Raw genomic sequence first — 576,716 nt, 5'->3', positions numbered from 1 at the left:
CTTCTGAGCCCGAAAGAGCAAAAACTGTTAATTATGAAACAGACCTACTGGTCCACAGCAGCTAGGCAGGGAAAAATTATTATCAGCAACTGGGCTAAACAAATATTGTCAGCAATGTCACTGTGCCTGCGGGAGGAGGGAAACGCATCCGCACTTCGAGGCCTGAGAGCCTGCAGTGCATCCGAGCCAAACATTTCTCTTACAAAGGCTCCTCTGTGCATGCCTAACTTAGCTTGGTTGCAGCTGTTAACTTCCAGGAGGCAGGTTCCGAGATATTTTTGACAGGCCCCAATTTCAACTTTGAAAGGCTAACCGTATTCCTTAACATATGCTAGAGCAATTTAAAAGGGTTCTGGCCCCCTTGTGTTTCTAGTTTGAGTGTTTTTTCCTGTGCTTCCATGATTAGGGTAGGAAATCTCTGACTATCATAACAGAAATGGGATTTTCTCAATGAGAAAGACTCAAATGGGGCTGTGCCTTATAAAGGATGCATTTTTCTCCAAATTCCTCTCCATGTTTTTGTATATCTATCTATTCTATTCTATTCTATTCTATTCTATTCTATTCTATTCTATTCTATTCTATTCTATTCTATTCTATTCTATTCTATTCCATTCTATTCCATTCCATTCCATCCCATTCCATCCCATCCCATCCCATTCCATCCCATTCCATTCCATTCCATTCCATTCCATTCCATTCCATTCCATTCCATTCCATTCCATTCCATTCTGTAGTGGTTTTGGTAGGAGAGTTAGGAATGGTAGAATCTTCTGTGAGGGCCTCAGAGCTTGAGGACTGATGACCTTATAACCTAATTTTTACTACTATTACTAGGGTTGCTATTATATTCATAAGTGTCTAGCTCTCTTTCAGCTTCACTAAAATATCGGTCTTTTAGTCAAACCACATTGTTCAGAGGACTTTCTGCTTTCCAATATACTCATGAAGGTCAAAAAATTAATCCATATTTTATTTTCAAAATTATCCTTGAGCAAGACACAGATCTTTAGATGCTGTTCAGGAAAAAAAAAAAAAAAAAGGAAAAAAAAAAAAGAAAAGCCTCAGACTCAAAATTTCTAAAGACCCAGAGCCAAACCCAAGAAACAAAGAAAGAGTCAAAAACAGTTTCACAAAAAAAGTAGCATGAATTTATTAAAATGAAGTGAGTTACAGTTGCAGGGCAGTTCCTGCTCTAGCACTTAAAAAAAGCATTTTGTCCTATTACAGAAAGCTTGTTCTCGGTTTCCTATGCAAAGGTGAAGGGCTTCTGGCATGTCCCTTCCTGGAAACACCTATTTTGCAAATCACATATAACAATGCTAAAGCCAAAATGGTGGAGTCCCTGGGATAACATCTATTCATAACGTCCTTCTGTGTGTAACTGCTGCATACTTTTGAAGAGTTAATGGGATGCACTGTTCTGCAGCGCCCATTCCAGCAACATCACGGAGAGCCTCCTCCCACACCAGGCACCCTCATCCATTTCCAGGGCATCCAGCACCAGCCCAGTCCCTGCAGACAGAGCTGGAAGAACAGAGGTAATGTTTTCTCAAATTGTAGCCATCACCTGCTCATGTTTTGGAGGCAAATTGGTCTGTACAGCTCCTCTTTTCCGAGATAACTTTTGGCATAAGCCTCACGTCTGCCACAGAGGCTAGCGCCAAAATGAAGGGACCTGCTCTTGGTGCGAGTACATCGGGAGGGGGAAGATGGACCTGACTTCACTCCCAGCCAGCTCCTGATATTTCACGGTTTCAGTTGAAACAGATTTGCTATTGTCCTTGACACATGATCAGACTCAACTTCAGCTCATATATATCTCAGCAAGAGAGATTTGGCAGTGGGAGCTGGTGTTGGGCTTTTCAATAAAATTAAGCAGTCTGGGTGCAATGGATGAGACTATTCCCTTGAATCATCTTGCTGTGATTCTGACTTCCTTTCACAGCAGGTTGGAGGGAGGCCAGTGGTTCGTCAGGGTGCCTTGGGCCAGGAAGAACATTAGGAGAGATAGCGGGGATTTATCCACTGTGTTGGAAATTAGTCCCTCAGTGATCAATGCTGATTTGCTTCTTCTCTGGACAGTCTTTCCTGGCTTCATGGATTAGCTGCTGGTAGTGTGGGGAATAACAATAAAACCGTTCGCTAGCTGCATCTGGTGCAGGGAAAGCTTTCCAGAGATTATTAGTTTAAGCATCCTAGAGAGACATAATAAAAGGGGAATCATTATTACAATGTGTGTGTTTTAGGGCATCCATTACTGCAGTGTCTTGGCATTATTACATAATTTAAAATAATAAAAACAATTATCCTTCAGGATAAAGGAGACTTTGAAGATGCTGAGCTATATGTCACTGCCTATGTATTTGTTAGGCCAGAAACACCCTGGCTTGGCCATTAGAAGCTAAGTAAAATGCAGGCTCCAGAGGTAAATCTTGGGCAGCAATAGGAAAGCTGCAAGAGTTGGGTTCAGCGTTATCCACAGCAGAAGTGACTTCCACATCTCAGAGCGCGCCACCAGTGTCACCTGTCACCGTGCTGTTACATAGCTCAGATTCAGCCTGTTCTTCCTCAGCTTTGCATTCCTGTATAGTGCAGGGAGATACAGAAGAGCAGGACTGTTTTTTGTCCACATCAGATGTCATTTTCCTGCATAGGTATCCCATCAAGGTATACATCTGAAGATGCATTGCGACACAAAGATTAAATGGAGATTCCCAAAGTTGTTACTACATCCCAAAATCTCAAGCTGGAAAACTTCTTCCACAAACTATTGAATGCTTTAGGACTCGATGCTTGTGACCCTTGTAGCAGGTCTGAGAAGGCAGCATCGAAGTCCAAAAGGAAACCATGGGAACTGTGAGGTATCCTGCTCTTGAGTTATAAGTATTGTGGCACATGGTAATTTCTTGATGGATGTGTATGTAAGTGACTTGGATCTGTGCATGAGGGCTTTTTCCCTCACATCTTTTACTTCTGTATCATTGACTTGGTGTATGACTTGTGTAATACAGTAGGTATTGGAAACTGCAGGGACTCTGTTGATCTTCTGGAGGGTAGGAAGGCTCTACAGAGGGATCTGAACAGGCTGGATTGATGGGCAAAGGCCAATGGTATGAGGTTCAAAAAGGCCAAGTGCCGGGTCCTGCACTTGGGTCACAACAACCCCATGCAGCGCTACGGGTTTGGGGAAGAGTGGCTGGAAAGTTGCCTGGTAGGAAAGGAACTGGGGGTGTTGGTTGACAGCTGGCTGAATATGAACCAGCAGTGTGCCCAGGTGGCCAAGAAGGCTAGCAGCATCCTGGCCTGTACCAGGAAGTGTGGTGAGCAGGACTAGGGAAGTGATCATCCCCTTGTACTTGGCACTGGTGAGGCCCCATCTCAAATACTGTGTTCAGTTTTGGGCCCCTCACTACAAGAAAGATATTGAGGTCGTTTAGTCTGGAGAAAAGGCGGTTGAGGGGAGACCTTATCACTCTCTACAACTACCGGAGAGCAGGGTGTAGCGAGGTGGGCGTTGGTCTCTTCTCCCAAGTAACAAGTGATAAGATAAGAGGAAACGGCCTCAAATTGCACCAGGGGAGGTTTAAGATGGATATTAGGAAAAATTTCTTCACTGAAAGTATTATCAAGCATTGGAATAGGCTGCCCAGGGAAGAGGTTGAATCACCATCCCTGGAGGTATTCTAAAGACGGGTAGATGTGGTGCTTAGGGACGTGGTTTAGTGGTGGTTTTGGCAGTGTTAGGTTAGCGGTTGGACTCAATGATCTTAAAGGACCCTTCCAAGCAAGATGATTCTATGATTCTATGACTCAGAATTTTTGAATATGGGAATGCTCTTTCTGAGCCTTCAGTACAGATTTAGTTGTCTAACTTCAACCCTCCAACTTTGTAAATGTCAGCTTTCACTTACTTGTCTCAAAAAATACTTAGGAAACCCAGTCAATTCAAATTAGTAATATGCCTACCAGACACTGCATAAAATGTGCTACTTACATGCAAATTATTAGTGATTATGTATTATTTTGTCTATATTAAAATATATCAACACTGAACATATTGTCATAGCTACTGGAGGACATGAGAGGGCTACACAGGCGAGTCGTCTTTATAAAATACCATGTGTTTGGCATAAAAGTTAACTGAGGAAAACATTCTGTTTCAGTAGATGTCATAAAACCACCAGTGTGTGGAGATGACCCTCTCCCACACTAACGCAGCCTTGAAGGACTGGCATTATGGAAAGCATCCCAGTTTCAAGACGCTGGACCACTTTCATCTCACTTGCATACTGCAAAATCCCCTTGAAGTCGGTGGGTGGTTGGTCCTAAAAGAAATGCTGCATCGAGAGCTGTGTTTTTCTTAGATAAAAGTTACATGGAGAACTTGCTCTCTCTGTCCCTGCCTCTGCTTTCCCCAAGCATCAACATCAGCAACTATTTTTATTGGCCACAGCATTATTTTAAACAGAAGGGGCTGACTTGCACGCAGCCCACACACAATCAAAATCATCATGTAGCATAAAGCTGATGTCGCCTCTTGCTGCTACTCATAGAATGGATTTTGTTCTCAGTCTGTGCACCAGTAAAAATTCTGCTAGGCAAAATCGTTCCAGAGGAAAGAAATAACTGAATCAAAACAGTCTGAAGGATTACCAAAATTGAAAATTAAATGAAAAATACAAAAATGTCACATGAGTGTTCTTCTTAAAAATCTCTATCAGCTTGTTTTTCACAATCCGATTTACTTTTCAACCTGTGGAATATCCCTCTCCAACAGTTAAATGTTCAGAAAGTCCAGGCTGCTTTTCTTTTTCCCCAAAACAATCACTTTGTCACCAAGACACATATGATAAATTTATGCCCGTCTCTGCTTGGCATCACTGCCACCTCATGGATTAATGAATTCTGTGTCCTCTAATTCCCCCACATTATGCACCTCTGTTTTGTATGAGTAGCCAAATGTATCAAGATTCATTTTAATGAATGTGAGTCATTCCCCTTATTCAGAAGGCAGGGCTGTTATGTTGTAAGCAAGCACACCATTAGCTGTGCTAAAAATAAACAGGCATTACCTGCAGGAAAACCTATATAGTAAAAGTACACACTGTAAAGTATGGGGGGAAAGAAAAAAGAAAAAAGGGAAAAAAAAAGAAAAAGAAAATACATGGCCTGGAATGGTGTCCATGCTGTAGGCAAAGGAAACAGGATAGATTGCACATATTTATTGTAAGTATCTACTGTAAGTTTCCTCCAATATGTCTGAAAGCAGGGTAGGACCTGAAGATTACTTTACCATGAGATTTAAATCCAAAACATTCAATGTCAGCATACATTTTGTCAATGCTGTACTATGTTTAAGTTAATTTAATCGTTAGTGCTGAAAGTAAAATAAGCGGATGGTTCTTCTTAACACCGGTTGTCTTCTATGTCTTGGTTGGTGTAGAGCAACTATTTCCTGTGTGGTTTGCTGGAGATTTCAAGGTTTGGAGATTCGAATATTTCAAGGTCAGCCTGACGTTGCTTAAACAGAAAGCATGCATGGCTTAGCCATGTGGTATTTCTGTTCCATTATTTTCATGACTCTTAGTGTGGTGCAATGGGAAAGGCTCTGGTTGAGTCTCAGAAACCAAGCTCATAAATCCGTAAGTCAATCAACAAGTCTGGGGAACAATATGTTCTTCTATTTTAATTTCTTTGTGGGAAATGTGTAAATAGATACTGGCAATGAAGCTGGAATATAATGGGTATTTATAAATTAAGGCATCCGATGATTTATCTTCTCTACGTGCAATGTAAAAAGAGGTTATGTTTTCTGATCCGTTAAAAGACTATTTTTAAAATAATAAAACATCTTTAGTTTTCAAGGATGAGAATTACTGTCTACTGACCAGCTTCCAAAAATGTGGGAAGTTAACAAGCTGAGAAGAAAATTTAAAGACTCTCAGCAGAACATTTCAACATGACTGTACGTTATCAGAGACCTACCGGCAGCATGTCATGCACCACGCACGAGCACGGCGGCCTCACCTGGGCAGGTATGGCACTAGTTACCGCAGGCTCAACCTGTCCCTGCGGTTCCCTCAGCGTAGAGCCTCTGTGTATCTTTGTCCAGTTGTTTCCCACTGTAAAACTTGATGACGAACACCAGGCTTACCGGTTTCTCAGCAGTCTCTGGAGACGAATTAGATAATGTTTGTACAGAACTGATAAAGGTAGTCATAAACCATAAAATGTAAAACATTTAGCAAAAGAAAGGAAAAAGGTTTAAAATCACTTTGTCCCTATTCCCTTTGCTAATGAGTTTTTACTAGTATTTGAATGACTAAAGTGCTGTCCGTACAACTGATCCCAAACAGCTAATTTAAGCCCTACTTACTGAAGGCCTTTTTAACAAAACAAACAAAATGTATTATATGTTGAAAATTCATTATGGAAAGAAACAGAAGTCATTTATAAAGTTACATCATCCATTCCAGGAAAATAATGCAGAACTTGTGATTTAGGAAGCCAAACACCAACCCTACATCAAAGAGACAACTAAATATTTACTACAAACAGCTCACAAATGGTAATTCATAAGTAAAAAATGTCCACAAAACTGCTTGCCAACCTATTTTAAATAATTTTATTCCTTTTTTGCTGTTGTTAAAAAGGACCATATTTCTGGATAACTTAAAAATGGGAGGAAAAAATTAGCATTTCAGAAACCAATTGTTTGCAAACAGTAGTCTGTCCTGCCCAAAGGACCTCACTTTTAAGGTGTATTTGGGTAGGCAGACCACAAGTGGACTTTTCAAAAGCTTCTAAATATCTAAATGAGGTACCTATGAATTTTTAAAATCTCATGTCTGCCTTTCCAAACCTTGGCATGCTTAAATGCCTTTAAAAGCTGACCCCATGTTTTTGCAACGTGAAAGGCACTATCTGAAGGCTCATCTCCACCGCAAGAGGCAGCTACTATTACCGTACCACAGTCATGTCCCTCAGATGAGGCCAACGAGGGTATGCCAAGACAACAAAGCAGCACAGCAACACACAGTGAGTTATTTCAGGCCGCTCCTACCTTTATCTCCAAAAGACCATTAGTTTGAGCGTTACCTCCCATCTTTAACCAGTTCTCTCAAACTGCAAGCTAGCTTAAGCTTAAACATGGCCTAAATTGTGCAGAAGCAATGACCTGGAGAGGAATGACAAGGCAGTATCTCAGACTGGAGTGAGGAAGCTTCAAGTGACAAGTATTAATCAGATACATCTTCAGGCATGATTTAGTGCTTGGGTTTCAATCTAAAACCTGGAGTCCATCCTTCTACTTCCATAAAGATATATGGTATTTCTAAAAATATAATTCCTGATGAAGCTAACTGTATGCCCTGTGTTCAGTCACAGATGTAAAGACTTAATATTGGATTTTTGAACTGGAGAGATGCCTTTTCCTTTTCAAAAATATGGAGGCCAGATGCGTCGATAGTTGCTTGGAATCTAGTTACAGAAGTGCATAATTCAATCCTCCTCTGAAGTGCAGCAGGTAAATTTTTACCTGAAAACAAAGTTATGAAACAACAAATATATCAGCAGCTTAGAAGCTGCTCACTTGTACCTGTAAAATAAACAACAGTAAAACTAATTTGGAGTGTGATCTAAGAATGGGGCTGGGACCACTGTCGAAAGAGATGTTCCCTAGAAAATAAAATTGTTCTCAGCTTCCCATGGGAATGCACTGATTAATTGAAACTCAAAAGGACGGGACATGAAGAAAAAAATCTAACAAAATATAAACAACAAAAAAAATACCATAAACGGCGCATTGTAGAAAAATCTGGCTGGCTCTGAACCCCGTTGATGATAATGCAAAAACCAAAACCATTAATTTAAAATAACTTCTTTCATGAGTTTCTTAATTTGTGAGTTTTCTAGGTATTTTTCTTGAAGATATGTACTATGTAAAATGCTACTGTTTGGAATAAACTTTATATACAGATATATGTATTGCATATGAAGAGTGTTATATATATAAGCCTTATAAAAATACAGAGCAGCCACCACATTGTGGGTGCTAATACCACCTAAATAGGTGTTTTGTCTGGACAAAACGATCCATCCTCTATCTTTATTGCAACGACTTACTTAAAAACTTAGAACTAAAATCCAAGCAAAAATTACTGCAGCTGAGTTTAAAAATGAACTTTCTGCCTATATTTTCAATACTCTGGTGACCAGTCCCTCCACTGACTTCATTTGCTGGAATACTCCTGTAATACGAACACAGAGTCAGATTCAAACCCAGACAATGTAGAGTATGTTAAAAACATAGCTGAATTATTAGCATCACAGCACTTGGTCAGCTACTCCATCACGTTTTTCAGAGCAACAAAGGCTGCCCTTAGACCTGCAAAAACAGGCAGCTGCACAAGGCGTCTCCTTGCACTGAAATTACTGAAATTACTTTCTGGCTGCTTTGTCAACAAAGTGGCTCCCCCTAGGCAAGTCTTGCGTGCCCTTGAAAGAGTTGCAAGACCCGTTCTGCACCATAAATATGATCAACGGCTAGTGGGACAGATTTACTGCTTCTCAATCCTGTTCTAATCTCTTCCTACAATATCATCAATACCCTCTGTTGCAAAAATTTCCTAGCACCACAGTGAGAGGCTGGAAATGCTTGCCTCTGCTCTCCAGCAACTGAGGGGATTGCTCCTTGGTATCCTCGAGGAGGTAAACTAGGGAATATGCACAGCAGGTGTGAGTGGCATGGGGGTCTCCACACGAGCTAATCAGGAAGGGCGCCCTGAGCATCTCCAGCTGCCACCGTGACTTTGTCAAGGCCTTTGGACAACACGACGACGTTGTAGATGTCTCAGCTTTATGACAGGGGGAATCACGCAGTATACAAATCAAAGCGCATTTATGCCATTGTGTGCCACTGGTGGAAGACTTGGAAGGTAGAAAAAACCCACAGAATTTCAATTGCCCTTCTTTGCCCTGTGCTTCCTGGATTAATTTAGCTACTGTCACTTCCTGTTCTGAAACTCGTATTTGCCAGTGGGGTCCTCACTTCTCATTTGCAGTAGGAGTTGTTGCGCTCTCTGGAATCAATTAGCATAGAAGCGCTATTTTTATTAATGTAGTTTCCTTGTTGCAGTTTCTGCTATGATTGAAGGCTTTCAAAGGTCAACCCAAGCATGTCAATGGAAGGGTGTATCAGGTGCTGTGGAAATGCACTGAGAAGCCCTTTAACTACTCTTTGAGCTGGGCAGACAGTTAAAGAAATTCAGTATGAAACAGATTGGAATAGAATATAAGCAGGATGCTGAAGTCCGAATTATCCAACAAAACTCCAGCTGCCTAAACAGAAATCAAACCTCAAAGATTTCCACATCATAGATGACATTTGAAGCCATTGTGTGGGATTAATTACAAACCTTTTCAGATTAACCTTTTTCTACTTTTTTTTTTTTTTTATAATTTCTTGGACTATGCCAGAGGGTCTTTGGTTTTTAAATGAAACAAATTTAAATGGCTACTTACTAACAAAACCAAAAACATTTTGGTGGCATTTTCCATAGATTTGTTTCTCCATATCTACCTACCCATCTTCCTGTTCCCTGCTGAGGAGGACAGCTGACTAGTTGGTCAGAAATCAAACCATGACCTCTGATGCTGAAAGACATCCCTGTGGATATTCTCTGTGATATATGCTCTGCTGCAAGCAAACTCAACAACGTCCAAACGTTTAAGTGCTTCTTGATATAAGAAATCCACCTCTCTCTCATGAGTAGTGTAAAAAGTCCATCCTAATGTCTGCACTGAAGTCAGACAGGAGTCCTTATTAGAAAATAAAAAAGAAAAGAAAAGTTTGGCATCTTTTCTGAACAAAGGTCATGAAATAATTATAGACTTAAAATGAAACTATTCATCTTTCAGCAGTAAATCAAAACAGATAGGTAGATATTTTCCCAGACAAATGTACAAGAAGACTAATGAAGTCTGACAGGATGAGTGGTAACCATAGCTCTGTGGTTGGCAGCCCTGTGTTTGAGTTTACCCGGTCAGTAGCTGAGACAGGAGCAGTTCTGAAAAGGGACATCCAGAAACACGGACATGTAAAACCCTGACAGACCTAAGCTAATAAGCGAAAATGGAAGCTTAAGAAATCATACAACTTCCTTCAGCAGGCTATGTCATATCTATCCTAAAGTAAAGTGCAATGTAACTTTGCTTCTTTTTTTATCTTATATATGTAATGCCATTTACTATATAGGCCAATTCTAATAGATTAATAACAGCCAGCAATGTGCCCTGGTGGCCAAGAAGGCGAATGACATCCTGGGGTGCATCAAGAAGAGTGTGGCCAGCAGGTCGAGGGAGGTTATCCTCCCCCTCTGCTCTGCCCTGGTGAGGCCGCAGCCGGAGTACTGCGTCCAGTTTTGGGCTCCCCGGTTCAAGAGGGACAGGGAACTGCTGGAGAGGGTCCAGCAAAGGGCTACAAAGATGATTAGGGGATTGGAACATCTCTCTTATGAGGAAAGGCTGAGGGACTTGGGTCTTTTTAGTCTGGAGAGAAGAAGACTGAGGGGGGATCTTATTAATGCTTATAAATACTTAAAGGCAGAGTGCCAGGGGGATGGGAACAGTCTTTTTTCAGTGGTGCCCAGTGATAGGACAAGAGGTAATGAGCACAAACTTGAACATAGGAAGTTCCATCTAAACATGAGGAGGAACTCCTTTACTTTGAGGGTGGCAGAGCCCTGGAACAGGCTGCCCAGAGAGGTTGTGGAGTCTCCCACTCTGGAGACATTGAAAACCTGCCTGGACACCATCCTGTGCAACCTGCTGTAGGTGAGCCTGCTCCGGCGGGGGGGTTGGACTAGATGACCTCCAGAGGTCCCTTCCAACCCTGACCATTCTGTGATTCTGTGATCTCCAGACGTCCCTTCCAACCCTGACCATTCTGTGATTCTGTGATTCTGTGATTCTGTGATATGGAAGAAAGTCTTCCAGAAGAAACTTTGAAGGCCAGTCTTTGACTGTCAGCTCCTGTGCCTATTTTTCAATGCTTAGACCATGTTGGAAGGGAAGCCTCTTTAAGCTGTTTCAGACTATATCCCCAAAACAATGATCACATGTCAGAAAGAGCCGCACTCCTGACTGGTGACCTTGCACTGTTTTTTCCCCAACTACAAGTCTGACTTTGACTGATACACATACAGGAAGAACAGAAGAGCTGGGTTTAGTTCAGTAAGGAAGCACAAGTTTTCCCATATGTTTGGGTGTATTTTATATAAAATCGTGTGTTTGTTTAACCATCACTTTAGGATGTTAGCACTGAACCCCAATTTTTGGTATTATTAGCAATGAATTGACTGACCTGATGATAAACGATTTCCTCTCTACATCATGTGTCTTAGTAGCAATAATAATAATAATTACAAAAATCAGTAACACAATCGTTAGATAAATGGTTAATTTGTGAATTAACCTCTTGGTAAACCTTGCTCTTCTGATTGTCCATTAGTTGACAACTAATGGCCTTGAAGTTATAACTGTACATTTGTTCATAATATTAACATCTGAGCACACTAGTCATAATGATTTTATTGACAATATCTGAATCACAGAATCAATCTGCTTCTCTTAGGTAAAGAATTCATTTAATTAAAGTCAGCATTTAATAAGGGGGAAACATTAACACATTATGTAGCAGCTATCTGTTTCATAATTACAATAAACAGCATGCCTTCATCTGTACACTTCCCTGTGGTTAAAAAAACCCCAAACAACAGTGTTGCATTAAAATGTTTGCAGCAAACATAACAGAATGACGAGGGCCCAGCAAATCATAGTTGTCTAATTGCTTCATTTACATTGACATCGATGTTCACAACAAATCATCGATTGCTGTACTGGAAGTGTCTCTGTGAGTACAGCTGAAGTTAGATGAAGGTAGGCTAAAGTATATTCTGGAAGCAGTTATTAAATGAAAATGTGCCAATAAGTTGTTTTTAAATTGATTGAAGGATCTAAGAGAAAGAGTAGCCAAAAAAAAACTAAGGAAAAGAGAGGACAGAGCCTGAATGAACTACTCTCCGCGAGACTCTCATTAAAAACAAAATACTGTTGAAGATTGTTGAAACTAGGTTCAATAAAAGAGCAGTTGCTGTTCCTCCTAAAGCAGCCAGCAATGCCTGGGATCAGCCTCTGGTTTTCCACCCTATTACAGAAAATTTCCCCTCATAGTGCTCCCTGGGCATGCTGTGCTCCCTGCTGGCCACCTCACCAGCCTCTCACCCCAGAAGTAGCTTCATCTGAAGCCTGGTATGTCATGAAGGTGAACTACTGGAAGGAAGGAACTAATTATTCCTCTGTGGAAAACCCATATGGAAAAAAAGAAGATTATTTACATTCATCTTTTTTGCTCTCAAAGCAAAAAGTAGAATCTGGTTAATAATAGAACTTGGCTGACACATATCTGACACTTACCTTTAAATCAATTGCAACGGCATGGCAATTCCATTGGCATCCACAAAATTTGGTAATCACCGGAGAGTTCAGTACAAGAAAGTGGTATTTCAGAACATAGAGTGCATTTTCAGGTTGGGATCTAGTTACCATGGCCAATATCCCCGATACATGATGAGAAATGTGACGAGACAGACTAGAAAGCTAAGCTCCCGTAATATTGACTAGACCATCACGGGTTGCTCATGATCGCATGCCAGATAGCACTGCCTAAATTCTTTTCTGGGTCTGGCTGGCTTTCTATTGTTCTATGCAGACAATTTGTGGGCCCCTTTGTTCAGCCTCGGGTGGAAGGTACAGATGCCACCAGGCCTTAAAGTCCTCAGCCTTCAAAACAGAAAGTCTATTCCTACCTTCAGGTGTGCAAAAGCAGCTTCTTCATTCCTGCAAATGCAACCCATGGGGGTTTTCAGCTGGCAGGCAGTACTCCTGCTCCCTTGTTTTTCATAAAGCTGTAAATGTTAAACACACCACGTGCCAAAGGCTGTACCAGCTCCAACACCCATCTCCAATCCTCTGCTTTATCATACCCATTTTGGCCTCCAGTTGCTGGAGGAAGCACTGTCAGCGGCAAGCTTCCCAAACCTCCTTCTCAGGGGCTGCTTGTGTTTGGCCTCTGGGTTTCCAGGCCAGGGTGGTGGTCTACAAGCAAGTGCCCTCCCTGGGCGCTGTGAGTTCAGCAGCCATAGCCTGGTTTCCATGGGCAGTGCTGCCAAGCACCCTATGCCTGCCTCTGTGGGCAACAAGAAGTCCCAGAGGTGACATAGGTGAGGCGAGACCGTGTAGGCACTGGATACGGCTACATTATTTTCATACCTCTTGTGATCTTGTGAGCCTAAGAGAGACCCCCTGGACTTCCTTATCTGCTGGTAGACCAGACTGTAGCACGAGAGCAAAACCAAACTCTGTTAAGCATGTGATGTTCTTAAATGCTGATTTTTCCGGTTGTAGGAATGCCCATCAGAAAGAAAAAAAAAAGAAAAGCAAAACAAACAAAAAACCCCAAACCAGTACTAAATAAATAAAGAAAGCATGAGGGAGAGGATTAGTATATGAATATATAAGTAATACAGAGGTCAATATTGCATAATGATAGAATAAGGTTACATAGTGGCTACCTCTGAGTAAGAACAAGACAGGTATATAAAAGAAACACCTCTTTCCATCAGGAATTCTGGCAGTATAGTTTGTTACTTGCGTGTTCTGCCATGAACAGAATACGCTTAATTATTTTTAGTAGCACTTGGCTTAATAATAGTGGTACGCAGAGGTTTGGTGCATAACATTTTACAATAAGATGCCGTCTAATTTAAAAGTAATGTGATGCCTTCTGCTTCTTGTGCAATGAGCCTTGCTTTGGGAACAGTTGGGAAAATTGTTTCAGTATACTGTATTTTACTTTATGTCTCCTACGGCTTATGAAGCCAACATGCAGTTTTGCATGCAACGTCATCTTAGTTGCAGGACCAACCATAATAAAAGGTACCTTATTTAAATGATAATCTTTTAGGCATCCCAGGCCTCAGTGGACAACAACAAGAGAGCCTTTGTAGAGAGCTTTAGGCACTGGCCCCAGAACTGCAATTAACTCGGAAAGACTGCAAAGAAAGGGAGGAAGATGAAGGCGTGCCAAGGAAGTAAGATGTGGATTTTGAATCCTACATCTGAATGGCAAAGTGAGTCTAGATTCCATCATGTCATGACAAGAGTCTATCAGGAGCATTTTTGTTCCCTCTGAAACCTTCTGTGAGATTCCCTCTAAATATTATGTGATCCTTGCCAGCTGAGAACAATTGCACACAGTTCCCTCCAACCGCAATTATCTCACATGCAAGAGATTACGGGAGACACAAGGTACTTTACTGCCTCAAAGCCTAGGAGAGTTCCATTTAAAGTAAGTGGAAAGGCTCCCGGTGCCTTCAGTCACATCCAGTCTGATCCCAGAGGAGCTCTCCCTCCTTCTGTTGCTGCTTCTAGTGACTCTTGCTTGTTATTGCTACTATGCCTCAAGCCGGGGATACTAAGTGAGCATTTCCCACCCCTTTGTCAGTAACAACATGGAAAGCAGCGGCCACAGCCTGTGAAATACACTCTTAGGAGAACACGGGGAAAATGTGACCATTGAAATTGTATTTATTGTCCTGTGTGACATAATGTCACACGTGTGCACTACAAGCAGCAAAGGAAGGGATTCCTAAATGGTTTAGTGAAGAAATCTCCTCACAACTCATTGTCAGCAAATTAGGCAGTTTTAATTCAGTCCCTATTATTTGAACTTAACACTACAAGATTGGTAAATAAAAAGAAAAGTTGACCTGCTGCAGTGAGATGTGCTACACTCCTTAAATACCATTTGCCACGTAGCAAAAACTCGTAAAAAAAAAAAAAAAACAAAAAAAAAAAAAACAAAAAAACCCATAGTCTAAACTCTCTGGTAAGTGCACCAGCCCAAATTGCCTAGATCCCAGTCCTTCCCCAGCCAAACTGCCATGACGTCTTCCCCCTTCATGTGGCTGTTTTCCCTCACTCAATAAACGAGGACTGAGGAGAGGAGAGGAGAAGTGCACATATTCAAATCTGACCTCCCAAAGGCAGGGTGGCATCGGGATATGCAACTTGATCTGTGATCTCGGAAGTACTTCCAGGTGCTGCATACTAAACATACCCAAAGAGTGCTCTGGCAGAAAGCCTAGATCTCGTGGTATGGAAAAACCGTAATAAGCTGTTGACGATGCATATATGGAGATTGCATATACAACATTTTCTAAAACTTCTTCAACTCAGCTTCTTCCAGAGCATTGGACACCCCATATGTTTTTTCTTAATTGTTCCCTCAAAACAAATCATTGTTAAATCCATACACATTTTGCATGCATCCTCATAGGGGCGGAGTAGAACAAGCCCATACACAGCATTTTCAGGTTGAAAGCATCTAACAAGCATCAACTAATTATGCTATTTAGAATAAAAAGAAGAGGGGCTCATCTGCATAGCTATAGACAAGCTAGTTACCCTTGTCTTCCTTTCAGTCAAATGGCATCTGGGCAATATAGACAAGAGAGTCTAGGGCACTATTCATCTCATCCTAAAGCAGCCACCTAAAGTAGATCAGATGTGTGTAACCTAAAAACACTCTCTGCTGACTGTAAAGTGAGTTTACTCTGGCTGCCTTAACCATAGGGCAATTTAGATATCCAAACTGGACGTGTCCTATATCAATTATATTCGTCTCAATCATATCTGTCTAAGAAAGCAATGGTTTCAAGAATTTAAATTGCCTGAAGAAGGAATAAGAAGTTTCAGATGTACAATAGAATATAGCCCAATAAGTATTCATGAGCAATATATTTCTCCTGTTAAATGGAGCAAATGGATAGAATATTCGTTGTTCTTAATGTGATTATTAGTTTCTGAAAGACCTGTTTGCTCCACTCTGCAGGGATTTTGTTTCATGTTGCAAATGATAACCCTAGTCTCTTCAGACCAAAATACTGACATTAGCTATTTTAATTGTCCGTGAAAGGCGATCTGTTTGACAGCAATCTGGTGGTCAAAACTGATTAAACCTGTATACTTTCAAATTATATCGTCATTATCGTATTTGGTGTCATTCAAATATCCTGCATATCTGTTTCTTCTGCAAGAAATCATGTTCATTCGTTAGGAAAAACAGATCCTACTTACAAAGAGGAGTCATGAAGAAGCAGCTGACACATAAGTTAGTCATACTTCCTTGTCGCTTGCCTCCTAAAGACATACATGGCCAATCTGCTCATAAAATCCACAGACGCACTGTTAAAAGTGAGAGACGCAAAGCCTACAGTTGTTAAACTTTTGGACAATCTTCTCAAAGTTTCCAGGTAACAAATACAATAGTCTAAATATTAATGGTGCAGCAATAAAGAAAAAGAAACAACCAAGAAGAGAAAGCCAGTGTCACACAACGATTTGGTAGCAGATGAGTCAATGAAGCCTGTTTGAGCTAAGGCTGTAGTCAATGCCACAACAAGCAGCAATATTAGCCATATGGGAGTCTGAGATTTGGAAGGATGGTTACAAGTACAAACCCACCCCCTCATCTCCTGGCTCCTGAGGGAAAAGGGCAGCAAAGCATCTCAGTTTCAAATCTCACCCCGTTTTAAAGAATACGTAATTATTTTTCAGTCTTTGTGTGTGAGAGTACAGCATTCACACAGTGAGCCCTCTACTCCCCAGGAGCATGGAAGAAAGAATGACTCATGACTCAGATGATGATACTGCCTTGGCAATGGTAGAGGCTCCCACAGCAAAGCTCAGAGGTGCTCCATGGTCCTTTAACACCGTTTAGGGCAACCACCAGATGTCTCAAATTACACAAAGAAGGAGGCATATGAAGTAGCAATGAGCTACTTCATTGAGCAAGAGCAACGAACTCTCTACTGACAGTACGGGTAAGTCTTCTAGTTCTAGGCTATCATGAAATCCCGCCACAAGGAGACAATTAGCTGGGCTTAGCTCACTGTTTTGTTATTGTTTGCATATAGCCATAGATAGACAGATAGATAGACAGTGTCGCAAACATTTTCTATCACACGATATATTTGTCCTTACATGACAGTTTACTTCCATGCCTTTTTCTAATAGGATTACAAATGAGAAAAAAAAAAGTCTGATCTTGAAGGAGAAACAAGTTTGACGGCAAGAAAAAAAAAAAGATGAGTAATAACTTCTGTTTCTGTTTTTCAGAAGGTTTTATTTGAAAGCTCTGTTGCCCCCAAAGTGTTGACTCGCCCATGACACTTTTCAGCATCTACATTTACCCTAAAGCACAGCAAAATTCTATATGGGAAAGCAAAAAAGGGTTGCATTGCGGGGGAGTGAGAGGTTCATATAGTTTGTACATAGGAGTATAGTTTGAGGACCTGTATAGCAAATCTGCTCATTTTACAAGAAGAAAAAATTAAAAAAGGAAAAGAGAGAGCAAATCTGCTTTCAACTCTCAACCTGGCAAACTCAAGTTAAAACACAGAAGTCAAGCTGGGTATATTCCTTCCTGCACATTATTGCTGGTACCAAGGAGCCCAGCACACAGATTATTTTCTCGGTTGTCCTTGAGCAGCCCTACTGTCTTCAGGGTACACCTTCAGGCACCTGTGAGCACCCCGATTGCCATCTGTGGGTATGCACGATAAGCTGTACTTTAGAGTGACGTACAGGGAGTTACCCCACTGATAGTGAACTGGGAGGAATGGGACGTGGCTCAGCCTCTTGGTCTGTGTTGCTCATCAGGGTTCGTAAGTTTAAGGATCAGTAAAACTATTTCAGTTGCTAAGGTCGGCAGATGTGACTCTGAATGCACACAGGCAACAAAACTGGGGAAGAACTTGTCATTTTACATAGTCATGTTTCAAAGCAGAGCTACACCTTTCGAAGTCCCTTGTTTCTTACATGCGTGAATAGCCTTCTCCCATTCCCATTCTGCATAATAAATCTGGATCTCCTCTGCGGATTATAAACAAAGTGGCAGCTTCCACTGGGACAAAGTGATCAGAAGAGTTCGGAAAATGGACAGCTATTTCTAGGATCTGCTCTGAAAATTTACTTCCAATAATTTTAGTATACTATGCATCATTTTTCTCTCACTATTATTCGTGCTTAATAACACTTTATTGTTTGCTGCAATTAATATTGTTTGCATTTAATTCACTGAAGTGAGTTAAATGTTGAGATGTTTTCAAGTGTTTCAAGTAAAATAGAAATTAATAACTGTGATTAGAAGTCATTCTCAACAAGACAAATTCAGAGTCTAATTTTGTGGCTGCAAGAGCATATGAGTAATTTGACAGAATATTTGGAAATATTTTGAAAGATCTGAATATTTTGGAAAAAAATGAAGTTTTATTGAAGCTAAAATACCACACTGTAAATGTATATAAACAAGGTAAAAATCCAAAATGTGATTTCTTATATATCTATTTTACTTGTCTTATCAAGATTAAAGTAACATATGACTTCAGCGATCATTCACACAGCACAAATAATGAATAATCAGAACAACCATATTTTGAGAAGGAAGTACTTTTTGACTACTTAGTAAAAAATTACCATATCTGCAGAAAACAAAAATAACTCTGATAACAGTTTGCTAGCCAAAAAAGGAACCGAAATTGCAAACTATGAGATAAGAAGTGAGTACCTATATGAGATATAATGTCAAGACAGCATATATGAAAAAGAAAGAATGGGAGAACAGGAGACCCAGATTCAGGCTTCTGGGATCATGTATGTAGCAGCTACAAATACATCACGTCAGCTGGATCTGACACCAGTTCAGATGATCTAGACTGAGTTAATAATCACAAACATGAATTTGTTATCCATATCTGAAAGCGAACATCTAACCTCCCAGACAGCAACATAACCACATTTTATCATTCATTCTGACAGCAGAATTATAATTAATTCACAAAATGCAGATTTAAAGGTGGTGAAATACATATACATATATAGATCTATAGATATATGAAAGGCACTCAGAAAAGAAAATATATTCATGCAGTACAACTAACCACTAGCAATAAAAGTCTCCCAGGAGCTGTGTGTAAATCTCCTCCTTACTGGAAGTCTAAAATAAGAGGAAAGAGAGGGGGAGTGAGTTACCTCTTACTTTTCACGCCGTTTCCCAGAACACCTGGCAATGCCCGTAGGGACTCGGGAGATGTGGAGCTAGCTGGGCCAGAAGGTGAGACATCCACACAAGGTTCAGCCTCAGTTCTGAACGGCATCACATGGCACCGTGCAAAATACCTGCTCCGAACCCCAGGATAGCAGTGCATAAGAAAGTCCTTAGCATCAAAGTTGTTCAAGTTATTTCTAGGGAAGTGATTGACTGCCTGGGGGGTTGATCCTTGAGAGTATATCTACACTATAGATCCTAATCTCTCTGAACCCACACAGTACAGCATTGCTAATCCGCATGACTGTGCTTTTGGGGCGTAGCTTTCACTGTACTGCAGGCTGGTTTGTATTTAGAGGTAAAACTAGTCTTAGAGGAAACGCATTCTTTCTTCCAGTTTCATTTCCCATGACTACGTTGCTCCTCCAACGTAGATGTTGGTGAACACCATGCAGGCATTGCCCTGTTCTAAGTAGACCGATACCCAGGCAAGTGAGTCTAGCCAGACAGTTGAAGACAGACTTAATAATACAATTATTTCTATTTACATCATTATCTCTCCCCAAAAATTAGATGACAAGCCTCAGTTTTGACAGGAAGAATGAATGTCACTCATGCACAAGAAATAATACTGTGTATTACAGTACCCTCTAGTGACTCCTGCCATAGCTGGATTTCAGCACATCTCAGGATAGATCCCACCACGGCAAAAGTAGAACCCCTAGTTTTCTCCAGGGTTGCCCTTGAACGTAGGGAAATCAGTCTCCAGCTTTCTTTCTTAGGTAGAGTAGCACTGAGTGTTGAGCGTCCATTCATTTCTTGTTTGCTCCAGAGTTCAACTTTCTTAATTCCAAATACCCAGCTTTTAAAATCTATGTGAGCTAGCAGCTAGACACTCACTATTCTTTGATCTCACGTTATGAGCTTCCTACACAGCAGGAAGACGATACTTTTTCATGTCAAAATCCAGTCATATCTCAGAAGGAAACAAAAATAAGCTTTTTCTTCTCTGCCCCAGTTTTCATCACAAAACCTTTGGCCCCTGTTGCTTTCATAAGATCTTTCCTCCCTGTCTGACACACGAACTGTGGGAAATCTTTCCCAAGTGCAATTAAGCCCTTCCCACCAACCCATTCCAAAAGCCGCTTTGGATTCAGTGTCCCTCAATTCAAACACTCCCTTTCCCTCCTGTGGGGTGTAACTCAGGAGCTGACAAGAAATATTAATATCACCTGAATGGCCTGGCCTTGAAAGGTCATCTTCAAAGGTATTGTAACTCCCTTCTTGACCGATGTTCTACACAGCAGACTGGAAAGAAAAGGAAACTTCAGCTAGCTTTGTTACTTTTAACCACATTTCTTTGTTGTTCCAGTTTCTTGAAAATACTCAAAGAAATTTTCTGACTTAGATCACAGGTAACACAAAGAGATTGGTATTAGCAAAGCGAAAGGGTATAAAATCTGTAGGGTTCCGTATGCGCTATATATTTTCAATAGTTGCAAACTCTACCTGTAACAAGATCTAACCGCTTTGCTCTTCAAAGTTACAGACCTACTGCTTTGAAACAGTTGCCTTTTAGCTAATGGACCATAAAGCCGGTTACAGTTTAGGCAAGGATGTTTTGAGGGGCGAGGGTGAAGAGGAGCTTTTGGGAGAGAGTTTCAGGCTTCCTTCAGAAACTTTGCAGCTCAAGGCTGAACAGTCGCTTGTACGGGCATAGTTGGAAAAATGTGCCGAGCAGGCTGTAGCAGGAGCATAAATGCTTCTCAAATGGATTTATGGATGGATACCTGAGGGGTCAGCACTACTTGATGCGCTATTGAGTTATTTTAATCCTTTACGCTGTCCATTTATGGCCTTTGGTCCCATTCCCAGAATGACTGAGTCACCTTTATGAACTTACGGCAGAGAAAGACAGCGACTGGGAAGGGAGCAGGACGCCGATGTCTGAACCCTGGGCTAGGTCTGCCGATGGTTCGTCCCCACCATTCCCAGAACGAGCCTGGAAAACTCTGTCTGATCTGTTTGATTTAACACCGCAAGTCGCCCCGCAAACCGATCGAAACACTGCGCTCCAGAACACATATCCAACGCCTCCAAACTCTGCAAGGCCCCACGTATCGGCTGCAGAAGCCGTTCTGAATTTGGGCTTAGGGACGAGCAAACAGCAGCATGACAGGCAGCTATCGTGACTCAACCTTGATACTAGGCAAATTGAGTAGTTAAATAATTCACTGTAATTCAGCCTAGCGATTCAAATACCGCACACTCCTGATTCCCTGGCAAGCTACTTCATGTAGGGTATGATATATTTTTTCAGCAGTTTCAAACTGCCAAAAATGTGGTATTATTTCTCAAACAGGAAACAAATTAATGAAGGATATGAGAGGTAAATGAAAACATGTCACAGAATGAAAACATGGTTCAAAAGCTCTTAATAAATTAAAAGTTACAAAAAGCAATTTACGGAGTGTTTTATGTATGTCACTACGATGAGGTTTTATTGGTGTGATATCATAATTTGGCTGTCTCTGATTCCTTTCTCTTGGCAGCTCGAGCTCCAAAGACATTATGCGCTGATCATGCCAGCTCAGAAAGCTGAATGCCAGAGGTCTGCTTTATTTGGGCAGTAATCAACGGGACTTGCAGGATTACCTAAGGACTTCCACATCAATTCTCCAAGCAGCAGATCTTGGGGTCTTTCTTGTTTGACTTTAGTAATTGCTTTTGTGCAGAGAAACTGAGTAAAGTGATCAGGATTCGCCGTCAAAATTGCATGGTTTTTACTTGTTTTCCAAATTTCCTGTGGTATTATCTCTGTTTACAAATGTATTCAGACTTTACTTTGAACTTTCTCCCCTCCTCCTGCCCTTAAAGATAAATGAATTCCTAAACATGTTTGTACTTGCAAATTCATAGATTTCTACACTTCATGCCACTTTAATCCCTATTAAACTAATCTGAAGTCATGTCAGGCCAACTATCCACAGTAAAATGGATTAGACAAGCCAGTTGATCAGATATAGAAATGACTCTGGGCGCTTTTTCTGTCTAGCCTCCATGCAGTTAGAGTACTATTTTCATACAAATAATTGTGTTCTCTTTAATTCCTTTGTGATTAAGCTAATTCACAAATAACATTGGTTCTTAGAGAATCATTAGTGTAAAGCAGAGCAGACAATGCTTTTAATTAGCCCTTTTCATACCTCCTCTATCCATTTGGTAATAAAATTACTTCTGTATTAATTGATTGGTTATTTTAATTTACACAGCAATAAGTGCTGATATACAGTGGCCATAAAACATCTTTGTTAAATAATTTTTAAAGTAAAACTGATATTTATTTCCTGGAGAAATGGAAGATGTTTTGTTTAAAAGCTTTGTGATGTATGTGCTGTTGCTCCTGACAATTCTTCTTACCAGAACATAACAGAATTCAGAGCGAATTTTAAGGAACCTCAGATGTGCAGACTTTTGTATTACTAAAGGAATATATAGGTTCTTTGGATGTCTGAAAATTATGCATAAGACCTTGTTGTACAAAGACAGTCTCAGCCTGCAAAAGAATGCTTATCTACTGAAAACTTAGAGGCATTCTGTGTTCTCGATTTTATTTACACTTCTGTTAGCGACAAAGTAAAATACTTCAGCTTACTAAAGAGAATAGTCATTTAAAATGGTTGTTGGGAAACCAGTTTCTCATGCATTTCTTCAAATAGAACAAATCAACATTTGGAATAATGGATAAATCATACACAATCTCTGTTCAGGTGGTCATGTCAACATGAATATATGATAAAGACACTTCTGAAGTCTTGCTTTCGGCATTTCATTTTGAGACCAATGGCTTGACTTCTCAGCTACACTGAGTTCTTCATATTGAAGGATCGAAAAGGAAAGGGGGTTTAGATTGATTAATTATAAATCACTTCACTCAAATGCCCCCCCCCGTATTTCTCAGTGGACACAACATAGTTTTGGTGCAAATATTAATCGGGATCTCCTTCCTCTGCCTTTCCTCTTCAGAAGGGAAGTTGCTACCCGCGTGGCAGGCCCCTTTTCAGCAAGGCTGCTGACTGACCCGGTGGCCTCCATGCCCACCCTCAACCACTTACCCTTGTCCCTGGAGACGCCTGCTCCCTCCAGCAGGAACAGGGCTTTCACGATCACCTCGGTCCCACTGTACTGTCATGCCATGGTTGGAAAATCAGCGGGTGATACTCTGGTCCTTCTCCTCATCAGTTGCAAGGTTTGTCACGTGGTACTGGCATGCATAAAATTACCTCGTTCTGTCTTATGTTTGTAAGGGTGGCAAATGAAAGAATTCGGGAGGAGTTCTCAAATTGCTGGTATGCAACAGCACTGCCGTGTCATCAGGCCATGCTTTGGACCAAGGAAAGAAGAGCTGATTGAAAGTGAAAGTGAAAGTGAAAATAAAATATCCCAACAAAAGGTTAAAGCAAAATGTCTGTTACGCAAAAAAAAAGACCAATTTTGAGCTTAGACTTGCAGCCCGTGTTAAGCAAGTTTTCCACACTTGATCATACCTGTTCATATCAGCACTCTTTTCTGAATGCTCCTCCAACAACACACAAGTGCAAGTAACTAAGAAAAGGGAAAGATTAGTGAAATAATCTCCAATGGTATCTCCCATCCCACGGAAAAGCATAGGAAAAGGGCCAAGTAGTTAACATTTAGAGAAAACAATGACATTTACTACTTTACAATCCCATTTTCCTTATCAATTGATGAAGTGTCAATCATTTAGAAATTTCTGAAGCCAGATATGTGTTTCCAGCTGAATTTATTTAGTTTATTTGTTTCTCAGAAAGAGGCCAGAAAAAAAAATACAGTTTTTCACCAACTAAAAACAACCTCATAGAGGCATTTATTTTTACTAGTTACAGCACTTTGACACAGAAAAATCATTAAGTGAATGTCACCCGTTCTGCTCACTGAATGAGGCCAACATCCTCTGGGAAGAAAAAGGGAAAATAACATGCAATCATGTGGTCACAGGCTGCCTATTTGGGGCATTTCGCAACTCTAGAATATTTGATTTTTGAAGACTTACCAGTCCCTTAAGATAGTTTTTGAATGCCATGTTTATAACTCCGCTTTGTCCATCTTCTTCTGTTTCCCACAGCTTTTGCCTGTCTTCGCTGTTACTTTACATTTAGCACAGGACTGAAATCTTTTAGGGCAGGAGATGTATCTGTCTGAAAGTCTGGAATACAACCAGCGTATAAACAGTATCACAACAGATAAGATAGTCTGTTATCATTTTTAAGACATAAAATGGCATTGTTTTAGGAGAGACGAGACATAGGAAGGTACACTCTTAAAAAAATGTTATTACGGTGTTCAAAGCCTTAGCATTCATGAAAAAGAAAAACATTTCCAAAAAGCTGATCTTATGGCTGAGTACTTGCCAGCTATTTCAGAGATTTTCTGTATTTGGCAAGAGAAAATTAAAAATGTAATTATTTCCATTCCACTTGCTATTGCTGGTGTAACTTCTCCTAAAGCAGTCGGCAAGGTGGCAGAAACAAATTCTCAAAAATAAGGAAGAGTCAGACTGAACTTTTCTGGAGTATATAAGTGGTTAACACCACCCAGCATCTCCAATCCATTGCATTTGGGAAGATTATATTAGGCATATGCAAAGTATAGAATATGCCACGAATATGTCTAGTTACTGTCAAGGTGAGCTTTGCATTGAGCCTTCATGAAAGTTTTAACCCAAACAATGATAATAAACAGAGATAGTGACAAATGGAAAGGAAGTGGGGAAGAATAGTGACATTTGGTGCTGAACCATATGTGCGTGGTTTGAAAGACATGACTGAATTGTTTTTGGTGCTCTATTATTCTGACATTTAGAATGAGGCAAGTTTCCATTTCCATTAATGTACTGCCAACTCAAAGGGGAACTGTCGCAAATTTGAGACTAAAGAAAGCTGTTCCTCAAACTTCTCTTGAGCTTAATCAATGCCCTCACTAAGCAACAGAGTAATGTCACAATGTAGAATCTAAATTATTATTATGCTGTCTGCTTGTTGAATGCAAGAACGTGTGTTATACCTCATGATGATATAGCATAAGCTGCTTCGACAAAAGACCATGAATTTATATATAGTGGAGAGCAACCAATGCAAAGGAACCCTGTTGATCAAGATTTTCTGATTGCTAACCTGGCACATATAACCACCAAGAAAGTGATCCAGCCTTAGATGGAGGATGTTCAGGTGAAAGAACCAGAAAGCCTGAAATCTTTTCAAATTGTAGCTAAAACCAAAAACTGTTTGGAGAAAAAGTACAATGACCATCAGTTTCCTTTATTCCTTTTTTAAGTCACTGCCTGTCTTTACCAAAAGATTAAAAACAAAGAGGGAGAGGGAGAAGAGAGAGAGAGGGAAGAGGCTGGAGGTGATTCAAGATCTGGTGAGGAGGCTGTGGACTCACAGATCCATCCCTCTTTGAAACAGCTCATGGATGCCGAAATTTCCAGTTAAAAGCAGCTGTTTAGCTGCTTTACAAACAACTTGAATTCAAACGATTCTCTTGACCTTGTACAATGATGGATGAACACAATGCTAGGGATATCACTCGGAGATCAAAACTGAAGGGATGATTTTTCTCAAAATCATCGATGCGAGTTTTCTTTACTAATTAACTTTTCCCCCTGGTGACTAATTAATCTCTGAATCTTTGGTGGTAGTGGTTCAACTTCATTCTCTCTAGGAGGCAGTGACCGTTCTTCAGTAAAGGAAAAAACCCATTATAGGCCTCACGGCCACACAAAGGCCGCGTATCAGCTCATTGATGTACTCATTGCATGTAAAGTTATTCTTATTTGTTTGGTTGAGGTTTGGGTTTTCTTCTTTAAACTGGCAGCAGCTTAAGAAAGTGTCCAGGTGACGAACCCCAGTTTTTACGTCATTCCGTTTCCCTAGCAGACACGGAGCTCAGTGTTTTCCATTTCACCCAGGACTAGCAGAAGACCTAATGCACTGAGCTCTGTGCCCTGTTATCCCACTGAAGAGTGCTGAATCACAGCCCCGGGCTGATCCTGCTTCCCAGCTCCTCTCACCGCCCATTCCTGGAACATTCCCCAGGCCCCTCAGAAATTAATTTCCTGGTGTGATTCACAAATTCCCTTACGAGCATACAGACCCTTGGTGCCATTATATGCATTTTTTTCCTTTTCGTTTGGACCAACTTCCTCATTTTTTATCAACTTGAATTTTGCAGCCTTTGTTGTGGCATTTTTCCATTCTGCTAGCATAAAAAAAGATAAGGAAATATATGAGTGAACACATTATGTATATACCTTGACCTTATATAAATGAATTTATTGCTAGAAAAGCTGCCAGGACTGGCAGTCATGGAGTCTGAAACCCATCATTCACCCACAGAGCATGCGTTATGAAGATTATATGCTCTGTAATAATGAAGTGCAAGCTCCTGCTAAACACCTCTCCATTTGGTCTCAATATTTGACCTTTGGTGAAGAAATAGATCATGCCATGAATAACAGCTAAGAAAAACCAGTAGAAATGCCAAGGGAGAGAGGCACAGTTTGAGTACAAATCACAGAATTTATCTTACAAAGCACACAAGCACAATCCCTAGAAGTGCCGAAGATTTGTGAACAGAACATTGAATTCACCTCTTTTTAAACATTGGGTAAAATACAAATAATGACTAAAACAAACTCACGTGAGATGGGGAAATAACAGAAACTTAGAAAGCAGAAAAAAAATTAAAAAGACAGACAGCCTACTGGTCCGTCTGCACTGAGAGCTAACAAAGATACTACCTCAGGTAGTGATGCCTTCTCAGGAATTAGTCTGACTCCCATGACATTTGACATAAGAAGTCAAGAAACTATCCATTGGAGCAGTTTCTCATAGTTATCATTCTGCTCTGCATTTCACTTGCTGCCATTTGGTCCGCAGAAACCACCCACTGAACATTTGCCTTTGAAGTGCACCACCTTCTCCTATGTAGCATGAGTGACTTCTTGGGTCTCTCTCAATTTGCCACAGACAGCTTCTGAAAGCTTCTGAAATCTCCAAGTTGCGAGTTAACTTCTTTTTTGGAGAATTACTGCAATATCCTGTGTTCAAACCAGCAGCCTTGGAGGTAAAGAACTGCTGGCTTGGGTTACCCAAACAACACCAGAACAAGAGTGAATACAACGGTGATGGGCAAATGCTCAGGGTATGGCTAACCAGCATTAAATCCATTTCACACTCAGATGAGATACTTTGCGTGCTGCAGACACCCACTACCCCAGATTTTCTTTAGGTAGGCTTTTTTTTTTCTTCCATATATTTGATTCACAATGTACAAAAACCTGGAGAATTATACAGGATTACAGTTTATTACATCCCGGAGCACAATCTTTGACTCTCTGGAAAGTTTTCTCAGTCACCTAAGACCGGTCATTGCTTTGTAGGAAGGTCACTGTATTTTATATTCAGTGTTTCTATTATTAGTCTCCCAGTCATTTTTTTTTCTGTATCTGGGTGCCAGTTATCATCATATTATTTGATAAATTACTCATAAATCCTTTGCATTATGGTTATGGTCCCTTTCTAGTACAAAAATATTTGTTGCTGAATCCAGAGCTATAAAGATCAGAAATTCCACAAGAAAAAAAATATATGCATATATTACTGCCATTCTTATGGACGTAGCTGCTAATTATTTCTTTAGTGAATTGTAGTGGAAGGTGTTTTGTTTTTTTTTTTTAAGAGAAAATCCTTTCTGTCCATGCCTACCGTCTGGGTTATTGTTTGAGATAGCTTGCGGACTGTGCTAACTTCAATATAGTTTGGGTGAATTCATGGCACTGAATATTCATATGGCGTATGATACAGACACTGAACCCAATTTAGTAAATGAATACTTGTAATTTCACCAAAGCCCCTCTGAGAGATTATTATGCAGATTTATGAAGGAATATTGCTGAAGCAATTCTTGGCTGTGTTTTCAGTCACTGAGGACTTAAAGTATGTAAACCTAAAATAATTTCAGACTTATTTACTGTCACTGCTTTCATCTTCTGAACTTTTCTGACATTATTTCTCTCACTGGTTTGTATCCAGCATCCCCTCCCCTGTCCTTGCCCTTGAGCAAAGAGCCAGCGTCACAACACCTACAAGTGTTGCCAAGTTACTCCCAACAATATCCCTGCTGCCATAACGCCAGCAATCTGTTCTAATCCTGCTGCTGCAAAATTGCATTACAGGCAGGGGGATGTATGGACACGGGCGTGTGGGTAGTATTGCTCACCTGGAAATACAGAGACACAACCATTTTGTGAGCAGACTCTCACACCTCTTCTGCAGGATGAAGATTACCTCACTATTTTGGGACCATCGACCTCGTAAAAGGAGAAATAATCAGGCTGAGGAACGATGGATATACTTGACCCAATAGTATATTACAGTCCTTTAAAATTCAGCAAGTGTGCTGTAAGTTGTTCTCTGCGTTACTGATTTTACAGGCAGTATCTTTTTGAAAGTGTCAGACCCACGTATTTCTGCAGCAGTCTCCCGTACCCACTGCATCACCTTCAACTTCTTCCCTCTGGGTGTCAGAAAGAAAGCTCATTGCTGCTTGCTAAATGTCTCTTAAAATAACATTCTATTCTCTGACATTGCTACCAAAAATAATAATTAAAAAAATAGATCCGTATCACTCGCTCTAGTCAATGTTACCTCTCCTGCCCCACTCATTAAGGGAATTAGTCACCACTGGACGACCTCAGTTTGCTAATGAGCACAGAGCCAGATCCTGAATCCTTGTTCATATTGCATCATTCGTTCCTCGGCAATAGGAGTCCTACCTCACATGAGATGAAGTAAACCACGGGTAAAGTCTTTGGGATGTGGCCCATAGGCTTCAGAAGGCTACAGCAACAGTTAAATTTTAGCATACTGGAAATACCACGGTTCTTCTGAGTTACATTTCTTGGTATACGGTATAGTAACATATGCTACATGGAAGTGAATCGTAAAGGCCAACTTCTGCTCTTGGATTCAGATCTCCTTGACTTCAGTGAGATTGCAGAGCAAGGAAGCCTGGTGACACCTGAAAGCAGCAAGTAACCATGGCAAAGTCTCCATGGGGGAGCTAAGGGAAAGATCAGCAGACAATTCCTGAAGGTTTCTTGTGCTTCGTGTAAATTCTCACGCTGTGGCTCATTTTAGCCATGTTTTGTGTGGCGAACATGCACACGTACATCTTGAACTCCTTTTACAAATTAGTATGCGATAGAATAAGGCAAGTGAAGCCTACGGGCCAAAAAGCTGGAAAATCTGCATGTCAGAGAGACATAGCAATAAAAGAAAAGAGCTGAAGGTAGACGATGATGGGAAAGAACAAGACAGCTGGTGCAAAACACTTGTTTTTCTTCTTTTTTTTTTTTTTTGTAAATAATAGTTTATGAATTTATTTCAAAAGGTTTTCCTGTTTCATCCTTCTCCATTTTTCCCCCCTATTTCTTACTTTTTCCTGGATTCCTTTTCTGTCTTCATTCCCTCATCCTCTGTCTTTTTCTCCTCGTTACTCGGTGCTTGATTGACTGTCAAGTTAGATATGGGAAGACGGAACTATCTTTGAAAATGTCAAAGAGTAACTGCGAAAAGACACATATTTGCACACTTTAAAGGAAACATGTTCAACTCTACACAGATAGAAGCCAAGATACCGAGGTACAGAAAAGTAATTAAAGAAAACTTCCTCCTTTCTACTCTGCAATCACTAAACTATCACTAGCACAAGTAAAGCATGAGATGATTGAAACTTAAGGATGGGTCCAACCACTCGACACTGTGTGAGTGAAAATAGCGAAAGCCAAGTTGCAATTTTCGGAGAGGGAGTCATGGCTGTAATTGACTCGACTAGACCGATAAATTGCACGTGGCTTAAGGAAGTTTTTCTCATTGTCAGGAAATTCCCCTTCCCTTGCTGCACCCCTTCAGTAGGACCAATAAGCATTGCAAGCATTGGAAGGTTTGAGAGGAGCTTTCCTCAGGCGCTGCTGGGCATTTATCGTCTTTTAAACAGAATCAGTCAAAACCCCGTGAACTGCAAATAAGCGGCACTACTTTTAACATCTCAGTGCCAGGAAGTGATGATGTTGTTCCACAAAACGTCACTCCAGTCTCCTCTTGAGAACCCTTTCCAATACCCATCTCGGATAAAAATACAAGGCTTGCAACATCTGAAGGTAGAACTGACTGTGCCTGACTCACAATCAGCTTGGCTTGGGGATCATTATTTATGGGTGCTAATAAGGAGGAGTTTGAGGTGGTTCTCTCAGCTAAGCCATTGCCCAGGCTCCACCTGCCAGCTTCAGGAGCCAGACACAATTTTGCAGCATTTGGAAAGCCGGGCATGATGGGTAGAGACTGGGAAGGCAGAGATTATTCAAAAGCATGTAAAGACTTTCAGCAGAACACTGATACCTAACTTTATAATGTGGTACTTCCGTAAAGGGTGATGAAACATTTTAATTGTAGGAGTCCCAAGTAGCAATGACAAGGTTGTATGTTATCCTTTTATTTACAGTAAAGCTCCTAAGTCCCGGGACAATCTGCTTTCCTGCTGCTCTTCTGATGGACCATGGATATTTTTTCAATTTCTTCTCCTCCTCTATAAATGTACAGAAGAGAATATTAAGCTTATGCACGGGCTGAAATTTTGGGGAGATATCAATTCTTACAGGACATTATTCTTGGCTCATATCACTAAGTTACGTTGGCGTTGTGACAGTCCACACAGTCGTCAGCCAGTGCTCGGCTCCATCCATCATCTTCCAGCAAGTCAAATAGCTTCGCTGTATGTGGTTTCTGACCTGGACCAGTGCTGAACTAGATGAGAGGCATAACGGCTGCTGTTTATAGCCAGCCAGCCACGCCAGCCACGCTTCCCAGCTAACCTGCTCTGAACCCAGGGCAGAGTCAAAGTTTTGCTGACTCCTAGGAAGGCTGGTATGCTCCAGCTCTGGAGCTGCTTCTTGCTTCAGCGAAGAATGAAGAAAAATTGTTGGTAATGTTCCGACAGTGAAAGCTACATTTTTGCTTGAATATGTGCACAATAGGAGGCAGTGAAGGAGGAAATTCCAGATACAGTACATTTACAGTAAGTACAAAATAGCTCTGCCCCCAGTAATTCATCCAACCCAATATAGTAAAACCCTTCAAGCTGTCACGCACAGGAAGCGTAGAAATTAGAGAAAAAGAAAACACAAGAGCATCCAAAGTCTACTTTCCTTCCGACATTTATTTCTATACAGTGATCATTTTATGATCTCCTTAATTTTAGAGCTCATTTATCCACCAAAGCAGAACAAATCTCTTGCTCTTCAGTCGAGGCCAATCTTTTTACTTTGTACATAAAGCTCTACTGTATTGTCTGATATTAAGCTTTTCTCTAGATGGCGTATACCCAAAGCATGTATTATTTCAGGTAGTTGTAGTAATGACAAACCGCAGAACATCGGCCGTACTTTTAATTTGAAGAGGGTGCTTCTGTAATGAAGACAGGAGTTGAATAAAACAGAGCAATTTTGTGTCTAACAAGTAGCTTCTTTAAAGAAAGAAATAAAATTCTTTGCGATCTAAAAACCAAGTCTGAGGCATCATACATAAGCAAAATCTGTTACTATGGATTTCTTGGCAGTGTTTGTAATATAAATGTGGTTTTCCTTTTGTCCCAATGACAAAAATAATTGTATGCAAGTATGCTTCTAGATACAAAAGGTGCAGTCAGAGTCTTGCCTGCATCGTATAATGCCCACTGAGATGCACTTAAACCTCTAACTGAGGGTTTTGGAAACCTTTTCCTTCTGTTTGTACAAATTGCTTCTCACACAAATAGCATGCTTTCTAGTGGAAACTCGCAAGGCTCTAGAGCATGCGAGCCTAATACTTGCTCCTCTACACAAAAACTTTAGAGTGTAGAAAAAAAATCAGTTACTCAAGAATTTATGAAAAGTGGAAAAAGTGATGTGAGTACAGCTGCAGGAAATTCATTTTATAATCTGAATAGCTTCTCAAGATTTTTTAGTAATAACCACCTAGTTTTAATGGGGACATTTTCATATTGCTCATTCTATATTCCTGAATAACCATCTGATACTTTGTTTGTTAGAAGTACTTGCAGTATCATTTAAATGAAGCAAAGCCATTCATTTTCCTTCTTTTCCACCTCAACAAGATTTGCCTTCTTTGACTCTGAAAAGCCCATACGCTTCTGCTAGTCAGTCCTCTCAAAACACTGTGTGAAGATGTTCAGTAAATCCCAAATACACCTTACTACATCACTAACGCCATCCATCATCGTTTGCTCTCCAATATCAATCTTCTCCTGTCTCTCTTTGCACTTGATACGAGAAGGAGCTTCGAGAAGGTGACCCGCATGACTCCTATCTTAAGTTATCTGCTGTGGTCCCAGAAGTGATTCATGATCGTATCAAATCTATCTCCCTGGTGCTGTTTTGTCCTTAAGGCTTCGGCAATCGCAGAGACTGACTAGAGACTCCAATCAACCATCTGGTGTCTGCCAACTGTAGTGTCTAGTCAGGTTACACTGAATGCAAAGAGAAATGTGTTTTGTATTTGGATCCCTAATACGCTCATCTCTTCCCATGGGCCAAGCAGAATATTAAGCGGTTGCAACTCCAAAAGGCTGGGATGGCAGCAGAAGAAAATCTCAGATTTAAAAAGAATATTTAAAGTCAGCTTTGGAGCTTGAATGAATGGAATTGCTAGTATAACGGATGCAGCAGCTCTGTACTGGCAAAGCATGGATTTAATAAGTGATGGGACTTTTTCATCGGTTCTTTCTACAATTTTATGAGCTGTTTTTAATTGTAATTTGCCTATTTATATGTGATTAGAATGTTGTTAAGGGAGTGCATTTTTTTCTTTAAACTCTGCTTGTCCTCTAAATCATAAAAAAGGAAATACTAGAAGTCTGAAAAACTCATTATAATCCTTTTGCCAAATATTTTTCAGAGCAGGCTGCATCAATCTGTGCCTTGCATAGACTGTTTTACTCCATGTATTTTGAGATGAGCCTTCCCCCCTAGATCTCTCCCTTTTCCTTCGTCCTCTCCCAAGGATACCACACAACTGGAAATACAAATGATTTTCCCAGACCCAGTCTTACCACATTACTGCCACGTGAAAAGTCCTATTAGTTATAAGCCCTTAATAATAAGCTTCTTACTCAGCTGGTTTCCTTCTACCATGACAACTTTTATCACGGGCTCGCACAATCACAGAAGCCGAGTGCCTGAAGTGGCCATCCGGGGAATTATTTTTCAAAGGTGGCAACACCATCTGCCTTGGTACTGTGTGCTTCTAGGCAGAGGGCACTAAGGGCATGTCCTCCATGGCATCCTTGAACACCAGAAGCAGTCACTGCATCCTCGAATCACAACTCACTCCTGAGTTATGTGCATCAGCTGTTCACAGGCTGATTTGATGGGTAATATCACCCATGGGCTTGAAACTGGCCAGAAAAGTGCTGCGGGATTTTCGTCATTTTCACTGATTGCGATACGAACCATAAACTGGCGTTACATTCACTCTCTTGTTTCTACAAAATAACAGAGCAGACACCGGGCAGCTGCCCTGCAGGAGACAGCAAGTTAGCCGTGGACCCATGTGATTTAAGCCACAGCAGCCCTGGTCAGCCTGTGAGGGATGATGACAGCGTCCCCAAGAACGCATCTTCACCCGTGCCCCCACCCATCCCTTTCCCCCGGGAACAAGGGGGCGGCAGGGGAGCTGCTGGCTCTGGAGGGATTTCCCCGTGTGCCCACCCGCTTTCCAGCCTCCCAGGGCTGGGGCCAAGTCCTGTCCTTCAACCCAGCCTGACCTCGATGACCAGAATCCGTCTGTTAAGGCGGCAGGATCTGATAAGCACACAGGGTTTAAATACCTGCTCCAACTGGTACAGAGCAAAGCTTTGAGCCTGCAGCTCCCAAGCCCCGGGGGAGCACCTCACTTACTCGCCTGCTCTCCGTTCTGCCTCCCTCTCTGCCTCCGGCTGAGATCTGAAATTTCATCCAACACCTGACAAGCCTTCCCAATCAGAGTGCTGTTGAAAGTGGGAGCCTCTGGCCTGAGATTTGGTCTGAAAAATGTGCTTTCCCGCAGAAGCTGGATTTTTATACAATTACCTAGCCAGTCCTACTCAGGTTGAAAGCAACAATTAAACCTCAGGTTCCTGCCTACATCTGCTCTTCAAAAATGATTAACTAGTTTTTCCTTCTACATGAGGTTAAGTAAGGAATACATTTCCTTAAATAAGGAAACGTAGTCCAGTGGAGGCACAAATGGAACAAGAATAAACAATTTCTCATCAAAATATGTAGGGAAAACAGAGAGAAGTTTGCTGTTCCATTTGATACCATATAAATTCTCCTTTAGGACATACAAATATGGACAGAGGCTGAAGTTTTGGATTGATTCTTATTTTGCTTACTCAGTTTGCCTGTCTCTTTTAAGGAAAAATGCCTGCAGTGAAGACTAGCTAGAAAACAAAAGCGAACTATGATTTTTAGCCAAGCACAGAAAATCATAAGAAATCAAGCTCTTAACTTCTAAGAGCAAGATCTTCAACACCAGCATGTTGAGATCAGCTGATCAGAGCTCTTCATTTGCTAGATTTTAACCAGGGCTGTCCAGGTGTCACGCACTTCCAGAGCACAGCTTTGTCCAAAAGTAAAACCCCAAAACAGCTACAACGGCAACAATAATAAATCCTAGGGAGGCCGTTCAGACTATATTTACTATATACCATCTGCACCAAGCCCTGAGAGACATTATGTTCCACATTCCCTGTCTGTACTACGGAGAGCTTTTCTGATGTGTAAACCATCATTTATCTTGTCTTTGATTCCCTTCGTGTGACCTTTTTCAGAGTATGGCAGTATAACATCCTCGCTATGGCAGGCTCTGAGACCATTTGAGGACAGGCCTCATAAAGCCTGCCTTTAACATTAATCGATCACTTTATTATAGAAGTAAATCAAAGCAGTTAAACTCAGGTCTTCTGGGAGTTGAAGGTCAAACAGGGAAAAACAAACTTTGTTCTGGGAAGAACATAGAAAAATTCTTTCAGTCCCATCCCTTTGTTCTTTGCCTTAGAGGCACGAGAAAAGCACGTACTACGCACACCATTTAGGGAAGTACGAAAGCAAATATATGTTAATTTACACAAAGTGTTTGTGTCTCATCACCTCTTCATCTCTTTATTCCAAACAGTTTTGTAAAGCCCTTCTTTCATGTCCCAGAAAGCAGAGGTTGGAGAGAGGGGGTGATCGAGGAGAGAATATGGACCCACTCTCCTTCCCGGCAGCTCGGCTGGAGAGGCAGAGGAAAGGAGGAGCGAGCGGCGCAGATGAAGGCTCTAGCAGATCTGGTTTTTATTCATCGTTGCTCCACACCGTATCTTCGCTGATATATTTTGAGAAGCGCAGAAGGACCTCCACACCTGTGTGTACGGAGTCTTCAGAAGCACAGGTACAGCTGTAGGTGTTGGTGAGCATGTAAATGTTCTCAAAGAGGAAATTCAACTTAAAGAAGTTTTAGAAATAAGAAAACCTGCAACTTCAGTCTTCATTCACTCTGCAGGGTTGGATAAACTGACAGCCAGCACTGCTTCTTTCCATCTTCCAGCTAGCCTGGAGAGATACCTCTCTCCGTCACAGCCGAGCTTTTCTGTGGAGCCCCAGACACGAGTGACCTCAGAGCTTTATTACTGTAACCCTCTGTATCTTGAATTAAAAGCGTAAGGCTGGAAAAAGCACCACAAGAGAGAGTGACGGGGTTGTGTGAGAAGGAGAGCCCAGCAGAGAGCTGCCGCTTCCCTGTGTGCCCAGCTTGAGCACGGGTGAAACTTCAAAAAGCTGTACCTTCCCACGTCGGCAATGGGACAGAAGAGCAAGAGCAGTTGCACAGGCGGGGACGCTCCTTGAGCGTGTCAGCGAGCTGTCTGCCAGCCCAGGGCACACGAGCAGAGACTTTAACATCACCGTGGACCAGTCTCTAATTTCCGTGCCTCAGTTTTCCCTTGCCGAAATGAGAAATATCAATTTTTTTTTTTCCCCGTTTTTCCTGTTTCATTTGTATTGGTTTTGCTAAAGTAAAAAGTCCCCGACACTGACTTTGCTTTTAGCCTTGCATTCTTCAAGCCCTGTGATCCGAAGTTGAAGTGTTTTGCTTTTTGACTTACCTTGGACTTTTCAGGGCTTTACAAACACACAGGCACACCCAAATGACACAGGAGGGTGTTGGTCAGTAATGAGCTTTCTAGTCAGGGGAACCTGCCAGGCTAATTTGTTCCTTTGTAAGACGCAGCTCTTTTTTAAACAGAGAAATTTGCTGACATGGTAAGTAATCTGAGTGCAAGCACTGATTTAACTATTACTTATTGTATTTAGCGTGCTGAAAAGTGTGCCAGTCACTTTAAAGAATGCACGTGAAGACATTGTCCCTGTCCAAAATTTAAACGTAGACGTGTAGTGACACAGGAGGGTGAAGCATCACTGGGAGCAGGCGGGGTTAGGAGAGGCAAAGGTTAGAAAATAAGATGATGCCACTGATCAGTTATGGAATGTTCTTATCTCAGCATCTCCATTAGAAACGTAATAAATAAGTTTATTTTAATGGGATTAGAGCAACGGTTGACTCACAGACAAGGTAACCACTCAGGAAAAATGTGCATGTGAAGGAAGTGATTCCCAGCCCGAGGAAGCAAGACACAAGTGTTTATGGGTGAAATGACAAACAGACTATTGTAAGCAAAGCTGTGAATGGACTGGGAAACACGGGTAAATTTATGATAGATCACGGAGACAGAAAAGCAGGCAAAGAAGAGTTATATGGAATATATGTATCTATTGCATCTATTAATGGAAGGCTGAGGAAGGAAAAAGAGCACTGTCAGCTTGAAATATAATACCTTTCATGGAGTTATGTTTTCCTATTTTTAAGTGATTTCATCTCTGTTTCTTTTATGCAGTGAATCATCTGAAAAGAAGAGGGAAAGCTGACTGCACTATTAATTAGAAGAAAATTGAAATATAAAGTGCTATCAAATACACAGCACTAAAAACCTAGAGTAAGTATACGTATTTCCACATCTCTGTCAATTACAGTGGTATTAAAAGTATTACCAGTAGACCAGAAAAATCAGGGAAAAAATATGTTTTCAGTATCACAGTGACCCTTTTAGGCCTGAAGTGCTGGGAAAGGGAGCTGACTCAAAGATGGCATGATGCTGCCAGTCAGTGAAAGAAAGGTCCTTTTTCTGAAGAACTCTCTGAAATTTAGCCAGGTTGATTGAACAGTACAGTGTGGGTCACCAGGTTCAAGAACAAAACTACGTGAGCGGTCACAGAGTGGTAACTATTACCGTAACCACAGACACAAAGGAACACTGAGGCTGCCTTAGAAATTATGAGTTCTTAGTTTCAGACAGGAGGCATCCATAGCATCAGAGATGGGCTCCTATCCTAAATGGAGCGTGGGAAACGCGGTGTCCATTGGAGATAAAGCAAGAGTCCAGCTCCAAAAATTTCAGCTGACACTTCTTTTGAGACAAGCGCAATAGGACACTTTGGCTCCAAATCCCCCCTCACTTCTAGCAGGAACATCAGTTTGAATCTGAATGCTGTGGCTGGGGCCGACATCTCTTGAAATGATTTCTGGTATGGTTTGGAGAGGCGTACAAATCCCAAACGATCTGAACCTCTGGGATACGCCCAATTAACTCGGAAATATTTATAGCAGGACTTCCTGAAAAATCTTGGTGCTTTCTAATTCTTAGTAGGTCAAGGAAACGAAGGACTGGATATTCTAGTTTTCCCATCCTGCTGACACCCGCAAATTCAAGCATCCAAGTAAAAGACAAAAAATATGAAAAATTTTGTCTGAACTGTCTCAAATCTCAGAAAAGGTTCTGCTGGGTTTTGATTTGAGTATTTGAATGAAAACTTGACTTATTATTTCATCCCAACAGACTTGTATACTATCTTAGCAGTCAGTCAGTGTTGGAGCGCTTCCCTCTGTATTCGCATATGCATGTAAATAATTCCAATAATTTCCCTGGACACAAATTCCAGCTAATGGTTTGTTTCTAACTATAATGGTTGTCTCTGTGCACGCTCCCTCCTCAACATGCCATTTCAGCATTATAAGATTATTTTTTTTTAATCTTCTTGCAAACTGACAATGAAGATACATTCCCAGGTTAAAAAAGAAAATGCCCAAACTTTTTTCCATCAGGATTCCCATCTGAAGCAGTCCTCTCTACCTAAAAAGTATAAATATGCAGCTATGTCTCTGAGCTAAAACCTACTCAGCATTCAGTGTGTGGTTTGTTCCTGATGCGGCTGCTCTACAAAGAAAGACACAGAGTTATTTTGTCCAACCACTTAACAGTCCTGACTTCTCAGCTTTCACTGTTCCCCGGACTGCTAGGGACCAAAGCCTGAACTTACCGGTAAACCTTTTGAAAGATAATTTCCCTTGTATTTGCGTTTAGGTGTTCAGCTGGACTGGTGGCCACTACTCCTAAGAATATTTACAATCTTTATACAGGTGATGTGTGGAAAAAACGCGCTGGTTTTGTGCTGCTCTTTTACATTTGCTAAAATGTTAGTGATTTGCTGGATGAAGCTTAATGAGCAGAATTCATTCACTTTAGGATGTAACTTCCTATAAAAGCAGACAGATTTATTACATGCTAGCAGTCTAGATAGGAAAACTAAGCTTAAATGTTGGCTTTGAGATTGGCTGTCCAAAATGACAACACTTGCAAACGGACCCGTTTGTACACCTATGTGCTGTAGCTCCACTGGAATAAAATATGGCCAGGAGGGCTATTTTCATGATATAATGCATTCATAATCAATTTTTGTATAATCTACTCCTCTACTTAAAAAATAGATCCTTCCAGAAAATGTAAAACACCATTGTTTAATGAAAAATATATAATAACTAGCTTGGCAAATGTTGTATGTGAAATTTCAAGAGAAACCATAAATTATATTAAATGCCCAATAAAAATGTTCAATCAAAAGCTCATTTTAAGATACATTGTTAATGAACTGTATGAAATGATGCTTAATCAAAACCCGACACCTTGCAGGGGAGAGAGATTCCACAGGACCTCAAGAGCACTATTGTTCTGAACAAAAGATAACAATAGAACAGGGTAATTAATAGTCTGCACTCCCGTGGCATTCTCCAGGGAATTCCAATTTCTAAACGAGCTCCATTGTTTTTCAAGAAAGGAGAAATTATGCTGCATGATACCGTTAATGCCTTGAACTTGATCAAACATTAAGACATCATTTGTCAGGCAGGTTTTGTTTGCTCTGGAGTTTTGATCATTCCCCTGTTTTAAGTTATTGCGTGAAAAAGAGAAGAAACTTTCCCTGTAAAAGCTCATTTTGCAAAAGCAGCGCTGTGTCCTTATCTTGTCTGACTGTAATTTCGCAATTCTCAAATTACATAAAACAAGTTAAAGAAAACATCTAGGAAGAGTTCTTCACTATAGCAGTATTAGTAAGAGGTTCAGTGTGGGTATATTGATATGTACAACAGATTTTCTTATTTGGTTCCCTTTCAGTTGGCACCCTATAATGAGCATGTCATATTCATCATATATAAATTTCTAAATTTTCCCAGCCAAAGATAGAAAATGCTACTCTTTCTAGCAGAGCAGAAGACTACTACAAGGACAGCGTACTGAAATACTCAAGTCATCCTAATTACCATCAGCATTTACAGTTGTAAATAATTTCAAATTCAGTTCTGTGTATATTTTTCCCCTCTTAAATCTTCCTTCCTTGGAGCAACTTGGAAACATTCATTTTCTAGCAATGCAATTTTTCAAAACAGTCATAAGCTGCTATTATTATTAATCACGATATTCATGTTAGTACAAAGATGGATTTACTGAAGAGCAGAGGAAGATGTAGCCCCCTCCCCTTCTCTTCATTATCGCCTCCCACTCTGAGCTGTGTTCCTTCTCACTTAGACTGCAACGCTTAGGACTAGAAAAAAAAACACAAACATGCCATCGCCAACAATGCCTGAGCGGGATTAATGCCTTGAAATTTATGTTTCGTAACAGGAAAGTCAAGATTTTAGACTGGACTTGCGCTCCCCTGAGACCGCTGGCAGCTGACCCAGTTCCAGGGAGAAGCTGGGGTGCCAAGTGGTGGTAGCCATGGCTGCTCCTCACACGTGCACTCGCACCCAGCGGGTGTCTCTCCCTTTCCCTTGAGGTCCCAACACATCTGCCGTCCCTGACAAGAGACGGACCGACGCGCCGCAAATTCATGCTCCTGCTTCTTTATCCCTGGCAACGTGTCTGCATCCTTAAGCGCTTTTGAAAAGTTGTCCCCCTGTCGTGTAAGTGGAGCAACTCCATTTGATGGGGCGGGAAGTGAGAAAGCCCCTGTGGAACGTAGCTTCTTCTGGGGGCTTCCAAGTCAGCCAGTGTTAGGAAAAAGCACGCAGAGAAAAAAAAAAAAAAAAAAAAAGATTTATATTAAAGACAGTTAGATGTGAAATGTTCCCATGAAAAGCCCCTTTTAATGCATTTTCTGCTGGACTGGAGACAGCTGTACCGAAATGAGCAAAGCAGGCTGAGCAGGGAGGCTGCGAAGGGTATTGTATGGCTACACAGGACGGCTTCCTGCATGCCTGACTATATATGTATGTCTCGGTGCAGAGAAATAGTTCAGATTATTCAGGTTAGAAAAGCGCATTGGGATGTAGATTTTGCCGACAGAGGCATTACTATGTCAACGGTACATAAGATGTAGCGTGTTAGTAGCAGTGGTCTCATTTTTATTGTTTCCAGCGATGGGAGCAGCACTTTGGGGCCCCTTTCCGAAGAGCCCGGCGTCGGGCTGACCCGGACAGAGGAGCCACTTCTTCCATCTGCTGCAGAGGCAGCCTGGGGCCAGGCCCGAAACTCAGTCCCTGTGGGGACAGGGCCTGGCTGGTTCCTCAGCTGCTGTAACGTGCACCTCAGCAGCTCCGCGCTGCCAGAAGGGCTGTTCCTGCTGGTGTTCGGGGTCTTTATTCCACAGTCAAGTGCAGGCAAATGGAGTAAAACTATGTGGAAATTCAGGAAATACAGATTAAGCCAAGGAATCACTGCATTCGTCAGTCTTTGTGTGTTTTCTGAAAAAAATAAAAAATTCTTTACTTTTGCTCTGTATAAATGAATGTATGTACACAGAGAATTGTGAAGAGTTTAAATATGCAGCTGACATAACATACAAAAAAAAACCCTAATGTGGTAAAGGAGAACACCACATCTCTCTCAAAGCTGTCCTTTAACCATAAGACCACCTTTTTGCTCTATCCAGTTACCAGTTCCAGCTCTTTCCCTCAACTTGTTACACAGTGAATATGCTCCCATTGCAATCTTTATTCCTTAAATACCTAATATAATTGCTCTTCATATTTTCTAGGCAATGTTCTTCCCAACTAATTATTGAAATGGATTTTTAAACTTTTTTATCTCCAGTAGTGAACGCCACTATACTTTTTCTTATTTTTAATTCCAGTTGTGATGCCCCTTCCTCCTCCATTTTTTAACCTTTACTTATGATTTCTTTTTCATACCTTACAGCATCTTATAAAATATAAAATAAAAAAAAAATGTAATGAAACATTCAGAGATTTCTTCTCCGTGTGGGTTTTCAGAGGTGCAACATTGTGCTGAAGTTCCAGCCTGCATTTTATTACTTCCAAGAAGGTACAAAGAATAACAACAAACACCTGCCTGCACTTGTAAGCTGACAAATAGAACGTGCTCAAAGGTCTTCTCGCCTCAGTTTTGAGTCACAACTGGATGCCTCCAAGACAGGGATGTGGACGTTATGATATGTTGTCATTCTTTGCATATGGAAGTTCCCCAATAATTAATTTAAATATACAGTGCTCATACAGTCTTGACTGATTATTGAAGTAGACCAAAAGCTCTTGCATTCTAACCGGAATGATTTGCTGCTGCCACCCACCACAGCCCCAACTAGCCGTGCTCACTTTTGCTTTTTTTTTTTTTTTTTTAAGGAAAAACATGTTGTGTTTTAGTGTCTGTGGTTGTCTGGGCCTCTGCGGTGATTTCACAGCATACTTTCCCACCTGTCTTGTTCCACTCCCTTTTTCCTGCCCATCAAGATCTTCATTACAACATTCTTTCTCTTAGTCACAAGCATTTCTTCTAGGTTACATGAGCTGCTTAACGCCAACCAGGAAACTAAATGAGATACCATCAGAAAACTCTGCTTTTAAGCAGTTCTCTCCCTCTTTCTCTTTTGCTTAAGATGGCTGCTTAGGATTAGCTGCCGCCTACAAGTATGCCTGTGCAGACAAAGCAAAACCTGACAGTGAGCACAGCTGTACGTGATGCGGGACGTGCCACCAGGGCACCACTCTCCGCAGAAGACATGGGTCTGCAAATGAAGGACTCTGGGAATTAATCCTGGGAATACAGCACCTCCCTGGGAAAAGGAGCGTTTGTGGATGTTTGGGAATCACAAGTGAAAAGGGGAAATGGTACTGGAGAGTCTTTGTCGAAGTATAGAAAGATATTTAGATGTGTATATTAGCTGAAGAGAAAAAATAGCTGGTGACATGGTGTTAATAGGCTTTTTAGTGATGGAGTGCTATTAATAGGCTTAATATAGACCATGGCAGGGGGGTTGAAACGAGATGATCTTCCAACCCAAACCATCCTATGATTCTCTGGTTGTATATCCTTGTCATCTCCAAGGTAATCCTGGTGTTCAAAAGCAAAAGAATCTGTAAGCTTGTAACCTTTAAACGCACCTCCAAAATACTTTGGGTGACAATTAATATTCCTAGGTAAGGTTTGTGCTTTTACTGATATATACGAAATGTTGGTCACAGGAAACATGTTCCTTGAAAGTTCATGAGTCAGTCATGAACTACATTCCGTTTGAAATAAATCAAGGTTCAAATGTAATGGATTTAAATATGCCACTGTTAAAACACATAGAATGGAACTCAATTCCGCTGAAAATCCAAGTCTGAACAGACAACAACGCTTCACTGCGTGTTTATGCAGATTTAAAAAAAAAAAAAAAACAACTATGCCAAAAGCTAGCAGACAATGAAGCTGTAAACAAAGAGAAGAAGCAGTGGGAAGTATGTGAAACCACAAAACACAGATGAATGTCTAAAAAAAAGACTGGCAAATTGGAAATGTGCAGATCTCAGAGAGTCAATGCGGTGGACTCAGGGTCACGGTCCAGAAGGAATGATGCAGTGGACGCACAATGCTGCATGAATAGAAATAATAGAAGGTTCAGCTATAATAGCACAGCGTATTCACAAAGGTTACCAGCCTAAAGAAACAACACCAGGGTAAACATTAGCTGATATTTAGTGTGCATATTATTCTAATATCCATAAAGATATTTGAACAGGTAAAACTATTCCAGCTTAGCACAGTCATTGTCTAAGAACTGGCCTCATTTTGCACATTAGTCATGAATGTGCGAGATGTGTGTATGCATTAAAGCAGATAAAATATTTACAATTCTAAATTGCAGATACAATGTCCCACTACTGCTTGCTTTCAAACCATGCCTGAATCTTAAATTGATCGTGTAGATATTAAGACCGGGAACCATCTGACTTCCAGTGCTACCAACATTAAGCCAGAAGATGTAATGGAAGGATACAGAGGTTCATTTCATAAAGCCCAGCAGTTTCCTGGGGAATACGAGATTAAAGTGGATACTCCACAATGAGCAGCATGAAATATCCCTCCTGCACTAAGACAGACTGGCTAGCAAGACTCTTTGAGACTGAAAAACATACAAAAGCTCCATGCCAAAAGCAGAAAAAAGCATGCATGAGAGAGCTGGACCTGCATCTAAGTCCAAGATCCAGAATATGACTAAATGAGTGTATCTGATTGCATATACATTCATCTATGCAGTTTAGGCTATACTAAACATTTCAGACAAACGGTGTAAATACAACTCGAGTTTGTTGTTCTGTGTACTACACGTTCTTAAGTCTTACCGCTTGTCTGCATTGAGTCTATGAATTTCCTTTGACTGCGGTGCACTTTCCAGAGGACACCATGTCTCAGAGACATTCAGCTGTGGCAAAACCACCCCTTTCTTTCCATTCCCACGCAATGGCTTTTGGTAGCACACCTTCCCTCATGGGATGAAAGCACCCTCAGCACCCTCATTTTTCCCCAACAGCATACATATACGCAGTCACCACTTTTCTTTACGATAATTTAAGCAGGACGAACTCTCTAAATCCCTTGGGTTATTTACAAGGCCAACGGAGCCATGACATATAGCACTTGTCGCTGTCACTGAATGAAACTCCTGCAGCAGGATCCCACCCTCATGTAAGTGAAACCAGACACCACAAATACAAGGTCATTCTATGATAAAAGCGTGGATAAATAGTAAACTCATTTACATAAGGGCTTGGGAGTAAATGGGTCCAAGAGGGCAGTCGGTAGTTGATACAAACAAACCTCTTAATTCTCAGGAAAATATGCTGTGCAACAAAGAGGTATGCCCAGGACATTTCAGCTGTTCTTTCATCAGCAAAGTTATGCCTGAGTTTTGACTGAAACCTCATTACATTTGGCAAGGCAACGTCCGGTCTCCAGAGAATAATATTATGACTATGGAAATAACAGCAATGAAGATACAGCAACGGAGAGAAACTCAGATTCAGAGACAGATATGCCAGCTGCTGGAACCTGAAACAGACTGTGGCCGAGAATAATAATACAGAGAAGTGAATTGAGGTAGGTGATGAATGCAATATAACTAAGGGCCTCCTCTAAGCCAGATCGTCAGTTATGTCTGGGTTTAGATATTTTCTTTGGGCGTTAATCAAAATAAATTCTGTGAACATTGTACTTCCAAACAGGAATGCTTCCTCAAATCTGTGCTAGTTCCGAAAAAAACCAGTGATGGGTAACAAATTGATCTGTATACATGAAAGACTGGTTAATGCAGTCACTAAAAGATCACTGAAAGATCATGTGGTCATTCATATTGTGTGCAAAGTACAAGGGTAGTCCCAAAATATACTCTTCTTACTTGTATACAAACGTATGAATAGCTTTGCCAGTCTGTATATGTTACCTGAAAATACCAACACTAAACTGCCTTCTGAGGATCTGCTTCAGACTGGGAATAGAAGAATACTTTGCAATCTTAAATTACAAGCTTATTTTAATCTATGTACTTCAGATTACCTTTCATGAATCTTTATCTTCAGATTACATAAAATTTGTTTCACTCTGAATTTTTCTGCTTCAGTCCATAAAGAAACAAAAAGATACAGGCAATCTCTGTTACCATTTTGTGTTGCTTGTACTCTGAAACCACCTAAAGGCTTGAATATATAAATATTTGCTCTGAAGTTGACATTCAATGTTCCTGTTAAATACATAAAATGTAGTGCACTGAACTATCAGCAGAGCACTGTCTAAAACGCACCTTAATTGTAAATTCAAGGGGGTTTCCTCTCCAAAGCAGGCCCTGAGCTCCTGAAGTGCTGGTAATTTGGACCCACCACGGAAGTGGTGAGAACAGAGGTTGTGGGCAGGTAGGGGGTGCAGTATTTTGGGGAATCACTAGATGGTGTTATGGCTGATGCCAACGTAACACTGTCAGTTCTGCTTAACCAAAAGCAGGGTGAAAATCTTCATTCCCTGCTCTGGGACCTCTCCTTTCAGAAGCAGTGTATATTATTAGTAAAACCTTCTTATCACAGCTTTAGTGACTAGAAATGATTTCTTAGCTATAGTTATTGCCCCAGGCTAGAGCTAGATCTACGTTTTAAAATCTAAGTCTAGACTTGCAGGCCTTTCTTCTGGAGCACCAGCAGATGGGGAGGGGCTGCCTGGTCCCCTTCCAGGTTTTGCATCTTCTGAGATCCTAAATTCCTCTGAGACTCTGATCTGAAAGGTCTCCTCATTCCCACCCATTTGTGAGCCCAGACAGATGCAGCTCTAGAAAACAGCTGTGGACATAAATGATGTTACAACAACATGTGGGCCATCCTTGACTGCTCATGGCCATCCCCTGGCAAAAAAGCTCTGTGTGTGGGAGCTTCATGGTCTGCTCCAGACAAGACGACACGGGTTATCAGAGGCCGGCATTTTAAACCTGGAGCAAAGACAGAGGAGGAGGTGATAGCTTTGGTCAGGGAAGAGATGGGGAGTTGCAGCAATGGGAAACTCCAGCAGAAGGTCTGGCGTCCAGCTGTTGCCCCAGAAGCATGGAGACCTGAGCAGTTCCTCACTGCGGCTCCTGCAGGAGCTGCTGGTCCTATGCATGGCTATGGCATGCATCCCTTGACTTACCTTCACCTTATGCACAGCTCCTGCTGCTGCAACACTATGTTACAGATGTCTGCCTGTGCCCCTTTGTTTTGGGGATTCATTCTTTTATTGTTTAACTGCACCAAAGACTTTGTTGTTCGAAGCTGGTTGTGTCTCTTGCTTCTGTTGGTCAGGACTGACCTTCTGGACCGGTATAGAGAATGAAAAGAGAGGAGTGCAATGTATTAATTTTTAAAACCTATTTACAATGTCTTTCAATATACTTTAATAAAAAATACTACACCTGAAGACCATGGTTTGCTTTTCATTCCTTTCACAAGACTGACAACTTGCTGCACTCTTTGCAATAAAGGCAGTGATCAGTCTTCCTGCTTCTGCTGCAATGGTTCCGAAGTAATTGATTGGTTTTATTACTCGATCAAGAGGCAGGGTATGAAATATGCTATGAGGAAACAAGGTTTCTGGCACTATATTTATAAATATGTTTAATACATCTTTAGAATGTTTTTTTTCCCAATTCTTTACCATTGTTCTAAAATGTGTCTCCTTCATTGTTACCACAGAAATGCACGTGCTTACCTTGAATATCTCATTATGATCTTTCGTACAAAGACCTTCAGGAGTGTAAAAGGAAAAAAAAAAAAATCTCTTATTCAAAATAATCTCATCTCAATAGACCATTTTCCTGTAGCCAGTCTGGGTGCAGTGCGAGTGTTTTGCAGGTGCATTCTTGCTGACCTTGGATATAGCAAATAGGTGTAAATGACATTCAGGCCCCTCTGCTGTTGTCATTATGGGTTCTTTGTTATACTGCAGGAGTCACATTAGCATTACACTGAGAGTACAGTATTGCAGGTGAAAGAGAAAACTGAACCTCATGGATATTACAGTATAACAGCTTTGGCTCAGACTCCTGAGGCATTGAGCCAAGCGATAACAAAATGTATGTTAAATTAAATACAAAAAACCCTCCTACATTAGCATTAAGGATTTCACTTACACTCCTAAAGAAAAAATGTTCTAAGTTAAGTCTGCTTCTGTCTGAGTTTGGAATTAAAGAAACACAGGCAATTTAAACTTTAAAAAAATGGACAACTGCTTTGCTTGGTTTTGTGTTGTGTGTCTTTTAAAAAAAAAAGTCTGCTTTGGATAGTTTGTAAACAACATTTACTAGATTTTGGTTTTAAACCTTTATTTGTTCGATCATAATATTTTTTTTCAGACAGGAAAAATTAAGGGTCCACCCTATGATTGTTATAATCAAATTCAGTGGACTTTGAGCAGGTCCTGACAATGCAGGAATAGAAGTGAAACAAAATTTTGCCAAATGCATGAAAAGAGGACATGCTGGAAGATGGTTTCCAAAAAAACCTTTTCACAGAGTTGTTCAAGTTGCACTAATTTCCAGCATTCCATTGTAGGTTCACATTTTTTCCAGTAAGAAATACAATTTTCCAATTGATAGAGTCTTGCTTAACCATATAATTAATTAGAAAACTTTAAAAAATGAGCTTATGCATGAAAGGCCAGAGAGTGCAAATTATTAAGCATATACAAGTTCCCCTGAAAAGAATGGAAGGACTTGCGTGAGCAAACCACACGGTATCTAGGCTTGTTGCAAAACTGAACTGTTTATTTGACCTGCCATTCCTTTTTAACCATAGTCACGTGCGTATCGCACACGTAATCTAGACAGCAAGATTTGACTCGGAATATAAAAAAGGGGCTGCTAAGAAGTCCTTCCTCTCCTTCAAACGACAGAACGAAGAAAATATGAAAAGCTACCTGGCAATCTATTCTCCCAGTGGCAGGGAAGGGGCAGGACTTTAAGTCATTCTTCACCCGCAGGAATGGAAAAAATAAAATGGGATGTGATCAAATTATAATTCTAAACCTGATTTTTTTTAAATATTCTTAGCTTCTTCTTTTATTAATTACCAAATCTTGTGAACCATTACATATGTCACAGCAACGAGTCAGGCAAGATGTTTGCTTATAATTAAACTGATAAAGAAACGTTGAAATAATGTACGATTTCAATGAAAATTAATAAAAGTGAAAATAGCATACATGTACCGACATCATATAATGTGAACATGCTTGAAAGATATAAGGCAGGAGTCAAAAAGGACATTAAAAAACCTGCAGCCTACCGATAGCCTCAATGGTCCTGCACATAGTGAAAAGTATACCTAATAACCTCTCTTATGGAAATTTATGTTTATGAAACTTATGGGAAATGATCTTAGCCTAAATTGAAATTGTTACATCCACCAGGAGACAAAAATGCTCATGGGGCTTCCTTTGTTTATTTCTTATTAATTGAATTCTAAGTAGAAATGAAAAAGGCTGGCATTTATTGAAAAAAAAAAAAGATAGGAATTAACACAACAATAGATGAATTTCAAAACAAAATCAATTTCTTATTGATATTGATTAACATAATTCATCACAACGTTGTATACATCCACAAATTAGTGAAATACAAAAAGACTTCTCTCTCAGTATTTTTACTGTTTAATTTGCTTTTGCTGTCTCAAACTCTCAAAGATTGCAGAAAAAAATCGTTCTTCCTAACCAACACTGTTTCTCCAATTGACCTTTTCTCTCTTTTTTTTTTTAATTGGGATTAACCAGGAGACAATAAAATGAAAGTCAATAAACAGGTCGGCTTCTACCCATGCCTGCAGACATTCCTGGTGTTGTCTAAAAAACCCAGACCTCCAGTCATATGGCAAATGTTCTGTCAGAAGAATAATGACAACGAGTGATGAAAAAAGACTGAAGAAGTGGAAAAAGAATTTGAAAACCACTTTTTCTCCTTGCAATAGCAAATTTCAAATTGGTCAATGTGCAATGATAAGGCAGCAGGTCATTTTCATGTACTGTGCACAATGCGAGGCAGAACCACACGTCTGAGCTTGAAGCCATCCTGGAGTTACCTTGGGCTCATTGTCTGTGGCCACATTCTCATGCAGGGCAGAGTCCATGGGCTATCCGTGGACTTTTGTCCATTTTTATAAATGCCAGCTTTTTAACCTCCAAGTGAATCAGACGATCACCCTGGTAAAAGCACCCTGGCGGCATGTGGTTCAAATACACATTGAAGGTAAAGTCTCATTGACATTTCACAGTAATCAACAAAAGCTTCCATCTCCAGGGAAGCAATGGTGTGCTTAGGTAAGCTCATTTTCCTAGAGAAGCCTGCCTCAAGGTCCTCTGACATGTCCTAGGACATATTTTAGATGCTTTTCAGGGTTTACTGTCCTTGTGCCACAGCGGCTGCTGTCCTCGTTCATGCTGATTAGTGTGTGGGGCAAGTCCATCCACTGTGTGCTGAGTCACCCCAGTAATCAGAGGTTTTCTGCCTCTTGTCTCCTCCTGGCAAGGAGGCTGGAAACACACTTGGTATCCTTGAAACTGGGATCCAAGATGTGAGCCGGATGTCATGCTACTCATACTCTCAGTACCCCGACACGTGAGTCTCTTCGTAGCTTCGGCTTCATATGAAGATCCCTTTTCACCCACTTGCGTACAGCGAGAGAGCACTAATGTCTCGCTGATGTAATTTCTCTAGAACCAGATGAAATGCACTGTTTGGCTGAAGGAAGCATCTTGGTTGCCAGCTGATCGACAGGTAGCACTGACCTACAAAGTCCCAAATAGGCCTTTCCTGTAGTCACGTCCTCTTCTCTCCCTCTGTGACTCCAAGGCAGACTGTTAAGAAAAGCTTCTGGTCTTGAGCAGATTTTTTCTACTTTTCCAGAGTTCTTTTATACGGTGATCGTTTAATCATTTATACAACGTAAGGAAGGGACAGACATTTCCAAAACTGAACCAAAGGCACCAATGAATTTAGAGTACAGTGTACACAGACTCTTGCTCTGCTCAGGTAGAGTAGGATGCAAACTTACTCTCAAAAGTGCAGTTTTGGGGTAGCTGCAGCCTCTGGGGATCTGCTGGGCAGTTGGGTTTGAGGTCCCTCTCAGCCGTTGCATGTGAGCTGCAGTGTGGAGCTCAGGGTAGAAATATTTGTCTTTGCATAGGCAGAGCATCAGTTTGAAGTCTCTCATTCCTCCTCTAGCCTGCTCAGATGCTTCCCTAACCAATACATCCTTACTTAAAGGAGAGGCTTTGAGTAGCTTCAACTGCAAGCGTTGGACTGGCCCAGGAGGCCATTCAGCTGAGTCACGTTTCTGTGCTTCTCACCATGCTCAGCTGTCACTCTAGTGGGATATAACACACCAAGGACAATCAGTTAAACTAGCCACAAGGTCTCATGAGTGACGATCAGGCTCTTTCCACATTTTCTTTCAGCAGTAAGAGCAGTGGGAACAATCCTGCCAAGAGAAGGTGGATGATCCACATGACTGTAAATTGCTACTGATGAATTATTAATTCTCCAAGAGGCTTCTGGGACTTGAAAGTTGGAGGTGAGATGTAACCTCCAAATACCTAGGGATCATTGACATAAGACTTGTTCCTGATAGGGACAGTGGGAGAGACAATATTAGGAGAAAAGTGCTCACCTGGGGGCAAGTTGAGCACATCTTGCTTTCCTGGAAGGCTCTGAATTTGCTGGAGTTGTACGCAACCATATTAAAAAAATGGGCCTTACATAGTTTGGCTAGAAATGATGCTAAACCAATCCTAAGGTAATCCTCTTAAAAGACTACTGCGTAATTGCTTATTTCCTCCTTAACTTAACGGTTGCCCAGTAGTCGCCCAGGTGAACACAGTCAGAAGCCCACTTCTGTGAAAGATGTCCACCAAGGCAGGCTGGCCCTACTGGCCCAGATTCAACAGCCCTGAGTCCTGCAGTCATTTGCAACGGGAGAGAATAACGTTTAGCCAAACAAGGCTGACTGCAGCAGCTCCGGTAATCCTGCCCAAACCGATGTTAAAATAACAGCCTGCATGAAAATGCTAGTCCTTGCAGGAGCAGGCCAGAATGTTAAGACTTAGTGCTTGGTGAACACTAGATTGAAGGAATTCAAATTAAAAAGGGCTGGAAAATCTTCATTCTCATCATAACTGAAGGAGGGTGGGTGGGGGGTCCTAGCTGATCACTTCCTACCTCAGCACCCCCAGGCTCACCTTGTCCGAAGCCCTCATTAAGACAATGGGTCTGATGAACTGCATGATGGGTCCAATGAATTAGAGAATTAGTATCTTCCAATGAAGATTTCAGGGCAACTAGGTACATTAGCAAATTAATCCGGTACATTATTTGTGCCAGGCCCTGTATATTTCCGTCAGTGCATCAGAAATTCAGTTCAAGCCCTGCAGAAGGCAGAGCTTTCTAACACGCCGTACGTTACTCTCGTATGTTGATGCATCATTTAAAGTCGATGCAGAAGAACAGAGTACAACCTGTGTAACATGGAGAGAGACAATGGAGTTAAGGCGGAAAATCCAGATTTGCCACTCATGTAAATGATCATAACTTCGCTGGAGCCCTCTAAAACAAAGGCAGCTTTAAAAATCCAGATCATAAAGCCACACCCAGCATTAGCTTTCATCCTCTAAACAATGAGCCACTGTCATCCTCTCGTCATACCCAGAGCAGAAGAAAGGAAAGGGGAGCTCTGCTTGCGGAGCAACACTTAGATTTGGTTAGACATCCCCGATCTGGGGAGAGATGGTAGGTTTGTATACATCCGCACATTCATTTCTTTACCTTTCAAGAGACCCTGAAAGTAGAAATGTCTGTGTACTTGTTTGTACGGGCACTGTCTCAACTTTAGCATCAAGATTTCAGGCTAAACAGTAAGTATAAGGCTTTGTGAATTTAAGCTAGACGATATAGCTACTAACGGAAATATTCAAAATGCATTTGAAGGGATGGTACAAACTGGTTGTACAGGCTAAGACTGGTAAAGCATAAATAGCATTTCTCTTAGAGTGTTCACAGCTAATAGCTGAATCGATATTCCAGTCATAAAAATTAATTTGACCGGGCCAAGTCAAGTGGCGCGTCTGACCTGGAGCTTGAGAACTGAGCAGCAATAAAACTAAGAGCAACAGGTACTGGGTGAGGGCATTCGTGGTCCAGGTCTGTTCTCTCACTCACCCTGCGTAATGGAAATCATTCCGACGCAGAGGGTGTTTGCTGCCTATCAGGACAAATTTTAAATCCTGCACATCTGCAGAGCCACTGAAGACTTGTTTGCAGTAGGGGTAAGCGAGTGGCCATGATTTTAACCCAGCTGCAGAATAACAGCAGATCTCCACTGCAGCGTCACGTAGGTATCACGGGCTGCCAGTGAACTTCAACGCCCCAGTTCAATCTCTTCTGCCATACCTTTGCCTGCTTGTCAGCCATGTTTGATAGAGCACGCTAGAGCACGCAGGCATAATATCCCTCCCTCGGTTGTGCCCTTACGTCTTGGTGTGCAGCTACATCGCGCTACATGGCCAGCAAAACGTCGCAGCTTGTAAACAGACAGCTTTTTTTATATACCCACTGGCTGTGCACAGTTTCTCTGAGCCTCACAGCCATGCATGGTGGGACCAGGCAGCTGAGAAGCTCCCCAGCCACCAGAAGAGTCGGAGAAATGTCAGCTCTGCAGAATGACCCCAAAGGACAAAATCACTCACTTTTGGCACAGGCAGAGTTTGGGGTGAAGGTCTGAGTGATTTGCTTTGCACAAACCCAAGCAGAGTCTAATGGCTTTATAAATCCCCTCCGTGTTCTTAGATCCGATGAAAGTTAAACTGGCAATTTGGCAAAGGTAAACTTCCTCCATGTGGGGGGAAACTGTATGAGGCTGTGTGCCTTACATGCCAGAATACGGCTTCAGTGAGACTCAGAGGTACGCTGGCCTTTTCCAAGCACTCTGCCCAGGGAGGAATTCCTCCCTAAATGAACAACAGCTCTCCAGTAAGTAAAACCTTCCAGAAATAGCTTGCATGACTGATGTATCACACGGTACATCATGTACTATATTTCCCCCCCAGGTAACCTGCCTGAACAAAGACTCACTTTTGTCCTCAACTCCTTTTGCCTCCTTGTGTGACTTGTTCCGCTCATTCTTCAGCAATGCCCTCCATGCTGGAGAGACGCCGTGAAGCCTTGCTAAATTGTGCAACGTTGTCAAAGAAATTTATGGTACAATATTTTGTTTTCGGAAGGCTGCTCCTCCCATTGCTGCTTTAGCAAAGAATTTACTCTGGCCAAGGTCGTGTGAATTTCAGCAGTGGGGATACCTGACTGACAGTCTATCTCAGCAGGCCCCAGAGATGCATTGCCTTTCAAAATACATGACAACAATGTATTAAACCCATACTCAGTCTACAGATTTTTAATTCTGGGTTTGACTAGGTTTGCACGCTATGCCGGCAAAACTTTGGTAGTTGCTCCAGAAAAAAAAAAAAAACAAAAAACAAAAAACAAAAAAAAAACCTGATAAGTCAGAATAAAAGCATGAATCCATATCAATCACTCGCACAGGTTTATACACAGATAGGTGTGTGGGAAAACTGGAAGAACTCAGTCAAAACTGATGTGGAGAAGAAATGACTGGCTATATTGACAATGAGGGATAATCGCTATAGAGATACACGCCAGGAAGACTTACAAAAGGGAGCCTCAGAACTAGTGACATAATTTGAATGAGAAATGTCTTAGGAAAACTTAAATGTCATTTCTGTTCAGGTTATCAACAGTAATTCTGTCATTTAGCTAAATGCTCCATTACTTTATTGCAAGCCCTCAATTACTGTTCTTGCATTCTAAATATGTTTTCTCTTTGAAGCTCAACGATAAAGTGGCCCATTATTTATTAAAGGTACAATGGCAGCATAATAGCATGCTAGCCCCAAAAAAGTCTTAATATTGAGATGCATTCATGGAGCTAATCCTGAACAGCCATGCACAGTACTTCATTAATATGTCAGGTCCGTTTTTTGGTTTGTGGGTTTGTGTTTGTCACATCTTCAAACAAGTATGATCATCATCCTTACTCCATACATCAAGGGCATGACAGTGTATTTCTAAAGACTGTGGAAAACTGACTGAAAAACGATGAGCTTTGGTTCCAGTAACCTGCCAGGATGGGTGCTTTATAGGGCTCCTAGCCCTCCAGAAGGTAGATTTTATGGAGGGATTGCAATCAATATGCTTTTCAAAAGGGGGCTTCGTACCTTGACAAGTACACCGTAAAGAGAGATCACATCAGGTAGCTTTCCAACCCAGGCTTCCTTGAGGACATTAATTCATGCACCCATTTTATAACTGACAGCTGAACTGTGAACTTTGGGTTTTTTGCACGGTATGTGAGACTGTGCTCCCAAACCCCCAGACGATGCAGTGGAAAAAAACTGGAAAAAGCAGTTATACCTCAGTCCCATCACATGACTTGTCTGTTCTTGACCCCAAGTTCACATTCAACTTAACTAAGAAAATGAAACAGATATATAACAAGGGAAATGGGACTGGGGGAGGGGAGTAATAATGGCCACATGCTGCAATACAAAGAAAAACTGGAGCAAAGTATTAACACATGAAAATCACAATTCAAGGCAGGAATAAATCAAATGGGCTGCAAAGACTGCAGTGTATCCAAGGCACTTTCTGTGAGCTAGAGAAAAAGAGGCCATGCAGGGATTTGCAGAAGGGACATGTGTCAGCCCTTAAAAAAAGTTCCTATTGAACAAGTAGCAAATATCACCCTCCGATCTAATTTCCTTACTTTGCAGTTTTTTTCTTGACCTGCTATAATTTTGCAATGTGCTCTCCAACTTTGTGGCTGGTCTGTTGCTTGAAACAAACTGACTCATCAAATGATGCACTTTTCCTGCTCTGTTTACACTACAGTAACAGCCTTATTTACAGTACGATAGTTCACTGCAATACCTGAATATATAAAAATAAGACAGGCAAAACTACCAACGATAGAAGCATATTCTTATCTTAGGGGACTGCAACAGAACTTGCGTAGTGCACTAAGTCCTTAATAGACTTGGTGTGTGTTTTCCATCCCAAGTACTAAGTATTCAATCCTTATCAGATTTGCATATATGAAAGGCTGCATGCAAGACTGCTGCTGGCTTCAAGAAGCCTCGGTGTGAAACACAGGATTCAGACTGAAAAGAGGAAGGATGTCCGGGAGAAAAGAACCTGAATTTGATCATAAAAATACATTTGCGTATACCATACACAGAAGAAGTGGTAAAGCGGTGAGAGGAATTGCATAGAAAGTATAGAAAGAGTTGACACAAGCTGATTTTAAGAACTTATTTACGCCCCTCCAAAATTTGATCCCCACCCCTTAACTTGCCTTTTTTCTTCACCTTCTGCAGAGCTCTTGATGAATCATAAATGCTTAAAACCTCTTCTAACTTGATGCTCTAAGAAGGAAGAGATTAACACCACCATCAGGAGCCAAGGAGTAGTTGTAGGTAGGTCTGCGCAAGCTGTAAATACACAGTTCTCCTACGGCACCTCTGCCTTACCTATAATACCCCTCCTGCTAAGTTTATGGGGTTGAAACTGTAAGCCAAGTAGAAGGAAGTTAAAGCACAAGATGCTTTCGTGATGCGAAGAGCTCTTCCTTGGTGACTCTATTTCAGTGACAACCCAAATGCTATGCAACGCTATCTGAGCATAATTTCCTGAGTGTAGCCCTGCCTTACGTATCTCAGGCTGGTTTTGTTCAGTGCTCAGTACCAGGCAGCCATTTCAAACGTGCATGAGCAGAGACAGGAACAGAATTAAGTAGTTAATGGGAAGGATTTGTTATTGCCTAATTGCATCGAATATATCTGTATTTAAGAAAGAAAATTATAAATATAACTGACAGTCAGGGAATTGTTCAAGGTTGAACACAGTCCTGGAGTCACAGATTAAATGGCCTTTGCCTGCCATGATTCATCATCATGAACCTGCGGGCATCATGGCAGCCAAGGAGTTTTTGGCCAAGGAGAGAATTCATAACATACGACAACTCAGTGGATTTCCAGTTATTTTAAATGCCTTTTTTCTTTAAATATAGACCATCTATATGAGTATCTACTCATTGTTCCATAAGGGTCAATTACTAGCCTTTTGCAATTATTCTTCCAGCCTCTGGGGCTCAATGATGCCTTTTTTTCTTCCACATTTTGAGCACAGTTCTCAAGTGTTCAAGTACAGAGAAACCCTCTGTAGTGAACAACTGCACGACTTAATTTTGCACCCAGAGCTGACATAGCTACATGAAGGAAGCAGGCTAACAAATGCAGGGTTTGCACATAATGATAATAATGACCCACATAAATGGGACACAGTATTGCTTGTAATTTGACCAGTAGGTTTTTTAAAGAAAATCAGAATGACTATTGATAGAAACAATGAACTGGAATCTATTTCTTCTTGAGAAAAATAAGGGACTCCTAAGGTCACTGGCTCCTGAAAGCAACAGTACTGTTGCTTGCTTGAAAAACTGTTGCTCCCTGAAATGTAGCTATCCTCCGTGCTGTGAGTAGCTGTGCTTCTTGTTCATTTGCATGAAGGGGTACACACAAGGTATACTGCAATAAGATGTATTAAGACAAGGATTAAAAGCCCAAACTGTCCTGAGTGTATGAAAGTATTACTGCAGTCTTTAGACTAAGCTCACCACTTTGTAGTTTAACGTTGTCGGTTGTTAAATCACTATGTGTCACTTGCATAAAAAAAGATCATAAAATAAGACCAAACTGTCAAGCCTAGAGGGCTGCTGCTATGGCTGCTGCAGATGGAGTTTCTAGTAGTCCCTCAGAACTGTGATTAGGGCACCCAAATTTAACATGACCACCACCAACAGCAGAATACAGCTGGGACCTGTTTCCATCTCCTTCCACAAGCTGAAGAGTTGATGAGCCATGTGCATTTTAAACGCCACTGAGGCTATCAGATCATACTCTTGGGGGGGAAAGAGTGAGAACAAAGATGAATCTTAGTCACTGGCCAAAGATGATACAGGAAAGGAAGAAGGGAAACTGAGCTAGTGACATTTGCCTTGCAGTATTCTGTCACCGTCTACCACAAGCTCACTCAGCTTTCACAAACTCTGCACGGGCATGAGCATCTTCTCAGATCATAGAATCATACAATCATAGAATGGTTTAGGTTGGAAAGGACCTTGAAGATCTTCAAGTTCCAACCCCCCTGCCATAGACAGCTCACTTTTGGAGGGGATGTTTCCCCTCTCCCTCTCCTATGGCAGACTGAAAATATAGGTCTATATAGAACAAATAGGCCATTATGTTGTGTATTAAACAAATCCAGCACTGTTCTGGTAGACTTGATCGTTGCATACTTTTGTGTTGTTTGGAGACGTTATGCTAGAAGTTCTTATTTTCCTGGCACCCCAGGCAACGTCTCCTCCTTTTATGCATTGAGCCACTTCAGAAGCAACTACTGTGTAAAAGCCTAACGAAAACAGTAAAACTCATTTTGATGCTTTCTTGATGTGCAGTGGGCTCTGACATAAGTTCTCACAATCATTCCAGCATAAAGAAAAAAGCAGTCCCATGTCTGCTTTTTTATTACATATTAAACCTCAACAACCAAAAACGTAATCAGAAATAGAAGCAATGATCAATTCTGCTATGTGCCTCTGACACTAATGGAAAAACAGTGGCCACAGATAGATTCATTTGGAAAGAAGAAAAAAATACAGAAGTGTTCTTCTCAGTCATTCAGGTAAAATCACCTTCTGCAATATTCTAAAAAATTGATATTTAGATGCCATTGTACAGACTGGAAAAATACGCACCGAGTCCTCGCAATTAAACCCATGTTGACATCACTGTTTAATTACTTACAGCAAATTAAAGGATCAAAGTCCTGAGGAAATGAAAATAAGTTCTCTTGCACTTTAAAATTTTGGATTTTACTAAACCATACTGAAATATTCGACTTCAATCACTTTGCAAGTCAACAAACAAGACAGGGGCAAAAGCTCTCTCTCACAGATGTTTGTTCTCTAATATGAAATTAGTTTTAATTTACCTTGATTTGTTCTGTTTGCTAAGAATTACTGGAGCTATTAAAGCTCAGACATGAATTTTAAGATCAAATGACTTTCTCATGAATTTATCAGTATTTTAATCTCACACACCAGTGGTATCTTCCTTTACCAACATCTCCGTATCCCCTGTTCTTCTCTGGAGTGGCAAACTGCATATATTGTCTGTAAACATACACATTACTCAGTAGTCTGGAGAGTTCATACAACCTTCCTGGTGGGTGGGCCACCCCAAGCCTTGGTCTCAACTTTCAGGTTGAGAAAGTAAATGGGGAAGTAAATTATTTCTATGTATTTTTTGATTGAAACACACAAGAGGAACTTTTTTTGTATCTTTGGACTCCTTGGCAGTGACAGGAGTTGCATGATTCTTTTCTTCAGGGTAATTAATTTATATCAAATCTGCTTCCCATATTTTTTAATGATAAACAATACTAGAAACATTTTTCAAAAGCAATAGAATGCAAAACATAGTCTTCTCCTGAAACAGAAATTTTCGACATCCTGAAATGAGGGGCATTTGAAAGTTATTTTAACAAAGAGTGGCTGCTAAGGACCTTAGCTGTTTTGTTTGCCCTAAATCATTTTGGATAAACCTACTGTCACAAACAAGACATTCCCTGTGCTTCCTCAAGAAGTTGACAGAGATGGTCAAGGACTACTTATAAATTGAGAAAGCTCACTTCCAACATCAGAGCAGGACGTGGAATCTGGTGGTGGGTTCCCACTTCAGCACAAGACGAGCAGGGAAACCCTAGACAGGTTTTGATTTCAAGAGACAGACTATCAGATAATACATGAGATGAAAGCCCCATAAAGACACTCAGTCAATTAATTTGTAGGATCTTCAAACAGTGTGATCTAAAACAAGTGCTGTTACCACATATGCATCAACATCAAACCACTCTCACACAGGGAGATGACAAAAATGCTAAGTGAAACTCCTGAATTTCCGAAAAGAAAAACTAGAGAGGATGATAAAAACATCAGAGACAAGTGCAAATCTGATCTCAAAATGAACATGAATAAAACCAGCATCACAAACAACTAGCATGTCAAATCAAAAGATTTTATTATTGTACTATGCCACTGGAGAAAACAGATGACTTTGCAATACCTATGGGAACAGATAAGCATTAATGATAGCATGGGAAAGATGGAAGAGATTAACTAGCTATTCTGGCAATGTGTCCTTCCTGCCTTGACCTACAGTGCAATGCAATACAAGTTATTTTTTACATGAAATACATAACGTGTCATAAAATGCTTTATAGGGAGAGTCAGCCAAGGTAGAGGAAGACTACAGGGAAAGCAATTCCACGAGAAAGTAATAAGTAATTGTGATAAAAGTCTGCACAATTTCCTTATTCTCCCTTCTCTGTCCACACCTCTTGTAAAATCTGCAGATTTTTCTTCATGTTTTCTACCCTTCTATGCCTGCTTTCGTATTTGAATGTCACAAGCCAAGGTGAGATGCTTTGTATTTATTACCATAATTTACTTATTCTACAGAACTTATTCTTCTGGTTGCTGCTTAGTTGAGTTTACAGAACAAAGAAAATCACACCCCCTGCACCTGGCAACCTCCCAATTCTTGTGTGATGACCCTGATAAATTCAGTGTTTAAAGATTCTTAAAATAAAGGGAGATTTACCCACTCTTCTGCAAGCAGAAGTCTTACAACCAATTTTCTTTGGTATCTCTTCTCAAATCAAGACACAGCAAATAGACAGACCTCATTGCTCCTGAGAAGTGTTACCTCGGTCTTTCCTGTAAACCATCCGGCACTGAAAGGCTTGTATAAGTCTACATTTCAAATGCACAAAGTTGCACCCAGAGTCTGCAATGTTAATTCCTTCTAGGTGACAGCAGCAATTTCTTGTCGGATTTTGTTTCGTTTTCCTTGTGAATTCAAAATGAATAGAAAATCATATTGGGCATATCTTCAGTTAGAAGAACAGTTTACTTTTAACAGAGGCTGTAATATATTACATAAAAAAAAAAAAAAAAAAAAAAAAAAAAAACCAAACCCAAATGAAACGCCCCAAAAACTGAACACCACAAGCCCCGGGAATACGTAGGATTTCTACTTCTGCCGATTCCTAAGACTGGGGGGAAAAGGGGAGAAATGGAGGGGGAGAGCAGGAGGAAGATTTCAGAGTCCTTTTTTGCTGAGGGGTTGCAGATAAATAACACAGCCTAGGTCAAACTGCCTCACCTTTCCAAGTCCCCGTAATGAGGCTGTGAAGGACGCGACCCAAGGCAGGAACACAGCACCACAAGGAGTAGAAATCTGAAGGTAAGCTGGTATTGTGGAGCCACGCAGAACAAACTACAGGAAGTTTTCGCTTTTATAAGAACTAAGTACAATTTTACGGTTGGGCTTAGAGGCAGCGGTTGTGTGTGAAACTAATAAAGGAGATAACAAAGTCATTGGTTTGCGTTGAGACATGCAGTGTATCCATATCGCGTCCTGTTCTTAGTGGTGACTCTGATGTCAGTTGAGCTGTGCTTGCAGACGCCGAGACTGAGTTGGGCCCACTTACGCTTATCGAACATGCCAAACTACATCAGGTAAAATGGAAAAATAAGGAGGAAGCAATGACAGGAATTGCAATGAGCTACCATAAAATAAATAGCTGATCAAGGAGCAAAAGCCACAAATCAAGCAGTGTGTTGAAATGAATAAGAGGGTAACGGGCCAGGGCAGGGTACGCATCTATTCTTTCTCATGGCCGCTGGACCAGTTCATTGACCACACATATATTTTTAAAGAGCGAAGTACTGGGATGCCTAAGATAGAAGTCCTGGCTTTTTTTTTTTTTTTTTTTTTTTTTTTTTAACAAAAGAGTTTTGAATACATTATGGCTACAGGTAATGGAAGCAATGATATCTCAAAATACAGCTTAAAAATTGTCAAGTTATTGGCAACTGCTTTGTGTGGATGGTTGATGGAAACAGGAGCTATGGAAATTCTGCTCCATGGCACGCATACTTTTTATGGACCATGCCTGGCAGCATTTGAAAAATCAACCATGGAGAACAGAAGTTGCCACAATTTGAAGTTTCTGCTCATATAATAACTTACACTGTCCTTTAGTTTGTCACAGAAGAAATTCATATTGCTTGACTTATGGAGGAGTTGGAAGTGTTGTTCATGCTGACCTCTGAAGGTAGGACGTACCGGCACTGTTGGGTGCTTGGTCTCTCAGTCCAGATTAGATCACTGGTAATGAATTATATTCCCCATAGCTCATCCCTAGCACTGCTCCCAACCACGTCTGGAATTAAAAAGCAGGATTTGCAACTACGCCAACTGAATGCTTGAAATAAACCTCTAAGTTTCTGTCCATGAGATCTTGAAGAAGGTCAGGCTGGTTGTTATTCAACACTGATTCGCTGCCCCGTAAACCCTCAGTTGGGCAGCTTTTCCCTGCACTGACTGCTTCCTTCAGCAGATAAGCAAGCTTCAAGCAGATGGTGGGATGTGTCGCCAGTCCACAGAAAGAGTGCTGGAAGAGACTCCTGTAATATGTTTATGTCCGTGTTGATTAGGACTTAAACAACTCTTGATACTATGTTATACCACAGAACTATGCCATACCAAGAACACCAAAATAAGACCATCTCTCATTCTGTATTTCATTCTACATTATTCTAAGGTAGTCCATGAACTTCTTTTTGTGATTCTACCATCTTGTCAAGCATTTTTGGAAGCAAACTTGCCTATTGCTAAGCAAAGTTTTCGATTCATTATAACAAGGAATTTGATTCCGCTTACTATTGAAGGGAGAACCATTCATTTTGGCACAAATTCTGCCTATGTACGATTAAGTCCTTATTTTTCATTTAAGGTTCAGTATATCATCTAAGACAATAGAAGTAATCTTTGATATCTACCATTTCAAAGATGTCACCATAGTTCTAGACTAAGTGAATTTCATGCATTGCAAAATTATAGTAGAATTCTTATTAAAAAAAAAAACAACTTATCACAGGAATGCCAGTGCAGTTCATAATGATTAAATTTTTGCAGTGGAGAAAAAAGGGTTATTTATGATTTACCATTGAGGATAGAATGTTGTCATCTGCAGCTGACACAAATATGACTAACAAAGAGAAAGAAGAATTGTTGTGTTGACGTTAGGAGCTGTGATAAGTACATGAGGAAGTTTTTACGTCATTAGAAATTAAATTATTTCGCTTTTCTTGATTTTCTTGTATTATGTCTTACACACTTTGTCACATTATTTCAACAAGGAAATTAAAAAGAAATATTTACAATTCAGTAAAATGTTCGTATCTGCTTGTCCATAATTTACTTCTATGCTAGTCTTGATTTTGTTTTCCAGGGGAGCATCATGTTTGTGTTTGTCTTGATATCAAAGAAACTCAGAACAGAGCATGAGCAGAAAATAATTTCCTTACCCTGTATTAGGCATATCAGATGGATTCTTAGCTCATATATGTTAAACCTGAATGCAGCTAGGACCATGTTCCCTATGATTTGAAAAGATTCCTTCTTACATTTCAAGATGATGGGAAGTACACTTCATAAACTGTTCCTATCGCTTCACCAGTTAGCATGTAGAGCATGGTCCCATGCCTTATTTCATGGAATAAAGATGCCTTAAAAAGTCCTACCTATGCTTTCTAATGCAGCTAATAATCTTTTGTGACCACTTTTTGAAATTTAAAAAAAAAAAAACCAAAACAGTATTTCTAATAACACATCCTCTGAAAACTGTGCTATTAACATGATGTGCCTAAGTGAGGACACAAAGGCTGATATACCTAAAAACAAAAATTAAGCTTAAAAATCTCCATTGCAGTTTTTTAAGGTTTTAAACTTTCGTGTCTCAGAGTTATGGTGACACTTTCAATAGATATATGTTTTGTTGTTTTTATGTAAATTGCAAATATAAATACTTAGAGAGTGACATAGCAGTCCAAATAGCCTGGTATGGAACTCAAGGGGGAACTTTACAGTAGCTATGGAAGGAAAAGGCGGAAACCTTATAAATTTAGTGAGGAGAAGTCAGAATGTCGGAATGTTAATTCTGATAGCTCCTCCTGGTCCATCCCGTAGGAGAGAAGCTGTGCAGAGGAGCACAGAGAAAGAGAAATGCTTGTGGCACACTGCCCTTCCCACAGCTCTTATGAGGTGCCTGGCATGGGTCAGGGAGAAGTGGATGGGGTGGCAGAGAAACACTTTACACAACTGCAATGAGCTTGATCACATTAACATGCTTCAATGTTAGGAAGCCTTCCCCTACAAAGAGAAAGGCTTTTTGCACCTGAAGTAGTTTACCTTGAATACAGCATCCCTGGGACCAGATCTCTCTCCAAGCAGCTGCAGATGCCAGGCTTGCAAAAACAGGGATGCTCAGCCCACACGTGGTTCTCCAGCGGCCTTCCTTCATGTCACAACCCTGACCAGCTCTGGTGTGGTTGTCCAGACCTGACATGTTCAGTTAGTGTCTCAAGGATCGTGTGCTTGCTTTCAACCTGCTAACAGACTTGCAAGTTTCCCCATTAAATCAGAAATGCCCTTTTTGGTAGGAACAGCTGAAACCATGATGGACAAACAGGGCCATGTAATTACACCTGGCAGCCTTACAGTGCCTCCAGAAGTCTGGAGAAACACGTACATGTAAAGGAGTGTTAAATTCCTCATCTGAGAAAGGGAAGGGTCACCATAAGTCCACCCATAAATTTCTCTTTAGTTCCTTTTTGTGGGGCAAAGGAGGTGCTGTGACACCAAAGACACTCCTCTACTTCAGTGCTGCATATTTTGCTAATCCTATCTGCTTACCTTCCTTGTGTTGAGCGGGGCAGGATAGCCTTCTGGGTGGGACAGGATGTGTCCAAGAATTATAAACTTTGGCTAGTTGTTCAATTAGTCAAGTCATCAGTCATCTAACAGCATTGATTAGGGGAACTGAGTCACAGCCGAACTTCCACACCGGGTTGCAGAGCACTGATTATTATACTGTAAACAAGAACTGAGAACCACGTGTGTGATGAATACCAGAGTATTAAATGCATTCCTCTGCTTACAGCTCAGAGTTCTTTCAAGGATTGTTTTCTGAAAAAAGAAAAAAAAAAAAGACTTTGCAATGTCTACTAGAGATAAGAACACTGCATAATTTTGAGATTTCATGACTTCTGAGTTGTTTTATTGGAAAATAAAACCTTCCTTCAGCCACTAATGAGAATTAAGTATTTATATTTAATAGAGTTTAAGTGATAGTGGAGAAAAACTGTGTCTTAAATTGGGACTTCAGCTCCTAATTGGCCTTTTCAAACTATATGAGACCATTTACATGCTGAAGAAAGTCGCTGCAGTACCTAGCCATCTGTATAACCCTCCATCTCTGTTTTGTTTGTGTGAATTATAATGGAGATTTACAGGAATCTGTGGTCTGCAGAATATCTTTGTTTAAAACATAATTGCCAGGTATCAGCAGGAGTTCTCCTCTGGAGAGACCTGAACAGCCGGTACAGAAATATATTTTGGATGGCACTTTTTTTTCCACCTGACAAATTATTGTCCTGCTTGGGTGAATGAAACAGGACAGACCGAGGTAGACTGGGAGGTCTTTGTGAGGCAGCAGGAATTAACTAGCCAATTTAGTTCTTTATGACATAGCTATTTTAAAACACAAGTGTTAAACCTTGTATGACTTATCTTTTTGATGATATATAAGATATATGTAAACAAAATTTTATACTGACAAAGGTTTTATAAGATTTTAATGTTTTATAAGATTGTCGGGAAAATAAAGGGAAAGGAAAGATGGAAAAAAAGGAGGTGAGATACAGGTGACTTACTGCAGCAGTCACTTCTATTTCTCACTTCGTGTAGCCTCTGAGGATTTGTTTAATCGATAACAATACCCTGTTTGATCATTGTATTCCATCCTTTTTGATACAGAAATAATAGTAGATAGCTCCCCAAAAGATGTCTGAAAAGGAAGAAGTTTGTTGAACAGGTCAGCCTTGAGTTCTGTTGCACTTTCTGAATATAGGTCTCTTTCCTAGTGCTTCTTGAATGGTAGTCATCTGATAAGGAGGTATACGTGCTGCATATACCACTGCAAGAAACAAATATGTTCTTAGACTACACATATATTTGTGTATATATATGTAAATGTGTACGTATATGTGTAAACTTATGTATAGGTAGTAAAATAACATGATTTCTCCTTTACCTTCTGAATTCTAATATATTTATTTATCTGGTGGCCTCTAGAAGTGAATGGTTCTAGTCCAGAGCTTCAGATAACCTTGTTTTTAACAAGCTTTCTTGCTTTAACAGACGTCTGTGTGAAGTATCTCATTTTCCTAAGAAATTGCTTCAGGGGTGGAAAGTCACATTGGTTTTTCTTTCTTACTTGCTAGTCACATGCTACTGTACTGTAGTCACAAGGTTAAGGCACTGGATTCAAATATAAGAGCAGAATGTTCTCTATTTTAGGAAAAATAAAGATTGCTTCGGATTTGCTATACTAACTGTCAGAGCTTGCACACCAACATATTTGCCATGACATCTGATCCTAGAGTATAAATTCATGTATTTGTCAGTGCTGCTCTGGAAAAGACACATTCAGCTTGAACGCTAAAATGCACTGGAGGCTGCTGAAGAGTAGATTGATTTAGAGTCCCAAGACAGCCTTCATGTGATGCATAACTCCCACAAACCAAGAAGGTTGTAGGTCTTTTAAGCCCGTACTAAATCACATACAAATACAAGATGATGGGCACGCTAAGGAGGTTAGATCTTCGCTTTTTAGATACCCTTGAGCACATGACAACAAAGTGTTTCGCTACTCTAAGAAAAAAATGGTGGTCAAGCTATGATTTACAAAGGGAGCAACTTAAAATTTTCACTCAGGGATTTGTAGTGCAAAATCATGAATTTGTGCCCAAAGAAGAGTTCAGGCATATTTAAACAAATTTATAACAAAATTATATGTATTGTTGCTTTGAGTTTTGTGACTATCTTTATAATTTTGCCAGGGGTTACAAATATTTTGTGATCGTAATAATTAAGGATGCTAAATATTTCCTCCAATTGATCATTGTCTCTGTTATAAAAATGTTCTTAGATAGAGCTAAACCGCAGATCTGGCGTGGAATGCAAATGCCTAAGCACATCTGTTTAATGCTATTTTAAATGCCCAGCAAGATGCTTTATTGAGTGGGTCACCTGCAGGTTTTTTGTCACATCTGCCAGCTCTACATAGACACTTCAGACACAGAGGGTGTAGAAAACGACAATAGGTGACTAAGTTAGGTTCCTGAAAAATCCTCTGGGTCACCTGAAAGTTCATTTCTATAACTACAATTTTCTTTTTTTTTTTTTTTTTAAAGTGCCTACGCACATATTTCCCAGAAAGAAACATGACAGAAGTAATGACAAGACTAAAACTAAGAACAAGTTGCAAGGTTTTGGCACTCAAAAATTTAGTGCATGGCAAGCTTGTCCCATTCCAATCCCACCACTCTTAACACAGAAAATATGATGATGATGTAATTTGGATGAAAATCACCACACCTTTTCATTTCAGATAAACAAATGGAATAGTGTTGTGGAAGCAAAGATCTGGCTAAACAAAGTGCTTGTGTAAATAAGTGATCCCACTACAGAGAAATAGGACCGCTTGTGTGCTCCAAGATAAGTGTATTCTTAAATGTTACATTAAGCTGAAGCCAAAGAAAATAGGTATAGAACAGAGACAAGAAAGACATGGAGGTGGAAATGTAGAGTAAGAGGGGCGACCAGTGCAAGAAGATGGAAGTAAGAAATTTCAGTCATCAGCGTGGGTAAGGGTAGGGGAAAGAACCTGAAACGATTTCTGGGAAAGAAAAATGGAGGTCTTTTTAGTTAATTCTCCGTACTTACTGTGGTGGGTGAATGTTCAGATGGAGAAAGTTTTAAGCAGACAGAAGTTAGCACTTGCTGAAGAAGAATTTTGCACTAAGCATTGTCAGGTTTTCTTTGAGGTATTTCATCATATGGGTTACATTCGCCCCATCAATAAGCTGCAATACCTTAGGATCTGTGGAGTACAAATAAAACAAGATATCTCAAATCAACTGAGAAACTGAGATGCCCTGCCAGGAGAAAAAAAAAAAAAAAAAAAAAAGACAAAGCATAAGTCATGAGGAAAATTATAAATTTTATAGTAAATACACTTGTGAATTGCAAGCTGTTATGTTCACTTCACAAAAAGAAAAGGTTATGGATTTGTCAAATAACATTTCACAGCAAACACTTCCTTCAACTTACAGTTACTGCTACTGATGTAGTTTGTTCTGGGTATTATGGTAGAACCTGCGTGCTCTTCTGAGCCTGACGCAAAGGTAAACCCCGCTGTCTTGGTCCTTGTTTTTACAATCAGGGAGCTGAATCATGCAAAGGCGGGGTGTACTCACATGTACTTCAGTGGTAAAGCTGTGTTCAGAAATTCTTGACTCCTTTTCTATCTGACTTCCCCTCCACCCCTGCTGTCACCCACCTACCAATTGTTCATTACAAGGAAACTTCTTCTAAGGCTGTTTTCTAAACCAGATAGACCAAATGATGCCTGCCTTTAGCATTCATAAACTAGCTGGAGGACAGGAGAACTGTATGGAGAAGAAAATTCAGACTAAAATGCACCATATAGTCATTGTATATCATTCAACCAGCTGGGCTAAATGTCAAAGTGACTGACACTTAACTCACACAAAACTCCCACATATTGGAATAAGAGCGATGCATAAATAGTGACTTCAGGATCAAGTCTGTTCCTGGGAGCTACTGAACACTCTTCACTTCTACCACAGTCCTGGAATATGCTCATCAGCATCCAAGAATCTGCCCCAAATCCTAGCTGTGTTCTGCACAGCGCCAATGACTGTAAAATTCACATTTTATGCTACTACTGAACAAAATCTTTGATTTGTTTTTCTATTAAAATATATGTTTTTTAATGGTTTTAAGGATCATTTAACCCATAGAGAGCAACAAATACGAATCCCTTGTGATTTTATGCAATGCAGAAAGAAAATATGCCAATGATATGGTCACCAAGAGGCTGAAATACTGGTGGCCAGAGATTGATTGCACTGTCTGTAGCCATTTAATGACCCTTCCTCTGACTAACAAACAGGGTAAATAACAGAGGCAGTCTATACAGTCGATCCCTGACTACTCTCATCACAATTCATTCAGAATCAGTGTCCTCTGGATTGACAAAAAGCCTCTGTCATTACAGTAAATTAACTTTAGTAACTAGACACATTAAAGACGTTAAAGATGATGAAATATTTGGATACTGCAGCTGTGCAGTCCAGATGAAGGCCATACATAGCCGTTTGTCTCAAGTAACTCTCCTTAACCTAACGCAACTCAAGAATTTGAAACCTTTCCGTGCTGTTTCTAGGAGGACCTTCACATAATGTTTTCCATTTCTGCAAAGGTAGAGGAGACTTTCGCACAATTTTTGACATTGTCAGAGTTGCTTTTCTAATTTTTGGAAATGGAAACATCAGTAAAATTAATAAACATTATTATTCTATTTAAAGCTAAAGAAGCTTCTTGTATTTCAGAGATAGACACCAATAGATTTCAACTCTTTCTGAAGTTGATTTCATCTCCTTCAATAAGAATCATCTTATTGTGCAATGGAAAAGGGACGAAATATGAAGACGGAAAAGGGAAGCTTTTGCTTTCCACCATTATTCCTGCTCAATGTGACATGTACCGCTGCCACCTTTTTTTTTTGATGGGGCCTGTATCTACCCCAGAATAAGCTGAACTACTACATACAATTTAGAACAGAAGGCAATCATTTTAGTAAAACCCTTTCTCCTCAGCTTCTAAGAGTGATAGAGAAAGGCAAGTTTCTCTTGTACAGTGAGGAGTTACACAGTTTTAGTACCTTGCCAGTGCAACAGCATATTCGTCACTGCAAGCTTCAGTGGAGCGCACAGCCTCGCAGGAGTAAAGCGTGGGGCTGTGTTTAACAGGTAGCTATAATTCTCTGGTCCGTTGGTTCAACAAATGAAGGCATGTTCATTGGTAGAAAAATAATCTAGTTTTGTCAGAAATATCTATAGTCTGTCTTCTGCAAAACCCACACCATTATCATATAACCCAGAGCTTTTATCTTTTAATAGATTCTTCTTTTTCTGTAACTTTTTTGGATAACACTTCTCTGCATATGTAGTGTCAGCCAACTGTACATTTTTTTAGAATCTCAAAGCAAATGCTTCATTTTTCATATGAACCTGGGTTCTTACTTTCTTTGTAAGGGGTGCAGCCTACAGAGGATTTTCTGCTGTTTTTCGTAATTACTCCTTATCGTAGGTGCTCTTTGTAAACACTTTGACAGCAGCTCTCACGTCACATCTGGACGTTTCAGGAGCAGCAACCTGCCAGCTCCCTCTGTCTTCAGCAGAATAAAACTTTATGGTCAGTTTTCATGACCTTGCGCAGAATTTCAGGCAGAACTGCCCAAAGGGGATTCATCAGCTTTTGGGTTTCCCCCATCTTACACTACTTCAAAAGTAATTCCACCTCTGATGCCCCTTGCAGGTTGCAGCCGTATTCACAGACTCCAACTTGCCCCAGTCTTGGTCTCCCCAGCCCCAAAAGAGCACTGGCAGGCAGGACGGCAGCCAGCGAGTGCTGATGTGGTGCCTCAAATCCTTCACCTTTCTCCTCTTTCGCATCTGCCATCTTTTCGCCAAAATTTTCAAGACTTACTAACATGCCAGCACTGTCAGCAGACATCTTGCGTGCTTCAAGATTTCTGTCTGTTGTCGCTGTTTCTCAGCGTGCTCAGCCTTGTTCTGCTAACTTTGGGGTACTGTGGTATTTGTTGCCCTTTTCTACATGACAGGCATGATTTCTAGAGAAGGCTGTGGACACTAAAAGGTTGGCGGTCTGTGCTGCCTGTCTGTCCGTCGAGCAGTTTCGGGAGGGACCACAGCTGGCTCTGCATCTGCTCCCTGCAGCAGAGCCAGCCCAGGGCATGGGCTCTGCTACGGTGGCAGCACCCTGCAATATGGGGACTTTTGTTTCTTGTGAGGATGTTTTATGACTAACTCAAAAGCAAAGAGACAGTAAATTAACATTTTAAAATGTATACTGAAACCAAGAAAAAAAAATTCTTTCTGTATTAGCATCTGTTTGCTTCAAAAATGAAGAAATGGAACTTCATGTAAAGAAGAAAATATTTTGTTTTGATTTGAATAAACATTTTCTTTTAAGTATCTTTCTTTAAGAAAATAATCATGGTTGTAATCAACATATGCAGCCCCCAATTCAATTTTCAGAGATTTGCTGAGCTTTTGTGGAGAAATACTTGATCTCCAGTCTGCGACAGAGCAGCCGCTGAGCATAGCGTGACACTTCCTCTGCTAGTCCCTACAGCAGTGACGCTATTTGCTGCATTAATTGTGAGGAAGAAAGAAATGGTCTGTGGTTGAGATACAGAAGCTGAGCACCTCAGTCTTATTCTTGGCCCCACCGCGGATTTCCTGCACAGTCTGGGGCGAGTGACATAACCTCTCTGTGCCTCCATTTACTCCTCTCTAAAGCCCTTCCAGGTCTTTGTAGACACCTTTACCACCGCAGATGGGGAGGACCTGCTCAGGGCAAGGCAAAAAAATGCTCAGCTGCTTCAAGTTTGAAGTCCTCCTTTTATATAGGCACAGACTCTCGGAGGCATAGTGTAAACTGTTCTGCAAACGTCCCAGCAAGTGGAAGGTGAAGGCTCGATCAGCAGCCTGGCTTCTTCTGTTATGCAGAGGACATGCACTTCCACCCAGCTGACGGCAGAAACCGCCGCGTCAGGAAGATGAGGACGGTGAATATTTCACCACTGATTCTTCACTCAAAGAGAGGTGAAAAGCTGAAGCCTTGAAAAGGTCAGAGGCACAAGTCTGACCAATCAAACCAATTTATAGGTTACTGTTAACATATTTTATATATTTAAAATGTATTATTGTTAAGTGAAAAAAAAATTCTCAGTATGTTCTCAAACAGCAAAAAACCACCCTGAGACTATGGTATATGCAGAAGTACAGTGCAATCTAGGCTCTGAAGTTTTAACTCATATATCACAAGTTACCAAAAGTCTAGAAATTTCCATTTCCCTTTTCCTATCCTTCTGAATTTAAATTAAAGGACAAATATAGAAGCAAATAAACTAAACTATTAAAATGTTTTAGAAGAAAAAAATCTCATTTGAAGTAAGTTTGAAGTACAGCAAATCACCAGAGTAACTTGTTCTAATCTTTTCTGTTGTTATCAGGCTGATTTTCAAATTGAAGGGATTCTGATATTACACATAATCACTAAGTAAGCATGCAGAGTTTTGGATTCGCCGCTCACAGCAGGGGCGTTGGTACTAGATGATCTTTAGGGTCCTTTCCAACCCAAACCATTCTATGATTCTATGATTCTATGCTACAGCTGAATTAATACTCCCAGTGTTGTTTGGTGATGGGTATCATTACTTCCCGGATAGTCAGTTATCCTGAAATGACCTGGAAAAGCAGCATCACAAAAATACGTTGTAGATTTTATGAGGTCAGTTTAAATTATATCCAGTCTGTTACCTCTAACACACTTTCCTCTGAGCGCTATATTATTTGAAAATGTTACTTTATGTTTGCTGTGATATTCTCCAGATTTTTAATAAAATTCCTTTGAAGATGCCTATTTATCAGTAGCAGGCGTAAGCCTGACTTTTGCCTTGGGAAACAGTGATCTTCCTGGAAGAATTACTTTAGGTTGCTCGAAAGATTAAAAACATAATTTAGTCTTATACAAACATGAAGTATGACTTTAAAAACCTGCCCTTCTAGATATATGGTTTGTTCTTTGGTCAAAATTAAAACAAAGAATGAAAATACCTGACTAAAAGGTGTACTTTTCATCTTCTACTTGCCCTTTATAGCAAAAATCCACTTATCTTGGCTTTCTATATAAGGTATTTTACATCACCTAGAATTATGGCAGAGTGTGTATAAAGGTTGTGTCAGCATTTCCATTATAAAACCATATTTTAGGGGGTTTATAACTCAGCCATAAAAACTCACTCCACAATGAAACTTGGCATATGAAATCCCAACCTGGAACACTTTTTTATCACCACCATTTTATAAAAAAACCCCAACACATTTGGATGTTTTTCAGTTTTCTGAATGACACATAAAATGAGAAGGATTTTGGTTGGGGTTGAGGGGCAGTGGCTGCCTGGTGAAGATGCTGCTCGCCGTCCCAGAAGGAACAGGGAATGTCACAACTTCAGCCCAAGCCACACTACCTCATCACGGATGAATATTCACTTCAGGCAGGGGTCAGCCCTACGTGCACAGGAGGTACAACCTGCCCTTGCCAAGCTGGTGTTCAACCTACACAAAGCAGTGAGGTGAGCACTGCTTCCCCAAACCCAAAGCTGCACACAGGAGCAGGAAGGTCAGAAGCCACCTTCAGAGATATCACCTCATTCGGCAGGAGGGACGGTCACCCCGGGTAGCAGCCAAATCATGGGCACTATTTTGCACAGAAGTGAATTATAGCAGATATCCAGTGTCCCTGCGACTCTGAGACACCCTGTGTTGCTCTTTTTTGGAGATACTTCTGAGATATCTCACGACAGGAGCAGCCTTTCCTAATTTGTGCCTTGAGTAGTGCACAGGATCATGTTGAAGGTTTAACCACCAACAAGCTACATTCCAATATGTGTACTAATGATGGCACTGTATTCAAATTCAGCACTGTCACCGGAGGTGAGAAACACCCCAAAATCCAATATTTGGACATTACATAAAACAAGGGAGGTAGATAAAAGGTCAGTGAAAGGAGGAGCAAAAAAAAGAGTAAGCTGCTTGCAATCAGGAGACGCATTTAATGACACCAGACAAGACACTCAGAAGCTATCCCTGCTGTCAAAGTCTACCGCCAGGAAGAAGGCTCAGAAGAGAGCTCAGGAAGCAGAGGAAAGGTAAAAAGATACCCTTCAGAAATGACAAATCATGTCCAAAAAAGGAGAAGCACATAAATCCTGACAAGTTAAATGTTAAACCTCAGGAAGGCATGCCAATTTATTGAGGAGCAACTTATTAAAGGAACTCACTAAAGGAATAAAAGTTAATAATAAAACCTTTTTCAAATGTTTCAGGAGCAGGAAGTCAGTCAGAAAGTCAGTGGGGTGAATCCCAGATCTGAGAGAAGAGAAGTTCTTGGTGACAATAAAACTCTCAGAAATGTTACATGAATTATTTGCCATTTGCCTCTGTGGTGGCAGTCACGCAGGCTCCCAAATGGAGGCTGAACTCTGGGAGAAATGAAGTGAAGGACTTATCTCAAACTGGGTCTGCAGAAGGTTTTCTCACAAATCTTGAAAAACTGAAAAGTGCTCTATTAAGGAAAATGGTACTCATCCAAAAAAGCTGAAGGGACGGGTTCAACCAAATTGCAAACCCTAGTGTGGAAATTATCACGTAAACCAGCCTCTGTGTGCGCCAGCACCCCTATGAGATTGGAGGTTAGATTGACCTTTGCTTTTAGCCAGCATGGAGGATATCATGGTTTACTTATAAGTAATTTTTTTCTTAAAATTATACACTTATATCTAATGCTTTGTTCCTTTTATGGAAGCTCAACTTCTGGTGACATAGATACTTCAGCTATACAAGATTAGAGACACTAATATGAAAAATAAATTTTTCTTCCTTAATTCCCCTTGCTAGAGTTTCCACCTAGCATTTGCCAGACTGATTGTTTTCATAAGGAAGTGAAAGAAGAAGCCATTTTTTCAGGCCCGGTGGCCAGGAGATCAGTCTTACAGATTCCTGCTGCCTTCTCACCGCTGAGCCCGGTGGCCTGGAGAGTGCAGCCACCACGCTGAGACTCGCGTTGCTGGGAGAAGAAAGCTTATGAATGTTACATCAAACATCCACCACCAAGCAAAGAAACTGCTTTCACAAGGAGCTTTCTGGCTCAGAGGAGTCTGGATCCAAGACCGTCCATGTTAAGAGGGATAATTCCATTAATTAACATCCTTAATGCCTTTCATAGAATCATAGAATCATAGGGTTGGAAGAGACCTCTGGAGATCATCTAGTCCAACCCCCCTGCCAGAGCAGGGACATCTTAGAGCAGGTGCACAGGAACGCGTCCAGGCGGGTTTTGAATGTCTCCAGAGATGGAGACTCCACCACCTCCCTGGGCAGCCTGTTCCAGTGCTCTGCCACCCTCAAGGTAAAGAAGTTCCTCCTCATGTTTAGGTGGAACTTCCTATACTCAAGTTCGTGCCCGTTACCTCTTGTCCTGTCACTGGGCACCACCAAAAAGAGCCTGGCCCCATCCTCCTGGCACCCACCCTTTAAGTATTTTGAAACAAATTCACCTCTGAAGCTGACTGGGAGTGTAGCCCTCAAGATTGGGTTGTACACTGAGCTCAAGCGGGACTGCAGAGTTGTCTCAGCCACCACAGATGAAGAGGACCCCCCTAGCAGCAGGGAGAAGTGCTACACCACCACCTCCCTCAGCAATGGGGCTGCAGGCAGCACCATTGACTTCCCAGGCCATGCCACCAGTTCTCAATCCCAGCAGCAAGGAGCTCTCCTGCCCAGCTACCACGTCTTTCTCCTAATAGATATTCACCTTGGGAAGGTCGTTAGTCGCAGAAGCAAACAGTTCAAAGTCCTGATGTTAGGTGACTAGGGTTTTTTTCTTAGGAAAACAAAACAAAAAACACCCAAAACAAGCTAGTGATCTTTGATCTTGTCATTTAGCTTTCTTCACTGTTAGACATTTAATTAATTTCCATTCCTATAAGCAACTGCTTGAAAGGTGGCAGCGTCCTCCTCCACAGCATTACAGCGCAGCGTCACCTACACAGACAGCATCCTGTGCATTAATCGCAGTTATTGTCACTTAGTAGGAATTGGGAGATCACGCAGCTCTGCCCTTTCTGCCACACCCTGTGGAGGAGAGCAAACCTTGCCTGTTTTCTAATACCATCCCAGATTACTTCTGTTTCAAAGCAATTTCTTATGAGTTTCGGTATTACCTTTGAATGTTGTTGTCATTTCTTAATTACACATCTACTAAAGCTTACTTCCATAGATGGAACACATGGCGATCTCATGTATGGGGGCTGTGTCCCAGTGAAAGGCTGGACCTCACACCACTAATGCGTCAGGTTAGGAACCTTTACTTTTTTCCCCTCTTCCCTTTTCCTATTTCCCTGTTTTGTGAAAGACCTCATCTAACTCAGTGGTACTGAGAACAACCCCTGTGACTTCTTCATGGAGAAAAAAAAAAAAAAAAGAGTTTATTTTTTTTCTTCCCTACGTCAAAACTGTGGACAGCGTGCAAGACAACATGATGATAGGCTCTCCTTCTCAGATGGTCTTGGTTGTGGCCGTAACGGCTGCACACTGACAATCCTTTGTATATGATGCACCCTCAGTTCCTTGCTGCGGGGATGGGGACAGAAACAGGGATCACCAGCTCTTAGACCTATATGAGCAAGTCCTGTCAGGGATATTCACTGGTAGTAATCCCAGTTCCTTGTCCAGCGTCTCCTGAGAGACAGCACAGGTTTTAATTAAGGTTTTGCATCTTCCAGTAAGAATCTTTTTGACATTTATGATGTAGCGTTCCTCCACAGAATGACTTTCCCAGATTGTTATACCGAATCTTCATGGCAGTATCTGCTGCACATTTAGGCATGAGAAAAATATATATTCCACTCTGGTAATGAGCAGAGACACTGTTAATTTGTCTACTACTGTCAATTCAGCTCTGAGGCAGAGAGCATCACTTCTTTCCAGCCTTCAGGCCAGATCAATAAGATCCAAGTGCAAAACATGCCTGTGTCAGGGAAGACAAGGAGTTAAAGAAAGAGAAGTCTGAAATGCTGCAAACCTCTGAAAGCTTTAGTGATGCATTTGATGTTCTCTCTTAGAATACTGCATATCATGCTGCTGGTTAGCTGTGCCTTCTCTCACCCTTCACAAGTATGTTATGAGGACAGCGTTAGAGAGTGTTTTAGCAAATACTGACACTGCACAGGTATCACTGGCGTCATCTCTAACCTGCCCTTATCCCATTGCTGATGCTGCTTTTTTAGTGACAAAAGTATATATGGTGAATTGGTGCTCAGGTGTATTGAGAGACACCTCTCTTACGCAGGCAAGGAAGGGTCACCTTGCCTGTGAGAAGGTACCGCTCTAAGAAAACTCTACCCCTCTTTTCCCCTATACTCCCAGAGTACTCAGTGATGGCTAACAGCATTGGGCCGGGTTTGGGGTTTTTTTTGGTGTTCCTTCCCACCACACACACAAAATCACTCCTTTTCATAGCTGTGCAGAGACGCTGTTATGATTCCTGCTCAGCTGGTAGTCATTAAAGCTTGAGAGCATTTTGTGTAGTTGTCCTGCAGCTTCTGGGCTTCCTCTTAAACTCAGACTAAGCTGCGTGATCTCGTGCCTGTCATAGCACTTGGGCTTCTCACGGGTTTTGAGGAAAGCTCCCTATCTTTTTCCCTACAGCCTGTTGGAGATACATGGCAACAATTTCACAGGCAGCATGGGGGACTTACTAGACTCAAGTCCTTCCCTGATGTGATCCTGGAAGCAGCGTGCACCTAGATGATGAATCTTAAGGAATGACAGAGGAATTTGTGGTTGCCCTGGAAACTGAGACCAGACTCCACACTGTGTGTTAGAGATGGGGCTGGGCTGGACAGGTGAAGACTAGAGAGATGTCACGAGCCAGGCGTTGTCTGTGGATGACCTGCAGCAGATAAAACAAGAGATGTAAGGATGGCAAAATAATGATAATAGTAGTAGGTCACCATAGTTGCTTAATGAAGCCTATGAAGCTTTTCACCTGACAATTAATAAAGTGAGGAGAGGATGATTGCACTCTCAAAAAGCAGTCAAGGAGAGCCTGTAAGCTGATGGGAGGGGAGAAGGTTTTCTGCCTTCACACATTGCAGAGCCCAGGGGTCCTGGCCTACAGCAAGAGATCCTGGGCAACAGGACCCTGCACCTGAGAAGGCAAATCTCTTCAAAGGCTCATATATTTAGGAAATATATTACAGATAGTCTCTATTCAAGTGAGTTTCTCTTGGTTTATACTACTTGAATTGCAGTCCTCATTGTAGCATAGGGAATGAAAACATTCCGTTTTCTCACAGCGTTCAATACTGAAATGTGGAAAGGGTTTAAAAAAGGAAAGAATTAACCAGCATTGTAAATTCTATTGATTTCTGATAATACTGGATTTGTTTTCATGGATAGAACCCTACAATACAATACCATTTTGAGCATAGTGTCAGAGGAAAGTCAGTCTGCATTTGCTTCCCCCCCCCCAGTTTATTGCTTTCTGTATTTTGGCAGGGAATGATCTGCACAGCTTCCAGACCATAAAGCAGAAGTAGCACTTCAACAACAGAAAAAAAAAGTTGAACTGCTCATAGTGCTAAGTAGTTTTAAGTCATAGATTATATTTGGAGAAAAATATGAAATAAGGATTACTTCAAATAGCTATTCACTTTAATTTTTTTCCACTGTGTCACGAAAACCACTTTTTAACTTCTCATTTGCTTTCTGTTTCCCTAAGGATAGGTCTAGAATAGGAGAATTTAGGTTCATACTACTGTATGATACAAGGTGGACACTGCTTGTATTAGAAAAACTAATTTTTGCAGGAACTGTTTCATACTGCCCACCCTGAACAACATAATCACCAGCAGTTGAAGAGCAGCAGTTCTATAACAAATCCAGCAGTGGTAGGGCTTTTGTAGATACAGGTACATCAGTCAGCCCCTCCTGGTGTAGGCTGTTGCAGCTGTGCCAGAAAATATTGGTACTGTAGACCTGGTTACGTTGTTATTTGTCAGTAATTTCTTTCTTAACAGTGTTAAGCAGGAAATCCTTAGAAAACTCAGTGAAAAATGGCCAAAGAGCTTCATTTTAATTATAGAAAGGAAGGTTTTTAATCTTGCCCTAATATGTGGTAGAGATACAGCAAATTAAAGGCCAAAAGCGACGCTGATGTGCTTGTTAAATCACAGCTCCCAATAAGTGTGAGAAGAGGATTTCCACAGGAAGAGAGCAGTCCCCCAAGTACTGTCAATCTTCTTTATTCTAGGGTACTCAGCTATGGAAGTCGGATAGAAATATCCATGTCAGATAGGAACATGGGCAGCGAGTAATTGATTAATCTGTATCACAGCTTCCACTGTACAGCAAATGATTAAACAGATTGATCTGCACGTTGAAGGAACAGCTAGTTTTCTGTTTCCTTGTGATAAACCCTTTCTCCATTGTGCTATCCAAGACATTTCCCTGTATATCCCCTTCATGCTAGAAAATCAAGAAAGTGATTTTAATTATTACTTTTGCTATCTGGAGAGTATTAGCAATGTCATTAATGATCAGAACAAGAGATGTAAAAGTCACACTGACTTGAGTGGAAGCATAACTATGAGCTTTGAGGTGCTGGAAATAAGACAAGGGAGGGAGCTGGCAGCAGCCAAAGAAAGCATAGAAGGCAGGTTCTTCCTCCATTTCCAAGATGGATATGTCCCAACAGTGGAAGTTGTCACTGGCTGCTAGGAAAAAATGAGGTTTTATTGAAGGACATAGGTTGCCTTGGTTTTAACTTTCTAATTTGCCTTTCAGTAATCAAATTTCTATGTTCTCAAGGAAGGTCTTCCTTTACCCTTAATCACTGCCATCAAAACTTCCCAGGAAAAGAGGTTTACTGATGTGATACCCCATTCGACCTGTGATGTTTCCTTCATTGAGAAACCAGGGATGGCAAGCTCCTGGAGCTGTGGACTTTGGATTTCAGATCAGAAATAGGTGTAGGAGGCCTGGACTCTTGTCTGGTGCCCTTAGAACGGATGAAAGAATTTAAAACTTATTGGTCTCTTATTCATGATGGGTAAGCTGAAAAAAGTCCTAGGACTTTCACTAAATAACTAACACACTACTTCTGCATTAATTTATAGTGCACATTAAAGTATCTGTAGCTGTTGCACACTTAATAGGAACATACATCAGTTTTCTCTTATGGGGCCTTACATCAGACTACCAAATGCAGATTATTAGGGTAACTAATTAAGATGCAGTCTTCCAGGTCAGCATTTCTATGTAAATATACCAAATAACAGGCATATTTCACAAGGGTATGATCTAACTTTGACGACCTTGGTACATTGTGTGCAGTCCTCACGGGGGACTTCTGAGAAGGTGCCACTTGCGATGCCGAGGATGCTGTGGACGTGTGCATGTCTGGTTTTAACCAAGTCCAGCCAACATCAACATATACTACAGAGGGTAATTGCCTTTAACACTATTACACTGGAAACTAAAACCCAATCACTGTAAGATATGGAAACAAGACACTCGGTGTTTCTAACTCCCATGCAATGTTCATCACTCACATGACCATTACTGCCCGTCCAACTTTAACTTTATCCCCTCAGATTTGCAAAGTACACTTAAAGGTCAAAATAAACATCCAGGAGATAAAAAATCTCATTTCCTTTTCTTTTGAACTGTCTCCAAAGTACTAAAACATGAACATATGCTACAGTATTACTCACTACATAAAAATACATATGTTAGTAGATATACTGTATAGTTAAAACACAAAATTATACAATCTACATATACTTATATAAACCTGCAACAACATCAGCTATCAACACACCCAGTCAATCAAATCCTATATATAAAAATATTTTCTTATTCTCTCCCAGACACAAGGCAAAAAGTTACAGAACTTTCAAATGCAGGCATTGCTCTTGAAAATTTCATTACATTCATAAGTGACAGGATTTTTTAAAATCAAAGTATACAGTGTTGCCACTTCCCGTGATTTCAATGAATTCTCATTATTTGACAGTTTCTAAAGTTTCAGCTCCTGAAACTCCAACTTCAGCTTTTTAAAAACAGGGGGGGTTTGTCCTCATATTATGGAGAAACAGTTGAGGAGAGTTTTAATACCTAAAAATTCAACAACCAGAAACAAATAAAAATAATTCAACTCAGTATTTTGAAAATATTGCTCCTTACCCTAACAGGAAAGGTTATCATTAATCCACCCAAATCTGCTCATTCCGTTTTCGGACACATTTCCTTCTAAATTACTATGGTTTAAACTAAAATCTAAAAAGCAGCAGGGTATTTTGGCTTCTTTTTTTTTTTTTTAAATTATTCATTAAAAAGCACAGTCAAGTTTTCTCAGCCTACCTTTTCCTAGCTGAAAGTTCCTTTAATTTTTAAAAAGCAGAGGAGACGTGAAGGCTCAAGATTGGTGCACCTTATTGATTTTACATCCTGAAAAAAAAAAAAAATATATATTTTGTCATTGTGTCAGCCACAGGTGAAATGTTTTCTTTGTGTCTACAAGTCTTGAAACCTCCTCAACGATGCCTGAGGTCAGAGCTTTCAGTGCAAGCAAAGCACTTGCAGAAGACCACCACCTTTTATGCATTGCTATGAGAAGATATAACAATTGACAGTGACAGACATTTATGCCTCTCAACTCTCATAGCAGCCTGCAGCCTAAAAAATAGTTCCTTAAAAGCCTTCTAATACACCTTATGCCTTAACTAGCTGTTGATTGTACCTGTTTATGCAGGTCACAGCAACTGAATGCTACGGATTCCTACAATCAAAGTGTCTCACCTGGCAAACCCTGGGCACTGGCAAGGCAGTAGATTGCTTCAAGCATTGTGGTGTTTAGTCAAAATATTTTCCTCCATTTCCCCAGCTAGAACCTTTCCATTGCTTCGCCTCTTCAGTGAAACATCTCCTGGTATGAAGCCCGCAAGCAGAACCTGCATATAAAAATCATGTCTTGAGCTGTCTACAAAAATGGCAGATACTGATTGTTTAAATTTGCTGTTACACAGTGAGCAAAACTAATATTCAATTCATGTTTTTAAGCTGAGTCTGTACAGAGCAATGAATTTCAGTCAAATTTACTCAAATATTTTTTGGCAACCGATTGCATGGCAGCCCTGAAGTTGACTCCCAAGACACAGAAGTTGTTTGCAAAATTTAGAAATTATGGCATGCAGAAGTTCTTTTGCGTATTTTGTGATCTTCCCGAGGTTTTCTTAGACTACTTGACTTACCAGTACCAATAATTATAATTCCCTAAAAAAAGACAACATAATCAGCAGGGATATAAAATCATTAGGGAAAGCTTTAGGGGAGCCACAAACTTTCAAACAGATACAGGCATCCAAATGATTTTTAATTTTCAGATTAAATTTACACTTAATACAGGCCTCGAGGAAAATGCCTGCTTTCTAATGGCTTTTAGCTAAATAATGTTATAATCAAAACCCCCAAGTCTGTGTATCTAACATTAAAGCCCTACATTCATGGCCAACGGGTAAGTAGTATGAGCACTTGCAAACCTCGTCTTCACAATACTGAGGGATGTTTGGCACTTGTCTGAAATAAGACGCTTATATTTTTGTTGCTCAGTTTCTATTACTGCAGAAACCTGGGAGAGGCAGTCAGTTTGTAAATGCTGCCAGTTTCTATCTTTCAGGATCCTCATTCATTTATTATTTGGTTGTCATTGACTTTCTTGGGCAATTTTTAGACACGACAGATTTTCAGAAAACTTCAAAAAGAAACTTCAGAAATTTTCTATAATTCTGATCCTACGTGTTTTTAAATAATGTATTAATAAAATAAATAAGTAAAAAAGAAGAAAAGGGAGAGGGGAATATACACAAAGACTTTTTCCTGCAGAGAAGTGTTCCAATAGCCATAGCAATTTATTTTTTTTAAACTCGCTTATGCAAGATTATTACTTAGTTAATTCTTGATTACTTTTTTTACATTGCAACTGGATTTAATAAGTCAACACTCGCCTTTTTCTGACCCTTTAAAGCCTACAGTTTACTATTCATAATGACGAGAAATAGCGTGGGTATTTGTCGCTGCACAGATCTATATCTTCTTGGACACCACAAAAAATGTAAATCTTTTCCATTTATATGCCTGATCATTTTTCCAATGTACTGAAGTGTTTGAATTTCCAAGGTCAGAAGATGATTAATCTTATTAAATGTTTGACACAATGAACTAAGCAAAACATCTTTTGATATTATAAAGAGAAGATAAAAGAATGAATTCTTATCTTTGTAATGCTTTAGCTGCATGACTTCTGGGTTCTTAGGCTATCATAATATAATGTTTATTAGAAGCCAAAACAAAGATTTGTCTCTTAAAGAAATATCAGAATGTAACACAGAAGGCAATCTGATAGACATATCCAATTCAAAAAGAAAGTACTGTGTTTACAGAATACTGGGAATATTAAGCAAAAAAAAAAAAAAAGGTTTAAAACCAGTCAAATGAGAAACTCCTTTCTGGGCAGGACACTCATGGTGTCTAACACACTAACAATAAAGATTTTCAGTGGAACGCTTAACAAATCTGAGGGACTTTTATTGAAAAGTGGCCATGGACAGCCATATTTTGGTTTTGGCTAAGCCTCAGTCATCATGTTTTGATTTAGAAGGAGAAAACCCAAACCACCTGTGGTTTTCATTTTTAATTCATGGCCCATAGGAATACAGACTTTACACTTTCCAATTTTTCCTACCCATGTGCAGCCTGTTAATAAGAAAAATAATATTTTAAAGCTATTCCTCTCCATGTGTAGAATTTTAAAGAGACTAAAGTGAAAATGCACAGAAGCCATTATCATTATTGCCTGTGAGCACACAGGAGGGATCTTGCAAAATCCAAACCTCCAACCTGGATGTCACTGGTTGCCCTTTCTAGGTAGAGCGCGTCTGCTGCAGTGCCAGCACTCTCCAACTCAAGTTTGTGTGTGATTTTCTTTTCTTAATGAATAATGATGGAGATAAATGAAATAACAGCAGGTCCAGTGTGACCAGGTGACAGAACTCTCCTAGGTAATGCTCATTTTCTACAAGCACACGGAGTGTTTTTCAAGAGGCTGCGGAAAACAAACCTCCTTACTCAGCAAGGATCCAGGTAGCAAGCTGCAGGAAGTGGGATGGTATCCTGGAAAAGTACAAAACAAAAAGTATGTACATAATCTCCAGAGGTGGCAGGGATGAGATTTCACGTGAAATGAGACCACAAACAGTCTGAAACCTGGTAGCTCAGGTGAGGGACACTCACTTCACAGTTGTGCCTTATGTGGTTATGTCTACAAAGATACACTAAAACAGCGCAGTCAAGTGCTCCTCCTATTTTATTTTAAAGGAAAAAGTGCATTTTATGTGCTAATCTACCACAGCAGACTTTCAAAGCCTCCATCCTTTGTCATGCAATGAAATGCTGATATGCATTTCTTTTGTCTTAACCCACATCTAACTGGATCTCCAGCTGGCAGATGTTACTGGCAGCTCTCTTTGAGAAAATACACCGGGTGAAACCCAGATCCCTTTGAAGACGGTGGGAGCTTTGCCATGGACTTTGGTAGGGCCATATTTCGCACACTTCCATTTGATAAGGATAGCAAACTAATAGAAACAATTTGTTTTTAAAATCTCTATCAAAATATAGGTACTTCTTTTCTTAGCTAAACTAGGCTTCGCTTTCTTTGCTATAGCACTTCCATTGCAAGCCTTTATATATTTAAATGTATGTATAGATGCACATGCACATATGAATATAAAATGTGCATAAATACAGTTTGTATTAAACATCTTTCAAATGCTAAATACGTTTAATAGAAATCTAGTTAAGTAGACCATTACCTTTTCTTTTACAGTTAAACTATCATTTTTCCCACAGAAATTAAGAATACAATAGTTAAAAATATAGCACATAAAAGTACATACAACCATTACATACATATAAGTGAAAAACCCTGACTTTCTTTCACCCTCTTTCATACACATATCAACATATATATAGAATAGTAAAATACCAAAAAAGCCCTAAATAAGACAACTTCTCTGGAAAAGTTTTAATGAAGCAGAGAGAGACCACAATTGTAATCAATGGCTTTATGAACAATTCTGTGGTCAGAGGCTTGATCACACAAACTAGTAATAACAAAATTATAGCTTAAGGCCCTGGTAAAAGCACCATAAATTCCAGAGAGACTCATCACGTTAGTAAAATGACTAATATTCATGTTTGTAGGTGCAGACCTTTTGTTATAATGAATTACAACACCCTTCTGTAAAGTCTCTGTGATCTGCCTCTCGATGGCATGTTTCTAAAACCCTCCCAGAAGCAAAAGAGACAACCAAACCCATACTTAATATTTAGACATTTTGCTACTCTCCCTGGATTACTCCTTCAGTCTTTAAGCAGACATATATCCATTTGATTTTTATAGTGACTTTGCTCTAAGTTATGCAGCAGGATGTGGTTCCTTGCACGCACTTACACTTTTTCATTTTTTCAATTGTCTTACCGATTTGTCAGCTTCAAAATAGTGACTAAAGTGATCCACTGACATAGCCGCATAACAACTGTTCCTCCCGAAGTGCCTGAGAAATAAAGAGATGAACGAGTCCAGCAATTTTGTGAGATCCAAGTCTCATAAATGAGGAAGTCAGAGCTCAAAATTCTTGACAAGTGAAGTACGTGTCAAGAGTACCCTGTAATTCCGTGACAGAACTGAAACTAGGTCCAAGATTCCCGTTTTTCAGGGAGGAAATATCTTGGAATAAAAGTCAGCCTCAGCTTTTCCCGAACCCAAAACATCGTGGATATCCCACTAGCTCCCCACAGACACAATTCAGCTGCTGATACAGTTCATATTAAAGCAGATGTTTTGGTTAAAGAGAATGCGTTTAAATGCCATGGAGGATCACCTTCCATAGTAAACCAGGTCTACCAAAAGCCGAGTTACAATCACCTGTATGCGTTCTGTTTCTTATTTGCATCTGGAGAAAAGAAAACATAGAAGTGAAAGTCAAACTGATTTTTGGCTAATGAATAGACCAGCTCCTACATTTTGGGTGCCTTTCGGGATGGATGCTGCCAAAAAGGCCTGGCGTGGGGAGGGAAAATAGTGCAGATTGTTGGGGGAGAAGAGTTTTGAAGCTGGTTTGATCCAATGCAAGAAAATAATATTTAAAAGCTATTTGTACAGACAAGAAGAAAGTAACACATATACAGAGATAAATTCATAAAACTGAAAAAATTTTACAAGCACGCCTATAAAATATAACTGAAATTCTCCATCATTTTTATCATGCTGACTTGCTTACATTCATGTGGTTTTAGTCTCACAGATGTTCTGGAGGATAGGACATGTAATATGGCTCCATAGTTTTCTAACCACAGAATATCCAAAATATATAACCAGGAAATCACTTGCAGTCTGTGTGGGGTTTGGCAGATGGTATTTCTAAAAATGCAAATATCCAATATGGAGGTAGTGGAGAAGACGGATTTCACAAGGGAACAGTGTAACTCTTTATATGGAGTGTAAACTTTACACAGTATTCCAATATAGAACTGGTGAGTACTGTTAAAAAAGTTTCCAATGAATATTCATTTCAGTTTATAAACATATTCTCTTCGACTGTTTCAATGCCCTCTTTGTGTTTGCTTACTGTGCATGTTCTAGCTATTGCATTTACTGGCAGGAACGTTTGTAGAAACAGCAAATTTTAAGCAAGTATTAGAGAATATATACAGTAAATGAAATTTTAATTTGGAAATATAGGTGCCGGCACCAGAAATTTATTCCAAACTGGTATCCTCATCCATTCAAGAGAGGAATGTATGTGATCCGCAAGATCAAAACTAGCTTCGATTGAATTCGGGTTGTTGAATGCTTGCAACCACATACACTAGCAGTGCAGGATTTTAAATTTTGGTCAGATCAGAAAGTAGTGCATTCTCCTGCTAAGGAGCTCGCGTGTAAATCAGGAAGCAGGATGGTGTGAGATACTGCCTGAGTCGTATTCTGATGTCTGATTAGATACCAGTCAAGCCAATAGAGTTATGAAGGGGTACAGAGAAGAAGGAATGTCTCAGCCGAGGGGCAGCCTCACAGCCAGCCTGCCTAGGCTAGGACCAAGTTTTTTCAGCTGCGAGATCTGCACTGAGCATCCCTCTTTTCACTCTGGAGCACAGTATCGGGATAGAGCAGGAAGAAAGCCCATTTCCAACAGCTGAGGCAACGTGATGTGCCCCTGACAGAGCAAAAGCCACCACCTGGGAGGCAACATGGGGCACGCTACCCACCATGAGCAGCAGAAAAGATCGACCTCTAGTTTTTCACGGTTGGTTGGAAAAATCCTGAGAGGCGCAGAACAACTCCCTCAGTTCCTTATAATTGAAGGAATGTCTGCCACCAATTTTCCTTGCCTGGCAAGCCATGTAGCTTCTAGTTCTGAGGGCTTTCAAAGCTAAATGGTAAATATGAAATATGAATACATGAAATATATGAAATACGAAAGCGATTTAAGCCAAGATTTGCTAACATGGGACTTGAATGACATGAACTCCCTGGTACTAATGGTTTAGGTTTTGATAACAGTAAGCACAGAAAAGACCAGGCGTATTTTATATGACAGAAAATTTCATTTTAAGTTGCACAGCTGCAGTCACCATCTTAATATACCATAAAATATATAAATCCAGTTCTTAACTGATGCAAGCAATTACTGCTCCATCAAGCCGATTTACAGTGGAACTGAAACATATCATTCGCCTGGCAATTCTACCATAAACAGACTGGATTCTCTGTTAGTATAGACTAGTAGTTTTATAACCCATAAATATATTTACTAGGAAAAAATTAGAACGCAGAGCAGACAGAAATGCATGTCCTCACGTAAAATTGTTGTAAAGTTTAACAGGAATAGAAAATTTTCTATAAGCTTTTTTTTACACACATGCCACAGCTTAACTTCATGTACATGTATACACATCTCAAGCACACTAATCTGCAAAATATTTTAATCACCTGACAGTGAGAATGTCAAACTTGGTTAAGTTCTGCAGCTTTTTAAGGTTGGGGGTTAAGTTAAATGTCTATTTCTTCTTTTTCTTTTTAGCTCTAACTTTTCTATGGTTTTCAATTCATGTTTTGTCAAAGGAAAATAATAGAACAGAGAAAAAAGTTATCTATGGCTGAACTGCTGACTTTACTAAAGGGTCAGTTTCTTTCCAAGCTGTATCAAGCTCAGACAGCTTTCTGGCCGTTTCAGTTCAGCTGCGAACAGCCAAGATCATGTGAGATGATCCAAAAGATTCCTAAAATATTAGATATGCATGTATATATATTTCAGACTAAATATTTTCATGAATGTAATCACATGAAAGAAAAAAAGCCCTAACACATACGAAAACCCAGCTTTGCATAATCTAGACTTTGCTTACAAACCAACAAGCTATAGAAATTGGATTGTCTCTTTCTTAGTGGCTTACGTGGGCTTTCTCCACAAAAGTAAGTTCCAGCTGCAGAGAGGTTACATCCCATATTGCATCACTGATGTTTCACCACTTCGAAAGGACCACACAGTCTGTTATAATGAGAATCCATCTTCTCTGGTAAGAGAGCCTGATCCATCGCCACTTAGGCTTCTTAAGTTGAGGTCATTATGCTAATTCCTTTGCAAAGTGTAATTGCCAGTTTGTACAGAAGTTGTTGCTTCTTCAGAAAGTATAACAAAATATCAGTACAAATTTCTGTGTATCTGTAATTAAATGTTTCCTTTCTAAAATCTTTTCACCAAAGCTTGTGTGAATTTTTTCTTTATTTTGCATTCTAATAATTAGTAAGTGACTGAACAAAAGACTTATCCTGTGTTTGTATATATTAGTAGTAAAATTTTGGTGCAAAACTTTATATTTAGTCTTCATTCACTTCATTCATTGTTATAAATCAGTGGATATTTTTATTTACACGAAGAATATAATTAATTCTTGAACCCAGGATGCCAAGATACTGTATTTCCAAGTGTTAATTTCCAGTGATGTGCTATTCAGTTTTGCAACAGCCACACCTGAATAAATTTCTAACGCGATGTACCCTGTGGCCCAGGTTCCTGGATTTCACACTTACACCCTATTTCCGGGTCAGCAAGACTTGTGAGGTTGCATGGCCATGGACCATTGTTGTAGCTGTATGACAGCTCCTGGCTCCTAAGAACTCTTTCTCCTCTAGAGCAGTCAGAATATAGGTTACTTGACTGAGACACGAAGCTGTAATACCAAATCACAGACCTGAAACACACTCAGATAATGTAGGAGTATTCTTGTTCTTGGTTTTGAAATGCATTATCTAGAGGAAGAACAGGTACAAAGCCAAAATAATTTGGGGGCTCTGTGAAACAGAATGAATTATCATTAGCTTTTCAGACAGAAATACGAATATCTGTGACACCAAGCATGGTTTAAAATTTTCAGCTGTGCCTCACATCACAGTATTGGAATTGGAACTAAGCCTTTATTATTTTTTTCCAAGACATTTTAAAGGAAGAAGGCCTGATCAATGTGAGAAGTTGAATAACCAGTAGAAGTCTGACTCATGTGTTGCTAATGCAGTAAATAAGGGCGGTAAACAGTTATTTATACTCCATCAAACTATTCTCATATGACTTACTGCAATTTTACTCCAAAATAACACAGCTGGACTTCTGTCCATTTTCTTTTTTATACTGAGACTGATAGTGTAATCCGAATACGGATTTAAATACTTTTGCTCTGGATCCACACAATTACAATAGAAAACCATATCTTACACTATGAGTTTTCTTTCCGGTCTCTTAAGGGCAGAATATGTTTTCTTCCACAATTTTGGAAGTGATTATGTTTGCCCATTCACAAAGTGCAAAAAGCCACAATGGCTTTGATTTTAAAATGGGTGAAGATAAGTGAAACACAAAACAGCACCGAAGTCCTGTTCCTCCTGTAGTCAATGGCAAAGCACCTTATAGGATCATGATCATACTCCAGAGAAATGTGTCTCTGATGGTTTTCCCCAAAAGCCATCAGCAGACATCTGGCTGCAAGTGAGTGTGAAATAGCAGAAGTATGTGAAGTCCTTAAAAACATAAGCACTACTTAGAACCAGAATGCACCACTTTCATAAGATATAAGAACATACCACATTCTTATTTTCTTCCCATGGGAGGTCAGTGCGGATGCGCCTGCCAGGAAGAACACTTTTGCGCTTCTTCTTCCAGTTGCTGATCTGCACGTTCATTTGCCTCTGCTTGAAGAATGGTTTGTCTGAGCTTTTGCAGCATTACTGGCATTAGACCCAAACATTTCACAGATTCACACCATTTCATCATCACTGCTCTGTAACAGGCATGGAAATTTTATCTTCCCCCTGATTTGCTTTTCCCCCAGTACCAGGATGCGACTGCCTTGAGTCCAGACCGCTGGACTGGCTGTCGGAAGCAGGGTCTGAAATTACAGAAGCCCTGACAGTGGAGGTATTGCTGAGAGCAAGCTTTCCTGACCACTGCGTTGGTCTTCTTTGCTGGTAAAGTCCCTGGGCCCCCTCGCGATCCCCAGTTTGGTTGTGTGGGCACCAAATGAGTTTGCCCTCCTGCAGCATCACGCTGGTTTGTCTAAAAATGCTCAGAAAGCCCTTAGTTACCTCTGGCAATAAGATGGAGAAGAAACAGGTCACAATGCTTCATCATTTTATTTTGCAGTTGTTAAGCTCACCACAGTCTTGTGGTTGCCTTGTGTCAGGAAAATAGCAATGTGACCTTTAAGGTCCCTTCCAACCCAAACCATCTATGATAAGATAACTAAACAGCAGAGTTCCCTTTTAGGGATATTTCCAGGCTACCTCCTAGTCGTATTCAATACACATTATTCCATGTGGTGCATTTTACTCCAATTTTAACCAGGCTGCAGAAAGAAAGGAAAGATCAAGATGGTTTCTCCCTACAAATTTGCGTGAGCTTGAAGCAAGAACAAAAAGAGCAAGACCTCGGTGTGGGACTTTGCCCCCCAGACACCCTCAGGTTTTAGTTTGTTTTAGTGGCACTAACTAGTGTTGGATGCAAAACAGCTCCCAACCAGCCTATTCAGGTCTTTCCCCTTTATGCCCTCCCCATAGAAGAAAAAAAAAAATAAAGACAGACATGTATTAACTTCTTGGCCTGGCTGTGCACTCGTTTCTGAGCAGCCCTCTTCTGGCTCTCCGGCCGCGCTGGAGACAAGCAGCTGCCTCTCCTGTTCTCCACCTGCACAGCCAGGAGCTTGATGGCACATACAGGCTTTTCCGAAGTATCCTGCAACCGATAAACTACTCTCAGAACACCTAAGACCAAAACACATGGCTCTTACCCCTACACGGGGAGAGCCGAGGCCGTGAGTGAAGACGAAAGCCTGAGCAGTGCGGTGCCGCGCTGCCGCTCTCCCAACCCTGCAGTTTGCGGGGAGCTCTTAACTGAGCGTTTCCTGGTTTTCTAATGTTTGTTTGGGGTTTTAGTCTCCCACATCCCAGGAGGTAGGAGTTGAAGGAGGTATTGTGCGAGACTGCAGCCAAAACTCCATCTTGATAACGTTTTTATGGGGGTGAAACTACAAAGAGCAACTCAACAGCTGCCAGCAGGGCCGTGTTAGCGTGAAAGAATCGCCAGAAGCAAGAGAGTAATATTCATGCTGAAAATATGATTGATCACTCCGTTTTTTCCTGCACCTCTGCCCTGGTCCGAATCCAGGCTCAGTGAGAAGTGACTTGAACTCGGGCTGAGTTCAGTCTTCAGAAGTAGCTGCAATTCCTTTCCACTATATCACCAGTTCACGTACCAAGCCCAGGGCAAAGCTGGAGGCTTGTGGATGGCATGTTGCCCCAGTCTTTGGTTTGCGTAGAAATGACAGAAGCAGACATTGGTCATTTTTTGAATTCCGTCCAAGAGGCAGCTCAATTCATTTATGCGTGTGCCAAAAAGCTGAGGTAGTTAACTGATCACTTTGTGCTTAGAAAATACGGCATGCTGCTAAAAAAGGTCACTTTACCTTTGTTTCAAGAAGAGCTGAGGGATTTTCCAGACACGTAAAGGGCTTAATCACTGTTCACCTTCAAATATACCGGCTCACTGTACATGCCTTCCAGAATAACATTTACACTAAAAGAAAGCAGGATTAGCACCGCTAAAGTTAAGGATACTAAAATGATGTGCAGCCACATATGCCCTTTGGTTGACATGCTGATTTGTCCCGATCGCAGGTACCGTGTATAACTTGCATAAGAGTACATTTATGTAATTTACTTAATTTAACATCTGATTTGCATATGCAAATATCTACCAAAGAATTTGCCTGTGAGTAGGGTTTTTAGAAAAAAAAAAATAGTATAGAATCTGGAAAATATATTAAGACCTTTCTCTTAATGCTTTAAGTTCCCTGCTGCTTACAAGAATTAAGTATGGAAACAACATCTGTGTAATATTGTGAAGGATTTCAAAAGGGCTCCTCAAAAAGGGCTGACACAATCTCACTCCTTTTAGAAGAGGATATGAAATGAATTGCTTACTTTGGCTATTACATGCACTCCCTTCCCCCCAGCAGCAGAGCCAAGAACTAGTGGCACGTCTGAGAAATTTTTTTATGGGGAGTCCTTCAAATATTTTTGACTGTTTGCAATAAGACCTAAGAGAGGTCCCCTCCCATGAACACAACAAAGGAAATCGCTACACTAAAGCCCCACTTAAGTGAATGAATAATAGATTAATAGAATCTTATGATTAATTATTTACATCATGCCTTTGCATATGACCCCGACAGCTGAAAAGGGTAAATGAGTAAAATACATATAAGGACTTTTAAAAAATCATATGCACTTGTTAAACCTTAATGAGTCATAGAGAAATAATGTTATTATCCAATCTAGTAGGTATTAGACATAAACTGGTAATTATCAGCGCATCTAAAGAAATGTCATTTGACAGTAGGCAAGACCTCCATCAATGAAGATATAAATGGATGCTGCCTTCTCCCCCTTCCTGCGTAGATAGTGAAGAGTTATTAGCCAGAACTGATCACCTGCCCAGAGTCTTGTAACACTGCCTTTGCATGGGTAGGCACCCCCGCTTTGACACATAAAACCAGGTATGTTTCCAAAGTCATTAATTAAAGTCTTAATGTTGGTATGGATCTTGATTTGAGTTTAGCTGGGCTTCAAGATCACCTTAATGATACTTTCAGAACTTGCCGGGGCCTAATTACCTTTATTTTCTATCGACTCTGAGGTCACTCATGTGTGAAGACACAAAAATAACATTTCTTTCACTTTCCAGAAATATTCCAACTGATTTTAAGTGAGTACTTTGTCTAAAAAAGGTGTTGTTTCAATTGAAAGACCACAGACTGGTTCGGGATGAAGCTACATGTTACATAAAGCTTCTTCCTTCCTTAGGGAAGCTGATTATGAAGTTCCCATCAACCTGTAATTAGAATAACGGAGCAAAGTGCTCTCTTGTAAGAAAAGGTAGTTGCAAACGCTATGTATCTGAGATAGGATCACTAAACAAGATCACAATGTGCGTTTCTCTTCCTCCCCACTTCAGGCATGCCCATCTACATGACTTGCTGCACCAATGCCTTACTGAACTGCCATCTCCTAGCTGTAAATACAGAATAAGTACAGGTATTTGAGGACAGAGAGTCTCGCAAGGGGGATGCCAGCATCCTATGGACTCAGACATAAGAGCAGCTTCTGCGGTCTGCAATATACGATATCACTTTGTCAGGTAGGTACTTATAAACACATATTCTACTTATCAGAAAATTGCCTTGATGGCAACTCCACTGCGACGCTGTTGCATTTAGAGTTGGACCACGCTGTCCAATATAGTTCTTTAAATAAAAATCTGTTTTTCTGCAAATGGGAGAAAATAACCAACGCTGTGTTGTAAAAATATAAATTCAAAATTTTTAGGCATTTTGACCAGGTGTACTTGAAATACCATAAATGTGAAACATGTAAAAGCAAAGAAAATGCAGACTTTTACACCTCAGCTGACGACAGCTCCAGTCTGCACTGTGCAGAGACTTTTTGTCCTCCCCGAGGACAGGGGAGGGAAGACCTGGAGCAGGATAAGGAAAGGCATCTCTTCCAGGAGCATGCAATCAGCTGCAGCATGGCTCCGCACTCTCTGCTCCTCTCTCATCACCCAGCCTCTACCTAACACCAGGCACTGCTTGGTTCAGTCTGGAAGAGCCATGGTGGTGAAGCTCCCCACAGCCAGTGAGACAAGGTCACTGTACCCTGGTTCTCCATGCATCGCCTTTGGTACCAAGCGCTGGAGACTGGCGCGCCCTTAACTTGCCAGTTTGGCAGGATCAGTGGAGTTCACTGAAAAGATTATTTGTAGCAGGAATATTTCCATGCACCAAGCCAGAATCCAACAATGCTCTTTCAAAATAGTGCTGTCTAGTAAAATCAACCAGCTGAAAGGCATTTTGCACAGTATCAAAAAAGTAAACAGAATGGACAGTTGGCTGGTTACTAGGCATTCATATGAATATGTAGTCACCAGGCAAATCTAAAACATACATGTAGTTTAGAAAATAAAACAGATGCATGTAAAAATGAATTGCGTTTAAATAGCTGTTCTGTACAAGTACGGTGCTATTGTTTCACTGTGTAACAGGAACTGATTAGGAAAGGGAAGGTGCCTGTATTCTCATAATGGCGTATTAAAACTCTGTGCATTTCTTATTCATAGGAAGAGTCCCCACTGAAGCTAGCAAGACTAAGTCCTCCAGGATCAGGCCCTTAATTAGTGCATTAACAGAGTGCTTTAGCCTCCAGTATATTTAATCTTCTGTATCTAAAAAATTCCCAATAGCATCACAAATACTTTATGAAAAATAAATATTTAGACAAGATAATGTATATTAATGTAGAACCTATTTAACATTGATTCTTTCTTTCCATTACAACTCATCTAATGCCACGGGCTGATTAGATCAGCCCGCATACACGTCAACAAGGCTTGCAATCATCTAATTCATCCTCGGGGTACTAAATTCTAAAAATATAACATTTGGGAATTATTAAATTCAAATAAAATGCTTTCGATTTTCCATTCAACATTCGACCCTTCATTTCAAAAGATAAAAGTAGTCTGAATCCTAAAAAAAATAAACCAAAAGAGCACCAGCAGTATGGTCAGAGGACTTTTTCTTCACTTGCACCGAGGACTTTTTCTTCACTTGCACCAAGGACTTCGGAAGCAGCGGCCAAATCGGGCAGGAAAGCAGGGAAGGACCATGGCCGTGCCCTTTATCTGCTGAGCCTTTTAAGGGGATCATGGTGCGCTGCTTTAAGCTGCATCTGTAGCGTGGATGCATGCCCAGACACATGGCTGCAATCAGGTAGTCAGAGTTACTTTTCTATGATCAGCAGCATGTGAAAGATTGGCCAAAGCAACATTTACACCCCGAATTGGTCCGCTTTGCAATGGTCTCATTATGAGAGGGCAGACCTGCGCCCAGCAGGTCAAGAGGACCACTGTGTGCCAGCCGGGCCTCACCAGCAATAGCTGCCCTGTCATTCAAGAGATGCTCAACACCTTGCTGGGAGACGTTCAACGCCTTGCTGGTAGACTGTGGTGCCTCCATGTCTCGTGGCTGCTGGCAGCTTCTGCAAATGGACAGTTTCGGGGATGGCTGTAGGTTGGAAGTGGCTGACCTGCACCCTCTTCCCACTGCAGTTCGTGTCGGGTTGGGTGAGGCTGTAAATTGGCATCACTCCCCCAAAATGATGATGCTTTTGGTTGCAAAGAAAAGGAAGTGAAGGGTCATGTAATGTTGAAAGCCCTTGGCCGGGGCCCTGAGGCAAAACGTCTAGGAGTCAGAAGCCTGGTTAAAAAAGCCAAAGAAGCCTTTGAGCCCAGAAAAGGATTAAATGGATTTACTGAGTCCAGAGAAAAGCCAACCAGAAACAAGAAAAAAAAAAAAAAAAAACACACTTCAGCTCACTGCTATTCAAGAGGGAAGAAATATGAGTTACAATGAACTGGGAAAGGATTTTTCTGAGTGTGTGAAAGGAAAAAAAAAATATTATTCATGTTTATTTTATGTTGTCCAATAAACCAGTCTGGGAAAGGAATAGCCATATAGATTTCTGTATACTCACAGGAAGCTGAGAAAGGGAAAATGGGGCAGTGGCCACACTGTTTCAGCCACCCATTGCAGGCTGGTGCTGGAGAAATAGTTCTTTCAGATTACTTTGCCAGTGGCCATTTTTCTGACATGCAACAATTGGGTAAAGGCCGTTTGTACAATGGCCATGTTATTAAGGAACCGTAGAACTGCCCAAATCCTGATTATGGCTGCAACATTGTGTGTGCTGATGGATGTAATATGAATAGCTTTTCTGTTTCTCTTATAATCTCTGTGTTTCTTGAGTAGCAATAAAATGCTCGTGATCCACAATTCTTAAAAGATTCGCCTTTGAAATGAGTGCTTGAATGCAGGCATCCTCTTTTATTTATATTTGTATTTAACTTCTATTTTTTTAATACTCTAAGTCTGCTTATCTGTAGGAGACCATTTCATAATCTAATGTGAATAATATTGATATCTAAGGATGAATGAAAATTCTGTTATTCAAAAGTAGGTGCTGTGACTGTGCATTTCTGCTAGTATAAACATTTATTTGTTGGAAGAACAGCATACTATAGGTCTCCATTTCTGTTTAAATATCAGGTGAAGATAGGAAAAGATTAATAAAGACAGACTTGCCACTAATTTATCAGGAAGTGTCATAAACAGAGCTTTGAAAAACAGCAGAAGTTAGTCCGTGGCTCTCAGTACCAGATGTCCTGTAAAATTTCCATTCACTCCTCTGGAGTCTTTTCTTTGGTTATTTTTTCCCTCCAGAAGATACATGGCCTCATCATTTCTGCTGCACTTCTACCTTAGCCCAAACATTTTGCCGGTGTCAAAAGCTGTTTGTGTGTCTTTGGATATCTTTTTCTTCCCCTCCTTGGGCTGCTCATCTTTTAAAGCATGAGCAGAGACCTGTTTTGGAAGAAACGCACATCCACACACCTTTGCATATTCAAGGCCATATTTGTTTACAGCGATTTGCCGACGTGCTGCATGGTCACGTGCTTGTTTCTTCATTTTCAACTTTATTTAATGCATTTCTATAAGAATGAATACCTGGACCATGAACTCTCCTTTATCAAAGTATATATTTGTAGGCTGTGATATCTCTGAGTACACAGATACCTGATTAGGTAACGTGTTTGCATTCAGGCTATTTGTGTAGCTGTTGAGCAGCAAGAGTCACTGACGCACTGTAACAGAGTGCCAAATTTGCTGAAGTCTGAGAACCATTTATGGCTTCAGATAGCGACGCTTTGCTTCCCGCTTGTGTGCGGAGCAGATAAATAAGTTATTACAGTGTTCTCCATCACCAGTCAAACAGAAATTATTTTGCCATTACATGGCTTTAGCAATAGGATATATGCAGCAGGACTGGCTTACTAACCTAAATGAGAACGATGAGAGTGAATAACTCTTCAGTCTGATTCTCCTCTGCTTTTCCTCTAGTCCATGTACTTATACTATGAAAAATGGATATAAAGTGGTTCATACCCACTCTGCACATAATATACAAAGTCACATGTATGTAGCAGGGGAAATATGTAACTCTGGAAGCATGTCTGTCTTCACCTGCGTGATTGACAAATAACAAATGCTGTCTTTGAAGAGCTTCAAATTTTTTTTGCTTAAAAACTTTCCTTAAATCCTAGAACAGCTTGAAATTTCAAAATAGCTTTTGATTTCTTCACTGAGGAAAATATTTCCCTTAACTTCTTTCTTTTTTTGACTGGGGATAATCAACAATGTAGGAAAAAAAAAGTTCAGCAAAGGTGTTTTCTCTCATGACACATTCCTCATGGACTTTCCCCGTTCCTACTCACTCCACCTCAAAGGAATAATTAGTTGCTAAAAAACGTGTTTCATTTTGGCTGGGAGAAGACAGAGCATGTTTTTAATTAAGGAAGTGTTATTAAAATAAACTTTTCTAGGAAAATGTGCACAGGGTAATATATAACATAATTAGAAAAATGCCTGTTTTTTTTTTTTTTTCAAAGATGGTTGACTGAAAAGCCAACTCCAATATCAGCTCTATCTTCCCTTGCAAGCGGTCTCTTTTTGTTCTCATTCTCCTCTTGGGTATACTCACTTTTTTAGCTCTTTCTTCTCCTCAAAAATCAGTTTCTTAGTTTTTGCTGTTTCACCTTCCATCTTAATTGTCTCCAAATTTGCATCCAGAAAAAGTACGGATATTTTCTTTCAATCAATATGTGTCTGCTAACATGGAGTTTTGCCTCTAACACTTTGCCGGTAACATCCTTTTCGTGCCTCATCCTTCTCTGTCTCCTCTCCAGTTCTACGCATCTGTTACCACTGTATCCACATGTACTGAAATTTGAAGGTTTTGGTGAAATGTGATTCCTGTCTCACGTGTTTACCCCCACCAGGTTCTCAGTCCAAAATCTCTATGCTAATCTGCACTGCTTCAAAACCTGTGCCACGCCGATGGCTTTCTTAATGGCTTCAGCTTCGTGTTGATATATTTTCTGAAGTCTGAACTCCACATCAATAACTAGAAGTTGAGGTTTATAGAAATGTTATAATTTGTGCAAATCTTGTATTAGCAGGGCCCTGGGGAACCTTCAAAACACCCAACAAACTGTGTGTTTCCCCCTGTAAAATGCAATTGAACTATAACTTTTCTCTTGTGCTGTCTCATTACTTCAAAATATTGCTTCAGCCTCTGTATCTCTGTTGGCCAGGTCTCTCTATAAAATGCTATCAAAAGGCATCAGTTTTTCCAATATTTTCTGACATACCGTCAGCATAACTGAGCAAGTTACATTATTCAAACCACATGGTAAAAGCTGCTCAGGTGGAAATGGCAGGCAAACCGGCAGGTCATGTCACATCAAACCAAAATGTGAATGGTAGCGCTCCCTCCCTCAAAGGAAAAATGCCACAGGTCCTTATTATTGCAGGCAGTATACCTGGCAGACTCTTGTTTCTAAAGTAGCCATACATGATTCTGTGACTAATATCAGGGTTGGTTTGTTTGCTAATAGTAGCCATCATGGAATAATAACACCACTTCAGAAAATGCAGTACAAATCCGGATATTAGCTTTAAGCTATTTGGACCTGTGATAACATGAAATTAATGAGCTGCTCACTATTAATACATTATGAAGACTGTCTATAAATGCCTTTTGCTCTTTTGCTCCCTATATAGAGCTGCATTTCAATTATCATCTTCCATTGCCTTCTGTTGTATCACACAAGTACACTGTCATTTTTATCTTTTTTTTCTTCAAATGAAAGCTGAATAAACACACCGATAAACATGTTTATAATAAGTTCTAGCACATTCACAAGTCATTTTTAAATATGCTGTGGTGCACAGGAGTAATCAATGGTTTCAGGCTAAAGTCATGGAGGAGATTCGGTGCTCTAACACGACACTGATGTTAGGTACCTTGCCATCTACCACAATCCCAAGTGCCTAAATAAGGTGCCAAAGCTGTGGCGCCTACAACTGTGATTTACAGAAGCCAGATCAGGATGGGTGCCAGATCAGGATGGGTGCCAGATCAAGATGGGTGTCGCTTCTCATTTAACCACTAGGAAATGATGAAGAGACAGGTCATATTTAAATAGCGCTGCTGTCTTGGGGCTTTTTTCAGAGTAATTCTGCAAGAAGGGGCTAAGCTCTGGGTAAGCAGGTATAAGGCAATGCTGTAGCAGAAGTTGCAGCAAGTGTTTGAAGACAGCACTGAGCCAGAGTCAAGGGGCCCACTACAACGTGGGGGACACGAGCTGCAGCCTTGAGCCTCTCCAGGGTGGTTACACAGCAGCTGACTCAAGAAAACAGAAGTTTTCTGGGAACATCAGATTGAGGAAGGCTCACTGCTCAGGATGCACCCACAGTGAAGACTTCATCTAAACCAAGGAAACCGAAGCTGGAGCAAGGACTGGTGCCATGGCTAGGTCGGAGCAACAGCAGACAACAGCTGGACCGACAATAAGAGATGCCACGTCTCACACATGCTCTGCCCCTCAACCTGGAGACCCATTTGCATGAGGAGATGTTTTATGGCTTCCCCCAAAGGCAATGGGGCTTCGCACAAGTGCTAAAGTGGAGATTTGTGCACCTAATTGGCAGGTCAGGGTCAAATGCAGGTAAATGTATGTGAGCGCATGAGACAAAGTAACGTTTATGTGAATTTTGGTGTTGGTCTAAACATAAACTGTGAAAGAAGCTTTAAAATGAATGAAATGGAGTGCTTAAAGAAGTGTTAATACAGCAACTAGGTAGGGTAAAGGAAGCTTATAGAATTGTCATATGTTCACATTTTTGGTTTTATTTTATAGCTAAGCAAAAACAAGATGTATTATTTCCACTAAAGTGTGGTTAAAAGTGACTGGAAAAATGGCATTAGGTTGCCTAATGTTTATATGTCATTTACTTCCCGGTAGAATATTCTTCCCAGTCTATAAATAAAAAGAAACTCCTTCTGAACTGTCAGGTCAGCAAGCACAAGCTGGCCTCTGAGGATTGGACATCCCCATGTCTGATCTGGCCAGTAATAAAAGTTATCTTGTATATCCCCAACCCCTGCTACGCTACAATTTGCATGCCAGTTTTGGATAAAGGTGTGCATTTAATGAATAACTTGTATATGCAAATTTTGGTTTGTGCAAACAAAGGAGACCGTCAACTATACAAATAAACATGTGTATGCAAATCCTCCTCATGCAGCAAAATGCCTTTCGATTTGTCAGCAGTTTGCAGAATACAACAAAAAAGACAATCCTCCTCTTGTTTGCGGCAAATATCTCGGGAAGGCAACGTGATGACTTCCCTCATTTATTACCAGCTCAAGGCTCAGCCTGCCCCTAGCATATAAGGCCCCATCCGGTGAAAATGTACAGGGAGGAGTTTCCAGGAACTAGTTTATTCTCTTTGTTGCCTGATATTCTGCTGGATGACGCACGTGGGGAGGGGAGGGATTCACGAAAACCTGACGAGTAAGTGAGGCTAATCTCCCCCATTCCCTCCGCAGTCACTTAAGAGGTAGGTAGCCTCCTCCCCGCCCCAAGCAGGAGTCAGCATCTTCCCACGAGGGAGCCTGGAGAAATCAGGGATGGCCCGTGTGGGGTCTGGCAGCAACCCTGCCCTTGGTCCCCACAGGGAGTGCAAGTTGCCTGGCCAGGAGCCCAGGAGCCCAGGGGCTTTCCTACCAGGCACAGCCAGAGCCTTCCACCTCCCTCCCACCTCCGTGATCCCCATCCAGAAACGAAGAGGTGGCCCCAGGTAACAGCACCTGCTCGGTTTGTGGTGGTCTACAGGACAGACGGGGGCTTAACATTTGAGCTGGGTTTGCCTTTGCAAACGTACCCATTGCACTTGAAGAAAATACATTCTCAAAGTTGCTTGAAAGAGTCAAGAGTCATTAAAATATGTAAATGGTAAAATTGTACATGGATAATAGTCTGATTACCACTTCAGCGACAGATGTTCTAACACAGAACCAGATTTTCAAAGGAGATCCGGGTTAAATTTTCAAGTATTCAGCCCCACATCTGGAGTTGAATTTTCAGATGAGCTCACCTCTCGCTGAGGCGCTAAATGGGCAATTCTCTGTAAAGCCCTCGACATGTAGTTCCCATTGTGGTTTTAGTCAGATCCTTTCTTTTTTTTTTTAGGTTGCAAAAGAAAAGTTGCAAGCAGCTGAACTTGTTTGAAAATCTGGCCCTGTCTGTCAGCAGTGAATACTTGTGGAAATCCAGGTTCTCACATGAACCTGAGCCCCCAGACAGAGGATGTCCCACTCACTTTCTCTTGAGAGGTTTGCTGGTGGACTCGGTACAGCAGAGTGGATTCCCTTGCCCCACTAAGGGCATTCAGCGACGGCCTGCTATACCCTGTGCCATGCATCAGTCTCTCTAGGATATCAGGGAAATTCAAAAAAATGGGTAAAACAGTAAAAGGCACGTTGAAACCAAAGGCAGGCTTCCAAACATTGGTACAATGCACATTAGGTGCCAGGATCTGATCTTGGTCGCGGCAGTTCAGCACTGGAACTACTGTCAAAGTCAGGGGAAGCTAAGTGTGACTGGGAACTGGCTTTCTATATGCATGTACATATTGTCCAAAATGTGACAGAACCTCCCAGGCAACCTCCATCTGTCTCCTTACAAAGTTTCAAGCTAAAAAGGAGCTGGTAATGACAGCTAACTTTGCGCCGTTTGACTTGCGCACCATGCAGCACTTGCACTTAAGGCACTTCCATTCTGCGGAAGTTACTACAGATGGAAAACAGTATTACTTAGCTGAGCTACCATTGAGCACCTTTGCAAAGAGGACCGTACCATTAAATCGCACAGCGTGAAGCTACGACAACTTAAACACATCTAAGAATAAACACCGGCATCGTGCTGCTGCACGGGGGAGATGCTGCAAGGAAGGGCATGGGGAAGTCAGGGCGACGCTCCCGGCAGCCACAGCCCCCCGGGAGGGCCCAGCGCAGCCACCTGGGCTGGCAGCTCACGTATTGGAATTGCCACCTATAGAAAAAAGAATTTATACGCATTTCTGCTATTAAAAATAGGCATCTTTTATCAATGTATGTGAATTGCTTTAAGAGGGGGAAACATGTTCAAGTATGATGACTCATTTTTGCATTCATATCTAAGAGTATACGACTAATACCAAAAGTACAGAAGCCGTTCTTGCACATTTGGTTATTATGCGTTCAGATTCTAGAGTGTACGAAACACTTTCATAATCACTTACTGTCTGATTTGGGTTTCCTTATTAGTGGGAGGCAAAACTTGCCTGCTCCACTCACTCAGTGCCTTGTCTTGCACCAGTGACCTTCACAGTTCACTCATAATAATGCTAAATTGGTATTCTGGGGGTAGGCAATTTCCCTGCCCTTCAGCTGCTGAGGCTTGCTTTTTTTTTTTTCTTTTTTTTTCTTTGTAATTTAAGCATCTCCCAGCAACTCCTTTCTTCAAACCTGTGACTTTTTTTTTTAACTAACATTTATTTCAAAGTGATATTTCAATGGGAAAAAAATGTATTTGGCAGGCACCCCCACAAAGCTCTCTGTATTTTGTCACTACCAGTCACTACTGGCTGCCTCATTTTAAAAGTGAGGCATGCGTGTGTTCTATAAGGAAATCAACAAGCTTTATTACCGCAGGATTATGACAGTCCTTGCTCCTCATCTGTGGAAGGTTTGTTAATCTCAAATTTCATGAATTTTTAGCACCCAAGGTTGTCTATCAAGAAGTTTTGTGTTGGAAGGATTTCATTTTGAAAGTCTGCACTCATAACCCTTTATTATGCTGTGATAGCAGAAGAGAATGGTTTTTTATAAATGTTGCCTAGAACCAGTGGCAAGCTACTTGGCAGTATGGGGAGATGGCTAGTACCTGATGGCTAACGTCTGCATAATGTTGATAGATACAGTAAAAAGTGACATTATTGCAGGTCTTTATGTCAAGCTGCTGGAGGAAGCAGTCTAAAATTCGGCTATCTTATCTTAAGTTTATTCTTACAGTTGGAGTCAACGACAAGGAAATAAGAGCTAATTAAGATGTGTAATGGGGAAGATTAGAAAATTATTCCAAAATCTTATAAGGGTAGATAATTAGTGACATAGCATCTAAGTGCCAGAATATCAATGAGAATCTTTTCCTCTCTTCCTAACTAAATACAAACATTTCGTGTTTTGGTAGTAATTACTAGCTGTCTTTTGTTGCTCTTATTTTTGCACGTGAACTACTATTTCTATTAAAAGCTAAATCAAAGCAAGAAGATGCATTTATCAGCTCTAAGCATGGTGAGGTTAATAATCACTGTTACCTGTTGTGAGGTGTGTTTCACGCTCTGCATCTAGCTACTGAGAAAGGTGTTCACAGACCTCCTATTTTGGTTGAAAGTTTTGCTACATTAGTGCATTTCCCGGTGTCGTGAAAGGCTGTGACGGAAGAAGGTAAATAAAAAATAAATATTTCAAGTAGTTAGAGACACTCCTAAAACAGACTGTGCATTGATTTCAGAATTTAGCCTTAGTAATCATTAATGTCTTGATGACTGTGGACTAATTTTTTATCTTAACTAGCAGCACTTTTTTCCTACAGTCCTTCCTATCCAGACTCACAGAATTTATTCAACTTTATTTAGCCAACCATTAGGAAGCCCAGACAAATGTTGCTGTTACATTTTATAATTGTTTCTGAAGATTAAACATGCAAAATACCTGTAATATATGTTGTTTCTTAAGGAGAAATCTCCATACTTCAGCTAAAACGACTCTGTTGAGAGCCTGACAAGCATTGGTCACTTGCGAATCTACTCAGTGCAGTTAACAAGTCCTTATAAAATGTGCTGTTTGTCGCTGAGGCTGCTGTCAAATTGCCCGATGCTTTTCCACTTTGTCCAAGCAGTTTGAGAAAAATTTGACCGTTCTGTGTCAGGCTCATTCAGAGAAAACTCATTTGGATTGACAGTAATCTGAGGAGGCACTGTTTGATCAGAAAGCTACTTTCTTCAAAATACACGTTTAGGAGGAGTTTACCAGATGTCACAGTGTAATCAATTGCTTCCCGTTGAGGTGGTGCGTGAGACAACCAGCGGCTCTGGCAGAGTGCAGATGACGGCTGCGCTTCTGCAGCTGGGGCATCACCATCTGGAAGCGCTCAGCACTGATGTGCAGGAGGTGATCCCATAGGAAATCACGTCTTTTCCTACCCGTGAGAAGACCACAAAGTCACCACATGTACGATCCTCAGTTATCTGCATCTGCTTGCATTTTCCTCAGAACCTGATACTAGACTTTACAGAGCTCTGGAAATGAGATTAATCTACTGGGAATGTCAGAACAAGGGAAAAACCTGGGGTCCCACTGCGGCATGTTTCAGTCAGCTTTGGCACCATCAGAAGTATGAATTTCCACACATGCCACCATCAGGACATGGGAGTACCACCGTATTAAGAAGAAGACCCAGGACGAAGACAGTGTCCTTGGTTCAGAGAGGAGGGGAGACAGCCTGGCACCCACACCGGGCATCACGCCAAAGGGTCACTGACACTGCCGGTGCCTTTTTTATCTTATTTCTTTTATCTGAGGCCTACCACCAAAAGGCAAATAGCAGAGGGCAGTGGTGTGCTGTCAGAGTGGTCCTGAGCACGGTGGTGGGTGGGACTGGGGACTCCCCTTTTCCTGGTCCCAGCTCTGCCCCCGAGGTGTTGCGCTACCCGTCTCTCTTGCTCTCCTGCTTACATTCACCAGCCATAAAATATGGATAGGGCCTATTTAGCTCTTAGTCATGTTGTGAGCATTATTTTATGAGTGTGTTACAGTGCTTTGAAAACTAAAGCGTTCCCTGAATTACTGTTTTAATGCTGTACTAGAGATCAACGACATTGATGAACCTGGTTGCCTTGTCATTAAGCCATGCACTTGGCCAAGCACACAACTTGGGGAGCTGTGAGCTCTCCCCTTGTTCATGCCATCATCGGAGCAAGAGGCTGACCCGTATTTGCTGAATCATCTGCTGGAGCTGCATAATCAATGTATTTGTTCTAAAAACTATTTCCAGTGAAAATAACTGCTCATGAGGCCACACCTCACACTTCTAGAGAGATAAGCGGTTAACCATTGTCTTAACTAGAGATTGACACGAAGCTGATAAAGCCACTAAGCTAACTGAGCGGTAACTTCATTAACTCCCTATATGCCAATCAACCAGGAGGGGTTTACAAGCTGACCAGAAATGAAGGCTGTTCCTGAGTGTTTGCTGAGTAAATCTCCCACTGTGAGTGTGCACACCGTGCCAGCTTTAACGCCTTACAGTCCCCTGTTTCAACTAGCTTTGTAAGCACCTGCAACCAAACCTTCACCATGACTGCGTGCAACTCTCCAGCCTCCCCAGACACACGGCCTTCGGAAAAAGCCCCGTCCTCTGGTCCATGTGTACGCACTTTCTTATCTCGCTTTTTGTCTCCCCTTTTCTCCTTTCCAGCAAGAAAAACACAGGTCAATCACAACATGGATGGAGTGCCACGGCTATCCCTGCCCAACGGAGTTGTGTGGGTCCTCAAGATTTCTCTCTGTGTGCCCAAAATGAAAATGTGGTGCTTTTGCTTTTTCTCCCCTCCAGGTGCTCTGCCCATCAGCCTGCTTGCTGTGACACTGGTGGGGTGGAGACACTGCTAAAGACCTTGCAAGAGCCTTATCAAAACTCATTTGCTTTCAAGACCCAAATCCTGCTCTGCTTCTAGGTCTTCTACAGTTGTCTTTCAGCCTGTCTCCAGTGTTCGCTTTCCCTCAGCGGCTCCCTGCAGAGGTGATTTTGTTACCAGCACCTCATGGTGGCAGCCTGCCCGGGGCGGCCCTCCTGCTGCCTGCACTGCTCTGCCCTGCCTGGCCATCACTGGGTGCCCCCACACCAGCTCCCCAGCCCTGCCCGGCATCGCTTGGTGCCCACACACTGGCTCCCTTGCCCAGCCCTGCCCCACCAGCCCACCAGTGGCCCTCCTCACCTGTCCCCTCACCAGCTGCCCAACAGCAGTTCAGCTAAACTGAAGGCTGAGAGGCCTGGGTCTGCTTAGCCTGGAGAAGAGAAGACTGAGAGGGGATCTCATCAATGCTTATAAATATCTAAGAGGTGGATGCTAAGAGGATGGGGTCAGACTCTTTTCAGTGGTGCCCAGCGACAGGACAAGGGACAACGGGCACAAACTGGAACACAGGAAATTCCATCTCAACATGAGGGAAAAGCTTCCTTACTTTGAGGGTTGTCACCCTCACTTCCAACCCCTACCATCCTGTGATTCTGTAAACCTCTGGGACTGGGTGGTTTGCCATCTTAGAGGTGACCCAGACGTCATTGTCAGGCTTGTTTGCTGTCTTCTGGGAAAATCATGGGACATAACAGCTTCTCTGCCACACGAGTTGTGTTTTCAGGTCAGGGCTGAGGCACGTTGCCAGGATAACATAAAAAAAAAGGGGGGGGATAAAAGGATGTGCTACAGGGGAAAGCTTTGAAATTCCTGTTGAATCCCAAGATTCAAGTCTCCCTCCTTCAAGATGTTCAGTCTTTGCTGTGTAACCTGCTGAAGTTTGGAGGATGACAAATAGCAAGTTTCAGTTTCTCAGACTGCTCATCCAGAGTTCCACACAGGGTCCCAAATCCTATGGTGTACAACTTCTGCTGCTTAAAAAATGGCACTTTTCTTTCCCCGCAGACTTAAGAGCCCAAGAAATCACCTTGTATATATTATAACAGTCTTCCGTCTGTAGTAAGTCATCCATTGCAAAAAGAAAATATCTGATAGCTCCATACTGTTGAGTAATCAACATCTTGCCCTTGGACTACATCATAACATTTGCAGCATGGCTCTGCAAAACATGCTCCGCAAAGGGATCCCTGACTCCTTGTGCTTGCTAACTGTATATTGCTTTTATCTTGCCTGCAGATGAAATCTTACTGAATCTTTCACACCCCAGGAGATAGGGCAGGATTTTTTGAAGCAAATTGCAAAGTAAGGAGTTCCTTACCAGAGCAATTATGGTTTATTGTTTCAGTTGGTAAATGTTTAAAAAAGCAGCCGTCTCTTAAGAACATATAAAATGGGAAGTGCACACAAACTGTAAATAAATAGAAATAACCGCTTATACTAGAAGACCGGGTCTGGGGTTGGTTTCAGTTCCTGGTATAGTTGCAAACTTTCTGTCCACCTATGAGCAAACCAATTAATGTTCCCTGTATCTCATTTCCCTTTCAGTGCAATGAGCAGAATACTTCCCCTGTCCAGAGGATGAGTTCCGTAGCCTGACAGAGCCCCAGCATACTTACCCCCTGCCCCAAGGAGGACTTTAGGAGGACCAAAGTAAATAGCTTGCTTTGATTTCACATATTCCCAGCTCCATGGGCTTAAAGTGTTTTTTAAAAAGAGAAAGGATTTTCAGCCAACTTGTGGTTTGACTGTTATCCATTTACACCAAAGAGCCCAGAAAGGGCTCAAGCTAAAGTGTGACTTGGTTGACAGCGTTTCTTTCCACAGGTGGGTACCTCACTGTCTTTTAACAGCACAGCTGTCCAGAGGAGCAAAGGAGAACCTCAAAAAGCCAAGATTTACCTGATGGCCGTGGACCACAGCTGCTCCCATAGCTCTTGAAACAAGAGCAAACAGATTTGTGCTTCGGTGATATTTTATTCTTGCTCTATCAGTTAATACTGGTAATCATGCAGCACTGACAGTTAGAAGCAGCGCTTGTTTGCCACCCGTTGTTATTACATCTAACCATCCTCCCATAATTAAAGTGCAGGGCCTCCTTCCCTCATTTCCCCACCCACTTCTAGAAAGCATCTGAAAATCTTTGTGTCTCTACAGGGAGACACAATAAAGCCTCGTGCTTGTGTTTTTCTGCAGACTTTTTCCTGCTGAGCTGGTGATCTTGTCATCTGTATAGAAAAACGGACTCATTTTCAAGGAGAATGAAAAATGGATCTCTGCAATTATAAGGGACTCACCTCTCTGTGCTTCACTGGTACCTTCACTATCATGACAGTGGCTACCTAGCAACCATGCCTTTCGACTCAAGCCGGCTTTATTTATATATGTTTGTATTTCTACTGGCGTGGGGGAAAGGTGGCCATAAAAATATTAATTCACTTGGAGACGGTAAGCTAAACCATTTTCTTTCAGAGAACTTGAGACAATATTTCGTCAACAGCTAGAGGAAACACCAGTTTCTTGTTTGTTGGCATGGCAGGTGTACCTGTTTAAGCTCATGCTTCTTCCCAGGTTAGAGCATGCACAAATTACTTACTGTAAAAAGTAAAAAAAAAAAAACAAACAAACAAAAAAAAACAAAAAACAAAACAAAACAAAAAAAAACCACCAAAAACCAACACCGCCCCAGACCCCTGAAAAGCAAGACCTTACGGTTTTACAGGAGCAAGTCCTAATAATGCACAGTAGCAATTAACCCCCACCAGTGGGTGGTTTCTGGGCTTACCTTAACATTACTTAAGCTTCAAATTTATGTACTTAATGCCAGTTACTTTTTGCCCAGAAGACAGGGTGGAGTTAAGTGTGCTTGAGATTTGTAGACAGAGGCAATCTAAGGCAATAAATAAGTCACTTTGCCTCCCTCCTGTCTGAAGGCAGAACTAGGTTAACCTTATAAAGCTATGTAATTGTTCTGGTTGTTTGTATTTTAGATCACTGCCCTCCCTTTCAGCCCTCCCTCCTCTCTCCCCATCATCTACAGAAAACAAAATTAAGCAGAAGCTGTAAATCACCGTATGGAGCTTACCTAACTCATCCCTTTTGCAGCTGGCAAGAAGCAAAACCAGTCAATATAGCTCCTGCCCATTTTCACATGGCAACAGCTTTGTCAATTCATGGGACGAGATACCTTTCCGAAAAAGTTTAAATACGGCTCTGTATTCCTCCTTGCCACCCTCCTGCTCTGAGCTGAAGCCTTGTCACAGCGCTCCTCTCCCTGGATTTGTTCCAGCCTTCAGACTAGTGTATTAGGTTTTTATCCACTTCAGTGTTTCTTATTTAGTATTTTCCTATTAACTTTGAGTTTTTCAGAATATTTATTGATTAACCTTCACAAAAATTCTGTGAAGTAGCAAACTGCTCCTAGTCCAATTTAACGTGCGAGGAAAAAGGCACTGTATTTAGTGTTACAGAGTATTGGGTAAATTTCCTTATTCTGGTGGAACTGGGTACTGAATAAAAGGACTTTGTACAAGCAGACACTATTTGGCCAACTGTTAGAAAGATTGAAACAGAAACAGCCAGTAGGCAAATCAAAGGAAGGAGGGGGAAATTGTTTCTGTAAAAGTAGTGATGGTGATAAACAGATGTACAAATAAACTAGAGCAATTATATAGAGCATTGGAGAGTAAAACGAACAGCCAATATTTCCGAATAGCAAGGCTACTCATCTTGGATGTTACAGGCGTGAGTTCAACTTCAGGCTCCTAAAGGTCCTGTAACAGGTTCACAGTTAACAAATAAATGCAAAAAGAAGGGACTGAGTGAAATGTAGCCCCACGTTAAGTGCTTAGGCCCTTGAGATGCTTCGAGTAGGATCCAAAACAGGTATCACTTTGAGTAGTGACAGAAAAGAAACTGAGGTGTGAGAAGAGGGCCACTCTTTCCCAAGGTCTCAGTCATCTCAGGTGAGGCTTTAAGGAGTTGCTTCTATTGACCTGAAATCCACAGACCAGTGGACATATGGACTCTGATACCTCCAGGTAACTTTTTTCTACATTTCACAATTTTAAAACCATGGATTAGATCTCAGGTCTTCACCACTAACGTCTTAGTCATGTGGTATCGATTCCTGTCTGCCTTCATGCTACCCAGCTGGATTACACTGGAAATCATTGTTTTACAAGAAGGGATGTGCCAGCGAGTCACCCAAAACCTCCTGTGGTCCCGCCTGCTTGAGACAGACTGAAACATGGACTCCTGCTGAAAGGAGCTGAACCCACAGGTCTCACTAGCTGGGTGACTGTTTAAAGAGAATAGAGAGGAGAGAGCACCAGGAGCAATTTCAAACACAGCAGCTACAGCTGGTTTCTTTGTGAGGTGCCCGTCCCTTCAGCATTTGAGACACTTCCTGAGAAACTGTCAAATTCCTGGTGAACAATGGAAAAAGAGATTTTTTTTGGACAGAAAGATTCACAATCCACTTAAATCCTGCTGTGGGGACCAAGGTCTTGGTCAAGACGTATCTCTGACAACAGATCTGATTGAGCAAACGTGTCACAGCTTCAAGCCTGCAAAAGCCCATGAAGTTGCATCACAAACTGGCTCCATTTCTTTAACAGGTTCTGCAAAGGAGAACAATGCCTTGCCTTTGCCACCCTTACTGCTTTCATTAGAGCTGACGTTAAACCTGTCGGATGGAAAAAGGCAAAGAGCCTCTGAGGCAAAGAGCAGGTTCAAGTTTAACGTGGCTTGTATTCAAGATCTGTAAAATGGGGATAACACCACTTGCCTAACTCACAGGAGCACTGAAGTTTGCAAAGCATTCTGCAGATGTCAGAAGAATTATAATGATTGTTAATTTAAAAATGATCATTCTACTTAGTCTTTGATTCTAGGCAGATTTCATCCTCTACCCTTTCTGTTACGACTGTTGAATTGCAATTTCATTTATCATCATTGTCTGCAGTTTTGAAGTAATGGGAAAAGTTCACAGTGAAGGCTTTGAGGTGTCTTGCTGTTATCAATGGTTCCTATTAAATACATTAAATTGATTTAAGCCTATTAGTTTATCAAAAGAGCATAATCCTATTCTTTAGCTTTCAAGGGAAAGCAGCAACTATCTCAGTTAATTACTGTTTCCTTGTTGGTACCCCAGAGCAAGCAAACGTTCCACTGTCCAAAGTAATTGGTAATGACTGGGAATGAACGTGTATGTATTGGTCCTACTAATTAATAAGGTTAAGTGGAAAACCTGGGAAAAGTGTGGACTGTAAAATAACTGACTTTTCTTCACAAAAGAACATGAGGCTTCCAGCTTACAGAAAACATATACATGTTTTACCTGGTGCTTATATAAAAAAGTGGTTATGAAAGATCCCTAAATGACACAGCCATGTAACGTATGAGCGGCCAGACAAATGCATGGTATGCAGACAAAACCAGTTTTGACAAGATGTCGGCCATTATCAGTACACAAGTAATGAAAAGTGTACAAGCACTCCTGTACAGGGACCGACGAGGTTCAGCTGCCCGCAGCTTTAGGGCCCTTCTGAAGGTCTTCTGTGTCATTTCATGGACAGCTCACCTTGCGTCCCACCAGGCACATGATGATATTGCAAAGTGTCAGTAACTGTACAGTGGGAGTGGAGAGGGTGAGTTTGTCCTGGCCGTGTTGCCCCAGAGGCATATTTAGCTACGGGGGAGAAAGGAGCTGGTGTTTCCTCCCAGTCATGTGGGGTCCTGATGCACCTCACCCCAGGTGGATGGAGGAAATGCATCCCAGGGTGGGAGAGATGAACAGGACCAAAGGAACGGGAATGGGTGGACAATGCAAGTGGGGTGCATGAGGGGGAATGATACATTTCACCTTACGTGGGCTTGAATCCAAGCCGGAGAGCGCGATGAAGCAGAAAGCTTTCTGAAGTATATTTCAATAAATTTGCCCAGATTCTTAAGAGATTTCTAATAAAATAGTCCTGTCAACTTCAGAGAATCTTTGATTTATACTGACTGGGGATTTATCCTTCTGCTGAGGTATTTCTAAAGTACCTATAATTTTGTTATACTAGCGAGTCAGAGTTATTCTGATATATGTATTATTGGTTATTATGGACTGTCATCAACCCTTCAGTCAGCTGGCCATGATTCATGAAAGAAAATCACTCCTAATTAAACATTCATCTAATTATTCTTGCCAGAAACAAATGAAATATGCAACCAATATGTTCCATAACAGCTTCAGAAAAGTACCGCTAGGATTTGTGAAGCCAGATGATTGAACGCGCAGGGAAGCTTTTCAGCACATGTTACATGAGAAAAGGATCAATCCCTACCTTTTAACTGTCTTCTGAACATTTCAAGCAGTATTTAATGTCAGACTAGATTTTGGAGCAAGGCACTTTAATGACTACAGTAATTGCTCTTTGGGAGAACAGATTTGAGTGACAACACTTTCTCTAACCTCCAGGGTCTTACTTTCCTATGAACAGCTTAACGTTTAAACAAACTGATTTCTCAATGTTTTACAAAAAAAAAAAAAAATGTATCCCTGCAGAGGATCACGTAACTGTTTTTCTGTATGTAATTAAAAAGAAAAGATCTAGCATAACATTTTTCTTCGGTGCGTCACTGTATTGCTCGTCTGTTTCATGCATGCATATGCATCTAAGTAGTAGGATGTTGACCCCTACAGAATGACTCCAAAATGCCTAGAGCTTATCGTTTCCCCATGTCTGAGAGTATAAATCTAATTACCGAGTGCCTGGAATAGTTTTGTGATTCCTGCAAATTTCTTTCTTGCCCTAACTTATCTCAGCTTACAAAGTCTTGAATATGTAGTAGCTAAAGATTTTCTTCCCAATGCGTGGACATACGTGATGCAAATTGCTTATATATACTTGATTGAAATCAGTTGAACTTTCCTAGTATTAAAAACGAGTCTAACTGAAGGGAGAAACAGAAATGAGGTTTAGCAATATTTACCTCATCAAAAGGGCAAGTGTACAAGGTGAGTGCGTATTTCCACTAAAAATTCACCCCAAAAGTCGGGCCTTTGGGTTTTTTTTTCTGCATAGTCCAATAACCATTAACAGATGGGTTGCCAAAAGATATATTCTGCCCTCATAAAATCTACAGTAATGCCATGAAATTCTCAATACTTGTCCATAATTGTAATAAAATAATTTCTGGTAAGAAACCTTCTCCTCCTCAATCTGAGGAAAATCTAACATGAATTATAGGAAAATAAGTAGCAATTTGTGGGGGTTATGCTGTTCAAATACGTGGCAAAAGCCTGGAGATTCAGCAGGTTGCTTCTGATATCATCACATCTGCAGGTTATTAGGTTCTGGCATGCTACTTCTCTGTAATTATTTATTAAAAGTCCTAGAATGAATGTTTCAAAAGGATTTTGCAGAGCCCTTGGAGTTTGGGTTTGTTTCTCAATCCTGTTAGCTTTTATGTGCAGGAATTTTAGAACCACACTGGTTGAGGCAGGTAGGTGCTGGTCTCTCTTTGAAATCAAGACTTACAGATGTTTCTTATGAAATCGGTGGGAAATAGACATCTAAGAAACTTCAAAAATCTAGCCTCTATGCTTTCTAGAATACCCTCAGATTGGAAGCAAGCAGTGCAATGCCCAATACAGCTTGAGAGTTCAATGTAAACTGGTAATATCTCAGAGATTTCTTGAGACCAGCTTGGCTTTTCAGAGATATCTTAGTGTTCCAAGGACTTCTTTCAGTAATCATAAAATATTCCAGAACTGACTGTTTAATCATATTTTGATTCCAAACACAATTTGTTCCATATTTGCCCGAAACAGGTAATTCATTGAGACAAGTGATCGTTGCTGAGAACAATTATTGGAGTCAAGATGTTGAATAGGTATAGATGATGCTGTTGTTTTACACATGGTGAATATCTGTTCTCTGGTGTTCCCAGCAATTGTGTTAAGATCTGGGGCTCAAACCCTCCCCTATTCAAGACCCCCATGTGCATCACCTGAGGCTGACAGTCGCAGTACAGCCAGGACATTATTAATATACTTTTACGCTATAGGAATACTTTGCGACTCTTGAATGCCACCATCAAAGTTTCCTCTTTCTCATTCTGAAAATACAGTCAATTTAGCTTTATTTTTCAGTTATCATAACCCGAGATTACCGCTAATCTTAATCCACAAATCATGTCTGCCTTACCACATTGACCAGATTCGTCATCAAACAGTCAGATCTGTAGTCATCTTTCTCTCTTGGTTTCCTTGTTAGCATTTTATTAGCTGCAAGTTCCTGCAAAACCACACAGGCTTCCTTTCCAAATCTGACTACCACTGCTCCCAGAAGATGGGGGAGTATTTTAGCAAGCTGTGACCACAGGAGAATGGCAATTAAGAAATTACCGCTATGGCTGCATCCTTCTGTGATTGCCAGCAGGCACCAACGAAGCACTACGGCACCTCACACGGCACCCAAAAGTGTGAAAAGCAGAGGAAGCATCAAGGCAGTAAACCAGCAGCAGACCAATGTACCGGAAGGCTGGAGGTGCAGGGTCCCTGGGAAGGCTGCCCTGCACGATCGCTCGCCAGCCAAAGCGCCTGATTTGCCTCTCCTGCTGCCTCCTGCAGCAACCAGTGGCGTAGAGCGCCTTTTCCCATGGGAGATTTCTGCTTTTGCTTGTGCTGCCACATGTTAGCCTTGAACCTGTGACTCACTCCTCGCGCAGTACGCGCAGTGCTCTCTCCTCCCGTTGCACCGCTGGCAGCGATGCCCGCCGCCCGCATCAGCCCTCCTCTCACCACCCTCCAGCTCAGCAGTGGGACCAGCCCTGGCTTTGGACCCCGGGGGAACATGACTATCTCCTTGGGTGCTGAGCCTCGTGAGATGGACAAATTTAAAGCCATGTCCTGTGCTTAGTGTTTCCAGCTATTTAGCTCTAGATGGGTCTCTGCTTAGCTGCAAGGGGGATTTTAACAAGCCCTTTCGACGTGTCTGTGTGCTGTTCGAAGTGCCCAAGCGCTTAACTTCAGATTTTTGCTTCTATTCTGGGGACCAGTTGGCTAAATACTCACTTTGCAGCATCTAAACATATGGGCATCTACATTCTTTATCACATGTAGCTGAGAGTCCACTGAGCAATAAGGAGACTTATTTGTGCTAACTGTTCATTTTACATTGTTTTTAATACTGCAAAATAAGGATTTAAATTTGTTTGCACACAGAAAGCAAATTATTTTTATGTTGTGCTGCCAGAGTAAAATTTTGCTGCATGCAGATTTCCTCTTCTTTTCTAAGAAGCTATCTAAAAATAAATGCTATACACCTGCCTCATCTCTGTATACCATCCAGTAACTCTAAAACTAAACATGTATATAGCACTGTGCTAAAAGCCTCAGTGAAGCCTAGAGAGGGAAGTTCACATGCACTGCCTTAGCCAACAGTCTTATTTGCGTCCCACATCAGAGACCTTAGACTGTCCTAGCCCAAGCTTCCCCCAAAAAACACCTTTGATTTAACATGCTTTCACTTGTGGTCAGCCCTGAAGTGGTCAGGCGGTTGGACTTAGATGATCATTGTAGGTCCCTTCCAACTGAATTCTATTCTATTCTATTCTATTCTATTCTATTCTATTCTATTCTATTCTATTCTATTCTATTCTATTCTATTCTATTCTATTCTATTCGAAACCAAAAATCCATTTTCTTGCTCTTTCCTTTATGGAGGTTTGCCCAATTTTTCCATTCAGTTTACTTCAGCCTGCATTCCCACAGCCGCACACCGGCAGGATGTAGCAGTCCAAGGTCGATCACGACATGAACCAAGGCCAGAAGCACATTCCATTGCTGGGAAGGTCCCGCACCTCACACTGCAGCTCCCGCTGGCAACAGGGAGTCACGAGCCAAAATGCTGCTGGCGCGCCAGCTTGTACGATAGACTCATCCTCCGAGAGTGTATGAATGGGCAAATTGCAGTTTCTGATTTACACTGGGCCTCAACAAGCCTTGCGCTGTCAGATACACCTCAATTTCAGGGATTTGCGTCATCTGGATTTCTGTTTCGCACTAGCTATTTCTGTCTTCTGAAAGAAATGCTGTTGTTTTCGTATTCTGGAAAACACTGTGACTGTTGTTATGCTGCTACAGCAATACACCATCGGCTAATAGCTATTTTGGAAATCCATGTCAGGTCTGTGCAACCATTTTTATCCTTCTCTTGTCCATTAAATTAGACTGGCATCCTATGCCACAGTCACTCTCCCACTGATTTCTGGCCTGTGCTAGTTAATGCAATGCCCCCAAAATCTCATGGTAACCTCGTCTTCTCCAAAGTTATATAGATGATATGCTCATAAATCAAGAACATATAACTGGCTACAATGACATCTGTAAATCTAACACAAATTAAATGTATCTGGGACATATAGCTAGGACCAAAGAAGATCAATGAATCTTGCACTCTTCCCCATTGCTGAAGGTTTTCAAGGAATAATGGGGACAGAGTCGTAGTTCTTGACCTGAATTTGCTTATTGCTTACTGCTTGGGGTACTGTGTTTAGAGATGGGAGGTAGGTGTTTGAATGCCTGGGGAACGAGAATGGATTAAACTATGGTTTTCCACTTGCTGGCCCTGAGCAGAGGGCCATACACATATTATATGAAAGTTATAAGGTGGCCTTTTTGTCCTCCAGCGGTCCTTACAAGCAAGGAGCAGGTCCTGTTGGATTTCACAGGGACAGATTCTCATGGTGTGCATACCCAACCTCTGGGCTTCTGCAGATGGGACACCATCTCTAAGGCACGATCCAAGGAGTACTGAGGTCAGATGGACACATCAGAGCTTAAACTAAACTGGGGACCAACCAGTCTGATCTGACCCATCTGTGTCCCACTGCTTTTGAAAGTGCAGAGATTAAAAGGCAAAAAATGGAAACCTGAGGAAGGTTTTCCTACTGCATTGGATAACCAAACAAAAGCACACTACTGACATAAAAAGCATTTTCAGGGAAAAGCTGCACTGTGGTGTGAATTAAAAAGTTTTTTCAATTATACCTGTTACATTGAAATGACAACTGTCAATCCTTGCACTTTAAGGCATAAAATAAGGTCCAAAAAAATTCCCTGAGGATGAAAGGTTTGCCAAGTTGTGTCAAAAAAAGCATTGTAGAGTAATTTTACCTTCTGCTGGAATACCTAGGAATATCAGTTGAGACAAGAGATTGGACTAGTCACTGTTGCGTGGCATTAAGATTCCTACAGAAATAATCACTGCAAAATTACTGAGCAACATGATAGGTGCACACTGTATTCACCTATGAAAAGAAAAACATTATGGGTAGGCTATAGTATGAAACACATAATTGCTATAAAATGAGCACAAAAAGGGTTGTCTTTGATGGTTATTACCATTTTTAGATTACACGTTTTGGGACAAGGAAATTCTTTTTATCATTAATTGTTCAGATGTTGATGTTTTCCTTCCTGGGTCAAGAGCTCTGGAGGCACCAATAATAAATGAACTAAGGACTTTTTTCTTTATCCAAAAATGTGCCAGCCAAACAATTTTAAGAGAACCGCCAACCTGAATGGCTGCAATAATTTGTCAAAAATAAGAATGGATGTGATAGATTCTGACGTGCAGTAAGTCACCAGAACAGTGTGGAAGAATATAGCAGAATGGCCCATAAGCACTATAGATACGGTCACCAGTCACTCGGCGCAGCTATGACTTTCCAAAGCAGTTAGAGAGTTGTGCCCACAAGGAAAATAAATCAGTAATGTAGTAGAGGTTTCAGAATGGTTTCGGACTGGAGTCTACAGTATGTCAACATCCAACAATTTAATTAGCCTTCATTCTGCACTAAATACCTCAAAGCCCTATCCTATAATTGGGCAAAATGCCCATGAAAGCCACGCGGAAAGCTTAGAGCCCTTTAGTGTAAGGAGGAAAATACAGCTTGGATTTTTAATAAATCGACAAGCTCGGAATAGCGCAGGGAAGTTGTTTCCTTCTTCCTACAAATTTGTCTTTCAGTGGAATCACACACTTCCTAGTTTGAAAGGGCCACTTATAATGGAAATACAGGGTTACATCTGAGTGATAATCTTTCGATTCTGGAATTAAAGCAGCAGAGGAAGTTTTCTTCGGACCAGATGCAGCAACTTCAAATTTTTTCCTCTCTTCCTTCAGTACGTCTTATGCTGTTGTACGGAGAGGGTGTTATTAAGTTTTTTCAAACTGCCATCATAGATGTACCACCGTAGCGCCAGTGTCTTTGAAAACGGTGTAGGTTTATAGCAGGTGAGGATGCAGCCTGCAGTTTGTGCTTGTGCGTGGGCATGTGTGCGTGCTGAGGAGAAAAACGCATGCACAAGCACAGATTTCTAGTTTTCTCCATTTGTTTATTTTTAGCAATTTCTCACTTCAGCCTCTGTTTAAAGTGTATCCTCTTTCAAAGCTGTCTTTAAAAGTCTTGCCCTTTTTGAGAGACATTACAGTTTTGAAAGTAACCTTTAAAATGTCCATGTCCCATAAAAGAAATTTCACCACTTATCAGTTAATATATAGTCAATCATCTAAAAAGATTTAATGCAACAAGGAGACCAACTAAAAAATTTTTCTGGGGGCAGCTCTTATAAACCAGGAATGTATTTAGATAAGGAGCAGTAGTCGTGGTTTAGTAGTAGTAGTATATGTGTTTTGACCCATTTCCAATTTATTAGGGCCTTTCTCATCTCAATGTAAATCCCACTCTTAGAGTTAAAAACTGAATTAGAAAATAAAATCTAACGTAACATCTTTTTGATGGCATAGGAAATGAGAGTGGTATTTCATCTTCTACTGTTCAACACTTAAAAGTATTAGTAATTTGACAAATTGAGAAAAAAATCTGTAGGACAAAGTAACTCCTATACTTAAGATGAAAGAATAACTGTAGATTTCTTGAACTGATTAATCTCCTTTCCTTTCACATGAAAAAGACTTCCATAGGAAAACAAAATTGCCTACCTCTTACAGCATGAATTGTCTTTACCTAACTAAATAGAAGACTCTTCCAAGAGAGCTAAGGAAAATGTATTTATCCTTAGGCAGAACATAAGTACACATGGTTATGAAGGTCAGCCTGCTTTCTAATCTGAGTGAAATATATGTACCATATTTAGCAGATGCATGTACAAGTATGCCCATACAAGAAGAGCGAGTGAGAAAAGCAATTATAATTGCTATTCTCCAAATATATCATGAATTCTCAGATTTTCATATTATGCTTTTACATTCCAAGAACAAACCTTCACAGGTCGTGGGAGGGGGCAGGGGAGATAAGAGAAGTTTCGGCTTCTGGCAGGACATTTTACTTGGTTAAATGTTAAAAAAAAATTAAACATCTTTAGTGAACTGCAATCCTTTTGTGATCTCTCCAAAAATTACATTAGTCCAAAAAGCAAATTTTATTCTAGGCAAAGTTGGATGGCAAAATTCTGCTCTCAGTGCAACACTTTAGATGCCCACGAATTGCGTGAATCTGTCACTGGAAGTTGAATTTGATGCCAAATATCTGTATTTTCAGCATCTATTGACAGGCCTACAAATAACATATCTAACTAGTGTGCTAAAGAGAGATAAACCACGACAAGAGAATAGTCTGATCTTTGTACCTTGGGGAGTTTTTGTATTTAAACAGCACTAAGGAAGACAATTTGGCATAAGGATCTTAGTGTTTTATATATACATACAGAAGAAACACCGTTGATTTCCTCTTTGATTGCTATTCAAATGAAATTAAAGCAAATTCATACTCCTCAGGTTTTTGAGGCTTAATATCTATTTTATAGACAAGGTCCTTACCATGTACACCATCATTACAGCAACGTGGCACATGCCTTCCTTGTTTCTTTTGCTTTGTGCTTATAGGACATATGATAAATACAACTAGAAAAGTAATTACTGTTCATCGGAATTGTTCCCCCTTTTTACACAAGTAGACTTTTACGTGAAAAAGTTAAGAAATTTTATGCAGGTACTAGAATGGCACAGCTGTCAAGGTCTGATCTCTCTTCCCTTTTTTAATTCTATTGTAGCACAGGAAGAGTACAAAAATTCAATAGAAAAGAATTAAAGTAAAATCATTACATTTCTTATAGTAAATCATGACCAATTGTGCGGTGTCACTGAAGAGCATGAAGTACAGTAAAGTCTAAAAGCTGGAAGTGCCCCATTATTCATTTTTACTGAAAAACTAAGAGGGCTTCTTGTAAACTAAAAATTTGTCATATGGCCCTTAAAGTAGGCTTTTCAAGATTTCAAACAGTTGTTTCACTAGTGACCTTCAGAACCATGAGTTATTTCTGTGTTTACGGCGTTCATAGCACTTATAGATGCCTAAAGTGCTGTGTTAAGAAGCAAAAATACAAAGTGAAAACTGGATCTCTTTGGCTATCAACACAAAACTAAAACCAGCGTTCAAAATATAAACATACGGAGACTGAGAAAATAATTGCTTTCCCTCTTCCATTTAAAGCACTTCAGTGATTTTGTGTCTTCACTTCTAGCCTGTGCAAGGATTATACTTTTAAACCAAAAGCTCTCAATCTAACAACTGAATTTCTTCAAAATCTGGAATATCCACAATGCTTTGCAGTTTGTTGTTCTCTGAAGTAAAAGATGCAAATGAAAAATAAGTTGCTGAAGTGGACTTCATAGTTAATGAATGCTGATTGCTTGGGAAGACATTGACCTGCATTAACACTTCCCATATTCCTCAACAGACCGATTGGTCTAGTTTGAATTTTAAATTTGCTCACACACACAAAAATGTTGCACAGGCAGAGAAATCGGTAAAAGGTTTCCTGTTCAAGACCCAGTTTATGGAGTAGGTACCATCTCTGAACAACTTCTCACCACCTGACACTTTTCCTTACTTTACTCCTTGTGCAAGTGCATCTGCATGCCCCATTTCAATCATTTTTCAGGATCCTTTTGTAATTCTTTAATCTTGTATAACCATCTACCACCTCACCCCACTTCACCTCAGTATTTAGGGTATTTGGATCGAACCTCTCCCAAGACCTAGGTTTCATAATAGAAAACATCGCTGACAGAAATTCCTACTGCCTCATGCTGGACGCGTGCCTCCATACCAGGAGAGACCATTTCTTTCTGATCACAGGGGATGCCTCCGCGGTAGCTCTGCCTGCCGTAGCCAGCGACTGCTTGACACGTGCCGCTAGCTGCCAGCATCAAAGCAGGCATTACCCTACACCCCGGCGCAAGTTTAGCTTCTGACCGCGGGCAGACGAAGCCATCTGGCTTGGTTCCCTATGGCTCATCATGATGATGATGGACCTCAAGCATTAGCTCCTGGCTATGGCAAACTCCAACTTCTGTTTTGTTTTTTTTTTTTTTTCTCTCCATTCTGTAATAGGTAATTAAGAGCTGAAATTGCACCAAGTACATGACAAAATGCCTACGGAGCTCTATGCTTCTTAGGAAGGAAACTTACAGCCTCAGTACCAAGCAGCAGCAGCAGCCTGCGCCCATCCTGTATTCCACAATCTGTAATTTCAGCTACATATCTATTTATTCCAATGCTGCAGTATTCCATTTCTGAATGAGTTCCCACATCATGGTGACACATGCCTAGCATTATTGCATTTTAGACAGCCATCTGTACTGATATATTCAGCCAATAATTTGCCACCAGGAAATTGGTTCCTGGGAATACATTTTTTATGCAGAGTGCATGCATGCCTGTCTTTAATTTCTAAAATCCATATATCCTTGACGTAGCTCGTAGGAAGCGGAAATCCTGTTTCATTCTGAACTGCCCGTAGAGTGTAATGCTTGGTATTAATTAACGGGCAAGAAAATTTATGCCATAGTTCATCAGCAAAACCTTAGCACTAGCGTAACAATCCCCGAAAGAATAAGTAGTAGCATGGAGATGCCAGTTAGCTAAATATGGCAAACGGCAGAGAAGAATGAAATAGGTCTAAAGGGACACAGATCCTCTAACTGATGAAAGATATGGGCTAAAAATATACGTCAGTGCAGATAAATATAGAATAATGATTGTAAGAAAAATAATCCAACCGTGGGTTGTAGCATTTAGCGGAGCGATCTTACAGTACCCTGAAAAAGACAAGAGCCAGGTAGTTATTAACGAATAATCCGTCGGTATATTATCAGACCACCTTGTAATACCCACATGTAGTGAGAAATGGCAACCCGACTTCAGATCATTAAGTCCATTTCCTGTCACACTAGAACATAGTCCAGCAGATGAGAGACACATGAAATATTTAAAAGATACTAAACATGTACTTTAACTTTGGGCAGAAAGCCAAGGGCAGTAGGAGCTCGGGCAGGCAGCTGACAAGGGGAGATGAGAAGGTAAGAGTGGTTCAAATTATATGCAATGCAATTTTTATATCTGCTACAGTAGGCTCTTTTTTCCTTTTTTTTTGTTTTTGGGTGGGTTTTTTTGTGTAGGGAGGGGTGGAAGAGGGAGCGAGAATTAAAAAGGGAAAGCTTTAAAGGGTAGTTCAACATGCAAAAAGAGAAAGAGAAATTCTATTACTTTCAGCTAAGAGAGATGGACTTATGGAAATAAGGATTTTTTTTTTTCAATTATCAGAGATTTTCCTATCCTTGCACATACACCAGGCTGCTAATCAGGGGCTTTCACAGCAGTTAATTCCACTTTGAGTAGGATTATCTTTAATATTTAAATAAATAATCTCCATGGCTTTGCAGTTTTTGGGTGACAGGAATCTGGGGAGGAGAAAACTGATAATAATAGAAAAAAATGAAGCTTTTGTCCTCCACCAGATCCGGAAGCTAAGCAGCAAAATTGGGAGAACATCTCAAACACCTTCCACAGCACTGGAGGAAATTTCAGAGGAACTGGTCAGCCAGTTGCAATAAATGTAAGTTCAGATTATTCTTGGAGGAGAGAAGATATTCATAAGTATCTCTGGTCTACTAAGTCTTTCCAAAGATAATACTTGTTCACAGAGGAGAAGCAGTCTCCAAAGTATTTATGAAACCGTACATAAATATTGTTTTGACTTGCACAAAATCGTCTTTGGTGTGGATTGATTTTTATTTTTTTTGGCAAATTTACATAGTGCTACAAAAATGCTACATTTTGTAATGGATGTCAACCAGTTTTTGTGCTGCAACAAATTATTTACTGTCAATTTAAATATTTTTATGAAAAAGTCACTTAAAGATTATTTGGGGTTTGTTGCCTTCCTGAATAGAATAACTTTTCACTTATGTATGTTTTGAACTTCTACAGATCACCATAAAAATAATATCAATACATCATAGTCAGAAGTAGAAGTATTGCTGCACTGTTACCTTTTATAATATACTGATATTTTATGTAATATCCTTTTTCAAACTCCCGAGAAGGATTTTTAAACCAGTTTGCAATTAGAAAGGATAACCCATTTCCTTGATTAATTGCAGCTTACATATAACAACGGGCTTTGAGAAGGAAATAACTTATGGTAGCAATTTAAAGAGATGGCAAGATTTTGCAATAGGAATCACAGTTTAGAAGTATTTTTTAGAACAACCCTGTTAAATTAAAATAAACCATAAGCTATTGCAAGAAGGGACCAAAAAAAAGTTAGGTCAAGAGAAGTGACCAAGCCATATACTTACTCAGGGCTCATCCATCATTAACTGTAAGATCATGGTTTTGGGAACACTCGAAGCTGGCACCAGCGCAGGCATCGGTGCAGCCTTGCGCTGCCCCCAGGGAGGGAGTCATTGCAGATTAAACAATTAACCCCCCGCCCCGCAAACCCACTCCTCACTGCCTGGCCCCACGCGTCAGTGGGCACAGGGGACAAGCACTTGTGGGACAGGGAATGGGTGAGGGCACAGGCTGTCCTGCTTCTTCCACTGGCTTCGCCAGATTTTGCCTGTTTTGCAGAGCTGCAGCCTAGTAGGCGTTCTTCGACCAAAGGGTAAGATATTCAATTTTTGTTTGTCTGCTTCAAACAAAACTGAGCAAATACGGAGTGCTCCAAGTCGCTTAGCTCTCCAGGGCTGCAGATCCTGGGAGAATCATCCTAGAAGGAAAAGTTCTCACTTTTACTGAAGTCCCCCTTGCAAGTACTCTGGGTGAAGAACCACAGAGTTGATGTCAGCTACATTTAGATTGGCTCTAAGGCCTTTTGGCATCACTAGAATGAAGGAAAAAAAAACAAAGGAAAAAAAAAAAACAGATGCCCATGAGCTGACTTCTAGGTTGAAATTTGTTACATATGTTCAAAAAATACAAGTGACATTTGCTCCCATGTATTGCAGGCAGCAGTAACAGAAATTTGACATGTCAAATAGAGTACATGCCACTTAATCTATCCAGCTTGAGATCTGGAACACAGTGTGTTACAAAGACCTGGGCAAAAAAAAGAAACATTAAGTATATGTGAAATGCTATGGAAAAAAAGTGTAAATTCTGTTTTTCAGCCCCCAGCTTCACAATTCTTCCTTTCTGATGTAAATAGCTTCCAACAGAAAGATTTGGGAGTGCAAATTTGTATGAAATGTTGGCAATTCAAAAAATAAAATGTTGAGAGGAATGACATAGTTTGTTTCCTTCAAAGTTTCTAAAGTTCTTATTTTTTTATGAAGCATCAGAAGAGATTTTGTAACAGGTCAGAATTAAACCTCCCTGAATTGTTATATATTAGCTTTCTCTTCAGTCCTTCAACAGGACAATGTGTGGCAGAAGTCTAAAAAAACCCTCTGTATTAAAAAAAAAAAACACATTTGAAACAGTAATTCAAAGAGTTAACAACCACTGCAACTACATTTACTGCACTTCATTATAAAGTTAAAGTAAATGGAGCATTTAAAAAGAAATAACAGATGCCATCATCCTGGATGGATAATTAACAGCAGATTCTTTAACACTTATATTTAAATGGGACAGAAACATTTCAAAAAGATTTTTTTTTCTGTTGCAAAACATTCAGATGTAAAAAAAAGACCATTCTCCTCCAACAGCCTCCTTAGGGAAATGAAGTTCTGAACAAAACTGAGAGAACACTTCAGCAGTCCAGGTTTCCACATTTCTTGAGAGGAGTGTGGGCAACGCGTTGAGTCCCTGAATGTAGAAAAACAGTGAAGGTGATACCTAACCCACTACCGTTCCTTTGGGGCAAAGAGTTTACCCTCCTCAGCCTTGCAAACCCCTGGACCCCAGTTTTCCCTCTCTGGTGGGCTTTCCAAGGCAGCCTTGGTTTACCTGCACCAAAATGGGTGCTGATACAGAGCCAAGCTGCACTGTCCTCTTCTGCACCATCAGCTCAGGTATAGCTTCACGGAGGTACTATCCTTTAGCAGGTGCTTGATAATAAAAGTAATAATACTTCTTTCCATACGCATTTTTCTCCCACCTTCACTTGAGCAACTCTGCTTTTTTTCCACTTCCCTGGTTTTGTGGAGATGCACAAAGCCAAGGTTTGTCAAACCTATTCATCACAAACCTACACCTCGTTTGCCGTCACTTGGCACCTTTTTTGGCTGCAACAGTAGAAAAACTGGCTTACGCTGACAGAGAGGTTGGAACCTCCTCTGTTTTCTAGAGGTGATCTCTCAAGGTAAGGATTAACACATTGTTCAGTCTGTGGGAACAAAGCTGCTTTTGCCATTCTCTGTGTCATTTCAAGGCACTGGGTGACACCTTTCCCTTTAATTTTAAGGAATACGGAAGCCTTTGAAAAGATGGTGAAACCATCGGCTGCCAGGTTGTAAAACTCCCTCCAGGTCGCCTGCTCTGAATGTTGAGGCCGGTGTTGAGGCCTGGCTCTCCAGAGGCCGGGGATCTACCTGCTAAGGGTGGACGGGCATCCAGGCAGGACTTGTTATTCTCATCCTGGGCCCCTTCAACACATGGCACAGTTCAACCACCAGCTGCCCCAAAATATCGTCTCAGGCTCAGAGTGTACGTTGCTTATAAAACACAGCCTTTCAGATAAACACAGGTTTCTCACTTTCCTTTTCTGTTTACCAGGCTGTATGTGTACAGATTATCTTCCGCATTGAGACACACAGATGCTCTCCTTATTAATGTGAGAAAATAATAGTGCCAAGGGGCATTAGAGATCTGTTCATTCAGTAGGGGAAAAAAAAAAAATTGCGCAGTATGATGAAGTCAGGCAAATACCAGGAAATTAAGAACAACACCCCCCCCCAAACTATTTACTTGTCAAACTGATTTTAAGTTTGAATATGCGGTCTGCATATGTAGTCTCCGTATTAGCAGGTGCAAATTAATAATTGAGCCTTTTGACAATCCTAGCATTAGAAACTTAACACACAGCAATAGCAAAGCATGTAGGCTGTGCCTGGCTTGGTAAAAAAAAAAAAAAAAAAAAAAAAAAAACAAAACAAGAAAAACACACTGAGACTCCAAACAATAGAACAAAACCGGCTCTATCTCATAATCAGGAACAACTGCGTTTGCCTGTGCCTGCATAGAAAGCAAACCTCCAGCTCGAAGCGTGCAGAGGGTAACTGATGAATATGAACATCCAAGAACGATTATGACAGGAAGTTTACATAATGGTAACAGTATCTGTCATAGTTTGCGATTCTCCCACATGTGATATCTGATGTCTGACAGTGACTCATGGGCCACGGCTCTCATGTGGCTGCTCAGTTAGGTATGACTAAAAGACAAACCCAGAATCATGTAAATGGCATGCACGTGTGGCCCGATGCTGACAGATAAGTGGGCGTTTATTGGTGCTGGTGTCAGACACCTGTATGCATCATCAATATTTAGAGGAAGGCACGCGGGCACTAAACAGCATCTTTTATACAACCGTGATTTTGAGATATCTGGGAAGACAAGTGATACTCAGAGTCACAGTCCCCCCCTCCTGATAAGTCGATAAGTTAGCGTTTCTGTCTCATTTTAATTTTCCCAAACTTCTACGTGTATCAAATTGCTATAGGCAACTGCCCAATGCCTTTGCATCTGCTAGAGCTGTTAAGTAGCTGATGAGGTCTTTTTCACAAGATCTGGCTTTTATTTAATTAATTTAACATTTTTTTTTAACAATTTCTGAAGATATAGAATCTGTTCCAGCAATATGGCGAGTGCAAATGCTCCTATTGGAGACTTGCTGATATCCAAGAAGATGTCTGAGCCTTGCTCATAAAATTATCTTTTGAGCATAAAGGTGTAAATAAGTACATATATGTGTATGTGTAGAGAAGGGATATTAAGATACACAAATTTCCAGTATCTGAGATTTGTCTATGGCTCCCACGAGAGACATTTATTTTAATGGAAATTGCTAAAGGACAGTCAAGCTCTTCATGATATTAGTATTGAATATCAATATCTTCAATGATACGTAGAGAAGGTAATGGGCTATATTCAGTCTTTACTGCAAGGTAAAACTACTGTTGCAATTGCAAACTCTTGACTATAGGTCAAGTATAGGACTATATACTCCAGTTAACTTGAAAAAACAAGTAAAAAAAAAAACTTTTTTTTGTTTAGTTATTTGGATTGTTTTAATACTATTCACAGCACTTTTGTGACTGAATGGCTTCCTATGAAACCTATTTCTCACACAATTTTAAGTACCCTGAAATGCAGCCTGATTTCACAGGTTCCTTCCTCGTAAACTTATTTGTGAAGGGAGGGTCTCCGAAGATCGACGGCTGTCTGCCGCAGATGAAAGTGAGGCAAAGGACTGTAAAACAAATAAAAAAGGGAGGGTTAAGATCGAAGTTCCTCATTAAGACCAGTACGTTACAGCCTTGTTCAACCTCTGCCAGCAGAGATTGTATAGGAGCCTGTCCCCAATTAGCCGATAGCCTGTTTCTGCAGCACCAGGGAGGGGGGCGGAGGAGAGGCTGGGGGCAGGAACGACACAGGCGCTGAAATTGCTCGTGGTTCCCCACATGAGCCGTATTCTGAGGCATCTTTGCAGCGGTTTGATGATGGGGCCAGCACCCTCGCTTGGTTTGTGAGCAAGTTGTGAGGCTGTTCATGATATCCTCTAGCAGCCAAGTTGCTTTTCCACCTGAGTGCTCCTGGAAACATACAGCAGACATTTAACATTTACCTTAACAGAGGCTCTTAACTGTATTTGGCTGTGTAGGCACACGTGCTTACACCTCTTCTGACAACTGCATGTCAAGGAACAGACCTCAGAGGAGAGACTTCTGTACCTACACCATTTCCCACCCGAGTCTGTGACTGAGCGAGGGTGGCCGAGCCCTCACACTTTGGATAACTTGCTAATGCCAGTCTGTTCCTCAGCAGGGATGCTAGCCACATCGAGAACTTTCCATGATGAGGACCTGGGTGTGAAGGTATGGCCTGCCTTTCCTGCTTCGCGTTGCCAGAACCAGGAGGACTTTGGACCCATCCTTCCCACCTGACAACTGTTTTTCAGCTCTGAACAGGAGCCAGAAACTCTTCTGAGCTGACAACTCTGCCGGGGCCAGTTTCACACCCACTCCTTGTGAGTGCTCCTCCAGGTTGGTACGGGCTCCTCCAGGCTGTCACGTGGTCGGTGGAGCCTTTAGGAAGGAGGAAGCATCCCTAGGATTTGAACTAGCTTTCCAGCAGTGTGGCAGGACTGGTCTAAGGAGTTCCAGGTGGCAGACACAAGTTGGGATTTGCTCCTTTGTTGAAGAGAAGTAATCGGGAGGGAAAGCAATTGGGTTTCCAATTTGCTGTGTGACCTAGCTTCTGTCCTGCTTCCTACCAGGACAGTTCAGCTGTTCTACTGCCTGATGAAACTTTCAGGCATTGCTACAAGGTATGTGATTTGGTTAAGATTAAAAGAAATTTCAGCAAAAAGTAACCCTTGCCTTGATCTGTTCTCGTGGTTTAGGCCTAATCGGCGACTGGGGACGTGGGGGACCCCAGATGGGACTGACAGATGCTCCCCTCTACCCCTCTTCTAAGAGAGAGGCAGAGGAGGGAAAGAGAGACTTATGAGTTTAGAAGGAACTAAACTACTTTAATGAAAAATTCATAATAAAATAAAAGGAAATACTGAAATATATACAAAACCATATCAGGCTCCCAAGATGAGGATCTCATCACCGGCTGGCACTGGGGCAGTCCCAGACTGGACTCAGTGACAGACAGAAACTGGATTCCAGATTTGGATTCTGGATCAGGATCAGGGGCAGACAAACAGACAGAGTCCTCCTCAGATGTTTCCACTGAAGAATGAGGGCTGACCTTTTGATCCCTCAGCTTTTATACTGAGCATGAGGCAGATGGGATGGAATACCCCGTTAGTCAGTTTTGGGTCACCTGTCCTGTCTGCTCTTCCCCGCAGGTGGGACCCCTCTACGTTTTTCCGCTTTCAACCCTCCAACAGGGAAAATAACAAAGTTATCTGGCCTTGGGTGTTACAGCAATAAGTATAAGCAGGAGCCTCTCTGCATACCATTCCTTGGCATCAGCTATAAACATCGGTCTTATCGCTCTGAGAGTGAACGTTATCTGCACAATACGCTGATAATTTCAGTAGTTAAAAGAGGCCCAGCTAAGAAACAAAGTTACTGAACAAAATTGGTCCTGTTTTACCTCAAACCAGGACACCTGCCTTCAGCAGGCACTGTGTCACAGCATCAGCGGTGGCTCTGAAGTACCTCAGGACACTTTGGCTACTGCTTTGGGTCATACAGTACCACCTGAACAGGAATACTCCTTGCAGCTTGAAAAGAGTTTTTAAAGCCAAATGACCCTGTTGCACAACTTCCACAGGACATGTTTGGTGCAATAAGTCGTCATCTCGCTGCCCAATGCTGGCCTGACCAGGTGTAGTCACCATGGTCTCCTCTCCAAGCTGGTCTGCCGAGGAGGCAGCTGTGGAGGGCTGAAAGCTAGTCACCCTAAGCTGCAATGCTCTGGGTCTTTCTCGCTATTTTGGATTTGACCAGAGGACCAGGGTAAAAGTCATGTGGTAATACTTACAAAACATCAAGAGACTTAAGACAGAGCCTGCTGCAGCATTTGGCCTTGCAGCACATCTGGTCATGTAGCTGCAGCTGAAGCGAAGTCAAACACCCAAGTGTCTGCTCCACCTAAGTGCCTGCTCAGGTGGCTACAGCCCTGGCTACAAGCCGGCTCATGGGCCTGGGTTCATCACCTCCTGCACTGCAGGTAGGCACAAGCATACCTCAAATCCTCCCTGAAACACAAAATTCACATGGTCTTGCCAAGAAGAAAAGGAGAGAATTTTACAGCTGCCACCACCACCAGCACCGCAGCTGCTGACTGCCACGTCCCAGAGGACACCTCCAGAGCCCCATCCCAGAGACGCCCAGCTGGGCTCACCCCAGACCTGTGTAAGTACAAGCGGATTGCAAATGAGGAATTTAGAGGCCTAGAAACAGGAGGCGGATTGCCTTAGGACCTGGCTGCTGATTAGGTGAATAAGCAGCCTCGGCTGTTTGACATATGTGTAAGAGAGGCACCCAGGCTTCTCTGTATGTCTGAATATTGGGGTGCTGCTCTCCTGCAGATGTAAGCTCGACACATATTTAGACATCTAGCCTAAGGTATGTGGTGACTATGGAAGCAAGAGGTCATGAAGATAAACTCCTGCTAAACACGTGGATGACTAAGCAACCTTAGACTCCTGAATTGATAAGACTCATCATATCCCTGAAGTAGACACGTTGGTTGCACGTGCCCATGGCCCCTCATCAGATGCTCAGCAGGTATGCCCTTCAGAGAGGTATCTGGGGACTGTTTTTTCATCTTACACGCTACCTAAAACATTGGCAACCAAATGACTAGTGGTGCCTTGTAGACTATATTGTTATATAAATAACTACTAATAACAATAGTTCAAATATTTATCAAGCTATAAAAGTCTCTTTGCCACACCCACGAGAGCATGATCTGATTCCATTAGAGTGAGTTCTCACTTCTTAGCAATCACACCCTTGGCAGGTTCGCTCTGCCACAGCAGCTGTTCACCTGACCTGCCTGCCCAATGAAGACCATTATATCTCTGCGACATGGACTCAAGGAAGTTCATGGTCGATCCTTTGTTGTTTTGCTTTGTTTTGTTCTTTTAATTACATACTAATTACCTCATTAGCCTTATCAGAAGCTCCATTGGTTCTTCTTCAGCTGGACAGGTCAGTTTGTAACACAACTAAAAAGAATTAGGTCTTCCGTCAAAAATGGGAAAAACAGAAAGCAGCTCAGTTGTGGTCTCTGCAGCAAAGAATTTACAACGAGGTTGAACTCCACTTTTAGAGAACAGGTCTATATTGAGAATGTTTTTGAATGCACTCTCTCTACCTCTTTCTCTTTCTTTTTTTCCTCGCCTGTCCCTTGTCAGTCCAGCTCCTCCTAGTAGGCAGGGACCACTCTGGGGGCATCTTCACATCCTGATGGAGGCTGTAGCGCAAGGTGGCACTGGAGTATTATTACACCTTTTGGGTAACTGCTGGTTTCCTTCCTAACAAACTAGGATTTTTCCCATAGGGAATACAAACAAATTAGTTTACCATATAAATAATTACCTTTATGTAAATGCATGTGATAAGATAAATGGAATCTGAAATGATTAACTAACCTTCCATTTAACAACATTTTTGACATTTGATTCAAGGAATGAAGTCCAACCAGCTTTCCCATGCCTTTTACTGTGGAATAGCAAGGATGTGTAGTGGTCACTAAAGCGACTCAGCCATACTTTTATCTTCTTCCTCACATAGGCTGAAAATATGAAAAATGAGAGGAAAAAATGAAGGAAGCAAAACAGTTGGCCAACTTTGGATGTCCAATCAGAGTCAGCTACCACTAGGGGAGGAGCACCTTCTTCCGCATGGCTTGTCTTCAGCAACTTAATTGGACCTGTGCTTCAAGTTAGAGTCAGGCTTGCTTGGAGCCTTGAGTCCCAGCATCACCCAACCGGTGCAGCATCACAGGGCAGCCAGCTGGGAAGCTGATGATCCAGCAGCATTTTCCCAGGGTTGGTCCTGATCTTATTGAAGCTGCCTGTCAGTAGCTTCATGCAAACGTGGCTGTTCTGGTTCAAGGTCTGGAGCTAGCTGGTTCAGTGTTCGCCGGGATTTCTGCACCACACCTTCCTGCCCAGTGGAGACATGTCCCAGGTCTATCATCATTTTCATCTGCCAAGCATTCAGACAAAATAATTAACTTAGCTTTGCTGGCACACATTCTTTACTCTAAATTATTTGTATCAAAGAGCATTATTTCAACAAAATCTTTATATTTAAATCATGAAAAGTAAACATGAGAAGACTCAACAGTAACAACACTGATTAAAAATGTAGAAAAACTTGACTGTGTTTTCTGGCACAGACAGATAATTAAGAGGATTTTTAAGGGTTTTCTCTGTAACAGGTAGAGATTTAGTAGCATTTTGTGTTAATCACCTCTAGGCTGCCGAGACAGCACCGCTGCATAGTGCAAAATAAATGACCAGAAGGCTTAATGTTTTTTTGTGTTTTTATTTAAAGTGATTTCACATTACAAGCTCATGCCAAAAGGTTCATTTGTTTCTGAGTTTCTGGCTCTGAGGACTGTTATCCATGCTGTGAATGTACGACTGTTTGTCCACACAGTTATTGGAGTGCCTATGAATAGTTTGCAGGTGCCATTCAAGCTTCTCTCTTTTTTGGTCCCAAAAAATGCTTTTGACAGCTACTGATCAGTCCATTTTAACTGCCTACAATTCTGTATCTGCTGGATTATTCCTGTGATTCATGAAAAAAAAACGTTTCTTATCAGGCTAGGAATATCTTTTGCATAAGAGCATACCTGTTGTAGGAATGTTATACAACACCTCTTGTGATCAGTGGAGGAGTCTTACCAGTCACTTCCCTACGCCCTGAATGAAGTCCTAAATTGCTCATGTAAGGTCTTCTATATCCTAGAGGTTTTTGAAGGAACCATTCTTGTTATGTTACCCAGCTCTTTTTTATCCAGCCAGAGTTTCAGCCACTTGTTTACTTTTGGATATTATGTTCCCATACCAAGACTTGCCTTCATGCCTTTTGCCATGCGCCTCTTTGTTGCAAAGTTCCCAAAGGGTAGCCCGAGAGACCTGTGGGTAAGACTCGGAAGGTGACATTAGCTACAGCCATCCTCAGTGAATTCAAGTGATGTCTGAGACTGTTGCAGCCACAGTCTCCTCCTCACATGCAAAGTGTTTGCCAAGTGTTTGGGGACTCAGAGAGTCTGGACATCTGGATGTGTCCCATCCAAATTGCACCCCTCAGTAGCCCCCATTTCTCTGAATGGCAGCAAGAAACTGTGGCTCATCCTTCTGCTTTAAAGGGTGGTAGGAAAGGGGACACCAAAAGTTTTGGGGAGCTGAGAAGGGAGAGGGCCTGTGAATTGCAGGTTAATTATTTCAGATGCTGTTGCTTGATGCCCTGCTTGTTATGCCAGCTTTCCATAAACAAACTTTGGGAATCCGTGTTCTAATAGTATCTTTCCATCTTCTTAATGGTTATGTTTTTTCACTCCATATGGCCACTTCATCTGCATTAAGCCTCCTCACTTATAACAAAAAAAATCCTTCTGTCGTTTCTGTGTTTAGCCAGGTCTGTTGCTCAGATGGTGCAACCACTGAATAGTTAAGCTGAGTCTGTGTAAAATGTTGTTTCTCGAGCTATAGGCAAGGGCAGAAATAAATATCTTTGGTACCATATCTATTTAAGCGAAAATCTAACTAGACCTCCAAATCTGTGCGCTTTGTCGCATATGTTAGAAACAGATCCTCTATGAATTGATTTGTAATAGCCATTCCTACCACCACCTCTTCCTCCTCCTCCTCCCCAGAAGCCTGACTGCTCTTGATTATAACCCTATTGTGTCCAAGGAAAATTATCTGAACTGAGTGAGGCTGAGAGAGAAATTGAATGTTGTTCTAACACCATAATACTTTGGCTGTGCTGGACCAAAGGTCCCTTGTCTCCAATACTAGCTGACAAGGAACGTCAGGAAAACAGATAAGAGCAGGGTGAACCTATGATGTTACTTTCCCATGCAATCTCCTCTGCTCCAGGTATCTCTGCCCGTTATAAGCCATATATAATGTTCTTGAACATGGTAGGTCTTTTCTTCCATGAATGTGTCAAATCACTTCTTGAACACATTGAAACCTTTAGCATCAGCAGCATCCTATGACAAGCATATTTCAGCTGTATTTCGCATGACCGAGTACTTCCTCTTGACTTGAACTTGCCAGATGACAATCTTATCTGGCTTACCCTAATTCTTATCATATGTAGAACGATGATCAAGTATTCCTGATTCACTTTCTCCACTGCCACTATTCATTTCACAGATCTCTACCATATTTTTCTTTAGGTCTTACTCTACTGAGTTATTTCTAACAGAACCTATGCCATGGTTTCTTTTGATCACTATTGTTATGCTTCTCTGTTTCTCTTCTAGTTCTGCTTTATCCCTTTTGAGAGAAGGATCAGAGCTGCATATGTTAGCAATATGAATTTAGAAAGTGACCAAAAGACATTCCTCTCCTCTCCTCTCCTCTCCTCTCCTCTCCTCTCCTCTCCTCTCCTCTCCTCTCCTCTCCTCTCCTCTCCTCTCCTCTCCTCTCCTCTCCTCTCCTCTCCTCTCCTCTCCTCTCCTCTCCTCTCCTCTCCTCTCCTCTCCTCTCCTCTCCTCTCCTCTCCTCTCCTCCATTCCTATTTACTCTAAAGTAACTATGCTCATTAAAGACCCTATCCAAATCACCTTTTAGTCAATAAAAAGATTCCCGTTAACTTTGGATTGACTCAGGCATTGGCTTTCCTACTGCCTGAAGATGGAACAACAGTAGTGCCAAAACACATTCTTGCGGCAATCTGGTTGCTCCTATGCAGTAGCACACTCACTATATTCTGTGTAAAGCTCATTATTAACACCACATAAAGCCCAATCCATAAATCTAACAAAGACTCAAACCTGACTTTTATGATGTTAACAAGAACCATGCCATTGATTTCAGTATGGACAGGCTCTCTCCCCGGGTGTTTACCTCTCTCTAAGAGCCAGTAGAATCATCTGGTGCTGCAAAAGCACAATGCTGTACCCAAGACAGCACCCTGGTGGCCTCAGTCCCCAGGTGACTTGACACGTTCTCCATCTCTGTAAAGAAAACCAGAATGTTTTAAGTTCACTGACAGATTATCTCTGACCAGACCAGTCATTTTGTTGTGACGCTCAAAGACTTTTGCTAGGTAGGATGAGAGGATTTTTTCTTTGAGGCAATCACGACAGATTGTCTCTACTGCATAATCTTTTAAAATATTGTCTTACATCTTTGTTCCATCCAGCCTTCTTTTGCCTAAAGTTATACTTGACTCTAGGCACCTATGTCTTGAGATGACCTATGGACCTGTATTAGAAAAGGAAGCTGATTTAATTGGGCACTGGGAAGCTCTGGCTGTAGCTCGGCTGCTTCATGCTCAGAATTCTTCTTTCAGTTTCTGGTGATGCATTATTTCTGTAGTTCTCCTTGCATGCTTTCTCTTAACAATTCCATTTCCAACATTAACTCGCACCTTTATTACCACAAGAGCCGTAAATATGTCTCCAGCAACCCCTGTGGCAAAGCGCTGCTGTAAGGAACAATGTCTTTTTTACTTTATCGCTAGGTATTTCGCGAAAGGTTGCCTCTCCTTTCTACCCTTGCCTCCCCTCCTGTCGAGAAACCAGATTTTTCAACCAGAGTATCTGGCCAGCCAGTTCAAAGGCAGGCTAATTCTTCAGCAGCACTATAAATAAGCCTGTCTCCCTCTGCTCCTCCAGTTCAGCAGCTCCGGCCTCCTGGTACCGTAAAAGTCTCTGTCATTGGAACCTTTGCTCTGTGACTGCACATTTTGGGGCAATAGGGCATGTAACACACTTTTGAGTCTTGATATGCCAAGATGCAGAAAATCAATTTTAATGTCCCTACAAAAAAGAACTAGTGAAGCGAAAGGCTATCAATATTGCCAGACACCTTCCTGCGCTGGAGGAACAAAGAGAAATAAAACCAGGTTCAGCGCTTTTTTCAGCCAGTTACTGTTGTGACACTAATTAGCTGTACAACACGGTGCAGGGGAATGGAAATGGAAAAGTGTCTTCTTCATAATTTTCTTAACAAATGTTTGTTTCAATAAAACACAAAATCGAAAGACTGTGCTTTCTTTGCCTGCCTATTAGTAGATCTTCCTCTGTTCGTGTCAGCACCGGATCAGAGATCAAATGAAAAAAATTGAAAAGCAGCATCTAGAAACCGACAATACCTGAAGAGAAAGTGTTGAGAAAAAAATCCCAAGAGAGAAGTAATTAAATAGTAAAGTAATGGTACTATAAAGATCTCCTTGTAGTTTTAATTAAAATCCCTAGCAGCGATAATTGGCTTTATCATATCTTCCTGCATCTGAGGCACAAAACCACCCATATCTTGATTTTTAAAGCCCTCAAACTAGCTTCAAAATTTATAAGGGTTGAACTCCACAGAGGAGAAAATAGAAAGTGAAAAGAGGAGAGAGAACAAATCAAAACAATGAATTCAAACCAAACTGTTTTTTAAAAGCTGAACATTAAACGTCTTCAGAACGTTTCATTTCAGGGTTTTGACAGAGGCAAATTCTAAAATCTTGGAATACATGGTAGAAAAGAAGCCAACAGCTTTTGTCAGCAAGTAACACATAAATGGGAATTATTTCAATCATACGAGAATCTTAACCTTTGCAACTGTGCCTTTCTAGGGATATTTTGAGTTGTGCCTGAACTGACACTCTTTTGTGCGCTCATACGTGGCATGTTCTTGTTCTTCCAGTTTTCTTCGCCGTGCCTGCTGCCGCTAACCTCTTCCTTTCTGACTGCATCCTGAAACAATTTCTCAGGGCACTCTACGCGTTGCACATGGCTTTCTGTTGGTTTTATTTAGCAATAGGGAAGAGTTGTGTTATGCAAGACTTCTCTGTTAAGGTACAATACTGATACTCATACGCAAAATATCAGCACAGCATTTGGCACAGTGAAAATCTTTTCAGGCTGGCTATATATCAAAAATAAATGGATGTTCAACAGGTGGATTTAGCTGGTGTTTTATTTTCCTCTAAATATCCTCTTAATAACAGCATCATTTAAGCAATTTCAGACTGAAATACTGCTGAGTGCAAAGAGCCAAATATAATAAAGCTGTGAGAAACGTGTTCGTACAGCACGTTTAAATGTGTACTAGATAACAAACTGGGTGATTCCCTAGAAACACCTACAATAAAAAAAGTTTGGAGTGAATACCTCTTTCTATGTTTTTGCAGGATTATGCAGGTATCACTGTGCAACCCATTTAAAAAAAAAGAATAACATAGCTCGAGAAAGATTACAAAAGAACAAGTTTGAGGGATTATATCTGAAAAAAAATACTCAAGCACGAAAAAAAATTGTAAATACGCCAGACAGGGACCTACAGGCACTTAAACCACGGTGTCCTACAGGGTAACACACATACAGACATGGTATCAGAAAAAGAATTCAGGCATTTTGAGTGCTGCATATGCTCAAAATATATGAAGTTGAAAATAGATTTTCAATATACAATGCAGAAATGTTTCTGAATTATTAAATCTATGCTGTTTTTCTCTGAGCGATGCTTGCTTGTAACAGCTACTTCAATGAAGCTTTCTAAAAACACCGAAATAGTCACAGCTTTACTACATTATTTTATGCTGAAAGAATCATAGCTTAGTATGTTGCTCTGGCATGGGAAATAATTTTAATATTTGTACCACTGAAAGACGTGGTCAGTGTTCTGCTACTAAAAACGGTTATATTTTGTTAGAAATTCACTGGTGATAGGATGAGTGGTGGGCTGTGAATATATGTGTAAACAATTAACTCAGAGTGCAGAGAGCTGTCAATTTCTGGAAATAAATAAATGACATTCTGAGTTACTTTACTAAATGAAAGTGTGTACCTCACTTCTGTAGATAAAGTAATATTATGTTTCTATCTGACATAGAGAAGGTTTTCAAAATATTTTTTGTATATATATTGTAACATATATGTATAGCCATGAAACATATGGAATACATACTCTGAGAAATTTGAGGTAGTTTGGCAAAGATGTTTTTCCCATCAGTAGGAAAAATACATATTCTGAAGATGATGTTTTTAAGAAGAAAATCCCAGGGGGAAAAAAATTATTCTGGGAAAATCAGATAGTTTTGGAAGTGAGATAGAGTAGCCAGCAACTCCACCTCCAGATCCAGAAACACGCAGAGCCTCGCTGGTGGCCAGGTGTTCCACCAGTGCCTGGGGCTGGCAGGGCTACCCCGGAGCAGCCCCCTCCTGAGCAGGCATTGGGGGTCTACCAGGATCCCCAATTCTGTGGGAGGCCGGGGATGCCCAAGGGGTCCCCCCAGCACCTGCCATCAGCAGCATGGCCATTCCTTGGTGGGACACAGGACCATCACAGTGTGCCTCCATCCACTGGAGCTCAGCCTACAATCCAGCAAGGGTTTAACCTCTCTGCTTCCCAGAACATCTGCGTTTCGACAAACACACATTATTTCCAGTGGAAAGCTATTTTTTTCGTAGAGGTCCCAGCTGGCTGTAATCAGGAGTTACAGCTATTTCCTTCCAGAGGTTGTTTTCTACAACAAAGCAATACAGGTTGCAGGGCTTGTGACAAATACATCTTTAACGTCGATGGCACGCCAGGCAACTGCTTTTTACCCGTGCACGCCAAGCTGTGCAGGATCAGGTGTTCCTTCTTCTTCTGCAACGTTTTAAAAGCAAGTGTGCGAGCTATAACTGCAAAACACACCCCTGTCACAAAATAGTACGGTAACAATAAAAATGGGTCTCTGCCTTTCACACGGTATACTCTGTCATTATTAGGTTTTGCTCATTGATGGAGCCAAACTAGTTTCTGATATAAATCCACAGACTTCCATGGGAGGGTTGTTTTTTTTTTTCACACTAGGAAACAATTAATTTCACAGTGTTTATGAACTATTAAAAATAACTATACCTATTTTTCTCTTTTCTACAGTCTGAATTTTCTGCAGAGGATACCACATGAAAATACAGTGATATAATTCTAGATGAACCTGCAGACACGTTTATTCAGGATGCATTTTACGAGCTTAAAGCACAAATGCAACGCGGCTCACCAGCTTTCCTTTCAATGGTCCTGAGACACACAGCAACAGCTTATTATACTGATGTACTATACAGGTTGCTTTTTGCCAGTTCTCAAAAATCAAGCGAGCTTATACAACCAAAACTTAAATGATGACTTTTTGGTTCACTTCTCTTTATCTTTCTGTTTGCAACCTGTACGTACTGCAACATACTTGCCCTCCTCGCTTGGTGTTTATCATCACGGTGCCTAGTTCTTACCCAATTTGTCTATTAATTTGGGTGAGTGGCATAAGCTGTACCTACTGTGTTTTCAAGTGTTCAGTTCAGTTAGAAATTCATCCTACAGAAATGCCTACCAGCACTAAACTCTCACGGCATATATATATGACTATGGGTGTAGGTAGAATTAAGGTTAGCTATTTTTTGACTTACTGGCATCTGGCAAAATATTTCCTACAATTCTAAATACTAGACTAGTTAACACATTACAAGAACCAGTGTAAGTGTGAGACTTTTGTTAGTCTCTAACTTAGCATCAGTCAGATGTTTCCAGAAGCCTAAGCAAAGTTGAAACAAGCTGACTACTTGCATTTAACAAAAAAAAAAAAAAAAAGAAAAAAAAACAACAACAACAACAACAAAAAAAACCAAACAAAAACAAACAAAAAAAAAAGGTGTTGTAGTGTTGTATTCTTTCTTTTCTGTTCTCTCCTTTCTGGTAGACCAAATATTATAATACAACGTCAGTGAGAAATAGTGCCCATAATGTTGGCCTAAACGAGCAAGGGAAGGACTGGAAAAAGAGAGAAGGAGGAAATTTGGAGACTGCAGAAGATACCTGAGCCCCATCACAACTAGAGCAGCCTCTGCAGGTGTATGAGGAAGGGAATGGATGAAAAATGGTTTCAATCCCAGCTCCCTTTCCTCCCCACTGGCTTTCTTTTCAGTTTAAGAACAAGAAAGAGGTCATGTGCTTTATTCAAAGCACTTCAAGTCATCGACCGGCTGTTTATCCATCAATGCTCTGACAGAGGAGATCAGTGCAAACAGACACCATCTTCCTATTTCCTTCACAACCTGCATTTGAGAGCGTTCCCGATCAGAGAGGAAAAAACCCTTTCTTTCTGAGTCACAAGCCTCCATTCAAACGGTTCCCTTCAAAGATGTAGCATCTTTTTTATACAGCAAGAGACTTTTTTCAATTGGAAGAAACCACTTCGGCTCCAGAAGGCGCTACTGAATACTCATCCCACACCGCTTTCTGAGTGGAAGCGTTTCAGCCCCACGGCCACCACTGAGCCTTCAGGACCTGGGGCGCTGTGGGACAACTGCCAAAGTTGTCCGGTAAAAATCAGTCCAGTGCAGGACAGTTACAGCACCCCTCCCTCCCTCCCATCCGGCATGGATACCTGTGTATCCTGTCCTGTAGCTTATAATATTAGAAAAATAAAACATATCTCTACATAAGCTGTTATTTAGAGAGACCCTCCCTCCTTGGGTGTCTCTCCAGGTTGCTGCCTCATCCCCTTTACAGCCACTCTTCCTCCCTGCCTGGACACATCCCTTCCCATCCCCTCCCACACACCCAAGGGCTTGAAGAGGGTGAGAGCTGCCTGGATGCCAGTTAGGAGAGCCCCTCGGCCCCCAGCACGGCACCCAGGCTGGCCATGGTGTCCCGAGAGCCTCCACAGAGGCCTTGGGGCTCCTTCCATGAGCGAATGGCTATAAGTATTCTCAAATGTGGTGGCTCCCATACACAGTTTTCTTTATCCTGAGGAAAATATTAATTACTATGCAGGTAAGCCTTCCTTAATGCTTTTATTCCTCTGTTTCCCACCTTACAAACAGCAAATGGAATTAAACTCAGACTATTGTTGATGTGGGAGAGGAAGAGCAAACACTGACTTGTACGTACACACTTCTTAAGGATTTGCCTTTTATTCTACCAAAAACAACCTTCTGGTTTCAGCCTTAGTAAGTCTTGATGATTTAAACAAAAGTTTTTGAGCAATGCACAACTCCTTCTTCCCTAGGGGGCATGTGAGGAGAGGAGAAGCCTTCCACGCAGCCCTTAGACCCACAGTTAAAGTTTTGTTCATCCTCTCCGACTCAAGCACACAGAAACAAAGTGTGAAAACTTATCACCAGAACACAGAATTTTCTAGACATTTCCCACAGGGTCCACGAGACACCTAGCTCAGCACCAGAGGACGACTGCAAAGCAGCGCACAGCGGGACCAAAAACCCTGAGGAGACACCATCCTGTGAACACGGGACAGCAAAGAGCCACTCATGAAGGACATGGCCCAGCCACTGCAAAGGCATAGGTTGTTCCCAACCATCCTCGTGCCACCTCTACAACCAGCGTGGTGTAGGGGGACTACAAGCGTTTCCCTGGCAGAGCCTTCCCCAACCGGGGCAGCTGCCCCAGCAGCGCCATGCTGGGTGTCTCTTCTTCCCACAAGGGCTGTCCATGGGTGTTGTTTTTCACTTCTGAAGTTGAAACGTTTCCTGAAATGTTGTCAAAACTTGTCATCACTAAATAGGTTAGACTGGCTGGAGCACTGTGTAGGTTCCTCCCAAAACCTGGCCATTCTCCCCCTCTACTCTGCACTGGTGAGGCCACAACTGGAATACTGTGTCCAGTTTTGGGCTCCACAGTTCAAGAGGGACAGGGAACTGCTGGAGCGAGTCCAGCGAAGGGCAACTAAGATGATTAAGGGCTTGGAGCATCTGCCTTATGAGGAAAGGCTGAGAGAGCTGGGACTCTTTAGCCTGGAGAAGAGAAGGCTGAGGGGAGACCTTATTATGGCGTACAAGTATCTAAAGGGTGGGTTGAAGGAGGATGGAGCCAGGCTCTTTTCAATAGTTCCAAGTGACAGGACGAGGGGTAATGGGCACAAGTGAGAACACAGGAAGTTCCGTTCAAATACACAGAAAAACTTCTTTACGGTGAGGGTGAGAGAGCACTGGCACAGGCTGCCCAGGGAGGTTGTGGAGTCCCCTTCTCTGGAGATTTTCAAGACCCTCCTGGATGCAGTCCTGAGTAATGTGCTCTGGGCAATCCTGCTTTAGCAGGGGAGTTGGACTAGATGATCTCTAGAGGTCCCTTCCAACTCTGAAAATTCTGTGATTCTGTGATTCTGTAATGATGTGGCTTAACCGGAGCCATTTCATTCCTGGTCTTTTTTGCCATGTCCAAACCCAAGCCATACCGACAAATAAAAGTTAACTCTGAAACTCACTCTAACTTTTGTCCTAATGCGGCTTCGAGCCGAAAGCAGAGAGTTAGTGCTTTAATCCACTTCACCATCTATCCCTCTGGGGGTTGATAACTCAGCCATGAATGTTTGTTTTGAGCTGAAACTTGCAGTGCAAGTTCTCCGCCAAAGACCCGCGGCAGGGCGGCGGGCAGCCGCTCTCCGACAGGTACCACGGCCCCCGCAGAGTGGGCGGCGGGGAAGCAGCGAGGGACACGGGGGAGAGGAAGGGTAGAGCCCCCCTGCAGGGAGAGAGGTGGGAAACGTGGCAAGGTGCAGTCTGGAAAGGGAGGAAGGAGGGGAAAAATTACAAGATGTATATACGATCACACCTTCGTATTTGGCTTGCGTGTTCTTACTCTATTATGGTTTGGCTGTTTTGACTTTTCACTCTGCAAGCTCTTTGCACAGCGACTGGGGCTTTCTTCTGCTCTTCATTAGGCAGTGTTGGTGTCAGTATAATGCTCCAAATCGTCATAATCACAACTATAACAACATCAGTGTGACTGGTTCTTATTTCTAAAACTGACCCGTTTTGTATTTTTGAGTATACATTTTTACAAATTTGCTATTATGCAGATTTTTGTAATGCAGGATAAGATCTAAGCAAACATTGCACTTTATCTGAGGTCCTACCGCTGGGCTGCCTGTATGTTTCAGGTTTTAGGGTGTGGGAGTTTTTTATAATGCCCTCGTGAAGTGTGGAAATGCTATCTCTATTTTACAGAAGAGGAACTGAGGTGCAGAGAAGCTAAATGACTTCCCTGAGGCCAGGTAGGATGTCTCAAGCAAAGCAAAGAATGGAAATGTTTCACAGGATCCAGATTGCTGGAGTCCTGTGGTGAATTTCTAAGCAAAGGGGCACTGAGATGTGAACTATGACCTTTACTGGCTAAAAAATAAAATTAGACATCCCCTTATCAGAACACGAAGTACTTTATATATGCCATGTTTACCGACAGTTTTCTTCAGTTTTGATTTCTAGAGTTACATCCTTAATCTCTTTAATGCAAAGCTTTGTGGAATTATATCAATAATGGACCTAATAAAAGATTTTCCATTTCTAAAACCCTTTTTCTGTTCTGACGTGCACCTTCAAAACACATCTTATTGAACAGCGCTCTTTTTTTGCTTACATAGCTATGCCTTTCTTTAGAAATCTTTCCATGGGTAACAGGTAATCTGAATTTTGAAACGCCAGAAGGAAAACAATCTTTATAATCTACTGTCACCTATATATGGGTATACATACCACTATGCCTGATGAAAGGTACACCACCAAAGATTGTTGCAGCTGCTAAACGTTATTGCAATATTAATATAAAACGTTATTTAACATGCTTAACATTTATTTAACAGAGGCAGAGTCACCCAAGCCACAAACTTTCTGACAAGTTTTTGATTGACCCAAGCTGCTTGATTTGCAGCAGAGACCAAGTTTCAGTATAAAAGTACGTGGGAAAAACGTATTCTTTATCAACCACTGACGAGTCAGTGTGAGGATAGGCATGATTAAGCAAGTACATGAACGTGAATAGATGAAAAGTTGCGGTGTTCTTGGAAATGCAGCTCTCGGTGCACAATGCTGCACAAAGATCTGCCCACTTAATTCTGGCTGAGAGAGCATTAAATGATCAATCAACAGCTCACCCACACAGCCATTCACCTTCAATGGGAAAGGGGACAGAGCTTGCACAGGAAGAAGAGCCGCTTATTCAGGCAGGCAGTTGTAGAAGCTGGAAAGCTGAAGGATGAACAGTTCTGACGAGAAAAATACATCCCAATTTCCCGTGGTACCTCCGTGTCGTCTGGAGCAAGCTGTATCAAACGGGAGGACTGGGCACAGCCTACATCATTCTGTGCTTCGTACAGGAAAATGGCCACAAAAAGGTGTCAAATGAACACAACAGCCATAATCGACCACCTGCATGGGCTCTTGCAACAGAATATAATCACCAGGTTTGCAGTCCTCTGTGTTGTAAGTCCACATCGTGCTCCCATCAGTGCACAAATAACAACACTTCATATGCAGCCACACCGATGAGGCACATCTCTGGGCCACCCAAATGCACCTCTGACTTCCTGACATCAGCAAGCCCACTTTAGCCAAATGTGTTGCACAAGATCTTTTGCCAGATGCCATTTAGCAGATCAAAAACACAATAAGTGGTCACTCCCACTTCTTGCATTGCTGAGTCATTTACAGGAAAAAGAGACGATGATTCACCATATATGCATGAGATGGGTGCATTGCAGTGGCTATGCTGTGCCTAGTAATCACCTGTCATGCCACAAAGGAAAATCTTTGCATACTTTCCGAACAGTATTTTAATGTATGCTAATGACAGAAAAAGCTAGAAAGCTTATTGAGATACCACCATTGATGGTTACAGACGACCCCCAAGTCTGAGACTCGTGGATCCTTATATATAGGTACTTTGCACTATAAGCACATACACCAGCATACCATCAATAAATGCAGATGTGCAAAGAAGAGATGTAGGAGAGTCATCTTAGGAAAATTAACTTGAACTTCTTGAAAGAAAAGCCTGCTTTTCAAGCACATCTGACGCCTGTGAATACAAAACTGATTTCTCTTGTACATCTTACTCTGTCCCATTCATGGCATTACAAAAAGTGGCTCGGTTTTGCTCTCGAATGTGTGCTTCTTCACAACCAGCAGTCCAAGTGAGAAACCGAGCCTGCAGGCGGGCAGAACAAGACATTACTGAGGATTCCCTTTGAGACAGAAAAATGAACAACCATTAAACCTAGTATTAATGTAGGACATCAAAAGATGCCTCGGCAGAGGTCGCGCGTCACGCGTCTTGCCTGTCTTCTCATTTCCAAAGCCAAATTAACACAAACATTCTTTGAAGTACCAGTGCTTACCCAGGAGCCGTTAAATCATCGCTGGGTACTGGTAAAGATCTAATGACTCAGCGAAAGCATTTTGCACCTCATCTCAACCGTGCAGGCAGCTGCTTTGACCAGGTGCCCTAGTGGCCGAGCATACTCTGGTCTGCTAGCGCCCAACCGCAGGAAAGGGTTTGTGGCCCAGCAAAGAGAAGCCTGTTCTGCGAAAGCCTTCAGGCCACGTGCTCATACACCAGCAGTCACCACCTGCCTGTCACCTCCCCCCTCCACCACCTGTGTTTATCCGGCGTCGGTCTGCTTTTCAATGGCATGGGAGCAGCGTGAGTTGACCTCCTTGCACCCAGTTCCTGGAGTCCTCTGTCTAGTCCTTCTCCACAGCCATGTTCTCAGGAAAGGAGCAGAAAAAAATCCCCAACCAAGCAAAAATCCTTGATAGAGAGAGAAAGACAAGGAGCTCTCTGACGCCCGGGAAGTGGCATTTGCTCTTGCTGGTGGCCCTCTCAGAACGCAGCATTGGCCGACATAGAATGGGACTTCGCGCTCTGGCTTTTTCGCTCTTTTTCTTTTTCCTTTGGGTGATTATTAAATGTGTTCGCTTCTCCGATATTTGTCTCTTCGGTCTAGAAATAGCACAGAAATAATATTTCAGCTGAATGAGAACACGCTGACTTCTGATGTTTTCCACAATAGATGGGTTGATGTGAATACGAAAGATGATGTACTTGATTTGCTTCGTTTTTACCAGCCTCTAGAGAGTTTAATCTATCCAGAAAAGAAGTGTCTGTCTGTTTTTTGTTTTTTTTTCCTGCGTGACTGTCGGTTCATCATCTTGTAAGACGAAGTTATTCTAAAAACAAAAAAGTAGAATTCATAAGGCAACTTGATGAGTTCTAATCATCCTATTTGTAGTCAACTTCCTCTATGAGATTATGTTGAGATACGTTTAATTGGCCAGCTACCATCAAAAAGGTGACACCTGGATTCAGTGCCCAAACTTTGAAAGAAAGGATTTTTCTGTCTGCTTATCAATACGTACTGAATTGAAACTGTCAAATTCAGCTTCATGAAACTGGCCTAAAGCAGCACATATTTACTTCATGTTTACTTACAAATGTAAGCTTATTTTGCATACTTCCTAATATTTATTTTCACTCATTTTATCTCCCAAAGGAAAGAAGAAAAAAATGCTTCAAACATCACACAACAACAGAAAGATTTCTCAGGCCACATTTTCTTATTTTTATAAAGTTGGGTTTTTTTTAAATCCTCACAGTAGGAAATTTATACATTGAATATTATTAACAAGGACGGTCCCGATTCACTGATCTGTGGAGATAAGTCTGACCAGCACAGAAAAAGCTATAAGCTGGTGCAGAACAAGGGGTCTCTTGCTCAATGATCACCAACAGCCAGACCCCAGAGAGCCGCGGCACCTCCTTACGCATGAGACCCCATCCTTTACCTGAGGGACCACCAGTAGCAATCATTTTACCTTGAGATTTTCCATTAGCCCAAGAAGCAAAAAAGACAAATTTAGTTCCTGGTTCCTCTAGCTCAAATTCTGGTAAATACGGCCTTTCCCTGTTTTTATCGGACACACAAAGCCCCAAGTGACACAAAAATATGTAAGGGCATAAAACAAATGGATGTTGAGCAAGAGCTTCTGCTTTTCTTCCCTAGTCATATGAGGATAAGGTGACGTTCAATTACATTAAAAATTGGCAGCTTTGACTAAAGGAGGTCCTCTTTCACATAATTAATGGATGGAAGTCCTGGCCCCAGGATGTCATTGAAAAGAAGTGCTACTCCTTGACTCCAATGAATCTGCAGGGATCTGCACATGCTGCAAACCCAGCTCTGGAAATGCAGTCATCTCCCTGGGACTGCACAGGATCAACAGCCTGCAAGACCCAGGGATGACTCTTTGAAGGGATTTTATAGAGAAAGAAAAAAAAAAAAAAAAAAAAAACAAAAAACTCCTTTGGCATGTCACTAAATGTGTCTTACATATTGCAAGTGTACAGCAATTGCGAAGATTGAATTCACCAGGAACAATTAGTAACGTGTAGTTTTTCACAACCAGTAGAGTACTGACAACTCTGCTAGCACTAGGGACTTCATGGCTAATGATTTGAGAGTTTAAGATGATTAATACCTTTAGACAACATTTATCAGCTACAAAATCTTAAGAAGCTCTTCATTTTCATTTCCATCATGGCCTGCATTTTTCCATTGACTTTGGTGTTTATTTTGATGACTGAAAATCAGATCTGACACCCACATCGAGTAGCACATTGGCAAAATTAATAATAAAATAAACAAACATCTCCTGTCAGGTGGATATTTTTTGAAGAAATACCGAGTACTTGTGACTAGAGACAACAGGTGAGTAGTCCTGGTTCCTTTGTTACCGGCGACTTTTTTGCCATGTTTTTAACAAACATATTCAGCCACATCTAATTGCGTGGTAAAAGTAACATCTTCAACAGGTTGGAAGTGACCCACAAAGCTGCCCAGTTTGGCTTCTCAAGAGCTGAAGTGGTGTAAATTGACTACGTTGTACAGGTACACAATAGTATTTCATTTTGCGACCTTCCAGTACCTAAAGGGGGCCTACAGGAGACCTGGGAAAGGACTTTGTACTAGGGCATGTAGTGATAGGACGAGGGGGAATGGCTTTAAAACTGGAAGAGGGCAGGTTCAGATTAAACATTAGGAAGAAGTTTTTCACTTTGAGGGTTGTGAGGCACTGGAACAGGTTGCCCAGAGAAGTTGTTGAGGCCCCATCCCTGGAGGTGTTCAAGGCCAGGCTGGATGTGGTTTTGGGCAACCTGGTCCAGTGGGAGGAGTCCCTGCCTATGACAGGGGGGTTGGAACTCGATGATCTTCAGGGTCCTTTCCAACCTAAACCATTCTATGATTCTATGATTTCAAGGTTTTTTTAATAAGAGGAGGAGATGCCTCAGACTGCTTGCATCTGGACAACTAACGGGAAAATGCAACAACAGGTGGAGCCAGTATCTGCCCAAATCGCAGCACAAGTGCACCAGAGCTGTTGACAGGGAGTTCTTTTCAGGGCATACGAAATACCAGACTAGAATTTAATTGTGCAGTTTACACAACATGATAGTACTGTACGGCACAGGTTGAATAGGAAGAGGAACAGATTATGTTGGATATCTGTGCTAGGTACTGCACCTATAAAAAGTTAGGTATCCAAACAGTTTTAGCAGGTGAGACCAAAGCTGTGTCTCACCCAATGTTCTGCCTCCAACAGCTGCTCTAGCAAGTGGCCAGGGGAGAGTAAGGCGAGCAACAGTTCAAGTATAAAGACGTGGAAATTTGGCTTAAAAGACCAGCTTCTGAATTTCTGTACTCCAAAATAAGTACTGGAGCAGCAAGTTTAGGGACACTTTTTTCTTTAAAAATATTCTCGATAAGTAGGTATACAAGCAGAGATATCATTTTCAATGCTGTAATTCAAGTAATCTGAAATAAGTATAGCTGTACTGTTAGTGGTTGAAGAATTAAGAAGAACGTGAAGAACTCATGAAGAACATGATTATTAAAAAAAAAAAATCAGCTTCACCAAAACATCTATCTCATTTTATTCACTTCCAGAGGATAAGATCATGACAGTGCAATCTCTCCCACAAGAGACAGGCAATTGTGCCTCTCTCCTCGCACCAGCGGCTCTCTGGGCTCTTTCGGGCAGGAGGAAACTGCACCCATCAGTGGAGAGGTGCAAGGTGCTGCTAGCTGCCATGCCAGTGGTGGGGACAGCCACGCAAGGCCATGGGGCAGCCCAAAACAAAGGCGATCTCGGGAGCGTTGGTAAATTGAACACGTTTGTCCCAAAGGTCAGTGTACTCCAAATACCAACATCTGCAAGAGCCTTCAGTCTTCATAAAAATGTTTTGCTTATAAGAAGGGATGGATGATTTAGGCAGAGCAGCTTAATATTATTTTAATTGACATTTGCCCTTCATAGCCATTCAGCCCAGTGCTTGAATTGCTAAAATACCAAAACTAAATGCATGCAGCTGGCCAAATACACCCGGTCAAGATAAGCACCTGAAAGTTAGGATTTCCAGGTGAATTAAAGCACTTTATCTTTTGAGGTTTCCGTCTCACTATTTATAGCACAGCTAGGTGGGGCCTGGTCTTGCAGCCTTGAGCATATGAATAGTCCCATTCACTACCACTACTCAGAAAGAAAAAGGACTGTAACAGCATCTTTCACTCTCTCTCTCACCATTAGCAACCGCTAGCGCTAAGGCCGCTGAGCAGATGCCATTATAACCCGCAGCCCCGATCCTGATCTCGGCTTACGGTGGCAAATCACGGGTAAATCCATGGCAGTGGCTGGCGTTGCGGCGGGAGTAGAACACCTGTGAGCTAAGTGGGATCAGGATCAGATCATCTGCTTACAGCCTCATATGTTTCCAAAACATTCTCTGATGTGGCTCAAATTTTACACGATTGATCTCTGGCCAAAGGCAAACTCTTCTTTTTTTTTTTTATTCTTTTCTTTTAAGTATAAGCAAGCCCTCCATTTTCAAGAGGAGGAAAGATGTTGGAAAGAGGGCAGAACAGCCCTGTGGGGAACAATTCTGTACCCCAGAGTCTTTTTGTTCGAGCCTTTGGATCCCCATAGTGCAAAATGGGATTTATTACCATAAGAGAGTTAATTGCTAAAAAAAGGTCAGAAAAGGTGCTATGGGACAAAAATACTGGTTTTGTCCCAGTTCTTATTCAGACACAACACTTGCATATATTTTTCCTATAATTGCATGTATTGTGCAACAGTGGAAATCAGAAAGTAACCCATATACAGCTGTTCACAGATTGGGAACCAATAAACCCGACTATCAAACAAATAAATCCGTCTCTCTGTAGTTTCAACAGTGTAAAAGCATCCCTCAGCTTTGCAGAGCCTGCGCAGGGGCCTAACCCACAGGTCCCACATCCAGGAGAAAGAGCAAGCTCAAATCTACTCCTCAGGACAGAACCGAAGAGAGGGCCAGCTCATTTGCAAGTGAACCGCTTACATAAACACACCAAAAAGCACAGACCCATTTAAAAAAAGCCATATTACTCTTAAGAATAATTAAAAAAAAAAAAAAAGCTATGAATGTGTCTTGTAGTGTTTGCTGCGGGCTTTTGGATAAACTACCTCTTTACTAACTCGGAGGCGAAGATGGAGAGACTGCTTTAGTTTCTCCAGGTTTTTGTTTCCAGCTCAGTGGTTTCTGCCTGAGCGCAGCCCAGATTCCCCGCAAGGTCAGCAGCCATTCAAAATCGCTCCCGCTCCCGAGGACCAGCCAAGCCTCATTATATTTCTGTGCAAACATCCTCCTGAAATCGCAGCTCTACTGAGAAACAGTTTTGCACAGCAGAAAACAACAGGGTAAATCACACCGAGCTACAAGTCGCCACTTTAGAGTTTCCAGCGAATCTATAAAAAGCATGTAACAGCGCAGAGACACAAAACCTTTAAACGTGACAAAAGCAGGCAGCGCCAGTCAGGCCTGCCTGTTGGTCTAAGCAGGTGTTCAGGATCCAAACAAGGGTCAATTTGATGAGATGGCCACGCATTTAATGATTTTCAAACGCACACGGTGAGGGCCCAGCCCTGGCTCAACACCAGCTTGAGCTATTCAGCAAAAACGTTGGTCTACAATGGGAATCTAACACAGAAGGGGGGAAAATCCACCTTACTCCACAATGCAACGATATTGAGCTGCTTGAAGGGGAGGTCTCATTTCATAGAGATGACGGTACGCACCGTTCCCGCCCCACGTTTCCCTGGCCTCCAGCTCTCTCTGCTGGCTCCTAAACCTTGAACAAGCTTTTCCTCAGCTCCATTGACAGCCCAATTAGAATCATAGAATCATAGAATTGCTGAGGTTGGAAGGGACCTTCAAGATCATCAAGTCCTACCATTAACCTACCCTGACAAAACCACTTCTAAACCATGTCCCTAAGTACCACATTTACCCTTTTTTTAAACACCTCCAGGGTATGGCGAATCCACCACCTCCCTGGGCAGCCTATTCCAATGTTTAATAATCCTTTCAGTGAAAAAGTGTTTCCTAATATCCAATCTAAACCTCCCCTGACATAACTTGAACCCATTTCCTCTTGTCCCATCACTCGTCATCAGGGAGAAGAGGTCAGCCCCCACCCCTCTCCAACCTCCTTTTAGGTAGTTGTAGAGGGTGATAAGGTCTCCCCTCAGCCTCCTCTTCTCCAGGCTAAACAACCCCAGCTCCCTCAGTCATTCCTCATAAGACTTGTCCTCCAGACCCTTCACCAGCTTTGTACCCTTCTCTAGACACGCTCCAGCACCTCAATGTCTTTCTTGTAGTGAGGGGTCCAAAACTGAACTCAGTACTCGAGGTGGGGCCTCACCAGTGCCAAGTACAGGGGGATGATCACTTCCCTAGTCCTGCTCACCACACTATTCCTGATACAGGCTAGGATGCTATTGGATTTCTTGGCCACCTGGGCACACTGCCGGCTCATATTCAGCCGGTACATTTCACATTGTAAAAGTCCTCTGAGAAGAGAGATCAAGTGAAATGAGGATTTCCTTCCCACCCAGGGATGCTGTAAACACCACGCTTCAGAGCCAACCTCACTGATGTTGGACATCTTTGTCTCTGCACTAAGTTGGTTCTGCAATCTCTCCCAGAGCCTGCTGCAGCCCCCCAGCCAGCTGGCCAGCCAGGGCTGGAGATCTTGGCTTCATAAAGCACAGGATGCTCTGAACCTAAGCCTTCCTCATCAAGGAAGAGGGACACCCAAAGAGATTTGTTTTCTTCCCCAGCCAGAAGGAAAGAGATGACCTCCAGGTGGGGAGCAGTAGCTGGGACTTCTGCTTGCATGGCGCTGGGTGGCAAAGCCTGCTGGGGCCTGGAGGGTGGCTGCTTGGCCAACGTGGCTGGTGGCGGAAGAGTGCTGCAAGACGAGCAAGAGTGGCTGCTGCCAGCAGTGCTCGGTGGGGACGGCCAGCGTGAGTGGGGGAAGCGGTGGCTGCTGACTCTGCGGGCGCTGGGGAGAGGGGGTGCTGCTCCTGTGGTGTGGGTTGCTGCCGGAGTCCCAAAATCATGCCCAGCCCCCGCCACAGCAGTGACGCTGGGCGGTCCTGACTCGTATGACTAATGCCAAGAGAGGGCTTTGGTTTGTGATTCTGGATTTCATCAAGAGTCCTTCCTCAAGTCCAAATTTAAGCCTCTGCCTTCTGTCGGCAAGCTGGGGAGAGCTGCCGCCTCTGCCGCAGGGACTGTGCACACAGAGCGGGTTAAGGCAGAGAGGCACAAAAATAGTGTGGCTATGGGTGACCACAGAAGCACCATAGTTAGACATGGTTTGTTTAGTGCCAGAAGAATGCAAGTCACTTTGCCAGACAAGAATCTTCCTCCCAGAGAGGCTCCCAAAGAGCCTATCATCAGTTTTTTAAAGTGTTTGCAGTTTGCTGGCTGAAGCTTTCCACTGGAGTTGGTCTTGCCTAGGGGCTGTACACTTGCAGAGTTGGAAAACACAGCGCTGATGTGTTCTTGCCAAATTCAGCTTGTTCCTTGGATTGTTTCCTTTCTCTAATCACTGTTTATCTTTACAAGGGCCAGATTGGCCCATTTCTTCCACTCTTTCACTAGTCTCTACCACAGATATATGATCTCTGAATTTTTTCCTTGGCTGACCACAGTTCATTCATCAGGGAATAAATTTAGCCCTTTTGTTGGGCAATTAGCGAGCACTCAGTGATTTTCCAAAGGCATTTCTAAGACCTCAGCCACCTTGGATTTCCAGGTGTCGCACGGGCAGTACCCTGTGTGCGCCCAGGCTTCTCCCCTTTCGGCAAAGCGTCTCCCACCAACAGCCCGCAAAAAGAGCTGTACCTCCAGCTCTTGGAGAGGAGTGAGCTTCTCCCCACTCCCCCCTCACTTCGGCAGGCAAGGAAAAAAGAAAGAGCTACCCAAAACCTGCCCTCGCCTGTGTTTCTAAGCAGGGATCTTCACTGAGCCAAGCGTGTTTGCGATTTCTACTCTCTTTCTCATGATATTTGTTTTGATTCCGTCTATCCACCCCTGTCGCTTCTATACTCCCAGGCCCATTTGCTTAATGTTCTATTATCGTTGCTTACATTTCAGTATATATTCTACTCTGAATAGGTAAGATAGATGAATAAAAGATTACCATCCCTTTTTACGGATAGACAAGTGGGAGAGGGGGAAAACGAGTTTTTTCCTTCCCAGTCTGCAGCACAGTCAGAAGCAGAGCCTCAGTCCCTCGAGTTGGGTACCCTGACTGTAATCCCATAATTTTCCTCCTGAACCCGGTCCAGATCTTACCGATTCTGAAGGGCTGGATGAATATGCTTTAGCAGCACCTCTAGCTGACTGGGACAGCAAAAGCAATACTTTCACACCGAAGAGAGGGGAAGTAACCGGCCGCTAAAACACCGGGAGGCAGATTCAGCCCTTACATAAGTGAAAGCAGCTCTGTCCTGCCAAGTCTGAATTTGCCTTTGTATCCGTAGCATTGCATTTTTTAAGTTCTTCTGGCCAGAATGAAAAGGGTTTTGGTAACCCGAAGAAACCATAAAGCCCAGCTCCGAACTGGCTATAATGCTGCCATCTATGACAGCTGGAGATCGTTGGGCTGAGACGCAGCGCCAGCACGCAGATCCATCACCCATTGCCCCCCGTGGGGATGCAAGGACTACCGCCAGACTATTCCCATCTTGCAGCCAGAACCGTGGGGCTGAAGCAGCTCCGCTGCCATCTCATGCTGTGCTTCTTCTGGCCTGCCTCCGTCGAGAGCCTGCTCTCCACCACCAGGAGCGGAAGCCGGGGCTGAGCGCGGTGGTGATGCACGGGGCCCCGTGTGCTTCGCTGTGGGAATTTTCACACATTAGCCTCTGCAGAACTCCCACTTAGACATAAAAATTGCGAGTTTGGGGCAAAAAGGATTTGCCAAGGCCCCTTAATTGGATGAGTTTGGATTCCATTTCCCAGTGGCTGTGCAGTTTATTTATATACGATTTCTAACTTCTTTCCTTTCTCAAGCACATATTTAACATTTGGGAGTGCAGATCCTTACGGAAGAAAAAGTGCTATGATTTTACGAAAGTCTTGTAAATATTTCCTGTCTAAGAGAGCACGCAGCGTGGCGATGTCCAGGCAGCTGGCAGAAACGGGTAGATTCATGTCACTGCTGGAGTCATGTCTGTCAGCAATGAGTTACACGTCATTCAAAACAGTGACATCAGGTCGCAGGCAGTAAGATAAAGTTTGCTCGGGATAGCTGACCATCCTGTCTCGAAATCCTTATGATAAGTTGTCTTACCCTGTGCTTCTCTCCATGTAAATAAAATGACTAAACTTACTTTTTTATATAATCTTCTTGCCCATTTTAAAATAAAAAAAAAAAGTAGTTGAGTCTATTTTAAAAGCCCTCGTATAGCCCCCTTTCCGTTTTCCACAATGAGGCACAAATGCAGCATATCCAAATGTGACAGCATTTATAAAATACAAAGCTCCAGCAAACACAAGACTGTGATGCAGAATAACTTTGACTCTCCAGAGCAAACGGCAGGAATGAAAAAGAAGGATGCTGGGCCCTGGAATGCTGAGGCGACAAAACCTCTCTGCTGACCATGAGCGAGAGGCAACAAAACCTCTCCGCTGATCTTGAGCGAGAAGTCCTTTCCGTCCTCTGCTCTACATCAGCGTCAGCCAAATTTGAAGATACCGCAGATGGTAACATGCCCATTGTCCACAGTTCGTAACCAAAAGACTACACCCTTTTGTGGTCATGATTTCGGTGGCCAGCATGATATCTCAATTTAGGTTCCCGAGACCTTCTGAAAATTGGGCAAGGTGACTGCTCCATGTTGGAGGAGGGTTCCTATGCCCCCTTTCCTCCCTAAGGCACCTGCACCATGGAGAACTCAGGCCACAGGTTTTTCTGGTTTTGGTTTAAGGTTTGCTTTTTTTTTTTTTTGAAGAGAGGAAAAGAAAACAGTAAACATTGTCAAGAAACGGTCTAATCACATTCAGTTCCTTCAGTGCTTGCTGGAATAATCTTGATGAACTCTGTCAGTGTTAATGGGGGTGTTATAAGTATCTGTGTAGGACTGCCTCTGTAATTCAGCATTAATTAGCTGAATCATTATTTTAGAGTGTTACTGAATTATCTTATAATTACCACCTAACTTGGTGCTTGTAAATGAGGCAACAGAAGGAAATGGCAATTCTTTTAAATGTACTTAAAATTAAGAAGGCATAATAAACACTCCTTTCTGTCCTTTTTAGAAGCGTTTTTATCTTTTGCGAGATGTAAGCCTAGTACAACTGCTTTCATCTATGCCTTGTAGATTTATTACAATCATTATAACAAATGGAAATGAATATTATTCAGGTTTATTACCCCATAGTATATCTTTATGAGCACGCAAGAAACTATGTTGCTTCTTTATCCACTGCCTGTGAAGAGAGAGAAAAAATTCTGCCCAGGAAAACGGAGTATTGTGATTAAAAAAAGATTATTTGATTCTCCTAATATAACTGTTTTGCTAATAACTTATCTGCTCTGATTCCCAACACAATTAGACGTAATTGTTGCTCACTAAGAAGCCTCATTACGGCTTGACTGGGAAGGTCGTTAGGAAATACCATGTACATTGTGTTGTCACTCATTCTGCTCTGGAAGTGCTAATTCTGTGGTACAAAGCCTATCGCACCATATCCCCCCACCTGAAATGCGCAGAAACAAAGGGGAAGAAAGGGAATGTGTTTGTCGCTGGGCAAATCAGAAAAGCTTGTAACACCTGGCTGGTTCGGGTCCAAACGCTTGGGATCAACTCTGAATGCTGTGGGCAAGACACTTTCCTCAGATAGTCATACGTTCCCAAGAGACTATTCGGTACAATCTTTTGCAGGATTTTCTGATGGCACAGGCACGTGTTTATAAAGCCTTAAAGAAGTGCGCTAAGCAAATCTCTCCTTATTCTCAGGCTTTTACTGGAAAGTACTTTTCGTAACTTCTCCACTCAGACTGAAAGAGATTGTCCAGGTCAACAGATCTGAGGTCTGCTAGACCAAAGGGGAGTCAATGTTGTGCAACCAGTTGTACTAGCAACCAGACATTTCTTGCGTGCTTTAGTTTTTCAGGGTGTATTCAGAGATTTGCAGCAGGCAGTTACAGTCTGCATTCTCTTACTTTTAGCACATACTCCCTATGCAGGAGTCACAACATACATACAGCCTCCATTTTGTCAGTATTTTGCCGGCGGAGCTGAGGGCACATTAATACCTGACTTCTTTAGCAGCTAAGTGATTCTAAATATGAAATAAAAATCAATATATATGTATATATATGAGGAATAGAGATACTTGAAAAATCGTTGCCATGAACAGATTTTCAGCCTGACTGTTCTCAAATACGTTGCTTTCTCAACACTAAATATTATATGCAGTTTGAAATGATGTAATAGTTTATTGTGGATGATTGCCGCTAGGATGTTACTGATGCAATGAAGGTATGAAACATTAAATCACGCTTTACTTTTATATCTATGAAAAAAGATGACTTTCATACCCTGGCATGTTTATTGCTTTGAAACCAAGCCTGTTATTTATTAGGGTTCACTGTGTAGTTCTTAGAACTGGCAGAATATTACCATTGTGATTGCTGCTCTGCTCTTGCTAGAATCATGATGGTATTCACTCTTCATACGGAGCAGCTTAAATCATGGGAAGAATTCACAGCACTGTTAAACAATTTGGTGGCAAACATAGCCCACAAATAACCACAACTTAGGCGTAGTACGGTTTTACAGGTGACAGAAGAATGTTTTTCTTTCCTTACGTTTCTCAAAGCTCTTAGCCAAGGTCAATCGATTAAAAATGTGTGTCATAGCTGGTCTTCAAAAGCAACTTTCTAAAGAGAGGGTAGTGGTCTATTATTAGGAAATATAATGGTCCTGAAAACTAGAATATAAAACACTTGGAAGTTTATATGATGAAAACATGAACGACAGAAAAATTTTGGTTGGAAGGGACTTTGGGAGCTGACCTAGCCCAACCTCCTTCTCAAGGCAGGACTAACTTCAGATAGTTTCATCAGGCACCTCAGGATCTCACATAAGCAAATCTTGCTTACTTCCCAAACTTTCCAAAGCTCAAAATGACAAAATGCAGCTCTTTGTTCAGCTTACATCCAGAACACCCCCAGTTTGGGTGCGTTTAGATTTGTGACTCCTACCTGCACTGCTAGTGCTTAGCGCAGGCAGTAGTTTTACATGTTAGTAAGGCTGCCAGCCACCTTGAAGAGCCCACTTCCAGTCGTGCATAACATTTCCAAACACTGCAAAATGTTTCCATACTAAGAGAATTGTTTTCTTTGCTTTCATCTTAAAAGACAAATTTCAGCTGAATTAGCTCCGGTGTTTCTAAGGAGCAGACTCAGGAACAAGCTTGCTGCTGAAAACCCTAGTGCCCTGCCATAACTTTGGAGCAAGGACAAGAAGCTGTGTCAAAGAACAGCTTCTCTGTGCGGTTTCTGTGCAGGTCCACCCACATTTGGTTAAAGGATGAGCCTTATAAAAACTGTGATTGAATCTGCTTCATGTGGACTTGAGAGCCTTTAATAGATACTGTCTGTGAGGAGGCCAGCCCCATGAAGCACGTCTGAACCTCTCTCCGCTTTTTTGGAGAGCAGACTCCAGCTGTGTGCCAGGGCAAAAGAAGGCACATGCCAACCTGTACACCAGTCCCTACTACCAAGGGCATGGACGTCTGGTCACAAGGAGTTGTTGGGAAGTTGCTGCCACATGCACTATGTTCACTGTAGGACACAGACACCAAGTGGAGGACAATGCCATGTGCCAGGGATGGAAAAGGGATGGGAAGTGGCTGTGGCACAGGAAGGATGGAGTCCGGGACAGGAGCCCAGGGACCACTGCTGAACCAGAATGAGGAAGACATGGATGGGGAGGCTGGAGAAGGGACATAGGAGGTGCTGAGCAAGGAGCCCAGGCAGGGGCTGGACCTTGGTATTAAGACTTGGACCAGCCAAGTGGAGACAGCACAAGGGGCCATGAGAGAGGGAGCATGAAGACAGGAATGAATTAGAAAAGACAAGGAAGGCAGAGTAATTTGGTCATAAGCTTCTACATGGTGCTCATCGCTACCGGTCCTCAGTGCTTTGCAAACATCAGTGGTTTCATTTTCACAGCACACTGTGAACTGAGGTGATACTATTAACACTGCTTTAAAATGTATACATATGTATACATACATATATAATTAACACCACTCTAAAACATGGGGAGGTCCAAGGTTTCTACTGTTCTTGGTGTCTGTTCTGGGTCAGGTATTCGTTTTCTCAGAGCATTTAGCATTACATAATGTTTCAGGCATTCAAAGTTCATTGAAGAGGTAGCTGCTCATATGTCTAAAAACCAGAAGCCTCGGTCAAGTGTTCGTAAAATAAGGAACGCTGAATTAAGAATAACTTGTGAAAAATTTGGTTTAATCAACTACCCAACCTCCTAATGGGTGTCTTTGACAGAGCCAGAAGAAGAACCAGCTCCCGCAGTGCAACGCTCAGCTGAGGCTCCCTGTGCCCCAGACTTTCTAGTACGCCTTCATTTTCAGTTGGACATCATAGAAAAAACTATCATGGGCTGGTTTAGAAGGAGCAATTTGCGAAGACGGAAGGATAATTTAAAACTTTACGAGCAGGATAAAATGGCAGGGAATATTCTTAAAACATTGATGAATATACTTATTTTCCCCCACTGCTACATCATGTCACCGTTTGGGCTGACTGGTGCCTCTAACTTACTCCAGGACAGGCGCGACCCAGAGAGCTCTTAGTGACGTCTTCCCTGCTCCCATAAGCACAGACATTCAGCCGTCCAGAATAAATCTCCCGGGAGGTATTTTTCTTCTCTAGCCCACAATTAAATGACTTCTTCTTTACTGCCTCTTCCTGTTTATGCATTCCTCCTCCCCGGTGATTGGGCTCAGTGGCTGAAGCGTCATGTATTTCTTCATGGGACGGCATCCTTCCTTCCCTCCCTCCTTGAAGTTACTCGCTTAACTTTTCTTCTGTGTATCTTAATTAGCACGTTGCCCAGTTTGGGGCACCAGGACACTTTCTCCTACTTAAAGCCTCCTTGAAATACAATCACGTAACTTTGCACATTGTGGAGTATGAAAACATTTAATGATGAAAGCTCTTTTTAAGGTTTATTCTGTCGAACTTGATGAGATTTTTCAATACCCCGCTGCGTTAAATCTCCACGTACATAGACAAATGCAACAAGAGGTTTAAGAATGGAATAGTTCAGGCTACACAGTCGGCATCTCAATTTGTTAGAATAGGGAAATGGCCTTGCACCTGCCCTGATTTTAGCACTGGGAGGCTGACTCCAGTTTCGAGGCATTAGCGTGAATGCAAATAAAATATGTTTACTCAGTTAGGTTTGAACATGTGTTGCCTCTGTCGCCTGATAGCCTACATGATACCATGACATTTACAATTGTGTTGATTCTTACTGTTGGCTTAAATCTATTTTTTGTGTGCAAATGAAAAAAAAAAAAAAAAAAAAAAGAAAAAAGATGCAAAAGTACAACATGTTTGAGTTCTCTTAGGTCCATCCTGAGACCAGTTAAAATGATCTTATTTACTCTTGGGTTTCTTATTAAGAATCTCGTTTCAGGAAACATTTTACATCGATTTCACACTCTTTCAGGCATGACTATTTGCCTGTAAGCTGGTGCCCTGACCGAAAAACCCTTAATTTCTGATTTCTGATTATCATTTTGCGGGGATTTACTGACGGCAGCCATCGCCCATAGCAGCACCCCACTTTTTACAGAGCACAGATGCCGTCAGCTGTTTGTAGCCCGCCAGAAGCAGGCGCACGAAACAAGCCGTGCCCACTATTCACCATACCCACGTAGCAAAACTCAAAGGATGGTTCCTCTAAAAAAGTTTGTCTGACAGATCCGCGTACGTCATTTCTTGGCATCTATCTGTCAAATTATTTGGCAGTTCTCTCCATACGAATTGTAGCAGTTTAGCTGCAACAATTTCCAGATCAAAGCTGTCAATCACTAGGCAATTCCCACAAGGACATGCAAAAGGACCTGATGGGGAAATTATCTAAAGCCGCAATAATCTACAAGACGTGATAAAGAAAAAAAGCAAGATTTCCCAAATTATATGGACTGAAGTTCAATTACTGTTTTCCTTTGTACAATTTAAGACAGTGAGCTGTCATAGCCACTAGATCTGGAGGCAAAAATCTAGAAAGTGAATCGCAATTCATCTATTTCCTTGGCATTCCCTCCTTTTCCAATTAAATATGCTTTTCTTTTCCTCTCCATTATTCTGAGGAGGCAGTAAACCTCAGTCTAAATGAGCATTTACATGAAAATCAGAGCTCTCCGAGGCATCCACTGAAACTCCTTTAATACAATATTTGCTTTAATTTGATTTTCCTTTTTGCCTGTGGGAGAATTTCAATCGTATTTGATATGATTTATAATTGTACGCCTCCTCCTCCTGCAGAGGTCATTCCCTTTCCTAAAACTGCATCATTTGACTAGAAAGAATTCCTGTAACAAGTAAACAGCTCAGCAATCAATATTGTCCACAGATGATAGTGAGCACAGTCCAATTTTTAATAGGGTCTCTCAAATGTCAAAAACCTCACTTTAATCTTCAAGAAATATAATCTGTTTGCATCACTTGCAGCCTCTTGGTTGTCTCCTTCAGAAACGCTGCTTTCTTGGGCTCACTGAATAATCTCTTCTACCTTATCTTAATGAAGAATCCAGCTTCATCATACATATTTCAAGCGATCTTTACCTTCCTGAAGACAAGTGAATCAGGGAATCATATTTGGTGATTCGCATTTATTTATCTCTCCACTTCAAAATATAAAATCACATACAAAGAGGTTAGGATGCGAGCACCTTCTTAAAGATATTTAATACTGCTTTCATGATATCGATCTCACTTTGAGTCATTAAAATAATCTGCCACATCCTATTGAAACTGTCTCTCAAAGAAACAAATACCTCTTTTAAAGAGGATACATTGAGGAAATGTATTGCTCGAAGTATTAAAAAAGTATTTAGCATTGTATTTATACAGATATACTAAGCCTTTACCAAACCCGGAATGATGTGCAACAAAATAAAAGCTGAAGTCAGTAGCAGAAAAGCAAAACTCTAATAATAGCCAAAATAAATATTTTTACTATTGCTAATCTATGCTATGTCATGCCAAGGCACTACTACCACGCCTGATGGCATACTGAAATCAAAGTAAAAAAATTTGTTTATCTAAATCACATACACTGGGTGTGATTTTCTGCCCCCACATTTATCTCCACATGTTTTGTTGCATGTCTGCATGGTATTACATAAATGCATCATTAATTCATTCATATATACAGTAAAGTAAGCATCTAGCCACATCTGCATGTGTATCTTCTGCTCAGCTATATAGGTGTGGTTGTGTGCTTACTCATCAGACATATGAGACACAGGAAAATGAGGATCCATATCTTTCTGTCAATATATAACTGCAGGATCTTGGGGTTTGAATTTTGTGAGATTCCTCATTCTTGCAATCTGAAGCCCTTAACAAGTCATTATTTATCTCCTACACCAACTGATTTCCCCTATTCACCTATCTCAGCTCCAAGACTCAGAGCTGCGGGAAAACCCAGGTGATTTCTGCATTGTTCTTTGGCTTCTTTGGGGGAACTTTGGGTTTTATTATAGAAACAGTGTGCACTACCCAGACTCAGGTCAGCTATTCCATCCGTGTTACTGGGTGGCTGAAAAACATTCCCTTCCCCACACTGCCAATGACAGCAGTCTTCCCTTTTTTTTTTTTTCTCTTCTTGCTCTTAACAGAATATCTTTACAAGACGGATAACAAACTGTGCATGTGCACATTGCATGATAAAGGGCAGAGCAGAGACGGAGACCTGTCTCCGGAAACCAGGTGAGGGACCAAAAGTATGGTACCTCTTGAGCTAATGTACCCTGTAAAACAAATTGATATGGATTTCTGTAATGTACGTACTCTAACTTGTTTTACTGGCTTTTATAGTGGCTATAGTCCAGCTGTGCACAAAGAATATATATATTTGCTCACGGCTTCCGAGGGCTGCGCCATTTCAGTTGACCGTATTGTTAAAGACAAGGCGGAAAACCACAAAGAAAGCCTGCCAAGCACTGAGACAGGGTAAAAGTGGCTTCAGAAGCTCACGTGAGGGGACATTCCCCAAGAAGACTCAAACACATCATCAGTCAAAGATTTTCCTCGCCAGAAATCCCCTGCACTGCTCAGGAAATCCTGCCAGTCTGCAACAAAACACCCAGAGCCATTGGCAGCCTGAAGGGGTGAGCGAAACCACTGCACACCGTGCCAGAGGCACTATCTTACCCTGTGGTACTTGGGGAAAGGCTAAAACTGCCACAGCCCCCCCCCCCCCGCCCTCTTCCTGGGGCTACGGATTTTGGCTGGACCGCTCTAGCTGACAGGATTTATCAGTCATGCTACTGATCAGCAAAGCACTTGTTGGCGTCCGCACGTAAATAGTGAGAGACCCTGGTGTACATCACCCCCAAATCGAAGCTGAGTATCAACATCACCACTGTCCAAATGCCACTCGGAAATGAACGCTCACAGAAGTGACTGACTTACACTGATATTGAGGGGAAAATCCAGAGACGTGGTGTCTCCTTATTCTCAGGGCCACCCATTCGTCTGGTCACTGTGTGTCCTCATAATGCACCCCAAAACCTATTCCACCAGAACAGTGGGATTTACCTTAAAACTTCCAGTCTAACTGAAACCCTATCAGCCTGCTCAGTATCACAGTCCCCAAACATTTCTTTGCTTTTTTCATCGTCCTAATAAAGTCAAGCTTCTTGTTTCCAGATGGGTCCACTGCCCTGAAAGCAGAAGGCACCCTAATTGGATCGACGCACAAACTTTGTTGCTCTGTGAGTATGCGCTGTAACTTCTGCCATGCCTTCGGTTGCCTTTATCAATGCCTTTGCCGTAGCGAGCTCTTCCTGCGATGAGCAACATTTGACCAGTGCTCATTTCGATCTGTAGACGTAAGCTGTGGGAAAAACCTGCTGTTTTTTTCTTATGGAAAACCCATTGTCCTTGAAAAGAAGATATCCATTCACCTGAACCAGGGCTATGTCAGAATATTATTAACTTTAAATTCAACAAGTAAAAATAGCAGGGATGCACAGCAATAACTGGAATCATATTTAATATTACATTCTAGCAAGCCCCGAAGCAACATAATTATGTGGCCAGTGCTGCATCAAGCAAGGAATAAGCACTGAACACACTTGAAGGCATATGCCGTCATTTACAGATGCTCTTTGGGTAAGATTTGTAATACGTCAGTCTGCAGCCTCCCTCTTCCTTTCAGCCGTTGCAGAGGTGCGGTGAGCTGGGGAAGCAGAGGCAAAGGAGGGTGAGGGAGAGACATTTCTCCCATTTTGACAGACTCTCTTATCTGTCACCTCAAACTAAGGTTTCTTTGAACTGCTTTCCCTACTAGTCCATAACGAGAGTGAAGTGTCATGTCATTCCTTACCAAGGTCACTGGGACATAGTGTTGGAGAGCTTCAAATCTTGGCTGTGAAGGCACTGTGTAAGAAACACCTTTCTCACTTTGCGTGAACCACGTAACGTTACCGTTCCACCTGAGGATCAGTGTATCTTCACCAGTCCTTTCCCACCTTTGTGGAAATAAACTTGCAGTATGAGAGTTGTGAATGATTGCCCCTCTGTTACAATTCCTAAGGTGATATTCAAAGACTCCTGCCAGTCTCTTCCCACCAAACCATACCTCTGAAGCCTTGGACCCAGACTGAGCTAACAGGAAATTATCAGAGAGATGTCTCAAATGAAGCACATTTTCTGCTGCCTCCTTTCTCCAGTTCCATTTCTATCCTATTTTCACCACTGTTGTTCCCAACTCTCCATCTCCCTAGAGCAATGGTCCTGGCTTACACCCAACAGAAATCTCACCCACCCTGTACTTAGAGCTCTAGCTCACCATTGACTCTACCTGCTGCAGGTCAAGGAGTCTCACAGGGAGAAGGACCAGCTCAAGACTGTGGAGATCCCTCTGCTCTCCCAGCCAGGATGCTGAGACTCCATATCAACACTAACACGGGCCCTCTTTTGGTTCACTGCCCTGTAAAAACAGAGTCTTTCCCCTCCTGAAGGAGTGCTCCAAACCCCCCATTTTGTCAGTCAGATTCCCAAAGACTTGTGGTACCTCCTTGCTACCCACCTTTGTAGATACCACTACTAAAACCTCCACAAAGACCCAAACTGGAAGAGAAAATGACAGAAAATTGGTGTGCTTCAAGTCTTCAATATGGCTGGGATGGATGGATGGATGGATGGATGGATGGATGGATGGATGGATGGATGGATGGATGAGTGTGTGCCCACCACCATTAATGAGGAGACACCGCTGTCCTCCGTGCCCGCATTCATTGTCTTCTCCATTTTGCCTTTGAAGCCCAGATTGTAGTCATTTTATAATGTCGTTACGGGTATGAAAACCATCCTGCCAAGTTTCATGTACTCTATAAAGGTCATGGATACCCATTAATTTATACCACATTTGCTTTTTTTTTCTTAACTGCCTAAATACTTTCTGCATTTTATATACATGTTTTCTGGGTTATGTGACACCAAATTATTCTTTACTGTCCATCAAAAGAAAGTGCCTTCTTCATACCGCCCTGATTATTTGAAGCTCTCATATCAACATGGATTACCTGCAATCCCTCCCCCTCACTCTTCAATTTACAAATTATCAGACTAGATGAGGCCATTTTGAACTCAGTATCTTTTTTGTATGTAAGGCAGGAGGTCGCATCACCTCTTTTATGAAGTATTCCGGTAATCTCTGGATTCAGAAATTTCTTGCCTGAGTCAATTTGTCTCTTTGATTAGTCTTCTTTTTTATTTTAATCAGAACTGGCATGGGGAAGTACTTTAGGCTGTTTTGACCCATTACACCTTCAGTCCTAGAAGGCATCTTTTTGGCATGTTTGATTAAAACGGATCAGTTAAAAGGGACACCTTGCCATTCCTTGACATAAGCTCCTCACTTTTGGTCCCATCCCCTATTTCAGTTCCCAAGAGTCACGGCACCATTAGAAGATTTTTTTTTTTTTTTTCCTGTAATCAAACTGTGATAATTCTTTTTATAATGGTGCAATTATCTACTCTCTTCTGGTTTCACCTTAGCAAGCTCAGTGAGTCATAGGCCTTTACATCTACTGCATCTACGCCCACTGACGATCAACAAGGAGCGACAGTCCCTGGGACTCATTTGCTCTCCGCAATGGGTTTATAAGGAAGCACCTGCTTAGAACCAGACACCCTTCAGTATAAGCTCTGAAATAAAAATGCACACATGGAGTGTACTGCCTGGTTTATGTATTCATTTGTTTATGATTCCCAGTAAATGAAGGTCTAATTCCTTCTCCCCTGACAGTATAAATCATGTTACAATCACTACCGTTACAATTATATAAAAGTCCTATAAATACTGCAAATCCAGCTCAGCACCTCTAGTTCCTTAAACAATCCTGCGCTTCCTTTCACTATGCTTATGCATTCCTTTTATGGAAAAGAGTTAATGCTCAGGAGGACTTGGAAAAGTGAAGCTCATCTGCAGGACTAGCATCGTGGTGACAGGTGTCTTTTCCTTCGAACAGAGCGAAAGGAACCAGATTCAAAAGATCAGTACCTCGTCTTACGTTTAGGCGTAGTCGTGTTCTCCACGCAGCTGTTGAACACGAAAGATTTCCGGTAGGCTCATTTTTTCAATTTTAAGTCACGCATAGGGGACACAAGTGAGGCACGTTGGGAGAAATTCATGTTTGCTAAACCCTCTGTCGTTCCTGCCCTGGACCAACTTTGACTCTTAAACAAATAAGATCTCCTTTGAGTCCTGGCTGATCTTCCTTTAGAAATCTTGAGAGGGGTACATAATTTCTACTCTGCGACTGTCTAGCCAGAGCTGAGAATGGAATGCAAAATATATAAAGAAAGAAAAATAACTTGAAATTGCTTTCATTTGGCCACGTTCCTGCCTCTTTTGTGTTTGCTTTCCTTCTATATATGAAGGAATGAATTTTGTTGTCGGAATTACTCATGAAAAGGAGAGTTCAAAGTGGTGAGCGCATGAACAGCATGCACAGAAGCCAAAATGTAAATGTGCATGTACAAGAATTCATGCCAGAAATTCTTGCACATTCATGGAATGTGACTCTTCTGACCAGTCTCGAGCAGGCGAGGTAACGTCAATCTTTAGCGGCTGCTGCTAATCCATACGGTAAAAAGCCCCGACAATATGGGTTTTCTAAACTCATTTCAATATTGAATAGATTCAAACAGACCGCGGTGCGTTTTCCTTCCCCAGACAACATCCAAATGTGTTTTAACTGTACGTCATTCGTACTCATGCAGCAATCTTGGGAAGGCGAGGGCTGAAAAGGAAATCTGGTCCCGCGAAGAAAGGCAGGGAGCTGGGATTCGGGAAGTAACGAGCTTTGTCGTAACCTTCTTAGGGGACCTGAGATAAATCCTGCAATCTCTTTGTTCCTCCACTCCCTGCCTATAGAACGGCAACAATGCTTCCCTTCTTTCCAGAGCTTGGAAAAAATATGTCTGCGTGGTACTTGGACGCTGCAGACGCCAGGATTGTACAAGCACTGATACACTGACAGCATCGTTTTTGGAAACCATGCTGAGCGACTGTCACTTACGATCACACCAAAAGAGAATAAACCATAGCCAGGCAGCTGAGTGGGTCAGGTTAGCTACTCTCACCTGCGAATCACTCTATTTGCATGTGGTTGGGGCCATTAGGGACAAACCCATTCAATGCGTCAAAATTTCTGTCACTCCTGGCTGGTGAGCCAAGTATCAGCGAGCACAGTGGGAAAATTTTGGCATGCATGACCCTTGGTTACCAGATATTTAGGGCAGACGAATTGCGGTATGACCTTCATCTCCAAAGCCGGGACACTTTCTCGGAACACCAACTTAAAGTTCCTCGTGGCAAATATATTCTGTTCTTAACCAAATCTGTGTAAATCAACACGCACCCAACAAGGACCAACTCTCTCTGCCATGCAAGACCAACTGCCCAGTTTGGGTGCAGGCGGCACACTGAATGAGCTCCACGAGCTGGACCACAGTCTATATAAGAAGCGGGTATTTAATATATGAAAAAAAAAAAATCAAATTACTACAACCATTTAGGAAAGCAGTGCAACTTCCACCAAAATCAATAGATTATTTTTTTTTTCTTACTTTTCTGTCTTGGCACGTGTTAAATTAACCCTTTTCCTGAGCAGTCTCTTAACTCAGTTTCCTCACATCGCTCTCTTCAGTCTCTTCTTCGCTGTGTGCTTTGGGGAGAGCCTATCCGAAATCTCTCTTATCCAGGAAATAAAGATTTTTGAAAATTCAGAAAACAAAGGTCTTTCAAGTCTCAAAATGAGCGTGATCGTGCAGGTTAATACCAAACCGTTTCTCGTTGCACAATACCTGAGAGCAGGTAATTTCAGGATTATAGAAGAATCTGGAAAATTACATAAGAATTCTCCTGTTGCTGTAGGAGCTTTGAAGCTGCACCTTCATTCAGCCGGGAAAGTAATTTCCTCTATACAGCAAGTTTCAGATTCTACTTATGACCTTGGTGTCCTGACAATTTTGGTACTAACTTGTTCCCCACTAAGTATTGCTACTAGAACTGTGAATAATCATCAAAATTAACCAGCCTATAGAGTGATTAAATAATTTCCTCCAATTTGCATTTGATATGTTAAGTGCTGGAGGGTGTTCTTTGCTCTCTTATTTTTACTGCTGTTAAACACTATGTCTGGGTTTTTGGCATAGGCGCAGTACTATTATGGTTACTACAAAATTTTAATCAGATTACGGTATGAGTTACCATTTGATACTGTAAAAATGCCAGCGGGTAGTAGATAAATATTAAGATACAGTTAGCTGCCACTACCTTTTATTGTTTGGAATTCATTAATATCGAGATGTCTGCATTCTGTGGCGATGACGATTTTTTTAATGTTCCCTTTTTTAACAAATTACATTTTCTTACAAGTAATAGTGCAAGTAGCAAACAGGAGACAAGTTGACAAGGTAAATAGATACGGCAATATTGAAGCTACAAAAAAATACAAAGTTCTGCCTATGTGTTATTCCTTGTGCTTTGTTTGCCCTACTGTTGTCAACGAGACCTGTTAGTCACAACAAGTTATTCTTTGTGAGACGTTTTTCATTTTGAACTGGAAGAAAGTATGGGTGCTAATCGTCAATAAAACCTGTGATTTTAAATGTATTGGAAATCTGTGTTTTCAAATGCATGTCTTGGCCCTTTACACAAGCAAGTGGTTGCTAATGCCAATACGCATTAGAAACGCGATTGTACTATACTTAGATGTGGTTCAACCACAGTTATAACATGGGCCATTAAGAAGCATTAAAAAAAGAAGAGAAAAAAAAAAAGACAGAAAGAATCCAGGTTAAAAGGGAACACGTTCTGTTGCTCAGCTGAAAGATTTATCTATAATTAGAGAACAAAATTGTTCAAAATTAGACTAAATAAAGAAAATATTGGTATCTCAGAGAACATAATAATAGCACGCAGAAAACATGCTTACTTACCTTTTCCCAGGGCTTGTGAAGAATTCTAAAGACTTTCCACCTGGCTTGGGAAATTAGCTTTAACACAATTACCTGGTGAGTCAGAGAAGACTGTGGACTCCGCTCTTGGAAGACTTGCACCTGTTGGACAGGGGAAGGAAACTCTCACCTGTCACCCCCAATGGTTTTCCAGTGTCTTCCCGAAATGCAACTCCTCCCGATCAGCTATAAATCTCGAACAATCAAAACCACAGTAGCCAAACGGCATCAAAATTAAATCTACGGTTAGTAATATCGGGTAAAGGCATGCTATATGTGACCACGTGATGGCCTGCTTTCCTGGGCTGGAGCTGGAGAGAAGTGGGAAATGCCCAGCTGCCTTAGTTGGAACCGACTCAAAACTTCATCCGCTTTGGTTCAGTTCTCAAAATAGGGCACATGACCTCTAAGTAAGACAGTACAGTAGGCTGCTTTTACACTACGTCGCCGCTCCTGCAGCCCGTAATACCCATTCGCCCGCTTTAGCGAGCATGGGAGGAGGTAAAATTTGACACTTGCCGAGTTTCGGCATTATCTTGTTCAGTAATGCATTATCCATAGCAAATTTACCACTCTCTTTAGGAACGGAGATGACATCTGCTACAGAGTGGCTTACACTTGTCTGTCTGCTGCTTTCAGCGTCATGTGTCTGACATGAGTTAACCTCTTATAAAATCTAATGCGAGGGAAGAGAATTGCTTGTCGGAGGTGTCCGCGCTGCTCCTCTTGACCTACTTGGAAAACTACGACTTGACTCGTTGCGGTTTCCCCCATCGCGACACAGCTGCAGAAGGCAGCAATGGGACCACTTTTAATGGAATATGAGATGTGCTACATATACATTTGTGTGCCTTTTGAATAGCATTATTTCCAAACCTTGCAAATCCCATTCGTTATTTTATCAAGCCCACCAAAGGTCCTTTTTTTTTTTTTTTTCCCATGGAATTGGCATAATGAGAAAAGATAGCCTTTTCTCTTCACAGATAAAGATCCAAATTGCGTTTTATAATCTGACAATTATGTAGTTTGATTTTTTAAATAAAACAGATAATCTCCCTTCCCCGTTCAAGATGAGATCTTAGTTGTTAGTGACAGCTGTTAAAATGCTGCTAAAAATAGATATAGTGTCAACCACTAAAAAGCTAAGTGCTCCTGTGAACCACAAGCAGAAAACAAATGAGGTTTCTACTGAATTTGTGGAAAATCTGTGAGCATCTTGCATGTACTGGGAAGGGTGCTTTATTCTTCCAGCAGCCATCTCTGTATGTAACACAAGGGCGGGGGGGGGGGAAGAATCAAACATCTGGTAAGAAGACAGAAGATAGATATATTGTTTTAATTTTATTTTCTCTCTCCTTTTTGTTCTTTAAAAAAAAAATAAAAATGATGATGTGACACAAAGACTGTGGCTACCTCCAAGCATTTCAGATGCCTTTTTCATTTATACCTTTGCCCTGAAAAAAAAAAAAAAAAAAAAAGAATAGCAGGAAGAGTAAGACAAAAGAAGTGCAACCAATCAGCCAAATACAGAGTTATTATAAATTAACATGAAATAGTTGTGCTCGGTACGGCAGTTACTGATAGACCAGCCAACGTGCTTGGGTGCTTTTTGCATAACTGTGATTTGCCGGGTTACTTGCAGAGTTGCGTGGAGCTTCCCTCTCGCTTGGAATTGCAGCCTCCAACCCATCCGCAGTAGCTCTGCTCGATTAATAAATTAGCTGTATTCCAAACCAGATGTATGACACAAAATGAGTAAAAAGAGAGAGAACAGAATTGTTCACATTCGATGTTATAATACATCTCAGTAGGTTCCTCCTTTTTAGCTACATTATGGCTAAAAATAGAGCACTAGTGTAGGCACAGTGAAACATGATTTGCTTCCAATAATATAGCAAACTAATTGTGAAATTAAGCTATTGAATGCACCGTTATCTCCAAGTCTGGCCTTACCGGCACTTTATGCTTCCCAATTTAACATTTATCAAGTTACCCACAAACTTTGACGGATGCAAACAACAGCTGATGAAATATCCGCCTTTTCCAAGGCCCCGATCCTGCAGAGGTGAAATCCCCTGCACAGGCGAAATCCCCTGCACAGGCGAAATTCCCTCTCTGTCCCTTCTACGCGCTTAAAGACTTCACGGAGGGTATTAAAACAGGGCCAACTTTTTCCTCCCTCCGATGCCTAATTTTTTTTTTTTTTCCCTTAAGACGTTGAAACGAAGAGACGTTTAATGCCCTGAACTTAAAAATGATGGGGTTTAAAAGACCTTAGCCACGAGTGAAATATTAATTTAAAGCCGGTACCGCTGTCAGCGCTGATTTTTTTTTTTTATTTTTATTATTATTATTTATTTAATGGCTGAAATCAGGGGCTGGCTTTGCCCCGCCGCAGCCGCAGGAGCGCCGGCGTTACCCCGGGGGCAGCGCGGGCAGAGGGGGGCCCGGCTCCCCCCCGCCTGCCAGGAGCGGGGAGGGGGGGGTCGAAGGAAGGCGCAGCCCCAGCGGGGAAAGGGGGGGGAGCAGCCCCTCCTCCCCAAATCCCGTCCGGGGCCGCCCCGCTCCGCGCCGCCCGCCCGGGAGCCGAACGGGGCGCTCGGAGGAGGGAGGCAGCGGGGGGGCTCCGCCGCCGCCGCCGCCGCCAGGGCCGGGAGAGACGCTCCGCCTGGGGAAGGGCGCGGGGAGACACTCCTCCCCCGCCGCCCGCCCTGCCTCCCTGCCGCCCGCCCTCCTTCCCTTCCTCCGGCGGCTCCGCGAACCAGGAACCGCGGCGGCGGCGGCGGCGGGCTCCGTGCGTGAGAAACCCCGCGGCGCCGCGCCGCCGGCAGCCGCCGGGGCGGGAGGGGGCGGCGGGGGCGGTGCGGGGCCGCCGGGCGCTGCGAGGGGCCGGCAGGCACCGGGAGAGAGGAGGAGGAGGAGGAGGAGGAGGAGGAGGAGGAGGAGGAGGGGGGGGGGGGGGCGGGCGAGGGGTGGAGGAAAAAGTTTACACCCTCGCCACTCTCCTCCCTCCTCTTCCTTGGTGGCGCAGATGGGAGTTTTACCTGGAATGACATAAGTTTTTTTTTTTTTTTTTTTTCCTCGGGTTTGATTTTTTTTTTTGGAGGGGGGAGGGTGTTTCTCTCTCCCTCCCTCCCCCCTCCCTTTTTTTTCCTCCCCCCCCCCAAATTCCTTCCCCCCCCCCCCATCCCCCTTGCTTCCCTCCTCCTTCCCCGGTGGTGGTGCTGGATCCACCCCCCGCTCCCCTCCGCCGGCGGGCGAGGGTGTGACCCGCGGGAACACCCACCCACCTAAGGCGTCCATGGTGGGAGCTGTCCGCCCAGCCGCGCCGAGCCGCGCCGAGCCCCGCCGCGGACACCCCGCCGCCCCCCGCCGCAGCCCCCTGCCGCCCACCCCGCCCGCAGCGCCCTGCCCGCTGCCCCCGGCCTTTCCTCCGCGTACTTTTTATTTTTCTCTCTTATTTTTTCGTTTGTTCTTTTTTGGTGGCGGTGCGGGCTCTCGGATGGTTTGCTGGCAGTAGCCGGGGGCCGTGCCGCCTCCCGCCGCGCCACCATGTCATAGGGGAGGTGAGTGCAGCGCGGACCCTTTGCGCGGGGCGCGGAAGCGGCGCGGGGGGGGGGGGGGTGGGGGGGCGGCAGCCGGGGCGGGGGGGTCCGCCACAGCAAGCGGCGTATCCAGGTCACGGCCAGTCCCGTCCCCATCAGTGAAAACTTCGCGGGAAGGACACGTCCATTGCGCGGCAGCGCCCGCGCCGCGGGGGAGCGCGGCGGCTGCTCCTCGGCGGGGTCGCGCCGCCGGCGCTGGGAGCCGCCTCGGCCCGCGCCCCGCCGGGGCGGACGAGAGTGCGGGTCGATATTTGGCAGGAGATGAAAATGAGAGGGGCACGTGACACCCCAAATCCTGGGGATGTTTGCGCTTTCCCCCGCGCCGACGGAATACAAACCCCGCTCCCCGCAGCGTTGCGCGGGGCCGTGCGTTGCGTGCGTGCGCGCCGGCGGCGATTTTGGGCGAAGGTGCGCGGTGCCCCGGCGCTGCCGCTCCCCCCACCCCTTCCGTCGGCGACGGGCTCAGCCCCCCCGCCCCGCTCCGCTCGCAGGGGCACCTCTGTCACCCCCGCCGAGCTGTCCCCGCCGGGCCGGGGGGTGCACCCGGGGGGGGTGTGTGTGTCGCGTCGGGGGAGCGGGGGTCGTTTGGGAGCGTGCGTCAGCGGCTGCCGGCGGGTCGCCGGGGGCGTTATTTACGGAGGGAGTTGGGAGCGCATCGCCTGAAAGTTTGCTCGGTCTTTTTTTTTTTTTTTTTTTTTTCTGGGAAAAGGGTATTCCTGCAGCCGGGACGCGGGCAAGCGGGGGGGACGACGACGACGGAGACAGCAGCGCCCCGGAGCCGTGATCCGTCCCGGCGGCCCCTCTCGTTGCCCCTGGGTGGGGGGGAGGCAGTGGGGGGGGGTGACGGCGGGATGCGCGGCTGCCGGGGAGCGGAGCCAGCCCGGCGGAGAGCGGAGGACGAGTCCTTGAACCCTCCCGCGCTTCGCCGCCGCTCCGCTCTTTTTTTTTTTTTTTTTTTTTTTTTTTTTAATGTTTCGATTAAATCACCGCTGCATCGGTACCGTGCGTATTCATACGCCGCTGTAAGGCGGAAATCCCGGGCCGGCGGAGAGGCGATACCCGACCCCGCCGCCGGCGCGGCGCGGGCACCGGGCGGGGGCGGCCGCGCCCCGCGCACCTCACCTGCCCGCGGGGGGCCCCGGCCTGACGCCCCGCGACCCTTCCCCGCGGCCGCCTCCCGGCGGTGCGGGGCGGGGCGGGCGGGGGGGTCCGGCTACCCCGGCGGTGCTGACGGCCGGGGGTTGCGCGGGGCTGCGCGGCCGCGGCGGCCACTGCGGCTTTAAGGAGATGCGTTTTGCAGCCTGTGTCGCAGCAACTTTGTATCAGTCATGTCGCCCGGCGGGTGACTGACGGCGCGCCCCAGCCAATGGGGCGGCGGCTTGGCCCCAGCCGCGCGGCGCCCCGCAGCCCGCCCGCCAATGAGGGCGGGCGGCAGGCGGGACGTAAACTTGAACTTTATCTGGGCATGTGACATGTTTTTAAAGGACTTGGCACCTTTTCCCGTCCCCTCCCGGGTGCCGCTCCGTGTCACCGGGCGGCGCGGCGCGGCGCAGCGCGCCTCGGGCGGGCGGGGGAAGGGGGGTGAGCGCCGCCCGCCCCGCCGCTCCGCGCCGCCCTCCGCGCCGGCGGGGGCTCGGGGACGCGGCCCGCCGCAACAGGTACCGCGGGGACGGGGACGGGGCCGAGGCGAGGGGGGGGTGGGCGGGCGCCGCCGCTCCTCTCCTCGACCCGCACCGTGGGGCTGGTGGGGCGGGGACACTGGGGGTTTCGGTATCGGGGGGGAGGGGGGGTGTCGTCCCCCGTGCCCTCCGTGGGAGGGGGGGGGGTGTCACGGTGATAACCCAGACCCTCTCCGCCTTGGGGGGTGTGGGGAGCGCTGTTTGCGCGGAAAAAAAAAAAAGCGCGTTTCTGCTCCGCTTGGGGGGTCCGGGGGGCGGGAGGGAGCAGGAGAGGCGGGTTCGGCCGAAAGCGGGTTTGGGCTGTCGGCATTCCTCCCCCCGTCCCCTCCCCGGTCCGACCCTCGGCGGACGCCTGCGAGAGAGGGAGGGAGCTCACTCCCGGGCGCTGTTGGGTTCCCCCACGCGTGACAGTCTCCCCTGTACCTGCGGGAAAGCGGCCGGGGGGAGGGAGGGGCGGTTAGGGGCGCCTTCTGCCCGGGAGCTGCGGTGATGCTCCCTATTAGCGTCGGGCAGGGAGGGAGATAAGCGTGCGCGCTGCCTGCGTGGTTGTTAACACGCGTGTGTGTGTGTGCGAGGACGGAGGGACCGACATCCCCCCCGCCCCCCCCCTACTCCCACCGCGGCGGGGCTCCGCGGGTGGCGGTGCCAGGGGCCGGCGCTGCCCGCCGACCTGCGGAGCCCCGGAGAAAAGGGAGGGGGGGGGAACACCGGAGCTCATCTTTGCCGACGGAACTCTGGTCCCCTGGGGCAGTTTTATCTCAGCGAAGCGCCTCGCAGGCGGCGAAACTTAAAGAAAATTTCGTTTACAGGCGCCGAGAAATGAGAAGTGGGTGGCCGCTCGAGCCATCGGTTTAGTTGTTTTGTTTTTTGTTTTTTGGTTTTTTTTTTATGAGACTGGATTTACTTCAGATTTTCCCGTATCTAGGTGACCTTTTGGTTGCAGGGATACCAGGTACCATTTGGTTGGTTTTTTTTTTTTTTTTATTTGACTGTTGCTGCGAAACTGGTTTCATGCCTGATTGATCGGAGACTCGTGCTGCACAGGGCTGTGTTTGTTGATATGTTTGGGGGTGAAATACATAACTCGCAGTGTCCGAGTGCTTCTTGGCTGGTGGGGGTGGGGTGGGATTGGGGGGGGGGGGGGGAGCCTGGAGAAACTGCTGTGCTCATAATATAAGCTTCCTTCTGCAATATATCAGATGGAGGTGGTCTCGGTTCCGATACGTAACACGACTCAGCTTCTGTTGCGGTCCGTGGATGTTTTAGCCCACTTTAGTGAAAGTTAGTAAAAAGGCACGTCTGTGCGGTAGGTGAAGTGTGGGTACCGTGGATAAACATGCTAGTCAAGTTGCAGTAAGTTCTGCTTAGAAGAACAAACCCAAACCCTTAAGCTATCAGCAACCTGCGAGATGATTCTTGGGTCCTGGTATCCACCGAGGCGCTCGGAGGTGACAGAAACCAGCATTCCCAAAAAATCTCTTTGCTGCTGCATTCTTACTAATTTGTATCTGTCGTTTTAAACTGAGCTTGTATCAGGCCACAAATAATCTCTCTGCCGTTTCTTGATCCTCTCGGATATATTTACCAGACAGTGCTTCTCTCTCTTGAAGTGCAGGACCAGGGCATTTTTTTTTTTTTCTCCTTCTCCATTGTGTGACCCAGATAAATTTTTTTTGCTGAAGTTTTAAAGTATGCTCGCCTACTGATTGTGTATGAAGTTCAAGATTTACTGTTGTGGGAGAGGTCGCTACAAAGCTCATGCACCGGTGTAAATGTTGGGCCTATAACTGCGGTTTCCTGGTACACAGCGGTTCTGCTGGTGGTTCCGAGGGTTAAAATTCATTTAGATCCTACTTTTAAGCCTTAACTAAGTTTCCTGGTTTTCAGAAATGCTGGTCACTCACAGCTGCAATTGATTTCTCTAGGAATTAGGCTTGCTCAGCACTGAAATCAGGGGTAGGTGATTATCTGGGAGCGACTTTATGCGAAAGTAGGCACTTCTGTCTGAAAATTTTAGACTATAGGAATGTGGTTTGATACACATGATGATGTTCTAATAAAATTTGTGCTTGAGGGGAATGTAGGCATAAGGCCATAGTTCTAAGTAAGGGCAAAGAAGTATTTGAGTCATTCATTTTAAGGGGTTTTTAGTTTTGTTTTTACAATTCTGCTTAAAATAGCCTTTTTAAAGTAGTGTTAAGTAAAGTGATTAAACACTAAATGAAATATTGGAAAATTAATACATGGTGAAAGGAAAAAGATATTTATATAATATTGACATTGAAACTATTGGCACTTGAGTTTCTACAGTTCTAATGATACTATGAGCCAATTCCTTAAAAAAAAGAAATGTTGTTACATGTTATACATGAATTTCAGAATAATGGAGGCTAGGTCATGCACTTTGCTCCTTGCCTCAAGAGAGTGGCATGCGGGATGGGAAGGATTTTTAGGGTCTATTTTAGAACAAGGTTTACTTTTCTTGCTTGCTGCCATGGAGGCTTGCAGAATGATGGATCCATATAATAGCCACGCATCCCCACCTAATCTGATCCCCTTCCTCTGTGGCAGAAACGTTTCCCATTCAACTTCTGCAGTACTTCTTTCCCCGCTCAGACCATCCTTCACGTCTCCTCAGGTGGCTGTACAAGTGGTTTGTATAGCTGTGAAGGGGCAAGTCAGCAGAACTGCTGCTTCCTTCTAAAGCATCCTCCGTTAGGCTGGATGATGAAGAGAAACCTTAGCACACCAGCCTGCCTCACTTTACTGTCCCTGTAGCATGGCAGGGGAAGGTCTTTGGAGGAGCAGAGCTGTGATGAGCAATTTTCACAGGGTTTACATCCCGCTGACCACCACCGTGTCCTCCTTGCAGGACCTCTCTGGTTCCTTCCCCTCCTTCCTTGCTGCCCCCCTTCCCTTTATTCCCCGCAGGTCCCTGGGTGAGGCACAGCCCATGGTGCCGCTGGCACCGGCCACGGGGCTGTGGCCGGCAAGGGTGGGCGGTTGTTGTGCTGTCGTTGCCGAGCTGTTCCTTTCGGGGCAGGGTGGGGAGCAATAATTTGGGTCTTTTCTAACTGCTGAGCGGTTTTCTCTCAGGACCTGGTAGGGCTGTCATATCCGTGAGACCTTTTCCCTCGGTTTGATTGAAATTGGACAAATGGTTGAGAGATGATGGATGGGGCAGGGAAACGGGACTGGCAGGCAGACAGAGAGGAGGATAGACAGGGTGAGCGGATACGCCTTGTTTCCTTAGGAAATTAGGAAATTTCCGTAGGAAGTCGCACTGTCCTGTCATTTATTAATTTTACTTTTTTTTTTATTATCTCTCTTTGCTAGTTATGGAGACAAAAGGATACCACAGCTACCCAGAAGGCTTAGATATGGAGAGACGTTGGGGTCAAGTTTCTCAGTCTGTGGAGTATTCTTCTATAGGTGCTGGAGAGCAGACTGATGACAGTAACTATATGGAGATTGTAAACGTAAGCTGCGCCGCCGGCACTTTTGCCAACAGCAGTGCTCAAGGAAACAGCAAAGAAAAGCCCGAGCTACTCTCCTGCCTGCAGCAAGACAGCGGTCAGCCTGGTCTTTTGCCCTCTGACATCAAAACCGAAACGGAGTCGAAGGAGCTGTCGGCAACGGTGGCCGAATCCATGGGTTTATATATGGATTCGATACGAGACGCCGATTACCCCTACGATCAGCAGAACCAGGGGAGCCCAGGAAAGATCTACCAGAACGTGGAGCAGCTGGTAAAGCTCTACAAGGAGAACGGCCATTGCTCTTCTCCCCTCCACAGCGCCAGCAGGCCCTTGAGGTCTTTGATGTCGGACTCTGGGAGCGCTGTGAACGGTGGTGCCATGCACGCTATTGTCAAAAGCCCTATCATGTGTCAAGAGAAAAGCCCTTCGGGCTGCAGCCCTCAGAACATGGCTTCCTCGGTGTGTAGTCCTGCTGGAGTTAACTCTGTGTCCTCAACTACTGCTAACTTTGGGAACTTTGCCGTGCACAGCCCCATCGGCCAGGGAACCCCTTTGTCGCGCTCGCCGAACGTTGAAAACCGGGGCTCGATGTTGCACAGTCCCGCGCACGTTAGCAATGTCGGGTCTCCGCTTTCTAGCCCTATAAGTAGCATGAAATCACCGATTTCTAGTCCTCCCAGTCATTGCAGCGTGAAATCTCCCGTCTCGAGTCCCAATAACATCACTATGCGATCTTCTGTCTCCAGTCCTGCGAACCTGAACTCGAGGAGCTCCATTGCCAGCCCTTCCAATGCCAATAATAGGTCCACCCGCTCTAGTCCAGCGGTTAGCACTGTGGGATCGTCCATCTGTAGCCCCGTAAACAACTCTTTAGGATTCCCGGCTTCCGGCACGCCGGCGGGACCTAGCAGAAGCCAAGATACCGTTCCCAGTCCAGAAACAAAAGACAAGGGTGCTCAAGAACTCACGTTTCCTAAGATGGAGGAAATGGAGAATGCCATCTCCAACAACAGTCAGATGAACCTTGTTCAGTTCATAAAACCCGAGCCAGACAGCTCGTTCGGCAGCGCGTGCATTGGCGACAGCAGCAAAATAAACTCTGATTCCCCTTTTTCAGTACCAGTGAAGCAAGAGTCGGCCAAGCATCCTTGTTCTGGTGCCTCTTTTAAAGGGAATCAAACCGTAAATCCTTTCCCATTTACAGATGGCTCATATTTTTCTTTTATGGATGACAAAGACTATTACTCTCTTTCTGGGATTTTAGGACCACCTGTTTCTTCGTTTGATGGAAGTTGTGAAGGTAGCGGTTTTCCAAATCCAGGCCTACCTGCGGGAATTAAGCAGGAGCCTGACGATGGCAGCTATTACCAAGAAAACAGTATACCATCCTCTGCCATTGTGGGTGTAAATTCAGGTGGACAGTCCTTTCACTACAGGATCGGTGCCCAAGGCACAATATCTTTGTCGCGGCCGGTTGCTCGAGAGCAGGCGTTTCAGCACTTGAGCTCGTTCCCTCCTGTCAGCACGCTAGTGGAGACCTGGAAGTCGCATTCGGAGTTGGCATCCAGAAGAAGTGATGGGTATCCAGTTCTAGAGTACATTCCAGAAAACGTGTCCAGGTGAGCAGGCAAATTACTTCTTTTTTTTTTTTTTTTTCTTATTCTTTTTATTTTTCTTCTTCTTCTCTTGCATTACACAAACAAGGTGTGAATTAAAATGGGGACCAAGGTGGTATTTCTCAAGCTGATGCATAATTCTTTGTTTGCGTTTCAGTTCTTGTTATTGGATCTGCTGGTTTCTTGCTGTATTTTACTCTGCCTTTAATAAAAACAAAGTGCTGGGTTTAATATTTAAAAAGAACATAATATATTCTATTGTTATTAGATTTGAAAGCGTAGCTTTAGTATGTTTATGAGCTCTTACTATTGTAAATGTTGTTTTTGCCATAATGAGAGCTTAGTAAAATTGCTCTCGTGTGTCCTGTAATGGTTATTCTTTCTTAGCTGGTGCTTGAATGTGTTGTACCTCAGATGAAATGTTGAGATGAGGGTAAGAAACTAGTAGTGTCGGAAATTCATTTTTTTAAAGGCACATGGTTAAAAGTTTGCGCCGGACTTTAACTGGTTAAGTTTAAAAACTAAACCTTACAAGCCTGTGGCAACATATTATTTCTGTATTTTAACTGTAGGAACATTTGGTTTGTATATATAGAAAAATGCCTCCAGAAGGAGGAGGGCTGTTAAAACTTGACGCATTTGAAAGGGATAAATGGATAAACTGATCTCCTCACTTTTGGTGGAAGAGAAATATGCGAGTGTCATTTGTATTTGCGTTTCTTGGCTGATCCGTGGAAGCATGTACTTCTTCAGCAAACAGGTGTTCCTGTATCTCACAAAGGACGCTTACTTTCATAAACTATCTAGTTTCATAGTCAATATTACCAGTAATTAAGTGCATCTGACAGTGTGACCAAGTTAGAATAGTTACATAGCCTCTTCCTACGTCAAACAGGCTCACCGAAGGTTTGTGCCAAAGCTCAACAAAATAGCCGATAAGAGAATTTGCATTTACCTTTCTCAAGTCTTTTTTTTCTCATCACAAGATACGCAGCTGCCCTCAGTGAATGCCTTATTCTTGGAGTGGGGTGAAGAGGATGTGTAACATTTTCCATATTTGTATGATACTACATATCTCTGGAGAAAAAAAGTGTTGCAGTGAAAAATATAATACCCAAAATAATGGTGCTTTTGAGGAAGGAAAACAGCCTATCTACCCGGGAGGAAAAAAAGAGTCTAAATATTCCATTTTATTCTCAGACCCGTCCAATACCTGTACAATCTCGTTGTTATTTTGCAAGCCATGCTTCACTTTTTCTTTGGCTATTTCAAATAAGGTCTCTGAAGAATGCGCTTTTTAATACTCCTTTCTCAGCTTGAAAGGGCTGTATCCCACCTTCATGCTGAACTTTGCAAGCAGCTGGATGTTTCTTATCACCCAGGCTTGGCTTAAACATGCTTTCTTGGATTAAGAAAGATGAAGTTAGTGTTTTCTAGTTATTTTACCTGATGAAATTTTCATAAATTGCATTATTTATGTAGTGAGAAAAGTTCAGCAGAAGACTGATGGGTTGCCTGGAAGTAACGACCCAATATATTACTGCCTTTGTGGTTGAGCACTGTCAGTTGGGCAAGGAGCTCCTGCCAGCCGTGAGAGCTCTTGCGTGAGTAAGTGCTTCTTGCGCTGAGTCAAGGTTGTCATCCATTGCAGGGACAGGCACAATAAACAGGGAAATGCTGGTAGGAGCATGGTTGTCATCAGTAGTTGAGTTCTGAATGACAGTTTCTCATAAGGCTTTTGAAGGAGTCTTCTGATCTGACATTAGTCCACGGTAGCTCTTCTCATCTGTTTACCTCTAGACCAGTAAATGGGTAATCTGTGTCATCGGGCTTAATGATGACACAGGCTTGATGCGCTTTTCTGTCTTTGTTCTCTATCTCGGTAAAATACGCAGGCGTAGCTGTCACTTTGCAGGATTGAAATCCTGAAGTTTTTAGCGCTCAGAGCTATTATTGCATGTGTGGAAGTCTCTTCAGGTGATGGGAGATCTGCAGGGTTGCGACACTTCGGGCATCCTGATCTGCCGCTCAGATTACGACATGTGTCATTATTTCAAGTCTCTTAACTCGGCCCCATCATTTAACTAAATGTTGCTCTTAATCTGCTTGATAATGGCTTTATGCGAACAGGTACAGCTGGGGACCTCTGCAAAGCCCGTACAAGTTTCAAGGTTAATTCATGTAGAGGTCATTTTAGCAGTACAGATTTGAATGCGTAGGTGCCTGGTCAGATATTCGTCTGCTGATGAGACAAGTCATAAAGACTCAACATAGGATGTCACGCATGTAATAGCTCACTCTTGCTACTGAACCTCAAATTGATCTTTACCTTTCTCTTTGTTTCTGTGCCATGTTCCAGTTAAAACGGAGGAAATCACACGCAAGTTTGTTCATGCTCCAAAGGGTCATAATAAAACACACATCGTTTAAAACCATGTCAGACTCAATATCCCAAGGCGGGTTTCAGCTGTCCCATGTCAGCATGGTATGGGGATTGTCGAGTCTCACTTCACAGGATGACAGAATCTCCTAGATTGGAAAAGACCTGTAAGATCATCTAGTCCGATCATTAACCTAACACTGACAAGCCCACCACTAAACCATGTCCCTAAGGACTACATCTACATGACCCTTAAATACCTTCAGAGATGGGGACTCGACCACTGCCCTGGGTGACGAGTTCCAAAAACTCTTCCTTCATGTCGTCAGAACAGCGGCATCGCACCTCTGCACTCTGCATCCAAACCAGATCCTTGGTAGTTCCAGTCAGGTTTTTTTCCTGATGTGTCAACCATATCAGGCATCATACATTTGGCCAACTTCTACAGCGTGTGATTAACCCTTCAAAGTCTGCAATATTTAAAAATTTCTGGTATTCTAAGTCTTCGTCTTTTTTTCAGGTATACTTATCTTGCAATATAAATTGCCATAAGCAAAGACTAAGTTGAAGGGGAAAAAAACAAGCTACATGGTTCTCTAAAGCAAATATAAATTAAATATATCTTGTTTCGGCAGTGTTATTTTCTGCACCTCGATATCATACCCTTTTTAGACTGCTTCTGACTTGCATCTTGCATGGTGAAAAGGAGTGGGTGACCAGGAGTGAAGACGACTTTTCACATTGAGAATGAGTCTTTAGAACATTACTGTAAAAAATTAATTTTTTTCCTATTAGAATATCATCTTTCTTGAGTCAGTTATACTTGCTGATGGTGTCTGATAACCACAGGTTAGGCATTTAAAATGCCTTGCTACCTTATTGACTGTGGCAAGTACCCACAGTCAATTAGAACATTTCTCTTTTTCTTCTTTAGTTACTTTTAATTAGAGATCCACAATTATGGTTCTCTTTAAGTTAGCTGGTCATAACTTTCTTTATAACATTGCAACTTGTGTCGCTTAGGGAGCGAGAGCCTCTTAAGCAAAACCAAGTTCCTTTATTCCCTTTTAAATGTTTTTCTTCTGCTAATATGCATGCAGAGCAAGTCTTTGTCTTTGAAAGATTTCTACATGTTTAATTTTTAATAGAGGATGAATCATACATGTCTGTCTGTGTGTATAGATCCCCCCCCCCAAATGACATTTCTAAGAAATAATGGTTTCTAAACTAAATAATAGCTAAGCAGGCTTGAAAAATAACGCGTGATGTCATTGATGGAAACCTACACTAAGAATTCAGAGAAGATTTCACTTTAAGGTGATTACTCATCTGAATCAGGGTACCAGCCTTAGCCTCAGCATCGTGCCAATTATGCATTTTCAAAATGGCCTAGGAAAATGTCATGGTTGCTTGAAACAACAGTAAAAATTGAGGAGGATGACCTTTCTGCTGCATTAGCTCTTACCTAAAGCTTCTTCTGCAAATGTGCCTTTTCTCTCTAATTTCCATATTAACTTGTGTATGTACACATACATACCCGCTCGTCTCAGCAGTTGCGGTGGAAGCAAAGGGCTGATACTCCTCCTGTAGTTTCTTCCTGGTGGTTCCACTGGTGTAATTCAGCGTGGGATGAATTCACGAAGCTTGATGTGTTGTTAAAAAAGTTTACTATTTTAACCTAAATTGCATACGTTTAGCAATAACTATGTTTCAGTTATCATTCAGACAAGGAGATTTCTCATCAAAACAGTGTTCCGTGATATCTTTAGACTCTAATTTATGTCTGTTAAAAGGGGTTGAAACTTAGGGTTTATGGTCAAATCTTTGATCAAACATTGACAGTATTTTAGGGACTTCTTATACCTATCTGTTCCTGAGCTATTCACATAGATCAGCATTTTTTTCATAGACCCTACTTGTAGCAGCCCCAAAAAAACCCCACCCAACCCAAAACCAAAGATCAACCTAACAGCATGATATTTGTTTACGTGTAACCTTCACTGACTTGAATGGGTGATTCTGGTTAAAATCTGGTTTCGGGCTATTGCAAGTATTTTTGTAAATAAACTTTTATGTTAAATATTATCTAGAATAGTCACTTATCGGAATTATACCTGCCAGAGAGATAAAGGTCTGGTAAATATTATTTTTAGAATTTATGAATGGCCTTGACCTCTGTTTGTTTGCTGCTGGACTTTATGGGAGAAAGACTGAGCTGTTAAAATATTCTCCATGCATGACAGGACTGTTTTCCCCTCTAGCTTCCCACAAATTTACTGGGCAAAGTTTTTTCGCCAGTGATCCTCTTGTATTGTAGACTGTACTCTTAAATCTGTACTTTTTTTTTTTTTCCCAATTTGAAAAGTTATACTTGTTTTTTGTAGGTTCTTGTATAATTTTGTGTAATTTTTAACAGCTCTGGGTGTAATCTTGATACAACAGGGACCTCTACATATGTGTGTCTTTATTTCTCACTGAAGAAGTTAGGAGTCTGTACTAATGTGTCAGGCCAGGAGGTCTAATGGTTCTCCTTAGATACCAGCATGTATCTAACAGCCTTGTACTTTCTCCAGCTTGCTTTGTTGTTATTTTGTTGAGGATACTCTTTTTTTTGTTTGTTTGTTTTCCTCTTTTTACTGAGGAGTTCAAAATCTGTATAAAGTACCTTTTGAAAATGTGACTGCTAATGATGCCTTACTTGCCCTTAAATTTACACATATCAATTGACTCCTGTGCTGTGGCAGGGAGAAGTCCACATTGATGGACTTACTGTGCTCCTTAAATGGATGGATCTTCCAAATCTGGGGGATTAAGAGCTCTGTTGTCAATCCATGTGCCAATATCTAGGGGCTGTTTGTTTCTTTGGGTCTGGGGGTAAGTAACTTTGTGTATCACTGAAGACATTTCTGTTGCCAGTTGATACCGCTGAACTTGGCGATACTTGGCTGTTGGAAGTCGCTTTGCTATAGTTTGTTATGATAATAGTTAATAATTGTTTCCTAGCTTTTATATCACTTTTGGTGATAAAGAATTTCACTATGATATCTTCTTTTGACCGTTTTCTGAAAAAGGGGAAGGTGGGATCACCTTTGTGCGCAGATTTTAGCAAGCAGAAGAAATTTTGATTCTCCATATTCCGACAGTATGGATCAGTCCATTTTAATGAGGACTGGAAGACACTGCTGTCTGAAATATGCACTGTATAAAAACATTCCCACCCTATTTTATGGCTTATGCGTTGCAGTCATGCAGGTAAGCATGCGTAGGGATTGCTGCAGTGGTACCAATACTCGTACAGTACTCGAATTGTCTGCAGAGGGAGTAAATTGTTAAGTTGTGATCCGATAACCTGTCCTTACTCAACCAACACTTAGCATTAGTGGAACTTAAACCTGCTGTGAAGGGCTCTGCCCAGCTGAATCAGGTTTCTAGGTACGTTTTGGTGCTTCGCTGAACCCAGGCTTGAGTAGCGGTAGCTGTTGGGTGTCGTTCGTAGCTGAAGGTTATATTGTTTGCAGGGCTGGGCCATGCCTTCTCTGCTCTGACTCTGGTTTTGCCCTCTGTTTGGGCGCGTTGTACGTGAGAGCCAGGTCGGGTTCCTGATCCAGTTCACTCTGAAGCTCTAAAAACCAACAGGTCAGCGCAACGTGGTGAGCAGCGTGGTGCGACATGGGCGCGAGAGCAAACTGGAGGGACGGAAAGGGAAAGGAGCCTGTGAAATATCCCAAGTGCACGTTTCTGCTGAAAGATAATGCATTGTCGAGCCATAGTCTTGGTATTTGTATTTTCAGGGTGTGTTTTTAAAAGGCAGGTTCTGTTTTGTAACTGTATGTATTGCGTCTTTGAACAGTTGTAGGAGTTAATAATGGACTGATTTCAACCAAAACTTCTTGAACAGTGGAGTGCTGTGATTTCAGATTTAAGCTCTCAGAGGTCAGAAAATACTACAGTTTAGGATGAATGTAGTACCATAACTTGTTCTCTGGCAAGTTTGTCTTACAATATGGCTGTATAAGAGTGACAAAAAGGGTCTGACGAGGAAACTTAAAAAGAGTGTGTCAAAACCAGGTATTAAATATGTCTAAGTTTAGTACTTTTATCAGTTTTCACATGCAGCTGCTTGCTACATGGTGCTTGGTGCTCAGCATATGAATTATTTTACTTCAGCTGCAGTCTCCTCTACATGAGGGGAAAAAACGAGGAGTATTTTCCATTATGTGTAATTGTCCAAGTCCTTGCAGCGCTATCGGGCACGTTTGAATGCACCCTAAATAGACCGTAGCATGATTTGACTGCTTGCTGCCCTACTAGTGCAAACTACGGTGGAGGGTCACCGTCTGTTGGGTCCTCACAAAAGCCTTCTCCTGCTGGAGCCACGTTGGGTTTGCTGCTGGAGGAGACAGGCTGACCTTGGAGGACGGCTGCTTTTCTGATTTACACTACAGGGGAAGGGATAGTAGGTCGGGAAGGCCCTGTTTATCCATGCCAGTGGTTCCCAGTGTAGCCTGCTTTGGTACCACTACTGGTGGGAGCAGTGGCAGCAGCTCTGGGCTCTGTGCTGGGCTGTGTGCATCCTTGGGAGGAGGCGTTCCCTTCTCACCCTGGGAAGCAGTGTGCGTGTGCATCCTTCTGTTCAGGAACCCTAGAGTTTTACAAAACCTTGAGAGCTGACTTACTTCCAGGACAAAGTTTTCAAATTTTTTTTTTTTTTCCCCCAAAGTTGTTTTGGTTTTGAGTTGGGTTGGGGTTGTTTGTTTGTTTGTTTGTTTGTTTTTGTTTGCAGCTGAGGTTTACTAACATGATTTACCGGAGCTCAACAGAGCGTTTTCTGAAAGGAGGTGAATCTGGGTGGTTGTCTTTCTCTGCTTTACTGAAATCAATGCTGAAGGATTTAAAAAAAAAAAAAAAAAAAAAAAAAAAAACAAACCAAACCAAAACTAAACCACCACCTCTCCCCCTGAACTTCCAGACCCTCCCCCCACCCCCAAACCAGAAAAAGAAAGACCCAACAGAAAACCAAACCAATGCTATTGATGATTCTAGATTCTTAAAAGGATCAGTAACATTGGTTGTACCTATTCCGTACGTGGACAAGTATTTTGCAAGGCACTGTTTCTTTACTGAATTGTATTATAGAAGTTCCCAGATCGTTGGTAGGTCACAAGAGAATAACTTAAAGTTGAATTTTATTTCTTTATCTTAAACTGTGAATTAAGCTCTTGCAATTACATTAGAATGTGGTGCTAGCCGGTTGCTAAATTAAATTTCTATAGATCTGCAATCTGTAAGCTGCATATTTGCTTCCTGAAAAAATTAATAGCTTAAATTTCATATTTGGAGGTTGGGTAACTTAGGGTTAATATATATTAAGGTATTTCTTTAAAAAGAAAAAAGTAAACTTTGGTTGGAACATATGAGCAGAAACAGAATCCAGTATTTGTGGATAATATGTAAAATGGCTTATAGGAATTTGTACGGTCTCCTAAGATGCACGGGTACGCTGCTGATTGTGGTTAGTGATAATTAATAATAGATCAAAGAGTTGCAGCCCTGAGGTTAAAAAGCAAATTTCAGACTAATTGCTGAATGTTTCTGACAATTTTTATATCACTTCACTCATTTCCATTCTCTCTTCTAAACAATACTTTCTCGTTACATCTGGAGGTGAAATCACTTTTTGAATGGGATTTCAGGCTAAAATTTGGACTGAACACATGAATTTTTTCTATCTTGCTTTTCTTCCCTCGTTTGCTTTTGAGAGGTGCTATCCCAGCTTTCCAAACGTGGTGGCTTTATAAACAATTCCCTAGCAATTAGGTTTCTGAAAAAGAGGTTAAAAAAAATCTGCCATCTTTAATAACGTTTTCTGATTCTTTTGGGTTTGGGAGAATATCTTACTACCATTTATGTGTGCATGTATGACCATTTCAGGTTCATATTCAGTCTTAAGTCTACAAAATAAGCATGTTTTAGAGGTTTATTTTGGGCAGTGCAATCTATCAGTGGTCTGAGAGTTTTTAATCACAGGTCGGAACTGGGAAGTAAGTAGCTGTGTTTGTCCTGACTGGGATTTTGGCTGTCCTAACTGCCGAACTATAGTTTCAGTCAGTTCAGACTTGGTAGCATTTTTGGCAGTGGCTTCCTGAACGCCGTGTTGCGTGAACGTGATAGCACAGTCCTGCAAAACTCATTGCCACAGCACTTCGTTTCTTCTGCTTGCCAGCTCTTCTTCTGTACCTGCCTGGAAGGGTGGCCACGGAAGGGGCGCACAGAAACTGTCCCGCTCTTGGTTTGGGAGTCCCCCAAGGAGACTGGAGCAGCTCTCTAGGCAAAGCGGTGCTCCGCTCAATTAATTTTTAGAGTTGTGCTTTGCTTCCGGATGGCAGATCGGGGCCGTGTAGGAAAAGGGGCGGTGGCTGAGTCAGGTCGGTATGAGAACGGAGTGAAGTGCCCGCGCCGTGCCCTGCCCTGCCGTGGCGGGCAGCTGCCTGCGCCCGTGCATCCCCCCGCCAGCTTGCGCAAGGCGGCCGCGGCCGTGTACCCGTGTGAATGCGTCACCCGGCGTGTCCTCAGCGAGACCTGTGCTCTCTGAGCCCTTTGGAAACCCGGTTTCACAACCGGCGAGCCCCGGTTTACTCTGGCAGCGTCTCACCTTGAAAAATCAATCGTGTTTTGTATCTTCAGCTCTTCGTTAGTACTGCTGCAGGTGAGAGAGTGGGGAGGGGGCTCTTCTGCAGGTGTTTCGCCGTATTCCCCGTTCAAACACGGCCTCTTGTCTGGCTGAAGCAAAGCTGGAGGTGGGACCTGGTCTCCTAGTCAAGTTTCATGTCGCTGCCCTCAGACTAGGAGTGGGAAAGGGATTGCCTCTGGAAGCGCGCCTTAAGGTCGGGGCGTCAAGACAGCAACTTTTATTTTCCCTCGGGAGACTTGAGTTCCAATATGAGCCGCTCTAAAAGGTTGGAGATCTCCCTTTTAGCATTGCTGAAGGCTTGTCTCTAGAAACCTGTCACGCACTTCAGCGTTTTTGAAGACTGGAGTGCCAGGGACCTTGCAAATGAAGGTGGGTGGGAAATTTGCACTGTTTCCAGGCAGACTATCTGAGCTGTCAGCTTCATTATTTTAAACTAAATTAAATTTGTGCTAGAGAGTGCAGTATGTTAGAGCAGTTAGGGAGCTCTTCCTCTAATGGTAGCTTCAGATCTACTTTGCTTGATCTAACTTCGTTAACTTCCAAACCTGTTTGGATAAATTAAAAAAAAAAAAAAAAAAAAAAAAACAAAACAAAAAAAAAAAAAAAAACAAAAAAACAAACCAAACAGGTGTTGTTCCTGGGATATGCGAAAACTTTCCAGAAAAATTAGAGTCTCACATGAAGACAATGTAGTATTGTGTTTGCCATGTGTAAGGATCAAGGTCTGTTCTTTCTTTTTTTTTTTTTTTTTTTTTATTGTTTAGTAGAAAATAAACGCACGTCATCAGTTCTGTGGATGTCATCAGTCAAGGGATGCACGCTTCTGGACCGTTGCAGGTGTCGCTTTCCCTAACTGGCAAGAGTCTTGTCCCAGAGTTGGGCACAGTTCCTTGTTACGTGCGTGTCCGTGTCCATACATTTGGGCTGTAAACCCGCCCTCTGAGGCTGTGTGCGGCGGGGAGCTCCTCCAGCTCTCCAGGCACCCTGAGCCCGGCAGGGAGAGGACGGGATGCCCTGGGGGGGGGATGCTGCATCGGAGGTCCTCTTCCCCCATTTCTTGGGGCTTGCCCCCCAGCTGGTAGCCTGTTTGCTTGGATTTAGGGCTCACCGTGTTTTGGTTTTGTAATTTTCGTTTTAAATTTGTTTGGTTTTGAGCGCTAAGGCTTTCTTGGAGTTACTAATTAAAAATAAATATTGGCCAATAAACATTCCTTAAGGATTAGAAAAAGTTACTGAACGTGACTGGCTTTCCAAAATTCTGCATTGAACCTGTGTCGCAGACTGTCCCGCTGTAAAATGCCTCGAGTAAAACCACATTGCTGCAGGATTAGCCCTATAAACCCTGTACGGCTTTACCATGCTCTTCCTTCAGAGACATGGTGGCAAGACAGAATAATTCCAATCGATTCGATTAGGATTTTTAAGCCCTTATTTTAATCTGAGTCCGTGTAAACTAGCTGGAAGATGAACAAAGTGTGTGTGGGGGGTTAGACGTGTCAGCTTCTACTCAGTGTATGGAAGTAAATATTGGAAGTGGGCCAGAGCTTTATGGCTGCTGCCAACTAATGACATAAGATAATGTTGCAATGAAACAATGCGCTTGATTTGCGCTTGTTTCCCAACTAACCTTTCTGATTCTTGAGGCTGCTTGGAATTTATGGTTTTGAAGATTTGACAGTAAAAAGGAGATTAGGCATTGAAAATTTTGACTGATTAAATATGCGGTAATGACAACTTCAAACTGTACATGCAGATAATGAGATAAAGGACTGTTACTCATTTCATATTAAACCCATTTGGTGGAAGAAGCAAGGAGGATGAGTGTTTTGGATGGACGTGTTATTTTAAAAAGGGGGGAAAAAAAAAGTCAGAGGAGCTAATTTATATGGAAATAGAAGTGAAGAGTGAGTTGCTGGCTTTTTTTTTTTTTTTTTTTCTGGGACCAAAACTGCAGCCATTGTGGGTCTGCAAATTATCCTGTATTTCTTTCCTAACGTAAAAAAAGAGTTAACTGTGTGTGGAAGGCTACTAACAAACTTGGTAGGCTTGTGTTAGCATTTTTATTTGCATCACAAGTGTGCTTTTGAAGTGAATCTTCCAGTTGCCAGCATCTTCTGTGCTTCAGTTCACATCACGGGGCAGCTGAGGGGTGGAAAACCAGATACTTCTTAGCCAGCAGTGAATGTAAAAAGTGCTCCAGGAGCTGCCTAAGGCACTCCAGCCCCCGGGGGAGCTGGCCTGAAGCATAACCCTTGCGACACTGATAAAGTGGATAGCGGATCCTCGGGACCAACTGCTCCTCTCGATAGATCTCCTTCTGTTGTACCACGCTGCCTGTAATGTTGATACTGCCTGTGTGCTAATTGCGTTTTCACCTGTTAAACTCAAGCATCTGTAATTGAAAAAAGATTCAGGGTTACAGGCAGAGGAAATTATTCCACAAAAAAATTGGAGGCACTGTTCTCAGCAGATGTATTTGTTTGTAAGTTGTGTGCAGAATGAGCTATTTACTCTTTCTTCACAGCATTCTAGAAATTTTAGAAACAACTGAATTAAATCCTGGAAGTAGGAAATGAAACTGAAGTGACAAATAGGCTGTATGCTGGTTTTTCATTAGTGAATTTCACTTCTTTTCAACTAGTTGAAAGATCTAGATATGATTTTCAGATATTCTCATATTTATTATAATATTAATCTGTAAAGGAAAGCAGAATTGTTTTGATTATAGGCAGCTGTGTTAAATATTTACAAGCAGCTGTAACTTAGGCAAACTAATTTAACAACTTAGAATTGTCATTTCAGGAAAAAAACCTACTTTGTGGATCAATACATTTTTGTAAAGTAAACCTATTGATTTGCAGCTAATTGTTATTGCAGATGTCTGATAAATTAATTTTCACGTAAGGCTAAGTTGAATAGGTGAGGTATTAATGGCTTGTAAATGACTTACAGCCATTAAGTCTATTTGTAAGATAGGTTTATAACTCTCTTTTTTTTCTCCTGTATCTATCTAAATTTCTAATGAATCAGCACTGTAGTACCAGGATCCAGATGAGTTTTGAGCTCGCTCACTAATTTCCTAAGAGGTTCTTCACGTTTTTCTTATTCTCATACCCTCCATACTGTGATGAACAAGATACTCCACATCCTCCACCATTGTTCCATGTCCTTCCACCTGTGTAAGCCCTTTCCATAATCTCAAGATGCTTCAAGTTCTACTTGCTTCAGCACAAACACCTGATATTGTGCTTATTAAAAGAAAGTCTTACTAAGGTTATGGCAAGGTCCACGAAGCTGACTCTAGTGCAGCACAGAAGGCAGGTCCTCCATCTGCCAGGCTCATATTCAAAGCTTGCTTTGCTTCAAGGTTTGAAGGCGATGCTTCAAGCGATGTGAAGCGTGCTTCAAGGTGTGAGGGGATGGCAGCCCCAGCTGTGCTTTTGGGTGATAGTAGTGGTGGGGGTCAGTAGGTGTTCCCGGGGGCTTCCCTACAGCAGTGCCAGGAGTGTGGACATTTATAGTTCTTTCCAAATTCTCCTCAAGATACCTGAGGCTTTGAGCTCATGCAGGGTTTAACTCCGTAGGAGGAGTTAACTGCTGATTGGGATATATATTGACGTTTTTCCATCATGCAGTGCACCCCAAAGTCAGAGGCGATATTGATGTTGGCATGACTTAAATCAGTAAGCCAATAGAAATGAATGCAATTTTCATGCTGAGCAGAAAAAATATTCAGGACCAAATAAGAATGATCTTGAGATAAGGAATGCAGAAGAATAAGAAATATGATTTAATGAAAAAGAAGAGAAAGATTATAGGAGCAACGAAAGTAGCAGGTATTGGCACAAGGGGATGTAAGTTTAATATAGTGCACCAGATCCTAGGAAAACTTGTAGTTTTATCTGACGTGACTAAAAATTGAGAATATTGAACATCTCATCAGTTAGGTTTACAAGAAATAGCTGTGACTGATTTTTATAGATGTATTTCACAGAATCAGTTGGAAAGATAGCAGTAAATATGAAACTGTTTCCCATTTACTGTTTTGGGTACAATCTAGCCTTTGTCTGATGTTTCACATGGGCAGATTAAGGTACTGTTTACCTCTGTACTAGACATGAGAGTTGATGATGGAATTTATTAAATTGTCCACTGTTCAGAGGACAGAAATGTAAAAATCATCTGCCATTTGTAGAAGACCTTGCAGTAATGTTGTGGCACTTTTTTTGTTTAATTAAGTATACACAAAACCAAGCAAAAGAGAAGAACTTTTGTCTCTGTTACTTTGTCTACACTGCCTGCAGCGTCCAAAATACTGCCCGTGCTGTTACAGGTCCTGCAGATGTAAGGTAACTACATATCCAACTCTTAATTATATTTTTATATTACGTCAGTTCTGTGGATTAGGAAAATGAGATGTCAAGAGTAAATTTAGGTTGGGGCTTCTCCGCCAAGTCCTCAATGCTCCCACCAGTAGCTTAGTATGAATTAGTCTGTTTCTTTAAAGGCTTAAAGTAAATATTGAGTAGGGTTTCCTAGCAACATTTGTGAGGTTAAGTAAAAATCAGATTTGCCAGGTATTGTTTCTACAGCACACTAGTCTTTCTATTTCAAAATTTATACTTTTGGTACATTATCTGCAGTATGAAATGCTCAACAGGATCTGATAGTATTGTAAATAAAAAATTTTAGAGAGTCATATGTCCAAGGACAAGTCAGCTGAAATATTATTCTTGACTTTGGGACACAGATTTTCTTTGGCTGTGTATTTGTACTGTGCCTAAACTAATGGGACTAACCTTACTTGACTTCTGCAAGTATTCACTATATATATGTGTGTGTGTGTGTGTATATATATAAAATACAACAAAAATAAAGCCAGTAGGTATCTTCCACAGTTTAAGCCTGCTAAAAAAAGTTCTTATTTATTGTTGGTTTTGTCACAGTACACAAATAAATGATGTGCGTGTCCGAACTGGTCTCTTGAGTTAGCAGAGGTCTGAGATACGGGTGGTAGAACCTCTTACTGAAATCTTGATTTTTCTTCGACTTTGATTTGTAGTGACAGGAGAGAAGATCAGCGTGAATACTTTCTGCAGTGACGTAAAAGTTGAGGATTCATGTTCTTTTAGCCTGTTCAGTAAATTGCACAGAAGGGTCTTCAGAGGTGCTTTGGATGTGTAAGAGGTGTGTGTACCTATGGTATACCTATTCTGCGTTAGGATAGTTCCCCCTTGAGAAAGATGGAAAACTAGAATTTAGGTTAGCCCAGGACAGATAGATAGATAGCGGAGGGGAGCAAGGAATGGAAAAATTTGGTTGGCTGCTTCCAGTCCTAAGTTTTTGAGTCTATAAATAGAGTCTATCAGAATATTTCTAGTTAGTTCTGGGGAAAGTCAGCTGCTGTGCTGGGGATTGGCTGTGCTCCCAGAATGAGGAGGGGAAGGGAAAAAAAAAAAAAAAAAGTATGATAGGAGGCCTATTGAAAACCTACCAACTGACACCAGTGAAATGAAGAAATTGGAAGATCCTGTATTTGGGCGACAGTTTATTTTCCTGCAGCCTGTGTCAGTGCTGGGTATTCCGCAGAGCGACTCTCTCTGTAGCCTAGTACGAGCTTCCAAGTTAACTGGGCGCAAGAGGTAGGTCCACCTGCAGCACCCGGCAAGGTTCATAGTTCAAAAGCCAGGACTAAAGCCTAATATCAAGAATGAGTATGGAAGTAGAAGGAAGCAGCGTATTATCCTTATTTCATGCTGCAGTGGCTAGCCTGACAGCCTGTCCTCTCTCTGGGCTAGGTGCATTATATAAAGGGAAATGGAAAAATGAAAACAAAAGTTGAATTTTGAGCTAATAAAATTATTGTGTAAGAAGCGATTTTTTTTTTTTTTTTTTCTAAATAAAAAGAGAAAGGTCTTGATGATAATTTAACGTGCAAATTGGTTGAAGTATATTATGATACCAGAAATAGACATTTGAGGGAGTCATGATGAGCTTTGCAAACAGTTAATATGCTTTCTAGGAAATTATAATTTATATACTTGAAAAATATCGTGAATTGAGATTTAAACACAATGTACAACTAGAGTATAAATAGCTAGTAAGTTTAAAAATTATATTACTTTTAGAAGGTTCTTATAGTTACAGTAAAAGACAACCTTTCAGCAAAACTCCCTGCCCCCCACATACCACAGAAGGATGATCCTTCATAGTGTAAGTGGAAAAAGTAGCTTTGGTCAAATGAATAGCATTATGCACATTAGCTGAACCAGACTACTCAGATGAGCATTTATTCGCATGTCAGAGTTCACAGGAGTTGAACTTATCTGAATAATAAACGAGCTTTTTCAGTGCTGAACTAATCCCAGAAAAATCTGTGCTCACGTTGAAAATAAAAGTGTGCATGACAACTGTTTTGCTGCTCAGGCTTTGCTGGCAACTCATTTTTTTCATTTATTATTTTTCAGATATTGGGAAAAGTGGTTATATTGAATGTTTATGGCAGGAGGAGAAGGGGTGGAGCAGTATCAGTGCTTATAAGAGGTGCATGCTGCCTTTTGATGTCCATCAGTGTCATGTACCAGTAAGATGCTTACTTGCTGCTTCTAGATTTCCATAAACATTACATAAAAAGTCACACCAGTGTTTAACCTTCTTTGGGTTTTTTTTTTCCTTTTTTTTTTTTAATAAGTTTTCAATAAATTGTGTTCATCTTTGTGTTCGTAATAAACCACGAAACTTAGAAGGCATTTTTAACTACTGCATCAGAAGGCACTTCGGTTTCTCTGTATTAGTTGGAATAAAATCTCACACTAACTGATATCATTGGCTATCCTATTAAAGTTTTTTGATTATTTAAATATTTATAACAGTAGAACCATTTTAGACATTCCATTTTAGATAATCTTGAGATTTTAAATGGGCAAGTGTAGGTAAAGTTTTCTTCAGATGCTCAGCAAAAGGCAAGGATTTTGGTTTTGGGGAAATAATGTTAATAATTACTCTGTTATTCACAGTTCTTGAAGAAAATGGGGTAAACCAGTAAAGAATTAATATTTTATCTCATTAAGATGTGGAGAGACAGCTCCTTAAAAAAAACCCCAACTTGTTACCATTTGAATTAACACAGAGGAAAATCTGTCAGGGGGTTGAAATCTGCTCTCATGAGAATTGATGACCATTTCCATTCGGCATTTCACCAGAGGATGTCTGTGGGAATTAAAATTCTAATTCATTATAACAGTGTGTGTTGCCTTGGAGAAATGCTGAGGAGCAGCTCATCAGTGGAGGGAGGAGGAAGGAGGAAAATCAACCTGTGTATGGACCAGGTAGATTTAACTTGGAATAATGCACTAAGTTTGAAAAAAAACCACAAACCCTACCAATAACAGCTGTGTCAGAAAGACTCCAGGAATATTTCAACATACAATTCCATTTTTCAAAAACTGAAAAATTGGAAACAGAAGATAAACAATAATATTTTATTTCTTTTTCAGATAATTTTCTGTCATGTATTTGGAAACCTAACTGAAATCTTGGGTCTCATTTGAGGAAGCAGCTCAAAATTCATGTTAACTATTCCTTGTGCCACTTGATAATTTAGATTATGCAAACCAATGTGATAAACTGATCTTGAATGAGATCAGAACAGAGTTCTGGGATGATGCTTGTAAATAAGTCTGATGGCAGTGGATGTTTTACTTTTTTTCCAGAGCGGTACATTTAAGATGTACATCACATATGCCCAAAAAAATCCAAACCCAAACCCCAACCCCCCCCAAACACTCAAACCAGCTCTGCATTTAACGGTGGTTTATAATCGCCATTTTCTTCATGAAATAGCATCTGCTCCAGGTTTTAGAAGTGGACAGAATTGTGGTCTTTAGATGGAGGGTTTGATCTCGCATCAGTTAGAGTCCTAACGGTTTCTCCTGATGGGTTGCTTGATGCGTGGTCTGGCCGCCAGGCTGCTGCATGGAGCTTTTTATTTGCACTGGTGGCCCCGTTAAAATCTGTGGGAGTGGCTGTACCCAGGGGCTTTGCTTAAGCTGCTGCAGGTTGAAAGTTTCCAATGTTTCTTAACTTACAATGTTTCTAACTGGTTTATATTATGCTTTTTTTTCCCTGAGTTGTTCTGGCACTTTGATTCTTGTCATGCACAGCGTGCATCTTTTCACAGTCTCAGTCCCTGACTGTGATGGCTTGAATCCTTCATTATTTTGTGATTAATTGTAGAGATACAAACGTTATCAAATCAAAATCCCCAAAAGGCCTCTTTTAAAGGATCTGCCAAGCTTTTTGATTTAGCTGCCCCACAAATTACTTGTCTGTTGGCTATGTGGTTTTTAACATCCTGCTAAATTTGGAACAAGTCCATGAAATACTTTCTGCGATATCTGGGGAATAGAAAAGCTTTGGTAAGTTATTTTGTCCATTGCTTGGGTCAAGCCTTTCAAGGGACAGCAGCGCTGAGTGTTGAAACCATTAAGTACGAATCGGTGGGCGTGCAGGATCATGGTTTGTATTGTCAGTTATTGTATTGGGGTGTTCAGTGCAAATTTTCAAGTGTCAGAAGTCCAATTTTTGTCTTTCAGATTCGTGTAAACTCATAAACTGCAATTGTAACTATATAGGAGAAAATTGTGATGCAGGTGAGAAATAGTATGGCAAGGAAAACGCTTTGCATTAGCTCTTTTATGTGTTGCTACGTGTGGTGGGTTTTTTAAAACAGATTTTATCCCTTGGGATCTAATAAAAGGCTAGAGAGTTATTCGGTTTATAAACCTGCGTGGTATATTATTTAGATATTCAGAGGGAAAAGGTCAAAGAATGTCTCCTGTGTTATCAATTCCTCAATAGGAAACTATATTAAAAACTAGAAAATATAATACTATATCATTTAGAAACACAATATATAATGTGGGTTGAGAGACAATTGCAGTGTGTTATTTCTTTGTATTTTCCATTTTACTGAATGCATTTCAGCAACAATTGGGTTTTGGCTGTAATGCTATTTGTAGCAGTTTCATGAAGCTACACAGCAAATTACTGTGGTGTACCAGATAAAATCAACTCCTCACTTCATTCGTGAAAGTCATATTACAAAAAACTCTTAATACAGGCTTGTGTAGGTAACAGCAGGTTTGGACTGTATTTATACAGTTTTGTGAAATCCCCATGATAAGTTTTAAAGCAGTTTTAAGATGATTGTATTTTACATATCTTGCCTGTCATTTTTCAGACTTTAGTCAATTTAAACCATCTAATTTAATGTGCAGATGCACAGAACGTAATTTCTTAGGAAATCCTGGGATGCAGATATTGAAGGAACTAGTCTCATGTATCTAAGTCTTTAGCAGCTAAGCCTGATAAGAAATTAAAATGTATCGGTTGTGTTTCACAACAGAAATATGTTTACTGTCAGTGGCTGTTTAGTGTCATTCACGTTCCTGTGTACCTAAGTTGGTAAGTATTTTCCTGGTTTTGATGACCAACCTTGGAGTGCTAAATGGCTCACACTGACATGGTCGAACTAAGTTTGACAGATTGGGTTAAAAAACGAAGTTTGTGTTGCTGTCAGGTGATGATTTATCCCAGAAGCGTGGGATAGCATCCTTAGCACATGTCCCAAAGAGCTAATGTACCACTTACACGTGGTTTGGGACAAAACGGATTGCAAAAGGGGGGCTAAGAGATGGTGTTAAGACTGACTGTTGGTAGAAAGGATTAAGGTGTACTTCAAACAAAGAAGTCAAATGGATCTATTTGGAGAAATTAGGCAGACGTCTTGAAGACATATCATAATGAATGGCAGCTTTCTGCCTCAATTTTCATCTGGCTACTGCTTAACACCGCTGCAGAAAAAACTAGATGTAAATTGCGTTTCCTTTCTAGAAAGTTCATGCTGGGCATTCCCAGTGACGTGCTGAAGGTACTCGTGCGGCAATCATGACCAGCTCTCCACATCCTAGGCGTCCATGAGGACATGCGCCCCGCTGACGGGCTTGGGTTAGTGGAGTAGATTTTGTCATTGGGCACTACTGATTTCTGGAAACCTGTCAGAAGGGGTCTGCTCTGTCCTTCGGAGCTGCTTAGAAACTTTTAGAAAGGCTGGAGGTGTTCTCGGTGCTCCCTTCTGGGGGAGGCAGAAGTTTTGGCGTTTAAGAGCGTGTCTGGGAGGTGGGATGCAGTTTCGGCATGCAAGATCTTGTTTACATCTGGACAAAAGCCCCGTGTTTCTTTTTGATGATGGACTCGAGCATGTTTTGACTGAAGTGGGCAAACCAGATAGAGGAGGTTGCTAATGACTGTGAGTAAGTTGGGATAAAAGGTGCTGAAATGGAGTCTGTATTTATTCTGTGATCTGTATCCCAGAAATTTACCTTTTGTTCCTGCCTGTTTGTATGGTATTCACTCTCTGTCCGTCTCCCCATTCACTGGTGGCTGAGAGTTGCCCTCAGGAAAAGTGTCTATCCTCCACCGCAGGAAGGAGGAATGTAAGGTGACTCTTGGCCACATACAGCCTTTTTGAATGGTGTCGCTTTATTGTCGTCTTCAGTTAAGACTGTATGTTTCCACATGTGTTCCTTCAGGTTTCACTACTGGATCAACAGTCCCAATGGCCTTTTAATTAGACCAACAAGGAACAGGTCTGTCCAGATTTTCTGGTCTCATCAGGAAGGCTTTAAAAGACTTTGCAGCAAAAGCAAGCACGTGTGTGCTTACTTGACTTAGCAGCAGCAAGGGCAGAGCACAGTGGTCCATCCGTACGGTCTCCTCTGGTCATTTGCTGGATTTTCAGTCTCCTCTGCGTTATCAAGGTGACCTATCTACTGTCACCCTTCAGAAAGGAGGGTGAGAAGCGATGAAGTAGTTTTGGTGTGATCTCACTATCAGTAATTTCCACGTGTGCTGGGCCTGAAACACACTGCAGAAGTGTATTCTCCACTAGTAAAGCAAAATACGTGCACAGAAGTCTCCCACTAGTCTTAGGTCTGAAGTTCCTCTGTCCTTCTAGTCAACAGGAAATTTTGGATACAAAAATGTGATTATTTACAGTGAGATTCTACATTGAGGTGTGTGTATCTATTTAAAAGATATTCCAACCTGTCTTCCTGGCAGGGGTGGGATGGGGGTGCAGCCCCTCTGTGCCCCATTCTGCACAAGAGCTCCCAGGCAGTGCACCCTCTTTCTGCCACTTTGATTTCCCGAACTTGGCAAATGAAGTTTTAAGGCAGGTAGTATACAACTTCTGTTTTCCACCTAAAACAAATTTTTTGATAATAATAAAGTAAAAATTTATTTGATCTTGGCAATTAGTTTTAATTTAGAATGGGTAAAGGCTGGTTTTGCTACCGCCTTTATTTATACAAAACTGATGTAGTAATGCTTGTAAATATTTTTTCCCATTATGTAAACAATTCACCTTCCTGGTGATACTGGCAGTGTCACGAAACCAAGCCTGGTTGGTTGAAGAAGGTTTCCATTCTTCTTGCTGCTCAAAGTATATATTCAGTCTTACCAAGGAGTGTTAGGGAGCAGTGTTGTCTTTTTCTTTTCAGAGCTGCTGGGTTTAATTAAACCAAATCAATACATTTTGAGAGCATTAGATAAAGTTTGACTATTCATTATATGGAAGTACATGCTTATTTTGATTTTTCTTCAGATTACTTTATATGTCATGAAATTCAAAGTACCTTAAAATTAATATGTACTGTTAATACACGGCCTTTTCTTTATTGTCTTACTGTTCTTTCTGCCCCATAAAGGCAGCCCTTTTTCAGTTTTTATAAACCTTGGCATCATAGATAACATGTTTTCATTTATAAGTGAAGTTCAGGAAGTGGGTATATTTTTGCAAGAAGGAGGAGAAAGGCAAAAAAATGGTTAACATCAGTTTTAATTATGTTTTCTTTTTGTTATTCTACCAAAATTATTTAATGTAAAGCACATATTAGAACAGAACAACAGATCTAGGATGGTTTATTTTATTCCCTTTTTTCTTCTTTCACCATTTCAGTAAAACATACATACATATTTCCACTAATGAAATTCTAAATATGGAACCCATCTCAAGTTGTTGACCACAAACCAGTAAACGGGCTTTTCCTCTCTTACCTCAGAAAACTATTCTAGCTAATTTCCCTTGTGTTTGTTCTGAATCCCCAGCAGGGCATAAATGTGTATGACCACACAGAAGGATAAATTAAGAACTTCAGATAATACCAATCTAAGGCTGCCCCGTTCTTACAGCTCCTTGTTTCTCCAGTAAACCTTGAGAAAGATTTTATTTACTTGCTAGGAAATTTGGGAAGTGTAATTAAATGGCAATTAAAGCATAGAAGTTATTTCACGGCGCTATCGCCTTGTTTGAACTCAGTTAGTTTCTTTAAGAAAATACTGTGCTCGATTGAGCTGCTACTGCAAATGAGACAGGAATAAAAATTACTCTGGCTGGCCAAGGAGGGGATGCAGTTGGTTGAAAACTTGTGTGGTTTTGTAGGAATACTGGAGCAGATGAATGCGGACACTCAAAATACCGTCGATGGTGTGTAGGGTCCCAGGTCGAAGCTAGTGTGAACAGAATTGAAAATAGCAAGTATGACAGACCCATTAGTTTGTGAACATAATTTATGTTTTGGAAAATAAAAACAAAAGCTAAAGTTTAAACGAGATTTGTCCTTGAATTGGTAATAGCATTCAAATGGAAATCTTAGCAATGTGAGGTTGCTCTATGGAGCATAAGAGGAGCTCCAATGAATAATTAAACAAGTGATAGCTAATAAAATATACAGCACATTGCTTTAAACTTAGAAATTGTAACTCTGCCTAAGGGATGAATGTTTTTCATTACTTTTTAATTGTTGCCAGTGTTGACCTTCAAGGTCTTTTTCTGGCAGATAATTTGTTATGGTAAGGATGAGATCATTAAGTATTTTAGCACAAGCCGCATGATGCAAATACTTTCCTAATATTATAGAATGCTGATGTGGTAAGGGTTTGTTTTCTTAGGAATTTGTTCTCCATATTTAGTGATTTTTCGGATCATATCTTAAAAGAGCAATTCTACTGTAACCCTGCAGGACAGTGGTTGTAGGTAGTACAGTAGCAAACGTCAGCAGTTTCTGCCGTGAGGTTTTTGTGACAGGTTGTGAATTGTAATAAAAAAGTATTACTGTAAAGTCTCGGCATGATTTTTTGGCTCCTAATAATATTTGTATATACCAAGAACAAATAACGACTTTTCCCCTTTGCTCTGTTCATGAAAGCATCTACATAGGAGCCTGCAGGTTTTCCCTGCGCTGAAGCGAACCTCTGTGGCGTCTGAGGCTCCAGGGCCTGTATGCAAGGAATTAAGTGTTACTAAATTTTGCTAGTTTTATACTGTAACTCTTTTTTTTTTACCATTTTAGTGTTTGCATAGGTAGACACTAAAAATATGTATCGGGTAAACACCAAATGCTGTCAGGATTTATGCTTACGAATCTTAGTTTAAACCCTCTGCAAGTGAACGTTTTAGTGTTCAACCTTTTTTGTCATGAGAGTAGAGACTCCTGCTCAGGGTGAAATGGCGGTGGGGAGGAGCAAGCCAGCGTATAATCTCTTTTCTTTAAGTTTTCTTGCCACTATTATTTTTCTAGCGTAAGATGCTTGGAACAAGCCAAATCTGTTGTTTGCTCAAATGTTTGTTGATAGAAACATTTATTGCTTGCACAGTCGCTGACGGAAGATGAACAGAGCTATTGTCTTGTGTTCATCTATGCTTATGGGCAGTCACTTGCAGGAAGTCTATAAATAATTCTTAGGGTAAAAATTTACCTTGCTACTGCTTGTAATCTGAAGAGAAAAGCCTGCTGACGCATGGGGTTGGGGCAGAGAGCTTCAGCTCGCCTGTCTGCCGGTGGCCTGCAGAAACGACGCTCCAGTCCGGCCTGCCCGTTCCTGAGGAAGGGGTGGAAGGAGGGGAAGAAGGGCCACCATACAGCCTGTGCTGTGATGGAGTGATAAGGGCCGCCAGCGCTGGCCTCCAATACTGCGGGGAGAGAGCAGGAGTGGGCTGCAGGCCTGGAAGGAGATGAAGGTCCCCGTCAAGGGGAGCGGGGTTGGCCTGAGGGGGGTAAATTGGAAAAACGGAGCCCGCTCCCCCGCAGCCCCGTCCCAGTGTCCTCCCCGTGCCAGGGGCTCCCTGGGGAGAGGGTGGTGTGGCCGGCTTGGCTCTCCTCTTGGCCAGAAATGGAAGGGAAGAGGGGTGCCAGGTCTGTGCTCGGGTGGAAGCCAGGCATCTTGCAGTTGCAGCCCCACACCATTCCAACCTCAGGCGTAACGTCCTCAGGTTTTCCTGCGGGGGATGCACCGCCGCGTTTTGAGGTGGTTAGCCTTGGCGGGCCATCTCCTGAGTCTGCGTTAGGGTTTGGGTCGTTGTACATCAGGGAGGAGCCCCGGCAGGGAGCACGCTGGGCCGGCTCAGCTCATCCCAATTTCTGTCTTTGCTGGTGTGCCCCCTCAGAGAGCTGCATGAATAGCTGTTTTGGGGAAATACTTTGGGTCTTTCAAATCTGCTGTATCCTGTAGATTAAAAAAAAAAAAAAGTCATTGCTGTGAATTACATTCATTTGTCCTTTGCTAATCTGCAGACACAATAATTTTCACATAAAAATATTTTTTCCTCTATTCTTTTATGATTGAAAATCCAACATGTCATTTTCTGTCTTCTTGCAAAGAGATACCAGAATCAGATCTGTCACTCAAGCTCATGAGTAAGCCCCGTGCTCTGTGGGGAGCTCCCTGTTCCCAAATCAATAAGGATGGAATGTTTTCCCCCAAATACTAATTCAGGAGAATATTCCAATTAATGTAAGCGGAAACAGAAGCCTTTTGATGGTAACCATCAAATATGTTTTAACATTATTATTCCAGAGATAATGAGCTAACTAAACCATCTGAGGTGGCTAAGGGAGCGATGGAGCTTTGATGGTCTCTGAGGCGACCCGGGGCAGTTGTCGGTGTGCCTGTGACATGCACAAATACGTGTAACTTGCATGGAGTGTTGTGAACATGGATAAGTGTAGCACCCAAACTAGCCAGTGATTTCCCCGTCAGTGGGGGACCGCTTCCCTCACCTGAGGTTTGAGGTAGCAGCTCCCAGTCCTGCCTTTCTTTTCCTATACTTGGAGCAAAGGCTGTGTTGGTGGATGTAGAAGATATGAAGCATATGAAATGAAGGTGGAGCTTTCCGGTGCTCAGAGATGTACAGCGGTGAAGTAAGTCGATTTGATCATGTAAATTGTGTTGTTTAGTTACTTTCATCTTACTTTCAGTGATTTCCCACCTACATATATCTCAGAAGGGTTAAATAGATATTTAACTTCTTTACGATCAGAAGGAAGACTAGAATCCGTAGGATCGTGGAAGTTAACTGACAGCATTAGAAGAGGAGGTATGCTGATCAAAATGAGCCAGTTAATTACAGAGCTCTTTGGCGAAGTGGGGATTAACACTTGCAACAATATCAATATGTTGTATCTGTTGAGAAAAGAAGGCAGTTTAGTCATGGAAATACATTGGGTAGAGAATGTATACAGCTATACAGCTGATTACATAGCCTCAGAGCCTGTACAGCTTCTAAACGAATGTGCCACTGAAAGGGAAGTTGTGGTATAAACCTTTAGGTCATTAGAATCACAGAAACCATAGTCAAAAATGGTTCTTTGCCATAAAAGTTTAAACTGGTTTTCAAAACATTGCCAAAAATCCTGGTCATTATATACATATATATATATAAAATATGTCGCAAAAAGGCTGTATTTTCTAAATGTGACTTCAGTGTTCAGTATGACATAAGGGAATGCAGGCTGCTGTGTATTGGATATCTGAGGTCAAGCTCTGTTTTCTTTTATACAAGTACAAACTGAAGTAGCTTCAATTAAATTATACTAGTTTTATACTGGTGTATGCATGTAGTTCAAATTCTTCTGCGGCTCTAATTTTTCTCTAAATACAATTGTGTATACAGCGTGTATCACAGAGGCCATACAATCTCCCATCTCCCCAGGGGCTGGAGATGGCACAATCTTGAGTGAGGGAGCTGCTCCTGGAGGCCGGACCCTCTCCCTCTCGGTTGGTTGGAGAGGAAGCCAACCCAAAGGGTTGTGTTGGAGTATGCTGGCTGGTCCCACTGGACCTTTTCTAGCACCATCAGCTCTGTAGCATCGGTGAAAAAGCAGAGATGCAAAGTGGTGATGAAATAGTGTTAATAACTGGCTTTGGCTTGGGGATGCGGGGAGTTCAGCAGACCATCTGCCCTCGTGCATTTTTGACTTACCAAGTGGTTACAGTATAGGACAAGAGTAAGAACTGGGAAGTAACAAGCTCCCTCTGAAGACTTACGTTGCTGTTTGTGTACGTTGCTCGTCATATCATCCAAGGGTGGTGGTGGTGGTGGTGGTGTTTGTCTTCAGCAGGTTTGCATTCATGATCTAAATGTGATGTGTATCGTTAAATTCAAACAAGGATGTCTGAGTCTATCAGAAAATGTTGGAACGTTCACCTCAAGTGAAGCCAAATGCTGACTTTAAAGAAACTTGTGATTTTGAACCCAAATTAATCAAGTATTTGAATAATGTATTCTGGAAACATACTTTCTCAAGTCAACTAGGAAAGGTACTGTGTGGTGCAGCATGCATAATGATGATGAACCAAAGGAGCTATCAGGAATGCAGTTGCAGAGCATGAGCAAAATTAAGCGTCGTCTAACCATGTTATACAACCTGCAAAACAGTAAATTAGAAGTAATGATAATTATTATCAAAGCTATCATTGGATTAAAAATAGTATTAACTCCTTAAGAGGAAGCACCGTTAATCAACTTGTACTAGAACAGGGAATTCAAAAACACTGGCAGATATTTTATTTTATTACTTGCAGGAAATACACTACTGCAAAAATCCAGAAGCATAAAGACAATGATTTGTTATAGATTGTTATGTGGTAGAGAATTTAGATGCCTCTATTTGTTGCTTAACTTGAAGCATGCTTCATAGCAATGAAATTCCATGTTGTTGCTGAATTTATTCAGAGGTGAAATGAAAAAGCACTTTAAAAAATCAACCCCAAAATACCATGAATGACACATGAGATCTGAGACACCTTCAAAAAATAGTCAGTAGTTATAAAAGTATCCCATTGACATGTAAAATATCCCCTTTACTTGCGAAATTGTTCAGTTATCCCATTGATGTTCCCTACTCCTTTCACATTTATTTCTCAAACACTGCGAAGAACGTTGCTAAATCAGAACTGTGATTTAGCGCACTACAATTAATTTGCATTATGATATTCATATAAAGGGAAGAAATTTGCCAATTGTGTATTTACTGGCCCTGTTAAACAGTATCTGGTTTACTAAATACAATTTTCTCTGCCTGTGGCATTTTAGGAGTTATCCCTTGTATTTGTCTTGTGACCTTGATGCCTCCCTGTCCCCCACGTTCTTTTAATGACGGACCAACTTAATTTGTAGCTGCAGTCTAATGAGAGACTAGAAATGTGTTAGAGGATGTAACAATGATCCCCTTTTACCAGTTTTTGCAAACAGTTGATTATTTGTGCTTATAAAGTGAAATTTACTACCATAGTGTTTGCTTACATACGTACATACATATCTATCCAGTGTTTCTGTGTGTATATATATACGTACTGTATAATTTAGAATTTCTTTTCAGTAGCTAGAATTACATGTATTTGTTCCCCATTTGTGTAATGCAATAGCTCTTTCTTCTAATAAATCACAGACAAAATGCTGCACAACGAGGGAGGGAACTGCTGCCTCTTTGGAGTGCGTAGTGTATGTGCTGGAATTCCTTCAGCGTTGGAAGAGCCCATCCAGCAAAGTCTTCACAATGTCCTCTGTTCCCAGCTGAAGCGATTTCTTGCATTCCCCTTATTTTGAGCCTTGGGTGTTTGCACAAGAGGAATGCTGCTTTTTTTTTTTTTTCTTTTTTTTCCCTCCCCTTCCCCTGCCTGTGTTTATATCTGTAAAGTGGATGTGGGGAGAGCAAATGCCCGAAGTATCAGGAACTGAAACGGGATGTCTTAAGGCTGGCTGAAGGCCAAGATGAAATACATCTCTCTTGGCAGCAGGGGTGCTTGAGACAGCCCTGTGATACTGGATAACTTATTTTTTTTAATCGGTTAGGCTCATCCCTACCTCAGCTGACCTCCTTTGTTGGGCAGCGGGCAGGTCCGTGCTCAGCTGCTGGGGCCTCGCATGTCCCTCGTGGTGTGAGGGCAGGAGAAGAGGAGGTGCGCGGAGTTAGCGATGCTCTTAGCATGTTTGATGTTATGTCTGTCATTGGGTTTGGAGATCACCCGCGTACCCCAGGAGGAGCCAGCCAGCACTTGGCCCCGGGGAAGCTGCATGCCAGTGAAGGACAGAGCGAAACCTGCTGCTGCTCCCCACCTTGGTTGGCATGCCGACTGGAAACGGTGCCCACTGGATTTGCGCTGCCTGCCCTGGTCGGCATCCTGGAAGAGGTGTCCCCCGCTGCCACTGTGTTGTCTCTCTCCTGTGTCCCCCATCGGGCACTGCCGAGCCCCGTGCCCTGCCGGCTCGGGTGTTTCGGTGTCAGTGACAGGCGGCAGCTGTCAGAGTGTCTCACCTCTCCTTAGGACGAGTGTCCGCTCTACTCGGTCGGGAGTGCATTTATAACGTGTTTTGCCTTCTGTGCCAGAGACAATCAGTGAGGATATGGTTTGGGTCAGTGTTTTCTTAGGGGCCTTTCCAGAGAAATGCAACATATGCCTGCTGGCCCAGGGCAGCTGTGCAGCCCGTGTGAGCCTTGTCAGGCCCAGGAAGAAGCTTCTCCGAAAATTTTGATGAGACAGAAAGGAGAAGCAAGGATTAGTGTCAGTAAGTGGCTGCAAACATTTTTCTATGATTTTCTTCTCCCCCCTCCCCGGCAGTGGAGCTGAATGTCTGGGCTGTGTGCTTGGCACCCTTCCTCTCCAAGCTGTGGAAATCTTGCTGGAAGTTGATGCTTCCACTGCTGCTTTCCTTTTTTGCTCTTTTTTTCCTTTTTTTTTTTTTTTTTTTTTTTTTTTTTTTTAAACTCTTTTCTAGTTCTGCATATGGATGCTGGCAGGGAGTGAGCTTCAGGTGAGAGCAGAAAAGTGTCGCGGATAGATTGCTCACTGAGCCATCTTTCCTAGAGAGGGAAGGGCTGCAGCGGGCTGCGGCGCCTGAGAGCGCAGTAGGGTCCTGGTCCTGCAGCAAATCCAGAGGTTCTTGCAGCTGCCTGCTTCTGTACTCATTGCTTGCTGCCAGGGGCATGATCATCCAGCCCTTAATTACTACGTGAGTTTCAGTTGTGAAGGGATGGGCAATTTAATTTATGGCTTTAATGGCAAAAAAAGATGTGGGTCAATCAGGGTATTAATCAGCTATTGCATCAAAGTGTTGATGACTTACTGATTTTTAAATGAGTCTTCAAGTAATTCAGAATAGTTGCTGCAGGTACTGTGCAACATAGTCACACACGTGATAGAATAAATTAGGTAGAGACCTTAGTGAGTATATTTAACTAAAAATGTGGACATTTTTGCTTATAGCAATTCAGTGCCTAGGGTGAAATCAATGGCATTTCATAAATTATCTAATGAACTGAAATAAGTCTTAGTGTAGTTGGAAGCTTTAATTCTTTTAAAAACTATTCTTATTGCTTTGTAATGGTGTATATGGAATAATAATACTATTACTGTATAATAGCAAAATACATATAACTGTATAATATGTATTGTATAATAGTATAATATTATAATATGTGAGATGCAGCATTATTTAAGTTTTTCCAGCTCCTATCTTTTAAAATTAACTCTAGCATTTCTACCTCTACAGAATTCTGCAAACAAAGATTACCAGATTGGAGCAACTTTTTTTTTTTTTTTCATAAAGTTTTGCAAACACAAGTGAATACAGATAAAATATTTCATGTTTCAGACACAGTATAGGTGGAAAGCTTGTAAGAAGTAAAAGCTTGCTTTCATAGGGGACACGGAGTACTTGAAATTTGACAGAACAAAAACATTCCAGTGTTTCATAGTTTAAAATAATGTTTCACTTCTATTTAATTGACAAAAGGCTCAGGTGAAAGAAAGGTTCATAACCTGGTACAGGATAATGAAAATTGCACACTGGCAAGATTAAGCATATTTTGTAGGTCATTTGTATAAACAAGAATGTGTTGTTACAGCTGATGGCATTATAAAGAATCGTAAACCTTGAAAAGACCAACAAGACTAAAAAAAATATCCTTGATTTCATGCATTTCCATGGATTAACGTACAGTTTCTTTGTCAAAGCTACACAAGTCAGTCCTCTGGCAGTGTGATGGGAGGCGCACTGAAGTTAACTGGAAGTAGGTTGTTAACTTCTAATATGTTTTGGATCACAGCTCCAGTGAATTCCTTTCTTCCTTGTAGGAGACACTTCAGCACTGTGTCAGAATAATTTAAAAAAAAAAAAAAAAGTCTTTACAAGGTTTATTTTATTTTTGATTTAACCAGTGAGGGAAATTTGCAATTGGACACGGTTATCAAAATATGTAAAAATGGTGCCTAGAAATGTGTTCTTATCTCATGTAATTGCTTTATAATTGTCGGGGAGGGGAATCAGATTAGGGAGGATAAATATTTCCAATGCTGAAGCTAATATATTTTTGCAAATAGTGACTATAAGCCTGCATTCCTTGAAGTCAGTGGGAGTTTTGGGTTTTTGCAGAGCTGGAGCTAGTATTTGCAAATTCTCAGCTTTATGTAAGGAAGTTTTTGTGGGTTTTTTAAAGGGATAATCAAAACTTTTAATCAAAGCTTTAATTTATGTTTAGAATATGTTTTAAAGTAGGAAGTGTTAATCTCGAAGGTATAAATTTTTCTCTTCACTTCTCTTTCTCTCCTACTCTCCATTATCTCATATAAAAATATAATACAGGAACAGTTCTGTGAAGCTTGAAAATTGGTGGCTGTTTTTCATGCATACATTGAAAACAGATTTTTTTGTTTGTTTGTTTTTTACTCAAGTGTGTTGTTCTGAGACTCACCAGGACTTGGTGCGTTTTGTACCTGAAGTTAAAATATTTGTTTGGACATTAGGAAATAGAGCAGCTTTAGTCAAAATGATTTTTTTTTTTTGCCAATTACTACCTTTAAATTAAACTTTTGTACATGTAGAGTTACTGTTTTGATGTCAGTAACTTCATCTGGGAGAATAAATCATTCTTTAATGCCAGTAACTTTCTTAAACTCTTCCAAAGATAAAAAGAGTGTGTTAACCCATCAAAACTTGTGTTGTAGGTTATGGCATAGATGAAGATTGGAAAGGTAAAAACTGACTTTCTGTGGATGTCGTGCTTCACAACCATTATGGAACTTCTGAAAAACATGCCCAAAATGTTTTGTTTACACGTTACTTCCAGCAAAAATTGTTTCCCCAGATTTGGTACAAGGTCAAGTATTTTTGCTCCTGTGGAAGCTGGTTTTAATTTTGGTTTTGTGCTAACCAAATTTGCACTTTGCTCGACGCTGTATCTGATGCTTGTCTGTTCCCTTGCTACTGAGTAGCTGCAGCAGTTATAATACATGCGTAGTAGGTACTGTGTCTACGAAAGCAATACCAGCCTTAGAAACAACCTAGAGAATGCCCGATTTCTTACGAACTCTGCTTTAAAAATCCGTGAGAGTTCTTAAACGAAAGGAAATCTTCCCAGTTCTGTGAATGCAGAAATGGAGATGTGGAGAAGTGGTTTTCCTCAAAGCATCTTGGGCAGACCTGCAGATTGGGGACAGAAGCTATATTATCAGCCTGTGTAGGCTCACGGCTGGCCCCGTGCTGTGCCCGTGGGCAGCGCTGCTCCCCGTGACCAGTGGGTACCTGCCAGGCCAGCCTCCCGCCTGCCCCGGGAATAACGGGAAAGGTGCCGCTGTATCCCACCCTGATCCGTGCCCATCCCAGGAGGGTGCATAGCAGTCAGGCATCCGGGGAGCAAATAGGTTTGGTCATCTGTTCAGAAATCCTGTTGAGGGGAAAGTGGTGCTCAGACTTCTTTATCCCTCTCAGGGATTGTTTGTTCTGGAGTATTTCTGTATTTTTGTTGTCTGCTTGTGCGGTCTGGGAGGGAATTGACCACATGATATGCAAAATTTCTGCTCTGTATCAAAGCAGTTTTACTGTTAGCGACTTAGATTTTTTGGTGTGAAAAGAAAAGTGTACTTAGCCCATACATTAGACTTGCCAAAATCTAACACTTGGTAAAACAAGATGGCTGTCAAACAGTGTTTTTTGTATCTTTACAACCTTTACTGATATCTTTCAAAATTGGGCTCTGATGCGAGACATTTAGTAAGATGCAAAGGTCATTTAAATAAGGCTTTTGCTGACTTGCAGTAGTTACTCTGGGCAATTTTACTTCCTTAGCAAGGCGGGGAAAGAAAAAAAAAAAAAAAAAAAAAAAAAAAGGACTGTCAAGAACTTAAAAATCAGTGTTTCCAGCCCTTCCAGGACTGGAAGCAAAACTGTCTGTTGGCTGCAAAGCTAGGAATCCCTCCATTCTCTTATATGTAAGTTGAAAACTCATTTTTAGATTAGAGAGACTGCAAGATATCAGCGTTTAAAGATTGAATACTATTAAATGAAGAGTTAAAAAAAATTAATTTTTGGAAATTGGATGTAGAAGTCAAAGAATCAGGTAAAGATGCTGCAGTGCAGGTAAAAGAAAACAACCTTTTTCTGAAAGTAGGATTTTTGGGGGGGAAAATGTCACAAAGCTGCCGAGGATATTTAGAACGTCTTCAGACATAAAATGGGCAGGATAGGAGTGAAATAGTTGGAAACTCACAGAAAGATTCAAGGCAACGTAATTAAACAAAGGCACGTCACATGGATGTTCACTTCATGTAGGTGGGATCAGTGTTCCTTTTATTTTTGTTTTAGTAGTGGAAGGAGCACTCAGGCTGTACTTATTTATAATCGTTGATCCTTAACTCTCATCCATATTCTCTGTATTTACACGTGTTCTCTCTCATAATGCAGCATAACTATTTTCTTTGTCCTTTAACGACTTGTTTCCTCTTCGGTCATGCTTTCATTCACTTCCTTTTGGCTCTTTCTATTAACTCTAGCCTATTCTAATTCCCTCTTGCCGCTGCTTTTTACCTGGTTTTTCCTTTTCTCCCTGGCCCTTAATTCCTCCCGTTTTTCTGTTCCTTCTTCCTTCCTGCCTCCTACCACTGGGTCAGATAGTTCTGAGCGACCAAGATGTGGGAATTTTGCGTGACGCATGTGGAATAGTGGAATAGAGCAGTGTACTGAGAAATTCATCCTCAGAAGTGAGTCCTAATTTCAGATTTTCGCCATTGATGGCGAACAGCTACCTTTATAGGCTATATAAGGTAGCTTTATAGCTACCTTAGGAATAAGCCTGCAGAAGACGGGGTTCCCTGTGGCACAGTCCTGTTGAAGCCCTCCTGTAGAAGTGGGTGCTGGCAACTCTACAGCTCTAGGGGGCATGAAGCAGTGGAGTATGTGCACTTGTGTCATGAGGAAATAGAAATATGAACCAAACTACTTAACCCAGCATCTTGTATTTCTGCTGGAGTAACTTGATTTAATAAGTTAAAATGTCAGTGCTGTGACTCTAACACTTCCATTTCCTTTCTCTGCTTTCTTTACGACGGTACTCTGGGTTTTTAAAAACGTCCACCAAAAGAAGGAAAGATCACGAAAAACACGCTCGTAATTGCAGGCAGTTTTTAATATTCCTGGGATCTGTTTTGAAGGGTACATTTGACAGAGAGAAACGCAGCAGCCCCACACTGAATCCTTTGTCCTTCCTGCGGGGTGAAACAGTAGATAGCTTACTGTAAGTGTGGCTGGCTGCCAACCCGTGGCGCAGATTCTTTTTTTAATACTGTAAACTGGCAAGAAATCAAGAATTGCCGTTCTTCCTTTTATTTACTTTCCCTTCTGTATTAAAGAGCTCAGTAAATAAGAGAAAGTTAAATGTTGAGTGAAGGTTTCGTGCTGATTGATCATTGAATAGCTGAGAGTTATCGGTTTGTTTGTTTTTTTGGGTTTTTTTTGCCCCCTTTTTTCTATTTCTTTTTGGTTGAAACTAGAAATATCAGTTGCTTCATCTGGAATAGATTATCGCAGGGAAAAGCCTGTGCAGAGTTTGAAATGAGGACAGAGCAGAATGAATCCATCATGCATAGTTTAAAATAATCTGCGAGACTGCCTCTGATTTGATCCTTAGATGTACTTCCTCCCGATTTTCTCCCAAACTTGTGTTAATAATGAGTACTCTGTCCCTAGAAAAGACTTTTTTGTAAAGTGTACCCCCGGCTTCTGCTTGTAAGTATTTTCTTATTTGTACAACTAAGCTTCCTGAAATAGCTGCTGAGTTTTTTGTTTTGCTGTTATATATAAAAGTGGTAGAGGGGTGTGGAGTTCCTTCTGCTGCTTCTCAAATCCAAGGCATGCCTTGCAAGCTACTTCGCTTTCGCGCTAGAAAGGGAATTGGCGTTATTGCTTTTCTGACGATTGTATCACTAAATTATTGGCAAAATTATCCCCAAGGAAAATAATTATGTTGACACTGATGTTGTGCACATTTTAAGGGTTTATATGGAGAGAAGTACATTTCTACATGCACGATACAGGAGGTCAAATGGAATTTAAAAATTGGTGTTGCTGTTAAATACAGACTTAATGTGAAAAATTAGCCCACAACAGATTGTTTTAAATCCCAAAGCGTATTGTGGTTCATTCAGAGGTCTGTCTATCTTACTTAAAACATATTAAACATTTAGTAATATCAATGTATATCTGTTGCTGACTTGATGAACCTATCCTATAGGTCATGTATGTACAGCTCTATTAAAGGCATTGTTGAAAGAAAACATGGATTCATGTTTTGTTTCTTTTATACTTCTTGGCTAATTGGAAGTTAAGGTTTCTGGAAACGATATGGAATATTTTTGTTTTTAAAGCAGTGGACTGTGACTGACGAAATCTGGAGTTGATCTGCCAGATTTCTTGAAATAACTCTGTCAAGTCATCAGTTGTTTTTTTCGGTTGTTCCCCTCCCTCCCCGGCCCCGAGTTCTTCATCTGTAGAATGGAGATAATCTGGTTCCCTTACCCGACGGCAGTATGGTATGGATACATTCATGAATGTTTGTGGGATAATGCAGTAGTACTTAATAGGTTCAGCATAAGTATTCACATTAATGATTCATGTTAAAGAACGATTGAAAAACTGCATTAAGGCGAAAGTTGGGAGTTTGTTCTCCCAGAAGCAGAGAGTATCTGAGGCTTAGTTTCCAATCTGCAATGCCCAAATGAGGGACACAAGAAATATTTATGCAGGAAATTTAGTAGTTTACAAGTTTCCTTCCTCTGGTTCCTTCCTTCCTTTAGTTAGAAAGAAATTTTTTTTTCAGACTCTGCTGGACGAGTCTGGATTTCTGAAGTAGATTATTTTCAAATGTGAAAGGAATAGGCAAGTTTTTGTGGACATTTGTGTAGGTGACTTGGAACAAAAATTAATGAGTAAATAAACTATTTCAAGACGATAAGATTTGAGAGATGATCCAAAGAATTGAGAGCAACTTTTCTAAGCAATAATTTTTTTTTAAAAAAAAAAAACCTCTCCTGCAAAAGCATGGATCAGAAAATATCCCCGTCTCAATGCTAGCCGTCAGAAATCTTCCCTTCATTTTCCCTTTTCTTTTGTCTTGAAAATGTATCTCAATCTCAGTCAAGATACGTAGGGAAGATTTCTTGAAAAATGACAGGTAGAACTATCACAAACTTGTTACAATTTCAAGGGTGTTGGATAAGACGCTTAATTATCTTGCATACAGTTTCAGTTTTGCTGCCTTTTCAGTGTAGCACGCCACAGGGAAAACTCAAATTCATTCTTCAAGGATCTCTGACATTAAAGGGAGAAATAAGTAGGTAACAACTCTGTTTTCACTGGTGTTTTGCAGTCTTTATTTTTGGTAAATGTGGTTGTTAATTTTAAGTGTAAGTGACGTTAGTTTCATCCCTATTTTATCACCCACATTAGGGGAAAATAAAGAAATATCTGCACTCAGTCTGAGTTATAATGTGCCTGTGTGACTTGAGAGGAGTCTACTAATATGTGTTTTTTTTTCTTTTGATATCATGTGCAGATTATCTCGAATAGCTAGCAGGTTTCAGTATCTGTTTTTAAAATGCAGGAATAAGTTCTTGATATAAATATTACAGTGACTTTATTTAGTGAAGAAGAGTGTATTGCAGTAGCATTTCAGAATGACCACGTTCAGGGTCTCAAAGGCTAGGTTTTTGTGCTCTTTTAGCTGTATATTTGGAAGAAACAGAAAATAGTTTTATCACTTGCTTCCTACTGACATCCTCAGTTCTTACAGTAACAATTTTCCTTGGCTGTTGCCGCGTGTGCCAGGAGATTGCAGATCCTGTGTCTGTACGTAGACCTGATACCTCAGAAACCGTCTTTATCCGATAGACCCGTAAGGCAATTACCATGAGTCAGATGAACCCTCCACCCCAGGTTCCTTGTTATGGGTCAGGCCAGAGCAAGACCTTTTCTGATCAGGGAGCCAGTCTGTGAATTAATGTCAGTGAGAATTACGGGTAAAATCCCCAGCCATGGCTAGTGTCCAAAATTGGTAGCAAGACTGGTAATTTAAATGTCTGCCTCTCCCGGACAAAAATAAGCTGCTTGCATCTCACTCTTTATCTCATCCTAACAAGGGTCATTTCTGATTTGTCCAGGTAAAACCAAGAAAATAAGTTGGAGGAGGAGGAAAAAGCGTGTCTTCTTCCTTCCCTTCAGTAAGTTCATGTTTGTCCTCACCAGTAGGTCTTCCACTTTTGTTCCCCAGCTCCTTAAACCAGAGGAGGGATATCCCACTGATTGTCTCTCTCAGTAGGTCGCGGCATAAGCTGCTCTCTGTTTTATCCCCCCGGCGAGACCATACACCACTCACTGCATTTTGCCTTCCTTTGCCAGGTCATGTCTGATTTTTCTCCTTTTGAACAGGGCTTAGACCAACCACAGTCCTGGCCAGCTCCTTATTCCCTTTCCGGCACCGGGGGCTGCCAGGCAGAGTGACGCTTGCAGCCCCGGGACCTCGGTTGCCTCCCTGGCCTCCTCCTCTCCGCCGCAGCACCCGCAGCAGTATCGTCCACAAAGGGATTTTCTTTATTGCATTAAGCTTATGAGAGAAGATTTAGTTGGTGTGTCACAGTGCCATTCGCCTCCCGTGACCCGGTGTCTCAGCAAATGTTTTTGTGGCTGTGAAGAATTTGTTTTGGTTTGGGCAAATTTGTCTGGAAGTATTAGAGCCATCTTGGGGGAAACGGTTTTCTCTGCCCACAGTGCCGTCTTCTTAATTCTGGGTGACTGGGCCTACTGGTGGTATTTGAATCATTATGCCAGTCTTGAGTAACATCTCATCTGGCAATAGGAAATTTAAGAATACAATTAATTGAGTTTCCCTAAGTCATATGGTGGTGAAGTCTTTTCTAACAAACTTTTACACAGAAACAGAAGTTTTATGTTTGTGGTAATAATGTTCATAAAAGATGTTTTGGTGTACTTAGTGCTAATTAACGTTTCAACTTTTGGAGGACAACCACAAAATCTATTTAAAATAAAAAAGTAAAAAAAAAAAAAAAAGTAGCATTTCCAGATACACAGACGAAAGTAATCTATCAAAGTTTGTCTACAGTGCAAACCAGTTAAAAAGTTCTTTCCCTACATGAACGAGCAACAACTTGTTACAACACCTTGAAATCTTTAAATAACTTAAAGGCTCTTTTCTTTGATGTGAAGTTCCCTTTGCGACACTTTGGTGACAGAGATGTTACTTAATAATTATCTTTATTACAGGTGTGCCCTTGTTTAAATATCTGCAAAAATATCTCGTCTGTGGCACATGGATGCTGCCTGAGCACGTGCATCTGTTGTACATGAGCCGCCTTCGGATCAGGTGTGCTCATAACAAAGAACAGAAAAAGTTCTACCATATTTCAGATCCTAAGTGGAGCTCTGCTGAAATGTCATTGGAGAAGATTGAAGAGTCCGAGCCTAGCTTGGAAAGAAAGTAAACAAAATAGGATTTATTTTTAGGTGGATTACAGGTAGGATTTGGCTGCACAAGTACAAAACCAAGATCTAAACCAGCAGGTTAGCCTCCTGCCAAAATCCAGATGACACAATGACTAGCTGTGACTTGGTCTGGGTCTTTTGGTGTGTAAATCCTGGTTTCCTCTGTGACTGCAGAGTCTTTTAATTTCTGGGGATTGCTCAGTCATCATGCCCAGGGGATTGGATTCCACATAAATGTAAAGAAGAGGTTTCTAGTTTCTTTGGGAGAATATTGGAAGAAGGGATATCAGTGTCTCTGTTAGATGGATAGACCTGCTGCCCAGTATTTGGGGTCTGAGGTCCAATTACTGCCTTTGCTTTAGGGTGTTCAAACAATTTTTTCATAGGTGAGCGTCCAGGGGCTAGAGTCAATCCCAGAGCAAGTGCTTGTGCCACCTGACTGAAAATAGTTCCTTTTGAACCCTGTAAATCTTCATTTATGTCAGGCAGAGATGGAGACTCGCTCTGGCCATGCGATGAGGAAGGTGACTCGTGATCCAGCTCCTATTCCAAAGACGTCTCCATAGACTTGACATACATAAGCTATAGGATAAAATGTGGACCCAAGGTGGAAGGATGTACTGCTAAGATGATCTTTTATTGTCAAATATGGGAAGGATTTAAGACCCGTTCTCAGCATTTTTTTCTGCTAGCAAATGTAAAAGGCTTTCCACTTAGCATGATAATTTTGGGGGATCTTACTCTGAAGTTCTCATTCTCCTTGTACATTGCTTAGGAAGAATAGGCACATAACTTTTGGCTATGGATGATCATTGATAGAATTTAATGTTGTTTAATTACAATAATCAAAGGGTCAAATAATTTTGTGAATTGCTAGGTATCCTTTCATCTTTAGTACAGTGAATATGGTCCTGGGGGTTGAAGAACAGCGATTGTTACGGTTCTTTTACCATCTGGCACTGTGACAAAAATACCCTATCTTGTGTTTCTCTAGCATGATGAAAAAATAGATAAATAAATAGGATTTATGAGTTTTCTTTACAAGGCTTTTCCACAGGGCAATTGATTTTATTTTAGCTTGTGCAAGACAGACCAAGATAAGAAAAAAAAAAATTGTATTTCTCTCTCTTGCTTTCCCAGATCCAGTGTAAATGAAACAAGACTGATGTGTACTTACAGATCTTTAAAATACTTTAACAGTTTTTATTTGGCTTTCTGGAGACCGTTCTGGTCCTGTATTGTTAGTTACTTCTGCAGAAGAAAATAGGCCTTTTTGCAATAATTTTGAATGCCCTTGGGCCCTCTTATGCAGAACTTCATAATACTTCATGACAAGCACCTTGCACAAGGCTTTTTGGGGTGGGAACCTTTTTAATTAGGTTGCAGATAAAGCAAAGGTTCAGCTCTGTCACGTTAATCCATTGGAAGTTTCTGCAGTGACTTTTTCTATCAATTGTATATTCTCTATCAAGGTCAAAAGTATCACTGTTCTTCAAAAATGAACACATAACCTTTTGTTTAAGGAAGTAGTGGTTTGCTTTGGAAAAAGCTTACACAAAAGATTAAATTGGCAGAATCGGGGACTCAAGGTAAATCAAAAGGCTTTTTATACATGTTGAAGAAGTTCCATTTAATACTCAGTTGAGGTTTTCCATGTTGCGTGATTAGACAAATGCAAAATTAATTAACAAAAGTCAGGATCAGATGCATTTTGAGGGGGGTTTGTTTTTAAAGTGTATTGTTCTTCGTGGGAGAATATGCTTTGGGTAAATACCAGGTCTGGCTGTAAACTGCAAAATCGGCTTGTCATCTTACTTAAAAGATGGTTTCATATTAAAGGCAATATAATATCATTAAAATAGTGTTTGCCATGAAGAGAAATGCAACGTAATGCTATATTTAACTACTTTGTAAGAGTCAAGCTGTTGTGATGAGAAAATTTCAGTAAAGTTTCTAATATAAAAATCTATTTTGCAAGTCTATAACCTTCCCCAATATCTATCACTTGGAATTATATACTAGTTGTCTTCTTGGAAGAAGGCACGGATGTCTTTAATAATTTTCAAAATATGAATAGAATTATAAATTTCTCATTATAGGAAAGGTACCAGTTGTATGTTTTTAGTCTATAGATGGTTAAAAGCTGGTTTCAGTATATTAGTCATCACAGATCAGTGTATATGTATATTTATGAGGTGAAAAGTAGCTGTTTGCTGCATTGAAGATATTAAAGTTTAAAAAACTGCTTAAAAAATATGCAGTAGAAAGTTTCCTCATGTCTGTAACTATATGCTTAAAGGTCTAATTCTGTGGTTGTACGCAGAGAGCATTAAGCAGAGTGGAATGTAACCAGGAAGATGCTTCAGGACAGATCCTGTAGCAAGACCCGGTTCAGCTTCTTTGGGGCATGGCACGTTCCGGAGGGCACCGGCTGGATTCGGGAGAGTCACTGATTCAGGAGAGCAGTCAAACTCTCAAGGGCGAGCGTTTGTTTCGTTGGGCACAGGTGTATCTGCATCAATGTTTTGGTGTGGCTCAGGAGTGTGCTTCTGAAGCAAGTCCGCTCATTGTCCCGACTTCCTGCAGACGTGCGCATGTTGCCGAATGGGCTCAGAGAGCGCAGACGGGTTTCTTTTCAAGCACCGCTAAACCAAAAGGTATTTTCAACTTGGTAGTACCCATTCAGTCAGTGGGGACCAGACTGGCTCCAGTGGAAAGTGAAACCATCCGAATAAAATGTGGACGCCGGGTCCTCGCTATCATATGTTTTGCCCTCTAGATCAACTCCTGTGGAGTTGCACTACTGGGTGTTGTCATAGCCTGTCCTGTCTCGGCCAGTGACCGATAGCAGATGCCTAGGGAAGACGGTAAAAGGCAAGCACGTAGTAGTGCTTTCCCAGTATATTTTCCCAGCTTTCGGCAATCTGCATCTCACAAACTTCCTGAAACAGAGATGGTATCTTGGGTTTAATAGCCCTTGATAGATTTTTCTTCCATTAGTTTGTCTGATTGTTTTTAAAACCATGTGCATTTTTATCATCTGTAATATCCTGTGCAATGAGTTCTAGAGTAGAACAATGTATGTGTTAAGAAGTACCTTCTTTTGTTTGTTTTGAATTTGCTACCTGATAATTTCATTTGATGCTCCTTTGTTCTTATCTTGTAAGAGACAAATGATTCCTCATCCACTGCCTTTACGGTGCTCCATTTATCACAGATCTCTTTGATACCACCTTGATCATTTGTCTTCCAGGCTGGAAAATCCATGTCTGTTTAGTTCCTTGAACAGAACCCATTTCATACCTTTGATCATCCTTGTTCTTCTCTCTGCCTTTCCTAGTTCTGTCTTTTTTGAGACTGGAGGACTGTATGCAAGCTAGATAACACGTTCAGTGTGCAGTGTCTGTCATTTAAATGCTGACTTAATGGTATGTTCTGTGGTCGTCTACATTCCTGATAATTTTTAACAGTATTTGATTTTTTTTTTTTTTTGGCTGCTGCTGAAACTGAACCGGCATTTTCTTAAATGCATTCCTAACGAGTGCAAAATCTCTCTCTGTAGTGGTGACAGCTCACCCAGAGCCCACATTGTATACATAGGGTTGGGGTTGTTTTCCTCCCCACCCATCCTCACCACCACTCCCTACAATTCTTTATACCTGTCAACACTGAGTTTTGTCTTCCATTTTACTGTCTAGTCCATTGCAATTCTTTTCAGTCACCCTTCATTTGTATTGCTATGAGTGACTTAGTATCAGTAGGGTACTCTTTCTGCACACCATTCTTCCCCCTTTTCCAACCCATTTATTCAGCTGTGTCCTACAAAACTCCTGTGGAACACTGATACTGACCTATTTTCGTAGAGGAGCTGGATGTTTGATACAGCATTTTATTTCCCATCTTTTCGCCAGTTATTTATTTGTTTGGACATCAGACTAGTTGATTGATCTGATCGTGTTTGTCCTCGCATATATTGGTTCTCTAGCAATGCTAGTAGATTTATGAGGCAATTGTGCAAATGCCGTGTTGACTCTTCCCCAGCATGCTGTATCTAGCTCTGTGTGCAAAGACTTCTCTTCTTTGTAACAGTTCCTATCAATTTGCTCAACGTGTATGTCAAATTAATTGTTTTGTAGTTTTCCGGATCCCCCTGAGAGCCCTATTAGGAGATTGGCACTGCGTTTGCTATCTCACATTTTTCTGTTACGGACATGGGTTTAAATAAGATTAACATGAGCAGTAATAGCTCAGCTATGCGTACGTGAGTTCCTGCAGAAGTTGAGGGAACACCATCTCACGCTTGTGATCTGTTACCATTCGTTTTGCCCATATTTCTCCTCTGACCTTTATCGCTGACACTTAAATTTCAGACTGATTCTCAACACACACACACATTTCCACTCAGGGGATCATCTACCTAACCTCTTCCGTAGTGAGCACAGAAACAAAAAAATCATTTAGTTTTGTTGTTGTTTGGGGTTTTTTGGTTTTGTTTAGTTCTCTTTCTGCTTCAGCCTTCTCTGCTCTGTAGAAATTCATAGGCAGATCCATGCCAGGGTTTCTTTTCAGATAGAGATAGATTAGGTGATCCAGAGATGGAATGGATAGACTTTTGCTTTTTTGGGGCAGTCCATCAGCTTTCTGTTCCCTTTAACCCCAGGCAGCCCGAAGTGCCCTGAGCAGAGCTCAAAGTGAAGTCTGTGAGTGGACCTCTTTTGAGAAGGCACTGATGAGTTGGAGGAACTTGAAAAACTTCTGAGTTGTGTGGACTTCTTTTGTTATTCGTTGTTGTCTGTTTTGAGTGGGGTTTTTTTGGGTGGTTGTGTTTAGTTGGGATTTTGGTGTGTGTTTTTTTTTTTTTGGTTGGTTGGTTTGTTGTTTTTTGTTTTGTTTTTAATTCTCTTTAATATTTCCTTTAAAGACAGCTAGGAAACTAAACATGGCAGTTATCTTAGTGCAACATTAGGATTTCATAATTAAAGTCACAATGGCAGGAAATGCAGAAGTTTAGGTTTCGGTAGCAATATTAGCTACATATGGACTGTTTTCACTTCCTGCTTTTCATAATCAATTCTTATTTACGTACTTTGTGACCTACATTAATAGCTGAGCCACTGGCAAAATACGATGATTTTTATCCTAAACAGCGTACCTCGGAAGTGTGTGTGCGTGGGGAATCACTTTTTAGGTAAAGAATGCAGACACGAAGTTTAAGTGATTTACTCTATTTTGTGTATGAAGCTTACAGACTTGGAAATGAATTAAACTTTGCTAAGATTCCTAGTAAGAGACCTCCCTGTAAGCAATGGAGAGTGAAGAGGAGAATAAAGGTGTTTGGATGATGATCAGGAGACCTAGAGCTTCGAGAAAGAGGGGATGCTGTGAACTCCCTGGCTGACAAGGGTGTGGGCATGTCCTTAGAGAGGCTGAAGCTACCTGTAGGCAGGCAGCAGGTCACTCACAGATACCTATGTGGAGCTTTGTTTATCATGGGGACCAGGTAAAATGAGTTGCCGTGTCATGCACAAAGTCATTTCAAGCTGTGCTAATAAGTTAGAGATCATATACTAAAGGAAAGCAGTACATGAAACCCTTTAACTTGCCCTGTATGTTAAAGCAACAGGCATGAACAAAAAGGGAGGGAAAATAAATGGGTTTGAAGCACATTTTTGGTTTTGTTTTCAGTTAGTTCAGGTAGAGGAGGCTTGTCAGGAACCTGCATGATGGAAATTTGAGTTGTATTGCTCTCCGCTAACACAGATGATGGGGCACAAGCACCTGAAAATGGGGAGATTTGTGACAAACCGAGGGCTGAAGAGTGTGGCAGAGGATCAGTTGGTGACTGGCTTCAAGGTTGAAATCTTGAAGTTCAGGGATTATGCAAGAACTGGGGTTAACTTCAGCAAAAGCTCTAGAATTTGTCAGGACTGGACACAAGAGGCAACAATTTGAGAAACTGAAGTTACAGGCTGCAGACCGGGGGTCTCATGGATATTTGCAAGGAGAGTGTTTGCGCAACAGGTATGAATGTACTCACCAGCCTTGACAAGAGAAGTGCTGGTGCTTCAGGAGATGCTTGCAGATCCGCACAGCTATTTGAAGTCTCGGAGACTAATTGAACATTTTAATTTTTGTTTACTTAATAGGTATTTGTAATTTCTGCACTGTGTCAATGTTGATGGTTAATTAACTCGTACATTTCATTAGGAAAGCAAAATGAGACTGCGCCTGTAAGGTCTTTGGCGTGATCTGGTTGGTGTTGGCTATCGTGCTGTGCAGAAGTCAGTACTGCTTATGAAAAAAATCAAACATTAAACGCTGCCAAAGCACGTGAGAGTCCTGGGCTTTGAATGATTCTGACCAACTCCATGCTACCTTTGCCCTCTTCTGTCTCAATATATTGTTAATGCTGTATGTGGTTCCACTGTGGCTGGGATCGCCGTGGGATTTTTTTTCCTAAGTGGTCCCTCAGCAGTGAGTAAATGGTCTGTAGAGCCATTCTTTTTCTGTCTTCTGTCATTTTCAAGTAATCTCAAGTGTGACTCCTTTATAATATGAATGGTATGTATTTCCAGTTGTGATTTAATGGTTTGGATAGTGACTAAGGTAATGAGCTGAAGGACTCAAGTTGATGATCTCATCTTTCAGCCCACCAGCCTGTCTGGAATTTTTAGTTAATCACTGCTCGTGCACAAATACTCACTTACCTAGAATATTTCTTGGTACTTCGAAATTTTTCATATCAAACATGGGGTGAATTTAGTAATGAATCAAGTGGGGCTTTCTATTATTTGAAAGAATTTGCTTGTACCTTTTTAAGATAAATGAATTCTTTAATTTTCGCTGTACTGATACCTCCCTTGTTCACTTCATAACTTTAGAGGGTTTTTGAGCACTGAAGATAAGGCATAGCATTTGATGAAAAAGAAAAAAAAGTTTGTTTATGAGCAGAGTTTACATCTGATTATGCAGAGCCTCTCAGTGCGCTAGAACTGTTGTATGGCGTGTTTCATAAAAGTAATATTTTAGTAAAGGAGGATCTTGTGTGACATTGCTTTTCATCGTTGTTGAGAAACAGTGATGTTCCTCTTTGGGCATGAGCCACAGTGCACAGATTTGTGGAATTAATGTTTATAAACTCAGAGTTTCCAGGTACTTGTGGGTTTTTTTTGTTCTTATTTGTGTTTCCAGAGTTGACTGAGTTGAATTGATTTAACTCTGCATATACCATGTAGATGTTTTGGTAGTTATATTAAAGGTCTGCATTCATCCCACGGGTGGCTTTTTGGATTAAACTGAGGCATCCAAGTTAGCAAGGCAGCTGCTGTAGTCTCTATCTGTAATCCATAGAAGCAGAGGGGTAGTGCCAGAGGGTAATTTGCAGGTGCCTTTGTTTCTGTCTTCAGTGCACAAATAATGGAGAAAGGAGCAAATCCCTTCCCTTCTTTTTTAATTTTGAAGTACTGTCATCTTTTCAGCAGTGAGGTTTGGCATCCTACCTCCGGAGGGGTTTGCTCAGTCACAGCCTAGTCTGTGTAGGATGCTGTTCTCATACGGTTGTTTTTTCTTCTTAGAGCTTTGATAGTGCGACTGTCAGGTTGGCATCTCGCTCTGTTTTGTATCTACAACCAGCAGAGCTTCATTTTTGCATCCCTGTCATGTACTAATGAACTGAGTCTTGAATTCTGCTGTTGCTCCTTGAAAACTAAGTGCCAAATTTGTTTCCACACAAAGCTCCTTCACTCAAGATGTGAAGTAGGTTCAGATGTGCTAGCATATACACTTTGTAAAGTTTGTCTTTCGCTGCTTTCTGGCTACTGATGGAAACATTTGATTGCAAGCCATTTTCTGGCTATGCAATCTTCCTCTGTACAGAGGTTTATAAAAGCAGTAGAGTGGCTCTTTATCACCAGTAAATATTCTCAGCATCACATGGCACTTGGAAACTTTACACGCTAATAAAATACAAACTTCAGAAAGATGCCAATATATAGAGGGATGTTAACTTCCAAATAATTTTGGACTTACGTTAGTTCAGAAATAGTAACTTTCAGGAGTGATGTCTCTACAAATTTTATGGCACGCATTACTTTGTTTGCATTGTGCTTTACTTACCTGGCCATATGATGTTTGTAATGTGACTGCATTTCTGCAATTTTGCTGCTCTTTCTAAAAATGAACACTGAAAACACATTGAAGGAGTCTGCAAATAGCCTTGCTGTTGTCGAGTGATAAGTCCAGTAGCAGTCTATGATGCTTTTAGAACTAGCTGTGGAGGGGATGACATGGTTTAAGGTCAGCGTTTTGGATGAATGTTGTTAGAAGAGTTGGGCTGTGGAGCATAGGAAGATTTTTGGGAGTTGTGCAATTGGAGATCCGTTTCAGGCACTACATCACCAATACTGCTTCAATACTTCATTGGAGACCTAGTGTTGATCTTTTCGGATATAGCAGATTGCCCCTTTTTTGCTCCTTAGACATATACTATCTATGTTTGTTTTAGTTAAATTAGCAGGTGAATTTAGCCTACCCTTTGTAGTCACCCACCACCTAGAAATACTTTGACTTAATTGGAAAATGCAAGTGTAGAGTAATGCTCTCCTTATGCTGCCTGTGCTATTTAGGATAGCAAAAAATCTTGGTGCCCAGGTTTCTATCTGCCTAAGTTTCTGCAATTATTTATAATTTTATGAGAATGAAACAGTAAGACAGGATAATACAGTCAGTCCATTGGACAAAGGAACCTTCCATAAGGCAAATTTTTCAGCTGTTGGATGGAGAACTGTGGTTTCTCAGAAGACTTCCTAGATCTCACTGCCAGGGGTGCGAATGGATATTGTGTAGTGGAAGTACAAAAATTTGGCTTGTAACTGATGAGGTTTGAATGTAGCCCTTTGATAGGCAGAGGAGTAGAAAACTTTATGATTTCGAAGATGGAGTTTCATCAGTTTTTATAAAAAGGATGGCAGGACGGGGTTACCTCTAGTAGGAGAGAGCTGGGCTTGATTGCCTGAAAGGTCCAGTCTTACATTTTATGTTTCTGGCTAGAGGAGAAAGATGACCTGCCTGTGTAAAGGAGGTTTGTGTTGTCAACAGAGTCATGTAACTGAGGAGAGCCCATGACAGGAGGACTTTTCTTTGGGGAGAAAAATGGAATTTTTTCCATTATTTCCTTATCAGTTCCCTATTAATTTGCGTTTGATATAAGTAAAACAATTTTCGTTATTTGATGGGGAAAAAATATTCTTCCAAATATATATATAAGGCCATTTTCCATTCAGTTATCCAAATATTCTGCCTATATTAGTTTGTAACTCACAGTCACAGTAAGTACCCAGGTGAGAAAGACTGCCAATCCAGAGAAGGAGCACTAAAGTGCTGAAAGAAATCTGAACCAGGTAATAGCCGGTAGAAATAAAGCTTAACTCTGTGCTTTACTTTGTACAATTAAGAGTTTGGGGCTTTTAAAAAATATTGTTTTCTACCTTATTTGTTTTCCAAGGATTTGTATTTGCTCCTGGACTCTCTTCTCCCATAGGTCAATGAAAGATATGATGAACTTTGAAAAGTTTGAACTTTCTAATGAACTTTGAAAGTTCATTAGAAGTATTATTGTTAGGTTTGCTATACTTTATTCAGATGTAAATATCAATGGGAAAAATGTTGCTGCTTCTATAATAGTGATATTCTGCTCAAATGGAAGTTTTGTTGCTGTCCTTAAGGAACTTTGATTTTATTTATTAGCCTATTCTTCACACATCCATTTTTCATTTCATTTACAGGGGCCAGTTAGGAGCTCGATTTTGCCTTGAAAATAAAAAAAAAAAATAGGTATTTTGAGTGCTCTAGGTGGCACTTTGTTGGTTGGAGTTTTTTGTGTATTATGTGTATCCTTATATATTCATATATATTTTATAGCAATTTGCATAATTTCTGCAATAAAATTTAAAAATGCACATGTCAAATGATACAAGACAAATGCATTTTAAGAGTTATGAATAAACAGTCTGTGTGCATCAAGTAAAGGGAGAAATATATTGTGTGATACTGCTGTGTATGTAAAAGATATCTTAAAACTTTTAAGCGGTATTTGCACTATCTTGATTTTGTTTTGATTTGACTCAGGTCAAATGAGTTTTCAAAGAAAAATCCGTAGTATTTACCAAAATGTTGATCTTAATAATGAAGTGCATTTCTGAAGTTTGTGGTATCCATTCTTTATCCCACTGAATATTATATATTTAAAAGTATAAAATACAAATGTGTAACTACAGTGCACAATCAAAATGGTAGGAAATACTGCTATTCTGGGTAAACTAAGAAAATATTTGCATTCTCCACTTGCCAACCATCACCCTTTTACCAAAAAAAGATGAAAACATAATACCTGCATAACGTAAATGCATAACAGTGAATGTAAGAACTTTTAAAGTTTTTACCAAGAAAAGGAACATCACATAATGGTTAATGAGATTATAGATAAAATGTTAGTTCATAGTGCTCTTTATATAATATGATCTCAGATATCCTTTGATATGAGAAAAAAATAACTAAGAGCCAATCTTGAACTTCAGCTGAATGAAAATACAGCTTTGCTTCTTATCACTTTAGTAAAAGCTTTTTAACAGAACCTAACTTTTTTTCTTCACATAGCAGAGGGAGCTTAGGATGTACTCGGAGACTGATTCATTTTTCATGGCAAAAGCTAAAGTTGAAATAAATATTTTGAAAAAGAAAGGAGTAACCACCATTCTTGCATTATGTATGAGTTATTTCAGGGTGCACCAGTTTATTTGCAATTTAGGTTTTGTTGTGGAACTGAGTCTTGTCTCTTTTAAATCTTGTTCGCTCTTACTTACTAGCTGTGATGAAAGCCATAAAAGTTCTGTGTACTTCCACATGAGAACTTGCTGGCAAAATAATAGTAGTCTTTGGCTGACGTCTGAGTCCCAGCTGTTAAGTCATATTTAAACTCATTGGGGGGAAAAAAACTAGAGGTCAGTTGTCAAAATATGAAGAACTCATGTTACCTAGTTAGTTCCTCGTCTTTTAGTCTTTTGAAGTAGGCACACATATTTAGAAGGATTGACTTCTTAGGCTCTGCTCTTAAAACTTATTCAACAATAGAAAGATGTAGAAAGACTCTTAGCACGTTTTGTTTTATGTCTGTATTAAATACTTAACTTGTGAAGAAAATCATGGAGATAAAATATGAGCCAGCGTAACATTTTCATGTCATTCGGTCCCCATATGTATGTTAGGCATACTGGCACTGCTGTTCTGGCTAATATTTCTAATTTACTTTTCAAAATGTAATTTAAATACTCCTGGAGTATTTTCATTTTTCATGCTGTTTCCTCTGTCTAATCCCACAGGATACCATGTAGAACCACTAGTAAAGTTTGTTTGTTTTTGTAGGCTTGGAGGGGGGTAGGTGGGGGTTAGTTGCATTTCCTTAGGCATTGTTAACTATGTGTTTAAATGTTGAAACTGGGCCAAGAAATTCCACCTCATAATTACATTTGTGGTTTAGTGGCTGAACGTAATACCACTACCTTTAATAGCAGATATTGGAGAACACACAAAGAAGATTTCTACTAAGTCTGTTTGTAAAGCACAGACCTCAGGCATAAAGACCCGGTTTTGAATATGAAAATCACATTGCTAAATTTATTTTCAATGCTTAAGGGAGATAATAGAACAAATGGTTGATTAATAAAAAGTAATTCTATGAGAGATTGTTTGAAATATCTTAATTCTGAATTACAAAGTAATATATTAGATTAATAATAACGAGAAGGGGGACTCATTACAGTAGGTCAAGTTGTTGACTTTCAGATTAGTTCTATTTAGCAAAAAAGTAGCATCATTACAAATACTGGAACATGTGTCTTCAGAGCAGTACTCTTGAAGCCCTGATACTAACACTACATATTGAAACAAGGATTATTTTCTCTTTATTTCTTTGTATTTAATTTCTGGACATTGTAATCCATTACATTCTGCGTTTTTAGTATAGCAGCTGTGGGGAGCACAAAATGGCAAGCCACCAAAAGGAGGAGTTTTCCTGCATTTAATGTGTAACTGTGAGTGAATTTAATGTGAATGCTGCGATGCTGCATTCAGTAGGAGCCCCCCGACTTTGAAATGAAGGGCTGGAGTTTGGGTCTGGCAACAGCCATGGGCAAGGTGCTGTACCGGAGGAGGAGCTCCTGAAGATGATGTGATCTGACTCACCTGAGAGTCAGAATTCTTCACTGGCATTTTCTGGGGCCAGCAGAGGTAATACATACATAATAAAGTACAGACAGCTGTACGAAAGCAAGAATTTAAATAATCCCCTATTCTATATTGGTTGCGCAAGTTGACTGGTCATGGATGGAGCATCTCCTCAGCACCAGGAGTACCACAAGTAGTAGCTACTTCATTCCTAATTCTACAAACCAAAACCAGAGGTGCCCTACCTACAAATGGGAAGGGTTTTTTTGTCCCACCACGTTCCTATGCCAACAGCCTAAGATGCAGCAGGAACCCAATGTTCATGAAGAGAGTGAAAGTTTAGTTATGTTCACGGATTTATTTTACTGGGTCTGTCTTGGGTACGACAGTTCCCTCTTCTGTATGGGGCAAAGTTGTTCTTCATATAAGTCTCTATCAGAGTTAATAAAAAGGGAAGAAGGAGCTTAATGCTATCCCAAGTTGGGTAACATTTTTAGGATTATGTTGTTCTGTATGTGCCCACCTCAGGCAGGTGAATATCTTCACCTTTGTGTTGATTCAGCAACGGTCTTCATAGGGTCTAGATTTTAAAGGTAGCCAAACACCTGCAGATGACAACAGCCTCCTGGTCACATTTTTTTGAAGTATATAAACAAAACAGATGGGCTCATTAGTGGTTAGGCATCTAGCCCACTTCGACTTCTTTATTCCCTATATATGGATTTTGAGGTATTGAAAAAAACTTGAAAATCCAGCCCTAGGGGCCCCATAGAAGCATATTAAACTTTCTAACCAATATTTGTTACGTACTTCACTTTACATAAAGAGCAGGATCAGTCTTTGTGCCTCCCAAACGATTTGGCCCTGTTTTGGGAGATGGGCTAGATTAATCTCTCTCCATATGAAACGGATGTTTTAATATCAACATGAATTTAGTTGGGAAAGCACAAGTCACTCTTGATTTTGAGGCGTAGTTTGCCCCAGTCTGGGCTTAATTCAGCATGTAATTAAACACATTTATAACTTTAAGCATATGAATAGTTCTAATTAAATTAATGGGTCTCAGTGCAGTTGCGTGATATTGCCTGCCTGAAATGGGCTATAGGATTAGGACCTTAATTTAAAGATTGTGCTTCACAGAATGACCAGAGTTCATCCCTGTTGTTATTAGAAACGTTAACCTACGGTAACATCTTAGAATCAATAAATATTCCTGCTATAGAAAAAGATAAATGCCAGTTTGTTGTAGCTTTTCTGAAGACTTTTACCTATTTATTTATACAAAGGGTTAGGAAAACAGCACTGATGAGTAATAATGAATGTATTTTTGTGGTTTCAAGTCTGCCACATCAATGTTCGCCAAGTGAATTCGGTTTGCAGTAGACACTGCATATTGTAAACTTTTTCTGAGGCAATATTTAAATGCACTTTCCTGGCAGCATAGTAATATAAATAAACATGCGGTGTTAACTTTTAATATTATTAATCTGAGTGAACTTCAAAAGTAGCTTAAAAAACTGTAGTTATTTGTGTTGGATTTCAAAGGAGATGTGCTGTACAGATAGCAATGTTTTATCAATCATGCAATGAAAATAAAAGTAGAAACAGCATTTGTGAAAAGGCTTGTAGAGTTTTGTACCGATGTGCTAATCCATTCAAATTTTATTGTTAACATTTGTACTGAGTGATTGGAAGACTTAGGGAGCCTCGAGACAACTATTATTTACATTTGTGTAAATGAATTTGAGAAATACATTTTAAAATGTGGGGAATTGGGTAGTTAAGCTATTAATAAAAGTAAAATAATATTAAATGTGAGAAGATGATATTAGTGCTAATTATTATTATAAAGATAATATTCCAGATAAACATCACCATGTTGTTTAGTTACAGCTTCCGCATTTATTAAATGATAATCATATTTGGAAAGAGCAAGGAAGAGTACATTATAAATTAATTAGCTGATTATGACCTTCCTCCATTTCAGCCAGGTGTATAAATTTGCTATTGACATCTATAAAGGCTGTATCTTTGCTGCTGATACAGTTTCCCTGGTTAGTGAGGGAGCTTGTGGCAAACTTTTAATGGAATTTCCCTACACAGGGTGGCAGTGTGCAAGATCTCACTACACAGAAACAATACTTGCTCTATTTGCTTTTTGTTTGATAAGCCACAGTATAAAGAAGCGGCCTTTTTTTTGTTGTTGCTTTGGGGTTGGTAATTTGGTGTTCACGCTAGCTGATGAATAAGGTGACTGGTGTCTGTGTGTATTTGTGGCACGCAAATATAACACTACTGTCACACTTAATAGAAGTTGTTTATATGTCATCGTGATGCTTCTTGTTAGCAGTGTTACCTGACCGAGTGAGTTAGGCTTAAAGTGATTAACTTCGTAAACATTTCAAGTGCATGTGTGTGTTTTCGACAAGTGTATGCGATCCTCAAATCTGTTTAGAAATTAGACAGTACTGAAAATCGCACACACTGGGTAGAATGCAGAATTTCAACACTATTGTTTTGCAAATGTGGCATTGGGTTCACAACATTTGCAGTGCATTAAAAAAGGGGCTTAACTGAATAAAATTGGTTGTAAAAGCTGTCAAAACTGTGCTTTCCACTGAGACCAAACATTTTCCTGTCTTTCTCCACCACTTTTGACTGTCTCAAAGACCTACCTTACTGATGTTTTAAAAAAAAAAAAAGCAAAAGTATCCAGCTAGTGGAGAAAATGGTAGGTAATTTATGCTATTTACGCTTTATATAGACTAGGGTATCTCTTTCAAAAGGTTACATTTACTGAAATCTTTAAGACCTAAAGATTTGTTTGTATTGCTGGCCAGGGTGGGGGGACTCTGGGAGGGAGGACCCCTGGAGGGTGCTGCGCAGCTGTCACCAGCCGTGTGTCTGGGAACGCGCCGCAAAGTCAAGGGGACTGCACACCCCCCCATCAGTCTCCCTGCCAGCAAAGCTGCGGCTGGCCAGAAATAATTGCCTATAACACAACAGCAAGTGATCCAAAATCTAGATGGGTTTCATAAACAGTTTGAACAGTTACAGCAGTGTTTCTGCATTTTTTTTTTCTATTACTAAAAGACTAGCAATTGATACATATTTACAAAATAATGTGTTTAAAAGAGAAAATGACCGTGGCAAGATTAAAATGCTAAGGACTTGTACTGTGATATAAGCTCAGCCTTCTGATTTCAGCTGACTGCTCCCTTTGACAGATGTGTTCTAACAAGAGCTACCTAGCCAAGAAATGTTCTGTTGTTTGCAGTAGGACTTCGGTTTATTTTATTTTAGAATAGAGAAATGAATGTATTTGTGCATATTTTTGTATGAGGATGAGCACACGTGTGCCTTTTCTCAGAAGTCTTCATTATAGCATTATGAGAGCGCTGTCTGCATCACTTTGGAATACAGAAATAAAATGTCTTAACAGTGGAATTTGGTCTCGTTGAGAATATCTACAGAGTAATTGTGTTTGCTGTCTACACTGTATTTCCTGTGGTCTTCTGTTGTTAAATTATGATCTCTGTCACGTCGTTGAGAAGTACCAATTGCTTTCATATGGTAATACGGAAAAGAATCATAGTTAAATAAAATGCTGCTTTGACACTTACTTTTGGAAATGCATGACTGTGTAATTCCTAGGGAAGTTTGAGATGTGTTCTTAGGTATTTTAGTTTTTCTCCTTTTCCGCGCTGTTGAGCATGTCGGTAACTAACTGCTCTCAGACCCTCCTTTTCAACCCGGTAAAGCTGTAGATTCTTCCTCCTTCCACACGTACTTGTGTTTCAGGCAAATGTTTTTGCTTCCTATGCTCTTAAGAGCCTTTCAGGCAGATGCTGCGACAGAAGACCCCCAACTTCTAGAGAAACACAGAGGGCCTGGCCTTTTCTCCCTTACCCCCATCAGATCTGAGAATTGGGTCCAAAGTAAGGTTGAGAAGGAGGTCAGTACTCTGAACTTTTTTTTCCTTGCTTTCTTAAAAATACTTTTTTTTTTTTTTTTTTTAACCTCTTGACTTCTCTAAGATCTGTGCTAATGGACTGTATATCTGTGATAGTTGTCTTCTTGAAGACTGAGCATCTTGAAAGTAGGGCGTACCTTGCTTCTGTACAGAACCTTTTGTCTATGTGAAGGAGCAGCATAATTAAATCCTGCTCTCTGAGTATTTCAGTATTGAGAATTACTGAAATAGCCACTATCAACTTTGAAAATTAGTTTGTGTCCTAGAATTTTTAGCTGTAGGAGTTCACCAGCCTACTGGTCTTGCCTACTGGTATGTTAAAATCATTAGCCCCAAAATCCCTCATCTTTGTTGTACTTTAGAAGATTATTCTGTAAGCATTTGATTACTCTCTTCAGCTCTTTTTTCATGGTTGAGCAGGTACAAATAATGTAACAGATACTTAGTTGCCTAAAAGCCTACAGAAGGTTTAATAAACTACCAAAAATTCAACAGCAAAATAAATAACTGGAAACATTACACTTTGGTGCACCTGTTTTATTTGAGCGTAAAGTTACTGTTTTGAAGAGTTTATGTCTATAATTTAAATGGCAATATGTAAAACTGTTTTCTATTAAAAACAGTACATTCTCCCAAATTGGGCACGTTACACCAGAACTTTTGACTAAGCCGTAATTCACAGCTGTCCTCAAAAACTGTGTCACAAGAAGTCGTAAAACGGTATCCTACAAAAGTTTCATTTGGCAAGCAGCAATAGCTCAGCTACATTAAAATTCGTTTCGAAGTTGTTACTAAAATGTATGTGTATGCCTCTGTGTTTGGAGCATATGCTGTAGTTCAACTGTATTTTTAATAGCCACGTAACTGTTTTTCTCTGTACTTTGCCAGATGAATTCTTTTCAGTTTGAAAACTGTTATGCTTGCATTCATCCCAAGAAAGGAATTATTTTGGGAAGGTTGAGAAAAACGTGTTTAAGCATTCTGTGAAAAAAATGATCAGTTTGAGTTCTTAATGGTTGTAATTGAATGTTTCAAGGGGAAAAAAGAACTAAGTCTCTGTCCCTCCTGGGTGGGAGGACACGGGATGAAGCACAGCTATGCGTGCGGCAGAGCTTCATTACAGCGAAGGGAAGCTCTCCGGACGCTGTTGTAGGGTAGTCCCTCACCACAGCAATCTTGATTTCCAGTCCTCAGAAGAGGCCAGGGTTGGGAATAGCATTTTGCTAAGCATGGACTTAAAATGAACTTATCCCACCTTCTTTTGGGCTGAGAGTTGTGAGGAGAGACACCCCCCCTCACCACAAGGATTTCTTGTCTTGTGTGCTGCCATACAAGGATGTAGGAAAAACCTTCAAGAATCCAAGAAAAATGTGGTAGTTCAGTGCTTGCGAATAATTAAATCTGTAGCTTTCTGAACCACATCTGAATTTCTTAGGTCTTTTTTTTTTCCTTTTTTTTTTTTTTTTTTGGTGGTATTTTAAGGCCCTCTTTTAAGACCCTCTGCAGTCAGAAAAAGTGACATTAATTTCTGTGGGATTCAGGCACCTTGCCCCTGAAGGTTCCTCTGAAAGCTGACATCCTTCAGAGCACCCCTGGGCACCGCTGCACCCCCTCGGTGCCATGAGTACCAGACAGCATAGGAATACGCAGCATGGTTTGGCCACGGTGTTAATTAGGCTTAAGCAGAAAAGGCCATGATAAATACAGGGATGGAAGGACTTCTTGTGACGTTTGATGGCTTCAGATCAGGTCTGCTGTCAGTCTGTTTCTATTTGATGCTTTCAGTGGACTTTGAAGGGGGTGTGGGGGAGAAAGATGTGTGGCTAACTTAAAATAGACTGCATAGGGGAGACATTATATTGCTTTCTAAATAAAGAATTTCTGTATCTCTTGAGAGAAATTAGGAAAAGGACCATAAAGTTTCTGTTGGCCAGCAGGAGCGAACCATCTGCTGGAGTTATGAACAGTTGGCTGCATTTAACAGCCAGTGGTTGATGGTCTCTCCTCTAACCAAGAGGAATTAGTTTATTCAACGCAGGTGATTGAAAGTGAAGAATAACACGCCAGAGTGAAGGAAAGGAAAAATGAAAAGTGGAAAAAAGCTGTTTAAAAACAACGTTATGGTTCCACAAGGACACTATTTTTCTATTTCAATTTTTTTATCGTAAATTTCTCAAATCGTTAAAAGGCACTTGCATGTCATGATGTTGGTGAATCATTAGCTTCGTCCGCAAAGAGAAATACAACAGTTTGGCACTTCCTTTTCTTTTTCCTTTCTTTCTTCGTGGTTTTCCATTTCTCTTCTGCAAACAGTTAGGATGAACTAAAGCATTCTCTGTTTTCCATTAGGTCTCATTTGCTACAGCTTTCTGCCTTTAAATTACTTCTGAACCACAGAATCTGGCAGGGCTCATTGGAAGGCATTTGAGGACAACTACTTGATCTGGAGTACAGCCATGTACGGTACTTGAAGGCATAGAACAAAGCAGTATAAATTGAGATTATTTTACTAAATGTTTATGGTTCTTCCAGGACGGCCAGTAGAATTACAGGAAAAAAAAAAATTAATTAGGTCATAGTATGTAAATATTCGCTTTTTATTGCATCAAGGAACGCTTTTACCTTCTCTGTCTTAAAACAAAGACGTGTTTATAATGGCTTTTCCTTAGTAGTGTCCCTAATCTAACATTTCTCATCTAATTGTTGGAGATCAAGTACACAAAGAATTGCTATCATCAGGGGTATTGAGTAAATGATTTAAGGAGGACTGGGTAGGTTAGAAGATTAATTGCACTTCCACAACTTTGCAGCCCAGTTTAAACTCCATACTGGAGAAAAGTAAGTGCAAATTTTAGTAATACATAATAGGAGCCAGTTTAAACATTTTGGACCAGTTCTATCCTTACAGGCACCCACACAGCCTAAGTAGATCCTGTGACCTCCTGTTATGCACTGCAGGTAGGTGTTTGCAAAACCAAAGTGGATACCGCCAGTCCACTTCAATGCATCTGAAAAGGAAGTAACTTAGTAAAAGTAATGACGACTTAAGTGGTCCAGCAGTACAATAATTAGCATCAGAATAGTGAATATTTTACAATGTATTATAAAGGAATGCTATTGTTGGAGAAAGCAAGGCAGTGGGAAGGGAGAAGTGATGCGCTCAACGTTGCAGGGAGGGCTGGAGTTGAGGAGGCATGACTTGTGTTCCCAGCTCCTGCCTGTTCCTCTAGATCATGTCATCCTTCCTCAGCTCTGGACCAGTCAGTCAGTCCTGGAGGCACTGTGTTTGACGTAATTCTGAATGCGTGGCTGAGAGAGGGAGAAAGAGTGCAGTAAATGGTACAGCGTAATGAAAAATAACATTCCTGCTAACTCGTTTAGCTATTATGCAATAGTGGAATTCAAGCCATGTAAACTGTTTTGCGAGGTGTTAAGTCATATTTTTTTCCTCTTGCCCATTACAGTTTGTGTTCTTCCTGCAACAAGCTCTGTGTGTATTCAAGAACTTCAAATGTATAGAAAAATGTTTTCAAAACTTGGCCAGTTACTTGAATGCAAATGAGAGCGATCAAGGCCCTTTGTACAATTTTCCACCAGCAAGAGAGAGTGCCCATGAAATTATATAGGTCAGGTTATTCCGAGGTGGGTTCTAATTTGCTTGCATGTTACAGGTTAAATCATGAATACAAGTGGAGATTGGCTTGAACTCTTGGGGAGCTTTGCTAAATAGACAGTGCTGGGTTTTCTGCGTGTAAGTGTTACTTCTTGTAATAAAGGAACAAATAGAAAGTTAAGGACATTCCAGATGGATGAAACATCTTTGGTTTTAGTATTAAGATGTATCTGCTGCTGGAAACAGTATGTTTGTATTTAAAGCACACTTTTTAAGTCTTAACTAACAGCGTGGTTATTTAGTGTTTCAAATTCATGATACTCATTCTGTAATTTCATGGCTTCCTTGCCATTGGTAATAACGTAGTAATGAAAGTGATATGCAGTGCTTGAAAAGTTAATGTTGCCAGTTTGATTAAAATACAATGATTACACAGTAGAGGTAGATGTTGGTTGTTTATTTTCTGTGCTTAGTTGTCAAGTTTACAGTCTTCCAGCTGAGGAAATGCTGGCTTGTGAAGTGTGCCATCAGTACCTGAATGTCCCACCCCTCTAGTCTCAATGTGTCTTGCAAGCTGATGGTTCTGTGTATTTGCCCCAAACTGCATCAAATGGGTTTTGAAGGATCTGAATGCTTTCTCTCAGTGTCACTTTAGTGCAAACAAAGCAATATGTAGGATGTGAAGAAGCACCCAACAGACTCGCAGGATCATGTCCCAGATTGTAAAAGTGCGTCTTTGGAAGAACATTGTCTTTGAAATCATGAAGGCACTTTCCATATATCCCTGTAGCAGTTTTTTTTCATTTGAGGAAGGCCATTAATGAATGTTTTTCTTTTGTTTTCTTTACATTATGAGTTCCTGCCAAAGGCAAATGCTGCCCTGATGGAAAATGCGAATGAAAAAAAGTATAAAGACATATTGCTGATTTTAATTCACAGCCATGCATTTCTACTTTAATATTGGCATACCATGTAATTCTGTTTCTCTTATGCATCTTGTTAATGAATAGAATATTCCATGGAGAAGCAGGCTTTAGTTATCTGGTAGCTAATTAGGCAAAAATTACTGTTGTGGCAGTATTATTTGAGATACAGCAACGGGTCACAGCGAAGGGAATCTGTTTTTACTTTACTAAAATCTAGAATGCTGTTTTTCTTACTCTCCAAGAACAGGTTGTAATGTTGCGTTTCTTACTTCATTGGGCCAAATGTGGAATTTATTTAGATCTCAGTCAGATACAGTAGTAACACATTCACATTCAGCAGTATGAAATTTCCCAGACTACTTTAAGTGATGCCAATTAAGCTCACAGCTACATGAGTCACCTAGAATAGAAAGAGAGGAAAGTGACCAAAAAAGCACATAGCCATCTTTGCGTGCCGAAGATTTAGCAGGTATGTCTAAATAGAAGAAATAAAATTTAAAAATTTTGCATTTATACTCTATAAAGTACCAATTAAATATATGCTGATGAAAAGCTGCTTGATTTTAATCGGTAAATACCAAATCCGGCTATATTCTACCAATACTAGAGAGAGGACCCTTAACATGCATCAGACTTGGTTTTATGAAACGGAAGGCAAACCAGATAAAATGCCAAGTTTTCCAGAGTTGTTCCTTCTTTTGCATGTGTTGTCCAACAAGCTATATGTAAAAGGAATGCATAGTAAGCATAAAAGTTGCCAGGGAAGGTTCACCTCTTAGCACAAGCACCCTGGAAACAGTTGTAAACATTACATTCTAAGCAAGTTTAGGATAAAGAAGAAAGGCTTAACAAAAATACCTCTTCCTTTCTGCCCAGGTTCAAAATTCTTCATCTGTGCCACTGGGACTGACTATGAGCTTTTCTTTGTTCAGCTTCGTGTCTAGCTGCCCCCTTCTGCTCAGCATGGCATCTTGGTACTTTTCAGAAAGTAATTCTGCTTGGAAAAAAAGGAGTGAAGGTGATTTCTACAAATCCTTTATATTTTCTGTAAAAGCAGAGAGCTGTTTAAGTAGCAAGGAGAAACTTGGCAACATTCAGTATGTTCCTGATTTCAGCTCAGCTGCAGAAGGATGAGAGGGAGACTGGAACAATACAGTGGCATTATTAAAGATATTACTGTCCTGTCTTGGCAGTGTGATGCAGTGTCAAGGGAATATGGTTGAGATTACTGTTTGATATAGTATGCATCCTTGCATGACGTAGACACGCATTTATGTATACTGGCAAAATGGGGACATAGGTAGAATGTAACTGTAAAGCTCCAAAGAGATGTGCGACAGCTACCTTGCACCAAAAAAAGGGAACTAAATACATTACGCATGGAAGAAAAGAAAATAGAAATGAAACAAAAAACTGCAAAATGCCCAAGTATTTTTGTTGTCTGTGATGATTCTAGTGAGGGCACTGTCATGGAGATAGAAAAGGTCCATGGGATTTAGTGGTGTAAGCGAATGCATACATACACATGTAAAGGTGAGAACCGAGAAGAGGAATCGGGCTGGAGAAGGGGAATTCCAGACGAATGAGGCAGCACATGCTGAAGGGCAACCCCAGCTGCATGGTCATGAGGATGGGACGGGGAGGAATGCATGAGTGGGCAGTAATGGGATGATGGACGCTAGATTGGAGAGGCATGGTGGAGGAGGGCCAAGAAGAGGTTTTGGAAAAAACAGGATGCTAAACATAAATAGGATTCAGACATTAATTGTGTCACAGTGACATAATTACGGCCGTTACAGTGTTTTAGTCTGGAAGGACACAACCTCAGTCCTTAAGGTTTTAGGTTACAGGGACTGAGAGACAAAGTTGAAAGAAATAAATAGTATGAATGGAGGCAGGAAAGGACAAAACCGTGAGTGGCGATGTAGATGGAGCAGGTTGCTAATGAATTAAGTAAATAAATCCAGCTCTTTTTATATAGTTAGTTTTAAATTTAGAGTAATTTAGAAAAATTCCAAAATAAATTTTCAAGCTTTTTTTAAATATAAAAGTGAAGACGTTTTTTGTTGGTAGGTGTTTTTTTAGATCTTCATATTCACTAATGTGTTTTCAACATGTCTGCTAACTTAAATGCATTATCTTAAAGTCCGTTATTCATTTAAAAAAGCTGTCGTTCAGATTCTGTGATGTGAATGTGTTTTAAATCCCTAGATGGGTTTATTAGGAAAAACTGCATTTCAAATCTTGGACAATCATTGCCTTGTATTTATTGGCTGGAGAAAAAAAAATAGTGTTGAAGGAACAGATTACTGCTGGTGGAAAAATGTACCACTCTCATTTTCAGTTGGTAAAAACATACTCATAATTGAATTTAAACCTAGTTTAGACTCTTACCAGGTTACTGACTTTTTCATTCTCACAGAAAATTGTACAAGTAATGAAATCACTTGTCTCTAATATTTTGTAATTATGGCCTGCATTCTGCTTCAAATCACCTTTGTTTCCTGGTCCAAATTCACAGGTGTCTTACACTCCTCTGCTTGCTCTCTGCAGCTGTAATGATTTTTTTAAAAAAAACTTTTCCTTTCACCAGGTGGTACTGCAGACAATTTTCTAAATCCTCAGCAGCTGCAAGGCTGCTTTGTACCAAAGTGCCCTGCGGAGGGGTGGGCTGGCTCTGCTGGATGACCCGCTCCAGTTGGGAGGCAGGAGGTTGCAAGGGGTGAGCGAGATGAGTGAGGGCAGTGGTGGGACACAGACCGCCGTTGAGGAGGAAGGGAGGTCTCCTGCAGCCTCCTCCCAACATAATGCCGTGGGATCGGGAGCAGGAGCGGTGCTGGTGGTGTTCCCGAGCTGCAGAGGTCAGGTTAGTGGTTTGCTCTCTGTGGGAAGACTTGGGAATGGTTTTTGGCAGTGTACTGGGTCTCTCCGGGCTGCGGAAAGTGTCTGCAGAGCACTTGTTTGACAAAGCGGCAAACACACCATGGTGCGGGGCTAATCTCATTCAGGCACCTGCCTGCTAAAATCAATGCCCTAGATTTTGGGGGCTTGGTAATTACCACTTTTCTTTGAACTGGCGCTGCAGGCATGCTTGCATCTCTTGTGGGTGGTCAGTCTCTGCTATCCGTGAGCTTCCAAGCCTCCGATGGTCTGTTCCCACCACCTCCCCTTCTCAGTCTGACGAGTAATGCAGAAAGTGAGGAGGATGGTGGGGTTTCCCACCAGCCGGCGGCACATTTGGTAACTGCGGTGCCATGTCTCCGTATAGGGGAGCAGCTCCTGAGCCGGGGCAGCAGCCTGGGAGGTGGCTGGTCTGCCCCGCCATTTTCCCTCCAGTGTAAGGCAGCAGGTCCCATGCAGGCAGGATCAAAATGAAACTTCAGTGCTATATTGCCAGGTTTTCTTAGCCATTAAAAATGAGTGCATTGATATATTGATCGCTTGGTGAATGCTGCCGGGAAGCTTAAAAAAAAAAAAAAAAAAAAAGATGGTAAGAAATTACACCTGGGAGTGCTGCACTGGATCATGGTATGAGGTTTGCTCTTGGTCTTGTGCAGCTGTGCCGAGCTGTGTTGTGATTCTCTGCTCTCTCTTAGATGAACATTGTATTTTGGTTGGAAGCTTAAGATAGAGAATGTGTGGGATTTTTTTTTTTTTTTTTTTTTTCATAAGCTCCTAGATAGAAAAACCAAATCGAATGTGACATAATATAGCACCGGGTTCACTGGGGGCCTCAGGCTCTACTGTATTACAAATAATACTTGAAAGTCGGTGTATTCTGGTAGCCTGACAAAAAACTTGATGATTCTGTACCAGCCTTTGCACTGACATAATTTTTAATTTGTAGTTTTGGTTTAGAGATTTTCTATCAACCTGCTGAAGACTTAAACTGATAAATAGACAAGCACACTTGATTATTTGCACCAGGCCTGCTCTTCATGTGACAAAGATATTTTCATCTGTCTGTTTAAAACTTTCCCAAATCACTTCAGGTTTTTTTTGGACTCTGATTAAATAACCAGCACAACTACGGAAGTTACGTCTTATCTTTGATGGGGGAGGTTATTATTTTCCACCTTGTTATTTATCCCGTTCTGTTTTAATCCCACCGCTACTTCACCTCCCAGCTGCGTGAGGGGAGAGCCAAAATGGCGGGAAATCAGGTGAGGAGCCATGTCCTGTGAGAGGACTATGAGAAGATCATTGTTACTGACCTTACAGAAGTGGGTTGTGTTTTGGTGTTTGGTGGGTTGTTTGAGTTGTTTTTTTTGGTTGGTTTTTTTTTTTTTTTTTTTTTTTTACACTGGGGCCTCTACTGGATGTCCATGAAAATGCTCCTTCCCCCACCCCTGGGTTTCTGCAGCTCAGTGTGGTCAGTTCTCCGTGTTGCTTCCCAGCAGTGGGGTGCCCTCGCCTGCTGCCCTGCCTCTGCCGTGCTGGGCAGCCCTGCACCCCGTTGCTGTTGTGTTGCCTTTTTGCTGTCTGCGAGTGGCTTGTTTAATACCAGGTTACTTACAGCCTTCGTAAGCTGATGTGCCGTTGTTGCTGTCTGGTCTCTCGTTTTATTTCTGCCGCCTAAAGGTATATATTTAAGCAGCGAAAGGGTGGTATGGTTTATAGCACGTGGGTGCATCCCTGTGCTAGCTCAGTTCAGCTGCCTGCGGATAATAGAAGTTGCAAATATGCAGGGACATGGGAGTATGGGGCTGGCACCTAGGATGCAGGTGTCCCGGGATGGTGGGGTACGTGTCCTGGCTGCCAGCCCTGGCCCCTGCGTCCTCCCCGCTGCTGCCGATCCTGCAGCTCTCGCTTCACTGCGTAGACATGCTGCGTGTGTTGGTCTGGCACTCCTTTAAAACCAGGCCAAACCTCTGCCACTCCTGCCTGTGTAGACATAACCACTCTCCTTGCCCATCTCTGTGGTTCTGCCTCCATTTTCTTTTCACTCCGATGCACCTGTGCACAACCACCAACAGGCTGTTGCCCTCCTTCCCCACAACTGTGATGATAATCCTTTTGCATTTTGATTAAGTACACCCATTGGTGCCAAAATAGTGTTTTCTACTCATCAACCGGGCCTCATTCTTTCTTTCCGAATATCTTCGCTTAGGCTGCTTCGTGTGCTCATGGTGCTCTGCTTGATTATTGTGCGTGCCTTGCTGCGAAGAGCCTGTGCCACGGCCAAATCTAATGCAGGGCTCTGGTGCTAGAGCAAAAAGAGCCTGGGCCTGGTTCCATATTTAGAGTAGGTCGCTGCAAACCGAGCTGCCTGGGGAGTGCAGGCAGCCTCAGGGCGATACCTCTGGTGACTTCAAATTCAAGTCACAGTTTTTACTGAAGCCATTATTGTGTTGCTGGTTTGCAAAGCAACCTTTACTTCTCTTTCCTTCTTTCAGGAAGCATCGCTTCTTTCAGTCATGCCAGTTTGGAGATGCTATTTGATTGCATCTTGTGTTTTTCGATTCATGCGCTCTTTGCACACATCCTGATGCAAAGAAGACATGAATCAAAAAACACATGGAAATGCATCTCAATAAATTGCTCCCATTGCTCAGTCTGCTTGTATCATCTATGTTTAGCATCTCTTCTACAGTATCACTTCTTCTGTCATTGAGGCAGCTGTAACTTATATCTGGTAATTATTTTTCTGTACCCTAACATGTTGAAAGATGAGGGAGATTGAACACCCAGAAGAAGCTGCTAAAGGGGGGAGATGAATAAGAATGTCTGCTCTGTATGTCCAGCACTTAAAATGGAAGCAAATAGAAATAAGCTCTTTGGGATGTTATATGCCTCTCTTTGTGTTTCTGACTCAGCGCTGAGGCACCTGATGGCATACTTTGAAAAGTGAGGATATGTAAGTGTCTGTAAATCACTGTGGCTTGACATATGAGACTATTCATGTCTTTCGGTTTGTAAATATGATTTATATTATGTTGCAAAGCATCTGAAAAGTCCTTCCTAAGCCAAAAATGAACAAACCGTTGGCATCTGCAGTTTTTTGGCTCATCACTGCACTTAATAATACTTAGAGTTTGGAATATTATGTGTTAATGGTTTCACGTGTATGAAATGCCAGTAAACTTGCTCTCCTGTTAGTGTAAAAGACCTCAACATTGGGAAGTTAATTAATGGGGTTTTTTTATTGTCTGAAGAATAGTACTATTTCTCATGGGTGTAAATTCATGATCTGTTTGTTTCCCTACAACTTGTGATCTGTCCAATAAATTGTGGCTGGCTTACAACAGACAGAAGAGTGGGTGAGTCAGCCCATCAAAGTGCTCTCTGCAAGTCTCCGTTTGTGAAGGCTGAAGTGCCGGCGTGGTTACTGCTGAGTCTTGCTGTAGACGGTCTTGAGCTGGAACCGTGAAGTAACATTTGCCTCTTGACACAGTTTATTATAATGGACTTAAATATGCGTGACACCTATCCAGAGTTTAAAATCACTGCATATACTTCTGAAGGCAAGTTGGCTAGAACCGCTGTTATTGCACGTGACGCATGCCTTAGGTCTGGGTGAGTGTTTAGTCCTGTCCTCCTGGCTGGAGGTCAGTTTTTAAAACAGCTAAAGTTTTTTCTCTTGCTGCAGTATTTTTAGAATTGATAGTGGAAAAATCATGTGTAAACACACAGGAGTACTTTGGGGACTGTTGGCATATATAACTTGCAGTGTCTTATTGCTTCAGCCTATTTCCAGAAGTCTGTCCCTTGTTCGGGCAGCTTCTCTGGGACGAGTGCACTTTTGGACCACCTGGCTTGTGTGGTGGGGTGATAGCGAGCCACATCTGCTGCAGCTTTTAGGCTTTTCACTGAGTGATGGAGCACGTGGAAATACTATAGGTCACAGGACCTTATTGTTGCTGCCCAAGAGTAGGGGGAAGAAACAAGCAGGTGTTACTAGACAGGGTTGAAAAAGTAATCAAGGTGCCCGAGTATGTAATTCTGCATATGATAGGATTTCCAGAAACACCCAGTGTTTCAGATGCACAAACAAGTTACAGTTCATCAGCTATTTATGGTAATTGTATGTGCATTATTAGCCCTCGGCAAAAGCAGGGTCACTTGAGTTAAAGAGCATGTGCAATTACCCTGTTCGTCAGTTGATTCATAGTAACTTGTTATCACACGGTATTTTATTGGGGGTTTTTTTGGTCTTTCCCAACTTTCAACAGAGGCGGTGGTATTTTAAAATTACAGGCTTTGCATCTATATTCACCTGTAAGCCTTTGAAAACTTGGCCCAAAGTAAGTGCCGCATGGCATGGCTTTCCCCCTGCGGGCATGAGCAGGGGGCTCCTGGGCCAGGAGCTGCAGCTGTGTCCACCGTGCTGGACACTGCCTCCATCCCACCAAAATTATTTCTAGCAGAAACGTCTGTAACTCTGCAAATGAAGTAAAAACTTCGGCTAAACCAGATTTGATTACTGCGTCTATTTTGGACTATTGGAAATGGCATCCCGACATCAAAATGCTCATTTGTGATGTTGGGCTGCTGCGTTCCCATGGATGGGGTCTGTGTCTGTTGGAGGGGTGGGAGAGCAGGACACAGCCCGGTTTGCACTGGGAAACTGTCTGGGATGAGGCCAGCTTTCTTGTGTGTGTGTGTTTCTGGATTAAAAGCCTCCTTTATCGTTTTCTTTTGGAAAAACAGAGGAGCCTTTCATGTTCATGTCTGAAGAAATATCTCTGAACGGTTCAGGATGTCTAATTCGGAGCTTCTGGGTTGCTTTCTGTTTTATACGTGGTGTTTTAAACACAACTTCAAAAACAGTGGGAAAAGCAGGTATGGTGAAAGTAAGTTAAAGTTTATTTGCAGTACTAAGGCTTTTTTTTTTTAATTTGGATTTGGGTCATTGCTTTAAGTGGATGTTACAGTGCCAAAGAGAGGGCCTTAGGGCTTTGTTGTTGTTCAGCGGGGATGGTGTGGGGCTGCGGGGAGATTGAGGGCTGCCACTGAACCTGGTTCACTGTGGGAGACCTGGGGTTGCTGCAAAGGGGCTGGGGGTGAGGGTCAGCAGATAACAGTGGCTGTCCCTGTGCAAAGCCATGCAGGACACCTCAGTTTGGAGATGCTGAACCCAGCATTTTCTGTCTCTCACCTGCCCCGGCGGATCTCTCCTGTAGCTGAGAGCTCTCGGGGTCCCCTGAGCAGCCATCCTCTGCTGCCTCAATGTTTTGCTACCCAGGGGGAAACTTTTGCAGGGGTCGTAGGCAAGCAGTGTGACCCTCTTTGCTTCCTTCTCCAGTTTCCCTGCATTGCACTCCCCTTGGCAGGGGGCGTCTGAAATCTCTGTAAGACCCTGTCTTCTACTGAGGATAGTTAATTCTGTCCCAGATTCCTGAGTTTCAAAAAAGTTCCATGAAAGCTTGAGTAACATGCGAAGTCCTTGTCTGAGTGCTTCTGCCATCCTTAGGGGGACTTCAGTGGAAATATAGGCAGGGAATCTAGCATGAAGGACAAAGGTATGTTACTGCAGTTGTACGCACAATAATGCATTTTTATTACACAAGGTGTGGAAACATGTTGCATAGGGATATTTATATAGTGTTTGGGTCAAGAGCCAGGCATTGCATTGTGATTTTGTCCTGTGTAGGAGGAACGCCACTAAGGACAATGAGTCTGAGCAGGGCTTCCTCACTGCAGAAGCTGTGCTTGCCTCTGCCCCACAGCTGGAAGGGCAGTCAAGTGCTGGTAAGGGTTAGCACCCAATAGCAACTGGAGTTGGAGAACTTGTACATTTTTTCGGTATCACTGAGGCAGTTAAAAGCCCATAAATTGAAATTTTTAGTTGAAAATTCAGTATTGAATTTTTTTTTTTTTTACTTGACAGGCCATCAGCAGTCTTCATCAAAGCCAAAACAAAGAGGAGGATTAAAAATAAAAGAAAATACTATGTAATTGCATTTCTTTCTCCATTGAAAGTTGTTTTGTTGTGACATCTCTGAAAGCATTGGCATTTTATACCAGCTTTGTTTGGTTGGATAGAAAGCTATAAAATAGGATTTGCTAGAGGAATAGATCGGTTTATTAGAAATACTATAATGATACTGTGCTAAAAGCAGTATTTGTTACCTATATAATGAACATGACTAACCTCATAAGTGATCTAAGTGAGCTTCTTGAAGTGTAGCAATAAATAATAATAAATAAAAAAAAAATACGGGGTGTCCATGTGGCTTCCACTTGGTTTGACGACTCGACACCAGAACAGTGAACTCTCTCTGTGGCCTCTCAGCCAGGAAGGAGTCCTGGCAAGTGGCCCCCTGTCCCTCTGCATGCTTGGGTGCGCTTGAGTAGTTGGGGCAATGCTTTTCTCAAGGGTTTGCCTTCTGTAGAGGTGAGTGCTGTCAGCAAAAGGTTACGGAGAGGGGTGGTTGCAAACTTGCTTTTTCCTTCTTTGTACTGAAGGAAAACCCGGAAGGTTTGTGCTCCTGGAGGGGCAGCTGGGTGGGTTTTTTTGGTTTGTTTTTTTTGTTTTGTTTTTTTTTTTGTTTTGTTTTTTTTTTTTTCTATGGGTGTGGGCGTTTTTGTCTGAAAGGAGAGTTCCTTATTAATCCCAAATTAAAAAGGGGAAGTAAAGGTCATCTTTACAAACAAATATTTACTCTACAGCTTATCTCAAATCTGTGCTGGGTCATTTATTAATTAATCACTGTTAATTTTTGCATATTTAGAGAATTTTTACTCTTTGGACTTGTTACTCTTGTATTTATTCTCTTTCCGTTATTGATGCCCATGTTCTTGTTACATATTTAAATTAGTTTGATTCTGTTTCTGAGGTATTGCCTTTGCATACCTCAGTCCGTTTGGCAGTTTCACTTTGCAAATTTATGGAAGGCACGCATAAAGCTATCTTAAAAGGCCCGGCAAGCCATGGAAGAGCAGAGTTTGTGGAATCCTTTAAAAGGTAGTAAGAAGTGGTCTTCATCAGGCCACCATTAATTTCTTGACTTATTCTCCTTCAAAAATAATTGCCTAGGCAAAATACGAGACAAGGAAAAGAGGTAAAAGCCCAGCACTGTCGTTTTTTCATGACAGTCATTTGGGAACCGATTCCTGACTCAAGAGAATCTGGAAAATTGTGTGGCAATACATGGTATAGGCAGTACAACTATGAAAATACCTTTAAAGCTTTGATGTTTTCATTGTATCTATACTGTTTTCATCTACATTATAGAAACAGCTCATCAGAAGGGACCAAGTCAAGAAATGCCATCTGGCAATGTGACCAGCAGGATTATGGTGATATGGGGGATGTGGAAGCACCTGTCTTTGGACACTATTGGCTTGTTGGTTTTTTTGTTTTGTTTTTTAAGAGATATTCCACATTAGAAGCTGTTACTTAGTCAGAAGGAGGGATTCTGTTGCTGCAATTGCTTGTATTTAGTAGTGTTTTCTTTTCTCCCTTTTTAGTCTAAGACATCTGTTCATCTTGTGTTAGTAAAATAACGTTTTGGTAGCAGAAAGTGTCCTTCTGACTATATCCTAATTTGTAGGGACTAGTTTGCAGCTAACCTCTGGCTAAAGGATGTTTCAGGAGGGTGATGTCATAAGTCCTGAATACAGTGAATTTGGGTCATACTTTAGTTGTAATTTTTTTTTTTTTTTTTTTTTTTAACTGATACAGTTTCTAATAGGGTTTGGAAGTCCAGAGTAGCTAGAGCTGCATATTTAAAGAATTTTGTGCTTATCCATTCTGTTTTCATGATGTTTTTGTGAAATACTCTTGCATGGTTGTTCTTGTAGATCCATCCATTGTTGCTATGCATTTAACTGGGCAAGTAGAATGGGATCTTATAGATAACTGTGGTCAACAGTATCCCTTCGTTTGGGTTTTTTTTTTTTTTCCCCTTTCTAAAACTGCAACAAAATAGAGGGGATTTTTTTGTTTTGTTTTGTTTTTTTTTTTTCTGTTGTTGAAACCTGTGCCTAAACATTACTGGAACTTTTTTCAGCTGTGGTAATTTGGATCAAGGTTATAGGCATCCAGCAGGCTGACTGCAGAACTCTTTCTCTCTGGTTGCTTTGAGACAGAAAGGATTTTTTTTTTATATGAGGTCTGTAGGTCTTGGTAATTTCTTACTTGATAGAGCAACTGATATAGTTTGAAATCAGAGTGGATCCAAAATTTTTGTCCGGTATGTGGAATTTCCCACATGTGTCCTTAATGTTTTAGTTATACTCTAAGAGTATATCAGAAAAGTGTTTTGTTGAAATAGTAGTGTCAATAGGTTTCTGTAGCACCTGTGTGTTTGGCGAAAGTGTGTGAAATCGTAATTATTTTTGGCATTGTAATTTAGTTTCACTTCCACCTTGAAATAAAACTGTGAAAAAGTTGAGTAGGCTTCACTGTATACTATTCACTGCGTAGGAAAAAAAAAATTAAGCTGATACCTTTTACCTCTGATAGTAGTTTTCGAGATGACTTAAGAGTACTTAGAACTCATTTTCCAAGATATTTTTTAGTGTTGGAAAAATGTTATAGACAGTATTGCTTTAACTGTTACTGGTATACCTAGAATGCGTGTTTTATATGTATTAAGAACAATTCTGTTATTTCCAGAGATCTTTAACTTCAAAAAATATGCATAATGAGGAAGCATAATAAAATGAAAGTCTGAGGAGGTTGTATTCTAGCGGGGGTTCTATTATACTGCTTAGACAATCTGACAATGTATAATTTGCTACTATTTATGTTGGTATTTAGTCACACTTTTGGAACTCAAAAAAAATGCAAGAGAAAGACAGACGTATACTTATCCACCAGGTAACAAGCACAGAGTTGGAAAACCAGAATGTTCAAGCAGTTGCAGAGGGTCTCATTTACTTTGTTTTAACCTGCATGCAGTAATTTGGTATACGGGTTCCTCAAGCTTCTTTTGAATTTCGCAGTGCAATTTCTGCCTTATTTCTGACTGTTCAGTTTATCTTGGTTTCTCTCCTATCAGTTTTGGTTTAGTGTTTCATTTTCTTGCTTAAAAGTCACCATTTTGCCACTTGTAAATCACAACTTAGTTGGAAGTCCCGAAGTCCATTTAGGCATTGTTTAGTCTCCAAACTGTCTCCTCCAAGCTCTTAGGTTTGGGATGCTTTTAATTGAGTAGGAGAGCAGGAAAGGTTTACAGCTAAATGTAGAAATTCTGTCTCTCCTTCCAAACAGAGTAGGGAAGGGAGAGAGATCTTGCAAATCATTGCAAAAGCGAGACTTTTAGAGTGCTACTCACTGTATCAAACGCTAAACTGTAAGCAACCTCTATCTTTCAGGAAAGTTACTTAGCATCTCAGTTAAGTAGATGTGTAAACAATGCAAAACAAGATGTGCAAAGATGGAAGCTGCTGGGATTTTTTATTCTGAGTTGATTTGGTATTTAATATTTAATTCAGTCAATATTTTCTTTAGAGGTATGTTTAGAGGTTATTGTGAAAATGAGAATGGCAATTACATGTGGTTGCAGAAGCAAAAGGGAATTATTCTCATCTTTTGTTTTATTTTCAGCTTTTTTTTTTTTTTGTAAATTGAGTTTTCTAGACAAATGCTTAGCTACTGCACATAGCCTCAAAATACTAGGATATACACAGAAAACTTACAAAAGCAAAGAGAAAGCTGCTGAAGCTGTGCTTCAGTGGGTTATGATCTATGCTGGTGCATGAGAAGAAAATTCTTGTAAGCTGGTTGAAGGAAAGCAAAGCGTGCTTTAATTTCACAGATTTTTTTTTTTTTTTTTCCACCTTTCAGTCTCTGGATCTTTACTACACTTGTAAAAGAAGATATTTCCGTAATCAAATTTTTGCTCCTTGCAAAAATGGAGCTGGTGAAGCTGCTCCAGGCTGAGTCAGACAAACGGAGCTCCATGAGTCTCCCTCCCAATGTGTCAATAACCAGCTCTGTAGGGACCAGAGGAGCTGGTCGCTATTACAGCTGCATTTTTGGGCTTGCCCATCACCTCTCAGTCTGCCTCTCAGGCTGCTTTAGTATTTGCTAATGATTTTTTTTTTATCTTCCTGGTTTCTTAATCAAGATGTTGTGCGGAACTGAGTCAAGTTCTGTGCAAAAGTAGTGTATCTCATCAATGCTTGTCTTTGCAGCTAAAAACAAGTCAAAAACTAAAGTTCTGTCAAAAAAATTAATTAGTTTGACAGGACTTACTTTCCATGAGCTTGTTTGATATTAATTGCTTTAATTACTTGATGCTTATTAATTAAATTCTTTATTAATAAAATCCTAAATCAAACTTCTCATTATTTTGGATGGGCTCAGTATCCAGATGACAGGCTATCATAAAGTTAATCTTCCCAATTACTCATTTTAAGTATTGCAGCAACCCTAGTTTTCTTCCAGGCTTTTGAAACTTCCCTGGTGCTATACCACTTTCTGAAAAGGAGCCTTAATAACTCAGATAAATCTCTTGAGTGTTTTTTGTTACTTTGGATACAAGTTATTTGGACCTAGTGATCTCAGAGTTAAATGTTAATAGCTGTTGTCTAATATTTCTTCACTCTCAGATACAGAACAAAAGTATCTGTTGTATGTCTCTGCTATTTTTGCCTTTCTTTTTTTCGCTATTTGAAGCAGTTCCACAATTTTAATATGGCTATTGGTATCTCTCTTTGCTTGTTCCAGTAAAGTTAAGCGAGCCTTTTTGTTTTATTCTAGGTAATGGTGATTTGTACTTCGCCTTTCTTATCTTTTAACACTTTAAATTAGTAAAACTTTTTGTTGGTTTCCATTTTTTGACATATATACCAGGGCGAGAAGCCTAGTAGGGAGCAGTTTTTCCTGCTACACTTAACTAAGTTGTTTTTCTTGCAATGCAATATCTAGTATTCTTACAAGTTCCAAGTTACCATTTACATCTTGAATTATTTCTTCAGTAGTTTTGCCTCAGTACTGTTCTGAGTTTTATAGAACTGCATCTGGTAAAGCACTGTGTACGGATTACAGGATTGGACTTGATTTTGCTTGCTTGTACGTGACCACTAATTATTATACTGTGAGAATCGGTATCTTAACCAGGGTGGGGCCTGCAATAAATTTTCAGCATATTGAGCCTATTGGGAGGATGGGCGTGGCAGGTGTTTGTGACCTTTATCAAATGCAAATAATGTTTGTCTTGATTGCTTAGATCGAGCTAAGCAATGAAGTCCTATAAAGGCCCCATACTCTCTGCTGCTTTTCTGTGTGCATCATCTGCTGCAGCCGTTCATCCTTGCCATTCCAGTTGTGCCGACTTTTACAATATATAAGGACATTCCAGCACCTTTCCCTGTGCTCTTTTCCATGTTAAGAACATGGGTTGAGAGCAAGGAGACAATGCTGAAGGAAAGACGAGGATTCAGACCCAGGGTGGTGAGAGCTGACTTGATCTCCTGGCCAGGAAGGACTTTTGGTTGTTTTGTTTTGCTTTTTTCTACAAGCTGTGTTTGGACGCATTTTCCATTGGTAAAAAGAAAATTATCCGGTGGTTTTGTCTTTTTCATGAGCTTACAGGTAGTTTGCTTTATTTATAATGAGCAGTAAATCCATGGAAAATTTTTTTACAGAGGTTATTGTTTGTTGTATGTGGAAAGAGACCCTTAAAACTATCCAACACCTTAAAAGTTTTGTACCACGAGCAAAGCAAAACTTTGGAAATAGGCCAAAAATGTATTGACTTATTTTAATTCTTTTTTATGAGGTTTACTGAATGGAGGAGTTAACTCCACAGAAGCATAGAATTGTTTTTACTGTATGTGTTGGATACCATTCTTAGCAGAGTGAGCCCGTGGTCCAGATTTTGACAAACCCTTGCAAGCTGCTGCAATGCTGCCACTAAAACTATAACAGAAATCTAAGAGGATGCTGCAAAGCAAAAGCTGACATTTGTACAACGTCCTGCTTCGTCATCTGTTATTTGCAAGGTCTCATTTCTGAAATCTGAAACAGATTTTTACATATAAAATACCTGCTTGGCTTAAAAGACAGTAGTTGGTATTTTACCATGGGAGTTGAAGGGCTTTTCAAGGACCGGGTGTTTTGGGGATAGTGTTGGAGCGCTGAGGAAAGCGAAGGGGATGGTGCTGAAAGACTTTGGAATTGTCTGTTGCAACTTTGGTTTATTCTAATCTTATGTATATTAAAGGGGTAGAGAATATATTAGTTAACATTGCTGATAGTATGGACTTGTTTCCTGTAACTTGCTGGTATTGGAGCTATGTAACTACCCTGCCAAGCCTCATTATGTGTGGAAAATACATAGTGGGCAGCTATTACCCCTGCAATTTCAGGGTAGTGTTTTGGGATATGCCTGGATATGCCTAAACACGCATCTCTGAAGCTTATTTGCTGGCGCAGACACTTGTGCTGCTTAAAGTTTATTATAGCTCTGAAGGGAGCATAGCTGCTCTCCTGTGCCTTCTCAGCTTCCCAAAGCTTTTGTAGAAATACGTGCGTCATGTAGCCACTGCTCACCTCTTATTTTGTTTTTCTGTGTGTGACTGACTGATATCAGTCAATAGGCAAAATATCTGTCGATTGCGTTTCTCATAAATATGTAAATGTATATCCACAGTAAATATTCAAGGCTGCTGATATTGTGCAGTGGGGAATAGTTTACGTTGAAGCAGTAGGAATTTTTGTGTAGGTCACAACAGGAGGATTAGACTAAGTTATTTACCGCTTATTCCAAAATAATAATTCTCTCTCAATTAATGATTCATCTCCCTAAATGCTCTTACATTTTTTGAGAGGCTCTTTCTCATCATTCTGATCTTTCCTACTGTAAGTCTCCTTAAGCCATTGAAGTACATGGAAGTGATCTATGTTTTCCTCCATTCCTAAATTTTATGGCTGAAGAAAGCAAATGAAAAGACGCAATCTGTTATTTTTCTTTTTTTTTTTTTTTTTTTTTAAATAAATAAAAAGCTGAATACTGGAATGTTTACTGTGTGGAGTACCACCTTCAAATGAATTCTCCAAACCATCTTGCAAAGGCTTATATATTTTATTCATTTTATTTAAAAAAAAAAAAAAAAGTAGCACACATACAGACTTATTTTTTCTGATGCTGCCATCACCTAAAGTGACCTGTCAGCACTGTGACTCGGAGCTCGATGGGGACGCAACTTGCAGATCTTTGAGGAGAGATGTAATTTAATGCGAAGAGCAAGGATTCTTGCTCTTTCAAACTGGGGCTTTTGCATTTTAAATTCATGGTCTTTCCTGCATGACAGAGAGCTGAAGGTGAGGCTGTATCCCTGCTCAACCCATGATGCCATGGTGATGTGCTTTTTGGTGGTGTTGGATGTCTGCCCCGGTGGTAGGGCTGTGGAGGTGGGACATGCCCTCCTCCACCAAGTGGAAGGAGCGTGTTGCAGGAGGCAGGCGTGCTCGAGCGCCTCATCTTTCCTAACTTCCCATGTGGAACTTAGTTTTGGCAAAATCGATGGGCAATGGAAGATTTCAGTATTAAGGAGTCTGTGGTGGGTATGAAGGAGGCAATGCAAACTCAAGCTGTAGATTGCATTCTGTGTTCTTCAAACGCTTTGCTCTTAGTTTCTAGACTACCTTTAATACTTAACATTTTTTTTCAGACTCACTCTTACTTTATTAATGCATGTAAATGCTGTGAAAATTGAATACAATTCCACTTTAAAAATGTCTGTAAACCCGACGTGATATTAGTTGTTTCTTTCGTTTGACTTCCTCTCGCTTCAGCTAGTTGGGAGATGTTTTATCTTGCTGCAATCTGATTCTGAGGTCAGAAAGTCAAGTTTCCTTCCTGCACTTGGTGCTTCTTCATCAGGAATGCAAATACTTTAGATGAGCATTGTCCCAAGTTGCATCTGGGCAGCCCTCTGGTCTCCAAATTATGCTGACCAAGACCCACTGTGCAGGCCTGTTACCTGCTCAAACACATCTATATTGAAGCTATCTGGGACCAGATTAACAGGTTTCTTGATGTGAAAAGCAGTATTTCGTTGGTCCCAGAGTGGCATTGGCCTGTAAGAATAAAAGATAAGATGTTTCTGGGGTTAACTTTTTATTTTCTAATCTACTGATGAGTGATATTATTTGTGGTGTCCACAGGAAGCCGAGTTGTTGGGTTCAAGGTGTTTGGTTTTTGTTTGTTTGTTTGTTTTTTTACTTAATGAGACTTTTGAGACTGTACTACAGTTGATGTATATGTGCTTATTTAATGCATATAGATGGGCTTTATTTTGAGGAAGTGTTGGTTTTAAATTAAAGATTAGCAGTTAAATATTCCTTCTACAGCAGCAAATACGCATTGGCTGTGAGTTTTACTTGCTGATGCTCTAACACCAACTGATCTCAGCCATGCAGTGGAGGATTTTAACACACTGTAGCTTGCAGGAGCTGCTTGCAGGCTAAGGAAGAAAAGGTTCCTGGTTATTGGTGGGACATCAGTTTTTATTAAAAGCTTGTGGACTCTTAGAGATCTGTCACTAATGGGTTAATATTTATCTATTGATCCCATTTACTGAAAGATGTTTACAAACTGGGGATCTGCCTATGGGTGTGATAGACGTGACTGCAAGCCGCGATTGCTTTGAGCGAGGCTGTACGAAATGTCGGTTGTTCGGCATCAAGAGCTGTAGCATGTACATGAAGCATTTTTCATTGAAACAGCTTCCTCTGTGTGACAGTGCCTTACTTCTCTGAAACATCACTGTGACACCTTGGGGAACCAGGAGAAAATTAGGAGGAGATAGTACAGTGTAAATTTTTAAATATTTACATATAGATATTTAGTATAGATCATATTTTAGATATTAGAGAGGGGAGACATGGTAAGACTTTGCTAAGTTGTTTGCAAGTCCAACAAGAAGGCCTTCGTTGAGAAAATCTAACTTGAAGCTTTTATAGGACCTTTCTGTTGTAAATTATGCTTGAGATAGCCAGGCGTAATTTTCTACTTAGCTGGATAGAAAAATAACAACGTCCATTTAAATGAATGATTGCAAAAACCATTTCTGCTGCTGGTGACACAAAACTATGTTGTTTTGAATGGAGGGTTCACCACAGCACTGCCAATAATGGGGATTCCACCATTCAGAAAGGGGTCTGATATACACTTCCATTTCTTTTTACCATTGTGAAATAAGCTAATTTCTAGCGAGTTTCTTAACGCTGTCTTTGAAAAACTGAGTCATAATGAAAGCTGAGCAAAAAATTTTTTCTCTGCATAAATATGTTCTGTAATTTACATGGGATCAGTTTTATGAATATTAAATTAACATTAAATATGGTCCTGTAATATGCTTTCTTCAAGCATAAGGACTGTGGAAATAGCATTCATTTGGCTTTATTCATCTTGTGGATAGATACGAGGCAAATAATAAATTAGGAGTCATCTTTTTTTTAATAGAAGAAAATTAGTTGATGCATACAGCTTAAGACAGAAAAAGATGTTGCCTCTGTGATGTTAGCAGATTAAGGTGAAATAACTGAGATGGTATTCTAACATTTAAACAAGGCTATGAGCCCAGAAATCGACCTTCTGAAGGGAGATGGTGAGCTCAAAGCCTGAGCTGCCAGCAGAAGGCATCTGAGAATCCGATGGTAGGTGTTCCCATCCTGGCCACTGAATTTCAGCCCACTGACCCCACCACTGTGCAGCACTGAACTCAACACCGCGTGCTTAACAAAAGCACAATTTCTTTAGCTGAGATATCATCCAAATGAGACCATACGTCTTTTTTAGAGTATAATAAAAAATGGAGGATCTATAGCTTCTCTTCCCAGCTTGTTTCTGTGGTTTATTACCGTGCCTGTTAAAAGCTTTTCTTCTGATTCAGTCACAGGCGCTTGTTTAAAAACTCTTTTAAAGTACTTTTAGTATGCATAGTCTCTCTTAAGAAAAATGAAGTGACCTATTTTTAAATTTTCTGTTATCGTCAGTCCTCAAATTGTTCTTTTCTGCACCTCTCCCACAAATGTATTCGCTTGTGGACATTTGTGTTATGTATTTCATGTTAGTTTGCTTTCACTCATTTCATAATTGAGTACTCCAGACAAATTCATTGAAAGATTACCATAGCCTGGTTTACTCCAATAGTTCATGGTGAGCACCTGTTGGGTTGTGCTGGCCCATTTTAGCCACCCCCCAAAAAAAAAGATAGAAGCAAAAAGGAGAGAGAGAGAGGTTGTCCCATGGGTGGCACTCCTTTCTAGGTGGGTATCAAAAGTCTAAATTTAAAGTGTTTGTTGAATGGGCTTACCAGTCTAGAGCACTGCCATATTAATGCTGCATCCTCTGCCAGTCTTTAGATTCATTGCTAATCAAATATCCAGAAAAATATTAGCGATTTAAGAGTAAGTATGGTGCCTAGGCCTAGACCTGAGTCCTGCAGAGCCAGATGCAGCAGTATGCAGTGATGCTCCTTCACCTGCAGCTGCTTGGGGAGATGGCAGCCTATTATTAGTCTGTTTTCTGGTGTGTACTTTCTCCAGTTTGTACACTGATGATCTAAGTCAAAATATCTTAAGAGAATATGTTTTGCAGAAATACTGAGTCGATATTTATACATGAACTTTTGTCATTTAAATTTAGCATGCTCAGTAATGTCTTCCAGCAGCCTGAGAGCTTTTCATTGCATTTCTTTCTTTTTATTGGCTTTTCCCAAAACTTCTTTAAAAACTATATTCTTTGGGGCAGATCTCTTATTCAGACAAACTCCTGAATATGGGCTTGTTACAGCCTGTTCAGGCTTGCTAATCTAAATATTCATATCCCGAATAGGTGTAAATTAGGAGGATGCTTAAACAACCAATGGGCTGGAAATTATTAATCGCCCTCCCGTGATGCAAGCCTCTCATTCTGAATCGAAGTAATCTGCTGCTTTCTGTTCGGCATGTCTGTTCTCTGTGCGTAATTGTTAACAAAGTTACCTAGCAATGGGTCTTTTCAGGTTTTCCTGAGCTTTCTGTTCTTGTTGTCAGTTTTGTTCATAAACCATGTCATTTGTTGGCCAATTTTCCCGGTCTTTATTTTTCTTAAGTAATTTCCTATACTTTTTTTTCTGTCATTCATCACTCGGTATTCTTTATTTTTTGGTGTGGCCTCTGATTTGTTACCAAACTGGGATGGGCTCTTACCCAAATTTGAGTGCTAGGGGAATACAATCACCAGTGGGCTTACTGGTACCTGTAAAGCCTGTTAACTGTCCCCTCACTATTTTATTTTAGACAGGCAGCAGTACAGATGGCAGTTTAGCTGAGTGTTGTCTGAGGTGGTGGTTCTCTATAGACAATTGCTGGTTACTAGCACGGTAGCTTAGTTGCTTAGTTTCTGCGTTGGAAAGCAACCCATGAATTTAGAAACTTGGACAACTTGTTACAGGTTCCTTCCTCCTCTCCTGGAGGGGTGATGCTCTCCCTCCTCTGAAGGGAGAGAGGTCAGAGAGCGTCTGTCATTCATTTCAGTGGCCAGTCAGGCCCAAACCACAACAGAGGTCTAGAGCATGTATCTTCAAACCTGAAGACTTCTGTTTCTATACTGTAATTCTTGTCATTTATTTGATGGCTGCTTAGTCAATGACATCCATTCTCTAACGCAGTTTGCCCACAGACTCCTTGTGGTGTCCCCTGTGCTGGAAAGAGTTAGCCTGTAGATCTATCCAAGTGCAAATCAAGTAAGCAACTGAGTCATCCGCCTATGTAAAACAGAAAAAGAGGTTTCACGTAAAATGTCGCATGTGTCTCGTAACCTGTTTAGGAAGGGTAGAACCCATAGCTTTAATATTTGAAGGACATGAATTATCTCACCCTTTTTCAGTAGTGCTGTTTGTATCAAAACTTCTTCTGTAAAGCAAGGATTTTCATTTAGTTTTCCCTTTTAGCCGAACTCCTGCCATTGGTGTATAAGCAATTGAGGGATGGGTGGGGAGAATGTTAACATTTTCAGCAGCATTGCTTTGTGTGTCGCGATAGTTTGTTGTACCATAGCTGTTACCTTCAGTATGGTGTCCTTCTGCCTAGTCAACTTAATCCTCAGCTGGAGAATTTAGTGATACTGGAGATGCAACCAGAAAATGCATGCCATACTTATTTTGGTGCAAAACAGTCAACTATAGATTTCAGTCAAGAAAAAACAACAGACCTTACTCCTTCCCTTAGTCTGTGAAATATGAGTGGTTGCATTTGTACTGCTCCTTTCCATGCCTCAACTTCCAGAAGTTATTTAATATCCTCTATTGCAGTTTGCTTTTTAATTTTAAAAAGGAAACATTTTAATCACTTCCATACATGTGCTAACTTGAAAGGGTAAAATTATTGCATCATCATTTTATAGCACTTGGCAGAGACACTATTCTTGCTAATTTTATCCCAAATCTTACCAACTTAAAGCACTTTTCATGCAATCTTGATTTTTCAGTACATTTTTTTTATACTTAACACACAATTTAAATGCTCTCCATAAAGACTCAGAAGTCTAAATGACCTTGTCCCTGTTTGGATGCCCTTCATTTTATCTAGTACAGATTGTCAAATGTAATGTGGTGGCTCTTATGATAGAGTAGTCCCAAAAGTGATGGTTCTGTGAGAAAAATACATCAGGGTGACAGTGGCGTACGACAGAGAAGGAGCTGATTATAATATTTCATACTAAAAAATGCCAAATGGCCCCATTACAAATCTGGTTGTACAAAAAATAGCTGGGGGAGGGGGAACATGCCTCTCCAGGAATTGTTTTGTATTCATGAATTCAGTTTTGATTTGCTTCTCTCTTCTTTTGTGCAGAAACTTTCCCAAGGAAACATAAATATTTGCTTTGAATAGTTCAGAAAGCAGCTACTGGTTTGTAGAAAGTGGGGCATAACATTTTCCTGCTTGTCTGACTGTAATAAAAACCCCAACGCTTTCAAGGTGTGTGTGTGTGTGTGTGTGATATATATATATAAACTCAGTCTCTGCTGTCTGGGTTTTTTGTTTGCCTTGAAATTTACCATGAGCCATTGTCCTTTCCCTTTCTTAGAAAGAAACTTCCTTAATGTCGCTTACTTAAAACCAGGCAGGAAGATGGAGCAGTCTGCATCCTATGCTGTTTGGACTGAGAGTTACACAGCCAGACCTGGCTGGTTTTTGTCCTTGCAATAAACAATAATCCAAGGCTGAAGTTCACTAAGTTTGCTACGCTGAGAAAGTTGCTTTCTCTCAAATTTATTCTTGCTTTCATTCCTTCTGAGTGAGGTAATGCAGCTTTTTATACACACCGCATCTACGAGATTTCTTGGTTGTGATAGACAAATTACTGACTTTGGGGAAGTTTTGTAGCACATTAATGCTTCAGTAATACCTTTCTTTCTAGTCAGATGCTGTATTCCTGTTTAATTTTTGCAATGTTTTTATCTAATTTCACATATATTTTTAACATTAACATTTTGTCATATGAAGAAGAAGAACCTGTGCCAAAAGAGGAAGTGAGAATACTTTCATTAGAAGCAGAAAGGTGTTTCCACTGATCAGGTTTCTATCCTGTATGGGAAACTAAAAATGGTCATTTTGCCATTCATATGCTGCACCTCAGGTACTTCCATTGTTAAACTTCAGTTGTCAGTTGTTAATAGTGTTTAAGAGTGCTTGTAAACAAATCTCAGGCCTGAGTTAATTTAGTCAGTCAAGTGGTAGAATCTTTTACTGCATCTTTTCCTGAGCATAACGTACATTGCTGCAGATCTCTTAAAACACATATGAGCACAGCTATTTGTATGATCTAGAAAACCATCTGTTCAGAATTCACTGTCGGAAAACTTGTTTCCTGCAATGTTTTTTCATTCTGATTTCAGACCCTGGTATATTATATATTTGCATCGGGGGGGGGGGGGAGGAGGACAGAGAACTAAAAAGTGCATCTAACTGGGGAAGTAATTCCTGTGTGATTCACACATCTTCCTTCACTAGAGAACAGAATTAATAAAATGTTGTGTTTCTTGCTCAGGTCAATAGCAGTTACAAGTAAAACTGTTGCATGTGTATACATTTAGGTTAGCTCCAATAGATGGTCTTTATTACTGAATTTCTGTGAAGAAAAAGTTCCAGGGCATTAAATTTATCTTAGAAGTAATAAAATATAGTTGTAGTAATTCCAGGGCTAATCTTCCATTTGTGTCATGACAAAGTTTTAGGGATATTTGCTGGCAGACACCTCTGTGTTGCACCAAGATCACTGGACCCGCTCCTTTTTTGCTTCAGCCCCAGACTGGAGGCAGAAGTTTCAAATTCTTCTAGAGGCTTATTTCATTAGCAAATACGGGAAACCTTTACTGTGAAATATTAAACTTTGAGAAACAGAATATGTTGATCCACATAACTGCAAGCCTACCAACCTGAGATCTGTAGTATGCAAAGCACTAGAATAACATTTGTCAGAAAAGTAGGTAGATGTAAAGTAATTGAAATAAAATGTTTGCCAAAAGTAATCGTACCAGACTAAGATTAAATTTCAGTGGAGCCTTTGGTAGAGTGGCAAACTGAAAACGTCTGGCTTTAAACTAGAGAGGAATTAAAAAAAAATAGAGACGTGTTGGGTTAAGACTGTCTCACAGGGACATACAACTCGGTTGTGCCAGAGAATGCTTATTAGTAGGTAAGAACTGGTCTTTGTCTTATGTCATTTGCTTCTGCCCAAGCTTATGGCAAGAACTAAAAGTTGAGAACAACTAAATGCATGATCTTGCATTTCTTACGTTTGAGCCTTGTCCCACTTCTATAATTAGGTATTCAGTGCCTATACACAGCTCTGATCCTTTTGTGTGGTGATGATAATCCTCAACATTGTGCTAAGGGAGCACATTTTAGTGGAGCAGTACTATTTATATGAAAATGTGAAGAAGAAAGACTTGGGACACAGTTAGACCACATAGAAGTAACATTCTGAAAATAAATAAGAAGGTCCATGCAGGAGGGGTTGTACCATCTTTAATAACAGTGTTCAGTGCTCCAGAGAGCCCATCCTACTTGCAAGCTCAGGAGAAGAGCAGCTTTCTTATAACTTGAGACTAGTAGAGCAGGTAATATCTATTTGAGGGAAAGGAAGGCTGAGAGAATGTATGGTTGGGGGGGGGTGTTTTGTTTTTAAATAAGGCTTTTAGAAGGAGTACGGACTTTTCTAAAAAGTTTTGGGGTTTTTTAACTGTTTGGTGGGTTTTTTTTATGGTGAAGAGGAATAACGCCCAGACAAGGATGAGTGCATATAGCTTGGGTTGTGTGACTTTAACCTGGAGATTAAAAGGCTTCTAGTCATGGGAGAGATAACATGCAGAAATATCTCTGAATGGGAGTAAGAAGATCAAAACATCTGATTAGTTTTAAAATAGTGCTTGTGAATGCACAAAAGAGATTACCTTGTGAAGTGGAGGACTGCACAAACCGTGGAGTCTCATAGAATCATAGAATGGTTTAGGTTGGAAAGGACCTTGAAGATCATCGAGTTCCAACCCCCCTGCCATAGACAGGGACACCTCCCACTAGACCAGCTTGCCCAAGACCACGTCCAGCCTGGCCTTGAACACCTCCAGGGATGGGCCCTCAACAACCTCTGTGGGCAACCTGTTCCAGTGCCTTACCACCCTCAAAGTGAAAAACTTCTTCCTAACGTTTAATCTAAACCTGCCCTCTTCCAGTTTAAAGCCATTCCCCCTCGTCCTACTGCTACATGCCCTAGTAAAAAGTCCTTCCCCAGCTCTCCTGTAGGTCCCCTTTAGGTACTGGAAGGCCGCTATAAGATCTCCCCAGAGCCTTCTCTTCTCCAGGCCGAACAGCCCCAACTCTTTCAGCCTCTCCTCATAGGGGAGGTGCTCCAGCCCTCAGATCATCCTCGTGACCCTCCTCTGGATGCGCTCCAGCAGGTCCATGTCCTTCTTATGTTGGGGACTCCAGAGCTGGATGCAGTACTCCAGGTGGGATCTCACGAGTGTGGAGTAGAGGGGCAGAATCATCTCCTTTTACCTGCAGGCCACACTACTTCTGATGCAGCCCAGGATACGGTTGGCCTTCTGGGCTGTGATCACACGCTGCTGGCTCATGTTGAGCTTCTCATCAATCAGCACCCCCAGGTCCTTCTCCTCAGGGCTGCTCTCCAGCCATTCCGCGCCAAGCCTGTATTTGTGCTTGGGGGTGCCGTGACCCAGATGTGAGACCTTGCACTTGGCTTTGTTGAACTGCATGAGGTTGGCTTGGGCCCACCATCCAGTTTCATAAAAAGTTCTGCTAAGCATGGAAGAAATTTAGTGCTATAACAGAAAGATGACCTGTTGGCTGGTTTCTTTCCTTCTGGTACAAATAGGGAAATGATAAAGTCCAGACTTGTCATTAATTTAAATCCAGTGAGAGAAATTACTATTTAACTTACTAAGAAAACGCCTCAGAAAAAAGCTACTCTGGCACACTTTGGACAATTAGGTTATGGTCAAAAATGTTAGGCTGTGTTTGTATTTTAATTTGTCTAAATACAACTTGCAAACCAGGTAATGAAACAGTTCAGACAGTCATACTGGACAACCCTACAGCCCTCTCAAATGCATTTAAATAGAATTCCAGAATATATTAGTGATTATTCTATTAATATTTTTTCCTGACATCCTACCTAAGATTAATATTTTTAATCCCAGACTAAACAAGGTAATTTCTGTATTGTTTCATAATTGCTTTTAATTTTATAAAGGCTGTGTGTGAGTAGGTATTCGTTTTGCATTGAAGAAGTATAGCTGAATCTAGTGCTTCAGTTTTGATTTCAGAACATTTCTTTTCCTGGATTACTGCAATGACCCAGCAGAGATTGAAGAAAAAAAAAAGGATGGATTCTTTTCATTCATTTTACTTCTGTGTTTTCTGTGGCAGTAAATTCTGTGGTTTTGGCTTGGTGCAGGAACATGCAGAATTGTATTTCTGGGTAGATTATCAACTTATTTTTTTCCAGTAGGAACTTGAATTATAAAGAGGAAACTTTTAAAGACATTTGAGGGGCAAGGTTGAATGTGTATATATGAGTCTTATTTTTCTGCAATGCAGTTAGAGGGCTGTGCAGAGAATGTGGAAAACCTTTGGCAGTATTTTCAGAGCAGAGCACTCGTGCTGAATAAAAACCAAGCAGTCAAGAAAAAAAAAAAGAGAACAAGAGAATAAAAAAAAAAATGCCTTCCAAATAGAGTCTGGAAAGCTAATGAGCATATGACATCATTTAACTAGTTATAAAAAGATTACAGCTCCTCTGATCCAAGAAGCAGACCCTCAAGGTTTCTGATGTTCCCTAGATGAAGGAGGTCTAGTGTTGCACTGCTGAAGTTTGCCCTTGCCCGTAACAGGGCACAAAGCCCCTCGGTGCTGGCAGCGAGGGTTGCCGCTGGTTCTCCTTAGGAGCAGCACCCGTTCCTGGGGTTGGCAGCAAAGGGCCGTGGCCCATCTCAGCTGGGACAGGCAACAACAGTGTGAACCAGCTGGCCAGAAATAGTCTTCTGCTCTTGGAGCATCTCCATCTGTGCTTAGTGAGTGGGAGCTGCTGGAGACGACCTTGTGTGCCACTCGCACATATCCGTGGAGACCCACAAGCCCCCATAGGGTGGTGCCAGGTGTGCAGGGCCAGGAGGCACATGTCTGCTGTGGTTGCAGCACCCCCCACAAGGAGCCTGCCCCTCACTGGGGCCGCAATGCCTGCCCCTGACCAGGGTGAGCACGTGGTCCAGAGTGGATTGGCTCCTCTAAAACACAAATGGCCATCAAGCAGATATTATTCATGTTCGCTTGTACCATCACAATGAGGGAGGCAGGTCCCCAAGACCGTAGGTGAACAGTAATTTCACTGCTGTTATCACAGCATTTCGGATGAAGGGCAGAGCACTGGTTTGCATGGTTGTCAGCTCTTGGTACTGTGCATCTCCCTCCATTCTGGTGGCATGCTGCCACCTGTGTTACCTTCCCGCTTCCTGAGAGCAGCTTTCTTGCGAAGGCCTCTATGTTCCAGCCTAAGAGCTAGTAAAAACCATGGAAACATCATTTTAATTTTTAAGTCTTAATAATTATATTTCAAGCTAAGAATGTATTTTTAGGAGGGGAAAAAAAGAAGTTACGTAACTCTTGATTTATTGCATTGGCTTAAAGAGCTAGCAAACCTGTGATTTTCCTCTCTTGTCGCTTTGCTGTAAGCATTTCCCTTTATGGCAGCAGGGAGGCCAGCGTATGACTCTGTTCTCAAGAGCAATTCAAACTTTCTATAAATCTGCTGAACGTGTTCCCCTCCATCACATCTAGATTGCATAGCAGGGAACAGCCACTGCGTCAAAGTGAACCTCGGAGTGAAGATGTACCTTGATGTTGAGAGAGCATCTAGAAAGACAGGGGAAGCATCTCAGTCCTTTCTCTGTGGGTGGAGGTAGTTTCAAGGCAGTAGGTAGATTTGTTCTGAATTAGAGAATTCTGAAATTAGTTACATAGGAACAAGGCACTTATCTGTAATGCACGTATGGAGATAATTAGGAGTAACTCTGCGGAGGAATCCTGAAAGTTGGAAAATGTGGTGGACCTGTGAGACGGAGAGAAGTGAATTATGATTCTTCAAAAACAAAATTACAGGTTAGGAAGTGTGTGTGTGTGTCTGACTTGTTGGGAATAATTTGCATAATAAAAACAACTTGAGAAAAGCAGCATAGAAGTTAACATGCATTTGTCTGCTTCCTCTGAGATTTGCTTTTATTCTTGTCCAGCAACTACAAACCAAAGAGAAAACTTTCAGTGTTCAGAGAAGGGACATGGGGGGGGAACTACAAAAGAAAAATAAGTACTGGATATAATTCAGAAAAGACACGCAATCAAAGTGAACAGATTGCTCAGGAAAAGATCTATTCTGTTGCTGAAATCCAAGAAAATGGGGGAAAAACAGGAAATAGTGAAATCTGTTATCGACCATCTGCTAAGCCTAGGAACTTGAGAACCATTCCCATGACAAAAATACTAGATTGTGAACTTAATTTTATATTTCATAATACTTAAAGTACAGACACAGAAGTCCAATGGAGAGTCTCATATTACTAAATGTTTAAAAGATACTTAAAATTCTACATATAAATCTGAGCATTAACAGGTTTGAATCTTTTTTTCCCCGAGATCTTTATTGATGGATTTAACAGACTGTGCCTTGTAAGAACAAGGCAGCCTTTTCAAACTTTCAAGAGGAGAGGGGAAGTGAGCAAGCTGAATTTTCTTTGGAAGGAGGTAGTGGTCTTTCTCCTCCAACTCCCATCGCCCTCTCGCCCTCCCCCTTTATTTCTTCCTTGCGAGCGTTGCCACATCTGTGGAAATGAAGCGAGGACCTCATAATCGTTACCATATGACAGTAGGTCATGTGGATGCACAGCAGGAACTGTTCGTGCGCTCTGATGTTCAGGAGCTGCGCGCTTCCCCCTTCCCAGCACCGCCTTCGTGGTAGATGGCATGTTTGTTCTGGCCTGCTCTCTTCTGGTCTCTCCTTTTACATACATGTAAGAGCCGGAGAATATGCGATCCAAAATTCGAACAGTTTGGGGTGCTATAAGGAAGTCGTAAATTCTTCTGGACTCCATGTATTTACAATTACTCCACATGTGTAAAGGTGTAAATACTGTTTTCTGTAAGCATTTTCAAAGTATGTAAATGGAGTTTAATTGTAGAAAACTGTAATCAATTCAAAGCCTAAATTGTTTGTTAAATTGTCAGTATTAATGAACTCGGTGCACAGTTTGCAAATTACCTTAAATGTGTGCTGTTGGCTAGCTTAGCTTTTTGGAGCCTTTTCACGGTTCAAAGATAAAAGAAATCTTTGGGAAAAGTATGTATTTGTATGAAAAGTATCTATTTTATAGCATGTGGAAAACTTACGATAAATTCAGTTTTGATAAAGTCAGACGTCGTACTTCCTTAACTTACATTGATCGTCTTCTGTCAAAACTTTCCAGCCTTGTTTCAGGTTCCTGAAATAAAGGAGGCACAGGCTCCATCCTAACGGTAAATTTTTCAGTTATAGAATATATTGAATTTGCTTCTCCAAATTTGCTGTCCAGATAATGGTTCATTCATCCTGCGCACAAAGCAGAGTTGTAGTAAATAAGATTGCATACAGTCACAAGAGCTACACAGTCACAAGTACTTCTGAGACCTCTTAAGAAAGTTGATGAAAATAAATTCCATTTCATGGAACAGTGTTGGCATCCACTAATGGTTGCACTTGATGATCTTAAAGGGCCCTTCCAACCTAGTTGATTCTATGATCCATGTGACTCACTGAATTTTAAAAATGGACCTTGCTGCTTTTGCTAACAGACTCACTGTAGAAAGAGACCACAAGTAATAAGGCGCAGGGAGATATTCAGGATGTCCTGGAGTCTTCACCTCTGCCTAATCCCAGACTATGGTCTAAATAACCCTGTATTTCCATCCATATTGCTGCAGAGTTTTTTGCCACTCTACCCAATATTCTGTCCCCTCCTTTCTTCTGCTGCTGTCTTCTGTCTCTGCTGGTATGTTCTCAGCTGGTCCTTCTTGTAATAACTGCATTTACATCCACTCATTGCATTTCAGCAGCCTCGAATAACTATCATTGCCTGTCCTGGTCCCTTTGTGTTCAGGTTGGGACCTTCCCTTCCGTTCCAGTTTGCATAACAGCAATGCTGCATTTGCTGAGATGAGGTGAGATTAAGCGTCCTTCATCTCGGTTTGGGTGCATCAGTTCACGACAGCAAGAACAAGCATCTGTACAGAGGGAGGGAGAAGAACAGACTTTGTTTGGCCCTCATCTATAGCTTGCTCAGTGTAAATAATCTACAGAGGAAATACTGCTGCCAAATACTGTGAACCCCTATTGAGTGCGTGCAAACACTGCTTTTAGGGGGTGGGTTTGAGTGTATTTTGCCCAGGCTGGAAAAAGTACCACCTCTGACTCCAAGGTCAATTCAAAGTCTTTACACTAAAACATGGAAATACTAGTTTTAAAAGGGTCAGTTTTAAGAAATTTGGAAACCGTCAAAACAGTGATTTCCCCTCGTGTTAGTTTTTCAGAAACAGCTATAGCATTTTTCCTGAAACACACCCATGCTGAAAAACATTAATGCCTAGTTTTAAACAAGCAGACAAACAAAAACTTCTCTCCCCGTGCCAATAAAAACAGAAATGTTGGGCAGTTTTAGTTGTAGCTGCTGTTCCCCTGGTATTACTTAACTTTACCACAAAATTTAAAAATGCAAAATGCATTGCAGGAGTAATTAATATATTATCCTTAACTTTTAATGGTATTTTGGAGTTGTAGCTGTAGAACTTATAGTCATCCTGCACACATACCAGATGTTAGTTTTCATGAGGTTTTGTACGTTTTGTGGGTTTTGGTTGGGTGGCTTTTTTTTTTTGTGGGTTGTTTTTTGTGGGTTTTTTGTTGTTGTTGTTGTTGTTTTTTTTCTTTCAACTGACCCTAGTGTATCAGATGTCCTCCGCAAGAGGGCAGGTGACTGCGTAGGGGTGATTATGGGGATTTGCTTATTCAATACGGGTAACTGTAATGTGATAAACTTATGGAGAGTTACGTACCAGCGTTACACAGTTTGGGTGCAGCAGTGCCCCTGCGCAGCTCCTGTGTCTTGGCGAGTTGTGATCAGAGTCTACACCCTGATGGCATTGAGCTTCTGGCTCTCAGCAATGAACAGCCTGCACCTTCAATGGAGGAATAAACTCTGCAGACAATTTATTTGGTGATGTATCTATATATGCATGTGTGTATATACGTACATACGTATACATACATAACATTCTAGAAAAGGTGTAGGTGCAGTTGATGTGCAGGCTTTGTCACGCTGCGAGTGCTTGCCTTGCTGCTGTCCTCTAATGCAAGCTGCCACGTCCTTGAGGAGTGTGGAAGAGATGGAATAAAACATCCCCTGGCCTTTATTTATTCTCTGCTACTTCAGCCCACTGCCCAGATGTACCGTTATTACAGTTCCTCTTTGCATACAGTAAATTATAATCACTGCTTAACTATTCCCTAGCTTCGAGTTACAGTGAAATACACACATTACTGAAATGTGTGTTTTAAAGAAACCTGTATCCTGAAGCAATCTCAGGTTTTGGGTTTTGGTTTGTTTGGTTTTGGTTTGGTTTTTTTTTTTTTTTCTTTCTTTTTTTTTTTTTTATTCTCCAACTCTAAAACAGAAAAGATTACAGGATGAAAGAGGGAATATAACTGAAATTTCATTAAAAAAAAAAAATACTGGTCTTTTCTACCCTCTTGATCTTGAAGGTTTGTGGAAAAAATATTTGTAGTTCGCTAGTACTTAATATGTTTAAGCTTGATTTTACTGGTCTCTCCTTAATTGCAAAAATGTGCTCTTCTGGGAGGATTAAATTTCTGTCAGGAGTATGTGTGCCTCGTGGCTTCTTGCTTCAACGGTGCTCAGGTTCTTGCTCTGGCTGTGTGGCTAAAATTGTCTGTGGGTTGGTTTAAGGGAAGGACTTTGTAATGCAGCTCAGTAGCTGGTCTGGTGTACTACATCAATCATGAAGTGAATTTCTGGCCTACGTTAAATTAGGTAGAAATGTTATCGTGGATCTCAGACTCAGATCTTACTTAAGACTGTGAGACCGAGACTTAAATAAGTGGTCACAGCTTGCTGAACTCAGTGAAATTGATTCTTCATATTCAGATTGTATTTCTTCTACTTGTATCAGAAGTTTTTTTGTGTAATTTTTTTTGCCTTTTCATCGTGCTCTCAATGTCATGGTTTGGGAATCCTGATAGATTGAGAAGTGTGCTCTCTGGATTTGGGTGGATATAGCACATTATAAACACTGTTGTGTAAGCCTCTGAAGTGCTTGCGTGTTTTGTTTTGTTTTGTTTTTCAACCTGCCCTGCTTCTTGTTCCTTTCAGTTGATGGTAGTTAAACTGGTTTCGCGTTCTGGCTGGATGCATTATAACTCTGCTGGAAAAAGTTTTCCTCTTGTGATCTTCAGGGTTTGGATATTTGAGTAATACTAGGAACTGGGGCTTCAGTCTGGGCTCAGGGATTTTCCTACCCATCCAGCGATTGGATTATGTATCCGAGATTATACAGATATGGTTATACTGCTCACCTCTGTGATGCCATGGCAGGACCTCTATAGTGGGAGCAGTGGTTGATCCCATAGGTGAGGGTGGCTGCGGAGGCAGAGCCCTGCATTTGCTTGTGCTAACAGTCCTTGTAAAAGCAAAATCTTCAGTGTTTAAATTGAATATTCAATCTGGTTATAATCAATAACTTTTTAATTCTGAGGCTCAAAAACCGTGAGTGCCCTAAGTAGATATAGGGCAAATTCACATCACCATAAACCAGAAATGGAAACGTCCCTGGAGATTTTAATAAAAAGAGCTCAAGACCTATCTGTCAACTTCTTTAGCTGCTGAATAGAAATAAGAATCCTTGCAGAAAATTTCTAATGTGGTTGTAGAATGGATGACTTGGGATTCTGTTTCTATTCTTAACTGAACTAATGGCTTATCCCATCACTAAGGGCCGATAATAGAAATCATGTCCATTTGGCATGGAGGAGTATCATCCCCTCAGAATTCACAATGCTTCACAAGGGAAAACCAGTCCCTGACCTACAGTTGATTTGGCTTTCTGTCTCTCCAGGAACATGTTGGTAGGGAGTGGTGAATGAGATGACTTTCTACAGCATCTGGACTGTATTCGTCATTGAATGCGATCTTTGTTTTATACAAGAAATACATGGAGGCATAATAATAAGTGATGAAGGAATGTTTTCAAATTTCTTTTTTCTCTTTTCATTTGGGTCAGTCCTGAGAGTTGAGGACTGATGCTGCAGTATTTTTTCCTGAACAGGAAATCTCTGCAGCATTCTCTCATGTTGATTTTTCTTGTTATGCCATCTTCCTTGAAATAGCCACCAGCATGGGACCCTTCCCTGCATATTTAAGTGTTGATTTTTTTTTTTTTTTTTATTATTATATATTTCATATCTGCTGAGGTGGCTGTCAGGTTATCTTGTAGCGATCACCTGCCTTGGGAAGATGGATTCTTCTGGGTATGGTTGTTTTCATGTCAGTTGAAGTTCCCTGTGACATTTCATTGTTATCTCTGTATTTGATGACTTAGTGGTCTATCTCAAGATGGAGGTTAAAAAAGAAAAAAAAAAAAAAAAGGAGGAAACGTATTTCATAGCCACTTAATTTGATGATCATTTATAGAGTAAAATGGCAGTGTTAAATTTATAAGTAGTGTAGAATCAAGTTGATTTAAGTGCTTCTGTCCACTATTAATCTTCAAGGAAACCAATACTAGAAAGGAAATATTGCTGTGTCCCACCTGTCTCCATAATTAATTTTTTTTATTTTATTTTCATAACTCTGAGACCTAGAAGTAAAATTGTACTGTACAGTAAAAAAAAAACCCAACTGTATGTGTTGTGGTTTGGGCAGTATGGTACCGTATCTTTTATATATGTATGTATTGATTATATTTGTTGTTACAATTTTAGTTATATAAATATGTATCTATTAAGTCTGGTCATGATCATTGAACCTGTGACACTAAGGAAAAGCAGCCTTCAATATGCGTACGATAGTTTGGTCATGTAGAACCATTTTACAAGCCCATATAGCCATTGGTGCCAAGACAATCCTGATGTTCTTCCATCTGACCTGGGCTCCTTAACTTCTGGACTGGCCTTATAACTTGCTGTAAGTTACAGAAGGCTTGAGATGACTTTAATTTGTGATCGGAGATGATGTTAAAAATTACCTTTCCTTCCTCGTATATAGAAGTCACTTGGAAAATTTTGCTAACCGTTCTTCTGTGTGTTCTAACTTCACTGTGTTATGGGGTAATTTACAAGCAGTGCAACTAACAAGCTCTATGGCTACATACATCACAGAGTTATGATGGCATCAAAACTGATTTTTCTGGCTTTCCAAATCTTCAAGTACTACTTTCTAGTAAGCGACTGTGCAGAATTTTGACCTTGACTTGTGTCAGGAAACTGAGCTGCCGGTCTTCATTCCCAAACAAAAGTGTGTCTGCCTATCCAAGCTAGATTTTTGAGATATACATATATCAGTGTAAGTAGTGTATTTGCATCTATCATTTAAAACAGTTAATTTTGAAGAACTAACACTATGTTGAATATTGCATATTGATAGAAATATTACGTAGCTGCTTTCTGTGTGGCTGCCTGAAAAGCAATGCCCACCACAGTGAGCAGATTAGCTTTAGATGTACTCTATTGGGAATTGAGGAAATGTTTAGACAGAGGAAGAAATGGTGGTGGGGTGGGAGTTGTCTGTCTTTTTTCACAAAACTGGTATCTTAACTTTTCTAAGCATATCTTCTAATAATTTGGTCTCTTATAACTTTTGAACATCTTGCCTGGAGATTGTCCTATTCATTATGCTTTTTTTTGAAAGTGAAAATCTTGGCATAATTTAGTGAAACCAGTCTCACTTTGGTCAGTATAGGATTTGCTAGAGCAGGATATTTTTGCTGGCTCCAGCTCCAAAGAGTTTTCTTTACTTAAGTATCAAGTTGTTAATACAAACCCAACAGGTGCTGCTTCTGAATTATGGATGATTACAGAGTCAGTTTAGTTTGAATACGGGTCTACGATAAAATGCTCTGGGTTATTCACAGAAGTAAGCTTCAGCAGATAACCACGAATGCCAAAGGCAGTATTTTTACTTCAGCGCAGGCATTGCATATACAATTTCTGACTGAGATGAGAAGATGGAAAACTAGCTCCAAGTTTTATATTTTGATGAAGAAATCTAGAAAAAACATGGGGAACTGGATAGAAAAATACATGAACATATAGTGCAGTATATTCAAACTTTATGATGACACACTTAGCAAAAAAAAAAAAAAAAATTAGCCAATGAATACAACACTTCTTATTTTACCATAGCCAAGATTATCAAGATGGCATTGCTGATAGAAGAGAATAAAACTCAAAGGCAAGTTTCTGCCTCAAATACACTTATCTTTGGAATAGCCTAATGTGCCAATTCTGCTCTTAAAGGGAAAATAGTTTACATACCTGACATCTGAGCCCTTTAAATCCTGCCCAGAGATGTGTTTAGTATGCAGAAGAGTGGAAGAAAACCTCTGAAACTTAAGAGAAAAGCTTGAGGAAATCGGGAAAGGAATACAAACTATAAAGCAGTCACAAGGGAAAAACTCTTGAAGTAAAAGCTTAGAAGTGAAAAGTATATGTAACTCTTCTAGTGTCCATAACATACTGAAGTTTAAAGCTTGAATTACATTATAACACCGCAGAAGCGATAGTTCAATATAAAGTAATTAAGAAATATTGACCAGACTGGAGAAGGAGAAGGTTTAAAAGATTTTGTGTATTCATCCCTAACTGTAATAGGGAGATGGAAACAGAGTGAAAAATTGTTTGCGATCTGTGAACTCTCCTCAAATAATTTGAAAATTAGCTATAAAAGGAGTAGACATCCAGTGAAGAGACTGGCTTTCTTACATGTTTCAATTCGTACATAAATTTACAGCAAAAGTTGTACAGCATCACACTTAGTGCTTGTAACTTTTGCATGGGACATTCAGTCTTTCTCAGTTGAGTAGACACATTCAACTTCTAGCACTTGCAGAAGTATTCTGCGTATCAAGATAGCATTCTTGTTGATTTATACATAAAGGTCTTCAAAGAGCAAACATAGAGCAAACAAGTGATATCTCTCTCTCCGGGGGAACCAGCAGTCCCGTTTGTGCACGTATTGACAGGCTTGTTTGGAATTTCACCAAATATATTTAATCCAAACTGAATGGGAGTTTTGCCATAGACTGTCATGAACTTTTACAGATTTAGTATTTAACATCCTTTCAGATCTGTGAATCTCACTGTTAAGGGAGGGGGGGAAAGAAAAAAGAAAAAAAGACGACCATACAAATTTCATGAAGTATACATTGTATAAAGGATAAATGATTATAAGCATATGGTATCTTTCCATGAACAGACTTGCATATGCATAAAACTTTCTTTAGAAGTAGCCTTGGAAGCATGTAGAGCTTCCAATATATCATTCAGACCACTAAATTAGACTTTCTCCTTTCCCCCCTCCCCTCCATGTTACTGTAAAATGACAAGAGATAGGAGTAAATATACTCCTTAATTCTTTTTTTCCCTATCTTTTCCCTCCCTTCTCCCAAGAGATTTCAGGGAATCATTGTTAAACATTGATACTCATTCTGGCTCCATGATGCGTAAAATGTGAAGAGATTGCCTTCAGCTGAAAGGCAAAAAGCTAGAAGATTATTGGAAAATACAGGGAGATAATAACTATATAAATAAACGACGTGGTAGTACGTTAAGGAGTTGATCGCGCATCTCAACACTAATTTTGTCTTACTGGGAAAACCAGGAGAGAGTAATTTTTCTTTTGTGGATACCTGTATGACCTATTCTGTATCTCATATGCACTCCTTGTAGTGAATTAAGGAGGTTTGTGGTGGGTGGTGGTGGAGGATTATTCTTCTTTACACATGTCAGTTGTCCTCTGGTCTAATAGCTCCCCTCTGCAGGCTGACAGCGATCTATAACAAAACTTTGGAGTAGCTCAGAATAGCATTTTTGTATGTAATTTGAGATGGTTTTGAAGTGGCGCTAACAGGATTGGATTTAGCAGCCATACAGCAGCTGAAAACATCGTACTTTGACTCTTTTGCTGGACTAAGTCTCAATATTGCCCTTTGTTATTCTTGCATATCATTTTGGTTTTAGATGGCATTGTTTATGAGGACATAGAGAAGAGGGGTGGGAGACAGGGAAAGAAAGGGTTTTGGACTAACAACCTTAATATACAGAAGTAATCTGGTAAAGAGCTGGATCACTAGAGTCATCCTCAGAGATCTGGACATGTGGGTGGGTAAATGTTAGGATCAAGTGTGAGCAATAACTTAGCATCAGAGTATTAGCAATTTATAACAAGGTTTTGCATTTATTATATTTTCAGGTAATGTCTCCTCATGTAGACTATGATTAATTGCATGCTATGTTGCATGAAACGTTGTTCTGATGAACTCGCAGCAGGGGAGGATGCTGCAAAATAATGTGAGAGATTGAGACAGGTAAACGTGCCAGACGGTATTTCAGATGGGCTTCATCATGTTATCTTCCAGGAACAAACGTGTGGGATGCAGCAGTATTTTAAGCAACAAGCTCATTTGGACTAACATAACTATATGCATTTGAAACAACTGCATAGACAGTAATTTAGAAGGTGAAGTTCAGTAACAGTTTGACACGTAGTGCTTTAGTGTCACTCATCAATCTGATGATTTAGTTATGAAATACTTTTGCAATTTGTCCAAAATATCTCTACCTGGTAGGGTAGGGCATCTGAGGAGATGGCGTCTTGAGTACTTTTAATAAGGAAATTGCAGAAAACTGGGAACAAAGGGCACAGCTTCAAGTAGTAGTGATTCTTTTACTTGAATTTCTTGAAAAGCTTGAGGGCTGCAGTAATACAAAACTGATGTGTATAATCTTTCTGTACCATCAGTAATAACCAGAGTATCTCGGAGAACTCTCAAGAGTTAGCAACTCAATAAAGTTACACCAGGACAGGTTTGCCTTCCCATCCTACCCCCCCACCCCACTTTTCTTTTTTTAATTTCATTTTTGCTCCATTTGAGACGGGAGGGATTTCGGATTCAGAGTGCAGAGTTATTCCCAAGCAGGATTTTGGATGTCAAGGGAAGCTGTGGCAGATATCCTCCCTTACAGGAGGAGTCATGTGAAAGCAGCACCTAGTCTTCCTGGCCAGTCTTCAGACTGTGCCCACCCTGGTTTGGTGCGGTGAGGGAGTGGAAGCGTATGCGTGCACCGGGTAAAAGGGCACAGAAATAAGAGATGGAAAAGATCTGCAGGGCTATCTTAACTACATCTCTGTCAATGAGACGTTGTTTCCTATAATACAGTCTTAAATCCTTTCTTCATTAAAATTTTAAACCACTCGGCTCCAGAGTAAAATGCTTCTGTTCCTTTTCTCCTTAAAAAATAATGTGCGTATGTCTACTGAAATCGCATTGTTATACTTAAAAATACCTTAACAAGCTGGTTTCTAATGAGCAATTCTTTTCTGATAGCAGTGCACTTTTTCTAGAGCAGTGGAGCAGCTCATAAATAGTTAATTGGAGAGATAGCCATACTTGTGCACTTGAGTAACAGTCTTGGTGGATAACTTCTCAATCATGCAAACAGGTACACTGCGGCCTTATCAGGAACAGCATCAACATGTCAAATTTTGAAGAGGGATGGGAGACACCAACAAACTTTCCCATCTAATTCTAATTAAGTATAAAACTGAAGTGTATTTGCTTAAGACACCAGTATCCAAAGTAATCCATTTTTTTTCCGTAAACAAGTGTGGGTTGGTTTTTTTTAGGACACAATACCTGTTAAAATAACTTTGGCCTTAAGTTAAAAGGTTGAAGCCCTTGCTTTATATAAAAGATTGTGTTTTTCCTTTACATTGTCTAGATTTTAGCTATTCAGTATGTAGTTTACCCCAGCATTGGAATTCAAATATGTATATCATGTTTTGTTAATAATATGGCAGTGAATTGAATTACTGTATTTTTAATGAAAGCTCTTCAAGTTTAATGAGTAAAGAAATAATGTAAAATATAATAACCCAAGCCTTAATATTTTCTTGATCACAAGTCAAGCCTTCTATATAATTTATTAAAGTAGCATAATGTCCTTAAATTTGAGGTCAAGATTTTGCAGGCTTAGCAGAGATTTTTATGCATAAGGGAAAGATGAAACTTTAAAAATATTATTTCAGCAGTTTCATAATTTAGGATTGTGACCTCATGCTCTAAGAATAATTATGGCACATCACAATCAGCAGTTTATCAATATTCATTCATAGACTTCTTAGACTTTCTTCATATCATAGTTTGTGGGTTTTTTTCCTTTTCATGCAACCATAGTAACTTTAAGATAGCTAGCAAATGCCTTAAGGGGCACAGCCAGTTGCATTATGCATTTTGGGGGGCTTTAATCAGTATCTGCAGTATTTATGAAAGCCACTTATTTTCTATTTTTTGCCTGTATTTTTATTTAATTGTCATACCTTCTGCTGCCAGTTGGGACCAGTGTTTTTTAGCAGCTATCACAGTGACCACAGGCAGCCCCTATGGCCTGCATTTGGGGCTGCCTGGTAAAAGCTTATCAGCTATGCTTTGACTGTGGCCACCATTGAATTTGTTGTGGCCGCACAAGCAGTTCATGCAAAAACCTGGAGAATTGCCATTGCTTTAAACTGTAACTGTAATGGCAGAAAAGGCACGAGAACTTATGAGCTTCTATGGCTGCTTAAAACTAATCTGTGGCTGTAAATTCAGTGGTGTTGCATCAGTCCATAGTCAAGATGGTCTGACACTGAGAACCAGCTACAAGGAAATCCCAAATTAGTGCCATGAACACTTCACCAGTTTATTAAAATGTCCATCTGCCATCTCTGATGAAGCATTAAATGAAGTTCTCCAGCCTACCCACCCAAGAGCAGCTGACAGCAAAACAGCACAAACTCTTTTATCTATCCTGTAAATACTGCAGAGAAGGGCAGTAGGCACTTGTGGTACTTCTGCTGGAGTAGTTGGTTAGAGGGCCCCACCTGGTCTGACAAAGGCACAACTGTTTATAGCCATCAAGGACAAGAAAGTGATTCCTCAGAAGTTCAAGGATGCTGAGATTCAACTCTACAAAAAGAATAGAGCTCATGCTTCGGAAACTGGTGTAATCATTCACTTCTTGCGGGGAAAAAGAAACTTCTACCTTTGCTGGAATAATGGTCAGCAGACCCAGAGGTTTGGTTTGGTTGAGGAACAGTTAATGCAATTTTGCAGCCAAGGAAATCTCAGAAAAGCTGAGAATAAAGGTCTGTATATCGTCTCTGTCAAGTAAACAAAAGCTTGTAATACCATTAAGCTCAAGGGTTTCTTCAGGCTTCAGCAAAATTCATCTGTTCGGGCAAGCTCTTGAATTGGCAACTCTGGCAAGTGTTTTCAATCAAGGTAGAACATCGCAGCTTTGCCCTGTCAGAAGGGCACAAAGCAGGGCTTCATCCCCACCCTGATCTGCCTTGGTGTCTTGTAGACAGAGGTGCTTCTTGACATGTTTGTAGACTGCAATAGGGAAAACTGCATGACATTTTATGGGGTTGGGCTAACTTTCAACTTTCGGCGATTTTGCATCAAATCCAAGGTCGCACAGCTGATAACCTGCAGCCTGTGCTCTGCCAGCGACTACAGTTGGTTCCCAGATGCTTGAGAGCCAGAAATGACTGACTCTCCAGATTATTATGCCAAACAGCTTGGCCTGAGCACTTTTGTGAGGAAAACTGAGGTCCTACTTCAGCCTCACTCCACTAGAAAATATGCACGTTAGCAGCACAGGCTTGACATTTGTAGGTAATTTCTGCTACTTCTGCAGCAAGTTGCCTGAGCGCTGCGCTTGACAACACAGTCACGAAAGAGGATAACAAAAGGCAGAGCAGCATTTGCAAGATTAAAGCAGTGTTTCTGGAATGAAAGAAGCGCTGAACTTCAAACAAGTGCTTGGTATGCATTTACTTTTATTAACATTCCTCTGTATGACTGTGAAATTTGGATAACAGCCTTGTTTCTTCCAAGCATTAACCAGTTCCTCTTGGACGGTCTTTTGAGTCCTTCCTGGGGTAAAAGGCCTGGAAAGGGTTTTAGGTGTCAAGTTCTTACAAGTGTTTTCAAATACTCGGCTTAGAAATGCTGTTTCTGTATATACAGGAGCACAGATGTAGATTTTCAAAGAGAAGGATGGACAGTGTGCTGCCTGAAGCCTTTTCTGTGGACTCATTAAAATCAGAATGGCTCTGAGGCAAGTCCAGGAAATATTGCTAGGATGTCTTCAAGGAAAGTCCACATTTGGAGTCCAAAACCACACAAAGGTGACAACACTACCTGCTGGGGTCAAGCTCTTGCAGATTCAATATCTAGACTTTTATAGGTATATGCAGAACTAGAACACGTTACTCAGGGAAAACAAGCAAAACAAAAATACTTGAATCAGATGAATATCTGTAGCTGTTAATATGCTGCAAAAATGGGGTTAATTTCTTACCAGCTTAAGTCAAAAAAAGCACTCTTCCTACACAGAATAGTAGGATTTAATTCATCATCCTAATGGAAACTCTTCCAGAAGCATGCAGAACTTCAGAGGTCCATAGGTATCACTGGTAGCACCATGTCTAGTGTGCAACATGACGGGCCTGATGTCTTCTGTGTGCTGTTTTTAGAGGAAGTGGATGCTTTGCTTCAGTCATTTTGATTGACAAAAAAAAAAAAAGAAGTATGAAACAAAGCAATATCTGATCTGTTTGGGCCTAAGTCTGCTCGCTTTGAAGAGAGAAGCGAGGTTTCCCCTGTGGGCAGTGTTCATGGTGAGGATGAAGAGAGGAGTCACGAGCTGTGGTACGGCAGCATAGCTACCTGTGAGTTTAATTCGGATGAGCTGGGGGCAAGGACTGCTAACAAGATCTATAAATGCTGTTGTCGCTGATGATAAATTAGTTTTGAGTTGAGCTAACTCAAATATTCACTCCTGTCACAAAGTGGGACTGCCCACTGCTTTCCCCAGAGAGACCTGGAGGGTAGGAGGGAGAAGGCAGTGATGCCGTGGCAGCGGGCTCCCCAGCCCCTCGCTCCTTGGGTGCTGCCATGCTGGCGAGGCAGGCGCCGGAGGCTGTGGACCACGAAAGGGAGAGGTGGCAACCTGGAGGAACAAGAAGGAGGGTCAGAAAGGTTTGAATGGGCTTACAGGGTGTGTTTGGACACGCTCGGTGGGACGGAGGGCAGGCTCTTCTGAGGGGATCGTGTGCTTTAATTAAGCAGATGAAGCTATTTAAATATACAAGTATTTGTGAGGGTCCAAAGCTCTAAAGTGACGATAGCTTTTTGAGCGCTTTTCCTTATCAAGTTATTGGTTATGGTGGCAAGTCCAGCAGAACCCTAGACAGAGCCTAAGGAAATTTTTATGTAACTGAGCTGTCTATGTGTTCCCACCTAATAAGTTTTGAATGTCAGCCAACTTAAACTAAATTTGACAGTGGGTAGCTATTACCTCTTTCAATTTTAGCTGTTATCTCTTACTAGTTCCATTAAAATAAGTGACAGGGTGGAAGAGAGGCATCCAATTAGTGCCCCCACCAGAGGAAAGGTGATAGTTTGCATTTTTCTCCTACTAAACCTTGCAAGCAAGAAGGAAGAAGCCTTAGGAAACAAAGTTTCATTATTCCAGCTCCTCAATAACAACTTAATATTTTTAAAAACATAGTGTAACCATTTTCATATACTTTGGAGCTCAGCTTGCTTTATTTTGTATATGTTAAGTGGGAATACAGAAAGAAGTAAGAACTTGTAGGTCTCTTAATGCTCTGTGACTGGGGTGGGCTTCTGTGCCAGGAGCTGCCTGGAGTGGTCTGAAGCCTGAAGGGCTGCAAGTGGGAGTAGCAGGGGCTTCTTGAATCTTCTGGCCATGTAATAAAAGTTAATTTACGCTGTGATTGCAGCAAGGTTCAAAACCCTGGGTCCACAAAACGTACTCTTTGTTGAGTCGTCTTCTTTCTTCCCTAAGTGCTTATTCTGCATATTGCACACCTGTTTATAGCAGAAGTAATTTTGGCAGCTACGGGGGGGGGGGGGGGGAAGAGGAGCAGATTGTTTTAGAATAGGCAGAAATTGCTTAATGGGGCAAAGAACGTGTGTCGTCAGGTTCTTTCTGTTTGGTTTTAATTGCACTCTGTGGGACCTGTTGTGTCAGTGGGTGATATTGTGGCTTAACAGTGATTGTGAATATTGCAGTCCTCACTATAGAAAATTGAAAGTCTGTGCGACAGACAGGCTGCATAAATGAGATCTGGGGGGTGATGGCTGAGCGAGTAATAATGTTTGCTCACTCTGCTATACACCTTGATTACTATGTAAATTGTGTAAATTTATGCATAAGCACATAATTATGCACACTCAACTGTCAGTTTGCCTCTACAGTAATGTGCTTTTGTGCATAAACAGTTAAACATCCTTTTCCTGAAACGGGAGGGATGGTGGTATTTTTAATTATTGTACCAGCTCTTATTCCCACTGAAGTTAAATGCAAGCTGCCTTCCAAAATCAAGGCCTGGTATATATTGCAAGAGAGTTTTGACGGTAGACAGCAGAGGATTTAGGAGAGGAGCTGGGGCTGGGTTACTTGCAGAACATAACTTCGTTCTTCTGTGTTTTGCTTAATGCTCCCATTTTCTTTTAGTCTTTGCTATATGGGTTTCAGATATTCAGCCAGAAAGAGTGGTAGGTACAGTACTGTGTATCATTAGTATGTGAGCAGTAGAGTGAATTTCAGCTGAATAAAAATGAATTCTTTGACTTGCAATTGTGAATGTTTCTAGTTTGCCTTGACAATCCTGTCAAGACAAATTTGAACTTTGTCAGCAATTGTGATTGCTTGTGGGAGAATTACCAAAAGCCTTTGCTCTAGGTATCAGTCAGTGATTGCAGCCCTCATCTGCTATTTGACCAAAATTTTCCATGGCACTCAGCAGGCTATTACTTTTCACTCTGACATATAATGGAGGGGTATTTTAATTGATTTAAAAGTTAAAATCTATAGTTATTTAATACAGTATAACTGTATTACATGTCAGCGGTTACACTTGCTGTGAAAATAGGGAAACGGGGGTTGAAAGGACTTGGGGTTTGGATTATTTTAAAAATACACATGCAATTGATTTTACCTTCTACAGGCTATCAATAGAATTTTTATTTAGTTAACGGAAGCAGGGATTTCCTGTATGTAATTATTGTTAATTTTAAAAGGGATTCTTGAATGTTAACTCTGCGTCTAGTTTCTAAAACCTGTATCTTCCAAGGTTCAATAGTACTTCTGTTTCAAAGTCTTCATTTCTGTGGTGAGCTCTTAACAACTGTTTCAGATCCGATGATGTTTTGGTTTATGACCTAAATAGTTCCTCTGCCGTGATCTTCCGGTGTCTAAAATAGGTATAATCCTACCCAAATCCAAGGGGTATGTAAAATGAAAAATTGAAAATCACTCTAAGACTGTACAGCATGAATGCAGTTGGTACATTTATTTGCACACGTGCAGGTTACGTGTATGCTGGGAGTATGAGATGAGATGCTCTAGCAATACTGTCTTCCTAATTGCTCTTGCGGCTGCAAGTATGCAGCGTCTTTCTACCTGGTGATGGTGATGATTAGTTCAAAACATCTTTTTCTGTGTCCATTTCAAAACAAGCTCTTTTGCAAGAGAGAGAATAGAGAGGGAAAGGATCTACAAAGATGAGTGGCTCATATCTTTCTTCTCTGTGTCTCCAGCCCCCCCCCGTTGTTCAGCTTACCTGGCTTTCTAAGTTAAGAAGAAGGATGGAAAGAATATCTGCACTCCTTCTACAATAGTAGGGTGAGAATTAGGGCTGTTAAATAATCATTAATGTGTCTCTCTTTTGGCCCATATTACCTGACCCTTCACATAAACTGTGAGCAAGGGAAAACAGAGGGACTTGAAGAGTACAAATGAATGTGGTAATAAACAATATCAACACCAACAGGAGTGACTGTACTTTACCTTGGTGTAAATATAAAAGTAAGGATCTCTGCAAATTGTCACTTTGTGTAGCCAAGGTGGGACAAGTGGGAAGTGATGCCCGTGTCGGAACTGGAGCTGCTAGTTGTCATGTCCTCTGCTAATCACCATTTTTATAAGCAGATAAGAAGCCTGAAAAGGCTGTTTCACTTGTGACAAAAACATGTTGGACTGGGATCAGAATGCTTCCAAAACTTTGATTTTTCTATCAGTGTACTTTCTCAGAAAGTACTACAGAGCCCTTTACCAGCAGCTAGTCATTTTAGATCAAGGAGTTACTCACATACTTGCTAGACCTGTTCAGGGTAGACATTTGCCTCCTGAACATAAGGCAGGAGGAGGCGGCTTGCACGGCTGGTTGTTTGCAATGAAGAGAAAACAAGAGTGTTTTTCTTATTTCACTTTGTTTGGTGACTACTCTGTGAAAAGATGAGAGAATCCTCTACGGAAAGCTGGCCTATAGGGAACAGTTTAACAGAGGAACTTCACAGTGTACTGGTGAAGAAACATAACATGGGTTATACTTGAAAACCAGTTTATATATGGGATTGCATGCCTAGAACTTAAAGCTAGTATGTGATGCGTTTGGGTTTCGTTTTGTGACCTGAAAACATCAGCTCTTCATTCCTAGCCTTTGACTGGCACCTTTATATTAGATATGTCATTTGAAGAAATGATGGCTGGAGAACTTGCTAAAGTATTGGAGCAAATCCAGTTGCGAGCTGTTGGTAAGCATCCTGAGAGTCAGAGAGCCTGGGAAGTGCGTTCTAGGCTAGATGATGTTTGCAGATAGCCACAGGCAAAGCCCAGTGGAGATGTAATGAGCCAAGCAAAGAAGCCACAGTCAGGAAGATCAGGGGTTGTTGCACGAGGGCCAGCTTCACCACGCATTGACCACATAAAGGTCTACCTCAATACCTGTTCCTATCCTGTTTTTTCCTTCTTTACTTTTTCTCTCTCTCCCAGAAGCTGACAGGTGTGAATCCAGCATCCATTTGCCCTGTATTGCCTACTCAATGCAGGCATATTCTGCTCGCCGTAACCCTTGCGTGTTCCTCAGACATCACAACTGTCTTTTTATTACTCTGTCAAAAGGTAGCAAAATCCTGTTAACATGACAAGAGGGGAACGGTAAAGCAAGTAGCAGTGGAAGTCACCCTGGCTTTTGCACCTTCTAGTTTTGGGAAGATGTTTTAATGGGGCCGTGGGGCCAGGAAGGTGGAAAAGACGAATTTACAAACTGCTGCAACATCTGTGTAGTTCTCCAACCTCGAGCTGCAAGAATCTTCTTATTTCTTATACCAAGTAATAATTGTATGCACTAAAACACCATGAACATCTTGAATTTCTTAAAATGGAATAATGTTAGTTAAAATGAAACCTTCATTATTTCAAATAGTGTTTTTAGAAGTCACAGAAGATATTTCAAAATAATGTGACTATTTGCCTTTTAAAATATCTGTTAATCAGAGATGGTGTAAAGTTGGAGTTCGGCTTTTACTGTATCATCTGAAACAAGTGCCAAGCTGGAAACTTCCAGTAAAACGTAAATCACTGTGCCTAACATTATTAAGGATTATTACCTTTTGATTAGTAAGATCATCTTCGGTGGATTATTTCTTTTTCCAACCTTCCTTTTACAAATGCACGCAGAACTCGCTGCATGTTGCAAGATATTTAAGTCTGTTCATGTCAGGAATTTCTCTGATACGCTTATGGGCTTGAGTCTTATTACTCAGTTCTGCATTGGTAACTCATACTAAATAATATTGTGAGCTGTCTGATGCCTTTCATTTTTCCCTATGCCTTGTTTATGAGGTTTCGATTACGGTGCACACTTTCCTACTTCTATTTTCTGTTCCTATGTGGAATTATAATATAGCATACACTTATATCATAATGCCAATGTGCTTTCAACGTCCATACTACTTTTGTTTTGTTGGATGTGGGAGGGCACGAGGGAGTTGAAAGGGCAAACTCCCCCTCCATCCCCCATTAGATTCTTTTGGCTCAAGTAATAATTATACATGTTGCCTTTCGAAGCCTGTGGGATTGCTCTTATGAGTAAAGGTCTGCCATACTGGGGCTTTTATTTGACAAGTTGGAAAATAGCCTTTGTTCCCATGGTAACCTTTTTTTGTGCTTTGGTGCATTTTTTCCCTATGGTTTCATGGTTGCTCTGGAGGTTTTTCTATTGTGGTATTTTAATCCCCAGTAGACTGGGGATGGAAGTTCTGTTTACTTTTTGCTATTATTAAATATTTTAATTCTTTTTTAATATGATTACAGAACAGAACTCTTGTAAACTTTAAATTGTGTGGTTAGGGCATTAATGGTGTGGTGGCTTTGTCTGTAAGCGTATTGTACACTCAGAAGATAAAGCAAATAGTTTGTAACAGGCAAGTACATCTGACTGGACCAAGCTGCTCCTCTTATAAACTAATATTTTTTTATATAGGTATTCTTTTAGGACTTATGGGGCCTAGCCCTTGCCAGACATACCAGGTAGATTTTTGTCTCTGCAACAGAATGACATTTCTTAAGGTTGAAAATGGTCAATACTCTGGTCATCAATGTCATTTCAGGTTGCTGTAATGAAGGTTTCGTAAAATAAAGATTTCGAGCAAAGGCAGGTATTTTTAGGAGTTGCTTGTTTAGACTCTGAGGGAAGAACTTGAAAAAAGTAGTGAGCTTTATTTAAAAAGAGGAGAGTTTTTAAAGAGACGTAGCATCTCCCTGCATTTGACTTCTATGTATATTTTTCTTCCTTGCTTGTTCAATTTTTCTTTGTCTTAGAAGTCCTCAATAGCAAAGCAGAATAGTCATGCATTCTTGTCTTGCCTACAATTCCTCATGGTAATGATTTCCCACTGGTGCCCCCATCAGCAGGTGAGCCTCACTTGAATCACTGTATTTTATGCCATTTTAAAATATTGCTGACCAAGAAGGCAGCAGAGCCTCACCAAGTAAATACTACTGTGCTCTCGTATGCGAGTGATCAAGGTTCGTAATTAGTTTACATGTTTTTCACTGGTGGAAGATGAGATGGTGCTATGAAAAATTGGATTTTCAAAGCTGTGTCTCTTTCCTTTTAGTAATGGCAGGTGAGCAGATGCAGGAAAAGAAAGAGTTAAACGAACTCTCCGCCCCTGCCTCCCCATAGACGTTCAATCATTAACTAGATCATTTTTCAGATAAACTGTTCCTGCCTTATCTTGCTATACAATACATGGCAATTTATAATCAGCAGCACAAATACCAACATTGCATGCATTTAAACTGCACTAATTCTATAAGTGGACCAAATATGAAAAGTTGGAGTAAATGCGCTGCAAGCCTTACTGCTGGTCTCTGGCTTCCTTAGTTGGAGGTTTGCTTCAGATAGGAAACTCCTGGTTTAGGTTAACCATTCCATTTCAATAGATAACTATATTTATGTACTAAAAAAATGCAGAACAAGTAAATTTTATTTCCCTGGGGCAGTTGAATCTCGGTACATTGTGACAGTAGTTAGAGGAGAAAAGTGCATTGCAGAAGAATATTAGGAGGACGTTATACTTATCTGATCTCTAAATCAGTGGGTAAAAAGTAGATTTATTTCCCTAGGAGATAAGTGCTCCTCAGTTTCAGTCCACCAGAACACACTTTTGTTTACACTTAAGTTTATATTTTTCTGTATTCGACAGATTATTTTGAGGTAGGATTTGGATAGCCAATTACAGTTGCTACCAAAAGACCAGTAGAGACGGTCAAGGAAAAGTCAAGGCTTACAGCTGGGTTGAGGAAAATGCTGGGTCCTGTCAGCATCCACTAAGGTAAATGGAAACTGAAGGAGCTTAGTACGCTTGCTTCATTTTGTAAAATCAACATATGCCTTAAGGTTAAACTAAATACAGGAACCTGTTCACTGGTGACTACAGCACAGGAGAACCCATCAGCTTCTATTTGGAGAATAAACACTGCAATTTAAATGCTTTTTTAAAATCCTGAGTGAATCTTTTTAGGTTTGGGGAGGAGCTGGGAGAAAGGGTGGAGCTTTTTCTGCTATCAGTGCACATCAGAGTTTGCTTGTTACCATAATTAAGACCCAGGTACGAAAGTGTGATATATGACCCTTGGGCTTAATAAATAAAGTAGCTTAATGTGAAAGTACACAGTTAGCGTTCCTAAAATATTTATATTTTGTTCAAGATTTCTGAGTCTTAAAGTTTTTGGTTGATTTAGTCTTAAAAAAAAAAAAGCCTTTTTAAAGCCTTTTTTTAAAGGCTGCCAGGTATAAGGGTTGGTAGTGGCTGCATGCATCCTATTGTTTTACCCAAGGAAACATAACCATTTCTGTAATGTCTGTCTTCATCTCTGTAAGAGCAGGATAATGCCCCAAGAAACTCAGCCTTCAGAATTTGCAGCTAGGTTATTTAGCAATTTGTATGCATCTCTGCCAAACATCGGAAGGCAAATGTTGCTCCATCTATGTGCAGGAGTGTTGCTGCTGAGGCTCAGGGGTGGTTTGGTTTCAGTGGTCCTTCCTTAGCTCAGCATTCTTGAGGTCCCATGGGACTGCTGCCTTCTCTGAAAATCTGATCCTTTCATCTCTGCACCTTTTTACTTCTCTCTGCTTTCTTGGTCTGCTGACAAGAAGATTGGTTTATATAGTCTGACATTTAAGAAATACCATTTTCCAGTCTGCTGATCTGCTTTATGCAAGTACTTATAGGAGAGAGCCAGGGTGCCCTCCTGCAGTGAAACTTTTTGAAAAATTTGGGCTACACAAGGCGAAACTGGTACTGGTCAAGCCTTAGTATTGACAATTAAAACTAGCATCATGGAGCAAAATCTGGGAGATGATACATGCCACTGGTGGAGGTCATGACCAACATCATTGTGTCAAATAATCTATTGGACAACCAGGATAACTTTTTCTAAATAATTAATAGGTTATCTTGGGCAGTCAAATTATTGTTTGTATGTGAACATGCACAAAAATAATGGAGTTAATGTGAAAAAGAGATGGTTGTGCTATCTATGGTGATGACTGAGTGAACGGTGATTTAAAGGAAGATACTAGGAGAGCTGCTAGAGAAGTGATGATGCAAAGGAGGCACTTGGGGATGTAGGATTAACTGTGGAAACCAGGAAGAATTCAGGGGAGTATTTGAAGGAGGAAAAGAGTATGTTTCCACGGTAGCAGAAACTTGGTAATCGGTCTCTTGATTTTTCGGGACAGGTTGCGAGTAGCTGTACTGTCATTCAGTGTGGGAGTTTCTTGTCTCCCTTGGGTGGCATTGGCTGACCTGCTGCATTGAGGTTGGTGAGGGCCAAGCGTGTGGGTGTGCTCCTGCATTGACACGACCGGCTTGGCAGCGCCAAGGGCTCTTGGGTGGCTCTTGGTCATCTCTTGGCCACCTCCTCAGCTTCTGAGCTTCCCTGAGCGTGAAAGGTGGGCCAAGCTCTGGTCTCCATGTTCAGCCAGGCCATCCACATCATGCTTGTGAAATACCATTGAAACAGACGGTTCTTGTTTTGGGCCACGGGAAGGTTAGTTTCAGTATCTGTGTGAGCAAAGTTAAATCTCATGTTTTCATGTGCCAGTCCCCAGTAGATGACTCACTGGAGGTTACACCCCTTCAGAAACAAGATGAGAGGGTATTAAGGAAGATGCTGGCAGTCTGTATCTTGAATCTGCTGATTATTCTTCCTCTTAAAGGTGTTGGTGTTTTTTTTCTTTTTCTTGAAAATATGATGCTGATCTCAACTTCTTTTTACCTTTGTTTTTGCATAACTTTATTGAAGTGTACCCAGATTCCTTCTGTTTGTTTTACTACCAGAAAATTTCTGTATGAAAAAGAAAAGTCAATGATGTGGAATTAAAAAGGACTCATCTAGACTTCATAACAATAAAAGCGCTTGGAACAAATGAGTTTGGGATTCATATTGTGGCTTATGCTTCTTTGGAGTGCTTCATTTTATCATCAGAGAGGCATCATTTGTTTAAACTGTGCTCCTGCATGACATCTGGTTTGAAAAGCATAATAACCTATATAATCAGCTTTTAAAATGCTGGATTATCTGTGGGTTTATTGACTCTTCTTTACAAAATCTGTTATTTCTAATTAATTCTCCATATAACTATTACTAAAGCCAACTTGCAGAGACACAAATGAGCTTGATGGCAATGGCTAGTCAAGGTCAGCATTTAACTGCCAGCATTTGCACTGTTGAGGATAATAAATCAGGCTTATTCCTAATCACATACCCTACAACGTGACAAATGTTAGCGGAGCCATCTAAGCAACCATTTTACAAATCATTTAGAAGATACATTTGGCATTGTTAAACTGCTCCATGCTGCCCTTGGCTGTAAAAGCGTTGCGGTAAAATATGTATGCTCTGTTAGATTTCCTATATTTGAATGCTGCAGAGTGTGTGTGTGTAAAGGGGGCTGTGTATTTGCTTTTTTTTTTTTTCCTCCTTGTATTGGAAATAATGAGAGAGGTGTGAACGTAATAACACCTTACCTGGTCTAGTGGGAGGTGTCCCTGCCGATGGCAGGGGGGTTGGAACTCGATGATCTTCAAGGTCCCTTCCAACCTAAACCATTCTATGATTCTAATCAACCTATGGAAAAAACTGGCTTCTGAAAGCAGTAAAGATCAGCCAGCTCTGTGGCCCTATTTCATATTTCTTGTGTTTTCTCTTAAAGTTTGTATTGAGAGTAGGTTGCTGCCCACAAGAAATTTTCTGGGTCAACAATAGTCCAATAGTCCATTGTGTGAAAGTTTTTTGTTTGTTTGTTTGTTTTAAAAAAAAAACCAACAACAATCACGTTAAATATCAGAACAATAGTTGTTAGGCTCTAATTTGGATTTGGGCAAATGTGTAAACACAGTGGTTTCACTTGGTCTAAAGTTTAAGACTCAGTCCTGCTGTGGCCCACATACGTCATTAGATTTAGCTTGTCATTCAAAGAGATATTTGGCAGTAGGCTCTAGGGAGTCAATTGTAAAGTTTCTGATCTTTTTTTTATGGTATCCTTTCTTATTTGGACCAACTCTTGTATTTTTCAAAAGTGGGAACCATGTATTACCTCAATAATCTGGATTATTGTAACTAGTCATCTGGAGAAAAAAATCAAACTAAGCTCAAAAAAAAAGAACTAAAATTAAATTAATGTATATATCTCTTATAATCAACTGAATTTAACACTTAGTTTTTACCTGTTAAGTGTTACCAGCCTGTAACTTTTCCCACATACCAGTTTACATTAGGATTAGTTGATAGAAATTTATGGGATGTTTCTGTGGAAAATTAATGAGAAGGGAAATATTTAACTTGGAGCATTCATGAAAAGCACTTTCAAAGTGGTTAGTTTGTGGGTTTTTTTTAGTGTAGTGTTTCTCCCTATGCGTATTATAGGATATAGAGCTATACTGATTAATTAAATAATTGGTTTAATAAAAGCAATGAATAAATAAAGTGTGCTTCTGTGTCATAAACACTGGATATCTGGCCTTGAAATGAGGGAGGAGAGGTAGTTTGCTCACCAGTCGGATGCTCATGCAGATCTTGTTCACTTGGTCAAGTCACTAAGAAAGGAATGACAGCCTGAATGCAAGAGAGATTCAGGAGGAAAGAGTGTAACCATCTATGCATGCCTTGTTGAGAAAGAAAAGCTTCTATGGAGAGTGACTTGATCTGAGGTTTAGCAATATGATTTGAGCATATTTTTTGGACTTGGCCTTTTATTATTTGCAAGTATGTACAAATACCACTTTACCTTTGTATGAGGTTGTAACAGCATTTTGAATTGGCAAATGCTTTGGGGGGTAGCATGGATGTGGAAGAGAACTTAAGAGTTTTTAAAAACAAGCTAAACATTGTTCATTAGAAGACAGAGCTAGAGCTGCCACAAATCGGAGGAGATTTAAGTACCAACACCTAATATCAATGTTTCTTAGCAATAGAGTATTTGAGAATTGTTCCATGTTGGATACTCCTATTAAGAATGAAAATACCTCTTCTGTGTTTTAACCTATTCCACTTTTAAACTGATTAAAAGGATATATGGCAGTTAATTGAATTTCTGTTCCAGAATGTTAAGTTTCTACCTGTGGTGCTGTGGCTGAGTAGTTGAATACATGCTTTGTATTCAAGCTGTACCTTCACCTTTCAGCTATATTCAAGCCCTTTGTTTAGAGAAGCACTGGATAAAATATGCTATAGATTATGTCTTAGGTAGGCATTTAATAATAGTCACAGATCAACTAGTGTCTCAGTGTGTCTTTATGGGCTTTTTTACCAAATAATTCTGCGTAAGTGAAATTTTATAGGGTAGCTTGTATCTGAAAAAGGGCTTTCCCACCTTCTGCAAATCCTACATGACAACTTATTTTCAACTAAAAATAATACATACATATATATATACACACTGTATAAATATATATATAGAGAGACTGTGTATGTATATATATATAAGTAAAAAAATACGCACACTGCTGTGATACCCTGAAACCTCCATTTCTCCACAGGAAGAGCTCTCTAACAGAACCACTTTTTTTAGATATTAAAAAAAATACACTGACCTTTTTCAGGGTAGAAAGACCAGGCAAATTTTTGCTAGTCTTATGAAGAAATGGGAACACGCAGCATCAAAATTACAAATGCCCTGAGACATTTTGGTGGTATGTCAGAATTGAAATGTTTCCCTTCTCAGACAAAATACTGTCGTTTGGAATAAAAAAGCTAAAAAAAAAAAAAAAGACTTTTCAAGGAGTTAGTTTTCCAGGTTATTGACATTTTCTCTAGGAAGCAGACACCTTTTGAAGAATTCTGTTTAATGAGAGGCTTAATGTTTTTCATGCAGTATGAAACGTGCTAGAGGGAGAAAGTCCTGTTTGTTGCCTAAACAAATCCAAACACAGAGCTCAATGCCATCACGGTCTTGGCAAATCCTGAAGAAGGCACCTTTCCTTAGGGGCAGATTAATGCGGTGTGCATCGGTATGGCTGTGACTTGAGCACACAGAACTTATTTTAATGTAGATTTGATGAGGCTTTCCTTTGTCTCTCTAACAGATGAGCTAATGCCATCACCTAGCAATTATCAACTAGTGTGATGTTATGTAATGAAAGTATAAATAGTACAAGGACTAAAACTAGTAAATCTAACAGACTAGTGAGCAGACGAGAGCAGGAATACTATTTGGAACGTTTTGATTAGCATCTGAACACTGTCATTTAAAAAGACATTTAGATTTGATGTTACAGTAACGCTGCAGGCCAGGAGAGTTGTGGTCCTTGATCTGGAGTGACATTCGTGCTGTGCCCCTGGGTAAATCACTTGGCCTCTGTATACCTCTTTAAAGGAAGACAGAAAATTGGAAAAAGGCAAAGGGTGCATGCTTGAGATTTCTTAGGCAAGCTGGTTATCTTATGTTTGAATTAAGACTACCCGTGAACTTCGTTTCCCAATGACTGACCGACAAATAGCCTGTGACCTGCAATTTGAACTATCAGATTATTTCGCCACCAGTGTAAAGTCTTTTAGGGTTGTTTTAGTAGTTGTTTGGCAGCATTCAGAGAGATAACACGTGAAGAAATGCAAGAGGTCACGTTTACCTGAAGAGAGGCTATGTGGAAGGAAACGCTCTCCCCAGCCCTCCTGAGGCGTGGGAGGGATCCAAAGCTTTCATCTCCTTCAGTATCTGACACGTTTTTTCCAAGCGTACGGATTACATTAGGGTGGCATTTCCAGTTCCTGGGGGAAGAAGGGAGGGAGGAGACTCACTGCATCATGAAACGTGACTTGTTTTTGAAGAGCTCTGTCTGTTAGGGTTGCCAGTAGAAAATACTTTCTAAAGATGCCTTCGGAGAATCATGGTTTAAAAAACCCCAACAACAGAAATGCCCCATCTTTTAAGAAGGCAGTGGATGGTTGAAGCTGGGTTTGCAAGGTGCATCGGTCTGCAAAACTTCAAGATGGTTTTTGAACCTCTAGTGCTGCTTTTCTGGCACCTACGGTCATATGGGAGGGTCTTCTGCACTTGTAGAATGTAAAAAGGCTTCAAAACTACTTCGGAAGTAAGCTGTTAAATTACAGAAATATTAGATATAAGCTCAAGGACCACTGTAGTGGTAAGCAAGAATGTGGACAGGAGAGTGCATATCACTTAACTGTGGTACTTAGTAAAATGGTCTTAGCGGTTTTATTACAGGTATTCCTTAGCTGTAAAGGCTTGAAACAAACAAACAGAAAGAAAATTTATAGCTATCAGGTTGCTGCCAGAGTGGTTGGTTGGTTGGTTTGTTTGTTGTTTATTTTCAGTTTTAATCATCTGCTACCAATAAATTCCACTGCCCTTGTGGTAACTTCTTACATTAACATTGATATATTATGGGTGTTTTAAAACAGACAATAAAAATATTGCACTTACTAATTAAAGCAATTCATGTATTCAGCCAGGCACTGCCAGAAAGAGTTGTGGTTTCCTAATTGTTAGGTGCCTTGAGCAATATACCTGTTATAAATTCTTAATTGAACTTTGCATTATGGCCAGCGTGATTTGAAATATTCATAGCTGTTTTGTTTCGTTTGTTTTTTTACTCCAGCTCTTCATTGAGAAGTGTATCAACTGGATCTTCAAGACCTTCCAAAGTATGTTTGGTGTGTGGAGATGAGGCATCTGGATGTCATTATGGGGTGGTTACATGTGGCAGCTGTAAAGTTTTCTTCAAGAGAGCAGTAGAAGGTAAGAAAACACAAAATGAAAAACAACAAAAAGGAACAGACAAAATATGTGCAGGTTTGGTTTTTTTTAAATAGAAATGTATATACATATATGTGCATGTATGTTTTTCTATGTGATTTCTGCTGTTGATAAAATTCTGTGTTAATCTGAAAAAAGAAGTTGAATGAACTCCAATTATGTGTGGTATAATTTATGTAGAATATGCCAGGACGTTTTGCAGTGTACACCTTCTAAAGGATGCGTTGTTTTACTTCATGCCAGTGCTGAATAGGTCTGCTTCTCCACTCCTCCAAGTGGATTTTTGTAATTTTTAATGGACACAGATACAATTAAAAACACACTCCTGCTGCTCCTGTACTGGAGGATGAATATGGTTGTCTCATCATGCTTTGGCAGCCTTATGACACTACAGTTCACTCAGGTCAGTTGCCTCCCTGTGGGTACCTCCGGGGCTTTCAACTCAATAGTGCATCTGCTTCATCTTTCAGCAAAAGAGAAGTGGCTTTACTGTACTGTGGTATATTGATGAGGAAGTAGGAATTGATCATGGTGCTTTTCTTAGAGATTGTTTCCTTCATTAAGGACTGGGACTTTCACGAGGACTATGTTTTGATAGCTGTATCACCGTCATAGGAGTCTTTTGCTGTCATCTCCCTATTTTATGTTAATTATGGTGTAGCTAGTCTTTCCTGGGCATCTTAATAGAAAGAAGTTAGGATCACTCAGAGTGCTACAAGACCTCTGGTAGGTGGTGCCTTTCCGTGACTTGGGTTTTTAGGATAAAAGAAAATGTTTGGCCTTTACAGACTTCATAGGCAATTTCTTCAAGTGATAAAAATGAAGTTTTTTTAATGCCTGATGAAGAATAAGAGTTCATGGCATGCAGAGGGCATAAATACTGTATAGGTTTTTTGAACTCTGCTTGATGAACAGATGTTCTTACAACCACTGATGAAGCAGTCAATATCTACTTACTCATTTATTTTCATGAAGAAAAACCTAGAAGGAAGAAAAGAGGTTCTTAATATGGTGTCCAGCTTGTGCACTGAGAAGAGTGAGGCAGTGTGTGATGTGATTAATTTCTTCTGTGATCATTAAATCTGCTGCTGATGGCAATAAGGATTTAGCTCTCTGTTAAATAGACCTGGAGGGCTTGTGCGTCATTGAAGTCAAGACCTCATGTAATATCTCTCTATCAATCTATTTATCTGTCTGTCATCAAAAGTGTCGGTCTCATTGAAATGAACTTCCCAAAGTTATAAGGACATGGAAAAGGTTTCCCTCTTCTGAAAGCATTTTCTCTTACTGTTGTGCAATAGCTGACCTTGCTGCCTTCATTCCCCAACTTCTTCCTTGAGATTTTAGTCACTTAATGTAGCACGTGAACTGGAAAACCTTACTTATTTTCACTGAGTGATTCCTCCATGTGCTTCCATGCCGCATCATGGATGAGTCTTCACACATCCATGTCTAAGCTGGCCTCTGAATCACGAGGATATTTTTTGGCTAGGTGGTGATGGTGGGGGTTTGCATACATCTGCATATGCTGTGTGAAGTGACAGCACCTTTTGTTGTCTTCCTTCCTCCTTTCCTGCCTTCCAGGAAAGCTTCTTTCCCAGTCTTGAATCACTGTAATTTCAAGCTACCACGTATCTACATTTACCATGCCCTTGTCTTTTGATGTCCTTTCTGACATAATCTGGTGGATATACCTATCCAACTTTACAGGAATTTATGAAAAAATAGCAAGGATTCCCTTTATGAGTTAAAGTAGCAAGACTACGTTTCCAAGCCTCAGAAACCAAAATTATTGGGGAAGGATTACTCTGTAATCAAGCATAGAAATAAATATGTAAAATGTAGTTAAAAGTTATCAGTAATTACTGAAAGTTTACGAGTTAAGCAAAAACCCCTCAAAAAATGAAACACAGAATAACCCTGTCATTCCTAAAAATTGAAGATAGGAGATTTAAATTAGCTTAAAATGTATTTTTTTTAGAATTATTATATTAACATACATGTTTCTACCAGTGGTATGTGAACACTGTCAAGATTTCTGCTTGGTATGCACATGTCTGTGAGTTCTTGATGCTACCAGGAGCGTTGTTGTTATGCAAACACTGAAAACTTAGCTTGCACTTTTCTGTTGTGTTTTTGTTTTTTTTTTTTAAATATATATATGTGTGTGTGTGCGTATATGCACAAAAGTACATTGTAGAGTATTAGCCACAAAAGGACATAGCAAAAACATAATACACATTTTGGCTCCAAACATTCTGAAACTATCAATGTGAATAAAAATTTGTGTAGGTGGTTTTGAAACAACAAACATTTTTGGTAGAGTCATTATAAATTTTTCAATCGGGTACGTGACCTGTCCTGAGGTTTCCTATTTTAAATGAAATACTTGTAGTAATTACTTTGTATCATATGTTCATGAGGATGTTTTTAAAACTATGGTAGTTCAGTGCGTGGTATAAATAAAAAATAAACCAAAGTGGAAGAACTACTTTAAATGTAGATCCTGGGCATATCTGTCTCAGCTCTGAGCTAAAGCTGTGTTTTTTATGTAAGTGTTTGCATTCTTGTCTTTATTACAAAGAAAACAGTAAAACTCCCTCTGTGAACATAGAAACAACTTTCTGGGGAATTTATAATTGCAGTGGCTAATTTATTTGAGTAAAAATGAATTGTTCCCTCTCTAAAAGACTGTAGTAAAAGAATAGAAGAGATTCCTCAAGTTTCATTCACCATTTCTCTGAAATCATGCGTATAGACTTTTTAAAGATTCATTAATATTTTTCCGGATATATTTTATACATTTTATATGCATGTGCACACACACGCACACACACATAGTTCTGACTTGATCCACTAAACATTCTTCAGTAGAAAGTGGCATGAGAAATTACATTGTGTCAAAAATGTCCGCCTCTTCCATTGTTATTAAATACAGCTGGTGCCATTTTCACAGAACCACAGAATGGCTGAGGTTGGAAGGAGCTTCTGGGGGTCATCTGGTCCAGCCCCCCCTGCTCATGCAGGGCCACTTATAGCCAGTGGCCCAGGACCATGTCCAGATGGCTTTTGAATATCTCAAAGGATGGAGACTTCACAACCTCTGCTAATGATCAGTCATCTTCACAGTAAAAAAGTACTTCCTGATGTTCAGACGGACCCTCCTGTGTTTCAGTTTGTGCCTTCTTTGAATGGAGGAACTCTTGAAGAGGCTTTTGGTCATTAGTTTTCTGCTGATTAAATTAAAGTTTTATTTAGGTTAATTTTAAAAGTCACATACTGATAGTCCTTCAAAAAATATTGTGGGATGAAAATTGTGGGAGAGAGCAACTGGTGTACAGGTGGAAGGACAAGAACGAGTGAGCTAGTTGAAGATGTTCCTGCTCATTGCAAGGGGGTTGGACTAGATGACCTTTAAAGGTCACTTCCAACCCAAACCATTGTGTGATTCTATGAAGCGGGGAGACAAATTGTGTCAAAAAGCATGGAAACAAAGAAAGGGGGGATTTGGAGAGAGGGACCACTGCACACCACCCAGCTCTTTGGGTCTCAGCTAGAATTGCTAACGTTGTCAGTCCGCCTTGAACAGCTTTTGAGTGTCGATTCCTTTGTGCTCCTCTGAAATATTATAAAACAGAAGGATTATAACAGAAAAGACCAACTGCACTGAAATTTAAAAACAAGAAAGTACACAACAACAAAGAAACTAAAGCTTGAATTTCCTACTATAAATCTGGTAATTGTATTCCCAGTGAATCTTATTTTGAGGACTTGCAGGCAATGTCTAATGAATTTATGTGAAGGAGAGCTGTATACAAAAAAGTATTGTAATGGGTTAGTGGTGAAATTTCATAAGTAATTTCAGGTGAAATTCGTTCCAGGGATGTAAATTATCAAAGTACAAATTTTGGTATCAAGCAGGCATAAAATATTTGATGACTGACTTGATGAGCAGGAGTCTGGTATGAAGAAACGTGATTGTGTCACTGATATAAATTTGGTCTGCCTTACAAACACTAAAATCCTTTAGCCATAAGCGTTGATAAATAGTGTCACTGCAAAAGTTAAGACATTTGTATTTATAATGCGTTTTTACCTAGGATAACTATATTGTATGATTTTCTAAATTATGATATGACCAATCATAAAGTTATTTAAACTTTAATTTATGATCATAATAGTCATATGCTGAAAATACACTGTACTGTGAGGGAACCTAAAGCACCTGGCCAGTCTTGTCTTCTCTTTTTCCAATGAACCAGCTTTCTCTAAGGAGAGTAACAGGCTTGAAGTCAGAAATCACAGCTGTTCTTGCGTATGCTTTGCATTTTTAGTCTTCATTTGTTCAAGTTCCAGACAAGTATGAGGTAATCTGTCCTAAATCAAAATTTATATTGCTTCTGAAGTTGCTAAAGTTAATCTTTCATTCTTCCTTTGGCTTAAAGGTAAGAAAAAAGGAAGGCATTTTTTCATTTCCAAGTGGTGGTAAAGACTACAGCAAAAATGACCATCATCTTCCAGTTATTTTGCATATTTGCTGGGAGACTTTTGGCCACTTAAAATGGAAGAATTAACAAATTATATCGTATTAGTGATAGGGAAGCTTGCCATTTTTTTAAATGCAAGGATGTGATGGTTCAATAAATTTCAGATTTTGCTGTTGATTCCTGCTCCAGGAGGTTTGCCTTAAAGCTATTTCTGCTATTTTAAGCCAGAAACATAGATCTCTCTTCCCCTCTGAAGTAAAAACACAGACACAGCAACAGAAGTTTCTAGAGTTGCATTTCTTTTTCACCTGAACATTTGTTATATGCCTACGTAAAGGAGGGAGAGATTTGGCTGAAGAAAATTTTTCAAAGTCTAATCTGATGCCGTCTTATTTAAATGGCCTCCTGGATATAGTAAATGTGCTGTGCACCTCAGCGAGCAGCCTAGTAACAACGAAATCCTACCTCCGCTGCGTGTTTGAACAGCAGGTTATCCAAGACTTCGCTTCAATAGTGGAAGGGATGAAATTTCTTGTGTAGCAATCTGCAGGGACTCGGCACAGCTGTGGGAACCGAGGTTGCCTCAAAGATAGGGTTACGGAAAAGAAGTGCCATTCTTCAGCTCCCTTTGTGCCAGGCTGCTCTGAAAACACAGGAACAAAACAATCTGGGCTACAAGATCAAGGGTCCAACTCGGCAGTCACCTGGGGTAACTCCCAGTCTGCCTTCCCAGGCACTAAGGCCGATCTTTTTGCCATAACCAAAGGGATCCAACAGCCTTCTAGAGACTCATCTTCGCATGAAGGATTGTAAGCTATTGTCAGCCTGAAAATTCAGTGGTAGATAAATTCAGTTCTTTGGCAAGCAAAGGCACTGTACAACTGTTTAGCAATGGGCCAGATGCATAATATCCCAGGGATACTCTTTTTTTTTTTTTTTGGATGTACTCTGCAGTCTTTGCTTCCAGAAGGCCACACAAGGGGGAAAGGGATACGTTATGCATAACATGTTTTTTCAGAAACAGGTAATCCTCCCGTGGCTTTCGCATGCACTCATGAACTTCCCAAGGTTCTATGCCCCCCAGTAGAAAATAAAGAGAAACTGAAACTAAATATTTTCATTTCAATTAAGGTGGAAAAAATATCAAGGTATGAAAATTTAAATGCTGGAATACAGAGCTCTTGAAGCATTTGCTTAATTAGCGTAACTTACATTTTTATAAAATACTGCTGGCGAACAGGAAAGTTTACCTTATTGATCATTTAAAGAAGCAATATATTTTATGCTGTAGGAGCTGAAATTGATACATTATAGAAAGGCATTTTCCACACCATTTTGCAGTGTGTGCACCCATGAATTTTGTAAGTCTGTATTACTAGAATTAATTATACATACAGTTCTTCACTCTCCACTCTTCTGTTCATTCACTGTAATGGAGTCAGTGTTTTTCCATCACAGGCTGTAATTTTCCTTTTATCCACTTTCATAAGGTCAGTGGCCTCTCTAAATTCGACATCACTCAGTATAGATGTCCATATGTTTTCATAGAAATTTCTATGTGGGATTTGAAGTTGACTCTGTTCCTGACCTGTTGCGAGAATCTGTTTTACAACCTATCAAACAGAAATATTAGGTGAAGAGCAAGCAGATGGGTGATCTGCTGAGGGCAAGTGAGCTGGTCAGATTCATGTAGCAGCTGCTACTCTTACTTGATATGCTATGGTTAATAGGTGTAAAATGAAATTTAAATAATTAAGTCATCGTAGGTTTGAAGCTGCCACCAGCCTTCCATGCTTTCATAGATATAAAAAGGACTTTTCCTGCTTTTCGCTCTGGCAGGCAGTATTGCTCAATGAAATGAAGTCTTCGTTCCTGCTCCTGGTTGGCTTTAGTTACTAGGAGCTCGGAGTTCAGGAGCCTGGTAGGGGAAGGAGCTAGAAAGATTTGCACTGGGAGCCCAAAAAGGGAAAAAAAATTAAAAACAAACAAAAAAAACCAACAAAACAAACAACAACAACAAAAAAAAACAAAACCAAACAAAAACAAAAAAAGCCAAGCAGCAAGAAGTGTGACACACAAAAAAAGGAAAGGTTATTAAAGGATGGAGCATGTATTACAATTTAATATTTTTAAAGCTGGGGAGAGGTAGAATAGGAGGAAACGTTTTCCTCATGGCTCTTGGGATATGTGGCCTGCATGAGAAACTGACCAATGCTCAAAAATAAATGCTGGATGCATGTTAAATGTGGAGTGCAGCGCTATTAGAGCAAGCATATTGTGGTAGCGTTTCAGAAAGAAGGAGGGTGGGTTTGGGGACTATCTAGGTGATACAGTATCTTGGTTTTAAAACAAGCAAAGAATGGGTGAGTTTAGCAGCTGCATTGCCACAAAGAACCACAAGTTGGTTAACAGCCAGGGAAATTATTTGAAAAAATATTTTATGTCAAGAAAGCCAAAAATCCACATTCATTCCTTTACAAAAGCATAAATATAATTTCTTCCCTTCCCAAGACTTCCCAACATTCACAATTTTTTTGATTGTAACTGTTATTTACCATGTAAGTGTGTCTTGCTCTAGAGAGGGAGAAATGAGTACAAGGGTGATAATTTAAATATAGGCTGCTGTCTAGCCCTGAAAAATAATCGCATGATGCTAGGAGGTCTGCATGCAACTGTTCTCCTGCACTCTTTTGTTTGTCTTTTGCTCTTTGTTTTATGAATACTAATTTCTAGACTGTGTCATCTATAAAGTAATATATTCAGTAGGTGATAGCCAGCCTGCACAAGCACGGTATGCAGTAAACAGAATGTATAGGCAGTGGTAAGGTTGGTTTATATTGGGTAACGTCCTTCCATTGCCACAAATTCAAACATCATCCAGGCTTTCACGTGCTTGCCTTCTGCATCCTTATAAGAGAGGGGAAATTTTGGCATTCTTATGATGTGACAGGGAACTGAGTTGCAGTTTTTTAGTTGTTTTCTTTTTTAACGCATCACAGGGTAACATTCTGGTAGATCAGAGTCTTCACAGAGGTGGGATGGCCCTGTGAACACATGCTGATTTAAGGTAGTCATAAATATTTTGGCTAACAAAAGTTCAAATGTCACAGCCATTAGTGTAGTGTTTTCTTGAATACTTAACTGCCCTTTCTTTAAAAAAGAATGGATTTTTTTTTCTATATGCCGCATAGGGAAGGTAGACAGCGTGCTTCCTGGGAAATTCACCTTTTAGCTAATAGTTCCAAGATGGCTGAGCCACTTGTGTAAGGTAGTTATCCAAAATCCGTGTGATGAGATGCACCAACTATTTCAAGCAAACAGGGGAGTATTCACACCATCGTGGTACAAATGATGCTGGGAGTACATATGTGGAGTATCGTGTGTATTTCAGGTCACCAGCATGTTAAAGACAGTTTGATTCAGAGGCAAGTAAAGACATTAGGAGAGCTTCTAAAATGATCTGAGCAATAAAATTGTCTTATGTGTCAGGTGACTAAACACTTTTAGCTCTTTTTAGCTTACCCAGAAAGAGTCTGAGTTGGGACATGATTGCTGTCTATAAATATTTCACAGTTGAGGAATAGACAACTGAGAAGGAGGAGAATTTATTTTGAACTAAGAACTGTACTGAAATAAGACCAAATGTGTAAAAATTACATTAGCTTGATATTTTGAGAAGGTTGCAAACCACCAAAAAGAGGGGCTTTTGGGGGCACTTTCCTGAAAGGAGTCAGAAGGTTTTAAGTACCTAATTTGAAATGGAGTGCAAGAGAAGTAACTGATGTATAATATGATTTGGTTATCTGTGATAGTAAAGGATAGGCCAAAGAAGTCTCTTTTGGTTAATATTGTGTTCTTGGAAGGCTGGAGGGTTCATCTGACTCCAAAAATAATGGAAGTGTATGGGTAGTAAAAGAGAGGATGAACCAACTAATACATTTTTAGGATGTGTCACTTGTAGTGATGGTGGATGCCCAGATCTTCACAGGGGTAGAGGACTGCAGTTTTTAAAAATTGATGTAAAGTGCTCGGATCTTGCATAAGGCAGAATTGCTTTGTATTTGTACTAGCAGATGAATGTCTGTCTCCTGCGATGACTTTTTTCTCATTTTGAGTTCAGACAAAAGCTGAGAAGAGTGAAGTCCTTTTGAAATAACTCTCTTTATCTGGCTAAGCCTCTGCAGATACCCCCCAGACCCCATCAGGTGACCTTATGCTTGGTTATGTTCACTAGTAATCCCCTCAAGTGAGAGCCTGGCTACTGAGAAATCCTTTGCCATTGAAGTAAAATTGGTCTGGCTTCTTGGATGCTGTGCTGCTGGGGCTTTTTTGTAATGCCTAATACAATACAACTGTAAATGGATAACTAAAGCATGAACGAACATTCAAATTGGAGTTTGCAATAGGACATAAATATATGTACAAGATCTTCTATATCAAACAGTATAAAGCATATCAAAAATCATAAAACGTCCTTAGTGAGATGCTTTAGCTCCTTACAGCTATGGTACTGCTTCTTAAGAGATACCACTTTATAAAATGCTGTTATCTACCTGCCTTGGCAGCTTATCGAAGCAATGTTATAATTTTCACTTTTAGTAGCAAATAGCACTTCTCTTCTCCAACCCTCAAGGTTCAGAAAATTTTTAGAGCCTGAAAAGGCTCTTCCAGTCTCAGGTTAAGTAGTTAAGAGCCAAAAAGGGATAATCCTGCAAGGTGCCTTCAGCGAAACAGTGTTAGAGATAAGGAATTTTGCAGTGTCGTGGCTGAAAGAAATTCTAAATAAATAAAACCTCAAAACAAATATATAAATACATAAAGCCAGAAACAAAACATCTTTTTATACCTCCTAATACCATTTTAAATAAGAGGGTGGGAAAACAGTCTCCAGACGAAAAAACGAGATAAAATGTACATACAGATCTGTCTGTTACAGACAGAGGGAACAAGGCATCTGCTAGCATCTCGGATATAAATAGAGTGGGAAAAGGTAATGGCAAATCTCCCATTGCCTTAAAAGAAGCCAGGATTTCAGCCTTTTTTTGCAGCACAGGTTTTTTTTTTGTTGTTGTTGTTGAAGGTTGGGAGTGCCTTTGTTAAGTTTGAAGTCTAGACTTAGACTGAGGCAGTTTTATCAGGTTTTTTAGAAACAATAATGGCCCGTGATCAACTTTGAAGCCCACAGGTCTTTATTGTTTAAGGAGAGGAAATTCTGTAAGACAGAATTATTACTTGGTTTTAACCTATAAAATTGTTTGGTGCCATCTCTCATGGCTGAGTTGCCAAATCCAGGGCCCTAAGGAAAGGAACGTGGGTCAGTCAGTCCATTTCAAGAGTGATGATGACCTGGGGCTTGGGATTCATGCGTGCCATGGTTCCCGTGCAGTAGAACTTGCTGATGTCCTGCTCCTGTTCATGGGCAGCATGGCAGACCCTTTCTTGTCCTGTTTCAGAATTCGGAGCAGCAGGGCCACCTGAGGTGGTTGTGGCCTCTTCCACCCCTTTCTGCTCCTCTCTGTGGGTTCTTATATTAGGTGTAATGGTGGGTTTCAGGGGTTTTGAGCTGCTTGGGTTTTTCCCAGTTTGCTATTTTAAAAAGATGTTGGGGAGGAAAAAAAAATCAAGTTTGCAAAATCACAACTAAATATGGAAATAATGAATGCTATTGGCCTGCTTGGTCTTTGTTCATCTACACCGCACGTAATGATTTCTAAATCAGCCTTAATTACACAATCACATACAACTTTTTCCATTAGACCTCTGCCTTGTTCATTGAACAAATTGGATAACATTCAATTAATGAGCAGCTATTCAATATCTTGTATTCTTCTCATTGCTCAATGTATGGTCCTGTGCCTTCACTGCTGATTACTATTCATCCCTTGCTCAGAAGACGTAATTACTCATTTCTTACAGAGCTCTTCTGTGATGCTCATCACTATAATATCGAAGTGCTTCACAAACATTGTTTAATTTATCCTTGCAATACAAGATAACATGAGTGGTTATTACCTCTGTTTTACAGTTGAGGAGTTAAGATACAGATTAAGCTCAGACTTACCCACTGATTTGGGGTTCATGATTTATGATATCTAGGACCTCAGGGGGCAGAAGTACTTGGCATTTTATAGCACTTAATACATCCAAAGTGCAATTCCTATTGATTTGACTTGCAGCTATGATTGCTTAAACCACTGCAAATCAGACTCTGGATCTCAAGTTGGATATTCAGGAAACAAGGAGGCTAATTGGTGATTTTTCTTGCTTATTATTTTAAAGTTAGTTCATGGCAAAGGAGGCGCAGTCCAGTTCTCCAGGGCAGCATTCAACTCCCTCAGGCATTTACTTTCTCTCCTCTCTATCTCTTTTTCTCTCTTTCTTTTGTAAAATCTCTGTAACCCTTTATGTACTTTGTTTTCGGTGGCAAGTGAGTGTGGACTCCAAGGCAAGTTTCCCTTTGACTTTGTGATCCTGATTCATTGTAAATCACCATCTGCATTCTTCCCAGGATAAGCTATAGCTCTGGCAAGGTGGGACCGAGGGAGTAGACATAAGACATAATGTAGTTAGAGACTTTTGTTAATCTGCTGTGGGGATCAGAATTCAAGTTTTGAGGTGTTGGGCAGTCTGAGACTTCTTACCTGTTCAGCAACAGCAACTGGCACAAGGTTCCTAGGTCGTGGTTGCGTGCAGGAAACATTGATGATGGTGGTGCTTCCTGGCAAAGCTACTTGCCACTAAGTAGCAACAAGGTGCTTCAAGGTCTTAGGAGCTGCACCTCAACCATTTGACTGGAGTGAACTGGGAAGACTGTAATCCAGCTTCATCATCAGGCCTTATCTGCTAGGAACTGACACTGTCTGAAAAATATGCCATTGATTTCAGAGAGTTATTTAGTTAGAAGAGACTTAACTGAAAAGTAAAATTACTGAAAAGAAAATTGGTTCTGTTTTACCTCAAACCAGAACACTAGTACGTACTGATACTTGCCCTAGAGGGGGAGCCTATGTTAGCGTCCCTCAAATTCATCCTTCCTTATCTTTGTATCCTTGTACACCCCAACAAGTTCAACATTTCAGTTTCAACTTTTACTCTGTATGAGTTTTCTTCACAGGATACCGAAACACATTATTATGATGTGGTTAACTTTTCTGAATATGCTGCAGATGTTTCACAATATAATTTTTCTTTTTAGAAGCTATTCTTTTCTTCCTGTTTTGTTTCAAGCTTCCTTGTGTAACACTTCATCAAATATTGGGTATAGCATATCTTTGATATGGAAGATATGCCTTAATCACTTCATGCCTTTAGGACTATCAAAGGCTGTGATAATGTGCATAGTTTTATGAAAAGAGCACCATTTTGTGTGGATTAATAGATGAGAGAGCATTACCATATAATCACAGAATCTCTGAAGTTGGAGGAGATCTCTGGAGATTGTCTAATACAACCCTCCTGCTCAGAGCAGGTTGCTCAGCATTGTGTCCAGTTGGGTTTTGAGTATCTTGGAGGAATACACAGAGGGCAGAGACTCCACAGCCCCTCAGGGCAACCTGTTTGACTATCCTCACCATGAAGAAAAAAAAAAAGTATTCATGCTCTTCTTGAAGAGAAAAGTGACACCTGCGTCCTTCTAGTCCTTGGGAGCCTCCCTTGATTGCCATGACCTTTCAAAGATAATCAAGGGTGGGTGGTCTCTCAGTGACACGAGCCAGCTCCCTCAGCACTCGTGGGTACAGCCCATGATGTCCCAGTTGTTACATGCTCCCTGGAGTGATCCTCCTCCTCCCAGGGTAAGTCTTCCTTGCTCCAAACTTTCCCTCCACTGTGTTGCTTTTCAGAGCAAAAGGATCTGCTTTGGATTTAGTTGATTCTGATCTAGAAAATGTCCCTGACATTTTTTTGCTCTTATCAAATTGATTTGCTTTACATTGATGGGCTTTGCTATCTATTAGTGGAAAAGCAAATAGCTCAGACCAAAGGAAGTGAGTGCAGGAGAAAAAACAGCGAAGAGTTACCCTCCCAGAGGCTGGTTAACTGCAAAAGGAGCTCAGGCTTCTGCCTGAACCTAATGAAGATCTCCCGCTGACTCCCACTGCTAGTTAATATGTGGTTGCAAATGGGAAAGACAGACTTAAGTTCTGTCAACTCTGAATGATATTCTGCCTCTCAAGATTGAATTCCATGCTTCCTAACAGATTATTTTTTTCTGATTTTTTTTTTTTATTAACTAATAATTTAAAAAAGGTCCATCTACAGATTTTCTTCAGTTTTGCACCAGATGACCAGTAATAAGAGCAAAAAGCTGTAATGGAATTACTGTTTTATGCAGTACGTTTTTATGTTTATTGAAACTACTCAGTGACTCTCGCCTGAAAATGAGTATCTGAAGAAATTCAAAAGGACTAAGTAGATGCATCAGAAAATAAATGTGGAAAGGTTATTATTTTAGAAATTTATTCTAGAGATTTAGAATGTAGGCTGACTTTCAAGTCAAGGGGTGAGAAAAATGCTAAAATGGAAATAGCCTCTGCAATAGAAAGACAGATGAATTATTTTAAAACAATGTGATGTGTATAAAACAGAAAAACAGTATAGCATTGGATTAGAAGAAAACTGGATTTCTTTGAAACTTTTAGTACTGTTCTTGCAAGATGCCAACAAAAGGCATTGTCATTTGTGTGTTACTGACCATTCTGATAAGTGGAATATTTTGAATTCTTGTAATTTAATATTTCACACCTTTTACAGAAAAGGTGACATTATTATCAGCATTAATGCAGTTCTATCAGATTTCTATATCTTGCTCATTTGCCTTTAATTCTTCTTGATTCTTGCTGAAAACTGTATCCAGAATAGAAGATTTTTTTTCTATTCGTTTCCTGTTCATGGCATGTTTACATTCATTTGGACTGCTACCAGGCATAAGTACTAGAGCATGGTTTTCTCATTTGTACCTGCCTATTTATTTTACTTCATCTGGAAATTGGTTTATGGTTCACTCTAATGCAGAAAAGGACTGGACTTGATGTTTCGTACTTACTGTTGCAAAGCCCACTGTCTCATTTCTTTACATGTAACAAATAACGAATGCGACTCGTATTGGAAGTAGACATATGGCAAGCAGTTCTTGCAACGTCAGAACAGCGATGCTTATTACAGAGCCAGGGTGATGGATGATATTAAAAAAGGTAACGTTACTTTCTTAGGGAGAGACTGTATGATACTGTGTGTGGGAACAGATCAGAACAACCGAGCTGTAACTTCTTCTAACAGGAGCAATTTAAACTACAGTTTGAAGGTTTACAAACCTTTTGCATGTTCTGCACAAGTACTCTAAGTCTTTTCTTCATTAGGCTGAGACAACGTTTTGAATTTATATATAATGCCTATGGGGAAGAAGTGCAGTAGTTCTGTACTTTCAAAACTTAAACATTTATGCAAGTTTTCTATGAACGTTTTAGGAACCTATGTTATTTCATTTCTGAAAGGGCATTTTTTTCTAGGGTATTTAGCTGTAGATGAGTATTATTATATGTATTTTCACAGACTTGTGCTCTAATTTTTTTTGTAAGAATAATTATATATTTGGAGCTAAGCATTCAATTATTTATTCATCCATTTTACCACGTGGATTTAGCAAATGGACTTGTGTTAGCCTATACACCATATCATGCATGCAAATTCTACTCTTAACAATACTGCTTGAAATTATGTAAGTGATAGGTGCTAATTTTCTCTGATACAACAGAATGATAATGATGGACTATTGGGAAAAAATAATAATAAGTACTTCTTAGGTTGTGTGCACTGGCATACTAAACTATTCATAAAATTTTAAAAAGGGAATGAAAAGACACTAACCTATTTTTAAATTATGTCTTTTACTTGCAGTCTTTTTAGTAATAACAGGAAGACAGTATTCCTACGGTGATAGCACCATATTCGTGAACAAAACTATCTTTCAGGTTGTACGTTCATTTGTTTGGGGGGAGGGCGGTAGTTAATGACTGCGCACAGCCTGACAGTTGAATACTAGATATTGGAGTGTTTTATAGAGCCCTGAGAACTACAAGTGATATTTCATGTTCTCATACTTCTGTGTCATCATGCAGGTACTCTGCTGAATGTAGGGCAGCAGACAGTATATTAGATATCTGTATATATCTGTATATACAGCCGCATTGCATGCAACTTTATAAAATAAATTAGTGTCTTGGAAAATAGTGCAAGTGCTTGGATACAGCAGTCACACTGAGCTGCATCTTTTTTTGTTTCACTTCTATTTTGTGAAGGAATCCACTTCCGTGTAAGAAGTTTAGAAAGAATACCTACCAATTATTCCATGTTAATTATTCATTTAAAAGTAGGAAGAGGAAGTAGGACAAGGATGAGATCTTTCATTGACTGTTTAATAATAAAAGATCATTCGTGGAAAGCTTATGAAAAAGTGAAGGACATAAAAGCACAACCAAAACACATGTATTGGTACGTGCCCAAAGAGTACTGTGATAAGACAGAACAGGGTTGAACAGCAGAGGTTTTTTTGAACAGTATTTGGGTAAATTTCCTTACTTGAGCATCCCTTTTTCCATAGAGTTAGAAAATGTTACAGAAATAGAGAACTGAAGGACAGTATCATCTTTCTGACTCTCTTTTCAGCCCTTCTTATTGCCATTCCCACACTCACTGTATTTTCTACTACCGTTAGTCTAAGAATGGGAGAAGGTCTGTGTTACCGTCACCATTCTTTCTATCCTTGAAGCCTTCAATAACAAGTTCATGGTGCAAGAACAATACGCCACCAAGAAAAAAAGTGGGAAATGCTCTGTGTGCTTCTACAAGCAAAAGTGCCCGTTTAGATTCAGCAGGCAAAGACAGATCTAAACTATTGCCCTATAATGCAGGTGGGGGTAATCCAAAATTGATGTGCATGTGCATTATGTGGATTATGCAATCCATAATCCAAAATCAGTATGCATGTGAAGTCTCCAAGAAATTAACTTGCAATGAAGATTGTCAACTGAAGAAGTGGGGGAAACCCTCAGAATTAAACTGTTTCCATCCAAATGTGGGGTAAATTAAGATTTCGGCTGAAATCAGAACTAAAAGTTTAAGAAAGAGAGGGGAGAAGGGCCCCTGGCATCCAGAAAGGGGCACAGAGCAGGCCTTGGTAAAAACGTCTCTCCGATTCCAGACATGAAGGTGGTGTCTTATAGTGGGACTTGCTAAGACTAATAAAGGAAGATTAAAGTGAGAGAAGTGTACTTGTTCAGAAAAACTCCTGGTGCTCAGGCCCATCCTGTCGTTCTCACAGAATGAGCTGGCCCGTGCTCATGTGCATGTTTAGCTTGTGTATTTCTCCTGAGCTTCTACCATTTGCTTTGTGTGCTTCCTCAGCTCTCTGGGTCTGATAGGAGAAGGGTTTACAAGCAGCAAACCAATTTGAGAACATGAGGAATACGTGTGGTAATCCAAGCGGTGCCAAAATTCGGCCTAAGGGACATAGGAAGCCCCATGGCTGAGTCTGTAAAGGAGTGAAATAGCTCTTCAGCTGTCCGAAGAGGAGGGCAGTCAAAAAGGGTTTGCAGGGATAGGGGTATAAACAGTGTCACCTGCAGCAGTGCAAAAGGAATTCTGTAGCACATTTTAGTATGCTGCTTATGAACCTGGTGAAGGCTGAAGTCAACCTGTTGCTCCCCTTCCTTCCTTTCTGGCTTCCCTTCTTCCATCCCTCTCTCCCTCTTTTCCTCAGTTAATACGTGCACTGCAGGTGTTATGTTTATTCACTGTTTGGTCAAATTTACCCTATGCGTTCAATTTCATTAATTAGCTTGTCAGGGGGGTGGGTGGTTTTTTTGGTTTGTGGGTTTTTTTTTTTTTTTTTTCCTTCCATGATATGTAAGCATACCGTACGTTTTGTTTGCTGGGAACCCTTGACCCTCAGCAGAACCGTGGCTTCTCAGTGCTTCATTAGCTGGGTTAATTTCATCTTGCACAACTATAACTAATGGCCATTTAAAACTGCCAGGAGCCCGCCATGGGTTTCTCCTCATGCCTGACCGTATTTGTGAGCAGCGCGTTAATCAGCACTCTCTGTCACGCTTTATTGCTTAATGATGAGGGTTAACTGACCACTTCCTAGTAATAATGAAAAACAGAGGTCAGCAATCACTGACTGGGCAAAGAAAGGATCTCTTCTGACTTGTACTTTTACTCCTTCGTCTTCAGGCTGCAACAAACGTGTCCGCTCCACCACTTAAACGTGGACACTTATCTTTAAAGTTCATCTTAATTATAGATCAATTCATGTCACGTGTTTACCCAACTGAAGCAATCAAAACCACTGAGCCAGTTACCTAATTAAAGTCAATGTAATTGTATGTGCGGGAAAACATTGTTTGGTTTAGCAAAGTCTGTTTTAGGAGCGTGTAATTACAACCGTAATGTAACGTGTGGATGCAGCACTGGAGCTCCTCAGCCCGGACATTTTTATGATGGTTCAGTAATCCATGTCCCTTGCAAGCGTTGTAGTTTAATTTCTGTGTGCAGATACACAAACTCCTGTAGTTCGCCTTACTTGCATGTTTTGGTGATACTGGTTCACAAATTCATGTTTTTACTCAAGTTTATAGTTTTACAACTGGTTTTGGTTTGTGCAAGCTTCACGTACATGGGACATCATGCTAGCTGCCGTGGTGGGTGGCCTCGCTGGCCGGTGGGCACCTATGCTGAGGTGGGCAGAAGTTACTCCCCTACACGAACAGGCTGGGCAAGCAATGTGCGCTGAGGCGGGGACAGCAGGATTCTCCTGCCTCCCATCGGCTATAGGGTGTGCTTGCCTCTGCCCACCAGCCAGAGGTGTGGGGGGAGGCTGGACCACGCAAGGGGGTGCGGGAGCATAGAGCCCGTTCCACCAGACTTCAGCGGTTAGGACCTTAAAGCGCCATTTCCTCTTCCTTCACAGTTTTAGAAAAGCACAGAACATAAATTAAAAGCCAATGTTGTCATCATTTTCTAAGGTAAATATTTATTTGAACTCCTGAAGCTGAACTGCAGGTTATGAGGGAGATTCTGCAGTCTCCTGTACAAGCACAGCATATCAGGTGCTGTGGAGCTGCTTAATGTCTTACGCTTTTTTTTTTCTCAGGAGCATTGCAGCCCAAAGGGTGGGAGGTGAAACGGGATGCATGTGGGACATCCATCCCTTGGTGCAGCACTCATCTGCTACAGCAGCACCCGGCAGACCACTGCCAGGCTGTGTAGCTGTCTGGTGGAAGTAATTTGGGGGGCAAACAGTGTTTCTTGGGGTCTTTCTTGCGTCCATAAGTGTCTGTAGCTGCCAGCAACTGTTTTCCCCATGCCTACAGAAAGCAGCAGATGAGGCAGCAGGCCTGTTTTGGGCTCACCCCCAAGACAGGCTCGGCAAATGAAGTCCTAGGAGCTGGGAAAGCTTGTGGGCAGAGCTGGAGTTGCATGCAGCAGAGCTGGGAGCACTTGGCACATGGCTCCAGCTGCTGAACTGGCAGCCACTGTTTCACACGGAGACTGGTACCCCAACCAGGTGGTTGTCAGCCTCCTTGGAAAACAATCTCTCTCAAAAATGCTAAACAGTCAGAAAAATCAAGGTGTGGGAGTGATAGGTCAGGTCCAATGCATTAGTAATTTTTTTGACCTTACTCTTTTGGCTTTAGTTTCCACTCTGTAATGTAGAGATGGTTGTGCCATCTTCTAGGGGAATTGAGACTTAGGTTTCCTGCATTCAACTTTAACAGTGTAGAGAGAGATATTCTCTTGTCTTTCTGCCCCTGAATAGTTTTCTCTTCAGCTGTTTGTGTTTATCCAGTTACCACCCATCTGCATCCCCTGCCCCTTCTGCTTCTGGCCAGCACTCACCTCTGGACCTTTTCTTTTCTCCTTCAGTCATCAGCTTCCGTACTGTCAGACTCTCCTGACTGTTTCCCCTCTTCCCCAGCTTCTCCAGTAGCCTACTGCCTACATCTCCTTCCTTCCTTCACTGCTTTTTTTGGAGCCTTTCTCCTTTCAAGTCTACTACATCCCCAAACTCCTGTCCTGCTCCTTATTAAGCTCCTGGTGGTTCCCTTTGCTCTCGCAACCTGTGCCTTGTTCCTCTTCCTTTGCCGTGTCCTGAGAGCGTGATGGGGAGTGGAGTCCCTGTGCCAAAGCATGGCGTGGCACACGGAAGAGGTGGCTGGAGCACAGGCTCAGCTCAGACCCCCTGCCCTGGTCCATACTCTGTGCAGAAGGAAACTTCGGAGGTTGGCAGCTAACCTCCACCAAAACCTTTGCAAATCATATCACGTACAAACTGCAACTTTTCAGTGTTTTATGCTGTGATCCGTTATAATTTTAAGTGATAATGTATGAGATGGCAAAAGGCACATCTGTGGTATCAGAGCAGTGATGCTTCAAAGGGTCTGTCTCAAAGTGTGAAGGCTCTTGAGCTTCTCAAATATGTCTGCGAAAAATGTAACACGGGGGAAAACCAACATGTTTCTCCCTACCCTTATTCACGAACTTACTTTGCACTAAGCTTAGTACTTCTAGCTGATACATTCTTACACTCGCAAAATAAAATTCAGCCTGAGGCAGACATCCAGCATGGAAAATTTCAGCCCTAACTGCTAATGTGTGGTAAAGTTATAAGCAATAGAAAATGAGGTCTTAAAATGAGAAGTGTCAGGCAACCTTAACTATATGTAGTCCTACAAGATCCACTGATGATAATCTGCTTTTTGACAGATTTCATCCAATTTGCAGATTCATTTTGACATATACTATACAAAGAAAGGGGAAAAAAAAATCCCTGAAGTAGGACTCTCAGGCTTATAGGGACCACCATGTACGTACTGAAAGCAATGATCAACCATGCAGTCATGTTACCTTCTGCCAAACCTTTAAAACTGTACTACGGAAAGTCCATAAAAAAAATCGTAATATAAAATCAAGACACGGATGCACAGAACCTGAGACCTGTTGACTTTGTGCCAGTTCTTATCTCACTCTCATAAATCTACATGTAGGTTGCAGGTAAATGTTGAATTATAAAAATATTGCAGAAATTTATTATAAAGCTTACATTACTTGAATAAACAAAAGCCTATGCTAGCATGCTATTCAGATGTGCATATCCAACACAATTTTAGTAATAAATGCTGACTTTCCAGTAAATAATGCAGACTTCTCCCTTGCTCCAGGTTTCCCCCTCCAGTGTTTGTTGTTTTTTTTCTTTTCCCTATTTATGAGCTAAAAGTCTGTCCAGGGTATTTGTCCAGAGTGGAACTATGAACTTTGTTATTTGGAGCATCAAGGAGTGTTTTGAAGCACAAGCTAGGTGCAGAGGGGTGGGGGCACGTGGTTACCTTTAAGATAACATTTCTGGGAGGCCTCGCCTATCGGTGAAGGGGCTCGGGAATCCTACGTGCCCAAACATGGCTATTGGCTTGGAATGTTGTTTGGGATTATATAGCAAGCTGCATCCCAGCAGGCTTGCTTGCAGGCTGCCTGCAGCTGGGCTGTGGGGGTTTTTGTGTTGGGTTTTTTTCTTTTTTTTTTGTTAGAATTGTTGTGGTTTTTTTTTTTTCCAGATTGCACACAAAGCCTGTGTGAATGGTAATCACCTGTTCCCTAGATCAGACTCTGACAGCATCTACATGACTTTAAAAGTATCTTTCAGTAGAGCCCTGCTGACAGCTCAACAATTATATAAGATGCTGCCTTCCTAAAAATCACTTCCCAGCAATGTCAGTGCATGAGGAGCTAGGAGAATCCAGTTACTTTCCTGCTGGGATATAATTTGTCATTTGTCAGAACCGTTCCACCTGGCTTACACCGTCCAGGGTAAAAATGTTTGCTTAGTCAAGTTTCTTTACCTGGGGAGGATAACTTGGTGCTATATGTTTGTGGCAAAGACTTGTGTGAATGGTTAACACGGTTTATTTTGAATAGTCCCTCTTGTCTCATGGAAAGTAAACTTTGGATGTGAATAACTCTTTCCGTTATCAGCAATAAAATGTGAAATTTCAGGCAATGCAATCTCCATCTTTTATGGTAACTCAGTCATCATTCATTCCCGGGAGGATTTCACTGGTATGTGAAATTATTTCCTTACTTAATCTTACACTCTTCATCAGGTCAAAATCTTTGTGTACTCTTTATTCTTAAAACTAGGCACATGCTTAAGTGCCCAAGGCAAAAGGGCTTAAGACACGTGATTGGAGACTTAAACTAGGCTGTTATCATTTCCAGTCTCTAATTATCAGAGAAGTTACAGGCGGGTAAAGGGCTACTTTAAATTTTCTCAGTAAATCACTCCCTCCGGCTTCTAATCATTTCCGTTCCACTTCTCTGGACTTCCTCCAGTTTGTTTATATCTTCCAGTAATGAAGTGCCTGAACTGCATACAATATTCCAGGTGTGGCTGCAAAAGAAATGCTTAAAGAGAGCACTGCCATGCCAGCCTGCTCCTCTGTGTAATGCTCCTGCAAAAAGAGCCAGAGGTGTTATTGGCGCTTAGTTCTCCTCTGCCGCATTGCTTTTTACATCCAGATTATCCTCTTATTCCTGGGTTTCTTTCGATGTTTGTGCTTTCCAAATTTTGCTTTGTTATTTTGCTTTGGTTTTAACTCCTTCTTTTCTATTACTCCCTTGGTACATGCGGTAGCATTTTTCCAAGCGCAATTTTATTGCTTGTTTCCTGTCTTTGCTTCTAATTTCTCTACACCCTTTTGTATCATTTTTCTGTCCACAATTACACTGAAAACTCCTCCTCCTTTCTTCTTACTTCCAATGAAAAGATCAAAATAAGCAGTAGTCCCTCTGATACTCTGCAGAATATCTTCCCAGTGTGAGAAACTGTGTGCATTTGGTGATGGTTTATCTTCGGGAATTTGCTGTAGAAATTCTTAATGGCAGAATTGATATAGGGTCTTCTCATCAAGTAAATTTTGCCAAATAATAACAATGAGCTGAATTCTAGATTTCTTGCTTACTGTGTAAACAGTTTTGTTCAGGTGAGGAATAGAAGGAGAAGTTAGTGGATGAGAAATGTAGTGGATAAAATGAACTGGGCATTGTGCATCGGTGAATAAATAAAATACATTTCCTGCATGACTGCATCTCCAACAGTATTCCCATATCTGTGTACTTCACCCCTTAAAGTAAGTATTCCTGATCTGCTGAGTGGCTCAACATCTTCAGGGACCATTATCTTGGAAATATGAGGGGTAAGGATGCTCCTAGAGGCAGGAGGAGTATGCTGTGCTCAGGAGGGAACTGCCAACACGCGCTGTTTTTTTTCTGCAAAGAAATAGCGGATTTTTTTACACTTACGGTCTGATTTCCCCTTTTACTTGGTGTAAACATCATCTAAACTTGGCTAAAATAGAGGTAAAGCATTGTCATTCCTATCCTGCAGAGTCTTCCACTTGCTTTGTACAGGTATAAATGGCTTTGTACTCTTGGACTAGTTTCACCTCTGCCTTGCCAAAAGCGCTACTGCAGGAGTAAGTGTGGACCTTCAAGCAGTCAAAGAAAGCCTGTGGGGAGGATGATGTGCCTCCTTCTGAGGCCAGAAGCTTTTGCGGAGGCCAGAAGCTTCTGAGGCCAGAAGCTTTGCGGAGGCCAGAAGCTTTGCGGAGGTCATATGCTCTCCCCATTGCGATGTATGCATGTGCTCTGCTTTCCAGCTTTTCTTTGTCCTCCCAAAACTCATGTCTTCCATGCTTCTACAATGTTTTGATTTTTATTCTCATACTACTTTTTGCTGAGTTACGTAGCTGATGGGTAAACTCAAGACCAGGGCATAGGTGCTGCCTGGAAGAAACAGTGTCTCCGGTTGCATCGGCACTGGTATAGAGACGTCTTTTGTACCAGCTTCTCCGGGCTCAGAGGGGCTAAAATGTCAGGGCAAGTCAGGCTCCAGTCATCTTTTCATAGCATCTATTCTCTTTCAGAAATTAGTTCACTTCCGCACTTCATCTTGTGCTACAACTACTTTAACTTTGGTCTTCTGGTTAACTAAAAGTCAGCCTGCCTCTCTTTGGAAAACCCTTGAAATCCAGCAATGGCCGATCTTTCCATGTAACTTCTTAATTATTTCTGCATGTGAGTTTTGGCTGTGCTCCAACTTTGAAATCATTATGCTGCTTCAGAGTGTAAATAAGTGGGACTGGATTAATAAATTTTATGAAACACGGTGCCACACTTCATTATAATCCAGTTATAAAAGCGGAAAAACCTTTTAGGTACATAAAGTGCATCTGCTTTTAATTTTCATTTTGATCTTTTCTTTGTGTTTTCAGACACGAGTGCACTTTTTTTAGGAAGGCTTTTAATGTTGGTGCCTGGCAGTTTCAAAGTCACTTCTGAAGATGGCATGATAGAGCTAGGAAATTTGGGATGTAGTAGGAAAAGCATAGGACTGGATTATCCTCTCACAATTATAAATCACACTGTAATCTGGCATAAGTAGAAGGCAGATGTCAGGTTTTTATGTTAGTGACCTTTTCATAATTTCTGTTTTCTTAATTCAAATTTTATCACTTCTACTTAGAAAACATGTTTCAGACAAGTGGAATTTTGCCTTTAGTCACTATCGTTTTTCAAAGATGAAACAATTGCTTTTGATGCCAGTAGTGAAACTCACCATTGACGGAATACGAAAATAGTCAACAACGTGAAACTGAGGTTAAATTCGTATTATAGCTTTACACTAAATGACCACCACCCTTAAGCATCCATTTGCTTTACTGACCTCTCTTGCAAGCTTTAGATCCGATAGCTGTTGCTGAAGAGATTGGGTGTTGGCTAACTTCACTTTAATGAGAAAATTGTTGTAATTTATGAAGGTTAACCCAAAGGATTTTGTGCCGTTCATACGCTTCTTGTAAGCAATGACATTTCAGTTCATGTGAGTTTGTATTAAATAGCTGCTTGCAGGAAACTAAAATTAATTCAATCTGCTTAGTACTACCGGAATTTTAATTACGAAAATTGAATTAGAACTGTAAAAAATCTGTTTTCAAGCATGCCCCTTGTGAAGTTAAATGTGAATAGAGTTTTTTTATTTTGTTTTTCTTAAACATATTGAATGCAATGGGTGAGGTTACATACCATGAAGGAGAAGCTACCCTAATCCAGGGGTGAATTCTGGATGGAAATTATATCGTAATTGGTCTTTAGTTTTCTCTAAGCAAAATACATTTTGAAACAGTGATTATGTTAATTAGGCAGAATGATCTTTGAAAGTAGAATGGAATAATTTGTGTTATGCCTCGGTGATGGTGTATTTATGCCCTGAGATGATTATTTTTTTTTTTTTTTTTCTGCTGTCCTATGTCTCTTTTTACAGTTTTGTTTTCAGTGGCCACCATTATTTGGGCTGAAATTTGACATATTTGTTTTTACCGAAATATCCATTTCCTTATAATGAAAGAAAGGATTGATCCCTTCAAGATCTCACTCTGGCATATGAATTATGTGTCTGAAAAACTTGGTATGCTTTAAAAGATGACTCTTTTTTCAACTGTGGTAACTCCATAGCTGTTGAAAATGCCAGATGCAGATCGAATCATCCGTGGCTTTAGTTCCTCAAGACCTAGGATGATTCCAGTGTGAAAGATCACCGCTTGATTTATTTCTGTGGCAAAGCAAATTGCAATTCCTAGTGAAAAGGTGCAGTAATGAAGACGTGGGTCCAGTGCCCAGCGGGATGGCTGTCACCGAGAGGCAAGCTTTGCTCTCGCTTTGAGCTCGTCCTGGTGCCGTTGCTGCAGCTGGAGGCATTGGATCCAGCACACTTGGCTGAAGGGGACCCACGGGGGTGTCACTTGCGAGATGATCCCCAATAAAATTTGGGATAATTAGACAGAGCTTTGATTCATCAGTGGTTTTGCTGCTATGTGATACTTTGCTCAGCCTCTTGAGGTCGAAGGGGTACGCAAAGGGTGAAGTAGCTGTTTTCAGGAGCCTGGGAGGGTTGCCCTGTCCTGTCAGGAGTTTCTGAACAAGGACTGTGGACAGGGCTACCTGGCAAGCCTGACCAGAATTCGGGGGGTAGGGAGGGCTGGGACCTGTGGCTCTGCAACCGGTTCGGGTGCTTGGAAAGATCCGCTTGTCCCTTTAGAGATGAAAATAGCCATCATAATTGGTGTAACGCCCTTTCTACTACTTGATTTAACTTTTTTGGTTTAGGTTGTTATAGTACTTTAACATTAAACGTACTGTGAAATTTCATCATAACTGTCAAATCTTCTGCTATCCCCTCATCCTCTTTCTTCTGACTGTTTCTTCAGATTTACCTGGAATAAGAGAACTGAGGTTTCTGATAAGAATAAATTAATGGAGAGAAAAATGAAGAAATTAAATAGGCAGACATGTACATATTTCAAAGGGTAAAACGGGCTCCTTTTTAAAAAGTCAGCAAGCAAATGCAGAAAACTTTTAAGTTCATTTTGGTAAGCGTCTCAATATTACTTTGGTCAACGTTTCTGTGTTTGGGATCTTGAGAGATTCTGTTAAAAGGCTCTGTTGTGATGGAATTGCTTGTAGCCTTTAAAAGACAGTTATTACTGACCAGGGTTTCGGAGGAAAAGATTTTTCAGCGTATGTGCTGACAATATTTTAAATTGTCGCTGTTATTCATAATAATATTCATTATTATGAATTTAGCATATTTCCAGTCTTAGCTGTGGTAAACTGTACATGCAAAATGCAAGAGAAAAATATGCTTTGAAGATAATGTGTCATTCACACAGAATAAAATTTATGATCTGCTGAGCATGCTAAATCCAAGAACATAGCAGACTTGAACTTCAAAATGTTAGCAAAAACCAAAGGGTAGTTACTTTGGGAAAAAAAAAAAAGTTAACAGAACATTTTCACTGAGATCAAGAGTTCTGAAAAGTTTTACTTTGTGAAACAAACTGCCTATTCTTCTAGTAATATCTTATATAAATACCATGAATCTCATTGAAGGAGTTGGTCTGCAATTGCAAATTATGAAAGGGCAGGGCAAAACATAGAATTAATGCTTTATGCCTTGATTTTTCTGTCTGTCCTATGAGATCAGAAGTTCTCTCGTAGTTTGTCTGTTCCATCCATGTGATTACTACAGACAGTTTGATACATGCCTGAATGTACCAGTAGGATAGTGGGGCAGACTAAGCAGTTTGAAATAGTGAGTAAGGTGCAACAGGCTTCATCTCTGTAGATGCTTACAAATACAAATATTTTATGGAGGTGAATATTTTCAGTAGAGTATTCACTGAAGGAGTATGGCTTAGGGACCCATACGGTCAGCTAGAAATCCTTATGTTGCCAATTAGTACTCCACATTCCAGAATACACACCACCACCACCACCCAACCCTCTCAAACATTCTCTTAAATGAACTTGATATTTCACATGAATCTTATTTTACACTCTGTACTTCCTGAAATCCAGTTGTAACAGTGAGCTAATTGTAGAGCGGGGTACTACATCGCATGTGTAAATGTAGCAGACTGGTTGACCACTTTTACTGACAAAAATGGAAGGGCATTTCAGTTGCAGTTTGATTTTTGCATGATGCTTATTTAAAAAGTCTTTCCAGTCCTTCTAGACCATTTCTTGCACGTTGAAATTTTCCACTAATGTGCATTGAAATTTATAGTATGTCAAGAATGCCTTATCAGATTTTTAGCATGGGAAAGCAGAAATAGGCATCATGCATGCAACATGATCTCTTATAAATCTATCATACATGCTGCTCTGCAGATAACAGCATCTAGAGACTTCAAAATTAGTCTTCAGTTAAAATTTAAACCAAAATGAAAACTTGGAAACTTGCTGTGAAAGAAAATGCTGTAAAATATTAGATGTCTGATTTTGTCAAAACAACATCCTCTAAAGCTCTAATTCTCACTCTTTGTATTACTGTATCCATTATAATCTAAAATCAAAAGCAATTGAACTGAAAACTAATTTCAAAACCGAAACAAAATGGTTTAGCTTGGCAAGAGGGTTATGTTGGTGTTCGTAGATATTTTTCCTTGGTTTTCCTCCTAAAAGATTTCCAATGCTGTATGGTTTCACAGAATCTGAAATGATTTGCAAAGATCAGATACTTGTCCTATTCCTTTTCTGTGCTATCTAGTATCGTTCAGCATTTCTTTGATGACATGAAGAGGGAATTACCGCGTAGTCAATCATATGGCCGTGTTTAAACTTCCAACATGCTGAACCAAAATCTTTCTTAGCTCCTCTGGATTTCAGGAGGCCCCAGCTGTCCTCTGTGACCAACTGGTGATGTGGCTGGTTGGTACTAACTCTGCCTCTTTTGTGGAGGTGACAAGTAGAGCTCCGGAGATGATTTCAATACCAGTTTGGGGCATATCTTGTCTTGGTGGCTCAGTCCCTCTGGATATCGGAATGGCTGGAGCACCAGGCACAGGCTTGGAGATGCTTTCAAAATTCTGCAGCGTGTTTCAAGCATGGCAGAAGAAAATGCGCACATGCACCTCAAATATGAGATATTTATATATATTTTCTTGCTCACTTGTCTCACTGTTGTTAACAGGTTTCATCCCTGCTGGATGGTTTCTCCTGCAGAAAATAGTAGCCTTTTTTGGGCTACATCCCGTACTCCCTTGCCAAATTTCCTCTCTCTCCTTGATCCCTCTCATCAGTGCCCTTTCAGTTGGCTTAAAATAGTGAGTGAGAACCATTTTTATAACTTCTCATCTCCTTTGCCAGGATCACCAGACTGTACCAATTGTTTTTGTTAACCTGGTCTCAGCCCAGTATGAAAGCAAGTTTCCTGGGAAAGGGAAGGAGCAGGAGACAGTCTCTGTGTCAACATTGGCAGAGCATTGGAGTCTTTGCTCTTAGATGTGCTCAAGGAGTGTGTAACAGTATGGCAATTTGAAAACTTTGACAAATAAAGTATCAGGGGACACAGCCCTCCCTGCTCCTCTTCCAGAAAAAAGGGGAATCAGCTTTGTATCTGTAGTTGCAGTTAGAGGAAGCACTGGTAGTTCATCTGTGCTTTCAAACTTTGGCTTTCTGGAGGAAACAAGTGCGGTAGTTAATGCACAGGGCATTAAGTCATTGTTCATGATGTAATCACCACTTAAGGACAACCTGCAGCTTTTTCTCTGGGATACTGAGTAAGAATCGGTAGTGTATTTCAGATTAGACAGAGAAAGAAGGTTGAGTGATCACAGGCCAACACACTGGATTTGAGAATGTGTTTGTCAACACTGATAATTATAACATGTTATTATTAAATAGCAGTTAAACACATAGTTTAAAGCACATAGAAAATTTACAAAAATACTGTGTTGCAGAAATTTGTAGACCATCCTCACTATTTGAGCACCAACTGTGTGCCAGTGCTTTTAAAAGAGCCCTAGCTGGGTTTTGTAGATAGACCCTGGAGAAAATGATGCCGTTGAGACTATGTTTTTATCCACGTCTCAGGTAGTTTTAATATACTTTGCTAGGGTATATGAAATGTACTGTAGCCATACCTTTGACTGGACGGTAAATGTGCCCTATGAAATCACCCATTACTGGCTGAATGGAGAAAATAACACATTTAGAAGGTAAATGAGAAGACTGAAGAAAGAGTTGTGGAACAGGATGGGGGGTAAAAGACTGAAGAGGAAAGTAGGTAAAGGAGAAGGTTAGAAAATAGATTTTATTGAAGCAAAGAAAAAGGAGGAGGGAGTAGAAAGTAAGGAGAGTTACAGAAAATTATAAGAATGGTAAATAAATTAATCTAATAATATAAAATTGTAAAGAAACTGAAAGTTGTCTTGGGAAGCAAGCAGGAAATATCCCAGATGTGGTGAATATTTTGCCAAAATCAAAACAAATTTTGATTGTCTCTAATTTATCATAAAGGAGGGAAAGCTCTAAATTCATGCTTCAGAGAAGGATTTAGGCTATACCTATGCTATAAGCACACTCTTTAATAATGTTAATAATAGATCAATATCGTTATCTTGAGCAATTAGCAGATACAGCCTTAGTGTGCAGCCAGAAAGCATATTGTCTGGGAATGATACGGTCAGATGAGTAAAGCTGTGGAGTAATAAGGGAGATAGAACCTGAAGCCAGGCTGGATTTTGGGAAACCCCGAGATACAAACCCCGGGCATTCGCTATATAAAATGAAGGGCCAGTGTTCATATCTAAGTTCTGTACCTTGTCTATGGCACGTATAAGCTTATTCTGCATTAGTCATAGATCTCAGCGTGAGGAATCGTTTATTAGTTTACCGTGGTCAGACTGGACTGGTTTAAACAGAGCTGAGGAAGTTAATTATCCAATGTCTCAGGTGGGTCTAGCAATAAGTAACTAGTTATGGAGAGAGGGACTCTCCGTGGCTGCAGCCTTTGGAGCTGCAGCGGGGGGGTGGGGGGGACGGACATGGGTCCTGCCATTGCATGCGGATGGCCGGCTGGGAGGGACTGCCCTAATCTCTTTCCCAGGTTGTTCGAACCAGTTCAAGAGCAGTAAAACAAGGTTATGTAATTGACATGTGATGTAGCCTAAAATAGTGACTGCAAACATAGGCTGCTGTTGCTGGGCAGTTGTCAACTGCTAAAAAAAAAAAAAAAAAAGCCCTCAACTGTGTAACAAATGGACCTTTTAAATGAAAATGCAGTTCTGATTTCTACTGAATAGCAGGCATTTTCCTTTTTTTCTCAATGGCAAGAAACAGGCTCTGTGAACACTGAAATTTGGAAAGAGATTCATCATTGTACTTGTGCTGATTTATTTGAGAGTAGCTACCCACTGCAGATGGTGAAATAAAAACCTCAGGTATATGCAGTTTGTTCCTTGGTAGTGTGATACAGCCCCTGTCAAACAGAAAATCCTTGTCTGTACGTGGAAAGTCATTGTGACAAGTCTTAGCAGAAATTTTATTTATATGCTGTTCGCTAAAAGGTAGACATTGTTTATTTTGCATTAATTAAAAGAATTTATATGGGTTTCAGAGATAACATCCATTTCACAAAATCTCTGAAGGTTTCGGAGCTGGATGAAAGGAACACGTCATGTAGCTCAGTGAGCACAAACGAGAGGTCAGGATGTGCAGATTATGTGATGTCCTGCTGTAGGAGGCAAACCACTTCATCGGGGCTGTAACAGAAAGCAGAAAAACCTGGTGTTAAGTTCTGCTTGCTGACCGGATATTCTTGAGGTGAGAAACCTCCTTCAGAAAACGCTGCTGATTTTCTGCAGCATGTTTTCTTTGTCTTTCCTTCAGCCGGGAAGGTCTGTAGCCCAGGTCAGAAGGGCAGCAGGGGCTGGGCTTGTGCAGTCTGGTGGGTAAAGGGAAGGGGACAGAGCTTGAGGGATAAATAACATTTATGGAACTGAGGGAAACTTAGTGTAGAATTACAGCCATTCAACCCAGATTTTTTTTTTCTCCCCTTCATTCACTTAGTGTTATCAGGAGTAACTTCAGTAAAATGGGTGGTTATGCTGGTAGATACTGATAGGAGGAGCAGGAGGATCTTTAGATCTTTCCCCGCACTAAGGATGCCCAGGTAATGGTGTTAAACACCTATACATGCCTGCTCAAGCAGGTGCCAATAGGTACTCCAAGCTGTAAGGCTTTTGCACGTGTCATTGTTATCATGGAGATAAACTTCCCGCTCAGGAAGTACGGAGAAATCTAAGCCCTTATTCCAGCCCAGAAGCTGCAGAAGGGATCCTAGTGCCGATGTGCAGATCTGCAAGGTGGGGCAGGAGGTGGCATCCAGCACCTTTCTCCTCAAACCCTGGAAGGAGGCTTGGCCGTTCTGGCAGCCTGCAGGAAGAAGACAACTTTGCCCGCAATTTTATGAGTCAAAGTATTAATTCTCATTGTGGAGGAAGAAGGAAAGTTTATGAATTTTACATGCGTTTTGATGTGCTTCAGTGAGATGGTATTTTTAAAATTGAGGTTTATTCAAGCTTTTTCTGCTTTATTTGATCCTTAGCTGCCACTCCTGTTTTCTCACTTTCCTGGCCTTTTGCGAGGCTTCCTCAATCACGCCTTTGTCTTGAGACCCAAAGCACACTCTGGTTTCAGACGTCGTATGCGGAGTGGCTTTTGGACTTTTTCCTTACCTCTCCCAGGGGAGTGGGTGTGTAGCTCTAGCAGAGGAAAAGAGAGTTGGGTGCCCAGGTAAGAGCGGAGTGGGAAAGAATGCATAGAAGGCAGCGATGCTGCAGGAGAGGAGCTGAGCGTTAGTGGCACACAGGCGACTGTGAGTCAACAACCCGATGCCATTGCCAAAAGCCAGATCTGGTCCAGGATTGCATTAGCAGGGCTGTTGTGTGCAGGGTGCAGGAAGTAACCATTTTATTGGGCTTAGTGATGGCGAAACTCAGCAATAAATGTACCCACTTTGGGGCATTCTATTTTATGAAAGAAGCTGGAGGAGAATAAGAGGAATGACGACAGATTTAGGAAACATGACCTATGAGGAAAGATTGAGAGAGCTGGATTTGTTTAGTCTAGCAAAGAGATGGGGAGCATAAATCTCTCAATAGACATGAGATTGCTGTAAGAAGACGGTGGCGGTCTGTTACTCTGTATGTCTTGGGGGGAGTGCTAACATCTCTTTCGCTTGGAAAATATTCCAGCTGGGGTTAAATGCAAAGGGAAAAGACGCAGCTTCAAGGCTAGCTTACCCAGGGCTTGTGGGGAAGTTGCAGAATACCTTTCCTCAGAAGGTTTTAAGACAAATTTAGAGAGAGAAAGAAAAAAAAACAACCAACCAACCCTGCCTGAACTGTTAAGCTAGTCTTATCATGTTTCCATGAGTAGGCTTGAATTAAACAATCTTTGGATCCTCTTCCAGCACTGCACTTTTTTTTCCCCCCCTTACAAAATTTAATATTTGATCATAGCAGTTGCTATTTTAACAAGAGAGCAGAAATGTAGAAGACTCATTAATGATTTGCAGTTCCTGACTTACACTTCAGAAAACTTGGGGGGGAATATTTTTTAGGAGGAAGATAAAACGTGGAATATTTTAGAAATTTCTGTAATTTTCTAATTTTGCCTTAGACAGAAACAGAAATATTAGTGACAAGAAATATCTGTACCCTGTTCCTATTGCAGCCTTACATATCTGGAAGTATTGCAGCCCCTTGAAGAGTGCAGCAGCGCTCTGCACACGTATGTGAGCTCATCTTAGCAAGTCAGTTTTTGGGACCAGTGGCACAATCATTGGTCTGGAGTTATAAAATGGGGACAGGCATAACTTCTGCTGCAGCCTCATTTTGGCATTAATTCATAGGCCAAATAAGAACAGCTTTTTTTCCTCCCCTTTTTTATTGCTGAATTTTGCTTGTTCAAGAAAATGTAGTAAGAAGGAAGGCTGAATTTCATAAATACTTCCTTTTTCTTTTGTAAGCCTACAAAAGCAGGGAATTGAAGAGTCTTTGCAGGTGAGAGAGTTGGAAACATTAAAGCATTTTTGTGCGTACATTTGGATGTGCCATTCTGTGGTATGTAGTGACACAATAACCTGGAAAGTGCAAACTCAAATATTCCTCCAGCTCTACTGTGACTAGGACAGATCTCTATCTCTTCTTAGTGTGTAACTTTGTAGTACCTATTACTCATTTATTTTGAACAGGAAATTTTCCTGGCATCTTTTGTAACTCTGTATTTTAGATGGAACAGGAATTAGCTCATATAAGTGCACTTAATGGTAGCATATGTAAAAATTACTTTCATCTTAATGCATTTAGCACATGGGAGATGAGAATTCGATATCTACTCTGTCACTTTCCAGCCCACTTGTGAGTGATTAAGCTGGATAAAAAGAACAACTGGATTAAGCTAAACACAAACTACACAAGCAGATCAATACGTGTCTTGAAAGAGTTAGAGATCTAGCACCACAAAAACATCGGCCTCTTTGCAGGACGGTCTCCATCACCTCACTGAGATCCTGAAGAGCCCCGGAGGTCCTGAGAACTACATCAATTTCAGATGTGTAGGTTTTTTGTTTTGATTCTGAAGTCGAGGCATGAGTGAGGCTTATGCTACACAAATAGAAGATACTGATTTGTTATGAGTATCTTTGCTATACCTACTTATTTTACAAAATATTTTTTATTTGAAATGTACCATTTTTTATTGCATGGAAATCTGAAGCTGTTTTTTTCATCATAGATGATGAACTTTTTAACTGAAAAACTGTTCATTATTATTTCATAGCTGTACTCTACATAGGGGGGTTGTCTGAATGCTGGTCTGTTCTTTTTTTTTTAAGGGTTTTCAAGTTATTTCCATTAATATAAGTTTTAAGAAGACTGTGGTTATTTAATTTTTTTTTAGGAATGAAAAGAAATTGACAAGAAGACATTTGCTTTTTGGAAGGACTTTTGCTTGGCTTTCTAGAAAAACCACTTACAGATTTTGTACTATGCGTTAGTATTCAGAGATGCATGATTCAAAAATTGATGAACCTTGACTAAGTTAGGTTTTCTGAAATTATTTGGTCTAGAGTAGATAGGCCAGAAGCTAATAATTGCAGGCTGTCTCAACCATTTGAAAGGTGACTTACAGGAGTATTCCGCTATTGTGGGAATATTTCTTATGATGGTACAGTGTGACAGTGATTGAATCAGATAAACATTTCCACAATATTTAAGAATGTGACCCAAGTAATTATTGTGGAGTACATAAATGTTAACCTTGTTTTATTAAACCCGTTAGCTTTTGAAAGCAGTAGTGAAAAATGTTGACTTAACAGGTGTACAATTTTGTAGAGCAAACTGCCTTCAGGGTAATTCTGCAATGGGGTTCATTTTGCAGTATTAGAGCTGACTTGTCATATTAACAGCCTGCACCCGCCTGTGGAAGCCTAAAAATGGTATTGCAGTACTCTGTGATGTACAAAGGACATTGTATGAGCACTGAGCAATCGTACTTGCATTCCTAGCAGAAAATAAGCATTATTCCCCCTCTTCCCACAAAAAGATAGTCTACCAGTATTTGTAAGGGCATATAAACCATCTTTATACTGTGTATCATTATTTTAAACACTTTCGTTTTCTACTCTAATTTTACTTCCATGCTGTCTACATGATACTTCTTTAGGAGATGAGCTCAAGTCAGTACGGAGCAAAAATGTAAATAGGAATTAAGTTGACGTTTCTCTTGTTATCTGTTTTTTGTATAGATCACATCATAAAATAAACACTGTGTGATAAGTAGGTTTTCGTTTTGTGATTAGCTGAGAATTTTATCTTTTTCTTGTTTAGCAGGCCTACTTAAAGACCAGCTGATAGATAGATACTGTCACTATATTGTACAGCTTGATTTTATGCCTGACGTAACTTCATGAGCTCGTATTCATGAATTATTTTCCCTAAGTTTTATTGTTTTTCACCTGTTTCACAGTACGAGGTAAGGTCCCTTAATAAAAACCCTTATTTGCCCGTCTGCTTGTTGTTTAAACATCTAAAGCATTATCTAAATGTTGGTACCTTTGTGATATTACAGTAGCACATTGCTTACTTAAATAAGATGGGTTCTCTGTGTGTGATGCTCAGTGAAGAGAAGCGAGAAACAGCCCAAACTTCACTGTCTAAATAGATAACATTGGGTAAGGGTGAAGGAAAGTCAGATGCAGAGACAGAAAATGATTTATCTGCAGTTTTAAGGCAAATTCCTGAAAGAGCCCAAAACAGAAGCTGGTTCTCCTGTGTCCCATGAATGTCCCCTGTGTCTTTGTCTTTCCTCAAGGAAGCGTGTGTGTATTGTGGAAAATACCTTGGCAAATATATTTTATGCCTCTTGTGCTACAGCAGCTCTGTCCCTTTATTGAGCCTGCATCTTCTCTCCCGCTCCCGGCACGCGTCAGCCTCCCGCACGTTTCAGTGCAGCTCCACTTCTGAGCCCTGCCAGGGCATCCCCTTCCCACCCATGGCTGGTGATCGCTTCGACGGTCATTGCCATCTACTTTAATGTTATTTGTACAGCTCTTGGGTTTCTGCGCATCTCACCCGCTTCCTTCGTGACCTGCTAAGGAGTCTCACTGCTTAGTTGCCAGGTGGTGTTACTGCATTTGCAATCCGAATTTTTTTCCCTCTACCTTGCATTTCAGACATCGTTATTATGAACTTGGGTTTAGTTTATAAAGTAATGAGTTTCTTACCTTACATCTAAAATGCCTGTCCCTGAGGCTCGGTAGTTCTTACAGCGCCCACTACACAAGCCTGTCCTATTTTACGCAGGACTATTTTCTTGAACTTCTCGTGCTGGCAAATCCTGCAGCTTACCTTACAGTCAGTCCATTGTACTGTGCGCTGTGTCCTCTCCTTTCATCCTTCCCCTGGAAACCCTCTGCATTGCTTTTTGTCGCATTTGCTGCAGACTGTGTGCCACCTCTGGATCGAGGCAGCTAAAATAATCTTCTCCTCTTGCTTTTCCTGTCATGCTGCACCAACCCCTCGTGGCTTCCTTTGTTCTTCCACATCAAGTTCAAGCACCTTACTTTGAAAAGTCCACGTGGTAGTGCCCTCATCTGATACACTGCATCCGTTTGCTCTACCTACGTTCCTCCCACAAAGCAAAATACCTTTTGCGTCTCCAAGTTGTTAAATGCCAGCCTATTTCCTCGTTGCCATGTATTTCCCTTCTGCTAAATGTTATGTGTTAAATACCTGCTGTCTCCTCAGGAGTGCTTCTGTGGGGCTTTACAGAACTGAAATAATATGGTTGTGATTTAAGCCTGTTTTTGGTAAACCCTTCAGAAACCTTCTGGTGTATAGAAACTGATTGATTAAATCAGAAATCAAGCACTCAGTGAGCTGGTTAAAGAGAGCGGGGTATATTGGGGAGGTTAACGTCTACTTTGCCTTTCTGCTTTAGGTTGTGAACTTTTTTAACATGAGAATGGCCCTTGGTTTTGTACCAAAACTGAGAGTTGTCAGGCTGCTCTGTGATACAGCACATATAAGAAAATTTGAAAAAGCTCAAACCGATCATATATTTTTTGCAAGAAGAAAAATTCCAGTCCTGCTTAGAAAAAAGTAATGAGATCTCTCTTGTGAGTGACAAACGCAAACTCTTTCCCAAATTAAACAGAAAAGATGCCCGTGACAAGTCACCAAGATTATTGGGAAGGCCAAAGAATGGGATTGAGAATCTCTGTATTAATAAAAAGCTCAAAATGACTGCAAAACAACAAAGAAAAAATTGGAATTATGTAAATACATCCTCTAATAATGTGTTTTGGTTTTGGATCATTCAGGACAGCACAATTACCTGTGTGCGGGAAGGAATGACTGCATAATTGATAAGATTCGGAGGAAGAACTGCCCAGCCTGTCGATTACAGAAATGTCTGCAAGCTGGAATGAATTTAGGAGGTAAGCAGAATATTAATAGTTTGGTCTCTTAATTTAATTAGGCAAAAATATTGGAAATGTGCAGCCTTTTTATAGTTCTGGCACCTGCATAATCTCAGAAGTTTAAGGTGGAATTATCCTGAAGAAGTGCTTAATAGCTAATAAACTATTGTCATTCTAAATCAGGTTTTTGAGATATGTATTTTATGGCTCAGAAAAAAGAAAAGTGGGTGTTTTATGATGACAGTAATTTTAGTAGAGTCTCATATAGCTAAAAATGTTAAGGTGTTAAGGTTTCAAGTATTTCATGCTTTTTTTTTTTGGGTGATGAGCATTCTCTCAAATACCAAAAAACATTTTACACCATCATGAAAGCAAATTCAAACAGTGAAACCTTTCAACTTTTTTTGTTGCTTATTCAACGTTTATATTGATTTATTTCTGCGAATGTTCGGATCTACAATAATTTTGATGATGCTACTCCATCGTTCATATACCAACAATAAAAAGGCAAAACCTTTTCTTAATAATTATCAAAAGTATTTTGAAAACAGTATGACGGGAAAACTTACAATAGGTTTTTTCCATTGTTTTAGTTTTTCAATTGCAATGTCTACACAATTCTGGTTGTGCTTCAATGGGTGTCTTGTTTCAAGTCATCACCTGAGCAAATTATATTACAAATCACTTTTTCCCACCACTCTTAGGTTCATTATGTGGTCTGCGAACGGAGGTTTGGATACTGCTTCCCTGATGTACAGAGTGACCCTTCCCTTGGAATGTTTTCATTGTTCCAGAAAATTATAACACAGTCACATTAATTCCTCCAGATCATTTCTTATCTCGCAATTTGCTTTTTATCCTCCTGGACCTATTCTCCTAGTAGCTCAGTTTAGTTCTACAGACAGATTTAGCTGCTTGTCTTTTATAGGTTATATGCAAAATCCTGGTTCCTGCCTGGTACCTTTTTCCACCTCCCAGACTACTTTTTCTGTCTTGTCTCCTGGCAGAAATACTCAAGCAAGCTGCTTCTTACTTTTTTGGGGAGAGTAGACCTGTTAAGATGTCTTTCAACCCCTTTCCCAATTTTGAAATGCTGCATTGCCGCCTTGTTTTTGCTTCCCAAAGGAAAATGAGGCCAAATCGTGGCATACTAGGGGCTGACGGCTTTCCCTTGATTTTGATCTGCGCTATTGAATCTAGCAAGGGAAGCAGAATGGCAACTTTTTTTTAATGAAAAGGGAACTCCATGGCTATAGCTCCTTCTTCCCAAGAAAAGATGCTGAAAATGTGCGTGGAGCAGGAAGCCGGGCTCCCTGGAGTGTTGGAAATTTTGCTGGAGCCCACCGGCAGCTGGTGCAGGGCATCCTGCGTTGCCATGCCCTGTGTGGTGCCAGCGGAGCTCCTGCATGCCTGCCTAACTGGACAGGCGTGTGTGCTTAGCGCTCGAGCAAAATACAGGGCTGCTATTCCCACTGGATAACCTTTTGAAACAGCAGCACGTGAGACTCCATCTGCAATGTCATGAGTTCATCGCGGCAATTTCCTGGGGTGTTTCAAAGGACATGTTCACACTGCCGTCTGCAAAAAAGCAAAGGAGGGGGCAAACTTTGCTTGAGGGGCTTGCTTTTCTTTTTTTTTTTTTTTTTTTTAATTGGCCAGAATGCTGTAAATGAGGAATGTATTGAAAAATCTTCCCTTGTGTTGGAGCTTGGTAGTCTGCTGGAAATTGTAATTAGTGATCTGCATTTAATGATCTAGAAGGCCAAGTCTGTCTCTGCAGTGTACAGCTGGCGTGTGGTTGAGCTTTGCGGTTTAGCTCTTTTGGTGATTTTCTTCACGTAGAAAGGTGAAATTCTCATTCTTGGCTTGATCCCTTTATGGCACATAAATAAGCTAAAATGGCATAAAAAGGTCCTTCCATCACTGCCATGAATGACATAGCAGGGGAACTGCTCTGGATGTCACTGCAGTACAGTGCCTTCTGCGTGGTCCTGTGGTCCAGAAGAGAAAGGCCAGGTTGGAGGCAGAGGGGAGGACTGTCAGAGAGAGGTAACGTGCCTGCAGCCCAGAGACAGTGTTACTGTTCAGAGGGCCCCAAAGGCTGCCAAGTTATGGTAACGGACCTTTCCAGCCTTTGTGCCAGCCCAGGTCTGTCAAGAAAAGTTGGTAGCTTAAGGGCATTTGCTGCTTAGGCCATCCTGCTTCCCCCATGGTCAGCTTTGCGTTGGGCATCTACGGAGGAACAACACAGCATCTCAGACTTAGTTTTGGGAACTTCAGTGTGCTGTTGATGGGGGTTTCTGGTATGGTGGAGATCATCACGAAAAAAGGAGGTGGAAATGCAAGAAGAGTTATCAATGTGTATTTGAAAACAGTAATTTTCTCTTCATACAAATTTCCAAGGTTTGGTATTAAATAACATTTTTTCATAATCAGCTTGAATAGACTGAGTATGTTCATATTATTATGAAGATACATCGTAGCTTATAGTTTCATGTGGTCAGCCTAGTTTTGCCAAGAATATACATTACTCCAATAAAAATGGACTTCTACCTGTTTTTAATTTGGACTTATAGGCAAAATGTGCAAGTATTTTGTTAGGCAGTGTGATCAGTAAGGAGCTGGAGGAAAATAAATTTATAAATGCAGTTTAGTTTAAGTCCTATTTGCAGCATAGTACTCTCTATAGCTGAGTCACACTGCACAGTGCTGTGCTCTTTGTGCAGTGGATCTAATTTAAGCTCTCACCCTCCAAATGGAAGCAAAGGTAAACACAAAAAAACTGTATCGGAGATGGCTATGTGTTTGGTTCATGAGAAATCGAGTAAGATGATATATAAAAAGGGTCATAAGCATAGCTCAGGGCTGAAATGTGTGCAAGTTGCTGAAGCTGTGGACATTTCTTTTCTACTTGTACATAATTATAATGTTTTATCGCCTCATTTTAAAAAAAGAAAAACGACCAACCTCCAGTTGATCTAGAAGAAATGTTGCCTTAGGGACAAGGTCCTTTCTCCCATGGGCTGGAAAAGAACTTGTCTCTCCTTTGCAGCTCTCCCTGTCTACAAATGGGAGTGAAAGACCCCAGGCTGCCACCCAGCTCCTCCCGGTTGCTTCAATAGGGAGGTCTATAAAGCAAATTTTGTAATTTGGAAGTTTGTGATTGTCTTCCTACTGTTACTGAAGATATTAATCTCTGTAGTGGAAAACTGGAAAGAGAGTTTCCATGTTTCCTGCAGCACGTTTTTTTGCAATATCCAATTAATGCAGCGCTACAGACTGGGGGCGGAGTGGCTCGAAAGCTGCCTGGCAGAAAAGGACCTGGGGGTGTTGGTGGACAGCCGGCTGAGCATGAGCCAGCAGTGTGCCCAGGCAGCCAAGAAGGCCAACACCATCCTGGCCTGCATCAGGAATAGTGTGGTGAGCCGGAGTAGGGAAGTAATCATCCCCCTGTACTCGGCACTGGTGAGGCCTCACCTCGAGTACTGTGTTCAGTTTTGGGCCCCTCACTACAAGAAGGACATTGAGGTGTTGGAGCGTGTCCAGAGAAGGGCTACAAAGCTGGTGAAGGGTCTGGAGGACAAACCTTATGAGGAACGACTGAGGGATCTGGGGTTGTTTAGCCTGGAGAAGAGGAGGCTGAGGGGAGACCTTATCACCCTCTACAACTACCTGAAAGGAGGTTTTAGAGAGATGGGAGCTGACCTCTTCTCCCTGGTGACAAGTGATAGGATGAGAGGAAACGGGTTCAAGTTATGTCAGATTGGATATTAGGAAGCATTTTTTCACTGAAAGGGTTATTAAACATTGGAATAGGCTGCCCAGGGAGGTGGTGGACTCACCATCCCTGGAGGCGTTTAAGAAAAGGGTAGATGAGGTGCTCAGGGACATGGTTTAGAAGTGGTGGTGTTTTTATCAGGGTAGGTTAATGGTTGGGCTTGATGATCTTAAAGGTCCCTTCCAACCTCACTAATTCTATGATTCTATAATCTACTGACCTTTTTTCTTCAGTGTTTTTTTTTTCTTTGGGTTATATTCTTTCTTTTTTTAAAGAACATTTTTTAAAATGTTCATTCTTTTGTTTACTGTGTCAAAGTGTTACAGGTTTGTTTTGATGGCATATCTTCTACTCCCAGCATGCTAACATGTTTTTTTCTAAAAAAAATAATGTTTTGATGTGTGGCAGCGTGCCATGCTTTAAGCACCTTTTAAAAAATATGTGTAATTCAGGAATACAAAATACACCTTTTCATGAATGCTCAACCAAAATAATTTGGCAGTTTTATTGTTTACCTCCTCCTTTTGTTTGTTGAAAAATCGGAGCATTTTCCAAGCTCTTATATCCTCTAATAATCTTTAGAAAATTATTCATCAAGTCAGCAAATAATTTACCTAATTATGTTTTTTTCTCAATTTTTGTTTTGACTTTATATGAAGCATCTGCAACCTGTAATTTCTGCAAAGCTGAAGTTGCCCAATATCATGTTATTTCATCTTCCTTATTTCTAGAAAGTATGTGTGTACCTTGCAGACAGACATATCCCTTAGGCAAGTAGGACTCCAAAACTTTTTGGGGAATCATAGTTTGTTTGTTGTTTTGGTGCTGATTTTTTTTTTTAAACTCCAGTGCCATATGCTAGACTTAATTATTGGAAGAGATTCAGAGTGAGCAACTGCACTATGAAGGTATGCTGGCCCATTTTTGGTTTATGCTCTTTTCAAGATTCTGTAATTAATTTTCAGTTAATTATGGACCAGAATGACTTCATGAATTGTGAAGTTTCTTCCAGCATACGCTGTGATCAGATTTGTCGAGTCTCTCACTTCCACACGAGACATTTTCATTTGACTCCCACCTCATGCTGCTGTTCCTTAGTCGTTTCTGTCCCCAGAGTGTCACCGAGAGGGGGTCACGGTGGGACCTCACTGGTGCTCAGCGTGGTTTCTTATGTCACCACCAGCGGCATCCACCAAGGCAGCTGGTGGCTTGCAGCAGCACCTGGGATGCTGCATTGCAACCGGGGTGGCGCAGAGCATCCTGGTTTCCCTCCTGCTGTGGGCTGCACTCTGTGCTGAAGCCTGGAGAAGGGAAATGTTTTATATGGTGTGACTAGAGGGGACACCCACGCACCGCACCCCGCCTTTCGTTGGCAGGTTAGTTCTTGCCCCTCTGATGTGACCTAGTGACCAGGCATCCCTCCCTCTTCTGCTGCATGGTCAGAGAAAATCCCTCTTATGCCGTGTTATGTGTCATACGTGCTTAGGGGACAAAAAGCGTTGAGCTGTCTGTACCGTGTAGGACTGCAATCCTCTCCTGCCTCAGCTCCCATATAAAACGCTGCTGAGACTTACTGGTGCTGGCCTCCCACAACAGTGAGAAGCAGCTTGCTGAAGTAGCCTTTGGATATCGACGGGAAATAAAATAGATTTCACCTTGCAAATTACATAGTTCATCGCTCTGTCTGCAGAGACTGCCTGTGAAATTTGAGTCTTGGGTTTGCATACATTTACATATGTAAGACACTCCATGCACAAGATGCTGTGTGTGATTTGTAGTCTTCGCTTGCAGATATCCTTATTTTTTATACATTAAAATATTTCAATAATCTGAAAAATAGATTAAATGAGAGAATCAGTAATAAGATATAGTACTTCACCTTTTTGCCCAGCTTTCCATTTTGTGTTTAATAACTCGTACTAGTAGGGATTTAAAACTGCGGTATTATTTTCAGTTACTGCAGCTTATGTGGTTTATATTATCATTGCTCCTATCTTTTCTCAACAAAGAAAGCAATAGGGAGAAAAGAAGAGGAAAAACACGACACGTATGAGAAAACTGAAAGCTAAGAAAAACTTAAATACAGCAAAAATGTATCCTCTTGGTTTTCTTAAAAAAATTCTACCAACTTTCTACTAACCAAGGTTTCATAAATTTTAAAGGAAAAAAAAACCTGTGTGTAAGAAACTAAAGCAATTTGGGGTATATGTATGATTAACTTTTATTTTTCATTTAAACTTTAACTGCAAATTATTTTGAAATGCCCATTAACTGAATTTTTATTTGCATTTATTGTGTAGCATTTTCTTCTGAGGTAATCTAGTAAATTTTTTTTTAACTTGAACATTCAGCTGGGTTTGTGTCAGTTCTTCCAAGAGACTTTTACCGATACACAGCAGTATATTAAAGTTATTTGTGGGTTTTGGAAGCAAAATCTCAGGTTGTCAACTTTTCTCGCATTTTAGCTGGACAGCTTAGTTGTGGTACCTACCAATGTTTAGGTTATCATTAGTATACTTTCAGAGAACATTTGTATTTTTCTAGGTGTGATGATTTCAGAAAGCATTTGTATTAGATAGAAATCAATCATGTTATGAGATTGTGTTAAAATCTGTGCTTTCTCTTAGCAGAGAAGTGAAGCACTGATTTACCTACTTTTATTTACTTGTACATTGTATTGAGCCCAAGTGAGTAATGTAACCTTAAGACAAGGCCTGCAACCATGCTACTTTGTTTTGTGATTTTGTTAGATCTCCCAAGTGGTCTTGTGGGTGTACTCATAAGAGGGATCAGCAGGGAAATTCGTGTTCCTGTGTGTGGAGTCCGTGTTGGTGACTCTTCAAAAGAGGACATCCTTCTGCCTGAGTAAGGGTCAGTTGTTCTTAAGGTGCTGCTATTGCTGCAGCACCACTCCACACTTCATGAATATATATTAAAAAAAAAAAAACACACACACAAAAAAAACCACAAAACAAACAAAAAAAACACCAAACAAAAAACAAAGTCAGTCCTGCTGGTTTAGATCTTGTAGGAACTGATTTGTTCAGCCATGAACTTTTCCTACTTTTGTGTCCGTCTTCCTCCATGTTATAAGATGCTCCTCTTGCCCTGCTCTTGATGTGACCCTAACTTTTCAACTTGAACCATCCTCAAGAATATTGTAGATAACTATCACAACAGTCACTTGCCACAACTATTAAGAAACCATTTGGAAATTATGATTAAAAATGCAGAATTTTGAAGAGGACTGGTAATGTCACTGTAATCTATTAGGCATCGATTAAAAAATGGTATTGAAAGTGTGTCCTTGTACTTTGCATTTTGCTGATGATTTTATTTCACGTGTGGTGGCAGCTCAAGAAGGCGCACTGCAGTAGCCCAAAAGCACACAGCTTGCATCCAGCAATGGTTGATCAAACTCCTAATCAGGTTCATGTTCTCAGTCCTCCTGTGTTTTTTTTTCAAGTTTTGCTTCAGCTCTGCTTTCTGATGAGTGCCCAGCTGCCAGCAAGTTTGTCTTTCTTCCAGGAACAGCCTTTCAGGCTTTTGGCATGGGTGTGCTGAACTCCAGACTTCCCTGTTTTATCTGCTGGACCTTCCATCGCACCATTCATGGCATAACACCATTGGTTGTCAGCCTCACAAAGGCGCTGCAACTTTTCTGGGCTGTTGCTGGGAGTACGTGTCCCAGCCTGCCTCGTGTCACATGGCGGCACTGTGCACGCAGGCTCTGTAGGGCTTTTTCTGATTTCAGCAGTATACAGCACTCGATGTACAGGCTTCGAGATTGCTCTTTCCTGAATGGTTCATGTTCTATACGTGATGTCTTGCTTTGGTTCGAAACACAAAATGGAGAGGGGTGATCACAGCTTTCTGAGAGGAAGGTTTAAGTCCTCCCAGAAGAGGTGCAAAAAACTCTCCCACCGTTGTGCTGTTCTTAGGTGATACAACTGAAGCACAGCAGTGGCTCTTGCTTGGATGCCTTCTGCCAGGCATTCTTTTGCTGGCTTGCGTGGATCCCCTGTGCAGTGCCATGAGCTTTTAAGCTTTTCTGTCTGTTGTCAGGGCTCCAGCTTTCACTTCCAGGATGCTCCCAGGGTAGATGACGTTTGTGGCCTCTTGACTCCCCAGGACCCAGTACCCCCATGCCCTGGTACACCATTTCTCTGTCTTGTAGGGCGTTTAAACTTAACAACATATTTTCCTGAGGATCCTGAAATGAATTGCTGTTTATCTTTGTTGCTCATACTGATACATAAAAGCAAGCAAGCCTGTAACTCCTCTGTTCATTGCTTTGTCTCATTGTGCTGGAGCAGACCAGCATGCTTCAGCATTTCTGATATTTGTTACATGTAGCTCTTGGTGATGTTTTGTTTTGTCTTGAGTCGCCAAAATATCATACTTCCTTCCACAGTGCTCGAAGTCCATGTCCTTTTTACTTTTCCCCACGGTAAAAGTGCAGTCCCTGCTATGAAAGCATGCCTGTGTACCCCGTTCCTCTTTCCAGAGCTGCTGGTTATCGCCAGAGCCCTTCTGAAACCTCCCCCTGTGGTCTGTGGTGGTGCATTTCCATTACTCACTTCCCCATCACTGCGAGAAGCTGTAGGAGCAGGAGGAACTTGTCCTTTTAGCTTCCGCCAAGTCATTGCTTCAGAGTTTCCACCCGAGTAAGAGGGCATGCAGATTCAATGTGCCATACCTGACACAACCTTGGCCAAAGTATGGTGGGCTCACTATGCTGAATAGCGGGTTGTGTTAAAACCCTCGTTAGTTGCGTGTAAGTGTGCTGTGGACCAATTTGGAAGGGCCTGGAGTAGAGCAGTGAAGAGTGATCAGCAGTCTTTAAAACTGGGCTGGTGGGGACAGATTGAATTACTTGGTATTGCTTAGTCCAAAAAAGGCTGGAGGGAAAGTTGAAGAGAGAGGCAACAAGTGTTACTTTAACAAGTGTTGGTAAAGAGAAAAAGGAGATGATCTGCTTTCCATGCCTGTGAAAAGCAGGACAAGAAGTAATGAGCAGCAAGGAAGATGCAAGTGAGGAAATAGGAGAGTATCTGTTACCATAAGGCCAGGGAAGCAGTCAAATAGATGGTCTGAGGAAGATGTCTGTCATTGGGCGTCTTAAAGATCAGATAAGACAAACATTTGTCAGAAGTGATGTGGGTGCAGTAGGCTCTGGCCTGAGCAAGAGGATGGATTGTGCGACTGTCCCAGGTCTGCTTCCAGACTGTGATTAATATTAGGTAAGTGGAGTTAAGCTAGATAATTTGTGTACAAAACAAAGAAATGTGAAAATGTTATTGCCATGTACAAAAAGACTTTTTAGATTCTGACATCACTGATCTTCATTGAATGAGCTATGCCGTATCTCTGTCCTCAGTGTGACAGTACATTTTGAAGAAGCAATGATGCTAAGACTATGCAAGTTGTGCTCTTTCTTCTGACATTGTGTTGCTTTTTTGATTGTCTGATACTTGGGCACTTCACAGGTTTTAAATTGACTCTAGAGCTGTGGTTTACTCCAATAATGTCACAGGGAAAAATTATTCAATCACAGATTGTGCCTTAGCACGTGAATCTGTTGTTCTTTCCCCTTGTACTCTCATATGTACTTTGCTTCAGAATTACCTTAGTAACTTGTATTTTGTTTTGAATCTTGTTTCCTGCTTTTTTCCCCACCAATTCCCAAGTGCCTGCCTTTCTATTTTTAGTATCTGTGTTTTGCTAAAATAAGCATGAGAAGTGGCAAGGATACCTGGCTCAAAAAGCAGATTTCAGAGTTCAATGTTAGTAGAAGCAACAATCCACAGCAGGTTATGAAGGAAACATTGAGCACATTTAAGCCTTAGAAATACACAAAAGGCAAGAAGGTGGTCTTTAACAAAGAGGAAGGCAAGGTGAAGGCACCAGTTGAAGCCACCCAGTAACATGCATCTTCCTGCATATTGGTGCTGGTGATTTGTGTGCTTTCGTGGTTCTCTGCCATCAGTTTTCCCGTTTCCCCCAACCCTGTAACATTTTAGTAATGGAAATCATCTTCCCTGCATAATAACCCTGCAGAAGGTGCAAGAGGAGGAAGACTGTAGAACCTGAACTCGCAAAGACCCGAATGGACAGTAAGGGGCTTTGTCGTTAGGGAGTAGAGAAGATATGGAAGTGGGGCAACTCTCCTGCCCTCAAAACCATGCAGTTTGTCATGCTGGAGAGAAAGAGCTGAGGAAACCTGTGTGTGGCTTCTGGGTCTGTCTGCATGTGGACCCGAGGACATTCAAGCATGTAATTTAGACATCCTCTTAGAGATGTGTGTCTCAATTTTAGCCATTACTGACATTTCATACACAGCTACTTCAATTTCAGGAAAATTTAGAAATGTGCCATGCTGTCGGTCGCAGAGAGATACTCAGTTTCATAATTTAGGTGGTACATATGGTTAATATTGCAGAGTTGCATTTTCCCTGGGAAGGTGTTTAATATCTCTTGCAGGGTGTTTCACTAATGTTCAGTGTGATTTATTAAAGCAGGAGATTAACATGGTTGTATTCTTTTTTGGTTTTAATGATTAATCATGAACTGGATGGTGAAAAATATGGCTGAGACGACTGCAGAAGATAAACAGCCAGCTTGTATTTCACAGATAGCATTGCTGTTCCGGGAAGCAGGGTAGATGATTTCTAGAAGAACAGACCAGCAGCATTGAATGTATTAGAAATAAGGTCATTTGAGAGAAATCAGAGTTGATAAAAACTGGGGATACCGAAGTCGTACAGGTGAGGAGACGAAGTACCTCAAAATTTTTGTTCCTTGGGAGAAATACAAGTGGGGATGTAGTGCGTTACAACATAGAAAGACCGCAGAGGGAAGTGCAGCATTTACCAAGCTGAGTTCTAGTAATAGTAGTGCAAGAACAAAAATGAAGTATTTCAAGCATGGCACTCTTTAGCATAGAGTGGAAGTGTGAGCACTCAAGATACAGGATGAGAGGTGCTGCAGCAGGGTTTGCTTATCGATGCTTTTGAAAAACTGAAAAGCTTGTTGGATACCTGTGTCTCCAACGTAAACACAAAACCAAAATTTCACACACAGTAAATGTCTACAGGACTGTAGACTGTCTACAGGGACAATCAAGATGGCTTAGTGTTATGATCAGGATGAAGGGTGCATAAATCATGGAACAGATTTGGCATTGGGTATCAACCCAAGTAAAAGCAAGAGAGAAGACTTGGCCGAGCGATGCCTGCAGAAGGTTGGACAGGAATGGGTGTCTTGGGAGGAAGGTTGTCTCTTGGCACAAGGCAGGAACCAGCAATCATAGCCAAGAGCATTCAGTCTGGTACAGTGGAAGATTTCAAAATCTGTTCTCCAAAGTTTCCCTGACTTTGTTTTTAACCAAATTATTACCAATGCCAGCAGTTCAAGCTGCTGATTTTTCATTGCTGCAGGTGTCTTAGAGTCATGGGTGACAAATACTGGAACTGTAGGTGACCTGCTCTTCGTGTTCGTTGTCCGTATTTTACTGCTGATCTTTAGATCTGTTTGATGAATAGTCAAAACTACTGATGCATTTAATAGACAAAGCTTAGCTCAAAAATCATTGAATTTGCCATACGTTTGAAGAATGAACAAATAATCAGTAAAATATGAGTTTTGGGAACATCTAAAAAGGACTGATTAAGATTGGCTTTCATCAACATTATAATTTTCTTTTGTAAGCTTTTTTTAAGGCTTTGTTTATTGGATGATTTAAATATTTAGTAAATACATTTCTTTTGAAATTAATGAAGAAGTACAAGAGGGAGTTTTATATACTAAAAATGTTAGCTGTGGGACTGTATTATGTCAGTTTGGGACTTTATGTGAAATATGTGGGGGAAATTTTCATACTTTAGCCATTTCTCATTAAAAAGCTTTATCAAAAACATCTTGATTTGATTTTAACAGGAAACCACTAATTGGCATTTGGTAAAAGTTGTTCCCACACGGGGAGGAGTACCCCTATGAAACTGTTATTTTTCAATTAATTATCACTTTGAGGATTGCTGAGAAACAAGCAAATGTGTTAGACATTTTCCCTGACAACCTAAATATTCCTGTAAAATGCACTTTGGAACTCAGCTTTCTTTTGTCACTTTTGTCCGCTATCTCTTTGTGAATGCGTAGCCTGAAGCTCAGCACAGCTTAAAAAGGGATTAATTCCCTCTGTCTCTTACCCAAACCTTCCTCAGTGCCTTCCCTCCTTGGTTGCTGAGGACATCACTGTCCCACTCATCAGACAAGTAGGTAACCTGAGCTTCATCATTGAGTCAGACCTCAAAATACGCCAGATTAGATTTGGGCTTTCACCTTAGTTTTTCTGAAGCAACTGTGATGGCTTCTGTTCCATCTTTGAAAGGCGTCTTCTTTCATCCGTGCTACAAAGACCATCCCTGTGAGCAGATCTCTGTGGCTATGGGTTTACAGTCCTAAATCCTGTGTGCAAAAGCCAGCGCACTGCAGAGGAACCTTGTCTGTTCCATGAGATGTGTGCAAGCACCGTTGTGAGGTGCCACCTCCCTGTAGGTGTCTTCAATTCACCGCTCAATACCTCTAGCTGTAAGTATAATCAGAAGGAAATGCAGAATTCTCATTAAAATATGATAAGATTTCTCATTAAGTGGGTGCATAATTACTTTAAGTGGCATTCTCCAAAAGTAGCTGTGAGTGGTTTGTTGTCACACTGGAAGGGCATCTGAAGTAGAGTCCTGTTGAGGGTCAATTCTGGGTCTACAATTTTACTAATTACTTGCATAACGAGGTAGAGAGTAAATATGTAAATCTACAAATTTGGAAATTCTCCTCTGTGGCCAGAATCCGAATTCAAAAGCATCTTCAGTTCTAGTGTCTGAAACCGATACAATGGCATTTTCAGTAAAGTGCAGAGGGTTATGTTAGAATCATAGAATCATAGAACGGTTTAGGTTGGAAGAGACCTTGAAGATCATTGAGTTCCAACCCCCCTGCCGTAGGCAGGGACGCCTCCCACTAGACCAGGTTGCCCAAGGCCACGTCCAGCCTGGCCTTGAACACCTCCAGGGATGGGGCCTCCACAACTTCTCAGGGCAACCTGTTCCAGTGCTTTACCACCCTCAGAGTGAAAAACTTCTTCCTAATGTTTAACCTAAACCTGCCCTATTCCAGTTTAAAGCCATTCCCCCTCGTCCTATCGCTACATGCCCGAGTAAAAAGTCCTTTCCCAGCTCTCCTGTAGGTCCCCTTTAGGTACTGGAAGGCCGCAATAATATCTCCCCAGAGCCTTCTCTTCTCCCAGCTGAACAGCCCCAACTCTTTCAGCCCCTCCTCGTGGGAGAGGTGCTCCAGCCCTCGGATCATCCTCATGGCCCTCCTCTGGACGCGCTCCAAAAGTTCCATGACCTTTTTATGTTGGGGACTCCGGAGCTGGATGCAGTACTCCATGTTAAGTGCAACTTGAGGTCTGCGAGAATGAAATACCTGAGAGCAGCTGTTTAGAGACTGCAGTGAAGAAAGAAGCACAATTGCATGATGATTGTATGTTAAATTTGGAGTCAGAGATGTAAAATTCTTGCAAAAATAGGCAAGTTTGATAGTTTGATACTAAGTTTGATACTAAGGCATTATTCTGTTCTTGTCAAAGCTAGCAAGTGTGGGCCTGATGATTGTGTCTGGTTTTCAGCACTGCTGGTCAGGGTGGTGGGGATGGGGCAACCTTATGAAATTGTCACCTATGTTCCTGTACCAGTTGGTAGGATTTAGGGGTCCCTGTGTCCTTCCTGATGGACATGTCTCTCATCTCTTCTTGAAGATCTCCAACGTGGAAATCTCTGCTGTGGCCTTTGATAACCTATTCCAGTTTTTCACAGACCTTTACATTTAGAAAGGTTTCCTTAACATCTAAACTGAGTCTTCCTTCCTGAAATTTTGTATCATGTGCCTGAAGAAAGGTGTATACAGACTAGAGACTGCCCAAGGAGGAACAAGGATAATAAGAAGCTCAGAAAAAAACATAAATCTGTAAGGAAGAGTTGAAGAAACACAATTTATTTTAGTGTAGAAGAGAGAAACGTATTAAGAAGGCCATGATACCAGTCTTTCAATACAAAAAGTGGTGTAAAAAAGGGGACAGGAATGATAAGTTGTTCTTTATGGCCACTGGGGGAATGATGAAGAGAAATCAACTTTACTGCAGAAAAAATGATGCGATGTAGGAGATGTTGGAGGAAAACTGAGTGGTTAGATGTGGGAGGAAGATGGGGGATATTGCAGAATTCCCTTTATTGGAGATTAATCACGTACTGGGTTGGGCAAAGTATAGTTGATCCTGCTGAAAGCAAGCAGATAAACTGCTTCACATGTATTGTTTCTGTGCTTTACAATGCTGTACTGGAGCAGCATTGCACTGCATTGTTTATTAGAATCTGTTCCAAACAAAACAAAATACAGACCCTTCTGAAATGGGCATATAAGTAAGCAAAGTAAGAAGCAGGAAATATTTACCTGGTTACAGTGAGTTTTATTAGTACTTTAAATTCAACTAGAATAAAGAACCAAAATAAGTTTAAATGAACCCAATGAAAACCGTGTACAATTATATAGGTTACCGTGTGCAGTAGAAACCCTTTCTTTGATCTGTGCTTTACCTCCCTTTTTGGTATACTGAATGGGAACCAAGAACAAGAATAACATTTATGGATGTGCCTGGATCTTTGCAGGGTCTGACCGAAGGCAAATAAAACGTGACATACCCATAGATCAGGCTTCATGCACGTTTATTCCTTGTCTTTAAGATGTCCAAGCCTGTCAGATTAAAGTGTTGCTTATTAATTAGTGAGCAGTTGTGAATGATGTTGGCAATGCCAAACTATGTCATTATTTCAGTTACGCCTACCATTTCATTCTACTGAATTGAATCATTGGCTTTGCACTTATTATGCAGTAAAAGCTTGCTTCTGCTGGTGGAGGATAAGAAATTAGGAAATTTTCATTGCTTTGTTAATTAACTACTGATTCCTCCAGCTCACAGCAAGTGATATGATTTTCTATCACTTTCTATCTCCTCTGGGTCACAGCTGTCAGAAACAGATTTTAAAATTTATTTTGCTGTGTGAAGGCCAGACCTTTATTTTCTTCCTCACCAGCTGCAGTCTTCCTTTCTTTGCGTGTTTTAACAAACTACGTGGTCTCTTCAGCATATGCCAAACACCACTGCAGAAATCACCCTTGAAAGGCCACTGCTTTGCAAGAGCAAAGTCCTTTTGGTAGTGTATTTTACATTATAATCTTGCGCTCTCCTTTTAAGTCCGTGTACAACTTGTCCCCAGCTTCAGTAGTTGCTTTTAATTTGCTTCCTCCCCTTGGTCTGTCCAGTCAAACCAGTGACTCATCCACTTGTCCATGTGTCTCCCAGGTTTGTACCCGCCCTTCCTCTTATGGGTGGGACAACACTTGGGGTCACGTATTGAGGTTCTTCATCTACTGCAGTTCTACCTGAAAAGCAGCGTTTTGCTTTCCAGAGCGGGTACTTGGTTTATGGAAGCCTTAAGGCCCTGTCTTGGTTGTTCCCTTCTTTGTTTCCTCAAGAATAAAGGGCACGTGCCTGAATGCATTTTGTAGAGCGAATGGGATGGTGCTGTAAGATCTTGTTTGCATTACTGCTTTTCACTTTATTGCATGCATTTGCATGCGCGCGCGTGTGTGTATATATATATATAATGTCTGTATTATTATCTAGAAATTTCTCAGCAAAATCTCATACCCATTGTGCTAGACACTTAAGTGAAAAACTGTCTGTACCAAGTTAGCTCAAAATTTTCATATATGTCAAGATACAACAGATTTGGGGGAAGGGAAACACTATTTGTGGTAGCAGTAAAATATCTAATGAGAACAGATGTCAGCTCAGTGAAGTAAGTGAGGCAAAGGCACCAGGCAAACATGATGAAAAGATTCAGAGGAGGAAAAAGTGGCATTTTTGATGGAGCATCTATCTATACAAAGTTGGAAGCAAGCGATAAAGTGCGTATGCTTGCTGAAGGCTCAGAGGATAGTCCACCCAAAGGCTGTTACGGCTGCCTCAAGGGGAGAATTGGCAGCTTGATCCTTTGGTGACTCTGGTGCAGCGAGGTGCCATAGGTGGCTTTTGGAGAGGAAGGGCAGGCGGCAGCGGAGGGGTGTGCAGGAAAGCCCTCAAGTGCTTGGCATGGGGTGGAAGGGAGAAAGCTGACAGCTGCTGAGGGTGGGAAGGAGGCAGTGGTTGTAGCTCGGATGTAGAGCTCAAGCAGTGAGGTTGGGATGTGGATGGAGGAGCTCAAGTATTTGAAATGCAGGTGTGCACTGTCACGGTGTACAGAGCTGGCACAGTTAACGGTGGTCAGAGTGTATTTTGCAACATGTTGTCTACCCTTATACTGCCTAGATCACTGGTAGTATTGTACATACTTTGAAATAGTCTGAAATTATACTTTGTTTGAAATGCATACTGCGATTTTTTTTTTTTTCCCCTTTTTCTTTTCCATGTATTTACTCAAATTGCCACTTTCTCTTCTTCTCCTTTACCTCTTTTTTAAACCTCCATCACTTTGTGTTCTGTGCTGTGTCCATTTTGGTTTCCCCTTCCGCTTCTCTGCTTTACACTAGAAGTAGCACATGTTCTTATCATGTGCTTTTGATAGCACTTACTGATTCAAATATGTTCTGCAACATGGGTAGACTAAAGATATGTTGGGTCAGGATCAGTTTTGTCCTGGCTCTGGTGGAGCTTTACATATGTGATAAATAAAGCTCTTGGTAGTCTATATCACGTCTTTAGCTGTGCAAGTAATAATTGGTTTTTGATAGGCAGCAAGGCAAGCTCTGAATATCATCTTTTTTAAAAAAATCCAATTTCAGGAGATTATCATTGCAAGTCTTGTAATTCACTCTACAAAAAACTATGGATCATTTTCTAAACTTCAGATTTTGCTTTAGAGCACTGGATGCCAGCATGAATTTGCAGAGCATTTTAGATTGTTCACTTGCTAAATTTGAACACTGATACAGTTCTGCAAACAAGATATTACTCTGTTATAAAACTGCTGAGTTAAATCATAATATTTATAGGTTCTTTTATCTGCTATTGATAGCATTTTGTTCTTTGGCATTTTGGGATCCCTTTTTTTTTTAACAATAATGCTGATGAAAATTGTTAATTTTGACCCTATGAAAAATAGTTATCAGATGTGTGGCTGTGTGGAGTCCACAACTTAATTTGTTTATGTTCCCTGGAGACAAAGGGAGTATAAATTAGCTCCCTCTAGACCCAACTAGTAGCATGTGTAAGTTTACTATGGTATTTTTAAAAAGACCGTACAGTCGTTTACCTGTCTTGTAACTACCCTAACACCTCAAACTTAACCTTTAAAAATTGGGAATGCCATAGATTTATAGTTAATGTTCACAAGAATTTGTACTCAGAAAACAATTTACAATAGGATCACAACCAGTTAATGTCCTCTTATTTCACCTAGAGTAGCATTCATTGTTGCAGATAACCAGAAGCCTATGCAGTGTTTTATAGATGGCACGAAAACTCCTGATCCTGAAATCGCGGGCCTCCCTTTTTCACCTTTGTGATAGGAGTCTTACAGATGAAGGGTCAATACTAAGGAACCAGTTGTCCAAATCCGAAGTCACCCCAGTCTCCTGCCAATAGCTGTTTTCAAATGATTAAGTCCCGTCTTTTTGCTAGATCATAAGGCTGAGGCTGCAGTAAGGGGGGAAAGATATTAATTTGCCTTAAAGTCTTAACAGTGCTCAAGACTGTCTTAAACTGTTTTTAATAATGGCATCTCAGCCTTCCTCAGTGCCTCTGCAACAATACCGTCAGCCCTTTCTAGGCAGGTGGGACTGGTGTTGAGAGTGATAAGCAAGCTGGTGTTTGCTGGCTGGTCTCATTGAGGTCTTCCAAGCACGTGGAATAACGTGTGGTTTTGCAGAATTTGCAGGCTTTTCTTTGAACACATTGGACACAGGCCTGCTCATACTAAATCCAGGGAAAACTTTGCCTGTTGCTTCCAGATGAACAGGGACTGCTGTTTGTGGTCAGACTTGTAGCTCACATATTCCTCTGTTATACTGTAATTTATTGTTAGAGCATCAGAGGATGTCTGTTGGACGTGCATTTTTAAAGTCCAACTTTATGTGACTTTTCAGATGCTTCACCTAGTTTTTCATTATTGTTATTGCAACATACAAGACCTAAAATACTTATTCAACAAAAGTGTCAGATATTTGAGGTGTTAATCTCAGGTATATCTGCAGCGTGTCTCTCACGATTGTTTATTTTTCTTCAACTATTACTCTATCTCAGATTATTTAAAAGTATAAGGATTATGATACGATGTTCTGGCTGCAATAGCACTGAATAGGAGGAGCAAGAAGTGCTGTAATGAGAGATAATATGCAGTCACTGGCTGTGCAGCCATTTGGATGAAAGTCTTGTCCTAACCCCAAATAGGCTTCAGACTTCAGCTTTGCCACGCAAAATGCCCCACGCGTACCCCACCCCCTGGTCTGCGTGGAGAGCTTGTGACTTCTGGAACACTTCCACGTGGCAGTCTTGATGAGCACGGCTTTTACCCACCGATTCAGAGGTGGCTTTGTCGGTCTTATAGTTGGTTTTGCAGCTAGAGAGGAAATGTGAAAAACAGCTTCAAAAGACCGACTCAGAATATGTACTGCACAGAGTTTGTATTTAATCTTTAGTTGTTGGTTTCTGTGGGAGTTACCAAACCAGTTGAGCTACAGCGCTGGCATGAAGCCAAATGAAAAATACAGTTTTCTTCACTGTAAACATGACTGTCAAGCAGTAATGTTTTTCTCAGCTTCATTTTAAAGGGATTATAATGGAAGAAAATGAAACTAAAACAGGTTTTTATGCCAGTATTATACATGGAAGAATGTTATTTCCTTTTTCTTTTAATGAAAAACTCTCGGAGAATAGAACATCCAAAATTATGTTTTAATATGTGATCAGTTATCTGTGTTGCTAGATACTTGATGGAGTTGGTAAACCAACACATTTCTTATTCTGGTGTAGTTATGGTGAGAATGCATTTTTTAATTTTTTTTTTTCCTCCGCAAACATGAGAGATATATAAAGTTCTTTATTTTTAGTCCTGTTTTGATAACAGAAAAAAAATAGTGCCTGTTAAAACTTAATGAATAATAACAGCAAACACTAATCTCTATCTACTCCTTCAGGCTTATTTTTAAACTGTCTTTGCAGTGGCCAATAGCTCTGTTAATTCATCATCAAGTATTCTGCTGAACTTTACCATCCTTGCTTTGCTTTTGGGATTTATTTTGTTCAAAAATGTCTAAGTTCAGCTTTGCCTTTCTAAGGTAAATGCGAACTATATTTAATGCTCACAGTGATTTCACCAGGACGTCATCATGTAGGTGCGACAGCACCAAATGGGGAACAACAGCATTTTCACTTACTTTTCAGAATTAAATTTATCAGAGTTGTCTGCTTTGCCTGTAACTCCCTCCACTTTATTTTGCAGAGTGAGGAAAAAGCTTGTTTAACAAATGTCTGATCAGCTGCTGCTTTGTAAAATGGCTTTTTGGGTACTAGGAATGGAAATTGCATCTTGAAGAATGGATGTCAGCATCCGTGTAACTCGATGCACTGGAGGATGAAAAATCCTTCAGTTGTGCTTCATTGTTTGAATGAGCTTTTTTAAGAGTTTTCTAACAGATACGTAAGAAATAGGACTGGAAGGGACTTTTATAAGGGTCTTATTGTATGTCCTGTCTCTTGAGACAGAACCAGCTGCAGTGAAACTTCTCCTGACAGATACTTGTCTCGCCTCTTCCTTACAACCTCAAATGACAGTGATTCCTGTGTTTCCCTATGTAATCTGTGCTAATGCTTCGGGTAATTAGGAAGTTTTTGTTAAGTATGTGTGGATAGTTGAACACCAGAATTTTAAACTAAATTTTATTAGGCCTGGCACATTTTTATTTGCATATCTAATCCTTTTATTAAAAAATTCAACCTGCCTCTCTTTGGTCTGAATGTTTGCAGGCATAGAGAAATTAAGAAATTGTTGAAAGCAGACATATGGGCTGTAGGTGAATTAATGAAATGGTGCCCTGTTCTCTGAAGGAAAAGTGACGAAAGTTACACAAAGTTCTCCAAAGCTCTCTGTAGGCCTCCTAAGCAACATCGGTGCTGAAATCAGCCAGGAAAGTCCTCCTTTCATTGTGTGATGGAAACGACACCAAACTGATGCTCAGGTTTTGCATTTACTGCTTGGTGCAATATGTGCTGTAGTAGTAATGAATTGTATTCGGGTTTTCAAGGTGATAGTCAAGGAGCGGCTGTCAGACTGGGCACCGTCAAGATCTTGCGTATGAGTGGTAGCATCGCTGTTTTCTATAACAATGTCCCATGCTTACCCTAACAAATAAGCTTTTCTTTTGGATCGTGGGATGAGCCAGCTCCTCAGAGTTCAAGGTACTGTCCCAGCAAGGAAGTGTTGAAAACAACAGGCTATTGTTGCACTTTGGGTGTGCATTGTCCTGGACCCTGGGTGTCTGTATCCTGCCCCGCAGGCACTACGAGTTCAGCCGCAGCTGCTGGCTCTGGGCAGAGAGCCCCAGTTTCAAGGAGACAGTAAAACTGATGGCTGAATGGCTGCTGTCGCCAGCAGTGGTCCCAGGGCAACAGCAGCTCCACTGCTGAGGAGGCTTTTCTTAAAACATGGGGTTTAAGGAGTTTGTAGAAGAGTAATGAGGTAGTTCTGTGGATCTTTGGAGGGAGAAGGGGGGTTCTGCACTATAATAAGAGGAGTAGGAAGAAGCCCATAGGGCAAGCTTTGAAAACTTCTCAGGAGGCAGCGGCATGGCATGCTGAGCTGGGGTGGAAGTGAACGTTTCGATAATGAGAAGAGAGGAGGGGTGAGATGGAGGTTGGCCAGAAAGGATCCTGAAACTGCAGAAAAGGCACTATATTTAAGGAAAGATGGGCATGGGAATTGATGACAGGGGAAAAAATTGGAGGAGATAGACTTGGGACAGGACGTGGACTAAGAAGGGTGTTCGCAGTCGTATTCTAAGTAGGAGTGAGATAGACCTGTATTTACTGATGCCTGTAAAAGGGATGTTGCAATAATCAAGAGACAGGACGATAAAAGTCCAGACAAGGGTTTTAGCTGTTTACAGATAGATAAGAAAGACTGTATTTGAAAGAAATTACTCTGAAAGAGATGCAAACATTTAGATTTAGTTCATTATTTATCGATTTTAATGATTATTTTAGTTACATTTTCCTATCACGAAAAGGGGGGTGATGGGCTTTTGGTTCATTTTTTTGAGTGTGTTTTTTAAACTTAATTGTCTTGCTTTTTGTTTCCCATTCTTTTCTCATGCTACAAGATTGTTTTGCTGGGGCGGGAGCAGGGCTTTCTGCCTGCTTACATATCTGTGGTTCACGTGGCAAAATTGGGAAGGCAACCCACAGAGACTGGCTGGCATCTCTGCAAGGAGTGGAAGCACACTAGAGTTGCTGTCTTCTAAGAATACTTAGTAAAGAAAAGTAGGGAGGGTGGCATTAAAGAAAAAAGAAAGGGAGAAAAAAAAAAAAAGGGAAGGCAAATCATTAGAGAAATGTTGATAGTAGTGAGAAAGGTGTTAAACGAGGCTTAGTGTTTTTCTTTAACTAGGTAAATATTTTTAGTGTTATTTCAAAATTACTCGAGAGAAGTCTTACGGAAGCATCAAAGCAGCAAAAGCAAAGGGATTTGACTATCTTAAGGTGTTCAAAATGGATTGACTGTGTCTCAAGTTGAGGTGCAGCCAGGGTGGGCCCTAGGACTCAAAAGCTTAGGGCTCCAGGTCTGCTAATTTTAGGCATTGCCAGGGAGATTTCCTTTGATGATCAAATGCAATGGGGAACACAAATTGCAGACTTGTAGGTGATAACTGATTCACTTAAGCTGCAAAACAAATAATCTTCTGAAATGTTTAATGGGTGCCAACCACAGTAACTAGGATGTTTTATGCATGTCTGTATGGAGACAGATACTGGACATTCTGTGACATAAAAACATTCAGTAAAGCAATGAAAATGAGCTTATATGTGTCTTTTGGTCCTTTTTCCAGTGTAACGATGCTGCAGGCAGTGAGGTATTTTTTAAGGTTCTGCACCTGTTTAACTTGAGAACTTTGAGATGATACTTCTGCTTCCATTTTCTCTAAAGCCGGGGTTACGCCGGCTTTCTGTACTGACTTGGTTCTTGCGCTGCTCTCGTATTCACAGCCCGGAAGTCCAAAAAGTTGGGGAAATTGAAAGGGATGCACGAGGAGCAGCCACAGCAGCGGCAGCAGCCACCACCCCAGAGCCCTGAGGAAGGGACGACGTATATCGCGCCCGTGACTGAGCCCTCTGTAAACACGGCACTTGTCCCCCACATGTCTGCTATCTCACCAGCACTTACTCCCTCTCCTGTTAAGATCCTTGAAAGCATTGAACCAGAGATCGTGTATGCAGGATACGACAGTTCGAAGCCAGACACAGCGGAGTACCTGCTTTCCACCTTAAACCGCCTGGCCGGCAAGCAGATGATTCAGGTGGTGAAGTGGGCAAAGATACTTCCAGGTAGGACCGCAAGGCATTTGGTGAAATTTCTCTTCACTGTTTCTTTTAGCTTAATGAACTATTTGCTTGACAAATTGTGTCTTTAATCTGTGGGCTGTGTTGAAAACTCTCACAGGGGCGTGCGCGATGAACATCTGAGAGAAGATTGTTAGGGTTTTTGGTTTATGTAATGTTTGTTGCACGTGTCTGTGATCGATATTTAAAAAGCTTTCATTTTGAATAATAGCCTCTTAAGAAGAAAACATGTTTTGTCACTGGGATGAAAAATTATGGTTTTGTTTTTTCAGAAGCATACTTTGTGGGAGTGTTGCTCTTGTTCGTTAATACTAGAAAAATAATGAGCAATGGTTTGGGCAACCGTTGTTGAGTGCAATGTAGTTCATGGGTGTTTTCTGGTTTGATCTCTAGGATTTAGAAACTTGCCTCTTGAGGACCAAATTACTTTAATTCAGTATTCATGGATGTGTCTGTCATCGTTTGCCTTGAGTTGGAGATCGTACAAACATACAAACAGCCAATTCCTATATTTTGCTCCAGACCTGATCTTCGATGAGTAAGTATTCCTTAAAGGTCCTTTTCAGTGCAGGCTGGAAGGATTACTCTGTCTTTATTTGGTTTCCAGGCATACCTGCAGTCTTAAGAAAATTTCAACTAATTCCAGCTTAATAAGTAGCTTAAAGGGTGGGTTTTTTCAGTGACTCAGTTTTCAATTGGCGAAGCTCTGATACTGCCATCCGCTTCTTGTGTATGTGGATGTGTTCTCAAAGTAGGACCATCCTGCTGGTTTGAAATACAACTGATACACGACCAAGATTTATAGAAACAAAATTTTTTGGGGTATCTACTGGAGCTTGGAAAATTATCTAACTTCTAGGAAATGTGAATGTTTAAATTGCCGGTTTTGTTCAGAGCAGTCATATAATGGTGCTTTTCTTAACAATATACAGCTGTTCAATGTGTTTTCTTGACAGTCTTAATTACCCTTCTTTGCAACCATGAAAGAAGCCAAAATGTTTTTTCAGTAATGAAAGATAACTTCTTTTATGATGCATTCAGACAAAAAGAAAGATCAACCAAGGAACCATTCCTTCTGAGTATGTGTGTTCCTTCATATTTTAAGTTTGTGTTTTAGTGCTTTGCTTTTGATGAGTATAATTTAATTTCTGTTCCATTCCCCTAGTGTTTATTCCAAGACAGTAAAGTCAAAATTCAAGTGAATACACAGGCAGTCAAACTGGGGTCACATCATATGCTTATACCAGAAGGTTCTTTTTTTTTTTTTTTTTCCTAGAGGTAAAAATGAGATATAATCAATAGGCTATGGGTGCTCTTGAAGAAAAAAAAAAAAAAAAACAAAAAAAAAAAACACAACAGGAAAAGAATGAACAAAAAATAACTTACTGCTCAATCTACTGAAGATTTCTGAAATGTTTTTCTTGGAGAAGAAGATGCTTTGTCGCTGTCCGTCTTAATAGTCTTTCTTTGATTTAGGAATTCCTAAATAATTAATGCATATGAGATTGGTCCCAAAGTAGTGAGCAATATCAAAGAAGAATTGTTTGGTTTGGGTTGTTATTTTTAAAGAGGAGGAATTGGTGATTCACTGCATGTGGTTGAAAATGTAATGTCAGCCATTTTCCTTGTTAAAAGCACCTCCACTGTGACTTGGACATTAGGGAATCGTCACAGAAAACGTATCTGTAGCTAAAGTTAAGTGAAAATGGGAACTTTGAAGAGTTTAGTTCTCCTGGGGAAATGTAGACTAAAAGTTCAAACACAGAAGCCGCTTTCCCTCATCTGAAGAAAGTCAGTCAGGGGGTCAAAATTTATTGGACAGGGAAATCAATCCCGCTTGCAAATAAAAGTGTATGTGCATTGCTAGCATTCTTGATACTGCAGCTAGAAGTAGCTTCCAGAAGTCGAGATCAATTGTGAATTTTATGCTGCAAGCCTTGAAAGTAGGCGCCAGCAGGATTATATTGAGGTTGAGGTTGGGACCCAGTGAGGAATAGGAGTGCAATGTTATGGAGTGCAAAATAAAAACCTCCATTCAAAACCAGGTACATATGTAAGATAGTGGGCTGGTCTTCTGCATATTTTAACAATGTACTCATTGCAGAGCTACCAAAGGTAGCAAAAGGCAGAAAGATTATAAATAAAAATAAATGACCAGGAGCTGTGTTGAGCTGTGAGGTGTGGGACAGGGGCTTTGGAAGTAGCTAATCAGGGCAAGAAATTTTCTTGGAGGTAAAAGGGTAAGGACTTCAGTGCTTACTCCAGAACAGTAATGGGCACATCTGTGGAATGAGAGGGTTTTTCTCACTTTGCTCATGTTTCATACTTGATGGGAAAACATTGCTGTTTAGGGTGGTAGTTGTGAGACTGCATTTGGAGTCTTGAGTTTTGGGTTCCCCCGAACATGAAAGTTGTTGAGAAACTGCGGAGGGCCCCATGGAGGTTGGCCAAGGGGTTGGGGGCCGGCTGGAACAGCAAGGAAGCTGGGCTCATGCATCCAGGAGAAGACTGTGCTGGGTGCAGTGGGGGATTTAGTTGCAGCCTTTAGCTTCCTGATGAGTTGTTATAGAAAAGATGGAGTCAGACTCCTTGTGGAGGTGCCCACAGTGGAAGGATGAGAGGCTGCAATAGAAAGTCTAGGGCAACAAAGTGCCTCCTGGGCAGCAGGAGAAGAAATTTCATAATGAGATGGTGAAATAGTCGAGTGCCCAGAGAGGCACTGGAGTCTTTGCAGATGTCCAAGCCTTGACTGGGCAAAGCGCCAAGCAGCCTGCTCCAACTTCGACATTAGCCCTGCTGCAAGCAGGTAGTTGGACTTGTGAGGCCTTCAAAGGTCCCTCCCAAGCTAAATTATTTTGTGATTCCAAGTTCAAGAGATGCAGTGCTTTTCCCAATTTTGACATAAGGTCAGAGGTGGGTTACTGGAATTGTACAAGTCAGCCAATACAGTTCTGTGTAGAAACCATTCAGATGAGCACAAAACATAATGTATGTTCCTGTTTGTGAAAACACACTGCTTTGAATCTTTGCTCTGGAATTGCTGAAGGTTGGTCTTACCTTTACTTTTTGAGTACCATGAACTTGGAAATGTGATGTGTACTTATAAACAAAGGCCTTCATTTCTGTGCCATGAGGTTTATCAGACGTCCCTAAGGTTCAGTTGCTGCAACTCTTTTGAGAGTTTTACTGCCCTTGGCATTTTAGGACATGTTGGTGCAGAATAAAAGGGGTGCAGAATGAAAGGGAGATGCCTTAAGATGACTTTTCCTTCTGCTGGCTTGAGAGAGTTATGTTCCTGTTATCACCTGGCCAAGATTTTCTTGGTATTTCTTCATATTGTGTCTGGAGAGGTCATTTCCCGTCTCTACAAAAGAAGCAATTAGGAAGGTCCCTGGCCAGTAGCATACACTTGGTGCCCTAGAGGGCTCAGCATTTTCTTCAATGAACGGTTAAAAAAGAGTGAAAGTAGAAGTTGGCATTAGCAGAATTATGTTGCTTTGTTTTACATTGAATGAATTTTCCGTTTACTCTTAACTACTGTGAATAAAAGGAAGTCGTAATGTTTCTGGAAAGCCATGATATATGATCTTGTTTTCTTTCTTATTCTGAAGGCCTGTAAACAAGGCGAATAACAAATGAGGATCTCTGTTGTTAATAGCTGTTAAATGTACCTTTGATTGTATAAATACAGTGCAAAATACCTCCCTACTAATACGTGGTTTGATTTCCTGTTAGGTGTATGGAAGGCTGGAAATACTTGTCCACCTTCATTTAGTCATGTTACATACCTAATTAAATGCACTGTTTGTCTTTATGCATCATACCTATATTCCATTGCTTTAATTGGGCTTAAGTAAATGTGAAGATGTGAACTGAGGGATAAGAAAATGGCTGCTCAGCCTGTTACAGAAATGCCTAAAAACAGCCTGAAAAGAAGCATAAAATAGACCAGTGTCTTTTACCGCGGGGGGGGGGGGGGGGGGGAAGCGGTGCAAGTTACAATACATGGGGTTTTTTAATCCATTTCTTTTGTAGCATAGTAGTTGTAATCAAAGCTAATATTATATATATATAGTTTTAGTTCTAATACACAGTAAATCTTTAAAATACTGTCATGTGTGTGATACCACATAATTCCTATTACAGGTAGACACTCTTAAAGGAAGACTGTCGCATATGAAATAAGACTCAAAAGATGTTGCAATAATGTTCTTAAGGCTGCAAGCTCAAATTCTAGAAGTTGAAAAATTCCAAAATTAAGGCGGTCTGTGAAATCGTAGTTTGAGCCCTTTGGGTATGCGCTTTGAAGACTGTATCCATAACCAAGCCTTAAATTTATGTTATCCCATAACATTTTTCCTGCGTGACTCCTTCCTTTTTGTATCGATCAGGTTGGGCGAGTTGTAGGGATGATAGAGGATCATGTAGTGAGAGGCGGTTGGCTTTTTGCTTCATTTGTTGCTGGCGAGGAAGCCTTACCTTGAATGAATCTAGGGATTTGGGAGAACAGAGAGCTAGTAATGGGGAAGATTTTCTTAAGACGTGGCAAAAGACTATCCCTGATTCAAGACCTAAGCTCTAAGACATTTCAGGTTCCTACTACAAAGTAGCAGAAATACCACAGAAAAAAATGGCTGTTGTTTATTTAACTCGAGGGAGGGAGGAAATGTCTCCTAAGACTTAGCCAAAGACTTTAGCTGAAATTTTCTAATCTAATTAAACCTGAGGCAGGCATATGCGTGGACAATTCAAGTCCGGAGCATTAAATTGGTAAAATTATACACAATTGAAAGCAGGAAACTGAGTGGTGCTGCTTGGAATGGGTGCAAGAACAAAGCAAGGGATGTAGCAAAATGCAATGTTTTTAACTAACGCTAGCTTATTTTCGGGGATTCTTTCTCAAGCTGTGTAAAATGAACTGTTTGCTACAGGGAACAGCCTAAAACATGATTTTTGAGATGTGGTCCTGGAAGATAGGGAAGTTAGTTTCAAATTCCCTTGGTCTCTCCTTTACTGGATGAATTAATCATTGAACTAATAACTAAAACTGCTCTTTCTCTGGCTGTGTCCTTTTGAAGGAGAAGTCCCCAACGTTTTTGAAAAGAGGCGGCGTGACATTTTAGGTGCTAGAAGAAATCTGATGATCTGAATCTTTCCATAGTAGGAGTTTGTGTGATTGCAGTGCAGAAGTCAGATGTCTAAATCCTAGGGGAAGGCAAAGGATGTTCCTTCTTGCCCACGTTTCTGTCACAGGCTCGGGTAGTTGCTGTGCTGTCCCACCGGTGGTGGCAACTTCCCAGGTATCCACCCATGCATTAAGTCAGGGCGCCGGCTGGCAACCTTTCAGAGGCTCGGGAAGGGATAAAAAGCATTTACAAGTGCAACATTGCCAACAGAAACCCAGCAAGAAGCCAAGACATGGCACAGCGGAGATCCTTGCTCCCCCAATGTGGGAAACCAGCAGGAGCAGTGGGACATGGGCTGCCTTCTGCTTGTGCTCCCAGCACATATCTCCCTCCCAGCTGGAGGCCAGAAACTGTGTCCCTTATGGCAAGCTGCCCTGCTCATCCACCCCTTCCCTTAAGGAAGGGGGATGGTGGCTTTTCATCTCTCCACAGGGCAAAAACCCAGCTGTGAAGACATTGCTGATGAATATTAAAAAGCAAGACATGCATCCTCTTTGGCACACGTTGGTTTCTGCTGACATAAAGAAACCAGTGGGCCAGCCCAGTGCCAGAGTTCCCCCACAGGTCTTGATTATTCTTTTGATTTTAGGTTTTACATGGTCTCTCTGTAGACTTCTAAATCCCTGGGGACTTCTGAAGATGAGATTCACATTCCAAAATCAGTTACTATTTTTAGGAAATTTACCCCAATTCCCTTATTTACCATTCCAGCCTTATTTAGCTGTAAAATAGCAACGATGTGGGATACTGAAAGAGTTCAGTAATGCTGAGACACTGTGTTGAGACCACTTTAGTACATTAAAGTTACAGCATCAATATTTCAACAGTATTTTGCAAATGCACCGAATGACTAATGCACTGTGTGTTTTCTTGCTCCTTTGATTTTTCTTGGTTTGTCATCTGCAGCATAAAGAATAAATCATAGGTGCATAAGTGTGCAGGTTCAGAATTTCATGGCCGTTGTACTTTGTTCTGTCTGTCATTGTTTTTTTACGGAGATTTTTACCCTAGTCAAGCAAGGACTTGAGGGTTTGTGTGATACAAACAGCACTAGGCATTACATGAGCTACCCAAACTTATTAAAGTGAACTTTGAAAGACCGAGTCTGAAAACTGTAGCCAATTTTCACAAGCATTTGGATCAGCGATGTCTTTGTTCCATCTCTGAAATTATTGTATTACATCATATGCAGCTCAATCCTTACAGTAAAAAAGGTTTCAGTAAAGGCTGCAGTTTATTAAATATTATGTGCAAAACATTAAGAGCAGAATATACCGTTTGACGTATTGGTTGGTGCTTTTGACTGATAAGGTCAAACTTCAGGCTATGGCTTTTGAACTAAGAAGTGGCTCTCCTTTCGTTATTGCAGTTTGGGCAATTGTGACAGTACTGGCCAGTTTTCTAGTTTGTACTGCAGTATGGATGGCTTTTGCATTATAAAATTCAATCATCTGCTCCAGATATTTTAGAATAACCCAATAAAACGATGTACATAATGTAGTTTAACAAACTAACGAAGGTTACTACAAATTAATATACATCTCTCCTTTACAGTGCAAGATTTAACTTTCAGTAAAATAAAGATGTGGTATTACAAGGATCTTTCATACTATGCCTTTGGTAATTGCCCCAAGTGTGAAGTTTTAAAATTTAAAAGCAGACAGAGTTGATATTAGCAATAGAGGAAAAAATAGAGAATAAATTTTTCAAATGAGAACGTTGGTGTAGAGCAAATGAGGTAGAGAGAGCTGGAAAACCTGCTTCAGTACGTGGGGATTTATGTGAATTTTCTCTGCTGATGTTGTCATGGGATGTGAATGGGCAGAGGATTTTGTAACACTGAAGAAAGTCATGAAATTAAATTAAGAATTAAGATGTAGCTCAGCTGAATAGATGAGATTTTATTTAAAATCTGCATTTATTAATTATGTGTATTTTATTAGTAAATAGCATGTTCATTGTCTTTTCATTATGTTCCTAATACTCTCTCATAATATATTTGTGGAAGCTGGGACCATTAGGATTTGGTGTTGCATAAGGCAGCGCAAGGATGCAGCTGCCTCTCTGTGTCCTTTCGGTGCTGAAGCCTGTAAGTCTTTCTGGCATTCTGATTTCTATAGTAACAGCAAAAAGATAAAGGTAATAAAATAAGCTGAATATTTAAGAACAGCAGATTTATTTCTTTTTAACCTTATATACGCCAGGGCAGGGGGGAAATGATTACTTAGATCATCTGTGAGTGGTTATAAAGCCAATAACTGACTTCTTTTATTATTTGAAAGATTACTTTTTCCCCGTTTACAGTTTCCAGGATGATGGGTGTTAACCCTTTTGGTTTCTTTTACAATCTGTTAATCCTGTTGTGTCTAAATTTAGGTACATTTTTGTAAACTTCTATCATCTGGCAGTCTTCAAATACCTCATTTTTAATTAGTATTGCTGCAGTGATTGTTGATAAGTTGTCAATGTTCATTCTTTTCTAATAAGTTGTGTGTGTGATTGCTGATCTTGTTAAAAGGTCAGCAAGCGCTCCTTGATATTCCTCCCTGCATGATTTTTGCTTGCATATATTATTTTGAAGGAGGAGTACTGTATTCATACAATCTAAACTGTCAGTGCAGTGAGAAGTGGATATCTTCATTAGTAAATTTTTTTATATACATTGGTACTATTATTTACTTTTTCATGAAGTGCAGCTCAGTTTCCATCCGAGGAAGTATGTGAAAGGATTTTGTTACATACCCACCCCAAAACAGTGCAGAGACAGGAGGAAACTTTGAAGAACTACTGTCATACCTGTAGATAAGAGATGTAATATGCTTCAGCTAGATTTTCCAAGTCTCATTTTGCTTTTTCTTTGTAAACAGGTCAATGGTTGGGCAAAGCAGTAGATTCAACTTCTTTGCATAAATTTCTAAAGGCTCTGCCTTTAAATGGCTTTATCTCTAAACACTTCTTAAATTTCTAGGGTGCTTTAGTTGAAACTGTGAAACTGCAAAGGAAAAAGGGAGATAAAGTAGTTTTAGGGAGATTCATAAGAATGTGAAGACTGACAGAAGAATGTTTCTTAGCCTTTAAACGGGCCAGTTGCAAAGAAAGCATAAGATCAGGACAAGTGTAAGATTCTTCTTCGTTTGCCCATTCCAGCAGTCAATGATTTAGATACTTTCTGAATGGGAGATTGCATCCAGACAGTTGTGCTTAATAACCCTTATGTATCTTTCTCCTGTAAATTTGCCTAATACCTTTTTGAATACATTTATAATCTTGACATCTACAATGTTCTGTGGCGGTCACTTCTTCAGTTTTATTATGCATATTTGTTTGTTGGAGATGTTTCTAAAGCAGGTAGCTGATAATTTAATGGAGTGCCACTTCGTTCTTGTGTTTGTGGTAGCAGCAGATATATTCCTTTTCACCCTGTGTATGCCATTTATCACTTATAGATCTCTGTCAAGTCCCATCGTTTCTTCTGTGAGCTGAAGAATCAGCTAGTCAATTTAATCTACCCTTGTATATCAGTTGTTTGCTTCCCCTGGCCATCCTCATCTCCTCCTTCAGTGCTTTTGCTATCCCGTTGTATTAATTTTGGGAGGAGGCTAGACTGACACGCTGGGGGATTTATGCAGTAGCAAAATTACGGTTTCTGTCTTGCTCTCGGCTCTTCTCTCACACTTTGCTTTTTTTGACCGCTCGTAAACACTGAGCAAGCATTTTCAAAAGACAGAAGTCCCCAAAACCTATTCTAAATTACACTTATGTCTCTGTTGTGGGATGTCTGTTAATTTAGAGCCAGTTATTTTGTGTGTGTGGTGGAAGATGATTATACTGTCTATGTTGTCTTGCAATTAGTGATTTTCACCTTCCATTTTGTCACACAGTTTTGCAAGATTTTCCAGCAGTTTTTCACAGGCAGCTCTTGATTTCATTGTCTGGAGTCATCAGCAAGTTTTGTCACTTCCGTAGGTCTGATTTTTTTTCAGATGATGTATGAATACAGTTTTCAGCCCAGACCCCACTGCAGAGCTCTGTGAGACTTCCCTGGTGACCTCCATTACTTGTGAGAGATGTCCATTTATTATTACCCTTGGTCTCCTATTTTTAAGCTGCTAATAATCCATGAAGAGCCCTCCTCCTTATCCCTAAGCTCTCTTTAAGAGCTTTCAGAAGATCTTTTTAATAGCTTTAAAATCCAACTTTGCCGTGATTGCATCCCCGCATACCTCCTGATGCAAAGCGCAGTGTGCAGGAGGTCCTAGACCAGCAATTACCCGTGCTGGCACGCCGACAGACAGTATTGCAGCCCGTACCCAGGCTGCATGCCCCAGTTTCCTTTGTGTGGAAACCAGGGCAGAGGAGAGGAGGGAGGAGAAGGTTGGTGTTTGCTTAGGTCTCACCCCATATGGCCGTGGGATGCAGCTAGACCTGGCATGTGCAAAGCATTTCAGCCGTACAGACTTTGCCTGTATCGACCAGAACATCCTTGTGCTATCATCGGAGCGCTCTTACAGATTCGTGACACGTGACCTCTCTTTGCCAAAGCTGCTCTGACTTTCTTCCCTTCTAGCGTGTTTATTTATCTGTGAGTGCTTCTCTTTCAGGCATTTTGCTAGATATAGAAATAAGACTTACTAGCCTCTGCTCTCTTGAGTGCTCCCTCCCCACTCCCAGACCCATTTTAAGAAATCAGTCACGTTTGTCACCTTCCACGCCTTTTATAAGGGCAATTTAAGCAATAAGCTGCACAGCACAGTTAGTAATTCAGTAATTCTGTATTTAAGTTACTTTACAGCTCATGGATGGATGCCATCTGGTCTTGGTGATTTATTACTATTCATTTTACTGTAATTTTTTTTTTTTTTCCTTTCTAAACCCTCTTCTACTCGCACTTCAATCTGAAAACAGTTCTCATGCTCACTTGCTGAGGAGGGAGACTCTGGTGCAGAGCCTTCCTGGACTCCTTTACGGAGAGCACTGATGCAAAGATTTTATTTAACTTTTCTGCTATGGCCTGATTTTTCTGAAACACTTCTTTTTCATCTTGATTATCTGTTGGCCCAGTGGATGTTCTGGCAGGTTTCCAGGGTGTGTGTGTTTGAAAGGGTTTGACTGTTAGTTTTTATGACTTTAGCATGATTTTACATTTAACTTGGCATAATTATGCTCTCTTAGTATTGTCTCAGCATGACTTTGGGATGTCCACAAGCCTTTTGGGAGGGTGTCTTTGCACTTCTCTTGAGGACCTTGGCAGGAAGGGGCTGCGATAGAGAAGAGGTTTGTTCCTTTCAAGTGTCTGTCTGAACGTGGTGCTGCTTTAATCTTTCTGCACATCAGTGAGCTATGCCTTTCACATGCACAGTGCTTCCTTTCGCTACTTCCCCTATATAGTTTAATATTTATCTTCCAGATTAAAAGGAAAATTGGGAAGTTGTTTCTCTAAACTGGTATGGGAGGAAGGCAGGCCTCGGTTGACTTCCAGAAAATGCCAGGCTTTGCATGGCAGCACGAGCAACGTCTTGATTTCTGAGGCATTGTTGACACAAGAGGAGAATTTTGCCACTGCATGTGGAACATAGCAGTAATTTTGCTGATGAACCACTGCAAGTGACAATGAGCCCTGGCATAATGGATGTATAAAATGATACCTAATGGGCACCTTTTCTGGCTGGTGATACCTTTCTCTGATGAAGTTTAAAAGGGTGTTTATTGTCATGTGTACATTATCATCACTTATTATTGAATGTGCTATTGAAAAAGCATTTCGGTAAAGGCATAATTATGTATTTTCTCATTTAAACTGTGATTTGTCTCTTTTGGAATGCAAATGCAAACCAAAAGAGAGTATTTGGTATCAGCATTCTGCTAACTGCATAATTAACTGTTAATTCCAGAAGATACTTGGGGGTTTTATTTGCTATTGATGTGCTTGAGATTTTAGGGTTACATAACTGGGTGATTATTAAATTGGATTTTAGCACAAGTTCTCTGTTACTGATTGGGAGCCGAAACTTTCCTTTGGCAATCATTATCCACGAGCTGTTGCCAGTTCCTTTGTTGATAGGCATATAACAGGAGGACACTTAGCTGAAACTTCAAAGCAGCTCTAAATTTCTTAGTATCAGTTACTTGGGCTTATGTTCTCTAGGATCACCAGGAGGACTTTCTTGGGAGACAAAATTTTTAGAACTGACCCCTTTAAGTTCAGTGTAAAAATTGCCACGTTTGTATGCCTGGGTGGCTAATGCCCACGAAATACCAGCTATGTCTGTAGGTCTGTTTTAATGTGAAATTACCTTCCTTGCCTGATTATCAGTGTCCAGCGTTGGTGGTCCTCAGTCTAGTCCCTATTTTGTCCTGGGTTCATCAGCTGCTTCTGCCAAGGTCATTGCTATAGTGCCAGTGCTCCCAGCTACACGCCCGTCAGTCGGCAGTATCCCAGTCACCTGGAGAGAAGCTTGTGGGCTTAAATGTTTTACTTTGGTGATGGTGGGTTTACACGTTCTTCTGACAGGGTTGGTGGGGGGAGATCATTACTAAAGCAACTTTTAGAGCAGGAAATCTGTCTTTTTTGCGTACTGTGCTTCCTTGCAGGGAAAAGCTTTCTCTTGTTGCCTGTCAGATTCCTGCAGGAACACAGCAGCAGGAGGCATCTCCAGGACCCTTGAGCCCAATTCCCTGCTGCTGCAGGAGGATCTCACCATAAAATCTCCTTATTTTTGAAGTAGTGCTAAGGCTTTGCTGCTGTGTCAGATTAATAGGGTACAGGGTTTTTTCCTCCCTGCCTTGTAGGTGGAGAGAAGAAATGCTGACTGTCAGTAGTGGCTAAAGTCAGGTAGGACAGGGCAGAGGGATTGGGGAGGCAGCAGGAAGAGCTGAGGTGACATTTGGTGGCAGGTCTTGCATCTTTGCTTTAAGACACGACTGCTGGCGCCTGCCTGCCTCTCTATGAAGGAGCGTGTACATGGGCAATCACTGCATCAGGCAGTTCAGCGGTATCAGCCAAAATGGTCTGGGAGCGTTCCTACACTATGCTGAAAACCCTGACTGTCATTGGGGCTGAGGCAATGGCACTTTGGGTTTGGTTTGGTTCTTTCCCTGGGCCTGGTACAAGGACAGTGTTTTCCAGCAGCACGATAGAGCGGGCAGCTGAGGGCTGTGATGTTGTAACCTGGCTGAGATCCACTATTGCTTGTGTTAGACAGCAGGGTGGTCATCCGAGGGTGTCACCTTTGTGCTACCTCTAGGCTAACAGTTTCCTGGATAAACCACCTAATTCCTATGTTTATCCATGGCAGTTTAACCAATGGCAGGGTAATAGTTGGATTCTCTATCCCTTACTGCTTAGGGAGAGCATTTGCTGCCTTATCAGGAGGAGGAGGAGGTCGCTGGTGGTGCTGAAGATGGGGTATTTCTTTCTGCTGACTTACCGACAAGTTAAAGGAAAAGTGGGCATGACCCAAATTTCTTTCCAGTAGAAACTGATGACAAAACTGCCATTAATTTCAACAGGGTTGAGTGCCCTCATTTGCCATTGATGGAAGATAACAGGTATTTTTTCCTTGCTGAAGGAGTGGGTCTAAAGCTTTAAGAGTTGTAGGCAGTGCGTTGAAGGGAGCATGTTTTTGTCTCTTTCTGCTGTGGCTTGCAGAGCGAGCAGAGATTAGAAAGTGCTGAATAAGAAACAAGTGCTGAATGAAAAGTCATAATTGAATTTTGCCTGAATTCTGCATGTATTTTGGCTTGGATTTTGATCAGTGCAATAACTTAATGATGCTGCTCCAGTACTGCTGACATTGGTTGCGTTTATAATGGCTTCAAGATGGGAAACAGGTGTCTGGGTACAGTCCATTGAGCAGAATGATGCGCAGTGTTTCCCAATGCCGTCTTACACAACGCGGTGCAGCGATTGCCCCTTTGCACGGAAGAATAGGTTCAGTTTTGTGCTAGGAAGTGTCGTTCTGTTCCCACTGTTCTTCGTGATGGAGCTGTTGAAGTAGGATACTCCCTCAAGAACAAGTAAATTGTTGTTACAATAGTATGTTTGGTTTTTTTTTTCTTTCCCTAAGAACCTCAAAACTTTTTCCAGACAAGTGAAACCCTTTGTAAGGCAAGTAAGACAATGCGGGCCAAGGGCTTTTCTGATTAAATGGTCTGAGCAGCTGAACAAGGGACTCTGTGATCCCATGTCCCTGGTCTTTTTCCGCCTTAATCCACAGCTTGCCTGCCTTGCCCTAAAGTTGTCTGGTGATGGTTCACTCCTCTTTCTGCCAGGTTCAAACTGACCCCTTCTGGCATGGTGGAAAGCATACCTTGCTTTCTGAGGTTTCCAAACCGGTTTTGACCTTAAGGCCTTTGGCAGGTTTTCTTGTTGGGTTGCGTTTGTATGTTTTGATTGTGTTACAGTGTAATGTGCTTTCTGAATTTCCCCGAGATACTTAAAATGATGGACAGGCTTCAAATGGGTACAGGTTTTAGTCTAGCAAACAAAAGGTTTGTGATTATAAAACTGGAAACAGCTCTTGTAGGGGGAAAAAAATGTAAAATCAGGAAACACAAAGAGTATCTCTGACATCAGACCTTTGCTATAAGTCTTTGCTTGGTCTTTTCCTAGGTCTTTTCTGAGCTGCCGAGGCCAAGGGACTAATTCAGCTGCACATTTGTTCCTCTGAGGTGCTGTGAAAGGCCTTTGCCCAGTTTTTCTTGGGATTATCAGCAAGCCACTTGAGTTCTGATGAAACTTCAAAACACCCACCACAGCTTTCCCTTTCTATGCTTTCCTCTCTAATTGAGGAAGATGCTTTGTGCTGCAGCTTTGGATAGTATCCATGAGAAAGTAAATAAAGCATGGTATCACGTTTGGTTTGGGGCTGAGTTTCGCCTGTGAGCGAAAAATCCTTGATGCGTGGGTTCCCCTTTTTTTGGTTACGGTCAGTTGAGTTGCAGTTTCCCTCATCAACAAGGAGATTTACGATGCTGGACTTTACGATGACTTCATAAATTATAAGTTACTTATTCATAACAAGTTGTTTCTGTGCAGCATGCCTGTAGTTTCACAATTTTTGATGTGCCTGTTTGGTTTCTGTGGAGGTCACACAAGGGTATTAATGAGTATTTTGGTATTTAGGATGCCTTGTCTTAAACAGTTTCCTTAAACCATGCCTCCAGCCCCAGTGTGACTGCTCAAATCCTACATCTCTGTTGTAGTTGGGTGGCTCGTCCCTTGTTGATTTGGGGCACCCTTGGGTTTCAGCTGGGTGCTCAAGCCATTTGCCTCCTTGCTTGCCCCTGTGTAAAAGGACGGCTACTTCCATGGAGCAGGGGAACAGGGGGAGTGGGGTTGGTTTACCACTTTCTCATCCATGTATTTGGCTCTCCATGGGTAGATGTTGAGGATGAATCAGGCTGAGGCGTTGGGCTGCTATCGCAGGGCTGGTCTCCGTGCAGCCTGCCCATGGAAGGAAGATCTGGAGTCAATTTAGGAATAAGGGTGGCAGAGATGAGAGAGGCGAGGACACAGAGATTGCAAGGGGTTTAGGGGGAGATCCCAGATCGAGTGGAGAGAAAGTGAAGATGAACTCAGGGAAAGTACCTGAGAAACCCCTCTTCCCACCAAGGCGGTTGAGGTGCCTTGGAGGGCTTCGCCAGCGGAGGTACCCACCTCATCTTCTGCACAGGGGAAGGGAGGGAAAAGCAGGATCAGTTCAGTTCCAGCGGGGATGTGGTGAGCAATTTGGTGACCAGTTAGCACAAGGTACCTTTGGCCAAAGAGGATCTGCAGAGCCGATAGAAATTGGGCAGAGCAGTAGGTGGGGGGAGTGGGCTGGTTGTGGCCCCTCTGCCTGCCCGCAGTGCTGGGGCTGCGGGAAAGGTCAGGCAGAATGCGAGCCGGGCATTAAATTAAACCTGTAAGGAGACACTCGGGGAACTTAAGATGGATTAACTTAAGGTGTAAAGTTTAAAGCATATTATTATGAAGGAGGATTAAGCTAAACTGAACTAATGACACCACTTTTGAATGCATATCCACACAGCAGATTCAGAGCTTTGGCTCCACGCCTTTTGTTACTTAAATGTACTTACCTTCTTAAATGTCCCCATAAAGATACATGCCCATATATTCCAGATCTTCACATTCTCCATTTTCTGTGTCAAGAAGTTTATACGCTGTGTCAGACGTAGAACTGGTTTTGGTTGGTTGGTTTTATGCTTTTTTTTTTTTTCCTTAATAAAAAAAAATAGGCAGGGGGGAAGGCAACATAGAAGTTTGTTTTAATTTTTCCCCATGGTGGTAATGGTATTTGTGATAACTTGATAGTATTTATTCTTAGATGATGCATTTTTTAAGGAGGAAATAACTTTGTCCGTGTTATGTTGACATGCCCTAATTTCTATATGCCCCATCTCTTCTTATATATGAGCCGTTTCTTTTGCTTTATTTTGTTGTTACTCTCATGGTACTGGGATATCTGTGATGTCAGCATCTGTATTTTCCAAACACTCTGTAGTCTTCTTATTTTACACTGTGTGGGTTAAAAATCAAATGCAAATTTGAATACTGTAAACTCCCCACAAAATGCTTATCTTACCTTAAACAGAGTAGTGAATTAACTAACATAATTTGTAGTTAGTAATAATTTGTAAATAAGTAATAAATCAACTGAATTGATTTTTCAGGAGGGAAACTGATTTGAAATTACAGGTTTGCTGTATGTTAAGGAAACTATTTAGTAACTAGTTCTGTATATAATTTTATCTCACTACAAACAATACCATCAGGTTTTCCTTGAGGGTAAACTAGAGAATAATACTTGTAAGTGGATAAAAGACTAAATATTTAAAAGACAGACACCAAAAAAAAAAAAACCAAGACCACCAATCAAAAAAACCCAGACTTTTACTAAAATTCTTCTATTTAGGCAATCATATAAGAGCAAAACAAATACAAAGAAAAACATAAGAGAAAAAAAGTAAAATGTCACAAAAAGTGCAATGCAATGTAATAAAAAAAAGGTTTTGAGTCAGGATACTTTTAGGTTAGCTGTCACAGGCAGTGTTTTGCCACACTGTTTAGTGAACGTGTAAGAAACCTGAGACAAAACCCCAAAATGTTTCGTTTTATTTGCTGTGTGGCTTGTGGTGTCAGATGAAAGCTCTGGTGCTTCTTGTGTGTGTGGAGGTCAAATGCAATCAGGGATGATGGCAGCTGCTTTGTGTCTTGAGGCTGGAGAAACTAACTTTGGTGTCCTGGAATCTCCTTACAATGGATATAATAGACTGTTCTTTTTGAATCCTGCTAGTCTTCAGCAGACTGAGATGTACCTTAAAATGTTTTTTTAAAATACAAATGTTCCTTGTTAATCATTTGCCTTTTGACTTCAGTACATCTCCCTCTGAGCCTCCTGGGAGAGGTCAATTAGGAACCACCTTTGTCTGTGTCTTAGAGCTGGATTTGGTAATTTTGGGAAGGGGGAGGGGAGCAGCAGGAGGGAGATCACTCTCCGGGATTTTTCAGGGTCTTTTTCTCCAGCTGCCTCTGGGTCAGCTGAGAGGTGCCTGCAGCCATTTGGTCTCTGGGCAATAACAACCCATCAGGCAGGAGGACCTCGGTCTAGTTGAGGGTGATGTCCCCAAAGGGTGGTAGACTGAGTCATGCAGTGACCAAATGCGGAGGCCCCATCCCTGGCATACTCGGTCACCTGTGCTAAGGGCACATCCAGACACTGGGAGAGACCCAGGTGCTGCCCTGCTGGGTCGGCTGCAAGCCTTGGACAGTGGCCACCAGCCTTGGGCAGAGCAGGACCCCAGGCACAGCAGCTTCAGAAATGCCCATTTGTGTGCATCTGGTGTCTTAATTCTGCACATCCTTTTCTGTTTCAGCCGATCCCAGTTACTCAGGGTCACTCTGTGTGTGTTCGTCGCACGCAACCGGCATTGAGTGTGCAAGTGGTGTCTGTAACTCCTCTGCAGCTCCTGGCCAGGCTTGTGTGCATCCAACAGCGGGGGCTGCTCTTCTCAAACAGAGGGCCAAGTGGTATTTCAGTCACAGTCCAAAGCGTTCAATGACTATTTTTTTCTATTCGTTTTCTTCCCTGCAGTCCATGATGCAAAATAAAAATAAACATGGCGTTACTACTACTATTAAATTAAAAAAAAAAAAAAAAAAAAAGCTGGAAGTTCTTAGTCTCAAGAAGAGGGTGGAGCAGGGGAAAAGTGCAGAGCCCATATAACAATGGGGAGTCCGCTTTATTAGTATTAAGGAGGAAAATAAAATCTGCTCTGGCAGTAGTGAAATAAAACACCAGGAAGATTACATCAGTCTTTGTTTGCACACAGTATGATTCTTCTCTTTCACCAGCCAATTTGTATATTTGAAAAGGCAGTTGCTTGGTTAAAATAATTAGCTGTACTTCATCCAATTCCCCAATTATGTGAAAAAAAATGTTTGAAGGAATATAGACAATTGTTGTTGAGCAATTAAAAAAAAAAAAGTGGTCACTGAACAATTATAGCACCTTGTCTAAATACCTGTATATATGTCATAGTTTCAGAACGAGACAGGCAATTCTCAGTGACTCTTTGCTGTAGCTGTTGTGGTTTGGGATAGCGGCTTCAGAAGTATAGCAAAATCCTAACATTCTGCCTGAAACTTGTGCAGGATAGGTTAGCCTGGGATTGCCTTAGAGAAGACAGATAGGGTCTGAAGCTAAATGTACCAAAGTATATTTAAAGAAAAAAAAAAAAAAAAAAAGAGTAAACTGGATCCAAGTCATGTCCTTATTATTTTATGATTTAACAGGCAAAAATCTGTATTAATGAATGAGATTGTCTTACTATATACTCTTTTATTCCAGACTATCTTAGATTATTATTTGGGGAAAAAATCGTGCAGAGTTTTTGACTTTTTCAGTGTTTAAATAAGAGACCATTGCAACAATTTGGCGAGGAATTCCCCATAGGAGGTCTGATGTAGTATACTAACAAGAACTTCAGTGACTGGGAAATCGTTTCTCCTTGTTGTTCCTCCACTTTCATCCTTGGAGCTAGACCTGTTGCATTTTCAGGAAAAGCAGTAATCGGAGATTTTGAAATGGATGTTACTTGGGAAGGATGCATAAGTGCTGCTGGTTGAGGCAGTTGTCATCCCAACCATTTCTTAACTTCAGGCTCCTCGATAGACATAAAGGCAGTAACACGAAGTCGCGCACTTTATTTTATTTTTGTTAAACCACTTCCCCCTTTTCCAGACCTGCCAGCCGCATTTTTACAGGACTGTGTTATTCAGGATGAGGAGAGTCAAGATGTCTGCTGGCACGGTGGAAATCCCTGATTCACAGGCAGGGCTCTGCTGGCTTGCGGACCTGACCATGGGTGGTGGGCAGCAGAGCTCTTTGCCATGGGCCTTCCTGTTGTCTGTGGCTGCAGGCAGCCTTGGAGTCTACTGGGCTGGGGCCAGGGCTGACCATCCTGAGTGGTGCAGGCTGCAGGTGGGAGACTGTCAGTCCTCCTTGGCCATCCTTTCCCCCAGCTCATCTCTGCACCAGACACTCCTGAAACCCGTTTCCACCTGTACATCAACTGATGGGTGATGTATCATTTAAAACATGTGTGCAATGGGTGTAGGTTCCCCTGTTGTTCTGACCCCTTCAGCGGGCTCATTTCCATCAGCCAGGGCATAGCTGAACAAACGCTGAGAATTCCAACACATTTTAAAACATTTTTGCCAGTTCATTGACATTGTCAGTGTATAAAACTCTTGTTTCTTTTTCTTCTACACTTGTTTCTATTCCTTTTAGGGGGGTGGATGTTTAATGCTGCCTGTGGTCTGCTGGGTAGAGAAGTGAACTCAGCCATCCATCCCAGATAGCATGGGAGTTGAGCAAGGCGATGCCTGGGTCCCCCAAAGTTCATGGGCAGTGGGTTTTTCTGGCAGCCCGGGAGCGTGGGGACCAGGCATCCCTTGGGGGTGGTGGCAGGTCTCCAGCTTCCTCTCTGTAGTCCCCAGCTCCCTCACCTAACCTGAACTTTGCAGCTGCAGTGTGTCTTACTGACTTCTGTGCCATCAGTGCCTGGTCTCCAGGTCACACCTCACTTTCTTCATGTGTGGGTTGCCCCGTGCACGTTGTGCTCTCCCATATTTATCCTCTGGATTTTGTTTCTCTCTTTTTGCAGGGAACGGATGCGCCAGTCTGCTATGTTCGAACTGTGCCAGGGGATGCACCAGATCAGTCTGCAGTTTGTTCGCTTGCAGCTTAGCTTTGAGGAGTACACTATAATGAAAGTTTTGCTGCTGTTAAGCACAGGTAAGTTGGATTCATGGGTACGTGGCAATACTTGAAAATATTCCAATTCACAAAGAGGTGCGGTGATTTTAACTAATGTGACAAAAGAGCCAAACTGTTTCCAGCAGGGCCACAGGAATGAACCTGGTTTTACGTCTTAGGGTTTATCTGCAGATCTCACTCTCCGTTAGCACGGGAAGTGTCTGTGCAGTTTGAGTGTGACATGTGCATTGGAAGGCCAGGAGTGGCCGGGCAAGGGGCTTTGGCCCCTCTCTCTGTACAGGAACTGCTCAAGTTGGCCGGGTGTGCCAAAAAAGTGTAAGAGCTGTGGGGACAGGGCAGAAATCCTCACTCAACACTCAAAGCCACCAGTTTGGGTGACTTAACACGACCTTCAATATCAAAAGATGTATATTACCTGTACTGCAAAATGGGTTAATTTTCTAATTCCAAGAGAACTGAGAATTTTACAGGGCTCTGAAAGTTTAATAAATGACAGTGCATGCTTTGTTTTTTCTCTCGAGTGCCATGCTTTGAGTTTTCTTAAGATACAAAATTGCATCTCGGTGTTTGTTGCAGCACTGTGTAGTAATTAGCAGATCTGTTGATCTTATCTTACTGAAAATATTGAAAAAGTCCCGTCCCAGTACAACTGTATAAATACACAGGCAATTTTTACATTACTTTTCCATCAGTCTTGGTGAAAAAGACAACTACCTCTAAACAAGCTTTCTTCTGTTTAATTATGCTCCTTTTTGTGGGATCCACTCAGTGACATCATGATGAGATAACGCATCAGCTCGATCAGTGGGCATTCATGATGTCACTTCAGTGAACTCGCCGGGCAAGAATTCCCCCAGCAGAAGGAGGCTGGATGTGGGGGCTTTGTGCAGGGAGAGGAGGAGCAGCGGGAGATCAAAGGGGCCGCTGCGCTTATTCTGGCATTCACTTGCAAGCTGTCGGCAGCAGGACGCACGCCTGTGGCTGCCGGGGCCGGGGACTGCCTGGGCTCACGCTGCACGGAGCGTCTCCCCATTCTGTGGTGAGCGGAGCCGAGCGTGCCCTTTGAGATCCGGCTGTCTTCTCCCATCACCCTGTCTTCTGCCCCAGCGAGCTGAGAGAAGAAACGAATGGCAAGCGACAGGCGTTGGTTGTGCAGCGCTGGAAGGCACTTATCGCCAAAACCACTAAAGGATGCCAGAGCGGGCTGATGCAGCAGCAGATTTAGACATGCAGGAGCCTCCTGAGTCCCCAGCCGTGGTGTGGGCACGTTGGCTGCAGGCAGAGTTAGGTGCCTATGAAGGAATTTGCATCCAGCAAAGGCGAGTGGCAACCCCTTCAGGCGAGGTGGTGGGACGGTGTCAGCGGTGCGTTTCGTTCAGACCTCGCCAGTCCCACCCAGCCCGTAGCTCTGTGTGTAGAGTACTTGCCTTTGAAGGAGGACATGAAGCTGCAGTTCCTGTCCTGGCTGGAGGGGATTTGGATCTGCTAACAGAAACCTCCTGGGGCTGTAAGTTTTTTGGGCTGGGCTGTCTCCCTCCCTCCCTCCTGTTGAAGCCATTCCAGCTCCCCAGGACGAGGAGAGATGATGCCAGCTGGGGATCACTTCATGTCCTGCCCTGCAGGGTCTGACCCACAGGTCCTGCTCTGCCCAGGGTTCAAGGAGATGGTCTCCTGGTGAAACTGGGACTGTGGGGAGCTGATGTGCTCCAGGGTACCCCTGGGGGACTTTTTTTGAAGTTTGTCACTCGCTGTCTTTCCAGAAGCAGCTAGCAGTGTGTAACGTGGATGTGCTTGGGGGGGGGTCTAGCTCCCAAAATGTTCACGAGAGAGTGTCTGGATTGGATATCTGGCTCTGCTGCTTTTTAATGAGCCCTAAAGGGGGAGAATCTTTAGAAAAAGAGCCTAAATGCATTCTAAAGAGATAGCAAAATTTCTTTAAGCTAGGTATTTATTATTCTGCCCACTTGAGAATGTTAACTAATGCCTTGAGTTATTACGAGAATCTGTGAGGTGAGATCAGCCTGGCCAATTAACTTCAGCGAGCTGTGTCCCTTTGAAACACACACCACGCTCACTAGAAAACCTACTAAAAATAGTTTGTTTTGGGAGGATCAGGATATTTACGTTATAGAGAGGAGAGTGAAATAGAAATGAAAACCGTGATAAAACCCAGGAAGTGTCACGTGACAGCAGCAAACCTGGTTTTGAATGATTACACCTTGATACAAGCCTTAGGAAAGAAAACACCAGGTTTGTTTTCATTTAAAATTTTTTATTGAATAGTGTGATGAGCAGAGTACAAGTTATTCTGAAACTTTCATGATGACCACATCAAGGAAGTTTCACTCCATTTACATGTGGAAGAAACCACACATTACAACTCAATTGTTTTCTTGCTTTCCACAGACCATAGATTTTGGGAGCTTGCCAGAAGCATTGCTGCATTTAATAAGTAAAATCAGAAACACTGGGCAAACCTCCAGAATTTCATGTTTTGCTTGAGTTCTCTTTATTTGTGGTCTTTCTTTCTTTCTTAATAATCTGGCTGGGGTGATGGTATAATAATTTTCAGACAGAACAGTAAAATACATAGTAGTAGACAAAGAAATAGTGGTTCTAACAGTCTTTAAGCAGCATGTAGGAAGATAGGCCTGCAAATATTAATGGAACTGTAAAGCCCGTGCATTTTGTGTAAGGGTCACAGTGTGCTCTGACGGCTTTACTCATCTTGATTGCTGTCCCTATATTCAATTAGCTTGAACTGAATTTCTATATCTGTTCCAGACAGTTTCTTCTATCTGTCAGCTGACTGACTGAGAGATTTGGCAGCTAGAATTTAAAAAATAAATATTATGTATATAATATTTACCAAGTGGTAGGCAGGCTGGTGCGTTACCTCCTAGGCTTTTTCTGAAGATTCCTCCTTGTGCCCCCACTTCTGGCATTTGATGGTCTAAAGTCCTTGCTGCTCATGTGGCGGTAGAGCTCCTCCTTGTTTTCCATTGCTAAATTGCTCCGGTAGATACTGGTGATAGAAGATACTGCTGCTTTTTCTTAAAGTTTCTACTCTGGAGCCATTTGGGCGGTTGTTACATGCTTATGATGTGATTGAAGTGGGATAGAAGGCAGTTCACAGGATTTCAAAGAGAAGGGAATGGGTGAACAAGACAATTTCTGTCAAGATGTTAAGTCAGGGTAAGCTAAATTGGAAGATAACCTTTTTTTTTTTTCTTTCCTTTTTTAATAAGTAACTTCCCATTTAGCTTACTCTGACATAGCTTTCTGGCTTGCTTAGAAAACAAACTCACTCCTGTACAGTGGAGTATTTTATTTTCCTTCTGTGGATTAGCATTAAGAGATGCAGTGTAGAAAAATATTTAATGGTTAAGCAGCATTCAACCAATCCGGGTATTAAAACACCAGAACGTTTTGTGTAATGTTTTTAATAACCTTTTTTGAGGTTTTCTTAGAGATCCAGTCCTGTAAGCCATTCCTGTTTGGGGCAGAACCTGCTGGAGTGCAAGGGTATTTGCAGTGTCAAGAAAACATTGTACCTGCTTTTGTAATTAGCCTTTCTGGTATCAGTCACGGTAAAAAGTATCAGAAAACTCTACTTTTAGACTATTTGTGAAATGATCCCTCTGGCAGATGGGAACTTTGATAGGATGCTAGAAATGCTTGCAACTGTACGTTGTGGTCAAACACTGGGTCAGGATGCCTGTTTGGAAAATAGTCTTCTGTTTCATGCAAAATAATGGCTCTGTTTGTTCTAGGTGTTAGGCAGATGCTTACTAACAAAGAAATTTTAGATGTTACTTGAAGGCATAAAAACGTGTCACTTGGTCTAGCATTTCTGCACATAACAGCTGTAACTCTGTACCTTCCCCTCCTCTGCCAAGTGTGGGGAATCATTCAAGAATGGTAAATCACTTCTTCAACTTCTAAAAAAATATCCTTGATCCATCTGCCTTTTTTTTTTTTTTTTTTTTGTGGTTGGGTTGTATTAAAAACAGTTTCAGCATGAGGTTAGCATGTGTCGTATTTCTGAGATGTTATCTTGTCCTCTGTCACAACTTCTGCAATCACAGATCTGGAAAGGATGCTTGAATCACTTGAAAGTCTGTATGATGTTGTTGATTCCTTACCAATGTCTGTAAAATTATGGACTTTGCTTAAAGGTTTACTTCTTTCATCCATTAACTAGTGTAACTTTTTAAGTATGCGCATCAAAAGAATAAGCAATACAGTTAATATTAATGTAAGACTGTCTTTTCAATGACAGTTCCCAAGGATGGTCTCAAAAGCCAAGCTGCATTTGAAGAAATGAGGGCAAATTACATTAAAGAACTAAAGAAGATGGTAACTAAATGTCCAAGTAACTCTGGGCAAAGCTGGCAGAGATTCTACCAACTGACTAAACTTCTTGACTCCATGCATGATGTAAGTATAACTCCTCAGGGAGTCCAGACAAGTTAAGCAAAAATCTCTCCATTAAGGTAAACCAATAGTCTTTAATTGTGTTGACTAACAGGGAGAAAGAAAAAAAAAAATAGAATTATTTTTAAAGGAACATCTGAGAGAAGTTGTTAGCAGATGAATTTAAGGATAACTGCCAAGTAAAATAAGAAAATATAAGTCATTAAGGGCTGGGTCCTGCTGCCTGCTCCTGTGTTAAATGGTAGTGTGTTCCTCCAATGATTCGCTTAAGGTCAGTAGAGTTATTAGTGGGGTCAGAGGCTCTTCAGCGGGAGAAGTGATGTTAGCTGCGACCCTAAGTTAGACACAGCGCGAGTGTGCCACGCAGAGTATCCCGCGAGCTGCTTCTCAAGGAAAGGTGCCGGAGTAGTGTGTCATGCATCTGTCGTGCCTGATGTGCTAATATATGTTGAATTAATTTGGTGATCTTTTACAGCTGGGATTGTAATAATAATGACTTTAAAAGGTGTATTAAGACCTTGGAGCCATCTTGGGTATTTGAAGCTTTTCAAGTATAAGATTCACTGTATTGTTAGGTTATTTCTACTGCCCTGTCTCATTCCAGTGCAAGGTGTTTGTTTTACATGCGTCAGGTGTGAGATGTGATGATTGATATGGGAAACTAAAAGTTTAGTTCCAAAACACCCAGGCTGTTGGTGCCTCAGCCCAGAATGACTCTGAAGGGTTGTGGCAGGTTGTGCGTGGGACCAGCTCGCGATTTCGGAAGGGGTATCCGTAGCATTGAGCTCTTGGGTTGGGAGCGACCGGTAAGTGCAGAGATTTACCTCTCCAGATACTTTGAGCAGCAGCAGGGTTGTATCCCCACGCTCTCCGTAATGGAGCCTGGAGTCCCCACGGTGGAAGCCAGTGACCCAGCTGTACTGGTCTCCTCAAGCCGAGGGGGTTTCCCCAGTGCTCCCTGAGAGCGCCCTGGGCACCAGCCCCTCGCCTCGGGCCGTCAGGGCTGGCGGCCGTCCTCTCTGAAGCTGCGCCGCAGTGCAGCAAGTGACGGGAGACTCAGGGGGACAGCGAGATCCACCTGTAGCCGTGTTTGGGTACAAGAGAGCAGGGGAGCTGTGAGCAGAGACTGAAGCCCAGCAGCACGCGCTTGGTCACTTCCCAGTGAAATAATGATAAACTGGGTCACCTCCCACTGAAAACTGGTAAGCTGCAGCAAAGGAGAAAACTGTCCTCCTCCATCCTGGGTGGGCAGGGTAGTAACTTTGCTGCATGAAGAACCTACAGCACTTGCTTTCAGAGCCTGCGTGTAAATGTACTTCTTAGTGCTCGACTTAAATTTGGGTTTTTGTAGAAACAGTACAGTACAGTGCACTTCAGGTCAAAGCTGTATAAGAGCCCGAGGTCTGTTTACAGAATGTACATATGGAATTATTTTTCAAATATTGTTCTGTTGTTCATTAAAACATTGCAAATCTTAGTGGGAGGCAGGGAGAGTACTATCAGTACTGCAGTAACAGCTCGTTCTTCGGAGATCGGGTTTCACTTGCTCCCTGCCAGCCAAGGAAGCTGTAGCGTTCTAGTGGAAAGAAAGGGGATGGGTGATAAAATCATTTGCAAGATATTCACATCTGAACCTCAGGGCAGCATAACAAACCCCTGCATTTATGGAGTTTTCTAATCCTCTTCAGAATAGGTAGTGTCTATGATTTGTTATTTAAATGGGTGTGTTTGTGTGGTTAAGGTGACTGGATGACAGACTTGTACTTGCTGCGAATGCTACCGTGTCCTACAGACATTTTCCAAAACACGGTGTTAACCATTGGGAGCTGAGCTAACTAGAGGAAGCAGGCTGCTCTCTTGCATTTTATTTAATTTTTAATTAAGCTATTTTTACATTACTTTTGTTTTAATAGAGCACTTTGTTACAAAGGACTTTTTAAAGAAAGTCCCATTGTCAGCATTCTCCGTTAAAAAGGCCGGTTGTCTGCACAACAGTGCTTCCTTTCAGAGATGATATTGAAGACTTGTTCAACAAAGACACTTGTTTATTTTTTCCTCTTTAAAACTGATTTTTTTGGTTTTTGAAAGCCATCAGAATAAATTTAGAGCGGTGAGAATTACTCTTCCCCCCCCACTGCCTGTTAGTGCAGAATTTCTCCATTCCATCAATGTAAATGCAAATTTTCTGCTCGACTCCATAGTATAGAAGGAACACTTTTTCAGCTGTCACCTATGTATTTTTAACTTACTCCATTATAATTTTAGAGGATCAGAATATATTTGGTGCTGAGGCCCCGTGTTTACATGCTGCTGTAGCCACAGCACTGACGTTTGCAGCACAAGCCCGAAGGGACCGGTGCAGAATTCATGCTTATTCAGCCCTCCTGCTGCCTCCAGCTTTTCCATCGGATCAAAGCAGCACCTCGTCATTCGCGGACTTCGCCTTACCTGAGTGTAGCCATAAACAATATAAAAATACTGCTCCTTTGCACCTTCACACTTGCTTTCATCGACCTCATTTTTAAGTAGTCTTTCGGAGGACTATGTGAAATAAAGCACATGGGAATATCAGATTACAGTCTGCTTGGCTTATATAATATGAGGAAGAAAAAAAAAAACCCAAACGAGGTGGTTTTACATTGCTCAGTATACTAAATCATTCATCCACGCAGTGAACATATGTGCAGGTAGAAAAGTGCCGAGGTGAGGGGGGAAAAAAAAAAATTTTCAAGAAGGCCAGATAGGCACTTAAGTATTTGAAAAAATCAGCAACTTTATTTAATGATCCATAAAGCCTCAAAGCACCAAAAGTGCGACCGAAAAATAAAGAGATCGAAACCCATCCCGGGCAGACAAGGTAAACATGGTTTCACGCACGTGCATGCACGCACCTGCGCTCGGCCGTAGGAGCGTGCCTGCAGGCTGCCCTGGCGTTTGCGTCACCGCTGCCGTGCACCGAAATGCTCTTTATTTGCATGATGCTGTGTGGAAGCGGTGGTTGCTGATGCAGCAGGCGCTGGCTGACGGCGTCAGTCTGGTTACGCAGCGTGCCCTTCCTCTCCCTCGGCACGAGACGACGTAGAGGAGTAGGTTGCTGCCATTTACTTGCTGTTGTGCTGTGGATCAGCCTTGCTCCTGTGGATGGACCCCGGCGTGGGTGTCTTCTGGGAGCACCGAGGGCAGAAATGTAATCAACATATTTCCTTCTTGCAGGGGTTGTATTTCTACTGTTGTGGCTGGCCTGCGTGCATCGTTTCATGAAGCAGCATTACGTGTTGAGAACCGTAGCGTAGCAAGCGCAAACCGACCTCTCTACGTAAAGGTTTCGGTCTTGTGCCCATGAATGGCCATGGGCATTTCGGGGAGAGATGCACATGCAGCGCTTGGACGTAGGTGAACCACGCTATGTGATCAGGCAAATGGCATGCAGGAACATTAGAAACAGATGTACTACACATGGTATCAAAAACTTCATTTGGAGCCTCCTCAACATCTCCTGTTGGCTTTGGCAGGCGGGGTTGTATCTTGCATGGCAAGCCTCATTTCATATAGGGAGTGTAGTGTATGGTTAGGCGGTTTGCAGAACAAAAGCTGAATTTGGTTTCAATCTGGCTGATACTAAACAGACTTTGAGTTAAGAGGGCTTTTGTTCAGGTGCCATGACATTAAACCCTAATGTGAACCTTCCCCTAGTCTTGGCAAGGCAGAGCACTGCACTGTCATTTGCTTGTTGATATTTTCTGCCAAACACAAATAAATTCTTTAAGGCTCATGCTGCTGAATAATTAATTTTTTATGGTTCCTGAAGGGAATACTTTATAGCTGAGGTGGATCTTTCCATAGGCTGAGAGCGCTAGGATTGCACTGGCTGAAAAAGCTGACGGTGGGAAGAAGGGCACGGATCCTCGAGGGGCAGGTTTGCGAGGCACGCTGCGGTGGCTGCAAATGTGCCTCTGCAGGTGCTTAATCCCACAAAGACGAAGCCACAGATGAGCCCCTCAGCTGTTGCCAACACCTTTGGGTGCACTTACTCCTGCCACTGATCTGCCAAAGTTGTGTCCCACAGCTGAGGAGCTGTTTGGAGCCTTGTTGTAGTCCCAGTGCCTGAATTCTCCAAGCAGGCGTTTTCTCTGTTGACTCAGAGGCTACATCCAGTCCCTGCTCCCGGTGTGGCCCCTACAAAAGCAGCAGCGATGTCAGAGTGTGCATGGGTGTGTGGTGCAGCAGCTAACATGCGTCTGTCAAGTGCGAAGTTGATTCCCAGGTTCTTAATGGGGGGCTACTCTGAGGGTTGCCTTGCTCGGTTTGTGGTGGTTGGACCTCTTCTTCACGTCACTAGGTGTTTGGTGGAGGAGGGCAGAACCCGGCCACTGTCGCCAGAAGAGCAAGGGAGACTTGGCTCAAAATTCACCCTGGATGAGGGCAGAGGATGTTTCATTGGGGTGTGATACTGTGGGTTTGCATGCACCCTCCAAGCATGCAAAATGAGTTCAACTCAGGTTCCTCTGTGTCACGTCCAGGTGTCAAGCGCTGCGGTTTCAGTGTGCACATGTTTATGAAGAAAACCTAAAGAAATGAGTGCAGTTCCTAAATCAGATAAGTGCACCTGTCGAGGCAGAACTGCTTCTGCGTTTGCTCTGGTCAGATACTGGTAGTGCCTAATCCATGCGTGTTTCATCCACTCCTTGCTAGCATGAGGTAAATACACTGCATAGGTGTAATCGAAGGCTTCGTCCCTTGGTCTTACTCTTTGGTTTTACTCTTACTCTGGTTTTACTCTTTGGGTTAGAGTTCAAGATTCCATAAGCAGCTAGGAATTAGCTGCTGTGGCACCAAAGGACATCCGTACCTCTGAGAATCAGCCTGCGAGCCCATCCCAGGGGGAAATAATTTACTTTCTGAGCCCTCAGAGTAAATAATTAATTTACATTATGGGCTTTTCATAGGAGTGGGAACAAAAAGGAATATAGTAGTAATGGAGTAATCAAGACCTGGCAGCTGGTGGCTTTCCTTAACCTTACCCGTTGTGAAGCAGGATCGGTATGCACCGCATGAAGGGGGAAAAGCAGGAGGTCGCAATAAGGCTGGCTGGTCTCGGCTGCTGCTCCTCCCCTTAACAGGACAGCAGGCTCCCGACTCCTGCGCAGTTTGAAACACGCAGCTTTTGAAAGCACGAGGCAAAACACCGCTGCTCAGCTGATGGGCAGCAGCTTGTCCTTTCAGGGAGCCTGGCCGGGCGCAGGCAGTCACCAAGGCTGCGCAGTTGCATGGTGTAGAGCTGCAAGGTTGCCTCCTCCCAACACACCCCCGCTCCGTAGCAAACGGGCTGAGACCCACTCCTGAAGCGGACAGAGAAAGTTTTTTGGAGTGTCATTTTCATGCGAGAACACTGAGGTTTCTGACAGTAATAGCTGTAGCTAATAATAGGAAGAAATTACTCAGCATTGTGTTGTTACCCTACTGCTCTCTTAATTGCTGTATCAGTAGGCTTAATCGCAAAGATGCTCCTGATAGAGAAGTGACTGTGGGCTTTCATACCACACTCGGAGATGGTGAGAGATTTTGGAAGTCAGAAAACTAACTGAGCACAGAAACATGCACCCTGGCAAATCAGACAGTTCTTCCAGTTTCTGGAAACACAAGGACATGGTGAGACTGCCAAACTAAAATCAATTCTTTTTGCTGTAAAAATTCTGCAAGTGCTCGAAGGTCACTGTAACTGTATTAACTTCAGGGACTTCATAAAAGGATTCATTTTTTTTAATTATGAAGAACAGTATGGGTGAAAAAGTCCATTTTATGGAAACCCCACCCTAATAACAGAAAACGATGTTTGATTAATACTCCTATTTCTCAGAGGTGCTTAATACAGCATACAAATGCGAAGACTGATTAAGTAAAAATGTCAGAATCACTAAGACTTCTGTAGCCTTGAGAATGTGGAAACGCAGCACAGTCTGTAGGGTAGGGAGGAGAGAAAGCTTCATCATTAATGACTGAAGTGGTGAAGGGTTATAGCTTAACAGCTGATCCACTGGCCGGCAGAAGAGCTGTCATGTCTTACGGCGGTCTGGGTGACACGAACGTGGTAATTCTGACCTGTGTAGTACCTCCCCTCTACTCTGCCCTGGTGAGACCGCATCTGGAATATTGTGTCCAGTTCTGGGCCCCTCAGTTCAAGAAGGACAGAGAGCTGCTGGAGATAGTCCAGCGTAGGGCAACTAAGATGATTAAGGGAGTGGAGCATCTCCCTTATGAGGAAAGACTGAGGGAGCTGGGTCTCTTTAGTTTGGAGAAGAGGAGACTGAGGGGTGATCTTATTAGTGTTTATAAATATATAAAGGGGGAATGTCATGAGGATGGAGCCAGGCTCTTCTCAGTAGCAACCAATGATAGGACAAGGGGTAATGGATTCAAGCTGGAACACAAGAGGTTCCACTTAAATTTGAGAAGAAACTTCTTCTCAGTGAGGGTGACAGAGCACTGGAACAGGCTGCCCAGGGAGGTTGTGGAGTCTCCTTCTCTGGAGACATTCAAAACTCGCCTGGACACCTTCCCGTGCAACCTCATCTAGGTGTTCCTGCTCCGACAGGGGGATTGGACTAGATGATCTTTTGAGGTCCCTTCCAATCCCTAGCATACTGTGATACTGTGTGTCTGCATCCCCTCAACCCAGCTCGTTTTAATTTATTTAGTGGTGTTTGCCCGCCCGGAGAGGCTGCAGCCTCCGTTCTGGGGGATACCCAGGACCCAGCTGGCCAAAGCCCAGCACTGCCTGCCGGCAGCTGGCGGCACCCCGTTCCCCCGCGTGCGGAGGGAGGCTTGCAGTGCCGTCAGAGGTACCGAGCCATGTTTTATTGCCAGCTCCAAAGAGAGCCGAACAACTCCCTACTAAATCGGTAAGGACAACGTCCTGGTTGCATCCCGCGGAAATAAGCGTTATTTTAGCTGTGGCTTTAACTGCACCGTCTGCGGTCTGCTAAGCTGGAGCTCTTCAGATGGGTGCTTCAGTAGCTGAAATAATTGGAGACTGTAAAAGGAAATACGTTTCTAGTCACTGTAGCACTGCTTGTGAAAACAGTGGTGCTTTCATTCATACTGCTTAATTAGAGTTGCCCTTCCACGGTGCTCTACTGGAGGAGGTGTCAGCATTTCCGATGTAAACTACCAGAAGTAGAGGGTAAAAGTGGTCAGGTAAAATGTAGTCAGGAGTTCTTAGAGCACAGGGATTTTACAAGCCTTTGAAGAACAATCAGAAGTATATTTGATCTAGAAAATTCATAAGCCAGATTTGGAGGTGCTGGATAGCTTGCGTTACCTCACCTGTTACCTATGGCATATCAGTCACTGTCCCGGCAACGACAGACCTTATGTGTTACAAATGAAAGCCGATTATTTCATTTCCTTACTGAAGAGGGAACTTCTCTTTTAAAGTAAAAGACTAGCTAAATTATTTACCTGTTGTAAATCAGAGCTGTATCAGGTGGATGTTGCTTGGGATGCAGAGGCAGGTACTGACATTTCAAAATTAACATTGCCTGTGGAACCTGAGTTTTGGATCCCTTCAGCGCCTCTTCATGCCCAGGCTGCCGGGCCGGCGGGGGGATGGTACCTCTGAAAATGTCTGAGAAGATGCCTGCAGAAAAGAGCACTGCTCGTGGCCCAGTTCTTGGCCTGGCAGCCTTCTCTAGCTGACCTTCTCATACTGTTTACATTTTAGTACCTCTGAGTTGGCCTTCCATTCTCCCACGTTCATTCCTCTTTGTTCTAAATTAGCGCTGGAAATACTTCCCCAGCCCCAAAAGCCACGCAGCTTTTCAGGCTGCAGTTAAACAGATGCTGCCCGCGGTCCCGTGTTCCTCATGACACATGCGGTGTGCTTCCCAATGCTCCTGTTTTCTTAAAGTGGTTGATTGTTGTCAAGTATGTTAAAGTTGATAACTTTGCTTAAGAAAGAGAGGAACAAAAGTTTTAGCAGACTAAATAGGTATAGGATACATAGTTTATCCTTAAGGCTCCAAACCAAAGTATTACATGGTAGGAGGTTCTAGGTATTTTCTTCTAAATTGCTGTGTAAACTTAACCTTTCCCCTCTGTGGTGAGAGTCATAATGTGCTACGTTATGATAGTATCCATGATCACATCCTGGTTTTTCCCCCCACTGGACTGCTAACTAACTCATTTACTGTATAGAACAGACTATGCGCTTTTCAGGAACGTTAATATTTTTCATTTCCCCTTTTGTCCACACCTTCACCAGACGTACATACGTACTTGACACAACTAAAAGCTTGCTAAGAAGGCAGAATTAATAGTTTCCGCGTAGGCTTTTCTGTGATACCTCTCTCGGTGCATTCAGAGGTTTCACGGGAGCGAGGGGAGGCAGGCTGGGGGAGGGAGAGCCGTCAGCGCAGCGCGGATGGTTGGCAGCGTGGCAGAGATGACCCCAAGCCCCTCACTCGCAGTCAGTGATGGGAAACTCCTCGTGTTCGCGTTCAGGAAGAGCGGCACATTCACCGGGTCGTTGTGAAGGTCGTGTCGGGGTGCGAGGCTTAGCTTAGGTGCTGGTATTTGATGAGGCGGGCAGGGAGGAGGCAGTGGTGATTATACCAAGAGACAGTTTCCTTCACTTTCTTTGGTTTTGTGTTACGTTTGGAATATTTTTTGGCACACAGTATATGCGGAAACGACCTCCTCCTAATGGGTAAAGTAAACCTTTGAACATTGGCTTTTTTTTCCCTTGAAAACCAAATTCTGTCTGTGCTACTCTATTTAGCCTGCCTCTGTTTAATTAATTAGCGTTGCCTCATGACATGCCAGATCATCGGGAATGAACTAAGCAACAGCGGACAGACTCGTGTAGTGCTCAAGAGCAGAAAGTCACATGTTTGGGTGATCTCAGCACTTTGTGTTGTTCATAAATAGCTTATATGTTCACAAGAACAGCTGTGCAAGCCCTGAAAATAAGCGATAAGGTACGGTGCCACAGGACGGTAGTCTGTTGCTGCCTGTGTTTTTTCTTCATATCCTTTTCTGCCTTCGGGAAGTCCACTTTTATTTAGTCTAGCTTTAACAGGGGCTTTACTGCAGAGTGCAACTCTATGTGTTAAGAACTGAAACAGCAACCTTGTGTTTGATAAACTGCACAAGCAGAAGCGGCTTGAGTCCTTTGCAAGGACACAAGGCACCAAAATTCAGCTGTGCGTAAATTTTGAATTTTTAAACAGCAGAGGCTCTAGGTTTTTCTCAGTTGTACAACACAGTAATTTGGTGAACTGCAATGGAAATGAATGCGCTAAGTGAAACCTAGATGCACTTCTTTCACGGATGTCTCGGCAGCTGACTTGCCTCTGCCTCTTGACTGACTTGTGCTGTTTTTCTTAAAGATCAGGTCCAACATCCCGTAAGGCTTTAGGATGTTCATTTAGATCACGGCAACCAAAAAACCTAGTTCAGCAACAACATTCTCTTTGCTACTAAAGGTCATGAACAAGTACTCCTCCATTGTATCAGAGTACTATGTAAAACTAGCCCAGCCAAAGCCTGCATGCATGTAGGTTGAGCCATGAGATCACTTTGCCATATTTTTATCATTAAAACAGAAGTAATTCCTCGAGCAGTGACCACCTGTATGCTGGTCATCTCTTCTCAGTTCTTTCGCTCAAATGGCATCTTGGGTTTGTAGCAAAGATAAGCTGCAGTTTGCAATTTTGTGTGGAGAAAATTGCACAAAACAAGAGACAAAACAAATTAAAATGCTCAGAAGCCAAAATTAATGTTCATTCTTGTAGTGTGAATAAGTTTCCCATAATGTGTAGCCCAAAATGAAGCTCTGCAATTGACAAATGAGAACACCACCACCTGAGACAAGGTAGAAGAAGTCAGACTAAATTTATTAGTGCTTTGAAGACACACTGGGTTTTTTTGTTTGTTTGTTTGTTTTTTTCACACACCAAAAAAGCTCATGGCACCTGTATGCCATTTAGTCCTTCAGCTCACATTCCTCTTACAGCTGGAGACCACCTTTATTAGGATTACAAACAGGCTGTTGGCTGCTGTTTGGGAGAACTGTGATACGGTTTCACCTGTGACAACCTTTGGTGTGTCCAGTGGAAGTCAAAGGAGTGCCATGGCACAGTGTGAGGTGCGGCGTTTGTTCTGCTCGGGGAGGCGGTTCCGTGCCCACAGATAACTCCATACTTGCGGTGTTACAGAGCGAAGCGTCCTTCTCCGTCGTCAAAGAGCTAATTAGAAATTTTTACCTTTAAAATTCTCAGCATTACGCTTAATCCACTGAGAGAAAGGAAAAGTGTGGTGCTAACCACCGCTACAAAATAGAGAACTTAGAGGTTTGGGTTTTGGTTTTGGGGTTTTGTTTTGTTTTTTTTTTCCAAAAAGAAATACTTCCCTAAATATTGTCTCTATATTTTAATGAGTAGTAAGCAGAAAAAAAAGCTTGAGGTGTGTGTAATAGAAATATATTTTTATATATATAGAAATACTTTACCAGATGAACAATCTCATATGGCCTGTGATGCAATAACACTTGACGTGGCAGAGTGTGACACTGCGTTCGTGGTGTTGAGCTAAAATCATCAGCTGCTCTGGCAGTTGTAGGTTGCGGCCTCTGGAGAGTGCACTGAAGTTAACCAAATAATCTGATTTAACGAACATGTATCCAGGTAGCAATACAATAGTTTATGGCTGATCTTCTCCCTCTGGGCAGAAGGCTTTATTTTCACAGACACTGAGTACCTACAGTTTTCATGGTGGCCAGTTGCCTGTTAGTGAAATGAAAAGTGCAGTTACACTGAAAAAGCAAATCTGTGGTATTTTGTTTTCTCCTGGTTAGCAGATTTTTAACAAGTTAAGTAGCACTTTGGGATTTTAGTTCTTTTGTTTGCTTTTTAACCCCTGCAAATGGACTGCTAAGTCAGAGTAAGATGCTGTTTCTTGGTAATAACCCGTTATCAATAAGCTGTTGTTTGCATGTGAAATTCTCTGTGGCTTTCCTAAAAAGTGTTTCTTTCTGTATTTCAGCTTGTTAGTGACTTATTGGAATTCTGTTTCTACACCTTCCGAGAGTCTCAGGCACTGAAAGTAGAGTTTCCAGCCATGCTGGTGGAAATCATCAGTGACCAGCTACCAAAGGTGGAATCTGGGAATGCCAAGCCCCTGTACTTTCACAGGAAGTGATAGAAAATGTCTTAAACGGAAGAACTTTGCCTTAAGTTTCCCTGTGTTATTCCACACCCATGAAGGACCCAAGAAACCATACTTTAAACATGCTATTTACACTTGTTCAGCAGTCTCTGAATAGTCTAAAATCATACGAAGGGTTTGGGGAATGGAAAGCAGTTGACTCGGATTTGGCAAGACCTAGATGTTTGGAAATTACCCCATAACCCTTAAAACACTTAGAAAATGTTCCTGTTCCTCTGGATGAAAAGCCATATCTAGTCAATAACTCTTTGATTTTGATATTTTAACAGATGGAGTTTTAAATATGCCATGTAGTTTCTGGTATTGTTTGCTTGTTTTAAAAGGGTTCAAGAACTAATGAGAACTTTTTAAAGCTTACCCTTGGTTTGCACATAAAACGTAAAGTCAATATGGGGCATTAATATTCTTTTGTTGTAAAAAAACAAACAAAACCTATATATATACACATATACACACACACACACACACACACACAAACCCTAACGTGTAAAGTAATAACAGAACATTTGGTGTGGAATACTCTGTTATCCCCACCTGTGGCATTTGTTATCCCATGTTATCCCACCATAGATGACATACACTGTGTTAAGTGTCCATTTACTATTAATTAAAAAGGATAAGATGTGAAAACAAATGCCCTGGTATCAATTTATAGTATCTATTGTGCTGGCTTTACAATAATTTTTGCAGTCTTTTGCTGTACTGTACATTGCTGTATGTATAAATTGTGAAGGACTGAAATAAGGTGTAAGGAACTTTTGTAAATGAGACAAAAAAATCTTTAATGGTTAATAGGATGAATGGGAAAGTATTTTTGAAAGAACTCTATTTTGCTGGAGACTATTTAAGTACTATCTTTGTCCTAAAACAAACAAGGTAATTTTTTTGTAAAGTGAAATGTTCTGCATGCATAATGAACCGTTTACAGTGTATTTAAGAAAGGGAAAGCTGTGCCTTTTTTAGCATCATATCTAATTTACCATCCTACAGTATCTGTTGTAAATAACCACACTTAACCTTTTCAAGTTGTATTTAAGCCTTTCTGTTTTCCTTCTCTCTTTTCCTCCCTTTGTCTCGCTTGCAAGCGTATGTGACTTAGGCACATCTTAGAAATCCGGCTTCATGTTCCTGTAGGAAACTACACTCTGTTGTGTTTGCCACTTTATGAAGGTTTCATTTAAACAAGACAAATTACGGTCTCTCCAAAGCTTTCGCCAGCTTAACGATACAGTGAGTTCCTGCCCCTCTGCTCCCTCTCTCTCTCAGGGGGACAGGGGGTGAATAAGATGTTGAATGATTTTTCTTTTTTTATTAAGGTTTCCCAGATTGTTTGTTTTTCCTTTGAATACTGGACACATAAAACATCTTAAAAGGTCAGATTATTATTTCAGATGGGGAGAGCGATTTCTGATTATGATGAAGGGAACATGCAGATCATTACAGTAAGTATATCGAACAGATTTGTACTGGTGAGAGGGACGGTAAGGTACGGATAAGGGCAGATTAGCGGAGTAGAATTTTTAGTGATAAACTAAAAGCGTATGTAATTTTGTAAGCATTTTTGTAATAATCAGAATTCATCTGAGAAGACAAAACATTCACACTACAAGTTCAACTCAGTTGGTCTGATTTTGTCTCAAAAATGTTTTCTCTAGAATAAGACTGCAAATAAAAAATTTTTTGAGGTGATTTTCACTATTTCACAATTTATAAGCAAATACAAAATTTTGGAGTAGAACAGAGGACAGGTGGACTTTTCTGAGGCTCAACTGTTGCTACCGTACGCTCATGTTCAAATAGAATAGTTTTTCAGAGTCCTAATCTATAGCGTTCTCTCTGGGTGCCACTGGTATTTTTGAGCTCTAGTTTGTCCCTTGGCCGGTCAGAATGTAGCATTTCTTTTAAACGGTGGTCGAGTTCAGAATTCTACACCCTTTTCGAGTCCAAATTTTGAGGAGCGCTTTGGTGCACTGAAGACAGTCAGTGCTACTTGTCTTTTTAAATGACACCTGCCTTATGCAATGGGTAATCTGTAAAGACTGTATTCAGAGAGGTTTTTTATATATAAATATATACATACATATATTATTTGCATTTTGGAAGTCTAATTCATAGGCAGATCTTTAAATACTGACCTGCACAGCAATATGAAAGCCAAACTTCCAACGTGAGATACACAGCATGCAGACTGGTTGTTTACAGTAAAGACACAGTCATACATCCATCTTTTCATTTACATTTTTTTTTAAAGTCTAAAATAGCAAATTTCAAAGCCAGGTTCTGGGTGAATACAGTCTGCAGCAGCTTTTTATATTAACAAAGTTACTGCCTCCTTTTCTGTCTCAGAGTAACTTTGCTTGATTAAAATAGCAAAGCCATATTCTACACTTCACTGTTAAATGCCTGTCCCAGTCCAAATTGTTGTCTGTTTGCTCCTATTTTTGTACCTTATTACTTTTAATCTTGGTTTGGTACAATTCATAATTCACAGAAACTTCATATAATTAAACACACTAAAATTAGTTTTAAAAAGCAATTTATATCTTTATGCAAAAACGTATGTCTGTCTTTGCAAACAACTGTAAGCAGATTATAATAAATCCTTTACTTTAATCACCTGTTGTTTATGAAACCATTCATTGATTATTATTTTTTGCTAGAGATCATCGAAGTAATAGATACAATTGGATATAGATGTTGTAAGAGGCAGTATTCTCTTATCAAGGACACTTAAGCAGAATAGCCATCACTTTTTTTATCTAAACCTGTGTACAGAAAAAAAAAAAAAAAACAAAAACCCAACCCTCGTTTTTAGCTACCGGGAAGTTACATTCTTTTGAATTTGTTTAGAATGAAATAGGTATTTGTCTCCTGCAAAATACAAGATGAACTAAAAACACCTTTCAGAAGTGGGCTTCTGTTCATCGAGCTAAATTATTTTGTTGTAAGAAGGAACGGGGATATACAGCAAAGAGCATTGTATACACAGTTAAAAATGTAAAATAGTGTTAATGTACTGCAGTGGGTATTTCAGGAATACTACACATTGTGCGACTGAACAGTTGCGCAAAATAAAATAGAAAAGACTAAAGTTTGCAATATCAAAATCTTATTAAAAAGATACTTTACAATCAATAATGCAAAAAGCTAATTCACAGGGTGGTGTTTTTCACTGACTTGTTTAAACATTTATGAAATTAAACAATTCTACAGTTAATGCACTTTTAATTGTTTATTAAAGATTTGACTTTTTCTTTTTTTAGAGCAATGTTTTCAGCTGGAGGTCAATGACTTGATAAGATAGACAGCAGTTCTGAGGCCAGGAAACTCAGAGGAATGTTTAAGAATTCTTGGAGTTTAAATAGATTCCTGGATGAAAAATAAAAGCAGCCAGCAGTATGGTGTAAACAGTAAAATCTATGCATAATGATGCATTTATAATTAGGGGTTTGCTTCTGTATGTTTAAAGCTTTTTAAATAAATAGAAAATATTGTTTGGTCTTTATGTTAATGTCTGCAAGTACCTATTTTTCTTTTTTTTTTCTTTTTTTATACAAATTGTACAAATATACATGAATTAAACTGGTTTGATTGCAAGTATTTCTTGCATTTTAATCTCAGATAGGTGCTGGTGCAGCGATATCCTTAGAGACAAGCTTCTGCTCATCTAGAAACAATATTAAGTAATTATCAATGTAATATTACATCTTTCTTCATACATCTAGAAATTTGGTTTCTTCAAGCTCTGCTAATTTAGATGACGCAGCACATATGATGGCTTCAGCTAGAGAGCAGCTTCTGGCGCTGTAGAGTAAGGAATGCCCAACCACGAGGAATTTGGTTCACTTAACCCGGATAACTGCCTGCCAAATGAGGTGCTGCCACTGCTACACGCATGAGCTACATCCCCTCAAAGAAACAAACCCAGCAACCTTCGAAGAGCTGGGCAAGACAGCTTCCCGTTTCAGTTGGCCTAGAGCTGCTCTACCTGTTGACCAAAGTTAGAATGTCTCTCCTGGAACTAGGGATCCGCTATTTTATGTGCGCAAGGTTTGCCCAGTGGCTAAGTCAAACTGCCTTCTCGGGGTCAGGACTCGGGTCTTTTCCAATTATAATTATGGTAAGATAGTTAGAAGGGGAAATAAAACTCTCGCTATCCTGGTTCGTTCTGTGCACTATCTCAAAAAGTCACGGCCACATTCTGCACAAAGCTGGGTCTGTGGTGCAAGACAACCATTTCATTGCATTTTGGTTTTTTAATAACAAGTTACACAAACTTTTTATTGCCCAAAATCCTTGCACCTGCCTTCTGTTTGCTGAATTGTCAGAAGGAAAGAATAGTAGAGCATCAGCAGTGTTAAGAAAAATTTCCCATATGTTTACAAGCAGATATATCTGTCATATGCTGTTCTAGAAATAAGGAAGCGTTATCACTACTTTAAAACATAATGAAACTTGTAATCTGACCTCAAGCTGGGACACTGCTTGCTTTCAGGTATCTACAGAGACTGTGAGTTTATGATGAGTACAATATTACTAAGATAGAAAGGAGTGAAAAAATGCCCTATCATTTCAAAGATTTTGCTAGGTAAAACATGCCATGCCGTAAGGTTTTCAAAAGAACACGTTAACTGTTGCTATCGAGAGGATGAAGTTTATTTGATGCTTACCTGGGGTTACTGCAAGCACAGACGAGGACGCTCTGTTGAACTCTGATGTAGAAAACGATGTCCAAGGCACATTCAGCTTAAAAGGTGGTTTAACTGGAAGTCTTCACTGGAGTTCCGTGTTTAGCACTCGTGCATTTGCAGCCTACATAAAGCCCTCTGTCGGCACCTGTTCTCTTTAAATTGCAGACCAGGTAAGAACTGTGAAATGGGTTAAGAGAAAGAAAACAGAGCACTGCGAAAGGCAAGTTTCTCCCCGAGTCTTTTCTGTGGTACAATTCCAGAGGCTCAGCTAGCAAAAGCTGTAAACAGTGTAGCAGGAACACTTATTTTCATTACAGGGCAGATAAATCAGCCAATGAGATTTTTCTTTCACCCCTCGTGAAAGACTGGGCATCAGAAGGAAACGTGCCACAAAGATCAGCTGGGACAACGATTAACAACATTCAGCAGCCTGAAAACCCCGGGAATTTTCACCCAGCAGAGTGAAAATGTTGCCTGGCCAAGGCACAGAGCTGCGCGCTGCCCAGTGACTAACGCAGACTGTAGCTTCCTACTGATCCCGGCTCGTCAGGAGGCTCAGCTTTTCCATTAATTATTCAGCAAACACACATTCAACCTTAATCCCCAGGCTGAGGGATTCAATCTCTGGCCCCATAGCGATGGCAAGGCAAACGTCATTTTGCATAAAAAGCACAGAATGTTGGTGGTTTTTTTCTTAATTCACCCTCTAATTTTCAGCCTCTGTCACACATTCACCGCGATGAGTCTCAGCTTTTGAAAACCGACACGTACATGTCCCTCCGCACAGTAACCAGCACACAGCAAGGGAGGGGAAACCCAACCTGAGGATGGAGCTGAGCCTGTACCCACAGCTGGGACAGGAGAGCAGCTGCCCATGAGAAGATGGAGTCAGGCCAGACCCATGGAGAACAACCACTCCTGCTGCCAGGCCAAAAGAGAAGAGCCCTTCGACCAGCTTTCTCCACAGCTGATGCCCTGTCCTCCTTCCTGCCTCAAGTTAACAGTGCGTTTACTCTGCTCTTCCCAAATCTACCAAGCCATGGAAAAGACAGACAAGAGGCACGCCCTAAGGCCCAGCTTCAGGAAAGAAAACCATCTCCTCAAAGGATGGGAAAGGGCCTCAGTTTCTTTATACAATTTTTAATTTTTAGCATCCTTGAAATTTCTACTTCCGGTCAGTATGAGGCCATCTTTACAGCGCTGTTCGGCCATGAGGAGGAAGACTGAGATGTGCCATAGCTAACTCGGCTGCACAAGTCTGTACTCGGAATGAGTACAACGGGGCTGATGCGGAAACCCGTATGGTGGGTAACTGTTACCAAAACTAAACTCTTAAAAGGCAGCGTGGTTCGCCTGAAAGCCAGATCTGATCTGGCTCACCTCATGCCACTGCCTTTAGACAACGTCTAGGATGTGAGAAAGTTTGGATTAGCATTACCTCTGCTCAGCGTATCATTTCTCAGTAGAAAAGTTTTCTTCTTGTTTGTGTTCTGCGTGGCTCCAGAAGTAACAGGAGTCTCAAAACGCCTCACCTAAAGGCAAACTGGGTCACAGGACTGGATGGAAGAGACAGTAAGTCTTTTATTCCTCCTCTATGTATCTGCTTTTTTAAACCACCTCAGTTAAAAAGGAAAAAAACCAAACCAAACCACAGAGCTAGAGCTGAGAAATACATTGAGAATTCTGGAAGCCAGCAGCCAGAACAAGAACAAGCACGAGCTGCACGTTTATAACAACAACAAAACAAATGGAAGCAACTTAAAAAGTTTGTAAGCGTCAAGTTATCACAGCTTCACTATCCAAGAAGCCAGCATACCTAGCTGCCACACCTGCTAGGCTAATACGAAAGATTGACATTGTCCCTCTTCCTTCAACATTTTCCAGCGACTGGTAGCCGTGAAAACCGAGTCTGGCCAGACGCACACTGTCCCACTTCCAGAATGACTCTTCAAGGCCACAAATGAGTTGACAATGCTGTGGGCCCAGGCAAGACGATACCCAACCGTAACAGCGCTTTGCCATGTGAACAAATCCGAGTAAGGAAACGAGCCATCTGTTGCTGTACATACTGGTGCAACTCTTTCCTTAATACTGAGTCAAAAAGCAAATTCAAGAACTTTATCATCTCCTTCACAGAAGTCCAAAACTCATCTTATAGTGGCTAAAAGTGACCTGAGCACTAGACTAGGACGAGAATTGCCTAAAGGCTGTATGGCAGAAAGTCACTGCGCAAATACCATGAGAATACACCAAATGAAACTCCTCCAAACTGTGAGGTTTAGTGCTGGAGAGCTGTACGGACTTGGCCCACCATTGCTCCATCTGGAAATGATTTGTGCATACTCCAATGGTCTATGCAGTCTGGGCAAAGGAACAAAATAATGCTATGGAGTTAAATCTTAAGGGGGAAAAAACCCATCCCAACCTTAAAGCTGCATTAACCATTAACTGGTTTACTAATCACATTAGTTAGAAAAACTTGCAAGCTAAATATATCTGCAGTAAATGACTCAAAATCCACGGAGTCCAATTTAACAAATACGTGAGCCTGTATTAGCGTGTCATCCCGTCATATTTTCCTGCATCCTCCTCTCCACTGCCTCCCAGAGGGTCTTGCTTGAAGGAGAGAGAAAAACAAAGAGTAATGATAAGCTGCACGTAACTACTTTTTTTTTTTTAATCACAAGGCAGAGCTTTGTAGACTAAAACATTTCTGGAAGCTTCTTCTATGACCACAGATAACTCTCTCTTACTACTCAAATAGTTCCACAAATTATGAGGCAGCTACTATGAAGTATCATTAAGAACTTAACAATTGATAATTACAGGGGAGGAAGAAAGGGAAGCTGAAGGAGGAGTTAGACATACAGACAGCAGATAAAATCCAAGATGCCTCCAGGATGCACACGGATCATAGCCAGAGATTGTCTTTTCCTTTTGGCTTGAGCTTGCAGAGTTGCCTATTTTAAGGAAGGAGCCTGCTTGAGGCTGACTGCATACAGCTGCCAATAATTATTTCACATCATAACTTACAGAACCAGAGCAAAATATTCTCCAACATAGGGATCACTTAGGTCAAATAGCAAATAACATTTTATTTCATTTACAGTGATATTTTTGAGTAGCAAAGGAACCGTGACATACAGGGGCCTGTAATAAAAGTTCACGTGTCTTATCTTTATAAAATAAATGAAATCATACACACAACATAAACGAATGTGTTCTTTGAAGACATTTGAAAAATGTCATGTCTTGATACCTATTATTTTACTTACCAGCGTCTGTTCCATACTGTCTATTCCACTTTGAAATATAATTTAATTGTCAGCATGATAGGTTTTTTTAATCCAAAAGTATTTTCCAAACCCAAATAATATTCTGTTAAAAATGCTGCTTATCGATGTAGAATCTCCGGGATGCTAAGTTGATAAAAGTCTTCTTCAACTGATAGTTGAGTCACAGATCAACCAAATATTTGACTTAAAATGCTAGTTGTCTTGCAAACAAACATACCACTACAGCTCTTTACAATTGAAAAAAGCACCCTATTAAAAATATCAACCTATCCCTCCATCCCCCTTTCTTATCCCCCCACCCTTTCCAACCCTTAAAGAATCTTGTTTTGTAATTCGTATTTGGCAACACTTAATGTCTTTATACAGATTAGGATCTTCAACCCATCGTCAGGCTCTTCGTTGATTAAAAGCAGTCACAAAAGTGGACAGAAGTGACTATAACAAAAATCCATGGATACCATGTACACCTTCTTGGCGTTCAATGCACAAAGCTATAAAAACTGAACATAATTTTGTGGAATAAGTCCTCTCTTGCCATTTAGCGTGCCTTCAAGCCATCCTGGTTCTCTGGAAAATTGCACTGAAAAAGAAAAGGAAAAAAATTACTGCATCTTTTTATGCTTGAGTTAGTACTTTTAGCTTTAGCTCCATGACACCAGGCAAAGCATCCATTAAAAACATCCAGTCTTCTGCAATGACCAGTTTAAGAATCTGGCGAAGAAAGATGAAGAGGATGATTAACTTAACTTAAATACTTGCATAATATAAGTGCTCAAACGATCTTCTGCAAAGTATACGTGGTGAAATAGCTGTTAGGTGCAGAAGACTTCATTAAGGAAACAATTAATGGAACTTAGGATGGGTTTATAAAATAGAAAATCTAGATGCCTTTGGGGAGAAGTTAGAATTCCTATCAAACAGGGGGAAACCATTTCAGTAGCTGGGGGCAAAGCAAGACCAAAACCACCTTGGGTAGGGGTGAGGAATCTGGAAGCTCAGAGACACAGAAGAATAGCCTAAGACCTTACCCTGCGTAACAAGTAAGCATGTAAAGTATGATAGGGGAAAAAGAAAAGAGCCAGATCTCACTCCAGGTATCATCGCTTCACAGAGTAGAGCTGCTACTGGAAGAGACCAATGGACAAAATCTGAATCATTCTTGTGGTTAAATCCTCTCTGAAATTCAAATACGTAGTGCTGTTGACAAAACAGGAAGGAAAGGCTTGAACGATATGCCATGTTCCTTATTGCCATCCTAAGTGTTTAGCACTGCTGAGCCCAAAGCTCGTGCAAGAATATCTGTGAATCTACAATAAAAATTTTCAGCTCAGAGTCGAAATGCCCCACAAGTTATTCTGTGAGCAACACAACTAATGAAATCTGGCTTCCTATATATATTTTGACCACATTTGACAGGAAGTTAAAAAACAAGCATAAGCCTCATTTCTTTGGAAAACATACTAAAAAGTCCACAAATTCCCCTATCAAATGTCTTACAAGAATATGATACAGGTACCTACTTACCTGTGTAACTGCAAAATCCCACAATTGTAGCACCCTACGATATTCTCTACCATATTAATTTATCCTGACAGTGCTTCTGAGACAGACATTATTTAGGGAAGAGATCAGACAAATGCTGAAACATGCTGCCAGCCATGTCAGTGCTTTATTTAAAACACATTAACACATTGGGGAATGTGATATTTGTAGCCTTCTACAAATCAGGGAAATAGCAGTTAAGAGAGCACAACATGTTAAGTCTCACTTTCAAAAGCATTGTAAGGCTCTAAATTTGAGCACTTAAAACATACTTTCCCCTAGTTTTTTCCTTCTGTCCTATTATTGTCAGACAGCAAAGCTAGAAGCTGTGCTCAGAAACTGCTGTTTAAACAACAGCTCTACCTCCAAGGAATCCAGAAAACAAAACTGCTTTTAAATGATACTGATGGTTTAGATTCTGATCAAAAGCCTGGGCTTATATTTATAATGAACTTGTTTGACAGAAGACTCCAAAAGGAAAGGAAAAAAAAATACATAGAAAATTACCTTTTAGGATCTCTGCGCACACAGTAACTTACATTACTATTAGTAATTAGCAGGCCCTCCTCTCCCTTTGTCATTTTTATTCCACAATTACAGAGTACACATGCATTTGAAACTGCATCGCTGACACCACCACAAACCTCCCTCCAGAAGCTCCGCCACGGCGGCTGTAATTCCACCCTTCCCAGCAAATACGCCAGCAGCTCTAGCGAGCAGCCAAAGCTCTCCCTGAAGTCTCCCGTGCCTACAGAGCACATCTCTATCACAGGAAACAAACTCCAGAAAATGACAGTTTAGGAAGAAAAACAACTAGAAAATCTGGAAGTAGGAAATTTCTACTTGTCCTCTGGAGCTCAACCTCAATTTATGTTAGAGAGAAGATAGATACTGCTGGCATGGGAGTGTCTATAAATCAAAGGCCTGGTCAAAATGAGGGTAGCCCTCGGATCACACCCAAATTTACCCAGGGGAGGAAATGCTCAAACTGTGCTGATTCGCTTGGCTCAACGCAACAGCAAATTTCAAAAAAGAGTATTTTCTAACCAAATTTGACACCGTGATACTGCACTCTGCGCACTGCAGCACGTGCAGAAATAACGCACTATGGCCAAGTGATTGGGCTGGAGTGACAAATACCATTTTCACCCCAGACGACTAGACATGGATGGTACAACTGAGCTCTGTGCTTGGGAAATTAAATACCATACATATACATTATACAAGGCTCAGGGCCTTGTTATTTGTTAGCAGAAGTTTCACATAACCTCTATGAAGGCTGAAGAAAGAATGAGCGCTCAGATTGCGCGTAAGGTCACCACTTCTAGAGATCAGTCTTTTTTTAAAAAAACGGATCAAGAAGTAATTCTTAATATTCAGCAGCGGTGGCGACTGTCACGATGGGCGAGACTTCTGCCCCCATTCAAATCTCCTTACGCAAAGGGTTAAGATACTCACGTACATGACTGACTACTTCTGGGGGCAAATGATATTAACGGGGAAGCTGTCCAAATGTAAAGCTGCCTTAAGCTCCAATGATCCTGTTTTCTTTGCTAATCCATTTCCAAAGTTTAGTGTACAACAGCATTCACTTAAAATAAAAAACATCTTACCACACAAAAGATATTTTGCTATCGTGCACAGCTCCTCTTAAACCTAGGACACAGGCTATTTCTGAAAAAAATACCCTGCTTAAGAGAAGATGTGCCGTAGTGACCCCTTTCTGTCATTTCTTCTCCGTCAACAACGATTACAGTTCTTAGCAGTTTCTCAGGCCTGCCTCATTTAAAAATACCTTGCTGCAGAAACCACAGATTTGGCCTTAAAACTACGACTCGTTATTGGACCAAGCATCCCATAGGACTAAGTCTTATGTTGGCTAGGGGCAGGAGGGGAAATATACTTGTAGCGTAAAAGATATGGAGCAGAGAACAAAAAATTAAATATTTTCAGCAAGGTTTAACAAGTGTATAGCATGTCTACACAACAAGACCAACCAAAGAACCACCACCAAAAGCCATCACCTCTTAGGCCAGTGGAAACAGCAGCGAAGTTGAGAGCTGCGAGGCCACTTCAGCAGTCTCACTCTAGTGGAGGCACAGTGTAGAGGAGGAGAACGCCTGACCATCAGTAATGACGGCAAGCGCTACACAACAATCACGCCAACTCAAACGGACAAAACAAATCAACAGACTTTCAACTTGCAATGAGATCTAAGTAAAAGCTTTCCTGATTTCATCTAATCAAGAAACACATTAAGGTCAATTCAGTGTTTGCAGCATTTCTTACTTTTCTGTATTCCCTATAGGAAACAGTTTCAATATAGCCAATGTTATGATTATCTAACCGCAAATACACAGAACTTGCAAGCAGCTCTTCCCAGAGACCCAATGCTATAAGCAGACCACCTTCTGCTTTGGCAGCTCAGGAGTTTCACGGGTCTCGACTACAAATGAGAACAAGATTAATTTCCACTGTGGTATTAGTTCATTGCCTAGGTGCCACTAACTTTAGCAGGACTGAATCAGACACTGATTCACACCAATTTCCACACCTTTGTGGGAACTAGCTGCTTCAGGAGGAAACAGAAACAGGGGAGGTATTCTAACATGCATGGTGCCAGGACAAGAGGGCCTCCCTCTCTGATGGACTACTTTATCAAACAAACTAATGACCCCAATGAGCTACATAAATGAGGATTGCATTTTGTGGGCAACAGAAATCTCACTGCTAAAACCACTACACCACCAGAATACACTTCCACAGAACTCAATCACGCTGGCCAATTTCTCACCAAGAAATTAAATTAAGGCAACATAATGTGCTTGCAAGCCCTCCACGTCTAGAAATCCCTATGGGTTTTTGAAACAATCCCTGTGGGTAAAGCTGACCGCAGAAATACACAAACATTTAGCATGCTTAGGGTTAGCGTGGAATTTGAAAAACTTGCTGTTTCCCTTAAGTATGTTGCGAGAAGCAGAATTATTTTGTGGACAGGACACAGGGCTAGGAGTCAACGGGTCTTCTTCCTGACTCTGCTAAAGATTTACTGTGTGACCACAAATAAAACAGTCTGTCTATAAGGGCTCAGGTTTGTGAACAAAAGCAAACACACTGATACACCATGACAAATCAGTGACGGTGGAATTCGGCTTGAGACTTCCTTATTTAGAAGTGTCTAAACTCCTATTACAGCTGGCGGAGATCTTGTGAATACAATGAGCAGAGAGAGCACCCAAAGAATAATTTGGCTTACTCTAAAACAGAGGCAAGTGGTTGGTCATTTGAGCTGCTGCTGAGTTCCCTGTGCTATGACTCGGTGACCTGCATGTACACAGAGACTTGGTGTCTTTCTCCCGAGTCGATTCCCATCCCACCTGACAGCTGAACATCTCTGACAGTTCCATACACACACCAACCACAAGGTAAAACACACCCGTTTAAACATCTTCATAGAACTCATAGAACTGTCTAGGTTGGAAGGGACCTTGAAGATCATCAAGTCCAACTATCAACCTAACACTGCCAAAACCACCACTAAACCATGTCCCTAAGCACCGCGTCTACCCATTTTTTAAATACCTCCAGGGATGGTGACTCCACCACTTCCCTGGGCAGCCTGTGATGAACTCATTCCACTTTAACATTTCTCTTCCGGAGACCACTGCTTCCAGAACACTGTTGGCAAGAGCAAAGTCAGACTGGTTAAGGTCAAACTACCTTCAGTGACTTTTTAAAACTTCTAGCCAAGTCCGTAGGAATTTGGTAGTGCTCATCTGGTACTTTTTATTGGTGAAGTGATTGTAACTTTCAGCAGCAGTTTGAGGTAACTACCTCCAAATGGCACGGAGGTGTCTGAAAAGAACATCTGTCCACAGCCTGTACACTCAGTTTCTCCAGGTGTAAAATGGAGATAATTAATGCACATGACTGTTCCCAAGTGCTTTGAAATCCACAGATGAAAGGTGAACAAAGAAGTAGCTTTATCCTCATTTTTATCTCAACAAAAGTGTTATTTGTACGTACAGTGCAATATAGTATTTTGGGAGTACTACTCCTCCTTGATGCAAATCCTTCATTTGTCAGTACCATAAAGAAAGACAGTCCAGAAGCCACAGCATGAGTAAGAGGGAAGAGAGTGCCTTGGAGTCAAAACCAGGGACATTAAGTAAGGCTGGCACTTTGTTACACTAGGAAAGACAGAGAGGGATGACAACAGCTGTGTGAGGACGGCTTTTTGTGTTCCTACTGTGTTTGGTAGGCACAACTGGTGCCACACCTTTCCTGAGGAAAATTACTATAAAAAAAACACTTTCTGTTTTCCCCATATTTTCTCTCCCCTAAAACCCGATTTTAAAAATTGTAAAAAGCTTTGATGAGAGCTATCTTGACAAGTTTTCAGAAAGCCTTCCTGCTCACAATACTGCCAAGGAATTTTGTTGTGTAAACACCATTTACGCTATCTAAAATACTTCTCCCTAGTGAAATTCCCATTTACTGACTTCTAAGCAGTCTCTTTCAAGAACCAGAAATTTAATAACACTTGGCTCCGAGGCTGGCAAAGTTTCAATGCCAGGCAGTCTGATTATTCTTTCCATGATTATTGGGAATATCTGCTTCAACAACAACAAAAACATACAGCCAGCATATGTCTCTCACAATCCCAGATCATACTCTGCTTCTTCCCATATGTGCCCTTATCCAGCTGCAAACTCTTCAAGCTTTGCCTGTAACCACTTGAATTATATTGTTATGTGCTGTCAATAATATAGCCTGTAGCAACTGGGAAATAAAAATATTGGCATAGCCTAAGGTAAATTCAATTGAAGATTTATTAAAAAAAAATAAAAAATCCAGTGGATATTGGTCAGATTAAATTATGCATTTTCTTACAGAATTCAATTAAATAGGAGACTTTTCCTTTTCTTTTTAACTTGCCAGATGGTGCCTTTACATTAAAGTGTCATTGAATATAAATGCTAAGTTGTGGGATTCGAGGTAGCACAACGTATATGCAATACTGAAAATACCTGAATACGCAAATGTTCAGATTCCATACAGATTCTTATCAGGTGATGTAAAGCTTAATTTAAAATATTGGTAAACCTAATCTTGTCAGCCTGAAAAGCAAACATTTTTTTTCCCCATTTAGAAACAGGAAATGGAGACAGGAGTAAAGGTTAAACTCTTACCTTCTTGCACCAATATTACATTTAGCAGCTATGACAGGTGCAAGACTGTACTTCACTAAATGCCATTATCTTGTCTCAGGCTAGAGCAGGCAGAAAGATTCACCCAGGGTAATAATAAGAGAGAGCTGCTGCAATCAACATCTATGGACCACGAGAGACGAAAAAGAAGAACAACAGGGAAGAGAAATGAAAGAGAGAAGGAAATAAAGCAGAAAAGAGAGGGAAGAGAAAGAAAAGAACTCAACAAGCAAACAGTGAGAGGCGAAAGAGGCAGGATTAGAAAAGTGAGACAGGCAGGGTGGAGAAAGGAGAGACATAAAATCTTCACTAATGGAAGCAGCACTTTTTAGTAGACATTAATTTAACAGTTACTTTAATGGTTGATACTAGCTGTATGTCAACTTGATTGATGCGTTGTCACTTTGATAGTTAAGGTTATTGGTAGAGCGGCAGAATTGATGTATTATTACTTTAATTCTTCATTTGGGGGCTTTATTAGGGCATATGGGAATTTAAATTGAGTAACTAAAGAACCTGAATTGATTCTCTGGAATCTGATCCCAGCATAGACACAAGGGGTGCCTAGCGCAAAAAGAAAAGGCCTATGTGAAGGCATTTCAGAGATTTCAAATATGAAGACTGGTCTGCACTTTTAATGAGAATGCCTTTCTTTACTGACAGAGCCATCCATAACATAACCTATTGGGAACCATTATGGAATGCCCATTAAGTTATTACATACGTTCAGTTACTGCCTTACTACGTGCACGGTCTCCTCTTTTTTTTTTTTCTGCCAATCGACAACCTACCTTAGGCTGAAAGCCCGGCAGGGCAAACACAATGCCTATAAAATAACCCGGATACAGTGGAATAAGTCAAAACAATGGAATAAGTCAAAACAAATGTGTTTAAGGAAACGTGATCTTTCCCACTGGAAGTCTGCAATTAGGTTTTCGAAATGCAATACATGCAACATTTTCCCAAGCTTCCAACCTTATTTGTATGATATGGAAAAAGACTTACAGTTGAAACATTTCTCCACAGCTGCCAAAAATTCAAATTCCATACTCGTTCTAGGATGATCCAACTCCCTAGCTGAAAACCTTGACGGAGGCTGTAATGCACCAAAACCATGGTAGCTGTGCCATAACTTCTAGCGATCTCTTTGCACAAGAAAAGAATCTTAACATTGCTCTCACAAAAACGCGCAACACAGAAGCAACTGCTTCTTGAAAGACTTTCTCATCCCATGCCAACCCAACAGGTGTGCAACCCTTGCTGTTCTGCGTTAGAAATGCCTTTCTTCCATGCATCAGATCTTTTCCCCCGTGCACTATTTTTTTTTCCTGTTGAAGATCCCTATTAGTTATGTTTTAAAAAACTTAAATTAAAATAACTGGTGTTAGAGACTTTAAAAAGAGCGATCATTTAGCTAATTCATTTTTAAAAGGTTTCCCACCTAACTCGATTCAGACGTGATTTGCCTGCGAGGCAGCTCTCATAGGAAACATCAAGTATGGTTTTGTAAAGTGGGTGCCAGTAGGGAAGAACCTAGTGGGGACCCCAGACCACCTTATGCTGCAAAAAAATCAGCACTGAACTCTGAACCAGGCTTACTATTTACTTGTTTGGGAGGAGGCAGAGGACAAGAATGTCCTACGCTGTCTGCTTTAAAATAAGCATCACAAATAAGGGGATGTGTGATTTTGTAGTTGTTACACGTTAAAAAAAAAGAGAAAGAAAAAAGATTCTGCTGAGCTCCCTATTCGTTTCAGCCCATTAAACAAATCAGGAACATTCTACTAGAGCTGGGGAGGACAGGACAAAAAAATTTTAATTTATGCAAAAAAATTGCCCACACACACTTTTGATCCAGTGCTAACAGGGTGTGTTTGGGGAAATATAAGACATATTTAGTTAGCTTTTTAATGCCTTCAGGTTGATGTTTTCCAGCTGTTTTAGACTGTGTACTTTTCTCTTTTTCCTGATGAACGTAAACTGGGAATTTGGAATACTCCTCCTTTATTGGACATCCAACCAAAGATTCTCACGTGTGGTATTTGAATGACTAGGCAGTACATCTCCTAAGTGTGTTTGGTCATGCAGAATTAAATACCACTTTCACTACAGAAAGCACATATCAGATTTCTGATCTGGTAGCAAGCTAAAAGCTGAAAATGGATGAGAAGAAAACAGGCACCACTGTAGAATTTCCAGATTCTTTAGAGGCCTCTTACTACCCACCCCACCTCTAGACAGACTGAAAGACTGAAATACTGGTCTCAGTACTCACAAGGTTCTTTGGGTAATTCTCAGATCAGTCTGAATCCCCCAGTCTGCACAAAACTTGGATGAAGATATGGCCAAACTTAAGAGTCTTCCGGTTTTCAGTATGAATGTAATTTTTTTATCAAGGTCTTGTAACAAACAGCAATCTTCCCGTGCTGCTGCCATGAATTAATTTCTGCTTGGAATTATTATTAAATTGCATTCAAGTAACAAGAATTGCTGAACTTGTCTAGGCCCCTGTTAAACCATTCCACACCATCTCTCTGTTACAATAGAAATTACCTTGCAATAGGAAGAAACTAGGCTCTAAGGTCGTCTTCTGCATCTTCAGAGTCTGTAGTACAGTAGTCATTGGCACGAGGTTTAAAAACTAAACCCGTTCCTACAAGTTTGAAGTCCGTATGCAGTTGCTGAATAGCAGAGCCATGGAAGCTCACTGAGGATCAACACAGTCTTGAGCACAGGAATCACCTTCTGGATGTTCATATGTGATACTATATTTGGGTCCACAGAGATCTTTAAATGCAGGGCTCTGCTCTGCACCTCAGTGAATATTCCTTTTTCTACAAGTACATACACACACTACGGCACCCCTTAATCCAAAAAGTAAACACTCTCCCATGATCGTGTGATTTACCTGGAGCTCTGCTTGCCTGAAAATCCTTAAACAGATGTTTTTTCTTTAAACGAAAGCCCATGTGTTATTTTACAACAATAGTTCATGTCTTAAAAAAATACAGTTTCATAGGCCAAGATGTTTTTCTCTATTGCTGAATAACCTTTTTTGGTACCATAACACATTTAAATCCTGCTGAAAAATTAGATCAATTGAAAGTGTCTACTCACCAGAAATCAAAGGCATTGCCTTACAGTACTAAGTATGTGCTAAGTAGCTTCTGCGTACCAGAAATCATCTACGTCACCAACTGTGTGCCATCAACAATGTTGGCAGAATAGCAGTTAGGCTTGTATTATTATCCAAAGCCATTTCAGCAGTATTGTCAATTTGTTTTTCATTGCTTTATATTTACTCAAGCAGTACTTACCATCTTCAAAGATTGCTCCTATCTGAAATGATAATTCAGAGCTATGTTCTGCTTCACATGGATAAACTGCTTTGGCTTTTCGGTGGGCAACGCTGAAAAAGGAAATTAATCAATTACAGTAATTTTTTACTATTATGAAGACACTCTCCTTTCTCAACCATTCTTTCTCCATTCTCATTTGGGGATGACTAAAACTTTAAACACAATCTCACACGCATCATTACAGGCTTATAATTCATACACACATATGCCAAAGGTGAAGCTTCACAGCTTTCTGTTGGCATTTCTGAATATCATACTCCCAACTTTCTGCACGCTCATTTTTATGATAGTTAAACTCGACTTTCAACTACAGTTAAAGTTTTGCCAAGCACTAATCAGCAATGAAACCAATAGTAGGCAAAGCATACTGTACTTAATTTATAGACTAATCATCATTATATCTTCCAAAATGTTTCTTGATGAATCTTGCAATTCAGCTTTTTACTATCACTGTACAGCATTTGCTTTTTATATTTCTTTACAGTGTAACATTACTAGAATACTGAAGATGCTGTTTTGTCCTAAATGCAGTAAGATTTCTAACTTTCCAGTCATTTAGAGGTGTTCTCAGGTTGCTCAGTAATAAGCCATCAATATGAATTTGTCCAAAGTACTCACTTCTCCAAGTACCACAAGATGTTGGAACATATAAGTATTTTTGGCACGTCTTATTTAATCACGCCTTTGCAAACTGACAGTTTGCTGCTGCCCAATGATGCTTTGTTTAGACACAGCACCCACACCATTAAATCATCTTTTGTTGAGCCCAAGCAACAACAACTACACATAAAACATTGGAAAGAGTCTCCCCGCCCCAAGGAACTTGCAGTCAAACAGACAATGCAGTTTTGGTGCAAAATGCGACCAGAAATGAGGAATGGAATTTTCTCACCAAGTGTTGGAAAGAATTTACAAATATACTCAATTACTTTAATTAGAAAAGCAAACATTACAAAACTTGAAGGAAAACACTAAGACAGTGAAGACTTTCAAAGGAAAAAGTGAAAATACTTCAAAAGATGGACAACAACATGGAAGGAAGCAGAAACAGGATGGAAGGAAAGCAGGCCAAAAGAGTGAAATAAATTGATGAAACCAGAGAGACAGGTAAAGACATTAGAAGGTCTTTCAGAGGCAAGAAGGCTAGGTTGAAAAACTTTAATTTGACATGGTTGGCTGTGGAAAAGAAAGAATCAGTATTTTAAAACACACTGTAAGAGAATCACAGTAGTAGAGACACTATGAATTGACCAACCAAATCAAAGTCTGCTTGTATTAACCAACAGGCCACTGGCTCAATCTGGGTGCCCTCTACAAGGAAGGTGTTCAAAGGCAAAATAAGATAAAGTAGAGAGTTATTTTATTCCATCAAAATCGCTAAGGTTTCGTTTCTTGATTTGAAATAATCATTCACACACACCGCAGAAGACATGAATCAGCTATTTTTAAAAACATATAGGAAAAAAGGAGGCAAATAAATAACCAGCCAAAGTTGAAGCGTACATCGTACCTTTCCACTGCTCTGTCACTCCCAGCAGCAGGGTTAGAGAAGAAGAAAGTGGATGGTGTAGTATTTGTGGCAGCAGAGTTAGCAGACGGCGTATTCATCCACGACACCATCGATGAGCGGCTTTGACCAGGACTAAAAGGAAATATAGTCAAGGCAGAGTTAACAAGGTGAATAAAATTTCTTTTCATACCAAAATGTTTGAATCTTTATAACTAGATCACTAGTTAGATCTTCAAATTCAAACCCAATAATAACGTCGAGCTGATTTTGCAGACATGGACATCATATGATTCTGCATTTCCTCCTTGAAAGTATTTCTCCTACATGCTCTACATCCTAAGCTAAGACGAATTACTTGAGATGTATGACATAACCAATAAAATGACAAAACTCCACATTCCTTATCTAATAAAGACAGATACAATGAAACTGCATATAGCAGGCTATTATTTGAGCTGCCACTTTGCCTTTACAAGTTTTGATGAATCTATTTAAAAATCTTCTCGGTGCTGTACTAAGGCATGTACAACTGGGAAGATTTCAAAAAAGGCTGCAGCTATTACAACATTGGGATCACGATGCTGGCTCTGGATTGAGATCTCATTCGCATAACTGCGTAGATACTGCCTCAGTGGCTGCCCTCACGAACACGCTGTTCAAATATGTATTAAATTAATGGCTGAGCACGTAGTTGCCTCAAGAGGAGAAGAAATAGCAGCCAAAGTTAAAACTTTTATTAGTCATCGAAAATCATGCAAAGTCCTCCCCAACATAAAGGATGTTCGTAACTTTACACCTTAAAGAATTAAAGTGTTTCAGCACTAGAAGGCTTTCTTTCACTGCATGGGCAAAACAACAAATAGTCCAAACATTTAGTGTCAGCATATCTTTGGAACAAAGAGCTGGACTTCAAGAAGTTTCTCAGCAGAAACAGAACTAAAATCATTCGCACACAGTTTTCACACAGGAATCATCACTCAGAAGTACAGACTTAACAATACAGCATTTATCAGATCAACTTATTCCAACATTAATCTCTTAATAAGCATAAATCTGCAAAGTTCCATCAAAATTTAGGAATCCAGTCAAGAAGCTTTTTGGGGGGAGTAAATGCACACCTAATCAAGGTGGATTGACCAAAAGCAAAAAAGGAATCGACAATCACCCCAATTATAATTGTAAATGAATAAAAGAAAGCAGGAAACCTAACTTATATAGCTAATTTTAATCTTCTTGTGCATTGGGATGTTTAATTTTGAGAAGAAAGGATCACTGTTGTTGGTTTGCATAACACCGTTTACAACCAAATTCAACTTTACAACCCAATTTTCCTAACCAATATATCTCAGTCATTCTAGCAGTTACATAGTTAAGCAGACATTTATTTTTATTATTAATTTTTAAATTTAGTACATTATAAAATGGTGAATGGCACATTCCTTATTTAACAAGACAATAGTTCTTCCTCTGGATCTGTGTCAGGCAGCATTTGGATGAAAACTGGAATCCACAGTGTATGAAAACAGCATTCTACAGTTAATTCGACTAATAAAAATGAAACTTAAATGTGCTGGAATCATAACCAGAAAGGTTTATCAAAACATGCTCTGCTTTTAAAACTATCAGATTTACCAAATAAAGGAAGGAATAGTATGTAGTAAACTGAATGCTGAATGAAAAGCTGGATTATGCTGACTAGAAACATATTTCATTATTAACTTTGGGAAGAGGACATCTAGTCTCCTTCACCGCTTCTGAATCTTCCACCACAAGACTATTTATATCTTCCAATAATTACATACCTTTGAAGACCAGCACCTACATAATTTTGGGCTTTACTTTTACTTGAACTTCCCCCTTTCCTCCCATTTTTATATAAACATTGTAAAATTTAACTCAGATAATACAAAAACCCTCAGCTAAAAGTGACTTCATTCAGAGAAGACAAACAAAAAGTGAACATCAGCGTTTGTATTATTTTCTATAAACACTGAGCATAAAAAAAAAGTCCTCAATGCTACTATAAAGTTTATAAAGTTTGCTAGGTAGTAGATTATTTCTCCCTCATTCTGCACATAATGTATATGTGCATATATGTATATGTGCACATAATGTATATGTACATATACATAATGTATATGTGCAGAATTGATTCAACTCAGTAACACAGGTGAACCTAAGACAAAAGTTTTTCAAACGTGAATTAAAAACAAGTATCCTACTTTCATAGACTAAACTACTATAGTTAAAACAATCCTGATATTTAAAGAAAAAACTTTTTTGTCGTGCTCTTATTTATTCAATTCAAAGCAATTCCAACATTAAGATTGATGTCAGGCTCATTTCTGAAACCTGTAAAACTACAGGAAAAAAAAATATGTTCAAAGTATATTGCCAGAAGAGTATTAAAATGTTTCTGATGCAAACTAATCAAGATTCAAAAAATATTCTAAGTGGTCTTCTCTAGTGCGTACCTCTGATGTGTGTTGTTTATTTTTCAACAAGGGAATAACAAAATCTTCCATTTATTAAATATTTCCTTAAACCGCATCATCTTAACCTATGCAACTTACTTGATTAGCTCTAGAACAACCAACACCACCTGTGCATAAGGCATAGGATTAATGATTTCAAAACAATACTCAGAACAGAAGATACAAAAGCGACCCTCCAACCGAGGAAAGCAGCCGTCATTCATAAGAATACTTGGAATAAATACCAGATGGTTTCTTGCTGAGACTTGGAGAGAAAAGAAAAAGAAAAAAAGAGGAAAGGTGTGCAAATAAAGGACTTGAAGATGAAATAAAATGTTCAGATCCATGTCATGACGTGTTTATTTCTCAAGCTACAGAGACTCAACAAGAAGGGTAATCTATCAACGAGTAAGACTACACTGTCCTTTACCAGGCAGCATTATATAAAAGCATGTAAAAACTGGCAGGTTTTCTACAAATTCTGAGCCGCTCCAACAGTTCTAGTGGAAAACCACTCCAGAAGTACAGGTACGTGGAGCACTGGGCTGTTCCCTCCCCCACTTTTTGATGATTTCCCTTAATACATTTCAGCTGTAGCTAAAGCACTGCAGCATGGCTCCTGAACTTGCCTGTCACTTTGAGCTCCTGGTTACCGAGCAAGAGATCATGCTCTAGGATCCAGCAGCGGGGAAAAAACACACTTTTCAATAGCAATAGTTTCATCATGTTAAAAAGCAGGAAAAAAAAAAAAAAGCAGCTTTAAATATTAAGCACATTCTAGAATTTCAGGTTTTTTTTATTTTATTTTATTTACTGTACTTGGCTATCTCAGGAACTACTTAATTTTATTATTAAAACAGAAGGTTCTACTCAATAGGAAAGATGAGTTCCAATGTTGTGGTGCGTAAAACTGCTGGAATTTATATTTTTTTTCTTGAAAAGATTCTTGTGATAGCAAAGTTACCTTGGTATAAAGCTTTGCACGCCTTATCAAGATGATGATATATTAGAAAGTATTGCATAGCTTATCATATAGCATCTCAACTTTAAGAAAGGATTTCTTCAACATACCTTCTCCTAAGGGCTAAAATGAAGGCAATGCATTTCTTGTGGGAGGTAAAAAAAAAAAAAAAAAAAAAAGCCTGATATAACCATATCTCTGTGAGAAAAAACGCTATTGTCTGACATAGTGAACATTGGGAGAAGGGAGGAGGGGGAAATAGCCTTACTGAAAATAAGCTAGAGATTCTGTACTGATATTCAGAAACAAACTCCTGAAAACAAGATTTTATTGGATGTTTATCTGGCTGGTTCCTAAGGTAACACAGCTAAAGAGCAGCCTCTTATCTTGAGAGCGAGGAAGAGACTCTGTGAAAAGAATCTACACTGCAAAAAGGGCTGTTTCATAGACGAGTTTGGCAGCCCCATGGCTGTCGTATCACAGTGTCTGGCTGACAAACTCAATGGAAGTGTTCTTAAAAGGTTTCATTATGCGACAACACAGTATACCAAAAGGTGTCGGCTATTTCTGATTCCATATGCAATCCAATACTCTCCACCACAGACAACGATCTTCTGCATGTTAAAACCCCAATGTCTTGGTGAGGCTGGGGAGCAGAAAAATACGCGGACAAAAGTCTAGAAATTAGCAGAGTTGCAGCAGAGCTGGAGACAAAACAGGACAGAATTTCTTCATCTGTGTTCCCTCTGAAAAGAGACTCCACCCCCAAAATTTAAAGTATGTAACATGCACGCAACATTCCTGAGCCCTCACTTATACAGAACTCATCAGCCAGCACTGAAATAGAGGTTTTGTTAAACTTGGATTGTGAAGTCTCAGTGAGGCAGCTAACACATTAGTGCAATGATCTTTCACGGCAGTCTGGCAAATCTAAAGCTAACGTCTACAGCAGCTGTCCTAAGTTAAAGCGTTTTTAAATGATAATTCAGACAAAGCAAAAATGAAGTATGTACATATATAAGCTTATAGCATACTGCTGTTCCTTTTAGGAAAAAGGAAAATGAGGGGGCTGTGTTCCCTGGAACCATGAAAAGAAAAAAGAGGGGAGAGAGGGAGAGAGGGAGAGAGGGAGAGAGGGAGAGAGGGAGAGAGGGAGAGAGGGAGAGAGGGAGAGAGGGAGAGAGGGAGAGAGGGAGAGAGGAGAGAGGGAGAGAGGGAGAGAGGGAGAGAGGGAGAGAGGGAGAGAGGGAGAGAGGGAGAGAGGGAGAGAGGGAGAGAGGGAGAGAGGGAGAGAGGGAGAGAGGGAGAGAGGGAGAGAGGGAGAGAGGGAGAGAGGGAGAGAGGGAGAGAGGGAGAGAGGGAGAGAGGGAGAGAGGGACTTTAGCTCATCACAGTGGTTGCATCCACATCTCTCCCTGCTCTGAGCACACATACCACTCTCCCTGTGCTCACACAGCGGTGCTGTCAAGCCCAGCTGCCTTAGCGCACTGGAAGACAAGGAGATGGCAAAGTCTGTTTTGTAGGAACCACATGACTAAGTTATATCATGCCTGTTTCAAAGGAGCTGCAAAATGAGGGCTATTGCTCTGCTTGCATAACAAAAGGGTACAAAAAGAAGTGCCTGCTCTGCTAAACGCGCTCTCAAACTGCACAGTCACTGAAGAAGCAGCAGCTGTAACAAAAACAAACTGCAAAATAAGCACAATGAGGGAAGAGCACTGCTATATACCTGGACTGTGCTTACTGCAGCTGTTAAAGCATCTTCTTTTAATAAAATAAGATGATGACATTAGGTATTATAAAAAGTTTTCAAGACACTGAAACTGAAGTCACTCATCATTTATGTAAAATTACAAATTCACACCACTGCCAGAAAGTACAAAAAGAAACTATTCCAATTTTAAGGAGACTATAGATGCAGTCTGCTGATGTAGATATAACAAGGCTGACGGGAATTCATTCAGCAGTCAAACAAAATGAGTAACTACCTCCATGGCTTCTGTTATGTGTAGAACGCCACTATTTCTGCCTTCCCTTGCCATCTTATGGCTCTTTTAACATTAGTTTGCTCACTGGGAATTTGAATAGCCTGAGATTTCACAAAGAACGAGTAGCTTCTTCCTTCCCAGCCTGGTCACAAAGACCCTGAAAGCACTCAGGATGCTGCACAGCACAGCTCTCATCATCATTTTGAAAGCTTCTGTGAATATTAAGAACCCCAAAATGATGCCCATAGTGTAGTGCATATACACCATTGAGCTGGGTAACAGAATATTTTAGTGTCAGGAGAACCAACAAAGAAGAACTGCAAAAGAAATGAAAGAAAGACTGGATTATTTCCTCTGCCACTGATCCCTTGCATATTCCTGAAAAGCCATTTATATTGGTGCTTCTATTTCTCCTCTGGGCTTTGAGTACCTTCAGTATTTGGACTGTATCTTACACGCTCCTACAGCATCTCAAGGTGGGATTCAGTTTGGAAACTATGAATCTTACTATTCTGAGCCCAGAAATGTAACTGCTTTAACAAGCCGTGCACCCCTACACATATGCACACTCAGCGAAGAGGTTTGAGGAAGAAGATGCTTTCTATCCTCTCCAGTTGCAAAATGCCAAAGGCTTAGAGAGGGAAAGAGGAGAGGGCAAGGTAAACAGATACTCAGACCATATCATTATCTTGAGGAAGGCTACCCCACATCCTGCACCATGACTCCATCCAGAAGAACCATCAGAAGTCACCATGTTCCAGCTCCTTAGGAAACCCAGAGACCCTGCAGTCTCAGATCCCCAAAATAAAGTCTCCAGCTGAGGAACAAGACATTAGTTTTTATGATCTGAATGAAGAAGAGATCATGCAGATAATGTAGGGGACTTCCAACCCAAAAGGAAGACTCTGACCCAATTCTGAAAACCAGCACTGTGAGGGGTAAGTCTGTGAGCTCTGTAGATAAGCCCTGGCACAGGGCATTGTACCGCAAGCACAAACAGATCTCATGACAACAATGGGCCAGTTACAGTAACAAATCTTTCCTTATCAGAAAAAGATCCTCCGAAAGATTAATTACAACACATACCGAGTCCAGGGAATACCAAGTGTTCAGCTTTTTTGGGTCATTTTGAGGTCAAATGAAAACAGACATAAGGCAGTCCACAGTGTTTTAGTACATGACTTGTGATCTACCTTTCAACTATCAGTCATCGCGATAAGGGAAACCTACACTAATCCATCAGAGGCGAGATGCCATTAAAGCCAGCGCTCCAGGAAAGGCTAAATAAGACAGACCTCATATCAATACATGGTTCCAGCCCACTGGGAAGTCAGTGAAGAGCTTGATGAACACCACCATCCTGATTACTAAAGGTCAAGATGAGTGAAACTAGTCCTTACTCTGAAATTCTGGAATAACTGCAGGTAGCCTGAGTTTGTGAATTAAGACAATTCAATATTCTCAGAACCGGTACCAGGCATGATCGCCTTTCCCTCTAAGATAATAGAAAGTAGCTGCCTTTTGACCCCTTCTGCTAGGATTAGAGGAAATAGGCTCTACAGGTGCAGGGAAGGACCTCTTGTCAAAGCAGCACCTCAGAAAAAAGAATGGATAGTGATGCGAGCCCGCAGACACATATGAGACCAGACACAGGAGCAAGAGAGTCCATACCTAACCTAGATATAACAAGGTAACACTTCAGTCAGAACAGTCATAGGAGGTGCAGAAATTGGAAGGAGCAGATGGAAGTAGGGCATGCCCAAGCCTTACACAGATTCAGAGAATCAAAACACAGTGGAAAATAAGTGTGTGCAGGCCATACAACCGAAAGAGAGTAATTAATATTTTTCTGAAGAAAGTCTGTTGCAGGACCTGGAACTTCAGATGAATTCAAATAAAAGGTCCTATGGTTTAACACATTTTATGCTTCTGTTTCTCAAAGACGAGACATCAGTTACCATAATTACCTTTTTTGGCATAGAGTAGGTTAGTTACAAATGTTAAAAAGCCCCAAACTATGCTCAAAAGTAATAAATTCTAATGCATAATAAAACAGAATTGGGAAAAAAGTTTTTTAATAGTACCTAAACAATATAAAACAGGTTGAAGATTGATTACAAGTTTGATATAGCCATGTCATAAATTCTACAATCAAACCACAACAGCTGCAAAAAATTTCCCCGCACCCTTTTTTAGTTGAATTATATCACTTCATGTCTGATATTGCACCTTTTGCACTATCACCTACTTCACTACGAGAGGGCCTTAATGAAAGAAATTGTTGTCTTTTACATACTCTAACTTACCCTGTACCTTTACTTGTTTAAGATATATTAACCACAGATGTATATACCTAGTTTAGCTATCACTGTATCTATGTATTGTCTGCATGTGTAAAGCCATAATATAATAGGGCAAAAGTCAAACCATGTATCCCTGGCTTTCAACTGCATGTAAATGTGAAGACTGACTGTCGTTCTATAGTTCAATTGCACTGTAAGAGCTATCCGTAACCCTTTCTAATACACATCTCCAAAACCAAGGCCATCACTATTATCACAACAGCTTGGGGACTAGCTTAGAAAAGCTAGTCAGCTTCTTCATATCAGAAATCCTGAACTCCTCTTTGGAAACTACATATTTTCTATTATTAAAAGTTTGAGTTTCGTACACCACAGATAAAAATCTGAGTGATTAAGGTGTAAATTTTTCAGTACTAATAAGGAAGGCAGAAGTTGCTGCATCCTCCAGCAAAGAGCTATCAAGCCTATTGCAAAAAAGATGTGGCAGATTTATTTACTTTTGGGGCAAATACAATAGGAAAACCAGAAGTTGCATAGGACAGAAATTAAGCCAGAGAATGAATTTCACTATGTTATGTGCCTCACACTAATATTCTGTGTGGACTCTTCTGTGCCATCATGTGAAACTGTAAGGTATTTCACAGAAACATTGGCGTAACTCTCCATGTGGCTCACCCATGAGCTGGGTAAAAGGAACTAACTAAGCTGGTTTACAGTATTCACCAAAAAAGGGTGAGAAACAATTACCACCACCCCATAAACCAGATCCACATGCACTAACTGAGGAAGTGAGAATGAGGGTCAAGTAGCAACATTGAAAGGAATCCTTAGGACGGAGCACAAAGCTCACCCAAAGAATAACAAGGCAGCCTCTTCAAGAAAGAGAAAAGAAACCACCAAGGACTCTCAGGACCACACTAAGGATAAAAGTACACGTGCGGCTGGGAGGGGTTAATGAAATAATTTTCATACGTATAATTGTCATGAATATGTAAAGCCTACATTGTAATAAATAGGGTCTAGCTAGAAGCTGTGGTATGCACGTTGGGTGGAGTGATCCCCCGTGCATCCAGCGCTGCAATAAAGAGAATGCCTGCTTCTTAATTCTACATTGGTGTTAAGGAGTTTATTCCCGATTTTGGTGACATCAATACCTTAAGCAAAAATTGCCAAACAATTTGCAACACCGCTATATAGCTCACACTGCATTAAGTGCATCCTTACACAAAAGTTCAGGCTTCCTCCACTTTTAAAGCAGACACAGAGACTAAATATTCACACAAGGAGCATACAGTGTTTTATATGCTATAAACTCACACTATAGCTTAATGAGCACCCACTTTTCTTTATAGGCAAATCCTAAGTAGGTAATTCCCAACCTTTTATTCTTGTTATGCCCTGTCCTCTCCTATTGCTTTTTTTTTTTTTTCCTCCTCTGTGAAATTTGGGAATAAATTCAAATATCCCTCTTATTACTAGTACAGGCTATTAGCCAAAACATGTTTGTATTTTTTGTCCTCCTCTTCCCCTGGATCTTGGTTTGATGGCTCAGTTTTGTATGTCAACTCATTCTATTTCCTGAATTTCCAGCATGGTATTTTTCTTGACTCATCCTTACCCCTTCTACTCTATGTCTTCCCCTCATCTATTGTCAGCAGATTCCTGGTGCTACTGGCAACTCCTTTATATGAATACTTTTCCTTACCAACACTGCCAACTGACTGCCTGTTGCCACAGAATCTGCAGGGAGCAGCAACCTGCAGCATCTTCTAGAACAGAAGAAATAGCAAAAATATTACTATGAAAGAGAGAGGAAGAAAACACAAATTCATTCGCCATGCAAGATGAGCAATAACCCTTCTACAGATCAACCAGGGTTTGAAGCAACTCTGAAGGAAGGAGCAAAGGGCACATTGCAGGGTTTAAACTCCCCAGGTAACCTGCAGTTTTAGTGTAGACAGCAGTTTGGAGGAAACTGATGGTTACGGATAAAAGACGGTTGGACGTGTGCTTGGTTAGGGTTGGGGTTTTTTATTTAAATCCAGGTTAGAATAACATTAGGGGCAACTAACAAAATAGATCTATTCTGTATGGAGGGAGTAACATGTTACAATACATGACCTACTTGTTAAACCCAAGGCACAACATGGCAAATATCACTGCATTTGTACATTCTCCTTTACAAACTTTTATATTGGCAAACTCCTGAAACAGGGAATCCAGTGCCTCAAATAGCAGAAAATGCAGATCAAAGAAAACTGCTAAAGAATTCCTGTATGGATAACCACATTTCATCTAGAAGACACTGCTCACCTTCAGAATGCCAGCTATGGTGGCAGTCTGAATTAGAAGGAATGTGCAAGGAACTGGGTTCATCTAACACAGAAACTCTTTTTTTTTTTTTTTTTTTTCTCCCCAGAACCATCTGTGGCTTTGGGGGAAATAAAGAGCATTTTGAGAATGTACTGCTGGTGAAACTATACCAATATCAGTCCCAAACAGTCTGAAACAGGCTCTCCTTACAGAAACAGTAACCACCTGGAGCTCTGGCAGAGCAAAGCAGACTTTGACAGTGGTTCCAGTGGAATCTGAGGAAGTTAGATGGCTGTACAATGTTAATTCTGTAGCTTGGGGGCAAGTGTGCACGGAGGCTTAAAGCAGAGAGGAAAAAGAAAGAATGCAAATGCTTTGGTTAACATTAAACTGAGATTGCCATTGCTGCTCTACCACAAAGGGAAAAAAATGCCCATAGCAGTGGAAAGCACTACGAGGGAGCAATGCTCTATCCAGCATCCCTGCCATAATTATCAGTTTATGTGTAATGTTAGCTTGTGCTAGGCATCCTTGGATAGATGAGATTTTCAAACATTAAGTAGAAAAGGTAATTTGCCCATCCTGGGCTATTTGCAGTTTGAATCCTGTGTCTACATAAACTACTCTGTAACTTTGCGACTGACAGGGGAAAAAAGCTCTCTATTTTCTACCATAGACTGTATGTAAAAATAAAATGTATTTATTTTTAGTATTTGGCTCTAGACAGAAGTGTGAAGTTAAAAATATCTTCAGAAAAAAAAAAAGGTTGAAAAAAGTTTAGGGTGCAAGATAATCTTAGAACAGCAAACTTGGGTCTCCACTGAGAACCACCCCTGCCGTGGGCAGTAAGAGCCAACCACCACCCAGCTCTCTACTCACCCCTACAGCGCTACACGACAACACAGGGCATATGTCTGATCCGCACAGAGCTTTCAAAGAAAATCTAGCATCAGGCAGACACACGCTTATCGACATGAAAACCAACAGCTTAGCAGGGCTTCAAAATGGCACATATGTGAAAACATCACCTTCCAGTTACACCGTATGCATAGTACATCTTTAAATACTGACATGACAATTGAGCAGTCAGGGCTTTGTGAGACATTTCAAATCAGTGGTATAGCCCTTGCTCTCTCAGCTTCTTTCACCACTCTGGCCATGTAGTCCCCCTCCTAGTGCCAGCCAGGAGGTGAGGGTGTATTTGCCTTCCAGCATGGTGAGAGGAGCACCAAATGAAGCTGTAGCTCCTTTTGTTTTTAAAGGCGGGACAAGGAAAGGGCATGCATCACAAAAAACTCTGCCAGGAAACATCATGGTGACAACAGCTATCATTCAGGAAAAAACAAGCTTTTCCTTTCTTGAAAACAAATACCACAAAAAGTATTCTTGCTATCCATCACGTGTTCTTGCTTAAAGCAAACTACTGGTATCAACCAACCTTGGAATATCTGACATATTTTGACCCACAACGCAACATCCCTCCCCCGGGAAACAATGCAAGCCATCTTGTTGACTACATAACTCTACAGCGATCGATCTCTTACAAGTAACGCCCATGTGTTATAAACATCAGCAGAAACTTGAGAAACCGGATCCTCTTGTATTTCCATCTCCCCTAGACTCAGTATGGTATTTACTGTAGCTCAGTGAAGACCTGCAATACCATTTTAGACAGCATACTGGGACTTTAAGAATTATTTTTGTTCCAATTTGGCACAAAATGTAAAACATTCTGAAATCCTGCACAAACAGAAAAGACTGTTCTGCACCTAATTCTGGGATAGTCCAATTTATGAGAATAGTCTATGACCAAAGCAGAGTTCAACAGCCAATACTACATTTCCTGGAGCTGTGAGAGCTACCACAGCTACACAATCACAATTCAACCACCGCCTTTCCCTGCCCACAGGACCCCATGATGCACAATGACTGTTGAAGTCCACCAAGTACGCTCTCCATTGCTGACATCTACCTCCACCAGTAATACACTGGGGCTGTTTTGTGCTTTGGTTTGGGTTTGGTTGTTTGTGGTTTGGGTTTTTTTTTTCATTAAGACCAGGCCCTCTGAGTCATCAGAACTAGAAGGGGAAGAGAAGCTAATCTGGGGTGAGAAAGCAGAGGAAAAAGAAAGTACCATTCCCAGACTACTCTCTGTCACTATCCAGGCTTGTTACAGAGGTAGCTCTTAAGCAAACTTCACAGACAGGTGAGTGGCAGAAATAAACTGCTTTTGACAAATAACCTAGACACACATACCATGCACTTTTTTTTTTTTCCTTCCAAACAGAACTTTAAGTACTCTTTCCAACTCAGCACAAAACTTCAAGCCATCAAATAAAGTTTCCAAAACAGAAGTACAGTATAATTTTTGATGAAAATTAACAAATGCAAAAAATGCAATGTTCCTTCAAACACTTCAAGTTCCCGAGCCGTCTGGATAAAACCAACACTTCCTTCTTTTATTCTCTGAAGTGACATTATCAATGATCTGCTAACCCTATGTTCCTTAATTAGCTATGCTTGCTTTCATAGCTATGCTTGCTTTCATTCCAGTTTTATACTGTCTACAGCATGTTTTCCACACATGCACCTCTTTTCATCAAATACAACTTATTTTAAATCCTACACGCTACTAGTGGACTGTACAAGCGGATAAGGAAAGAGTAACTTCACTCCTCTACTGAAGAAACAACATTTATGTAAAATACCTATAAAAATGGAATTCTTTCAATACACATGAGAAAATATTGTTCTAGCTAATAAGTGTTCTAATCAGCAGTTAATTATTTGTGTGTGCATATAGCAATACAAACCCGTCGTATGGCTATCTATACATTCTCATGTGTTACATACACCTACACATATATTTTACACACTTGCTTCATCAACAAAACAGGCTACTGAGAGTGCCATTATGGAAAATATTTGTAACAAATCTTTTTTCCAGACCTGCTCCTTCCATCTTCTTGGCACTGAAGTCTGGAAAACTTCGTCTTGATATGTTAAAGTTTGTATGAATAGCAAACCAGAGAATTCAATTCAAGTTTAACTTCTGATTTAAAAAACAAGTTATGTTCAGCTTTTTGTGTATCAAACCTGAATATGTATTACAGAGATAGGACTAAAACTGTAATGTCAATTTTTGCTAAACTGAAGTCACGGTCAAAAAAAGAATCTCTACAGTGACTACTGAAAGTGACAGACTGCACTTTCATTGGAAAACAGGCATTTAATTTGTTAAGAAGAGGTTAACAATGATAATGTTCTTAGACAACAGCATCTGAGCACACACTGTGCATTTATCCAAACCCAAAATTTGGCCCTAAATCTTAATCACCGTGCATCTAAGTGTATCTTAACACTGTCTTGTAATAAAACTAGGCTAATATATCATACAGAGAATAATTTACATATTCATTGCCTAAATAAAAAACATTTAAAATTTTATAACAGGTTACAGTAAAATGCACTAGGTTTCTGTAGAAAAAGAACATTTCTTTCCTACAAACACTCAAGTAGTCTCTAAGCTCCATTGCAATATATAAACATCTACATTTTTGTATCAGAAGAAAACAAACACAATTATAAGTAATTTCTAAAAATCACTCGCCACCAAGCTGAAAAGGGAAATGTGTGCACAACCATACTAGTGGAAAAATTGCTATTTAATATTCAGGTTACTTACAGATTTGTTGTCCAGACTGCAAGATCTCCGCTGTCCATAATAAGGTGATTTCCATCCAAGAGCCCAGGGGGGCTACTAGAGAAGGCAGGTGTCGGAGACTGGGAAGAAAGAGAATCCATGCTCCCAGTTGGGGTGTCTTCTCGAGGAGAGCTGTGACTGTCAGCTAGAAAAGAGAGCACAAGTCAGAAGGATACTAAAAGAATCCTCTCGTGAACCAAAGAAGCCACTTTGGTAACAATGTCCTGAAATATGTATGAGAAGAAACTTTACTGTCCGATCTTCACAGGATATTTTGGAGGACAAGCAATCCCCTAGCATTTCCCAAAAGGTACCATTGCGCAATTTCCCCCATCATTACCACCAGGCTATCTTCACAGCACAATGTATTCCTGGTCCCTTTTTCAACATGTGTTTTATGTGGATGAAATGGTAGATTTTGGGGGTTATTTTTAGACAAATACAGCACTTCAGATAACAAAACAGTTTAGGCCATACAAATTTGCGCATCTCTCCAAAACACAGTCTCTAAAAAGAACTTAATACACATTTGAGGAAATGATTGCTCTCAAGTACCATAAGCACAATCCTATCAAATATGAAACAATGAAATTCAGAAAGGTTAGAATAAGCAGGAGACCTCTAACAAACATGCAATACCCAAGAACGTTACTTTTATTACTTCTTTTTAACGGTGTTACTTTTAAGATAACTCATTGTATTCTGATCTACTATTTGTTTTCATAGGCTACTCTTAGAATATTACTCTGGAGGCAACACATTCAGATATGAATGCTTAAGAAAACATTAAAGGAACATCATTCCTATCCCATGGACAATAAAAAAAGTTACCAATGTGGCACAGCAGTCACTGCAAATCATGCTGACACATCTAGCCAAACAGCACACTCTTCACTGAAAAGCTAACCTTCACCCACATAGCTTTTCCCTTTTACTTTTTTATTTAAACATCAGCTGTACATTTTATAAATTCTAAAGGTGTATTAAATGAGGACAACTGCAAACATTAAAGTGTCCAGCACAGCTAAGCCCGCAGTCTCAAATAGGGCCTGTGGCTGTCTTCAGAATATTAATATTTAACAGTAATAAAAGGCATTTCCAGCCACCCTTTACAAGGCTCCCTGCATCCCTTCCTTTCCTCCTCTGTCCATCCTACTCCCACTAGCACTCGTGAACATAGCCCACAGCCCTGCTAAATAACAACATCACAAAAGTCCCTATAGTGTTGACTAGAGACCGCTGACCCCGCAGTCTTGGTAAAGAGTTCTGCTCCTTTAGGGCAAAAATGAACAACCAAGTCCTAACGCAGCATCACAACAGTATCATCAAAAGATGTTAAAATATTGTGCTTGGTTGACAAGCCCTTCCGCTTATATACAGTACTATACAAGACAAAGTCCTATACAATATTACTTTCTATTTCTAAATTAATTGCTATCTGCACAGTGAACAACTAAGCTTAATTCTACTACATCAAGCTAGGCAGTACTGTTGCAACGGTATCTTTCATTTATTATTTTTTTCTTAATTAAAAATGCCACAACAATGAAACATGGGCAACGAAAAGCCACCTTCACTGGATAAAACCCTTCTCACAACTTTATTACTGCCTCAAACAGTTCAATTCCTTCTGCTTCGAAAGCAGAAATCTAACAAAGTACCCGTCCGCTTCCCCAGCCATCTCATCCTCACCCCCCTCCCAGCAACAGTCAGAGAACAACTTCCCTAGAGTAAAACAACACACAACTAAAATCATCAACATGATAAAAGTGATCACCTGGAAATTTCTCCCTAAAGAATCTAAATTAGCCCATAGTAACAGAGTACGATAAGCTCTGAGGAGGACAACGTTAACCTGGGAAAGCAAGTCACTCGCATTCCAGCCCAATCCTGCTCACCTCGCACCGCCTCCCCGCAGCCAGGCCACAATGCTGCCGCTCACGTTTAGGTGACATGAGAATAGAAGGGAGTGTCAGGTAAAAACTCATTTATTACATCTCATTTGCAGGTGTATGCGTCACAATGATAAACATCTGAGAGATGAGACAGTAATACTGCAATTTTACTTTATAAAGACATTGAATTCCTTAAAAGTAAATAGACTTAAGTCCTTTTAATTCATCACAATTTCTTTTCAAGGTAGTAGAATTAATGAAACCCAGGTTATCACACTATACACACTATATTAGAAGACCACATTTACCTCAACCATTCACTTGACATTTCTAAAACATCAGTAGAAAGGAATATTAATCTGTTTAATATTATGAACATGACCAACACACCACACCTCCCTACAAAAAGCAGAGGTTTTTCTGTTAAATCGTTCCTCAGAGCACAGAGAAAAATTAAAAAAATACTAAACACTTCAGACACGCACAGTAGAGTCTACATTGGAGACGGCAGTATACAGGCAATTGCATTTGACAGTATCATAAATGAAAACACGTTAAATCTTTCCTCAAATTTTACTTCTTCCTTCCCTTCTTTCCTGAGCCAGTGTTTTCTCACAGTCAATACAGTGTTGCAGTCTTAAGAATAAGATCGGGTTTTGAACACTAAAAACAAATCAGGTATTTGAACAGGAACATGTCTGCTAAATTCTATGGGATTAAGTAAACACCCTCTAAAAACATGTTCAAAGACATTTTACATTTCTGATGTTTTCAATTATCTGTTTTTGTAAAGTAAAACAATACTTTTATTCAGGAAAAGACAATTCTGTATAACTGCAAAAACAGATGACCAATGATCATCTAGCACACTTTCATGATTAAAAACAATATATGCTTGAAACATAAGTCTCCGAAATACAGTGTCACTGCTCTAATTTCAACAGCACAAGAATTTCACCCTGTATGTCGGTGACAAAAAGTTCTGCTAACTTCAGAAATTACAGTAACTCCTGTACATGGCAGAGGCCATAGAATTGTATCTAGTTATCTCTCTGTTAAGCTTAATAACCTGCTTTTAATTAATGCCTATCTCACGTTGGGCCAAACAGTATCTTCCAAAGAGTCTTTGTCTGAAGACATCAGCAGATGATAAAGGTAATGGAGAATAAATTGGCTGCTAATTAACATATTCACTGATTAATGCACGTACCTTCACTTTGTTAGGCTTTATTTTCAGGCATGACCCATGTAATATGCATTGCTAATAATTATAGTATCTCTCATATCCGGTTTTTGTGCTGTGTGAAGGTATTTAAACAATCTCATTTATAAGTTTAACACTAAATCTCTTACTGTAAGGGATTTTGCAATTTTGGAATCTTGGAATTTTGGCACCTGTTTTATAAACCTGTTACAATTTCCCATAGTTCTTTCTGAAGAGCATACATCACATCTGAATCCATGATTTTTTGTTGTGGTCCCATGAGTGCCACATTGAGCGTTAATTCCATCACTTACTCCTACTCATCAGTCCCCTGTCTGTCCACCCAAGGCCAGCACTTTTTTGCCACAGCTTTAAATTAATAGTTTCTGATGAGCTATTGTCTCCTCCTCTCCCCCTCCCCCTCTGTATGTTGCTTTGTGGAGCCAGTATAGATCCTAAACTATTAAAAAGCCTTTAAACCTTTGACATGGTTTGTTTGTTAAAGAGCGTGTTAAGGACATTGCTGGAATTGAATGAACTTTATGGTTTTCATTTTACTTCAGAATTCAGGGGCTCCCTAATACTGATAGTCTAATATTTGTACCGATTCTTTCCTCCCACTCCTCTTTACCTCCAATGTTGTTCTCCGGTGAGCAGCACTGTCAGGTTTCCCACTTCTATGAAAAGGCTGCCTGCCACATTGGACTGACAGGTCCTGTCGAAGAGGAGCTCCAGAAACTTTCTATTCCTCTTTTCTACTACTTGAATTCTAATGAGCTCTTCCACTAAAAAATAGGGAAGACGTGATTTCTTTTAAAGCTCATTTATCTCATTCTTCAAGCATACAGTTTGGTGTTCTTGGTGCCTTTATCTTCTCTCCCATTACACTCTCATCTTTGTGTGCCAAATAGTGCCAGAACAGATGAAGGACATGAGGGTTCTCAGTATAAAAGCAGTAAGTCTGTATGACATCTCATAAATTTCTGTCAACACTCCAGCCATCAACTCTTCACCTTTTCTTCCTTATATTTGTGGTGAGCCTCTGAGGGCTTTCAGCTTGGCCATCTTTCTAGAGTTGCCACCAAGCTGCTTCTACAATTCATCTCCCCATCCTACCTAAACAGGTGTAAGATCCAATTTTACTCTCAACAGAGTTAAAACTTGTTTCGCTTTCTCACCACCTTTTGCATACTATTTAAATTTTTTGACTGCTCAAATCCTTTTAAACGGTCATCTAAATTATCTTCTTGTTTCAATGTTCTAGTCACAACACTCATCCAAGCCTTAGAGCTTTCACTGTGACACTCCAACAGATACCCATGCTTTGCCTTTATGGCTTTTCATACTTCAGACCAGCCCTATCTAGAAAATAAGATAACTTAGGTTGATCCTAACTGTTTACCGGTTGTGTCTAGCTGGTACTACTTACCATTCAGTTTCTAACCCAAATAACCTTCCTTCTTTCCCCCTCCCCACCTCACGTCACCTTTTCTCATAATGAAAAATACCCACAAGGTAAGAAAGTACCTATATAGACTAAGCCTTACCTCATCTAGCTTTTCTCTAGCAAATATGCAACCCTCAATTCCTTTCCCCTTTTGTCTGGATAAGCCTTAGATAGTAAAGGCTCTCAGACCCTCCAGATCAGAAATCTGAACTCAGCTTCTACCTAACTGAGCATGACATGCCTCCCGGTTGCCTTTTTTTCTCCTTTTTCCATCTGGCTAGTCTAAGAATATTTTTTGTTGGCATCCAAAGTTGAATAAAACTGAAATACTTTGGCAGTGTCAATAATCAGATCCTTACTTTACTCCAAGAATTCCAAATAAGAAAAAACATTTGTAACAAAAAATACGGAAAGCAGAGTGCTAACACTATCAGTTACTTGCTCGAGTGACAGAGTTTTCTTCCAAATTCAGCTTAAGTAAACTAAAGAATTACATACTTCGATAATAAAAGAAAGAGTAATCTTTAACATCAACATTACAACCAACACCTATAGTTTAAGGGTGGCCAGAGGATAAAAACAGCTTATGAAAGTGAATGTTTCTGGAGTAAATGAGGAACATATGACAGGTTCTATTGCAATACACAGAATGGGCAGAAGAGAACTGTCATGTATGTTTTAAGTTCTGATCAGATACACAAATCATGGCAAAATAAGAGGACAAAAAACATGTCTTATTCCACTTTGACATAGTCACACAGGTCTAGTTGTGGACAAGGGGTGATGAGGAGAATTACCAAGGAGAGTAAGTTAAAGACGCTGCAAAATCCCTATTAGCACCTTTCAAGTCTGACATTTTCTGCATCAGGAGATGGGGAAGCAGCAGCTGCACTGCTGTGCAGCCACCCATCCTCCCCCATCAGCATCACAGCTGCATCCAGCTCTGACATAACAAACATTCATTCACCATAAATAGCTAACTTCCCACAGTAATACAGAAGTTTAACCAAGTAGAAAGTAGTTTTGCTCTTACGTTAATTTGTGCGTATGTACTATGTTTTCATTTTAATAGGAATCTCATAGATCAGGGATAGAAAAGAAATATGAGTATCATAAATATCCTCTGCCAAGCAAGAACTTAGTACCATGTGCTAGAACTTCAGCATATGTAGAAAACAGGCACGAAAACCGTAACTGCAGATAAGTTGTCTCACACAATTAATACAACTTGAAGTGATCCCATAATACAAAGTACCAATCGCTCTGGAAAGGATTCAGCCATTCCTGGAAAGCTAGAAATAATTCTAGTGGAGAAAGTTTTATGTGATATTCAGAGGGATCAGAGGACTCTGCAGTCAAGAACGGCCTTTTCTAGATGCAGGGCTGCATCCTTTGGTCACTATTTACAGTACAAACCATCCTGCGGTAATCACACCAAGCACCAGGTGAACTCAGACATTCTTCTTCAAATTTATAAAGTTTTCTGAACTAACAAAGTCATCTGTTTCTGAATAAATTAAGAAGCCGTGCACTTTCATTTATCACACCACTGAAACTGGTCAACAGAAATTTTTATTACTCACCTCCAGACTACAGAAAGTGCTATTTAAACACATAAGTTCCCCAACTAAGGTGAAATCATATAAAAGCAAGCTAATAACGATCTATTATTTGGTTAAAAATAATCATAGAGAATGCTAAAACTAAGCAAGGGAGTTATTTCACTGTTCCCACATAATTAGCACTTTGGAGGTCAGATTCCCATAAACAGCCAGAAAAATAGCTTTATACTACTGCATTCCATTATCAAAAAGTATCCATTATCCTCATTGTGTAGCAAATCCTATACACTGCAGTACTGCCTTAGTATGCAGTTAGTTCTTACATAAATTTAGACATCATAGACTCATACACCTTAAAACCAATAGAGCTTTCATGGAGCAAACGGACAGCAGACAGCCCAGACATCCACCAGTTTCATGCTATCTTTCAAAACACATGCAGTAAGAATTATATCTCTAAGCCAGCTATTTTTTTCTCTCAGACAAAATAATTAACACAACTATTAGAGTTGACTGCAGTTTTTTCCAAGATAAAGACCGACTTTGATATATTTTTCAAATGCATGCATGTACAAACATGTGTATCTTCGGCACAAAGTAGCTTTCCCACAGAAAGATTGTTTTTCCCAACTCCATAATGATTCAGATACGTCAGAAAAAGGAGGAAGCTGCACTAGACAGAATTTGCCTCAAGACTGGCTGATGCAACTCAAAAATTGTAGCCAGAAAGGTGGGTGTCTGAGTTGGGTCTAGGAAAGGGAAAGAAATATGCTCATCTGCAACTTACTTAAGGGCAAGTGGGGTTTTGGGACCGTGCCCCTGCCCTCCTCCTTTTTGATACTTCTTTGTTTATTTCTAAAATGCAAAGTTCAGTTTTAAACATACACTTAACCTGTAATAGCAAGCAATTATTTCAATAAATATCTCCCTCACTGCAGGTCCTCTTTCAAAATTCAGGAGAAATATTGCTTGGATTACTTCTTTATGTCAATAAAATCTGAAAGACACATAGAATTGTAGGTAAGCCTTTTGCTGAGCAAGCTAAAACGAAAATAGGTAAAGAATTCCAATTTATTCCTCAAGCTGTGGTAAAACAGTTCAAGACAGAGCCATGGATACAAGATTGGGGTGTTAATTTATATCACATAATTAAATTTTGAAACACAACAGAAATCAGATACAAGTATGCAGAGGGGTTCCTCTCTCTAGATTTGTGTATACTATGATAACAAGAGCAGTATCTAAACTCAGAGATTACTCATTTTTTACCAGAGCTTGCTTGGCAGGAACCCACACACAACCTCCAGCCTTACCAGGCTGGCCAGATGCCACATATTCATTTCATGGCTAAAAAATGCAGTGATGAACTGAAACTACTTCCTGAAAACTCTGACAAGTAGTAAGATAAATGGATCGTCCCGCAGCTTTCACAGTTGTTTTTTGGTAGCACTGAGCGTTCTGGGTTTCCATAGGTCCAGGCAACACATTTACCTATGGTCCAGACCTGTACTGAAACCTACCAACAGAACAGCTCTAATCAATGAGAACGATAACCGTGGAAAAACTAAAGCAGATCAAAAATTGGTACAGTGCTATAATTGGGGCTAAAAGTTCCCTAATTCAGCAGTGCTTCTTAAACGGCATCAAAAACTCCGAAGTCCACGGAAATATTCTGCCATGTTTCCCTTTCTGTTATGTTGGCAATTCAGCCACTGATCAGCTGGAAAATGTCTCTGTAAGGGTCCTTCCACCTCCAAAAGGTAAGATGTTCAAAAACTTTTTTCGTGAGCTGTGAAATAGAGTTAATATCATGCTGTTGTCTCCTCTTCTCTTGCTATTTAGCTAACTTCACTTGCAATTACTTCCCACGACTTATTAAAAGAAGTTTCTTACCGATAATTCCATACCCCATTGTGGTGCTTGGATAATGACAAAAACTTTCTGCTCTCACATTGTATATGTGATGAGTCTCTCATAAGAAAGCTAGTCTGAAACATTTTCAGTATGCTGCTGACACCCAGCTGTGCCTCCTTCCTCGTTTTATTCACCTCTCTCCTTTTGCCATAACAGTGGCTTCATTAGAGGGATGGATGAAGCAGGATGCCTATGGCTTATTAAAAAGACGACTGAAAACAAGCTAAGCAGTCCTTAAGCAAGTTTTATCAGCTGTTTTAACTGAACATCCAGGTGACAAATTTGTTGAGGAACCTACTGATCTCCCAGCTGATGATTTAAATGGCAGCAATTAGGAAGAGAGATTTCACTACCTCAATGTAGTTAGGTCAACATTTTCTTCCGTGCTTGGATTGTTCTACCACAATCCACGCCTCTGACACTCCAGCGTTAGATGTCTTGCAAGTGCAATTTTTTATTTTTTAATACTTCTGGCAAGGGCTCAGGGTTGGACTCAGCTGCACTGCGGAAGGGAGGCTGTGGAGATGGCTCAAGGAGGCAGCACACAGGCAGCACCAAGCAGAGTTAATGGCCGGGGAGACAGAAGAAGTGAACGCACTCATCATCAGTGAATTTGTAGCCGTTGCAGAGCAACAGAAACCCACTTGCTCAGTGGGATAACCAAACCTGACAGGCATCATGCATCTTCTTGCTCACAGATACCCACTGACACTGTCTCTGAGGCTAATTCGCTTGGCCCCAGTCAACTAGTCTTCAATAAGACTGCAATCCTAGCCACACTAGTCCCACCACTATTACTCCTCCATGAAACCCCCTAAGTACTTCTTCAATCTCCCTGTTGGTTCAGCAAGTTGCAAGTACAGCTGAGAAGGAAAGAAGTGATAGTAATGTAATTCACCCTGCACTAAGTGCAACTTTCAAAAGAAGAAAACAGAAAATAAAAGGGAAAAAGGAAACCAAATAGGATAAAGACTCCCAGAAGCTAATGGAAGAACAAGAATACTTTTTTTTCTGATGGAATTAAAAACACTGACAGAGCGGGAGCAGAACAGGAAGAGGAATCATATCTTCTAACTTGCATACCAGCCTTTCAGAAAGTTCACCACCTCCTCCCTCCAAGACCACCTCTGCCATCCATGTCACCGGTGAAGGGAAGCAAGAGCACGCCATGTGAGGAAACACCTCATTCAGTGAAATGCACACTCTCATCTATAGCAAACTGACTGAAGAGCTGAACAGCTTCAAGTCTTTGTTCTACTTAAACTCTCGTGTGCTGGATGAGAACATTTACTTTCAACCAACAGAGGTTGGCCAGGGCACAGCTGGCATGTAGAAAAGATACGTCAGTGATTTCCAATGCCCAGGATTAATGGCTTTTAGCATGCCAAATTGGCCTTCTTACAGTATTATGTGCCCTTGCATGTCTGTGTGCAGAAGGTAGAGAATTAAAGAGATGATGGATTATTACAGGATAGAGATTTTTAATAATGCCTGGCCTCAAGGAAAGACTGACCCTTTCTCCCGAACTCCCCATTCCTTCTTTAAATTCAGATTTTAGTTTTAAGTCTATTCTTATGCCCTTTCTCTATACCTCTGACTCCTGTTGTGTGCATGTGTGTGCACATGTGGATGTGTTTATTTCGAACATTTCTACAGCCTCTAGATTTCATGTACTGAAAGCGGACCAGTACTAGCAATGATACTAAGGCAATTCACACACCAACCATGAAGATTTGACACACATCGTTTGAAAAGAAGTTAGGAGATGTTTACGACATTATGACAGTTAAATTTGCTTTCAGATAACTGTGCAGCAAGTAGGCTGTAGCAAGTAGATTTCTCACAGGTATAACAGTGGCCATACAATGTATATTGTGTATACAAAGCAGGGGCCAAAACTATTCCATACCTCCAAGAAAACAAGTACCTTCTGTGGACCCAAAGCTTTCCAAGCACTAGTTGGTTATCTGATAGGAAACTAGGACCATATAGGTACCCACTATTACCCAAGAAAAAGCTTCACCTTTACTGGCAGTAGCTCAAAAAGACTTTTACTTTGTATAGCACTCATTCTACTCAGAGCCATCAGGTAGAAAAAGCTGTGATAGATCAGGCAGAATTGCAGGAACTATTCTTGCAGCAAGGTGAAATACAGAGTATCTTAAATTCCACATGGCAAACCGCAATCATCCCGATCTTCCCCTCACAACTAATATCGGTGCACCTATTTTGTAACAGCATAACTGTGTGTTCTGCTCAGCAGTTAACAATAGCTTTGTAAGCAAGTGTTGCAAGCCCGTATGGCTTTTTGATATGCCTATGTAGCTGCTTTTCTTTCCATTTCCCCTACTATGTGCCAGGTTACAGAAACACTTCCAAGCAGCAGATTCAGAAATAGCAAGAGTTCAAGGCCAGGTTTCACACCTGCAACCTTGCAGCTCTGGGCTGTTTCAGCCCTGAAGACCAGTCTCCTCATTATAAATCCAAGGCTTCCTCTAACATCCAGGCTTTAGGTTCAGTAATTCCAAGTGAAGTTTATGGTTTTTTACTTATTTGTTTGGGGCAGGAAGGGATGGGAGGAGGAGGGAGAGGGAATACTGCATGGAAGCTATAAAACCATTACATGTATCACATTTACTTTGATGAAGAATGCCACAGTAGTTCACGCAAATTAATTTATCACTCAATTTAAGACACTCACTCCAATTCCCACAAAAAAATATAATCAAAAAGATGTACTCCTATTCAACACTAACATACCATTCATATTTTGGCTACCTTAAATACTTCAGAGCATAATACAAGTTAGTACAAAGTTTTAAGGGGTTAAATAGAAGTTTAATTTTTATTTCTATTGGAATTCTACACAAGAATCTGCTTTCTAAAGCACTGTGAATATAATATTTAGTTTACAGCAGCAGCAGAAAGCTATCACAAACACCCCATATGCCTCCTGAGTTCCAGAGTGGGGGGATAGGAGACAAACACCTTAAAACCAAAACAAAGAAGCCCCCCATATGATACTAGTGTGCTATGTCCATGAAAGTGCCAATGAGAAATTTTGACACCCAGAGCGTATTCAAATAGAATAAAGCATCAGCAAGCACTGTGGCTTAAGAAGTATATTTTGGGTTGTTCAGAAAACAAGTTGTTCTGTATTCGGACAAATTGCCATGCAAGAGCCACTTCTTGACTCCAGGTGTGATTTATGCAATTCAAGCTGACTCTGTTCATCTTAGATGGACTGCGTTATACTGCCTACCTTACACAGGACTTTTCTTGCCATGTTGCTCTAGTAGCCCTGCAAAATAGTTTAATAATCTCTAAGTCTCTGGCACAGAAAAAAAATAAACAAAACAAACGGTTTATTTTGCTACAAGATGAGAAAAGTATATAAAAATTAAAATAAAATTGGGAGGGAACAAAACTAACTCTGCATTGCCCTCTAGAAGAAATATAAACAGAGCTCTCTTCTGATATATACTGACTGTCCAAATGGAAAATAAAGACCCAATGACATTTTTAGGAGAACAGGATAAACAAGTCCCTGTTCTAGCTAACAGTCCTTCTCTCTCTGCGGGGGAGAGAGAGAGAGAGAGAGAGAGAGAGAGAGAGAGAGAGAGAGAGAGAGAGAGAGAGAGAGAGAGAGAGAAAGAGAGAGAACACAAAGTTTTTTGCACATAGCTGAAATTGTAAGACACAGGAGTTTCTGCATTGCTACTTTATTCACTCTAAAATTCATTCAGATAGCAGAAGGGGGGGGGGGGGGGGGGGCAGAGATAGAGAAGAAAAAAGCTATTTCCAGAAAATGACAAAGAAAAACCCACACCACCAAATCCCATGTCTTCATTTTGGAAGGCAAGAAAACTCTGGAAATTATCCTAATGTAAATCTCAGACAAATCTACATTTTGCTGAAACAAGAACTTCAGGTTTAGGCCACGTATGAAAGTAGCTCAGAGTTCCCCATTAAGTCTAGTTCTACTTGAGACACTGAGGTGTCAAAAAACTTCAGAGTGAAAATTTAGTAACTGGCTTACCACAGAGGAAAGAAGTTGAAAGAAAAACAGACAGTATCATCTGTGACTTAAGTTTGTCTTTCAGGAAATGAACATCCTTACGGTAGTAAATATAATACTCGAATTGTTTGCAAATAGGTTTAATCATCTAATCGCCGTGTACATGGAAAATCTATGTGCTATCAGCACTCAGTACAGCTAATTACTAGAAGGCAAAATAAAGATTTTTATCAAACATAGTGTGTGTTCTTCAGCAGTTATGTCTATCAATATTTATGTCACTTACAGCCCTTTCTGGGTGGTTGCTGCATACATTTTGTGTGCAGTCAAGAAGCTTCCCGACTGCAAACGTGCTTTTAAAAAGAAAAGCTGGCCCGAACCCTGCATTTCCAATTCAAGCAGTGGATTCTGAAGCCTGTTAACTCCCTGGAGCAGCTGATAGTTAAAGACTTGTTTCCGCTTTTCTAACAATTTCCTGGTTTGCATAACAATCCTAAAAGAAACACACTTATGAAGTTTTCCAGCGCAGAGAGATTTTGTCTCCAACGTACTTCTAGTTTCAAGGCATAGAAAATATTTATATAATTACAATAACTTTAAAGATATTTGTCTGCAAATATATTTACATATAAATATGTATCAGCTACTTGGTTTAAAACAAGATTATGATAATTTGGCCATATCCAGGAAATACAAAACACTGGCTTATGCCTGGTGCTTAACTCATGCCATTGTGAATAAAGAGGGGGGAGGGAAGGGGTTTAATGTTTAATTTCCTGTTAAAAACACACACAGGATAAAATCTTCCAAAGAGCAGTTATAAAACGCGCATTTGTTTGCCAAGAAACTAGGTAAATATGGAACGAAGCCCAGGCTCACTTTTATTCCTTCCCCCCCTCTCCAAAGAACAAAGTAACTGAAGGCCACGGCGCATATTTGGAGTCGCTGAGCTCTACTCAGTCACTAGATAATTAGTCAGCCTGGCTGATTTATGCACCTTGTATCCATTAGGGTAGTTCCTCGGATAATGCAAGGACACAGTTGGGCTCAAGGTACTGTATTGCCATGTATACTGCGCACGTGCCAACCACCCATTGTATCAACTACTGACCATGTCACTGACACAACTATCTGGCTAGACACAAATAAAATAACATTAGCATGTAGTCGGGACCTACCAACAACCAGTTTTGAGCAACAACAGATTGAGAACACTGCTACCTTCAGAGGCAACCGGAGACACTACAGAGGATACTTTTTTAGCATTCACAAAGGGAAACATTATTTTCAGATCCCACTGAAAGTCAGTGCCATACAACCTGGAACCGTGATTTCACCTTCACTGTGATTCTGCCTTCACCACAGTTCTACCATGCATAATAACTTATTAGGTTATTCTTTATTTACCACACTAGAACTCCCAGACAAGTACCAAATTTCTGTATGATATATAACAATTACAGCCTTTAACAACCCCAGTTCTTCTATTTGTTGAGATGCCAGAATTAGACAAAAACACGGACTGTATTTAGGAGAAATTGAACATTTATAACAGTTTTCAACAGTAACACTGTATTTTTGGATCTTACAACAAAAATAATCCATCAAATGCTTTGTCTACTGTGTTAGGGTCACAGTCAGGTTCTCAGTGCACACCCTGCAGCATGGAATTGGAGAAGTGGTACTTCTTGTGAACTGCTGGGATTCACATTCAAAATTACATGTAAACAACTCTGTGAGTGGCTTCAATTTTGTTTTGTTTTTTTTTAAATGAGGATAGATTTATTATTGCAGATATAGCTCAAGAGCTTATTTAGCTTTTGGTGGCATATTATTCAAATTAACGTAGCTTAAGCTTTTTAAGCAGATGCACCTTAAACACCTTCTAGCCCAGGCATTTAGTTTCATATTTGATGCAAGAAAAGAAAGGCACAGAGATTACATGTCTCTGGTGAATTAAACCTGATGGCAGGCGAGTTGAATTTCTTGCAGGCTCTCTGTAAAACTGGCTTTGAGACAATAAACAGTCTTGAGTTTATTTCTAAAGCCTGCACTTAACAGCTGTTGTAGGTATTTGTGCTCTTTCCTTAAGAAATCAACCACTGTTGACCACTGATTTAATGACAGTTCATCAGTGAATCTCATACTACTGCAGGAGTTCAAAATCTTCTTGTTTATTTTTACTTCTAAGAACATGGACTTTGTGCCCTGATGCCATGATTCTTCATGTGAAACGACAATTGACTAACAACATTAGGAAGGAGAAAGGGAATAGGGTGGAGAAAATCCGTAACACAAAATGAGCCCTGACTTGCCTTCTCAGTACTGTACGTACCCCCAAGCAATGAAATTTCAGGAAAATGATTATGTTTCTGGCCAACAGTCAGAATATATAAGATGTTATACACCCTTTGCCCCACTGTATGTTGCTACTGCAGACTCCATGCAAAAGCAAGATTTTTTTTTTTCTTTGCTTCTCAACAGTAAGGCAAGTTTACAAGTATTTAATGATAGTTACATGAAGGTATTAAAGATTCAAGTGAAGTACTAGTATTCTCTAGTGCAGTGGTGACCTGAGCCTTTAATCCAGATGAATTTAACTGTAGAGTGCATTAGCTCTTCTCATAAAAGATTTGCTTTAATTTTAGTTCTCTCTCCATTTATCTTATGGCTGTGCAATCTTCAGTAGAGGTCAAAGAGACTTCTCCAAAGAAATAGGAACTGCTTCTTTTTTAGAGGGGAAAAGCATATTTAAGACAGTTTGTCCTACTTTTAAACATATGCCACAGGACAGTACTCTCTATGCTCTCCTTTCCCTGTACTCCCTTTGCCTCTTTACATGTTCTAAAGCAATTAAACAAGCATGCATGTACATGCACACACATATACAAATGAAACATGAAATGAAAACACCTACTGAAGATAGGATACACAGCCCATCTGCTGCAAAGACTGAAATTGGTACTAACATCTTACCATCATCCAGCTCAAGACAGAGATTGTACACAGCCAGAGGCCTCTTAATACGCTGTCCTTGTCTTCTTGATTGCCTTGGTGGGGCATTTGGAGGAGATACTGACATAGACATTGGCTCAGGAAAAGTAGCATCAGGCAGGGTTTTGAAAATCTGCAATCAAGAACACAAAGGGTGTTAATTATTTATTACGAAGAGCAACCTGTGTAATGCAACTGTAAACCATTATCAAACAACATTTGTTTTGGATTTCATTCAAAGCAGGCAGGAGCCAAAAATCCATTCCTTCAAGTTTGGGAGTATGCCGTGGGTCTTAATGAGTGCTTTTAAAATAAATAAATAAATATACTAGGAAAATAAGCAAGAGCACTGTCTACACATCAACCAAGCTGGAAATCGGTTAACCCAAAGACAAAATACTTGCAGTCACACTTGCCAGCAAGAACTGGGGAGGAAGGGGAAAAAAGGGGATGCTAACTTTATCAACCAGTAACCAAAAAGCTTTATAGCTTTAGCTAGGATCTATAATTTTTCCAGAATACCCATTTTAATTTTCAAAACGTGTGACATCATTACAGTATCACCCATTTTAATTAAAAAAAAAGTACTCTTGAATACAGCAAGAGGCAAATTTTGAGGGCAGGGTTTTTTAGTGAGAGACAGTATAGTAACATTCCATGCGAGAATTTTTTCAGTTAACCATTTCATATTAAGTCACATTTATATTAAACGATGATATTCACAAAGACGCATATAAAAAGGATTTCCTTCTTGTCATCATTTTATCTGTCGAGTCATGACCATTAGCCTATCCTCACTCCATACAAAATACCATGGCATTTCTCTCTGGATTAACCAGCGACGCAGATTTGCTCAATCTAATAGCATTTCTACTTTAACTGTCACATACAAGGTACAGTCAAATGATGCTGATTTACTTCTAGAAGATTATCAGTATGCTGGTGTACAATTTAACAGCAGCCTTTTACAAGTGATCACAGCAGACTCACATGAACAGATTAGCTTAATATATATTTTATAGAACCATAGAATGGTTTGGGTTGAAAGGGACCTTAAAGATCATCTAGTTCCAACTCCCCTGTGATGAGCAGAGACACCTCCCACTATACCAGTTTGCTCCGAGCCCTGTCCAAGCTGGCCTTGAACACCTCCAGGGATGGGGCAGCCACAGCTTCCCTGGGCAACCTGTGCTTTCATCAAAGACAAACCAGCAGATAGAGGAAAAACACAAACAGTAGCTACACAAGAAAAGTCCTGTGTCTGTACAGCATCTTACAGCAACGCAATACGGTAATACAAAATATAATGAAACAGTATACAGTGTTCTTTTACCCTGCAAATTTACATTGCCACGTATCTGTATAGCAAATATTATAGACTCAATGATTCTTCAAAGCAGAAGCTTTATATGAAGTAGAAACTCATGCAGAAGGTATAAAGAGATGCCACAGACAACACATTTTTGGATTATTACAGGATACGTCAGGTGCAGCATGGAGCTAAAAGCCAGCCAGGCTACTCTACAGGTGAGAAAAATGCCATAACATCCTGTGGTAAGGCACTCAAAACATCATGTTAAAAGTGTAACAAACTCTACATGCCATCATATCCTGGCCTGTGAACTCTGAACACGTGTAGGAATAAGATGACCCGAGAACCCACGTATACCCTGGCTTATAGCCACTTAACCATCAGTTTCATACTGGCAAGTAGAAGACTGTGCTGGTACAAAATAACCAGAAACACCATTCTCCATAAAAAACTGTGGAAGAATGATCATATTGCCAAAACTGGGCTGCAGTGGGCCAGAAGCCTACATATGGTGTGCAAAGGAAAGCTCCAGTGGAAATATTATCTTCCTTCCCAGTAAGTGAATGTTTCTTGAGGGGAGGTAAAATGATGTAATTTGAACTTTCCCATATTAGTGTTAAGAAAACTGGCTCCCACTCCTTCACATGCCTACAAACAAGGGTTTGCAAGAGAGCATCAAAATAGTACAAGGAACTCTCTAAAACCAAAATGTTTATAAAGAAGAAAGGAAACAGCCCAACCTGGTTCTCCCCAGTATAGACACAGCAGTACTCTCAGACAGCGACAAAGCTCTAATTGTGCTCAGAGTGCTAAAGCCATTTCTTAAAACATGATGCAACATAGAATAATGAAATCTAATGTGCACCTACATGGCACTTGGCTAACAGTACCACACTGCCCCCTTATGTGTAAATACAAGGGTAGATTGAGCAGTTTTAGGGATAAATATTTGCTTCTGAAAAAATTCAAAAGTACCAAAACTTTAAATGCCATCTTTTCCATGGACTAAGCGTTGCATTTGGGCTCTCTGGTAAATAACTCTCTGCCAAGAGGTTTCAAGCATGTTGTTTACTATGTCACATTCCACAGCTGTGTTTATTTGTACAGCCTTATCCACACATCTCCACTGAAATTAATGATGGTGAGAAGAACAAGTATTCCCCAGGAGTACTTTGTAAGAGATTAGCTTCCTTGTATGCATTTAGCTGACTTGCACAGGTAGCAGTAAAATTCTGAAGCGTTTTTTCCTTGTCTCTCACAAATATTTCAATATACTCTTCTAAAATTATCAGCATGAGAAACAGTCACAAAAGCAAAACATCTTCACGAAAGCCATACGGGCGATCCCTACTCAATGATACTCAGTGCCAGACAGGAAACAGAATAATGAATTGGAGGCAGGTATGAAACCAATTAGATTTCTAATCGCAAGTAGCTATGTGATGTGGAAAAAAAAAAAAAAAAAAAAGGTTGGTGGTTTATTCTGTTTTAGGGGAGAAAAAACCCTATACAATAAACAGGAGAAGTAACAACAAAGCAGTGAAGTCACACTTCAAACAGCAGCAGTCCAGCACATACTAGCTAACTTCATAGTGATACCAGTTGCAGGTAATCATGAGCTCCCCGGAACAGTTCTCTCTCCTCTAATAAAACAAATTTGGGGTACTAAGTACTCTCTTTCACTGTCAGGAAAGCACATCACCTCTACTTTTAATTTTTTTAGTGGCAAAGCTGCACACCAATGTTTTGCAACAGTGCTGCTCAGTGCAACCCAGTGCTACCCAGTGACAGTGCTGGGCTGATGGCAGGCAGTCCAAGTCCCCTTCTGCAGACAAGGCACTCAGGCGGGCATCAGGCCCATCCCCTCTTTTACCTCACTCTGCTCTCGACTTCTTGTTACAACAGATTGGTAGAGAAGTTTCATTTCTGGGATAAGGTCAGTGAGTAGTATTTTGCTTTCTAGGAAGCAGAGATCACCTCCCGAGAGCTCCTGGGTAGCACGAGGTCACCTCTTCTCCACACTCACTGGGAGCAGGGCAAGGGTCCACACAAACTCCATCCTCACTTACATTTCTCTGATGCAACGTTACAAGCTGCAGCACTTTTTTCTTTGTGCTTACATTCAGCACCTGTTTCCACAGAAAACAAAGGGATTCCTGAAAGAAGTATTTAGATATGAACTAGAGAATGCAACTTCTTGACTATCTGCAGAGCGAATGTACCCATGCAGAGCAAATCGAGACTGTCATACTCAGCAATGAAATCACCAAGTATCATGAGTTGCCCTGCAGGATTCTGAGACGCACAAAACCAAACAAACCAACCCCCAACTCCCCAAAAACACACACACGCAACCACCACACACACAACCACCACTAAAAAGATCACCAGTTGGGTTGGTTTTTTTTTTTATATAAAAGACACAGGAAACATCCTGTACTCATGTATTGCACGAAAAAGTGTATTTGGGGTCATTTTTCCTCTTTCAAACCGCTCGTGTTCGCATTCATCCCTACTTCGGTATTTTCTGTGTCTTTCAGTAGGAAAATAAAATCCAGCACAGCCCGCCCATAACTAGACCTGCTTTTTCAGCAGTAGGAATTTCTTTCTGTTGCAGACCAAAGCTACAGCTCATACCACAGTTTTGCAAAGGTGAGCATCTGAAAAGCAAACAGAAGGTCAACCTCTGCCCTAAGAAGTGCACATACAGCAGTCAGACTTCTCTTTCTTGCTTTCTTTTCACTTAAATAGACAAGTAATTTTGCACCATGGCTTAACGGATATTTGTCTGCTGCACTGACACAAGCCCTGTAACGTCTGCCTGAGAATGGGGGGATGGGGACATGCCCTATTTCAGTTGTGGGGAGAGGAGTTTTTTGGTTTTGATTTTATTCAAATTTGCTCCTAGCCTTATTAATTATTTAAGTGCCACTGAAGTATAAATGTTTCAGCAGCTAGTAAAAGATGCCTGCTGTGAGTGACCTGTTGTCAGAAGCACGCTGCATATGCACAGAAGATGGAATTTGAAATCATACACACGCGATGTACTACGTGAACCCCTGAAATGGCACGAACATTCCCGTGTTTTGACTGACATGCACCACAGTATTGGACCACACCTGACTAAGTTTCAGACTGTCTTCTTGCACTGCAAGCTGTTGCTATCAGACGCATGGCGAGGCAACCACACATATCCAATCAGATGTAAACCCTCCAACGGGAGAACAGGCTTGGAACATGTTATTTGATAGGTGGTTTCTTTGCTGCTGCAAAAAAAGCCCCCCTTCAAGTAAAGTCAGGTCTAGCACCATCACTCATCTGGACTGAGAAGTTACCACAACTTAGACTAATGCCTGTACAAAGACGCAAATGAAGTCCACTCGTTGAATTACCTCATTCAAGAAGTAATAAAAGTGTACAAAACCAAGCTCAAAGGTTAAGGACTAAACAGTCCCATTCAGTGTTACAGAGTTTTTGAGACTGTGGCCTAACTGCACTAGATTTATAGAATACGAATTCTCTACAATTTAGTTCTCAAAAGCACTGGCATCCTGCTATTGACCTACTTGGGGGCAAACTCGGAAGCTAAGTGAAACAATTTACATATAGGAGAAGACTAAGACATGTAGCACTCAAAGTTTTATCAAGCAACAAATCCAACTGTTAGTCAGTCCTATCCCAGTTAGTCCCGTATTTTAAATGGTTGTTTAGGTCCAATCTTACATGAAAGCAGAATTTAAAGTTGCGCTTAAGTGGTGATTCAGTCTTCAAGCCGGCAGTGTAAAAATTACAGCAAAAAAGATGAGACTCTTGTCAAGCTATTTAAAATATTGGTATGTTTGACCTATTTCTCTCTATGCAATAGTACAAAATGGGTATTTTACAGGGCTGAACAAACCACAAACCATCTTGGATATACACCGCTAATAACAGCTCTGTCTAGAGCAGTGAGCCCAAGACCATCCTCACATATAACCATTCCAATTCCTAAACCTGTGTCCCACAAAGTCTATGGAAGCATTTCTTGAGAGTAATGAGCCAAACTCAACATATTATCATACTGCATTCTACCAGCAGATCCACATGGCAGCAGCCCAAGGAATTTTGCCAGACTCCCCTTAATCTGCAACAACAGTGTTGGACTCTAGATCCTGAGCTCTTATACTAGAGCCAATTTTAGAAATTCAAAAAACCCGTGGCTGGGAGGATTTAACTTGGCCTATTCTGCAAGTTTATGATGAGATGTATAGTTGTACATGGAAATGTAGATTAGATTCTGCTGCTACAAGAGAATACTGATCTGTTCTTTCTGGTCTCAAGCAGAACTAATTAATGAATTTCAGTATGTTTGCCAGGAATCACTTTAGGAAAAGACCCAGACATCAGGTCATCTCTGTCTGCTTTGTATCACTGGGGTAATTAAAATTTCCTCTAAAAATCAGTGGGAGGCAAACAGCAAGGACAGAGTGGGATGAAAAAGAGGGGAGAAAAAAACTGGAGGCTTAGTAATAGAGCTAATGAGGATAAACTTATAAAAAATCATTAACAGCTTAAAGCTGTGCCATAATTTTGTTGCAAGACAAAAACCTCCTATTCACTCTCCAACACCTACCACACAGAACATGCATCTATTTCCTTTGAATATTTGAACAAGAATCAGAGTACCAGAAGTCACGGTCTAATGCAGAGGAAACTAGAACCTGCAAGGTCATTCCAAACTCTGAAATTTGGCTAGTGGTACAGCCTCCACTGCTACAATCAACCAACCATATTTTTTTTAGAGGACGGTATTTCTCAAGACAAGAACAACATCAGTACAAGTTTTTATTTGGGTAATTTCTGTTCAATACATACTTGATTTGCAGTTGATAAATAAAAGAAACACACCCAGACACTTCAACTAAGGTTTATTGAACAATATAAAACACCATACACCTAAGCCACATATACTGCTCTGCCCTTATACATTTTATAGCTATTGTACTCCTTGCATTTTCACGACAATCGGCTATAATATGTGCTGATCAAAGAATATTTTATAAATCAGCAGCTAATGAGATAGTGCAAGAGAAACTTATCATCACCATGGTCTTTTCTTGACTTAGCTTCTTTTCAGTGTAATGCAAACCCAACTCAGGTTAGATCCAGCAACCTGTCCAAAACAAAAAGCCATGTATTTATATTACAGACAAAAATGCCTAAAAAAAGAGGCCAACTGTCTTAGTGGTTCACAGTATGCTCTTACCCCGATAGACTTCGTGAGCATTTTTTCCTCTTAAGATAACGAAGACAGTGGTTGCACCATTCCTTTTTTCCATTTTCTGCAAACATAAAGCAACAATGTCTTTTATGTCAAGTTGTAATTTTACTGTAGATATAAGCATTTCAGGAAGTGCAACGTGAAAATAAGCATCTTAAAATATATTGCAGTAGCTCAGCCACCAATTGTAACCACTAGCCACTAATTGTATACTAAATGTAATCCACTTTTAACAGTAAAAAACACATTCAATAAAATGAACAGTTCTAGATTATTTTTTTTCCCATTTCAAGGGATTGCAAAAGCTAATTTGAGCTATTAAAAGTTTAATCATAATAGAAATCACAAAAGATCCACTTCTGTAGAGCTAGGACAAAAGTTTTATTTCAAAACTGATCTCTGCTCCAATTTGATCAGTTTCATACAATTTCTAGTGTACTGAAATCTTTAAAAAATGATCCTGTAGTTTCTTACTTTTTTGCATTTTATTTTACTGTGGACAATGTCAGATTAACCTGTTTCATTTCTGGTTTTAGTCAACATGATCCATTTCTTCTTCCAATTCTTAAACACATGATTCCATAAATATAAAATACATGCACTAGAAATACTTGACATCTAAATAGAATCTGTGTTTAGTGTACAAAATGTGATAAAGCTGATCATTTCTAAAAATCATGTTAAAAATTTTTGCAAAAGGTTTACAAAACTTTCAACAAAAATTATCAACAACTTAATTAGAATCCTTAAGTAACTTACCTCCCCAAGGTTACCACTGTATCCACTCCACTACAGGTGTGCCTGCCTCGAAGTAGTTATCCTGACTTTTGCGCTTCAGCATCTATAAACTGTCAAATACGATTTGCTGTGCACTGGCTTCTATGAGATTGCACAGGATGCAGATTTTCTGAGGCTTTGGATTTTGAGGCTTGAATTCCACTACAAACCACAAAACACCTTTATACAATATTCACAATCATTATATTTGGGGAGGGGGGAGAATCAGATCAAGAGTTGAAAGACACCTGAAGCTAAGCCTCTAGAGGGCCACCAACCAGAAAGCATCAATAATACTCTTGATGTTGCCTGGCACACTCTATTTAGCTACAGAGCAACAGAGGATGCAGCCTGAAAAGTAACTGGGTAGAAGTCAAAACTAGAAACAGGAAACATCCTTGGCTGTGAGCCAAACCACAAAGCTCTATAAATAAATAAATAAATCCATCCAAGACAGCCTTTTCTTCATTGCAAAGATATCATTTGCTGAGACCATCTGCCTAGCAGCCTGACTATCCATAACCAAATGAAACACTGTTTTTAGGGATCTGTGGACACTGTGAGTCTCAATCTCACTTAAAATTGGAATATCTGCTATCTACGCCTCTTAATACAAAAGGAACTAGAGCTGTGGACAAACTGCAAACTATGAGAGCAACAAAAGAACCAAAGGAATTTTTAGACAAACCTGATGTATATGCAGACCCTAATAGCCACTCATTTGGCCTGACTACATTGAATCAAGTAGTTAGCTTTTGAGCTTTAATGAAGCAACTAAACATAGCCTGTAAAACATGACATTACAGTCTGGAGGACAGCTGCGAAAGGATGAAAGAAACAAAAACATACCAAGGTTAAAAACGTGCGTCCTTTGCTCGCTTGCGAATTACGAGTTTGTTGACTCAGCCTTTCTAAAAGTAGCGCTCCTGATACAAAGACTGCAGCTTCCACTGTATCACATCTCGCTCCACCTTTTAACAATTCATGAGAAGGTCGCTCCCGATAGCAGCCCATTCACTCCTATCAACCAATCCTTTTCATTCATTGAAGGAAATGAGAGAGTTAACCATACACCAGGCTTGAAATACCTACACATTTGTCCACTGCACCAGCAGAAACAGCAGAATCACCTTCTCTTCTATGTTCACCTGCTGTAAACTCACACCAAGGAGAGTATTTTAAAAAGGTTGTCCTTCCCTATTACAGCTATACATAACAGCTTTGTGTACCTTGTTTAGCCACAGGAAATACTTAAAATAACAACAAAAAAAAAAGTGCCTTCAAATTAAAAGATTAAATACTCAAACTAATTACCTAGCTTTCTAAAATATAACATACTCCTAGTTACTAAATGGAAAATAATGCAGAAGGAGAACATTTGCATGTATTTTCTCTTGCAAAGAGCATGAGAAGTACCGAGAAGATAAAAGGCAGAACTTACAAACCTGAGTCAGGAGCCAGCAAAAGCAACAACCATGGCCAAACACACCACAGGTAAACATGACCTCCCCTTCATTTGTAATAAATATACATATATAAACATTTATGCACACACAAATACAAATAAATATATACGTCACACATAGTTTTCTCCAAAACTTATGAACAGAAATACAAATAATAGTGTATTGAGAATAAAAACTTACATTTGACTCCCTACCACATTGTCATTGTACAAAGCATCAGAATGAAATGTCAAGGTTTTTGCAAATGACACTGTTCCAACTGTAGCTAACCACACAGCCTCACCAGTATTTTCTTCTCCACAAATTTCCCTGCTGCCATTACAAGGATTTATTATCATCATTCTTTGTACCATATTTTCTTTTCTTTGTTTTTGTTAAAATACATTTTTTATCTTACATTATGACTGTAGGGTCTTTGGAGGCAAAGAACATATTTTTCATTTGTATGTCCAGCACTCTCTGCAGTGAAGTACTGATGCTTCATTAGTGTAAATGGCTTGCACACAAAAATATTGGAAATAAAGAATTAACAGCTGACTGCCACATCTTGTTTATTCAAAAATCTGTTCAATGGTTTGAAATACACTAACCTCTCTGGTAAGGCAAAAGCTTAGTAGAATTTTGAAGAATATGTACAAAAACACAAGCACATATTGCACTATTATCCATTAGCAATGATCAGACAGGATGGCATTCAGGTCAGTTTAGCCAATATAAAGAAAAAAAAGGTTTGTAAATTCAATACTTCACTTACCATTCAAAGCAGTGAAAAAGTATAATTCTTACATCACACAGCTTCTGCATAAGAATTTACTTTTTAAACTCTTCAGGAGTGCAACAACTTTTCCCCTTCTCCATGCCCCCTGCAGCATTTCACAGAATATTTTCTGACTAACAAAATTTTATTTAAGAACATCCATTTCAGCATTCTCCATAAGGACTTGTCCTTTGCCTCCTCCTCCACATATACAAGCACAGCACCTTGACCATCAAGACTGAAGCAAATATCAGGCAACTGAATTCTACTTCCTTATCATGATTTCCGTTTACTTACTTAGGAACGTTGCCTGTGGGCAGTGGAAGATGAGATCTGTATCACTTGGAAATTTCATATAAAGTTGAAAGAAGTTTCCCAAAATTAAATGGAAATAACACGGGCAAATCAAGAAGGAAGAAGTCTGTGTCCATATTATTTGTACATGCCATGTATTTGTAAGGCAGCATCTCAGCAGACCGCTTCTATCCCTCAGAATATGACTTTTGTTTTGATTTTCTTTTTTAATCTAATATGGTTACTCACAGGACATTTTTTTTTTCTTTTGGAGCAGTCTAACAGCATACCAATCCAGGTATTGACCCAGACTCAGTTCCTCTTAATTTCATCAACTGTAGTCACAAACATGAGTGAAGATTTCATATACAGTCTTCTTACTATGCATAAACTACATTAAGGTTTAGAAAACAGTAGTCTTTTAAACAAACAAACAAAAAAGATTTGCAATTTACCACACCATGTGTGCGTATCTCACATGGAATGGCTTTCTGCTATCCACCAGGCAGAAAAAGGGTTTAAAAAAGTTTGCGCACACTATAGTGGAACGAAAGAGCTGCTGTGACTTCCACCAGAAACCATGATGAATTTCGTTGTTGTGCCTGCTGCCCTTTCTGCATTAGACTCAGCCAATCCTTAAGGCATGTAATTCGAACGAAGTACAGGAATAGTTTCAATGACACTTCTGATTAGTTATGTGCTTAAAGTTAAGCACATGCTGAACACCTTCCTGAACTGAAGCTGATGTGTTTCTTTGTAAATGCTGCCCTAATAGAGATGCCTTAATGTAATTTTTTCCCCCTTCAAGTCAAACGTCTGTTGACTTAAGAAACATTCAGCTTGGGGAGGTTTCAAATTGCTACACCACAGCAAACCACCACAATTACAATACGTTGCTTCTTGGTCTTCTGTTGAGGCCAAAGGCAAAACAACACGAAAGCTGAAACAAACCTTCTTTAGTATTTCTCGTATGTCCCTTTACCAGGACTTCAAAAGATCCGCTGTGTTGTCAAAAAGAAGTCTTAGTTTAGATGATGGCGGTGCCACTGTACCCTAAAGCACTTACCTGCAACAGAACTGCTTTAAACATGCAGTGATTGCTATGCAGAGACACAAGCCACACCTGACCGTGACACTTCATGCTCTCAAACAACTGACTTCACCTGCTTCCATTTCTTCTCTCTCAGAAATATTGCATGTATTGTGTGCCCTGTAACATGTTTTAAGACTAAAGATTCTCCAAATATTATTACATGAAGTTGATGTTGGCTTAAGAGCTCAGTAGTATTAAATTCTTTTCCCTTTAGTTTAAAAAAAAAAATGAAAGTGCCTTAAGTAAGAAAAATTAAAATACTTATATTTTATAAAAAAAAAAATCTCCATAAAACTGTTTTGAGCAAAACAAAGCTAAAACAAAGACATATTCTGTCTGAGGTACGTAAAATCTTTGCCCTTGATAAAAAGATTAACACAGAAAACAAGTGAAAACAGTATCAGACATATATAGGAACTATTGAGTTTCAGAACGTCTTTGAGATAATTTTGCCCATAGGTTGTCTGAATTCTAGAAAAAGTTATCTTTTACCATGCCTATTCCCTTTCAGCAGACTCTGCCTTCCCAGTCTCCAGAAGGGACTTCTGTCTAGCCCCTCTCTTTTTCTATTCTAATTTTTTTCACTGTATTTTTCATGTTCTTTTTGTTTTTGCAATCTTGCTATTTGTACTCACTATTCTTTCCTCCCCCATAAGCTCACTTGTTTAAATATTCCAGTCCCACTGTGATTTTTATTCCAACCTCCTCCCTCATCTTTCATTTCTTAGACTTCTTTTTTTATCCTGTTTTTTTTTTTTTTTTTTTCCCCTCTTAAAATAATGTTCAGGGAATTGAGAAACCAAAATGGCTCACATTACCACTGAGGCATCTCTAAATGGCAAATAAATAAGCCCTTTGAATAGTGACATTCATTCCAACAAGATGCCAAAACGTTATAACAAACAGCAAGATGAACACATGCACGCTCTTCATGCTGTCATAGAGTGCACTGCCCTATTCCTCACCGCAAGTCAGAAAGACAGACCAGAAGAGCTGAGATGACCAAGATTTCCAGCCTGTGAAACACTTGGGAAGAAAAATTAATGTATACCCTTTGAAACTCATTTGGCGGAGAAGGAGAAATCAAAACCTTTTTTTTTTTTTGGATCCACTTTTCATCGGAGGATTACCTAAAGGCCAAGCAAAGATTGTTCCAGGCATTGTACGAGCACAGCTGCAGTCAGGCCCTGAGTTCCTTACCTCGAGAAAAGGAACACCAAGGAAAAGTAGAGCTTCAACGCAAAATGAACACAATGACGAGGCACAGAGACATGAATTTCTTGATGCTTTTTTAGTGAAGGGAAGGATATGGGACATGGAAATCAAGGGAGGCCTGACGGACAGGGCAAGGGAGAAGGGGACAAGACAGCCAAGTATGAAATGACACCAACCTTAAAGACCTGCAAAGCGAAGGAAAACAAGAGTGCTGGTGCACACAGCCCAGTCAGCACAAAAAATGGCAATTCCAGGCAAAAGTATACGGAGATCACTTAATTTCAAACCTGAACATGCTCCTAACTTTGCCCTGCATATCTGGCTGGCGTTCCCCTATGGCCGTATGACAGAAGCAAGCAAGACAATTCACAGGTTTCATTTTCCTCCAGACTGGCCTCCCTTCCACAGCAGGTGGTTCTGAGAGTCCTGGCTAAAATATTGCCTCAGTGTACGTATAGCTTTTGCTTTTTCTTTCAAAGTAGAAATCTGCTTCTACAGCTCATCTTCTGCCTGGACACTGAGAAATACTCTGCCTGGAAGAGACTATATCCATAACTGACAAGAACAAAAGTTAAACAATTATTTCATAGAATTTTATTTCCCTAATGCTCCTTTAACCCCCTTCTAGTCTTAATCACTGTGCAATTCTAAAGCCAGTTATAGGACACATCAGGCTGCACAGTCTAGTTCCAGCATTCACGTCTCAGCATTGAGGAGGAGATGTTTGGCAAAATTGGGCCAACCTACTACAATTGGTCCACAGCAATGGTTTGAAAGTACGTGTGCAGCAAGGTGATACAGGTGAAACAAGGTGAAAGTGGTACTGACTGGTTTCTAGCTAGCAGGAAATAAATGCACATATCAGCAAAGCTTTAAAAAAAAACCAAACCAAAACACTCCACCACTGTTTATGCACAAACCATGATATTCTTATCTCAAGGCAAGTCCAGGTTTCCACATATAAACGGCATAGAAATTCTCCAATAAGGACTCAGCAGGGTGATGACAGTGGAATGACTGCACCAGGATTTCAAAGCTAGTATCACAATTAATGTCTCCTCCTAAAAATTAATTGTAGATCTCCTTCAATGAAGCTATCCACACAAGAGAGAATGAACATTGATGGAATTTAAAAATATTTGAGGAATCATAACATTTTTTTACCATTTTGCCTACCGAGTTACCGTATTTAAACCGGAAATGTTGATGGCTATTGCTCTACAGTTTGGAAGCTTATTAGTCATTTCATTTTCTACAGGGGAAAATGAATGCCTCTCTGCAGTCTGCCAGAGTGATAAATTACATATGCATGAAATGTTAAGCGTTGCTTCAAGTTTGTTTGTGCCAATGTATCTCCATCTTGACTCCACCACTCTTCTACAATTCCAAACTTCGCTTCTATCAGCAGAAGCTGCTAAAAATTAGCAGAGGCAGAATAGTAGCCGAATTAAATATTTTGAAGTATTTTAACCCGCAGCTGGTGGCTTTTCCTAGGACTTCACCAGGGCTATAAATAAAAATACCTAACACAAGACTCTTAGAAAGCCTGAAATGCATGGAAATTCAAAACAACAATATAAATTGCAAATTAAACTGACAATAACCCTGCTTGCCATTAAAAGTAGGTCCTTGGTCTGCCCTAAGTGAAGAAGACTCACTTATATAGGCAATATATTCAATTTAACTATAAATTTTTTGTAATGTCTTAACACACAAACTCCATTGCCTTTGCTATAAATACACAGAGGTCACACTTGGGGCTTCCTTCCATCTTGGAAGGAGCTCTAGCGTGGGAGAAGTTGCTGCAGGCAGACCACTGATGGCAAGCTCACCGTTAGAAATGACAGTGAAATGACAGAAATCCCTTTAAAAAAAAATTATAGCCTTCTAGTTCTAAAGAAGGCATAAAACCAAGGAATTATGGAAAATGATGCAGTATCATTTTGATGTACTTTCCATTCCCTGCTTCTCTACATTTTCAGAGGAGTCAGAAAGGCCACTGCAACTAATGTTTCAAACGTGAAATCGATGCCCAGATTTTAAAGACATGTGACTAAGCTGGCATAAGAATAAAATGGTGCTAATCTGTGGTGATCTAGTGATTCAAATAAGCATAACTCAACTTCCATATGTTATTAAAACACCCTGGCTCTGCTCATTCTCTCCTCACTTTCTTAAATTTGTGTGGTCACTGCAATAGCTTCAAGATTGTGAGCTTACTGCAATGTTTACCTTCACTTATAAGGTCCAAAATGAATAGCGTGGCTTACAACTCTTGGAATACTTATCACTTAGAACTTGAGCCACATCTGCAGCACAGTATTTTTCTAACAGAACAATACCATATCTGCTCAATGTGTGTAGCATTACAACCTAAGTCAACTAAGCCAACAAAACCCACCATGTGGATACAGCTATGCCAACAGAAGCTTTGCCCAGCCTGTATCATTCAGGGAGGTAGCGTAATTACATTGTCAGAAAAACTTGAGACAGATATTATTTAGAGTAGATAAGACGCAACTTAGATAGCCAATTTCAACACTGTTAACCTTTAAAAGAAATAACTATTTCAATGCTCAGAGCGCTTAAGAAAGACGAGAGGAAAAATCACATCCTGGAATTTTTCTAAAGCGTTTTTTTTTGATAATAAGAGCGAGGGAGATGTTGCCCTTCCTCCCAGTACAAGTAAAAAATCTCAAACATCCAGTTCCAGAAGTCAGTTTAGACATGAAGGATTCCCAAAGAAGCACCCAAACAAAGAGACCAGACTTTTTTTTTTTTTTTTTTTTTTAAGATTTCAGATCCCAGATTCCATCCAGGGATATTATGGACAGTACCTTGTATGTGTAAGACACCTTACTAACCGGCAGCTGCCGCAGCAGCAGCAACAACTTCTATTTTCAGTATTATCTCAAATGCAAAGGCTTAAAATAACACACATTCAGCTGAAAACAAAGGAAATGAGGAAATGTTAATACCTGGTGCTCTCATAATGCTTTTTACCCATAAAATTCAGAGTAAAGTTTTCCTTTTACTCTGTGAACTCTGAGAAAATTAAGACATAGAACAATTAATTCAGACCCTGGTTAAAGCACTTAACGGAAAAGCTAAAAACTGAGCCTGGGCTTTCTCTTTTCCAGTTTTGTATCACTTTTGCGCAGAAAAAAAATATGCAAATATCATAATGAAAATCTATGTGACTACTATACACACAGAAGCACAACTATTGCCAGGAAATACGCATTCTGAAATGTCAGTTTACCTATGAACAGGAATATTTATAGAGAAGAAACCGCCAAAAGCGTACAGTCTATAGAGGATATTCTTTAGAATTAAGCTATTTGTAATGTCATACTTAACTCCACAGTACCCATTAAGCCTAGCAGATCGTTTTAGACAATACTCAGAAAGGCAGAGATAGATCAAAGCTTACCTTCTCGTGATTTTCTATCAGGATTTCAACAACAATATTCTGAAACTTCAGGTCCATGATGGCTGCTACAGTTTCTTCCTGTGGCCTCATTAAGGTTGGTCCAAATACTACCCCTAGGTTTGCCACAGTCATTAGATTCCTCTTGGCATGCTTTGAAACACTTTTTGAAAAGAATTGAAGGAAAAAACAGGAAATAGGTTATGAAAAATTTCCATTACTTTTTGAAACTGCAGTCTACAGATGAAAACATTACATTTCCTTAATCTATGTTTTAGAAGTTTGTTTTGTGCAAAGTTTCTTCAAATAAAGTCTACTGAATTCTGGAAAACAGAAAAGCCATTCTTCCACTGGCAATTTAAAAACAAAAGCACTCTCTTACTGAACTTAAATATATAAAATGCACTTAGCCTTGGACTAGGGCAAGTGTGAAACCAAGTTAAATTTGCTAACAGATCTCCACTATTCACTTTGCCAGAAATTGTGAAAAGAAAGTATAATGTTCCTTTTCTCACTTCAATCAAACCCTCAACTGCTGGCAGGACTGCTAAAGTAAATACTTATATGGCTTCATTAATGGATTAGATTTCTGCCTTTCCCGCCAAAACATACACAGCATGAGTCAAACGTCTTTTCTGCTTTTGCACGTTTGGTTCTTGGTATTGTGTATGACAGCATTGAGATGGGCTTCAGCTCCAGCCACACTTAACTAAGACACTTTGTAGTTAAACAAAGAAAAGGACAAGAGTTCTGACAAGGTAGGAAAGCAGGTCATAACACTTACTTCGCTAAATGTTTCACCAAGATTTCCAGCATCTCTCTGTTCTTTTCTGGGAGTTTATGGACCAAGAAGTGTACAGCATTAACTCGAGATTCAGGACTCCCACTTTCTATGGGACATAGAAATAAATATCTCAAAAAACAAAAATGAAATAAAACCCACAGAAACTACAGCTTCTCCCACCCCTGCACTTAAACATACTGCACACACTTTGCTCCACCACTTATGTATCTCCAAACATAGCAATACTGAACATATGTGCTTTGTTTTCACAAGTAATCTTGCTCTAGAATTATCAACTTATTTGCTTATTTTGTGAACTCATCTTTCAATCCACCTGCAAAAGGATGCCTTTGTTCATCTATTTTTAAAACCCGACAGATGTAGTTATTGTTTTGCTGCATTGGAGTCATCTGCTTACAAATATACTGCAAGGTGAGAAGTGACATTACTGGGTGCCACAGAGTGGAACTGTACTACTTTACATTTTTGCATCATTAACTGATTGTCCTCATCATTAGAATTCAGCGTTGTTGGTACCATGCAGCTTATGATACTGCCTTTATGCTACCTCACATTAGAAAGTGCATAAAACAATGCATGCAGAAGATTCATATGCTCAGAAAACCTAACGACCTCTGACAACACAGAATAATCATGAAAAAACCTACTGAAATTACTACGATAAAGAGCCCTGAATAACAACGGCATCCCTCTCTAGTACAGTACAGGAAGGCACTTTTTATTTTTGTGTGTTGAATTCAAGCATTTTGGCCCCGACAGGCTTCACTAGTACACAGATGAAAACAAGAATCTATAAAAGATTAAAGTAATCCCTTTTCCTATTTCTCGAAGTTGTATTAAATCACAAAATTACATCTCAGTAGTAGTTACAATAAGAGGAGTGGAAGTATTTCGCTTGTATATAGTAATATTTAGTCCAATGTACATAAAGAGAAAAATTTAGAACCTACTCTGAATGCAAGTAGTTTTGACACCAGGACCACTCATCAGGTCCCATTTTACTCTAAGGCAATTTTGATTAAGAGTATTTTGTATAAATTACCACCATATTTCTTCAGTGTATATTGCTACAGATTTTAGGGTTGTTTTTTTATTCTTCTGCAGCGCACACCCCTGCACAGATTGCAAGAAAAAAGGCCACCAAAATGCAAAACATTTAGCTTCTAGTCAGCTAATCAAAATTCAGAAAACCAGAAAAACATAAGCCTTCTTTAAAGCAAGACTTTTTTATATATATGTGAAATCACAAACTCTAAAGAATGGCTAAGCAACTTAATGACAACATACAATCAAGGCTTCTACAGTTTCAGCCTACACTGATATATATAAAGAAAATGAAATTGAAAGGAGAACCTTTTAATTTTGACTTTTCACCCCCCCAACAGTTTCAGAGAAAAGGATATTCTTTACTATTCCCGGTGTTTTCAGTTTTTTATAGCCAACATAGGAAACAACACTAACTACCTATTTTTAAGCGTACCATAACTCAGATCTGCAATGTTGATTAGATTTCCCTCCCCACTACCTAGAATCAACCCCTCTACAAAATTGTTTACTGCTTATGAACACTGTACTATTTAAAAGACTTAACTTCAACTGAATTCTTTTATTGAAAGAGACTATAAAACAGAGAAAGGAAAATAAAGTGAGAAACTGCTGGCAAAACTTCATAGGTCAAGAAATTATTTTAACACTTTCCAATACAAACGGGCAGACTCACCATCTAGGTAAGTATGCTCAATTTTTTTTAAGCACTTGGCCTCTAAGATGTGCTTTGGCAATGAATTTCATGGGCTAATTCTCATTTTGAATTAAGGACCACAAGCGAACACAATCTGCAGTCCTGGAAAGTCATAACAGCAATCCAAAGAAGATAAAGCAATTGTCTCAAAGTTTATTTTAATTTTGCTTTCCACAGTTTGCCAGAAGTGCTACAGGCTGGAAAGAAAATCAGCTAAATATCTGTTTGATACTTTGCCAAAAATTTTCTTACACAGTTTCCCTCCATCCTCTTCCAAAAAAATTCTGTGTACATTAGATACCATACAGCCGAACTACAAATGCTGTTGTGTCTTCTCCAAGTCTGTATTTGAACTGCCACAATGTAATCTGGTCTGCTCTCTCCTTTTTTCTACTAATATATGAGGCACATTCAAGCCAGCCTGGGTACAGAGCTAACAAGGCACTGAAAACAAGGGTCAGGCAGCTGTGCTTTAAGGATTCAGATGAGCCCAAATTAGTGTATTTTCTTTTACTAAGCTTCATACACTTTATAAATGGAAGAAAAAAAAAAAAATCACAATCTAAGTAGACGTTTATCATTATATAATAAAGATAATAAGAATGAACATTGACAATGTCTATCCAAAAGTTTTTCCAAAAAAGCAAAAATTCTGCTATGTTAAGTCTGTCACAAGCTTATCTGTCAATAGATAAGTCATATGTGACACATACATCACATATGTGACTCAATAGATAAGTCATATGTGACACATACATCACATATGTGACTCAATAGATAAGTCATATGTGACACATACATCACATATGTGACAGAACACTGGTAAAAACCTACTTATTTTTAAAACATTTATTATTTCTTATTCCTATATTTTTAGTGGGTTGAAGAATTCTTCTGAAATTGCATTTGCAGCACGCTCCTAAGGCCACAACAGTAGAATAAGACAAGATTTCTATTTGAACTACAGTCATATATTTACTGGCAGGAACGATGAATTCTCCATGCAACTCGTATGTCATCAGTGGTTCTGGAAGGCTTCTGTAAAACAAGGATGACATAATAAATTTAGCTATATTCTTTTGTATTTACTCTAAGCAGGAAATCCTTTCAACATTCAGTAGTATAGTCCTCACACTGGATGCAACCATTGGTATCGTGGCCCTTGAATTCAGTGATTCCCAGCGTGAACAGACAACTTGGTAGTATCATGAAAATAAAGACTAAATACATCCATTCACCTTCCATTAGCTGAAGTGATGCCTCAAGTCTATCACAAAGCATCTTTCCAAATTACAAGACTGAGACTGTTTCTCAGATGAAGATTGTACACATATACTATGTAATTAATTCTTCATTAGTGTTTTTAAAATACAAAGAGTCACAACTGGGAAAAAATAACGGTCCTAAAACAGTAAGTTTGCTGAACAGTAGCCATTCACAAATCAAAATTCTAAAGTATTTCAAATGGAAAAATTGAAATTGAAAACCTTAGCCATCAATGAAAAGTGCACTGAATAATGGAGTTAAAACATCAGAGTTAAAGCCTTCATTTATTAAGTTGACTTTACAGATGCTTATGAAATATGGCGTAAACACTCAGATGGGAAATACTGTAGGTGGGAAATACTTCAACATGTGCACTTTTTTTTCTGACTTACTTTAGTTTTTTTGCTTTCCTACACACTGTAAGAGAGACTTTTATCTTGATAATAGTTCTTCAGTATTCTTTGATAGTGGTTGCAGTAATACTTCATTCAATAAAACCAGCAGATTAGCATATTAAAAATGCTGTAATTGTGTTACACTATGAGAGATACACAAAAGTTCTATGTTCTTAAGCAATTTAGTAATATACCTTGATCAGAAATTGGCCAAGCCATTTGAATACAGGACACATCTGAAATTCTTACTTTTAACACTCAAAATATTATTACTATTGCACCTAGAACATCAGAGCAAGGGCCAGAAGGAAAAGAGGACAATATTAAAAATTCTATAACCTTTTCCCTTTTCATTCTACCACATTAAAACACAAAAAGGCAAAAAACACTTTTAACAATATCGGCTGACTTTCTGTAATGACTCTCAGGAAGTTTTACCAATAGTTCAGGTTTCTGAACCATCAGAGAAATGCTTATGTATCTAACACAGAAATGTTTTGGGGCTTCTCTCATATGAACTTGAGTATTAGTGTTGCTAAATTATTTTCCTTCCCCTAAGACAAGTAACAAACATGGTATTTGCACAAAATAGAACCTCTACTCCAAAACACAGGAAAAGTAAGATAGCTTAACACACTGCACAGGAGAATTAGAACACAGAATTCATAGTCAAATAAATAAATAAATGAGACAGGCAGGCTTACCGCAGATATTGCTTCATTGCACTAGTAATTGTCTTCACTTCCCAATCTACAGAGTTTTCCAGGTCAACTTCATTGCATGTTTTTGCATCTAGAAAATAATCAGAAAGAGAAAAGGAACATGAAAAAAGGGAATTCTAAATCAGTATGTCCTATGTGAACAGCAACACATTGAATTTGATTATGTATTTGTTTACATGAACGTAGAAGCAATATGTCCTTCTTACTATTAGTTAAAACTAAGACGACTTAATATCCAAACCTCTTTATAAATTCTACTTCCGTATTGTGTTTTAAAAAGTATTTACTGCTGATTTTTTTCTTTAATGAAGGATTAAAATTACTTTCATTTAAAAAGATCTCTATAGCAATTGATATTTTCACACCCTTTAATTAAACAGAAAGATGTACACAAACACTGAAAGACATACAACCGTTTAGAAAAAAGATCCACTAAGCATAACTTATCTTTTCCTCTTTTCTTTCATTATTTAAAATGCAAGTACACCTTTTTGAATTCTTTCCATAGATTTACTTGTAAACTGTTATTTTAGACTGCTGATGAAAATAGCCCAAGTGCAGTATGACCCTTCTTTCTGTGTGAAAACCTGTAAGAGTTGCTTCAAAAGTATAAAAAGGACTCTCCTCTATAAGTAACTTTCCTCTACAAGATGGCCTGAACGTTTCCCTCACTTGATCAGTTTTAGTCAAAGGGAAAAAATACTTGCTTGCTTGAACATTTGACAGGTTCACAGAACTCCTCCCATCTTTTACCAGGTTAGCTGGTACAGTCTTATAAGAAGACAGATCAAATCGAACACTCATATGTCTGAATGACCCATCAGGTGGAAGATTTTTTTGACAGAACATAGAAAACAACACAGCACACTGGAATGTTTTGCAATCAAAAAAAAACCCTTTTGGCCTCAAAACAGGAAGCAATAGCTAGTTGACACAAGAATATCACATGTATATGCCAAACTTAGCCCAACGTATTTGGTAACTTCAAGTGCTTGAGCTTCTGTTATTATTACTGCTATGTGTTTCCATCAGCCACCACAGTAAACTACAGCAGTCGCTGACACAGATTATGTGTTGACCAGTTCATACAACTCAGAATTCATTTGTTACTTTGTTTGTCAGACAAATGACAGACACATTTAAAAAATCAAATTAGGATCCCTGATTAAAGGTGCAGTCCTTTTTCTGGGACTAAATAATTCTGTTCTAAAGGCTGTGCCAAGCAATTATTTCTGTAACTGAATATTCTCCCTCATTATATCAATTATTTAAATCTCATTTTAAAATACAAGTCAGATAACATTTTCTACCAAATTGTTACTAACCAACCACCACCCAATTTACTCAAGATTGTCTCAGGAAAGAGGTGGGTTTTTTTTTTCCTCTTTTTAGCATGCTAGCTGTTTCTGTGTTCAAATTCTCCTTTTTGAGAAGAAAACCTTTCCACTGAATTAATTAAATAAAAACTGCCATCACATCAGAAACTAGTGAACTCTATGGGGATTTTGTTACTAAACCACATATAATATCCAGTTTTTAAATAACTGCTTAATAATTATCAACATTTTTTACAGTCAAAGGATGCACTCAGTTATGTGAAATTTGTTGATGAATTTGGGGAGGAAAATAACAAGCATCTGAATAACAAAGCAAGCCTCTTAAAAGCAAAAAAATAGAAGATATTGCTGATATTGTCTTGGGACAAAAAATAAAAATTAAAAAAAAAATCTGGGCCTGTTACCAATGCCAAACAATCGCTAGTTTCACTGTAGAAGCCATCAAGACATTTTTTTCACTTTTGGTTTGACCATTGTCCTACGTAGCTCTGTGCCCCACCACCCCATATATTTGACTGCTCCCGCTCTATTTTTCCCTCTACTTCAAACATCCCAGGCCATTATATGAACTGGAACTTCAAAAATTACTCTACTAGTTTTCATGCTACTTGTTCACATAGCAGCCACTGTGCACTGAATGGCAACTTTAAGCATATAAAAATAACCATGCACATTTATGGAACAGCTTTTGACAGTTCGGCGCTAGATTTTATGCAAATCTTTCTGACAATAAGGGAGCTAGAGTTTATAAAAACAGTCCAGTTCACTAAACTAGGTTAGGAGGAAACTCTCTCTGCTTTCATATGCAATATGCCCACTGTAGGAGTGTATGCATACTGTCATTTACCATATATAAAATAATACGGAATTCAGTGTAATTGTTTTGAAAGCTGTTGGTTTTGAAAAGGCAGAGGTACCTGAAAGTTTTCTTCTACAATATGTAATGTCTGGCATTTTACACGCCAGGCAGTATCAGAAATCAAAACTCAACTCATCAGTAGAAGCTCCAAGTCCTTAACAGTCACTTCACCACCAGCAAGGGTCTGTACGAAAGCTGACCTATATAGTTTCTTGCATGAAATCTATGCAGACAGCTCGTATGAAATGAGCCACATCAGATCTATTACGTAGATCATAGATGTAACAGGAATTGGTCCCTGATGCATTTCAAGAACTCCTGACAGCTGACAACACACTCTCAATTGCTTATAACAAATTCCCATAACATTGGGAGTCCTGACTTTGTATCCCTTTTTACAATGATACCAGATTAATTTAACATTTTCTCTTGAAATGTAATGAGTGTTTTCCTTACCAAATGCCTCACTTAAATTTAGACAAGATTATTGCTGCAAACTAGATCAACATAGCACAATGCTAGTTACAAGTTAACTTCAAGGACTAAGTTAATTGCAAAATTAACTTTTTTTTAAAAAAATGTATATTTAATTGCTCAGCCTCATTTTACAGAAGACTTAGTTTCACTAGATTTTTACATTAAAGATGAAAAGCTGTGCATTCATAGTATTAGAAAAGCATGTATTGGTCTTCTCATAATCTCTTGACTCTCAATGTACTTTCCCAAATTTTATAGAAAATATTCTGAAAAAGATAGAAAACTAGATGCTATTATGTCCCTGGTTACCATTTGGAAGACTTTTTTTTTTTTGCACTTTGGGCCTTTCAGACTGTGAACCTCATGGTCAATGACAGGTAGCTTAAAATACTTTGAAATCTTATCAAACATTTTAAAATACAGAAAGTTAATATGAGGTTTCTATGATTCTGAAAAGGTCTTTCATATAAAAGGGTATCTAAGAGTATACCCAGAGACAAAAGATTAAAGATTAATCAGTCATTTTAAATTCTCTGTACCACTGTATATCAAAAAGAAACCCTCTTTATTCTTCTCTGAGGACAGATAGATAAAGAGCACAGATAGGATCGCTTTCAACAAATCATCAGAAAAAGAGCACCTGCTTGCACCCTAACTTTTTTCTGTTCGGTATTTTGCTTTGTCTTGATACCACTGTATTCTTCCTATTTCAAATAAATATATCGGTCTTGGGAATGACAAAAAATGTTTCTAATTTTAAAAAATAACTTAAAGCAGATGCTGGAATCCCCAGTAAACTCTTCCAGCTGCTACTGAACCACTGGCAACTTCAGTCTATTTAATTTGGATACCACTAATGGCAAAGATGAAAATTTCCCTGCCAGACCTGCACGCCCAAGCTAAGCCAGTAAGTAGAAAACTGAAAAACATCTTAAATTATCAAATGCATTTAATCGAGACTCTGAGTGATAACACATCATTCTTCCTATGATCAATGGCTAAAGACGGTTATTGTTTATTGAGGCTAACTCCAACACAGATAAACAACCATGAGAATCTGTTATAGATCAGTCATTTTTATTAATCCCAGTTCATATTTCCAAAAAGAGCCTCTTGCTACAATACTTTAAAGATACAGGCAGGTTTATGTGCACTAATGGAGAACTTCAGGGTGCTGTTAATATTGATTAAAGTAAGATATCATAAATTAATATTTAGCAAGGTCATTATGACAGATTGATATGACATGCAGGTCCTCAAGCCTGATGTCTTATCATTTCTGAAGAGACAGCCTGCTTGAAAAAAGAAAGGAAGGAAAAGAAAAAGTCTTACAGGTGGCACTGAACTGACAGCAGCATATAATATAAAAGCGCTTTGTCATTCACATAATGTCTGGGGTAATGAAATGAATTCACTTTCTGGCTTCCTCCAGTTTGCAGTGCCAAAGAACACTGTGTTATCAGCACAGATGGAGCATGCATGGTTCTGGAGAAGAGCCTGGTGCAAACTGCAAACAAGCTTCTTTGCATACCAATGAATCCCTGAGAATCAGACCTTTGCTGTCAAGTGACAGGTTTGGAAGCTCTATAAAAAATGAACTAATCCCAGTGGTCTTGTCTGACTGCATGTACTGTCAGTGCTCAGGACAAGAAACTGGGAAACACGACACATCTTGCAGTCATGGCTACTACTCTGGTGAGAGATATCAAGCAGACAAGAGATTTCATCCAGGTGCCAATACTACTTTTTTTTTTTTTCCCCTAGGGACAGCAGGGTGGCAAGAAAACTACAGTCACTGGAATTAAAGATGCATCAAAATTTCCAGAAAGAAAGTCACTGGAATTAAAGATGCATCAAAATTTCCAGAAAGAAAGTCACTGGAATTAAAGATGCATCAAAATTTCCAGAAAGACAAGGGGGGGACAGAGTTTCTGGGAATAATTTTATGAATCAAAAAATCTTAAAAGCTACACATGGCTAACTAGGTATAAAAGAGTCTAAGATGTTACCCACTTATCAGAGCTATACTACTAAGTTTATAAAAACAAATCCTTTATCCATCTGTCTCCCACCTTGGCACATAGTTATTATTAATACGTATATCATATTCCTCCTCTTAAACCAAAGAGCTCTTTGCCAGTGGGCTTAAACTAAATGTCTTATTTTGCACAGTGATTAACTAAAGACGTGCATGGGCGTGTACACCTGTACATCTTAGACAAGGGAGAAGAAAGGTGGAAACTTCAAACAATGAAGCATTAAGCTTCAAACTTCCTTGAATTTGGTATTCTGAATTTTCTGATCAGACCCTTCAACTTAGGCTGCTTTAATCCCACTTACATCAACCTTGCACAAAGCCCACTATTTGCTCCTACATGTCCTACAGCAGTTTTCTTGGTTTATTCCTACCAACTAATCTTGGTCTTGCTAAACCAGGTGAATTGACAATGATATGGGGATTATTTGCATGGACTAAAGCAAAGTACATTTGGCCCATATAAAGAACAACTACAGGCAGATGCTTTCAAAACTACATATTGACAGTAAACCAACATGAAATAAAATATTGAAAAAATGATTGTAAAATAGAGGCATACCCATCAACAAAGTCAGAAGTCTCTGGACCTTTGAACTCACCCCCACAACTCTGTACAATCCTTGGTCATTTATACCTGTTACACAAAAGGAGGAAAAAAAAAAAAAAAAAGGCAGATCAACCACAGTCAAATTTAGCATTAAAACTTTTCCTGAAGCAACAAATTTTCCTCAAAGACAGAGAGACTACATAGTATTAACACAGTCATGCGAACAACATTATAAATAAAGTACTGCAAGAATCCTTTTGTTCTTCTGTGTTTTTAAGATAAGTTCATGTTATGTTTTGATAACGTTTCATGTATCTCAATTCCACTTCAGAAACCAGGAGTAGAAGCAAACAGGGAGAAACTTTTGCTTGGGGGAAAAAAAAAAAAAAAAACAACAAAACAAAACCAACCCCAAACACTGGCTTTTTTCAGATTTTTTGAATCAGCATCCACATTCTAATAATGCAAGAAATGAACCAAGAGCTAAAATGCTAAATTAAGATTTCTTTATGAAATGTAATTTTGCTTTTTTCCAAATATGTGGCTGAAAAAAAAAAAGAACTTGGATAAAATAAAGAAAAACTTGAGCCTATTCCCAGTCCTCAAAACTAGTGTTTTCTCAAGTTTGTAAATGCTTTTCATTTAAGACACAAGGCCTCTTTCCAACCCACTGTGGTCCACATACTAGTTATGTCCAGAGGCACCATCACAGGTAACTGAAATCGGTACTTCTGGTTTTACTTAGGATGAACACAGTAGCCATAATCAGCATAATATTTTCAGTCTCCTACTCTCATTTCACGTGGACACTGGACCACTTTCCTCTGCGTCCTTCCATCCTCTCACATTCACTTCTCTACCTTTTTCTTCCTCTGCCTTTGCCTTCCTTCACCATACCCAGTATTATCCCCAGGGAAGTAAAACTATGAATATAAATTGAAGGAAAATGGGAGAGAGAGAGAGAAGGAGCAGGGAAGGAAAAGAGCACAATAAGGTACGTCTTTGTTTGCTGCATTGTTTTAGAGCCTATATAGTGGGAGGTAAAATATTACAGTTCTGAAGCTGACACAGATGTTTGAGGCCACATAATAAGCAGCGATCTACAACCACTACCATACTCTACCCCTATATTCACATTGGCCAGAAAGAGTAGAAATGCCACAAAATACCTGTGTTTCTACTCCAAGAAAACCTTTTCAAATAACAGATTATGTGGTATTCTTATTTAAAATATCCTTCAACAAGGGAAGACTTGTGGAGATTTCCCAGTTTCAATACCAAATCATTCCAGCCCAGAGAAAGAAAATTAAAACCAGTCATAGAAGAAAAAGTTTCTTCCCAAATAAATATTAGATGAAGTATGTAAAAGTCATTAGCCTTTTAATGAATTACTGTCAGACACAACTATAATATACAGCAATGACTCTCAATACGGTGGAGAGAACTCCGCATTTTCTATCTCCTCCTTCAAATTTCTCAGAGGTGTCCAGGTACAAAAGTAACACCAAGCTTTTTAATGCTTTGCCAAAACGCATCATGTTTTTTCATACAATGTCCTCCACTACTTTTAGTACCACTGAACAAGCCTTCTGCATCATATGCAAGAAGCCAAAAAACTGAAGAAATACTGTCACTGTCAAATACCACTCAGCTTTTGCTTATCTTGGAAGTTGTTTCATGACTTCCTGTGCTTCTAACAGTAAAACTAGGGGGAACTAAACTGTGCTGACCCCAAACATACATTTACGGGTTTAAAAATAACTAAGGTCAAACCACAGAAACTACTGCTCAATATTAAAACAGGTATAATATGCCAAAGTCTCTGGAGTTATGAGAGTATTGCAAGTAAGACAATCCTCCAGCAATAATAATGTGTCTCTAATAGCAATTATCAGATAATTGATCAGTTTGAAATTCATCAACCTAAAAAAAGCACAGCTAATTGCTAGTAGACATCAAGAGGTGCAAAGAGGAATTAATATTTCAACAGAGTTTTCAATGATGCCTTTAAATAAAACATCATTTAAAGGGTATGTTTAAAGTATACAAACTTGTTTTGAAACGGTACTATTTCTAATTTAATCTGCGCATTTCAGATCTTCAGCAGATCCAAGACTGATAATGCTTGGCATTTACAGAACACAATTGACAAGATGACTCATTGGAAGGAATAGCTTACCACTACAATGTTGAAGGGTTCAGACGCTCTGTCTGCCGGCTCAACCAGTCACTACTGGCAACTTTGAGCAGTAAAGCCCCGCAGCATAATTTCCTGCATATTTACATTATCTCATGATGTTTGGCTGTCTGATACCAGAATTTGGCACAGGTAAACAATTTGTGAAACACGCTTAGAAAAATAAGGTATTGTAAGTAAAACAATAATTTATACTACTGTAAGCAACATACGCAGGCAAGTTTACTTTGTGGCTGGCATTGTACACGTGGCTGACAGACTAGTAATATAGCTGAAAATGCAACTTTTTGTATCCAACTCCATAGTACAGAAACAGTCATACAAACGACACTCTAAATTCAAGGTAATGCCAGATTATTTTTTTTTTTTTGTTACGTGAAAAGGTTTTCTACTTCTTCCTCATCATCTACTTTCTCTCTCATGAGCAAACAGACTGGACAGACAGCTCAATGCTGCCATCTCTCTCTGCAACTCAGATTAGCAGCTCCGGTAGTTCTAAAATAAAGACGAATGCTGCTCTGGAAAACACTTACCTACCACATCCTCACAGAAGGTACGACCAACTACTTGCACACAAAAACATGCACAGAGACTTTACTACCGCAGCAAACAGCTCTTCGATGTTTCTATAAACTTTTAACCCGTTGTATTATTCCCAGTACAGAATTATAAATAAAATACTCCAAACAGAATCCCAAAATGTTCCCTCAGAGACAAAAAACGGGAGCACATCCAACCGGCATTGTGCTCAGTATGTGAGAGACAGGCTGCATATCTTGATGCCTCAGTGTCGCCTACCAGGTGAAGCATAGCCAATGTCTTAAAACGTGATGCTGAATCAGAAGCCTACATGCATTTTAACCAAGACACTGCCTTTGGTTCTTCTGTTCATTCAGAGCAAATAATTTCCTTCTTGGCTTTATAAAGGGGAACGTAACAGAGTAAAAATTATCCAGCCATTGACAAGTTTATGTTCAATATCTCTGTTATGCTCTTCTCTCTCTGAATACCAGACTTTTTCTGCTATGACATGACAAGACTATTCTCAGTTTCCACCCACACTAGACTGTCCTCTCTTTCCACCCACGTCAACCTCACACCCATTATGATTAAAAGAGATAAAAACATGGCACACAAGCACAGTCTCTGAAGAGGCATCTGTCCTGTTTTCTTCTGCTGAGCACAACTTGCCTTTGATGTGTTATCATTGAAGTAAAATAATCAAGTAAAAATTGTTTTAAGAACAAGTATAGGTATAAAAACTGCAGCCTGAAAGATGGATTTTCTTCATCGTACAACTATTCAGCCAAACCCTTCTGAAGGAAATAACTGAATGTTCTCCCGGCCCTCCATTTGTTTAAATCAGCAGACATCAGCAGAAGGTCCTGCAGGTTCTGCAGGAAACAGAAACTAATCCTTTAATTCAGGATGCTTCAGTTAGTCTCATAGATGAAGTCAGGATTTTGTTTGTTAGGCTTTTTTTTTTTTAATGCAGTTATTGTTAAGTTCAGAATTGATAAACAGACAATCATCAACAACTGCTTGAAATGCAATGGATGAATCAAGTTCATTGAAACAGAGCTAGGTGGATTTCTGAGTTCCTGGCAGGTAGCACCTCACTTAAACCCATTCTTGAAACCCTGGCAAAAGAAATATTTATTGAATACTGATTTTGGTTTTTTCTTAAGTACTCCACAAAACAAAATTAATAGATAAAAGTAATTTTCACTGGTAGTAATTACCACAAAGCTCTCTATTGACTGCAGGTCTTACAAAGGCTGTGTACAAGGGACAGTGAAGCTACAAGATCTCCAAGGACAGGAAATACTGCAACTAACTTTAGTAACTTTCATTTTCTTCCAAGTATGTTTCAGGGCAGATCCTGAAACCAACCCACACACAGCTTATCTTCTGTCTTGAATAACAATATTAGGTGAGGTTACACATGTATTTTGCACCTTCTTGCATGCCCCTAAATCAAGGCATAAAGCACAGAGTGGACTTGAACCACCACTCAGTTTAACCTATCCACCCATAGCCATGAGAAGAAACCCCCAATCTAACCCATTTTTTCCAAACAGCCACTTCATGAAGAAAGTTTTCACGCTTTTTCCACAGTTATGTTCTTGTTTCACTTCCCTTGCAGGGTATCAAAGAAAGAAAAAAAAACACCAATAGACTACTTGAAGAAAACTATTTTAACACACCTGTAGATAGTAAAACAAAATATAATGTACTCCACACTGCTTACAGTAAGAATGATGATAAGGTATTGTAAGGTAACTGTTCACTATGCCGTAGACCAAAACCAGACTTTCATTACATGACGAAACACTACCCTTTTCATAAAATCTGCCTCATCCAGTGCAAAGAGAAAACCCAGTCTATATTGAAGCAGGTTTTTGCAGTGAAGGCAAATTCTCTGTAGGATGCCAGCTTTATCTGCAGTGTTTCCCAGCTGAAATATTCAGAATGTAAATGCCAGTAACTGAAATTTTAAAGTGATGAGACAGGCAAACCTTATTTGAAAAATACTCGAAAGAACAGAATGACCAAAAATAACACCACATAGAATATGGTCTAATCTGGAATAACATCTTCAATGCATCAAACAGGACTGATACAAAAAAAGTCCAAGAGAAAAAGGATTTCTCATACTTCTTGCTGTTTAAATGCTAAATTCTTAGTGTCACAAAGGCTGCTCAGTCTTACTAATGATACTGTACAGTAAGTGCATAAATGGAAGACACTGCTTTTAAGTAAGACCCTGCATTGACAGGAAGTGTGACCAACCCATTCTTCTGTTCAGCTATCTTATTTAAGCTGGACTGCGATACAAAAAAAGATATAAATATTCTGCTCTGCGCAATGCTAAATCTCTAGAAAAAAAGATACAGTTCCTGAAAAATCATAAATCTCCCTTTGGGAATTGGAAGGAAGGTCAACAATTTAGGAAAGAAACATGCCCAAGTTATACAGGGTCTGTGACACAGAGCCTCTCCGCATTCACAATCCCAACTACCTCTTGAAAACTGTCTGCACGCTGACCTTTCTCTTCTGTCTCCAATTTTGGAGGTACAAGAGTATATGCATTAATAAGCCTGACAGCATCCTTGCCTCTGGTTTGAGGCTAACTCCACCAGAAGTTCTTCAATAGTCTTTGTTATTCACTTGCCTGCTCAGCTCCTGTTCTTCTGTCTTAAGTGACAAAACAGAACACCACCATTCAAAGTCGACAAACAGAATACTAAAATTAATTAGTCTGTTCCAACAGCAAAGCAAAGGTACAGGAATTGCTTACAAGACACAGGCTTTTTTCTCAGCTGTTAGGCACAAACATTGTCTTCCTTTGTCAAGAGACATCCTATTACCCCCTTCTGAGCACTTCTTGAAAACACATTTATTGAGGGAAAGCCAGTCTGGGACTGGACAGAAGGAAGATCCTGCCCTGGTCAGTGTTATCAGTGCAATATCTACCAGGTTAAGTCTTTCCCGGAGATCTAATGGAGACTAGATCATGCGGGCTTTCTTTGAAAAGCAGACCAGCTGCTCCACCCTCTCCGCAAACAGTCTCGGTTGAACATTACCTCGCGTTTCAACAGCACTGATGCACTTTTTGATGACAGTGAAACCTATCTTATCCAATTGTGCACCTAAAAAGCAAAAAAAAGTTTGAAAAGTTTTAAAGCACCATTACAATTATGTCTTTCACTGAAAAATAAGGCTGGACTTAATCACATAGCTAGTACTTCTCAGGCAAAACTGTAAATATTGTGGAACAGGAATACTTCATCACTTTTTCGAGATTAATTCCCCATTTCTCCTTCACAACCCCACTCAGCCAAAGTAAAGGCTCATTCTGGTGGTAGCGGCTTAACTGAATCTGTTCACAGCATCAGCCTTTGAAGAATGGGATCTCTGATTAGGTACATATGTTGGCAGATGCAAAATGGAGCTTGCTTACTGCAACATGGACAACATCTGATGAGAGTTAACCAAATGGGACAAGGAAGTACTTATGACGAAAAAACATAATCATCAACAGCAGAGCTTTTACTGAGTCTTACCCTAAGCCAAAGAAATTCCCACACTAAAGATAAAGGACATGTATATAATTTCACAGCAGTTAATGATCTGACTACATAAAAGCAGATGCATTAACAGGACAACAGCTGAGATCCAGCATTCCTTTGTTGTTCCTATCTTACTTTTTTTCTTCACATCAAAACTTCATTTAAAAGCTTATATTGCGCAAAACTGCCCCTCCGTCAAACATCCAGCCTCATTGCTCCTGGGGACCTGGTCTTGCACCACAAAAATAAAAATCCATGGAAAAACTTCTATTCATAACACCAAGATCCAGCCTTAACCACCAATTTATAAAAAAAAAAAAAAAAAAAAAAAAAAAGGGCGCAAGGGCACAAGCATAAATTGCCTGATAATGCAAGAAGGATAACTGTTTTCACCCATTAGCTTTCTTCTGTTAGCAAAGTATATGTTGTTTCAAGAAAGCCATCTCTTCCCAGCTCTGGAGTCCCCAACATAAGAAGGACATGGACCTGCTGGAGCGTGTCCAGAGGAGAGCCACGAGGATGATCCGAGGGCTGGAGCACCTCCCCTATGAGGAGAGGCTTAAAGAGTTGGGGCTGTTCGGCCTGGAGAAGAGAAGGCTCTGGGGAGATCTTATTGCAGCCTTCCAGTACCTAAAGGGGAACTACAGGAGAGCTGGGGAAGGACTTTTTACTCGAGCATGTAGCGATAGGACGAGGGGGAATGGCTTTAAACTGGAAGAGGGCAGGTTTAGATTAAACATTAGGAAGAAGTTTTTCCACTTTGAGGGTGGTAAACCACTGGAACAGGTTGCCCAGAGAGGCTGTTGAGGCCCCATCCCTGGAGGTGTTCAAGGCCAGGATGGATGTGGCCTTGGGCAACCTGGTCTAGTGGGAGATGTCCCTGCATATGGCAGGGGGGTTGGAACTCCGTGATCTTTAAGGTCCTTTCCAACCTAAACCATTCTATGATTCTACTTCCATATTATGGTTCACATTTTAAATCTATGCATTCAGGTTTTTGTTGACCTTTATGTTCAGCTGTGATTGCTTTTAAAACCATTCTTACGCATTTTAACAGATGTATACACACAATCTGGATTAAGAAACTGTGATGCATTTACATACAGATTAACCCTTTTTTGAGTCAATTTCAAGCATGAAGTAAATTGGCAAGAACAATCAGACTGTTTCTCTAGCTTATGATCAGTCCCACAATTCTTACATATGTACTAAACTGTGTTACTGTGAAAACCCATTAATTACAAAATCCACAAAAGTATATTCAGAACTCAAGGTTAAAAATAAAATATTTAACTATGTTGGATCCACCGAAAAAAAATTACCCTTGCCTTTCTCAACTATAAAATGTTAACAAAAATCAGCTTTAATAGTAATCCAAATACTTACTTCCCTCTCGTTTTGCATCTGCTCTATTCAAATTGATGAACAGCTAATACAAAAAGAGTAAAAAGACAAATTATTTTAAAGAATTTTGTGAAACCAGAAGCAAGACACCCTCAATCTTAATGCCCAGAAGGCACAAATACAGCTCTTTACAGTTAGAACATATCACCTCTATCTACAACAGCTCTAACAGCAGGACCAGAGATCCATGCCTCCTCAGAAAGCAGATAATTGCACTTTTTAAGGAGTGAAATTTTCTAAAAATTCTCAACAAATACACTTCCTTGGGGAGCAGAACAATGTTAGTTATAGCCACTGAAATTAACTGTGATTTACGTGCTCCATATTCCTGTTTCTCTGCAGGTTAATTTCCCACAGTTCAAGTTCACTCAGAGCATTGTGAACTGCTTTGATGAATCCTGGGAATTACATTCCCACTCAGCATTCCCAGAAGTTGTGAGCTTATTGGAGAGTCCAGCTCAGACAACATGTGATGGTAATAAACACCTCTGCAGATGAAACAAGATTTTTACAACAATGATGTCAATAAAACCTACTGCTAAAGTCCCCAGTAGCCAACTACTAGGGACAGACACGACTGTGTCATTGACTACAAAACCCCATTATTTTTGGGCCACAAGACCAAGACCAATATAGTATTTATGATTGTAAGAATAATCTGCAGCGTGTTTCAATTCTGCAGTTCAGCCCCATTTCCTGATGTGCACCAGAAATTAAGCAAGTTCAAGTACAACCTCATTCCCATTGAACTAGTTTGAAAAAAAAAAAAAAAAAATACCACCATATAACTAACTCATACAAGTCTTGTCACTCGAATGCAGTATGTCAGCATAAGGCTAAGTGGACATGCTTATACTAGACATTTTCTAGAATGCCAATATCATCATTGTGATGACAAACCATTTATAAAAATCGATGCTGTCATTACAACGAAAAATATCTCATATCAGCATTAACAGTAATCTATGCTGAGCTTTACTGATTTACTCTTCTGAGTTTTATTTCACTTTTCTTCTTTCTTCACTGAATCTATCATTTTGCAAACTACATAATCCCAGTTTATTAAAGTATAAATGGGATCAGGAAGTGGGGGGCAAGAGAATTTCTCCATTACGCTACAAAGGAACATTAAAAACAAGTCACTTACAGCTTCTTTTCCATCCAAGGCTTCCATCCACAGCTTCCTGTCCTCCTCAGAAAATGCCTGCATGGTCACAGGAACTCCAGGCCTGCAAAAGCATCAACCACACAGAGTAACTGCATTCACCAGCAGTTAAAGCACTGCCTTTTCAAATTCTACTTCTGACCACAAGCAAAAGCCCATTGCCCTAAAAGTCAGGTTTGTGGGTTTTTTCTTAATTACTGAACACTGCTCATCTTTAAAATAAAAGGCATAGAACTGATACACATGGTACAAAATAGGGAAGGATAGGGAGAAAAAAGGGAAATAAATGTAATTTGCAAACTATTTATTTGAAATTGTTGATAGCTTGTTGATTCCCACACTTGCTGGGAGTTACCGAGCTTTGTGAATTCTAAATAAACTTACTCTTGCACTGCTGTGCTATTACATAAATAATGGCTTTTGTCAACTTATTTTATGCTTAGTCTTCAGCTTAAGAGCAGCAACAATTATTATAGTTTTCCAGTAAATCTCTTACAAAAATAATCAAGTCTTAACACCGTATCTCATTACAAAACTCCACTACTGCAACTCTCCTAAAAGGCAAGGATGGACAACTGTGGGACGTAGGGATTAGTGAACAGAGATTAACATAAATCTACTTTTGTGTTTATATAATAGGAAACTAAAAAGAGTAATCATGTGGTTCAGCATAGTGTACAAAGCAAAGAGAGTTAAAAGCAGAACAGGTTGTTTAGGTAATTACTTTTCTGCCAATTAGAAAACAAATTATTATATTCAGCCTGCCAATACTATTGGCAAATTTGTAAGTCTGATTATATAGAGATGGATAGAAACAGAGAATTAATTCATAACATTCTCTCCCTCTCTTTCTCTTTTCTATTAAATCTATCTTCAAGTAGCAAAATAGCTGTAGGGGAAAATGTTATCTAAAAACAACAGCACAGAGAAAACCAGCACAATACTTAAAACTGTAACAGTCTACACCCCACATTCGTATTTTTAAAACTAGAGACATTTCTAGTTCGTTTTCACCTTGCCATAGATTTTATAAAACCACACAATTAAATTACAGCGTAGAACTCTATAGGTACAAACACCTCCTGCTCAAAATCTCTTTTCAGACAACATGTGAGGACAAGGCATGCACACACCCTCTGGCAATCCAATCTAAACTCGGAAGACCCAACTATAACTTTGGAAAATGGCAGCAATCAAGCAAATAATTCTCTTTTGATTAGTTAAAGCAAGGAGACTATTAAGCCATAAACATGGAATCTCTTAATATTCTCAGTGATAGACATTGAGCTCATTGAGTGGGTGAGGGAAGTCTTGCCTCAATTTCTGCAACTAATAACCTTTATGACCAAAATAAGCTAATATTGGTATTAAAAATAAAAGTAAGCAACAGCTTCTTGAGCCATACCAGCTTTTTTCAGTGCAAACTGGCCTGCTAGAAGTGCAGAGATGCAGCCATCAGAAACATGTAAACTTAGTCGCTCGGTAGAAAAAAATACCCAAAGTAATTAGCTAAATTAACCAAAAAAAAACCCACGTGCTGATTTGTTTTTTTCTTTTCTACTTTCTTTTACTAGTCAAAACTAAAACCATATGAGTTATTTTTATGCGGGGCAAACTTTCCTGCTTTTCGCTAAAGTTATAACTGTCGAGTTATCAAAGAGTATCACCTAGAGGCAATACACCAAACTCAGTATATGCTGCATGAAATATTATTTATTTGCCTTCAAATTAAAGTCAAAAGAGGCAAAGCCTTCCCCCTCCTCTTTGTCCTGTATTGGTAAAATTAAAATATAAGTAGTATTTCAGAAGTATAATGCTCTTTATCAATAGAAAGTCTTTTTCCTACCCCGAAAGACCTCTACTGTCTCTTTACTTACATTTTTCTACATTTACTACCATTAGTCACCTCCACTAAACATAATGGAGCACTGGAAACAGAAAACATCACTTTCCAGAGATTCAGCTAGGATCCTAGCACCCCCAGAGCTTATAGTCATAAGCATCAGAATTTAAAGAAAAAAGAATTGTATCAGCTTTCTTTTTAAAAGAAAAATCTATAAATATTCAGCTAGCTCCAAACTATGCTCAAGTCACGCACAAGGCTGATCATTTGCTACTGAAAAGTCCTTCCTAAAATTTTACAATCTTGTCTCCTTCCACAGCACAGGAACAAAGAAAACCCCATAGCCAGCTGTCAATCTGTATGTTATTTTTTAACTTGGACAAGCCGAGGGATAAGTGTGCCCTGAACTGATACCAAGGAAACAAGCTAATGGCCTGCAGCACAGAAGTAATCTCCATGGGAACATCTCAGTACTACACACATATATTATTAAAAGAAAAATGTCTGATATCAAGGTCACAGTGGACCAGTTGTGTCTATTATATCTGGACAGAAAGATGGATTAGATTTTTCCCACTTTTCCCAGAAAAGAGAATGAAAAATTGTTTTGCAGGATCAAGGAAACACTGCTCTCCATCCATCTCTGTTTAACTGCAGATACCCCACTGAGCAGAGATGACCCACAGAGGCGGGTGGACTGACATTTCTCACGGTACTTTTTTAGTAACTTTATCAGACACAGTTTGAAATCTGTATTCACACTGACCAATACACTGACCCAAGACCTTAAACCTCTGCTCCCTCTCCTACTCTTGGGACACAGTGTTAGAAGAGTTAAGCCACACACACACCCCCCATCAAATCAAAAATGCAAGTTCAAACCATGCTGTAGACTTGTGACAAATGCCGCCTGAGCTGTAAATGGGTATCTTGCCATCTGCCACGTGACCTGGAAGTTTTCTGATGCAGTGGTAGTTTCGCATTGCTTTACCTATTACTTGTTACAGAAACAGGCATGCCTCAGGCAGGCCAGTCTGACTGGCCATGCAAGCTAGGCACAGCCTCTGACTGTGCACATGCATGCGTTCCTTACCACAGACATATCTGCAGACCATTAGCAATCATAGGACAGAAGGCCCTGGCAGCATTTGCCACACTGCATTTAAACTGAAGGGCACTGTGAATTTGATGGGAAAAACCCCCAAAACCTACAAAGCTTGAAGACATACTACATGATAAATTAAGAGTGTATTGGTATCCTTACTTATTGGTATAAGTAAGGAGCAAATATATCAGTTAAAAACAGCTCAGAAAGGGTGGATGCAAAAACTCAGCAACGCTCCACTAATTTCTATCTACCATGTTCTGCACAGACACAGTCTGCACCAAAAGATGGCATTCCCACAGCCATGCTTATTTGCAGTATCCTCTAAATTGAATTCTCTCACCTTCATAAATGAAGGAAGACTACACTGCTGACGAAAAGCAATATTTATAATCTTTTAAGATTCTTTTAGCAAAATAAACAATTCTTCTCTTTTGAAATAAAGCAACAAAATGGTAGCACTTCAAAAAGGCAGTGGCAACAATATTGAGGATGTGCTGGATGATTACATCAGCCACAAAAAGCCTCAAAATCCCAATGATCTTATTTTCAATCTGAGAATCAGGCAAAAACCCTCAGCAACACGTCACTTTGGAAAGTAGGCTTGTGATAGAATATTGTCATGACTGTATGAATTATTGCTGCTATCATAGTCTTTCACTATAATTACATGGACTTCAATTTAAGCCATGTTTCTTCAGTTCGATAACAGCAATTCATAATAGTTTCTCTAACTTTTCTATGCTTTTCTTTTATGTAAGCTCAGACAACACCTACATTTCAGTTTAGACCCTCACTGCTTCTGCTACGCACAACTGAGGAAAATCCAGTGAGCCATGGCAGTGCTTGCCTGCTCCTGCAGTGACTATTTCCCATTGGCAGTCTGAATGAGCATTGAAAAAATAAGAAGAAAACACAACAGTAATCTTACAGTAATATTAACTACTACTTATAAAGAGTCCTTTCTAGTGTGTTTCACAAGCTTACCTTTCCGAAGCTTCTAAGTCAAAACAGAATCGCCTGTCTATAGTATCTGTATTTCTTTTGGTACAATATGTAAGGATGAAGAGTTCTTCATCACCCTGTGAAAAGAAAGTTTTTTATATGCTTGATCCAGTAATTGAAAGCTTCAGTAAACCAGCTATACTAACCAAGTAAGGTAAATTTACATTCAAATAACGGCAAAAGCTATACTGAAAGCTGACACTTGCAAAAGAATTCACTTATGGTTGCTGTTCAGGTCTCTGCACAACAGCACATAAATTCCATGGTCATTTATGGGACATAAATGCAAAAACATCGAGTCCATTTTAGCTGGTACTTTACATCATGACATAGTACCATGGTAATTCAAACTACCAAAGATATTTTGCTATAAAGATTTTGCACATTACAATATAACCACACAATGAGTATAAGAGACTTCTCCCATTTTATGTCAGATAAAGATTTCCGTAATAAAGGCTATTGCTACAGTAACTAGAACAAAGTGTTCTTTAGTGTCTGTAACCTGTCTTACAGAACCAGTCCTTTCTTCAAGGCCAACCAACACTAGGATCATATTTTACCCTTAAGTATTCAGAAATCAAATAAATTCATCTGTGAATGTTGCATGAGTTTACTGGATTTAATCGGGATTAACTGTACATTTTAATTATGTCTTGTCTTATTGAACTTCTCCAGACACAGAAAGTTGTCACTGAAGAAGTAATTGCATTGTGGGTTTCAAAATGGGACATCTTTTAATAAAATAGCAAAAAATGGCTTCGTAAGTGTTTTAGAATGCTGAATGCTTACACACATACTATATTAACTAAAATGGCTTATTACAATTAGAGTAAATCAGGATAAAAAATTCATAGAAGTACTGAAATGATTAAGGAAGCCAAATGCCAGTAATTTTCAGTATGGCAGGTTGTCCAGATCTTTTGAAAGATTCTTCCAAATTCAATATATTTGTAAATATACACAGCCCTCAAAATGATGAAAGCCATCTCCCCCCTGCTCAGACTAATGGGATATAATACCCTGATAAAATTCCAACAACATGATTTCCTAACCAAATTTGAAGATAGGGCAGGGTGCTGCATTTACAGGAATATTGACTCAAGCATTATTTTCCAGCTTCAGACATCCTTTTTCCTTGCAACAAAATGCATTTCATCCATATTAATGCATTCATTTAATGTGTCATCTCTGAAGGTGCTGAGTGCCCTCAATTCCCAACTATTTCAATAGGAATTAAAGCCATTTAAAGATCAACAGAGTCTTGGGTCTTGAATATTTCAGATGCTATCAAAGATATCTGAAATTACATTCAGTTGTCAGTACAAATTATATTCCTATTAAAACACCCTTTTCTAGTCCCTCTTCTAGTATTTATATCTCTGAAAGTAAAATCTGACTGGAGTTTGTAAGAAAGAAATTTCTAAGTTCATTGTATTTTCCTGATTTATACTTTAATAAGTTAAATGCCTCGTGGATAAACCAGATTCTAAGCGGTGAAACACTGTGTGTTATCTATACCATGTTCTCTGGTCTTCTAAAAGGAAGCAATTGAAAAGTCTGCAGAATTCTTATCTATTAATCCATCCGTTACTTTAGGTTAATGTCCTTAAATGGCAGACTGAAGAAAGAAGAAAAAATGGGGCAAGAAGGAAGAGAGAGAAAGTACTTGATACATCTTATCTGACACATCCTCTGATCTCGATGCAGGGCAAATATAAGAGTAGAATATAAGAAAATATGCTTACAGCTTTCCCTCCTGATCTGTGTTCAAACGGGATCATGGTGAACTTCTTTGTCTCTTTCCTATATGTGCAATAGTGCTTCACCCAACTGGAACCAAAGGGAGCAGGCCCTATATAAAATGGAAGCATTAAATAGTGTTTTCTTCTCCTGCTTTCCAAGATGATACTTGAGCATCCCACTTAATTTCTAATAATGAAGTATTTAAAACAAAGGTATGAATTAAGAACATTATACAAAGTAATAGAAACATTAACCAGTGCTCACTATTCTAAAAACTGATACAGGTAGTATTTCACATTTAAGCTTATTGACAAACGGAAAGAATTATTAACATATCTTTGTCTCACTACTACAGACAAAATAATTTTTCCCTATAAAATAAATACCCCTTGGAAACTTTATTTAGGCAGAACATGGAAACCTAGTTTTACACTTGGTAACTTGAAGCTAAATAACTGCAGATTAATGCATTTGTGTTGCAAGCTCTACATTATCTACTGATTAAGGTCTGAACTCATTTTCTGACGCCAAAACTCACTCCTAACTGTTCATCAGTGCACACCCTATATAGAATACACTTACTTAAGAGCCCAGGCTAGTGCATACAGTATTATTGAGATTTGCACCATAATGTTAACTGTTAAAACTTGGATTCTGACCCTGTTTCTCCTCACTATTAATTTTCTTTTTTTATAAAAAAAATGTCTGCAAAGGAATCTTCTCTTTTGAAGGACTCTGCCCCAGAGTATAAGGGAAGGCCTTCACGAGTGGTTCAAGCTGCAGAGGATTTCACTGCTCCCAACCCGGAAGGTCTCGTATCCTTCTCTCCAACACAACCTCACGCGTACCTACCTCTTCTGACTCCTTACAGCTGATTCTAAAGCTCATGATGACCAAGACCAGTGAACTGATCTCACAGAATAACAATTTTTCTTGCTTTTTACTGCTAGTTCTCTTAAAACTTATTTCCGAACACCGTAATACCAATGTTTCCATCAAGAATTTTGTAGAATCCTCAATTTACGGAACATTTTACAGAAGTCTTTGCTTAAACAGTAACAAATCAGGTATCATAAAAGTAAAATCTCTCATCAGAATAAGCAAACATTCTATAACGGCACACATCTAAAAAATATGATCTATGCATAATTTTTTAAAAGAAAAAAAACCAAAAATAAATTATTTTGTGGTCATTCCTTAAGCAGTAAGAGCTCTGTATCTTATTCAGCTTTTTTACTAGAGTGAGAAAGATTTATAATTGGTCTAAGTATTGACAAGACAAGATTTATGACATGCACCTTCACAGCAAGATTTTCAACACTAGCTGCCTAGCATATAGCCTGCTTTATTTCACACTATTATCACAATTAGGTAATGAAACTGTATCACTGAACTAAGGAAAAGACAGCCAATTTCATCATATTAAACTAGCCCAGTTTTCAGACGCTAATTTGACCACTTTTGTTGTTGTCTCACAAACGTTTGACAGTTCTATGGGAGGTCATTAGTAAGAGATTAAACATAACATGAATCACTTCTATCGGTCAAACAAAACCTCCCTGAATTCAATCACCTTTGCTACAAACTGTCACACTTTCAGCACCACGCTCTTTTTACGAGCTGCGGTAACACTGCATTAGAGACTTTGAACATTTACTCTGGTGACTCTAGTTAATAAACTGTAAATTCTTTGCGCCTTCATGTTACCTGTAGAAATAAAACTTGCCTGTATGCACACTATGGGCACTATAGGAATACAAAAATACACCTTACTTTTTTCCTGTACGTAGAGATAGCCTTCCATCGTGAAGTTATTTGCTCTTTTATGTTCCTGAGGATTTCTTCTGATCTTGTTCATGAGCTCCTCTACCTCTGACCTTGTTCCTTCAAAACGATTTCGTGTCTAAAACAAGATGGCAAAACCCCATTAGTAGAGAGAGTAGAAGAAAGACTTACTTTTCCTGGCAGATAGGAGTTACAGTAACTATTTATAAAATGAAAGAATGATTCAGACCATTTTAGGAGAGTCAGTGCACAATTTCCATATATGTTTACTCTTCAAGTTTTACGATATTCTTCAGAATTAAAGCATGGTTTAGATATTAGCTGTTGTAACTGTGGAAAGAGTAGATTTCTAAAACAATGTGCTGACCTGTTCAGAAAGAAGTGAAATACTTGAGTAGAAAATTACTTTGGATTTGAATACTCAAGTTTCCTTAGAAAAATATTACTACAGATGTTGACTGGGAAGCAGCTCGGAGGAGAAGGATCTGGCGGTTCTGGTAGACAGTAAATTATCCATGGCCCAGCAACGTGCCCTTGTCGCCAAAAAGGCCAATGGAATCCTGGGCTGCATAGGGAAGAGCGTGGCCAGTAGGTCGAGGGAGGTCATTCTCCCCCTCTACTCTGCACTGGTGAGGCCGCAACTGGAATACTCTGTCCAGTTTTGGGCTCCCCAGTTCAAGAGGGACAGGGAACTGCTGGAGCGAGTCCAGCGAAGGGCAACTAAGATGATTAAGGGATTGGAGCATCTGCCTTATGAGGAAAGGCTGAGAGAGCTGGGACTCTTTAGCCTGGAGAAGAGAAGGCTGAGGGGAGACCTTATTATGGCGTACAAGCATCTAAAGGGTGGGTTGAAGGAGGATGGAGCCAGGCTCTTTTCAATGGTTCCAAGTGACAGGACAAGGGGTAATGGGCACAAGATAGAACACAGGAGGTTCTGTTCAAATACACGGAAACACTTCTTTACGGTGAGGGTGACAGAGCACTGGCACAGGCTGCCCAGGGAGGCTGTGGAGTCCCCTTCCCTGGAGATTTTCAAGACGCGCCTGGATGCAGTCCTGAGTAATGTGCTCTGGGCAATCCTGCTTTAGCAGGGGAGTTGGACTAGATGATCTCTAGAGGTCCCTTCCAACTCTGAAAATTCTGTGATTCTGTGACTTAATTCATGAGATATCTTACTAGTTGTGAGGAAGAAGAGGATTTTCTGTGGTTATTGAGAAAAAAGTGACAGGAAGGTCACCAACAGTGTACACCCATTGAGACTATACACATACCAAATGGGTATGGGTTTTGATCATCCACAAGCAGACGCTTGCAAAAAAGAAAAAAAAAAAAACCAACCCAAAACCAAACACCACAACCAAAGTCCAGTTGATTATTATTCCTGAATGTCACTCATTCCAAAGTTTGCAAGCAGCCACAAGAGAAATATTTATTAGAATATCAGTAAAACCAATCAGAAAGTAATGACACCATCCACAATTACACAATAGTACTACACAAAACAACAGAGCACCTCACACCTGACATACGAAACTCTTCAGTTTGGTCTGAAAAACACTGGCAATTGGCCTATGAGCAAATAATAAAACCAAAACAATCATGGTAATACCTAGTTTTCTCCACACACACACGTGCCCAAATTGCACAAACTGAAAACACACATTTAAATTCCAAGCTGGTGTTTTCCCCAGTTGGTATATGTGTTTTGAGAAAAGCACATACTTCTCAGATGCATGCTTATGTGTCTTGTTGCTTTCTGAGAGACCTTTATTTTTCTGACAGTGGATGAGCTTCTGAAAATATTGCCTCACCTCTTCCCCCCATCCCACCCTCCGGACAAACATACAGTTGCATATACTGTCAAATATATCATGAATATAAACAGGTATCCATTCTTGTTACACAGACAGTTAACACTATGCTCCTGACTGTCCATCTGTACATACAAATTCCAGATTTATGTTTGGAAGTAGTTACTCAAGGGCACAAACACAGTCCATGCAAGCTGGTCAGAGCAGCCACGCATACCCATACATTTCATAGAAGAAAGATGAAGATATTCTTTAGGTGATGACTAAGAACAACTGCTTTCTTACCTCCAGGCAAAACAACTGCTCTGAACCCTGTCCATATCTATCATCACAATTTCAGGTCACATCTGCTTGCAAATTTTGGCGTTAGACCCTGCACATAAACTCATTTCCAAGGCTTAAAAAAAATTTCTAAGCTCCTTTTCACTATTGCCTAGAAGAGCTGCATTAAAAAATATACTCTGTACTCACAACAAAGGCAAAAAAATTGATAGTGACAGATTGCTCATATCTAAACCTTCCTGTCTGAACACTGATCACTCCAAGGTTAGATGTTTTAAATGATCCTGACAGGATCTTTGTCTTAGCTGTGCAGTGATCACAAATCTGAGTGTGTGAAATGTACCCTGGGAGCACCACGGACTCCAGAAACCTCAAGAAAATTTCTCTCGCCCTTTGTGCCGTGACAAAGCTGAGCTTAGCCAGGGGTAAACCACAGCTGCAGCACCAGCGTGGCTTTGCCTCCTCTTCCCAGGGAAGGTCAGGCTTGCTTGCAGGGCAGGAGAGGATGGTCACAGCTGCAAGGATCCTTGTATAGGGTTGGGGACAGAACCGAGATAACAAGAGAAAAGTCCTGGGAGTGAGGGTTAATCTAGTTGGAGATGCAGGTTTTTTTACAAAAGAATAAGACTGTTGGAAGAATCAGCTTACTAGAGCTGACTAGGTTTTTTCTTTCTTTCATTTTGGGGGAGGAGTGAGAGGAAGGTAGGGTCTGGGGCAGGGTGTAGAGTGGAAATCCACAGTATAATTCTCAAAGTAAAGACAACCTGAATGAAAGGGAAGGCAACTACTACAGCTATACTGGCAATTCTCAAATCATTCTCCATATCCAGCTAGGCTCTCTGCACTGAATTCTTGTACTCTTCAGTTTCTAACATGTCAATCCAGTGTTCTGCCAGCAGCTCAGCTGTACCACCGCCAAGCCCTAGTTCATTTTTCCTTTGGGATGTTTTGTTCATCTTCAACACAGTGGGGAATGTGTCATGTTTTAGATGCTTCCTTCTATTCTCCTCTTACCTAAGACAGTTATTAAGCCTTGCCTTCTTTCTCTCTACAGCTTTTTGAAATCCAGGTCATTCTTTCTGTCTATTCATAAAACTTGAGCTGTAATGCTCAATTTCTTTTGGATTTCCTGGGGCACTCTATAATATCATTCAGTCAATTGAAAATGCAGCTGTTGAGATGAGCTTACTTTCTTATTGCTCATCACTTCTTCAGACCACTTCAATGGCTCTTTTTCATCCGTAATCTGAAATCCAGCTCTTCAAAACTGTATCACAGCTCCCCTCTCATGTTTCATTTCTGCTCGTCTTGCATTAGCTCCCCTCTATCCACTGCAGCTCCGTGCTGCTCCTCACTTTAAGCTAAGCACACAGAAGCAGCAAGTCTGTCCTGAAATTTCCTCCACAAGCACTGAGTTCTGCCATGAAAGTCTTCTTATGAAGTTACCACTACTCAGTTCCCCTACCCAAACCAAACAATAGCTCACGAGGAAACTTGAGACATAAACATATGGGAAGAAAGTTAAAGGAATGGTATCATGACACATGAATCGTGTCACTATGTGTTACAACAACCGTAATCCTCTCTGCTACTGTCTGCCAGTTAAGCCATTTCTAAAAATAGAATGCAACCTCTGAGAAGTAGGTTTTGTGTCTTAATTCCAGGTGCCCTTAGAGATCAACAAAACAGACACACCATCATGAATTGCTGGTTCACAGGAAGGTGCACAGTTTGTTCCCTACCAACAGGCCTCTGGCACATCCAAGTTCCTCTGAGCGAGTTTTATTCTTCAATAAATCTCAAGGAAGCAAATAGGCCATCTGACTACTGACTCTGTCAGTCCCACTGCTTCAGTCTGTCACGGTGCTTCCTGCTCTCCCAGTCCTGAGCAGATCACACTGGGCAATTTTGTGTGTGGGTACACTAACTAGTGGTGGGCTAACTGGTTAGCCTGCCCTTAAAGGAACACATCGTTTTGTCAAATACACTGAGTGCTCACACCAGTTCTGCACCCCAAACCAACAGGGATGCTCTTGCCTGAAAGGAGCTGCTTCAAGACAAACAGAAACTCCAAGTCACACTGCCGGCAGACATGCCAAAAAAAAAAAAAATGCTGACAATCCCAGATGGTTTTCTTTCCTTTTCTTAGTTATGGATAATATAGCCCTATCAGGCAATGATCCCCAGACATGACATACTTGATTTCAAACACACCTAAAACACTGAGAACCTTGGCATTTCATTACCTCTCCTTTGACTTCTCCGGTGTTGTATACATTTTAACAGATTTCATTCGATTTTAAACTCTCTCATGTTAATCCTTGTGTTATGTCTCCATAAAAAAAAAAAAAACAAACCAAAACTGGAAAAAGGAGCGGGGGCCTTTTGCTTGGTGTTTGATTTTTAGAGTAGTATTAGAAATGACAAACTCCTTGGAATTAGCGGCGCTGTGTTCAGTGATGTGGTTGGTTAGCCAGGAGATGGCACTACATCCCCAAAGTTCACAGGCAACGCACTAACACGGAGGAAAAGTACTGGCCATACGGATACCGATATACAGTAACTTAAATTGGCTATTTTACTCAAAGAATTAGAAAAGGCATAGGTAACAATCTCAACTTACATTTTGTATATTTATCTGCAGGGCCATTTTGTAGTGATTGAAGTCTTTAGCAAGTTCATATCCCTGATGATAGAAAGTGAACAAACCCTGGAAAAATGATAGCACCTGAAATACAAACAAAAGACTTGTTAGAATGAAAATATCCATTTACCAGAATATGATTGCGGCACATAGCCCTTTTCAGAAAGATCAGAGATGACAAAATGATTATTTTTAAACAAATTTCCACTAACACCTACAATTTATGAATAACTATTTAGATCCAAATGATCAGCTATGTATATAGATGTTTTTGGGTGGTCCTGTCTCTGGAATTTCACAACTGACCTCTACTTTAAAACTGACCATAGGCAATATGCATTGCCTACCTCCAAAACTTTACTGTGTAATGTTTTCCTACAGCTGCTCTGATACCAATGATGTCTGCAATAAAATATTCGTGCACAAGAAGGTAATGATCATTCTGACTTTTAGTGACCATTTGCCTGGTCATTCCCCTCCTTGCTAATGACCATGTTGAGATGACTTTCATAACAGAGTCAACTGTTTTGTTCGAAGAAGGAAACTTTCCCTCCAGCGATTTTACCCATCACTGCTTTTTGTATGCAGATCTGACCCTTTATCAGAACCAGCAGATGATCCACATTGCAGTTTCTGATTTCAGTGTTTCAACTTAAAAGAAAAAACGAGCTATTACTCTGTTGGAAACAGGGTGAGATGCAATACCGCTTATTTCTCCTGTTTGGTTCAGGTAGTTGGAAAGAAGCAAGTAGCACAGGAAAGCACTCTCTTTATTAAAGAGAACGAACTGAAGAACGTATTTAATAAAGTCTGAAGTCATATGCGAATAAACCATTTTCAAAAATGCAAAAAACACATAAATTTATAAGTATTATGAAGGGGAAAGGGGATAAGAATTTGGTACTAAATAATTTGAGTTTACTACTCTAGTGTAAACTTCAAATACAAATTGAGCAACAAAGTTCAGCCCCATCCAGAGGGAGCTTTCAGAAAAGAGAAAGGGACGTGTTTCAAAAACTTAATTTGAAGACTTTAGTCTGGTTCTGAGGAAACTTCAAATGGTTTGAAACACAAGAACTAAAATGGTTTGAAACACAAGAACTAAATCCAAAACTATTTGAGATTTGAAAAAAAAATATTAAAAACTAGAAAATTAAAAAAAAAAACACACATGCAAACAAAACACACCAATACATTGATAACAAAAAAAAAAAAAAAAAAATCAAAAAAAAACCCCACAAACATTTTCCCATTCCTTGAACAATGCTAAGATATTTTAAGCAACTGATTCCCACTTAAGGATTTTAGCAGTTTTTCCATACAGTAATAAGCTATATTAAAATATACAGCTCACTAACTCGATAACAACCAAGTACTTTGATTAGGGTCATTTGGGACTTTTCTCATTACCACATTAAAATAATTGTATCAGAATAAAAACACAAACAAAACACAGACTTCAGAGCATGAATGAAAGTAAGTCACTTCTACAATCCAGCCTCCCTTTACCTCAGTATTACACTTACTGTTCTCTTGTTGTTTCATAAAGTTGCATTTATACTACAAAGTTAACACACATTTCAGAAAAGTTTAAAGTAAGCTCCTCTCAGAGATTTAAGGAAGTCTGGTCAGTACATGTATGATTTTCACTGAAATTCACTAGAACCCCTTGATTTCTGCACAGATTCAACTGCAACTGAAATCAAACACATCAGACTACCTGATAATGAGCTTTTTAGCCAGCAGCACCCTCTAAATTAATTTATATCTGCATTTCTTCAGTAACAGACCTCTAAGTGCAGCCTTCATATTGAAAACCGAATTCTTTACACTAGTCAGGAATAACATTTCCATGTTTAAAAAAAAAAAACAAACAAATACACAAATGCAAAAAGTCTGACCCCAAAATCATCTTCATGAATCCTCTGTTCTAACTCATACCATAAAGCAAGGTTTTTGCAGTACCACACAAAACTTTACACATTTTCTGAAAATCAACATCAATGGATCCAAATAAACTGTAATTACTGAGGTAAGCTTTGAGATGCCTAGTTAAGTGTATCCGTACAAGCAATTTGCACAGATGTAACCAGTTTTTAAACTTCTGTTAAGTCACACAATTGTACATATTTTCCCAGAAAACAGAGCTCCTTGGCTTTTGTCCAATTGCACTCCTTCTCTGTTCCTTATGAATGACAGGGTAGGCTGAATTCACTGGTACTTACAGGTTCTACACACTCAAATTTCTTCCGCTCCTGTATCTCTTGCAACTTGCACACATACTCGAGGGACAGCTCATAGAAGTGTTTTCTATTGTGCTCCACTTGGTTATCTGCCTGCACACAGAATACAGCTAATGAAGTTTCAAAGACATTTTGCAGACAACTTCAAAATGACACATGTATAGCATACAAGTGGCAAGTGATAAGATAGTTTTTTCCAGATTGGGATTTGTTCCTTTACGTCACAGCTCACTCATTTACTTTTAAATGGCAGCAGCAATTCCCTTTTACTAGATAACATATGCTGTTTTGAATCATAGGGCTAAATTTTTTAGAAATAACACCTCTTCAAGCTTCTTTTCTATGCAATCCAAGCCAAATACATCAAAGCAGGTTCTTTAATCGCATTGAAAAGGTACCTGCCCAAAGAGAGAGGGGGGGGGCTAGCAACATCTTCCATTAGAGAAGGGGGAAGTCATGTCTTCAGTCAAACTAAGAAAAAAAATGTTATTGTTGAAAACCACATTGCTGGTACCGTAAGCTTTACTCTATAACCCAAATAACTGCTGTAAATATGCAGAATGCTGTTGTACCCATCCCACACCTGTGCTCACTCTGACTGTCAAGAAAAGCAATAAAAAAGTTCACTTATTGGTAAGACACTTCACAAGTTTCCACAGAGCATCAAATATTAAAAAATGCATCCTTATTAGCTGCAGCTGATTTTTAGCTCAGTTTTGTCAAAATGCCAACACCATATTGATGTTGAACAGCCAATCATCTATATATAAATATTTAACTTTCAAGCGTACGTGTATTTTTTAATTAAGTTATTACGGTACAAGTGCCCTCATTAAACTATAAAACTTCAAGAACTGAGTAACAGAAACCTTTATTAAAATACATTAAAGAAAGGCTACAAAGGGATACTCCACGTGATTAACACTTAGTCTTTGCCCACATAATACCAAATGCTTCTACACTAAATTACAGAAGGGAATGGAGAAAGAGCTGGGTCAAAGGACCAGACTTACTATCATACGCTCTCTCTCAAATGCTGAGACTATATCCTTCAAACAGAACAGTGACTGCTGTGCTTTAAGAGGATAAGTCAAATTAGCTTTAAGGCAGTTTTGCCTTAAGATGTGCTTTGCTTTGCTGCTCTGAGCTAGAAATCTGTCAGCAATTAAAGGGGCACAACAAAACATGCCATTAAAAAAATCAAGTACTGATATGCACATCAGAAAGAAAATGTGTTTCAAAAAGCCAAGCCATTTCGATGAATCCTATAAACCATGCAACATAGGAATTGTTCTGAGTTGTCCGCAAAGCTTCTAATGATATATACATGTACCAAAGGGTAGCCATAGAAAAAGACCACGAAGCAGGTCTACTAGGACATCTGGCTAATCGATAGTAAGACTGCCCTACATACACCAAAGCTCCACATAAGCCTGTTTCTCTCTCTCTCCTTTGTTTTTCAGTTGTTTATTGTTTTGGTTGCCTCCCCACCTCCCCCAAGAATACAATACCCAACATGGCTATTTTACTAATTCCTCTCAATTCCCCTGTAAATAAGTTATCACATCTCTCCTCAGGTTTTTGAGGGATGAGCCTCCCTGTGCATCCAGCAAGTTCACTCACCGTTACATTGTACTTTGTGTACTGCCAAACAAATACAGAAATAAGGCACACAGTGTGCCTCAGCGACGTTTCAGGAATAACCCTCCACTAAGAGAGTCAAAGGCTATGTTAATGTAAGGAACACTCCCCCATATGGCATCTTTTTCATCAAATTTTTGTGAAATTTATACCTGCATACTTTATTTACTGCAGTCAGAAACTGTCACAAATAGCCATGTAGAACACTAAATTATGAAGCTCCCATGCAATTATATGCACCTATTTTCTAAGCTTGTGCAAGCAAGTTTTTCCTATTTAGCACTCTGACAACACACTGCAAGTCTTTTGGGTTTTTTTTTCGTTTTTTTTTTTAACTCGCTTATACATTTATACTCCAAAATTAAATGCACAAATGAAAGAGCCAGACTGAAGAGTTTCAGAATTTTTGTTCATGCAACTTTGAAGAACATTTACAACAAATGTTTGCTCATTCTAGTCTTCACACATGCTTTAAAATTTCAAACTAATTTGACACAGCTTCAAAATGCCTCATACAGGAATTTTTTACTTTTCCATTGAGGTTAGGTCCCATTTCAGACTGTGAAATACGGTTCTCAATGTCATCAAGTAAAGAGATCATAATTAATACTAATTAATACTTTGGGGGTTTTTTGCATCAAGTTCTTTGGCAGCTGATCAATTTGATAAAGGTACAGGTCCTGACACATGAGCAATGCCCATTAACTTCACCAGGACAACTCAACACCCCAGAAGACACTTGTTCGTGCACATGAGGGCCTGTGCTGCAAATACACTATGGAGAAGTAACATCCTATTGAAACTTGAGAACAATTAGAGTTCTTAAGTTAGCTACTTGCCATTTACATTAACCATTTTTTACGAAAAATGGCATCGATCATTTGGGGCGTGGTAGACAGCAGGGAGAAGAGTTATCTCTGAGGAAAACATTCAGTGTTTAATGATACAGGGTATTAATAGACTAAGCATTAGTAATTCTGACATAATTACATTTCTCTGGAAAAAAAAAATCCTTCTGCCTACAGCAAGTCTCTGCAAGATTTATCTGTTGTCTTCTCACATACTATTTGCTGTTGCTTGAGAAATAAAAGCTATTACAAATAAGGATGATGATAATAAACCCACAGGGACAGAAGGAATGCCAGGCAAAACAGATCTGTTTCTAAGTTATAAATCGTCAACAAACTTTTTGTACCATTACTTGAAAAGAACAGATCTTCAAAACATGAGAAAAGAAAAAAAAAATGGCACAAAAGCACTTCCTTCAGGAATACAAGTCTTGCTGTACTTTGCATTAAGCATTAACACAGAACACTTAGTAAATACATACATTGCAATGCAAATTATATGTATGGTAAAGCCTCTTCAGAAATGCAGAGTTTTTCACAACATACTTGCACTTTGCCATTCCCTAAATTATATAAGAAAATTAACATAATGTTCAGTGCTTTATACACACATGCCAAGTAAGGCCCTCGATTCAGAAAATGGTAGGGGTATGCCACTAAGTTCAGCAAATACCGATTTTCTCACCAACCTATCCAGTTGACAGAAATTCTTCTTTTACCACTATGAATGCTGGTTTTGAATTTGCATAAAATGTATTTACCTATTCAAAAGCCTTTAGCTTGCATAAAAAAAGAGAGGCAACAATACCTCTTGTAATTGTAGCTCTTTCTTCTTAGCTGATAAATTCAAATGTTTTTCTAACAAACTGTAGTTCTTCTCTGTCTCTTTATCAAACTTCTTCTTTTCCTCCTAGACACAGAAACAAAGTAACATTCATTTATATAGAAAAAAATAGTTCTTCTTTTAAAATTTTACTTAATCAGAAACAAAGAGAAACAACCTATCATAGCACCAATAACTGAGGAAAAGTACGTTTCCAATCCATTTTTAAAATTAATTTAGAGGCTAACTTGAAATTAAATCCTGTTTCATAATTATGGTGAAGGTTATCACACAAATGCTTACATCTTCTAAGTTAAAAATGCAAAAAAAAACCCTCTTCTTGATTTATTGCATCATCCACATCATCTTGATTTTGAATAGGAGACTTCAAAGGAAATAGCAGTTTCACTGAAAAATCAACTTTCTATAATCGACAGGGGAAAAGTTCCAACAGTTCCACAGTTCAAAACCCAAAGTGAATACAGCTTCATATTCCATAGGATTTCTTGATTTTTAAAGCCATTCAAAGAGCTCTGTACTGAATTTCCTGGTTTTACCAAACTGCTGTTGCACCCATGGGAAAAAAAAAAAGAAAAAAAGAAAAATCTCTGTAAAACAAAATCATGCTAGCAAAAGAGAAACTCCCACAGACACATTTGAATATCATTTGCACACGCAAATCTATTTCTCTGACCATCAAAAGCAATGTACTGGATGACAGACAGCCATTAAATGTTTCTAGGAAATCCAAATTCTTGTATTTAATTTAGTAGAAGGCATTTTAAAAGTACCCTTTTGTTTCCTCAGTTCTAGTTTCCTAACTCTGTGTGTCAAGATAGAAATCGGTATTGATAAAAATCAACCAACCAATTTTGAAGCTACTTTTAGTGTAACTAATTGCACTTGAAAATAATCTAAAATAAGTAAAATCAAGTATTAAATTACATATTCAAGAACTGACTCTACAGATACTTGCTCTTTTCTTTTGTCTTAACCTTTCATTTTTAATAATACCATATATAGTATGTCATACATATTTCTGTTCTCTGAACAATTGGGTTCTGAAGACGGCATTCTGTTAAAGAGGAGATCTAAGCTGTTTAGAATTGCTTCTCAGGAAAGGTTTTTTCTCCCTTATGAGTCCAAGAACTGCCTTTAAAAAAGCAGCTACAATGTTCCTTACAAACTGAGAAACATTAAGATACACATATGCTATTACTGCGATTACAGATAACATACTAGCATATGGGAAATTAGGAAGAAAGAGGGGTGGGGGGAAATCTTTGTTTTTATATTAGCAAAGTTTCCATTGATCTGGCCAGCATTTCAGTGCTGCTGGAGTGGGGGGGAGGGAGGGGGCAGGGAAGGGGGATGGGACAGGGTGGGGAAAGAGTGCTATTGACCTCAAAATAGGCAAAGCCACAAACTCCGCACATGTAGTTTGTGATTAGAGCAGCAACACCTTTTACTAAGGGGCAATTCCATAAGGATCTCAGCTTCCAGCACTATGGAGCTAAACTTTTTTCCTTTTTCTTTTCTTCTTAAGCCTAATTCAGACCATTTCATCACCAGGGGATGTAAGATAGAGGAAAATGTGAGGCAGCAGATTCAACTTTCATTTTGTAATGGCAGAGTGTAAATTTTTTCTAAAGCAAATACTACACAATGTTCCAGATACATTTCACTACAAGATGCCTTAACTTGCTTTTCAGAGCTAAACAATATTATATTTCCAATGTCAGTACTTTGATTATATTGAATAAATATTCAGTTAAGAATATTCAGAGTTTAATATTTTTAGAAGGTTTTTACTTAAATGTTACAGAATTACGCAAGACTCTTCTATTCAAGTTCACCAAGAATTCTGTCCAAAAAAAATGGCTAAATCACAACTAAGAGCTTCAATTTCAAAGAAATAGTATGGAGGGACACAAGGGAAGAAACATCCGTCCAAAAAAATAACACAAGATGTAGACTGTCTGAAAGTAACTTGTCGTCTTAGAAACATCAGGGACAGAATTCTGACCAGGAAATGAGTGAAGATCATGAGATAATTTAAAGTATTAGGAGTTCTCACCCCAAAAAAGGCAACGTTCTTAAGCACCCAAAATACTGTTGAAATAATGCATTCATTACAGCTGGTTCTATGACAATAGCTTGCATTTAGAACTAATTCTCTTTTGCCTTGGAAGACTCCCTATATTACAGACGAAGTTTTTATTGTGTTGGATTGGACGTCTGATGTACTTTTCAGAAGCCCATAAAATTACACAAAGCTCATTGTACTATTGAACTGTAATGATTTATGATCAACAGAGCATTTTCCATTCACGAACACTGAAATCATATTCAGAACATGTTAATCATTCCTACTAAAGTCAAAATGTATTGCGCTCTCATAACTGAAACATTATCTTAGCTATTAAATATCACTGCTGATGAAGTCATGAAATTACAAAAAACATCTGCAGAGTGGTAGTTTAAAAATGTACGAATTGAGTTTTGCAACAGAAAACTGTGTTAAATAGCTGGGTTTTCTTTTCTTTCCTTTTTTTTTTTTTGAATAAGCATTTAAATTTATTACTGGAAGAAGGAAAGTAGACAGGTAGAAAGATGTCAAACTTGTCCTTATTACTTTTATCCAAAAAGTATCTAGTCTGTATTTAATACATTGTTTACTCTGTTGTTTTCTTTTTTTTTAAATATAGACAACATGGTGACTATCTTAAAAAAAAAATTACTGAACACTTTCACAAAAAAAAAAAAAAAAACCACAACACTGAATGATGCCTTGTCTTTAGCCTCTGCATCCCTATTTTTTTTTCCACTCATGCAGAGGCAATGAGTTACTTATTCAAACAAAACATAAAGGCAATTTTCACTTTGCAGGTTGCAAAAATACAGTTAGAAGCATATGGATGAGCAAGCTCCTTGGGATAGTTAATATTTTTCAGCCTTTGATTGTGCAACTGCAAGCAAATACAAAGCAGAACAGGGTTACCCATTAGGAAGGGGGGCAGGCTGTTAGCAGGATTGCTCCTATTCCAGACACAAGAGATAAGGGAGAGGGAGGACAGAAGGAAGGGAGAGGACACATTCGTCTCTTCTCGAAACATACTTTCCATTTGTTGCTGAAGCAAGTTCTCAAAGTAGAAGAAAAAAAGGGGGGAGAATACATGAAATATAAACAGTATCTCTCTGCCAAATATATGTCATTACTGCAATGCAATCCAAGTAGAGAAATTAAACAAACTTATCATAAAGGCAATGAGGGACAAACCTTTACAGCTCCTAGCTGCTCTTTCCTAAATCTTTCCAAAGGTTTGATCAGAGTTTCAGTAACACTGAGTGCCTAAAGAAAAAAAAGCATGGGTTAGGTTTTTGTAGCCAGACCAACAAGTCATTTTAGCATCAGCAATAAAAAGAAAAAAAGCAAGCAAGCTCCTGGGTAAAATAAAGGAGAAACATGCAAGTTAGAAGTCTTAAGTTCTAACCCCAAAAAAATCACATCTCTGAGTTCATTCAAGCTTTCAAAATTTCTATCCCTTATTTCAATCCACTGTCAGGAAAATTAAATCTAAAACAAATGCAGAAATTTCAGAAATTTACAGGCTGCAGGAAAACTGCAATTGCTTTACTTGTGCAGGTCTTGCAGATCAGGTTGACGGTCTCAAACGGCTGAACACCAGAATGAGACACAGGACAAATTATTTTCATTTTTCTGAAACACTACAAACAACTGCAGAATAGGCTACTGAGTAGCAAATAATAATCTTTTAACACACAGCTAAAGCGATTAGGCATTGATATTTCCAAGCATTTACCCTTAAGTACATGAAGAAAACCCTAAGTTATAAAAATCAAGAGGTGTAAAGTCAAAAAACAAGAGGTTTGGTTGACTGGGTGAGCATCCACCGATGCACTTAAGATAAATGGCCTCATAGCCATACTAAAGAGAAAGAAAAAGGAAACATCATTATAAGACAGAAAACTAGCTTATTAGATCTGGCCAGCAAACACAGTTTTTAGTTCACATGAAATTTCACTGGAGACCGAGCAGGGTTGGGTTTGGTGCAAACGAGACTTTAAATTTAAAACTAGTTTGAAATTTCAGCAAAAGTTGGAACTTCTTAAACACAACAGCAGCACACAAGAGTGCAGAGGTGTGGAAAAGCAGGTGTTGTCTTCTTGGTCTCAGTCCTAAGGCAGACCCACGGCATAAATTATGCCCAGGACTGGGCTTAGCACAGTCACCAGGCTGAGCTGCCAGGAGTCCAGTCAGAGCTCCCTGGAAGGCCACCTTGGATACAACAGAAGCTCTTCTCTCTTGCCCACCCCTCCTCCCCCCTTCAAATATGAAAAGTTTTAGATAAAACATTGCAGGCTTAAACAAGCCTTCTGGAACACTTCTGAAAAGCTCTTATCATAAAACACAAGAGGGATATATTGGAGATCTGGCACAACACAAATCTGAACAGTGCTGTCTGCTCCCACCCAGCCCCGGAGCCATGCAGGGATTACTGCGGGAGTCATCCTGCCAATTCACTGTAACCAGAGCAACCCAGATTTTTAAACAGCCAGGGCAGCATGCTAACCTATGTAGCTAACTGAAAACCCAAATATCTGGCAAGTCTGGGCCAAACTGCATGTTGCACAGTCATCCATACAACAGATACTTCCTAACTTCAGAGCACTTGTTCTCATGGCCCAAACTTTTTCCTTATGTATCCATTTCCTGATTTTGTCAAAAAAAATTTTAGGATACTCAGGTCTTTCAAATTTTTTCAGGTTCCCAGAACTTTCCCAGAAATTCTTAGGGGCTGAAAGGAAACAGTAGTTTGGATTTATAATTGGATCGAGCATCAGAAACAGTTTCCTTGGACACAGCAGAAGCACCTGAGGACTGAAGGACCTCTCCTTGCTGACAACAAGGATTCTCACAAGTCAGAGTGGAGAACTGCTCGCAGAAATCACAGAATAGTTCTTCTATATTGGAAAACTTGGAAGTTAAAATTGTTTCTGCCAGTTTCCTCTATACTGACAAAGCGAGGGAGAAAGCTATGAGGCTGCCTCAGAGCAAAACTCAGTGAGGATGATGCTAGCTGCCAGGAGGTAAGAGCATCACAGTTAGTGGAATCATTTAAAAACATCTAAAGGTAGCAAAAGAGCACTGCAATGGTCAGAAGGTTAAAAATAAATATCTAACAACAAGTTGCTTACTAGTTGTTTGAACTTTTACACAAAAAGAGTGAAATGTAAGATCAGCAGGCAGTGAATGTATGCTGAACACGAAGCCTGAGTCGAACAAAACCACAGCACCTTGATGTAACAGAAAGGGGGGGGGGGGGGGGGGGGACACACGGGGACGGACCCAACAAAAAAACAACAACAAAAAAAACCCACCCAAAACAACAACAATATGACAAACCCTGCACACAGAAAAGACTGCACTTCATAAAGAAGCAGGGCTGGCTGCAAATCACTTGGTCTGCTACACTCCTGTGCAGCATTAACCATGGGAACCACTACAGGAATTTGTATGAAGAATAAAACAATCTTTAAATCAAAATGGGATGTTCCCTCAGCGACTGCCAACAAATAGATTCTACTGCTGCCAGTGGTATTATATGTCAGTAACTCTTTCACTAAAAGAGAAACAAGCCGTCTCTCCTTCCAGAAAAGACATTTCTCATTTTGCGCAATTTAAATTTTTGTTAACAGATGCCTCTCCAGCAGAATTTTCCCTGCCATACAGGTATTTATGATTTGTCACCCCCTTTGCTTTCTGTGTCTGGGTTAAACAACAGGGCTCTTGAGTATTTCTTGGTGAAGTGAGATTTTGTAGATCTTTGATCATTCTCATAGAGCTTCATACCAGGCCCATGTGTAAAAATATAAGAGGAATATTTCCTCCTCACTGAAATGAGCATGTATGTGAGTTTATATGGGTATAAAGGGAAACTGTCAACCAAAACGTGAGTGGTAAATTCAACAGTGAATTACAGAGCTGTTCTTCTGATTGGCAGAAATAAAGAAGTAGTTCATAAATAAAATATGCATGATAATAGATTAAATAGAGAGGCAACTGCACTGTTTTCCAGTACTTAGAATCCAGTGTTGGTCATGAAAAGCTACAAAACGATGCATACTTATTTATAGAACAAAAACATTATTTACACTGCTACTCATTGTTAACTTAGTTTATTTATAACTTGGGAACTCAAAACAACACTTTTTTTTTTTAAACCATGGATAACAGATCAGTAGACAAAACCAGTAAAATTTTCCCAGTATAAGGAAATAAGCTAAGGATCACTTGAATATTTGTCATTATCGCTTGCACCTTCCTTAAGAACTAGGACTAACTAAGACTATGCTAAAATGCAAAATTTTGAAGAAAAGTTGTATTAGTCATTTGAGTTAACTATTCATTGATACCAAATTACATGTTCCTTCCTCTTTCACCTTCTATCTTGACTCAAACTAATTTTCATCTCTCTACTCCTCTAACCCTGGCAGATTGGAATTTTTTGGTGGCCTTTAAATAGTAAATTCCTTTCTTTTCTTTATATCTCTGATGTATCCAAACCTACCTGAATGGCATATGTACTCAATTTTAGAATCTGACAGGCAAACTATGGCAAGTGTGATGCATTAGTGACTCGATATAAAGATGTAATGTCTCAGGTAACAGTATCTTAGACTTTGACATTCGTAAAGCTGGCTAAGGAATGCTTTAAGAAATGTTTAACCCAAAGTGCACACATGCCTCGGGCACACAGTCTGAAACTGCTTATGCTGTTCCTGTTCTTTTTGCTGCACCTATGGAAAGGTCAAAGAATTAGCTGAACTTGAACATAAACCTGGCAATAGAGCAATAAAATCATCATTGCCATCATCACCTCAGAAGATCGCTGTATCCAACATTTCCAACAACATCTTAAAGTAGGCTTTCAGCTTTGTGTACACCTCCTAATTTCAGATGCCTTTGTAAAACTCCATCTGCTCAGGCAGAGAAGTCGTACAGAATGGTGATAATCCTGACTTTTCCAGCTCCATATTCTTCAAAAGAAATAAGTAACAGGTTGTAGATCAAGGGGCCCAAACCAACATTTACTAGAGAAGTCTACAAAGGCACAGACTAAATCCCTTAGCAAGTGCATTTACAGCTGTTTGCTACTTCATCAGTCAAGTCAACAAGATCCAACATGTCACTTACCAGTCAGTGCCAGTCCACAAAGATGACTCCATTTAGCCTGTCACTTCTTCCCTTCTCAGAAAAGGTGGCAGCATAGCTGTTTAGGGAGGAACTACTTCCCCAAACACCTCCTCCTATGCACTGCAACCTGACAGACAGCACCATCCCACAGCATTCAATGCTCTTCGTGCTTTCTCACCCTCCTGCAGTAGACAGGAGCAGTCTCTCCAAGTTCTCTCCCCTTGCAGGCACAACCAGGCTTGCCTTGCAGAGGTGGAAGGCTGCTTGTGTGGGCTGTAAAGGAGTATCAACCTACAAGAGCTGTACCAGAAGCTCAGTCCAGCCCCTGTGGCTAAAAAGGCTTGCACCAACCGAAATCAATCAAAATTTGTTTTACTTACTAGACAAATGCAGCAGTGGCCTCCCAGCTTTCATCCTAAAAATGTCCTTAGCCTTTACTGGAAGAACTGGAAATTACACACTGCTCATCAACAGCTCTGGTGGTGAGGTAAATACATACACTGACTCTGCCCCGTTCTGAATCTAAGCATTCTCCCATACAAAACAGGTTTACTAAGGGGGAAAAAAGAAAAAGAAAAAAAAAAAAGCCATAAACATACACCTTGCTGCAGGCTGCACAGAGACACAGGAGTGCCGAGTTCCCAATTCTCATCCCAGGAACTGGAACAGAAAAGAGGGTTTTAAGTTTCCCAGTGCTCTGACTGGAAAGATTTATTCGTAGGCAGGGACAGGATTGTTTTTGACAAAGCAAAGAGGGAGGCCACCAGTCAGTAGGGCAGAGCTCATGAAACTGAGCAAGTGTCACTGAAACTAGATCTGTGAAGGAAGTTTTGCCCTACTGAGTGCAACAGAGAAGCGGAAAGGAAGACATACCTAGCAGTGACTCAATAACAAAGCTGTTAACACTGCTCCTAAATAAAGAAATTTACTACCTACAGCTGCACTTTTGCTTACAGAGAATATAGCTCTTCTGTGTTTTTCCTAAGAAATTGTAACAGTCAGCCTAATAAAAAAGTTGATTCTGATACCTCCAATGTTCGGGGAGAGGGAAACATAAAAATTGGTTTTTTCCTCCAAAAAGCTTTCCCGTTTCACGTCGTGATTTGTTACTGAAATTTCTCAAAGCATTAAGATCTATGCCTGAAACCCTGTAACCCTGAAATCATGTAACTTTGCAGATACAACTCCACTACTGAGGACATCAGATGTTATTTGCAAAGCCTTAACCTCTATTATTTCTTTTCCCATGAGAACACGAATTGCTTTTACAGTTACACGAATGTGCTCCCAGTTAGTTGCACAGCCAACTCTCCTGCCAGTATGCCCTGCAGATAGAATGACATATCTCTCTAACCACTTCTCAGCACTGGTTTTGAATTTAACTGGAACACTGATGATTGCAGTCAGTGCAACCCACACCTAAAACTCGTTTGTTTGTTTTCAAATACAAGTTTTCTTCTTGTAAAAGTGTCTGGATTTTCTCACTGCTCTACAGCTTTCTCTGTAGCTTTACAACCTTAAATAATGAAAGACCCTCAGCCACAAACTGGGACTACAAACATGGGAGTTTGAGAGAAGGACTAGAGTCTATAAACTAAAGGATTTTTAAGAGGGTCTCATAGGACATTAATGCTTGTGCATCTTTGCACATGTGCAGAAGCTGTAAAAAAGAAGTGACACCCATTCCTCTGGGTCCATTTGCTGTGGAGGAAGCCATCTGGTAAAAAGTATCTGTCTTGGATACAGCCAGATATTTTGTACATTTCTGAGATGCCAGCAGGCACCTATAACAAAACAAATCACCCTTGTCTTAGGTGTTCCAGAAAACTACCCCTGGGGTTTGGCGAGACAATGCCAACTTTCTCGAACTGTTCCAGGGGGAATTTCCTAGACCATCAGTTCACTCCCCCACGTGCCGCGATGCAGGCAGACTCCTGTGCTTTAGACTTTCTAGCTCTTTTAAAAGCAGTACCCTTGGCTTACAGAGAATATACTCCTGGGTCCCACCTTCTAGCCAAAGGTTATTTCCTGTTCAGTGGAAGCTTATGACTGATCTAAAGGACAGATAGCTAAAAATGCCTCCTGTGACCTACCTGCTATTCTGTGCTCTGCTCTGAAAGACTGTTTGCATTGATCTACCTGCCATGAAACTTCTGGCCTCAAAAATTAATTGGTATCATAAGCAAACAATACAAACAATGAATTCTTCTTCTTTTTTTTTTTTTAAAAAGGAGAATTAAATTAAGACAGTAGTTTTTAGTAAAGACTACTTACTAAAAGCTATTTAATAGTACTGGCTTTTGAGTAAGTTCATTCTTATGAAATACGTTCCACTAAAAAGAGAAAAATACTACAAAGTCATAAATATAACAGGAAGAGAAATTGAGAGAGACAGTTTCACAAACAGCAACTAATCAGCTTTTCCCCACCCGAAGTGGAGCAAGCTGTGGTAACTCCTCCAGAGATGGAGCAAACCCAATATGCAAGAGCTGAACAGTGGGACACACTAGAACATTGGTCTTATTCTCGTACAAGCACAGAATCATTTCCAGTCCATGCTTTGAAATCAGTAGTCATATAAAGATCTTGACAAAACGAAAAGGCTGCTCAGGAAAGGAAATAGTATAATGCCCATTTTCTTTGTTCATGGCAAAGCTCATCACCGAGCAAAAGGATGTCACTATAAGGCAAGGAATCCAACAGTGAACAACAGCTTCAGTGTTCAGTCAAGAATGAACTGCTCGATTATTGTCAGAGCCGTCCTCCACAAGAAACAGTGGTGTTATTAACAACCAGCAAAATCCAAACTGGTGACAGATTTATAATGCAAATTCCAAACATTTCCCATTGATGAAATAACAGAATGAAAATTCTCTAGTGAATTATGTAGATGAATGTGAGACTACAAAATTATTTAAAAGAGGAAGCTAGTGGTAACAGAACTTTTCAGCCCTATTCACTCAGAAGTGGGAGGAATGCCACCAGAACCAGCTTTGTACTTTTTTTTTCCCTATTGTATAGACAACAGTCATCTTTATTTTATAGATTAATGTGCACAAGTTCATATGTAACTCACAAAACAATTTCAGAAGACTGTATAGAACATTCAAAAATAGACAAATATATAAATCAAACATTCAATGTCAGGAATCACCAAAATGTAAGAAACGTGCCTGAAGTAGTCTTAACTCAGCATTCGTGTTCCATATTCCGATAATTGTATGATTGCCCTCTGGTCTCCTGCCACGCAGAGGAAAAGTGAAGGCTGGGCAATGAGATACAGCAGCAATTGTTCTGCTTGTTTCTAAAACTGGAAAATGTTTTATTAAACTGGACAATTTGCATGAAGGAAGAAAGGGATGTAGCTTCTGTGATTAAGGTAGTCAAATGCTGTTCCTGAGAAATTCCATTTTATCTGTGCCTCTGTCTCTGCATCCGAGATATTCAATATGCTGTTGGCAGCCTAATTTTTCAGAAGAAGTGGTGACCAGTTATGTCTTTTCCACTGTCTTGGCAGATATACCAAGCAGTCTGCACTGTCAGTGGACTTAACAGGATCTGAACATATGGAGTACTATATAATGCCATGAACTCTTATTGAACAGAACTTGAATGCATCTTACATCCAAAACTATTGGATTTTTTTTTTTTTTACCCTAAATCAGTGAGTTAACTGATTGCTCCTTCACAGGGATTTCTTCAGATGGCTGTGAAGATGGATTAAGATTTATGAACCCTTAAACATCCATGTGCAGAGGACTGAAGAAAAGCTCAGAAAAATTAATACCACCATCTTCCAGCAGAGTAGGAACGGTGTAAGCTAAATGCAAAGAGTCACTGAACAAAAGGTAATAGAAAGCTATTCATTAACACTTTGTGTTAAGTGAGCGCTTAACCTATGAAACAAATAATCATGCATTTAAATACTTCATGATAAGAGGTAAGTATAAGCACATATTTGCACAGATTATTTAAATTCTACCTTTAACCTTTTGAGCATGTGTCTTTGAAATTTAACAACTTATTTTAACTTGGGAAACCACAACTGGGAAATCTCTCCCTCTCATTTTTCTTTTTTTATTTTTTTTTTAAAAGGGGAAGAAGAAGAGGAAAGAATAAAATAGTGACTTCACTGAGATATTTCTTTAAAAATCCATAGAGAAACCGTTTCTCATGTTTTTGATATATGCTGGGAATAATTCTGCTTTCAGAAAAATGCATTGGGAGAGATGCTATTTTGAATTTGATTCTGACAACATGGTAAAACTGACAAAGAATGCAAAAGGATTTTTGAGAGGCCAAGACTGCAAAGATACCTGTGACATAAGAACAACAGTCTGTCTTTTTTGAAAAAAGAAAAAAAAGGGGAGGGGCAGGGGGAGGGTGTTCAAAAAAAACCCCACTGTGTAGCATCTTCCCTCTGAAGATATCCAAAGGAATAGAAGTGTGGCAAAACTGTCGCACCAAATAGAAGAGACTGTATCAAAGTTAAACAGTGAGTTTATACTGCCTTGGGAAATTACAGGAAACATACTAAAGGTGAATATAATTGTATCACAAATCCTACTTAAAGAGAAACACATTGGAGTAAAAAGGAAATGCACAAGTACTTAGGGACAAAGTTAGAAAGGCTAAGGCAAAAACACATTTTATTTGGCAAGGGGTAAAGAAAACCCAGAAGAAAAAGGGTTCTTAATATGCATTTCAGAAAACAGAAAGAAAGGAAGCTATAAAACCATTATTTAGCTAGAAAGAGACTTAAACCAACAATTGACTGTAAGACAATGGCAGATTTTAATAATGTTCACAAAGGAAAAAAATCTCAGTTAGTTATAGCAAGCCATCTAACAAAGTAGGAAAAAAATGGATGTTAAGGACAGTAAGTATTGCTTATGAACAATTAGATGTATTCTTACAGTACGAAGCTGAAGAATTAACTGCATTCAAGTCAGTAGGGCCTTTGCTTTAGAGTAGTTGAGAAACTCAGCAGAACAAACTAAAGAGAGAGGCAACAAAGTCCCAGAGGATGGTAGAAGAGCAAACACAGCAGCAACTTAAAAGTGAGAAAAGGAGGAGAAAGCAGGAACCAAGAAAGTTACAGACCAGACGTAGCAACTCTGACACTCAGAAGTCCTGGAACAAACTATAGAAGGTTAAAAGTTACTCTGAATTTGTTAAGAACAGCATCTAGTTTCCTTTTTGAGATCAGCACAGCAGCCAATCTCCTCAATGAAGTCTCCAATGCTGATCCAACAACAGTCTCAAAAACAAAGGTGGTGACCTGGTCTTAACAAATAAACTATGAGAAAACAACATCCTGGTTGCAAAACTACCCTGCAAAATAACTGTTCAGCCAAGAGGACATTTCAAACAACATATAAGAAACTACAAACAAGTTACCCGCATGATCCAATTTTCAGTGACCTACCAGTAACTCCACCAAACTAACACATGTGTGGAGTGACACGAATCCGAGAGAAAATATCAGTGCTTTCAGAAAGCAGAATTAAAAATAATTTGACATAAAAGAGACATGGTCTAAACTCAGTGCAATTAAATTGAATAAGGAAAAATACAAATGTAAACCACCACTTATAAAGGCTAACAGTGAAAATACTACTATGAAGGAAAAGTGCTCAGTTTTACTCCATGACTACCACAGAAAAGTTCCCAAAAAGTTCCCAGATTAATTTGCAGTAAAGGACACTTAGGATGGGTATCAGGTGAAAAAAAACAAACAGAAGAATAAACACTGGAGTACAACTAGAGAAATCCCTGAAACTTTTTTAAAGAGGTTAGACCAGGACTCATCAGGGATCATCTAAGTATATGTGACCCTGACGCAAGTCACGCCTCTGGCAGGGATCCAGACAAATGCAGCCAACTCGCTCAGTCCTGGCATGGAAGTAAACTAACTGAATAGGACATGAGACACTACTAGATAGGACCCGAGAGACTGATGGAGAGGACACAGGCCCGTAACTGTGAGAGAAGCTGGCAGAAGTTAAAGAAATGAGGGGTGAAATGAGGGGTGGCTGGACTTTCAGCATGGTTAAAGGAGAGTTACGTGAGAAACAACTGAACTCCAGAATCAGCTGAAGGACAGGACAGAGGACCTCCAGGGAATGGAAGTATGCACAGTCACCACCTCAGGGTGACCGCACTGGTAGTGCCAAGTACTGCTGAGATTACTGAGGGAACAGTACAAGCGCTATCAAATGTGGTTGTAATTTAGCAAGACTGGAATCAAGCGGGAAAACTAATTACAGCTGGCTGGTCATTTGGGAGAAGACTGGATGAAGGAGGGGAGGCATGAAGATGGTAAAAAGGAAGGTGAAGGAGGAAAAGGGATAACAACTACAGGCGATCAGTACCTACCAGATAGCCCTGCATTGCTCACCACTGCAGCTTAAATGAGGGCAGCAAGTAAAGCCTGTTGTTCTGAGCCCATCACAGGAATCAAACATGCGTCTGCTGTCAGGAGAACTGGGGCTGGGAGGGAGGTTTGGCAAGCAGGTACCCAGACAGAGGATCTTAACATCTCCATGTTGGTGCTTGTTCATCCCCAGCCTTTTCCTACTAGCCTTGTGAAGTTCCCTTTCATCCTTGTATTTCCATGACACTTTTGTAATGTCAAAGGAATAGAATGTAAGTCATAGAATAAAATCATAGAATACCAGGTTGGAAGGGACCTCGAGGATCATCTGGTGCAACCTTTCCTGGCAAAACCACTGTCTAGACAAGATGGCCCAGCCATCCTAAGCCATCCTAATGGCCAAGTCCTAAGACTCCATTCATGCTTAAGACATAAAAATCATTTCCAGAATACTCTCAAGGACAAAGTGACCTATTTCCTATCTGCCCTGGAGAAAGTCACCAAGCTACGGCGCTATGGAAAAACGTAATTTGTCTTTGTACTGGCCACTCCGTAATAATTTCAGCGAAATGTCTGGATTAATGCCAAATTCTCTTTTCACAAGCAACTAAATCCTTTGACTGTTGGGGTATAATTTCAGCAGCCTTTGAAGGAGATGGGAGAAATGGTAAAACCATGAAGCGCAAGACTCCAACATCTGAATGAAATCACTAAATATCCACCAAGTAAATATTCATCAGACAAATAATAACCAAGCATGTAAATTTATGACAAACGCTAACAGAAAGTTTTATGGACTCTGGATTCACCACAAACAATACATTCAGAAAACCACAAGAAGTTTAGTTTGTGACTATTTAATTTCAGTTTAGAATGTATTTTAAGTACACACTTATGTCATTTACCATATGGTTGTGAAGAAAATAAACCTTTACACAAATATCTAAAAATTTAAATGCACAGCAATATCTGAAGTGGCCTTAGTTCTATAATTAGTCACTGATTTCTTTAATTTTACTTTATGTGGCTGAAATTTATCTGCAATTCTGCACTAAAACTGAAGTAAGCAGTCAGAAACCTTCTGGTCATCTTCAAAATGCTAAGAGGAAAAATGCTCAATAAGACCATTCTTAACAAAGGCGACTGAATGCTTTTGAAAAAAAAAAAATCCTGCTGTATGCTTTGCATCTTAATGGAAACTCTTTGGATCCCTGACCTGATTCCAAACATCTGTTAGTGCAACATGCTCTAATATTCTCCATGGGAGCATCCGTAGAGCTCATGCCACTGTTAAAATATCAATTGAGAAACTAAAAAAAAAAGACAGAGCAGCAGCCTCTGAAAATGATCTTTACCAGTCACCATACAATCATTTTCTCAGAGACTTAGGGCCCCTGTTTTATTAACTCACTCTAGAAACAATATATAACATTTTCTAGACTACAGATGAAAAGGCTATGTATCTGGCAACTCAGAGAATATATTGTGTTTCTGTTTGGAATTAAACATTTGCCCCACAATATTTTAAACTCCCCAGTTTTTCAAACTGTCACTGTTCTGACAGATACTGCATTTCATACTTTTCTCATCAAGAAACTGACAGTAATTATCTTTTAGTGTAATAATGCCTTCTGTGTAAGCATGGGCAGCATACCAGTAATACTGTTCTGTGGCATTCAATCTGAAAAACAGAAGTGTTTTACTATACAGACAGACAGCACAGAATTCTGCACAGCCTACTGTGTTGGTAAACTATTACTACTGAAGATCTATTGACGTAGTCACTGAAACGTGATTCTGAAGTCCTGAAGCTGACATCTCTCAAAAACCTGGTATCAAAATAGCATGGAAAATAATTTGATAGGCTATGAAGTATCTTCCATTGCAAAACTTCCCGAAGACTTTCACTAATTAGGTGTATGCAACTTCATTAAAATAAAATACAGCTATGGATGGCAGACAAGAAAAAGCAGAGAAAGACTATATTTCAGAATTATGAAAAACAAAAGAAGCATTCAAACATACTTGAGCAAATCCCCACAACTTGGCAAAACAACTCAAGACACTGAAAAATTTTCTCTACTATGTAAAGACAATATTCTTCAGCAATGTGCAAAGAACCACATAGACCCTAATTCTGACCCAAATGTGGCTCCAGGTCAGAACGACATACCAGGACATAACACAGCACACTCAAGGAACCATGACTATTATTGGGCTCAGGACTGCCAGAGAGAGAAATGTTAAAAAAAAAATGTTAAAAAAAAATTGTTCACAGTTGTTTTTCTCACCTATCTACATACTCCTACACTGCAGGCACAGCTTCTGCCAGAGAGGAGCACAGAAAATAGATTAGTCTCAGTTTCCTTTTAGCGATGCCAAGTGGTCACCGACTTCCAGGAAGATAAAAGATATAATCACATAGCAAATACTGAGGAACATAACTGCTATCTAGACAGATCTAAGAGCATTTCCTAGATGCAGGGTCTGACCACACTCAGAAGAAAATTGGGTACACATCATCTACTCTATGAATCCCCACTCTGAAACGAAAGCTGGACACGCAACTGAAGAGAAGAACCATGGTACCATCCAGAAAGAACTCCCCCTGTCTTCTGGACAACTTAGGAAATCAAGATAGCAAGGTGTATTGAAGTGCGCTCAGCCCACAGTCTGTGTGCAGCCAACTTTACCTGTATTACACTAAAACACCAAGTAATCACAGGCATGTGAATGAAGGACACTCCCTTCTACACAACAGAGCAACTAAATGTTTGCAGATGCAACCATCCACCAGAAAGCTCACCTATAAAGAAAAGGTTTAAGTCTGCTACTGCATCCAGCCAACAGACTGCATTCCAAATCCACGTAAGTGTTGAAGCTGGAGCCGCAGAGATCCTGGATCCAAATCTGGCCAAGTTCCCAACCTTGGGTGTCCTGCTGCAGCATTAAGTCTTTCATCTTGCTTTTTACTGTAAATGGTAAACAACCTTATGACGGGTTTCCCATTCATCCCAGCCATAATTTATCAGGGCACTTCCATTTTAAGCCAACTCATAGTTATCTGTCCTGACACGAGAGCCTTCTCCTTTAATGAGAACTAGCTGCTGTCTGTAACTCTAGACTTGTCCTGGTTTGAGGTAAAACAGAACCAATTTTGTTCAGTAACTTCGCTTCTTAGCTGGGCCTCTTCTAACAACTGAAATTAACTGCATATTGTGCAGACAGTGTTCACTCTCTGAGTGATAAGGTCAATTGTTTATAGCTGATGCCCAGGCATGGGATGCAGAGAGGCTCCTGCTTACACTTATTGCTATAACACTCAAGGCCAACCAACTTTGTTATTTGCCACGTTGGAGGGTCGGAAGCGGAAAAGCATAGTGGGGTCCCACCTGCAGGGAGGAGCAGACAGGACAGGTGACCCAAAACTGACCAACAGGGTATTCCATCCCATCTGCCTCATGCTCAGTATAAAAGCTGAGGGATCAAAGGGTCAGGGGCTCTTCCTTCAATGGCCGACATCTGAGGAGGACTCTGTTTGTCTGCCTGTGATCCCAATCCTGACTCCAGATCCGGAATCCAGTTCCCGTCCGTCACTGAGTCCAGCCTGGGACTGCCCTAGTGCCAGCCGGTGACGTGATTGTCATCTCGGGAGCTTGATACCGTTTTGTATATATTTTTCATTATTTCTTTTTATTTTATTATTAATATTTCATTAAAGTAGTTTAGTTTCTTCTAAACTCATAAGTCTCTTTTTCCTCCTCTGCCTCTCTCTTTGTAGAGGGGTAGAGGGGAGCATCTGTCGGTCCCGTCTGGGGTCCCTCGGGTCCCCAGTGGTGGATTTGGCCTAAATCACGACAAGACTACAGGATCAGAGGCCTCACAATGACAGCTTTTGCTGTTAAGTTATTGATATCAACATCTCGGTGGTTAACAAAGCAGTAAGCAACTGTAATTGACTTTCACCTTATGCTTTGCTATATATACAGCTTTTTAGAATTTTTATTAGAACTCACCAAAATTTCTCTTTGTTCTTCCAGATTTTTTAAAAAGTTTGAAAACTCATGAAGTGATGCATCTGTAACACAAAACCAGAAAATAAGTTTAATCATGTTGCAGGACGGCATAGCAAAATATAGCGACTTATAGTTACTTCTTACCTACCTATGTATCTTTCATCATCTGTCTCTGCATCACCAATGAATTCAAATTTAAAGTCTCTCAGAGAATGGGCAAATTTTCTCTGGGCTGCTGAAAGGTCTGCAAGGAAATAAAAGCACAGATTGAAGGTTAGGGAATCATTTTAAGAAGGCTAGAAGATCCTCCTATTCCTAGAATAATGAACTTTTACAAGAAACTCTTAACACAGGTCTGCCTAAGGACATTACCAGACATCCAAGATTGTCCAACTCTCTTCTGAACTCATCCAGGAACCTGTCGCATCCAGGAACCTGATTTCTTTATACAAGGCTGTATAGTACAAAGCAAGCATGATCATGTGAACAGTATTAGGCCTATTCTTATGCTTCACTATACCACAATTCAGGGCACAGGCCATACAAACAGATCTGCAACTACAGAAGTTTGAGGCACAACACTCAGTCAGTTGTGCCAGTTGTCTTACTCTGCTAACCTAAATCCACTAGTGTATTTGTCAGCACAAATATGCATCTTGGGATTTTCTATACTCTTTACATAGATAGCTCTGCTAGTGAATCATTTATACATAAACCAGATTTAAAAGAACTGTTGCACCAGAACTCGAAATTCCATGGAGTTAAACTATGCCAAAAATTAGTTAAGTTAAAAGCACAGCATTAAAATTAATTTTGTATAATAACTGTTTTGTAATATTCCTAAAACATTTTCTTCAACTCAATTTTTACCTACTAGTGTTTGACAATTTGGAGACAGAGGGTTGCACTCTTACATCCTCCAGGAAGCAATCAGACTCTATATTCAACCACAATATCATAATTATAAACCCTTATTAAGATTTACAAAGCTGTAAATAAGCAGTGTACACACACTTTTCTGTTGTGCTGACACGTGCAGTTTGGGTATGTCACAAGTTCTGGAAGGATGGAATTGCTCAATGGGAAAAAAAGGATGCATGTCCTGGTACACTCCTACCCAGTAGTAAAGGTTTTACTCGCATTTTTGTTGTCAGCCAAGGTTAAGGACAATTTAGAATATTTAGTTAATCTATAATCTTTTTCTTATCACATGCAGTTCTGAAGGGCTAAGAACAACGCTTTTAACAGACCAGCTAAACATTTTGTACTTTAATATTAACAAGAGCTAAAAGCCTACAAACTTGGGCTTTTGTTGTTATTCTTGTTTTCCCTAAAAAAAAAAAAAAAAAAACAACAAAACACACCAACTAAAAAGCACTTTATGAAAGGTCCTGCATCCAACACATTGTATGTTTTATCATGTGTCAAAGTTAATGCAACTTCGACATACAATGCTGCACTGAGAGTTCAGTTCAACCACTTAAAAGGATAAGTCACAAATACCCTACAAACAGCAAGACACAGCCTAAAATGAGAAAAATGCTTTCAGTTCCTTGCCATTCCACATTCCTTTCTTTTCACCCATTTCTCATTAGTCCTTTCCTCACCTATTGTGTAACAGCACCGTTCCCTGTGATGCTATGCTGCCAGGTACTCGCGCCTCCCTTTTGCAACTGCTTCTAACCCTCTCAACACATGAAGCAGCAGGATGCTGCACAGGGTTGAAGGAAGAAGGATAAGGAAGTTGAAGAAAAAGGCAACATAATCCCCATGCGAAAGGAAACATGAGTATTTTAACTCAAATGCCTTCTGGGCTAAAAAGCTGTCCATAAAGCAGACAGCAAAAGAAACAGTTTCTGCCAGCTGTGAAAGAACATCTAGTGTTATGCTTATTTGTGAGCCAGGTCACAACACAAGGCTGAAAAGAGTTTATTTATGGGAGAACAAGTCCAATAACACACAATCTCCCAAATTTATTTAATTTTCTTGAATCCGATAATCCCCTACACCAAAGCCCTATCATATGAGAGCTAGCCTCGTGCTAGAGGAAGGAATTGTTTATTACATTTTCTCCCACTTGCAGAGGTGAAGTATTCAAGCAATGCTGAGCAAGGTACACATTAGAAGGCATGCAGCACCTCATGCACACAACACCCCCTTTCCTCTTCACAGACTGAAAGGGTACTAAAATACTGAAGTGGGCTATGGGCTTTGATGAGCCTTTCTAGAGTGGTACGAAACTGCCTCCTGCATGGCTGCATATCCCACTTCTCCACCAAAAACCACCTCTCTGGTGACAGTGACAGCAGACAGAACACGTGCCCACGCCCTGACTTTTTCAGTGCAAAGTCCAACAACTTCAGTCAAGTTGAGAAGGGGCTGAATCAAAACACTGAGTTTCTCACATGATCAGAAAGCCACACTCATGCATTTCTCTTTATTGAATCTGCTAAAGGATTGGAAATTACTGACCAAAGGGCTGAGCAGGTGCTTGGATGCAGTAATCTTTTAACACACCAAGGCTAGATTTGCAAAGTATTAAAGCCATGAAGACACATTAAATTTTTGCAATGTCTTTCCATAAATGGTGTCTGAAGTGTTTAAGAACTGTTCCAGAAAATTTTGGAAAGCATCAGGGAGTGGGGTTTGGGACACAGAAGAATGACCAGATCAGTCAAGAAAAGCCACAGACACCTGGCTATTGAAAGAAAAGACAACAATATAGGAAGAGATTTTCTGATGTATTTTAAGAACTTGGCACTTTCACCAAAGGTGAGAAGTCACTGAAGCAAAATAAAAACCAATCACACGTTGCAAGATGTAACTGGAAAGAAACAAACCTCCTGACTGGAGGAAGAACACTCCAGTCATCTGGTTCAACAGACTGCTGCAATGATCAGAGTCCTAACTGTTGCCAAAATAAAGATATTTTTAATCCTGCTTAGTCAGTAGATGTTAACTGTAAGATTCATCCTCCAATGTTTATCTGTCATCCATTGGTCTTGTTTTATTTTGGCTAAATTTACATTTAAGGCCACATTCTGTTTTCATTCCCTATGTGCAAAACAGCGCTGGTCTAATATAACACTAGCAGCTTGCGTGGCAGAACCACTGGTGCCCAGCTATTCACAGGAATGGAAGAGCCTCTGGTCTGCCTCTTGCTAAACTCAAAGAAACAAAACTGAGTATCAAGCAGAGATGGAGGAAAACTTTCTCAAAAGGTAGAACAAGAATACTGAACTCATTCTGCTATAGCACAGGAAAAATTATGAGGATGGTGATTAGACTTAGAAAGATAACATAGCCTTGTGTTGGATTTCTTGCCATCTGACAAACCACGGCCAGAGGGAGACACCTGAAGCCATCTGCAGTCATACCTTCCACTGTGTTGTAAACAGCATGTAACTGCTCCGGCTTCTACCCTGATAAATTCCACATATCCTACAGTACATACACAGATGTTTACATAATTACAAGCATTTATAAAACTATATAAAGCCAAAATAGACGCTGATATCATAAGTACTATACTCTCTTGCTATTGTGTTACAATTTAAATGCTGAGCATTATTGCTTAAGTGAGAAATTTCGTAAACGTAACTTGGCTCTCTTCCATCCTGTGTCAGAAGACCTTTACTACAGCAAAACTTCTTGGTTGGCACTGACAGATACATCCCAGTATTGTTCCACATCAGCATTAGAGCTTGCAAGATGAGTATGTGCTATAACAGACCATAAACATATATGGATTCCAGCTACATACGTTAGAATAAGGCAATACATGAGTACAGTTACGCCAGTTATGCTGATTATTCGAATAATGCTGTAGCCTACTGAAAAAACACAGCGAGAATTTAGGGGGCCAGAAAGTAATTATTTTATTCCCTTTAATCTCCACATTCTACACAGTAACACCAAATAGAAAAATATGGGAAGCAGTAATAGGGGGGTTGTTGAAAGCTGCTGCTATCATTTAAAGGAACAGTGCATTCAAGATCAAAGAGTGTTTAAATATCAACCAAACACTAACACTCTTTCCTGAATAAAATGTAATCTTGGTGAACCCATAAGGCAGAGTCATTTCAAAGTCTTACTTTCTTAAAACACTAGAAGAAATCAAGCATCTGCTAAATGTTTTGACCAAAAGATGGAAGAGAAAGACAGACACATTTTCATAGGGAGAATGGAGGGACATAAGGACACTGGGGCTTTTAATTTTCTTTCTTTGTTAATTTTGATATCAATACAATGTATTTTTTTCACCTCTGAATGTAACTGCTTAAAAGCACACCAGAAGGAAGAGGAGCAGCTGCCAGCTCCCTGACTTTGTTCTGAAATGCTACAGTAACAAGCACTCCCATCAGCTGGTCCTGGCCAGACACGTTGCTGGTGCCCCACACAAATACCTCTACGTTTTTCCATTTGGATTTGGAGGAAAACATTTTTGTTCCTTATCTGAGTTTGCTGAGCCAACACGACACCATTAGTTGCTAGGCAGTGGCCTCACTTACAGCACCAGACTCCAATCTCTCCCTTTACTCTAAGATCAGTACTAACTTCAGCGTTATCCACCTAAACTAAAACTCTTGCATGAAGCAAGACAATACTGCTTCTTAAGGCTATCCCAGATCTCTTTTTGCATGGCAAGAGAATTATCTGCTTGCAACAGCCCTCTGTATTAGCATTAATATTTTTCTATAGCAAAATACAGATTTCTACATCAAGCTTCGCTTTTACTGTATCATGACGACTCTAAGAAGAACTGGAATTACACCGCCATTCCTCATCCCTAACTACAAATCTCATTAACACTAACATATGCTCCAGGAATGGCAGATTTCTAGAGGATTTATTTAATAGAGGTTAAAATTGCTCTGGTCTTGTTCAACAACATTCTCCTCAAAAAGCTGAAAGGTTAACAAATACTTAGATTTAACTACCAAGCTCATCTTCAAGCCACGTTACTACTTTAAGGTCTAATATTAGACTTCTCTATTTTCTTCACAGTAGGCCAAGATTGGGCAAGCTACACACCGTCATGAAACAGGCAAGGACAAGCTGAGTGAGAATCGGCCTCTCCCCTGTTCTTCCCAGGCATCAATTTCACTTGCAAGAGTTAACGAAGTCGCTTCAGAGGAACACAGTACTTAAAACAGTTTGTCCAAGAGCTGCAATACAGACTTGTGTGATGTTTTGTATAAAACACATGCCATCTCAATGCTTACAAAAGCAACTCAGTGTTTCTCTTCTGTGTCCCCTTTAGCAAGGTGAACAATGGATCTAGTATAATCCATGACACTGAGAACATGAACAGGATTTAGTCATTACCTTAGTAAGGTGGATAAACAGGATTTACTTATCAACTTAGCAGATGCAAGCCATGTGGTAGATTCTTAAGAGCAGTAACATGTTCTAACTCCCTAAAACCAAATAAACCTTTTACTACTCATTTATATCTAATAAGTATATTTCAAGAATCATCAAAAGAGAGGGGGAAAAAAAGAAAAAAAAAAGACAATAACGCTAAAAGAAAGTTACTCATTTCCCTCCAAAACCAGAATGGAAATCAAGTTCAAAGACTAAAAGGTTTCTGGAGTCACGTTTTGACAATGTTACGTTACCTATGGCAACTCATGAGTTTCTGAAAGCTTAGCGAATTCAGGTATGAGGATTAAAAATCAACTAATCACTGACTTGTCACGTAGCTCTTAACTTTTTCTTTTCCCCCCAAAGCATAATACAGTGTAAGCGTATTTGGACCATCCCACACCTTTAAAACAAATAAGAAAAACCACACCGCCTCTCTGTTTCAGTTTAATTCAACTGGCAACACAGCATTCAGCTCCTGCTGGCCCCAAAGGCACCTTTCCAGCCACAGCTCCTGAGTGTCCAGCAGTTGACAGCTTCACACCCTCTGCATTCATATGCTCAGGCCTGAAACATAAGATGTGTTCTATTATCTACCAAAAACCCTCAGAAATTTGGTGTCAGAATGAAGTTACTCTAGGTCAAGTTTACATGTGCACATGCACACACAAATGAGTTTAGTTTTTCCAAATATAATGAAAAAGAGGAAGAGCTAGCAAACAGCAATAGTATTTCAGGAAAGTCTTTCAAACTTTAACATGGAAGGGGTTTCATTACCAAATTTAGAAAAAAAAAAAAGCTTTGCATTTCAACAACAGAAAAAAGGAAATTGCAGGAATAAAATGGGAAACAAACAACCCTAAAGTAACTTATATGTAAATACAAGAAATTAATAACAATTTTAGGAATCTTAATCTCTAATGGAATTTTTCTTTTTGTCTCATCAAAGACAGAAATTGATGTCGTTCTACTGTTACACCAAAAGTCCAAGTTTTTTCACAACTCTCCTAACTAATGACAACAGGAAGTGAACACCTAGAAGCCAAAAAAGAAAAGCATGTTTTCATTCTCCAACCTAAGAAAAAGAAAACTGAATATTGGGGAAATTAATATAATTCTTCAGAACAGTGCCTCTATTAAGAACTGACTTGTCTTAAATGTTTGTTTCACAGTGTTTGACATTCTCGATTAACAGTTTTAGCACATGCTGGGGTCATTGTGGCATAATTATGTGAAAAGTAAAAACAGGCTATTTAGCCTGAACAAGCCCCATGTAAATGGCATGGCAGAGATATATTAACCTTCTCCCCACTTCTTAAGAGATAGAACCACCCAATTTTTGCAAGATTTCTATTTCTATTTCATATGTTAATTCTCTTATATTTTATGATTTTCCTTCTTTCAAATGCGTAATCCCATAGTCTCAGTGCCACTATTTCTCCACATCAATCGAAACAGGCAAGTTAAGAGAGCTTTCAGATTTTAGCAGAGTAGACTCTTATTTTCATAGATATGCAAAATGGTTTAGATGCCATAACCTCCAACCATTGTTTTCTCCTATAGAAAGTATGCAGCATAATAATATAAAACACGTATCGTCTTACCTACCTTCTCTAGTTCTCCAACTTTTACCAGTGAAAACAGACTCAAGTCTTTTCTCCTCCTTCTACCTTTGCAAATACAAGGGTACAAACTCCACATTCCCCCAACATCAAGAAACAACCAATTACCATGTTAATTACCATATATGAAATATCACAAAGTAGCATCTTTTCTGGGTATGGGCAAACTGCCAAGTCATGCTGGCATTGTCCCTCCCTGCACCACACCTTCTTGAGCTCTAGTTATTTGCCTTTTTAGCTAGATCTTTGAAATCAGCAAGCCAGCCCTACTCCACCCTGCCAAGGGCATTTTCCTCTTTGCATCAAGGCGTCAGGCAAAACAGCACACTTAGTATCTCGGTGGAGATTACGGCTCTCCTAGAGCATCTCCAACAGCTCTTACAAAAGAGTGCACCCCTCTGCCAGCTCAGATGGTGACTAAATAAGTTACAATTTATGAAAGAAAAAGACAAGCTACAACCCTGCCAATTAATTCATTGCTTCAAGGGTGGAGAACCATTCCTGCAACCACTCTGACATAAGACCTGTATCCTAAAGACTCTGCTGAAGAGTCAGGCAACTGTGATGGAAGTTACTGTGGAGTACCACAAAGATAATTTGCCTTCAAAGGAATCATAACCATCTTCCTGATCCTTAAAACCTCCATGTTTCTGACAATAAAACAGACCAAAAGAAGTAGTAAATTAGGAAGCAAGAACTAAGAAAAACAAATTCGCAATGCAGAAAACTATGACAGCATTCCACCAAATTCACATGGTTCCCAAAAGATAAAAAGTAGCAGTTCAGGATTTGCTGCAAAGGTTTCCCTATATCATGCTGCACCAAACGGTAGGTAGCAAAATGTACACCAATGTTCTGTATATAACCTGTTCCCAAAAGAAAACTCTGCATCAATCCAGAATCGACAGTTTGAATACACGATACCAAAATGGCTGTACCATCAAGCTTTCACTGGTAAAACATTTTACAATACCTTCAGCTGTGTAAGTAGCACAGACCTGGAGACTGTCTTCCAAAAGTAACTGAATTAGAAAATGTGAGATGAAAACATTCCTTTCCAAGATCAGGATTTTACTATTATTAATGTAAAGATGTATGAATTCAGAAGATGAGATTATACTTCTAGTAGTGAATTTTCTAGCAGAAATTCAAAATTGACTTGTCTTTTATAAGACAACTCTGATCACTACATAGAATATAAATTTCCAGTATTCTTCAATTCTTGTCAAACACCACAAATTTGAAGGCACTCCTGCATTTATTCATGGTTTCTTTACTCATATTTATTCTGTAGGATGACTATGTTCCTGTTCCACAAACCATTTATATCCTAAACGAAGCTATTGATGTCTCAAGGAAAATTTGCAAACAAGCAAGGGTGTTCACTAGCAAGTAAATCAGAAGACCATACTGCTTAAGGATGAAAAATTGTGCTGGATAACTGAAAACATTCTCCTCAACTGGTAAATTCTGTAAAAGACACAAAGTAGTTACTGGAAAAAATGTATTTATTGTACAGATACTTATTCAACATCAGCATTATGAATATTTTAATTCAGGAGTATTGCTTTCTTCCCAGACTTATTTCCCACACAATAACTAAAATCTTTACATAAACCAGAATATATTTTGTTGAAATATTATTTTGATTGCAAAAGAAAAGGTCAATTCACTGTTAGGGTGGGAGCTCAATTTTGCCATTATGTTCTCCATCTTATAAAAAAGTTTTGTGGTTGGTGGGCAAGCCCACATAATCAAATCTATACTCTGAATATGGACAACAAAGCACAAATCACGGAATCATGGAATATTCAGAGTTGGAAGGGAACTCTAGAGATCATATAGTCCCAAATTCCCTGCTAAAGCAGGATTGCCTAGAGCACATTACTCAGGACTGCATCCAGGCGGGTCTTGAAAATCTCCAGAGAAGGGGATTCCACAACCTCCCTGGGCAGCCTGTGCCAGTGCCCTGTCACCCTCACCGTAAAGAAGTTTTTCCGTGTATTTGAACGGAACCTCCTATGTTCCAACTTGTACCTATTGCCCCTCATCCTGTCACTGGGTACCACTGAAGAGTCTGGCTCTAACCTCCTTCAACCCACCCTTTAGATACTTGTAAACAATAATAAGGTCTCCCCTCAGCCTTCTCTTCTCCAGGCTAGAGTCCCAGGTCTCTCAGCCTTTCCCCATAAGGGAGATGCTCCAATCCCTCAGTCATCTTAGTTGCCCTACGCTGGACTCTCTCCAGTAGTTTCCTGTCTCTCTTGAACTGGGGAGCCCAGAACTGGACACAGTATTCCAGTTGCAGCCTCACCAGTGCAGAGTAGAGGGGGAGAATGACCTCCCTCGACCTACTGGCCACACTCTTCCCTATGCAGCCCAGGATTCCATTGGCCTTTCTGGCGACAAGGGCACATTGCTGGCTCAGTCCCTCACAGCTCATCTTAAATGAAATCTCTTCTGAATTCAGATCACTTTACTTTTCAAAATCTAAATGACTAACAGGACATGTCTACCTAATTTCTTCAGTTATCAAAATTCACTCATGGCAGCCAGGTAAAGTTGATACATCGACACAGCAGGAGGACCTCACCAAGGCACAGAGATTTTCCCCCGTCATGAAACAGGACTGACTTCATTATTTGAGGTTTATTGTTTTAGAAAGCACACCTGCAAGTGAAACGATGTGGTTGAGAAAGTTGGAGGGGTAGCGCAGCTCAGCCTGGGATGGGAAGGTCACAGCAAACATGCCAGCTTGCAGGTTTTTCTCATGCCACATTTGCTGCCATTGAGCATGAACATCATCTTGGAGAGTTCACATCAAATAAACAGTTTCAGCAAGATCTTTTTTTCCTCCACAGCAGCAAGCAAGGGAGGGGAAAACAAAACAAACAACCCAACCTTTCCACAGAGTTTGTAGTTAAATGAATACTGAACAGGATTTCGTGCAATAAAGGCCTTTTTCCAGACAGAGCTCTCTGCCTGCTTAGTTCCAGCCATTTGCAAACAATGCAAGTGTTAGTGCTTCTCATGAGAAGTCAGAAGACAACTCCATAATGGGAAGTGGGCAGCCAAAACACAAGGAGAGCTGGTAGCAACCTCCCTAATGAATGACTAGAGCAAGTATTTTTATCATCTTTAAAAGCACATGCTGTTCAACTGACAGTTTGAAATACTTTATGAAGCTGTATATCAAGTCAGCAGAAATGTCAACATTAAACATGAAAACCTTCGCAAAAAAAAAGAAAGAAAAAAGCATAATTCACAATGTTTTCTCTCTTCAAAATGGCAGATATCTCAAAACATTGTCACTTCTCTGGAATTACTGCCTGTTTGAACATTTGTACACGTAGACAAAAACCCACAAGGAGATCAAACTTTCAAGATACTGTGACTTCTCCACAACAAAACATGTCCAAACACACACTCAGCACACCCACACACATATAGTGTTATACGACACGGCTACCAAATACTTTATCACCAGTAAGACCATAAAAGGTTGAGAAAATAAAGTTACATTTTCACCAGTTCCTCTGCTCATGAGTCATGAAAATTAAGCAAAATTCTTTCAATTGGCTGAGAAAGACCTTAGATAGTATAGCTTTAGTTTCCCAAGTGCAACAGGATTCAAGTGGGAGAGGATGGAGGAAAACACAATGAGGAATCAGACAAATGAGCAGCTGAGACTTATAATTCAACAAGTAATGGCCAAGTGCCCAACCTTCAGGCTTATGTATTTACTTATTTATTAAAAGGTGAGAGTATGAGTGCATTTTGGAAAATAATTCACAATTTAGTGCATTTCTACACAAAAAAAAAAAAATTAAAATCCAAGTTTAAAACGCAGGGGATAGGAATTCTGGCAAGATTTACATTGAACTCCTTTTATTGATGTACAGACTTTTTTGTCCACTGTAGGCAAGCCAGGGTGAATCTTCAGCATCAGGAAGGATGGGATGACCACAGCAGGCCCCCAAAGAGGGAAGAATTCAAGAATAAACTTTGCTGTAGCTAGTCACAGAAGTGAAATGAATCCAAGTTTTGACAGAGAAAACAGCTGGCAGCAACTGTGGTACTGAGGACAGCCTGTACTTACATCATATATAGCTTCCATAAAAAGCACTGGACAGCATTGCAGTGGGTAGCTAAACTAGATGTCCAAATTAAAAAAAAGGTTTTACTACACACTTTTTCAAAACTGTCAAATGAGGATTTTACATGTAAATCAACACAACAGTTGTGTGTCAAAAGGCAATTTTTCTGATAGCTCTCACATGAGCTTTATCTGGATAAACCATATTAAAACTGAAGCTTCTAATTAGGTCAGACCGAAACCATATACATACATCACAGAATATGTCAACATCTGTATACTGAATACAGGATTCCTTTAAATAAATAGAAACAGCAGAAAGCATTGAACTACAGGAAACGTGAAAGCAAAGGATGAACCTCCCACTCCCCTTTCATTGCTTTCACTGTTGCTCTTTTAAAGTTGTTGGTAGAGGAAGCCCTGACACTCCAGCATCATTTCACCTGCCAGCTCCTCTGATTACTGCAGTTTATTTGCCTGGGCAGAGGAATAAAGTTATTGCTCCTGCCATCAATAATCACTAACAGACCTTGCTAGGAAATATTAAGTTTTTTATTTATTCAACTATGTAGTACGGTATATGCCAAAAGAGAAATTTTACTTATCTCTGGTCTGGACAGTTGTGCAATATTTGAACTCTATGCACAAAGAAATCCTGTAATTCCTCTGTCAGTTTCAGATTAGAAATTTTACAAGAGGTCAGTGAATCAATTATAGGATATTACTATGTATGCAAAAGAGACACACAGTCCTAGCTACTAACTCTGTTTAGGAGAAAGGCTTTGACCTTAAAGTTACCAACACACAAGCATGTGAAAGCCTCACTGCTCTGGGATTTCAGTACACTTCTCCAAAATGAGTGTCCAATCTGGATATCAGTAGCAACTGGCTCCCAAATCAAAGACCATTAAATGATCAAAAAACAAAACAAAACAAAACAATTGAGCAAAAACAATTTAGGATAGTCAACAGCAACCACCACATCCTCACAGGATGCACAAGGCATGAAAGAAACATCACTGTATCTGTACAACACAGGGAGTTAATGCACAGCATGTGCACCTACATACACAGAATTGTTCTACGAAGAAAAAAACCCAAATCACTTAAAATCAGCTTAAAAGAAAAAAAGAAGGTATGCCACACCTTCTATGATAATTATCTTGCAATAGGATCATGGAAGAGCACTACTAACAAATCTACCTGGAGAAATGCTAGTTAGAAAGCAGATCAAAACCACAAGACACTTAAAAGTTGTTCTCAATAGCCAGGAGACAGACCTCAGGTTTGACAACTGTGAAAAACTCTTAAACCCAAACCAGTGCTGAGAATAAGCAGGAAACTAGTCATCACTACCTTCCTAACATCGCAAATTCGGCAGTGCAGAACAAGCCCCTTTACAGGGTAGCTGTGGCTTGCCAGGGAGGTGTGCTCTGAGAATAAATATCACCTCCAGCTCCACTTGGTACTCAGCATAAGGCCTAACATCTCATGCCCCGCTGAAGGCAAAGGGCACTTGCCACCCTCCCATGAGACCTTCCCACATATATGTTGTACTGTAAGAGTTTCTTTAAACTGGCATAGGGAAAAAAACACCACAGCATGTCATCCACGGGGCTACCCAGCTACTCTGCCACTCAGAGCAGTGAGCAAACTGATGCCACAGCTGCTGGGGCAATAGAGAGCAGCAGGAAAACAGCTGCTGCCCTTTTATTAGAGGGAGCATAACTGCACCATTGCTAAGCCACTCTGCACCATTTTGTCTATAAAGGGTCTGTACAAGCAGTTACTGCCAGGCCCTACCACACTGAAGAATTTATAGCCTAAAATTATCTACTCCTTTTCTTCAAATTCCCAGTCCCACAGAGACTGGACTTGTTCTGGGGAGGTATGAAGTAACAAATAAAACTTTATTTACCAAAACTCATCACTTGAAACCTTATGCTGAAATTATACATGAAGAGATTATTGCTACTTTATATCATGCAGCTAGCAGTATAACATGGACAGTGAGACTGAGTGCACCCTCAGCAAGTTTGCCAATGACACCAAGCTATCTGGAACGGTCAACACTCTGTAGGGAAGGGATGCCATCCAGAGGGACCTGGACAGGCTTCAGAGGTGGGCCCATGCAAACCTTCAACAAGTGCAAGGTCCTGCACATGGGTTGGGGCAATCCCAAGCACAAATACAGGCTGGGCGGAGAATGGATCGAGAACAGCCTTGAGGAGAAGGGCTTGGGGGGGGGGGGTTGGTGGATAAGAAGCTCAACATGAGCCAGCAATGTGCACTCACAGCCCACAAAGCCAACTGTATCCTGGGCCGCATCAAAAGAAGAGTGGCCAGCAGGTCAAGGGAGGCGATTCTGCCCCTCTACTCCACTTTCATGAGACCCTACCTAGAATATTGTGTCCAGCTCTAAGGCCTCCAACATAAGAAGGACATGGACCTGTTGGAGTGAGTCTAGAGGAGGATTCTGGATGATCAAAGATGATCCGAGGGCTGGAGCACCTCTCCTATGAAGACAAGCTGGGAGAGTTGGGATTATTCAGCCTGGAGAATAGAGGAGGCTCCAGGGAGACCTTATGGCGGCCTTCCAGTACCTAAAGGGGGGCCTACAGGAAAGATGGGGAGGGACTCTTTCCTAGGGAGTGTAGTAACAGGATGAGGGGTAGTGGTTTTAAAATGAAAGAGGGTAGATTAGATATTAGGAAGAAATTCTTTACTGTGAGGGTGGTGAGACACTGGAAGAGGTTGCCCACGAAAGCTGCAGGTGCCCCATCCCTGGAAGTGTTCAAGGCCAGGTTAGACAGGTCTTTGAGCAACCTGGTCTAGTGGGAGGTGCCCCTGCCCATGGCAGGGTGGTTGGAACTAGATGATCTTGAAGGTCCCTTCCAGCTCTAACCATTCTATGAGTCCATGATTCAAATGCAACAGTTATTTTGGTTATCAAGGAAACAATAAAATAATTTGCAGCATTATACTACTAAAGCATTTAGTGCAGCAGCACTTTGTGAGGTTTGGGGATGAAAACCAGGAGAATTTACAATTCCTTCTCTCTGACATCTAAGGAAAATTCACAAGATCTATTGTCCAACTGGGCTCAGACAGCACTGGGAATAAAAGGGTGGTCTGTCTGACTGCAGGCTGACCACTGAATATTCATCAGCAGCATATGTTAATTATTCAACTTGAGACTGTAGGATAAACACTGCATGTCTATCGTTCTGCACTCCAGCTGTACTGGCTTTATAGCTCAAGCTTTAGCACTCACTGGTACAAACTGTCCTGGCTGCTCACAAAATTTCAAATGTGCATGCCTTTTAAATCAGATTATTTATTCATACATCAAGCTTGGAAACAAGCAGAAAACAACCAAGATGATGGAAGAAAGGAAAGTAATTAACAAACAATCCCTGACGCCAAACAAAACAAAAATTTGAAAAAAAAGGCACCAAATATGAAATATTATGACAACTGTGGGGCATAATTGCCTGACTAGATCTAAATTTTGCTAGGCTGATAGGAAAGACTAAGTAGTTGTCCTCTGTTTGTCCTATGCTCTGTCCCCCCAAAACATTACCAAAAAAATAGAAAATGTTACCAGTTAAAATCATCATTCAACTACCTAACTACCATGTGGTTCACCTCAGTTTATGTATTTAGAGTACAAAGTCAACAAGAAAGCAATTTGATTGTCAGACATTTCAGTGAAAGGGGCTCTTTCATAAACTGTCTTAAAAATAATAACCAGATTTAAATAATTAGTTTTATGTGGATCTAAAGAGATGGTGCTAAAATACTCTCCAATCTCTCATTGAGGCAAATCAATAGACTTTCAGTCTTAAGTGACCAGCCTATGTCTTTTTAAATGGAAATGTAAGTGACCAGACTGCTACATGGAAACTACTGATCTCTGCAAAGAAAAAACACGTAGGCTGTTAAGGAAAAATATGTACTGAAGTGTTTTTTTAAACCTTTATTTCAGTATATCACAGGCCTTTAAAAAAAATAAACACTTCGTTTTTGAAAGCAAAGTCACTTTGAGTCACAGATTCTCAAGTCTCTAGAGGAAAAAGGATTAGCAGGGTAAACTGACCATATACCAGGAATCTACAGTCCAAAAATCTCAGTGTAACAGCAGTAGAATCATAGGGTTTCTGTGCAAAAGAGGTGCAGCAGAAAACCCTAGCCTAGCAAAGCCACATTTAAGATAAACTTTGGGGCCTTGAATGACAACACTCATGCTGGACACTCTGGTTACTGCATCCTTCTGTAACGATTTGCAGCCTCTCTCTCTTAGGGAGATGGATGTTTTTTCTCTATTTTTAGTACTTTCTTTCAAGGAGGAAAAAAGAGATAGGAGAACATAATTTAAAATAAACTAGAAATTAGCCTGGACAGTAGAAGAAACCCCTTTCTCCTTGTTTAAAGCCTTCTAATTAGCACAAGTGACAAAAATGGCCACAGAGGCAGAGAAGGATATATATTCCTGAAAGCATTAGAAGTACATAAGGAAGACTAATTGATGTTGCTACAGAGTTACTTATAAACATTAAGAAGAACCTGATTTTTTGTTTTTAAGGGTTTTTTTTTTTAGTCTTCTCCCATCTATTTGACTTTTTGTATTAAGTAAAGAAAAAACCCTGTATCTTTCCTAATGCAAAGTCCCTTGATTTCTCATAATTTTTTATATTCCTGCTGCAAAACTAAAACCTTTAACAAATACTTATCAAAGTTCCATATCAAAACACACAAATTACCTATGAGAAAAGAGTCATTTGAGCAGTGAAGAACACCCTAAAATTAACCCCACATTTCAACAGATATGGGAGTGGCAGAGTTATTGGACAATGTAAGATACATATTTGCCTAAATTAGGCCTTTCAATCTGGCTCCTTCAGTAGCTTGTTCCTTCCCACACTCAAGGGAAAAGGAAAACCTACAACTCAGGCTAACATGAAAGAGGCACAGACTTTCCATATAATCAAAGTCATAAGCTGAAAGCAAGAGGGCGAAAGACAGACTGACTGCCAGAGCAGTGATTACTCAGCTAAGTCAAGTCACAGGACAGCACGGGTCTTAGCTACAATGCAGCATTTCCCCTCTTCTTTCAGTACCTAACATAGTATTAAAAAAGATGCAATATTAAAAGTTACTTTTGCAATGGAAGACACTGTCCTAGACAACTGAAATAATGCTATTCCCCTCTCCTCCCTCAGAAAGATAAAACACAAAAGGAAGCATTACTAAAACTACCTGAACAAGTTCTGTAGCTAGAGAAACAGCAATCGTAACAGCAGGCATAAAAGTGTTCCCTCAGGTTTTGGTCTCCTGTCTCACCACAACCATGCCCAATCATGCTCAGCAGACAACAGCTATCAAGGTGACCATCTGGTACACAGAATACAAACTAGAGATTTAATCCCACCCCGCCTTTCCAAGTGTCACTGGAATCCAAACACCTTTGTTTTAAATACACACACAAGAGAGGCATGTGTTATATGTACAGCTACATAGACAGTTATAGTGGTTGGACATCCTGCTATGCTTTCTACATTAAAAAACAAAGCCAAAATGAAACAACAAAAAAAATAAAAGTCCACCAAGAGACTCTGCAAACATTTATTTCACAGCTGGTCTCCTTAATGCAAGATAACCATCTATTAGCGTACTTGAAAAGTCTGTTCTTTTCCCTGAAGAACCACCATGAATGAATGCAGTATTCTTGATCCAGCCAACTCACTGCAGCCTCCGCTCTTCAACTGACAAAGCTTGTTCCCAAGATTCTGCTAGTATTTCTCACAAGCAGTTTCAGACGGCTAACTGGAAGAACCTGTGAAGAACATTTTTTAGCTTTGGGAACAGTTTACTTTGTGTGTCTGGAGCACCACCTTTATGAGAAAGCTCCCAAGCACTTGGAAAAATAGCTATACGTTGTTGTTACAGAGCAGTAACATGGATGCTCTGCCAGGTCAAGTTCAGTCCTGCAACAACAGCATGCTCAAGACCTACTCAACATGCACGTATTTAAAAATTAAATATAGTTAGTAGAATATTGTGAAGCAGGTATCCCATGGCAAACTTTTGAAAACTAGCAGTAGTTTTCTGATGAAAGAGAAGAGTCTATCACAAAACAAATAAAGTACACTTTCATTTGCTCAAACCTTATTTTGTGTAATCCACAGGTCCTTCGCCACAAAAGGCGATACAGCCCTAATGAAAGGAGTTAGGAATCCCAGTTTTGTATCTCACTTGTGCTGCACTGCTGCTTTGTAGTTGTGGGACTATGCTATCAATAAAGTGATCATAAAAAAACACAAAAGTCAATAAAAGTTCTGTACAATAAAGGAGCTAGCCTCATTCAATCTACCACATATGGAAATAAGGCAGCAAAAGACTGGAAACCCCAAAGTGTTCAGTGAATGCATTTGCCAATGACATCTGGAAAAGACATTTATTGATTTCTGTAGGAAGCAGGAGCTTCTGACCTAGTCCTAATGATGTAAATCAGAACAGTTTCTAACAAACCAGGGTCTGTAAACTGCTGGCAGGTCACAAAGACAGAAGAGGTCCTCAGAACCACAGTGAACAAACTAGGGGACTGTACTAGCAACCATCCTACTAGGTCACATCATCTAACGCAACATTCTTGTGTTAGGGTGAATGAACGAGAGATGCATTCAAAAGTCAATCATGCTTAGGTCCCCATGAGAAATACAATTTCCAAATAAAAATTGAAGACAAGGCAGCAGTTCATAGCTTCTTGCTTTTTCTTCTGCTCCTCATAAACAAAAGCTCTTTATGAATGTTGCAGAAAGCTGCAACATATGTGAAAGAACCCATGGCCAACTAACACATTTGCTTTAAAATTCCTTGTTAATCTCATTTTCTAGTCCCAGTTAGCATGAAAAAAATAATTCCTACACTAAAAAGTTCCTCAATGCAATTTTTTCCTTCATTTACTAATGTTTCTTCTCATGACTCGGTTTTATACTAAAATTATTGCTGAAGCAGGGGAAAATAACACCCATTTTAACACAGCAGCTGTGACATTCCAAAGCAAATTGGATTCTTAAATAGCATTAAGCTCTACATTCATTAGCCAAGCTCAGAGTACCGTTTTCTACTCTGCCCATTTAAACTGGCACTTTTCCATGATTTACAAGAACAAGATGCAATACACATACACAATCTACAAACGCAACTCAATGAAAAGCAGTCGTTCAAGTTCTAGGCTGTTCCAACCTGTTCCATTGCTGCTCTGAGTATGTCCAGTACAAAACAGTACCAAGAGTCACAGACCATGGCACCTTGCCTCCTTCACAGACTGTCTACGTACAACACCTCTGCTTTTCTCAGACACTTTTCTGGGGAAAGCTTGCAGGTAGGCAAAAGAGAACCTCTTATTACTGGACAGGAGAACAGTCACACAAGTAGCACCTCCCACACTCTGGGGAGGGAGACGAGAGGCAGATGAAGCAACTCAGTGGGGCTCAGCAGCACAGGCCAAGTCACTAGTACAGTAGGTTTGTACTTGCCCTTTCTAGTATCACGACAACTTAGGGTTACCTGCATTTTAAGAAGAATTACAACATCGTAGCAGTATTGTTTCTCACTGTCCTGCACAGATGAAGGCCATGCTGGCACAAAAATCTCAGGCAGGATCAGTCAGGAGCTACATAATAAAGAACATTAAGCCTTTAAAGTTGATTAGCTTCAGCAACTAAGGCTGCTTTATTTTGAATTGGTGCTTTCAGTCAGGATTCAACCTGTTGATAAAGCTTTCGAGCTGTATGCCTACCCTATGCTTCCGATTCTCCAACTGCAGTCCACCGGATGTCTAGTAACCTGCAAAACCTGTTAGATGTGGTTCATCGCGACTCCATAAATTTCTAAGCTCCCCTACCTTTCCTTCCAAAAGACCAAGGTTCACGAGAAATTTTGAGGGTTGACACCAGCCAAAACATAGAGTGGGTTTTGAGTGGTTGCCTATGTTATAAATTCCATGGGAAAAAAAAAAAAATAGCATACACAGACTTGTAACTGCCACTTCATTTCACCTTATGACAGAGGTGTTTTGTAATGCTATTTCAAGAGCAGGAGCATCCAACTAAGAGAAATGCAACAACCCCCATTCTACACAGACTCGCTGACTCCTGTTTACCTTTGTTCTTTGTGTTGACTGAGGTCAAGATAAGAAAATATACAACTGCCAGAGAACAGGTATCAAGGATATTTACTGGACAATAATACCAGCATTACAACTCCATCTCTTCAGAAGCAAGAAATCTACTGAGAAAACTGACTGTAAATTGTTTTGTTTGTTTGTTTTTCCAAATTCATTCCACCAAAGTCAGGATATCTGCAGCTATACCAGAAATAATTATTAAGTTGCATAGCTAAGAAACAGATACTTTGAACCTTCTCGCTTACATGTCTACAAGCATTTTTCAGTTATCAACAAAGGTAAAGTCAGGACCTGAATTCACTGAATAGAAAAAAATAGTCCTGTCTGTTTTGACTATCTGAAGAAATTTCAAAATTAAAACAAGGAGAGGGGAATAGGGAAGAATAAAGAAAAATTAAGGCAAAACACAGGCAAAAATTCGGAGGGTATCTGCCTGATTCAACACATAGATGGCTTGTTTTACTTATCATAGAATGGTTAGAGTTGGAAGGGACCTTCAAGATCATCTAGTTCCAACCACCCTGCCATAGGCAGGGGCACCTCCCACTAGACCAGGTTGCTCAAAGACCTGTCTAACCTGGCCTTGAACACTTCCAGGGATGGGGCACCTGCAGCTTTCGTGGGCAACCTCTTCCAGTGTCTCACCACCCTCACAGTAAAGAATTTCTTCCTAATATCTAATCTAAATCTACCCTCTTTCAGTTTAAAACCACTACCCCTCATCCTGTTACTACACTCCCTAGGAAAGAGTCCCTCCCCATCTTTCCTGTAGGCCCCCCTTTAGGTACTGGAAGGCCGCCATAAGGTCTCCCTGGAGCCTCCTCTATTCTCCAGGCTGAATAATCCCAACTCTCCCAGCTTGTCTTCATAGGAGAGGTGCTCCAGCCCTCGGATCATCTTTGATCATCCGGAATCCTCCTCTAGACTCACTCCAACAGGTCCATGTCCTTCTTATGTTGGGAGCCCCAGAGATGGATGCAGAACTCCAGGTGGGGTCTCATGAGAGACGAGTAGAAGGGCTGCTGGCGACACTTCTTTTGATGCATCCCAGGATACAGTTGGCTTTCTGAGATGTAAGTGAATATTGCTGGCTAATGTCGAGCTTCTCATCAACCAACACTCGCAAATTATATATAAAAATGTATTGTTGGACCCACAGTGTAATCTATTCATTATATAAACATGCCTAAAGCAGACCTTTATGACCCAAATTGACATAATCAATGCATAGTTCAAAAGACTGGAATGAGATTATTGTGGAAGATTTAGTAATCTCACTTTTTCCAACTCTTATCTCTTTGTTTCATTATGCAGTCTAGTGTATCAGGAAGAGTTACACTTTGTGTCACTATCACAGGATTGTACTTCAGTCATAAGCATGCAGCCCGAACTGCTTGTGGGCTGAAGAATTGAAACTTGTTGGTTTTTTTTTTTAAATTTTCTTTTAATGACACTGGAAGACTCCACCTATCTATGGTCCAAACATTAAGATAATTACTTACATAAGGCATTAGGAAAGATACTGCACTCAAGTTTTGCAATGAACGGCATCTTGAATTACACTCGGACTACTAAATGTGAAAGATCATGTAGTCCCCTGCCTTCCTCCACCAATTCATTCACGTGACAGCAAGCAAGCAGCTCTGAAGAGAAGCACACAAAAGTCCAGCCAGCTCACTTGCTTCCACACTATGAAGTAACATGAAATACATGTCCCGTCGCACAGCCCGTTTCCACTTCAAAACCAAACACTGATGACCTGTACTTTCATTAACTGCTGTCTTGTTGATCCCAGAGCATTTAACACATTCAAAAGCCAGAACAAAGTTCAAACCAGGATGATAACCCCTGCACACGTGACTGCTCAGTATCTGAGGTGGGGAAAGGTCTACGCACAGAAAGAACACTTCTCTGCCCCAGCTCACCAAGTATTTCCAAAAGTAGATCAGGGAAAACGTGACAGTGCATTCAGTGCAAACAAAAAAGCAGTTTGAAACACAGAATTCAATTCTCAAAGGATATAACTGGCAGAAATACATGCAGAAAAGCTGTTATTCCATTAATGCCCCAAACAAGTATTTCATAAGGCATCTCAAAGTCTTTGTATCCATTACTCTCGTCCCCGCTAGTAATGTTAGGAGACGATGTATGCAAATAGATTTAAAAAAAAAAAGAACAAAGTTTTCATTTTCAACACCAACAGAACTGAGACACACTTTTGTGACATAAAGCATGTACACATAACCGTATTAGAAACAGTGTGTTAGTAATTTAAGCAAAATAGCACCTTCAGTGGGCACACCTGAAATTCCTGACCAATGTGCAGCATTACCCTTGTTTCTGATACTTCCCCCATGTGCAAATGTAACTCTACAATTAAACATGGGACCAAGATGTGAACAGACATCCCTGAGCTTGCGCAAATCCTGCGCCTATGGGAAAAGGACGGCCAAGGACACGCAGCACACATAAAGGAAGCAACCCACCGCGCGCATTCTTTTAAAAACAATAGCTAACTGATGCTGCAGTACTGCAAGGAAAACTGGATTCAAACATGAAGCAAGTCTAACCTGCTGTTGGTTAAAGATAACTCATGAACCCACAGCAAGACACACACAAAGGATGACTCTGATGACATCATTTATAGCAGTTCAGCAGCTGGAAAATGCCACACACATTGGTGTTCTGCACACACACCACACAGCTGAGAGTCCCTTGGCTGGCTGCAGCCCCACCACAGCACTGGGCCATATCTTCTTCCCAAATCAAAAAGGTATCTGCATGCTGTAAGTGGCAAGGGTCTTGTTAGCATAGCCCTAGCTGCAAACTACCTGCCCAGCTTCCATACGCGTGCCACAGTTTGATTATCCCAAGCTCAGAACAGCTGTGGTTAGACAGAAATTTTGAAGGAGCAGGGCATAATGATTTCATGCTAGCAAAACACACTGAGAAAGTTAAAAGAAATGAAAGCAATGCATGTCTACCAGTACTCAAGTACCTTGACATAAATTGTGTTTAAAAGTAGAAATAAATATATTGAATTAGGAAAGCTGGCTTCGTGCACAAAGTGAAAGAACAGGACTCAAGAGACTTAGTTTTATGTTCCAGCCCATGTATAGACTTTGACAAAGTCACTGACTCACACTGTGCCCCAGCTATTACATGGGAAGGTAACTCCGCCTCTAGGGTATCAGCAGGCTAGAATCAATTACTGAATAACATACTCAGCTATTCAGTTCGCTAAGTCTTACTCTCACCACTTCTGCTACAGGTACATTGGTAATGAAACAGCATACAGCTATTTCGCTAGTGTATACCTATGCATCTTAAATACCTGGTTTTTAAAACAGAGGGTAGAACTTACACTGTGTGTATGTTAAAAAACATTAATTATTCTTCAGGAAAAAAAATACACAAAACTACAATTAAAATCTTTGAAAAAAGACATCTAGATTATAAAAAATAGCACTTTCAGGACTGAGGGATCTCTCTTTTCAGGCAAATCAGTCTACAGACACTGGCATAATTCCTATGCAACCTGGAGGCAGAACTGTAACAAATATTTGATCAGATCTTCCACTATAAGAAATAGATAGCCACTATAAATCTTAACCTTGATGACTCAATATAGCAAGGTCAAAGAAGCAGTAGCTTCAACTACAAATAAAAAAATTAGTATCCTCATCACCATTCTTCATTCATTTTAAATGTCAACAAACCAAACTAAACATAACCTCCTATTAAGGCAAGTGTCTTCACGTATAATGTTTCATTTCCTGGCTCTATTTTGCAATAACATTTTTCAAGAATTTTGTTAAAAAGTTCTTTTTAACAGTACAACAGAACAAAAACAGATGATGCTGCAACTCTACATTCACTTCTACATAATGTTAGATAGAAAACCTACTATATGGTAACTGCCAACAATTTTGGGGTTTATTATCCAGATCATCGCATTCGTATCTGACCTAAATCACAAGCAACTAACCAGATGTTTAATCCTCTAGCTGCCAAATTCTTCATCATGCTGTGAAGGCATGCCCATCAAGTCACATTCACATTGTGCAAATATGTGAGACTACTAAATCAGTATTTATTAAAAACTTTAAAAAGTTAGCAATTAAGGGGCTTATTTTAGTAACTTAGGAGTCATGAAAGCTGGAAACAGTCTAATGAGCTCATAGCTGCACCTGAAGTTCCTCCAGCATTTTCTAAGTATTAGTTGTCACGGTTTCCATTCTTGCATACCATGATGTGTCGTTGGTTCACTATATACTCTGACAGTTAAACTACATACAGAACTTCTACAAATGCTGGTATCCTCTTCTTCAGTACTGACACGATTCAACTAATTGAGGAGATGGAAATTTCACTAGGCATCGGGCAACATGATTCCCTATCCATTCTGCTCACTCTCTTCATAGTGCACAGGTTACCTAGATATGAATTGGCAAAACCAGAAGGCATTACAACACATTCCAGGATATCCAGTCATCTTCAACGAAAAAAAAGGTTTTGATCCTTATATAAGTAATATCCTAACATTTTTACATCACTAATTCTTGCATGGATCATTTCTTCATTTCTGTACCTACTATTTACACACTAGTAAGAAACTCCCTTTCCCTGACAAGTTTGATTTATACTTGGTTTAGGAGAAAAAGAAAAAAAAAAAAATAAAAAAAAAGGGTCGAACATCATCATGGAAATCAGAGAGAAACAGACAAAAGGAAAAACCAAAAGAACTAACAATACACTAGGGAAAAAAAAATAAAAATCACAGTACTAATTCCTGTGATACAACTTAAATAATATGCTGCGATACAGCCAAACAGACCAAACGGAATAAGACGCAAACATTTGTTCCAATTTATCTTCTATTTATTTGAAACAGCAATGGGCTTGATGACTCAATAAACCAGGGTTAACACTTCTTCAGCGAAGCTTGACTAACCTCCTATCAGCTGGACCAAAGGAACCTCTGGCTGATCATAGCACAACACAGTATTGAAGCAATCCAGCAGCCAGATTTGTATAATAAAGAATAGGGGGTGAGAGAGCCAGGTTATCAGCTGGAAGTTGCTTTGGACAGCTGCAAACCTAGATTTTCTTTGGCATTCTTTGTGCTTTCAAAGGGGTTTCAGTCACAGACGTTCAAGTTCTCTTCACGTCCAAGGCTGGACGTTCCAAATGTCTTCACGTTCCAAAACTGGAAGTACCAAAGAAAAAAGGAAACTACATATAATGCAAGTCACAAGCTCACCACATTTTTTTCTTATTTGTGTTTTCTATATTTGAAGTTTCATTTGACTGCAGGAATTTCATAATCCATTCTGCAGCTCCAAGCAAAACATTAATAAGCAAAGCGACTTGTGCGACTCCTGCTACCTGCAGGAATGTGCAATTCAGACAAATGCCAAAGACTGTTCCAATACTTTTTTCCTTGAATTGTAAACTTTTTAATTTGGTTGGCCTTTTCTTTTCTTTTCTAGCTCAAAAAGAAAGTGGAGGAAACAATCATGAAGACAATTGAGCAAATGGCCACCTTTGGTTGAAAGCAACCACAACTGTTTCTGACTATGTGCATTACTGTGGCAAAAAGGCTAAGTGGATAAAAGGCTTTTCCTCTGATAGCAGGAAGTTAAAATTAAGAAAGTCTTAAAGCTAGAAAGCAACAAAAGACACCCATGCAAAGCTCTTTTAAAGGAAAGGAGAAAAGACTCTTTACTCCAGATTGCATCATGTACTTATCTTCCCAGCATCTCTCTTAGGAATTTACTTACAATATGAATAATTTCCATATGAATTGCTCTATTTCATTTATTAGCGAGCTAAATATATATTCATTTGTTAATATAAATGAGAACATTTTGACGTACAGAACACAGGAAGGCAATAAGGGAACAGAAAATAATTCTTTGTGCTTTTTCTGAAACTTAAAAGCTAGCATTTGCACATTGTATATTTCTTCTGCAGAAATAATGCCAGCAGAAATCTTGGGTTGCTAGAGGATTCTTTTATCTAAAACGACAGTTAAATAATCTTGGTCGTGTTATCTGCAGTTTCAGCTATCAAGCACAGAGGCGTTTCTGTGCACTTACGCTTTAGTTGCTTTCTTTTTCTAAATTGCTTCCCTTGCCATTAAAAAAAAACAACAGCTAATACATTCCATGATAGTGTTACTTAATCCAACATTATAATCCATTAAAAAAAAAAAGTGGAAACATTGGAAGTCAATAGTAAATAAAAAAGATAAATGGTTAAATGTTGCTGCATCTGAATCCCCACAGCACTAGGAAGGACTGACAACATAGGCACTTCCTGTGACTATCAAATACTCAAAATCAACCTGTTTGCAATATTTCACAGTGTCTGTACATCTTCCAATCTCTTTTTAATCAAACAAGGAACGCTCTTATACTCTAATTAAATATATAAATAACCATTTGGCATAGAACTATAATCTTTTATTTCAGCACAGAATGGACAAAGTATCTACAAAGCTTTTCTAGATGTTCTTTACGCAATGCTCCCTTCCCAAAAACAACACAGGCAACTCAACACAAACACATTCACTGCTGACAAGCCATGATTTGGCCACATGACTGTCCTCCCTGTATTTCAGGTATTAGCTATGTCAGACCTAATTATCAGAGACAGCTTGATGAGGTCTTTCACATTATTCAAAAAAGGTGCACTTGCCAAAGCCCTAGCAGAAGCCACGGTGTATAACAAATCTCACCCAGCTCAGTTGAGGCTTGCAGTTTTGCTGACAGTTTTTCTGCATAAATTACTCCACATGATCACTGGCTAGCAAGCCTCTAAGAGTACCGCTAGGAATTCAGTCATCCACAACGTGCAAGAAATACTACCATCATGTTTACAATAAGATGTATGAGGCTCTCTTTCTACACAATGACCACTACAGAAACGATACTGGTTTTAATTGTACCAATTGTGAAGGTTTCTCTGTTAGTCTGACAGAGTGCTTCAGGCTATTCTGCCATCAACTGTAAATCCTGCAATTCAAATAACAACTCTGTCTAGGAAAGGACAACATATCAAAGAAGGTATATGGATTGAATTAGAAGTTTTTCTCGTTAGTAAATTTTTCTTCCCTTCATTTTGTGTCATGGATGGGGGGTACACAGATATATGGATACAACACATAAGCACATATACAAATACAAGCGGGAGCTCATAGGATCACAGTATGAACATCACTCATATTACCACCCAAAGTGATTAAATTCAGGCAACGTTTCAAGCATAAGTATCTAACTTAAAAGTGTTACAAGGAAAATTATTCAAGGGGAAGCATATTGGCACATTTGATTAAGCAAGAGTCCAGCATAGTGGATACATGCTGCAGCCTCATACATGCAAGACAGGAAAGCACAATATCCACTTTCCCCAGAGACCTTACAATAAAAGTTCTGCTATAGTTTATACTTCAACTTGCTTGCTTCAGTGCACAGAAAGGAGAGATTATACAAATAATTTTTTAAACAGAAATGACAGCTACATCTTCCAGAAGAGGAAGAAGCGAGGGGGGGGGGGGGGCGGGACGGGGGGGGGGACCAAAAAACAAACAACAAAAACACATTCTGCAAGAACACGTGAGAGCACTGGGAAGCACAGCTCTGCAATCGTTAGTCACATACAGGTTGTGTGAAACACCCCTACATCTGGTGTCTAATAGCAAACCAATTTGTGCTAATGACAGGTGACATACCAATAGCATGGCAACACTAAAATTAAAATGTCTACAGCGTGAAAGCCATTCAAGCATAAAAACTACCATCATACCCAAGATACTACATCACTAAACCACATACAGAAGTCCTGAAAGCCAAGGCAGGGACGGGGATGGAAAAAAGGTTGAGAAGGACGGGGAAGTTCCAGCGCCTGCCACTTTGCACCAAAATCTTCAACATGGGACAAAGTCTCTCACAGACAGGCTCTGGCTCTTACAGAAGTTGTATTAAATGGGGACTAGGGAGTTTGCACTGATAGCAAGAGATAACATCTAACCCCAGGCACAGTGCTGCATAGCATCAGTTGCTTTTCCTCTGGAAGCTCCAGAAGGGTTTTTCTACCTTCTACCATCACAGTTTTGCAGCTAGCGTGTGCAAGGTTCAGGATACAAATGTGCGTCTAGGTGAAAGTAGGCCCTCAGTGCATCTCAAATACTTGTTTCTTTTTTCATCTTTATTTCTTCAGAGGCACTTTTAAAGCTGGAAGTGCAACTTGTACTAACATATGTTAATGGCCACAAGAACGCTCACAAAAGTACTGTGTAACTGTGGGGTTATGCAAGAGAAAGAAGAGATGCACTAGGATATCAAAAAGAGACACAAGTTTGAAGGAAAAGAAACCTTTAATGAAAAATAGAAAGAAGGTGAGACTCACTCCTTCACGAAGACCTCTCTGTTCCTGTGGCCAAAACCCACAGCACAACAGCACGGCTTTTCTCCAGCATAGCCCACTCTTTCAAAACAAGTTATTTGACCTCATATTTATTTAGAATATGGAGTTAGCAATAACAGAAGCAAACTAAAAACAAACCTGAGTATCACAAGATGATCCCTCCTATTTCTACATCACAGTAACCTATACCAAAACAAGGCAAAACATACCAAAGACCAGCCTGGGAACCTTGGACAAAGTTAGTAAGGTAAGTTTTGAACAATGTTCACAGTTGCACAGCTTATACAGAACTGAGGGGAGAAGAGAGATTGTGATTTCTTAATTATAGTCTAGTAAATGAACAGTTTTCCCCACAGAAATTAATTGTTCTCAGTAAAAGATACACAAAGCCATTATCTACTCTTTCTGTATTTAAAACCTTAAACAAAGTGCCACCAAGACAGATGAGACAAATCGTTCACCTACAATTAGCTATATGGATACAAAAGGAAAGGAAAAGCACTCATGTTTTCTTTCTCAAATAAGGTTAATAAGAGAAGGGGTGGGGGAAATCTTCCCCAGCTATCTGTGTCAATTCAGAGACCAAATCCCAAACCAGGCATCTGCCCATGGGAACCTCTGTATAAACAGTCCTCTTGCATTCTTGGTCTGATGTCAACTCAAAGCACAACCATCCTCTTCTCCTTATTAGTTATAAAAGATTAAGAAAGTGCTTTATAAGGCAAGAGACGTTACTAATACCAAATTACCTTAAAAAATTGAAAACTTTGTGACTATTGGCAACCTACAATTAAGCTGGCTTGCTGACCATTGCCCATGCAAAACCCCAACGCACTTCTGATTCTCATTTTGTCATCTTTCCCACTGGGGTAAACAAAAGCCACACTGGTTTTACATACAATTTATAATCTTTGCTCCTGGGTTCCAAAGATTCATGCTACTCTAATTTAAGACATTTGTCCAAAATTAATTCATATAAAACACTGGAACTAAGCAAGCAAGATTTAGGATTCAGTTCAGTGGGAGTCACCTGGTTTGTGTTAGTGCAAGACTTGAGTCTTGCAGGATTCACTTGAAGGGCTTTCAGATAATTTTTATTTGTTTTTAGTTACCACTGTCAAGACACAGAAAGAGAAGGATCCAAAAATTCAGTCAATTACTTTTAGGGCTGGGTAGCAGCCAGCAGGAATACTCATTGCTGGCTTCAGCAAGGGTTTGCCAAATGCTGGGAGATGTTAGTATCAGCAGGGAAAATTTCCTTTCTTGGCTTGTATCTGCTAATGGCTGCAGCCACCAAATTAGGACTAAGGATGGGCCCAGAAGGAACCATTTAGGGCTAAATTTAGGACTGGTCGCAGTAGTAACTGTCTGTTAGGGCAGAGACTAAGTTGGTAGGGTCACTGAGACAGGAAAAGGAGAAAAGTGAGCCAAAACTGGCAGTGAGCTTGGAAGGATACAGCTGGCTCTGCCTGCATCTGAGGCAGACTGAAGCAGTAGGAGCAGGGAGGCAGGACTAAGTCAGGGGACCACTGCCCGCAAGCAGGGTTAGCACATGCACAGGGTAGGACAGCCACCTGCACCATCAGCCTGTAAGGCCTGCTAGGCGCAAGGTGAGGCTTGGATAAGTCAAAGCCACTGTACTATGACTGGTGCAGCATCAGTAGACTATTACCTGACCAGATGTAGTTCTGTAATTGACTGCTGGATTTGGAGTACATTTCCAGCCAGCAGAAGCCCACACATTCCCAATCCTAACAGGGGACCAAGGTAAGCAGAGTCTCATGTCCTTCATATTCCAGAGAGTACAAAGAATCAAAGAGATGCAGTCACCACTTCACTGCAACATTTAGCACGATTATGTGCTAAAACCGAGCATTTAAAATCCAACACATCATCTTAAAATCTGCAAGCAGCTACACCAAAACAGTTCTGATCCACTACTTAGGGAACTGAACAAGTAGTCTGAAACTGTCATACAATTCACAACACAATCCCAACATCTGCAAACAATTCTGTTTTGTAAGACATTCTAATGCATGGGTAATAAGGTCAAATATCAGGGCCTCCTAATTACTAACTCTATCTCCAGCAAAGATTTGATGCGCAATCTTATCTAATCACTCAGTCTCTCACTTCACCCATCTGTAAACAGAACTAGCAGCCCAACCTATTTCGCAGGATGTTGAAAGGCAAGCATCTAAAATGCCTTACGCACTTCAGATTCTTTTTTTAAGTGCTATGTAGGTTTAGAGGTTTGTTTGTTTATTTTTAAGACTAATCTCATATTTATGCATTTTAAATTGTACACACTTTACATGACAGAAAAAAACAACACTACCAATAGAACACCAGAAACTATTACCAAGAACTTAGAATGGGTTGTGACTGGGCTGATCATAAGAAATGAACTCAGCTTTAATCTTCCTGAGGACTTTTCCTGCACATAGCTCCTTCCACTGGGTTTTTCTAGTAGCAACGCTAAATAAGGAACTTCTTGCTGTCATGAATCCCTACCACACCAAGCTGTTCACTGCGTGATTATAGGGTAAATCAGGAATTCACATAGAGGGGAAATTCATTAATTATTTCATATGCAAAAGGATTAGTCATTCCCAGATAGACACACTTCATTCTACTTAGACACAACAGAGGGCACATACATAAAAACAACTCTGAATTCTTCCCATCACATTTATTACCCACTTACAATGGTAACTATGTATCTTACTGGAATCTAAACCATTCCAAAAACACTAAACCACCTCACAGACAAACATCATCATAACTTAAGAAAACAAACAAAAAAATCAATTAAACTGTTTACTGACACTGAGGAATTCTCAGCTCCCTATACTACACATACCACTAAAATGTTCCTGTGGGCTTTGATCCATAAAGAAGCAATAGTTCATAAAGCATAAAAAGACAATTTGTGAAGTGACTGCCAGAAACCAAACCAAACAGGTTTAAGCAAACAAAAAACATAGGGGAAAAGTAAAACAAATGCACAAATTCACTCAAGAATGCTCAATAAAGGAAAGCTATCACAGCAATATTACAATGTTGTACAAAATAATATGGATTTTTTTTTCCTAGAAAAGGCTAGAGAATCCTTCAGTTGAAAAGGTTGAAGAAAAATCTGCTAGAGAACATTATAATGGGTCCTCTCTGGAGGCAAAGACTGTGAATAAGCAAGTAATTTCAAAAAACAAGCAAGAAACCCTACCACACCACTCCTAAGAAGAGAACTGATGTGCTGTATTTCTCTGACATTAGTAATTATTGACATCAATGTATTCCATTCACTGTTTTTTAGGTCTACAAAAGCCCTAAAATGAAAAGGAAGAAAAAAAAATCCTAGGAACAACATTCCTATTGGTTTTGTTATTAACTCGCCAGCAGAGAACCTTCTCCTCTGTAACATCAGTGGCCTGTAGCAATGCCATCACCAGACATCATACATTCTGTTCTTGGTCTTTGAGTAAATTAATCCTACTGAATAAATTACTACTGAGTAGGAAAGAGCAACAGCAGGTGCATGAAAGCAAAGGAAAAATTACTTAAAAAACCTAAACCATACGTCTTCCAAAACCTAGCAAGGGATTAGAGTTACGTACTTCAGAAAGGACTTGATTCAGCCTTTATTCTGTCCTAGTAGCTCTATCTCAAACTCGCTCAGGAATCCTGAACATGCCTCCATGCTACCATGTGTTAAAACCCATGCTATTAGACCTTTCCTGCTCTTCCTTAATATTCAAACTAGAAATTCACCAATATTTTCTTTGTAAATTTTCACCAGAACAGGGAGCTAAAGACTTTAAATGTGGTGAGGAAGGCAGCAATCTCTGGCAGGCTATGGCAAGAATCATCTAAAAAGTCACGCTATTAAGATCTCTCACAAGGGAGACAGAGAGAGAAGAGACAGAAGCACAAACCACTGAGCTAATGTCAACTATTTTCCAAGCAAAATTCCTTCCTGGCATCCCCCAGCACTTCTGCTTGTCACTCTGGGAATGCCACCCCAACCCACCCATCCAGACACTCAAAACGAAATTCAGCAGCTGCTCGTATCTCTCTCAGCTACTACACTAATAATAGTGTCCAGGAAGCAATGTTCCAATAAGGCCATTCAATAATGTCCTCATGAAATGTGAGATCAGCTTCTGGCCACTATTAAAATACAGGAATTTTCTATATTTAAAAGAAACTGAAGGAGAGGGCCTTAGGGGAAAAAAAAAAAAAAGAACCTATGATGAAGAACAGCATCCTTTCTTAAAAGATAACTCGCTTTACGCTTGAAGACACAAGTTCTCTTCACAAGGATTTACTTTCAAATCTGAGACATCAAAAGCTTACGATCCCTTTTGTCTGCTCCCAAGCCATCAAGATCCTAAACACAAGCAAATCATAGCTATTACAACAGGACCAGAAAGCATATACAGAAAGCTCTTCAATCCTTATAAAAGGATTGAAATTGAAACAAATGTTGATAGAATGGGGTTTTGTTTGATGCTTTTGGGGCAGAGATTTTTGTCCCAGGAGGGGCTTTGCCTGTTTGTTTCTGTTACACATTGCTTACAAACACTGTCAAGTTCCATTCAGAGAAATTTTTCTCTGTACCGGAAAGAAGTTGGGGGAGGGAGAAGCTATCAGATCAATTGCTAATGTGGTCCAGCTGCTTGCTCCATCCAAAACAAGACCACTACTTTTCTTGACTGACATCTTAATTCCTAATTTCATTTTAAAATGCATCGATAAAATGCCAAACTAATTTTCAAGAAGGTCTCAAAGCCATCTTCTTTGTAAACACTTTAATTTAAAGAACTACAAGCAAAAGGTACAATGAGGAAAAAAACCAAACTTCTCAATGAAGCAATCATTGCAATAACTTTACAAATCTGAATTGGATTTCAGTATGTCCACAGAGCATTATAACAAGGTTGGCATGCCTAAGTTTTTCTTCACATACGGATAATTCCTATAAAAACATGAATGACGATATGCTATAAACCTTAGAAAAGCCAAACCACTGACTTAAATTTCCACTTGAATAATCTACATGGCAATGGCAGAACAGCTGCTTTCTGAGTTCCTACTGCCATGCCCTCCATACTGTGATGTCTAAAACATGACTGCAGGAGAATACGGCACATTCTCCTATCAGATTCTATATTAAGTTAATTTACTTGAAGAGGACAAAAAAAGTTTACTACCACTGTTCGATTCAAATAATGACTACAGAAAAAGAGCAGTGGGTGCAGTCTCGCACAATGCAGAAGGAACTGATAACACTCCTCTATGGTATTTCAACATTTGTGAAATGCTTTGCAGACAAATGTCGCCAAGTTTGAGGCAATAGGTTAAATAGCAACAGAAGGAAAGAGATAAAAAGATGAAGGGCTTGCCCAAAGCTACTCCCAAAGTCACTTCTCTAGACACAGCTTGCTCTTTTGTTCACACCACAGAATTATCCGTGTATATGAAAAGGCAAAATATTTTTGGCTTTAAGGGAAGAAGCGTGGGATGAAGGGATGAAGACATGTCATCAATCCATTAATTTAATTCACTTCTTTGCTGCTTAGTGTCTGGTCAGAACTGTGCAAATAGAAAGCTCTATCACTACATGGGGTTTTTTTTCATGTTATATCACAATAGACTCAAATCAGTTACAAGAGGAGTTAAGTAGTGACCTATACAGAAAAGATGTGGAGGGGAAATGTAAATTGCATTGTGCTTGCCTCCAGATAAAAATATAGTTGTATAAAAGATGAAAATTTCACCCCTCTAATTTCACTAACCTTGCAGACATGAACTATGTCCACTATAGAAAGATCCTCAGGACTGACAGCAACCTATAGCAGTGATAAAATAAAAGCCCTATATACAATAAAAGCCCTATATACAATAAAAGCCCTATATACAATAAAAGCCCTATATACAATAAAAGCCCTATATACAATAAAAGCCCTATATACAATAAAAGCCCTATATACAATAAAAGCCCTATATACAATAAAAGCCCTATATACAATAAAAGCCCTATATACAATAAAAGCCCTATATACAATAAAAGCCCTATATACAATACAAATTATGTCACACCAAAATACAAGGTATTGTACCTAGAAAAGAGGAATTCATACCTAAGACATTCCAATTACAGACATATGAAAACGGTTAATGGAAAAATGGGAAAAAAGGAAGTAAAATTTCCAGATAAGTGAACACAAATAACCATTTCTGCTGAGTCTCAAAGCTACGTTTTCAAAATAATATTTGCATCTAGGAGAGTAGCTTGAAGGAGTTCTACTTCTTAAATACACACATTAAAACTCATCTTCTGTTAAGTCAATCATTGTGATTACTCGGCCAGATATACACACAACCCTTCTCATGGATCTTCCAAGCTGCTAGTCATTAGATCTCAAACCCCCAGCAGGGCATTTCCAGTCATCCGTTCCCTCAGAGCAGGTTACACTACTTAAGCACTACCTAGAGTTAACAGCCACCAGTCCTCAGGTGCTTGGGCTCTGCAACAGACGGATGAGTCTTTCCAAGACAGAGCACACATTTCAGCTCTTAAACCATATCCTGGCTTATCTACGTTCAAATCTCCTTCTGTTTTTGACATGGGATTCAAGGGTGTAATACAGACGTTTCCTTAGTTTGTTATATTAACTACACAAAAACTTGAGCTGAATACCTTCAGCTTAGCCCCATTCCTCCATAAAACATAGCAAAAGACTGCACTAAGAGGAGAGAAACAGGTGCTAGCAATAAATTTTCATGCTTGACTAGCTAGTTCCCTGCCCCTCAAGGAGGGCAGCCTTCCCCCTCAGGTGAAACCCTACAGAACCCCATGGGAAGAGCAATAATGGTGTTGGTAGACACACAGATGTGTTTTGTAAAGCAAAAATTGGCCATGGGATAAAGGAGTGTTTGCAGATTCCTTTTAGCATTAGATTATTTTACTTCTAGAAATAAAAGAAATAACAAAGGATGCAATACATCCAGGTAGTTTTATTTCTTTTAGCAAAGGTGCTGCATCTGCTGGAACAGGGGCACAGCTAGGCAAGAGGCACAACAGAAATTTGAAACTGCATTTTGAAACAACTGAAAGCATACAGGAAAGTGAGACACAATAAAAGTACAGTAATATTACCACAGATCAAGAGTGTTTAAGAGCAGACTGGAAGAAAGTCAGCTTTGTTCCAGAAGAGCTTGCAGGCTGAAAAGTTGAACGGACAAAAGCTTTGGAGAAACAATCATTCGGCTTGTACACCAGCTTGTCAATTGGAGCAGGCCCTTTTGACAGAGAGAGCATACAACCTGAGATTTTAACACAAAAAAGTATTGACAATGTAAATTGCGCTGTTTTGTTCTCAGAGCACTGATGCATTTCAAAGGCTGAAACTAGGCAGCACTCACAGTCTGTTATAAACTACAAACTCAGCCCCATGACAGATTTCTAAGAACAGTGACCCACTGCCAAAATGATATTTCAAAAAGGTTTTCGCAAGTCCTCAGTGACCTGGCAGAATGCTCCTCCACCTGTTTGAAAGACGGTGGGACTTTTTTTAAAGAAGAATTCTCTAAGCAATCATATTTTCATTTAAACCTGCTACAATTTTCCTTATCAAATTTTTTTGTTGTTCCATCACACCTACATTCAAATATTACTAACATTTTTCAAAGCATAAAACTCTAATGACTGACAAAATCACAGATTAAGACAAATCAGCAAAAATAAGGTGCTGTCCCTCTGCTTGGGAAGAGCACCCTACTTTTGAGATTTGATACATTACAGTCTAATTTTTCTTAAGGCTGAAACACTGCAGGTACAACATAAGCTTCAGGTTCTTCACAATGAATTCGCTCATCACTTCTAAGCCCACACGCATAAGCCTAATGGAGGAAATGGCACATTTCAAAGATAAAAAACACTCACCAGCAATAAAATGGCTGAGAACCTACTCCTGGACACCACACACACTACAAAGTCCTCCAAGGCCCAGGTCTGATACACAGTCCTACTCAGTTTCATCCTGGACACTGAATTTTCCTTGCCAATTTAAACAAAGCATTTTTTTTTTTCCTCTTCAAGGACATGCAGTCCTGATCAGCCAGGTGTATACACAAAAACTGGAGAGAACTAAGGGAAGTTGCAACAACCAGATCTAGTGAGAGGCAAAGCCTTTTCTCTGACCTACCTAATGAGCTGATAACCCCCACCTGGCCCAGTCCTCTTGACTAAAGAGGCAACAACAGGACATTTATTCAAAGGTGTGGGCAGTAGTAAAACCACAAGCTGTTTAATAACACTGTGATTTTCCATCTCTGTACTTTATTTTTCCCTCCCACTGTTTCTTTCCCACAGAGGACAACCCCAGCAGGAATGATTTACAGGAACTTCTGATTTGGCCTTGGCCTGCAATGCTTCTGAGGGCCTGGATGATTTCTCTCTACTTTTATCTATTTTTATCCTGAAAGATAAGCAAACACACAGGGTGAAAAAGAACAACAAAGGGATGAAAAAAAAAAAAAAAAAACAAACAAAGCAGGAGGACTAAAAGGCATTCACAAAGAACAGGGGGGCTGCAAGAAGCTCCATCCATAGGTGGAAGTAGGTATGGAAAACAAGAATGTGACATTGAGATTGTCTGCCAAAATTTGCCAAAAATGTCTGTTTTGGAAAAGAATTTGAGGATAACATAAACCCAGCCACAGATTTCCCTTTCCAGTATCTTCTCTCCCAGTGAGATACCTAAACATGCACCTTGGCTAGCAAGCATACATCTATCACAGATATCTAACATGGGGCATTTTAAATTGCAGCCACTGTAGCTGCCCCCTCTTCTATCAAAGTTATACCCATAGGGCGCAACCAATACAGGAGCTGCTGGGATGGAGCACGTGTGCCTACCTCAACTCATTGCAAAATGTGATGGCTGAGTTTAAACTTGGCAAAGAAGATGGGTTTGACTTAGCAACAAGGCAGATTTTGGGTGCTGATTAAAACTGACAACCACCATGGGTGGCAGCAACCACCAGCAGAGACAGATGTTGAATTCCCCAAACAGCAGTTTCTTAAACTATTCTGCCAATGTGTGCCCAAGCTCATCTGATCATATATTTTAAACTCACTAAATATTCCAGGAAAGCTTTCAACTGCTCAAAGTGTCTTAATTTGACAGTTCAAAAACATGAAGACTTTTAAGTGATCAAAACACTGAGCATGCCGTAACATCTCAAGAACAACTGTCATAGAACAACAGCAAATCCGGTTTGGAAACTCAGAAAAGTGGCATTAGACCCAGAAGGAAACCCCATCAAACATAAACAAGTCATAAAAATTATCTCAAAAAGCCACAACCCACCCTATCAAAACATTAAACATATTGCCAAGATTCACACGCTGTGGACTATCTCCCTCAACCAGCCAAGCCTCTGTTTTTTAAGTTAACTTATTAAGTGCTGCAATAGTGACTGAAGGTGGTATTGTAAAAGCAGTAAAGTCAATGTAAACTATATACATTAACTATGCAATGTTAAAAAACAACTGGGAAGGAGAAGTACTGGGATGTAGCTCTTCTATGCCATTCCAAAACATGTTTCCAAGCACTCCCTGTCTAAAGCAAGGGCAGAACACCTCGCCTGTATGCTAGTCCCCTTGCTGTACACCAGGGAAAAAAAAAAAAACAACAAAACGAAACCTAGCACTCCAGAGCAGGTCATCTCCCCGCCCTGCCCCCTTATAAAAAAATCTGTACCCATCAGAAAGAGACATTTTGCCTCACTAAATACTATAATGTTGATTTTAGACTGACTCAAGAACCGTAGCGGTGTCTCAAGCTCTGCTTGTTAAAATTTGCAACATTTTTGCAATACAGAGCTGGCAAGCATGGGATAATTTTAGGAACCGCATACACCTGCAGCCTTAGCAGTGGGTCTGTTTTTCTTTATTTAATTGCCACCAGGTGTTTGCACTTTACAGACTGTAGGACAAACCCATCCATTTTTTCAACTCCTTAAGATGGACTCAGATTCCATAAAATTCAACATTACCTTTCTAAAAAGCTTGTCATTGAAAAAGAAAAATATCAGGAAAAAAAATCAACATAATCTACTAGACAACTTCTCTAAAAATTTCAAACCACTCTACTTACTTCTATTGGTTTTGTCCTGAAGATTGACAATGATACTAATCACTGATGTCCTCTTTAATGACCACTTACACAGTTTATCTAAAGCTGGAAAATTACATATTTCCCAAAACCATTAAAAGACAGAATCACTTCATTTAACAACAGCTTGTCACATCTCTTAACGCTGAGAAAAATCCATGTAAATTCATGAAAATTCATATATTCTGAAATCACATCTTCTAGTTCACTAGCATAATGCTCTACTTTAAATACAGAAAAAAAAAAAAAAAAGAACAGTGGAACATCTACAGGACAAAGAAGGTAATGGAGCTAGTTAGTAATCCAAGCTGAAGAGACATGATTCAAGATGACAAACTGGCATCCTCCACAGAATGAGCTTGACACTTTTTATAGCTACTGACACAGTAATGAATGCTTTGCTTTGGGTGGAGCTAAACACAAAGTTCTGCAGAGTATTTTCTTAAAAGAAAGCACTTCCCTGAACCTTATACAGAAGCAACTTTATCTACAAGCAGGAAAAAAAAAAATACAGTCTTAGATAATTAGGCCCTAGCTGTGGCAATTATTTTGAAGGAAAAAGCAACATTTTATTATGGTATTAAAAGCAGTTCTCTCTTAAGGGAAAGCTGTATCAGATGGGCCCCAAAGTACCCGTTTGCCTTAGTTTTCTAATGTTTCCATTATTGAGTTGAATTCCAATAGAAAGGGTTTTTTTAAAAGGTATATACTGCTCAGTAGCCTTTGCAATACAAGATCTAGCACTGCTGTAGCAGCAATTTATCTAACTGTGCCCTCGCACAATACATTTCAAATTTAAATCTAAGAGCACTCACTTAGAGTGTTTATTTGCGTACTGTTATCACACCTAAAGCACACCTTACAACAGAAATAAAGGTCTTTTTTGAGGTACTAATTGAAAACTAAAATGGCTTTCTAAAATGCTAAACATTATAATTTATTAATTCACAGCTCTCACTGAATTCAAGGTGAAATAATCAAAGACAGAGTCCTAACTAACCACTGCTGATTTAGGAAACTCTGCACACAAGTTCAACTGAGGCCCTCTCACAGTATTCCCCGCCCCACCCCTTGTTAATTAAGAATGACATTAGGTTTTACTTGGTCTTTGCATTCTTTCTAAATCCTTAGTGAATGTCCATTTCTTTTCTAGAAGTTATAAGAAGACTTATATTAACTGCTTTACCTTACTTCTTTGACATGTATTGGAGTGTCAGTAGAACAACATTTCTGTTGCAGAAAATCCCTAAGGCTTTGAGAGCTGGCACAGATTATACGTTCCGCTAAGTGGTTTCGTAAATGCAAATTATATTAAGAAAAGCTTAAAAAATGGACAACTAGTGCTTAAGAAAAAAAAGTACGGTGGCTCAAGTGATCCGAGTGGCTTTTATGCTGTGTTATTATGTGGATTACAACAGCCTTTACAGTTACATAATAATATCCACACCAGGTCAGACCAAAAGCCTACCTAGGCCAGAATCCAAGAGGCCAACCATCACCACCCACTAAGAGAACTGGCCAAGAAAAAGAACAGGGGTTTGGCCGACTCAGACATCAGATTGGGTCTCGGGTCCGGGTTACGTTCTTTAGTCAACTTTGTTAAAAGAAATACTCAGCCTATTCTACTAGGCTGGAGATGGGATTGGGAATGGCTTTATTCCCAGTGCCAACAGGATTTCCAGTCTGCTTAGCTTCTCGATTGTAAACTTATAAGTTACCAGTGACTAATATCACCTCAGAGGAAAGGAAAGAGAATTCACTATTTTTTTTTTCCTCATGAATGCAGAAATAATCCCTGGAGTATTCCAGCATTCTTCAGTAACAATTATCAGTAACTCTTTATATTCCAACATTCTCTTTCTACAGAGATAAAAAAAATGTGGTTCTTGTTTTGTATTCCGTCTGGTACAGTGCAAAGAATAACTCTTCTGTAAAAAACATAAACCAAAAATAGCAATAAAAAATAGTTGCCAGAAGCCTGAGCACGTTAAGCTGCCTGCAGAGACCGGCACTGTGTCTGGTTTCCTCCTCTGCTGCACCAAATACAATGGCCAAGACGTCACAGAACTGAGCTCACAACCCAAAACCTCAGGGTACAGGAGGAATTTTCCAGCTCACAGCCGAAACAGAGACAGCAACGTAATAAAGGACAGGTCTACCCCAGTGAAAAGGCACAATGGGGCCGCTTGGTAGCAAGTTCCTCAGGGTGCAAAGTGGCAGAAGGTGGCTGGTCTGCGTTCTAGCACAAGTGATGAGTATTTGAACACTGTGATGCCCACGTGACAGTAGATGATGCTGACTTGATGAAAGGCTTTATGGTGCATTTTAGCTGAGAGGCCCACGTAGAGCACCCTTCCCTATCACACTTGGTCTAGCTTCCCTTAGATGGGCACTGCATACGGACCACCCCTTGACAGCCTCCTAGAGAACTCAACTCTTCTGTTTTCCTGGCTTCTCTATCTTCTGTCTTCATCAGCCTGTTACAAAGTCACCACAGTTGACCCAAATGGAATTCTGCTCTGATCTGAGACTAAATCCAAGAACGTGAAGACTCTGCTTTCAGACACGTGGAATAGCTGTGAGCACACACTCACAAGTATCCTTTGCAAACCACACCATGAGATGCCCAGGGGTCATGCTGACTCCTTGTACTCCTCCCTGAGGTCTCATAAAAAGTGGTAACTCCTGCTATACATACATGCTATACATATACCTGCTATACAGTAAGGTCTTGCCTCCAAAAACCCCAAACAGATTTCATACTCATGTCAAAAGACCAAGAGTTGGACCAACATAGGAAAATTCAGAAGCAAATATGTAGTATTTATCCAGTGCATTCTCTAGCTTCCAACAATTTGCATCTCAGAGATTTTAAGAGCTCAGAACTAAACCTCTCAAGTTCCTTCCACATTTCAGAATAAGGATTCTCCGATCAGGCACCTTTAAATGCAGTTTCTCTCAACAGAAGAACAACTAACTCCATCCAGAAGTTACTGACAAACTATTTTGATCCTCACTTGTTTAACTGAGCTTAAATCCCCTGAGAAATACTGCATTTCTGTTTGAAAAGGTGTATGTGTATACTGCTTGTATTTACTGATCACTAACAGTAGGAAAAAAAGCTTTCTATACTCCTTTTAAACATATTTAACCACCATAAAAAAAATAAAGAGCCACCTATTGTTTATTCATTCATCCAATATTTAGCTTGAACTAGACAACTCAGTGATTCAAACCATTACACAGGAAACGAGACAGATTTGAGTCAGTCTTGTTTATCTTTCTATCAGATTCTTGAAACAACTGAAACTTAAAAGTGTAAAGATACACTTGAAGTATGCTTTATACTGGAGATTCAACAATTTAAGAATACAAGAGATCCTTCTTCTTTTTTCCTTTTTTTTAAGCCGTATAGTCCTGTACTAACGAAAATCAATTCTTCTGAGTTTTAGGTGGAAAATACACTCCCATGCAACTGAGGAGACCAATGGAAAGAAGACAAAGAGAGGATCCACATCATGTTACTGGTTTGACCTGCGAGACACTGATGACTCCTGTGATTAGAGGGAGTGGTAGCAGTATCTGCTTACCACCTCTCAAGATGTAACCCAGCACAGGCGGCATCAAAGTCATTTACAAGGCTGTCTGTCAAGCAGGAAGTGGGATCTATTCAATTACATCAGTTATTCACACCTAAAGAATCCCCGCAACATTTCCTGTAAGCCGCTGCTTTACAAGTGAAATAAGGAAAGTGCTAAGGGAGGGAAACGCAGGCAGTCTCCACTGCAGTCACTTAATTTCTCACAGATTTAAGAACAGTAGTGCCCCTACTACATTTTATATTTCATAGCCCATTCAGAAAAGCTTATTGTGCTCACGTATCAATTAAGACAGATGTAAATTTTGTAATTTACCTGGTTCTAGAAACAGAGAAGTACTTTAGCTATTATTAAGATTACATTTTTCTTCATAAACAATTTTCCAAAAATTGTAATCAACTGTTTTCTAAGAGGCAGTCATCTAAGCTCTCGAAATGCCCTACTTTATTATCACATTCTTTAGACTACGGCAAGCCAGTCTTTGTGCAGAAAATGCAGTTTTGACAGAGGTGAATAGCTAGCTCTGTGTCTAGACCACTTCTCAAGCTTGGGTTTTGGAACAAATATTAATCCAGTTTGGTTTCTGACAGCAAAAGAATCAGGTTCCTCAAAGACTTTAGATGCCGATGTTTTCTTCTGAGAACATAAGGAGGACCAATACCCTAACCACTGGGGTTTTAATGGGTTTTAACTCCTCCTTGTGTTTCCTCTGGTTCAATTTGTCTTTTAATGTCTGTTTAACAGTGACACTGCTTCACCAGTGGCAGAGGAAGTTGACTCAGGTCCTAAACTGTCATGCAGGGCACTTTAAAGGGGAGAGACAACTGCAGAAACCTGAAATGTGCAAGGAAGGATCTAACCTGTTTCCACTTCTCAAACAAGTACACTAAAGCACAGCTATTTGTTAACATAAGGTACAGCACTTAATCTCAAGAAGAAAATTTCTGATTGTCATCTCAGAAAGGAAGACATTGCTTAGACCTGAACATCGGGCAGCACCTCAGATAGCTTCTCTAAATATTTCTCATGGGCTAGCCCTAAGTATTTCATTAAGCGCTCTCAGCCCAGGTGGCTCTGCTTGGCACACTGACTCCCTTGGCTCCCACCACACACAGCTCAACACGCCGTGCACTGCACACCAAGCCAAAGTTATCAGCACAGAATTCTGCTGTGGACAGGAGGCTCATATGAGTTAGGGCTTTCCTCACCACCATCAGCTCCACACTTTCAAATTAAGTTCTGTATATGTAACTGTATATGAGAAACCAAGGGTTTGGGGCAGTTGCCAAAATACTGTCTAGATGCTTGAGGAACAGAAGTGAAGTGGAATGATTTCCCTCTTCCCTTCTTATCCAAGTTTAGGGACACTTTTTTACTTTGCACTCCAAGTTAAGATGATTTATACTGACACTTCAAGTCCCAGATTTCAAATAATCCTCAAGGAACATGATTTGCAATAACTGGCCAAAGAATAAAAGTTAAACAAGTGAAATCTGATATGGCATTTTCTACCTTTTTTTAACCAGCCACATCAAACAGAGACAAAACCAGTAAAGTATGTATCTTGACTTGTACAAAATGAGTTATCTCAATTTTCAAAACACTTACCATATCCAGGGCAGCTACACTGCTCAAACCACTGGCCAAACCCCTCTTGGTTTACTTTAAGGGAAATATCTTGAAAGTGTGGTTCCCTGCCTTCAGAGGCTTTCCATGATACCAAAGATGCAGTACACTTTTGAAAACACCATGCCAGAGTGCTGTGTTAGTGTTTTACTTGACTACTTGGTATAGTCAGTCATCCCACTAGACTACACTACTATATCTTAAGTTAAATGGAAGAAATTATATTGCCACAGTGCTACATTGAGAACATGCATTAATGTGGTTATTCAAGGAAAATAACATGATCCCTACATAAACCACAGCATAGCTAACAATAAATATAGAAATCTATATATTCAAAGAGCAAAATGCAAAATTAAAAATCACCATCACATTTTAGGAGGCCAAAGACATAGAACTGGTAACTAACGCTGTCACCACAGAACTGTAAGTCTGGTAATTCCTGAACATACTTGATTTTTTTTTCAGCAGCCTCTTCACAGACTACAAATGCATATACACATACATCAGTATGTTGAGATATGCCATTCGCAGACGCTTAGCTTGCAACGCACCAGTAGAACTTGAAACCCCGTTCTCAACGGATTTAGCACCGTAGCCCACTCCAGGCTCGGCACCGCCAAACACATAAGCCAGGCCCGGCCAAGAGACACCGGGCAGATGCAACCGGCGGTACATCGAGCGGAGTTACCCGGCGCTCCCGCCGCTATCCCTCATCCCCTCTCCATGGCGAAGGGCTGGAGAGGACCTATGTCCCCAAAGCGGCCGGTGGCGGACCCAACGGAGAGGCTGGAGAATGCCAGTGCAAAACTCACCGCAACAAAAGGGAGCGCCGCCGGCTCAGAGGCGAAACCTCCCGGTGCCGGGCCCGGAGCCGCCCCCGCACCGACCCGGCGTCTCCCCCCCGCGGCCCTCCACTCACTTTTAGTGGCGGCGATCAGGTTTTTCCCATCCTTGAGCAACTCCTTGATAAACTTATTAGTCTTCTCCAGCTCGGCCTCGTGGGCTCTCACCCGCTCCCTGAACCACGGGCTGTCCAGGTAGCAGTCGCTGAACTCCAGGGGCTGTAGCCCCATGGCTGCCGCCGCGCCGGGACTCGCCTCCCCGCCAACCTCTCCCGCCTACGCCACCACAGCAGCGACCTCCTCGGCAGCCCGGGCGCAGCGGGCGTCCCCGCGGCCACAAAGACAGAGCGGCGGTGGCGGTAGCGGTAGCTCCCCCCCGCGCAGGGATGGGCACGGGCAGAAGCGAGCGCAGCGAAGCCTCCCTCCCCGATGGCAGGCTCGGCTTGGCGGACGGGGGGGACGCCCCGCTACAGACAGCCCCACCGCCACCACCCGGCCCGGCCCAGCCCTGCCTGAGCGGGGCGGCCCGCCGCGCTGGGGCCCGCCTCCCGCCCGCCCCTTCCTTCCCGCTACCGCCGCGGCGGTTACACAAGGCCGGGAGAGCAGCCCGTTTCGCCGTCCCTGTGCGGGGGACGCGGGCAGGTAATGCCCTACCAGCTGCTGGGTGACTCGGGCGAAGTTCCCCCGTGCTTGAAGCGGAGGGGGGGTGGGGTGTGCCGTGCCGTGCCTGTCCCCTATCCGGCAGGGTGGGGAGGCCGCCGGGTCTGAGGTGCCTCGAGTGGGTGATTCACCTCGTGGAAGCGTCCGTGGGCTTTCAGAAGGGGTAGAGTGGGGTCTCGGTGGAAGGAAGCAACATCCAGCTCCATCCAAAGCTGCTGGTGGTGATGGCGGTCCTGGCATTGCTGGCATCTGTCCCCGTCCTGCTCCTCTCCTGTCCGGCTGCAAAATACTGAGTAAAGTAGATGCAGCATCACCTTTATGTCTTTGTGTGATAAACGAATACAAACAGTTCTTGGGAACAAGTACTGCAGTGAGAGCAAGACTTTGAGAAGACTGCTCAATGCTGAGTTGTTTTGGCTAAGAATGTTATAGGAAACTCATGAAGACAACAGAAAAGGCTTATAATTATACTTGTATTTCTAAATTAGTTGTAATTCTGTGGATTTGGTGGGACTTTTCTAGGTGATTGGGGGTTATATATTTTAGTCATGAATGTATGTCTGGGTGTCTTCTTTGAGACTAACTTAAATTATTTCATTTTCTGTATTTTGGCAAATTTAGTGTTAGTTTCTGCTCCTTTTGAAGCAATGAGCTTTTCTATTAATTTAAATATATTATTGTTGGGCCAGCCTAGTCTGCATTGGCCAGAGAAACAAAATAGAGCTGTCTTTTTTGGATATAATTTAGGTTATAAAGAAAAAAAAAAAGCTACTTTCATCTTTCTCTTAAAAAGTAGCACCTAAGATCTCTAGAAATGACTGAGATGAAAACAGATGGCAGCATTACTATCAGCCTTCCTCTGTGCAACCCCAGGCACCAACCTGCAGAAATCACATATGAAAACAGGTGGGCACTTCAGGAATCTCATTTAAGATTACTCCTGTTTGTACAGTCAGTGTATCAGGTAGGATATAATTTTGCAAACATTTAGGGTTTTTTAATAACTATCCACTTCAGAGTCCGCTTCAGAAACCAGACTGAGGGTATGTGTTACCCACCCAACAGCGGTCGCTGAGCTCAAGTGAGTCAGCATAGAATTTCGAGATCAAAGGCAAAGATAATATCCTCATTGTTCATGCAGATGAGGAAAATAAGAAAACACAGTTGTGTTAAGAAAAGGGTGGGCAGAGGGGGCTTGATATGAAGGCTCATGAGTAATCATAGTTCCTGAAAGCAGTCTTAAATCCAAAGTCCAAATCAGCCACTACTTAAAAACACAGGTGACTTGTTTGCAATCACAGCAGGGCAGGAGGTGCTATTGAGAGCAGACCTTGAACATTCAGCCTTTCAGCCAGATGTCCCACCTGCTAGATCCCATTATCTGCTGTGATATTTATTTTCTAATATTATTTAACTGAGAAGTTACCGTGCTACTCAAAACTCTTTAAAAAGAATTAAAAAAAAAAAAACAACCAACACATTAAAGAAATAACAAATAATCCTTATCTCTGTTTAGATTACTGGAGCAGCATTTCAAGAATAAGTATTCCTTCAATTAATAGCTTGTTTACTTTGTCCTGTAGTTGTCTTCAGGATTAAAATTACAATAATATTTTTCATGCTTGTTTATAGTTACTGTAATTTCCCTATTATAATTCCACTGAAGTGTTGTAAAGTAATGCATGCATTGTGTGGAGTTGCTTGCATTCAAATTAAAAAAAAAAAAAAATTGAATGTTTAGCTTAGCCCTGAGTTATAGAGTTTCCTTCTAATTCCCATCTTATTTGTGACTGCCATCACTGTTGGCTTGCAAGATGTTAGGGGCCTTATGCATATGTGAGGTACATCTAGGCTGCGTGCTCCCTCTCATCTGTCTAGAGTGCAAATAGAAGCAGACTAACCTGTGACCACCCACGATGCAGACCAACATTATTTATTCTACTGTCAACCAATTTGATGATTATTATGGCAATCATGTCTATATCTGATAAGATGGGCATTCCTTTCTGGCACTCCTTTACAGCAGAAGCTTTACCCAACAACATATTTTAGTACGCAGCCGTATGCTTTTTCAGTGTTGCAAACATCATATTCTGCGGCCATTTTTTCTTTCTGAAGTGTCCCATTAAAAATTTGTGAGTATGAGATTAACAAATATCCTCCCCAGCCTTTCAACCAAACTGAATCTTGCGAACTGTGAGGATTTTATACTGACACTTTTTAGTAATCTTCTCCCACAAATGGGTCAAATTAGTACACAGTACTACTTGATTTATGCTTAAAAATAGGCACCATAAAGCATTTATGCTATCCATCTGGCATTTGTTCTGACCAAAAACTAAAAGAAAATACAGCTGAACAAGTTTGGAGAATCATGGAGCTACAGAGATACTGTCTCATTACTGTATTTGGTACAGTCCAGTTCCTGTTACACCTCACTGTCTAGGGGGCATAATTGCCTGTACTTTGTGGAGTTTTTTCTCTCTTTCTCCATATCCCACAGGTGCTAATATTTTCTTTTTCCCCACACTATCATCCTCTAGCTGGGAAGCATAATTAAACTAAATTCAGAGAAGCTTGTTCCCCATCTGTAACTGATTTAAAATTCATAGCTTTTCTTTCAAAACTGAAGGAAGGCTTGGGTGCTTGTTGATACCAGTTGATTTAACAAGATTGTACATCCTCCTTTAGAGCTCAGTTCAGATATAAAATATTTTATACTTTCTGACACTAGTATTTGCACATCCTCATGGATTTTATCCAGCTCAAGTGCTTTACCAGTTCTTATTTTATGTTTTTCTAGGCTGTCTTTCCTCTATCAGAAGTTGATTCTAATGTTGTCCAGGTCACCTGTTCTCATTTTTTTCCTTTGGGTCACTTGTCTCAAAACGTTTGTAAACTTCCGCCCTCTTACATAGAATTACTATGTAGAATAGTAATTAAGTTTGCCATGGATTACAGCTTAACTGCCACTGTATTCATTTAGACTCACGTTCCCCCTCCATATGTGCTATTTTCATCTTGTTCAAAATGTTGGCCTGACATTTTCAAGTAGAACTCATTTCTCAAAAGTGAAGGCATGTACGGTATCCACAGCTGTAAAAGCCTGGACGAGCTGCATTCATGCTTTAGAGAAGGAAAGTAAAGATGAACAGCTTCCAAACATTTCATAATTAGCAAACAATGCCACGGCCTGTTCTTGTCCCAGAAGTAGGACAAGACCAAATGAACTCTGCCTTATTTTAGAAAAGATCTGCGCCCCAGAGCCCTGCATGTGGTTGTCCCCTGGAGCAGGCAGCCTGCCAGGCTCCACAAAGAAGGTAAGTGGAGTTGTAGGCATGGGAGGGAGGGAGATAAGGGACCAGAGATGTGGAGCAAAGCTCTGAATTTTGCTCCTTGCAATCTCTGTTGCTGCAGAGCAGAGTTGTTAGTCAAAGGTCCAAGACAACTAGGACTTGTTTATAACTTAAAACTAGGTGGTGTGAACATTGTCCTCAGTTGTCATTCTTGGGACTTAACAACAGCGGAATTAAAATTAAATTTTAGGAATGCTAGGGCAGTGCCTGCACAGCATGCAGTTCTTGCACTAGATCTGGTAAATATTTAAGGTGGTAGTTCTTATTGGTAGAGCAGGTCTGAACAGCATTGAACGGCGGGGGACTGATTTAGCATTACTGTGGGTCACTCCCAGTCCTGTTTGTATGAGCTGAATTGCCAGCTGTAAAAGATTGGATGTGGACAGAGAAAGAACATGGAAAATTAAAATACCTTTATTCCACCTGTGCATATAAATATGAAGAAATGGTAAGAAGTTTCTAGCCAATTCACCATGTTTCACCTGAAAAGTAACAAATTAAACTAGCATTTTTCCCGTGGGTCACTTCTCTCGAAACGTTTGTAGACTTCCTCCCTCTTACATAGAATTACATGAAGTTTTGTCTGTACTTTTCTCAAACCTTTTACTTACCAATAATCAATTTTCTTCTCATTGTATAGCGCCTCCTTCTTGTCACCTTTCAAAGCATTAGCTTTCCTGTATTACTAGTTTCTGACATTTTATTTTTTTCTTGGTTCTTAAACGTGTAAATCTCAGCTGTTCCTTTAAGCAAATAAAAGATAAAATAAGTCAAATGTCCACACCTTAAAACTGTAGAAAAAAGCTTGGGGGGACGGGGTCGGGGAAGGAGGACAGGACAATACCTTTTGTCACAAGACAGACATTTCTGTTCACAAAAAAAAAAAAAAAATCTGTTCACCTCTTGAACAGAAATAAAGATTAAGCAAAATGTTGTTGGGGTTTGCTTTGTTTGCTGTGCGCAATCCCGCGTTAGGCCTCACGGTCCCAGAACACCTCCGTTAAAGAGACGCGGACCTCCCGCTGGCGGGGGGTGTGTGTGGGAGGTGAGCGGGGTCCGGCCCTGCTGGCAGCAGCCTGCCGTACCGATTACCTCAGCGAGGGCAGAGGGCTCGATGGCGGCGTGGCGCCGACCGCCCCCGAGGCCGGCGGGGAGGTGGCGGGCCCGGCCACAGGCCGTCCCCTCAGGGGCCGCCCGCCCACAGCGCGGGAAGGCACCTGCGGCCGCTCGCTGCGGCGCCTGCCGCTCTGCGCATGCGTGTTGGCTTCCGCCCGGCAGTAAGATGGCGGCGGCCCTCAGCGTGCGCGTCGGCTGACCGGGAGCAGCGTTCCGCGTTGAGCAGGTGATGGCCCCGAGAGCGCCCGGCGCTCTGGCCTGGCCACAGGGGAGGCCCACCCGGCTCCGCTGCTTTCCCTGCGCCGGGGCAGCGGCCCTGGGGCTCGCCCCGTCAGCGGGGCCCTGTCTGGAGGTAGTGCGGCCTGCGAGGCTTTCCCGCCGGTCGGAGCCAGCCCCCTCGTTCTCTCTGCCCCCGGGCCCCCAAATCCCTACCGCAGGCAGGTTTGTTCGGCCCTCTCTGGTTTTGCGTGCCCCTGTGTAAGTTACTGGTGCTCACTTGAGATGTGGCTGGTGTTTGGTGTTTTTTTTAAACAAACAAACAAACAAAAAGCTTAGTTGTGATGGTTCTGTGTTCCCTGCACTCCCTCTCCATGTAACGTTCGTTTTCTTCAGCTTCAGGATACATCTGAAAACCCTGAAGGCGGTATCAGGCACTCTAATGTAGGTAAGCATTAAAAGCTAAAGTGGTAACCGTGGCAGTTATAAAAAGGTGCATATTTATTCTGTTAATTCCTTAACGTTTTCTTAAGGGCAAAAATAGTTACATTGCCGTATGTAAAATAAACTGTGTGAGCTCCTTAGCTCTTTTTCTGGGAGTCTTTGTTTTTTGAAAATACTGTTGTTGAGATGGAAAAGTTTTAACCTGCAGATTTTGTGGTTGATTATGGAACTTATGAGCGTGTGAATGTACAAAACTATTTGGTCAGAGACATGCTAAAATATGTATAACAAAAACTGATTTTAAAAAGCAAAGAGGTGTAACCTGTTTCCAGGACCAGGTCTAACGTAAATGTGATGCTTTCTGAATGGTGAACACTCATTTTAAAGTTAATGGAATTATTAATGGCATAAAGATGAACATGTTTTTGAATGCTTAAGATTTGGGGGGACTGAGGATGTACTTACTGATGCCAGTGAAAATTAAAATGTTGTTTGATCCGTTAGCTTTGTGTGCAACCTTTTTGGCCTGCAATATACGCAACTTTTTTTTTCTATTTTAGGAAGAGCAAGTATTTACGTCCTTCAGAATGCCCAACTCCAACGCTAAATTTCATTGTAACCATAGAGGAGGTCGGGAAGCCGGCAGGCGGGAGTTGGTTTCCAGGTCTTTGCAGAGTGCACAGCATTGCCTGGAGGACCAGGATTTTGGAACTGCATATGCTCACTATCTCCTGGTACTAAATCTAGCTCCTGAGTTAAAAACTAGTCTCAAAGTGAGTGCTCTTTGAATTACTTGAAACAATTTTATTTACTGTATTCTTTTTGAGGCTTCCTGATGGTTTTTGTGCTTGTGATTTGTTGTATGTAACTGATTTTCCAATTCAGTCTTCAAAATAAAAGCAGAAAACAATAGTAATGGAGACAGCCAGTAACTTGTTTAATAAGCTGTGTATGCCTATGAGAATGGAATTGATACACTTTTCTCTTGTCTGCGTGTGTCAAATAAGTTTAATAAAAATAGGGCCTTGTTAGTTTTGGCTTGTAGTATAGCATGCATTAATATATGCACAGGCTCTTAGTATACTCTGCTGGGTGATGATACTCTGTGTGGATATCTGAGAGCTTTTTTTCTGATTCTTCAAGTGAGCAAGTGATTGGGATGATAGCAAAAAATTGTATGCTGCTGCTTAAGGAAATGAGGGTGTTCGAGTGCATGTCAGAATACCTCAGGGCTCAGTTCCCTAATTCTGGTAACTGCGAGCAACTCAGTGGTATGTGTTTTATTTTCTAGGAAACGTTTCAGTTTACTCTCTTCAAGTGGGCAGAAGAACTAGATTCTCTGGCACGGATTCAAGATCTCTTTAACTGTTATGAGCAAGCACTTGAACTGTATCCAAATGATGAAGTGATATGTAATAGTATGGGAGAACATCTTTTCAGGTTTGTAGTAATGTATATTTGTTTTTTGTAAGGTTCGCATTTAGTATTTTATGTTAATAAACAATACCCAATTCAGCAGAGCATGTTAAATGTACTTAAGTAAATGCAAGCATGTGCATAATGCTGTATAGCGTGTACCGTTGAACTTCAGATCTTTCAAAGAGTAGCCAATGCTAAAATAAATGTTGATAGTCACAGCAAAAGTAAAAAAAAAAAAGTAAAAGCACTGCCTTCAAATATTTTCTAATAATTTCTTAAGGAATTACTAAACAAAAGAGAGACCAAAATTGTTTAGAATTGCTGTGTCAGCTCTAGTTGTGGTTAACCTAAAATATTTGAAGTTCTTCCTTTCTTTCCTGTTAGATCCTTGAAAACTGTCTTTTAATTCTGGTCCTTGTTGAGATCACATAGTGAAGTGAAGAAGCTGGTTGTACGTGCTGTACTGTGTAGGACTGTTCTTAAATGATTTGAACTTATGCTTTTATTAGTGTAAAGCATTCTTTTCCTGCTTTCTCCAAACAGTGCAAAACATGGTGCTTTGCTGTTGCTAAGGGCTCTAAGATCTTCTGAGACTGGAATTTTGAGACTAGAATTTTAAGACTGAAATCATAGGGATCCAGATAATTTTGATTAGGTTTGCTTTTTTTTGATTATTTTGTTTGTTTTAAGGAAAAACTCTCCTTGCACTGTATTAAAATTTACATGTTTCTTGCATTCCATAGATTCTGGGTTTTTTTCAGTGCTGTCTGATTTGAGAATATGCTATAGGTATCATAAAAACCTGCTTCAAGTTCACAGTGTAGCCTCAGAATTGCCGCTTAATGCAAGCACAGGCAACTCAAAACTTGGTTGGTTTACAGTATGTTCCAGAATGATTTTGGGTTTCATAGAATTTTCTTGACTTGAAAATCTGTGAGACTGGATTGCAGAGTTTCTGCTGTCACAGTGTTGCAGCAAGTTTTTGTAAAACCTGTACTAGTTTGTCAAAGGATGTAGTAGTAGATGAAGACTGGTGGGCACAATGGTATTTTTTTACTATCTTTGCATTTTAAAGTGATTTGATGTAGAGCTGTAAATCATTCTTTTTCATAAGGTAATAGCAGTGTTTCTAAAGATAATCCTTCTAACTAATGCAAAATATTTCCATTGTCTTTTAACTCATATAAGACCTCTTTATAGGTCTGCAGATGTTTACAGATACTTGGCAGCTGAATGCATGCTTTCTATTTATTTGTCATTCTTACTATTAGAATGGGCTTTAGAGATGAAGCAGCTGGATATTTCCATAAAGCAGTGAAGCTTAACCCGGACTTTGCTGATGCAAAGGAGAATTTTTACCGTGTTGCAAACTGGCTTGTGGAGCGTTGGCACTTCATCATGCTCAACGATACCAAGAGGAATCTCACTTACCTAAAAGCAATTGAGAATGCTATCCACTCAGGGTGCAAATCTGTCCTTGATATTGGAACAGGAACGGGAATCTTGAGGTGTGTCATAAGTGCATATTTAACACGAACTGAATAGAAACATGTTTGTCTAACAAAATTTTGTGTCTATTAAAAAAAATTATGTACTTCCATGCCTTTATTGACTTAAAGGACTTTAACTTAAAACTTAAAGGAAACAAAGCTTTCAGGAATCCTTGAGTCTGGAGGTTAGTGTCTAGTAGTATTTTTTGAAACCCCCCTTTTTTTTTATGCAAATGCTTTTTGTGTAGATAGTTAATTAATGAAAATGCTATAGTATAAAGAGTGGATTTAGCATAGCTGTGGAGTATCCTTATGCTACCTGTATTTACTTTTTTGAGGGGGGGATAGCATATCAAGAGGATATCCATTTATGGGATATCAGTGTTCGCACAAGAGAGATTAGATGACTTTTAGACTTTAACTGTTTTCTCAGAAATATAAAGCAGATGCAGAAATAGAACTTAAGAACACTCAGTATCTGGTCATGCTTTACCTAAAATGATTTAAACTGGAGGGAAAAAGCACTGATTTTTGTTTTTCAGTATGTTTGCAAAAAAGGCAGGAGCATCTTTTGTCTATGCTTGTGAATTATCAAAAACCATGTATGAACTTGCCTGTGATGTGGTGGCAGCAAATAATATGGAAAGAGAGATCAAACTTCTGCATTTGAAGTCCCTTGATATAGAAATTCCAAAGCACATACCTGAAAGGTACGTTATTGTGCTCTGTTGTGATATTATTTTTAATTTGCTCTTAATTTCAAGAAAATAGAAAATACCCTGTGACCTAAACAGGAAATAACTTTGCCTATGATATTAACCATAATGTGAGAAGGTTCTCTGGATGTTTTATGTTTCTATAGAGCAGTGCAGAAATGATATAATATCTTTTTTAGACCATGCTGATTTCTATGGTAGATCAACAATGTCATAAATCAAGGAGTTTAATTCTTTGATAGTGGGAGCTTTGGGGCATGTGCAATTATATTGCAGCAACAGGAAATGAGGAATTAGATTATGTCATAAAAGTTGTTTTAACACAGTTTTATACTTAACAACTTTTGGCTTACTTCTGCAGCCCATAAGTAGGGTGGAAGTATGTAATAGGGCCTGCAAAGGAAGAATGTTTCTGGGACATACCACACACCTGCAACTCCATGTCAACTTCTGTGTTTGTCAGAGAGATCAGAAATTGCAGATTGTATGCCTCTTCTGATCAGGGAGTGAGGGAAAACCTCCCCTCCCCTCTCTTCCCCTCCCCTGTGTCCCTTAAGAAGAGTGCTACTGTGTTTGGAAGCGAGAAGGTGCCACATCATGTGCGTTGGCTTCTGCTTGTTTGTATCTGGAAGGCTGGTGGAGGCTGGGCTGACTCTAGCTATGAATGTCGGCACCCTGTCATGGCAGGCATCTGTAGGGCTTTCAGTGTGGGTTTGGATATTGGAGTAAAATTCAGTGGGAGGGTGTTGCAATTTGTCCTGTGAGAATAGGGTTTTGTGTTTGTGTTGAGCTTTTTCTTTGTATATATGCAGCTGCCCACCTGTCTGTGTAGCAGAGATCCTTGTACTTTGGAAAATTAAGTAGCTTTTTTTTCCCAATATTAAATATTGTCTTCTAAAGCATAGTAAGGGCTACTGGGACAGATCAGCAGCTTGAAATTGCTCTTGGCAAATGGGAATTTGATTGGCATTACAGCTTTTGGTATATGTGATCTAGGCTTATGCTACCCTGCTTCTTCTTGCTCACTGCCCTATTCAGCAGGGGTTCTTCCGGAGGATCTGTAAATTTTTAGCGGGTAGAAATCTGAGGGGATTTTTGTTTGGTATATGTGAAGGACTGGCTTATCACTTCAGCTCATTGCTGCTAGGCATGCAGATTAGACGTGAGAAGGAAGTAATCCGTTTTGCTTTGAATCGCTAACATCTAGTAAAGTGTCTGGTGATGGTACAGGCTCATAATCTGAAGTGATGAAGCTCCCATAGTTTAGTATGCCAGTCAGGCCTTGTCTAATTGTGTCAGCTGAGCTGCAGTAACTGATCATGTGTATCCTCTTAGTGTATATGATGAGTTACTGGATGTCATCTGTCAGGAATAAATTGTTACTGTTCTGGAAATGTCTTATCATGCCATGTGTTTTTTTGGTTTAAATACAAAGTATTTAGGATTTTAGTGTCCGTTAGTCTGCATAGTGATCTTATTGTGCTTTCGTTATAGAGTTGGTTTTTTTTTAAATTCCTTTTTAACACAGATACATGGCTGTATACTCTAGCACAAGATTCAGACAAAATACATATTCTGCAGAATCACTGGCTGTGTTCCCAGGCTGAAACATCTTCCTGTTTTGGCTAGATTCTTCCCACACAATTTATTTATAAATGCTGAACAAGAAGCTTTATGGTAAACTCTTGCTCAATATTTATTCTTCTAGCTGCACAGTGAATAACTTCTAACAACAATTCAAAACAAGTCATTTTTTGGAAGAATTAAATTATCTATCTTTATTGAAACTTCAGAACACTGATAAAAGTTTTACTCTGAGCTCATTTTGGTGTGGTGGGCTTTTTTCTTTAAAAGAAAGATTGTTAACAGGAATGTGTGTTATAGGTTGTTTCATGGTTTCCTTTTTCTTATCTAGAGTTTCCCTGGTTGTCACAGAAACAGTCGATGCTGGCTTATTTGGAGAAGGAATTGTGGAGAGCTTGATACATGCTTGGGAACATCTACTTTTACAACCAAAGGTAGGTCATGTGGGTACGTGTTTATAAATGGGATTTGTGTTTTGTTTGATATATATTTGTGCATATATATGTGTGTGCGTGTGCACATGTGCACACATTCACAAGCATGCATGAATGAAGAACAACTGTCTTGTAAATATTTTATACCTGTAGATATTTTAAAAATGAGTGGTCCGAGTTTGTTCTATGAATCTGATTTTGGTCAAAGGCAATGAGGCAGCTGCATACGTTGTAATTCTCTGAGCTCGTGTTCTCAGTAGACAGGTACTTGGATTACCTGTTTCCATGATGTAACCTTCCAGTATACAGAGATGGTTCACTCTTGATCACTGCTTATTCCTTTTTTTTTTTTTTCTTATTTTTTTTTCCCTCTTTGTAAGTAACACCAAAGGGATTTGTGTATTTTTTAAAAGCACTATTTTCCTGCAAGTTTGACTGCAACCTCATCACTTTGAGACACCAGTAGCAGAAAGTCATGTCAGTCTAAGCAGAAAATGTTGAGTTATGGTAGAATTATTTCTCATCATAATACTAGGGAACAGTCAATTATAGTTTGGTAAATATGTCATATGCTTATGCTCTTAATTTATTTTTGCTAATTTTGAACTTTTTTGGAAGACTGAACAATTCCACTGGGAATTGAAATTTACTGTATGTATTTTGCATTTTAGATAGACATTAAGCAAAATAATATGACAAGGAATCTTACATGGGTTAACCTCCATTAGGTCTTATGAAATAGAAGGACTTCTATTTTATTTTGATGTTGTATTGATTACAACTAATTTTTTTTAAAAAAAGTCTTTATCTGGCTGAAAGCTTCTTGTATTGTATTTAACTGAAACTGATGACCTCTAGTGTTAAGTATAGGAATGTCCTCAAATGTTTCAATATATTCTAACAGAATACAAATTAAAAAAAACTTAGAGATACAGAGGAAGCAGTAGACTGAAAAGTAAAGCTGATGCGTGGATATATTGAAACACAGTATTTAAGAAACAGCTTTAATGGTTGACTCAAATGACAAAGACCAGAAACTTTAATTGTCACTAAGAACTTACTGATGTTTTGACTGCAATGTTCAACAGCTTTTTAATATGTAACCTAGGCTTTGCAGCGATGGTGGAAATAGGTCACTATCTCAATTGTGTGTAGTTATTCCTGTTTTTCACAGCCTAAAAATCAGGATGTCGGTATCGGAGACTATGGCAGAGTCATTCCTGCAGGTGCTACAATATTTGGGATGGCAGTGGAATGCAAAGAGATACGTAGACATCACAGGTATGTTTAAACTCTAGCACAGTTTCAACCCATATTTGTTATTTGGGAAGAGAGACCAGTGGTTTAGATTGAGGATTTTTCATTTACTGTTCTCTGTGTTTTTCAAATGGCTCATTATATGTTTTCACTAAACAAATTTCTGTTCTCACCCTCCCCACCTCTTTTCCAGGCTCTTCCCCCCCTCCACTTCCCCTTCCCGCTTTGTGGTTCAGACTTTCTGGATTGCTTCATCAGAAACTTGGCTGAAATACATGCCTTTAACGCTTAAAGAAATGTAATTCCTTAATAGTACAATTGCTTCTCAATTTCTGCATTGGAGGTTCTTGGATTAACACTTAGCCCTTATCCTCATTTTACCCTCTTTATAATCGGCTCCATGCATAGCTGCTGGATCTAACCCTTTCAGAAGATGAGGACAGGATTTTGTAAAGCCTAAGTGTTTAGAACTCCACCTAGCATTATCTTTCTGAATACGTGCCTTGCTTAATTCTGAACTAGCATAGAGTAGGGTTTCTTTGCTCAGACCAGTTCTGACTGTCTATCAATTATTTTCCTATTCATTTTTATTCTCATCTTCTAGAACAGTATCATGATATGGAGACAGTCTCTGTCCGAGAGGTTTGGACTTCTATTTTAAGTCTTTGTTTAGGATTAATCTTGTTGCAGGTTAAAGAAAGCACAAACTGTTATAGGAGCTTCAGTGTACTGGATGAAAAATAGCCAGGCTGAATCAGTGATTTTTGTAACGCAGTAGACCTTGACAATGGCCTGAAAGAGACAGAAGTTCCCATAGTAGGTGGTCATAGAAGAACTTTCTTTTAGAAGAAGCTAATTATTCATTAATTAGAAAATAGGTTTTTGCCTTGAAACATGGCATTGACTGGTCCTTACAAAACTTAAATAAGATGAAAGTTAATGTATTGTAACTTTAGAATGGATTGTTAATTGAACAATCTAATGGGATAGCTTAAGGTCAGGTTGCTAGCAGGACTGAAATGATTGCCATAAATTAATTATATGCTGTAAGAAGAAGAAAAATGTCACTTTTAAATTTCCTGACTTTATACTTTGACATCCCTTTTCGCTCCAGTAAGAATACCTGCCTTAATTTTATTTTAACAAATGTCATTAGGCTTTATGTAAAACACTTGCCTATTCTCAGATTTAAACTGTCCAGATATCTTTGAGTTATTCTGATGTGCATGTCTCACGTTTCCCTAAGTGTTTTCATGATCTACAGCAAAACTTTGGGGTTTGGATGTTTTTTTTCTAAGCAGGATGCCTAATGAAATAGCAGTATGAAAGAATCTGGTTTTTCATGCTTTTTACATCATCTGGCATAGTTTCTGTCTTGTACAATTATTATAGGGTTCCTTTGAGCTCTTCCTCATAACTTTTTTTTTTTTTTTGAGTGGTTACAAGTAGTTGTAGAGCCCATAAATCTATCAATACCTGAGGGTTTTTTTCTGAAGTATATTTAAGAGTGTGTTTGATCTATCATCAAACACAGATTCATCTTGCTGAGGGGCTGAATCCCCTTTCACTCTAACTCTTGATAATCTTGCACATCACGGTTATCTATCTGTGTCTGGTCTGATCTTCTGCTTTGTATTCTGTTCCTTTGTTTTAGCATTTTTAAGTTATGCTGCATTTCTTGTGCTCTGGTTTTAGATTTTCTTTTTTTTTTTTTCTAGGATATAGTAATATTCTAGATAAGTCATATCTGTTTTCTTGTCATTCTATTTTTGGTGCACATAAGCCAACTTAGCAAGAAGTTTTGTGCTGGTTTACCTGTTACTGTAGCTTTATTACTTGCTGTTTTCCTGATAATCGTAATGTTTCTTTACTATAGCTGGTGCTGTTTGCACCCATTGCTTGTGTTGCCTAGAATGGCTATAGGGCCTAACTCTGCTGTGGTGTTGTGTAACATGTTAGTCGTTTTTTGTGGTTTTTTTTTTTTTTATGGTTAGCTCTCCTTTTCTCCTGAAGTAATCGCTCTCTCTTTGAAGTGGTTGTTTCACATCCACGTGAAATGTGTTTACTTCCAGAAGAACAAATGAACTGACAAACTTGTGAGAAGACTTGAGTTCTACTAAGAATAAACTTAGACTTCCACAAAACTTTTAAGATACCAGAGTATGCTACATACTGGTTTTCAAGTTTGAACTAGATATCTTTCAACAGTCATATGTAACAGTAAAACAATATTCTAGGAGAACATAGGTCTGCTCCATTAGCATGTCTACATTGAGTCACTTTGAATAAAATATGCCAGAATATGGGTTATTTTACTAATTTAAGTCACTGTAAGAATTACAGGTTGCAGGATTTTTTTACTGTTTAATTTTCAGTCAATTGGGCCTCAGAAAAAGAGGCAATAAAGTGGCTCTGCTTCTGTGTTTATGTATTGAAGCCAGAAGGGTTCATGATAATATAATAATCTGCTGACATCTTCTACAATATAGGCCTCATACAGCAGCTCTTCTGTTTTAGTTGCAGTACTTCTTTTAAAATAATGTGTGGACTCAGTTTCAAATGGAGAATAAACTCTCATCCTTGTTAAAATATTTAAGTTACTTCACTGAGCAGATTGCAATTGTTGATAATGTTGCTGTATTTTTTAGTGTTTATTGTGAAATACCTACTACTTTGTGCTTTCTATATGACACACATACTTTCATTGCTAGGGAATCTGCTCCAAAGGTGGAGTCAGATTCACTTTTGTATTTTAGCTCTGCATAATGCTAAAAATATATTTGCCTAAAAATCCAGGTTATGACAAAAGGCAACCTATTCGATGCTGTGATTGGGAGCTTCTCTGCATCAAGGAGAGGACTGTATCTGATGAGAATAGTATCAGACAGCCTGTCTAGTCATAGTTAGCTGTTGGGAGATCTTTTACAGGGAGGGGATGTTCCTGAGAAAGTGATTCAGTATTAAAAATAGTTCTGGAAATAGAAATTTAACTAGCTGTCATTTGAACTTCTGAGTGCTAGATCTCACTGTAAGAACGTAGATTTGCTTGATAGCTGTCATTTAAATGGGAAGCACTAAGTCCTTCACAGACAAATGTACTTTTTCCAAATAATCTGAAGTGTAGCTTGTGCAAGACTTGTCTCGTGTAACTTCCTGACTCATACTTTGAAAATGAGAATATATCTTAAGTCCTCAAACCTAAGAGATGGACAGTGTATGTAAGTAATTGTTTTAAAGCAGTTATAGCACTCTTTCTTCTTTGGAGCTTTTTGTATAAGGTTGTTTCTAGAAACCTAACTGATCTTCTGTCTTACAAGAGAGGATACGTGTATTCTGAGTTGTCAAAGCCTTTTCCACCAAGAATTCAACACTAAGACTTTTCTTTGTGGCTATGAAACTGAGAAGTGCCTAATTCTGCATAGATTGTGCTTGATAAATACATAAAGGTACTGCAAAATGAAAATTTTATGTCAAAGAGACTCCAAAAATTAATTTTCCTATTGCATATCTATCTATCTTTGTTCTGACTCTTCTGTTCACCTGAAAAAAACACCTTCATTATCTGTGTAATGCAGCAGCAGAAAAGCTTCATTTGTTCTTATTATCACTGGGTATATTCTTCTTTTTAGTTCTCTGTCAAGACTCACGGAGTTGTACTTAAGGGGGCAAAAGTCTATTACAAAGGACATATTGGGCTTTTTCTCAGTTTCTGGTGACAGCATTCAGTTCTGATTCTTGAAAGTGATGTACACTTTCTGTGCTTTAGAGCTGCTCTGAACATGACAAAAACCCACAAAAATTGTTTTATTATTTATTAGTTTTTTTTCTATTCTTACTCTGTGCATTTTAAAATGCTTAGCCAGCCTGGGAATAATTTTTCATTGGGTTTTTTGATCAAATTAATTTGAAGTTTCATTTCTTACCTTTTTTTCCTTTATTCCCAGAGTGGGAACGCAAGAAGTTGCTGGTGTGCACCTGTCAAATTCAGTACAGTTCTTTAGTCCAACATACGCTTCTGCTGGTTCAGAGGAAACGGTTGAACCTTACACCACCGAGAAGCTCAGTCGTATTCCCGGAGGTTACATACCTCTGACAGAACCCTGCCAAGTAATGACAGTAGATTTCAACAATCTGCAGGTAATGATTCTTTTTTTTAATGTCCTTTATAAGTAATCTATTTATGAATAATGAGAGCCCCATATCTTATTTGCTCTCCGGGTTCAATTTCAGAACAGTTCACAAGTGCAAAGTTGGCAGAGCTGCATTGAAATCCTCTTCTTCTGGTTTTGATACTTGTCTGGATGTTTGGTGATGTGATTCATCAGATGATAGTCTATGAGTTTTTGAAGGTGGAGTTTTTTGTTTGACATAGTTTAGGGAACTAAACTAGCTCACCATAGGATCAGACAACTGCCAGCCTCAGTGCAGGGAGCGGGATAAGGAATGCAATAGACCCATCTTAAATGATTTCTGCAGTTGTGGAGCTGACTTAGTTTATTCCTCTAAAGTTAAAGAGTATTCAAGAAACTCTTGTAAAATACATCCTTTCCCTTTTGTCTTCATCTGGCATAAAAATGTGTGTAAGCATTGATGAGTAAGTGTCAAAGAGAAGGGAGATGAAGAAATTATCTTATACTATTCAACTAGTTTGATTCCACCCTTCAGCTCCTTTGGTATCTGATGGTATTTCTGTAAGACGGCATTCTAAAATATGGTAGCATTGTTTTGTGTCTTTTGCACAAGATACGTTTGTATGCGTATACTAAATAGGCCTGAACTGTAAGGCAAGGACCTTAGCCACTTGCAGCTGAGCATGCTAAAAAGATGATACATCTGATCTCTGGTGTGTTTCATGCTCATTGACCTGTGGTGAGGAGTTAGCATTGAGTCAGAGCTTAAAATAGATTGTTATATAAATGAAATTATTCTTGGCTACTGCTTGGCCAGGAATCGCAGTGTTTCTGAATCAATAGCTTTTCCTAGTTGGCTTGTCTGACATCCTGAGATTAAAAACGAAATAAGACAAGGCTCCTCAGTATCCTACTGGGAGCGATCTCTCTGTGACCTAATGTTGTTTCTGCTTCTAGCATCAATAAGAAAGTTGCTCTCATCTGAGATGCCTACTCTTAAGCATCTGCCTGTTGGCAGACATGTACGGGTAATTTTAGAGAGTAAAAAACAGCGTTACTCTTTAAACCATATTTTAGAACTCTTCCTTTGAAGCTTCAGTTAGACTAAGGGAATGTTCCTGTCATGACAAGTAAAGGTAGAGGGAAGAAATGCAGTTAGATTTTCGGGAATAAATGGTTACTGTTTGTTGTTACTTTTGTCACTGAGTAAATGTTGGCAGTTCCAAACACTGGTAGGTTACTTTCAATCTGGATTTTTTTTTTTGTCTGTTTGTTTTTGTCATGGCCACACCTGGATGTTCAGTCAGTGTGGTTAAAAAAAAAAAAAAAAAAAAAAAAAAAAAAAAAAGAAAAATTGTGTTCCTACTAGAATAAAAAATACTGCTATACTTAAAGACAGTAGCAGAATTATCTATTAAAGATGGAAATTCAGATATGAAATCGCTTAGCATTAGTAAGGTAATTTCAAAGACCCATTTTCTAAACTTGTGTTTCAAAGAACGAGAGGGATGTTGCATGGCGGTCTGGCAAGGTTCCTGCCGACTGGAAAAGGGGAAACATAACCCCTATTTTCAAAAAGGGAAACAAGGAAGACCCAGGGAACTACAGGCCAGTCAGTCTCGCCTCTGTGCCTGGCAAGATCATGGAGCAGATCCTCCTGGAAACTCTGCTGAGGCAATTAGAAAACAAGGAGGTGATTGGTGACAGCCAGCATGGCTTCACCAAGGGCAAGTCATGCCTGACAAATATGGTGACCTTCTACGAAGAGCAACTGATGTCATCTACTTGGACTTGTGCAAAGCGTTTGACACTGTCCCACGCGATATCCTGGTCTCTAAATTGAAGAGACATGGATTCGACAAATGGACCACCCAGTGGATAAAGAACTGGCTGGACAGTTGCGCTCAAAGAGTTGTGGTCAACGGCTCGATGTCCAAGTAGAGACCAGTTATGAGTGGCGTTCCTCAGGGGTTGGTGCTGGGGCCTGTACTATTCAACATCTTTGTCAGTGACATGGACAGTGGGGTCGAGTACACCCTCAGCAAGTTTGCTGATGATACCAAGCTCTTTGGCGAGGTAGACACTCTGGAGGGGAGGGATGCCATCCAGAGGGACCTGGACAGGCTGGAGAGGTAGGCCCAAGCCAACCTCATGCAGTTCAACAAGGCCAAGGGCAAGGTCTTACATCTGGGTCATGGCAATCCCAAGCACAAATACAGGCTTGGCGTGGAATGGCTGGAGAGCAGCCCTGAGGAGAAGGACCTGGGGGTGCTGATTGATGAGAAGCTCAACATGAGCCAGCAGTGTGCAATTGCAGCCCAGAAGGCCAACCATATCCTGGGCTGCATCAGAAGTGTGGCCAGCAGGTCAAAGGAGGTGGTTCTGCCCCTCTACTCCACTCTCGTGAGACCCTACCTGGAGTACTGCATCCAGCTCTGGAGTCCCCAACATAAGAAGGACATGGACCTGCTGGAGCGTGTCCAGAGGAGAGCCACGAGGATGATCCGAGGGCTGGAGCACCTCCCCTATGAGGAGAGACTGAGAGAGCTGGGGCTGTTCAGCCTGGAGAAGAGAAGGCTCTGGGGAGATCTTATTGCGGCCTTCTAGTACCTAAAGGGGGCCTACAGGAGAGCTGGGGAAGGACTTTTTACTAGGGCATGTAGCGATAGGATGAGGGGGAATGGCTTTAAACTGGAATAGGGCAGGTTCAGATTAAACATTAGGAAGAAGCTTTTCACTTTGAGGGTGGTAAGGCACTGGAACAGGTTGCCCAGAGAGGTTGTGGAGGCCCCATCCCTGGAGGTGTTCAAGGCCAGGCTGGATGTGGCCTTGGGCAACCTGGTCTAGTGGGAGGTGTCCCTGCCTATGGCAGGGGGGTTGGAACTCAATGATCTTCAAGGTCCTTTCCAACCTATACCATTCTGTGATTTATTCTGCTTTTAATAACCATCCAGACCTAAATTGACAGAACTGAGAAAAAGACTTAAAATATGATACAACACTGTTTCTCAAACTGAGTTGTAGGAGGCTTCAGAGACATCAGTACAGATTAGAGAGTTGATGATAAGAAGTCAAAATTAAAAAAAAAAAAAAGGGGGGGGGGGGGAAGGCAGCTGAGTTTTACGCTGATTACTTCATTACTGCTATTATTATTAGCAGCAGCAGTAGCTCAGTTCCTCCCAGGCAGGGGAACTAGATGTGGCTGTAATTACAGGCTGCAGACACTTGCAGCTAGCTATGTACTACCTGCGTGTATGTTTGCTGGCAGCTGATCAGTGCCACTGGGAGTGGAAGTGAGTGTTTACCTCAGCAGCCAGTAATTAAAGCTCAGTCTCACTTTCAGGCCCTAGAGGAGCTGAGCTCTTGCCAACAATTACAGATACTGGCTCTTACTAATTTTAATGAGAAGTTACTGTGTGGAATATTTGAGAAATTCTGGATCAAGAGATAGGAAACTTGATAACTGCATTCTTTCTGTAGTTTTCCCTTCTATTTGCAGTCCTATTTCTGTTTTCTAATGCAAGTTATCTTTTTCTCATTCAGATGATATATGTGGCATTGCATCATTTTGTTTTTTTCCTGCCTATTCCTGCATCATTGCTTTATTTTCTTTGCTGTCTCTTTAACTACGGTGGTTGATAAATTGACATCCTGATGTGCCAGAGCTGTTAAAGTCTGTAATTGACATAAATAATAGAAAAAGGTTTATGCAGTGGGCAAATATGAGGAATAAATATGGGATAAGCAACATGGTAGAGAGTGGAGAAAGCTGAAATAACTGTCTTCAAGTAGATTTTGTTTGTTGTGTGCCACAAGATAGGGATGTAACACTACAGTTACTAAACTAGTGGATCAGAACCTTGGGTGTGTTGCTTTTGAGGAATAATCAGGAAGAATATTTTTAATATCAAATACACTTCTGAACAGCTGTAATTTACCAGAAGCTGAGAAACAGATGCATGCTTGTGCTTTTGCTGTCTTGCTTCAAGGGGCTTACCACCAGCAAGGCTTCAACTTACTACTCTATTGTGTTCTTTTCCCTGCAGTTGAGGGTGTGTGGAAAAAATTACTAGCAGCAAAGTACTTTTATTGAAGAGCAGTGAGATCTCATTATGAACTGTATGAGCATCCAGTAATTCTGATATGTGCATTGTCCAGACATCTCTTAATTCTGAGAAGAGAGGTAGACCAGCTCTTGGAGAATACAGAATGAGAATAAAAAAGGGAAAAATTAAAAAAGCAGTGTGTGAGAGCTACTCATGTTCTTAGAGTGGAACTTTTCTTTTGCCCTGTGTATTTTAAGATTGAAACTTAGAGAGGACAAATGTTGACATAAGCAGATCAGGAAGCTGGTAACTGTTCAGGGAAGGCTGTTACATTACTCAGTAGAAGACTTGTGACTAAGAGAATCTTTGGTCCCTTGTGAGTGATCTCCTGGTATTTGGCTTATGCTGGAACTATCTACGTTAGAGCTTGGCCTCTTATGTTCGTGAATGTTGGCAGCAGAAGGTAATTGCTGAGGAAAATAAATTGCACATGGAAGAAGACCTAATTCCTATTAGATATTCAAAACTTTTTAGGAGTATTGGAGAATTTATAACTTGATCCCTTTAGGGATAATCTTGGTTCTTCCCAGTAGTGAAATTGTGCCTGAGCTTTACACAAAGCCTGTAGCCCAGAGAAAATATCTTCAAAGATATTTAGACTGAGATTTTTTGTAATGACTTTTCCAAACCTGTGTTCAGCACTTACATACAGTATTTCTAGAACTGATTGAACACAGGTTTTAAGTGAAGCATGTGCCTAAGTATTGACTTGAATCCAGCCCAAAAGACTGTCTCTGTTTTTATTACTTCTCATAAGGCAAGCCTTGCCAGTCTAAAGCCTTTCTTGCAATTTTCAGCATTTTTAAATATGTACGTTCTTAGATGTAGGTATGTTTGCTTTAATGGATGATGGGCGCAGGTTGGTCATGGTCATAAAACTACACTTGCCTGTGGGAAGAGAGTTCCTATGCTAGTGAGTACTAATGATGATTGTTATTGTAGCAGCTTGTTAACTTCAGGTTTCTGTTGGGTGCCCTTGTGTTTTGGTGCAGAAATTTGAGTGACTTAGTATACTAAAAAAACATCTTTTATTTATCGAAAGAAACTCTCTCACACTTTTTCTCTCTTTCCACTTTGGTCAGGAGCTGAAAAGCCTTGCAGCTAGAAAGCCCTGGAAGCTCAGCCTGCCAGTCACTGAAGGAGGAATACTAGATGCTGTTGTGGTGTGGTTTGTACTACAGCTTGATGATGAGCACACTCTCTCTACAAGTCCCAGTGAGGAAACTTGCTGGGAACAGGCAGTCTATCCTGTGCAGGGCCTCCTTGGTATGTCCTGTGAATTTTATTGTTGCCGTATATTAACTTGGTTTCATTTTGGTTTTGAGCTAGTTAAGTTATCTTGGAGATTAGGAAGTGGCAGCAGATAGGTTTAGGTTTAGGAGAAGTTCAACAGCAAGTAGCTGTGTGAGGTGGTTCCTAATCGTGTTTCTGGACTGTAGTGCACAGGTCTTGTTCGTGTGGCTCTGCTATGAAGCAGATAAGGGACCTGCTTAAGATCTGGGAGAATGCTTTTCATTAAGTTGGGTTTTTTTCTATACTGAATTAAATGCATTGTGGAGCAACTTCAAAAAGTGGGGCTACTGATTGGCTCTACTTAGTCAAGATGTGACTTGTGGAAGGGAGGTGGGGGACGTGAGGTAGGAATTGCTAGCTGCTGCTGCCCCCAGACTAAAACTAAATGTTCTCACCTACCCCTCACCTTCATTTTGGACTCAACTGTTCCCCCGACATGCACAGTGTCAGTGTCATTTCCAGCAGCTTCTACTCTCCATTCACCTATTTTCCATTCTCCTGTTTCATAGAATCTTAGAATATCTCAAGGGACCCATAGGGATCATAGAGTCCAACTCCCTGCTCCTCACAGGACTACCCAAAACTAAACCACATGGCTTAGAGTGTTGTCCAGATGCTCCTTGAACTGGCAGGCGTGGTGCTGTGACTGCTTCCCTGGGGAGCCTTCTCAGTGAAGAATCTTTTCCTAATGTCCAATCTGAACTTCCCCTGATGCAGCGTGATGCCATTTCTTTGTATCCTATCAATGGTCACCAGAGAGAGGAGATCAGCACCTCCCCCTCTGTTGCCCACCATGAGGAACTTACAGGATGCGATGAGGGCACCTGTCAGCCTTCTCTTCTCCAAGCTGAACAAGCCAAGTGACCTCAGCCACTACTCCCAAATCTTAGCCTGAAGGCTTTTTACCATCTTGGTCACCCTCCTCTGAACACACTCTTAACAGTTTGATGTTCTTATATTGAGGCACCCAAAACTGCACACAGTACTTGAGGTGGGGCTGCACCAGTGCAGTGTAGAGTGGGACAATCGCCTCCCTCAGCTGCCTGGTGATGCTGTTCTTGATGCAACCCTGGACAAGGTTGGCCCTTTTTGCTGCTAGGGCACACTGACTCACGCTCAATTTGCCATCCACCCAAACCCCCAGCTCACTTTCTGCAGGGATGCTCTCCAGCCCCTCATCTCCCAAATTGTACGTGTAACCGGGATTACCCCATCCCATGTGGAGAATCCAGCACTTGTGCTTGTTAAATTTTCTAGAGTTGGTGATTGCCCAGCTCTCTGGTCTATCCAGATCTCGCTATAAGGCCTGTCTACCCTCGAGGGAGTCCACAGCTCCTGCAAATTTTAGTATCGATAGACAGTAGGGGCAGCTGTGCTATATACTGGTTCAATTTAAAGTGTTGGAGAGGGAAGAGGTTCTTGTAGCCTATGTTGCCACTGAAAGAAATGTTTTTTCAAACTATAGGAGTTTTGTTTTGAAGTTCTAGTCTGTATCAGTGGATTTACTTTCTTAGAACGTACACGGAGAGTATCCAAAGACCATCTTGAGCTGTACACCATAAATGTTCCAGTAAAATTTATTTTGAATAAATTACCCTTTCTAAACTGTAGCTATTGTTTTCTGTGTAACTACAAATTTACTTTTGTCTACAGGAGGTATTAAAATGTAAATATTTAATATTTAGCATTTTAAAGCAAAAGCAATTTCTTCACCAGTCTGTTTTCGTTCCACTCTGCTGTTGACAGAACACTTAAACTAATATTTGTTTATCATAGAGAGGCTTATTTTGAGTATAAATGGATTTTGCCTAGTGTGGGACAGTTTAAGGCAAATGTTAATGCACAATTGCAGATTTCAGCTTGTGAGCTGCAGACTAGAACAATTCTTTCATACACACTAGTAACAACTAATGAAGAAATGAGATAATGCTTTTCTTGGTGGTGGTGGTTGTGTGTTTTTTTAAGCGCTGTATGGCTGCTTCACTGACATTTGCTGTAAAGTAACTGACATGACTTTTTGTGCTGTTTTGCCAAGATTATTATGTGAAGACTGGAGATACTGTGACGATGGAGGTTTGCTGCCAAGACTGCTACTTGAAGATCCAGAAGATTTCTTCTGTGACTTCAGAGTGTGGGATGGACGTCACTGACAGAGACGACACGCTGAGTTTGGGCAATGAGGCTGAATTATGTAATGCTTTGGCTGGTCTTCAGACAACTAACAAACAGGATGGCAGTGATCAAGTGTGTGTGTTGGAATCCACAGAAATAGCCCTGCTGAACAACGTACCGTACCATGAATGCTTTAAAGCTGCCATGGGCAAAGTGCTGTTGTCATTAAATCCAAGTAAGGACTTGCAGTCCATGGATGTTGATGGACACGGCAGTGGGATGAACCTCCACGAGAGTCAAAACAAGAGCTCTCTAGATGTGGCTCCTGATCCTTTGTACATTTTAGATGTATCTGAAGGCTTCTCCATCCTGCCAGTTATAGCAGGCAAACTTGGACCAGTTAGAGCCTACAGTTCCATTGAGAAAGAACAGCATCAGGCAGCACTTAGTGTAATTTCAGAAGCTAACCATTTCTCTAAGGAAACATTAGAGTTTTGGCTCAGTCACTTAGAAGATGAAAGTGTGGTGCTACAAAGACCCAAATCAGACAAATTGTGGAGTATTATTGTCTTGGATGTTATAGAGACATCAGGTTTAATCCAGCAGGAGGTGATGGAAAAGGCTGCAATATCCAGGTACAGTATAAATAGACAAAAAGTTTCCAAGGATTTCCTAGGAATCAGTAATTATCTGAAAACTTTTGAAAATGTTCCTTCTAGCTACAAAATTACTGTCACATTGCTTCTGTAGAGCAGAAAAAGCTTGTTTTCTGAACAGATTGAACCTCTCAGAGTGTTTCTGGGTGTGACCATTGTGTACACATATATCTTTTAAAAAAAGTGTCAAGATTTCACCTTCATATACTTTGTTATATTCTGTATACAAGAATATGAATGGAAGATCTTATTGCTTGGTCTGTCAGAAGTTCCCAGGATAGCCAGCATCTTAGTAATAGCTGATGTAGCTCTTAGTTGCAAGGTTGAAAAAAACCCAGATTCATCTACGTGTCAAACTGTTGTTGGAACAAACTTGTACTGCTAAAAGCCAAACACAGGGTGTTAGAACAGCCAGGGAGGCAGCAACAAAGCTAGCTGTTACCCTCGGCAGGAGAGGTGGGAAGGAATGCAGAGCAAAAGAAATAAAACAATGGAAATAGCAAAAAAAGTAAACGTGAAATGGGTTTATCCCCTTTTGTGGTGCTAGGGAATCTTCTCTGTTCATCTTTGTGTTTAGTGATGGCAGAATATTCCAGACAATTTATGCTCATTACCTTTTCAAAATTTTGAATAAGCCTTTGGATGACTGGAAAGATTTGCTGTAAGAACAAATGGGAAATTACTCTGACTTTTGTCATATGCAGACTCGAATCTGTTGGCATGAAAATAAATCCAATACCCTACTACTTAGATACCCAACTCCTATGAAAAGAGGCCTGCTATAGGAGAAGGAGCCCCAAACCCATCTCTATTGAACTGGAGGGGTTAGATATAAAGCTGAATGAAAGCTGCTATTGTGTTGCCGCTCTCAGCAGCGTGATATTCTGTAGCAAGAGACCAAGCAAGGCTCAGGTGTTTTTTCAGGAAAAAAATGCTGTCTCCAGTATTGCTGTCAACTTCAGTTAAACACTTCGAGAAGGGTGACTTAAATTCCCACCAGGTTTTGTTTCCCAACGGGTATGCTGCCTCCTTAACCAGTGGCCCCCCAACAGTATGTACTTCCTGACTTCCAGTTTTATTTTGCATCTCTGCCAGTCCTTCAGTATTAGATGCTGGTGCTATGAATAAATCACGCTATCTTCATCTTGAAATACCACCAATTCCAATACTAACACTGAGAAAAAATTACTTAATTCCATAGTTTGTCTTATGTGACAAGTTTTCCTTTTTTGTATGATACAGCTGTCTGCTCAAATGGGATCACACTTAAATGCTTATGAGCAGTTTGGTTCAGAAGAACTAGTATGCATTTCATAAATGTAGTTAATGTTCTTTCATTACTGTTGAATGATATGCTTTAGGGGTGAAATCTCTCTCGTTTTACAGATGTTTACTTCACAGTGGAGGGAAGATTTTCCCACAGTATGTGTTGGTATATGGGATGCTTGTAGAATCAGAGTCTCTGTTACTGGAGAGTGCTGTTCAAGGAACAGAACCAACTCTTGGGTTTAATATAGCCCCTTTTATCAACCAGTTCAAGGTATGAAGTTACTGGGTGTCTTCTAGGCACAGTTCCAAAGCCTGCAGCTGCCTAGCTGTTTGGTTTTAGTGTAAACTGCAAGAAAACTGAAGAGCTGAAACTTTTTCATACTGTTGAAGTTATCAAGAGAGGTTTATGTGACCTGACAGGGACCTTGAGGTAAACTAAAAAGGGTAATGTTTGTTTTAGAACTGGTGTGGAAGAAGTTTTGTCTGAGTAATTAAAGATACAATGTTACTGTACAGAAGAGTGACTGTGCTGTTACTATCTCCTTCATCACCGCGTATCCCAACAGTCATGTGTTAGAAGGGTGTATTTTGCATTTTTGCTGTCTCTTACATGCATTACAGTAATTCGTAGAAACTTTTGCATTATGATAGTCTCTTAACTTTTCACCTTTTAATGGCTATTGATGACTGAAGTATACGGTATATACTTTTAGGTCCCCGTTCGTGTGTATTTGGATCTCTCTACATTACCATGTGTACCCTTGAGCAAGCCAGCAGAGCTTTTGAGGCTAGATCTCATGAACCCTCTGTTGAACAGCTCCAGCAGAGAAGTGAAGGTGAGTTGCGTATACATAAAGTTAGAAGTGCGCTTAACTGCTCTTCTGCAGAGCTCCTCGTTCATTGCTCAGCTTGGCTGAAAATTTCGATACAGAATTTACTTGTCTGCAGGTATCTTTGAAATGGTTTGAACTGGTTTATTTTCTTACTTCTTTGAAAAGGATGTAACTGATTAAACTAATATTTTAAATATTTTTAGGTACAAATTTGTAAGTCTGGCCAAGTCACTGCAATTCCCTTCTGGTATCACATACATCTAGATGAAGACCATAGCTTGAATACATCTGATGAGTTCTCGCACTGGAAACAAGCTGCAGTTGTTCTCGATGAGCCCATCCAAGTTCAGGTTGGAGATGAACTTGTGCTGGATGTTCAACACCATAAAAGCAATATTAGCATTACAGTTAAACGGTGAAGCATGTCATGTGTAAACTGATTGGTGGTTAATGACCTATGCATAAATTGATTGTTTATAACATCACTGATGTTAATTTATATTAAAGTCTAAATTTTGTCTACTGATCAAAAAGGCTGTTTTGTTGCTTTAATAGTAGATACTTAATAAGGACCAAAACTTGTACTGGAACGGTATCTTGCCAAGCAGTTGGGGAGGTATTGTCTTCACTGCAGCAAAAACCTAATTGCTAGCTATTGCAGTGACTGCAACAGGGGGACAGACTTCTCTTGCTACCAGATCATCTGTACTAAAAGAAAAAGCATCCAGAGGCCTGTACCAGAAACAAACAACTGTGCCTTTTTAATACAGAGACCTTGCTTCTCAAATTGTAGTTCCACTTTGCAGTTGCCAAAGCATCCTATTGATGTGTATTGAGATGTTAGCCTTGTAGTAGGGACGGTAACGCCATTCCGGCTGCGGTATCACAAGCTGGTGTTGCACACAGGCAATTATAAAAAGTTGTAAAGGTGTGCTGTTGAATAAGTCAAGCTGTATAGTGGAAGGTAAAGCTAGTAAGCATTTTGGAATCCCTCAGAGAATAATTTTTGGTAATATAATGGGCCTGAACTCTCTGTCTGTGTGAAAGTTGTATAAAATATTACATCAGTTACCACAGTACTTCTGCATCTCTTCTACAGCATTACATT

At 40.5% G+C, this 576,716-nt stretch overlaps 3 protein-coding genes and 1 long non-coding RNA gene across 4 annotated transcripts; 2 read left to right on the top strand and 2 right to left on the bottom strand.

Annotated features, from left to right (window-relative positions):
• Positions 1-291,976: 291,976 nt before the first annotated feature.
• NR3C2 (nuclear receptor subfamily 3 group C member 2) lies at positions 291,977-386,213 on the top strand (the record flags this gene model as incomplete). Its single annotated transcript, XM_082482456.1, has 8 exons — positions 291,977-292,032; positions 292,561-292,700; positions 328,482-328,598; positions 350,675-351,013; positions 351,422-351,566; positions 370,384-370,514; positions 374,779-374,936; positions 385,974-386,213. 8 exons carry the CDS (start codon positions 291,977-291,979, stop codon positions 386,127-386,129), a joined length of 1,242 nt encoding a protein of 413 aa, XP_082338582.1. The 3' UTR covers positions 386,130-386,213.
• An 8,421-nt stretch (positions 386,214-394,634) lies between these two features.
• On the bottom strand, positions 394,635-548,748 carry ARHGAP10 (Rho GTPase activating protein 10; the record flags this gene model as incomplete). Its single annotated transcript, XM_082482767.1, has 23 exons — positions 394,635-394,723; positions 404,213-404,304; positions 405,765-405,896; positions 419,489-419,651; positions 434,523-434,673; positions 450,148-450,307; positions 450,929-451,034; positions 453,670-453,728; positions 455,056-455,143; positions 460,344-460,418; positions 466,116-466,181; positions 467,988-468,030; positions 469,153-469,234; positions 473,106-473,200; positions 474,872-474,978; positions 476,643-476,772; positions 481,371-481,475; positions 483,617-483,727; positions 486,932-487,033; positions 490,227-490,298; positions 504,558-504,619; positions 504,706-504,801; positions 548,595-548,748. The coding sequence occupies 23 exons, from the start codon at positions 548,746-548,748 to the stop codon at positions 394,635-394,637; spliced, it is 2,340 nt and encodes a 779-aa protein (XP_082338893.1).
• Positions 440,749-442,007, bottom strand: LOC309671510. The gene is made up of 3 exons (XR_014269152.1): positions 441,872-442,007; positions 441,098-441,173; positions 440,749-441,004 (listed from the first exon to the last, which is right to left on the bottom strand). It is a non-coding gene; the product is annotated as an uncharacterized lncRNA (long non-coding RNA).
• Positions 548,749-553,820: 5,072 nt separating the features above from the next.
• PRMT9 (protein arginine methyltransferase 9) lies at positions 553,821-576,135 on the top strand. The gene is made up of 14 exons (XM_082482850.1): positions 553,821-553,875; positions 554,262-554,313; positions 554,870-555,082; positions 555,601-555,749; positions 557,000-557,236; positions 557,761-557,928; positions 559,850-559,952; positions 561,127-561,233; positions 565,154-565,346; positions 570,528-570,711; positions 572,774-573,485; positions 574,893-575,046; positions 575,489-575,611; positions 575,812-576,135. The coding sequence occupies exons 3-14, from the start codon at positions 554,897-554,899 to the stop codon at positions 576,025-576,027; spliced, it is 2,532 nt and encodes an 843-aa protein (XP_082338976.1). The 5' UTR covers positions 553,821-553,875; positions 554,262-554,313; positions 554,870-554,896; the 3' UTR covers positions 576,028-576,135.
• Positions 576,136-576,716: the final 581 nt, after the last annotated feature.

This window comes from Vanellus vanellus (genome assembly GCF_965231255.1).
Source record: "Vanellus vanellus genome assembly, chromosome: 4".
Taxonomy (NCBI): domain Eukaryota; kingdom Metazoa; phylum Chordata; class Aves; order Charadriiformes; family Charadriidae; genus Vanellus; species Vanellus vanellus.
This window is presented reverse-complemented; position numbering and strand designations above follow the sequence as displayed.

Excerpts from the sequence above, each read along its gene's own strand:
- PRMT9 (XM_082482850.1), top strand. The coding sequence starts at position 554,897 with ATGCCCAACTCCAACGCTAAATTTCATTGTAACCATAGAGGAGGTCGG. Across the intron at positions 559,953-561,126 it reads ATCTACTTTTACAACCAAAG|CCTAAAAATCAGGATGTCGG; the intron begins GTAGGTCATGTG and ends TGTTTTTCACAG. Across the intron at positions 570,712-572,773 it reads TCCTGTGCAGGGCCTCCTTG|ATTATTATGTGAAGACTGGA; the intron begins GTATGTCCTGTG and ends TGTTTTGCCAAG.